A 536,820-nucleotide genomic window follows, 5' to 3' on the forward strand; every position below is an offset into this window, starting at 1 on the left:
GCAGGTACTGGCATCGCAAGAAGAGGTAGTGCGACAACTACTAACACAAGAGGAGATTAGGGACAAGAAACCACCACAACATCCCTGTCACTTAAGAAATAAAGTCAACACAGGCACAGTTCCAGATACTCTACTTAATACCTTGTAGAGCAGTAGACTGCCAACTCAGGGACAGCTATTGTTGCGTCTCACATGGATATGCCTCCAGATGCCGTAGCCGATCTGGTTGACTGTACTCAAGACACAACTGTGCCTACTTCATGTATGACCTGACGACAATGCGTAACAGCACTTCAATGGGAACCACACTAGACTACGACAGTCTATTGAAGAAAGCTGAGGCACTGAACAAACCGCTGAATGATAGCCTCTTGAGCAAGGACAATGCCCTTAGTACACAGATGAGTGCGCTGCTTACAGGCTGGAATGTTAGAGGACAATCCTGATGGAGATGGTGAGTTGGTATTCATCAAATTCACCCTTCTCTGGTGACTCAGTCAGTGAGCCTCTGTTGGTATCGCCAGCACACAAATGGAATCTACTGTGCATGTACATATATGTCAGCTGTAAGTGTTAGATGGAGGTAGATGCAACAGCTTGTCCTGTATGTCTATTCTCAAAGGATCATGAGACTTGGAGAAAGTTTTTGGTAGATACGAGATCTGATCTCATCATTCTGCAGTGGGACAAGCTAAACAATTGCCATCTGGCCACCACATTTCAACTGTCGACCGCTAACAGCTCTGCCATTGTGACAGATGGAATGTAGCACTTGGAACTGGATATGGGACTGAGGCTTACTTTGGTATGGAACCTAGTAATTGCAGGTGTGATGGAGCCTATTGTCGAGGCAGACCTCTTGGCACATTACTGAATGACACCTGACGTTGCCAGTGCTAGGCTACTCAACATCATTACTGGGCTGTCCATCACTGGGTTCTAGTTCCGCTGCCACTTGTATGAGGGTTGTTTTTTAAGAAAGGGCCGTTCGCGCATATAGTCACGTAGTTCACGCGGACGCCGCAACAAGCCACCATGCCACTTGACGCATCCTTCCCGTTCACACTGATGCAAGTTGCAGCTCTGTAGCTGACGTGTACGCATCGCTGTGCTACTTTATAAGGTTTACGATTATTGAATCACCCGCCGCGTGTGAGATACGGCCAGTGATACGTTTTTTGACCGCGAGAAGCCTATCAGCTGCAGAAATTCATCGTCAGTTAACAGAAGTTTATGGCTTGAATGCAGTGAGTGAAGGTAAAGTGCGTCAATGGGTTAGAGAGTTTAAAAATGGCCGTCAAAACGTCCATGACGAAGAACGCTCAGGCCGGCCCTCTGTGATCACTGGTGATTTGGTGGCTGCAGTCGAAACAAAGATTCGTGAGGACAGAAGATTCACAATTTCCACTCTTTCTTTGGAATTTCCACAAGTATCAAGATCGGTTTTGTACAAAATTGTGTCTGAAAACCTAAACTTTAAGAAACTGTGTTCTCGGTGGGTACCCAGACTCACAGAGGACCACAAAGGGAAGAGATTTGCCACTTCATTGGACTTTTTGATTCGTTACAAGGAAGAAGGGGAAGACATGTTGAGTCAAATTGTCACTGGAGATGAAACTCCCGAAAGCAAGCGACAATCGATGGAAAGGCGACACACAACCTCAGCCATCAAGGTCAAAGCCAAACAGACGCTGTCAAAGCACAAGATTATGGCAACTGTGTTCTGGGACCGGCGCGGTGTTTTGCTAGAGGACTTTATGCCACGAGGAACGACAATCAACTCAGATGCCTACTGTGCAACTCTAAAGAAGCTCTGCAGAGCAATTCAAAACAAAAGGCGCGGCATGCTGACAAAAGGAGTTTTGCTCCTGCACGATAACGCTAGGGCTCACACCTCTCAAAAGACTCGGGATTTGATTGATTCTTTTGGCTGGGAAGTTTTGGACCATGCACCATACAGCCCCGACCTTGCTCCTAGCGATTTTCACCTTTTCCGATACCTGAAACACCATCTTGGCGGGCAGCGCTTCAATGACGACGATGAAGTGAAAGCGGCCGTGAACTCTTGGCTGTCGGAGCAGGCGGCCGAATTCTTTGAAGAGGGAATTAAAAACTTAGTTGTATGGCATGACAAGTGCTTAAATAAACAAGGCAACTATGTAGAAAAATAGGTAAAAGTGTGTAGAATCAGAAAATAAAAGTTTTTTTTACAAAAGTATTTGTATCTTTTTTAAAAAATAAAAAAACGGCCTTTACTTATAATACAACCCTCGTAACACCCAGGTGACCCAGACTACAGGAAACAGGTACGCCAAGCTGCTCAAACAGTTCCCTGCACTCACAAGGCCTCCATAGCAGGTACATCATACCATGTGCTACACCAACGCGATGTAAGACCCTCTGATTTCATGCAAGCCCAGACGATCAGCTCCCAACCAGTATGCAATCGCTATGTCAGAGTTTCACACTATGCTGCTGGAGGGCATCATCCACTCGTTTAAAAGACCTTATCATCACCTTTGCATTTACTCCCAAAAAAGAACAGTGCATGTGGTGCCTACCATGCTTTAAACTGAAAATGATCCTAAACCATTGTCCAGTGCCTCTGATACTAGACAGTAAACGTGTATTGTGTGGGAAATGTATTTAATATGTTAGATTGTGCCAAAGCATACAGACAAAAACTGGTTGCTGAGAAAGGCATTCCAACGATGGCCAGTTTAATGCCTTGTGGTTTATTCAAAAGCTTATTCATTACTTCTGACCTGACAAATGCCGCAAAAATACAGCAGTTACTCATTTAGTCAGTGTTAGAAGGATTACCATGTTGTTTTGCCTACCTTGATGACATACTCATCTTCTCAGCAGTGCCAGAGGAACACTAAAGTTTTTGAGCTCCTTGACATGCACGACATTATTTTGTAGGTCTCTAAGGGCGTGTCTGGACAACTGGAGTTTTTGGACGATCTTATTTCGTCAGTGGGATCATGCCCTCTGCCAGAGAATGTTGAACCCATTTTGAATATTCCTCTCCCAAAGAATTATGGAAGCTCCTTGGGGTGTTCAATTTCTACTGTTGCCATCTGCCACATGTGGCAGAACTTCAAGATCCACTTGCAGCATCTCTGGCCAGTCTGAGAACAATGCAGTGCGGTGTTCGCAGACTATGATAGACACATTTAAGGGTGGTAAGTACTGCATAACTGAGGCCACACTTCTTGCTCATCCTGCTTTAGATGCACCCCTCGCACTAGTGGTTTACGCTAGCCATTGGTACAGCATTGCAAAAGTATGTTAACATGTCCTGGCAGCCTCTCATTTTTTTATATCAGAAATTGTCTCCAACTCAGCAATAATGGAGTGTATATGACAGGAAATTGTCGCAATCTATGCATCTGGAGGTAAGACTATGCACAATCTACACGGACCACAAACCTCTGACCTTTGTCTTCCACCAGAATGATGACAAATGCTCTCTGAGGCAGTTTGATCAGCTAGAATTTTTTTGCCCAATTTTCCATTGATGTTAAGCATATCTCAGGACTGAACAATGTAGTGACGCACTGTTTGTCACATGTCAGCGCCATCACCAAGGCAATCGATCTCGCACACCTGGCCGACGCACAGCAGTCCAACCAAGAATTCCAAGATGGCTGACACGATACTATGGCAGGCCTACAGCTTACACTCACTGACATACTTGAGGCAAACACTAAGGTGTACTGTGACATCTCCAATGGAAGAACTTGCCCATACGTTCCAGCAGAACTGTGCAAACAATAGCCTCCATGATTTATGTCATTCTGGAGTAATGGTAATGACGAAGATATCTAATCATGTGTGGCTTGCGATATAAATGGATTGCTGCCACTGGTCTCATGTGTGCATGAATTCTCAACACAACAAAGCTTCATGTCATGTCATATTAATGCAGTTTGCGATTTGCAGGGGGGGGGGGGATTTCCCCCCCTCTGCATCAGACCATCCCCTCCTCTGGGTTTGGTTTATGCATCCCAACCTGGGTTGTTTATTTGCCATGCACTGGAGTAAAACTTTACATATAATTTAAAGTTGTGGAGCCAAACACTGAAAGTTTTTAATAAGTCTTACTATTAATATGTTTCAGTTTTCTATCATCGGAATAAGTACAGATTTTCACAAATGTGCCTCTACTTTTTGAATTCCCCTCGTATACCTGTATGTAGATGATTTTGTAAATAAGCTTTACCTATAATGTACTTTTAAAGATATAACAAGGGATGGCTTTCCTGATAGTGCATACACGTGAATAGTGAGTTTCGCCATTAACATCTATTACAAATAGCTGTTTAACCAAGCGTAACGCCACGGTCCAAGCTAGTAACATATATAATTCTACTAACCCCCTAAGACATCCCCCCCACTGGTAAAAGCACAAATCACACCTTGTGTTAATGTGCCAGTAAGAAAATTCTCAGACAACCAAGAGTTTTGCCCACATACATATTGACGTCTTGGGACCACTACCACCATCAGAAGGTCAACGATATTTGCTAACCATGCTGGCCTGGCCAGAAGCTATCCTATAGATAATATCTCCACCAAGACGCAAGTCATTTATTTCTGACTGGGTCACTTGCTTCGGATGTCCACTGCATTTAACAACTGACAGAGGACGCAAAATTGCCTTTCCACAACTGAGCAAGTTTTGCAGCACGTCACGTCACATCACTTAACAACAAGTTATCATACAGCTAGCAATGGCATGGTCAAGCAGTGGCACAGGTCCCTCACCATGAGAGCTGCATGCACTATCTAGCAAGACCCTTTGCTAACTCAGTTAAATATGAAGTGTACCACTCACTAATTGTATCTCAAAACAATGTTGTGATTTGCACAAACGCCTTACAGAGCTCACAAAAAGCCCTGGTAGGTAAACTCTTATCATTCAGATATTTTAATATACCATCAGTGGAGGGCCCCTTCTAAAGCCCAAAATGGAAATGACTTGGTGTCTTGTATTTGAAGCTATTCTCAACAATTCTTAAATAAGTTACCTTTTCCAAAACTCTTCAGGAATAAGTTGTTAGTGAGATCAAAGAGATCAATCTGAGATACCTTCCAAATGAACCCTCCAACTGAGCAAAGTTACCGATTCTTTAACAACCCAGCATTGAACCAATACAGTACTCATCCCCTCAGTTTCATTTATTGTCATGTCAGATGCACTGCATGATTGATAACACAATGTCTGCATGTCGCACTGTGTTGAAAAGATTCAGAACAAAATGATGGAAGCGTTCTCTACAGGTCAGCATTCACCAAGACTGGAAAACAGTGCTGAAACTGCTCCATGACAGGGTAATGCTATAATTTACCACAAACATCTTGACAACAAAAGAAACCTAAGTGCTTGCTGAAGCCACAATGTTTCCTCTTGCATCTGACAATGTTAAATCTGGTGTTTAGCAGCATCACAGACAATCATTTGTAGAAAATGGTCAGAATTTTATAACAATTAAGGAGTCTGTGACCCAGTTTCCAGGAGGGCAAGTATCCCCTCCTGCCCCCTTGTGGATGTGTGTGACTGTCCTACTCTTCTTTGGTAATAGGAAAAGGAAGAAAAGCAATAGTAGTAGGAGAACATGGAGTTGGGGGAAAGGAACAAAAGGAGAAGCTGACTGGTAGAGTTCTGCACAGGGCATAATTTAATCAATGCAACACTTGGTTTAACAAACATGAAGGAAGGTTATATACATGGAAGAGACCTAGACAAACCAAAACGTACAAGACAGATTGCATAATGATAAGACAGAGATTTTGAGACCAGTTTTTAAACTGCAAAACTAGGGGCAGATGTAGACTCTCACCATAATTTATTTGTTATGAATTGCAGATTAAAACTGAATACATTGCAGAAAGGTAAGAAATTTTGACCTTGAATAAATTGAAATAATCAGACATTGTTGAGAACTTCAAAGGGATGAAGGCAGCAGAGTATCAGATACGCAAAAAGACAAGACCCCTAGTAGAAATGCGTGTATAACACTATATTTCCTGGCAGATTAAAACTGTGCCAACAGTACTCCAAACGGAACTTTTCCCTTTTATGAGCAATTGGTCTGGCAAATAAGCTATTCAGGCACAACCTGCCCTCACAGCTTTACTTCTGCCAGTACCTCTCTCCTACTTCCAACCTTCACAGAAGTTGTCCTGCATAACTTGCAGGACTAGAGCTCTTGGAAGAAAAGAAAAATGGCTTAGCCACAGCCTTGGGGAATTGTTTCCAGAAACAACACTCTGCAGCATCCTACGCCATTCTTGAGTAAATGATATACAAACTGATCTATCCAAGCACAACTGGTATACTAACACCGTACACTATTTGAGTAGTAAGGAGATTCATGTCTATTTAGAAAATTTAAGGAGCTCTGAAAAGATAGAAATCTTGTGCCTATCTAAGCAACACACAACCACAGGGTTAGAGAAGTTAAATATAAAAGCTTACACTCTAGCATCTTACTCATGTAGAACTAATATGGGAAAAGTAGATGTTACAAGTAACATGTTACAAATAACACAAGTTCAAGTAGCTTTTGTTGTGATCAGGACTCAGAAGTGTGTACTTGCGAATTAATACTAGAAAGTAGTTAACTTTTAATTGTAACTGTATGTAATTTTCCACTGAGAAATCTTGAACTGTTTTTCAGAAATTTCAATTTCTTACTATGCTATCTGTCAAAAGGCAGAAAGCAGTTAATATGGTGATATGCGTGTACATTTTCCCGAGGATTGCAATAGGAAACATTATCTGGAAACCTTATTTGGATCCTATAATTTAATCTCAGTAATTAACTTCCCAACACAGGTGTATAAAGACAACAGAACACTATTTTTTGATAATGTTTTCTTTGGTGAAGCTCAAAGCAAAAAAATAACTGTATACCCAGTAACAAAACGTTGTGTGAGAGTCAGAGGGACGTCTCTCCAAAAGTGTGATTTTCGATTTTTTAAACATATGGCCTCACAGTAATCAGCTCCTCATTCTGTCAGAACAGCATATCTGTATCCCTTCTCCATGCGAGAATAAGGTGCTGCATATCTCCAAGTTGTGAGATTATATTAGAGATAGAAAGACATTGGCATTTACGTTCTTCACACTGCTTACGTCATGAAGTAAATTTGGAAATACGTTTTAACCCAGCAGAGACCATAATCTGGTTGTTTTGCATAATGCAATTTTGCTGCATTTGTGTGCTACTTTCCTGTGTGCTGAAAGAGAAGTAAATGTTATCTAGCATCTAACAACAAAGTTTGCTAATTGGAAACGCCACATCACGTGTCACTGCTGAATCATTTGTCTGTCCATCAATTCTCTTAACATTTTATGTATGAGGTTTCAAGCTATTGCATTTCCCTTGAAAGAATCCGTAAGTGGAGAAACACCATACTAAACAATGAATGTCCTTTGTAAGCATTGTTAATGCAATCACATTGCTTTGATTGTCATGTCACATTTTGTGCGCTATCTGTCAGATAAAAAATGACTTTACAAGGAAGGAGAATGGTTGAGCTAGTGAGGCAAAATTACCGCAATGAAAGGAATTCAACATCTGATAAAGGTAAGACAAATTGCTATTGATTTTATCAACGAGATAGGCATCCATGGAGGTATAGACCATTAGTCTGATTGGCTTGGTTCCTATTCACTGTTTATATATTTTAGAAATTTCAGAAGCAGAAGAAAATAATGGTGAAAGCTTGTGTGTAATACAAAACAGTTTTGATATGGAATGACTCCCAGAGTTAAGTGAAGAAGAGTGTAATGAATTCAAAGTGCTTTGTTTGAGTTCATCAGATAATTACATACAACCGAGCGAGGTGGCGCAGTGGTTAACACACTGGACTCGCATTCGGGAGGACGACGGTTCAATCCCGTCTCCGGCCATCCTGATTTAGGTTTTCCGTGATTTTCCTAAATCGCTTCAGGCAAATGCCGGGATGGTTCCTTTGAAAGGGCACGGCCGATTTCCTTCCCCATCCTTCCCTCACCCGAGCTTGCGCTCCGTCTCTAATGACCTCATTGTCGACGGGATGTTAAACACTAATCCCCTCCAATTACATACATGAAAGCAACATAGAATCACCACCACCACCACCACCACCATTACCATCTCTGAGGCCAAAGAAAAGGACAGTTGCAGTTCAACTGAAAATAAACCAACTTTTGAAAATCTAAGTAAGGCCACTGTGGGCCTTGTTTAGCATTTCAAATACTAATTTCTCAGTCAAGAATTATTTGAATGTGTAGTTAGAGGCATGGAATAAAAACAAACAAAACACGTATACTGGGCTTTGTTTTAGCATGGTTGTGTATACACGTTTCATTAGTGGTCCTGGATTAGATTTTGTTCTCCTAATTGAGATGTTACAAAAATAATTACACAAATGCATTTTGGTAGATAAAGGGACATATTATTTTGTCTTCGGATGAACTGGTAGATTTTTTCGTAGTTATACAATGGGACTTTGTGAGACTGATAGTTGATTAATGTGGTATATGCCACAAAGATGCTAATGTCAATAATATAATTTTCTTCTTTCCAGACAATGATTCTTCAATCTGTCTGGGCAAAGGTTTTGTGATGTTAATGAATGTGCAACAGGAAGAAGTAAATCCAGTGACTGTTGATTCTAATGATAAAGAACCTGGGCAATCTGACAGAGGAAATGAAGTTGGAAAGAAAAATAAAATGAAAAAAAAGTAAAAACACAGACAAATGCAGAAGAAACATAAGAAAAATGAATAGGCAGTCAGGAAAGGAATACAAATCAGCTGTTCATAAATAAGTGCCATCCAGAACATTTAAGTACAAGAAAGTGTGGCGAGAACACCAGCGAGACTGATGTGAGGGGGATGTTCCAAGGATGCTGGACGATGAAAGACAGAGAAAAGCAGTGACAATATTTAGCTCTACTTATTAATGAGGTACCGAAAGCAAGGTCACGTTCTGCAGTTGTGCAGTCTCGAAAAATAGGAGAAAGAAGTAAAGTCCTCCTGAAAGAGGGTTGTGAAGGTCAAGTATGTCTAGGGTTTTTCCTTTCCACTTTTACAGAAACATTTGTTGATACATATGGAAGAAAAGAGACAGCAACAACACGATTCTGACTGCTGACAAGAGGGATCATCATCATCCAGGTATATGGAGACCTGACACGGCAAGCGAAGAATAAGGAACCACATAAAATCGTTCCAGGACATCTGAATATACAAATGATGCACAAGCTACATAAGAAATGCTGCGAAGAGGAGCACATTATTGCTGAAAAATATTGGCTCTACAGAGAAATATTCAATACAGAGTTATGCATGACTACTGCTAGTGCTTGAAAATTTCTCCGAAGAAAATCAAGAGGTAGAGAAAGACCAGTGCTCAGAACACTTAAAGAGAAAAAAGGCAGCTAGAAAACTAAAACATGAAATGAAGGAGTGGACTCAAGCAGGAGACTGTCATTTATTAGAATTTGACCTAGAAGCTGTAAGGTACTGTCCATGTATAGCAGTTAAATCCCCCTTTTTTTTATTTTTTTTTACAAAAGAAGACTGGCTGTATATTATCTCACATTATACAGTACTGCTACCAGGAAAGTTAGAAATTACATGTGGCTTGAAGGTGTGGCTAAACACAGAACAACTGAAGTAGCATCATGTATATTTCAAAAACTCCAGAAGATTGCAGATAGCTGTCCAGTTGTTTTGTTCTCCAACACCTGTGGAGGACCAAATTGAAACATCAACATGAGCACCATGTTTCTTCATGCTGTACAAACACTGGGCCACTCTTTAATGGAGTGTGATTCAGTCCACGCCTGTACAGAGGCGGCTGCAAGAATATCTAAGTTATACTGTTGTTCAGACTGCTGCAAAACATAGACTTTTTGAAGTGGACCTGAAGGGCATCCTAGATTTACGCAGAAGAAAAGTTGAAAAGCAAATTGACAGTGAAGGAAATCAAGTACAATGGCTTACTGTCGGAACCATGGCTGGGTCACTTGTGACCCATTTCTTAATTCTTTCGTTTTGTCACTCTTTTGCATTATTGCCTACAGTGCTAAATTTCTGTGACTTTCTATGAAATAAGACAATCAGCAATTATACTTAATTTGACAATTTATAGGGAAACCTTAAAAGAGAAATACGAAGATTCACCTAGAACTGCGGATGTGCCAGTTCTGACATTGCTCCTGCAGCTGCTATAACATTTGTGTTTTTCATGTAGCTTCATGCTTATTGTTAGATTATGTTTGGTCAACAACTGCAAAACTCCCTTTTATCTCACTGCCTGATAACGTTGCAGTTTCCCATCAGGGGAGGAGAGGGAGAGCAGGTTGAAACACATCTGACTATGTATACAAGTATTGCACAGCCAGTGAAATATGGTTTTAGTAGTGCTTTCTAAAAGTGTAAATAGTGTATGCAACATCAAATTTATTATGGCCAAATGTCTACGAACAGAAGATGACATTACAAATGTGCTAAATGAGATTTTGGATCGTGAATCTGAGGGTGAGCTGCTGGAGTCTTCATTTGAGGAAGAATTACCACCACCTGTAGCTCCAGGTTTTTCATCACAAGATGATGTTATTCTTCAGGATGTCCAACTGAATATTGATGAGGAAGGTATGCTCATCTATGAGTTTGTTTTAATAATAATTATTGTTTATGTGTAGATTTCAATTGCAACACTTATGTTTATACTTTGTTGTTTCCTTGAGTTTTTTCCAGTTGAGTGTTTTTTGTTCTAATATTCCACAATCTATTGAATACCAATACATGTTGTAGTACTAATTACTACAATTTCAGGAATGGCTGCCAAAGACCACGCAGGACCATCTCTGTATGCAAAACAAAATGTGAATGTAACCTGCTACAGTGCTTGGCGTCTTCTGATAATAGACAAAATTTTGAAACATTCTGTAAAATGGACTGAGACCAAAGCACGCCGAGTATTGGGATCAGACGATTGAACTATGAACACTTAAGAACTGGAAGCTTTTACACTTATATCGTATGTGCATGGTGCTATAGGAGTGAAGGGCTTAGAACTAGACACACTCTGGTGAACAAAGTGGCAAATAATTTTGTGAAGTCAACAATTGATCATAACAGATTCAGAGAGATAATGCATTATCTCAGATTTGACATTAGATCCACAAGACCAGAACAACAGGAAGAAGACAAGTTTGCTTTGATATCAGAAATCTGGTACGAGTTCATTGTGAATCCACAATGTATCTACATAGTGGGTCCATATATAACAATCGACAAACAGCTTTCTTCTTCCAAGTACTGCTGCAGATTCACGCAGTTCATGGCCTCAAAACCACAAAAATACGGAAAAAAGTATTGGACAGAAGTAGATAAAGAATCCAAATATATTGTGAATGTTTTCTGTTCTCTAGGAAAATATGACACTATGCCCAGTGATGAGCATATTGGTGATTTTGTTGTGAAAAATTTGATGCAACCTTGCCTCAATGAAGGAAGAAATTTCATATGTGACAATTTTTTCACCTCCTTGGCTCTCTCTGAAACCTTGAAAGCAAATTCAACAAGTCTAGTGGGTACCATAAATTGACCTCAAGGGAAATTCCAATCTGTATCAATAAGGCAAGAGAAATGTCATACAGCACAGTGTTGTTGAATATCATCACACCGGCAGTTTACCAGGGAAAGGGCAACAAGAATGTCCTGATTCTCAGCAATTTGCATCCTTATCTTACAATTGAAGATGGTTTGAAAAGAAACCAAATACAGTTATATTTTATAAGGCTCTGAATATGGAGTGGACGTGGTCAACCAAATGGCTCGCAAATACTCTGTCAAAGCACCATCGAGACATTGGCCTGTTCGCACACTTTACAGCTTGTTGGATTTGGCTGGGATAAATGCCTGGGTATTGTACAATACTCTAAATGAGAAAAAGTTGAAACACAGAGACCTTGTACTGCATCTGGGGGACGAGCTTGCTGAGAAGTATCTCTGTTACACCTGAAGACATTCCTGAGAGACAAGAAAAGTGAACACCTTACCTTGTAAAGTCTAACTGTGAAAGAAACAAATCATTTGTAAAGTGTCATATGTGCAAGAAAACTGTCTGCAACAAATGTTCACCAAAAGATTGTTATTTGTGCTCATTATGTGATGGTAGTCAGTAATAGCACCTAGCACACGTGTAAGTTTTTTAAAATAGTAAATGATAATTTGTGAAAAGCTTCTTTATTCTTGTTGATTTCATAATCAGTTTTCCAGGCCTTCAAAGAATAGATTCATTAGTAGAACAATAACACACAACAAAAGATAATAAAAGGAAAAGATTTGCAGGTCCTTAGTGACCCAGCCACGATTGTAGATATGTCCAAATAGCAGCGGTTCTAGTGTTAAAGTGACGCAACTTCAATATCGCAAAAATGATGTCAATCACATCCTTTTCAAACATTTCCATCATCAACAATTCCAAAGTTTGCCAGTTACCAGAAAATCTTGAAATTCCAATACAATCTTCCAGTTGACACTGAAATACCATGGAGCATTAAAACTTACCCTGGAGAACTAAAACTTAAGGAAGAGATGGTAAAAGAACTCCCAGCTGTGTGCCACGCCGGCATTATCAATGAATAGTATCACACATTTCACAAGAGTCTTCAAGAAGAGAGACTTGGACATTCAGACTGTGATAGCAATGGTTGTGATGAAGTTAGCTAGAAAGTGAACATTCATTGGTGACATTGGTACAAAAATCCACTAACATGTTTTTATTTAAACTGTAACTGATCTGATTTTAACGAGTAAATTAACTTCTTATATTATGTTTTGGCAAACCAAGTGCTTATCTCCAATCATAATGACAGATCTCCTTAGCAGTATATGAAATGGTTAAGTACTATGTTTAAAGGTGTATTACCATCTGACAGCTTTTTAAGTGTATTCTTGCATGGTATAGAAATTTTTCAGTATACTTTGTAGTACATCACGCAGTTTACATCCTAAAATACCTACATTCATCTCTCCTGTAAAGTACCTAAAATGGAGTTATGTTCCTCTGATCCTTACACAATGAAATGTCTGATCATGATGCATAGTTAGGATGAATGAGATGGTGCCTCACAGTGTAGATACTCTTCAGTGGAAACCAGAATAATTAATGAATCCAGAACAAATGTTTTTAAGAATAATTTACAAGAAATGATCTCGGATAAAATTTATAATGAACCCAAATGCTGACCTAAATTTTAATCTATTCCATGATAAATTCAAATCATTATTTGAAAATAGCTTTTCGCATAAGCTAATAAGGAAGGACACCATGGATAGCAAGAGGGATCTTGTGAAAGGAAGAGGGAATTGTTTTGCTGGCTAGAGCAAGTAAAGGTCTTGCAACAGTTGTACACAACAAAAACTGCTCAATTACTAAGACAAGTTATTAAAAAATCAAGGAACATACATAACATGTCAGAAATCAGTAATTTTGACATCAGACTTAAGGCTATATGGAATGTATTGAAATGAGAGACACGACAACCAGCCAAAGAACCGGACATCACCAATATGGACTTAAATGGAAGCACTGTAAATGATGAGTCACAGGTAGCAAATGCATTTATTAATTATTTCTTAAATATAGGGACAAACAGTTAAAGAGAAAAAGCATGGCAGTATGTTGAAGAAGCAACTCTCATAAAATTCAATCATACAACTGAATAACCAATTTCTCACTTATAATAAGCCATCTCTTATCATCTGAAATTTGTAATGGATCACTGATTCAAGACATTTTTCCATACAGAGTGAAGAAAGCTATTGTTAAATGTCTCTTATAAGGAATGTGACAGGAGAGGCATTAATAATTACCGACCTATTTCACCAATGACGTCATTTTCAAAAAAAATTTCAGAAGGTGGTGTATTCTAGAGTAATATTCCAGCAGAGCAACAGTAAGATCCTTAGTAAATCATAATTTGAATTTCAGAAGAGTTGCTGTACTGAGAATGCCATTTACATGTTCACTCACCAAATTTTGCAAGTATAAAATAACTGTGGTCCAAAATACCCACTAAATAAACTAAGTTTTTATGGAACTGACAATAGAGCCAAGCAGTGGATAAAGCCACATCCAGCCAAGTGAATGCAGAGAGTTATACTAAGTAATTCAACCAGTGTAATCCTGGGAGATTCCTCTGACTGAGGAGGAATCACATATCGAGTTCCACAGGGTTTAACCTTAAATCCGCGATTGTTTGTCCCACATGAAAATGATCTTCCATCTAATAAGCAGCAAGCAGAGTTAGTATGTTTTGCAGATTACGCTACTATTATAATCAATCCTAACATACATACAGCAACAGAAGAAATGCTAAACAAAGTTGCTAACACAATCACTGACTTGTTTTCTGCTAATAGTATCACTCTCCATTTTGAAACGATACAACATATTCAGTTCTGAACATCTAGAAGTACTATACCAATGATAAGTGTAACACACAGTGAGGAAATAATAAACAGGCTGAGAACTTCAAAATTTTTAGATCTCCATATTGATGAGTAACACGAGTAATGAGATGAGATTGATTTAAACATGAAAAAACACTTTTTGGAATGCCTGAAACAACTTAATTCAGTCACATTTGCGTTTAGAATCATTGCATATCTTGGGGAGAGACAAATTCGTATGTTGACAAATTTAGCATATTTTCATTCAGTAATGTCATATTGAAAAATGCTCTGGGGTAATTCTTCTTTCAGAAAGAAAGTCTTCATCGCTCAAAAACTTGCTGTAAGAATAATATGTGATGCTTATCCACTGTCATCTTGTAGACATCTGTCTAAGGAATTGGGCATTCTGACTACTGCCTCACAGTATGTGTATTCCCTCAAGGAGTTTGTTATAAATAATTCACTGCAGTTCCAAAGGCACAATGATGTACATAATCACAACAGCAGAAGGAAAAATAACATTCAATGCTCCACAATAAGGTTGTCTTTAGCACAAAAAGGGGTGCGCACTGCTGCAACTAAAATTTTCAATCACTTATCCAGTGATATAAAATGTCCTCCTATTCTGTAGAATGATTTCTGTTTTGCATAGAATAATTTCTGTTATTGTAACATGCAAAAGGTGGTGGGTAATTTAATTATAAGAAAAGGTGTTCAATGTGTAGCTATATTTGCAATATGAATGTAAAATGACTTGTTCCACATCATTACAATTTATTGTGCAAGTGATCCATGGAACACATGAAACTAATTAACTAACAGATCAGGATGTTACTATGCCACTGAGTGCTACTGAGTGGCTAGAACTAAGCCCTTCTGTTATATTAGAATGGTCCCAAAGTCTCCCTGGAGGAAATTTGACGTATTTGGACAGTTATTTCAGAATTTCTCTAACTGTCGAAATTTACAGAGGAAGAAATTGAGGGCACTGGTACAACAATGGTAAAGAGAATGGGGAATGTGGGAAGAATGGACAGTGTTTCACAAATCAATCTTTTCACCAAGAAAGAATTCATTGCCCACTTGAATGCAGCATACGAAAGTGAAGATCTATATTTGAGAATGATTGACATCTGCCAACCACTACACCAATCTTTGATCCTCTACAGGTTTTTCTGCGTACTGCTACAGTCATCTGGAATTTCAAACTCCCTATAGAGAACAGCATCATCTATGAACATCTTCTCAAAGCATCTGATATCCAGTTATGCTCAATTCACACTTTTATTTTTACATTGTTTTGTCATTTTCATGGCCAAGAACTGAAAATACACTGACAGAAAAAAATTACAACGCCAAGGACTTATGTGACATAAACTAAAGTTGGTAGGTGTTCTTCTACATCTAAAAGATGACGTTTATTCAAATTTCACACCAATCACATAGCAGTGGCACTAGTAGCACTACTATGAGGATGCAAATCAGGTTTGCTTTAAATACATGCCGTAACTGTTGTGAGCATAAGTTACCTTTTGAGATAGGATGTGGTGAGCTGATGTCAGTCAAGAATGCCTTTATGGCAACAAAGGCACCATTATCAATACCTCACTGAGTTAGGACGAGGTTGTGTAATAAGGTTACAACAAGCTGGACGTTCCTTCTATGATACTGCAGAAAGATGTGGCAGGAATGTAGCCACTGTACATGATTACCGGCAGTAGTGGTCACAAGAATGTACAGTCACAAGAAGACCAGGTTTTGGATGACCACCTGGCACTACCGAGAGGGAAGACCAGTTGGCACCACAGTGACACAACAAACTGTTACAAAGTGGTTATTCATGGGTAGCTCCAAGCCATATGCCCTGTAGCATGCATTTCACTGACCCCAAACCATCACCATCTGTGACTTCAGTGGTGTCAAGAGAGAGCTCATTGGAGGGCAGGGTGGAGGTCTGTTGTGTTTTCTGATGAAAGCTGGTTCTGCCTCAGTGCCAGTGATGGCCTTGTGTTGGCCAGGTGGAGGCCACTTGAGGGCCTGCTACCAACCTTTTTGCTTGCTAGATGCACTGGACTTACACCTGCAGTTATGGTCCGGGTTGTGATTCATATGACAGCAGGAGCACTTTCGTGGTTGTCCCATGCACCCTGACTGTAGATTTGAAAGTCAATCTGGTATTTTGACCTGCAGTGCTGCCATTCGTGAGCAGCATTCCAGGGGGAGTTTTCCAACAGGATAAAGCTTGCCCACATAACTGCTGTTGTAACCCAACATACTGTACAGAGTGTTGATGTGTTGCCTTGACTTACTCAATCACCAGATCTGTCTCAAATCGAGCACATGTGGGACATCATCAGATGGTAACTCCAGTGTCATCCACGAACAGCACTAACCATACCTGTGTTGACTGACTACGTGTAACAGGCATGGAACTCCATCCCACAAACTGACATCTGGCCCATATACAATACAATGCGCACACATCTGCATGCTTGCATTCAATATTCTTACAGTTACATTGGTTACTTATGTATCAGCATTTCACATTCACAATGGCGTATCTCGCATTTACGTTAACCTGTGAACTTGTAGTGTTAATCACTTAAATATGTTACCTAAACAAATGTAGTCCGAAAATTTCATTACTCTACATTAATTATTTCTTGATGTTGCAATTTATTTCCGTCTGTGTATGTCATTCCTCAGGTAATAGAAGTATGTCAACTGACCAAATCCGGAAAATTGAAGATGCCAGTTACACAGCATTGTTTCTTCACCAATGAATAGAATAGTTGCAACAGAGTGACAGACAGTTAGGAGGTACCGGAAGCATCTACTTGTCCTGGCATCGAGCAGAAATATAAAGTAAAACAGAAGTGTTAGATAGAGGGTATGTATCCAGTTGTAGACTGTCGTTTTGTCATTTAGGAGTATAATGTGGGTATGGGTGGTGTAGACCCTTACGGACAGCACAAGGAGTATTACCAAACATAGTTCAGAAACAGAAAATGGCCAGTAAGGTATTTACCTGCACTTCAAAGAATTTTCTGTATTTAACTGCTAATTTTTGGATGGGCAACACTGGTACAAAAACCAGACTTAAAAAAGAATGTTGTGAAACATTTAAAATTAGGTTTTCTCTTCACCAGACAGGGTTAAGAGAACAAAATAGTGTAAGGTACAGCTACAGGTTGAGTTAAACATTCCAGAGAGGCAAAATATTATGAATACCATTCAAAACCAGATTTGGGTAAGCAATATATTACATTTTCTGGTATCTTATGCCCAGTGATCTTGAAAGCCTGGTAGAAAGCATGGGATTTTACTGCAGCCACTAGACACTGCTACATCTGCGAGCAGTATATTGCTGTACTGCAGCACTGGCCTTGCAGTGCAGCAAAGCCGAGTCCATCTTGCTCAGCAGTTAGTGTTCACGGTTGTACTATAAAGCTAACTGCATTACGTCTCTGCATCCAGTGGTGTATTGCTATTCATTAAAAAAGCTTTGTTCTAGTATTTCCACTTTACTAAATCTTTGTTACTCTGTTTGGATTACTTGCTGGACTTTCTCATACCGTTTCCACTAGTCCATTCTTTATTGTTGACTTCTGTCTGCACTTGGTGATCTGCTGGTAGCATGTCCTTGCTGGGTGGCCAGCTCTGCTAGTACTTTGAGTTCTTCCTTATCTTTTTCAGATTTCTGTCATAATATGTATGATCTCTGGCATATAGTGAATGACATTTTGTCACCTGTAGTGTAACAGAATAAGCACTGCAATAGTAGAACTAAGCCAAGATTGGATTTTTTATAAAACATTTTTATTAATAATTTTAATGACAGATATAAAATGTAATATGTAAACTTTATAACATTGTCTAGCTTTAGTAGCTCAACTAAATGGTAGGTAGTGAGATGAAAATACAGTTGAAATAATCCTGGTCTGCTTTTTCCATTACCTTCGGTGAAAGAATTTAATTTCCTTTTTCTTCACTGTGCAATGTTTCGAAACATTCAGGTATATCCACACGTACCATTATTTTATTAAAAAATTAAAGGTGGAATTGATCAATAGTATTGTGAATCCTATACTGACAACTAACATTAAGTACGGTAGCATCACAGGCAACTCGAAACATTGAAGCTGTACTTTCATAACTTACATTGCACTTCTGTAGTGTTAGTTTCTGTAAAAAGAAGTAAATATCTTAAATACTGAGTTTTATACTGTTGTATAGTTTCAGTGTCTCAAGTTGGCAGCAAATATTTTTTAATGAGCACTGTTCATAGTAAAAAGTTTCCTATTCTCTTCTCCCCTCCTCACACAGTAAATAGAAGTTCAATAGCGATCAAATCTTCATCTTCCAACGTATCAAGTGCAAACACTTCATTATACTTAAAACTTCTTTTAGACGAACGTCCAGCAGTTGGTGCTTTACATGAAAGCAGTGTCATCCTGTGTGTCTTTACCTCTTCTGCCCTGAGATCTTGTTTGATACAATTCTCGCATCAGTGACGCCTTTTCTCTTTCTAATATTGTAATCCTTTCGCTTTTTCTACTGACTTCCTGCAAAGAAAAAAAAAGTAGCAATATTACATTTGTAGACCTGGATTTACAATATTTTCAGTATTCTATATTAGATTGCTCTGATAAAAGTTTTAACAGCTTCTCTCAAGCCAACCTGTTCCTCATGCAGTGTCTCCATCTAAGTTTGGAGTTGTAATAGTTTATGCTTTTCTGTAGTTCACTGATTAACATTGTCACTTATTAAATTCTTGTGAGCATGTATGGTTACTACTAACCTTTTCCACTCCAACAGTGAATGGCACTCGACATAGCGAATTTCATTTTTCACTCCATTGTCGAACCTCATTCGAAACAATTTTTCATAGCTCTCACGTGCTCCATTCTAGAACCTGACTGTACTAGGCATCAATGCTGCACAGTACTGCCTTCTATGACAGCTTGTGTTAATTCAGTGTTGAACTGTAGCAGTTGTATTGAGAGAAAGGTTGGAATTATTATGTTCAGTTTAGTAGACGTGAATTGACTAGTTCTTCATGCATAGTCCTTTCTGAGGAAGAGACTGTAGAGCTTTTAGAGGAATGTCTAAGTGAAAATGAGAGAGACAATGACTTTGATGACAATAATTTTGATGACTACAATGATTCATTTGAAAATAATTTGAGTGGAATAATGATGGAAACAGTCCACCCTTAAGAGTTTAATAAGGAATGTCACACAATCAGGAGTTTTGTACTGTAATGCTTATGTAAATATACTTGAAAGAAAGTGCACTATTTGCTTTAATGTATACCCTAATTGTTGGTCAGTGACTTCACTGTTAGCACAATTCTCAGTGGCCCGCTCACCGCCTGGGCAGCGGCAATTTAAGTAAGTGTGTGGAGACACCCTGTGTCTGCATTACAGAGCACAAAGAGTTAAGGTGTAAAATAGTGTGTTCCATCTAGTTACAGATTTTATACCAAAAAGTTCAGTCACTTTTCTTCATACAGCAATTCATTAACAATTGATGTGACTATAAACACTACAGGTATCTTTTCAAAGCTGATAAAAATCGAGCATGACTGTTGTTAAAAATATAAAAATAACAACATATAAACATAAATAACTAAATCACTAAAATAAATCAATAAAATAAATAAATAAATAACAATTCTGGGTGGAATATAAATATCTGTATCAGGAAACATAACTACTCATTGAATAGAAGAGATGCTGAGCAGCAGTCAACCAAACCCAAAAAGATAATTGATAGGTGATCTTTTGAACACAGATTTCTCCCACTCTGCTGCAGGACTATGCAGTACTATCATGTGTCTTTTGTTCCAAAGATTAATTGGTAATACTTTTTTTTTATACATGCATGTCTGCCGTTCAATACTGCTTTTGTCTGATGATGGTTGATCTTTCAAGCTCACAGAAATATTTCACTTCAACAAAGTTCACATTGCCCTGGAAGAAACAGTTGCAGCGACATTTTTTTAAAATTCTGACACATTGTTGTTACCATCACAGAAACCTGAGCTGAAATATAAATGAGGAAAATGCAGAAGGAGTAATATTCATGGATGTATCAATGACACATCAGAGCCAAAGGAAGTAGCAGAGAAACAAAGAGCTATTGTAGTGCACACATTGTAGCGATTGATCTCACAGCAAATGCTTGTGGTTGTGGATGTGGCATTAAGGCAGCCATGGACATGCATAAAGGCTGCTGTATGGTTATTTCACTTTGCTTGATATAGATAACTGCTGACATCTTTCTGGGTCTCCCAGGATGACCTTTGTTGTAGTAGGACAATTACGGCTATTACTACTACTACTACTACTAATTCTTCTTCTTATAAGGGAACCTTCCCATCTCACCCCCTCAGATTTAGTTATAAGTTGGCACAGTGGATAGGCCTTGAAAAACTGAATACAGATCAATCGAGAAAACAGGAAGAAGCTGTGTGGAACTATGAAAAAAATTAGCAAAACATACAAACGGAATAGTCCATGCGCAACATAGGCAACATCATGGAGACTGTGAGCTCAGGAGCGCCGTGGTCCCGTGGTTAGCGTGAGCAGCTGCGGAACGAGAGGTCCTTGGTTTAACTCTTCCCTCGAGTGAAAAGTTTAATTTTTTATATAATCAACTTCGCTATCCAAAATTCTAGGACATGTTCAGATTTGCTTGGACATATGCAGGATTTGACGGTCTACACACGGAAAAATTTGAAAACGTTAAAAACATATGTTTTGACAGAGCACAGGGAAAACTGTGCGACTGTGAAACTGTTGCATTCATTTGTTGCAGTTTATGTGACAAACTCTTACGTTTTCATAACTTTTTGGGAGTGATTATCACATCCACAAGAAAACCTAAATCGGGCAAGGTAGAAGAATCTTTTTACCCATTCGCCAAGTGTACAAGTTAGGTGGGTGGACAACATATTTCTGTCATGTGACGCACATGCAGTCACCAGTGTCGTATAGAATATATTAGACGTGTTTTCCTGTGGAGGAATCGGTTGACCTATGGCCTTGCGATCAAATGTTTACGGCTCCCATTGGAGAGGCACGTCCTTTTGTCTACTAATCGCACGGTTTTGCTGTGCGATCGCAAACAACAGACACTAAAATTATTACAGTGAACAGAGACGTCAATGAACAAACGGACAGATCATAACTTTGCGAAAATAAAGAAAATAAATTTTTAACTCGAGGGAAGATTTGAACGAAGGACTTCTCAATCTGCAGCTGCTCACGCAAACCACGAGACCACGGCACTGCTGAGCTCTCACTGTCCTTGACGTTGCCCATCTTGCGTATGGACTACCCAGTTTGTATATTTTGCTTATTTTTTTCATAGTTCCACACAACTTCTTCCTGTTTTCTCGATTGATCTGTGTTCAGTTTTTCAAGGCCTATCCACTGTGCCAACTTATAACTAAATCTGAGAGGAGTGCGGTGGGGAGGATCCCTTGTTAGCATGTCGTGACAACCAATTAAACCAGGTGTAGTGCATCTGCAATGGCAGCAGGTCCACCACTACAGCCTGTGCCTCCTCCCTCAGCACCTGTTCCAGCCTTGTGGGGTATCCCTGCTGTGGGGGCAGACCTGCCACCTTCTGCCTTCCCCTCCTCCCCCCACTACCCCCTCCTTGCAGCTGCTGCCGAGCCTTCCCGCACTGTTTTTCTGCCACCGCCTGCCAGACCAGTTTCTCCGCGTCCTTGAACACTGGCGCCCCCGACTGAACGGCAGGCACCTTCAGTGTCGGCGCAATTCAACCATGTTGAGGAACTGAATGTCAAGATGCTACCAGCATCCTTGTCACTGGTCCTCTCTTACGGTATTTCATGGGGGAGCAGCTGCTGCATGTCTCCACGCTTGTGCCACTTCTGCCCATACTCACTGGTTCCAGCCAGGAATCACCTTCCATCACCGCCATCATTGTCTGCGACAATCACCAAAATCATTGTCTCTCTCATTTTCACTTAGACATTCCTCTAAAAGCTCTACAATCTCTTCCTCAGAATTTGCGCCTATTAAATTGAACATATGGATGTTTCAACAGTTGCTCCATCGCCCGCATTAGCAGAGCACTCTTTCCCCATGGTTTTGTGTGTGTTTATCATGCTATATGTAATAATCAGATAAGTGCAATGGCACCAGGCTGCTGGTACACTACACATAGAACGTTCCGCCAATGCCATATGGGCAGGCTGGCCACCAGAGGCTGCCCGTAGTGGATCACATGACTTGTGGACACAGCATGGCATCTGCCATACCTCTGCCCGAGCCCTCTTTATAAGCACAGTGCAGCAGGCACTCACTCTCATACTGTATTCACACTTATTGTCAGCAACTGCTTGTATCAGTACCTGGATTGTTTCTATATTTGTCTCTAAGTTCTCAACTATCATTTACTTGTATGTGGAAAAAGAATAAACTTTGATTCATTGTGGCCATGCCTGTTTGTCCCTTACAGTACAATACACCTACTTGTTCCTATACTACTGATGAAAATAATGCAAGTGGTTCTTATGGAAACATTTTCTTTTATGAAATATTAGTAAGTAGCTTAGCGCCTGCTGCTTCATGTGGGTGTAATTGAATTTTTATGTTGTTCAAAAATTGGATCATCATCTAAGTTTTTCATGCTAATCAAGGCCATCTATATCTACATCTACATGATTACTCTGCTATTCACAATAAAGTGCCTGGCAGAGGGTTCAATAAACCACCTTCAAGCTGTCTCTTTACCGTTCCAATCTCGAACAGCACACGGGAAAAACGAGCACTTAAATTTTTCTGTGCGAGCCCTGATTTCTCTTATTTTATTGTGATGATCATTTCTCCCTATATAGGTGGATGCCAACAGAATGTTTTCGCAATCAGAGGAGAAAACTGGTGACTGATATTTCATGAGAAGATCCCGTCGCAATGAAAAGCACCTTTGTTTTAATGATTGCCACTCCAATTCACGTATCAGGTCTGTGACACTATCTCCCCTATTTCGCGATAATACAAAATGAGCTACCCTTCTTTGTACTTCTTCGATGTCATCCGTCAGTCCCACCTGATGCGGATCCTACACCGCAGAGCAATACTCCAGAATAGGGCAGACAAGCGTGGTGCAAGCAGTCTCTTTAGTAGACCTGTTGCACCTTCTAAGGGTTCTGCCAATGAATCGCAGTCTCTGGTTTGCTCTACCCACAATATTATCTACGTGATCATTCCAATTTAGGTTATTTGTAATTGTAATCCCTAAATATTTAGCTGAATTTACCGTCTTCAGATTTGGGTGACTTATCACGTAATCGAAATTTAGTTGATTTCTTTTAGTACTCATGTGAATAACTTCACACTTTTCCTTATTCAGGGTCAATTGCCACTTTTCGCGACATACAGATATCTTATCTAAGTCATTTTGATCATCTGATGACTTAACAAGATGGTAAATGACAGCATCATCTGCAAACAATCTAAGACGGCTACTCAGATTGTCTCCTACGTCGTTAATATAGATCAGAAACAACAGAGGGCCTATAACACTTCCTTGGGAAACGCTGGATATTACTTATGTTTTACTAGATGACTTTCCATCTATTACTACGAACTGGGAACCTTTCTGACAGGAATCACGAATCCAGTCACACAACTGAGGCAATACTCCGTAGGCATGCAGTTCGGTTAGAAGATACTTGTGAGGAATGGTGTCGAAAGCCTTCTGGAAATCTAAAAATATGGAATCAATTTGACATCCTCTGTCGATAACGCTTATTACTTCATGAGTATAAAGAGCTAGTTGTGTTTCACAAGAACGTTATTTTCTGAAACCGTGCTGACTATGTGTCAATAAATCGTTTTCTTCGAGGTACTTCATAATGTTCGAATACAATATATGTTCCAAAACTCTACTGCAAATCGACGTTAGTGATACAGACCTGTAATTCAGCGGATTACTCCTACTTCCCTTTCTGGGTATTGGTGTGACTTGAGCAATTTTCCTGTCTTTAGGTACAGACTTTTCTGTGAGCAAGTGGCTGTATATAATTGCTAAATATGGAGCTATTTTATCAGCATAATCTGAGAGGAACCTGACTGGTATACAATCTGGACCAGAGGCCTTGCCTTTATTAAGTGATTTAAGCTGCTTCGTTACTCTGAGGATATCTACTTCTATATTTCTCATATTGGCAGTTGTTCTTGATTGGCATTCAGGAATATTTACTTTGTCTTCTTTGGTGAAGGAGTTTCAGAAAACCAAGTTTAATAACTCGCTTTAGTGGCACTGTCTTCCGTGACTTCACCATTGTCATTGCGCAGTTAAGGTACTGATTGCGTCTTGGCACTGGTGTGCTTTATGTATGACTAGAATTTCTTTGGGTTTCCTGCCAGATTTTGAGACAGAATTTCGCGGTGGAAATTATTAAAAGCATCTCACATTGAAGTACGTGCCATATTTTGAACTTCTGTAAAGCTTTGCCAAACTTGGAGATTTTGCATTCTTTTAAATTTGGCATGCTTTTCTGGTTGCTTCTGCAACAACGATCTGACCTATTTTGTGTACCATGGGGGATCAGTACCTTCACTTATTAATTTATGTGGTGTATACCTCACAATTGCTGTCAATACTATCTCTCTGAAAACATCCACAACTTTTCTACAGTTACATGATCAGATCGGAAGGAGTGAAGACTGTCTCTTAAAAAGGCATTAAGAGCATTTTTATCAGCTTTTTTAAACAGATATACTTTGCGTTTCTTTTTGATGGGAAACATTCCACGTGGGAAAAATATATCTAAAAACAAAGATGATGTAAGTTATCAAACGAAAGTGTTGGTATGTTGATAGAGACACTAACAAACGCAAACACACACACAAAATTCAAGCTTTCGCAACCCACGGTTGCTTCATCAGGAAAGAGAGAACGAGAGGGAAAGACGAAAAGATGTGGGTTTTAAGAGAGAGGGTAAGGAGTCATTCCAATCCCGGGAGCAGAAAGACTTACTTACCTTGGGAGAAAAAACTTCTAACAGCCGTGTACCGCAAGTCTCTAGAGGAACGGAGGGTTCCAAATGATTGGAAAAGAGCACAGGTAGTCCCAGTCTTCAAGAAGGGTCGTCGAGCAGATGCGCAAAACTATAGACCTATATCTCTGACGTCGATCTGTTGTAGAATTTTAGAACATGTTTTTTGCTCGAGTATCATGTCGTTTTTGGAAACCCAGAATCTACTATGTAGGAATCAACATGGATTCCGGAAACAGCGATCGTGTGAGACCCAACTCGCGTTATTTGTTCATGAGACCCAGAAAATATTAGATACAGGCTCCCAGGTAGATGCTATTTTTCTTGACTTCCGGAAGGCGTTCGATACAGTTCCGCACTGTCGCCTGATAAACAAAGTAAGAGCCTACGGAATATCAGACCAGCTGTGTGGCTGGATTGAAGATTTTTTAGCAAACAGAACACAGCATGTTGTTATCAATGGAGAGACGTCTACAGACGTTTCGGTAACCTCTGGCGTGCCACAGGGGAGTGTTATGGGACCATTGCTTTTCACAATATATATAAATGACCTAGTAGATAGTGTCGGAAGTTCCATGCGGCTTTTCGCGGATGATGCTGTAGTATACAGAGAAGTTGCAGTATTAGAAAATTGTAGCGAAATGCAGGAAGATCTGCAGCGGATAGGCACTTGGTGCAGGGAGTGGCAACTGTCCCTTAACATAGACAAATGTAATGTATTGCGAATACATAGAAAGAAGGATCCTTTATTGTATGATTATATGATAGTGGAACAAACACTGGTAGCAGTTACTTCTGTAAAATATCTGGGAGTATGCGTGCGGAACGATTTGAAGTGGAATGATCATATAAAATTAATTGTTGGTAAGGCGGGTACCAGGTTGAGATTCATTGGAAGAGTGCTTAGAAAATGTAGTCCAGCAACAAAGGAGGTGGCTTACAAAACACTCGTTCGACCTATACTTGAGTATTGCTCATCAGTGTGGGATCCGTACCAGATCGGGTTGACGGAGGAGATAGAGAAGATCCAAAGAAGAGTGGCGCGTTTCGTCACAGGGTTATTTGGTAACCGTGATAGCGTTACGGAGATGTTTAATAAACTCAAGTGGCAGACTCTGCAAGAGAGGCGCTCTGCATCGCGGTGTAGCTTGCTCGCCAGGTTTCGAGAGGGTGCGTTCCTGGATGAGGTATCGAGTATATTGCTTCCCCCTACTTATACCTCCCGAGGAGATCACGAATGTAAAATTAGAGAGATTAGAGCGCGCACGGAGGCTTTCAGACAGTCGTTCTTCCCGCGAACCATACGCGACTGGAACAGGAAAGGGAGGTAATGACAGTGGCACGTAAAGTGCCCTCCGCCACACACCGTTGGGTGGCTTGCGGAGTATGAATGTAGATGTAGATGTAGACACGCACACACACATATCCATCCGCACATATACAGACACAAGCAGACAAATGTAAAGGCAAACAGTGGCAACTTGAAATTAGCGGAGGTTGAGGCCTGGTGGGGGACGGGAAGAGAGGATATATTGAAGGGCAAGTCCCCATCTCCGGAGTTCTGATAGGTTGGTGTCAGTGGGAAGTATCCAGACAACCCGGATGGTGTAACACTGTGCCAAGATGTGCTGGCCGTGCACCAAGGCATGTTTAGCCACAGGGTGAACCTCATTACCAACAAATACTGTCTGCCTGTGTCTGTTCATGCAAATGGACAGTTTGTTGCTGGTCATTCCCACATAGAAAGCTTCACAGTGTAGGCAGTTCAGTTGGTAAATCATGTGGGTGCTGTCACACGTGGCTCTGCCTTTGATCGTGTACACCTTCCGGGTTACAGGACTGGAGTAGGTGGTGGTGGGAGGGTGCATGGGACAGGTTTTACACCGGGGGCGGTCACAAGGGTAGGAACCAGAAGATAGGGAAGGTGGTTTGGGGATTTCATAGGGATGAACCAAGAGGTTACGAAGGTTAGGTGGATGGTGGAAAGAAACTCTTCGTGGAGTGGGGAGGATTTCGTGAAGGACGGATCTCATTTCAGGACAGGATTTGAGGAAGTTGTATCCCTGCTGGAGAGCCACATTCAGAGTACGATCCAGTCCCAGAAAGTATCCTGTCACAAGTGGGGCACTTTTGGGATTCTTCTGTGGGCGGTTCTGGGTTTGGGGGGATGAGGAAGTGGCTCTGGTTATTTGCTTCTGTACCAGGTCGGGAGGGTAGTTGCGGGATGCAAAAGCTGTATTCAGGTTGTTGGCGTAATGGTTCAGGGATACAGGACTGGAGCAGATTCGTTTGCCACTAGATCAACACCTTCAACCCATTACATACAGTCTCCCATTCTTCATCAAAGACACCAACCACTTTCTCGAACGCCTGGAATCCTTACCCAATCTGTTACCCCCAGAAACCATCCTTGTAACCATTGATGCCACTTCCTTATACACAAATATCCTGCACGTCCAGGGCCTCGCTGCGATGGAGCACTTCCTTTCACGCCGATCACCTGCCACCCTACCTAAAACCTCTTTCCTCATTACCTTAGCCAGCTTCATCCTAACTCACAACTTCTTTACTTTCGAAGGCCAGATATACCAAAAATTAAAGTGAACAGCCATGGGTATCAGGATGGCCCCCTCGTACGCCAACCTATTTATGGGTCGCTTAGAGGAAGCCTTCTTGATTACCCAGGCCTGCCAACCCAAAGTTTGGTACAGATTTATTGATGACATCTTCATGATCTGGACTCACAGTGAAGAAGAACTCCAGAATTTCCTCTGCAACCTCAACTCCTTTGGTTCCATCAGTATCAGCTGGTCCTACTCCAAATCCCATGTCACTTTCCTCGACGTTGACCTTTATCTGTCCAATGGCCAGCTTCACACATCCGTCCACATCAAACCCACCAACAAGCAACAGTACCTCCATTATGACAGCTGCCACCCACTCCATATCAAACGGTCCCTTCCCTACAGCACAGGTCTTCGTGGCAAACGAATCTGCTCCAGTCCTGAATCCCTGAACCATTACACCAACAACCTGAAAACAGCTTTTGCATCCTGCAACTACCCTCCCGACCTGGTACAGAAGCAAATAACCAGAGCCACTTCCTCATCCCCCCAAACCCAGAACTGCCGACAGAAAAATCCCAAAAGTGCCCCACTTGTGACAGGATACTTTCCGGGACTGGATCATACTCTGAATGTGGCTCTCCAGCAGGAATACGACTTCCTCAAATCCTGCCCTGAAATGAGATCCATCCTTCACGAAATCCTCCACCAAGAGTGTCTTTCCGCCGTCCACCTAACCTTCGTAACCTCTTGGTTCATCCCTATGAAATCCCCAAACCACCTTCCCTACCCTCTGGCTCCTACCCTTGTGACCGCCCCCGGTGTAAAACCTGTCCCATGCACCCTCCCACCACCACCTACTCCAGTCCTGTAACCCAGAAGGTGTACACGATCAAAGGCAGAGCCACCTGTGACAGCACCCACATGATTTACCAACTGACCTGCCTACGCTGTGAAGCTTTCTATGTGGGAATGACCAGCAACAAACTGTCCATTTGCATGAATGGACACAGGCAGACAGTGTTTGTTGGTAATGAGGTTCACCCTGTGGCTAAACATGCCTTGGTGCACGACCAGCACATCTTAGCACAGTGTTACACTGTCCAGGTTACGTGGATACTTCCCACTGACACCAACCTATCAGAACTCCGGAGATGGGAACTTGCCCTTCAATATATCCTCTCTTTCTGTCACCCACCAGGCCTCAACCTCCGCTAATTTCAAGTTGGCACTACTCATACCTCACCTGTCATTCAACAACATCTTTGCCTCTGTACTTCCCCTCACCTGATGTCTCCACCCAAACTCTTTGCCTTTACACATGTCTGCTTGTGTCTGTATATGTGCGGATGGATGTGTGTGTGTGTGTATGTGCGAATGTATACCTGTCCCCTTTTCTCCCCAAGGTAAAACTTTCCGCTCCTGGGACTGGAATGACTCCTTACCCTCTCCCTTAAAACCCACATCCTTTCGTCTTTCCCTCTCGTTCCCTCTTTCCTGATGAAGCGACTATGGGTTGCAAAAGCTCGAAATTTGTGTGTGTGTTTGTGTTTGTTATTTTTTCTATCAAAGTACCAATGCTTTCGTTTGGTAAGTTACAGAATCTTTGTTTTTAGATATATTTTTTCCCACGTGGAATGTTTCGCTCTATTATATTCATATCATTAATTTGAACCCAACAATTATGTTTGTTATTGTCACTGTTGCATTTCAAAATCTTTTCTGTCATCTTACTTTCTCTTTTTGTTTGTGCAAGTAGTTTCACTTTGTATTCACCTTCTCCTTTTTACCGTAATCTACCATACGGTTTTATCCTGCATATATATATACTCAATAATACGTAACTTACTTCCAAACCACAGCCAAAAAAATTTTTTCCGCTATCAACCCTACCGCTGCTATAAAATCCACCGTTCCCAGTTCACAAACAGTTCCTTTCAGCTATTAAACAACCATTTCGGCTAGTTCTAACAACTTTTGCCATATTTCCATTTCCGTTTTTTCCACATCACTGATCATATTTTAGCCGTTTCCCACAGGTTTTAATGTCATTATTTCTTTGTGAGACAATTGTTAGCCTCATTTTCATAATCTGCCACCACAGAACCACGCCTTTTAATACATTTACACGCAGTTTTTTCGAAATTTTCCCGAATTTCTCCACCCTTTAAAGTGTTTTGGAGGCAAGACAACCACCTAACCTTTGTGCACATCATTGTTTACCAACCTAAGTTCACCACAGGATCAACTTAACCAACACTTTTTCGACTTTTTTCACACCAGATCTCCAGTTGCTTTCTAGTTCACCTTTATCTCTCCCCATATATTTTTATTTTCATTTGAGCCTCATGTTACACTTCCCACATTCTAATACCATGTCACCCTCACAACATAACCACAATGACCCCATTCAGTTTTATTTACAATCCCTCCGCAAACATGCCTTCACCCTAGCAAGATTACGCTCCCATACTTTATTTGCTCAGGCTTGTCTGACATTTGGCATTACCCCCAAAGGCCTCACACTTAAAGTTCCCACCTTTGGCTGTAACCCGTCTTTCCATCAGTCCCTATACCAGTTCCAAACTGAACAATCCATAGCCCTCACCCACCTAATCCTTCACCTACACATCAACTCAGCCCATGAACACACCCGTCAACTCCTATCCGTAATAAAAGTCCTCAATCTTCCCTCTCCCACATCCACACCGGCTGTTCAGAGCATCCTCCTACAGGCCAACCGCAAATTAGAACAGCATGCCACCCTCCACCTCAAAAAACTATCAAATCTCCTGGTTTCCCACCTCCGGAAAGGCAACTCACTCACCCTTCACAACCTTTCCAGCAAACCTCAACGTCCTCTCATTGCACACAGACCCAGTCTCTCCCATCTACTCAATCTCCCACTTCCAGCCCCACTCCCCCCCAAAACCTCAAAATTCTAATCAACACAATCTGGAACCACAACACCCCAATTCAGTAGTTAACCTTTCCTCCAAACCTCTCTCCCAATCCAAAACCTCTGTCCTATCCAAAGGCCTCACCTTCAGCCCCACTCCCAGATTCAGCCAAACAGCCCTCATCAAAGATTTACTGTCCTACACTCGTATTCTCTGCTGGAAATATCACTTTGCCACGAAGAAAAATAAACCTGATCCTACTCCTAATGATCCAACTCCCCAAGACACTATCCAAATTGAACCCTGCCTGGAACAGTTCCGTCCTCCATCACAGCAGGACCCAGCTCCTCTTCCTCAAAACCACCCTCTCCAAACCTTCCAGGAATTTCTCACTTCCAGCCTTGCCTCTCAATCCTTCTTGAAAAACCTTAATCCTACTCCCAACATCACCACAGTTGAAGCCCAGGCTATCCGTGATCTGAAGGCTGACCGATCGATAGTCATTCTTCCGGCGGACAAGAGTTCCACGACCGTGGTACTTGATCGTCGGGAGTATGTGGCTGAGGGACTGAGTCAGCTTTCAGACAACACTACATACAAAGTTTGCCAAGGTAATCCCATTCCTGATGTCCAGGCGAAGCTTCAAGGAATCCTCAGAACCTTAGGACCCCTACAAAACCTTTCACCTGACTCCATCAACCTCCTGACCCCACCGACACTCCGCACCCCAACCTTCTACCTACTTCCTAAAATTCACAAACCCAATCATCCTGGCTGCCCCATTGTAGCTGGTTACCAAGTCCCCACAGAACGTATCTCTGCCTACATAGATCAACACCTTCAACCCATTACATGTAGTCTCCCATCCTTCATCAAAGACACCAACCACTTCGAATGCCTGGAATCCTTACCCAATCTGTTAACCCTGGAAACCATCCTTGTAACCATTGATGCCACTTCCTTATACACAAATATCCTGCACGTCCAGGGCCTCGCTGCGATGGAGCACTTCCTTTCACGCCGATCACCTGCCACCCTACCTAAAACCTCTTTCCTCATTACCTTAGCCAGCTTCATCCTAACTCACAACTTCTTTACTTTCGAAGGCCAGACATACCAACAATTAAAGTGAACAGCCATGGGTACCAGGATGCCCCCTCGTACGCCAACCTATTTATGGGTTGCTTAGAGGAAGCCTTCTTGGTTACCCAGGCCTGCCAACCCAAAGTTTGGTACAGATTTATTGATGACATCTTCATGATCTGGACTCACAGTGAAGAAGAACTCCAGAATTTCCTCTGCAACCTCAACTCCTTTGGTTCCATCAGATTCATCTGGTCCTACTCCAAATCCCATGCCACTTTCCTCGACGTTGACCTCCATCAGTCCAATGGCCAGCTTCACACATCCGTCCACATCAAACCCACCAACAAGCAACAGGACCTCCATTATGACAGCTGCTACCCATTCCATATCAAACGGTCCCTTCCCTACAGCACAGGTCTTCGTGGCAAACGAATCTGCTCCAGTCGTGAATCCCTGAACCATTACACCAACAACCTGAAAACAGCTTTTGCATCCTGCAACTACCCTCCCGACCTGGTACAAAAGCAAATAACCAGAGCCACTTCCTCATCCCCCCAAACCCAGAACTGCCCGCAGAAGAATCCCAAAAGTGCCCCACTTGTGACAGGATACTTTCCGGGACTGGATCATACTCTGAATTTGGCTCTCCTGCCCTGAAATGAGATCCATCCTTCATGAAATCCTCCCCACTCCACCAAGAGTGTCTTTCCGCCGTGCACCTAACATTCGTAACCTCTTAGTTCATCCCTATGAAATCCCCAAACCACCTTCCCTACCCTCTGGCTCCTACCCTTGTAACCGCCCCCGGTGTAAAACCTGTCCCATGCACCCTCCCACCACCACCTACTCCAGTCCTGTAACCCGGAAGGTGTACACGATCAAAGGCAGAGTCACGTGTGAAAGCACCCACGTGATTTACCAACTGACCTGCCTACACTGTGAAGCTTTCTATGTGGAAATGACCAGCAACAAACTGTCCATTTGCATGAACGGACACAGGCAGACAGTATTTGTTGGTAATGAGGTTCACCCTGTGGCTAAACTGTTTTGCATATGGGCTCAAACACAAAAGCAGAACCAGTCATCAAAGGAAAGTCTTCAAATAAGAGGAGTTGTGTTTCTAATAACGGAGCATGTTTAAGTCGTACAAGTTAAAATCAGTCTGAACTCAGAACAGTGTAAGTCATTCAGTGAAAATTCAAGTGAGGCAGCACTTAAAGGTCTTCTTAAGTACATTACAAACATGAATGGAAAAAGCCACAGCAAACTACAGCACAGAAAGAAAATCTGGACTCTCTTCACACTTCACTACTCTTTGACAGATGCTTGTGTTGTATGTGTGCCAAGATGATAATTGGGCATAATAGAACAATACCAACAAATTTTGAGGGGTTGTAAATGGTGTCTTGAGGAACAAACTGAGGATGGGAACCCACACCCAGAAACATCAGCTCCCTCATTGCTATAGACAGTTGAAGTTGTAGGGGCCATTGCCTATCTCGGGGCCCTCTCTGTGGTGGCAAATCTGAGTTTGTACATTGATGTCTCTGCCACTACTGCAGTAAAAGCCCCCACAGTGTCACTTTGGTGGGCCTGCATGATGCACTCAATGCTATCTAACACCCCGAATAATATCAGGTCCATTGGAAGGATGTTTGCCAAGAAGTCACTGAGAACTCAGATCTGTCGCAGAAGGGGCTGCCTGACAGTAGGCATTTCCTCTGTAACTCTGACGTTCCAAAATGTTGTTAGATCATGTTCCCAGACACCGCTTCCCATCCTCAATTTGTTCCTCAAGATCACCATGTACAACCTCTCAAAGTTTGTCAGTATACTTCTGTCACATCCTGTGACACACACACACAATAATTTGTTGAATCAACATAATCCACATCTTGACATTTATCATGACACGAAACTAAGAGCCTACATAAACAAAACAGAAATAAAAGTAGTGCAGTCCTCTGAATATTTGCGTCAAAATTTATGGCAAAGTGGAACATTATTCTGGATCAAACATTTTGATTTGGGCTGTCACTATTCTGGATATGACTGTTGCAAACCACTGTAAAGTGCAGGGGATAGGGTACAGGGTACGTCCCACTGTGTAGGGCTTTTTCCATTCCATTCACATATGGAGTGTGGCAAAATTAATTGCTTAAATGCCTCTGTTTGTGCTGTAATTAATCTAATCTTATCCTCATGATCCCTATGGGAGTGATATGTAAGGGGGTGTATTATATTCCTAGAGTCATCATTTAAAGCTAGTTTTGAAACTTTGTCAGTGGACTTTTCTTGGTGTAGTTTTCGTCTATCTTCAAGAGACTCCAAGTTCAGTTCTTTCACCTCTATGACTCTCCTGCGGGTTAAAGAAACCTGTAACAATTCATGTTGCTTTTCTCTGTATACACTGAATATCCCCTGCTATATCTGTGGCAAAGGTCCCACACTGTTGAGAAATCTTCTGTTCTGTACTCATAGGTAGCACACTGCGCCTAGTACACGTCCACAGCAGCACTCGGGAGGCCACAGCACCAAGTTATAAGAGCCTGAAACGGTCGTGTGATAATAAAAGAACTTTACAACTGAAGCGGTATTTTCAACCTCTGATTCTAGGATGGGTCGCACAAGTGATTGTCGGCAATCTCCTTCGCAGACTGCTTGCATTTCACTAGTGTTCTACCAATATAGCAGTCTTCCACTTGCTTTACCTACAGCTGAGTCTGTGTGATTGTTCTATTTCATACGCCTGTAAAGTGTTCTGCCCAGGTAATTGAATGAATTGACTTATTGCAACCTTGACTTGTTGATACTGTAGTCATGGGATACTACATTTTTCTGTCTCTTGAAGTGCACAATTTTACATTTCTCAACATTTAAAGCACTGCACCACTTTGAAATCTTCTCAAGGTCTGACTGACTATTTGTACAGCTTCATTCAAACTGTACTCTGTTGTAGATAACTGCTCCATCTGCAAAAAGTCTGATGTTACTATTAATATCATCTGCAAGATCATTAATATGCAATATGAACAGCCTTAAGGTACACTTGAAGTTACTTCTACATCTGATGATGACCTCCATCCAAGATAACATGCTGCATCCTCCCTACCAAGAAATCCTCAATCCAGTCACATTTGCCATCTGACACCTCATATGATTGTCCTTTTGATAATAAGCGTTGGTATGGTACTGAGCCAAATGCTTTTTGGAAATCAAGACATACTGCATCTACCTGACTGCCTTGATCTGTGGCTTTCATGAGGTCACATGAGAAAAGTGCGAGCTGGGTTTAACATTATCTACGTTTTTGAAATCCCTGCTGTTTCACAGAAAGGAGGTCATTCTGTTTCAAAGATCTATGACAGATTATAGTTAACAGAGGGGCTAACTCAGCTGTGAATTGGGTATTGAATCTGATAGGAATTTCATCTGCACCTGGGGATTTGTTCAATTTTAACAATTTCAACTGTTTCTCAATGCAACTGACTTGATATCTATTTCACTCACCTTTTCAGTGGCACAAGAATTTAACTGGGGCACTACTCCTTTTACAAAGGATGTTTGAAAACAAAGTTAAGCATTTATGCTTTTGCCTTTCTACTCTCAATTTTCATTTCTGACTTTTCCATAAGTGACTGGAAACTAACTTTAGGGTACTAACAGCCTTTACATAAGGCCAGAATTTCGATGGATCTTGTTATCATGAAGGTATACATTATTGATAATCACATTTTCTAAGCTGGTCCGGAGGAATACAATTTCAATTATTGTGATATGGGGGATCAAATATTTTGTGCTAAAAAGGAAAGGGTCTTGAAGGATGTAGTGTCTACAGATACAAGAAAGAATACTTACATTTTGTGAATATGTAATACAAGGAGGTAACTGTATTTAATAGTTTTACTGTATAATGAGACAAATGCATGGTTAGTGGGTAATTGTGTAGGTACTCACTGTGTTACATATTTATGTAGCAGAATATTTCATGTTATGGGATACAGATTAGCTGTAAGAATATGTAGAACTGATAAAAACGTGGCAAACAAGTCAAGCAATATTTACTGATCTGCAGCCATATTATATTGTTAGTGCTGGCAGTTACGGAAAGATCGTTGACCATGGCTCAAACACAACAGGATATTTATGATGTGTGCTGACCAACTGAGTTCATGCACTAGACTACGTGTGTTTTGTATGTTTGGCTCTGAGAGAGCACAATAATAAACACTGTAACATGAAGCAAGGGTGCTTGCATACTACTGTGACATTATCACCTTTGAGCTGAAGTTTTATACTGGTGCAGTTGCAAAGGAATTATTAGTGGCGTGACTCAGGCTTGAGGAATGGAGGATTAAACTAGTTACGCTGTAAGTATCTGATAACAGTGCGTGGTCTGATTTGTGGAAATCACAAATCATCATTTGGTATAATGAGGAATGATGCGAGAGGATGGTAACATTTTATTTTGACTTGTTAAGCTAAGAATCATTAAAGAAATCTCATTTCTGCATATTGCAATAATTAATATGTAGTCAGTGATTATCACATTATTATAGGAATTGAGGAAGCTCGCTCATAATCATTATGGTGTCTGAGTACATGGTTCGTACATCAAGCAGAAATACCTCGTCACTGTAAAAATACTAGGGATACGTAATGTTAAGCACATTAAGCATCATTATCCAATGGAAGGAGAGAATACTTGATAATTAATAGATGTCTCTTATGTACCTCAGTAATAAAAGAATGCATATCTTGACGGGATATTCTCTATGATGTATACAATGTTTACAAGTCTATTCAAGTGTAAAATATTGACAAGGAAGACCACTGATTTAATGCATAAATGTGGAAATGTGGGATTTTTTCCTCTTATTAGTTTAGATAAGCCATTCATTAAGGTATTTACTGATTTATGATGTGCAAGTATAATGAAATCACAATGATATGTTTTTTATAAACATAACCATGTGTATGAATATGCAAAAGGTAATTCACAGTGTGGAATGAAAAAGCATCATTAGTAAAAAATCTCAAAAGCATGTGAAGCTGGGTGAAGCTAATTCTGGAATGTAATGCTACTTTCTGTACCTCCTAATGATTTTACATAATTCTGATATGGCTATGCATATGAAAAACCATTTACAAACTGATGATGTGTAGTGTGTTTCGAAAAAAGACTGTATTAAAACAAAATTTCATACATGAGAACTACCACATTATGAGACAAAGTAGCTGGGCAGTATCTACCTCCACTATGAAAAATATTTAGTGATGTTGATAGAAACATATACAAAAACCACAATACTATTCCAGATTTTCGAATTATAAGTTCCTTTCTCAGGGAGGAGGGAAAGATAAACTGCAGCAGAAGAATAAAAATAGAGGGCAGTAAAGCACTGCATCTGTACGGGGGAACTGCGTGAGCAGCACTCACTGCCCAATGCTCACTTTGCACACATTGCAGAAACATGCAAGCGGTGATTGCCACACTCAGTGTCATGCAGCATGCGCTCATTGAGTGGCCATGCCATGCGGGTAAGGAAACATAAACTCCATACAGCTTCGACAACGTAGTGGCATTAATGGTTCTGGCAAGCACAGGAATTAATTTAGAATTAAAATTTCTTTTAGCTATAAAGTATTCCACATTTTATATGGAATAAGTGTATATGCTATGTACCTGAGATTCACCAAGTATTACCACAGTAATTGAGTATGATCAATTATCATGAAAATTAAAGCGGTAGTCAAATACTAAATGTTATTAAAGGTTACTGATTTAACTGTGGAGCTGTACATTTGTGTGAAAGAATGTCAGATAACTAATGCTCACATTCAGTTTGCTGTAAATATTGCACTGACATTGAGACATATTTTGGAGAGAGCAAATATAAAATTGGAGAGTGTGACAACTGATTATAATTGTCAACTTTGTTTATAATTAACAAAAACTTTAACGCTGCTCTGTATGCTATCATGAGCAAATCAAGCAAATGAACTAATTGCACTCTTTACCATTGATAATATTAACTGCAATGACTAGAAACAGGAAAGAAGCACAAGATATAGTTGTAAGCAGAGACAGGCATTATTTGAATAAATTTCTATTTGAATAAGTAGACAATTCAAAAAAATTTACCCACAAAAAAATTATTTGTAACTTAAGTAATGAATAATGTAGAATACCACTGTACTTTCTTTGTTTACTTCTTGTACAGAATTCTATGACTAGTGTTTGTTCCATTAGCTCAGTACAGTTTCTATTTGATACATAATTTGTTAATGGACTGTACATACGTATGTCTCAGTGGCCCAAGTTCCAGATTACAATACTAAAGGTATTGGATTCGAACCTCCGTAGGCCCTACGATTTTTTCTGTTACTTTTTGTTTCATTCATCTCCAACAATGAGAAAAATGCCGGTTTGGAAGGCGATCACGGGCATGCCATCATGCCTAGTAAAGCACTGCAGTATTCAAACCAGCCTTCAGGTTGAGCACAGCTTTACAGCATTTTAAAAATATTACTTCCTTGATGGCCAGCCTTCACAGTTACTCTATGAATGCGGACCCATTCAATTGACTCTGCACTTCCCCCCTGCCCCCACTTACATAGAGTACTCTATATAAGTAGCCAAAGATGAGAATGCAATCATCAGAAATTCTTAATCTATTGTACAAAGACTGCCACACAATTGGATACAAGTGTCCCATTGATTTAATTATGTAATTTATTCATGTTTGTAGTGTTGCAAAATGAATGAACAAAGTAAGAATTCAGCTGCAAATGACTAACATCAATATACTTTAAACCTAAATAACCTATGCAGTTTTTTCAGAAGAGACAACTGATTTGCATATATAATAGAGTTCATAATATCGGAGTGCACTGGCAACTTTTCTATCAATAAAATTTCGAGAAATGATTGGATGACATTTTTTCATCTTTCTATGCCTACTACAATTATTTCAGCAATGTCTTACTCATGATTTAAAAACAAATAGTTCACCTGTGTTGTTGCCCATGACCAAGGGAGGCTTACAACAAACTACAGACATATAACAGCCAAAGTATTGTCAAAGGCATCGTGTCACAAGTTTCAGATTATGTTATGACACAATAAGAAAATTTTATTTTGAATATGATTTTGGAAGTGAAGCTAACCGTGAATAAAAATGAATTATTTCTCAAAAGCTATTGCAGAATTGATAATTGCGCATTTTTCACTGAAGAAGAGTGTGTGTGTCGAGTGTCATATCATGAAATAAAGGCAATTTCAGGAGAAATACTGCTCCGATGTCCTCTTTGCATGTGTACAACATATCTTCACAAGTGTCACAATAGCAAATCTTAAAAAAAATTAAATTAATAAATAATAAAAATTCTGATGAGATGTTTCAGAAAAAGAGTTCTTCTGAAAATTTATGTTTAATAGATGACAGAGACCTGCAGCAATAAATGTTCTCGGATTTCAAATTTATCTATTATACATAGTGCTTTTTATTTACAAATTATTAATAAATGCTTTTATTCGTGTAAGTGAATATCATTTCCTACCTGGAGTTTCCATTGTTTATTGTTTCAAATATGTATTTTTATTTGTTATTCACAAATAACTAATAATAATTTTTATCTGTATTCATTATTTGCAATTTGAATAAATTTTGGCCAACTCTTGTGGTAAGCAAAGCACATCACACAGGTGCAACCTGCATATTCATAGCCTACGTGCCAGTGAATGAAGCGTGTGACTCCCGCATGGCCATGGACAATTGCTCTCTCGGCTACCATTAGGAAAGGCAACTGCTGCCAAAATATGCGAAGCTGTTCGTGCTCTCTCTCACACAAATGTAGCCCTGTGGAAACCACTCGGATGGGCCACATACTTGCAGGGCCCTAACATATACCAACTCATAAGCGCACGTGCACATGTGGTGTGTGTGTGTGTGTGTGTGTGTGTGTGTGTGTGTCAGAGAGAGAGAGAGAGAGAGAGTTTGTCTCTCTCTCTCTCTCTCTCTCTCTCTCTCTCTCTCTCTGTGTGTGTGTGTGTGTGTGTGTGTGTGTGTGTGTGTGTGTAATTTGTAATGTTAACAAGTGTCCTGTTGAGACTGTTGGTCTGAAACATGAAAATCCACTTGGTGGAGATGCTGAGTCGCGTTAGGTACAACAAAAAGATTAACATAATTATAGCTTTTGGCCATTAAGGTCAGAAATAGACACACACACACACACACACACACACACACACACACACACACACACACACACACACACGATGGGAGTGGCGACTGGGTGGGAGTAAGGAGGAGGCTGGGGTGGGTGGCGGACAGTGAAGTGCTGCAGTATAGACGGAGGGCAGCAGATTAGGTGGGCAGGGGGGGGGGGGGGAGGTATGTAGTGGAAAGGAGAGAAATAAAAAGAAATTAAAAGACTGGGTGTGGTGCTGGATGGGTGAGCACAGTGACTAATGAAGGTTGAGGCCAGGAGGGCTACAGGAACGTAGGATGTATTGGAGGGCAAGTTCCCACCTGTGCAATTAAGAAAATCTGGTGTTGGTGGGAAGGATCCATATGGCACAGGCTGTGAAGCAGTCATTGAGATGAGGGATATCACGTTTGGCAGCGTGTTCAGCAACAGGGTAGTCCACTTGTTTTTGGGTCACAGTTTGTCGGTGGCCATTCGTGCGGATGGACAGCTTGTTGGATGTCATGCCTACATAGAATGCAGCACAATGGTTGCAGCTTAGCTTGTAAATCACATGACTGGTTTCACAGGTAGCCCTGCCTTTGATGGGATAGGTGATGTTAGTGACTGGACTGGAGTAGGTGTTGGTGGGAGGATGTATGTGACAGGTCTTGCATCTAGGTTTATTACAGGGGTATGAGCCATGAGGTAAGGGAATCGGACCAGGGGTTGTGTAAGGATGGACAAGTATTTTGTGTAGGTTCCGTGGATGGCAGAGTACCACTGTAGGAGGGGTGGGAAGGATAGTGGGCAGGACATTTCTCATTTCAGGGCACAACGAGAGGTAATCGCAACCCTGGCAGAGAATGTAATTCAGTTGCTCCAGTCCCAGGTGGTACTGAGTTAGGCGGATTGTGGGACTTTGGAAGGTGGTGGGAGACTGGAAAGATAAGACACGGGAGATTTGTTTTTGTACAAGGATGGGAGGACAATTACGGTCAGTGAAGGCTTCAGTGAGGCCCTCGGTATATATTGAAAGGGACTGCTCGTCACTGCAGATGCGACGACCACAGGTGGCTAGGCTGTACGGAAGGGACTTCTTGGTATGGAATGGGTGGCAGCTGTCGAAATAGAGGTATTGCTGGTGGCTAGTAGGTTTGATATGGACGGAGGTACTGATGTAGCCATGTCTGAGGTGGAGGTCAACATCTAGGAAGGTGGCTTGTTGGGTTGAGTAGGACCAGGTGAAGCAAATGGGGGAGAAGTAGTTGAGGTTCTGGAGGCATGTGAACAGGGGGTCCTCACCTTCAACCCAAATAGCAAAGATGTCATCAATGAATCTGAACCACGTGAGGGGTTTAGGATTCTGGGTTTTTAGGAAGGATTCTTCTAAATGGTCCATGAATAGGTTGGCATAGGATGGTGCCATGCAGGTGCCCATAGCCGTAACCAGGATTTGTTTGTAGGTAATGACTTCAAAGGGGAAGTAGTTGTGGGTGAGGATATAGTTGGTCATGGTGACTAGGAAGGAGGTTGTTGGTTTGGATCCATAGGGCGCCTGGAAAGGTAGTGTTTGATAGCAATACGGCCATGGGCATTAGGAATGTTAGTGTACAGGGAGGTGCCATCAATAGTGATGAAAATGGCACCGTGTGGTAAAGGGACAGGAACTGTGGAGAGTCGATCACATCTGCCGTCTCCCTTCTTCACACTTTATTATCTGCCCTCAAACCTGCTACCTACAGTAATGTACATACATTTATTAATTATTAGTTATTCTCTACTTTCATCCTTGTGACTTCTCGTCAATTCTAGTGAGTTTTCGCCTTCTGCTAATGTCGTCTTCCTCAGATTTCATCTCGTTTTCCCCCTTGTGCATCCATTTCGTCCTTTTTGTATATTTCACACGTATTTGGGTGTATTTCTGCATAAGTTATTGGACGTAATTCTACTTTTTTACATAATTTTTCTCATTTTTTTGCACCACCATGGATCATTGCTCCTTCCATCTGCGTCAATACAGAAAAGTTTCCTTATCCCTAGCCAGACCCTAGTCCCACATACTGTTCCTGCTTTGTTGCTTGGCTCTTGAAATCCCCCCTAATGGTCTTACCATCAAATTACCCATCTCTAGTTGCGACCCGTCCTTCCAGAATGACCTCCACCTGTTCAGATTCCGCCAATCCTTAGCCCTCACCAACATATTCCTGCAAAACCATATCAACCCAACCCAATTCTCCTTGCAGTACCTTCTCTCCATCCGCAAAATTCTCCTGCTATGTAATCCAAAATTCCTAGAACCCATAACACACATTGAAACTCTTGCCCTGCAGGAACTTGAGCAACATGCACAATGCCACCTCAAAAAGCTCTCCATCCTACTCACTTCCTATTCCTGGCTTGGAGTACCACTGTCCACCACCTCTACAACAACTCCAAACCTCCCCCATGTCTCCTCATATCTGACAAACCCTGTCTCGCAGACCTTCTACACTTGCCCCACCCTCCAAAACTCACCACCACCACCACCACCACCACACAGAAACCAGAACCTAAACAGACCCACAACACAGTCATAGACCTTTCCTTCCAGAAGCCTTAATCCCACAGTAATATTAGTCCTTTCCAAAGGCCTCACCTTTTGCCCCACTCCCAAATTCAATCATGCAGGACTAGTTAAAGACCTTCTCTCCTTCTCCCGGTCCCTACAAAGGAAACACTTTTTTGCCACCAACCCGACCAATCAGACTCAACCAAAGACCAATACTGAACCATGCCTAACTCAGTTCACTCCTCTATCCAACTGTGATCCACCCCCACTGCCTTCAAACCACCCCCTGTTAACTTTCCAGAATTTCTTAACCTTGAACCTTGCCTCACCATCATTCCCCAAATCCCTCAACATGCAAACTAACCGTATATCCACAGAAAGAACCACAGTCCACCATCTAAAAACTGATCCCAACCTTATAATCCTACCTAGAGACAAAGGCTTCACCACAATTGTTTTGAACCGGAATGATTACATGGCGGAAGGCTGTCAGATACTTCCACTTACAAACCTTGCCACAGTGACCTCATTCCATTAATCCAGCAGAATCTCCAGTCACTACTCAAATCTATAGGCCCATCCCAGAACCTCTCCCCAGAGTCCATTTCTCTACATACCGCTACCACTCCCCGCACTCACAGCTACTACATGCTTCCTAAAAAAGTCCAGAAACCCAACCAACCAGGACGCCCCATTGTGGCCGTTTACTGTGCCCCCACTGAGAGAATCTCTGCTCTCGTAGACCAACACCTTCAACCTATTACCAGGAACCTATCCTCCTATATAAAAGATACCACCCATTTCCTCCATCAACTCTCCACAGTTCCTGTCCCTTTACCACATGGTGCCCTGCTCGTCATATTGATAGCACCTCCCTGTACACTAACATTCCTAATGCCCATGGCCGTACTGCTATCAAACACTACCTATGGATTCCAAACCAACAGCCTCCTTCCTAGTCACCATGACCAACTATATCCTCACCCACAATTACTTCTCCTTTGAAGGCATTACCTACAAACAAATCCCGGTTACGGCTGTGGGCACCCACATGGCACCATCCTATGCCAACCTATTCATGGGCCATCTAGAGAAATCCTTCCTAAAAACCCAGAATCCTAAACCCCTCACCTGGTTCAGATTCACTGATGACATCTTTGCTATCTGGATTGAAGGTGAGGACACCCTATTCACATTCCTCCAGAACCTCAACAACTTATCCATTTGCTTCACCTGGGTCTACTCAACCCAACAAGCCACCTTCCTAGATGTTTACCTCCACCAGCAATACCTCCACTTCGACAGCTGCCACTCTTTCCACACCAAAAGTCCCTTCTATACAGCCTAGCCATCTGTGGTTGTCACATCTGCAGTGACAAGCAGTCCCTTTCAAAATATACCGAGGGCCTCATTGAAGCCTCCACAGACCGTAATTATCCTCCCATCCTTGTACAAAAACAAATCTCCCGTGCCTTATCTTTCCAGTCTCCCACCACCTCCCAAAGTCTGGCCACAGAAGAGCATTCCCCTCGTAACTCAGTACCATTTGGGACTGGAGCAACTGAATTACATTCTCTGCCAGGGTTGCGACTACCTCTTGTTGTGCTCTGAAATGAGAAATGTCCTGCCCACTATCCTTCCCACCCCTCCTACAGTGGTATTCCGCCTTCCACTGAACCTACACAAAATACTTGTCCATCCCTACACAACCCCTGCTCCGATTCCCTTACCTCATGGCTCATATCCCTGTAATAGACCTAGATGCAAGACCTGTCCCATACATTCTCCCATCACCACCTATTGCAGTCTGGTCACTAACATCACCTATCCCATCAAAGGCAGGGCTACCTGTGAAACCAGTCATGTGATTTACAAGCTAAGCTGCAACCACTGTGCTGCATTCTATGTAGGCATGACATCCAACAAGCTGTCTGTCCACATGAATGGCAACCGACAAACTGCGGCCAAAAAACAAGTGGACCACCCTGTTGCTGAACACACTGCCAAACATGATATCTCTCATGACTGCTTCACAGCCTGTGCCATATGAATCCTTCCCAGCAACACCAACTTTCCTGAATTGTGCAGGTGGGAACTTTCCCTGCAATTTATCTTATGCTCCTGTAACCCTCCTGGCCTCAACCTTCATTAGTCACTGTCCTCACCCATCCAGCCCCCTCCTTGTTCCCATTCCAGCACTACGCAGCTGTCATCCCACTGCCACACCCAGTCTTTTAATCCTTTAACTGCTCTGGATGTGTTAACGCGCCCGCCTTTGCACCTGTCCCTGTGTGCTCTGAACGTGTTTATGCACGCCACCAGTCCTTCTACCTGGTACTCTGAATGTGTCTACAGTTAAAGGGTTAATTTCTTTTTATTTCTCTCATTTCTGCTACTTACCCCACCTTCCCTCTTGCCATCCGTCTAAACTGCAGCACTTCACTGTCCACCACCCCCACCATACTATCCCTTCCCCTCCCCACCTCAGACTCCTCCTTACCCCCACCCAGTCACCATTCCCATCATGCACTGGTGCTGCTGCTCACAGTGTGGTTTCAGTTGTCTGACGCTGCAGATGTGTGTGCAAGTTGCATTTGTGTGAGTGGGTGTGTGTGTGTGCACGGTTGTATGTGTTTCTATTGCCAACAAAGGCCTTAATGGTCAAAAGCTATAATTGTATGAATCTTTTTGTTGTGCCTATCGCGACTCAGCATATCCGCTATACGGTGAGTGGCAACTTTCCTTCTCTAATATTGTTACATTTCATCCTGGATTTTCCACTGTTTGAAAATCCACTTGGTGTTGGATAAGGCAAACCAGGTCTGAACCAAAAGATAACAATTGCAATAAATGCTACTCTCGGTAATTCTTATCGATGACGAAGCTCTACTGAGTAAAGCTCCTCAGTCCTAGTTCACGTTTATGGCAGATAAGTATCCATTACATACATGGAATTTAACCAAATTTAGCAGCCGTCTTAATAATATAGATAAAAATATTTTGGGATGGATGCCTTGTTTACAAATGCCCCCACTAGTTTGAATTTCTCTGTTTGTATGTAAACTCAATTTAGTAGGACTGGACTGGAACTAATTGTTGACTAGCTTACCTCAGTCAGAAGATGGTTTTGTTGTTTAAGTCGAGCCAGAATATCATGAGAGGGTGGGCTTGTATGATGAACTGCCAAATTCATATGAAGTGGAAGTCCACCACGTTCCCAGCTCTCTGTCAAAGTAGCCAGATGCCTATTGACTTCCAAGACACGAGCACGTTGAAGTTCTAAACGTTCCTGCTGGGCTTCTGTCCACTGTTCCTGTAGTTGTAAAATAAAAAAAAAAAAAATACAAAAAATGCTTTACATTTTTCCCATGACTGTTTAAGTACTAGAACCAAAAGTGTATTTTGAATTAAGGACATTAATTTCTGAGGCTGTGAATCGTGAAATTACAGAAAAGAACAATGTGTGAAATACTAGAGAGAGAGAGAGAGAGAGAGAGAGAGAGAGAGAGAGAGAGTGCACTTGTGTTTCTGAATGGAGAACTCTGCACTACAGAGAAGAAATTATTGAAAGACTGATTTAACTGATAATATTGCAAAATTAAAACTGCACGTTCTCTCTCTGTATGTCAAATATGGGTTCTAAAAATGGTGATGAAGTCAACATTGAGATGATAATAATGATAATTATTATTATTTTAACTCTGGTGAAACACTGTAAATACAAATGTCGAACTGTACATTTACACATATATCTGTACAGGTCCTGACAGAAAAGAAAAATACAAGCAATGAGAACAGTAGAAAAAGATGAAGAAAACAATACAATTTTCAACTGTGGTAACAACTCTTTGTCCACTTTTTGGAGCAAACTAGTACTGCTGATTTTATCCTTCAGCTTTGAGAAACACGCAACATTACTCAACAAATTTGTGCACAAAGACACCTTAGCTCAATACAACAGTTACCATGGAATGAAATGTAGTATTCTCTGATTCAACATCAGCTTAAAGGGTGGTGCAAGTATTAGGACTACTAATGCCAATATATGGTGGACAATAGAAATCACTTGTAGCAGATAATTTTTTGTTAAGGAACATGTCTTTTATGCTCACTGTTTGTAAGTAAAGTGTGTGAGTAGGGCACATTGGTCATGGTTCACAACACAATAAAGCCAACTCTTAATTAAGTATCATTCTACTTTTAAGGCACAAGGGTTCCAAAACACAAGTTGTGTCCATGTTAAGTTTGGATCCAACACATATTATGAATTGTTCAAGCTCTATCATAATCATGTGCCATATCTACAAGCACACGTTTTCTGTGACATTTGCTATCACAAGTGTAACCAAACATGTACTACTTTCAGATGTCACAGACATAGATAGAACCACTCATTTTTGCACTTTATTTGGAATCTGTGTAGTGTTTTCTTCACCAAACTGCAAATGATGCTACCTTCTACACAAATTTATAATTCAGAGCTGAAGACCAATTTACATGTGCTATTTATATCGGCAGTACACATAGTAATAGTTGGGAATACAGAACACACAAGCCACTGATGTTAGATCTTAATGACTAGGGTTTCCTGTAAACATTTGGGCTGGAATGGTTGGTAATATCTTCCAGAGCTGTACATATTCCAGTGCATTTAATAGATCAGTTGACAATCAGTTTAGACACACCTCACTTATAAATCTGTATCATCTGCACACTGTATGACTTGTTATGTGCAACCTCTGGCTGAAAAATGATGGAGCCCCAAACATTTAAGTACTGAAGCTATCTGCTAACTGTGACATTGAGACACATTGGATGGATCATGCAGGACATGTTATGTGCCCAGTATATCAGTGTATTTACCTGATTTAATGACTCCCTTCTTTTTGTTTATTTGAGGGTGCAGGAGAAAGCATCTCAATAGTGAGGTGTAAATGTTCAAATTGACACCAGAGCTTAGTTTCTTGCCAAAACCAGTTATTTATTTTACAGCTTAATCCATAATGCTACCATTGTTGACATAGTTGGTTGATCATTGTAACGAAGTTCTCAAACATGTAATGAGCCTCAGGGCACTGTTTTAAAACCTACTGTAAATGTTTTAATATATCTTTCATAAAATGTAATTTGAGTTATTGTTGTATCTATTTTCAGAATCTTATGGATGTCTTACACATGTGTTGTTGTTGTTGTTGTTGTTGTGGTTTTCAGTCCTGAGACTGGTTTGATGCAACTCTCCATGCTACTCTATCCTGTGCAAGCTTCTTCATCTCCCAGTACCTACTGCAACCTACATCCTTCTGAATCTGCTTAGTGTATTCATCTCTTGGTCTCCCCCTCCAATACTAAATTGGTGATCCCTTGATGCCTCAGAACATGTCCTACCAACCGATCCCTTCTTCCGGTCACGTTGTGCCACAAACTCCTCTTCTCCCCAATCCTATTCAGTACCTCCTCATTAGCTTCTGTCTCGGGTTCTTCGGCCGACGTTCATCTAATGATTTTTCTGACGTTTCGCCAGCACGAGTGGCTGGCATTGTCAAAGCTTCACCCTCCATTGCCGGTGGTGAACGTCAGAAAAATCATTAGATGAACGTCGGCCGAAGCCCAGTTCACCACCGGCAATGGAGGGTGAAGCTTTGACAATGCCAGCCACTCGTGCTGGCGAAACGTCAGAAAAATCATTAGATGAACGTCGGCCGAAGAACCCGAGACAGAAGCCAATAGGCAGTTTGTCAACAAGTGGCCACGAAAGCCTCAACAATTTTGTACCTCCTCATTAGTTACGTGATCTACCCATCTAATCTTCAGCATTCTTCTGTAGCACCACATTTCGAAAGCTTCTATTCTCTTCTTGTCCAAACTATTTACCGTCCATGTTTCACTTCCATACATGGCTACACTCCATACAAATATTTTCAGAAATGACTTCCTGACACTTAAATCTATACTCAATGTTAACAAATTTCTCTTCTTCAGAAACGCTTTCCTTGCCATTGCCAGTCTACATTTTATATCCTCTTTACTTCGACCATCATCAGTTATTTTGCTCCCCAAATAGCAAAACTCCTTTACTACTTTAAGTGTCTCATTTCCTAATCTAATACCCTCAACATCACCCGACTTAATTCGACTACATTCCATTATCCTCGTTTTGCTTTTGTTGATGTTCATCTTACATCCTCCCTTCAAGACACCATCGATTCCGTTCAACTGCTCTTCCAAGTCCTTTGCTGTCTCTGACAGAATTACAATGTCATCGGCGAACCTCAAAGTTTTTATTTCTTCTCCATGGATTTTAATACCTACTCCGAATTTTTCTTTTGTTTCCTTTACTGCTTGCTCAATATACAGATTGAATAACATCGGGGAGAGGCTACAACCCTGTCTTACTCCCTTCCCAACCGCTGCTTCCCTTTCATGTCCCTCGACTCTTATAACTGCCATCTGGTTTCTGTACAAATTGTAAATAGCCTTTCGCTCCCTGTATTTTACCCCTGCCACCTTTAGAATTTGAAAGAGAGTATTCCAGTCAACATTGTCAAAAGCTTTCTCTAAGTCTACAAATGCTAGATACGTAGGTTTGCCTTTCCTTAATCTTTCTTCTAAGGTAAGTCGTAAGGTCAGTATTGTCTCACGTGTTCCAGTATTTCTACGGAATCCAAACTGATCTTCCCCGAGGTCAACTTCTACTAGTTTTTCCATTCGTCTGTAAAGAATTCGTGTTAGTACTTTGCAGCTGTGGCTTATTAAACTGATTGTCCGGTAATTTTCACATCTGTCAACACCTGCTTTCTTTGGGATTGGAATAATTATATTCTTCTTGAAGTCTGAGGGTATTTCACCTGTTTCATACATCTTGCTCACCAGATGGTAGAGTTTTGTCAGGACTGGCTCTCCCAAGGCCGTCAGTAGTTCCAACGGAATGTTGTCTACTCCGGGGGCCTTGTTTCGACTCAGGTCTTTCAGTGCTCTGTCAAACTCTTCACGCAGTATCGTATCTCCCATTTCATCTTCATCTACATCCTCTTCCATTTCCATAATATTGTCCTCAAGTACATCGCCCTTGTATAGACCCTCTATATACTCCTTCCACCTTTCTGCTTTCCCTTCTTTGATTAGAACTGGGTTTCCATCTGAGCTCTTGATGTTCATACAAGTGGTTCTCTTATCTCCAAAGGTCTCTTTAATTTTCCTGTAGGCAGTATCTATCTTACCCCTAGTGAGAAAAGCCTCTACATCCTTACATTTGTCCTCTAGCCATCCCTGCTTAGCCATTTTGCACTTCCTGTCGATCTCATTTTTGAGACGTTTGTATTCCTTTTTGCCTGCTTCATTTACTGCATTTTTATATTTTCTCCTTTCATCAATTAAATTCAATATTTCTTCTGTTACCCAAGGATTTCTACTAGCCCTCGTCTTTTTACCTATTTGATCCTCTGCTGCCTTCGCTACTTCATCCCTCAAAGCTACCCATTCCTCTTCTACTGTATTTCTTTCCCCCATTCCTGTCAATTGTTCCCTTATGCTCTCCCTGAAACTCTCTACAACCTCTGGTTCTTTCAGTTTATCCAGGTCCCATCTCCTTAAATTCCCACCTTTTTGCAGTTTCTTCAGTTTTAATCTACAGGTCATAACCAATAGATTGTGGTCAGAGTCCACATCTGCCCCTGGAAATGTCTTATAATTTAAAACCTGGTTCCTAAATCTCTGTCTTACCATTATATAATCTATCTGATACCTTTTAGTATCTCCAGGGTTCTTCCATGTATACAACCTTCTATCATGATTCTTAAACCAAGTGTTAGCTATGATTAAGTTGTGCTCTGTGCAAAATTCTACCAGGCGGCTTCCTCTTTCATTCCTTAGCCCCAATCCATATGCACCTACTACGTTTCCTTCTCTCCCTTTTCCTACACTCGAATTCCAGTCACCCATGACTATTAAATTTTCGTCTCCCTTCACTATCTGAATAATTTCTTTTATTTCATCATACATTTCTTCAATTTCTTCGTCATCTGCAGAGCTAGTTGGCATATAAACTTGTACTACTGTAGTAGGTGTGGGCTTCGTATCTATCTTGGCCACAATAATGCGTTCACTATGCTGTTTGTAGTAGCTTACCCGCATTCCTATTTTCCTATTCATTATTAAACCTACTCCTGCATTACCCCTATTTGACTTTGTGTTGATAACCCTGTAGTCACCTGACCAGAAGTCTTGTTCCTCCTGCCACCGAACTTCACTAATTACCACTATATCTAACTTTAACCTATCCATTTCCCTTTTCAAATTTTCTAACCTACCTGCTCGATTAAGGGATCTGACATTCCACGCTCCGATCCGTAGAACGCCAGTTTTCTTTCTCCTGATAACGACATCCTCTTGAGTAGTCCCCACCCAGAGATCCGAATGGGGGACTATTTTACCTCCGGAATATTTTACCCAAGAGGACGCCATCATCATTTAATCATGTACACATTTAATCATGTACACATGTATCTCACAAATTATGATTTAAAAGAATTCTTTTCCTTAACAAAAAATGATCCTGTGTGTGTGATCTATAATTTCTCAACCAGCACACATGCTAAAATTATCAGATAATGTTAACATAAGTTTCAGATTTTTCACTGAAGGAAAATAATATCAGTAGATTACTGTAGGAAATGTGTCCCAAAGTCATATGTATTTCCACTGGTGTCCTGAAAAGCTGCTCTTCTTAAACATAGATTAATGTAAAATAATGTGGATGAACATGTGAAAGATCCCAATAGTGGCAGATTGTGGCAAATTTGGTAACATTCTGGAGGCAGTTACATAGGTGGAAACTCTATGGGGTAAAAAGAGTGTGATGAAAGGAATGAATGATCTTCTTGGTAAATATACACTAAGTTAGCACACAGGAATTTGATGTTGAAATAAACATCATATAATGCATCTAATATTGCTTATTAACCTATTTAATGTCATTGACTCAGGAAATGTATGAGCAGGATTGATGGACAAGTAAATTATGATGATGATTGAATCTCTAAGTTTGGGGACTATGTAATTTGTCCTTTAGGAATGAAGATAGGAAATTGGAATATATATATATATTTAAAAAATGCTGTGACTTACCAAGCGAGAAAGTGCTGGTAGATAGACACAATAAAAAACACACAAACAAATTTCAAGCTTTCGCAACCCATGGTTGCTTCATCAGGAAAAAGGGAAGGAGAGGGAAAGACGAAATGATGAGGGTTTTAAAGGAGAGGGTAAGGAGTCATTCCAATCCCGGGAGTGGAAAGACTTACCTCACCGCATGTGCGGATGGATGTGTGTGTGTGCGCGCACGAGTGTATACCTGTCCCTTTTTCCCCCTAAGGTAAGTCTTTCTGCTCCCGGGATTGGACTGACTCCTTACACCTCCCTTAAAACCCACATCCTTTTGTCTTACCCTCTCCTTCCCTCCTTCCTGATGAAGCAACCGCGAGTTGTGAAAGCTTGAAATTTGTGTGTGCGTTTTTTTATTATTTTTTTTATTTTTAGAGGGAAACTCCATGTGGGAAAAATATATCTAAAAACACAGATGATGTGACTTACCGAACGAAAGTGCTGGCAGGTCGATAGACACACAAACAAACACAAACATACACACGAAATTCAAGCTTTCGCAACAAACTGTTGCCTCATCAGGAAAGAGGGAAGGAGAGGGAAAGACGAAAGGATGTGGGTTTTAAGGGAGAGGGTAAGGAGTCATTCCAATCCCAGGAGTGGAAAGACTTACCTTAGGGTGAAAAAAGGACAGGTATACACTCGCGCACACACACAGATCCATCCGCACATACACAGACACAAGCAGGAAAGATGAAAGGATGTGGGTTTTAAGGGAGAGGGTAAGGAGTCATTCCAATCCCGGGAATCTGTCTTTCCAGTTCACAAACAGTTCCTTTCAGCTATTAAACAGCCATTTCGGCTAGTTCCAATAACTTTCGCTTTTTTTCCATTTCCGTTTTTCCCACATCACTGATCTTTTTTAGCCGCTTCCCACAGGTTTTAACGTCATTATTTCTTCGTCAGACAATTGTTAGCATTATTTTCACAATCTGCCACCACAAAACCATTCCTTTTAATACATTTACACGCAGTTTTTTCGAAATTTTCCTGAATTGCTCCACCCTTTAACGTGTTTTGGCGGCAACACAACCACATAACCTTTGTGCACATCGTTGTCTACCAACCCAAGTTCACCACAGGATCAACATAGCCCAGCTATAACCAACACCTTTTCGCCTTTTTTCACACCAGATCTCCAGTTGCTTTCTAGTTCACCTTATCTCTCGCCATATATTTTTCTTTTCATTTTCATTTCAGCCTCATGTTACACTTTCCACCTTCTAATACCATGTCACCCTCACAACATCCCCACAATGACCCCATTAAGTTTTATTTACACTCCCTCCGCAAACACGCCTTCGCCCTAGACAGATTACACTCCCATATTTTATTTTCTCAGGCTTGTCTGACATTTGGCATTACCCCCAAAGGCCTCACACTTAAAGTTCCCATCTCTGGCTGTAATCCTTCTTTCCATCAGTCCCTATACCAGTTCCAAACTGAACAATCCATTGCCCTCACCCACCTAATCCATCACCTACAAAAAAGGTCTGCTTGTGTCTGTGTATGTGCGGATGGATATTTGTGTGCGTGCGAGTGTATACCTGTCCTTTTTTCCCCCTAAGGTAAGTTTTTCCACTCCCGGGATTGGAATGACTCCTTACCCTCTCCCTTAAAACCCACATCCTTTCGTCTTTCCCTCTCCTTCCCTCTTTCCTGATGAGGCAACAGTTTGTTGTGAAAGCTTGAATTTCGTGTGTATGTTTGTGTTTGTTTGTGTGTCTATCGACCTGCCAAGACTTTCGTTCGGTAAGTCACATCATATATAGCGCAGGCAGGACGATAGACACACAAACACACACACAATATTCAAGCTTTTGCAACAAACTGTTGCCTCATCAGGAAAGAGGGGAAGGAGAGGGAAAGACGAAAGGATGTGGGTTTTAAGGGAGAGGGTAAGGAGTCATTCCAATCCCGGGAGCGGAAAGACTTACCTTAGGGGGAAAAAAGGACAGGTATACACTCGCACACACACACATATCCATCCACACATATACAGACACAAGCAGACATATTTAAAGACAAAGAGTTTGGGCAGAGATGTCAGTCGAGGCGGAAGTGAAGAGGCAAAGATGATGCTGAATGACAGGTGAAGTATGAGTGGCGGCAACTTGAAATTAGCGGATATTGAGGCCTGGTGGGTAACGGGAAGAGAGGATATATTGAAGAGCAAGTTCCCATCTCCGGAGTTCGGATAGGTTGGTGTTGGTGGGAAGTATCCAGATAACCCGGACGGTGTAACACTGTGCCAAGATGTGCTGGCCGTGCACCAAGGCATGTTTAGCCACAGAGTGATCCTCATTACCAACAAACACTGTCTGCCTGTGTCCATTCATGCGAATGGACAGTTTGTTGCTGGTCATTCCCACATAGAATGCATCACAGTGTAGGCAGGTCAGTTGGTAAATCACGTGGGTGCTTTCACATGTGGCTCTGCCTTTGATCGTGTACACCTTCCGGGTTACAGGACTGGAGTAGGTGGTGGTGGGAGGGTGCATGGGACAGGTTTTACACCGGGGGCGGTTACAAGGATAGGAGCCAGAGGGTAGGGAAGGTGGACTGGGGATTTCATAGGGATGAACTGACAGGTTACGAAGGTTAGGTGGACGGCGGAAAGACACTCTTGGTGGAGTGGGGAGGATTTCATGAAGGATGGATCTCATTTCAGGGCAGGATTTGAGGAAGTCGTATCCCTGCTGGAGAGCCACATTCAGAGTCTGGTCCAGTCCCGGAAAGTATCCTGTCACAAGTGGGGCACTTTTGTGGTTCTTCTGTGGGGGATTCTGAGTTCGAGGGGATGAGGAAGTGGCTCTGGTTATTTGCTCCTGTACCAGGTCGGGAGGGTAGTTGCGAGATGCGAAAGCTGTTGTCAGGTTGTTGGTGTAATGGTTCAGGGATTCCGGACTAGAGCAGATTCGTTTGCCACGAAGACCTAGGCTGTAGGGAAGGGACCGTTTGATGTGGAATGGGTGGCAGCTGTCATAATGCAGGTACTGTTGCTTGTTGGTGGGTTTGATGTGGACGGACGTGTGAAGCTGGCCATTGGACAGATGGAGGTCAACGTCAAGGAAAGTGGCATGGGATTTGGAGTAGGACCAGGTGAATCTGATGGAACCAAAGGAGTTGAGGTTGCAGAGGAAATTCTGGAGTTCTTCTTCACTGTGAGTCCAGATCATGAAGATGTCATCAATAAATCTGTACCAAACTTTGGGTTGGCAGGCCTGGGTAACCAAGAAGGCTTCCTCTAAGCGACCCATGAATAGGTTGGCGATGAGGGGGCCATCCTGGTACCCATGGCTGTTCCCATTAATTGTTGGTATGTCTGGCCTTCAAAAGTGAAGAAGTTGTGGGTCAGGATGAAGCTGGCTAAGGTGATGAGGAAAGAGGTTTTAGGTAGGGTGGCAGTTGATCGGTGTGAAAGGAAGTGCTCCATCGCAGCAAGGCCCTGGACGTGCGGAATATTTGTGTATAAGGATGCATTCTATGTGGGAATGACCAGCAACAAACTGTCCATTCGCATGAATGGACACAGGCAGACAGTGTTTGTTGGTAATGAGGATCACCCTGTGGCTAAACATGCCTTGGTGCACGGCCAGCAAATCTTGGCACAGTGTTACACCGTCTGGGTTATCTGGATACTTCCCACCAATACCAACCTATCCGAACTCCGGAGATGGGAACTTGCTCTTCAATATATCCTATCTTCCCATTACCCACCAGGCCTCAATCTCCGCTAATTTCAAGTTGCCGCCACTCATACCTCACCTGTCATTCAACATCATCTTTGCCTCTTCACTTCCGCCTCGACTGACATCTCTGCCCAAACTCTTTGTCTTTAAATATGTCTGCTTGTGTCTGTATATGTGTGGATGGATATGTGTGTGTGTGCGAGTGTATACCTGTCCTTTTTTCCCCCTAAGGTAAGTCTTTCCGCTCCCGGGATTGGAATGACTCCTTACCCTCTCCCTTAAAACCCACATCCTTACGTCTTTCCCTCTCCTTCCCCTCTTTCCTGATGAGGCAACAGTTTGTTGCAAAAGCTTGAATATTGTGTGTGTGTTTGTGTGTCTATCGTCCTGCCAGCGCTTTCGTTCGGTAAGTCACATCATCTTTGTTTTTAGATATATTTTTCCCACGAGGAATGTTTCCCTCTCTCTCTCTCTCTCTCTCTCTCTCTCTCTCTCTATATATATATATATATATATATATATATATATATATATATATATATATATATATATATACACTCCTGGAAATGGAAAAAAGAACACATTGACACCGGTGTGTCAGACCCACCATACTTGCTCCGGGCACTGCGAGAGGGCTGTACAAGCAATGATCACACGCACGGCACAGCGGACACACCAGGAACCGCGGTGTTGGCCGTCGAATGGCGCTAGCTGCGCAGCATTTGTGCACCGCCGCCGTCAGTGTCAGCCAGTTTGCCGTGGCATACGGAGCTCCATCGCAGTCTTTAACACTGGTAGCATGCCGCGACAGCGTGGACGTGAACCGTATGTGCAGTTGACGGACTTTGAGCGAGGGCGTATAGTGGGCATGCGAGAGGCCGGGTGGACGTACCGCCGAATTGCTCAACACGTGGGGCGTGAGGTCTCCACAGTACATCGATGTTGTCGCCAGTGGTCGGCGGAAGGTGCACGTGCCCGTCGACCTGGGACCGGACCGCAGCGACGCACGGATGCACGCCAAGACCGTAGGATCCTACGCAGTGCCGTAGGGGACCGCACCGCCACTTCCCAGCAAATTAGGGACACTGTTGCTCCTGCGGTATCGGCGAGGACCATTCGCAACCGTCTCCATGAAGCTGGGCTACGGTCCCGCACACCGTTAGGCCGTCTTCCGCTCACGCCCCAACATCGTGCAGCCCGCCTCCAGTGGTGTCGCGACAGGCGTGAATGGAGGGACGAATGGAGACGTGTCGTCTTCAGCGATGAGAGTCGCTTCTGCCTTGGTGCCAATGATGGTCATATGCGTGTTTGGCGCCGTGCAGGTGAGCGCCACAATCAGGACTGCATACGACCGAGGCACACAGGGCCAACACCCGGCATCATGGTGTGGGGAGCGATCTCCTACACTGGCCGTACACCACCGGTGATCGTCGAGGGGACACTGAATAGTGCACGGTACATCAAAACCGTCATCGAACCCATCGTTCTACCATTCCTAGACCGGCAAGGGAACTTGCTGTTCCAACAGGACAATGCACGTCCGCATGTATCCCGTGCCACCCAACGTGCTCTAGAAGGTGTAAGTCAACTACCCTGGCCAGCAAGATCTCTGGATCTGTCCCCCATTGAGCATGTTTGGGACTGGATGAAGCGTCGTCTCACGCAGTCTGCACGTCCAGCACGAACGCTGGTCCAACTGAGGCGCCAGGTGGAAATGGCATGGCAAGCCGTTCCACAGGACGACATCCAGCATCTCTACGATCGTCTCCATGGGAGAATAGCAGCCTGCATTGCTGCGAAAGGTGGATATACACTGTACTAGTGCCGACATTGTGCATGCTCTGTTGCCTGTGTCTACGTGCCTGTGGTTCTGTCAGTGTGATCATGTGATGTATCTGACCCCAGGAATGTGTCAATAAAGTTTCCCCTTCCTGGGACAATGAATTCACGGTGTTCTTATTTCAATTTCCAGGAGTGTATATATATATATATATATATATATATATATATATATATATATATGGTTATAATAGAGGAAAACATTCCACGTAGGAAAAATATATCTAAAAACAAAGATGATGTGACTTACCAAATGAAAGTGCTGGCAGGTCGACAGACACACAAAGAAACACAAACATATACACAAAATTCAAGCTTTCGCAACAAACTGTTGCCTCATCAGGAAAGAGGGAAGGAGAAGGAAAGACGAAAGGATGTGGGTTTTAAGGGAGAGGGTAAGGAGTCATTCCAATCCCGGGAGCGGAAAGACTTACCTTAGGGGGAAAAAAGGACGGGTATACACTCGCACACACACACATATCCATCCACACATATACAGACACAACTAAAACCTCTTTCCTCATTACCTTAGCCAGCTTCAACCTGACCCACAACTTCTTCACTTTTGAAGGCCAGACATACCAACAATTAAAGGGAACAGCCATGGGTATCAGGATGGCCCCTTTGTACGCCAACTTATTCATGGGTCACTTAGAGGAAGCCTTCTTGGTTACCCAGGCCTGCCAACCCAAAGTTTGGTACAGATTTATTGATGACATCTTCATGATCTGGACTCACAGTGAAGAAGAACTCCAGAATTTCCTCTCCAACCTCAACTCCTTTGGTTCCATCAGATTCACCTGGTCCTACTCCAAATCCCATTCCACTCTCCTTGATGTTGACCTCCACCTGTCCAATGGCCAGCTTCACACGTCCGTCCACATCAAACCCACCAACAAGCAACAGTACCTCCATTACGACAGCTGCCACCCATTCCACATCAAACGGTCCCTTCCCTACAGCCTAGGTCTTTGTGGCAAACGAATCTGCTCCAGTCCGGAATCCCTGAACCATTACACCAACAACCTGACAACAGCTTACGCATCCCGCAACTACCCTCCCGCCCTGGTAGAGAAACAAATAACCAGAGCCACTTCCTCATCCTCTCAAACCCAGAACCTCCCACAGAAGAACCACAAAAGTGCCCCACTTGTGACAGGATACTTTCCGGGACTGGATCAGATTCTGAATGTGGCTCTCCAGCAGGGATACGACTTCCTCAAATCCTGCCTTGAAATGAGATCCATCCTTCATGAAATCCTCCCCACTCCACCAAGAGTGTCTTTCCGCCGTCCACCTAACCTTCGTAACCTGTTAGTTCATCCCTATGAAATCCCCAAACCACCTTCCCTACCCTCTGGCTCCTACCCTTGTAACCGCCTCCGGTGTAATACCTGTCCCATGCACCCTCCCACCACCACCTACTCCAGTCCTGTAACCCGGAAGGTGTACACGATCAAAGGCAGAGCCACGTGTGAAAGCACCCACGTGATCTACCAACTGACCTGCCTACACTGTGACGCATTCTATGTGGGAATGACCAGCAACAAACTGTCCATTCGCATGAATGGACACAGGCAGACAGTGTTTGTTGGTAATGAGGATCACCCTGTGGCTAAACATGCCTTGGTGCACGGCCAGCACATCTTGGCACAGTGTTACACCGTCCGGGTTATCTGGATACTTCCCACTAACACCAACCTACCCGAACTCCAGAGATGGGAACTTGCTCTTCAATATATCCTCTCTTCTCGTTATCCACCACGCCTCAATCTCCGCTAATTTCAAGTTGCCGCCACTCACACCTCACCTGTCATTCAACAACATCTTTGCCTCTGCACTTCTGCCTCGATAAAGTTGTGTCTGTATATGTGTGGATGGATATGTGTGTGTGTGCGAGTGTATACCCGTTCTTTTTTCCCCCTAAGGTAAGTCTTTCCGCTTCCGGGATTGGAATGACTCCTTACCCTCTCCCTTAAAACCCACATCCTTTCGTCTTTCCCTCTCCTTCCCTCTTTCCTGATGAGGCAACAGTTTGTTGCGAAAGCTTGAATTTTGTGTGTATGTTTGTGTTTGTTTGTGTGTCTGTCGACCTGCCAGCACTTTCATTTGGTAAGTCACATCATCTTTGTTTTTAGATTTATTTTTCCTATGTGGAATGTTTCCCTCTATATATATATATATATATATATATATATATATATATATATATATAGGGAAACATTCCACGTGGGAAAAATATATCTAAAAACAAAGATGATGTGACTTACCAAACAAAAGCGCTGGCACGTCGATAGACGTCTGCTTGTGTCTGTATATGTGTGGATGGATATGTGTGTGTGTGTGTGTGCGAGTGTAAACCCGTCCTTTTTTCCCCTTGAGGTAAGTCTTTCTGCTCCCGGGATTGGAATGACTCCTTACCCTCTCCCTTAAAACCCACATCCTTTCGTCTTTCCCTCTCCTTCCCTCTTTCCTGATGAGGCAACAGTTTGTTGCGAAAGCTTGAATTTTGCGTGTATGTTTGTGTTTGTTTGTGTGTCTATCGACGTGCCAGCACTTTCGTTTGGTAAGTCACATCATCTTTGTATATATATATATATATATATATATATATATATATATATATATATATATATATATATATATATATATAACAGAGGGAAACATTCCACGTGGAAAAAATATATCTAAAAAGAAAGATGATGAGACTTACCAAACAAAAGCGCTGGCAGGTCGATAGACACACAAACAAACACAAATATACACACAAAATTCAAGCTTTCGCAACAAACTGTTGCCTCATCAGGAAAGAGGGAAGGAGAGGGAAAGACGAAAGGATGTGGGTTTTAAGGGAGAGGGTAAGGAGTCATTCCAATCCCGGGAGCGGAAAGACTTACCTTAGGGGGAAAAAAGGACAGGTATACACTCGCACACACACACATATCCATCCACACATACAGACACAAGCAGACATATTTAAAGACAAAGAGTTTGGGCAGAGATGTCAGTCGAGGTGGAAGAGTAGAGGCAAAGAAGTTGTTGAGAGACAGGTGAGGTATGAGTGGCGGTAACTGGAAATTAGCGGAGATTGAGGCCTGGCGGATAACGAGAAGAGAGGATATACTGAAGGGCAAGTTCCCATCTCCGGAGTTCGGATAGGTTGGTGTTGGTGGGAAGTATCCAGATAACCCGGACGGTGTAACACTGTGCCAAGATGTGCTGGCTGTGCACCAAGGCATGTTTAGCCACAGGGTGATCCTCATTACCAACAAACACTGTCTGCCTGTGTCCATTCATGCGAATGGGCAGTTTGTTGCTGGTCATTCCCACATAGAATGCATCACAGTGTAGGCAGGTCAGTTGGTAAATCACGTGGGTGCTTTCACACGTGGCTCTGCCTTTGATCGTGTACACCTTCCGGGTTACAGGAACGTGTTTTGGCGGCAACACAACCACCTAACCTTTATGCACATCGTTTTCTACCTACACTATTTCACAACAGGATCAACATAACCCAGCTTCAACCAACCCCTTTTCGCCTCTTTTCACACCAGATCTCCATTTGCTTTCTACTTCACCTTTATCTCTCCCCACATATTTTTATATTCATTTTCATTTCAGCCTCACGTTACACTTTCGACCTTCTAGTACCATGTCACCCGCACAACACCCCCACAACGGCCCCATTAAGTTTTATTTACATTCCCTCCGCAGACATGCCTTCGCCCTAGCCAGATTACGCTCCCATATTCTATTTTCTCAGGCTTGTCTGACATTTGGCATTACCCCCAAAGGCCTCACACTTAAAGTTCCCATCTCTGGCTGCAACCCTTCCTTCCATCAGCCCCTATACCAGTTCCAAACTGAACAATCCATTGCCCTCACCCACCTAATCCTTCACCTACACATCAACTCAGCCAATGAACACACCCGTCAACTCCTATCCTTAATAAAAGTCCTTAATCTTTCCTCTCCCACATCCACACCGGCTGTTCAGAGCATCCTCCTACAGGCCAACCGTAAATTAGAACAGCATGCCACCCTCCACCTCAAAAAACTATCCAATCTCCTGGTTTCCCACCTCCGGAAAGGCAACTCACTCACCCTTCACAACCTTTCCAGCAAACCTCAACCACCTCTCATTGCACACAAACCCAGTCTCTCCCATCTACTCGATCTCCCACTTCCAGCTCCACTCCCTCCAAAACCTCAAAATTCCTTTCAACACAATCTGGAACCACAACACCCTAATTCAGTAGTTAACCTTTCCTCCAAACCTCTCTCCCAATCCGAAACCTCTGTCCTATCCAAAGGCCTCACCTTCAGCCCCACTCCCAGATTCAACCAAACAGCCCTCGTCAAAGATTTACTGTCCTACACCCGTACTCTCTGCTGGAAATATCACTTTGCCACGAAGAAAAATGATCCTAATCCTACTCCTGATGATCCAACTCCCCAAGACACCATCCAAATTGAACCCTGCCTGGAACAGTTCCGTCCTCCGTCACAGCGAGACCCACCTCCTCTTCCTCAAAATCACCCTCTCCAAACCTTCCAGGAATTTCTGACTTCCAGCCTTGCATCTCAATCCTTCTTAAAAAACCTTAATCCTACACCCAACATCACCACTGCTGAAGCCCAGGCTATCCGTGATCTGAAGGCTGACCGATCCATCGTCATTCTTCCGGCGGACAAGGGTTCCACGACCGTGGTACTTGATCGTCGGGAGTATGTGGCTGAGGGACTGCGTCAGCTTTCAGACAACACCACATACAAAGTTTGCCAAGGTAACCCCATTCCCGATGTCCAGGCGGAGCTTCAAGGAATCCTCAGAACCTTAGGCCCCCTGCAAAACCTTTCACCTGACTCCATCAACCTCCTGACCCCACCGACACCCCGCACCCCAACCTTCTACCTTCTTCCTAAAATCCACAAACCCAATCATCCCGGCCGCCCCATTGTAGCTGGTTACCAAGCCCCCACAGAACGTATCTCTGCCTACGTAGATCAACACCTTCAACCCATTACATGCAGTCTCCCATCCTTCATCAAAGACACCAACCACTTCCTTGAACGCCTGGAATCCTTACCCAATCTGTTACCCCCGGAAACCATCCTTGTAACCATTGATGCCACTTCCTTATACACAAATATTCTGCACGTCCAGGGCCTCGCTGCGATGGAGCATTTCCTTTCACGCCGATCACCTGCCACCCTACCTAAAACCTCTTTCCTCATTACCTTAGCCAGCTTCATCCTGACCCACAACTTCTTCACTTTTGAAGGCCAGACATACCAACAATTAAAGGGAACAGCCATGGGTACCAGGATGGCCCCCTCGTACGCCAACCTATTCATGGGTCGCCTAGAGGAAGCCTTCTTGGTTACCCAGGTCTGCCAACCCAAAGTTTGGTACAGATTTATTGATGACATCTTCATGATCTGGACTCACAGTGAAGAAGAACTCCAGAATTTCCTCTCCAACCTCAACTCCTTTGGTTCCATCAGATTCACCTGGTCCTACTCCAAATCCCATGCCACTTTCCTTGACGTTGACCTCCACCTGTCCAATGGCCAACTTCACACGTCCGTCCACATCAAACCCACCAACAAGCAACAGTACCTCCATTATGACAGCTGCCACCCATTCCACATCAAACGGTCCCTTCCCTACAGCCTAGGTCTTCGTGGCAAACGAATCTGCTCCAGTCCGGAATCCCTGAAACATTACACCAACAACCTGACAACAGCTTTCGCATCCCGCAACTACCCTCCCGGCCTGGTACAGAAGCAAATAACCAGAGCCACTTCCTCATCCCCTCAAACCCAGAATCCCCCACAGAAGAACCACAAAAGTGCCCCACTTGTGACAGGATACTTTCCGGGACTGGACCAGACTCTGAATGTGGCTCTCCAGCAGGGATACGACTTCCTCAAATCCTGCCCTGAAATGAGATCCATCCTTCATGAAATCCTCCCCACTCCGCCAAGAGTGTCTTTCCGCCGTCCACCTAACCTTCGTAACCTGTTAGTTCATCCCTATGAAATCCCCAAACCACCTTCCCTACCCTCTGGCTCCTATCCTTGTAACCGCCCCCCCCTATCCTTGTAACCGCCCCCGGTGCAAAACCTGTCCCATGCACCCTCCCACCACCACCTACTCCAGTCCTGTAACCCGGAAGGTGTACACGATCAAAGGCAGAGCCACGTGTGAAAGCACCCACGTGATTTACCAACTGACCTGCCTACACTGTGATGCATTCTATGTGGGAATGACCAGCAACAAACTGTCCATTCGCATGAATGGACACAGGCAGACAGTGTTTGTTGGTAATGAGGATCACCCTGTGGCTAAACATGCCTTGGTGCACGGCCAGCACATCTTGGCACAGTGTTACACCGTCCGGGTTATCTGGATACTTCCCACCAACACCAACCTATCCGAACTCCGGAGATGGGAACTTGCCCTTCAGTATATCCTCTCTTTTCGTTATCCGCCAGGCCTCAATCTCCGCTAATTTCCAGTTGCCGCCACTCATACCTCACCTGTCTCTCAACAACTTCTTTGCCTCTACTCTTCCACCTCGACTGACATCTCTGCCCAAACTCTTTGTCTTTAAATATGTCTGCTTGTGTCTGTATGTGTGGATGGATATGTGTGTGTGTGCGAGTGTATACCTGTCCTTTTTTCCCCCTAAGGTAAGTCTTTCCGCTCCCGGGATTGGAATGACTCCTTACCCTCTCCCTTAAAACCCACATCCTTTCGTCTTTCCCTCTCCTTCCCTCTTTCCTGATGAGGCAACAGTTTGTTGCGAAAGCTTGAATTTTGTGTGTATATTTGTGTTTGTTTGTGTGTCTATCGACCTGCCAGCGCTTTTGTTTGGTAAGTCTCATCATCTTACACTCTCTCTCTGTACGTTGTGTGACTTCTACCACAAAACTGATCTGTCCACATTTTATCCCTTAGGTGTTCTTCCTGTTTGCTATCACTCCTTTTATAATGATACAGGAACTGCTTAAAATATTCAACAATTTTTAAAAAAAAATTCCTGATAAGAGCTGAGGGAACATGATGAAGGAATTGCTTTAAAGATTCAAGAATGCCTTTAATTTTTTCCCTTGACAATGCTGTTTCAATCATTCATGTTCTAGTGACTAGTGAACAAGGTATGTACATTTCAGAGCACTCATTGCACTACGTCTTAAGTTCGTTCATTTGAGAGTTGCGATGAGTGTAATTTGGTTTTGGGAGTGGCTGGAGAGTACGCTATACTGAATGCCTGTATAAGAGATCTCCATATCATAGCCACTGGCTGGAGACCAGGGTGGTTAGTGGGGACTTATACAAATGATTTTGCAGTAGTGAAACAACTGGCAGAACTACAATTTCCTTGTCCTCCCATAGATTTCTCAATACTACCCATTCTCCCTCGGAGATGTTTGATCTTAGCATTGGCAATTTGCTAAGTACTCTCCAGGTTTTGAGCTGAACCTCTTCTACTGCTTCTGGCAGTAGAGAAGCTACGATATGCTCCACAGTCCTGATGTAATCTGCTATTTGTAGCATTTTTGGAGTGGGCATGAAATGTCGCCCTTTAGCAAGGATCTTCACTGTATCCTCATTCAAACGTTTGTCAGTTAGATTAGTTACAGTACAGCTCTCTGCATCTTGGCTTGACTTTTGTGTAAGTGATCAAAATTTGCTTTCTGGCAACAACTGCATTGATTCTGCTTGTGACCATGTCACATTGTCAACCCAATCCCAAGAACCTGTAGAGAGTTTAGTGTGTATGTAAAGAGAGTGATGAAAATCATCAAACTGAACAGGTGAGGCAGTCGAAATCGAGAACCTGAGGAACAGGTCAAGACTGAGACCAAGGAAGAGCAGCCAAAAATTGCTTATCTACCTTAAGCTGGCCCAATATCCGGAAGGACTGATACGCCCTATGGAAACATGGCATCCATTGTATTTCACTCTCTCCAACTAAGATAAAAAATATTATTTGTAATGTCAACAATGATCTAGGTCTCCGAAGGCTGGGTGTGTATCACATTCCACATGAATGTGGCATGTCTTACATGAGGTAGACAATCAAAACAGTTGAGGTGAGATGCAAGAAACATCGGCAACATACTTGACTAAAATAACCAAGTAAACCAGCTGCTGCCAAGCACTGCCTCAAATATAATCATGAAATGAAATACAATAAGACCAATATCATGGTACAAATGTCCATTTTTTGAGACAGTATAGTTGAGGAGTCTATTGAAATTAAGCTGTCAGAAAACCTAATTAATAGGGACAATAGTTTCAATTTAAGTAACAGGCACTTGATTAATTAAAATCTCACTGGCCATCACATATACCAGAGTTGGAAAGTGCAGAGAAAATTTGCATTTCATGAAATTTCAGTGAGAGTTCTGAAAAACAAAAAAGCATCAAACGGCATAGCGGGTGTCAGGAATTTAACTCGGCTATAAACAACTGCACGAGACCAACAATAGTTCACAGTCTTGCTGGAGTTCAGGCAGTGCGACACGTAGCAGCAAAAGTCACAGACCTGAACAAGGCGGCTGGATTGATCATCAAGATATTGAGCACACAATGGAAACAAGAACTTGGCAGAACACTGGACGCACACTATTAAAAAACCTACCATGCTTCGACTATAGTTAGTGCCTAAACAAAAGTGTCAGTCACCATAACATGGGTACTAAGTGTATCTTGTCAGTATATGAAGGCTGGTGTGAGTATGAAAGTTGGTGTAGTCTCCCACTGGTTTTACATGCTAACATTCACGTCGTGTCACAAAAGCAGGAGACCATGCTAACAGTAATGCTCTGATAAGCCTTCTGGTACTGACTGACAACTTGCACTTATTATTGACATAATGGTGGTTAACAATATACTTAGGTATCTGTTATAGTGTAAACAAAGCAGCTTATTATTATTTTTAATATTTTTTTTATAAAAAAATATGTTTTTTAAAATGGTGTTAGGATGTTTTCACATCACTGAAAGGCAATTTTCCTGTTTGTTTTCATTGATATGAAGATGGTTACTAGTCAACCAAAACCAGTTATCATCTAATAACTTCTCCTTTGTGGGGGACCACAGTCATGTGTCTGAAAGAAATTTCCACAATTTGACAGTAAATTATTAATAATTTATTTCACACCATCATAATTTTGATTTTATAGCCATTAATAAAATGTATACATCATACAATGCACTGCATGATGTGAGGATCAAAAAGTCATTACTTAATTTAAGAACCGTACGTCCATGTCACAAAATGTTCAGCATGCCTAAATGACATAACATTTTCAAAATAACATATACCTTGCCTTATAAACCAGTTGTCATGTTACAGGAGATGGGTACATGTCAGATACAGAATAAGTTTGAAATTGTGTACAGTGAATAAACACACTGTTAATGTGTCTCTGACAGTCTATACATTGCTGTGACCTACATTCACCACATCCATACATAAACTGGCATTAACATTTGTCAACATAAGGGCAAAGGTTGTTACAAAGTAACACCACTGTGTAGCCGCATGATCTTTAGACCGGCAAAGACATTACCAAGGAAAGTAAGAGGGATTATTTAGTTGGCTAAGCGCTTAACCACAACCTTATAATACAAGCTCATAAAAGCCTCTTATAGAGACAAAATGCATTACTCCATTCTCAAAGTGTAAATATAAACATTTTTGCATGCACAACAAAATATGATACAAAAAATAATAGCACACATGTTGTATTATAAAATAGTAATCATCTGATTCCTGGTGACTTACATAAAAAAGCATACATATGCAGCAATTAGCAAGACCCATGTGAAATGCAGACACACCACAAAATTCTTGTCCACAACAAAACATAGGAGGAGAGGGAGGAAGAATTGTACAGGAGAAAGGGCATTGGGTGCCAGGGGGACTGTAGGGGAGAAAGGGAGGAACAGACAATAGATGGTAGAATGATGGATATGGGATTGAGGGGTGACAGCAGGAGGGGGTTGTAAGGAGAAATGTGGTTAGACCAATGATGATACATTGGTAAATGTGGGAGTTGGGGGACGTGGGGGATGAGGTGGAGGGTGGTTAGGGGAGGACTGGGGTGAATGGGAGGGTTCAGAGGGGGATGTGCAGCAGATAGGGTTGGAGGGGAAAGAATAGATGAACAATTGTATATTAAACAATGGAAACTCCAGGTAGGAATAACAACAATATACGGAATAAGAGAGATTGCCACTCACCATAAAAATGGTCCATCTTTATGCTGAGTAGCAATCTATCCTATTCCTTATTTGTTAAAAATGGTAGAGTGGTGTGCTATATTATGTACCTAATCATACACTGCAGCACAACATGAGTATTCATCTACTTCATATTAATTCAGTCTTACATCATACACATGGGTTCTGTATATATCTTTTTGAGGTGACAAACTGATGTATTTATTTTACATATAATGACATAAGAAATCTATCAAAAAATATTAAGAGCTACTAAACATTAACATTATTATATAGTACTGAAAGGTTATATAATATATATGCTCACATTATAGAGCTAGTACACAGACTAACTTAACACATGTGGTTCTGCTAAAATCAAGTATACACTCACAGGTTCAGTAATGTGATTACATACACAATATGGATCTAAGATTCCAAACGGGTAGTGTTTATAGCCCAGTAGTTTCATAACAGAAACATTGAGGGAATTGGGAGGGATTTGGAATTGGAGGTGGGAGAAAGGGGAAGTGAGGAAGGAAGTGGACTGGAGATGATAAACTGGTATATACGGGCACAGACGGGTATTGCATTATTTCTGGTTCCACACGACAGCTGCAGGGCACGCATACAAGTGCTTTGTGCCTGAAGAAAGGATGGATCCTACAAATTATTTCTCTTGCTTGCTTATGTAGAATTTGTTGCTTATCACCACCATCAGCAGTGACAACTGGCAATGAATGGAATTAAAAATTCACTAAATAACTCGCTATAATTACATTTAATGCTTGTAGTGGCTATGACATCATAGCATTACACTCAGAACACTACTTAACGCTTACTGGCTGTCAGGGAATGCATGATGTAGGTACGCAGAATAAGCCTAAATTCGACCCCCATCATTTGTGACTCCAACAATAATCAATATGGTTCTGCTAGTTTCCAGCAAGTCACTGGATTATTGGCATCATTACAAAGAAAATGTGGACTTTGGATTACAAAAAGCTAGTGTTTGTAACCCAGTACATAAAAAGGAAACCACAAGGTCCATGTTGTGTATGTAATGGTACCACTGATCCAGAGATTGCTGCTGAAATCTACAAAAACCATATTGATTAAATCAGTATCAATCTACTTACCTCATAATGAGAGTTTATATCACATAGCATCTTCCAAGATTTTTATTATTTTTTAATCTTTTAATAATTTTCTACTAATTCTAATACAGTCCTTATTTTACTATTTGCAAAATGAATGTATTGATAGGTCAGTTTAATTACAGGGCTACAAACACTAGCATGTTGCAATCCAAGGTCCATATTGTTTAAGTAATGACACCATTCAACCAGTGACTACAGGCTGGAATCTAGCAGAGCTGTATAGGATAAGTCAATACTTACATAGAAACTACGTAATGGAAGTATAAGGGGCAGTCAAAAGAAAACTGAACAACTGCCACAATTGGACCATGGAATGGCTCCACTCAAAGTAATCTCAACAAATTATGACATTTATTCCACTGGGGGATGAGACGATCAATTCCTGTTTCGTAGAACATGGTTGGCTGCTGACGGATCCACAGCTGCATCCACTCTTGCACTTCCTCATCCAACTAAAAATGACATCCATATGTATTTTTCTTCAAGTTGTCAAAGATGTGAAAATCACACAGTGAACAATTCAGGCTGTATGGAGGATGTTGCAGTGTTTCCTGACCTAATCGTTGAAGTGTAACCTTCATCTGATTGGCAGTGTGGGGGTGCGCCCTACTGTGCAACTGGATGATTCCAGCTGAAAGCATTCCTGGGCGTTTTGACTTTATGGTGCATTGCAGTTTCTGCAAAGTGTCGCCATAGGGCTGTGCATTGATCGTGGTTCCATGCTCGAGGAACTTGACAAGCAGGGGACCCTGCAGTCGAAGGAGGTCATTGTGACCTTACATGGTGCCACATTTCAAGCCTGAGGGTAAATGGCAAAGCCAACAGTGGAAACATCCCAGATCTCCCCCATCAAAGGAATCCAAAAATGTTCACACAAGGTCCGGTAAGGTCATGATGACCTTCTTCAACTGCGAGAGCCCTCTGGTTGTTGAGTTCCCTCAGTGTGGAACCTCAAACAATGTCCGGCACTATGAAGATACTTTGCAGGAACTGCAATGCACCATAAGGCCAAAATGCCCAGGAATGCCGTCAGACAGCCTTATCCTGTTGCACTATACTGCCCACTGCCACACTGCCAATCAGATGAAGGCTACACTTAAGCAATTTGGTTGGGAAACACTGCAACATCTTCTATACATCCTGGATCATTCACTGTGTGACTTTCACATCTTTGGCAACCTGATGAAAGACATGCATGAATGTTGGTTTCAGTTAGATGAAGATGTGGTTGTGGATCTGTCAGTGGCTAACTGCATGCTGAGAAACAAAAACTGATTGTCTCAGCTTCCAGTGGGATAAATGTCTTAACGCATGTGGTGATTACCTTTGAATGGAATAATTCCATGGTGCCACTGCAGCAGGTGTTTGGTTTTCATTTGACTGCCCCTCATATATGTCCCAAAGGGCCTTCCAATATTTTTATTAATTTTTAATAACCACCAAATAATTTTAATAGAATTCTTATTTTACCATCTGTAAAATGAATGTACTGGTATGTCATTTCAAGAATGCTTACAACAAGTTATGTATGCTCCATATCTTCACATTACATAATTATTAAGATCAGTTTAACATGAAATTATATGGATATTTTGGCAATACTGCAATATATGGTCACATACACAGTGTAGCATACTAATGTATTATCTAACATTCATCTTCTTTCTCACCCCCCTGCCCCCCTCCCCAATCTTTTCCACCACCTCCAAATTCCTCAGTTTTTCTTTTATTAAACTACTGGGCTATAAACACTACCTAGTTGTAATCTTAAGTCCCTATTGCGCATGTAATGACTTTACTGAACCTGTGACTGTATGCTTGATTTTAGCAGGGCCACATAGGTCTCAACGTACTACATCTATAAGATAAGAAAATAGCTTATATAATCTTTCAACAATATACAGTAGTTTTAATGTTCAATAGTTCTTAATACTTTTTGATAGATTTCTTATTTAATTATTTGTAAAATGAATATATTGACTGCACACACAGAAAAAGAAAACCTACTGTGTATGCTTTAGATCTTCACATGCTGTAATTAGTAAGACTATGCTGCAATGTATGATTAGCTACATAATATAGTATACCAATATACCATTATCTCTATTTCTCCCCCTCCACCTTCCCTACCCCTCCCCCCCCCCCATCCTCTTCCCACACCACCCTTCATCCCACTCCCCCACTTACTTACCATTTTACCATATTTTGTCTACTCCCTCTGTCTCTTCTAAAACCCGCTTCTCTGCCATCCACCCCCGTTCCCTCTACAATTCCCACCCTTGCTAAGCGTCATGACATGAACCAAGTGTCTCCATCATGGGCGGTTACCAGCTTCTCTTAAAGCCTGCTGAAGAGGTAGATTGGTCATTGGTCATTGGTCTCCCCCTTGCTCTCATGCAAGTGATCTTTTCTTCAATGATTTTTTTCTTTAAATTTTCTCCTTCTCTTCTCACAATATGGCCAAAAAACTGGAGAATTTTTGGCTGACGTGACAAGAAAGGTACAAGTTGCTAAATAAGGACACGCTAGTTCTTCTTTTGGTTCATTTTATGTTCAGCAAACTGTACTAGTACTAAAGTTAAAACGCATCACTATGCTGCTTGCCTTGAAAGTCTATGTTTCACCACCAGAAAAAGATGCTGGATCTTTGTGCTGTTCATTATCGCTCTGTTGTCCCAGATATTGGTGAGCCTCTTCATAGCCAACTGCCCTGTCTTCTTATCTCATCTTCACAACTTCCCAGGTCACAGATGGCTGGCCCAAGACAGGCGAAAGAATGCACAACTTCCAGTTCCTTTAATCGACCTGCGAGTTGGACCTGTGCTCCACAATCAATTATCATGAGTCTGAACTTTCTGAGATTGATGTCTAAGACATACGCAGGACTAATGCTCTTTACTTTTGTTAGTAGCTCAGTAAGTTCATCTTCAATGCTGGCTGAAAGCATGGTGTAATCAGTACTTTAGTCCAACCATCAAAGGCATTCCTAATGAGATGTTCTGCATAGATGTTGTACAATTGAGGGTAGGACACAAATCTGTCCGACACCTTTTGATATATTGAAGAAATCAGACATTCCAGCACTTGTGTTCAGAGCTGTGGGGTGACTATCATATATACTTCTGATTAGTGCTATCAAGTGTGGTGGGAACTGAATTCTGCAAGCACCCGCCACAACTATTCCCAGACAACACAGTCTTGCCATGAAAGCAGAGGAAAACACTAACACAGAACTCTTGTGATTTCTCAATTATTTGTTGTTATGTGAGGCTCAATGCATGGCTTGAAATGGCAGTTCACAATGTAGAGCAAAATTCTACTTGCGTGAGATATGAGTGCAACAATTTGGTATTTGAGGCAGTTTCTAACTGACCATTTATGGAGAACACAAAGAATAAGATATCTGAACAAAACAAATTATATTTTGTCATTTGGTGTTGACAGTTTTTAAAAGACTAGTTATGAAATTTTGATTTAAGAACCCAGAGTTACTTGAAAGTAAGAAAATCACAACACAACAAACAAATTATTTCTGCACTTGACTCATACAGCAGCCTCTGGTAACTGTTTCATATAATATCTAGATTAGTGAAAGAAGTAGCTCTAACTACTTATAATATTCTTGAAAAAAATTAAACCAATGTGCCAAATGTGCAGACGAAAATAACTTTTGCATGATGTGTCACTGCCAAGTAACATAGCTCGACTAACTAACTTGACTATACATAAAAATAAATGCTGTGGTATAGTACAAAAAATAACTGAAATAAATACACAGTGAGATAAATAGAAATGACTTTTATTCAAAGACAATAATTACAGTGAAGTCACCACAATTTATGATGGACCCCTGGAATTTACAGAAGATGGGACATGGTTCTTAATAGGGTGTGTGATCACCACAGATGGTAATGAATACTCTGAAATGTGCTCCCATGCTGGCCACTTGGTTGGTAAGGAGTTCTTGTAGTAGGGCATTCCATCCATTCACCAGCGCGGTTGATAACTGTGACCACAGTACGCTCACTGGTCAACATGATTGCAACATTGTACTCCTTCCCCACGTACGTCTTTTCACAGTTGCATTTAATCCTGACTTGTTGCTAACCGCACTTGTGGAGGACTAGAACATCCTATCACAAGAACTTCTTACCAACCAGCAGCCAAAATGGAATTTTGTTGGACAGAACGCAATGCCCTGTCGAAGAACTGTTGTGTACTTAAGCAAGAAGTACTCAACAAGTACTATAAGAGGACACCACCAGATAGGCACAACCACTCGCCTTGTGTCTCTCCATTCTGTGCAGCAGTCTCCATACGGTGCTCACAATCCCAGACTTCTTTCTGCTCGTTGCCACTTCCTTGCTCCATGCCACTTCCTCCAGAACATCATGTATGTTCACTGATAGTGTGGAGAGGCAATAGGGAACACGGTCAACTTTGGCCTACTTTGGTTTCAACTTGCACTGGTGGACACGGATATCCTTCTGCTGACAGTCTTGAAACACTTTGTGTTGCAGGCAATCAGTTAGTTCCACACCAACAATCACACAGTTAACTTCAGTTCCTACCCTTAGATCAGACAGTACTCTGAAGATTACCTTTTGTCACAGCAGCTACTGTTTGTGGAGAACTACGAATAGAAACAGGATGTCTAGAAATGTTACTATCAGCAGTGATACTTAAAATATCATAGACTATCAAGACACAGCAAAGTTAGTTAGATATGACTGTATAATATTTAGGACTTCAAGTCCCATGCATCAAAGTGTATCAAGTTAAGTAACACTTTGTTACATACTTTTAATAAATGTTATTTATTCTTTCTTATTGCATTGCTACTTCATTGTTATAATGCCATCCTGTCACAGCAAGTGTTTACTTAATAATCATAGCATGCAATGACTTATGACCATCATCAAGGGGCTGTAGCAGGGAAACATTTTTCTGCTGCCATAGATGTTTGGGCTGAATTAAGGGTAGCTTTCAGTTACTACATTCACAACAAAAACCATCCTACCTTTTGTAATGTCCTTGGGACCATCATAACTCATGGTGACTTCTGTTTAATCATTGTCTCACTGTGTATGTCTTTCAATGACCTTCTATACTATACAATACTGTAACAGTTCTTTCTATGTATTGTCCAAGTTTCATCGAGCTATGTTACTTGGCAATGACACATCATGTGAAAGTTACTTTTGTCCTTAAGTTTTGCACATCAATGTATATTGAGGTATGAATAAAAAACACATTCTTTAAAGGAGAGGTGTACAAATTGCATTTAATATGCTTAATGGCAACAGCATGTTATTGATATGACAAGAGCATATATTTTCAGTCACCGCAAAGGACATTAAAAAACAGTACAGTCAGAATGATTACGTTAAGAGTAACTTTCTCTCTAAGAACACAATACTTCCCAAATAGTGCCCCAAAAGTTTGCAGCTATGCTAGACAAGTCTGTGTTTTTAGGGAAGAGCTATGTAATGCATATAGTTTGTTTGCTTCCACACTGCTAAATGGCTGGACCCAATCCTTGCTGTCATGTGAACTATCATCACTAATATTTCTCACTTCAGTTTCCCCCTAAAGTGATACAATTGTAGAGTATGAATCTTCAACTCAACTTACTTTCCTAAATTACTTTCACTAATTTGGTATTTTTGTTTTGTAAAAATCTGTACAGTTTTCTAAGCTCTAGGATCCATTGCATCAGTCTTATCTTTTAAACTCTGCAAAGTCCTTAGATGATACTTTCTTCTGCAGTCCATCTTGCTCATCAGTTACCCCGCATATTTTGTCATCTTCTACCTGAATGAATTTTATATTAATTGAATGTGTGTGTGTGTGTGCTGCAACTGGTCCAGGAACAATAAACTGCAACACACAACACTATGAACTTTTATTTGTGTAATTTTAAACCGCCCTGTTTCTGAAAACTGTAATAACTTACTGAAGAACTAATCATGAGACCTTATCTCAAAATATTAATACTAAGGAAATTCTGTTAAGTTCTCTATGAAACTGACAATAATAATGTCTGCATGTCCAAGGTAACAGATGGTGGTAGTCCAGAAATGAGTCATTGGGTTGTACACAATTAAGCAGAAACAGGCTTTCTCAAGTTAATTCACATATATTTCTCATATGGACACAGAACATAAGGAGAAAGTTCTCTTTTACTCTTAGTATTCTATCAATTCATTTTGTACTTTCAGTTCAAGTAAGAAATTATAGAATAAGATAGGGTATCACAATGTCAAATGAATTTCATGCATTCCAAAACAACAACAAAATAAAGATGAATACAAACCATATGCGAACCCATACGACCAAGGTATTTCATTTTCTCTTGGACGACAGCAACCTGTTTGAGGTACCAGTCCCTTGCTTTTTCAACAGCTTGCAGTCCTTGCATCAGCACATCTTTTTCCTGCTCTATTTGTTTCATCCTTTTGAGCTACAAACAATAGAATTATAACAGTTATGACAATAACTACTGAGAACTGTATGCAGAGTAGAAACAGACCAATGAATGTTTTACCATCATACAAAATCTCTAAGAAACATGGCTGCTGAGATAATTAAAACTGGACTTAAAGATCTGTCCCAAAGAAAAATATAATATTTCACCTCTGAGTCCACTTGTTCAGCCACAGGTAACAGTATAAAGATAGGGAAAGTAAAATATATTTCTATTATTTATTTAAGAATCCTGTGATGATAAACACAAAAGTGGTGATGCCTTAGACTGCTTAATGCTATTGACTAGAAATCAAGTTATTAGATTTGTAGCTATGAGTTAATACTGTTTTTGTTACACAAACAATAAGCAATTAAAATTTTTTAAAAGTCACAACATTAATGGTTATATTGATAAACAAATTTATATCAGTTCATATGGAATAAAATGATTTTGCAACAGGTGATTTTAATCTTACATGTTGTGTGTGTTATGAATTATAAGTGGCATTTCAAAGTTATTTCCAACCGCAGATTCTTATAGAAGAATGGCTTAAGAAGAATGGGACATTAAAAGTTTAATGTCTGTCAGGCAATAACGTAAATGGACATGGGTTACTTGGAGGAAACACTGTAACAATTGTTGTGTAAGGAAGCTGTGGATCGGTTCAGTTATGTAAGTTGGAGATGAATTTGTGTCACTTTCTTATAGAATACAAGTAGGATGTGTTAACCACTGTTCAGCATCACTCAGTAATCACAGCTAAAAGAAAACAGCAGGGAAGTCATGCTATAGTGCTGAATGTTTAACGGAAGCAAATGGTTTAAAATTTTGCTGTAAATAAGAGATACAATTTATAAGAGTGGCACTTAATATGTAATGCAAGATGTTATTTTTCAAGGCCACTTTTGGTTTAAAAAATGTAGTTCTCTTTGTGAAGTCCTTAAAGATCTCATGTTTATTCATAGCTCCCAGTAGATGGCAGTGCTATAACCAGTCTCCAAAATTGTGTCCTTATCTGAGGTGTGTTCCTCCAAGCAAAGAGCAGTTCAATTGACTTCTTTTAACCATAAACCAGACCACCACAAATATTTATACGCATTTATGTACTGCCTATGACAGCAGACAGTGGATAAAAGTAAGGTAAGTTGCTGAGCAAAATATCTGTTGTCAACAGAGCAAGAAGAAGGAAATTTAATCTCCTGTGCACAGCCCAGCAGCACACAGCTGTGATGTATACAATGTTTCAACATGCAGACATTCTTATTTGAGGTGACCAATCAAGCAATTCAGTGCTCAACTTGATATCTCTATTGGTAGTGCTGATACACTTCTCCACCAGTTAGCATATTCCAAGGTTTGCACCCATTCGGTTCATTGAATTCTAACTGAATAGCATACAGAGGAAAAAAGAACACATGGGTCAAATTACTTGCTTGTTATGAGGCTGACGGCAATGATTTCTTGTCAAACATCATCACACGCGATGAAACATGGATTCATCACTTTGAGCCCAAAACAAAAGTAGTAATCCATGGGGCAGTTCACAATATTATACTTGGCTAGTAAAGTCATGGCTACACTTCTCAGGGACTCTGAGGGTATTATTCTGTTTGATGTACTCCTTCGTGATCAAACAATCAACTCTGAAATTGGTTGTGAGACTATCAGGAGATTAAAGAAACGATTCCACACAACACAAAATGTGAATGCACTCTTACTCCATGATAGTGCAAGGCCGCCCATAAGTCTGCTCACACTAAACTTTGGTGGACCTTTCATCCTCATCCTCTCTACAGCCTGGATCTCACACCTTCTGACTTTTCTCTTTTTCGTCCACTGAAGGATGGACTCTGAAGGAACCACCACAGCAATGACAGCGAAGTTACTGATGCGGCAAGATCTTAGCTGAGAGCAGATCAACAGAGTGGTACAATGACACATACAGGTTCTCACATTAAGTTGGTGTATAGCCATTGAATTGAACAGAGATTATATGGCAAAAACGATTTTTATTGCCAAAGAATTACAGAACTACAGGGTGTATTTGAATCATGAATAAAACCATCCTGGTATGAAAAAAAAGTGATCCATTACTTACTGAACAAACCTCATAATAATGATTTGTTGTAGATTTCACAGAATCAAGCAAAAGGTTAACTTTCTTATAGGTTTAGTTTTGTATCACCCAGAATCTTGTAGATCCATTGCGGATAGATGTTGCAGTTAGATTAATAAGTATTTCATTATCTTCCACAGTTTACAGCTCTAGACTCAGTCTGCTAGAAACAGAAGCTTCTCTCCATCTTTTCCTGACCTCCTACCAATCTTCCCTTTCCACTTTTCCCCTGTCTTCTTTTCTCTTCTCCAAAGATTCCTTCATTCCAATGATCCATTTGTCACTTGGTGTTACTCTAGGTCTCTTGCCTCCTACTGGTTATTTCATCAGCTGGTCTTGGTATCCTACTAACTCATATTCTCTAGAGGGAGCCCTAATACTAGAGAGCACACCCCTAGGTGGCAGATAACATGGAATGAGCCCCAGAAATAAGCATAAGAGATCTTCTGAACTCTAGATTTGAAAATAAAACAGGGAGACAGTGTAGGGGCCATGACTGTAACAAGTGTTTAAAACTGATGTACATAATATTATAAAATATCCATCGATGTTTCTTTTACACGTAACATACAACATACTACTTTATTCCAAGAGAACACAGATTCTTACTGCAGCAGATACTGCAACTGGGCCATGCAAACAATATATAGGGTAACAAGGTAGAGTATCAAATAAAGTGTGACACAGGCAAAGTCTCATACTGTTACAATTTTAATGTGTGTGGTTTTTGTTCAAGGATAGGTCAATCACGATTCTTTTGCCAAAATTATGAATGTGTCAAGACACTGGTTGATATTTTTGAGAATATATTATCAATAAAGTGCTTAAATATTGCCTTTAATTTAGAAAATGATAGCCCAAAGAGAGTCACCTTGTGGGAAAATTTTTTCCCAGTTTAGTGCTTTATTACTTTGTGTGCAAAGATTCAGTGCAACCGCTCAATGGATTTTAATCGCTTTCTTAGAGAGTACATGGACTCTAAAGCTGCATATTTTCCAAAAACTCAATCGGCAGAACCCTTACAAATTTATTAAAGGAACAATAATACACAGTGAAATAATTTCAAAGGACTGCATTTAATACTGTGGCCTTAACATTATCATCTTTGCTTCAGTGCCATTATGGTCAGTGAGTATTTGTAGAAGTAATGTTCTAGTGACTGATTTTACACAGGACCCAAACTTTTTACGGATTTTTAATAACCCTAGGGTAAGATTTTGCTTTTGAATTCATTGAACACTTCTCACATTGTTGTCCTGTTTCTGATGCAGGAGACATACAGAACCAACTACAGAACATAAACCATTATGAATAACAGGAATGGCAAATTACTCATTAATCTGGAAAACAGGGCAGAGAGTGAAGACAGCAAAGATCCCAAATGAGCAATTTCTTATGTGAAAAATTTACAAAACAAATTACTACAGAAGTACCTTTCTTTGGCATCTTAGGACCAATATTATTCTGATATAATCAAAACATCAGAAGTTCCTGCCAGAAATGGTAATTTAAACCATCATGGATGTTCAAAATGAGTTGATATACAATAAGGAAACATTGCACATAAGGGCAACAATTAATTCAGCTTACAGACAGAAAATACAAGGTGCGTTTAATAATTAATATAACACTTTTTTTCTCCCGGTCAATTTCAGTTGAAAAAATTTGGAATTAATTGTGGGATATAATGTAATATTCCCGCTTCAGCCCTATAGTTTCATAGAGTTCCAAGAAATGACGGCTCTATAAGGCACCTTCAAAACACCATCTGTAATGGAGGTGCATTCCAAGTGGATGCGGTCGCTGAGCTTTTTGGCAGAAAATCAGAGCATCACAGGTATTCATAAGCATTTGCAGAATATCCAGAGAGACCTGGCAGTGAACAAAAGTATGGTGAGTCATCGGGCGAGGCACCTGCATCACTGCAACACGGTTACGCAAACCTCTTTGATCTCCTGTGTGCTGGCTGGCTGCACACAGCTGTGACTCCTGCAGTGCTGGAACATGCAGCGGTAGTGCTAACACACTTATCCACCACTTGGGGTACTCAAAGATGAGTGCCCGCTGTGTTCCTTGCTGCCTAACAGAAGACCATAAAGTGCAACAACGGACCATCTGCGCGGAATTGATTGCATGTTGTCAGGCTGATTGTGACAATTTTTTGTTGAACATCATACAGGCAATGAAGCACAGATTCATCACTTCAAACCAGAAAGTGTAGTAAAGTGTAGCCACACCACATCTCCTCCGTAGAAAAAGCTCAAAGCCACAACCTCAGACAATTAAGTTGTGGTGAGTCTTCTGGGACTCTGAAGGACTTATTCTGTTTGCTCTCCTCCATCATGGTGCAACGATCAACACTGAATTGTATTGTGCTATCCTCAAGAAACTGAAGAAGCAACTTCAATGTGTTCGTTGCGAAAAAAAATGCAAATGAACTTGTCCTTCTCCAGGACAGTGCAAGACCTCACACAAGTCTGTGCAACTGAGAGGGGCTCACAAAATTTCAATAGACTGTTTTACGTCACCTCCCCCCCCCCCCCCCCTCCCCTCCTTTACAGCCTGGATCTTGCACCTTCTGACCTCCATCCGTTTGGCCCAATGAAGGATGCACTCTGCGGGAAGCTATACGTGGACGACGAGCAGGTTATTGATGACCAGTAGAACAGTACCATGCGGGCATTTAGGCCCTCCAAGTAAGGTGGCGTAAGGCCATCACACTAAATGGAGATTATGTTGAAAAACAGAGTTTTGTAGCCAAAAGAGTGGGGAATAATGTGGTGTATTGGAATCCTGAATAAAAGCAACCTCAGAATACTGTCAAATAAAACACAGATTCCACATATTGTGAAACAAACTCAGAATCATTAGAGATGAATAACTGACTGTCAGTTGAAGCAAAATGAACACACAATGCTACCAACAAAGGAAACATCAACAAAATGTTACGACTTCATTGTATATAAGAGCAAGTGCCTTGAAGGTAGTGTAACATGCATAGTACTCATTAGAGATTAGTAGAAGTATAACACAAAATAAAACACTACTGCTTTTCTAAAATATATTCTTGCAATTTAGTGCATATCACTGGGAAATTGCATCCAAGTTCTTTGATGGATAATACTAACCATTTTTCATTTTTCAAAGTTTATTATTTTCTTCATTAAGGAGAGATGTTGACTCAGCTTTTGAATGAGAAAGCAAATAATTCAAAGACAAAGGTGTTTTCCTGGTCCTGATACCAGCTGAAAGAGAAAGAGTGAGTGGGTGTGCAGGTGGATGGATGGGTGGGTGGGCACACGTGTGTGGGTGAACATTTTACACAATGTATAAATCCTTGTGAAACTAGTAATGTAAATTTATTTGTGGAATATAGTGAATAGATACTGCGTGAAGAGTTTGACAGAGCGCTGAAAGATCCGAGTCGAAACAAGGCCGCGGGAATAGACAACATTCCATTAGAACTACTGACGGCCTTGGGAGAGCCAGTCCTGACGAAACTCTAACATCTGGTGAGCAAGATGTATGAGACAGGCGAAATACCCTCAGACTTCAAGAAGAATATAATAATTCCAATCCAAAAGAAAGCAGTTTGATAAGCCACAGCTGCAAAATACTAACGCGAATTCTTTACAGACGAATGGAAAAACTAGTAGAAGCCGACCTTGGGGAAGATCAGTTTGGATTCCGTGGAAATATAGGAACACGTGAGGCTAAACTGACCTTACGACTTATCTTAGAAGCTAGATTAAGGAAAGGCAAACCTACATTTCTAGCATTTGTAGACTTAGAGAAAGCATTTGACAATGTTGACTGGAATACTCTCTTTCAAATTCTGAAGGTGGCAGGGGTAAAATACAGGGAACGAAAGGCTATTTGCAATTTGTACAGAAACCAGATGGCAGTTATAAGAGTCAAGGGGCATGAAAGGGAAGCAGGGGTTGGGAAGGGAGTGAGACAGGATTGTAGCCTATCCCCGATGTTATTCAGTCTTTATATTGAGCAAGCAGTGAAGGAAACAAAAGCAAAATTTGGAGTAGGTATTAAAATCCATGGAGAAGTAATGAAAACTTTGAGGTTTGCCGACGACTTTGTAATTCTGTCAGAGACAGCAAAGGACTTGGAAGAACAGTTGAACGGAATGGACAGTGTCTTGAAAGGAGGATATGAGATGAACATCAACAGAAGCAAAATGGGGATAATGGAATGTAATCGATTTAAGTCGGGTGATGCTGAAGGAATTAGATTAGGAAATGAGACACTTAAAAGTACTAAAGGAGTTTTGCTATTTGGGGAGCAAAATAACTGATGATGGTCGAAGTAGAGAGGATATAAAATGTAGACTGGCAATGGCCAGGAAAGCGTTTCTGAAGAAGAAAAATTTGTTACATCGAGTGTAGATTTAAGTGTCAGGAAGTCATTTCTGAAAGTATTTGTCTGGAGTGTGGCCATGTATGGAAGTGAAATATGGACGATAAATAGTTTGGACAAGAAGAGAATAGAAGTTTTCGAAATGTGGTGCTACAGAAGAATGCTGAAGATTAGATGGGTAGATCACATAACTAATGAGGAGGTATTGGATAGGATTGGGGAGAAGAGAAGTTTGTGGCACAACTTGACTAGAAGAAGGGTTCATTTGGTAGGACATGTTCTGAGGCATCAAGGGATCACCAATTTAGTATTGGAGGGCAACGTGGGGGGTAAAACTCGTAGAGGGAGACCAAGAGATGAATACACTAAGCAGATTCAAAAGGATGTAGGTTGCAGTAGGTACTGGGAGATGAAGAAGCTTGCACAGGATAGAGTAGCATGGAGAGCTGCATCAAACCAGTCTCAGGACTGAAGACCACAACAACATAGTGAATAGAGCGGGGGAGGGGGGTAACAATTCACTGGATATATGGGGCGGTGAGTTGTCGGTAGGCAGCATTAATAGGATTGAAAATGTTGCTAGCTTTTGGACAAAATCTTCTTTAGAGCTATAGAGTACACACATAATTGCACAGCTACATCGTCCCAGCTGACTACATTGAGACCTCAATCTCCCTTCACTCCTTCCTCACACTCGCCTCTTCTTCACATCTGCCTCCACCCTTGCATCATGATCTTAACTTGACTGATTCTATGCTCACACCATCCTGTTCCCTGTCTCCCTCTTCTTCCGTTATACCTCACCCTCTAAATCCTGTCCTCGGAGTCATATTGTGCTGCATTCAACTCCCTCTGGTAATGTCTCCAATATCATTGTAAAATGGCATATGGATGGGGAAAAACAAGTAACTGAATTACATAAATGATAAAAAGTCAATAAACAAGGGCAATTTTTATTTTCTTGGGTATGAGAAGAAATTTATCTCTCTGCCTATTTTACAAACTGTAACAGTGAAATTTAATGTGCAAAAGTGTAACTGGATATATTTATTTAATGCGTGATGGATGTATTCTTGTAGTGTTCCATATAGAAAGATTATTGGAGCCTGTCTCCACATGTCAATGGAATAATGTAATTATATCGAAAAACAAAGATGCTGTGTCTGCTTGTGTCTGTACATGTGCGGATGGATGTGTGTGTGTGTGTGTGTGTGCGCGCACGAGTGTATACCTGTCCCTTTTTCCCCCTAAGGTAAGTCTTTCCACTCCCGGGATTGGAATGACTCCTTACCCTCTCCCTTAAAACCCACATCCTTTCGTCTTTCCCTCTCCTTCCCTCTTTCCTGATGAAGCAACCGTGGGTTGCGAAAGCTTGAAATTTGTGTGTGTGTGTGTGTGTGTGTGTGTGTGTGTTATTGTCTCTATCAACATACCAACGCTTTCATTTGGTAAGTTACAGCATCTTTGTTTTTAGATATATTTCTCCCACGTGGAATGTTTCCCTCTATTATATTCATATCATTAATTTGAACAATGTAATTAAAATGATTAAGATATGTTAACTGCATTTTAAGCTATCTAATCTATATAAACTATTTGGATGAATTAAGATTGACACGTGGATGTAAGAGACAAAAATGTTCCATAAAACAATAACAAACAAAATATCTAGGCTGTCATTTACTACAATATGCCTGCCAAATGAACATGCAAAAACTATAAAAAATATCTAGGCTGTCATTTACTACAATATGCCTGCCAAATGAACATGCAAAAACTATAAACTTCAAAATATTTATCCCACCATGCCTAAAGCAGAAGGTAGGATGCCTGATAAACACATGGTTTCAGTTTTGACAAGAAATAAAATAAAATATGTTAAAATGTGACACATTGGAACTGGTACACCACATATACAGAATTCTATGAGTCTTCCTGCTAGTGTAAGTAGGTGTGAATTACTAGGCCTGGTATGAAGCAATAAGAAGGTGTACAGTGATTAATCCACATCGTCGATTTTAGCTTGCTGCTCCTTACTTTCCTAATCACTCAGCCTAACACTGAACTATTACTCACTGACACAATAAGAAAGTAACATTTGGAGAGGAGGGGGGACATGACAAAGCACCTCTAATATTTCCCCACCTGGCTGATCTTGCAGCGATTATACACTAGCTAATTTCCAACTGTTTCTGTATGCATTGGTACACAACAGAATAGTGTGTTTTGATACACAGTGCTCTCATTAGTACAGTGACTTGCTACCACATAAGAAGAAAGACATAACAGGCATTATTTGCTGTTATTGACTGCAGTTGGGAGCTGGAGAATGGGCTTGAATATCTAATGCACATTACTCGCTGCTACTTTTGTACACAATTCTATTTTCTTGTTTGAGTCATCAGCACTGGATGCTCAGATGCTCTAGCTGCGTTATGGACTGGTAGTATAGATGATTGAAGACAACCTCAGTCAACATTTAACCAACTTATAAGCAACAGGCGTCCCCAATTCAACAACTTCAATCCCTTCCACATCAGATGCTTCTTTCCATACAGCCTAGGCATCTATGATAAATGTATTACCTCCAACACTAAATGCATCAAAACCAATAACTACAACACTGCCAGACTTTTCTATCCAATTGTTCCACTGATCTCGTCAACAGATAAATCTCCCAGACAGTCTCCAGCTCTGAGCAACACAGCTCCCTCTTTGAAAAAAAGTCAGAAAAACTCGGTGTATGAGTCCAGTACTATATGGACCTCGATTATGTTTCTTGCCAAAAAGTTCATGTTTTCACAATATCAGTATCTCTATATTCCTCTTCCTGGCAAGAAATCTGTTGTGCATATCACGTAAAACACTACTAGGTCTTCCACAAACAGTTCTATACATAATCATGGAAAAAGAGCCAGTTTGGACCTTCACTTACCAAGGAAAAAACAAACAAAAAACTAAAAAAAAGTACATTCTATCAGGGAATAAAATTTTACAATAAACTGCCCATGGAAATTAATGAAATTACTACAACACATCTGTTTAAAAAGGCAGCTAAAACATTCTTCATAAGTAACATTTACTATACAATTAAACATTACTTAAAAGATCCAGAATAGTGATTAATAATGAGATTTTGGCAAACGATAGCACGGAAAGAGCAGAGTATAACACTGTATGATAAACATGAAGAACTTTCTTATCTAACATGATATATGATTAATTGTAGACTTTTGTAATGGAAAGATGTAATTTTTTAAGAGTTTTTGAAAGCTGGTGAAATGAGAAATTGTGTGGTTCTGCAACAAGAGAAGTGAAGAAATTACTTGTTTATTTCTATGCTGAGAATGTAATTCTTCATAAGCATTTGATCTGAACTGTCCTCAGTTCTTTATTTATTAAACCGCTTTTCAGGATTCTGTCAAAATTTCAATTGTATCAGGATGTTAGTAAGGTGACATTGTTTACTGCATCAGGATGTTAGCAAGGTGACATTGTTTAAACTCCGCTTTGTTTTACCAAAATAAGCAAATTTTAACATAGCAACAGCAGAAATGTAGGTGTTGCTCAAAATCTGCCATTGACAAATGAGTGGTTTTTCAGGATACAGCATGGATTAGTTGCTGTAAATATACTGAATGGGCTGGGAGCACAATCACACTGAAAAACTTATATAGCTCTACGGTGAACTATCTTGTTTGTGAAAACTGACAGTGAACATTATACAAACAAGAACGTAAGAAATAGGGTGTAAAAAGAGAGGGCTGAAACATTTCTGGACAGTATTCTAACTGTGGACCACAGCATTTAAAATACCTTCAACAATTTCAGAAATAAGCTCAGAAAGATGTGGGTCTCTCAAAGAAGTGTAGAAAAGGGGGATGGACTGTATAAAGCAACACTACAGTGAGGGCCAATAAGATGTTGCTTGTATTATGTGCATTATTGTGGGCTATTAACAATCGTGTTATGTCCATTGTTTTAGAGGTGTTGTTAGATATTTATTTTGAGAAATATGTGAATACATAGAATACAAATTACCAGTAACTGCCACAATTGTCTTGCTAGCATCATCCACACTTTCTCTTGAATATATAAGCTACACTGTCTAGTCACATTAAGGTGACCACGTTTCAAAAGCTTGCATGGACTGCTGCGACAGATGTGTAGGAAGGGAGTCAATTAGGCTCTGTCGGGTACCGACAGGGATGTGGAACCATGCCAACTCCAGTGCTGTGCCCAAACCTGATCAAGGGGGCCCCATATAATCTTGATTGGATTTAGATCCGAGGAGTCAGGTGGCCAGGGGTGTACGGCAAACTCATCCTGGTGCTCGAACCATGCACAAACACCGCAAGCTATGGGATACGTTGCACTGTCCTGCTGGTAGATACCACAGAGCCGAGGAAAAAACAAACTGCATGTAGGGGTGGACATGGTCCATAAGGATAGATGCACACTCGTGTTAATTCACTGTGCCTTCCAGAATGATGAGAGCACCCAGAAAATACCAGGAAAACACTCCTACCATAATGCTCCCTCCTCTGGCCTGGACCCTTTCCACAATTGTTGGAGGGTGTGTACTTTCAGATATTTAATGCTATACACACCAACAGTCATCTGTCCGATGGAGAATAAAATGTATTTAATTTGAAAAGGCCACCTCAGTGGATGCTCAGTTGCGGTACTGCTGTGCAAATTCCAGCCTTTGTCACTGATGAACATCAATCAGCATAGGTGCACGAACCAGGTGTCTACTGCAGAGGCCCATATACAGCAACGGTCACTGAACTGTCGTTGAGAAGATACTACTGGTAGCCCCACGGTTCATCTGGGCAGTCAGTTGCTCAACTGTTGTCCTTCTATTCACATGTACAAATTTATCATTCATCCCTGTCACCTATGCACCACGGTTGCCTCGGCTCTTTTTTTTTTTTTTTTTTTTCTTTTTTCTTTTTTTTTTTTTTTTTTTTTTTTAGGGCGCAAAACTGCTATGGTCATTAGCCCCGGTCCGTGACTTAGGAAACAGTAAAAACCGAAAATGGAAATCAGCAGAAATGGGAACGAAACTCAAAAAATTGGAGAAACTAAAAGCGGAAGGAAGGCTTAAAAATCCACTACAGAAAGGGGTTGGTTGTCCCCAAAAAAAGCTTCAAATGACTGATGTCATTTCACTGGCACTAATAAACTCAAGAACAAGATCGGCCGAGCGTGTGTCATCTGCTAAACTGGATGATATATCAGGCGACAGCTGTAGACGGGCGCGTAACGGAGTAAAATAGGGGCACTCAATTAAAAGGTGTCTTACCGTCCACAGCTGAGAGCAGTGGGGACAGAGTGGGGGAGGATCGCCACTTAAAAGATGTCGATGGCTAAAAAGACAGTGCCCTATCCGAAGTTTAGTTAAAATTACCTCCTCCCGACGACGCGTTCGGGAGGAAGAGGTCCAAGCACAAGGAAGAGCTTTCATGTCCCGTAATTTATTATGGGGAAGTGTCGACCAATGTGCGTGCCATAAAAGAACAACCCGACGACATAAAATGCTCCGTAGATCGGTGAAGGGAATCGATTGAATAGCTGGCCGAAGAAGAGAGACTGCAGCCTTGGCCGCTATATCGGCCGCCTCATTTCCACAGATACCAACGTGTCCTGGGAGCCAGAGGAACGCCACCGAGACGCCCCCCAGGTGGAGCAAGCGCAGACAGTCCTGAATCCGGTGGACCAGAGGGTGGACAGGGTAAAGAGCTTGGAGACTGAGGAGAGAGCTGAGAGAATCTGAGCAGATAACATACTGTATCCGCTGATGGCGGCGGATGTAGTGGACAGCCTGGAGAATAGCATAAAGCTCCGCAGCATAAACCGAACACTGGTCGGGAAGCCGAAATTGATTTGGGGTGTCGCCAACAATATAGGCACTCCCTACACCTAACGATGTTTTCGAGCCATCAGTGTAAATAAATGTGTCATCCTTCATTTGTGAACATAGAGGATGCCCGACGATAAACAAGTGAAGGGGTACCATCCTTGGGAAATTGACAAAGGTCACGGAGCAGGCAGATCCGGGGATGGAGCCAAGGCGGTGCTGTACCCCAAGTTGTCAAGAAGGTTTTAGGAAAGCGAAAGGAAAGAGAATGGAGCAGTTGACGGAAGCGGACTCCCGGTGGTAGTAGGGAGGAGGGGCGGCCTGCATACCCTACATCAAAGGAGGCGTCGAAAAAAATGTCATGGGCTGGATTAGCAGGCATGGAAGACAGATGGCTAGCATAACGAGTCAGAAGGACTGCTCGCTGATTGGACAGCGGAGGTTCAGCAGTCTCAGCATAAAGGCTTTCCACAGGGCTGGTGTAAAAAGCTCCAGACACTAAACGTAATCCACGGTGGTGGATAGAGTCGAGACGCCGAAGAATAGACGGCCGAGCAGAGGAGTAAACTATGCTTCCATAGTCCAATTTCGAGCGCACTAAGGCGCGATAGAGGTGGAGAAGGACCACTCGGTCCGCTCCCCAGGAGGTACCATTCAGGACACGGAGGGTGTTGAGGGATCGCAGACAGCGAGCCGAAAGATAGGAAACGTGGGAGGACCAGCACAGTTTTCTGTCAAACATAAGACCCAAGAATTTAGCGACGTCCGAAAACGGAAGGTTGACAGGTCCTAGATGTAAGGAGGGTGGAAAAAACTCCTTACGTCGCCAAAAATTATCACAAACGGTCTTACTGGGAGAAAAACGGAAGCCGGTTTCGATGCTCCAAGAGTAAAGGCGATCGAGACGTCCTTGAAGACGTCGTTCAAGAACGCTGGTCCGTTGAGAGCTGTAGTAGATCGCAAAATCGTCCACAAAGAGGGAGCCCGAGACATCAGGAAGGAGACAATCCATAATTGGATTTATGGCAATGGCAAACAGTACAACACTTAGCACGAAGCCCTGGGGTACCCCGTTTTATTGGGAGAAAGTATGGGAGAGAGTAGTGTTCACCCGCACTCTAAATGTGCGCTCTGCCATAAATTCGCGAAGAAAAAGGGGCAGCCAACCTCGAAAGCCCCAAGAGAACAGTGTGGGGAGGATGCCTGTCCTCCAACAGGTATCGTATGCTCTCTCCAGATCAAAAAATACTGCCATTGTTTGGCGTTTCCGGAGAAAATTGTTCATGATATAAGTGGAGAGAGAAACAAGATGGTCAACTGCAGAACGATGCTTTCGGAAACCGCATTGGGCAGGTGTTAAAAGACTGCGGGACTCCAGCTACCAGGCTAAACGGCAATTCACCATACGCTCCAAAACCTTACATACACTACTCGTGAGAGAAATGGGGCGATAGCTAGAGGGGAGATGTTTGTCCTTTCCAGGTTTCGGCACAGGAACGACGATAGCTTCCCGCCACTGTCTGGGAAAAGTACTGTCGGTCCAAATTCGATTATAAATGCGAAGGAGGTAACGCAGACTATGGGTTGATAAATGCAGCAACATTTGGATGTGGATACCATCCGGTCCTGGGGCGGAGGAGCGAGAAGAATAGAGTGCATGTTGGAGTTCCCGCATGGAGAAAACAGTATTATAGCGTTCGCGATTTTGAGAGAAGAAAGCAAGAGGTTGCGCTTCCACTGCACATTTCTTCAGGAGAAATGCTGGCGGGTAATTTGAAGAGTGCGAAATCTGAGCAAAGTGTTGACCCAATGACTTAGAAATTGCGACGGGGTCCACTAATGTATCATGCGCGACAGTGAGCCCAGAGACCGGGGAGAAACTAGGCGCGCCGAGGGTGATTTCCGCCAGGTGGTGCTGTAGATGGGACACGCCTTGGCGGAGAAGGAGATGAACTGGGTTTCTTATTAGCCTTCTTGGAAATATGATGTTTAGATGAAGGAGGAACCGATGGTTGTGAGGTTGGGGTACGTAAAAAATCTTCACGAGTATGCTCTTTTTTCGAAGGCTTGGTGTCTGGCTTTTGGGCTCGAGATTGAGCAGACCCCGATGAAGGGTGAGCCATAGAGTGGGCAGGCGAAAGTGGTTAGGTTGAACGGGCGATCTTTGCGCTGGCCGATCTGACGACCGTGGTACTAAAGGTGAGGTCGCAAGTCTGCGTGGCCGCCTCCTTTGTTGGCCGAGGAGAAGCAAGGACAGTGCTGTATTTTCCTGTCTGAGGCACGGCGGGCTGTCGACTGGCGAATAATTTTCGAGCAGCAAAGGTCGACACCTTTTCCTTCACTCTGATTTCCTGGATGAGCTTTTCGTCTTTAAAAATGGGGCAGTCTCGAGAGGAAGCAGCGTGGTCACCCATACAGTTGATGCAGCGAGGGGATGGAGGTGGACAAGCACCCTCATGGGCATCCTTGCCACACGTAACACGTTTGGCCGGATTGGAACATGACTGGCTGGTGTGATTGAACCGCTGACACCGATAGCAACGCGTAGGGTTTGGGATGTAAGGGCGAACGGAAATGATCTCATAGCCTGCTTTGATTTTCAATGGGAGTTGAACTTTGTCAAATGTCAAGAAGACAGTGCGGGTTGGAATGATGTTCGTGTCAACCCTTTTCATAACTCTATGAACAGCCGTTACGCCCTGGTCACACAGGTAGTGCTGAATTTCTTCGTCAGACAATCCATCGAGGGAGCGTGTATAAACGACTCCACGCGAGAATTTAAAGTGCAGTGCGCTTCAACCCGGACAGGGAAGGTATGGAGCAGTGAAGTACGCAGCAATTTTTGTGCTTGGAGGGCACTGACTGTTTCTAACAACAAGGTGCCATTCCGTAATCTGGAACAAGACTTTACAGGACCTGCAATTGCGTCGACACCTTTCTGAATAATGAAAGGGCTGACCGTGAAGTCGTGACCATCGTCAGACTGAGAAACAACAAGGAACTGTGGCAACGATGGAAGAACTGTCTGTGGCTGAGACTCAGTGAACTTACGCTTGTGAGCAGACATAGTGGAAGGTGAGGAAACCGTTGCGGAAGAATCCCCCATGATTACGGGCGTCTCCGATGGCACGCTCCTCCCTTGTGGGGGCCCTCTCTGAGGGCACTCCCGCCTTAGGTGATTGCTCACACCTCAGGTCACACCTCCTGACAAACGGACGGAGGGACCAATCGGCACTTTCGGAAGGTATCAGCTCGGGTAGTCACTCCTCCCTGCGCCTGGCCGTTACCAGGGGGTACGTACGTGTCCTACCTGTCTCCCCGGGGTGGGGAATTACGCGTTACCCCGTCACCGGCTACGCATGGAAATGCGTGGGTCGGCCTTCAGACACGCACAGGGAGGAAAAAAGAGAAAGGGAAAGGAAAGAAGAGGGGTCTCAAACGCCGCAGCGGAGAAAAGGGCAAAGAGAAGAGGTAAGGAAAAGAGAAGGACAGAGGAAGGACTAAGACTTGCAAATGGAGAAATGAAAGAATTTGTTACAGTTTCAAGCGTCCGTCTCCGGACGTAGGCACAAACCACACTTCCAGAGGGGGAGAAAGGGAAGGAAAGAGCCAGAGGTGAGGGGGAGGGGGGCGAAGATGGGTGATGGGGAAGGATGGGGAAAGGGAAGGTATGCAGCCCAGAAAGGAAGGAAAGCCACATTAACTCGGGGTCCCGTGCTCGCTATGCACGTATCCACAAAAGAGTTGTGGACCCCCTGGGGGGTGCCTCGGCTCTGGTTTTGGATAGCACCATTTTGTCATGCACAGTATACTACAACCACAGTGACACACGAACAGTTTACAAACTTAGCCATTTCAGAACTGCTTCCATCCTGGTCTCCAAAGCTAATGACGATTCCCTTTTTGGCTATTCGATAAATTGCTCTGTTTACACATTACAACAATGGCTGCGCTGTTTTCTGTGTCCCAGCAACACACTTTATGTAGCCTCCACTGCTAGTCACTTTTTGTAGCCTCCACTGCTAGTGCTGCCACCTGCCATCTTTGAATGGTTACTGCATTCTGACATTGAACACAGGCAGTGATCACATTAATACAACTGGACTGTGTACTTCCAAAATGTGAAAAATCTACTTCAATAAATAAAATGCTCACTGTACAATGCACTTGGGGTAAGACAAAGTCACAACTCCTGAAATCTGTCATCCAAGGCTTCTGGCCCATTGAGCATGCACCACAGTCCTCAGTCAGCATATAAATCATGAAAGTCTGCCGATTTACACTACACACTATCAGTCCCAACATGTGGGCAGATCGGCGGGACTAGGTCCGACGATGGGCCCCACATCGGCGGGCCCAATCTGTCAGATATCAGCGGAATGTGCCTGTGGTTCTGGCCCATCATGGAAATCTGCTCGTTTGTGACCAGCTATTTACGCCCATAGTCACAAGTCCCTGACAGTGTACTAATGAACTGAGACTTAGGTGATCAATTTGTTTGTGTAATGGATAACTTGTCCGAATACTCCGAGATCCAAACAAGCCATTTCTCACACCTCCGTGCCACTCTCGTCAGCAGCTGCTCAGCTAGCAACAAGAGTGGTGGCATCTCTGACTGCAAGATGTGGGGAGCGGTGGGGAGGGGAGAAGGGTTAGGAAGGATGGAATAGGCAGGGGGTGCATGACACCAAGCAGCTATTTGGCTGTGCCCAGCCAGTGATGATGCATGGTGTGTCTGTAAACAAAGCATTTCATCCACTGAGCCAAAAACAAGATTTTCCACTGTGTTTTTTCCAAATTTGTCTGATATTTCCCTGACTCATTTGAAATTCCCTGATTTCCAGAAGTTATGGAAATGCTGTATAAGTTCCTCTGGCTGAGGGATTAGATAAATGTCGATCTCACTTTGTGTGTTAATCATGACCTTAAAATCACCACAAATTCTGATAAGACTGTTCTGCGTTCTTTAAGAGGACCACAGGAGTCACCCACTGACTAGATGAGATTCGTGCAATTACCCCTAATTCCTGTTAACCTTTCTCATTCAGCCTTTAAGATGTCTTGCATTGCAAATGGGACTGGCTGCAGCACACATTTAGAGCCACTGCCATTTGAAGCAATCAGTGTGGACACAGTCTCTGCAACCTTTCTAGTAGCCTCGAGCCCAGCATCCTTTTTTCCCTTGTATGAATGGACAAGAACTGCTTGCCTATATTGCTGAGTGATAAGTTGGTTTTACAGAGCATGAACAAGACACTGAATTTTTCAGATGTGTTCTCTGTGGTCCACCAAAATTCTGGATCCTCAGTTCAACAAGAGGGGAACACACACTTCCAGTTCGTCAAGTAAGCCTTGAAGTAACATACACTTTAGACAGGATCGCACCTAAACAATATAGTGACTTGTGACCAAGAGTTCACATAGACAGGAAGCCACTAGAAAATTTCACAATCTGAGCTTCTTTCTTTCTTAGGGGCAACTTCCACCTCATCCCCTCGTCTCTATTTCTTCCTGATTAGGTCCAAAGTAAGGCAAGAAAATGTTCCTTGAGTGCATGTAACTGAAAGTAGTATATGTTGACTAAGACTCACAGCAACATCGGAAATGTTAGACAGTGAGGATAGAAATGACGCAAAGAGTTGCTTCGCCTGATATGCAACAGGCACCTGCTCCCACAGGCCCAACTCACTACCTGGCTACCTGCTTTGCACTGTAGGCTTTAGCTAAATGTTAATCAATCTTATTCATACACAACACAGTGAGATCAATAGCTGTTGGCAAGTGGAACGGCTCGCTGGCTGCCACTGCATTGGACTGAGGAGGTTAGGGGGTGCCAAAACCTGGGTGGAGGACAGTCGCACAGCATGGAACTGAGGTTGAATGATTAGTGCAGAAGTGGGATCAAGGAAAGCCAATGTCCCTGCTGAAAATCAAATGAAACACCATGTCTTTTCCAGAAATTTTAGGCAAGATGCAAAAATTCCCTGAGTTTCCCATAAGTTTTCTGGAATAAATAAACCCCTGAGTTTTTCCTATTTTTCAGGTTCTCCGAGACACTGGACACCCTGAAGGTGCACATATTGGACCTTACCCTATTGTATGTAATTAATCAAACTTTGTATTTGCTGATTAACAATATAATAATGTGCAAATAAACTTTTGCAGGAAATAATGATCATAATATATAAGTATTAGTTCCAAAGTTAATATAACAAAATACAAGGCTGTTACTCACATGACTGATGGTTCAGACACGACAATGCTTTCTAGATAGAAAGAAATAAGGGTATTTAGTATGCAGTGTGTAGCTTTTGTGGTAGTAGTTTCAGACTTAAAATGGCTAATAAAAAACAGCCCTTGTTAAGAACCAAAACTAACCATCATCTCAGTCAATATTGGGGGACTAATCAAACAATAGAGAATCCAGGATGGAATAATGACAATATTGTGCAAAGAATAGACTGCTAGTCAGCATATCAAGGAGATGCAGACAGGAACAACAAAAAGACTGCTACAAATGTGAGCTTTCGACAAAAAGACCTTCTAAAGTAGACGATACACACACACATTCACACAAGCACAGCTCACATACACACGACCAACAGTGGTCATGTGTGTGTCAGTTGTGCTTGCACAAATGTGTATGTGTTAACTACTGGCTCAGAGACAGAGGTTTGTTTGTGTGTGTGTGTGTGTGTGTGTGTGTGTGTGTGTGTGTTTTGTCTACTTTAGAAGAGGGCCTTTTTGTTGTTCCTATCTGCGACTAGACACCTCCGCTATATGGTGATAAGATTGCTAATCTTTTTCATAATATTGTCAATATTGAAGGTCTTACACTTAACAAGGAAGAATTACGAAGTTAGATGTGTCACGATCAGAATTGTGATTCAGGAATCTCACAGAGCTGAACCACCATCACCTCAAAATCAAAGGGATGAGTACACATTCAACATTCTCACCAACAATATGGCAGTGCCATCTTTGTCATGCCCTGCAAGGCAGCAGGGGTAGATAACACCAGAATGCAGCAGATCAAATACTTTGGGGATCAAGAGAGACAGTGGATTTTGGAACTTTTCAACAACTGTATAAAGGCCATAATTTCTCCAAAATCAAGGACACTGAGGGTCATTTCTGTCTTGAAACCTGGAAAGACTTCAGCTGAGCCAGAAAACTACTGGTCAATATCCTTTTTGGGTCACCTGCTCAAAACTTTGAGTGATTGTTGCTGGTTCATTTGATTCACGTTGTCCAGCCAGTCCCAATTCGAGAACAAACGGACCAGGAAAATGCTGTGCATGTCAGGTCTCAATCTCATGCAATCTATTAAGAATGGCTTCACAATCCATAAAATTAAAGGAGTAGCTTTTATCAACCTGGCACCTATTATGACACTGTCAAACACTGTGTGTTGTCAAGGAAGATCTATGGAATAACAAAAGATTATCTTTTCACCAAACTCATTCAACATTTACTTCAAAACAGGAGACTTTACACGGACTTCCAGGGTCTGCATAATCAATGGAGATGGCAAAGAAGCAGTTCACTGCAAGAAAGTGTTCTTTCATCAGTATTATTTAAGATTTATATCAATGATCAACCACTTCTGGCAAACACAAGGAATTTCCTTTATTTTAGTGATCTGGCATTAGTAAGCCACGGGAAATCTTTTGAAGATGTTGGAGCCCACCTGACAGACACATTGAAAGAGTTGTGTGCCTGTTACTCTAACAGTCAACTTTGTCCAAACCCAGCTAAAACCCAACTGTGAGCTTTTTACCTTCAGTACAATTAGGCATCTCGTAAACTTAACATCACATGGCATGGGATACAATTAGTATTTACATCCCATGCAAAATATGTGGGAGCACTCCGGATCGTACATCAACATGGAAACAGCATTCCAGACATATGAGAATGAAGGTGGAAGCCAGAAATAACATGGAGCACATGGAGCTCCCGACTGCACACCTTGAGAATGACAGCACTAGTAACATGTAAAAGTGCTGCAGGGTATGCACCTTCTGTCTGGTACAAATTTATCCAAGAAAACAGTTGACAAGTTGCTTAGCAAAATGTGTAAGATTATTACAGGTTGTATGAAACCTGTGCCCGTAGTAAAACTATCAGCGTGGGCACCTAGTGCCAACAGACCTTTGTTGTGAAGCAGCTGCCAATGCGGAAAGAACAAATCAAGCACATAATGAAAACCATCCATTACATAAGCCTGGTCCAGCAGCCCCAAGTCAGGTTCAAGAAGGATTTTCCATAAGACCACTCTAGTTTCCAAAAAACACCAGCTACAGCAAGGAAAGGATTGTGGATTTCTTGACTTGAGAATGACCTTACCTCACCTCTTCCTTTAGAAATCTTCCTACCGAGGCATGAACAGAACTGGATCATGTGGAGGTCACTCACCCATCATAATTCTGAAGCTGGAAGAGCCAGGAATAATCTCCAGAAATGGCACTTCCCTATGGATACCATCAACTGTGACTGCAGAGAACCACAGACCATGGACCAGCTACTGGACTGTCAACTACATCCTGCATCTTGCAGGGAAGAAGATCATCTGTTAGCAACTTCAAGTGCAACTGAAGTTGTGAACTTGGTCAACAGTAGTGTAGCAAGATAATTCCTTCTTTCATTTGCTTTTAGTCACAATTACTATGAATTGTAACTGTTTCTGACTCAGCAGGTTGAAGACATTTAGACTCAATTATGGGACAGCTTCTAAAGAAAATGTATAGCTAATTATTTCACTGTTTGCAAAAAAGTCTCCTCTAATTTTGTCAGTAACAGCTATTAATGGAATAATAAATACGTTTTCTTCTCGGAATTGTGCCACCCATTTTCTCTGCATTTTTGGCAGATAATTGAAACTTTGTTCTTGCAATGTGTAGATTGAGTCAGCCATAATAAATACAGTTCATCATGTGTTCCTTGCAATAATGCATGTCAATGGAAATGTTGATGTTTCTCATTAGAAATAAAGAGGAATTTTATGTGCCCATTAAATAGACTAGTCTCAAATTTGTCTAATGTGATATACAGATTAACAATACGTCCTCTAGTATTTGTCATATTCATAAACATATGCTCAACGAGTCTTTCTTGTCAGACTTTTCCTGGCTTGTGAGCCAGTCTGTGTCATATTATCTGTCAGCTACTGCCATGCAATAGGGGTACTCATTTGCTGTTTTGAGTGGAGTTTAATCTTCTCTTTTTACTGTCCTTATTAGCACATATAGTTCAACAAAATCCTGCATTAGGCTAATTTGAGAACATAATATTGGATGGGTACATAAAATTGCAGAATAAGTAAGATTAAGGTATAACATCAGAAGATGGAACACAATTTGGGAAGGACGGGCAAGAACATCGACCATGCCCTTTCAAAGGAGCCATTCCAGTATTCACCATGAGTGATTCATGGAAATACCAGAAAACATGTTTGATACAAATAATACTATGCAAGTGTCGTCATCCCGTTTTTATGCTTACTTCTTCAAATAATGTATCATTCTAAAATGATGACTCGGATCAACACCCAAGACATACAAAAGTAAGATATGAGGCATTGAGGCCATTCTTCTCTCCTTTTCACTGTCATGTGGTTATCCTTGCTACTAATTTAAGTATTTCTGTTTACCTGCAATACATTTAATTCTGAAAAGAAACATAAAAGAATTGACAGAGCAGCTCTAGTTGTGAAAGCTGTAACCTTCAGTAGGGGATCTTGGAAAAACCAAAGAGTGGGTCATTTATCACATTACTGTACTGCACTCTAAGTATGGGTGTAAGCATAAAAATCCATTAGCCCATCTCCATTACAACATTTTTCAGGAAGACAGCAAATGAATAATATACACTGGGAACATAATGCTGGAAGAAATTTTCAAACTGTAGTTAAGTAATAAAGATTATGTTTCCTGTGCTTTCTTTAAATTTGTATGGAAAACAACTGTGATGGTTACTGAATCAAAGGTATAGTCAATTCCTACATTCCTGTCAAATTTGTGCAACAATTTCAACCCAGTTACATTGATCTCGACAAGAAAGTTGGCACCTTTTAGTTTCCTCAGATTACTTCTGAAAACCCTACAAATTGTCACACAAAAACTTGGAACAATAATCAAACTGGGGTTTCTTACACTTGCATACTAATACTTATGTTCCCTAATGGTATTTGTGGTTAATAACAAGAGCAAATTTAGGATGAACACTGCAATCTGTAATCACAATATTAGAAGCAGAAATAATTTCCACATACAACAATGGGAAGTCCAGTTTGGAACATCAAAATATTATGAAAAGGATAGATTGATACTCACCCCAAAGATGACATGTTGAGCTGCACAACAAAAAGACTGTTATACATTGAGCTTCCAACCAAAGCTTCTTCAGAAAAGAAAAAACATACACATTCACACAAGCAAGCACATCCCACTTACACATGGCCACTATCTCCGGCCACTGGGGCCAGAATGCAATTGTTGCATTGAAATAAAGCAGCAATCTGGAGTGGGTGGGAAAGAGGAGGGATGGTAGGGTATGGATGGTGGAAGGGAAGTCAGTGCTGTCTGGCGGAGATTGGTGAGACTAGATGGTGGCAGCACCAGGCTACCAGACAAAGTGTTGGGAGACTATGGGGGGAGGGGGAGGGGGGGGGAGTGGAAAATGGGAGGAAAAAGGAAGGGGAAAAAGTCGGTGGGTGCAACTGTAGAGACAGCACACAATGAGGGTGAGGGGCATGAACTGGAAGAAGGTGGTAGGACAGAGGGGGCGGAAACTGTCGGGGGGAGGTTGTGGGAACATTAGGTTACCATAGGTTGAGATCGGGATAATTTCAGTAGTGGAGAAGGTGTTAACGATACCTCCTCTCTTTGCAGTTCATGAAAGCTGGTGGCAGAAGGGAGGGTCCAGATGGCTTGGGTTGCAAAGTAGCTGTTGAAATCAATAATGTTATGCTCAGCTGCATATTGTGCCGCAGTGTGGCCCACTTTGCTCTTGGCCAGTTTGCCCCCCCCCCCCCCCCCCTCCTCTCCTAGGCAGCCACGGATAGCCCCCCCCCCTTTTTTTTTTTTTTTGCCATCTACGCCACCTAGTCCATGCATGTTCTTCCAGACAGTGCTGACTTCTCTCCACTCACCCATACTCTGCTATCCCTGCCCTGTCCCCACTCCATTCCAGATTGCTGCTATCATTCAACGCAACAGTTGCACTCTGGCTGGGGACAGCGATCACGTGTGTGTGTGTGTGTGTGTGTGTGTGTGTGTGTGTGTGTGTGTGTGTGTGTGTGTGTGTGCGCGTGCGTGTGTGTGTTCTTTTCTGAAGAAGGCTTCGGATGAAAGCTCAACTTGCAAGAGTCTTTTTGTTGTGCCTGCCTGCAATTCAATGTGTCATCTATACGGTGAATAGCAATCTATCCTTTTCATAATACTGTTAATTTCAATACAGCCACATATCTCTAACAGAGAATTCAAAATGGTGTTTTATACCCTGCTGCGAAAGTCTATAACAGGCTGAAGATAGACATTAGGAAGAAAACTGAAAATCTTCGGTTATCCAAACACAAAATAAATAAATACATTTTATACTCATCAGAGTATTTAGTCTCAGGGAAGTAAATTCTACATAACTTCTAATGTTTGCAGTAAATAAATCTTGTCTTGGGCAGTATAAAGACAACTGAGAGTAGTCTGAGTAAAAGTAAATGCTTTCAAGTATTAGATAAAAGCAGCAACTGAGCAGTAAAAGATAAGGAGCTGTGGCTCTTTTTTTCTACAAAGTACTGCTTTCCTCCTAATATACATATATGAAGTAATCTAGCATTTCCCTTAACTGCCAGTGTGAGTAGGTTACCATTATTCATTATTTCTCGTTGGCATATTTTCTGAAAGTAGCGTGCAATGGCTGTTTCTACTCGAGATGTTCCACATCACTGAAGTCTTCCTTCATGATAGGATTTACAGAACACAATGCAAGAAGAATGAATGGATGGAATTTTACACTATTCCCAGGGGATAATCTTTTCCTTCTCCTTGAGGTATGCTGGAGGCATTTACTTTCTGAACATGCCTCGTATCAGTCAGTTGTCCGGAATTTTTTGCTCCTTACATCACTTAAAACTCTTCTTCGCATTTAGGTGCTTTAGATAGATTAGGCAAGAGCATCTCTGCCATGAATGGTCTGTTTATGCAGTTCCCAATGCACCATATTCATACACATACTCGGTCACATCTACTGATAACCTTGGGAGAGGCAGGCATGACAAAACTCTTCCATCTGGCATGCACACAGGTGAAATATCCTCATACTTCAAGAAGAATATAATCATTCCAATTCCAAAGAATACTAGTACTGACAGGTGTGAATATTTCTGAACTATCAGTTTAATAAATCATGGCTGCCAAATACTAACATGAATTCTTTACAGAAGAATGGAAAAATTGGTGGAAGCTGACCTCAGGGAAAATCAGTTTGGATTCCAGAGAAATGTAGGAACACACAAGGAAATATTGAGCCTACAACTTATCTTAGAAGATAGATTACAGAAAGTAAAACCTACATTTATAGCATTTGTAGACTTAGAGACAGCTTTTGACAATGTTGACTGGAACACTCTCTTCGAAATTCTGAAGATAGCAGGGTAAAATACAGGGAGCAAAAGGCTATTTACAATTTATACGGAAATCAGATGGCAATTATAAGAGTTGGAGGGCATGAAAAGGAATGAATGAGAAGGGAGTGAAACAGGGTTGTAGTCTATACCTGATGTTATTCAATCTGTACATTGAGCAAGCACCAATGAATACAAAAGAAAATTCTGGAGAAGGAATTAAAGTTCAGGGAAAAGGAATAAAAACTTTGAAGTTTGCCAATGAATTCAGTCAGAGATAGCAAAGGACTTGGAATAGCAATTGAAAGGAATGGATAGTGTCTCGGGAGGTGGATATAATATGAACTTCAACAAATGCAAAACAAGGATAATGGAATGTAATCAAATTAAATCAGGAGGTGCTGAATGAATTAGATTAGGAAACAAGACATTTAAAGTACTGGGTGAGCTTTATATTTGGGCAGCAAAATGCTGCTAACTGATGATGGCCAAATAGAGAGGATTTAAAATGTAGACTGGCAATGGCAAGAAAAGTGTTTCTGAAGAAAAGAAATCTGTTAACATCGAATATAGAATTAAGCGTTAGGAAGTCTTTGCTGAAGGTCTGGGGTGTAGCCCTGTATGGAAGTGAAACATGGGTGATAAATAGTTTGGACAAGAAGAGAATAGAAGCTTTTGAAATGTGGTTCTACAGAAGAATGCCGAAAATTAGGTGGGCAGATCACATAAACAATAAGGAGGTACTGAACAGAAATGAGGAGAAAAGAAATTTGTGGCACAATCTGACTAGATGAAGGGACACATTCTGGGACATCAAGGGATCACACCGTAATATTGGAGGGAAATGTGGGAGCTAAAAATCGTAGTGGGAGACCAAGAGATGAATACGGTATGTAGATTTAATAGGACATTATTGCAGTAGTTATTCGGAGATGAAGAGGCTTATAGAGGATAGAGCAGCATGAAGAGCTGTAGCAAACTAGTTTTTGAACTGAAGACAACAACATTCCTCATATGCATATTTTGCAGGGCACCAGTTTCATTGTCTTTTTATTACATGTAATGCTTCTCTTCTACTGATCTTCTATTTCCATCAGTAATTTTGGTTTTTCTGTCGTTATCTGTATACTAAATGAAGTTTTCGCTTACACTCAGTCTACTGCCATGTCACTTGATGCAGTTAAACTAGACACCCATATCAGATTTAAGTATGTCACATCCACTTCGCCTTCACTGGCATTCTGCAAGATCCAACACAACAGTTGATCAACAAACTAACATCATAATCGGAAATGTACAGGTGACGTAGAGCTTCCCGAGACAATTAAAGGAGAATACTAAACAATGTCAATGCAATTCAGAGCATTGGCATGGTATACAACACATTTTCTTCCTGCCATGATATATCACACTAGGATTATGTTCTGAATTTAATTAATAGTCAATATTAAACTATGGTTTTATATATAACAGTGCATATATATATTATTATCTACAGCTGTTTTATTTATCTGTCCTTAGTCATACTAACCTCAAAACATTGGTCACAGGTGACAGCAGACATCCAAGCTTAGACAGAAACCCACAGCCACAGTACTCATTACAAGAGATTTCCAAAACCTAAGGAAATATATTAGTTAATTTAAGATCTGTAGAAAAATAACAGCAAAAGCAATTACAAATCACCATTTATGATCATAATCTAAAATTAATACCAATGAGTATTATTTCACAAGAAGTCACCCTTACTGGTTAGTAACATTTACGCATTGTTTGTTAATTTGTTGAGTAATAGGTTAATTACTTGTTGCATACCATAAGTATTACAATTTTAAGTCAAAAAGATTAGCAAAGAATTCAACTAATTAGGTAAGGAAAATTCCATGTGCTATAAAATATGTATGCATGCTACTCATTTAACTTTCTTCTGAAGTTTTCCATTTATGTATCACCAGAATTATTTATTTTTTTAATTAGAACCCTAAATTGCAATTTTATGTCAGTATGATATTTAATCTAAGCTCTGAAAAAGTTATGTTATGGAACAAGAACAAAACAAATATTTTAAGTGAATTTTGTTTTATGTACACCAGACCATAGTCCAAGGCATATTTCTGTGCCTAATGTTTCAACTTTTAATGCCAGAGACATCATCAGCAACTACACTGAAGAGCCAAAGAAACTGGTACACCTGCCTAATATCATGTAGGGCCCCCGCGAATACGCAGAAGTGCCGCAACATGATGTGGCATGGACTCGACGTATGTCGAAAATAGTGCTGGAGGGAACTGACACCAGGAATCCTGCATGCCTGTCCATAAATCCATAAGAGTACGAAGGGATAGAGATCTCTTCTGAACAGCACATTGCAAGGCGTCCCAGATATGCTCAATAAGGTTCATGTCTAGGGAGTTTGGTGGCCAGCGGAAGGGTGTTTCTGGAGCCACTCTGTAGCAATTCCGGATGTGTGGGGCGTCATATTGTCCTGCTGGAATTGCCCAAGTCCGTTGGAATGCACAATGGACATGAAAGGATGCAGGTGTTCACATAGGATGCTTACATATGTGTCACCTATCAGGGTCGTATCTAGATGTATCAGGGGTCCCATATCACCCCAACTGCAAACGCCCCTCACCATGACAGAGCCTCCAACAGCTTGAACAGTGCCCATCTGACATACAGTGTCCATGGATTCACGGGGTTTTCTCCACATCCATACATGTCCATCTGCTTGATACAATTTGAAACGAGACTCGTCTGACCAGGCAACATGTTTCCAGTCATCAACAGTCCAATGTTGGTGTTGATGGGCCTAGACTACGCGTAAAGCTTTGTGTCATGCAGTCATCAAGGGCACACGAGTGGGCCTTCGGCATGAGAAAGCCTATATCGATTATGTTTTGTTGAATGGTTTGCATGCTGACACTTGTTGATGGCCCTGCACTGAAATCTGCAGCAATTTGCAGAAGGGTTGCACTTCTGTCATGTTGAACGATTCTCTTCAGTTGTCGTTGGTCCCATTCTTGCAGGATCTTTTTCTGGCCGCAGCGATGTCAGAGATTTGATGTTTTACGAGATTCCTGATATTAAAGGTAAACTCGTGAAATGATCGTACGCTGCCTCAGAGACGCTGTGGCCCATCGCTTATGTGCCGACTATAGCACCCCGTTCAAACTCTCTTAAACCTTGATAACCTGCTGGCAGCAGTAACTGATCTAACGACTTTGCCAGACACTTGTTGTCTTATATAAACGTTGTCGACTGCAGCACCGTATTCTGCCTGTTTGCATACCTCCGTATTAGATTATGCAAACCTATACCAGTTTCTTTGCCACTTCAGTGTAAAAAGACTCAGTTTCAAACTTAAAACATGTTCAGCAAGTCAAACTGGTTATGCTTATCTACGCAACCATTGGTGCTGATGTTATAAGACCGCAACCTAAGATCTCAGAGACTTGCATTTGTAGAGTATGGATGTAGATGAACATTCATAAGAGTTCGTGCTTTTTGCTTTATTTAGTAGTAACTCGTTTAATTCCAGACCTCCTCCCTTTTCTGGTACCTTTAGTTGGTTCTTTTTCACTACAAACTCTGGATCTTTTAGGGTGTAGAGCCACATTTATCTCTTTCTGAGGGTAACTGTTTCCTTTGACAGCAGTTATTAAATCATTCTGCTCTTGCTCCATGTACTGTGGTTCACAGACCCTTTTACCTCACTTCATCAATTTTTTATCTCTCCTTTTGTCTACTTGGGAAGGCAACTGCAATTTTTGTGACAGTACCTATCTGTGTGAGTGGTCTTTTTGTAGACTTTGTGCCCCAATCTTCCATTGGATTTTCTAAGTACCTGTACATCCAAAATTGAAAATGTAACTTCTTCATCTTTTTCCATGATGTTATTTGTAATAAAATTAATATTATACAGAACATTTGGAATTATGAGAGGTATTCTTATCCATGGGACCGTATTACAAAAGTCTGAAACTGCACCTGTGTCTTTAAAGCCTCTTATCATGTCCTTAGCAGTAGGATTTGAACAGAAATATGACTTAGACAATGGTCTGATACCACAAAAGAAACTTCACCAAGGACACAAGTACCAGCTGTGATAACCTGCACCTTAAAATCATGCTAAGTTACAAAATATTGCAGAAAATGGCTTAATGTGTAAATCTAACCCCATGTAAGCAACAAGCAGCGAAGAAGTGGTGAAGGACAGGGTAGGTAATCCAGGATCAAGAATTATGAGGTATGGATTTTTCCAGGCCTTAAAGAATATGGAAATTCAATAAAAGTCAATTACATTTAAGATGGAATAAGACATACTGGATATAAGCAGCGAAAAAGCAATAGCAATACTTATAATAATTAATATATTTATACAGTTCAAAGTGATAACAATATTTTGCTTTGTGTGAAGTAATCATCTGAAACCTAACTCATGCTTTTCTCGTGCAATTTCCTGAACGCCACTGCTCGAGGCAGTCAGGTACATACATTATTTCCCGACTTCCAAACAGCATTTCACTCAGCATCATGCTTATTATTAAAGTACAGTACTGTGACATATCAAGCAAAATTTGCAACTAGATTCACAATTTCTTGGTAGGGAGCATGCAGCATGTTATCTTGGATGGACCGTCATTGACAGATATACCAGTAATTTCAGACAATCTCAAGGATGCGTGTTGGAACCCATGCACATGTTGTATATTAATGACTTGTAGGCAATATTAATAGTAACCTCACACTTTAGGCACTGATACAGTTATCTATTATAAAGTACTATCTGAAGAAAGCTGCGCAAATATTTAGTCAGATCTTGATAACATTTCAAAACGGTGCAAAGATTAGCTACTTTTTTTAATGTTCAGAAATGTACGAGCATGCACATCACACAAGGAAAAAAAGTAATATCCTATGACTACAATATCAATGTGTCACAACTGAAATGAATTAACTCTTACAAAGATGTCAAAGTAACAATTGGTATTGATATGAAACAGATTGATCACCTAGGCTCACTCACATATAAAGCAGATAGCAGACTTCAGTCCACATATAGGATACAAGGAAAATGCAATATATCTACAAAGGAGACTGCGTACAAAACATTAGTGTGACCCATCCTAGGTTACTGCTCAAGAGTGAGAGACCTGTACCGTACAGAATATGGAATTTCAATAAATGGATACAAAGTGCAGCACAAATGGTCTCAGGGTTGTTTGACACATGGAAGAGAGTCATGGAGACACTGAAACAACTGAACTTGCAGACACTTGAAACAGCCAGAAACTATCTTCTGAAAGATCCAGCTTTACGTGAGGAATCTAGGAGTGCACTACAACCCCACACATACTCGTCCTGTAGGTTTGCCAAGTCAAGATTCAACTAATTACAGTGTGCATAGACACATTCAAGCTATCATTCTTTAGACATTCTGTATGTGAGTGCAATGGAAAGAAATCTTAACAACTGGTATACTGGTAATGAGAAGTACTTTCAGCCACACACTTGACAGTAGCTTGCCAAGTGTAGATGTGGATGAGGAAGACCTACATTGAAAAGTGGGAGAATGGCAAAAGATCAGTATTGAGGAATAGAACCAAAAGGAAAATAACGGTCAGTTTAAAGAACATGACCTAGTAAAATTATGGCATAAACGTCCATGAAGAATACTGGGTAAAGGGCCTGGATATAGTGCAATTGTGGGATTGGGAGTGTGATGTGGATATAAAGGTGTAAATACACTGCTTGGGGGCAGGGATAATATAACCTTTAAGAGGTTTCCAATTCACTCAAGATTTATTGCTGCAAGAATGCACATGGACTACATGAAATGATTAAATTTATGGATCAATAGCACAAGCAGCTCCAAGAAACCAGGTATCGGCCCATGCTAAAACACCCATATTAGTACATGATGCAACCTTCACAGGTGGAATGCCGATACTGACTCTGGCACACAGCTGATTTTAGAGACGCTGAATACTGTCCTGGAATACATTACGCCATGCCTGCTCACCTGTTGATGCAGTTCTGTATGACCTGTTGATTGATAAGTAGTATGAGTCACCTCTCATCCCACCATATCCCACACAAACCCAACTGAAGACAAATTCAGAGATCATGCTGGTCATGGAGGTTGCTGCACATCTTGCAGAGCACATTGAGTTCCACAGGCAGTGTGTGAGATGAGCATTATCCTGTTGGAACAACACATCACCTTCCTGTTGAACGAATGACAAAACAACAGGTCTAACAATGTTCTGCATGTACCAAGTTCTGGTTAGTGTCCGCTCCAGAAACAAAATGTGAACAAGAGTTCCAGCTTATCGCATCCCAAACCATTACGCCTGTGGTGGGGCCAACCTGTCTGAGACAAGTGCACTCTACGAGACAGCACTCACCAGGGCTACATTGTAAGTGCAAACGAACATCAATTGTGATCAGGCAGAATCTGCTTTCATCGCTGAAGACGATGGCGCACCATTCCAACTTCCAAAAGATCCTCTGACAACATCAGTCTAATCATGGATGTTAATGCTGTACCATGAGTGAAAGACGGGCTAGATTTGTGTGTGCCTGTGGACCCACTGCTAATAACCATTGACACATCTAGGCTCACAAGTCCTCTAATCTGTTCCTCTTATCTGTGCTGTAGTAGCTGTATGATATGCCACTGCTGCCCTTACAACACAAAAATCCTCGCGGGTGTCTGTGTTGCACGGACGTCCAGAACCACATCTACGTGTGTGAGAATCTTAATGTGACCACTGATACCAGCATAGTTGCACAACTGATGCAGCACGTCCAACTTGTGTGGCAATTCTTCAAAAGGACTATCAGTTGGAAGGCCACTATTTGAGATCTTTAAAACTCACTCTGTTGGTTGTAGGACGCACGAATGTGTCTGTGTGGCAAGATTGCCTGCATGCTTCTCATGTTTGCACCACACTGAGCCTTCTGGCTATGAGCATTACCTATTAAAGGGTAGAGATGGCATTCTGGTAGCTATGCCACTGAGCTATCTGTTGACAGACAATGATGATGAAACCATTATCAAGTCACCTACTACACTCCAGGTGGCATCAAAATTGACATCGTCTTTCCAGGTGCACTAATTATTTTTCCAACTGTGTGTATTATACAGTTATACCTGTTTAATATACTTATTGCTTTTTCCCTCCATCACACTCTCAGTCCCACAATTAGACTACATCCAGTCCCTTTATCTGGCATTCTTCCTCCACTTTCCAGGTCGTAACATTGCAGTGGCTGTGAGTAAGCTCCAAAATTTTATGTTATAGTGCTCTTACTCTCAAGTGTGATACACTTGCAGTGACTTGCCCAGTTAGGCTAAAAGACAATTTATTATGTGGTTGTACCATTTGTTGTTTCTATATTGACCATGTCACAACCAGAAGATATCATTTACTGGTCAGTACTCAATAGCGTTTTGTTTATATCTTCGTATATTTCATGCAAGCTTAAATATTATTATTGGCATCAATTTTTTCAACATATTTTATGATTCTGCCTGTAAACTGATTTACAAAACATTCGCTTTTCACTGAACTGCATGACTGGAAAAAGTATCTCCACAACACACCAAGTTGATAGTGAAGTAGGGCAGAGGACTGGTATTGGAAACAGTGTGATTCATATGCCTCTCCAGTCACCATCATTTACATATTTATTCAGGTGAAATCAAGGATGATTTTTCAGAAAGTGGTGGCTGCTTCCCTGCTTTTATTTATTCACCTTCCATAGTTATTCACATTATGAGTACTGTGATTCAATTTACCTACAGGTAAGCAGGACAACAAACTTAACTTTCTTTCCTTCCAGATTTACTATGCTGTTATTGCTGCTTATTTCCCTTGCATGGATACCTATTCTTGGAAGGGTGTTTATACACGGTTCAATTGATTTTGAAATCATCCTCGTAAGTAGAATAAGCAGATCACAGTTCAGGACAAGGTGAAACAGGACATGTTTTAGTCATTACATCAGAAACCATGTTTATTACATGAAAATTTAGGTTGTGATGAACTAAGAGGTTTCTGGCTGAAGCAACCAATTAGATTGCAATTAATCTTTGAGTGATAAAAAAGTAGTGAATTCAACAGAATTGTACTACAGCATGCATCTATAAAAAATACTTTGGGGCTTGTGGACGATACTGAAAATATCCACTACAGTATGCTGTTCCACCTCGAATGATTTGCCATTGGCAGCTGGGCACCCATGGGCACAGATGGACAGGAGTGAGCAAACAGTTGACACATGGGCTGTCAGGCAGTGGAGCCCAGAGCCTGCTGGCAGGGGTGGACAAGTGTCTTGCACACATGCAGAATGCATACAATAGGGCGACTTGGTAACTGGTGCCAACCTGTGGGAGAATGGAGGGCCACCTGCCCTCCATGGGGTGATGTTGGTACAGCCTGCACTAGCATTATAGACAAAAAATCATGAAACTCAAAATTTTTTAACCCTGATCAATAAGCCAGAATACTTTTTTCTTCAGTAAATTAATGTTGTCAAATTTGAAGGCCTGAATTCTCTTATTACTACAAAAGTATCAGACCAGTGCTTTAAAACATAACAAAGAAGTTACTAAAGGCAACCTGGGGTGCTTGAAACTTGTAAAAACATGCTGCCAGCAGTATAAGAACATTAGTATTTAAAAATGATTTGGATTCCGTGAATGATCAAGTGAACGTTGCACAAAAGATATTTGCTTTGTAAATTCAAACAAAAACAAAAGATGCTTCATAATGTAGCAGCACAATGAAACCCTGAGGAAAGAATTAGCGAGCCGTATAGGTTGGTTGGTTTGTGGGATTAAAGGGACCAGACTGCTACGGTCATCGGTCCCGTATTCCAAGCACTAAAAACACCCACAGAGAATAAAAACGATCAACAGAATAGAGCACAGACGACACAGAACAAGAGAAACTGAGACAAAGACCAGACAAAACGAACTAAAATCACACAGAGTGTGACGGTGGTTGGCCGACCATAGAAATAAAAAAGGAAAAGCCAACCACTTAAAACACATTAAAAAATCAGTTTAAAACCGGAGGCCAAAGGCCAGAATCCACACAAAACAATAAGATAAAAACCCCCAGCCCAAATAAAACGTAAAACTAAGTCAGCCGTAGCAGAGTCATCTGTTAAAAGGGCAGGGAGCGTGTCAGGCAGTGCGAACGACTGCCTGAGCACAGCTAAAAGTGGACACTCCAATAAAATATGGACCACAGATAAAACAGAGCCGCAGCGACATAGAGGTGCGTCCTCGCGGCGCAATAAGTGGCCGTGCGTACGCCGAGTATGCCCAATGCGCAGCCGGCAGAGGACAACAGACTCCTGGCGGGAGACCTGCATGGACGACCGCCACACAGTCGTCGTCGCCTTGATTGGACGGAGTTTGTTGGGCGTGGGCAGATTGCGCCATTCAGCGTCCCAAACCGAAAGAACTTTGCGGCGTAAGACTGCCCGCAAATCAGTCTCCGGGAGGCCAATCTCCAGAGATGATTTACTAGTGGCCTCTTTTGCCAGGCGGTCAACATTCTCATTGCCAGGTATCCCAACATGGCCTGGGGTCCACACGAAGACCACAGAGCGGCCGCAACGCGCAAGAGTATGCAGGGACTCATGGATAGCCATCACCAGACGAGAACGAGGAAAACACTGGTCGAGAGCTCGTAAACCGCTCAGGGAATCGCTACAGATAACGAAGGACTCACCTGAGCAGGAGCGGATATACTCTAGGGCACGAAAGATGGCGACCAGCTCAGCAGTGTAAACGCTGCAGCCATCCGGCAAGGAACGTTGTTCGGAATGGTCCCCTACAGTTAGCGCATACCCGACACGACCAGCAACCATCGAACCGTCAGTGTAAACAATTCCAGAGCCCTGATACGTGGCCAGGATGGAATAAAAGCGGTGGCGGAAGGCCTCTGGAGGTTCTGAGTCCTTCGAGCCCCGTGCCAAGTCGAACCAAAGGCAAGGGCGAGGAACACACCACGGGGGTGTTCGCAGAGGTGCCCGGAAAGGAGGTGGAACAGGGAAAAATCCAAGCCCGGAGAGAAGCTCCTTGACACGTACGGTGATCGGACAACCCGACCTGGGCCGACGGTCTGGCAGATGGACAACGGACTGCGGGAACAAGACACGGTAATTTGGATGCCCGGGCAAGCTAAAAACATGAGCAGCATAAGCAGCCAGTAATTGTTGGCGTCATAACCGCAGTGGAGGGACACCTGCCTCCACTAGTATGCTGTCCACAGGGCTGGTGCAGAAAGCACCAGTGGCAAGGCGTATCCCGCTATGGAGGATTGGGTCCAGCACCTGCAACGCAGATGGGGAAGCTGAGCCATAAGCCAGGCTCCCATAATCCAGACGAGACTGGATTAACGCCTGGTAGAGTTGGAACAGGGTAGATCGGTCGGCGCCCCAGCGGGTGTGGCTCAAACATCGCAGAGCATTGAGATGCCGCCAACACGCCTGTTTGAGCTGCTGGATATGAGGCAGCCAAGTCAACCGGGCATCGAAAATCACCCCCAAAAACCTGTGTGATTCCACCACTGAAAGAAGTTCGCTGTTAAGAGAAAGCTGCGGCTCCGGGTGGACAGTACGTCGCCAGCAGAAATGCATAACGCAGGTCTTGGCTGCCGAAAACTGGAACCCATGAGCTACAGCCCAAGACTGCGCCTTGCGGACAGCGCCCTGTAGCTGACGTTCAACAGCTGCAATGCCAGTAGAGCTGTAGTAAAGGCAGAAGTCGTCAGCATACAGGGAAGCGGACACAGAATTTCCCACGGCCGCAGCGAGCCCGTTAATGGCTATTAAAAACAGGCAGACACTTAAAACAGAACCCTGTGGCACACCGGTCTCCTGGACGTGGGAGGAACTATGTGAGGCCGTGACTTGCACGCGAAAGGTACGATACGACAGAAAATTGCGGATAAAAATCGGCAGAGGACGCCGAAGACCCCATCCATGAAGTGTAGAAAGGATGTGATGATGCCATGTCGTATCGTACGCCTTCCGCATGTCGAAAAAGACAGCGACCAGGTGCTGACGGCGGGCAAAGGCAGTACGGATGGCCAACTCTAGGCTCACCAGATTGTCGGTGGCGGAGCGGCCTTTACGGAACCCACCCTGAGATGGAGCCAGAAGGCCCCGAGACTCCAATACCCAATTTAAGCGCCGGCTCACCATCCGTTCAAGCAACTTGAAAAGAATGTTGGTGAGGCTAATGGGACGGTAGCTGTCCACCTCCAGAGGGTTCTTTCCAGGTTTCAATACGAGGATGACAATGCTGTCTCGCCATTGCGACGGAAACTCCCCCTTGACCAAAAGACGGTTGTAAAGATCGAGGAGGCGTCGCTGGCAGTCCACTGAAAGGTGTTTCAGCATCTGACAGTGGATGCCATCTGGCCCATGAGCGGTATCAGGGCAAGTGGCTAGGGCACTGCGAAATTCCCACTCACTGAATGGAGCATTGTAAGAATCTGGGTGGTGGGTGCGAAACGAAAGGCTCCGACGTTCCATCCACTCTTTAATGGAGCGGAAGGCCTGGGGGTAATTCGCAGAAGGGGAACTCATAGCAAAATGCTCTGTCAAGCGGTTTGCAATGACGTCGGAGTCAGTACAAACTGCGCCATTCAATGAGAGCGCAGGAACGCTGACAGGGGTCCGATAGCCGTAGACGCGTCGAATCTTGGCCCAGACCTGCGATGCAGTGACATGGAGGCCAATGGTGGACACATACAGCTCCCAGCACTCCTTCTTGCCTTGGAGGATAAGGAGGCGGGCCCGCGCACGCAGCCGTTTGAAGGCGATAAGGTGGTCCATGGAGGGATGTCGCTTGTGATGCTGGAGCGCCCGCCGGCGACCTTTAATCTCTTCAGCGATCTCAGGCGACCACCAAGGCACAGCCCTCCGCCGAGGGGACCCAGAAGAACGGGGAATGGCAGATTCAGCGGCAGTAACGATGCCGGTGGTGACCGATTTAACCACCGCATCAATGTCATCAGTAGAGAGAGGCTCAATAGCGGCAGTGGAGGAGAACAAGTCCCAGTCAGCCTCATTCATAGCCCATCTGCTAGGGCGCCCAGAAGAGTGATGCTGTGGTAGTGACAGAAAGATCGGAAAGTGGTCACTACCACACAGGTCGTCATGCACACTCCATTGGACAGACGGTAAGAGGCTAGGGCTACACATTGAAAGGTCAATGGCGGAGTATGTGCCATGCGCCACACTGAAGTGTGTGAAGGCACCATCATTTAACAGGGAGAGATCAAGCTGCGACAATAAATGCTCAACGATGGCGCCTCGACCTGTTGCCACTGACCCACCCCACAGAGGGTTATGGGCGTTGAAGTCGCCCTATAGCAAGAAAGGTGGCGGCAATTGGGCTACCAGTGCAGTCAGGACACGCTGCGAGACATCACCATCCGGTGGAAGGTAAAGACTGCAGACGGTAACAGCCTGTGGCGTCCACACCCGTACAGCGACAGCCTCTAAAGGTGTCTGGAGAGGGACAGACTCGCTGTGCAGAGTGTGAAGGACATATATGCAGACGCCACCAGACACCCTTTCATAAGCTGCTTGGTTCTTATAATAACCCCGATAGCCACGGAGGGCGGGGGTTCGCATTGCTGGAAACCAAGTTTCCTGAAGAGCAATGCAGAAGAAAGGGTGAAGGCTGATAAGTTGGCGGAGCTCAGCTAGATGGCGGAAGAAACCGCTGCAGTTCCACTGGAGGATGGTGTTGTCCATGGCTGGGAAAGGCGTGACGGGACTGGGAAGGCAGATTACGCCGCTGGGTCACCTGCTGCCTCCGATGGAGCACCCGTGCAAATGCTATCCATTGCGTCCGAGGGACCGGCGAGATCTAGGTCCTCAGCGGACGCCAGAATCTCCACCTCGTCCTCAGACGCAGAGCTTGTAGGAAGCGGTGGGATGGGTGCCACCGCAATGTCGTTAGCCTTGGGGACTTTCTTCTTCTTCTGTTTCTCTCGCTGTGCCTTCGGTGGTTCAGGCTGGGAGGGCTTCACTAGGTCAGTCTCAGGGACAGACGACGACTATGAGGCCCTACGACCAGGGACCGGTGGTTGTTTGAGCCACTTGCGGCTGTCTGCTTTTGTACCGGTCGGAACTTGCGAAGGGAGGTCCCCGAGGGAACCCTTCCTGGCGAGTGGAGCCGAAGAAGACTTACGCTTCTCTGGCTGGGAAGGGGGAACTGATGTCCCCGATGGTTTGGGGGGTGTTGCTCCTGAAGTAGATGGAGCAGGAGCAACAGGGAGTTTAGTGCCCCCCACCATCAAGGGGGCAGGTGTGGGCCTTCGACTCTGAGAGCTGACTGGAGCTGATGGGACTGTAGCAGGAGTGACAGTTGCGGCATAAGAAGATGTCATACACACTGGATGAAGCCGATCATATTTCCGCTTCGCCTCAGTGTACGTCAGTCGGTCGAGGGTCTTGATTTCCATGATTTTCCGCTCCTTCTGCAGAATTGGACAGTCCGGCGAGCAAGGCGGATGGTGCTCACCACAGTTCACACAGATTGGAGGTAGGGCACAGGGATGATCAGGATGGGATGGACGACCGCAATCGCGACGTACGAGGTCGGAAGCACAGTGTGAAGACATATGGCCGAACTTCCAACACTTGAAGCACCGCATCGGGGGAGGGATATACGGCTTGACATCACAACGGTACACCATCACCTTGACCTTCTCAGGTAACGTGTCACCCTCGAAGGCCAAGATGAAGGCACCGGTGGCAACTTGATGATCCCTCGGACCCCGGTGGACGCGCCGGACGAAATGGATACCCCGTCGCTCCAAGTTGGTGCGCAGCACGTCATCGGACTGTAAAAGGAGATCCCTGTGGAAGATAATGCCCTGGACCATATTCAGACTTTTATGGGGCGTGATAGTTACGGAGACATCCCCCAGCTTATTACAAGCAAGCAAGGCCCGCGACTGGGCGGAGGATGCCGTTTTTATCAACACCGATCCGGACCGCATCTTGGACAAGCCCTCCATCTCCCCAAACTTGTCCTCTAAATGCTCTACAAAGAACTGAGGCTTCATGGATATAAAGGATTCCCCATCAGCTCTGGTGCAGACAAGATACCTGGGCGAATAAGTCTCACTTTAATTCAATGCCTTTCATTCCTCCCATGGTGTGGCGAGGGAGGGGAACAATTTGGGGTCATAAACGTTACCTTTAAAATAGACCCTCGAACGCTTAGAGATTGCTGGTGGCTGGCCACCAGCAAGAGAAGATATGCCACGTATCATTGCGTGTCATCCACCCTGATGCCACCTACTCCGACCAAGGGCCCTCCCCACGGGCGCTACCCAGCCACAGCAAAAGCCACCTGGCAGGATGGCCATTGCCGGGAGTCACGAAGCCCCAGGGAGATGGGCATCTACTCCTTGGCATATGTGGGGAGTTAACAGCGCAGGCATCAGTAGAGCGATCCCTGTGTTGTCAGGGGGCTACAATCAACAGGGTACATGGCGGCCCCACCACAACGGACTGGCTACCGTGCTGGATGTTAGGTGACATGTGGTCCATGGTCGCCGTCAGTGCAGAAAATGGCCCTGCACAGTGTTTGGCAGAAAGTGTACGCAGGAGCATATCCATGCCCAAGCGATGGAGAGTGGGCAGGACTGCAATGCAACGACGAATAAGATGGCGAAAGTTCTCAACACAACATGGACACAATGCACCAAGTAAGGCGCCCTTCCCCAATCGGCTCGCTCTTCGGAAAAATTTTGAGATATGGAGGTCAAACCCAACAGGGAACCATCACATAAGGCCGAAACGTTTGAGACTCCTTTTAGTCGCCTCTTACGACAGGCAGGAATACCGTGGGCCTATTCTAACCCCCGAACCCGCAGGGGGGGGGGGGGGGGGGGGGCGAGCCGTATACTCACAAGACTACAGAAAATAGAGAATGAGTGATAGCAGACTCAGCCATCTACCAGTCTACTGCTAAAGTTAGTCACTACTGTATATTTGTAAGTGCCTAAGGACTGTGAAACTGAAACGTTTCATGCTACTACTTACAGATTTGCAGCGGTTTTAGTTAAGAAAGCATTAGTTTCAACAAATACTTACATATACCCTGGTTCACAAGTAAGAACTGATACATTCTGGTTCTTCTGCAGATGTGAGATAATACAAAGAGACAGAAACGAAACCAAATCTGTAGGTAAATGTACTGGGGGAAAAAAGTCTAATTTACTTGGATATAAGATGGCACTGAATATAAGATTACTCCATTTTTTTCTAAGAGGCTCGTTGAGAAAGTTTTATTTTTAAAACATTCTGTCTAATCAAACTTCCAAGCCATTTTACTAATATAAAGTATCTGCATAAAAAGTTAACATTATACCTATTCTACACTCATTTACTGACTGCCTAAATTTTGATAATACAATGAATAATAAAAGAAATGCAAAGAAATGGTTTACATTAATTTTTATCTTAACTTTCATTTTTAGTTGCTATCTAAGCCAGTTGTATGCAATATCACTATTTTTAATCATCGTCGTCATCGTCGTCGTCATCATCATCAATGGTATCATTATCTGGGATGACAGTTAAACTAACCAATGTGAGGCAAGAAAAGAAGCATTGTATTTCTACAGTGGATTAACCATAATTTAGCTGATGCAAGAGGGGTGTTGCGAGGTGTAGGGGAACCAAGTCTGGCCCCTTTGTTGACTGCAACGGGTGGGGCGGTGGGAACAAGTCCTGCCTGCTTCCCCCAGTGTAGGTACCTTAACCCGTCGTTTATGCTTTTACAAAAGCAGAAGTCATGCACAGATGTAAAGATTGATTAAATGTTGTTCATAATTAAAACTAAAATTGTCTGACATATTGGAGTGTTTAATAAAGATCATAACTGCAACAACTAAGTACACTTATTACCAAGAAAGGAAACAGTAAAAAACACAATGAAATACAACATAATAACACAAGAGTCAACAATGATTACCTCACACAACACTCTCAGCTAGATGACATTGGCTGCAGCAAAAATGAAATGACTACTGGCTGATGTCTTCATACATCTACTGACCTCTACCAATTCAGAACTAGGAACCTCATTCGCCAACTTAAAGTTAATACAGTGTATATATAAGCAGTAATGAAATTTCCTTCCAAATATGTTGTGATTTCTAAGGTTGTGGTTATGGTGGAACTTGAGAAAACAGCTATTTTTTCTGAATATGTAGCAGATTTCGTATCTGGATCAGTCCATTTCTAATAACCCAATATAAATAAAATTTGTTGTTAACATTTTTTACTTTCCCAATTTTTTTATCAGGAGTTCTTTACAGGTAGGCAGTCGCAAAACACTCTCTGAAAAAATTTTATAAGCATAATGTTTTTCTGGCAGCTATTTTTATAATGGAGATTGTGCAAATTTTGATGGAAAACTTGATTTTCGGAAAATGTAATTGCCAACTTATTTTAAAATACGTTAGAATAATTAAAAAATCAGTGTGTTCAGCATGAAATGAACTTTAAAGACTCAGAAAAAATGTGTCAATCATTACTTTTTAAGATCATAATTTTTTATGAAGAAAGGGAGAACCACTAATATTATGTTTTTTCTGTGTTGAGTTTTTACATAACTACCTGTAGTATAAATTTTAGTCAAGATAATGTGCTCCTATCTTTTCTTGAGCTTTTCAAGAATCACCAAAAGCCTTTTAATGTCAATTTTTGCAGGTCAGCATCTAAAAGGAGACTGAATGAAAACGAGTGAAAATTTTACAGAATCTTCCTTTTACTCATAGGAATATCTCACAAAAAATTATAACTGTGACTCATCTACATTGAGAGTAATAAAGCAGAGAATTTCAGCACTAAAGCAACCCTTCTACATGCTCATTCAGTGCCAAGTTAGCAAACAAGGGCTTGAAATTATTGCAACTTACATTGGTTGAATGATGTTTATATCATTGCATGCAGTAAACAATCAGATATTTATACTTTTAAATAACAATAGGTAGTGACAACAATAGGTAGGAGTTCTAATTCTTAAACTTAACTTACCGATACATTTGTTGTGCTACACTTATGTACAGTATATACACAATAATGTTTCTGAATGTATTTAGATTTAAACTTCAATGGTAACTACTTCCCTGCTGCAATTTTCATTAGAGAGTTAAACTAACATGATATTTCATTGCATAGTTCATTAGTTATGTTGTGTGTTCTACCAGGCACAATTGTGAGTTCGAATGGAGTCACTTTTTGTACTATTTTCTTTGCATGCACCCAAGTCAATGAGAGCTTCGCAAGTGTAGAATTGAACTCTCCCACCTGCAACTGTATCAAGAATAGTGGATAGTTCAGGTATTAAGTATGAGCTGTTTTGTGGGTGAACTAATAATTGAACAACTCATAAACAACACTACGAGAAAGAAGAGTCTCAAGAATTAATAAGGATGAGTGACTTGCAAGCTGAAGAACAATGTATGCTAAAATTAAGAATTTTGAAAGTAATTACTAATATTTGCCATTACCACAAAGATAAATATTTAGACAAACACAACCACATTTTTGGAAAAAATGTTGTGACCCATTTGGTACTCACAAAAAACCAGTTAAAAACGGTTTGCATAAAATGTTAGCTGAACACCTTCCAAAGAGTAAAAATGTGAATATTAACCTAATTCCTGGATACGCTCTATGTCCAACTTGCACATCAAGAATATTTGTAGAAAAACAAGAAGCAGAAGTGGCAAACAGTGTTGAAAATGCCCCTAAATTTTTTTCTGGACCTTTTGAATTAGTTCGGGATAATCCTATGTATCAGGTAGAATTCATATGTACTGAGCGAGGTGGCACAGCGGTTAGCACAATGGACTAGCATTAGGGATGATTATTCAAACCCATGTCCAGCCATCCTGATTTAGGTTTCCATTATTTCCCTAAACCACTTCAGGCAAATACCGGTGTTGTTCCTTTGAAAGGGCATGAGTGTCTTCTTTCCCCATCCTTCCATTACCCGATAGACCTTGCTATTTGGTCCCCCCCCCCCCCCCCCCCCCAAATCAACTAACCAGAATCCATTTGTGAAACTTTCGAATTGTTTCCTTTGTGTAAAATAACAAAACTTAACACAGAACAGCTACTGTCAGCTTTATGGAGAAAAAAAATGATAAAATTATAAGTGCAGTCAAGTGAAAATTGCAAGAATCTTTCCATAATGACTTAGAGGCTCAGAATCAAAATAGTATAGAAAATGTAGAAAGTAAGTATCAAATACTTATTACCAAAATGAAAGAAAAATTCAAAGTTTCTAGTGAATATGATAAAATTACTGTAAATAGCCTCTTGTCAAGATCATGGTCACAGAAAAAAATAATTGAGGAATTTGGTGCATCTGAATACATGATGAAATTAACCAGGCAGCTAATAAAGGATCAAGGTATCTCACCACATCTTTCAAAAAGGCAAGGTGCAAACAAAATAAATGAAGTTGTTTTTAACTGTGTTATGGACTTTTACAAGGATGATGAAAATAGTTTCTTATGTCCTTGTAAAAAGGAGTGTGTTTCAACAGTGATTAACAACATTAAGGTACAGAAGCAGAAAAGGTTTATTCTTCTCCCACTGAATGAGTCCTACAGCCTCTATAAACAGAAATACCCACATCACAAAACTGGCTGCTCTATGTTTTGCATTCTACGAGCAAAGAGGTGCATTCTTCTGGGTTCATCAGGAACTCATAGTGTATATATTTGCAAGTATCATCAAAACACAAAGATTATGATAGAAGGAGCAAAGCATAAAGCAAATTATAAAGACGTTTCAGCTCGGATGGTATGTGACATTAATAATGAAAAATGTATGCTTAACACCTGTGCAGAATGTCCTGGACCAGATACCCTACTTGACATCTTAAAAAAGGGACTTAAAATCTTGCCTAACAAAGTAATTTTCAAACAGTTGGTGTAAACAGATAGAGCTGAGCTCGTTAGACAAGTAATTCCCAATGAGGAATTTTTATATTCTTTTGTTGATATCTCAAAAGCTTAAGCCCAATATTTCAAGAAAACAAAAGAAAGCCCAGAAGAAATACACTGTTTAGTGATCGGTGATTTTGCAGAAAACTATACATTTACCATACAGGATGAAATTGAAAGTTATCACTGGACAAATACACAAGCAACACTGCATCCGTATGTCATCTAGGCCTACTTTAAAAAAGAAGACAAAGTATGTTGCAAATCTATTTGTGTAATTAGTGACCTCCTTGATCACAATACCACAACTGTGTACACATTTCAACTTCACCTCATTACGGAAATTAAGAATATCATACCTAATGTTGAAATGGCCGTTTACTTTAGCAATGGTGCAAGCACCTAGTACAAAACTAAGAAAAAATTCATTAATGTTTGCCAATATGAAAATTATTTTGGTTTACTAGCAGGGTGGAATTTCTTTGTCTCATCACACCAAAAGAATTCTAGTGATTGGATAGGAGATATAACAAAATGAGAAGTTAAACGAGCTCCTCTTCAAAGACCTTACAAAGGCCCGATCTTGACTCCACAAGTTATGTTCAAATACTGTCAACAGAATATTACTGGAGTTAAATAATATATATTTGTTTTTTCGCCTGAAATTGAATAAATTAAAGCGAAACTGACTGATAGATTTGAATGTCATTTACCTGTTAAATGAACAAGAAGCTTTCACGGATATGTCCCCATAAGCGACAGTCAAATAAGATGTTTTGTTACTTTCAAAGGCTCAAACTTAGATGAACATAACTTCAATACTTTTTACAAACTTATTATCTTTCACAAATAATGATTTTGTTGTTTATATGTATGATGAGAAGAGTTGGCTTGGAAAAACTCAATACAAAAGTAAAGATAACAATGATGTTTTGGGGCATTTATTTTACCCTTCTGGACCAAAAACTGCCTTTCCACTTTCCAAAAATGATACTGCTTGGGTGCCTGTAAACAAAACAGCACGAAAAGCGACTCCATGGGAACTCACAACAGTGTCTTATAGAACACAACAACATAACTGATTATCACGTTTGTTTAACTCTCTAATGAAAATTGCAGCAGGCAAGTAGTTACCAGTGAAGTTTAAATCTAAATATATTCAGAAACATTACTGTTTATATACTGTACATAAGTGTAGTACAACAAATGTATCGGTAAGGTAAGTTTAAGAATTGGAACCACTACCTAATGTTGTTACTGCCTACTGTTATGTAAATGTACTAATATTCGATCATTTATTGTATGCAATGATATAAACATCATTCAACCAATGTCAGTTGTAATAATTTCACACCCTTATTTGCTAACTTGGTGCTGAACGAACATGTAGAAGGGTTGCATTTTTACTGAAGGTCACTGCTCTATTACTCTCAATGTAGTTGAGTCTTAGCCATAGTTTTTTGTGAGATATTCCAATGAGCATAAAGAACATTCTGTACAATTTTCACTTGTTTTCTTTCAGTGGCTTTTTAGATATTGCCCAGTGAAAACTGACATTTAAAACATTTTCGTCCTTTTTGAATAGCTCTAGAAAAAACACGAGTGCGTTCTGAGGACTAAAACTATTTAAGTACTCAACACAGAAATAACATATTGTAACTGGGTATCTCTTCCTTCACAACAATTTATGGTTTCAAAAAGTAATGACTGATCATTTTCATTTCATGCTGAACACACTGGTTTTTTAATTACTCTGATATCTTCTAAAATAACTTGGCAATTAAACTTTCCGAAGACCATGTTTTCCATTAAAATATGCACAACCTCCATTTTAAAAATGGCTGTCAGGAAAACACTATTCTTTCAAAGACTGTTTTGTGACTATGTACCTACAAGGAACACAAGATTTAAAAAATCAGGAAAATAAAAATGTTCAGCAACGCTGCCTGGGTGATTTGAAATGGATTGACCATTGACAGGGTGATCAACTGTTAATGCAATCACATTCACGGCATGTGGCTGGCAGGTGAGGCTGGCTGCTGTGCCCGCAGCGCAGGTGACAGGAGGTCCACAGTAATAATGGAACGGTTTGTTGCGTGGTTATTTCTATATACATAACATAAATACTTAAATTGAAAAGTAAATTACTCAAGTATGTTAAGTATGATTATGGAAATGATGGAACTGCATCCTTTTGTTGTTCAAACATTTCTGGAAACAGCTGAGGATATTGCTCATTACACTCTGCAGTTCCCTCTGAGAACTGGCAGCCATTCCTTGATGAATGGTAGTAATGTTAGTTTTAAGTTCATTTAAAGAGTGTGGATTTTATTTCTTCATTTCACTTTAGATGCCCTCCCCACTCCCAAAATAAAAATCGTTGGGGGTTAAATTGGGGTAACAAGGAGGCCATATGTTACCTTGAAACACATCATGAATTTCCTGTAATGAGAATTTGACTGTAGTGCCATATCTTTGCAGGGTTACGCAGTTTAAGTTCTTGCACTGCAGCTGTAAATTCAGCAACTTTGCAGCCATCTGAACATAGCCATGTCAAATTACCATTTGTTAAGAAAGATGTCAAACTGAATTTCTAGGAGATCTTTCCAGAGTTCCTTCAGTTAGTACGAACTGATCTTACTCTGTATTTCACCATTTAACATGAAAACACTTACACTCAATATATCATATTGCATTGCCCAACAAACACGTATAAACCTGTACAAGATTTCTATACAAACAAAGGCCTCACAGCGGAGGAGAAATATACTCTCCATTTGTGCTGCAGCTGGCTGGCTGCTTCAGGGAGAAAAACCCCACCTGCCAGTTGCGTTAAGTATTGAGTGCCCTGTATATGACATAAGAATGGGAGAATAATCCTTCATCTCCTTTTCAAACATGTAGTCTCCCCAATGTTCTCTCAATGGCTACAAAGAACCAACAGCTGATACAGCCCTTTTTATTTCCACCATACCTCATGACAAGTATTGACAACACTGCTGCACAAAACACGTAAGCAAGCTACTGGATCTCATCTAGACTATTACTATCTCCTTATAACAGAGGGAAACATTCCACGTGGAAAAAATATATCTAAAAAGAAAGATGATGAGACTTACCAAACAAAAGCGCTGGCAGGTCGATAGACACACAAAAAAACACAAATATACACACAAAATTCTAGCTTTCGCAACCAACGGTTGCTTCGTCAGGAAAGAGGGAAGGAGAGGGAAAGATGAAAGGATGTGGGTTTTAAGGGAGAGGGTAGGGAGTCATTCCAATCCCGGGAGCGGAAAGACTTACCTTAGGGGGAAAAAAGGACTGCTTGTGTCTGTATGTGTGGATGGATATGTGTGTGTGTGCGAGTGTATACCTGTCCTTTTTTCCCCCTAAGGTAAGTCTTTCCGCTCCCGGGATTGGAATGACTCCCTACCCTCTCCCTTAAAACCCACATCCTTTCATCTTTCCCTCTCCTTCCCTCTTTCCTGACGAAGCAACCGTTGGTTGCGAAAGCTAGAATTTTGTGTGTATATTTGTGTTTTTTTGTGTGTCTATCAACCCGCCAGCGCTTTTGTTTGGTAAGTCTCATCATCTTTCTTTTTAGATCTATTACTATCTCCTGTAGAAATGAATACCCTTATGCAGCATTTTTCCAATTCTGATTACAACACAGGCAAACTACAGTTTAAATATGGTATATGTTGATAAAAGCCATGCCAAGGTCTGCAGAATACATTCTCACAGTTCGCGGTGACAAAATATGCTGCATGCTCACCATGAACATCCCCACATTCATCCTAGTCCTTAGCCAAGCTGGTGTCACTGTTCCCACTTCAAAACAAAATAGCATGTGAACTCAATTGTCAAAGCTTCATCTGTATATGTAAGATGACTCCCATATTAACCTATTAAAAAAACGTAGAATCCTTGACCCAAGCAGCAATACTTTAGTCTGTGAATATAGGACAACCCTGTATTTCTCATTCGATCAATTTGAGGAAAAAACAACTCTTGAAATTGAGTTAAAACAGTGCACTCCAGAATCTATCGCAGTTTGTTTTCTCATCTGTAACTGTTACCCCAAATCAACTGTAACCCTGCTATACCCAGTTTTCTCATGGTTAAACTGTCATTAAAAGTACAGAAATTTTAGATTATTTAAAAGAATGCGAAGAACCAAGACAAAACAGTACATTTAAAAATATGCATATTAAAATACCACTTTTTCTATTTGGCTTTGAGCTTTAATTTTTCCTCTGCTTGTGGAAACTTATTTCTGGAACTAAAAAAAAAAAAAAAAAAACTTGGACTTATAACATAAAACACTTTCCTGTGACTGCAAAATACTATGATAGATAACATAATTACTCAAATCATCTTCATAATATTGGAGACATTCAGCCAAATCTACAACATATTTTATCAGAGCTAATAACACAGCCGAGGGTGTGAATGTAACAAGTAAAACATGAAACAAGAAAATGATAAGGGTAGAAAAGAGCAGTTAAAATTAGACACTGAAAAAGATAATAATAATAATAATAATAATAATAATAATAACAACAACACACTGGATGGGCCTATGAAAATATTTGTTGAAAAAGACATGAGTCAAGAGTCCTACATTTACACTGGAAAGCAAAATGTTAAGACAAAATATGCAAATAGTTTACAGAAGAAAAAACAACCAAAAGTCTAGGTTAGAATGAAAGAAAGTTAAGGACAGGTATCTTAAGTACTGAAAATGAGAAGCTCCATATCCTTTTTCTGATTTTGTTTTGGTGGACCCTGCTATAGCTCCTCGTCCTTTGATTGTTGATTAAGACACTATCTTCTGCCTTCCATAAAGCACAAGTACATTGCCATAAATATCTTCACAATCTCTGGTAAATACTGAATATCATTTTTCTTGATAATATTACATTGAAAATATGTAGGATTATTACCTTCAAAGATCTCAGAAATTAATGTCAACTACTCTATGAAAACAAAATGAAAGTGCATTATTAAACTAATATCAAGAGAGACAACTTGTATTATTTCTCTGCAATACATATTCAAATAGTCATGTGAATATAATAGAGGGAAACATTCCATGTGGGAAAAATATATATAAAAAACAAAGATGCTTTAACTTACCAAACAAGAAAGTGCTGGTACGTTGACAGACACAAAACAAACACACAAATATTTGTGTGTGTTTTTTATTGTGTCTATCAACATACCAGTGCTTTCTCGTTTGGTAAGTTAAAGTATCTTTGTTATATATATATTCAAATAGTCAGTTTTACAGAACATAATATGCAATATGTTGCTGCATTTTCTCAAACTGAAAGTAAATACTAAGTGTTAGCTGATGACTAGCATAAACGCCTGAAACAGAAAAATGAGAACAATTTTTTTTAAAAACAAAAGAACAGAAATGTATCAACTCTCTGAAGTATTCACAAGAATATATTAAATTAACATATCTACGCACTGAAGTATTCGCTTGTAGTTGGTAGTCCAAATGAGGTGACATGAAATACGTCGAACTGTGGAAAGTAATAGTTTGCTGTTGTACTACTCATCAGTTCTAAGGTCAGTTTGATGCCATTCTCCAATTGCATGCAGTCCTCTTTTCGTTAGCATAATTGTTGCAGCCCTCATCATTGACAGTTTGCCTCATACTTAGAAATGCCCTTAAAATTCTTTCCTAACAGAATTAGATCAAATTCTTCTGTAACACTACTTTTCAAATACTTCCAACTGTTTCATTTCTGATTTCCCTGATGTCCACGTTTTGCACTCATAAACAATTGTTTTTCATTAATCTTTTTCTGGCCTCAAGGTTTATATTTTAGGATGTTTGTAGCAACTTCTTTTTTATAAGAGCTCCTTTTTTATGGATACACCTTGCTACTATGAATTTCTGTCATTTTCCCTTGATTATCTTCTCTATTTTCAAGATACAAAATCTGTTCACATCTTCAAGAAACTGGTCTCCGAGTTTAATATTTAGCCATCAGTTGCTACATATGCCATTATATAGGGTGACCCAAAACAAACCTCCCACATTTGAAAAAAAGGCAAACAGAGATACTTGTTTATTAAAAAATACAAAATGTTGTTGAAAACACTTTGTAAACTAAGTACTGTGTTATGAGTTGAATTACTCTGTATTAATGTGTGGCAATGACACAACTGACAATAACATCATTGTCAATAACACCCCCTACTACCCAATAACACCTCTCATTTTGATTGGCTGCAGCACTTTCATTGAGTAAGGGAGGGGAGTGGATGGGCAAGAGAAGTGGTGTGCAGCATGTTCACTTACAACTCTCCTGTAGTTAGTGCGAGTGGGAGGTGAGTGGAGGGCTGAGAGAAGTAATGATCGGCACATTCATTCACCACTCTCCTGCTATGTTCAGTCATTATTGTAATTTGGTCTGGAGCTCATCGTACATATGCAATTGGAATGTTTTTCAAACGCAACAATTCTGCAATTACAGTGCAAAGAGCATTTTGTGTAAAGTTGCTTTTCGCGTACTGAAAATGTTCCTGATCAGAAGAGTGGGTAAAGAGTTTCTGAACAGCATGTTCAGCATTGAAAAACAATCATCTGGCCAACCTAAAAATGCTCATACGTCATAAAATATTGTAGGTGTGAGAAAGTTTGTTTTGCAGTCCCCAAAACAACCTGGAAGAAAACATGTTGCAGCTGTTGAGCTCCCACATAAGAGAGTAAGAAGTAGTTTACATGAACACCTGCACTTTCATCTGAGTAATATTGGCAGTTTTTGTACAGTGTCAACAGTCACATGAGAACATCTTGCAAAGTGTCCCACAAGATGCTGCAATTTTGTGTAGTAATGAAGCACATTTCCACTTAAGTGGTTGTCTAAACAAACAAAATTTCCACTACTGATCTGACCATAACCCCCAAATTCTGCTCAGTAGACTATTGCACTCTGATAAAGTGACTGTATATAGTGATATTTACAGACATGGAGTTATTGGTCCATAATTTTTTTGAAGAGGTGGTTGTGACAACTGTGGTCATTTTCCAACATTATGATGTCACGTTTGAGAACTTTTCACAGGTTCAGCTTCAGGACACAGGGCTGGATAACTGTGATGCGCAATTCTAACAAGATGGCAATACAGCGCACATTGCTGGGATTTCAATGAGAGTATTCAGTGACCTGTTTCACGGCAAACTTACCTCATTAAGTGCTAATGACGATTCGCTTTTTTCTTTGGGGTCACCTCCAAGCTAAGGTTTACACACATCAGTCCCACACTCTTGCTGACCTCAAGAGAATAACTGAAGTGGAGGTAGCAGTTACTCCACAGTACATGACATTTCAGGTGACACAGCTGACAACGCTTACCAGGCGTCATTTTAAAAACATAGTCTTTACAAACTGTGTCTGCCCCGATAGCTGAGTGGCCAGTGTGGCAGTCTGTCACGCCAATGGGCGCGGGTTCGATTCCCGGCTGGGTCGGAGATTTTCTCCGCTCAGGGACTGGGTGTTGTATTGTCCTCATTACCATTTCATTATCAGTGGAAGGCAACGGGAAACCACCACTGGAATCACTTCCCTAGATGCTTATGCAGTGGACCTCCCTGACGAGGCTTCCCCCATGACGAGACCTGCCGTAAGGCAGAACACAAAGTTAAGTTACAAACTGTTACCATACCCATCATATATTGAATAAACAAGTTTCTCTCTATAATCCTTTTTGTCATAAAACACTCAACTCACTTCGTTTTCACTTTTGACAACTACCATGATGTCATCGGAGAATCAAAACAAGCTAATTCTTGTGACAAACAACTCTTACATTGAGATAGTCCTGCATTTCCCTAATTGTCTCTCAATAAACAAACTGAACATAAGTTCAAAATGTGCATTTAGTGTTCGCAAATTTAATTAAGGCAGTACGAACTTATTTAGTTGGGGGTGAAACAGTTGCATACAGGTGTACAAGAAAAGGTTAAGAGATGTGGCTGTGTGCCAATTACCAATCCGAGGTCCCCCTTTCAATTTTTTGATGTAATTGACCAATTTTTGACATCAAAATTTAATAGGTAATATAATGTCCTTAGTTATAATTAATAAGAAGTTCTTGGAATTAAGTCACTGCTTATAAAACAATTTTTCAACCTAACAATACTTCAGTTCGCACTCGCACTCATTACTGTCTTTACAACACTAGTTTTGTTCTAGTTATTGTCACTTTTAAATATTTCCCATGAAACTTACGGAATCTTAAATCAAATGCTGTTTCAGATACATAACATTTCCCATCACCTATTCATCACTGTTGATATTAAAACTCTCAAGCTTTCTCTTCATAACTTCTAATTATATTACCATCTCTATTCCCTCCAAACTAACTAAAAAAGCAAAGACCAAATATGGCTAAAATTCAAAGAAATAGTATTGGTAGCAACTGAGAGATTTATAACACGCAAAATAATAAGAGAAGGAAGAGATCCCTCATGGTATGCAAAACATGTTGGGGCAATGTTACAGAAGCAATAAAAAAGGAATGTCACATTTAACAAAACCTCCAAGATTGGCAATGTTTTAAGAAGCTTGAAATTTAGCGGGTACTTCAATGCCAGATGCTTTTAACAGTTTCCACACTGAACTCCGTCTTGAAATCTGGCAGAAAATACTAAGAGATTCTGGTCATATGTAAAGAATACCAACAGCAAGTCACAATCAACACCTTCACAGCATGTTACTGATTACAGTGTCACTAAAGCACAGTTAATGACCATAGTTTTCCAAAATTCCTTCACTAAACAAGATGCAATACATTTTCTGGAATTCAAATTGAGAACAGCTGCCAACATGAGGAAGTTAGAACTAAACTGAAACACCAAAGAAACTGGTACACATATGTGTATTCAAACACAGAGATATGTAAACAGGCAGAATACGGCACTGCAGTCGACAACACCTGTATAAGATAAGTGTCTGGCGCAGTTGTGATCAGTTACTGCTGCTACAATGACAGGTTAGCAAGATTTAAGTGAGTATGAACATGGTGTTATAGTTGGCACATGAGCGGTGGGACACAGCATCTCCGAGGTAGCAATAAAGTGGGGATTTTCCCGTATGACCATTTCACAACTGTACCATGAATGTCAGGAATCCAGTAGAAATCAAATCTCTGACATCACTGCAACTGGTAAAAGATTCTGCAAGAACGGGACCAACGACAACTAAAGTGCAATCCTTCCGCAGATTTCAATGCTGGGCCCTCAACAAGTGTCAGTGTGCGAACCATTCAACAAAACATCATCCATATGGGCTTTCAGAGCCGAAGGCCCACTCATGTACTCTTAATGACTGCGTGACACAAAGCTTTATGCCTCGCCTGGACCCCTCAACACTGACACTGGACTTTCGATGATCGGAAACATGTTGCCTGGTTGGACGAGTCTCGTTTCACATTGTATTGAGTGGATGGATGTGCACAGGTATGGAGACAACCTCATGAATCCATGGCCTCTCCATGTCCGAAGGGGACTGATTAAGATGGTGGAGGCTCTGGTATGGTGTGGAACATGTGTAGTTGGAGTGATATGAGATCCCTGATATGTCTAGATATGACTGATAGGTGACACATACGTAAGCATCCTGTCTGATCAACTGCATCCATTCATGCCCATTGTGCATTCCGAAGGGCAATTCCAGCAGGACAATGCACATCCCACACGTTCAGAACTGCTACAAAGTGGCTCCAGAAACACTCTTCTGAGTTTAAACACTTCTGCTGCCCACCAAACTCCCCAGACGTGAACATTATTGAGCGTATCTGGGACGCCTTACAACATGTTGTTCAGAAGTGATCTCCACCCCCTCATACCCTTACCAAGAGAGGTGGCGCAGTGGTTTGCACAATGGATTTCGCATTCAGGAGGACGGTGGTTCAAATCCATGTCTGGTCATCCTGATTTAGGTTTTCCGTGATTTCCTTAATCGTTTCAGGCAAATGCCGGGATGGTTCCTTTGAAAGGGCACAGCTGACTTCCTTCCCCATTCTTTCCTAATCTGAGCTTGTACTCCATCTCTAATGACATCGTTGTTGACGGGATGTTAAACAGTAATCTCCTTCCCCTACCCCAAATTCTTTAACTACTACATTACCTTTTACTGCTTTTCCAATTCTTAACTTTTGTTGACATTTATTTCACTTTTACTAATAAAAAGGTACAGAATAGTTCATCTCACTTAAGATTCTCTGTAGCTCCCATACTTGACCCTCACCTACTATCCTCTTACTTCTACTGACTACTTGAAATCGAAAACACACTTAGCTCAAAAAGCAATATTATCCAGGGAATATGTCACCCAAAAGAACTTGACACACCAATCAGGACGGCACCTCAACGTGGATTAAAAATACATGATAGTGTAGCAAAGATAACAAGGATCAGAGGCTTCTATAAAGAAGAATTACACACAAAGACATAAAACACATTTACTCGCACTTACAGAGAACCTCTAAACATTACATTTTAGGACCACAAAAGTTTTAGTCAAACTAAAACAAAGAGAAGATGATTGAGGGGAAAAAAAAAAAGTGGGACAGGGTACTGTGTCACGAGTGACCCAGCGGGATACGACAAGAAGAAAACTGAAAATGGAGGATTAGTAGTCTAATGCATTTGAAAAAATCTAAGAAATAAAAAGTGGCCAAATGAGATACAGGAATGCAGATTAAAGCTGATGCATAGTTCGCAAAACTAATCAGCAACAGAAAAAAACGAAATGAAGAAGCAAGAGGGGATTATGAAAGAATGACGATCTGGAGAGATAGCAAGAAAAAGGTGGAAAATGTAAGAGAGAGGCAAATAAGAACAATAGGTATAAGTGAAAAGCTGGATATAATGACAGAATAGAAGAGGGGAGGTTGAGACATGTGGTAAACAGAAACTTTATCTGTCTTTACTAACATAAAGAATTAGTAGGAATCAGATGGCCCAAAGGTAGATGATAAGGATTAACATTTTATAGACTGCCTAAAATTTAGCACAAATACGTGAAAATATAGCAAATCCTACATGCTTTAAAGATGCAATAATAATAATAATAATAATAATAATAATAATAAACCCCGTGGAGGCCCGGGAAAAGAATAGGCCTCCGATATGTTCTGCCAGTCGTAAAAGGTTGTGGTCTTCAGTCCTGAGACTGGTTTGATGCAGCTCTCCATGCTACTCTATCCTGTGCAAGCATCTTCATCTCCCAGTACCTACTGCAACCTACATCCTTCTGAATCTGCTTACTGTATTGATCTCTTGGTCTCCCTCTACGATTTATACCCTCCACGCTGCCCTCCAACGCTAAATTTGTGATCCCTTGATGCCTCAAAACATGTCCTACCAACCGATCCCTTCTTCTAGTCAAGTTGTGCCACAAACTTCTCTTCTCCCCAATCCTATTCAATACCTCCTCATTAGTTACGTGATCTACCCACCTTATCTTCAGCATTCTTCAGTATCACCACATTTCGAAAGCTTCTATTCTCTTCTTGTCCAAACTGGTTATCGTCCATGTTTCACTTCCATACATGGCTACACTCCATACAAATACTTTCAGAAACGACTTCCTGACACTTAAATCTATACTCGATGTTAACAAATTTCTCTTCTTCAGAAACGATTTCCTTGCCATTGCCAGTCTACATTTTATATCCTCTTTACTTCGACCATCATCAGTTATTTTGCTCCCTAAATAGCAAAACTCCTTTACTATTTTAAGTGTCTCATTTCCTAATCTAATTCGCTCAGCATCACCCGATTTAATTTGACTACATTCCATTATCCTCGTTTTGATTTTGTTGATGTTCATCTTATATCCTTCTTTCAAGACACTGTCCATTCCGTTCAACTGCTCTTCCAAGTCCTTTGCTGTCTCTGACAGAATTACAATGTCATCGGCGAACCTCAAAGTTTTTACTTCTTCTCCATGAATTTTAATACCTACTCCGAATTTTTCTTTTGTTTCCTTTACTGCTTGCTCAATATACAGATTGAATAACATCGGGGAGAGGCTACAACCCTGCCTCACGCCTTTCCCAACCACTGCTTCCCATTCATGCCCCTCGACTCTTATAACTGCCATCTGGTTTCTGTACAAATAGTAAATAGCCTTTCGCTCCCTGTATTTTACCCCTGCCACCTTCAGAATTTGAAAGAGAGTAGTCCAGTTAACGTTGTCAAAAGCTTTCTCTAAGTCTACAAATGCTAGAAACGTAGGTTTGCCTTTTCTTAATCTTTCTTCTAAGATAAGTTGTAAGGTTAGTATTGCCTCATGTGTTCCAACATTTCTACGGAATCCAAACTGATCTTCCCCGAGGTCCGCTTCTACCAGTTTTTCCATTCGTCTGTAAAGAATTCGCGTTAGTATTTTGCAGCTGTGACCTATTAAACTGATAGTTCGGTAATTTTCACATCTGTCAACACCTGCTTTCTTTGGGATTGGAATTATTATATTCTTCTTGAAGTCTGTGGGTATTTCGCCTGTCTCATACATCTTGCTCACCAGATGGTAGAGTTTTGTCATGACTGGCTCTCCCAAGGCCATCAGTAGTTCTAATGGAATGTTGTCTACTCCCGCGGCCTTGTTTCAACTCAGGTCTTTCAGTGCTCTGTCAAACTCTTCACGCAGTATCTTATCTACCATTTCATCTTCATCTACATCCTCTTCCATTTCCATAATACTGTCCTCAAGTACATCGCCCTTGTATAAACCCTCTATATACTCCTTCCACCTTTCTGCCTTCCCTTCTTTGCTTAGAACTGGGTTGCCATCTGAACTCTTGATATTCATACAAGTGGTTCTCTTCTCTCCAAAGGTCTCTTTAATTTTCCTGTAGGCAGTATCTATCTTACCCCTAGTGAGACAAGCCTCTACATCCTTACATTTGTCCTCTAGCCATCCCTGCTTAGCCATTTTGCACTTCCTGTCGATCTCATTTTTGACACGTTTGTATTCCTTTTTGCCTGCTTCATTTACTGCATTTTTATATTTTCTCCTTTCATCAATTAAATTCAATATTTCTTCTGTTACCCAAGGATTTCTATTAGCCCTCGTCTTTTTACCTACTTGATCCTCTGCTGCCTTCACTACTTCATCCCTCAGAGCTACCCATTCTTCTTCTACTGTATTTCTTTCCCCCATTCCTGTCAATTGTTCCCTTATGCTCTGCCTGAAACTCTCTACAACCTCTGGTTCTTTCAGTTTATCCAGGTCCCATCTCCTTAAATTCCCACCTTTTTGCAGTTTCTTCAGTTTCAATCTGCAGTTCATAACCAATAGATTGTGGTCAGAATCCACATCTGCCCCTGGAAATGTCCTACAATTTAAAACCTGGTTCCTAAATCTCTGTCTTACCATTATATAATCTATCTGATACCTTTTAGTATCTCCAGGATTCTTCCAGGTATACAACCTTCTTTTATGATTCTTGAACCAAGTGTTAGCTACGATTAAGTTATGCTCTGTGCAAAATTCTACAAGGCGGCTTCCTCTTTCATTTCTTCCCCCCAATCCATATTCACCTACTATGTTTCCTTCTCTCCCTTTTCCTACTGACGAATTCCAGTCACCCATGACTATTAAATGTTCGTCTCCCTTCACTACCTGAATAATTTCTTTTATCTCATCATACATTTCATCAATTTCTTCATCATCTGCAGAGCTAGTTGGCATATAAACTTGTACTACTGTAGTAGGCATTGGCTTTGTGTCTATCTTGGCCACAATAATGCGTTCACTATGCTGTTTGTAGTAGCTAACCCGCACTCCTATTTTTTTATTCATTATTAAACCTACTCCTGCATTACCCATATTTGATTTTGTATTTATAACCCTGTAATCACCTGACCAAAAGTCTTGTTCCTCCTGCCACCGAATTTCACTAATTCCCACTATATCTAACTTTAACCTATCCATTTCCCTTTTTAAATTTTCTAACCTACCTGCCCGATTAAGGGATCTGACATTCCACGCTCTGATCTGTAGAATGTGTTTTCTTTCTCCTGATAACAATGTCCTCTTGAGTAGTCCCCGCCCGGAGATCCGAATGGGGGACTATTTTACCTCCGGAATATTTTACCCAATAGGACGCCATCATCATTTAATCATACAGTAAGGCTGCATGTCCTCGGGAAAAATTACGGCTGTAGTTTACCCTTGCTTTCAGCCGTTCGCAGTACCAGCACAGCAAGGCCGTTTTGGTTAATGTTACAAGGCCAGATCAGTCAATCATCCAGACTGTTGCCCCTGCAACTACTGAAAAGGCTGCTGCCCCTCTTCAGCAACCACATGTTTGTCTGGCCTCTCAACAGATACCCCTCCGTTGTGGTTGCACCTACGGTACGGCCATCTGTATCGCTGAGGCACGCAAGCCTCCCCACCAACGGCAAGGTCCATGGTTCATATATAGAATACATAGACACATATACAGACATCAGACCATTCTTGCATAGATCACCAAATAACCCACAAGTCGAAACAACAATAAAAACTATCAACACAATCATACACAACAAAATAAATGAAAACACAACTATGGAAGAGTTACAATTACTGGTTTATATAGGAGCACTCACTACACTAAATACACACACTAGGCAGAGATCAGAACCAACCAACACACAGAAGAAACCCACAAAACCAACATGGCAACACAGGCTACAGATCAGAATAGAAAAACTGAGAAAAGACATCGGACAGCTAACACAATTTATAAGAAATGATATGTCAGAAAAAAACGAAAAAGGTTAGGTAAAATCTCACAACAAGAAGCGATAGAGCAATTTGATGAAAAGAAGCAGAAATTACAAGCATTGGCCAAACGACTTAGAAGATACAAAAAAAGTGAAAATAGAAGGAAACAAAACCAAACATTCAACACAAACCAAAAGAAATTTTACCAGAGAATAGATAACACACACATTAAAATAGACAATCCACCAAACATAACAGACATGGAACACTTCTGGATCAACATATGGTCAAACCCGGTACAACATAACAGGCATGCATGGTGGATACAAGCAGAAACAGATACATACAAGATGATACCACAAATGCCTGAAGTGATAATTTTGCAACATGAAGTCTCCCAAGCAATTAATTCTACTCACAATTGGAAAGCCCCTGGAAAAGACAAAATAGCAAATTTCTGGCTAAAGAAGTTCACCTCAACACATTCACATCTAACTAAATTATTTAACATATCTAAAAACAAAGGTGATGTGACTTACCGAACGAAAGTGCTGGCAGGTCGATAGAAACACAAACAAACACAAACATACACACGAAATTCTAGCTTTCGCAACCAACGGTTGCTTCGTCAGGAAAGAGGGAAGGAGAGGGAAAGACGAAAGGATGTGGGTTTTAAGGGAGAGGGTAAGGAGTCATTCCAATCCCGGGAGCGGAAAGACTTACCTTAGGGGGAAAAAAGGATGGGTATACACTCGCACACACACACACACACATATCCATCCGTGTCTGTGTATGTGCGGATAGATTTGTGTGTGTGTGCGCAAGTGTATACCCATCCTTTTTTCCCCCTAAGGAGCAAGAGGATGTAAAGAGCAACTGATAATAGATGCAGAGGTGACATATCAAGCTAAAACTAAACAAAGGTCGCTACAGTACGCATACATTGATTACCTAAAAGCTTTTGATAGTGTACCCCACTCGTGGTTACTACAAATATTGGAAATATACAAAGTAGATCCTAAATTGATACAGCTCCTAAACATAGTAATGAAAAATTGGAAAACCACACGTAATATCCAAACAAATTCAAATAATATCACATCACAGCCAATACAGATTAAGCGTGGAATATACCAAGGAGACTCATTAAGTCCTTTCTGGTTCTGCCTTGCTCTGAACCCACTATCCAACATACTAAATAATACAAATTATGGATACAATATTACTGGAACATACCCACACAAAATCACACATTTGCTATACATGGATGATCTAAAACTACTGGCAGCAACAAAGCAACAACTCAACCAATTACTAAAGGTAACAGAAGTATTCAGCAATGTTATAAATATGGCTATTGGAACAGACAAATGTAAGAAAATAGCATAGTCAAGGGAAAACACACTAAACAAGAAGATTACATATTGGATAACCACAGCGACTGCATAGAAGCGATGGAAAAAACAGATGCCTATAAACATCTACGATACAGACAAAAAATAGGAATAGATAATACAAATATTAAAGAAGAACTAAAAGAAAAATATATACAGAGACTAACAAAAATACTGAAAACAGAATTGGCAGCAAGAAACAAGACAAAAGCTATAAATACTTACGCTATACCATTATTGACCTACTCATTTGGAGTAGTGAAATGGAGTAACACAGACCTAGAAGCACTCAATACACTTACACGATCACAATGCCACAAATATAGAATACATCACATACATTCAGCAACTGAAAGATTCACATTAAGCAGAAAGGAAGGAGGAAGAGGATTTATCGAGATAAAAAACCTACTTTATGGACATATCCAAAAACAAAGATGATGTGACTTACCAAACGATAGCGCTGGCAGGTCGATAGACACACAAAAAAACACAAACATACACACAAAATTCAAGCTTTCGCAACAAACTGTTGCCTCATCAGGAAAGAGGGAAGGAGAGGGAAAGACGAAAGGATGTGGGTTTTAAGGGAGAGGGTAAGGAGTCATTCCAATCCCGGGAGCGGAAAGACTTACCTTAGGGGGAAAAAAGGACAGGTATACACTCGCACACACACACATATCCATCCACACATATACAGACACAAGCAGACATATTTAAAGGCAAAGAGTTTGGGCAGAGATGTCAGTCGAGGCGGAAGTGCAGAGGCAAAGATGTTGTTGAATGACAGGTGAGGTATGAGTGGCGGCAACTTGAAATTAGTGGAGATTGAGTCCTGGTGGGTAACGGGAAGAGAGGATATATTGAAGAGCAAGTTCCCATCTCCGGAGTTCGGATAGGTTGGTGTTGGTGGGAAGTATCCAGATAACCCAGACGGTGTAACATTGTGCCAAGATTTGCTGGCCGTGCACCAAGGCATGTTTAGCCACAGGGTGATCCTCATTACCAACAAACACTGTCTGCCTGTGTCCATTCATGCGAATGGACAGTTTGTTGCTGGTCATTCCCACATAGAATGCATCACAGTGTAGGCAGGTCAGTTGGTAAATCACGTGGGTGCTTTCACACGTGACTCTGCCTTTGATCGTGTACACCTTCCGGGTTACAGGACTGGAGTAGGTGGTGGTGGGAGGGTGCATGGGACAGGTTTTACACCGGGGGCGGTTACAAGGGTAGGAGCCAGAGGGTAGGGAAGGTGGTTTGGGGATTTCATAGGGATGAACTAACAGGTTACGAAGGTTAGGTGGACGGCGGAAAGACACTCTTGGTGGAGTGGGGAGGATTTCATGAAGGATGGATCTCATTTCAGGGCAGGATTTGAGGAAGTCGTATCCCTGCTGGAGAGCCACATTCAGAGTCTGGTCCAGTCCCGGAAAGTATCCTGTCACAAGTGGGGCACTTTTGTAGTTCTTCTGTGGGAGGTTCTGGGTTTGAGGGGATGAGGAAGTGGCTCTGGTTATTTGCTTCTGTACCAGGTCGGGAGGGTAGTTACGGGATGCGAAAGCTGTTGTCAGGTTGTTGGTGTAATGGTTCAGGGATTCCGGACTGGAGCAGATTCGTTTGCCACGAAGACCTAGGCTGTAGGGAAGGGACCGTTTGATGTGGAATGGGTGGCAGCTGTCATAATGCAGGTACTGTTGCTTGTTGGTGGGTTTGATGTAGACGGACGTGTGAAGCTGGCCATTGGACAGATGGAGGTCAACGTCAAGGAAAGTGGCATGGGATTTGGAGTAGGACCAGGTGAATCTGATGGAACCAAAGGAGTTGAGGTTGCAGAGGAAATTCTGGAGTTCTTCTTCACTGTGAGTCCAGATCATGAAGATGTCATCAATAAATCTGTACCAAACTTTGGGTTGGCAGGCCTGGGTAACCAAGAAGGCTTCCTCTAGGCGACCCATGAATAGATTGGCGTACGAGGGGGCCATCCTTGTACCCATGGCTGTTCCCTTTAATTGTTGGTATGTCTGGCCTTCAAAAGTGAAGAGGTTGTGGGTCAGGATGAAGCTGGCTAATGAGGAAAGAGGTTTTAGGTAGGGTGGCAGGTGATCGGCGTGAAAGGAAATGCTCCATCGCAGCGAGGCCCTGGACGTGCGGAATATTTGTGTATAAGGAAGTGGCATCAATGGTTACAAGGATGGTTTCCGGGCGTAACAGATTGGGTAAGGATTCCAGGCGTTCGAGAAAGTGGTTGGTGTCTTTGATGAAGGATGGGAGACTGCATGTAATGGGTTGAAGGTGTTGATCTACGTAGGCAGAGATACGTTCTGTGGGGGCTTGGTAACCAGGTACAATGGAGCGGCCGGGATGAATGGGTTTGTGAATTTTAGGAAGAAGGTAGAAGGTAGGGGTGCGGGGTGTCGGTGGGGTCAGGAGGTTGATGGAGTCAGGTGAAAGGTTTTGCAGGGGGCCTAAGGTTCTGAGGATTCCTTGAAGCTCCACCTGGACATCGGGAATGGGATTACCTTGGCAAACTTTGTATGTGGTGTTGTCTGAAAGCTGACGCAGTCCCTCAGCCACATACTCCCGACGATCAAGTACCACGGTCGTGGAACCCTTGTCCGCCGGAAGAATGACGATGGATCGGTCAGCCTTCAGATCACGGATAGCCTGGGATTCAGCAGTGGTGATGTTGGGAGTAGGATTAAGGTTTTTCAAGAAGGATTGAGAGGCAAGGCTGGAAGTGAGAAATTCCTGGAAGGTTTGGAGAGGGTGGTTTTGAGGAAGAGGAGGTCGGTCTCACTGCGATGGAGGATGGAACTGTTCCAGGCAGGGTTCAATTTGGATAGTGTCCTGGGGAGATGGATCATTGGGAGTAGGATTAGGATCATTTTTCTTCGTGGCAAAATGATATTTCCAGCAGAGAGTACGAGAGTAGGACAGTAGATCTTTGACGAGGGCTGTTTGGTTGAATCTGGGAGTGGGGCTGAATGTGAGGCCTTTGGATAGGACAGAGGTTTCGGATTGGGAGAGAGGTATATCCTCTCTTCCCGTTACCCACCAGGCCTCAATCTCCGCTAATTTCAAGTTGCCGCCACTCATACCTCACCTGTCATTCAACAACATCTTTGCCTCTGCACTTCCGCCTCGACTGACATCTCTGCCCAAACTCTTTGTCTTTAAATATGTCTGCTTGTGTCTGTATATGTGTGGATGGATATGTGTGTGTGTGTGTGTGCACGCGAGTGTATACCCGTCCTTTTTTCCCCCTAAGGTAAGTCTTTCCGCTCCCGGGATTGGAATGACTCCTTACCCTCTCCCTTAAAACCCACATCCTTTCGTCTTTCCCTCTCCTTCTCTCTTTCCTGATGAGGCAACAGTTTGTTGCGAAAGCTTGAATTTTGTGTGTATGTTTGTGTTGGTTTGTGTCTATCGACCTGCCAGCGCTTTCGTTTGGTAAGTCACATCATCTTTGTTTTTGGATATATTTTTCCCACGTGGAATGTTTCCCTCTATTATATTAATATCACTACTTTTTGGACAGGTAGACAATTTAAGAAAATTCTTTCTAGAACGAGCAGAAACTAGCAAAATACACAAAGCAATCACTCATATAAATACATCGGCTACACCACTGCAATTTAATAACCACTTCTACAACCCTTTAGATCACATAACATCAACAGATACGAAGAAAGTAAATTGGAAAAAGAAAACACTACGTGACAAGCACCCGTGTCGTCTAACACAGCCACACATCGATCAAGACGCATCCAACACATGGCTAAGAAAAGGCAATATATACAGTGAGACGGAAGGATTCATGATTGCAATACAGGATCAAACAATAAACACCAGATATTACAGCAAGCATATTATTAAAGATCCCAATACCACAACAGATAAATGCAGACTTTGCAAACAACAAATAGAAACAGTAGATCACATCACAAGCGGGTGTACAATACTAGCAAATACAGAATACCCCAGAAGACATGACAATGTAGCAAAAATAATACAACAACAGCTTGCCTTACAACATAAACTTATAAAACAACACGTTCCCACATACAAGTGTGCACCACAAAATGTACTGGAGAATGATGAATACAAATTATACTGGAACAGAACCATTATAACAGATAAAACAACACCACATAACAAACCTGACATCATACTCACCAATAAAAAGAAGAAATTAACACAACTAATCGAAATATCCATACCCAATACAACAAATATACAAAAGAAAACAGGAGAAAAAATTGAAAAATACATCCAACTGGCTGAGGAAGTCAAGGACATGTGGCATCAGGATAAAGTTAACATTATACCAATTATACTATCAACTACAGGAGTCATACCACATAATATCCACCAGTACATCAATGCAATGCAGCTACATCCAAACTTATATATACAACTACAGAAATCTGTAATTATTGATACATGTTCAATTACCCGAAAGTTCCTAAATGCAATATAACATATACAGTACAGTTAAAAGGAAGTCACGCATGATCAAGGTCTGCGTCACTTTCCATTTTTGACCAGACATAACGTCTGAGAAAAGAAAGAAATAATAATAATAATAATAACTATTCACCATATTATAATCAATGCCATTCTGCAAAGTATGACGTCTTGGCTCCCTTCTCCGTACACTTGTTTTTTTGTGAGGGACGTTTGGCTGTTCAGGCTGCCCTGGAACAAAAATAGTCAATGAATAATAATCATGTTTGTGCTATAATCATTCTATTGAAGGAATAATTTAATTTACCTGAAGGCTTTCCATCCCCAGAACTACGTCCTCCGCGTACTGTTGAGCGTTGCTCTGAAACTGGATATCCAAATTTTTTATCATTAGACGATTTTCCAAATTCATGTTCATTCATCATTAGACCCATTTGCCAGTTCTGCAATGCAGTCCTGATTTCAGCCTTATCTAAATTCCTTTCAGAGGCACCATTTCTATCTGTATTTGTGGTAAGCATAGTTCTTTCTAAACCAGCTGCTGTTCGAGGTGGTTTCGGTGGAGCATACAGAGCAGTACTAGGTTTTACATTTGGAATGGTAAGCTTTGCATCACTGTTATAGTTATGAAACTCACTGACCTCCGTCTGAACAGTGTCTTTCCTTTCGACTATTAGCTGTGGCATACTTAACGTTCTTTGTTGAGGCATAACATTGGGACGAACAGTTGCAGTATTGGTTGTAGGCCAGTGAGCTTTTGGTGATGATTCATTATCCAACAATGGTGCTGATGGTGGTCTTACAGGTTGTGATGAAATAGGAACTTCAGATGTGATCTGCTTGTTCATTTGTATCCTCGTACTCTCAACTTGATTCCTAAGTAGACAAATTTTTAAACCTGCACAGAATCTTTCAAATGACAGAAGGCCATTTGGAGGTGTTACTTTCTGCAAGCTATCAATAACCCCTTTTGGTAATCCTTTTGTGCCATCATCCTGCCAACGATTTTCAATTTCTGAAACAAGTCACAAAAATAATTACTTATAAAAGATGCAAGATCATGGTTCAGCTGGCACATAGATTCAATTGAATTTCAGACACACTAATGATTTTGTAGTAGTACTATTGGTTCAGTATCTAGTACGGGATTAGAACAAGGCACACAGAAGAAAATGAAAACATCAAAGTTATATTATGGAAAGGACAGGTTGCTACTCACGATGCAGAGGAATGTTGAGTTGCAGACACACACAATAGAAAGACTGGTAGACGTGTGAGCTTTCGGCCAAAAGGCCTTCTCCTAAAGTGGACAGTACGCACATATTCACACAAGCACAACTCACACATACGTGACCATTGTTTCTGGTCACTGAGGCCTGTGGGCAGAGACAGTGGCTGTGTGCAGTGAATTGTGCTCATGAAAATGTGTGCAAGTTGTCTATTTTAGAAGAAGGGCTTTTGACCAAAATCTCATTTGTTTCACAGCCTTTTTGTTGTATCTGTTTGTGACTCGACATCTTCTCTATGTGGTGAACAGCAATCTTTCCTTTTCATAATATTGTCATTAGTCCATCCTGAGTTAACATGTATATTTAATGCTGATTGACTCATAGATTCAATCAGTCCAAACGACATAGGATCTGTATTTTCCACAAGGGAGCATTAAAGTTCTCACACAACATGTACACGAAGAAAAATACTCAAAAGCCACTGAATTAAACAGATACCTACCTAGTAGCATACAGTAACGTCTCTGACAATGGTAGCAGCACCTCATCTCACACACTCCAAGGGACAGCTTAACACTTAGCGTGCGGCCGACATGATATTACATCTTCAGGAGGAAACAGAATTGTGTGGCTGACATAATATTATGTCTCGGCAGTTGCAATGTTTCTCTGTGGAGTCAAACTATATTTATGACTCCCGGAAAGTCTGAGTGGTCTGCAGGCTTTGTACTTTCAACCGTGAGTGCTAAATGGCAGCAGCAAACTCGGTGGAATAATTTGTGTTTACAAAAGACTTTGTTATTGTAGTTTACTTCGAAGACACTGTCTAGTGTTGGCATACTCTCAGTTTCATTCATTTTGAGTGTTTTCGTGTCGATTTTCTTTTTGATATGTGCAGTGAACAGGATAAATGTATGGAGCAAATGATTTATGAAGTCCATGACGAGTCTTCAGATGGTGAAATAGGGCTGTCTGATGACGATCGGATTATACATCTTCTGAAAATAGGGGTAAGTCAAGATTTGTTTCAGAATTAGTTGGCGCGAATGTTGTTTCTTGTTAGCTCCCCATAATTTTATCTTATGAATTATGCTCCTGCAGGTACTTCAGGAAATGAATCAGATCATGAAATTTCCTGCCCAGATTACAACTCTGTGCCAGACTGAGACTCGAACTCGGGACCTTTGCCTTTCACAGGCAAATGCTCTACCAAAACCGAGCTACCCTGGCTATGACAGGGGGATAGAGACTTGTGCCATAGGGTGGTGGGGTTTCGGGTTCCACTGGATAGGTCAGGAGTCCACTACACGCAGCAAGCGGCTACATGGGTAGCAGGGGTTGTGTGGCGTGGACGGGGCGGTTTTTTAGGTTAGATGGCCTCGGGCAAGTACAGAAAGGGCAACAGCCTCAAAGGGTGCGGGGCAAAGTCAGGACATGCGGGGACCAAGCAGCAATCGGTATTGTAATTGTAAACTGTCAAAGCTGCATTGGTAAAGTACCGGAACTTCAAGCGCTGATAGAAAGCACCGAAGCTGAAATTGTTATAGGTACAGAAAGCTGGCTGAAGCCAGAGATAAATTCTGCCGAAATTTTTACAAAGGCACAGACGGTGTTTAGAAAGGATAGATTGCTTGCAACCGGTGGTGGCGTATTTGTCGCTGTTAGTAGTAGTTTATCCTGTAGTGAAGAAGAAGTGGATAGTTCCTGTAAATTATTATGGGTGGAGGTTACACTCAACAACCGAGCTAGGTTAATAGTTGGCTCCTTTTACCGACCTCCCAACTCAGTAGCATTAGTGGCAGAGCAACTGAGAGAAAATTTGGAATACATTTCACATAAATTTTCTCAGCATGTTATAGTCTTAGGTGGAGATTTCAATTTACCAGATATAGACTGGGACACTCAGATGTTTAGGACAGGTGGTAGGGACAGAGCATTGAGTGTCATTATACTGAGGGCACTATCCGAAAATTACCTCGAGCAATTAAACAGAGAACCGACTCGTGGAGATAATATCTTGGACCTACTGATAACAAACAGACCCGAACTTTTCGACTCTGTAAGTTCAGAACAGGGAATCAGTGATCACAAGGCCGTTGCAGCACCCCTGAATATGGAAGTTAATAGGAATATAAAAAAAGGGAGGAAGGCTTATATGTTTAGCAAGAGTAATAGAAGGCAGATTTCAGACTACCTAACAGATCAAAACGAAAATTTCTGTTCTGACACTGACAATGTTGAGTGTTTATGGAAAAAGTTCAAGGCAATCGTAAAATGAGTTTTAGACAGGTACGTGCCGGGTAAAACTGTGAGGGACGGGAAAAACCCGCCGTGGTTCAACAACAAAGTTAGGAAACTACTGCGAAAGCAAAGAGAGCTTCACTCCAAGTGTAAACACAGCCAAAACCTCTCAGACAAACAGAAGCTAAACAATGTCAAAGTTAGCGTAAGGAGGGCTATGCGTGAAGCGTTCAGTGAATTCGAAAGTAAAATTCTATGTACCGACTTGACAGAAAATCCTAGGAAGTTCTGGTCTTACGTTAAATCAGTAAGTGGCTCGAAACAGCATATCCAGACACTCCGGGATGATGATGGCACTGAAACAGAGGATGACACGCGTAAAGCTGAAATACTAAACACCTTTTTCTAAAGCTGTTCTATAGAGGAAGAGCGCACTGCAGTTTCTTGTCCAAATCCTCGCACAAACGAAAAAATGGCTGAAATCGAAATAAGTGTCCAAGGAATAGAAAAGCAACTGGAATCACTCACCAGAGGAAAGTCCACTGGACCTGACGGGATACCAATTCGATTCTACACAGAGTACGCGAAAGAACTTGCCCCCCTTCTAACAGCCGTGTACCGCAAGTCTCTAGAGGAACGGAAGGTTCCAAATGATTGGAAAAGAGCACAGGTAGTCCCAGTCTTCAAGAAGGGTTGTAGAGCAGATGCGCAAAACTATAGACCTATATCTCTGACATCGATCTGTTGTAGAATTTCAGAACATGTTTTTTGCTCGCGTATCATCTCGTTTTTGGAAACCCAGTCTACTCTGTAGGAATCAACATGGATTCCGGAAACAGCGATCGTGTGAGACCCAACTCGCTTTATTTGTTCATGAGACCCAGAAAATATTAGATACAGGCTCCCAGGTAGATGCTATTTTCCTTGACTTCCGGAAGGCGTTCGATACAGTTCCGCACTGTCACTTGATAAACAAAGTAAGAGCCTATGGAATATCAGACCAGCTGTGTGGCTGGATTGAAGAGTTTTTAGCAAACAGAACACAGCATGTTGTTATCAATGGAGAGACATCTACAGACGTTCAAGTAACCTCTGGCGTGCCACAGGGGAGTGTTATGGGACCATTGTTTTCACAATATATATAAAGGACCTAGTAGATAGTGTCAGAAGTTCCATGCGGCTTTTCGCGGATGATGCTGTAGTATACAGAGAAGTTGCAGCATTAGAAAATTGTAGCGAAATGCAGGAAGATCTGCAGCGGATAGGCACTTGGTGCAGGGAGTGGCAACTGACCCTTAACATAGACAAATGTAATGTATTGCGAATACATAGAAAGAAGGATCCTTTATTGTATGATTATATGATAGCGGAAGAAACACTAGTAGCAGTTACTTCTGTAAAATATCTGGGAGTATGCGTGCGGAACGATTTGAAGTGGAATGATCATATAAAATTAATTGTTGGTAAGGCGGGTACCAGGTTGAGATTCATTGGGAGAGTGCTTAGAAAATGTAGTCCATCAACAAAGGAGGTGGCTTACAAAACACTCGTTCGACATATACTTGATTACTACTCATCAGTGTGGGATCTGTACCAGATCGGGTTGACGGAGGAAATAGAGAAGATCCAAAGAAGAGCGGCGCGTTTCGTCACAGGGTTATTTGGTAACCGTGTTAGCGTTACGGAGGTGTTTAGCAAACTCAAGTGGCAGACTCTGCAAGAGAGGCGCTCTGCTTCGCAGTGTAGCTTGCTCGCCAGGTTTCGAGAGGTTGCATTTCTGGATGAGGTATCAAATATATTGCTTCTTCCTACTTATACCTCCTGAGGAGATCATGAATGTAAAATGAGAGAGATTCGAGCGCGCACAGAGGCTTTCAGACAGTCGTTCTTCCCACGAACCATACGCGACTGGAACAGAAAAGGGAGGTAATGACAGTGGCACGTAAAGTGCCCTCCGCCACACACCGTTGGGTGGCTTGCGGAGTATAAATGTAGATGTCGATCAGTTGTAGAATTTTGGAACACGTATTATGTTCGAGTATAATGACTTTTCTGGAGACTAGAAATCTACTCTGTAGGAATCAGCATGGGTTTCGAAAAAGACGGTCGTGTGAAACCCAGCTCACGCTTTCGTCCACGAGACTCAGAGGGCCATAGACAAGGGTTCACAGGTAGATGCCGCGTTTCTTGACTTCCGCAAGGCGTTCGATACAGTTCCCCACAGTCGTTTAATGAACAAAGTAAGAGCATATGGACTATCAGACCAATTGTGTGATTGGATTGAAGAGTTCCTAGATAACAGAACACAGCATGTCATTCTCAATGGAGAGAAGTCTTCCGAAGTGAGAATGATTTCAGGTGTGCTACAGGGGAGTGTCATAGGACCGTTGCTATTCACAATATACATAAATGACCTTGTGGATGACATCGGAAGTTCACTGAGGCTTTTTGCGGATGATGCTGTGGTATATCAAGAGGTTGTCACAATGGAAAATTGTACTGAAATGCAGGAGGATCTGCAGCGAATTGACGTGTGGTGCAGGGAATGGCAATTGAATCTCAATGTAGACAAGTGTAATGTGCTGCGAATACATAGAAAGATAGATCCCTTATCATTTAGCTACAAAATAGCAGGTCAGCAACTGGAAGCAGTCAATTCTATAAATTATCTGGAAGTACGCATTAGGAGTGATTTAAAATGGAATGATCATGTAAAGTTGATCGTTGGTAAAGCAGATGCCAGACTGAGATTCATTGGAGGAATCCTAAGGAAATGCAATCCGAAAACAAAGGAAGTAGGTTACAGTATGCTTGTTCGCCCACTGCTTGAATACTGCTCAGCAGTGTGGGATCTGTACCAGATAGGGTTGACAGAAGAGATAGAGAAGATCCAACGGAGAGCAGCGTGCTTCGTTACAGGATCATTTAGTAATCGAGAAAGTGTTACGGAGATGATAGATAAACTCCAGTGGAATACTCTGCAGGAGAGACGCCCAGGAGCTCGGTACGGGCTTTTGTTGAAGTTTCGAGAACATATCTTCACCGAAGAGTCGAGCAGTATATTGCTCCCTCCTACGTATATCTCGCGAAGAGACCACGAGGATAAAATCAGAGAGATTAGAGCCCACACAGAAGCATACCGACAATCCTTCTTTCCACGAACAATACGAGACTGGAACAGAAGGGAGAACCAATAGAGGTACTAAAGGTAGCCTCCGCCACACACCGTCAGGTGGCTTGCGGTGTATGGATGCAGATGTAGATGTAGAACTCACGACCCATCCTCACAGCTTCAATTCTGCCAGTACCTCGTCTCCTACCTTCCAAACTCATTCTGGAATCAGATCATGTTTTGCCTTCTACATCTACGAATACTCAAAGTAGAAAAAGAAGCAGAAGTGACTTTGATGGTGACTGGACAGATGTTGACAAAACTCCTGATGTAGCTGTATACACAGGACCTCACGGATTGGTACAGAATGTATCTATTGATGAATCAAGTGATCCTTTAGATATATTATTCTATTTCTTCGACAATACTCTCATAACAAAGATGAAAGAACAGACAAATTGTTATGCCAGGCAAAAGCTTACTAAGCTGTGGTCTGACAACGATCTTCTGCCTAATTCTAGGTTCAAACAGTGGAAAACTGTAACAATTGCATATATGAAAAAATTCTTTGCTATTTTGCTGCGTATGGCAGTTAGTGACAGGCCAAACATGAAAAGCCACTGGAGTACTGATCCTGTCGTCAGCCATAAATTTTGTCCCAGTGTTTTGTCAAGAGATAGATTTATAAACATTTTATCTACGTTTCACCTCAATGATAACACAAAGGCTAAAAAGAAAGGTGAAACCGGTTTTGATGCACTTTACAAAGTTAGACCTCTCCTCAATTCATTGAGATAATTTCCAAAATATTTATTATCCAGAGGAAACAGAAACAGTTGATGAAGGAATCTGTACCTACGGAGAAGAGTGTGCTTCAAGGTTCATATGGCCAATAAACCAGACAAATATGCTATGAAGCTGTACATTTTGGCTGAATCCAGAACAGGATATATCTGGAATTTTAAGGTATACCATGGAAGAGATGAGACAGTAGACAGCAGTGTTTCTAGTGTCGTGAAGTGTTTGACCAATAAGCTTCTGGGTAAAGGGCACACTGTGTACATTGATCGTTTCTATGCAAGTGTTCAATTAGCTGAAGAATTCTCTGACGATAATACTGGTCTTGTTGGGACAGTGATTAAAAACAGGAAAGGACTTCCAAAACCGCTAAAAGATGCAAAGCTGAAAAAAGAGCAGGTCTTCTGTCAGAAAGGGAATGTGCTCGCCTTGTGCTGGAAAGATAAAAGAGATGTATGGATGATCAGCACAAGCACACAGCTACAATGCAGAGTGTCAGGACAAGAAGAGCAATAGAGAAACTGAAACCTGCAGCAGTTATTGACTATAATAAAAACAAAGGTTTGACCAACAACTATTGTATGAGGCTCTGGATCACAAGACTGTGAAGTGGTGGAGGAAACTAGCTGTACATTGCATAATAATGGAAATATCAAATGCTTGCATACTACATAACATAATCAAAAAGAAAAAAACTTGGCACCTCTCAGGTTATTCAAGAAGTAAGTGCAGGATTAGTGTTGTCTGTTGGGAATTCGACAGAGATCTTTCCACCTGGATCATCAAAATTAGCATGACTCTCAGAAAAACACTTCTCTATCATGTTAACATTCCAGAAGGGAAGAAAAAAGAACAAAGGAGGTGTGTGGTGGGTAGCAAAAAGGAGAAATGTTCAACAGGGAAGGTTGGAAGAAAGGACACCTCATATGAGTGCACTGAATGTAATGTCGGGTTGTGTATCTCCCCCTGTTTTAAAGTTTATCACACTGTTGTCCACTATGAATGTTAAATTGCATACTGAACTTATGCTTATTGTTCTTTTTCTTTATTTGAAATATTTTGTAAATATTTTTAGAGGATAACAACATGTTTTATTGTATATAACAGTACTTTAATTCTTTTTCAATTTTTTTCCAGCAATAAATATCACTGACTTGAAATTTCATTAGTGCCTTCAAATTTTTAATTATTGGGGCCAAAATTTGAGTACTTAACATAAAAAGTCCAATAAACATAAAAATGTTTTGGAATTACAATAACAGTGAGCTCTACAGTAGTAAGAAATTACAGAAAAACATTGATTTTACTAAGACCGCAGGTGACGGCAACTACAAACTACATCAGCTCTGTAAGTGTTAAGAAGTGGGAAACCACCCAGCCCTGACTGCTCAACCACTGTACAAAGCTCATGGAGATTGGTTGGAGTTGGGTCACTGGTGTGCATATCCCGCTCTATGGTATCTCAGATGCGCTCAGTATGATTGATATCAAGTGATCAGGCAGGCCACACCAGCACACTCATGTCTATAAAGTGTTCCTCAAACTATCCTTCACTGTCATGTTGACAGCTAGTATGTGTTCTGATGACATCCCTGTCACATAACATTCCAAATCATTCTATTCATGTTGGTGACAGCAATACATCAGCTACATCTAACTCAGCTGCCCACAATTGTAAATTAACCGATGAAACTGATAATTTCTATGTAGCTGTCAACTGAAGTGTTATCCATGGAACAGATTTTCAGGTTTCTTAATTCTGTTTGCTGTTTTGGTCCTAAAGTATGCTAAGGTTCCATGGCTGCTAGTTTACATTAGCAGACTGCTGCACACAGGGATGTTATTTATACGGGAAGTGTATTTTTAGCCTTTCTAGTGTCAATGTTTCATTTACATGATTCAAAAGAAATCTGGTATAATGGTAGCACCTATATAAAGTTTACTTTCTGATTTTCTAATACTACCATTGAACTTATTGTATTTATAAACCAGTGGAAAAATGCTTCAATTGGTCCACAAAAAAGGCTAATATGCTCCTGTTTTAAATTACACTGCTTGAGAAGTGTGGTTCCAGTAGCCTCATTCTACTTTCCTCAGCACTTTAAAAACTTTCCAAAAATTTTGGTGTGTAAACACTCTGTGCATCTCCATATTTTTGCAGCAGCTAATACTGATCCATAAAATTTAGAAGAAGAAGAAGTCAAATTTATGCAGTTGCACGCTCGAAATTATATGGATCATATCCACACTCTTTTTAACATGGATCTCACATCTCACTCCTACGTGATACCCTAACTATAATTTTTTCACACCCACTAGACATCACTGTATGTCACTCATAGCCATCCACTACCCCTTGCCCATTCTCACTCACTCATTCAGCCCACCTCATTGTTATTGCCTCTTACTGTCTCTCCAACTGTCACTGACTCCTGTCTCACAGTCACCGTCTCCTTTGTTCTGTCCTACCACTACTACTGTCTCCTCTCACTGCCAATGTATCCCTCTTGCTCTCTCTTACTGCTACGATCTAATTAATTCCTTCCCACTGCTGCTGTCTCTTATCACTATCAATCTCTTTCTTCCTTGTTGTCATTGTCACAGACTATGACTCTCATTATCATTGGCTCTCACCCACTTTCCCTTTCTTCTTCTCTTTATTCCTCACCACTGGCATTGTCTCCTTCACTCTTTTGTTAGCACTGTTCTGTCACTGTCAACTAGATTTCACTGCCATTGTTCCCCTCTCTTTCTCTCACATTGCCATTGTCTTCTTCGCTCTTTCTATACCACAACCACTGTCTACTGCCTTCCAGTATTTATTATTTTCCCTTCTCTTTCCCACTGCCACTGTCTCCTTCTCTCTCAGCATAAAGAAGTGTGAATGCGTCCACTTGCCAAAATTTTTGGGAACATTTTTAGAGATGCTGAAGAAGGTACAATGAGGCAGCTGGTTTATTAGCCTTTCATGCTCCAATGATAGCATTTTTCCAGTTGTTCCCTTCTTTTCCCTGCTGCAGCAAGGCATATCAATCATATGAAAAGAACTTTATGGGTCACTAAAACTTTGGTAATTTACTTATGTGAAACTGAAATGATGCAAAACAAATATTTCACCTCAGATCAGATTTTAAGTGCATAAAATTTTGCATGTTCTTCAGTATTACAACATGGGATTCCCACAATCCTTCTGAGAATAATGGAGACACTTTACAAAATACTTCTCTGTGCTATGTCACTTCACAAACTACATTTGGCCTCAAACCAGATATTATGTGTATATTTTACATGTACTAGTAGGGCAAATTTGAACCTCTGTATCTCAGAAATGGATAAAGATATCATGAAAATTTTAAAGTTTTTTCAAGACCAGGATCTTACAAATACGGCATAAAAATTACAGCTATTTGCTCTGCAGAGCCGTATTGGAATCTGTGGCTTGGTTTTTGAGGTTTTTCTCGATAACACATAAATATGTTTGAAAACAGCAAGACGGCATTTCTAGATAAATGCCTACAGAATATACCATTAAAAGTTGAGCATTTTTCTGTGGTTATTTGTTATTTATATTTCACCGTACTTCATGTTTTGTGTGTTTATTTGACATGTACAAGAAGGGTAACTCTGCACCTCTGTGTCTTGGAAACAGATGGAGATATCAAGAACATTTTTGAGGTTGTTCAAGATTGAGATCTTAGGAGTATATCATAAAAATGTCAGCTATTTGCTGTGCATAGCTATCTTGAAATCTGTGTCTTGGATTTCCTATGCAAAAACTAAGTTTTTCAGATTTTCTCAAGAACCATCCATGAACTAAATCGTGCCTCTATAAGCCCCTTAAGGTGCACCATAAACTACATATAATACAAAAAGAAGCAACCAATTTGTTCCGTTTCCCTAAGATGGAGGAAGTGTATAAATAATCAAACTTTGACCCTATATTGTAGGATGAATACAGTAAGACAGTTGTTATATCAAAAGAACCCAAATTAAGAGCCCTGGAACAAATGCAGTCTTTATGTGTGGCACTTTGGAACACATTAGGTAGTGCATGCTGTCAAGAGCACCCACCCCCGGGAGCGAGGGGTAGGTCCACGGGGGAGAAAGGAAAAAAACAAATATAGCATAGTGAGATGATGTTCTTTCAAGAAAATGATTTAAAAGTCAATATCATGCAGGTTTTTAACACGTTCAGAATGAAAGTTTTTATGTCTTCTGAAATATCAAAAATGCTAACCAGAGTTCTAACCTGCCCCCCCTCCCCCCCCCCCCATGAAACTTTCATATGGGCACACTTGCATGCTGTCAGATGCATACCAATTACAAGAGCATTTGTAAATAAACAACTGTAATTGTTAACTTTAACCCGAACTCAGTGTTTCTGAAATTAATAAAATGTTGAAAAACATTCATTCAGTGATTGGTGATACTAGAAATGTTTTCTATTTATCCTTGCTTTTCTTTCTTTTGTGTTTTAGTGGAGTTGGCAAACTGATAATGGTGCTACTGGTTATGTTCAGTCTTTAACAAATCCCAAAACATACACTAACTTGCTTCACAGGATTGTAGATAGGTGTACAGTCTATTACCACAAAAATAAATCAAATTATTTCTTTGAGTAAAATAAAATATAAAAGTAAGGCCTTGTCACAGGTCACTTTCCATTCTTTAATTATATTGGCTATTAGCACCAGAAAACTATTATGAAACACAAGCAATGCATGTAACCCTGAAAAACAGTACTATAGATAATTTCCTACATAATTAAATGTTCTAAGTAATATTGTAAAAATATTAATCATTTGTAAAAGAAAACTGATATACACCTTACAACTGTAAATATCCTGAAACACACAAATTCTAGATTTACATTACTGAAAGAAATATTATAAGCTACCAAGATTTTTTTATTAATTTTTTCTGCAAATTTAAACACATTTGTGTTAAGTCTAATGAAAAGGACATTTTATTGAACTCATCTGAATCATGTAGCCCAAATCTGGTATTAAGATTGTTCACAATACACAATACAATGAACCACTGTGAGATGAATGGGATTTTAAAAAATAAACATCTTATGGCAATACACTAAATAAATTTTTATGAAATCTTGGTTACCTTCTCTCATTTATTGATACACTTTTGCACAAAACATGCTGTTAAAATATATGAACATATAAAAGCCTAAAAGGCAAAGTCAAACATGACCCGCTGACCACTTAAACAACAAATAGGGTGAGTTAGCCACTCTCTAAACAAAACAAATCCCTGTCATGGGACCTTAGGGAAGACTTAGGGGATCACAGATTATTTACCTCATACCAAAGTTATCAGCCAAAACAGAATTAAGTCATAGGTATTACAATGTTTATGATCTAGCGATCAAATTGAAATCTACTGTATTGATATTAATACACCACAAGCACTGTCCACTAATTGGTTTTCACATGGCAGTAACAAACTATGTCTCATGGGGAAACACCTTGTCTGCTTCTAAGACAGCTACATATTATATCAGGAACAGAAGGGTTTATGTCAAACTCAAGTTCCTCATTTCATCAGTCACGGATTATTTCTCTGATTTCATTAACTCATCCTTCAAATGCTGATACATCGCCTGAACAGTAAAGCAGTAACATGCAAGGGAAACCCTCATCATTTTGCACAAATAACTATGAAAGATTGTATCTGTATACCATCTATGTGAGAACAAAAATCCAAAGACAGTATGCCAACACACATATTATCTCAGGCTCTACAATATATTGCAGCAAGATAGTTGTGGAACACAGTATTAAGGGTATACGGAACGCCCTATGCTTACAATGTTAAATTGAGCTAAAAGTTAGGAACATTTTCTCATTTGTTATTTGGACGATACTCTTGATTTTTTTCACAGAACGCAGAGATATGTTCTGCTTTTATGCTGAATTATTAATTTTGAAAAAATAATGTATAGTTTTTCAGATATTTTATTTTTTGTAAATGATAAAAAAAGTTATACATTTTAACAAGTATTTTAAAATTTACATCCATTAATACAAAATAATTCCACATATATTTTAATTCAGATATATTAGAAGGTCTTAAGGAACAACTACAGAAAATTTCATCTTTCTACTATAAATAGGCGAGAAAATGTGCCTTATACACAAAAAAACTAAAGTTACGGGAAATTAGCTTTAATGTTTTTACTTCAGTAGAAGCCTGCTCCATAGCTTGTATCATCATAATCGTCCAACAGCTTCCTCTTGATGGCTCTGCTATGCTGTCTAGCCAACTTTGAATATACTTTTATGGCATTATCTGAAGACCTGAGCCGTTCCTTGTCCAAACAAAGCATAGCTGCAGCAGTTCGTAGTCCTACACAGAGCCCCAACTTCTGCAGAACTTTGCACTTTGTTATATTGCCCTGATTAAATGATGAAACAGCATCATAAACGCCAAAGTGAAGTGTGTTTATACCCACAAACACAGTTTTAGGTAGTCTATTCCATATCACATGGTTCACACACTAATTTGGATTTTGAGTCCGGCCATGAAGACATTTCTTTAGTAGACTAATATCTGCGAGGTCTCGGAATATTGGTTTTATTTCATCCATTATGGCAAGTGGCATGTGATGAGGGTGATTGTATTGTTTCTTAGTTACCTTGCCTCTGTTGTACTTGCACCAACTCTATCGTCTCCTTTTGGACATAGCCCATGTTGGGGATTCTCATTGTTTGAAGCTGTATGAAAAAACAGAGCCCAAACTGCTCTTCTCATTAATTCTGCATCTGCTGTATTCTGTCTTATTGCTAGACCATAGCACTTCTGAATATGATCTATTGTAGCATATGTCAGTCTATTTTTCCCCTCTAAAGTTTTTCCATCGCTCAATTTCTTGCCTTTCATGCTAGCCTTGAGCCATCGAAGTCTTGATCCCATCCTTTTCTGAACATGGCCAACACACTCCAGTTTGGAAATTTTCACATTGTTACCATAGGTTCTCAGTTCCTCAATTTCTTTGAAAGCCTTTGAGTCACCATCTCCAAGATAATTTATGTATCTAATGTTGTACCATTTTACTGAGCGTTGATAAATACTTCTTACACCAGCAACTTCCATACCACCACTTGACCCATAGTAATTTGCCATGCACTCCTCTTCATATTTATTTTTCATTTTCTCCTTGCATCTGCAATGCTTGGAAAGTATTGCCACATCAACTACCTTACCAGTCTCCACACTTGTAGCTGTTACTACACCATTCAGAGATGTGTGGCCTCTCTTCTGCCAGCTTCCATCAAAAGCTATGGACAAGTCTCTGCTATTATTATTTTCAACAACTGCTTCCTCAACAGCATCTTTCATGTTTTCCTGTGCCACATCTTCTACAGCAGAGCCTATTGCAATTATGTGTTTGTTAAATTTTGAAGGTGGTGGAGGGAGGTTCATCACACCACACAACATGGCACCTGCAGCCCTGCCCTTTCCTATACACCGTAATCCATAAACCAGTCTAATGTTTATATCGTATAGTTTACCTGTATCTGCAGTATCTGCAGTAACATGTGAGGAATTGAAGAAAGTAACACTGTGTTTACAATAACTGCACATCAACTCTAATTCACAAGCAAGTCCTACATATAAGTTTGTTTTCAATGAAACACCACATTTTCCACATTGTTTGCAGCACACATTGTTCTCCAAAACGTCTGATAATAAAGAGACGTTAATTACCTCATATTTTGTAGTCCCAGCATTTAGTTTTTTGTATTCTTCTTCAATTCCAGCTAGTTTTCTTCTTGATGCACTTTCCGGTGTAGTGGCAGCAGCATCACTCAATGTATCACTACCAGTGTTGAGGTTAGTCGCTACTGGGGCATCAGATACTGATGAAGATGAATCAGACGAATTTTTAGTACACTTTACTTTCTTGTGCTAATGTACACGCTTTCTAAATACCTTCAGACTAGGTCTTGGCATGTTGAAGGAAAGAAAACTCAATGACTTCTCCACATACAACTTTCACAACAATGACATGGATGTACTCACAAAGGAAACAATACAAATGGTGCAGAATCTATTGTCAACTGTCTAGCAGTGTAGCCAACAGAAAAGCTAACTCTCTTGTGCTCAATTATATCTCTGGCAAGGCTGTCTATATCAGGTATATTTCGCGTCTCATATACAAGGAGCGGAACATCGTGTGTCGAAATTATTTTAAAAAATTATTAAAAATAGTTCTATTCACGTCATCCAAATATTTTATACATGGCATTAAACGGGAGAGTCTAAATTTTTCGAAAATGCATTTACCCAAAAATCGATTTTTTCATCGAAAAACTCATTCCGTATACCCTTAAGAACAGGTGGTGTAAAAAGAAGGAAAATTAGGGTTTAGTTATAATGTGGTTATTAATAATAAGGTGAGAACTCATGCAGGACAAGGATGAATATTTACTGCATACATTACTAATTAGTGATCAAAGGGGCTAAGCTGTGGCAAGCTTATTAAATGACATTCACACATCCTAACCATCTTTGTTTACAAGACGAAGTGACAAACCCCTCCTTAAATATTTATGCTGAATGCTTATAATCAACCCCGTCTAGTAGAGCATAGGGTAAGTAGAACTAATTATATGATATACAAACAAAATGATGAAAATGAATTTGAGTTACATGTGAAAATAAGTAAAAAATACCTGAAAATTTCACATAGCCAGTCCGTTTGTCATCCATGATATCAAACAAGGTTCTCATTGCAATAACAAACTGTTTTGGTAATCCATCAAGGGTAGCTGACTGTGGCTGTGACATTTGTGATGTGATCACCTACAGATTAAATGTTAAATTAACAAATAAATCATTTTAATAGCTTACAGCTAGAAGCAACAAAATAAAAACACATGGAAGTTATTTACCCAGGTTATGAAGGCAACATATTTACCAAGCATGTTACAATGAACATAATTTTAAAATCACAAAATCAATACCAAATAACTATGACATCAACATCATATCACACCTTCCAGTAATTATCTGTTTCCTAACTTTCTGACACTCAAATATTATAGGTGCCGCTGCTTCTCACTTTGCAAGTGCTCTGATAACATAATATCCACATACAACAATCTGTATGTCACATACTAAAATCCTACAGATTCAAATACCTATCTGAAATATCCAGGACAAATGAATTACACTTGTCAACCAGAGATATAAGACAAGCTGTCTGTCTACCATGTGGATGAGTGTGCCATATAAAGGAATGTGAAGAAGAATGAAAGGTGTGTAACAGGTGCCAATGAATGTATGGAAAACATTGTGTTAAATGTATGAAAATAACTGTTAATGTTGATTTGGGAAAAGCCAAGGTGTAAGTGAACAATGACTGGGAAAAGCATAAAGGAAATGGAGAGGCTCTTCAAACATTCATATGCTGCTGTCACAAGTAGAGGGTTATTCATAAATACCTTTCGGGTTACGGAAGATGATTGTCTGAAAACTACAAGACACACAGAAAAATGACACATATCAGCAGATACAGCACTTCTCCCAAGTTCTGATTCATGATACGTGCTGTGGTGTAGTTAGACTAGGAGGCAGAGCATGTCAGACCATGAAGACAAATCATGCACACCATACTGCTACATCAAATTAGTTCATGCCTGCGGATAGGCAACCTAATGAAGAGAGTTCCTAAGTGGGCTGCCGTTGCACTTTCCCAGACAATTCGTGTCAATGAATTACATGCATATACTGATATTTGCTGTGTCACTAGTGGTGCCGATACTGAACACCTGCAATGCGAGTTACAAATCTGGAGAGATGCTCTATCCCCTGATGTGTGTTTTGCACAGCTGTCTTCTGAAAACCCCAGATGTTTTTATGAATAACACTATATGTATCAAATATGTACATAAGTGTGTCTATTGTGCAGTCAATATCAATGCTGTTGCCCTCACTTCTGCGAGACTCTGCATCCAACAGCAATTTCCTTCTCTTACTTCTACATTTGTCCTCATCAACATTCCATTGTCTGTTTACAGTGCGGTAACATATATGTGCTCATTTCTATTCATTGTTATTTGTCCGGTAAGTTCTTTATTTATTGGTAATCATTCAGTCACTTTACACGTTTTCTGATACTAATATTGACTTAAATATTCATATGCATCCAGAAGGATGTCAGTGTCCAACTAACCCAATATTTTCAACAATCTAGGAAAAGACAGATTCCCACTTACCATAAAGAAGGTACGTCAAGTTGCAGACAGGCACAATTAAAAAACACTCACATATAGCTTTCAGCCACAGCCTTCATCAGTAAAGAGAGACACGCACACAACGTTCACACAAGCAAGCATACCTCATGCACACATGGCTGCCAACTACAGAATTGTGCCGGAATGTATGCTGGCACAAGATGCTGGTGTTGGCAGTTGTGTGCGCATGAGGTGTGCTTGCTTGTGTGTGTGTGTGTGTGTGTGTGTTTACTGACGAAGACTGTGGCCGAAAGCTATATGTGAGTGTCTTTTAATCATGCCTGAGTGCAACTTAACGTGTCTTCTTTACAATAAGTAGCAATCTATATTTTTTCAGTAAATGCAGTAAGTGAAGCAGGAAAAAAGGAATACAAACGTCTCAAAAATGAGGTCGACAGGAAGTGCAAAATGGCTACGCAGGGATGGCTAGTGGACAAATGTAAGGATGTAGAGGCTTATCTCACGAGGGGTAAGATAGATACTGCCTACAGGAAAATTAAAGAGACCTTTGGAGAAAAGAGAACCACTTGTATGGATATCAAGAGCTCAGATGGAAATCCAGTTCTAAGCAAAGAACGGAAAGCAGAAAGGTGGAAGGAGTATATAGAGGGTCTATACAAGGGCGATGTATTTGAGGACAATATTATGGAAACGGAAGAGGATGTAGATGAAGATGAAACGGGAGATATGATACTGTGTGAAGAGTTTGACAGTTCACTGAAAGACATAAGTCGAAACAAGGCCCCGGCAGTAGACAACATTCCATTAGAACTACTGACAGCCTAGGGTGAGCCAGTCCTGACAAAACTCTACCATCTGGTGAGCAAGATGTATGAGACAGGCGAAATTCCCTTAGACTTCAAGAAGATATAATAATTCCAATCCCAAAGAATGCAGGTGTTGACAGATGTGAAAATTACTGAACTATCAGTTTAATAAGTCACAGCTACAAAATACTAACACGAATTCTTTAGAGACGAATGGAAAAACTGGTAGAAGCCTACCTCGGGGAAGATCAGTTTGGATTCCGTAGAAATGTTGGAACACGTGAGGCAATACTGACCCTGCGACGTATCTTAGAAGAAAGATTAAGGAAAGGCAAACCTACGTTTCTAGCATTTGTAGACTATGAAAAAGCTTTTGACAATGTTGACTGGAATACTCTCTTTCAAATTCTGAAGGTGGCAGGGGTAAAATACAGAGAGTGAAAGGCTATTTACAATTTGCACAGAAACCAGATGGCAGTTATAAGAGTTGAGGGACATGAAAGGGAAGCAGTGGTTGGGAAGGAGTGAGACAGGGTTGTAGCCTCTCCCCGATGCTATTCAATATGTATAGTGAGCAAGCAGTAAAGGAAACAAAAGAAAAGTTCGGAGTAGGTATCCATGGAGAAGAAATAAAAACTTTGAGGTTCGCCGATGACATTGTAATTCTGTCAGAAACAGCAAAGGACTTGGAAGAGCAGTTGAATGGAATGGACAGTGCCTTGAAAGGAGGGTATAAGATGAACATCAACAAAAGCAAAACAACGATAATGGAATGTAGTCGAATTAAGTCAGGTGATGCTGAGGGAATTAGATTAGGAAATGAGACGCTTAAAGTAGTGAAGGAGTTTTGCTATTTGGGGAGCAAAATAACTGATGATGGTCGAAGTAGAGAGGATATAAAATGTAGACTGGCAATGGCAAGGAAAGCGTTTCTGAGGAAGAGAAATCTGTTAACGTCAACTATAGATTTAAATGTCAGGAAGTCATTTCTGAAAGTATTTGTATGGAGTGTAGCCATGTATGGAAGTGAAACGTGGACGATAAATAGTTTAGACAAGAAGAGAATATAAGCTTTCGAAATGTGGTGCTACAGAAGAATGCTGAAGATTGGATGGGTAGATCACGTAACTAATGAGTAGGTATTGAATATAATTGGGGAGAAGAGGAGTTTGTGGCACAACTTGACTAGAAGAAGGGATCGGTTGGTAGGACATGTTCTGAGACATCAAGGGATCACCAATTTAGTATTGGATGGCAGCGTGGAGGGTAAAAATCGTAGAGGGAGACCAAGAGATGAATACAACTAAACAGATTCAGAAGGATGTAGGTTGCAGTAGGTACTGGAAGATGAAGAAGCTTGCACAGGATAGAGTAGCGTGGAGAGCTGCATCAAACCAGTCTCAAGACTGAAGACCACAACAACAACAACAACAACAACATATTTTTTCCTACATTGTTGATATTCCTACCTGGAGTTTTCATTGTTGGATCCAATATTTTGTGACATACCTTCTTGTCTCAAGCCTTGCTCTGTTGCTAGACTGCATCTCTGTTGATAATGTTTGCCCCCCCCCCCCCCCCCCTCCCTCCAGCTTCGCCTCAACTGCCTCATAATAATACTGCCCCCCCCCCCGCCCCCACACACACACATTCAAACTGATGTCTGCCTGCAGTACAAATACTCCATGAATTATAATGAAATGAAATTCCCCCATAATCTAAAACATTGTATTTAGAGAGGCATTTAAGATCAAGCTGTGGGAAAATAGCAGAGATGCTAGTGATTCAGCAAGATTTGAGACTCCATGCTTAAGTTACCAAAGGCACACCAATGCTGCATACAAAGAGCTTGGTATTGGGGAAAAGAAGCAAGCAGTTCTTCAGCACTTCCTCAAGTGTCACAGACAGTAAATAACACTTATGATCTTGCTGGGGACTGGAATGAATGTGGTATATAGCATCAATACTAGCAAGAGAGCCCAGGTGTGAGGGAATGGACCTGTTGCGAAGTATATAGGCACTGGGTAACTTTTGTGGGGGCGGACTGCGTAAAAGACACATCTATTAGCCAAGGGGATCATCGTCAACAAGATCTCAGTAAGGAAAGGGAGGGGTAGAAGAGAGGTATAAAGGAATGAGTGACTCTCTTAACACCCTAGTTCATCAGGAGCACTTGATGAAGATAAGGTATATCACTGAAACATTTTACCAGTCACCATCTGGCTGAGCACTGGTGAATACTTCGGTCATTCTTTAACTTATAATAAACTCATAGCAATGTTTACTTCTAATATGGAATTCCTGTTTGTATGTAAACACAACATAACAAGAAATTCATATAGAGTGCATGAAAAATTAGTCAAGAACTTAGCAGGGTACACATAGGTTACTGCAAACTCATAATGTCACATACACTCCTCTTCACACATATACAGCTGCAATGACACAGAACAATTATTCTTCTGATGGAAGTTGCCAACACCAGTAACCAAACACTGGACATTGTCTGTCAACATCATGATGGGATCATACACAGAAGAATGTCACTGATTGGTAAAGTGATTGAGAAAGCCTGTGTTTTTCCACCCACCTGCAAAATATTTTAATTAAGATTTTTGTTGAGGTACCACAGACATCTGTACTTTTCTTTCACCAAGGAACCTCAGAGTATAATCTACTCAAAGACATGTTATGTTACACAGTACCAGGAGACCTTGGTCATTATTAACCAATTAAACATTTTCCGCATATGCTTCGGGAAATTTTGATGACATAAGGAAACCACTTTATGATTACGAGTGCCAATTGAGTACAATGGTAGATGCTCAAAGGGTGCATATCTGACGTTGACCCCTTTGCATTTAACTGTTCGCTGTAATTTGTATTTAAAAATTGCCAAGATAAGTGTACGTTAATAGGAGCAGTTTCTCTACTGGTATTGGTTTGAGAATTCAGTGCTAACCAAGCAAATCTTGTTTACAGCGAAGTCCACCATTTTACATTAGGTAACTTATACAAAACAGACAAATTTGATTAGCAAAGGTCAAACTCTGTAAGCTACTTCAGGATGTGCTCCTTGTGCAGATTTCCAGTTTTCTATGAAGTAGTTTTGATTATACATCAAGAATCAATTTAAAGTTATACCCCAGTACTTACCTGCAGCACACTGATTCAAGAAAGTGCCTTTCCATTTTGCACAAAGTATTGTGGAAGATTACTTGTGCTCAAGGTGATTGTCAACCTGATTTGGGCTTTCTTAGAATTTCCAACTACAAGGTGAAAGCTGACATATCCTTTCCATGCCCAATATCAAAATCTGTAAACTGGGACTCAAATCACAAATTTTTTCACATGGCACACTGAAAGCTCGGATCAAGGCGGTTTTAGTTAGATGCAGTATTTCTCAATTTCCAAAAAGCATTTGACTCAATACTAAATCCATGCTTATTATCAAAAGTATGATTGCATGGGGCATCAGCAAAATTTGTGGCTGGATTGAAGACTTTTTGGTAGGGAGGACACAGCATGTTATCTTGGATAGAGTGTCACCAACAGATGAAGTAACTTCGGGTGTGCCCTAGAAAAGTGTGTTGGGACACTTGCTCTTGATGCTGTATATTAAAACCTTTCAAACTATGTTAATAGTAACCTCAGACTTCTTGCAGATGATGCAGTTATCTAAATGAAGTACTGTCTGAAAGAAACTGCACAAATATTCAATCAGATCTTGATAAGAATTCGAAGTAGTGCAAAGTTTGGCAACTTGCTTTAAACGTTCAGAAATGTAAAACTGTGCGCTCCACAAAATGAAAAAAGTAGTATCCTTTGACAATATAATCAATAAGTCACAGTTGGAATTGGTCAACTGGATGCAACACTTTGTACGGATATGAAATGGATTGTTTACATAGGATCAGTTATGGGCAAAGCAAGTGGCAGCCTTCAGTTTATTGTTAGAATACGAGGGAAATGCAATCAGTCTACAAAGAGAATTGACTACAAATCACTCATGCGAGCAATTTTAGAATATTGCTGAAAAGTGTGGGACCCATACCAGACAGGGCTAAGTGGTGATACTGAATTTATACAGAGAAGGGCAGCACGAATGGTCACAGGTTTGTTTGACCCATGGGAGTGTGTCACAGACATGTTGAAGAAACTGATCTGGCAGACTCCTAAAGATAAGCCACAAAATATCCTAAGACAACCTGCTTACAAAGTTTCATGAACCATTGTAAATGATGACACTAGGAATATACTGCAACCCCCTATTTATCACTCCCAAGCTCCCCATGTGAATTGAATGGGCACAGAAACCTAGTATGGTAAAATAGGACATATCCTGTGCCACGTACTTCACAGTGGTTTGCAGAGTATATAAGTAGATGTCTTTTCTTTAAGGAAGTTTTATATATATTATGAGATATTCTTTGACTCTGTCATACACACAGAGGTCCAATTAAATGAAACAAATGCTGTTGTTGTTGTTGTTGTGGTCTTCAGTCCTGAGACTGGTTTGATGCAGTTCTCCATGCTACTCTATCCTGTGGAAGCTTCTTCATCTCCCAGTACCTACTGCAACCTACATCCTTCTGAATCTGCTTAGTGTATTCATCTCTTGGTCTCCCCCTACGATTTATACCCTCCACGCTGCCCTCCAATACTAAATTGGTGATCCCTTGATGCCTCAGAACATGTCCTACCAACCGATCCCTTCTTCTGGTCACGTTGTGCCACAAACTCCTCTTCTCCCCAATCCTATTCAGTACCTCCTCATTAGTTATGTGATCTACCCATCTAATCTTCAGCATTCTTCTGTAGCACCACATTTCGAAAGCTTCTATTCTCTTCTTGTCCAAACTATTTACCGTCCATGTTTCACTTCCATACATGGCTACACTCCATACAAATACTTTCAGAAATGACTTCCTGACACTTAAATCTATACTCAATGTTAACAAATTTCTCTTCTTCAGAAACGCTTTCCTTGCCATTGCCAGTCTACATTTTAAATCCTCTCTACTTCGACCATCATCAGTTATTTTGCTCCCCAAATAGCAAAACTCCTTTACTACTTTAAGTGTCTCATTTCCTAATCTAATACCCTCAACATCACCCGACTTAATTCGACTACATTCCATTATCCTCGTTTTGCTTTTGTTGATGTTCATCTTATATCCTCCCTTCAAGACACCATCCATTCCGTTCAACGGCTCTTCCAAGTCCTTTGCTGTCTCTGACAGAATTACAATGTCATCGGCGAACCTCAAAGTTTTTATTTCTTCTCCACGGATTTTAATACCTACTCCGAATTTTTCTTTTGTTCCTTTACTGCTTGCTCAATATACAGATTGAATAACATCGGGGAGAGGCTACAACCCTGTCTTACTCCCTTCCCAACCACTGCTTCCCTTTCATGTCCCTCGCCTCTTATAACTGCCATCTGGTTTCTGTACAAATTGTAAATAGCCTTTCGCTCCCTGTATTTTACCCCTGCCACCTTTAGAATTTGAAAGAGAGTATTCCAGTCAACATTGTCAAAAGCTTTCTCTAAGTCCACAAATGCTAGAAACGTAGGTTTGCCTTTCCTTAATCTTTCTTCTAAGATAAGTCGTAAGGTCAGTATTGCCTCACGTGTTCCAGTATTTCTACGGAATCCAAACTGATCTTCCCTGAGGTCGGCTTCTACTAGTTTTTCCATTCGTCTGTAAAGAATTCGTGTTAGTATTTTGCAGCTGTGGCTTATTAAACTGATTGTTTGGTAATTCTCACATCTGTCAACACCTGCATTCTTTGGGATTGGAATTATTATATTCTTCTTGAAGTCTGAGGGTATTTCGCCTGTTTCATACATCTTGCTCACCTGATGGTAGAGTTTTGTCAGGACTGGCTCTCCCAAGGCCGTCAGTAGTTCCAATGGAATGTTGTCTACTCCGGGGGCCTTGTTTCGACTCAGGTCTTTCAGTGCTCTGTAAAACTCTTCACGCAGTATCGTATCTCCCATTTCATCTTCATCTACATCCTCTTCCACTTCCATAATATTGTCCTCAAGTACATCACCCTTGTGTAGACCCTCTATATACTCCTTCCACCTTTCTGCTTTCCCTTCTTTGCTTAGAACTGGGTTTCCATCTGAACTCTTGATGTTCATACAAGTGGTTCTCTTATCTCCAAAGGTCTCTTTAATTTTCCTGTAGGCACTATCTATCTTACCCCTCGTGAGATAAGCCTCTACATCCTTACATTTGTCCACTAGCCATCCCTGCTTAGCAATTTTGCACTTCCTGTCGATCTCATTTTTGAGACATTTGTATTCCTTTTTGCCTGCTTCATTTACTGCATTTTTATATTTTCTCCTTTCATCAATTAAATTCAATATTTCTTCTGTTACCCAAGGATTTCTACTACCCCTGGTCTTTTTACTTACTTGATCCTCTGCTGCCTTCACTACTTCATCCCTCAAAGCTACCCATTCTTCTTCTACTGTATTTCTTTCCCCCATTCCTGTCAATTGTTCCCTTATGCTCTCCCTGAAACTCTCTACAACCTCTGGTTCTTTCAGTTTATCCAGGTCCCATCTCCTTAAATTCCCACCTTTTTGCAGTTTCTTCAGTTTTAATCTACCGGTCATAACCAATGGATTGTGGTCAGAGTCCACATCTGCCCCTGGAAATGTCTTACAATTTAAAACCTGGTTCCTAAATCTCTGTCTTACCATTATATAATCTATCTGATACCTTTTAGTATCTCCAGGGTTCTTCCATGTATACAACCTTCTATCATGATTCTTAAACCAAGTGTTAGCTATGATTAAGTTGTGCTCTGTGCAAAATTCTACCAAGCGGCTTCCTCTTTCATTTCTTAGCCCCAATCCATATTCACCTACTACGTTTCCTTCTCTCCCTTTTCCTACACTCGAATTCCAGTCACCCATGACTATTAAATTTTCGTCTCCCTTCACTATCTGAATAATTTCTTTTATTTCATCATACATTTCTTCAATTTCTTCGTCATCTGCATATAAACTTGTACTACTGTAGTAGGTGTGAGCTTCGTATCTATCTTGGCCACAATAATGCGTTCACTATGCTGTTTGTAGTAGCTTACCCGCATTCCTATTTTCCTATTCATTATTAAACCTACTCCTGCATTACCCCTATTTGATTTTGTACTTATAACCCTGTAGTCACCTGACCAGAAGTCTTGTTCCTCCTGCCACCGAACTTCACTAATTCCCACTATATCTAACTTTAACCTATCCATTTCCCTTTTCAAATTTTCTAACCTACCTGCCCGATTAAGGGACCTGACATCCCACGCTCCGATCCGTAGAACGCCAGTTTTCTTTCTCCTGATAACGACATCCTCTTGAGTAGTCCCCGCCCGGAGTATCTGTTGAGAGGCCAGGCAAACGTGTGGTTCCTGAAGAGGGGCAGCAGCCTTTTCAGTAGTTGCAAGGGCAACAGTCTGGATGATTGACTGATCTGGCCTTGTAACAATAACCAAAACGGCCTTGCTGTGCTGGTACTGCGAACAACTGAAAGCAAGGGGAAACTACGGCCGTAATTTTTCCCGAGGGCATGCAGCTTTACTGTATGATTAAATGATGATGGCGTCCTCTTGGGTAAAATATTCCGGAGGTAAAATAGTCCCCCATTCGGAAACAAATGCTAATACTGTGTTATTTGGGGAGGGTTACGTCTATGGCATATTCCATCTCTAATTAGTGTAGTGCTACAGGTTCTACAGGTTGCTTCCAAATATTTAAAAGTTTTTCTCCTGGATATAGAGAGATTATCAGAGCCTGAAGGGCCAGAATGGTGGACGACATCTGGAGAAAACAAGAAGAATAAGACAAAGAGATCTGTACATCTTGGTCATTGTCATGATCCACTCTGTACAGTAAGCCTATATCCAACAGTGAAACGTCACTCGCAATCAAGTGGATGAGTAATGACAGATCCCATACTTTCTGCAGAGCAAACAAGATCTACAGGAGAGGAGACTACTTGGAATATGGTACCGCAGGTACATGTCTTTCAGGAGCTCCTCTAACACAATGATGCGCAGCAGCAGTCAATCATCTGACAGTAGTCAGGGTGATTTTCAGCTGCTTACAAATGTCAACCAACTCATCACCAGTGGGGCTGCATTTTAGCTGGTGCAATGTATTAGAGGACAGTGACAGTTGGGGGTGGTATGTCCTCCTTTTTCACCACATGCAATGGTCATGCACAAGGGCTGTCCAATCTGTGTATGAAGTTGTATTGCAACATTTCTGCAAAGTATGACTATGGTCCAGAAAAACAGACAGGTGCCATTTTGTTTTTCAAGGTTCCCCAATTCATAGGATTTCTCCTTAACCTTCATGCTAATAATTAAACAATAATTGAATTAAATGGTTTTTTACTCTCACAGTTAGGTAACTACAAGTAAACACAGAACTACCAAACTCAAAGCACAGTGAAAACATCAGTAATTAGATCAAACTGCCAAAGAACAAATATATGCATTTTTAAATTCCATCACAAGTCTATACTTCTCACATATTCATCTGGGATACCTGGCCACACAAAGATGGCACCATTTATCACAATTTTATGTTTCCTTTTAAATTTGACATGTGCATCTTAATCAGTAACAGTGGTAAAATGGCGAGCATAACGTTCCGCAGTCTGCTTTTTGTAGAAGTGGAATAGAGTCCAAGTATCAGTTTTTGTTATACGATTAGCCTCTTTAATGTCATCAGCTTTGGCACAACAACTGAAATATCATGTAAGTCTATGCTAGACTCTGAACTGATATTTCGATGCACACAATGATAACAAATGTAGTGATGTCTCTTGTATATGGTGAATTTGGTCTATCGCTGACGTGATGTGATATTTCATCATGCCTCACAGGACAATGTTCCTGCCATTTCCGCACATCTTCCCATCAATACTCAAGGCTAGCAGAAACCTGAACAATTTCTTCTCTAGGAACATCCATTGTAATAATAAATATTACAGCCTAGAATGGTAAAACGATGATAACATTAATGTTGAACATGTTTGTCTTATTAACCTGTCACAGGAATCCTGAGATGCTGTGAGCAATTAGGGCAGACACATTGTGGCACATGGAGGTTTGGATAGGTCCTGGAAGTGTGCTTGGATAGCAGAGATGGTTAAAGTGACCAATCACAATAAGTGCGAAATCCAGATTTGTGTCCTGGTCTGGCACAAATTTTCATGTCACCAATATGTATGATTTCCATGCTGAATACAGCTGATGTCAAAAATATTTGCAATCTCGACAAAAATTCCATAATAAGTCATATTTATCACAGCTGGTTTTCCCCAGACTCACTGGAAGAAAGTAATGTCTTCAGTAACATCAACTTCACAAATAAATTTGTCCACAGTGTTTATACCACAATTCTGGCAGTCTCGCTTTGTACAGGTGATACTTTCAGGTGTGCAAACTGTTTAAACAACCAATTCATCTGCATAGCATGGAAAAAATGTTACTTGATTCACAAGTAACTGCACATTCTCATGATATGTGCACATGCAGACCTCTTGATCTTTCTCTGTCACAGGAAGTATGAGAGGTAATCAATAAGAATAAAACTTTGTAATCTGGATTTATATGTGGATATTCCCGTGTAAGTCATTTGCAAGTCTCTTTGACCTGCATGTTGAGGTACCTTTTTGTATTAGAACTCTCTTTTCAAACATTTTTTATGGATTTGACATCCTTTATGCTGGGAGACATCCTGCTAATATCATCACAGACATGACAAGCCTTAATCACATCACGGATATCTTATCAGATCCGCCATTGGATGGTGTTTCACAAACAACTATTTCTTTTTTTGTGACAATTTGCAGTAAATTTGCTGTAGTTATACTAAACTGTTTGTTGTGTGACTTGGGCAGTGCTTTCCCCAATGCTATAGGAGAAATTTTATGAGTGTTTGAGTCTTGTTGCAGCTTTTTAAGTTCTTCTCGCTCTCACTGACAATATTTCATTTCTGCAGCCCTTTTGTCTTGGTCTTCCTTTTCAACCATTGTTGTTCTTCTTTTGGCGACACTCTCTGCCTCTCTCTTTCTGCTTCACTTTATTATGTTTTTCTTCTCCACCTGCAAGCTTCTGTTTCCAATTATACTATATTACTTTCCCAGGTGTATGGGGCATGACCTCTAGAACTAGCCAATATTAGAAACAAGACCACATCCTAGAGTAGAAACAGACTTGCCACATGCCTAACAAAATGACACTGTCGTAATGCTACATCTCATATTTCGGAAAAAAAACATAATTAGAAGAGAATCGATTGTTGAGGTAGACTTACTTGATGATGAAATTAGAGCGCATAAGTTCTCAATCCAGAAGGCACTGTTTCACAACTTTACACAGAAAAATTAGGTTAGAGCGTTAGGCATGTGATTAGAACCAAGTGTCCAAAGTGTTGGCATTCAGGCTGAATAATTTGAGCATTGTTGACAGATATGATTCACATATGCTAGGTGCAACTGTCAATAGTACCAACTTTGAAAAACAATTTCTTCTTGCTCTGTCAAGAAAAAAATTGTCACATGCCTAAAAGGAATTTTACAATTTTTATATTTACTCTTAAACAAATCTTGACGCATGAATTTCTGGTGGTTAATTATATATTTGGAAAATACGTACAAATACCTTTAATTTCATAAGCCATTTTCACTAGTTTCTTAAAACATGAAATACACATATTTCTTCGAAAATACTGTGAAATATCTCTATCTTGGCACTGTTGTTAAGTTCTACCTGTACTTATTTTTTAATAACTGCACTCCATTAATTGGGAAACTGTGCCGGTTTTCATTCAGAGATGGCTTGCATTTTACCTGGTGTGTCTTGCATATTGTGGGGTCACTGGATATATATTTTAGTAATTACATTTTACTACTTTTATATATATTCCAAGGATTTTCTTCTCCGTTGTCTCTTTATTTCAGAAATATTCTGTATGAATACTTTAATTGTTTCTTCACTAAAGGACAGGTGTCAGATTGACAGTAAGCTTACAGAGATTTTCCATTAAATTTGAGGAACATAAGTTGAGCTGCTTTGCATTTATGAAGTATAGTAAAAATATTCCTGAAATAAATTCTATAAAAAATATTTTGTATTTATGTCATTTTAAGTTAAATATCTATCGAAGTGCAACAATTATACATTCATGTACTGCTGCCAACATTCATACAGTTGTGACCAGTATGAATAGTGTTTTTGAGCACTGACAAGTAGCTTAATCAAATTGTTTCTTTCCATTTTTTGGACTTTTGTGACATTTCCACTCACAGCAGTTACTCTTCCAAATTTGTTTCTGCTTTCTTTTCAATACAATATGAGCAATAGGGCCTATATGAGTCTATGACAATGCATTTCATTAGAACGGTTGTCATTTTCACAGTTTCAGAGCTACAGCCTGCATATAGTTGAGTATTTGGTGTTGTTACTTTCAGCCAAGTATGGGAGAGCTAGATTCCGCATAAAGTCTGCTTATATGATAGGATAATGGGGCAGCACCTAAAATAAGGTATGGAGGTACTTTTGTTTTTATCATTAACTATCAACAATCAGAAAACAGGTGTTAACAATAACTCAGGAGAAGGTCTCTAAATACCTTATATGTTGCTTCCTTGTTTGTGACTTATTAAGTCAAAATTGTTAAGCAAGTGAATAAACAACGAATATAGCCAGCGATATGGGATAAACCAAAATTTTGCTCAAAGAAGCTGTTCAGATTGCATTCAGGATTTCAAAATAAATCCACTTCTATGTGGTAGAGTGCCACGACCAAGAAAAAGTGTTCAATAATGTGAAACAGTGCAAGATGTTCAAAATTCACGGAAAAAACAGCTGTAAGCTATAGGAAAAAATGGGTAATATAAAATATACACAAAAACAAAGAGAGAATAAGAATGGAAGACCAAGAACAAAATGCTTGGTTTTAAAAGGAGGTAAAACAAGAATGTAAGTAATCTTTTGCCCCCGCTGTTTAATTTATTCATCATAAAAGCAATGACAGAAACAAAACAAAGGTTCAGGAGAGGAACTAAAATTCAGGGTGGAAGGATATCCATGATAAGATTCCCTGACAACATTGTTAGCTTAAGTAAAAGTGAGGATGAATTGCAGGACCTGTTGAACAGAATGACATTCTAATGCACACACAATTTGGACTGAAAATAAAACAAAGTAGCCCTAAAATGAATGTAATGAGTAGTAGCACATAAAATTAGAGATAAATTTAATATCAAATTTTTGGAACAAGAAGTAAACGAAATGAAGGAATTCTGTTGCCTTTGATGCAAGATACCACATGAAAGATAAGCAAAGAGGACACAAAAAGCAGACTAACACAGGTAAAGAGGGCATCCCTGGTACTAGAGGGGGCTGTAGATGATAAAAACTATAGAGCAAGCCAGAGATCAGAATATATGCAACAAATAATTGTGGGACAATGGGTGCAAGTCTACTCCGAGATGAAAAAGTTGGCACTCTACAGGAAATCAAAAAGCATCGTGACATTTGCATTAGCAATTAGACAAGACCAGGAAAAATGTAATCAGGATGGTCGGAATGGGATATAAAGTCCATTCACTGTAATCACAGTTCATAGCCAGGCTTTGCTTCATAAAATTTGCAGCTCACACAAATGTATAATATACTGTTATTGGAATTTCAGTGGCAAACAACACATCAGATGGCCCACCAAACAATGAAAAAAATGTATGGCACAAGTGCAATTAGACATTGGTAAAACTTTAAGAGGTTCACCATACTTGGACAGCTGTGTTATGCAGTTGTGTACTGACCTGAATTATAATCACTAGAGCAGCTAAAACATTCTTTATATTACTCTACAACTGAGTTGGCTTTTATACCAAAATCATTCTCTGCTATAACAAAGAACTTTGTAGCAACTGGAATAGCTATTCTTCAATTGATAAAATGTGACATTGTCACTGTAGAGGAAGGCAATGAAGCAGGAATTCATGAGAAAGATTCTTTACTCCAGAACACAATGATGGTGTCCTCCTTTAAAGGAAATAGGTGATGGCTACCATTACCACATTTCTGCACTTAAATTTTCTAACACAAATGTACATTTATAATTTTGCTGAAATATCATCAATTGGTATAATACTGCAGCACCAAACGACATGTGGCCATATCAACGTTCGACGCATGTATGATGCCACCACCATAACATTGGGACTCAAAGCTGATGGGCAGTTTTGAAAGCTAAAGCTGAGCCAGTCACATTTATCAAATTTATTACAATAACACACTATCTATGCAAGAAGGACTCAAATATGATTTACATTTTTCCAGCACAAATCTGTGAAACATGCATCTGAGTCTGTTTACTTCATCCTGTAAAAGCCAACCAATAGATGCATAGTGGCAAACTATTGAGGTAGCCAGCAATTCTCTTCTCAATGTACCTCACATGATGGGCAGGGTATTTACATTCAATTCACTGATTATATTTTTAGCATCAAACAAGAATCCATGCTAAATATGATTCACATACTGAAAATACCTTTACAACTATCATTTCCCTCATTTTAAATTTGCATTTTTAAAATATAGTTTGAAGGTATTCAGGTCTCCTACTGAGATAACTGAAGTCTGGCCTGGTATTTGGATAGCAAATTTCATTTCTAAATATCTGTCCAGCACGATTATCTGATATGCACCTGCCACTGCAATGAGTTCACTCACCACTGACACCCCTGCTCAAGCAATAGTATTTTCAGAATCATGTGTAGGGGTAAACTATGCCAGAACCTACTAAAAATAGGCAGATGGTTGATATACAATGTAATTCATTGTTTGTCATTTGTCTGCTAACATGTTTTGATTACTGTACCCAATAGTTGTTTTTAAAGCTACACACTGGAGAAATATAATTGGTCATCTCTGGCAAGTTCCACTAATAAATTTTATATTGGCGTGGCTTAAGTTTGTGTGTTCCAAGGTTACACCAAATTTTTTCGCTTCATGTAATTGTATCACAAAGTCTGCATAATGATGCAAGTATATAGGGTTGAACTTAGCTGATTCTGGAGGCTTTAACTCAAGTCACTTCATAAATTGGTTCGGCACATACAGATCACCCATTAGCTTCTTAGTGGCATGTTTTATTAAATAGTGCAGTTCCAAGCAGTCTGAAAGAAAAACAGTTACTAACAGTAAAATCATTTGGAAGGAAAGCTGTCTGTGGCTATAAACGGTATCAGTACTGTGACATCGCCGATGTTCGCTGCCAGAAATAACTTATTTGTTTTTCAGTTGCTATTATATAGAATAACGTTATTTCCAAGAAATCTTCCATCCAAACGTTTGAAGTTTCGGTAAGCGCTCTCAATGGTTTTCCTGCTTTCATTATTCCATTTAATGCTCTTCGCCGGAACACACTTTTGTAACCAAACAAGTACTTTTAACTAGCAAATCCCGTAGTCAAAGCTGCATACACGTCGGTTCATGTTAGCCCATAACTTTTATAATTCTTTTACCTTGAAACATGATTAATCCTGGATCTTCTGAAACAGGTACACTCGGTAAATTAGATATAACAGTTGAATTATGATCGTTAAGGAATCTAACGCAAAGGAGAACACCTGGAGATAATCAGCATTGATTTACATACCTTGTTTACAAATTTACCAGTAACAACACACTCAAACATACACAACAAATAATCCACAACACAAAAAGAAATAAACTTAAAAATGTGACACGCAGAGCCGCCAACATGAACGAGATATACTACGTATAACGCCTCCGATTTAGCATGAAATTTCCCGTAGCTATCAAATCATCATAAATTGCGATGATCTTCTGAAGTGGAGTCACTAAAATTGTGGAGCAGTTTTTAAATATATAGGAAATAGTAGAAAATGACTCTGTCATAAATGACTGTGTGGTTTCCAACGAAATCTGAATAATTTTCAGTTTAAAAGATGTGAGCAAATGATTTACTTGTAAGAGTTTCCTGTTATTTCGGAAAATTAGCGTCTCAGATTTGAAAATAATTTTCTGCTTATTTTTCTTCTCTTTTTTGCGTTTCCAAGTAAAAAGTACCTCATTCGTTCAATAGATGGCAATGTGTCAACAATGATGTGTTATGGCTGCCGTGAAGGCTATTCGATGTTCTGCGTAGGATTTAACGAGGTATTGGTGCTATGTTGTCGTTATTAAAAGCTAGTTGCCGATGCAAATCCCGTGGAGTATAATCATTTTTTGAAGTTTATTGTTGTCTGGCTGTAGGGAATTAGTAATTTCGGGTTACATCAGTTATCCTCTGGTGGTAGCAGAAACAGTGACACTAAGCTTAAAGTCATGAATCCTTCCCTCAGTAAACTGTTGAACAGCAGTTCAGGAGGCTGATGTTAAAATAGTCATTATAGTGACAATAGAACTTACGTTTCAAAAATTATTTGAAGATGTGACAACTGTAGAAGACGAAAATATCGAATCAGAAAGAGAAACGGTTTTCGTACTATTGAGTGGAAGTGAATATGTTGAACTAGTTTTGTGTTAAGATTTTCGAAGTTTAAAGTGGTGTTTGCTGATGCACAACAACCTGATGGGAATTTGATGTTTGTTATGTGTATCGTATTTGTTGTTATGACAACAACAGGTTTATGAAGAAGGTACTATAGCATTTGTCACAACTGAACTTACAGATTTAATGTTAGGATAAAGTATAGTGGGTTAGTGATCGGTAATGATTGTTCTGATTTGGTAATAAATTACCTAAGATCAGTGCATTATTTTGGTTTTTAGCTTCAGAGTTATGTCACTTTGTAATTTGCTTTATCCATAACATATCAATATTTCTGTGTATATAGCTAATCGAACAGACTTTCTTCCCCTGGCTTTCAGTAAAATTCGACTGTACTTCAAAGTTTACTTTACAGTTCCTCGAGACGTCGGAAAAAAAACTTTCCGTAATGTCTTATCACATAGACATATGGTGAATTTGTCAAAGTTTAGGAGAGCAAAAGGAAAATAACAACAAAAACTAAACAAACAACAATTAATGTGTAGTCTTCAGTAATACTAGCAGGCAGAGCATCTACAACTTTTATGAGGGGGCGAACTAGGCAATTTCAAATGTAGGTTAGTTTCATTCATGAACTGTAAAGTAAACACTAAAAATAATAATGAATAGTACCAAAAATCATGTTTGTGTTGGGCCAATTAACAACGTTTTGCATGTTTGTAATGTATTATTTTAAAAGCAACTATATTTTTTGTTGCTTTGTATTCAATCTCAGTAATAGTTTTTAAACTTCAGTAATGATCTGAAGTGGAAGTCTGTTCCTCATGTATTAAGTAGCTTATAGAATGTCATTTTCACTACTTTGATTCTAAAATCCATATTGAAGATCGTAACAACACTATTGGTTGTTCCTGTAGAAGAATTTAATGTTTTATCGTAACATTAATATTGTTGTTACTTCTATAGAAGAATTAAATGATTTATCTCAGTTTTATAGAGGAAGAATGTGATACTATGAGCTGTTCCTCTGCACTGGCATATGCATGCAAAAAGAATTATGGGAGTTAATTTTAGTTATTATATTGTAGGTTATGTGGAGTGGTCTACTTTGATAAGTTGTTACATTAGTTCGTGGCTTTGTTCATCTCATTCATCATAAGCAGGCATTGTTTGATTACATTTTATTTCTCATTGTATAAGTATGCAGTTCATGACATCCATTTTCTGAAGTACAGAACCACAAATACCTTCATTATCCCTCATAGTTGTGGTGGTTGGTATTACTCCATACCTTGTTACCTAGACCAAGAACATGGTGTTTATTTATTGTTTACACACTGCACAGATTCATTTCAGCATTGACATCTGAATGTGAAATATTTTAGATGTGTAGTTGAATGCCAAATATCAAGTAAGTACTCATTTCTATCAAATAAGCCAAAAACAAACACAACAATACTTGATTAGTATATTTATACGTGAAAAGTGAAATAAAGAACACATTGGCAGGCCAGGTGTTATACTACTAAGCTGATGGTGGTATATAGCCTACAGGGTGTCTCAAAAATCTTTAGGGACAGGTTCGGTACACTAAAACAAGAAATGTCTTGTAAACAAGGGCTCTAAAGTGCAGACCTTAAAAGATAGGAGAACTTGTTGCTCTTTACTCCGATGGAACGTGTTTCTCCTACTGCAAGCTCTTCGCTTTTCATGTTCTGGGAGAAGGCAGTATGGACCAAAAAAAAAAAGAGTTCTGTTAAACATGGGCTGTAAGATGCATACCTTAAAAGCCATGAGCTTATTTTCAATACAAGAGATTTTTTCATGCTATTATAGATGAATGCGTGTGCTCATAGCTTTTAAAGTATGCATTTTAGACACCATGTGTACCAGACATTTTCGTTCTTGTTTTGGTCATTACATCTTCCTCCCAAAATAAGGAAAGCAAAGATCTTGCAGTAGAAGAGGTCTATTTCAGAAATTTTTTACTTATTTCTTTATAAGGAACCTGTCCACCTGTCCCTAAAGTTTGTTTGGGGGGGGGGGGGGGGGAGGGAGGAGGAGGGGACACCCCCTGCATATTACTGTAATGCACATACAGATTACATAATTAAGTGACAATAACCAAATACTAATTGTTCATTCTAATAAGACTTTCGACTGAATGAGTGATGGTATTATGTAATTAGTTAACATGTTCCCTGGACCACTTTGCAAGATAGATTGTAATGATTGTGGAATGAGTCATTTTACATTCACATCTCAAATTACATTGTACATAGAGTTGCATTCCAAACATCATTCCACCATCTTTGATGGTGGGTACGAATTATTAACTCATCTGTATACTTTTTTTCTGTTTTGTAGAAAAAACTTAGAAATGTTTGGAATGCAACTCTATGTACAATGTAATTTGAGATGTGAATGTAAAATGACTCATTCCACAATCATTACAATCTATCTTGCAAAGTGGTCCAGGGAACATGTTAACTAATTACATAATACCATTCAGAACCTGTAAGAGGTTTCCACCCAGCATATGCATAAAATACAAAGAAGAGCAGATAGAAGAGGTTGACAGTCTTAAATTCCTGGGATTACAACTTGATAATAAATTCAGTTGGGAAGAGCACACCACAGAACTGCAGAAACGCCTTATCAAGTCTGTATTTGCAATTCGAGTGTTAGCAGACATAGGCGACATAAAAATGAAAAAGCTTGCATACTTTGCTTACTTTCATTCCATAATGTCATATGGTATAATATTTTGGGGTAACTCTTCAAGTCAAACAAAAGTTTTCAGAGTCCAAAAGCGTGTAATACGTATTATTTGTGGAGTAAATTCACGGACGTCCTATAGAAACCTCTTCAAAGAACTGGGTATACTAACTACTGCCGCTCAGTATATTTACTCGTTAATGAAATTTGTTCTAAATAATATATCTCTTTTTCCAACAAACAGCTCAGTTCATACATACAATACCAGGAACAAAAATGATCTGCACAAGGACTTAAAAGCACTTACTTTAGTTCAAAAAGGGGTCCACTACTCAGGAACACTCATCTTCAATAATTTGCCAGTAAACATAAAAAATTTAGTTACAAATAAAGATCAGTTTAAAAGGAGCCTGAAAGACTTACTAGAGGCCAACTCCTTCTACTCCATTGACGAATTTTTTAATAGAAACAAATGATGTATTGTATATATTCATACTATTAGTATTGTTATTTCAGCTTAAAAAAAAATTGGCATGTTCCACATACACGAGGATCTCCTCAGCACGGATCTATGGAACGAAAACTAATCTAATCTAATCTAAAGGGAATAAATATACTTTGAAGTCCGAATTCGCAACTCCTGAAAAAGATGTCTATAAGTTGGTGATCACTACATATTATTCTTACAGCACATTTTTGTGCAGTGAACACTTTCTTTCTTAATGATGATTTACCTCAGAACATTATTCTATATGACACTATTGAAAGAAAATATGTCAACTTAATGACTTGACTTTCCCCAAGATTTGCATGATTCTAAGTGGAAGCACATGCATAGAAGTGGAGAGAGGCCAGGGTTAGACATATCGCCAATGTCGAGATATTACAGATGGAACCCATTCTCATCTGGACAAGGAGAGAGATCGAAGGCAAAGTAGAAAACTGCAACTCACTTAGTCACACTCCTTGTGTAGGACTGAAGAGACATCAGAGTTCGTTGTTTTAGGAATTCCTAATTTTGTCCCAATATAAATTCTTGCCAGGATAGACTCGTAAGAATTTTGAAGTGCCCATTGGATTTAATGTTTCCTCGCCTGCTTGCTACACTTATCATTGGTGTAGTACCTCTAGATGTGCATAACTGAATATGCTGTCTTTTTTTAAAACTGAGGCTGAGACCATTTGCAGAAAACCAGTCAGTGACACTTTTAAGAACTTCGATTAGCATTTTTTCTGCTTCTATATGAATTCTTGAATTGATTATAATGCTAGTATCATCTGCAAAAGAACTTATTCTGCTTGTTATATACTAGGCAGAAGGTTGTTTATATACACGAGGAACATAGTGGACCTTAAATTGAACCTTGAGGAACCCCACAATTGATTTCTCCCCAGTCAGAATTATGTCCCTGGAGTATATTTCATGAATTACTGAGTACAACTTCCTGCACTCTTTTTATTAGATATGACATTATCCATTGGTTGGCTAGACTGTCAGTCCTGCAAAACATCAATGTAGCTAGGAGAATATTGTGATTCACACAGTCAAATGCCTTAAGGACATTGCAGAAAATACCAACTGGTGCCTTTTCATTATATAATGCTTTTAAAATCTTGTGAGTGAACATTTAAATGGCATTCTCAGTAGAGCAAGAATTTTGAAACCCAAACAGTGATTCACTAAGGATACTATTGTTGCTAAGGTGAGATATTGTTCTTGAATATACCACCTTCTCAAAAAGTTTGGAGAATGATGTCGGTAGTGATACAAGTCGGTAGTTAGTTACATCCCTCGGGTCGACAGAAGCGTCCGATCCCACGCGTCGGCTTTGACCCGTGACATAAGGGTGTTGTCGTGTGTGACGTTATGACGACGCGGAGTTTGGGTTGTGAGTGTGGCGTGTTTGTAGGTGTCATCGTGTTGTGGTTTGTTGTGCTCTCTGGTGGTATGTTCAGGGTTTTCGTTTGTGTGGTGTAAAGGGCTCAGTTTGCTTTTGCTCATTATCCAGAATTGTTCGAGTGTCGGCTGTGTTTGTAGTTGAATTCGTTTCAGTGAGTTAACGATTTTGTGTGAAGGTTAATTTAGTGTTTTTCGCTGTACATCGTGTGGTAATTTTAGTAAAATTAATAGGTTGTTGTTTTTGTTCAGGAATGGATATGACGGATAAAATTAACAGTGCGCAGGTCAAGGGAAGTGTTCGTTCCCAATGTGTGGCTGTGTATGTTGATATTGGTATCAGGAGATGTTTTTGAGCTCTATAGGCCAAGGGAAATGTTTGATCCTAATTTATGGGATCGGGAGCTGCTGTTGAGCTATATAGGTCAAGGGAAGTGTCCGATTCCAGATGATATTGTGTTTAGTGGTATTTGGGGAGTTTTGTGATGTCGGTTTTTTTCGTGTCGTTTTGTGTGGTTTTGTATGGGGGTGGGTGTCTAAATTTGATTATATTTAGTTTGCCCCCACCCAAAAACACCCCATTTCCCGCGCTTGTCCCATTAGTGTCATTAGGCTTTTTGTGGAAAGTGTGTGTGTTTGTTTTTCGATGTATTTTTGTCCTCATACTGTGTACGTACCGACTTTATATGCGCCATATTGGAATCGTGGTTTATGGTCGTTTCCGCCATATTTGTGACGTCATGAGTCAAAGCAGACGGGCGGGATCGGACGTTTCTGTATTTCCCATCCCTCTTATTACCTTTCTTAAGGAAGGGTTTAACAATAGCTTATTTCAGTCTCTCTGGAAAAATGCCTTGAGTTAATGATGCATAACATATTTCAGATAAGACTGGGCTTATTACCTGGGAACATATCTTTAGTATTCTGGTGGAAACACCATCAAAACCAGGTAAGATTTTATTATTGAGAGTCTGTGTAATTTTCTTAATTTCGGAAGGAGAATTGGTGATACATACGTGACTGAATTTTATGAAAGCTACATTTTCAACATACGGCTGTGATTTAGTCTTGAAATGTTTGTTCCTACACTTTATGCTATATTTAAGAAATGATTATTAAATGCATTTGCTGCCTGTGACACATCATTTATAGCCCTTCCATTCGGTCAAGTAGTGATGAATAGTTAGAAGTCAAATGACCTCAGTCAACACTGACAGCTCCCATGATGCAGCCAACCAAGTCAACCTTAGTAACGTAAGGCGTGGTTTCTGTTCGTCTGTATACTCAAACAACAAAATGTAACTTGCAGAGTTAAGGATCATATATATTTATTATGTAACTGAGAATCTTCGTAGAGTGAGTGATTAATATAGTGTCTCACAAAACTTTTAGAGTGAGAATTAGCGAGAAAATAGAGGGTGATACAAAAGTGAGTGTTTAAAGATACGAACAAGCTATCAAAAATAGTAGATGTTATGTAGCAGCAGAAGTTATGTAGCAGCCTCATGCATTTTTGTGTGTGTAGATTATGCACAATATATATGTGCTAGAGACTTGTGCATATCTGGTACAGGTTACCTCAATTTGTCTTAAAGTTTTAATTGTTGCCAGTGTCCGAATTCACACTCAAGCCATTGAAAATTAATATTTCAAATAGTATGAGGTCTTGAATGACCAGAGTTTGTGAGGTCCTGGTTTGTAAACTGCATTTGCTTGTAAAAGTTGATGACTTTTTGCATAAATGTTAGTGGCTGTCATTCATGTTTTGTATGATGAGCTTACCAGAGTGTACAGTTCAGGACTGAGTGTTGAAAAATAGTGTTGCTCATAACAGGGATTTACTGATGTATTTAATGTAGAATGCAGCAGGGTTTTGTGTGCCATTGAAGTGGACAGTTTTGACCCTACAATATCACCCATCTCATTTGAGCCATATGGTCATTGTAATGGCAGAAATAATGTGCGCGCACCATCTTGGGCCAGAATTTAACATCACATGGGATGCAAGCACCAATCTGGAGGGGGCGGGGAAGGAGTAGTAGTATACAGGTGGGGAGAGAGACAAACGCTGTCCTGGTGGAGTGTGCAGGGACTAGACTGCTAACAGGTGTAGTGCCAAGCGTCAGGTGTGGGGCAGGGAATTGGGGGAAAAAAAGAGAGGAGTGGGGAAAGACAGGTGGATGGGAAACTAAACACCACTTTAAGAGGGATGGGAAGTATCTTGAACCGTGAAATGAGAGGGTCATCCTACCCGAGATAACTTCCCACACCTCCTAAAGTGTTGTTCAGTCACCCACCCGATCTCCACTACATTCTAGTTCATCCCCACTCCTAATCCCAACCGGTTGCCACAAGGATCGCATCCCTGTGAAAGTCCCAGGTACAAAACCTGCCCAATCCATCCATCCAGCACTTCCTATCCCAGTCGTGTCACAGGTTTATCCTACCCCATCAGTGGCTCGGCCACCTGCGAAAGCAGCCATGTTATTTGCCAGCTGTGCTGCAATCATTGCACACCTTTTTATATTGGTATGACTACCAACTAGATTCGCTACCCGAGCCATCAGGATCCTTTCCTCCATCACCAGTTTTTCTGAACTATGCATAGAGTAGTTACCCTTACAACACATTCTCCACCCCTGTACTGGTCTTGGACTCAATCTATGGTAACACACTATCCCCAAACTCTCCACCCAACAGTTTCCACTCCCTCTGTCCTATCATCTCCTCCCCCTTCTCAGCTCCCAACCTGTTTATTTGCAGTGTTCTGTGAATGCATCTGCCTATGTTCCTTCATTTCCCCCCCCCCCCCCCACCTCACTGCTCCATAACCTCCTGATGCTGTGCCTGTTAACAGTCTAGTTCCTGCACACTTCACCAGACACCATTCATCTCCCTTGCCACCCATGCACTACTATCCCTTCCCCGCTCCCTCCAGATTGCTGCTTGCATCCCACATCATGTTGTATTCCAGCCCAAGGTGCTGGAGTTGGTGGTTGGTTTGTGTGCGTGTATTGGGGGGGGGGGGGGCATGTGCGCACACCTCTCTTTTACTGATGAAGGCTATGGCCAAAAGCTTTAGGTGAGTGTCTTTTGATTGACACTGTTTGCAACTTGATGTGTCTTCTTTACAGTAAAGTAGCAATCCATCTCTTGCTTCATTATTGATATTCCTAACTGGAGTTTCCATTGTTTGGTTTTTAATGGCAGAAATACTGTGTTTGGAGTCTTAACTTGTCACTCCAAGCTAGGGATGCTGTGGGCAACAGCTGCATATGCCACCACTTACAGCTTCCCTTTGCTTGAATTGTCATGTTAAGGTTACACATACTGTAAAGCATTCAGTGAAATCCATTGTTCTACATAATGAGAATTACAGTTATATTTCTTCACATCATACCAAACTGTCAAGTTTCACTACAGTATATTATTAAAAAGAAAAACCTCTTTCACAAATATTGTATCTGCTATTATTCTATACTTCTTTTAATTTTACTGCTTTTTGGCTGCTGAGGTTAAGAAGGGGTCGCATTAAATAAGATATTCTGTAAATAATGTAGGCTGTGCCAAATTTGTGTAAATCCACCATAGGCCTATAAATTGAATGGTTTCTGATACAAAATATGATTGTGCCTCTCTTGCTTTACTCATTACAAAGGATCTTAACTTTTCATTTATTTTGACGGTTACATAAAGATCATCATCACCATCATCATCATTTAAGACTGATTGTGCCTTTCAGCGTTCAGTCTAGAGCGTAGCCCCCCTTATAAAATTCCTCCATGATCCCCTATTCAGTGCTAACATTGGTGCCTCTTCTGAAGTTAAACCTATTACTTCAAAATCATTCTTAACCGAATCTAGGTACCTTCTCCTTGGTCTGCCCCGACTCCTCCTACCCTCTACTGCTGAACCCATGAGTCTCTTGGGTAACCTTGCTTCTCCCATGCGTGTAACATGACCCCACCATCTAAGCCTGTTCGCCCTGACTGCTACATCTATAGAGTTCATTCCCAGTTTTTCTTTGATTTCCTCATTGTGGACACCCTCCTGCCATTGTTCCCATCTACTAGTACCTGCAATCATCCTAGCTACTTTCATATCCGTAACCTCAACCTTATTGATAAGGTAACCTGAATCCACCCAGCTTTCGCTCCCATACAACAAAGTTGGTCGAAAGATTGAACGGTGCACAGATAACTTAGTCTTGGTACTGACTTCCTTCTTGCAGAAGAGAGTAGATCGTAGCTGAGCGCTCACTGCATTAGCCTTGCTACACCTCGCTTCCAGTTCTTTCACTATGTTGCCATCCTGTGAGAATATGCATCCTAAGCACTTGAAACCGTCCACCTGTTCTAACTTTGTTCCTCCTATTTGGCACTCAATCCATTTATATTTCTTTCCCACTGACATTACTTTCGTTTTGGAGATGCTAATCTTCATACCATAGTCCTTACATTTCTGATCTAGCTCTGAAATATTACTCTGCAAACTTTCAATCGAATTTGCCATCACAACTAAGTCATCCGCATATGCAAGACTGCTTATTTTGTGTTCACATATCTTAATCTCACCCAGCCAGTCTATTGTTTTCAACATATGATCCATAAATAATATGAACAACAGTGGAGACAGGTTGCAGCCTTGTCTTATCCCTGAAACTACTCTGAACCATGAACTCAGTTTACCGTCAACTCTAACTGCTGCCTGACTATCCATGTAAAGACCTTTAATTGCTTGCAAAAGTTTGCCTCCTATTCCATAATCTCGTAGAACAGACAATAACTTCCTCCGAGGAACCCGGTCATATGCCTTTTCTAGATCTATAAAGCATAGATACAATTCCCTGTTCCACTCATAACACTTCTCTATTATTTGTCTTAAGCTAAAGATCTGGTCCTGACAACCTCTAAGAGGCCTAAACCCACACTGATTTTCATCCAATTGCTCCTCAACCAATACTCGCACTTTCCTTTCAACAATACCTGAGAAGATCTTACCCACAACGCTGATTAAAGAGATACCTCTGTAGTTGTTACAACTTTTCTGTTTCCATGTTTAAAGATTGGTGTGATTACTGCTTTTGTCCAGTCTGATGGAACCTGTCCCGACTCCCAGGCCATTTCAATTATCCTGTGTAGCCATTTAAGACCTGACATTCCACTATATTTGATGAGTTCCGACTTAATTTCATCCACCCCAGCTGCTTTATTGCATTGCAATCTATTGACCATTTTCTCCACTTCCTCAAACGTGATCCTATTTCCATCATCATTCCTATCCCATTCTACCTCAAAATCTGAAACATTACTGATCGTATTTTCACCTACATTGAGCAACTCTTCAAAGTATTCCCTCCATCTGCCCAAGGCATCCACAGGATTCACCAGCAGTTTTCCTGACCTGTCCAAAGTACTTGTCATTTCCTTCTTACCTCCCTTTCGAAGACTGCTAATTACACTCCAGAATGGTTTTCCAGCAGCTTGACCCAATGTCTCCAACCTGTTTCCAAAGTCTTCCCAAGATTTCTTCTTGGATGCTGCAATTATCTGTTTGGCTTTGTTTCTTTCTTCAACATAACTTTCTCTGTCTACCTGAGTTCTAGTATGTAGCCATTTTTTATACGCCTTCTTTTTCCTTTTACAGGCTGCCTTGACTGTGTCATTCCACCAAGCTGTTTGCTTTCTCCTACTTTTACACACTACTGTTCCAAGACATTCTTTAGCCACTTCTAGTACTGTGTCCCTGTACCTTGTCCATTCCTTTTCCAATGACTGTAATTGACTACATTCAACTAACTGGTACCTTTCTGAGATCGCTGTTATGTACTTGTGCCTGATTTCCTTATCCTGAAGTTTCTCCACTCTTATCCTCCTACATATGGACCTGACCTCCTGCACTTTCGGCCTCACAATCCCCATTTCACTACAGATTAAATAATGATCAGTGTCATCAAAGAATCCCCTGAATACACGTGTGTCCCTCACAGCCTTCCTGAATTCCTGATCTGTTATTATATAGTCAATGACAGATCTGGTTCCCCTGCTTTCCCAAGTATACCGGTGAATGTTCTTATGTTTAAAAAAGGAGTTTGTGATTACTAAGCCCATACTGGCACAGAAATCCAAGAGTTGTTTCCTGTTCCTGTTGGCCTCCATATCCTCTCCAAATTTACCCATAACCTTTTCATACCCTTCTGTTCGATTTCCAATCCTGGCGTTAAAATCACCCATGAGCAGAACACTGTCCTTGTCCTTTACTCTAACAACTACATCACCGAGTGCCTCATAAGAACTATCCATCTTATCTTGATCTGTCCCTTCACAATGCGAATATACTGACACAATTCTAATTTTCTTGCTAGACACTGTCAAATCTATCCACATCAGTCGTTCGTTTACATACCTTATTGCAACTACGCTGGGTTCCATTTCTTTCCTGATGTAAAGCCCTACACCCCATTGTGCTATTCCTGCTTTGACTCCTGACAGGTAGACCTTGTATTCTCCCACTTCCTCTTCTTTCTCACCCCTTATCCGAATGTCACTAACAGCTAAAACGTCCAGTCCCATCTTACTTGCAGCCTCTGCCAGCTCTACCTTCTTCCCAGTGTAGCCCCCATTGATATTAATAGCTCCCCATCTCATTACCATTTGTTTGCCAAGTCGTATCTTAGGAGTCCCTGGTTTGTCAGTTAGAGGTGGGACTCCGTCACCTCCAAAGGTCCGAGGCATTTTGCTCTGATTGTTGCCAGCATCATATTTAAAGTACCAGGGAAGCAGGTTGCTAGCCTTACTTGCCCCGAGTCCCATTGGGTTTTACCCCTAACGGCTGAGGGACTAACCGGTGGATTAGGTAGTCTTTGCCGTATGAGCACAAAGGTGACCACGACTCAGAATATGTCCGAGATGCCCAGCCTTATTCCAAAGTAACTGGTATCCCGGCTGTCGGGACCACTTACTTGGCCACTCATACGTTGCCCGTGGTTCATGAACTAGGACATGACTACAGGAACCCACACCATGAGCCACATAAAGAAACTGAAGAAATATTAAACAGTGTCCTCAAAAGTATCATTGAATGGTTTTCTGCAAATGGTCTTATCCTTAATTTTTGAAGGACACAAAATATTCCTTTCTCCATGTCTTGGGGTACTACACCAATAATAAGTGTAGCACTTGATGAGGAAATAATAAATAGGCTGGACACTTCAAAATTCTTAGATGTCCATATTGATGAGGATTTAAACTGGAAAAATCATATTTTGTAACTACTAGAACAACTTAGTCCAGTCACATTTGCACTTAGAATCAATGGAAATCTGAGTAAGAGACGAATCAGTAAGTTGCTATATTTTCATTCTACAATGCCATTTGGAATATTGTTCTGGTGTACCTCATCTTTAAGAAAGAAAGTCTTCATTGCTGAGAAACCTGCTGTAAGAATATTATGTGCTGCTCACCCATTATCATCTTGTAGACACCTCTCTAAGGAATTGGCCATTCTTTCTACTGCTTCACAGTATATTTATTCCCACATGAAGTTTATTATAAATAATCACTACAGTTTGAAAGGAACAAGTACATAATTGTTCTACTAGAAGGAAATGGCATTAATTTTTCCACATTAAGATTGTTTTTAGCACGGAAAGGGATCCACAGTGCTGCAACTAAACTTTTTGATAGCGTACCCAGTGAAATAAAATGTCTGACAGATAGTAAAGTAAAATTTGAAAACAAACTAAAAAAGTTTCTCTTTGTCAGCTGCTTCTGTTCTGTAGGGGAGTTTCTACTACTGTAATGTGTAAAAGGTGGTGGGTAGGAATAACTAAATCTCAAATATATATATATATATATATATATATATATATATATATATATATATATATATATCTGTGTGTGTGTGTGTGTGTGTATGCCACAATGTAGGTAAGCTACTGGCTTGCAGTAAATTGTGGCACTACAAGACAAAATGTTTCAGATCATGTTAAAAAATGCTCACTAAAAGATCTCTTAACTTGAAAATGCCTTAATTTTTGCAAAGCATAACTGTAACAGGCATACAAATTTAATAGCTGTGTCTTGTAACATTATTACATGTTTTTGTCAAATTACCCCAAATTATGTATATGATGGTTTGGACATGTACAAAAAATAATTAGAAAAATGTTATCAATATGCAAAACAGAGAAGAAAGTTTTTTAATTGCATTTAAGTTGTGGCAGTTTATCCCTGTTCAGCAGTTTTTCATCAGATCAAGACTTAAGAAATAACAGTGTGCTTATTTCACTCTCAGTGCTTGGTACAGTTCCAGTGAGACCACACAATTGAATGACATATTTTATCATTTGAAATTATTAAGTTAAATAGACGCTACAAATATTTTCTTCAGTATCTTATTTAGAGCATACTGCATGCTGACAAAGTACCAGTCGAACTGTGATTTGATGATGAATTTCCATGACTGAGATTTTAATTCTCCCTTTGGTTCACTTCATACTAAATTGAGGTTTTCATATCTGCAGCTGCTGATAGTTCGAGACTTGGACCTCACATTGCTTACATTGGGCCACTTTGTAATGGTTCTTTTTCCCATATGGCATTTCTGCAACAACAGTACAGTAGTTTCTTCATTTATGCAAGATATTGATCTCAGTCCCATGTTGTTAAATGACATCTGCCCTTCAATCCACTTCTCCAGAAATGGTTACCAATTTGATTTTGAATGCCTAACTGTAGGAAAGGCAAATGTTAAGTTACATTTGTCCAGACCTCAGTAATGATTCTTTAAAACATGTGTTAACAAAACTGGGGAAAGTGTTTTTATATTTGAAGCTGTTAAAGGAATTCTGTCATTTGATGTTGATGTGAATTGTGGTACTACTGGCTGATTTAACATTTAACCACATATAAACCACCTGGAAAATTTTACTGAAACTGCTGACAACTTGCATCTGTGCCACTGTAAGTTGGTGTGAAGTTTTATAAGTAGGTTTTCAAAGATTTTGGCCTTTTCTTCTGTGCTACAGAAATATAGTGCCTGTATTTTTTGGTACCATGTCTGCATTAAATCTGATGCTGTTGGATGTCTTACATTATTTCTACTTTTTGCACTAGGATAGCGAGGTATGCGGTTTGCATTTGGTGATTTTGAGAGGACTAGAGCAAATCGCCTCTGTCCATAGACCAATTTTGAATTGTTTCTACTACAAAGTGGGACTATATTTTAAGTGCAAGTGTACATTATTTTGATGACAAGATTTGCAGGCCCTGAATATATTATTTTTAATGTTGATACTACCATTAATAGGTATTCTTAGTAAGATAATTTCTAGAAATAGTGGCTTGCTTCTAATTTTAAGATCATTATAGCCTATCTAATCATAATTAGGTAGACAGATTGACACAACTGTAGTGACTTACATTACCAAATGATTTTCACAGCAACTGATATGTTAAAGTAGTGAATCATGAGAGTTCGTTTTATGACAACAACAAAATGATCAGAATTAATTATCCCACTGTAGGGTGCAAAATATTGTCCTGTCACTGAGTAATACAAGCAATTCTACTTGTGAGCAGAAAGTTTTCTAATTTTTGAAAATAAAATAATTTGGTTCTAAAAAATCTTATCTTTGTTATAGACAAAATATAAATGAGTGTATTATATTTGGATTAGAAATGTGGCCTCCATTAATAGGTATGGTTGTGTAGTTTTATTAGACTCAGTGAATGGAGGGTCTGTTGTGTAAGTACTGTGCTGACACAAAGGCTAATGTCAACAGACAGTTAGTTATTCAGTTGAATATACTGTAGTGTGTGTTATGGAACTGCTATTCATTCATGACATTATTTTCATCTGAAATTGTTGACCGCATCTCTTTTAACAAACACGAGAAGTGTCAAATTTACTGTCTCCTCTTCTTGGCCATTTCTTTCTCATTAATAACTTTTCAGCTAGAAGTTCAGTGCCCTTGTGTTTCTAAGAGGTTGCGCAGTAGGAAAGAGGTTGCACAGTAGGAAAGACAATGAACAACTTTAAAATCAACTTTTGGCCATCCGTATGTGGATTTTCCATTGTTCCTGTCTGTTACAGAAGGTGAAAGCCAGGTTGGATTCTTTGAAAAGGACAGAGCCAGTTTCTTTCACCATCCCAGCCCGGTTAGAATTTATTTCCATCTCTAATGACCTATTCATTACACAGGATATTAAACTCAAATCTTCCTTCTCATCGTTTTTGAACATAAAAATCAAACATATTTAAGAACAGCATATCTCGTTTCGTAGCAGTCTGAGACTTTCACATACTGTTTATTTCAGTGTTCTGTAGAGTGTGTCGTACTTTCAGCATTGGACACTTACATACCATTCCATATATGTTGTCACATAGCAGTATGCTAAAAGATTATTTTTTATAAATGTTTCATCTTTCATTTAATAACACTTTTTTTCGTTTTTACTGATAGTTAGCCGCAGACCCTTAGGTTACTTGTTACATACCACTGCTATTCTTGACCATCCATTGGCATTTAATATTGTAATCTTGTTTTACATCCCTTTCAAAATTGCAATAAATCAACTAATGACAGACACAAGTAACATCTCTATCTTACAGTGTAACTTGATAAACAAATGTTGTTGGTTTTTTTCATTTACTCATTATTAAAGGCTCCTTCCCGTTGCATTCATGTATCAAGATGGGAAGAGTGATTGTTTAAACACTTTTGTGCTTATTGTAATGAGTCTAACTGACCTTGTCCTTGCGATCTCAATGGGATGACGCATAAGGGGTCATAATATATTTGTAATTTCATCACTTAAAGCTGGACCTTGAAACTTTGTAACTAGGCCTTCTGGAGATAGTTTGCATTTATCTTCAAGCATTTGTCACTTTAGCATCTCTCTGACAGTCTTCCACGGTTTAAAACCTATGACCATTGTGCTGCTGTTCTCTGTATATGTTTAGTATTCCCTGTCAATCCTACACTCATGCTCATAAATTAAGGACAATGCTGATACATGGTGAAACAATGATCTGGTGGGTGGTTCGCAGGTTTAAATCACCTCGGGGTATGACCATGCAATGCATTTGACCTGCAGTTGTCGCACGGTGGGGCTGGCAGCAATCCACATATGCAGAAGTATGTTGGTGCATGACAGAGTACGGTGCAGCGAGTAAATGTGCAGACGTTTTCAGATGTGCTAATGGTGACTGTGTGTTGAAAATGGCTCAGAGAACACATATTGATGATGTTATGAGGGGTAGAATACTAGGACGACTGAAGGCTGGTCAAACACAGTATGTCATGCCACAAAGTGTGATCTCAAGAGTATGGTAACGATTCCAGCAGACAGGAAACATGTCCAGGTGCTACAGTATGGGATGTCCACAGTGTACACCACCACAAGAAGGTCAATATCTCACCATCAGTGCCTACAGACGGCCACGGAGTACTGCAGGTAGCCTTGCTCAGGTCCTTACCACAGCCACTGGAACAGTTGTCTCCAGACACACAGTCTACAGACAACTGAACAGACATGGTTTATTTGCCCGGAGACCTGCAAGATGCATTCCACTGACCTCTGGTCAGGGGAGAGCCTGTAAAGCCTAATGTCAAGCACACAGTACATGTCATTGGAACAATGGTCCCAGGTTACGTTCATGGACGAGTCCAGGTATAGTCTGAATAGTGATTCTCGCTAGGTTTTCATCTGCCGTGAACCAGGAACCAGATACCAACCCCTTAATGTCCTGGAAAGGGACATGTATGGAGGTTGTGGTTTGATGGGGTGGGGTGGGATTATGATTGGTGCACGTACACCCCTGCATGTCTTTGACAGAGGAACTGTAACAGGTCAGGTGTATCGGGTATGTCCGCCTTTTCAGGGGTGCAGTGGGTCCCCACCTTCCTACTGATGGATGATAACGCATGGCCCCACCGAGCTGCCATCGTGGAGGAGGACCTTGAAACAGAAGATATCAGGTGAATGGAATGACCTGCCTCTTCTCCAGACCTAAACCCCATCGAGCACGTCTGGGATGCTCTCGGTCGACGTATCACTGCACGTCTTCAAACCCCTACGACACTTCAGGAGCTTAGACAGGCACTGGTGCAAGAATGGGAAGTTGTACCCCAGCAGCTGCTCGACCACCTGATCCAGATTACGCCAACCCGTTGTGCGGCCTGTGTACGTGTGCATGGTGATCATATCCCATATTGATGTCGGGATACATGCACAAGAAACAGTGGCGTTTTGTAGCACATGTGTTTCGGAACAGTTTTCTCAACTTCTTACCAATACCGTCAACTTACAGATCTGTGTCGTGTGTGTTCCCTATGTGCCTATGCTATTAGCGCCGGTTTTGTGTAGTGCCACGGTGTGTGGCACCACATTCTGCAATTATCCTTAATTTATGAGCATGAATATATTTGGTATGGGTTCCACACACTTGAGTGACTGTGTGTATGTGATTGTTCCATTTCATTTCTCTACATCCAGGTATGTGCGTAAGTTGACTGATTCCATTTGTTGTGTTGATACTGTAGTCAAAGGATACTGTGTTTTTTTTCCCCATTTTGTGAAATGCCAAATCTTACAGCTCTGAACATTTTAGGTATGTTTCAGTCTTTGCATCACATTGAACTTTTATCAAGATCTGGCTGAATATTGGTGCAGCTTTTATCAGACTGTACTTCATTATATGTAACTGTCATCTGGAAAGAGTCTTGGGTTTACTATTATTACTGTCTAAAAGTTCGTTTATATATGACATGAACAGCAAGGGTCCCATCACACTTCCCTGGTGCACACCCAAAGCTATGTTTACATCTCGTCTGTCCATGACCTCCATCCAAGACACTATGATGGATCCTACCTACCAAGTAAGCCCCAATCCAGTCACAAATTTCACTTGATATCCCTTATGTTCATACTTTCCATAAGCATAGACATAGAATTGAGTCAAATGCTTTTTGGAAGTCAAGAAATGCTGCATATATCTGAGCACCTTGATCCATGACTTTCAGGGTGTGAGAGTGCGAGTTGCATTTCACATGATCAGTGTTATCAGAATCTGTGCTGACTGGCGTAGAGGAGGTAATTCTGTTCAAGATACAGCATTGTGTTTGACCTTAGCATATGTTCTAAAATTCTACAGTAATGGATGCTGAGGATATTGGATGGTAGATTTGTGGATCATTTTTGCTGCTTCTCTTATAGAGGGTGGTGACATTTGCTTTCTTCTAACTGCTGTGCACAGTTTTTTGTTTGAGGGATAGACACTGTATTGTGGTTAAAATACGGGTTTATTCAGCCACAAATTAGGTACCCAGTCTGACAAGAATTCTGTTTGTTCTGGAGCATTGTTCAATTTTAGCAATTTCAGTTGTTTCTCAAGACCACTAACACTATTATTTATGTCACTCATCCTTGCAATGGTGCAAAAATTTTTCTTTGTAAAGAAAGAGTTGAAAATTGAGTTAAGCATTTTTGCTTTCACTTTCCTGTCCTTAATTACAGTTCCTGACTCATGTAGTTTTCTATTTATTTATTTTATTTATCATATGACTAGTAACATATCACATGCAAAAACATGTCTCATCCTTCAGTGTCTGGACACTAATTTTGGTAACACTAACATTTTGTACACATGACCAGAGTTTCTTTGAATCTTTTGATAATATCCTGCTAAGGTAGTCATTGAAGACTTCACACATTGTCTTCTTGACAATAAAATGCATTTCATTCAGCATATCTCTCTCTCTCTCTCTCTCTCTCTCTCTCTGTCTCTGTCTCTCTCTCTGGTTGTGTGTGTGTGTGTGGGGGGGGGGGGGGGATTTCTCTCTTCCACTATCTACGTATATACACACAGTGAACTATTATTTTAAACTTGAGTCACACTTCCTCTACACACTTGTGTCCAGGACTAAATGTTTAAAGTTCCTCATCAGTCTATTGCACTACTGCTTCTGTATCTACTTTGCTGAACACGTAAAATCTTTCTAATTGATTTAGCTGCCTTCTGTACTTAAGCACTCATTGTTGCTACAACTGCCTCATGTTAACTGATACAAGTATCGATGTGTACGTCCTCAAAGAGGTCAGGTCCATTTGTTGCCATTAGCTCCAGTATATTTCCACGATGAGTGGACTTCCAAACTATCAGTTCTGAGTAGTTTTCAGAGAAGGTGTTTAGTAATATTTCACTCTACATCTTTTCATGACTGCCACTTACAAAACTGTTAATTTTCTGTTGAATGTTAGATGATTGAAGTCTCCACCAATGTTAACAGTATGATTGTGGGATTTATGTATTAGCAAACTGAGGGCTCCCCCAACTTTTTTGGCGATGAGTGTGATGGTTGAAGTTTCTTGTCTGCTGCAACAAATACACCATCTCCATTTTCTATTAGCCACTCCTTTTGGCATACACTTAAAATTTCCGTAAAACTCTCACAGCTATCAATGTAAGAGATTAACACAACTACTTGCCAATTTGTTATAAAGAGAAATGTGAAAGAAGATTTGAATAATATATCTGCTGAGAATTTAATTGGTAGTGTCAAATTATTATTGTGTTCCTCTGCAATGTTTCACAGCAACTTGATGTTGACGAACATCTTTAGAAAATTCAGCTATTCATTCAACAATGGAAAATTTAGTAGGAGATAACAATAACGATATATATTAGGAAAGAGCAGTACTTACCACAAAGAGGAAGCATTGAGCAGCAGACATGCACATTTAAAAGTAGGCAAGGGTATTATTTAGTCATTTGGGCAGAGCTCTTCGTCAGATGAAGAAAAATACAAAGGTGTGTGTGAGTGTTTCTTCATTTGATTAGGAATTGTGCTCAACAAATGAAGAATACTAAACAGTATATTTTTAAATTTGCCTCTCTGATGCTGAACATCTCATTTGTGGATGAGCAGTAGTCTATCCTAATTCAGCTGCTCATTAGTCAGATTTGTGGAGACTTTGACAGTTTAATTTGAATTGTCCTTTGTGTATGATTTATTCATCTTTGATATGCTTCTAATAATGTTTTTGCTCTTCATTTTACAGAATGCCAATCCAGGCTCCCCAGTGGACTGAGTTTTTGTCATGTCCTGTATGCTGCAATGAATTTGATGCTACTCTTCGTAGTCCAATCAGCTTGGGATGTGGACATACTGTGTGCAAGACCTGTCTCTCCAATTTACACAGGAAGCAGTGTCCCTTTGATCAGGTATAGTATTTCTGGCTTTCCATTGATATTAAAAAAGTTGTATTTTACTACAAAACTCCTAAATTGATAACATTACATTCCGTGGTAGAGACTGTGTGTGCTATATAAGATCTTCCATGAAACACAGTTGTGTTAGTACTGGTGCATGCAGTGGAACCATAATATGGAATGACTAGCATATTCTTCCTATCAGTGTAGTGGATGGCGTGGTTTTGCCTGGAGTGTTGGCTCAGTGTAAGAGTGCAGCAGTTGATTTGAATCTCTGAGAGTTTCAATTAGACACCTTTTGCAGTGGGCTGAACATTTAGCACATGTGTATTTAATTGGCTTCCAGTCCAGAAACCACAAAGGCATAGGAAAAATAATGGGCATATTCACAACTTGGCTGGCGTGCCCAGTGGTGGTGACACATTTTCAGCTGCATTCTGTTCAGACCTGTCCTGCAGCAAGGGGTCCATAGGTATTAGTTCATTCTGTATTTACTTCGTTGTGTTACCATGTATTGTTGAATGGTATAGCAGGTAAACACTAATTGTGGTGGTTATGGGTTTCCCTTCATACAGTATGTGATCTCAGTTGTTAACAGTTTGAAAACCAGGCAATCCATGTGCCATATTTCAGCAGGATAATGCTTAGTTACATCTAGTGGAGAATATGAAAGATTTTTTTAAAGTTGTTTAGTCATCACCACCTCCCCATTCTTCCCATTTGCAGTACATGTAACCCATTGAATGTATTCTGGGTAATGATGATTGACAAGTGCTTAGTTGTGGTCCTCAGTCAACCTCTGTTCATTCTTTGTAGACCTGTGTACAAACTGCTGTGCTAGAGATTTCACAAGAAAATATTTTAACCCTCTTTGATTTCATGTCCTCACATTTACTGGTTCTTACTGCACCATGTGAGTTTTTCATATCTTATTGACTGAATCACCTGAGTTAGAATGTGTACAGTTTGCTAATAATAAGTTACCATACATCTGTAGAGTATCAAAATAAGGAAAGTTGGGTGAAACATCCATTGATGCTGCAATTAAAGAATAGCTACTTTTGCAGTTTTAGAATTGATAGTGCATTGCCTTAAGCTAGAGAACAAATAGTGTAGATAGAAAATAAAGATGGGACAATCTTGAGCCAGAGCAGAAGAGAAACAGCAGAATTTGTCGCAGGAGAAATAATAGTGGATTATATCAGACTAGTACTGTAACAGAAGGCAGGCAGTGAGCTACATAATAGTGAGGGAACGGAAGTTAAATTAAAATCACATCAATGGTAAGAACTTAAGGCAGAGCTCCAGTTAATTTATTTAAAGTCATGGCAGTGGTTAGGACATTAAAAACATAGCTCCAGTTCAGTTCAGGGATAGCAAGTAATTGACCGCGACCTGTTCAGGGGACAATCATATGAAGTTATTTGGGGAAACCTAGGAAACCTTATACAATTACAGCCAGAAAGATGACTGAATCTGATCTCTCCTGACTGTGAGCCTAGTAGTTACACTGCACCATCATTTGCCAAGCTTAGCGAGTCGTAAATAAGGAAGAAAATTCTAGAGAAGTACACCAAATGTCAGAAAAGGAATGGAAGTAGTGTAAGGCATAAAAACAGTGATGGGAGATACAATCAGAGGGATAGGAATGAGAAACTGGAATATACAGTGAAATGAAATGAACAAGAATAACAAAAGGTAAAAAAGGAGAAGGTATGCAACTAGGGACCTAAATTTCTTAAAGTAAAAAACACTCTCAGCAGCAAAGTTTACTTTGAAGAATTGTGAGTGCTGGTAAATACACTGACAGTGAACAAATCGGAACACCAAAAAATAATTTATGTCGAGTAATGAAACTTTGGGAATACATTATTAATGTAAGCATTAGATAAGTCATTGCAAATGTGAAATGCTGGTACATTAATAAACAGTGTAACTGTCAGAATGGTAAATGCAAACGTGCATGCATTGTTGGTCTGGTGCCAAATGTCAGTTTGTGGGATGGAGTTACATGCCTGTTGCACTTGATTGGTCAATTCAATGGCAGTTGATGCTGGTTGTGGGTGACATAGGGTTTGTCGTCCAGTGGTATGCCATATGTGCTCGACTAGAGATGGATCTGGTGATTGAGCAGGCCAAGGCATCATGTCACCACTCAGTAGTTTCCATTGAGTTACAACACGGGTATGTGCACAAGAGTTACCTTGTTGGAAAACAAGAATGCTGTTTACGAATGACAGCTCAGTCGATCAAATCACCAGACTGACATACAATTTTGCAGTCAGGGTGCTCAGTATAACCACGAGAGTTCTCCTGCTGTCATGTGAACCCGCACCCCAGACCGTAATTTACTTTGAAGAATTGTGAGTGCTGGTAAATACACTGACAGTGAACAAATCGGAACACCAAAAAATAATTTATGTCGAGTAATGAAACTTTGGGAATACATTATTAATGTAAGCATTAGATAAGTCATTGCAAATGTGAAATGCTGGTACATTAATAAACAGTGTAACTGTCAGAATGGTAAATGCAAACGTGCATGCATTGTTGGTCTGGTGCCAAATGTCAGTTTGTGGGATGGAGTTACATGCCTGTTGCACTTGATTGGTCAATTCAATGGCAGTTGATGCTGGTTGTGGGTGACATAGGGTTTGTCGTCCAGTGGTATGCCATATGTGCTCGACTAGAGATGGATCTGGTGATTGAGCAGGCCAAGGCATCATGTCACCACTCAGTAGTTTCCATTGAGTTACAACACGGGTATGTGCACAAGAGTTACCTTGTTGGAAAACAAGAATGCTGTTTACGAATGACAGCTTAGTCGATCAAATCACCAGACTGACATACAATTTTGCAGTCAGGGTGCTCAGTATAACCACGAGAGTTCTCCTGCTGTCGTGTGAACCCGCACCCCAGACCGTAATTCTAGGTATAGGTCCACTGTGTGTAGCAAACTGAAAGGTTGGGTGCAGGTCGTCACCTGACCTCCTCCTAACCAAGACATGGCCATCACTGGCACCAAGGCAAAACCTGCTTTCATCAGAAAACACAACAGACCTCCACCTTGCCACACAGCGATCTCTTGCTTGACACCCCTGAAGTCGCAAATGATGGTGGTTTGGGGTCAGTGGAATGCACGCTACAGGGCGTCTGGTTGGAACTGTCCTTGAAATAACTGATTTGTAACAGTTCATTGTATCAGTGTGGTGGCAACTGCTGTGCAAATATCTGCTGCAGATGCAGTATGATGCGTCAGAGCCATTCGCCAAACACGATGGTCTTCCCTCTTGGTAGCGGCATGTGGCCATCTGGAGCCTGGTCTTCTTGAGACTGTACATTCTCGTGACCACCACTGCCAGCAATCAAGTTATGGTAGCTCCATTCCTGCCAAGTTTTTGCACAATGTCACAGAAGGAACATCCAGCTTCTCATAGTTCTATTAGGCAACCACATTTAAATGCAGTAAGGTGTTGATAATGGCATCTCTGTAGCTTTAAATACATTCTTGATTAACATTAGTTCACCACATCCAATCTCAAAGCTAAGTAATGCTCATGACCGTTACAGCAAGTATTTGAAGCAAATCTGATTTGTATCCAACTTAAATTGGAAGGAACACGCAGAAAATGTTGTGGGGAAAGCTAACCAAAGACTGCGTTTTATTGACAGGGCTCTTAGAAAATGGAACAGATCTACTAAGGAAACTGCCTACACTATGCTTGTCCATCCCCTTTTAGAATATTGCTGTGTGGGATCATTACCAGATCGGATTGACGGAGTACATCGAAAAAGTTCAAAGAAGGGCAACAAGTTTTGTATTATCGTGAAATATGGGAGAGAGTGTCACTGAAATGATACAGGATTTGGGCTGGACATCATTAAAACAAAGGCGTTTTCTGTTGCGATGGAATCTTTTCATGAAATTCCAATCACCAACTTTCTTCTCCAAATGTGTAAATATTTTGTTGACACTGACCTACATAGGGAGAAACGATCACCACGATAAAATAAGGGAAATAAGAGCTGGTACGGAAAGCTATAGGTGTTCGTTCTTTCTGCACACTATACAAGATTGGAATAATAGAGAATTGTTAAGGTGGTTTGATGAACCCCTGCCAGGCACTTTAATGTGATTTGCAGAGTATTCATGTAGATGTATCCACTACTAGTGCCACTCTTATATGTCTAACATGAAATTTGAATAGACGTCATCTTTAAGATGTAGAAACACACTCACCAACTTTCGTCTGTGTTGCACAATTCATCCTTGGTGTTGCCTTTTTTGTCAGTGTATAAAGCATTTTGAATATCATAGCTTTTATCCAAATTTTGTATTTATTATTGAACACTGGAAAATTCAGGATGTATATTAGTGACAGTATTATGAAAAGGATGGACTGCTACTCACCATATAGTGGGGATTCTGAGTTACAGATAGGCACAACAGAAAGAATGCTAAACAAGTAGCTTTCAGCCAAAAGGTCTTCTTTTAATGTAGACAAGACACACACATTCACACTACAACTCACACCCACATGACAACTGTCTGTGGCTGCTGAGGCCAGACTATTTATATTTATTATTTATATTTATATGTATTATTGTATTGTTTAAATTTATCATTTTATATATATACTGAAATAATTGACACATGGTTAATAGATATAAAATTGGTAACTAATTAAGAATGTTTAACATTTTAATTTGTTAATAAATATAGAAGTCAAACCTAAGATCATTTTTAGCAAGAATCGAACCAGTGACCCTGTATTTATAAGACTAGAATGATTTGCACTACAGGCGGCTATGTTGAAAAAGGCTAAAAGTTATTTACTTAACAGTGCTAAGAAATTTTCAAAGTTGATTTTTCGAGTATTTTTGAGAAGTGCATTGTATTGGTTTAGGGTAACTATGAAGAAAATCAAAGTGTGCCAGTCCGCCCATGTCAGGGCAGGTGATATCTATGCACATAAAGAAATAATATATGTTGTTTGACAACCCAGCAGTGTAGCGACATTGTGAATGAGATCACAATGAAATGAACTATGTTTTGTTCTCTCAAAAAGTTACCTACATCCATACTCTGTAGGCCGTCATATGGTTTGTAACAGAGGGCATTTCCATGTAGAGTTCCAGTTGGTAGAATTTGTTCCTCATTAGTGCTGGTTTTCTCTCTTCTTGGATTGAGAGATCGTTCCATCCTCTTACTGTAGTAATAATTTTACTTGTAAACCAACAGTAAGTAATGAAACTCAACTTGTAAATAAACCAACTTGCTTATTTCATTTTTCAGTTTTTAATGGTGGTTCTTTTTTGTCATCTGCTCGCTAATATGTCCAGAAAATTAAATTGCACATTGCTCTCTTTCTCCACTGTAAATTGAATTTTTGGATGGATTCATATTATTGAGATTACCAAGAATACATCCAACTGCTCTTCACCACATGTATGTACTGTGAAGTTATCATCCAAGTAGCGATAAAACTTGAGTGGTCCTGTACTGTTTGTTTGAATTCCCCCTGTTTAGAAATCACTGTAAACAAATTGGCAACAGTTGGACTAAGAGGGATGTCCATGGCCTCCCCATCAATTTGCTTGTAAGATTCATTGTTGTCCTAAAAATAGGTTGTAATGAGACAATGTCTAAATAAAGCTACTATATCAATCAGAAAATATATTCTATATATCTAAAAACAAAGATGATGTGACTTACCATACGAATGCGCTGGCAGGTCAATAGACACACAAACAAACACAATCATACACACAAAATTCTAGCTTTCGCAACCAACGGTTGCTTCATCAGGAAAGAGGGAAGGAGAGGGAAAGACGAAAGGATGTGGGTTTTAAGTGAGAGGGTAAGGAGTCATTCCAATCCCGGGAGCGGAAAGACTTACCTTAGGGGGAAAAAAGGACAGGTATACACTCGCACATACACCCATATCCAACCACACATCAAATATATTCTGTTTGTGAAATGGCTTCATTCACAGGAATCATTGTAAATAAAAAAAATATATATATAAACTGAAAAGTATATCAACCTGGGCCCATGTTCATGTTTTTTAGTGACTCCACAAATATTGCTGAGTTTTTAGTGTAACAGTCAGTTCTACCAATGTAGAGTGGCAGCATTGAGGCGAAATATCTGGTCACCTTGTGGGTAGGAGGTCTCAAAGGAATCTCTAGCTTGTGCACTTTTTGTAAGCCATACCATCTGTGTGGGTAAGCTTTTGTCTTGCAGAGTTGTTTCTTATTATTCAAAGAAAGTACTCACTTCTAGTAGTTGATTGGTAATTCTTAAAACTTCTGTTGGAAACAACGTTTTTTTTAATCAGTAGTCAGATGCAAGAGATCCTTAGATAATCTCCATTCTTCATCTCAACTGTGACATTACATTACCTCTGTCATTGGTAAGGACATTCTACATCTACATACATACAGACTCTGCAAGCCAGCTTATGGTGTGTGGCGGAGTAATATTAACTTCCTTTCCTGTTCCACCTTAAAATGTAATGAGAGAAAAACCACTGCCTGTATGCCTCCATACGAGTGCTAATTCCTCCTCCTCTTCTTCTTCTTCTTCTTCTTCTTCTTCTTCTTTTTTTTTTTCATGTAATGTAAGTTGGTGGTTCTTTTAAATTTTCTCAGTAGTTTTCCATGAAAAGACTGCCATCTTCTCTCCAGTCATTCTCATGCGAGCTCAGGAAGCATCTATGTATTGCTCACGTGTTGATTGAACCTAGTTGTAACGAATGTAGCAGCCTCCCTCTGTATTGCAGCAGTGCCTCTAATTCAACATGGTGTGAATCTCAAACACTTGAGCAGTACTCAAGAATGGGTCACACTAGTGTTCTATACACCATCTTCTTTACAAATGAACCACACTTTCCTAAAATTCTCTCAGCAAACCAAAGTCTACCATTTGCCTTCCCTACTATTATCCTTAGGTGCTTGTTACGTTTCATATAACTTCACATTGTTATGCCTAGAAAGGTAATCAATGTGACTTTGTCAAGCAGTTTGCTACTATTGCTTATTCCAACATGATAGGATTGTTCTCCCCGTTCATCTGCATTTACTTATTACACCAACTAGAAATTTTGTCTGAGTCATATTGTGTTCTTCTACAGTCACTCCAACAATGACACATTCCTATTGCTGCTCGTCTTGTTTGTCAGATCATTTACGCATATCAAGAATAAGAGCGGTCTCATCCCACTTCCATTGGCCACTCCTGATGATACTGTTGTCTCTGATGAACACTCACTATTGAGGACAGTGTACTGGGTTATTTGGCGTAAAAAGTCTTTGAGCCACTCACATACCTGGAAACCTATTCCATATGCTCGTACCTTTGTTAACAGTCTGCAGTGGAACACTGTGTCAGATGCTTTACAGAAATCTAGGAATATAGAATCTGCTGTTCCCATTCATCCATAGTTCACAAGATATGTGAGAAAAGGGCAATCTGAGTTTTACTTTTGAAATATTTTCCTAAATCCATCTCAAGGAAATTTATTATTTTGAAATGAGAGTATGTTCAAGAATTCTGCAGCAAACCCATTTTAAAGACGTGGGTCTGTGAACTTGCAGGTCCATTCCGTTCTTTTAACTTATTATGTGCAGGAGTTACCTGAGCTTTTTTTCCAGTCTAGGGACTTTGCTTTGGGCGAGAGATTTGTGATAATGACAAGCTAATGAAGGGGCCAATGCAGTAGAGGACACAGAATTGGGGCTGTAGCTGGTGACTTGCTTGCTTTTAACTATTTCAGTTGCTTCTCTACACCAGGGATGCCTGTTATTATGCCCTTCATATGGAGTCTGTGCGATGGTCAAACGACAATGTGTTTGTACAGTCCTCGTGTATGAATGATTTCTTAAACGATTGGCGCACCATATTGGATAGAAGCCTTTGACCTACTTAGCGATTTTATATAGGGTCAGAATTTTCTTGGTTTCTCAGCTGGATCCGTTGCTAAGATATGATGATGGTAGTTGTATGAACCATGCATCAGTCTTTTTACAGATGCATGGTTCTGTGCTAACTTTGCCTGTCGTCATTTGTGCATTTTCATTTGACCCAAGAGTGCAACAGTCTTCGCTTCTTCAGCATTTTCCAAATTTTGTTATTAAACCACAGTGGGTCTTTTCTGTCCTTAATAAATCAGATGCGAATAATTATAGGCCTATTTCACTTACGTCAATCTGTTGTAGAATAATGGAACATGTTTTGTGTTCTCGTATTATGACGTTCTTAGATAATACAAATCTCCTTCATCATAACCAACATGGATTCCGCAAACAGAGATCATGTGAAACCCAGCTCGCCCTATTTGCCCAAGAAATTCACAGTGCCGTAGACACTGGCGAGCAGATTGATGCCGTATTCCTGGACTTCAGGAAGGCATTTGATACGGTTCCGCACTTACGTTTAGTGAAAAAAATACGTGCTTACGGAATATCGGACCAGGTTTGTGATTGGATTCAGGATTTCCTAGAAGAAAGAACACAACATGTCATTCTTAACGGTTCAAAATCTGCAGATGTAGAGGTAATTTTGGGAGTACCGCAAGGAAGCGTGATAGGACCTTTATTGTTTACAATATACATAAATGACTTAGTTGACAACATCGGTAGCTCCGTGAGGCTATTTGCAGATGACACGGTTGTCTACAAGAAAGTAGCAACATCAGAAGACTCGTACGTACTCCAGGAAGACCTGCAGAGGATTAATGAATGGTGCGACAGCTGGCAGCTTTCCCTAAACGTAGATAAATGTAATATAATGCGCATACATAGGGGCAGAAATCCATTCCAGTACGATTATGCCATAGGTGGTAAATCATTGGAAGCGGTAACGACCGTAAAATACTTAGGAGTTACTATCCGGAGCGATCTGAAGTGGAATGATCACATAAAACAAATAGTGGGAAAAGCAGGCGCCAGGTTGAGATTCATAGGAAGAATTCTAAGAAAATGTGACTCATCGACGAAAGAAGTAGCTTACAAAACGCTTGTTCGTCCGATTCTTGAGTATTGCTCATCAGTATGGGACCCTTACCAGGTTGGATTAATAGAAGAGATAGACATGATCCAGCAAAAAGCAGCGCGATTCGTCATGGGGACATTTAGTCAGCGCGAGAGCGTTACGGAGATGCTGAACAAGCTCCAGTGGCGGACACTTCAAGAAAGGCGTTACGCAATACGGAGAGGTTTATTATCGAAATTACGAGAGAGCACATTCCGGGAAGAGATGGGCAACATATTACTACCGCCCACATATATCTCGCGTAATGATCACAACGAAAAGATCCGAGAAATTAGAGCAAATACGGAGACTTACAAGCAGTCGTTCTTCCCACGCACAATTCGTGAATGGAACAGGGAAGGGGGGATCAGATAGTGGTACAATAAGTACCCTCCGCCACACACCGTAAGGTGGCTCGCGGAGTATAGATGTAGATGTTAATCCACTTATTCGGCACATACTTCTCTAGAGTGTGATTCACAATCCATCTAAACTTTGCCCATAATTCCTCTGGAATTTAAAAGATCTCTGTTCATTGTCTAAGTGGGATGCTAGTACCTGTTTGTCTGGTCTTTCTAGCAAAAGTACTCTCTTAGCTTTCTTGATTGATTTATTAACTTTATTAACCATCACCGCAGTGATATCGTGGTCCATCACCGCAGTGATATCATGGTCACTAATCCGTGTCCCTATACTGACGCCGCTGATAAGGTAAGGCTTGTTTGAAGCTTTAAGGTCTAAAATATTTCCACTTCATGTGGGCTGCTGAACTAGCTGCTGAAGCCTGTTTCTGGAAAACGTGTTCAAAACTAGTTCACATGACACTATCTGTCAGTACCACCCGTACTGAATCCCTAGACGTCCCAGTATATACAGTCACTTTAACAAATGTTGTATGATGGGGGTATTTCTGTGCTACCATGCATAGACTTTCTTTGGATGTCTCTAAAACTGTCACGGTGGAACTAGGTAGATGGTAAAAACGTCTGATAACTGTGTTCACCTAGACCTGTTACAAGCTACCAGATAACATCTCTGTCAGACTCACTGTAGACACAATCCTTGTGTCGACTGCCTTGCTCAGTATTTATGCTTTCTACTTCAGGCTTCATCCAGCTCTCAATTTTAAGAATAATTTGAGCACAACTTTGCTTGAGGGCAGTAAGTTGAGGAACTTTGTTATAAATACTTCAGCAATTTACTTTTCAAATGTTGACAGACGAACTTTACTTTGTATGCAGTCTGATTTCACTGTTTGCATATGGCAGGAACATCTTAAATAGTATGTACCACATTTCCCATTAAAGATCATCTTCCCATCAATGGCCGTCATATCAGATGGCCTGTGCTTGGCTGGGTGGTGACGATGGGGAGAGCCCTTGATTAGCATAGGTTGCATCAGGGCAGATGTTTCACACATTAAACATACTAAATTATACCAAAACAGTGGCAGTTCTCATCTGGCTGTCTCATCAGACAGGTATGCAAATTTCAATGCAGATAGTTACAAACCTTCTGCTTTCCCTACCCTGGCTACCCCACATGAAGAGGGACAATGCAGACATCTTTGAGTGGAACTTAAGTTATCCAATGCGTAGTACATAGTCGAACTGTTGGGGATTCATTTTACTGTGACAGAGCCATTATATTTATGGAATCATTGAGAAAAATTTGTAGCAGATTGCTGTTGATTAAAGCCTCCTTTGTTCCACAATCTTCAGCTCTTCAGACATGGAAAAAACTGGGTGACAGACTAGTGATCATTGCCCCACTCATAACTTTGAATATAGTCCAAGGAATCATTTTCCATAGAGATATTACACTCTAAACAGATGACAAGCTGTATGCTAATCTCGAGTGAAATGAAGAACTTTTGTCGTGTGCATTTAAAAAGGTCCCAAGGTGCCTTTATGTTAGCCTTTAAAGGGAATGTACTCCTGGAAAAAATAGTCACGGTGTACAGGTGTGGCATGAAGCCTTAAGTCCCACCACCTGTCTGGTGCTTTGAATGGTTATGCTTTGGTGATGCGTCATCCTGCTGCACAGTGGACCCAAATGGTAGAACTGAAAACGATCATCCCATGAAGATAGTCCTTGTGAACAACCATCTTTGTGTGCCAGTTGTGCAGAACACCTTCCCCCACACAAGTTCACTGGTTTGCCCAGTCTTCAAGAAAGAAAAGGAAATTGAGTATTATAAATATATTTCTTGCCTGACATATACTAAGGGAAAATCCTGTTGATATGATGACCAATTTGGCGAAAGTCACAGCCTTCACTCTCCTATTTAAATTTTTTCCCAACTAGTTCTTCCACTGTCCTCCTGTGTTGTGGTTCCTACGACACCGTTTTTGGCAACCACTTCTCGCACCTGGTCGGAGGAGCAGCTTCTTCCTCCGTCATCCACTAGTGACGGGTGCTTCTTGGGAAACCTCTTCCTGGAAATGTGGATCAAAGACCCAACACCAGTCAACGACTGAAGGAGCCACAGCCTGTAGCTGTAAGGGTTGACCACTAATCTGTCCTCAAGCTCACTGCAGATGAGACCTCGCAAGAATCGTGGGCAATTGAGGAGGAGGAGGAGGAGGAGGAGGAGAATTCGGACAAGGCTGCTGTGGTGACACCGTAGGTGCCAGATCCCTGCACAGCATTGGATTGTGAACCAATGCTCATAATGTGGTTCCATCCCCATTGGTTACAGACAGTGATCCTGGAGTGTGTCCGCTGCTCCTGATGTAGTGGCTAGTGTTGCTGCCTCTGGTTTCATGGGGTCCCGTGTTCGATTCCCAGCCGAGTTGCGGATTTTCTCTGCCCCGGTACTGGGTGTTTGTGTTGTCCTCTTCATTGCATCATCATCATCCGTGACATTGGCTAAATTGGGCTGTGAAAAAAATTGGGACTTTATACAGGTGCTGATAACCGCGCAATAGAGCGTCCTGCAAGCCAGACATCATCATGCTGGAGTGTGACAGATCCTCCTGACTCCTTCAAGCCTAACCTGGACACCTCTGACGTGGTCATTCATTGGAACTCTAACTGTTCTTACTGTCGCGTGCCATAGCTGCAGCACTATAATTCCTCCTCTTCTGCAATTTGCATTGCTCTACAAGAAATACATTTAACTGATGGCCATTCCCCAATGCTACATGGTTATTGTACATTATGCTGTACCCGTACTCGTTCTGAGAGGGCATCTGGAGCGGGTTGTACCCCAGTTCACAGAGATGTCATCAATGACTGGATTTTCCTTTGTAACATGTTTGAAGCATTATTGGTGTAGATGAAGTGACTTCAGCAGCCACCATTTGCTACATTTACTTACCTCAAGGCAGGCCTTATAAATGAGGGTTGGAACTTTAATAGTGGCAACTATTTATTTACAGCTTGTACAAAATAGAAACATGTTTCAAAGTACTCACCAGCATTGTGTACAACCCATTGCCAGCAATGTGGAAGCCATAGGATACTCTTAGCAGTGCCAGTTGTGTTGACAATTTGAGCGACACGGTCTCAATGAATTTGTAGCAGTTTTGAAGCGAATGCCATGAAGTGTTTCCTTAAGTTTAGAAATCCTGCAGAGTGATGGTCAGGTCCTGCAGGAAGTGTCATCACTTCTGTCTCTAAGTTGGTCGTAGGTTGTATTCCAAAAATGAACAGCATAGAGACAGAAGATATGACACTTTCTGCAGGACCTGACCACCATTTTGCACGACAATGCTCAAGCACGTACAGTGCAGGCTGTTACTGATTTGTTTGACTGATGGGGCTTTTAAGTGCTGTACCACCTACTGCACCCCCCTGACTTAAGCCCTCGTGAGTTCAACTCGATTTCTAAACTGAAGGAAACCCTTCACAGCAGTCACTTCAGAACTGCTACAAATTTGTCGGGCAATAGACCGTGCTACTCGAACTGTCAACACAACTGACTCTGCTAAGAGTATCCTATGACTTCCACATTGTTGACAACAGGTTATACACAATGCTGGTGACTACTTCGAAGGTCAGTAAAATTTTGAAACGCATATCTATTTTGTACAAGCTATAAATAAATATTTGCCACTGTTAAAGTTCCAACCCTCATATTTAGCTGACTACCTTAATTCAGCAACCCTGCTCCTGCTCCCTCCCCCCATTATTGCTACCTGTGAACCTGTGGGAAATACCATTTCATGTGCTAGGTGCCTTCTGCTTGATCAACTTCTTACCGACCATGATCTGTGTTGTTTCCTGAATGATGGTGCTCCTTCCTACTTCAGTGTCACTCATTGCACCTTTTCAGCTCTCACTCTAACGATCTCTTCCCCCAACCCTCATGGCTTTGCATAATTGGTCACTGGTTGATGGTCTTTGTGACAAGGACTGCTTTCCGATGATCCTGTCGCTTCCTTGCTGCTGCCAGACAGACTGACTATAATGTTGGATGCTTCAAAGAGCCATGTGGCAGTTGTATATATCTCTACTGTTACCTTCACCCCGTGTCAGATTGTATCAACAAAGCTATGCAGTATATCTCCAATGCTGTCACCCATGCTGCTGGAACTGCTGTTCTCATTTTTACGGTTCTCTCCATCACTGGCTGGTGCAGTGGTAGACCAAAGGCATTACAATAGCTGATCATGATTGCTGAAGGGTCTTGCAGTGTTTAACGTGACATCTTCACAGATCAGGTGTTGGCGAGGCTCCATAGTCTTCTGTGTCACCATAGATCCACAGCTGTTTTGGGACTCTTCCTTCAACTTGGTTTCCATACTGTGGTGTTGGCTCTTGCTGAACACCTCACTGCCCATTTTTGCAACAGCATTGGAGTCCTCTTCTATGTGGCTGCCTTCTGGACACTTCAGCGATAAATCAGAGACTTCTCCTTCTCCTTCACCTGTAAAATGGCAGCTGAACCAAAGGTAGGACTGGCTGCATATTTGTAGATTTGCAATGAGGGCTCCACCATTCATCATATGATGCCCAACTATTTGTAAATAGTAGAAATAATGTACTGTAACATCTTAGGCTGCTGCTCAAATTATCCTTTGTTTTGCAACTGGTTTAGATTAGATTAGATTAGATTAATACTAGTTCCATGGATCATGAATACGATATTTCGTAATGATGTGGAACGAGTTGAATTTTCCAATACATGACATAATTAGGTTAATTTAACAACATACTTAAGTTAATATAACAACTTTATTTTATTGTGTTTTTTTTTTTTTCTTTATTTTTTTATTTTTTTATTTTTTTAAATATTTTTTTGTTTTTTTTTTCTTAATTTATATCTAAAAATTCCTCTATGGAGTAGAAGGAGTTGTCATTCAGAAATTCTTTTAATTTCTTCTTAAATACTTGTTGGTTATCTGTCAGACTTTTGATACTATTTGGTAAGTGACCAAAGACTTTAGTGCCAGTATAATTCACCCCTTTCTGTGCCAAAGTTAGATTTAATCTTGAATAGTGAAGATCATCCTTTCTCCTAGTATTGTAGTTATGCACACTGCTATTACTTTTGAATTGGGTTTGGTTGTTAATAACAAATTTCATAAGAGAGTATATATACTTAGAAGCTACTGTGAATATCCCTAGATCCTTAAATAAATGTCTGCAGGATGATCTTGGGTGGACTCCAGCTATTATTCTGATTACACGCTTTTGTGCAATAAATACTTTATTCCTCAGTGATGAATTACCCCAAAATATGATGCCATATGAAAGCAATGAGTGAAAATAGGCGTATTAAGCTAATTTACTAAGATGTTTATCACCAAAATTTGCAATGACCCTTATTGCATAAGTAGCTGAACTCAAACGTTTCAGCAGATCATCAATGTGTTTCTTCCAATTTAATCTCTCATCAGTGGACACACCTAAAAATTTGCAATATTCTACCTTAGCTATATGCTTCTGATTAAGGTCTATATTTATTAATGGCGTCAAACCATTCACTGTACGGAACTGTATGTACTGTGTCTTATCAAAATTCAGTGAGAGTCCGTTTACAAGGAACCACTTAGTAATTTTCTGAAAGACAGTATTGACAATTTCATCAGTTAGTTCTTGTTTGTCAGGTGTGATTACTATACTTGTATCATCAGCAAAGAGAACTAACTTTGCCTCTTCATGAATATAGAATGGCAAGTCATTAATATATAATAAGAACAACAAAGGACCCAAGACTGACCCTTGTGGAACCCCATTCTTGATAGTTCCCCAGTTTGAGGAATGTGCTGATCTTTGCATGTTACGAGAACTACTTATTTCAACTTTCTGCACTCTTCCAGTTAGGTACGAATTAAACCATTTGTGCACTGTCCCACTCATGCCACAACACTTGAGCTTGTCTAGCAGAATTTCATGATTTACACAATCAAAAGCCTTTGAGAGATCACAAAAAATCCCAATGGGTGGTGTTCGGTTATTCAGATCATTCAAAATTTGACTGGTGAAAGCATATATGGCATTTTCTGTTGAAAAACCTTTCTGGAAACCAAACTGACATTTTGTTAGTACTCCATTTTTACAGATATGTGAAGCTACTCTTGAATACATTACTTTCTCAAAAATTTTGGATAAAGCTGTTAGAAGGGAGATTGGACGGTAATTGTTGACATTAGATCTATCCCCCTTTTTATGCAAAGGTATAACAATAGCATATTTCAGTCTATCAGGGAAAATGCCCTGTTCCAGAGAGCTATTACACAGGTGGCTGAGAATCTTACTTATCTGTTGAGAACAAGCTTTTAGTATTTTGCTGGAAATGCCATCAATTCCATGTGAGTTTTTGCTTTTAAGCAAGTTTATTATTTTCCTAATTTCAGAGGGAGAAGTGGGTGAGATTTCAGTTGTATCAAGTTGCATAGGTATGGCCTCTTCCATTAACAGCCTAGCATCTTCTAATGAACACCTGGATCCTACTATATCCACAACATTTAGAAAATGATTATTAAAAATATTTTCAACTTCTGACTTTTTCTTCGTAAAGTTTTCATTCAATTTGATGGTAATACTGTCTTCCTCTGCTCTTGGTTGACCTGTTTCTCTTTTAATAATATTCCAAATTGTTTCAATTTTATTATCAGAGTTGCTGATTTCAGACATGATACACATACTCCTGGATTTTTTAATAACTTTTCTTAATATAACACAGTAGTTTTTATAATTTTTGATAGTTTCTGGGTCACTACTCTTTCTTGCTGTCAGATACATTTCCCTTTTCTGGTTACAAGATATTTTTATACCCTTAGTAAGCCATGGTTTGTTACAAGGTTTCTTACGAGTATATTTAACTATTTTCTTGGGGAAGCAGTTTTCAAATGCATTTACAAAAATGTCATGAAATAAATTATATTTTAAATTGGCATCAGGTTCACGGTACACCTTATCCCAGTCTAACTGCTGTAGGCTTTCCCTGAAATTTGCAATTGTTAAATCGTTGACTGGACGTACTACTTTGGAGGACTGTTTAGTATTGCTGAATGGAGCTATGTCATATATTGTAACTAACTGTGCACCATGATCAGAAAGACCATTCTCAACAGGCTGAGCATTTATCTGGTTAAACTTATCTTGGTCTATAAAGAAGTTATCTATCAGTGAGCTGCTATCCTTTACCACCCGAGTAGGAAAATCAATAACAGGTGTCAAATTGAAAAAACCGAGTAATACTTCAAGGTCATTTTTCCTATTACCCTCTTTCAGAGAATCTACATTGAAGTCCCCACAAATAATAATTTGCTTCCCCCTGTCTGACAGATAGCACAACAAGGAGTCCAAATTTTTCAGAAACAGATGAAAATTTCCTGATGGGGACCTATATACAGTTACAATTATAAATGTGCCTTTATTTAATTTAAGCTCACAGGCACATGCTTCTATATGTTTCTCTACACAAAACTTTTTTGTTTCTATACTTTTTGCACAATGATAACTTTTGACATATATGGCAACTCCTCCTTTCTCCATATTTTCTCTCATTACATGTGCAGAGAGCTTATATCCACTTACATTTACCTTATCCATATCAGTAACAATGTGATGCTCAGACAGGCATAGTATATCTATTTCATTCTCAGCTTCTAAATCTTCTAAACAAACCAGAAGCTCATCTACTTTATTCTTTAAACTCCCAATATTTTGATGAAATATACTTACATTATTTTTAATTATACTTTTATGAGAACCTTTCCTTATTCTAACATTTGCAGTACTCTCCTGTCTGAGTTTCTCATTGTGCTTAGGCCTAGTTCCTATACCAGTGGTCACACGGTGTTCAGAGAGGCAGATTATGTCAACTGGGTTGAGTGACTTTAATTCATCAATGCAATTACCTAGGACTGAGATACAACTTGGTGGAGATAAAATTTCTGGTGATTGGTGAAAATTTATAATTGATAGCTGTGATTGGTGATCCAATGTGCTAGAATTGTGCTGTTTAATTTCTTTCCTAAACTGAAGATTTGTTTCAATCCTGACCTCTCGTAGAACTTGACATCTTTCTGTCTTACCTATCCTAAAAAAGGTGCTGCTCCAACACCTGTAACCACTGGTATTTTACCATTCATGGCAGTGCCTCCCCCCCTTAAATTTCCTGCTATTACCCCAGCCAGTTTCCCCTTCCCTTTCCTGTTGAGATGTAGGCCGTGCCTGGTATAGTCCCACCTACTGAGATAATCAACAGGAACCACACCAATATGAGCCCCCGCACCCGACCCAAGCAGCCGTTCCAACTCCAAATTAACTCTCCCAACAGAACACTATCCAGCAGTTGTTGCACAATAAAGAATAAATTGACCAACAGCTTAAGGGGTTACATGATGTCATTTTTACAGGTTAGAAAAGCTGCAGAATATATTCATAAAAATTTTTCATTCCTGAATTCATTAATAGCTTTTGTTTTTTGAACTGTTGCCCCAGTGTGGAATGTGAGATGTGTAAAATATTGTTACAGGCATTTGTCTTCATTTTCGTATCAACCATAACATTCCAATCAGAAACCAATGAAAACAGACCCAATTTATTAACAATATTATGAAAAGGATAGTTGTTATTCACAACATTGCAAAAATGCTGAGTTGCAGGCACAACGAAAACACTGTCAGAAAGTGAACTTTCAGCCAGCAAGGCCTTCGTTGGAAATAGACAACATGCGTGCGCGCGCGCACACACACACACACACACACACACACACACACACACTTGACCACAATCTCTGGTTGATGGTGACAGACTGCGAGCAGCAGTGCATGATGGTGGAAGTAAACGGGTGCTGGGGGTAAGGTGGAGGCTGCAATGGGGAGGGGGGGTTGCAGAAAAGGAGAGAAGTAAAAAGACTGTGGGTGCATTGGTGGAATAGATGGTGTGGAGAGCCGGAATGGGAGCAGGCAAGGGGCTGGACAGGTAAGAGTACCAATTAACGAAGACTGAGGTCAGGATGGTTATGGGAATGGAGGATATATTGCAGGGAGCGTTCCCACCTGTGCAGTTCAGAAAAGCTTGTGTTGGTTGGGAGGATCCAGATAACACAGCCCGTGTAGCTGTCATGGAAATGAGGAATGTCGTGTTGGGCGGCTTGCTTAGCAACAGAGGGATACAGCTGTTTCTTGGCCACAGTTTGTTGGTGGCCTTTCATGCAGGTAGACAGCTTGTTGGTTGTCATGCCCATGTAGACTGCAGCACAGTGGTTGCAGCTTAGCTTTTAGATCACATGACTGGTTTCACAGGTAGCCCTGCTTTTGGTGAGATAGGTGATGCTTGTGGCTGGACTGGAGTAGATGGTGGTGGGAGGTCGTATGGGACAGGTCTTGCATCTAGGTCATATTGCAGGGATATGAACCATGAGGCAGGGGGTTGTGTGGGGATGGATGAGGATATTGTGTAGGTTCGGTGGGTAGTGGAATACCATGGGTGGGGCGAGGGGAGGGAAGAATGGTGGGTAGGACATTCCTCATTTCAGGGCACTCCGAAAGGTAGTAAGAACCCTGGCAGAGAATGTGATTCAGTTGCTCCAGTCCTGGGTGGTACAAGTCACAGTGGGAATACTGCTCTGTGGCCATATGGTGAGGCTTTGGGAGGTAGGGGGCAACTGGAGAGATAAGGCAAAGGAGATCTGTTTTTGTACAGCGTTGGGAGGGTGATTATGGTTTGTGAAGGCTTCAGTGAGACCCTTGGTATATTTAGAGAGGGACCGCTCATTGCTACAGATGCAACAGCTGTGTGTGGCTAGGCTGTATGGAAGGGACTTCTTTGTATGGAATGGGTTACGGAATGGGTGAAATCTATAAAAGTGGAGATATTGCTGGTAGTTGAGGTGGTAGTCAATGTCTTTGAGGTGACAGTCAATGTCTTTGAGGTGGCAGTCAATGTCGAGGAAGGTGGCTTGTTAGGTTGAGTAGGATAGTGTGAAGTGAATCGGGGAGAAGGTGTTGAGGTCCCAGAGGAATGTGTGTCCTCGTCCTCAATCCAGATCATCAAGATGTCATCACTGAACCTGAACCAGGTGATGCCAGACTGAGATTCATTGGAAGAATCCTAAGGAAATGCAATCCGAAAACAAAGGAAGTAGGTTACAGTACATTTGTTCGCCCACTGCTTGAATATTGCTCACCAGTATGGGATCTGTACCAGATAGGGTTGATAGAAGAAATGGAGAAGATCCAACGGAGAGCAGTGCACTTCATTACAGGATCATTTAGTAATCGCGAAAGCGTTATGGAGATGATAGATAAACTCCAGTGGAAGACTCTGCAGGAGAGACACTCAGTAGCTCAGTACGGGCTTTTGTTGAAGTTTCGAGAACATACCTTCACCGAGGAGTCAAGCAGTATATTGCTCCCTCCTACGTATATCTCGCGAAGAGACCATGAGGATAAGATCAGAGAGATTAGAGCCCACACAGAGGCATACCGACAATCTTTCTTCCCACAAACAATGCGAGACTGGAATAGAAGGGAGTACTGATAGAGGTACTCAAAGTACTCTCCACCCCACACCGTCAGGTGGCTTGCGGAGTATGGATGTAGATGTAGATGAGTTTGGAGCTCTGGATGTTTAGGAAGGATTCCTTTATATGGCCCATGAATAGGTTGGCACCATGCTGGTGCCCCTAGCGGTACCCGGATTTGTGTTTAGGTATTGCCTTCAAAGGAGAAGTAATTGTGGGTGAGGATATAGTTGGTCATGGGGACTACAAAGAAGGTTGTAGGTTTAGAATCTGTCGGGCGTTGGGAAAGGTAGTGTTCAATAGTGGTAAGGCTATGGGCATTAGGGATGTTTGTGTAAAGGGAGGTGGCATCAGTAGTGACGAGCAGGGCACTGAGTTGTAAGGTAGCAGGAACTGTGAAGAGTCTGTGGAGGAAATGGTTGGTATCTTTCATGCCGAAGTCTTGGTTGCAGGTAAAAGGCTGAAGGTGTTGGTGTACGAGAGCAGAGATTCTCTCAATGGGGGCACAGTAACTGGCAACAAAGGGGCATCCTGAGTGGTTGGGTTTATGGACTGCAGGAAGCATGTACAGGGGATAGGCAAAATAAAGTGAACACTTTTACTTACTTGGGAATGGTTTATTAATAAGGGGTTGGACCCCCATTTACCCATAATACAGCTGTGATTCTTCTTGGAATATTGGCATTTAATGATTGTATAGCCTCAGGGAATGTTATGCCACTCTTCGATCAGAACCTCTTCTAACTCCTGTAGTGACAAGAGAGGTGGAAATCTGCACCGGAGTCTGCACTCCAATACCGCCCACAAGGGCTCGTTAACGTTCACGTCCAGGGATTGTGCTGGCCAGGGAAAATGCTGCAGTTTAGTTGCATGCTCTTCATACCATGATAGTATTGTCCTGGCTGTGTGAATGGGTGCATTATCGTCCTGAAATGTGGCATCATTGTTGGGGAACATCATTTGATTCATGGGGTTCACCTGATCACCTAAAATGTTTACAAAATCGTTGGCTGTAACACGGCCTTTGAGAATAATGACCATTTCAGCAGAATACCACGATATGGGTGCCCACACCATCACATGTCCACCTCCATGTTTAACTGTTGGAATCAAGCAATCAGGACTGTAGGCTTCTTTTGATGTTCTCCAGGCGTAAACTCGGCCCGACATTGGAAATAATGAAAAGAATGACTCGTCGGACCATATGATGGTGTTTCCATTGATCAGCCGTCAGAGATTTATGCTCTTAATACCATGTTTTATGCTTCTTTTCTTTGGTTGCCGCCATTAATAGTTTCTGTGTAGCAGCTCATCCATGAATATTCATTTTATGGAGTTTTCAGTGGACAGGGTTGATAGATATGGGGTCTCGAAGACGGCTCTTGAGCTCTGCAGTCACTTTAGCTGCCGTAGTTTTGTGTTGTTTTGACACACTTTGTGTTAGCGTACGACGATCTCTGTCATTTAGTTTTAATTTTCACCCACTATTACAATTACATAATGCTGTCTTTCCATGTTTTGTGTAGGCTGTCATAACTGTTGAAACAGTTGCTCGTGAAACATTCAATAAATTGTTTGTTTTGGTTACTTATGCTCCAGCTAATTCCCCCCTCACACACACACACACACACACACACACACACACACACACACACAATCTGTCCTCTTTGGAACTCTGTTAGTAGGTCTTTCATTGCACATCAATGTCGGCCTCTGAATGCAAGTACGAAGTGTATACTACTCGTAACCAACCTGCATTGATGCCTCGTCCGTACTGAACGTGCACAGTCCAGCATGACACTTGCCCCTTAGAAAGTAAGAGTGCGGGGAGTGATAGGAGTGAGAAGAGAGATGGAATCTGGGCAGAGGTTCTGGGATGGGCCTAAGGATTTGAGGAGAGACTGGAGATCCTTCTGGATTTCTGAAATGGGGTCACTGTGGCAGGATTTGTAGGTGGATGAGTCTGACAGCTGATGGAGTCCTTCTACCAGGTAGTCCTTGCAGTTCAAAACAACAATGGTGGGGCATTTGTTAACAGGTAGGATTATAAGATTGGCATCAATTTTTAGGAAATGGATTGCAGTCCTTTCTATGGATGTTAGGTTAGTTTGTGTGTTGAGAAATTTGGTGAATGATAGTAAGGCAAGGTTCGAGGGTAAGAATTTGTGTAAAGTTAACAGGGGGTTATTTGGGGGCAGTCGGGGTGGATTTCGGTTGGATGGAGGAGTGAACTGAGTCGGGCAGGGTTCAACATTGGTCTTTGGTTGAGTGTGATTGTTACGGTTTTTAGCAAAAAAGTGTTTCCACTGTAGGGACCGGGAGAAGGAGAGAAGGTCTTTAACAATTCCTACACTAGTCCGAAGCAGGAGTAGGAAGTGAACAGGGTGGAGAGTTTTTTTACCTCCTCTCCATCCGCAAATTTCTCCTGCTATGCAACTCCAAATTCTTGGCTCCCATGTCACACATTGAAATTCTTGCCTCCCCCCCACCTCCCGAGTGCACCTGGCTACTCTACCCTCTCTCCACCTTGTCTCTGTCTGCTCCCACAAGCAGCACTTTACCATCCCCCACCCTCACCCTGCTATCCCTTCCCTTCCCCACCCCAGCCTCCTCCTTACCTCCACTACCTGGTTGCTTCTCCCATCATGCACTGCTGCTCAGTCTGGCCCAACAGCCAGGGCTGTGGTCATGTGTGTGCGGGTTGTGTGTGTGTATGTGTGTTCTCTGTTGCCAACGAAGGCCTTTTCGGCCAAAAGCTTACTTGACAGTGTTTTTGGTGTGCCTACTTCAGTGAGTAGCAGCTATTCTTTTCATAATATTGTTACATTCCATCCTGGATTTTCCGTTGTAAGACTTAGCTTACAACAAATTATGCTTTTGCCATAGTGCCTTTGGAAATACTATTCATCCATCATGTGCGAACTGAGTGCTACAGCATATACCATGACCTGTCATCCCATATTGTCACCTTCCACTGCTCCATATACCCATGATGAAATTTTTCACCACTCTGAGCAAGGTCTCAAATTCTTCATCGAGCAAGTGTGAAACGATGAAAACTAATTCTTGTTGCTTCTAAATGAACCTTTCCTTCATTGTTAACTGTTTCTGAGCAGCAACAACAATCCTTTGGAATAGTTGTAAAAGTATTCGAATGGTTGTCTGTACAACTCCTCACATGCCAGCAATAAAAAAAATGTCTATCACAAAATTTCATCCAGTGGGTACATCTGAGAGAAAAAGGATGTTAAAGAGTGGGAATCTCACAAAACTGTAATCACATGTAGGGTAACTAGCTCTGTCAGCACACATTAATCGTGCTGTACAGTTGGTGCAGTGGATAGAGTTTTGGGTTAGCGTGCAGGAGGTCGAGGATTCGATCCTGGGTTGGGGTACATTTTTTTTTTAATTTTCTAATTTCATTCTGACATTTCATTGTGTAATATACACCATTTCTTAGGTAACACGTATCCTAAGTTTACAATATTTCGTAATGCTGAACATAACAAATACATGGTTAGACAAATAAAAAATAGACAGTTGAAACAAATGACCTGTCATAGGACAGAATAACTGCAAAAACAATAACAATTTCGATACGCTAAAGATGATAGCACAGTACAATAACACAACGTCTACTTCCCACATGTAATATGAGTGCTCAGATGTCGCACGTTAGCAACCATTGATGATGATAATAATGTCCATATTAATGACCACATGACCTTCACAACAAAATACATTGTCCTCAGCGACTTCCCTGCATGTACAAACATTGCGCAGCCCGCAGGATCATAGAGCTCTGGACCCTTCGCAGCAAAGCTGTGTCCACAGTAACATGAGCAACATGAACATGCACTACTAATCCTTCCACATTCGTTGGCGGAGTAGAGTGTACACATGCTACTTCAGGTGTCCCCACAGGAATAAATCCAGGGGATTTAGGTCAGGTGAATGCGATGGCCGTACAACTGGACCTCCACGTCCAAATCATTTGCTGGAAATGTTCTTTCCAAATACTGTTGCACATTGATTCCAGCGTTTGAAGGTATACTATCATGTTGGAACCATATCCTCTGTCAAACATGTAGTGGAACGTCTTCCAGCACATCAGGCAGATAGTTTGAGAGGAATGCATGATACCTTCATGCAGTCAACCAGCCAGGCAACATGTAGAGGCCCAAACAACTATTGCCCATTATTCTGGCCCATACGTTGATACCAAAGCGAACTTGACATCCGCGGTGGCGGGTGATGTGGGGATTAACCTCACACCAACGTTGGGCATTGTGCATATTGAAGACACCCTCATGAGTGAATGCTGCTTCATCCGACCATGTTACAGTGTTTGCATAGTCATTGTTGGCTTCCTGTTGTTGTTGAAACCATTCACAGAATTGCATTTGCTGATGGTGATCTGCAGGATGCAGTTGTTGCATGAAAGCATAATGATTGGAGTGCAGCACATTAACGACCCTGCGTTGCAAGACATGCAGCTGCCTCACTACGCTACATGTACTTCACTGAGGTACTTGTGTATGACCTCCAGAATAGCTTCCTCAGTAGCTGGAGTATGGCCAGTCCGTGGATGACCTCTGTCATGCGATAGTGGAAGGAGAGAACCTGACTCCCGAAGGTGCAGCTCCACATGATGAAACACATTTTTATCTGGATGGCATTGACAAGGATATCTAGCAGCATATTCTCAAGCAACAACACCAGCCCAGTTATTGGATGCACCAAGGACCAGAAGGCATGTGAGGGGTGGCGCTGCAAAGCCCGAGTGCGTGAATTTTGCTTCACCCTGTATATTGCCCCATAAATGCACAGATGATTTGGCATTGAGAGCACAGCAGTAGTGGTTGGGGTTTTGTTGCTAGTGTACAGTGTGGTCAAGGGAAGCATTGTTCAACAAATGGAGCCACTTCCAACATACATTTAGTAACATTACACCCAGTCTCGCATTCTCCCTGTACTGACTATGTTTGAAGACTCCAGTGTTGTTTGGTGCAGAACTGAGGTAACGATATCAATACTCAAAATACACTTTTCAGCAGTCACATTCAGCTGAAACAGATGACTATTTTAAACAAAGAGATGGACTCTCCCGTTGCCCAGGGTAAGAATGTGTGTACTGCTCATTGGCCACCAGTAGTCTTGAGCATATGTAGCTCCTGAGAAATCTGTGTGATGGATATTAGGTGATGCAAGACACTGAATGTGCTCTTCGGAGGAAAGAAATTCAAATCTTCATCTGCTCATCCATATTTACAGTTCTTGCATGTTCAATAAATTACATAAGGTGAATGCTGAGGTCATTCCATTGAAAAGACCACATCCCACTGTCATGTCCCATACTGTTCCAGTCTTAGTTTGTACTCCATCTACAATGACATCATTGTTGAGAGGGTGTTCAGCTTTGATGTTTCTTTTCTTTTCATATTAATTTCGAGGCACCTCATTACAACAAAGCATGGAGATGAGAAAGGTACTCAGCCATAAAATTTTTTGATAATTTACAACATGCTGTGGAGAAACTAGTAAATAATAAAATTAACTTCAAGCACAAACTGAAATTCATAAAAAAATGAGAGACTTAAACTTTCCACCAACACCATCACTCATTTCTTTTTGACAGAGAGAACGTGTACATCTCGATACCCACTGCAGAAACAATAAAACTAATTGAAGAAAACCTACTGACTGACAATAAACTACCTGTAGATAATATTAAAGAAATAACCAAAATCTTTAAAGTAATCACATTCCAAAATTGCTTCGATCACCAATGACAAGAACACTGGCAAACACATTCTTCAACCACACTGAAAATACAGTATTTGATACAATCATCGCAAAGAAATGATACAATATGGTTTACTGTTACAGACATTATAATCAGTATTGTATATGAACCAACAGAGAAAATAGATAAACTTCTCAAAGATGTAAACAGTATACATAAAAACATCCAGTTCATCATGGAAAAACAAACACAAAAGCAAATACGTTTCTTGGCTTTAATAAGAGAGTGGTTTGGTCTCTTGGAAGAGAGCTGTGGTGGTGATGTGGCTCTGTTGTTATTCCCTTGTAGTGATTTCCGAAGATGGAAAAAATAGAGATTCAAGTAGTGATTATGTGCTTTGTAAAGAAAGGTATGAAAGCAAAGGACATTCCTGCCGATTTCCAGAATACACTGGGGACTCTGCTCCTTCATATTCAGCTGTTGCCAAATGGACAAATGAATTTAAATTTGGTCAGGAGAGCTTAGATGATGATCTGCGCAGTGGTCGGCCAAGATATGTCATACTCCAGAAATTATTGCAAAAGTGCACAAAAAGATCATGGAGGATTGTCAATTGAAAGTGTGTGAAATTGCCCATGCTTGCCAGACGTCATCTAAAAGGATATATCACATTTTAACTGAAGAATTAGAAATGAATAAATTATCTGCAAGATGGGTGCCGCGACTCTTGATGCTGGATCATGACACATGCTGTCGCCATGGCAAAATTATACCCTGATATGGCTCCGTCAGACTTCCATCTCTTCCCAAAACTGAAAATTTTTTCTCGGTGGATGAAGATTCACTTCAAACAAAGAATTGATAGCAGAAGTTGACAACTATTTTGCAGACCTGGAGGAAACTCATTTTCGAGATGAGATCAAGGCACAGGAACATGATTGGACCAAGTGCATTAATCTACAAGTAGACTACATTGAAAAATTAAAAAAAGTTTGAGTTATTTTTAAGTACTTTTTTTCTATTCCATTCCGAGAACTTTTCAAACCACCCTCTCAATAAAGAGAGACAGCAATAAGCATACATTCTTCAGAAAACCAAGAGCAATAGACAGTTATACCTGCTATGTCCAGCTATCCACCAAATCAAAAATTAGTGTCTGTATGACACATTTACATAGACTGAAATCTATCCAACTCAGCAATGAAAACTATGAAAAAGAATTACAAACAGTAAAACTCATTTTCAAAAACAGTAGGTATAACAGCCATGTAGTACAAAGGCTTAACCTCAAAATCAAAAAACAAGTAAAGAAAAATGAAAACAATAAGATACACAAATACCACGAAAACCCCACAGACCTAGAAAGTCAGAATGTGAGTCGGTATATCTGGGAATGAGAGGCAGACATTTCAAAATTAGGTATAAAGAACAAATAACAAGCTTGAAGTATGAAATATGCCACTCTACCTTTGCCGAATACCAATAAAATGTGGACATGAAGTAGCCAACATGAAACAGGGCAGGAAAACTATTAAACTGAAAAATTACAACTAAAAACTTCTGGCATTGCAGGAAAACTTTCATGCAAAGAACAAAAAAGTAATTAATGATGAAGTCAGTAGGAGTAGAAACTCATTGATCATGTTAGCCGCGAAGCAATAACAGATAGAGCTGTAAATTACAGCCAGACTAAATAATAAATTAATCTCCCCCCCTCCCCCTTCTCCAATACACACACACACACACACACACACACACACACACACACACAAACAAATTCATATACACACCACACGACAACACAAACCAAAGATGAAGTACAAACACACGACACTTTGCAACACTACACACTGTAAAACACGCACATTCAATATGCAATGAAAAGGAAAAGTGGAATGTTGAATAAATGTGGTTGGGGGGGGGGCACCAAAAATGGGCCATCTGTAGTACACCGGCCGAGTAAATACATCTCCGGGACAACAAACATCGAATGACAACAGCAGAAATCAGAACAAATGATAATTTAACCTCATGAAACTTATGTTGCAAAAGTTATTTGTCATCTGAAAAGCAAGAGGAAATGTAGTATAGTAACACATTGGTAACTACTATATAAACATGTGTTATAAACATAAGCAAATGTGTATTACAGGTCACTGAAGATGCTTCACAACTGAAAGAAGTAAAATGTGTATAGCAAAAAACAAACCACCTTTCACTTTGTTACACAGATGGAATAAACTTCCATGAATTAGAGTCATGTAGAATTTACACTCCCGAGTCCAACTATTCTGTTAAATTGTAGGAAAAATCCTTCTCCTCCATAGATGTGAATATATCACATCTTACATCAGATTTCCACTTAAGTCATGTGGGAATTAGTCTCTAGTTGCCTGTAACAAAGCAACATCTATGGAAATGAATCTCATGTAGTATAATGTTTGTTGATAATTCAATAGCCAATGTGAAGTTTTCTGTTCAGTGCTTTTTAATAGAATTTGTTGTGATCCCACATCTGGCCCATACATAATTGCTTACTGTGAACCAGTGAGATTCACTGGCAGAACCATTGTTCCAGTAATACTTGGTTACTGATTTATGGGCTGTCAAGACTAGAAACGTACATCAATCAGTGGACACAGTGTTGATATTAAGGCATCCGAGGCCCCCTATAATTTGTAAAATATTGTCATCTTTGATATATTGCTTAACAGTGTACGACTGATGTGGTGGTGTGCATCGTGATATCCATCTGTATTTTGATCACTTTCTAACTACAGAGCTACAGTCTTCATAATTGAATATCGAGTGGTAGGGTATTTGTTATGGTGCTGTCACCTTATTCTCGTAGTGCTGGATTCTATTCCCCATCTGCTATCTTGATTTGTCTCTTCTGTTATTTCCTTACGTCACGCAAGACAATTGGCAGATTGGTTTCATAGCTAATGGGCAGTTCCCATACTCAACCTTTTGTATATTTTGTATCTAATGATCTGAGTGGTGACTGGATGTTAAACTCGGATTTTCTTTTCTTTCTGCCATATTTGATCAGTGACAACATTATGCATGTTTTCCGCAATCGGTGGAGGGTTTTAAAACTCTTAAGAGAAACTTATGAACTCCGGCCTTTGAAACAGTTTAGATTAATAGTATGTTAAAGGTATCTGCAGATTTAATTCATTCTTATAACTGCCCCATTTATGGTTAATGCCTCATCAAAGAATATATAACGCAGAATTTACACCCCGTGTTAATACCATTATTTCAGAAACTTTTGTGTTAGTCTATGTGCTTAATGCAGTGTTTTAGAATCATTGCCACTATGAAATTAATGCAGTAAAATAAGAAAGTAACAACATTGCATCCTATTGTTACATTCCGTCCTGGATTTTCCATGTTTGAAATAAAATAAGGAAAGAGTCACATCAGTATAATTATAAGGGATGCAAGAAGTGAGTTTATTTTGGAGCAGAAGTAAAGGGGCTGTTGTAAGATAACAGAGTAAGTGTGAGAGCAGATTACTGGAAAGGCTGGAGGGTATACAGGGTATATATGTCCCGCAAAATTTGGGAGGGGGGGGGGGGGGACAAACAGAAATTTTTTCATCCAGGAGAAATCCAAAGAAAACCTGGGAATTTTTCTTTATTTTAGTTTTGAGCTAAGTTTTTATAACTAGCAATAAAATGTAGAAGAGAGAATAACACCAAAATAAAACTTTAATTGTAAAGAAAATGCGCCATTTACAACAATAAAAGACAGTGCACACGCAAGTGTCTGATCACAGCAAAATGCATCAAATACTGTTCAGTACTTTGTACAAGGTGTATATGACCCGGGACAACCTGGAGATCCAGGAAAAGCACAGGAATTTTTTCATCCGGGGGAAAACCGGGAAAAACCTGGTAATTTTTTAGAATTCCGTGAATTTTTTTGTTTTCTTTTAGTTTTCAGTTAAATTTTTGTAATTTTGACTGGTAAGAAACAATACTCCAACAAATGATATTACTGTATCCCACTACTGCAGAATAATATTGCAGCAATAAAACATGAACGAGAGAAAAAAATGAAAATAAAACTTAAGTTGCAAAAGAAATGTGCCATATACGACAACAAGGCACGGTGCTCATACAAGCGTCTGCCAGCAACAAATTGCATCCTATGAGCATGACGTGTCACAACTGTTTGCGTTAGTTTTGTTTGAGCAGTTGTGAGCAGGCTCATGCGCATGTACAGTTGAGTCGCGCATGTGTGGTACCTTCTCCCGTTTCTGGCTACAGAAGAGTGGCTGTTAGCTGTATAAGCAGTAGCAGTAGCAGCAGCAGCAAGCATCAAGATGCTATCCGGAAAAATTATACTGGGACGCGCAAGCTGCCAGATTCAATGGCAAACCTGGGTATCTGCTCTGGGTGGCAAGAATTCATATTCTTGAGGAAAAGGCACTTTTTTCACAAAGTGCCTATTATCCAGCGCACATTGGTCTATCAATTATTCATATGATTTTGAAACACATCCCTGTTGTTTTTTATACATTTGTGAACATATTCTAAGTTTATTTCTGAATGGATCAAAGTTGATTTTTGAATGCATGCATAGTGTACGTCATGTCTCTGCCAGGAGAATCCCTGTAGCATCTACAACTAAACTTTTATGCAGACAGAAGGGGGCAGGGCTATACGAGCTGAGCGGAATAAAGCCGAACAGGTGAATGTCAATCGTTGTTTGTTCATGTGATTGACTGGGTTTGTGAATGTAAGTGTTGTTATAATTACCAGCGAAATCCATAGATTCAGACTGCTAGAGTGGAAATAAACTACTAACAGCAATAACAAATAAGAAAGTTTACCTATTATCTTCTCGGTGTATCCAAGAAAATTAAATTTTGGTAGAAAACTTTTGGCCAAACGTCTGCACCATTAACGGCCAGTTGAACAGACCCCAGTTCTATCCTGGGAGTAGCACGGAAAACGCGTTGTACGAACAGGTAATAATGCCTAACTGGAGAATAAACGCGGGATGACTAAGCAGTTGATTGTGGCAGGTTTAGTGAAATTAACTGGAGAATACGCTTTGACACTGGCTGGAATAGTTACAGAATTAGTGATGACAAGATTGTTTGTTAGAACGAGGACATCACACAGTTATGGAAGAATATGACAATTCCAAATTTATATAAAAATTTCATGTTACTACTTTTCTATCTCATGCATGAGAAGCTGGAATGTGAAACTATTTCCGAACATAAAGCTTTTTGCTTGTAGTAAGCCTAATAGGCATTTGATATTGGTACTTCGTGAATTATATGCTGCCGTGTTAAAAAAAAAGTGACCATTTGTGCTAAAACAGTCTGTTTATTTGGTGTATGTTACAATTGCTGCAATATTAGACAGGCCTATTTCATTTTATCTAGCAGACAGTGACAAAACACACGTAATCAGATCGAGAAACCACACCAGTTTTGAGTACTGTTTGTATTAACAGCTTTTTCAGTATTAGACAATGACATTTCGTTTTTTCATGTGGCAAAACGTTTGAAGAAGTTTGATGAGGTAATAGATCCTTTCGCAGAAAGAAAAGGGCACCAAGGTTAGAGAGAAAAAAAATCCTAGGACTTGAGGATTGAAGAAATGTGTACTGTCTTGCTTGTCACTTGTCTTTATTGGTTTCACGTATTTCATGTGTTAATTTTATGTTACACAAAAAAGCAAGTTATTAGCTAATAGGCAACAAAGAGTGCAAATTTTCTGAAGCGTTCTTGTTCTCCGGGTTACAAATAATCCCATCCGATATTAATTATGGGGTTTTTTCTTAAAAAAGAGGGGCTGGATGTCAAACTGGCCGGCTAGGAACAGTAGAGACACCACAGGACATTTTAATTTCCACTGTCCTGAATACCGTTTGATGACATCCATTACAAAATATTATACATTTGAATTCCAGAGAGTGAAATACAGTGACATGCAATAGAAGAATGCTGTGTGAAGAGGTGTGGCACTGCACTTTGGCGCACTTAAGACCAAATAACACGTCTTACATCTCCTCGAACACATGTTTTATATATCAGACTCTTCAGAAAGATGTGCGCTACAAAAGGAACATATTATTGAAAATTCGTCGCCCCTCCCCCTCCCCGTTCTACCTCAAACACTCGAGGCTAGGAAGTTGGGGGTGGGGAGGGGGGCAGGGGAGAAACCACTATGTAGTATTGCTGCGGTTCAGAAATATCGTAGGTTGGGGTCTGAACCACTATGTAGTATTGCCGCGGTTCGGAAATATCGTAGGTCTGGGGCTGATGCACAGAGCAATCTGAGTTGTAATGGGGAGGTGGGTAGTCTCCACGTGACCCTTGTTTACGTTTAGTGATCTTGCTGTTTCCTCTTCGTTTATTGGTCTCACGTCAAATGAAAACAAAACGGATTTCTGTGGGCGGGAGCTATCAAGTGAATTAAAATACATTCACATAGTTACGGGAGGCTAAAATGTTATTAGTTTCAGATTTTATTTCCATCTTCCTGACAGTCAAGCATTAATCGCCTTGCAGAACAATGAAGTTATTTTTGTCGGTTTGCTAAAGAAATTTGGCTTTTATTAATCTTTTTCACTGAGGCAGTCAATACATTTGAAACGAAGTGTTTAATTCCACACTATTGGCTATTTTCAACTGTTCGCTGCATTTCGAAAGTGTATCTTTTCATCTTGTAGCATGTATGACATTATGCCATAATAAAGAACCAAACATGAGATAATACAGTACTGACTCTGCAAGAAAATTTAATCCGAATCTGGACATACAAATGTGCACTGTAAGCCGAATTATGCATTTTAGTATGGTTCACGAAATTCTGATGCTCTTGGAGTATCCTCTGATGTCTTGTTTCTATTATGACACAATTTAAGATCTTTTAATGTTTCACACGTACGAGCAAACGGGCTTCCTGTGCCATCGTAGCTGGGCAAGCGCGGTGGCACCTGTTACCATGCGCTCTCTAGCATCTGCTGAAACGAACCTATTTCTAAAAGGTGGCAGGAAAATATTGCGAATGGTTGTTTTAAAAACATTACTTTCATAATAAATTTCCGTTTCATACAAGCTGAACTATGTGCGAGAATGTACAATGAATTTCTTAAATCACAGAGCGTTTGCCTGTCATTTCAAAATCAACTCCTTGAGGACGACCATCAGAAAATTTTCGAGCCCAGATCAGACATTTATGTCGTTATTAAAAAATTTTCTATCACATTTGTGTGATGTATCTTAAAGTCTAACACACAAAAAGGATAAATATTATATGTGAAATTTTAGCTTCTCTTGCAGCTTATTAAACTTCGAGACCAATATTACATGTGTATTAACTTTTCCAATTTGTGTGTACGTGCTACGTAACAATGATATTGCTATTGGCTGACTACGTCACGTGTCCTATGCTCTGAATATCCGCTGTCATCTGCTTATCCGCTGTCATCTGCTGGCGAGATCACATGAGATGAACTATGACTGGCTTACAAAAGCGCCTCACATTCTCGATTTCAGTGCTTCAGAAAATAACATGCGGCGTTTGGTAGGATTCAAATGTATACTTCCGTAATACAAAAATATGCAGCGTACATGTTGCTGCACATCAAAGATCTTTCCAAAATGTTTTTTTTTTTAACTGAGTTTTGTTTCATAAAGAGCTGGGAAATTCTATGCCGGTGTATAAAACCATAACCATTCAAAGGATTGTTAAGTTTTACTGTTCCAAGGAAAAGTATACTGTCACTTAACACGGAAAAAGTGTATTTTCCCCAGGGAAAAATGTATTTTTAATTGGGATATCCAGGAAAAATCCGGGATTTTTATTTTCTTGTCCGCGTATACACCCTGTTGTAATAACAAACTGCTTTCGGTGCATTTTCTTGTGGGCCTTGTTTCGATGAGCATGACGTCACAACTATTTACATTTCCAACAGGTCACAGGAAAGTATTGTGAATGGTAGTTTGAGAAAAGTTACTTTAAGAGTAAACTTTCTGTTATGCGGGATGAATTATGTTATGTGGGCGAATGTGCAATGAATTTTTTAAATCTCAGACATTCATTCAAAACTTAAACTTAACACTCCTCATAGAAAAATTTTGCACACAGAAGACTACCCATTTATGTCATGTAAAGGGTAACACACTCTAAAAAAAGCCCACATTTCAAGGTTAGTATTTCATATTTATTTTAGTTCTTTCATAGATTACAAATTTTGCAGTAACAATGCAAAAAGTGTAACTTTCCTGTGTGAAGTGAGTTCTTGAGCAATTTCTCATGTAATTGGTGTGCACTTAGGATCCTGCATAACCACACCCTCAGGGGTTAAAAAACAACAAAAAAATTTTGATGACCAATATATGAAAGATCAACTTTGCTTGTACTATACTTTATGTATATTGACTTAAACGATTAAGTTTTCCTATTTGTGTGTTGGCGCTATTTAACAATGATGTTATTGGTTGACCGCATCAAATGTCCTATGCTGTAACATCTGCTGTCATTGATTGGGGAAATCACATGGTATGAGCAATGATTGGGTGCCAAAAGCTCGTCACAATCTAGATTTCAGTGCTTCAGAAGCTGCAGTGCTGTACTTGGTGGAATTCATGTTTATATTTTCATAATATGAAAAAAATATGCATTGTAAATGTTTCTGCAAATCAATGACCTTTCCAAAACATGTTGTTTTTTGCTGGTTTTTGTTTCCAGAGTGCCAGGAAGTTCTATGCCAATGTATAAAACCTTCACCATTTAAAAGATTGATAAGTGTTACTGCTCCAAGGGAAAGTATATTGCCATTTAACATGGAAAAAATGTCTAGGGTATAGTGCAATTTGACCCGGAGAAGTTTGTTTTCATCAAAGAAAAAGTGTTTTTTTAAACAGGAGAATTCGGGAAAAATCCACTTCCCCCCCTCCCGTGTATACACTTTGGTATACAAACAAAACACACTTTGATATACAAACAAAACTTGCAATCGTTTCCTATATATCTAAGAGATTTATTAAGTGATTAGTTTGCTTTTAGCTGAACTATTCAGAGACAATTTTGAACTGTCTTTTTTTTTTTTATGAAGAACATCTGAATGCAAATATTAAATACTGGTTCAGATATGTAGATCTGTAGATGCAGTCGGGCACTGCAAGACAGCTCATTGCATTTTTTCCATAACTTATATTCAGTTCACAGATCCATAAACTTCCTAGATTCAACCACTGACAGTACACGAACACCTTGTTTCAAAATTTGTAGTCAAACTACATTACAGACACAGTAATATCTTTTTGATCACAACACCCAGTAACGCACTAACATGTATCCTTCCACTCAATGGCACACCGTCTCATATCTGTTCTTATGGCCAAAGAATATTTCAAAGCAGAGTTAGACATAATAATAATTGTTGTGTCAACCCATGCCTACAGCTCATCCCACCTGCCCATATCTTGCATAGGAAACCAAAATTGAAAGTTATACCCCTTCGCTATGCTCCTTCTGCTGCTCCTTGCAGTGTCTGCAGGAAGTGGTATACAATCCCATATCTAGGACAGGAATTGCAGAGTTCAACAAAACACCGAAATCCTGCAACTATAGGATTTCCTACTAAGTGAGGAATACTGCAGCTCAGAGTATGTTCAATAACAAAGATAAGACCCAGATGCTAGTCAACAGTTGGATATACAAACTTACTTGTCCTCATTTTGATAAGTTTTATATTGGTCAGCCAGGCAGAGACTTAGCATCTAGGTTGGCTGACACGAAAGCAGGTGGAAGTTGCAGAATTATAACTCCACATTTGCTGTTGGCTGACACGAAAGCAGGTGGAAGTTGCAGAATTATAACTCCACATTTGCTAAGCATGTGCTTAGTGAGGACCATAACTACCAGCCACAGGACTGTGGTGCTCCTTGGTGGGCCAGAGGCCATGGGCAATGTATTTCAGGAACTGTGGCTGTCTCACCACAAACACATTGTACAGTGTGGCATTTTATAGACATTTTATGTATTCTAATGTATTTTGTCATTTTGAAAGTAGTTTATATATTACCAAATAGGGACGATAAGAAGAAGAAAATTGTGGCCTTCGCCGGCAGTTTGTACGCTATGTATTCACGTATTTCTTGAAAGAAAAACCACACAATACCTTTAAAATAATGGACATAACACAGTGGGTAATAACCGACAATAACGAACATAGTAGAACCAACATTTTATTGGCAGTCACTTATAGTGTTGATTTACACAATTCTTCCCTGCCTTATACACTTCTTTCAAGAGGCCTACTTTTTGTGAGATTATTTCTGAAATCAGTGAAGGTATTTTAAATCTGTCTTGCGACTCCAATGAAATGTGTACTTTTGTCACCAAATATGTTTCATTTTATTGAAATAAAATAACATAAGTGGTCTTAATGAAACATACATACCATTAGGCTTGTTTTCTCCACCTAAAAAAAATTCATTACAAAAGATGTAGATGTTAGTACTTAATATTTTTTCTCACATATTTAGAAATACAGAAGTCCTTAAATTTTTTAAACTTATGTCTTTGCTTATCCTTTATATCTCAAAATTTGTCAGGGAAAAATGCTAAAACTTGTCTAGAAATCAGGGAAATATCAGGGAATACCACTTGGGGAAACTTGTGGCAACCCTGTGATCACATACAGCACAATACTTCCTCTCATCTAAACTCCACTTAATCCTCACAATAGCCGGCCAGAGTGGCCGAGCGGTTCTAGGCGCTACAGTCTGGAGCCGCGCTACCGCTATGGTCGCAGGTTCAGATCCTGCCTCGGGCATGGATGTGTGTGTTGTCCTTAGGTTAGTTAGGTTTAAGTAGTTCTAAGTTCTAGGGGACTGATGACTTCAGCAGTTAAGTCCCATAGTGCTCAGAGCCATTTGAACCATTTGAATCCTCACAATGTCCAATGTTTTCCACACTGCATGTTTGTTTCTGTTCCTCCATTTTCCAGTACTTATTTATTTTATTTTGATTGCTTATGTACTCTATGTAATGTGTTGTTAAACAATTGTTGATTATATCTTTAACTTGGTTTCAGTATAACTTTCCAAGTGTAATACCGATATGGCTTATTGTTTAATGTTATTCTTAACAGGTATTTTTTGTGTTCTTTCTGTTACAGACAGGCATCAATACCGAAATTGAAAACCTACCTGTAAATTTTGCACTGCTGCAGTTAGTGGGTGCAAGCATTCCAGAAAGCGAAGGGAGTGGCAACATTAAGCACCTTACAGAAGAGGACTTGGAACACTATTTACAAGCAAAAAAATGCATAGAGGAACTTGCTCTGTACCTAAAACCATTTTCGTCTGGTATGGATCACAGAAGCAGCAGATAACTATGGAACATTGTCATATTTTGTAAACTAAAGGAAGAATCCAAATATGAAAGTTGGAAACTTGACTAAGTGTACAAAAATATTAACTCTTAACTAGAAAGAATGTTCACATTGTGTACTTTGAATAATATAATACAGTATGAATGCCAGATTAATTCCACTCAACTCTGTCAAAAAATAGGAGACACGAAAATAGTGCGACATGTCCATTGACGTAACTGTATGTTGATTCTTGTATCTACATAAGGTATTATGTGTTTCATAATAGTGGAATAAGCATCTTTTTTAAAGTTTAATTTGGTTTTTTCACTTCTGAGCAACAGTAGCCCCATATATGATTTACTTGGTTATGTTTGTTGATATACAGTGCTCTAATTTTTTTAATTTCCAGTGTCATCTTAACATTGTTGATACATGAATAAAAAGACTTCTGTGAATATTTTCTATCTTTATTTCCTAAGTTATTGATTATATTGGTGGATATTTGCTGGATTTAATCATCTGGGAACATAAGTCTGGTCATGAAGTTTAGAAAACAAGAAATAATTGTTTTTATAATATAAAAAATAATCAAGTAGTATATACTCATGAAATAATGCCTACCTGTTAATTTCAGAGTAATTAAAGTTCAATATATATCAAGTCCTGGGATGTAATGAGTTTTCTGTATTGGATGTAATATTTAATTGTTGTAGTTTGACATTTTTTCCAGTTCACCATCTCAGTTATGTAAAAAATGGCATTTTTATCTTTAGTGCTTTCCCCAGATAAATTTCTGTGAATACTAATAGCTTATGAATCATAGATATTAGCCTTGAGCTGTGTATTATGATTTTGTTTCACAGATAGTACTTCAAATTCAGTTCTGTGTGTACCCTTATGTTAATGCTGTTTTAGGAATACCCACCGAGAGTCATTAGAAACAGACCATTTACATTCACTGTGGGCTCACCATTCTTCAGCTAGTTCTGCTTGCATAACATTCCATAACTCCATCTTTCAGTTACTTTATCTGCAAATAAGAAAGATCCATAAGTAACTAAAATGTTTATGCTGTTTTCATCATTGGGTATTTCATTGACTTTTGTTGGCATACAGTTTTCAAAGGATTGTGGTTTTGGTTTGTCTTCTTCAGTTTGTATTCCTGTTCTTCCACTTCTTTTTAGATTGGTTTTTGTGACTGTTCCATTGTCATGTACTGGTGCATATGTCTTTTTTATGAAATTATAAACACTTTCAAGGTACATAAATTTCCTGTCAACAGATGGTTTTAATATCTCTTCATATCTCCATGACAACATATCTACATCAAGTTGATTGCTGTGCTAGTTCAAAAACATTACATCTTTAGACATTTGTGGATTTGTTTAACAAATTCACACTGGACTAATTTTGTAGTATAGTCATTTCACATCATCCTTTTTGTGATGTGCAGTCATACGACATTTTACATAATGCATACTTAATTAAATGTTGGTGTCTGTATCAATGTCACAACTGCCACGTTATCAGCTTACAGGACAACTTGTAACTAAGTTGTTTATAGTTAATTTTTTTATCTTAAGGGATGTTGTTGTTGTGGTCTTCAGTCCTGAGACTGGTTTGATGCAGCTCTCCATGCTATTCTATCCTGTGCAAGCTTGTTCATCTCCCAGTACCTACTGCAGCCTACATCCTTCTGAATCTGCTTAGTGTATTCATTTCTTGGTCTCCCTCTACGATTTTTACCCTCCATGCTGCTCTCCAGTACTAAACTGCTGATCCCTTGATGCCTCAGAACATGTCCTACCAACCGATCCCTTCTTCTAGTCAAGTTGTGCCACAAACTCCTCTTCTCCCCAATTCTATTCAATACCTCCTCGTTAGTTATGTGATCTACCCATCTAATCTTCAGCATTCTTCTGTAGCATCACATTTCGAAAGCTTCTATTCTCTTCTTGTCTAAACTATTTATCGTCCATATTTCACTTCCATACATGGCACACTCCATAAAAATACTTTCAGAAACGACTTCCTGATACTTAAATCAATACTCGATGTTAACAAATTTCTCCTCTTCAGAAACGCTTTCCTTGCCATTGCCAGTCTACATTTTAAATCCTCTCTACTTCGACCATCATCAGTTATTTTGCTCCCCAAATAGCAAAACTCCTTTACTACTTTAAGTGTCTCATTTCCTAATCTAATACCCTCAACATCACCCGACTTAATTCGACTACATTCCATTATCCTCGTTTTGCTTTTGTTGATGTTCATCTTATATCCTCCCTTCAAGACACCATCCATTCCGTTCAACGGCTCTTCCAAGTCCTTTGCTGTCTCTGACAGAATTACAATGTCATCGGCGAACCTCAAAGTTTTTATTTCTTCTCCACGGATTTTAATACCTACTCCGAATTTTTCTTTTGTTCCTTTACTGCTTGCTCAATATACAGATTGAATAACATCGGGGAGAGGCTACAACCCTGTCTTACTCCCTTCCCAACCACTGCTTCCCTTTCATGTCCCTCGCCTCTTATAACTGCCATCTGGTTTCTGTACAAATTGTAAATAGCCTTTCGCTCCCTGTATTTTACCCCTGCCACCTTTAGAATTTGAAAGAGAGTATTCCAGTCAACATTGTCAAAAGCTTTCTCTAAGTCCACAAATGCTAGAAACGTAGGTTTGCCTTTCCTTAATCTTTCTTCTAAGATAAGTCGTAAGGTCAGTATTGCCTCACGTGTTCCAGTATTTCTACGGAATCCAAACTGATCTTCCCTGAGGTCGGCTTCTACTAGTTTTTCCATTCGTCTGTAAAGAATTCGTGTTAGTATTTTGCAGCTGTGGCTTATTAAACTGATTGTTTGGTAATTCTCACATCTGTCAACACCTGCATTCTTTGGGATTTGAATTATTATATTCTTCTTGAAGTCTGAGGGAATTTCGCCTGTCTCACACATCTTACTCACCAAATGGTAGAGTTTTGTCAGCACTGCCTCTCCCAAGGCTGTCAGTAGTTGTTATGGAATGTTGTCTACTCCCGGGGCCTTGTTTCGACTTAGGTCTTTCAGTGCTCTGTCAAACTCTTCACGCAGTATCATATCTCCCATTCATCTTCATCTGGGATATGCATTGCCATTGTTGTTTCTTCTGCAACACTTTGTGATTTATTTTCTTTATGACCTAATGCAGTGCTTTTAGGCCCATGGCATTTAGGCAGTTTACATGTTTGATGAGTCAGACGTGTAACTAACTGCTCGTGGAATGACTCTTCCTTTTTTTTTAAAAAAAAATCCTCAGCACTGAGAGTTCATCTCAAGCTCATTACATTTGCATGTATTCCGAAAATTTGTTTTCGTCATTCATGTTTGCATCAGTCTTCTGATTTTCATTATGCATGTTTACTATATTGAGTTTGACTGTCTGAACTGAAATGTTTGCTTTCTGATGTTTCTTGTTCTATATGACCATCAGTATTTTATGCTGCTTTTACTGATGTATTTTATGTTTCTATGTCTTACTTGCTTGGCAGCTAAAACAATCACTTGTAAATTTGACGTTCTGTTTTTCTGTAAATAGTTATGGAAGTAGTTGAAGCACATAGTCACAGTATGTAAATGTTATGTTCAGATGCACTGTTTTGCAATATAGTGGTACTTTTTAACATATTGTAATTGCAATATTATTTATTTTTGTTATATCTGCAGGGAATGGAAATGGTGGCACAAGTGTGCTTTCAAGGCCCATGCAGCGAAAACTGGTGACACTTATAAATTGCCAGTTGATGGAAGAAGAGGGCCGGTCAAGGGCAATGCGAGCTGCTCGTTCACTCGGAGAGCGCACTGTCACAGAACTAATACTACAGCATCAAAATCCTCAGCAATTGTCTGCTAACTTATGGGCAGCTGTGCGTGCACGTGGATGCCAATTTTTGGGTCCAGGTTTGTATTTTGCTCATATGTAAAGAGAAACTTTTTTGCACTAGCATTTGTTTTATCTGAGTTTATGACAAGGTATACATTTTTGTGATCTATTTACAGATAGTGTATGAATGTCCTGTTTGTATTTTTCAGCTATGCAAGAAGAAGTTCTGAAACTAGTTTTGCTTGCATTGGAAGATGGTTCAGCCTTGTCAAGAAAAGTGCTTGTAATGTTTGTTGTGCAACGCTTAGAACCTCACTTTCCCCAAGCTTCAAAGACAAGCATTGGTCATGTGGTACAACTTCTATATAGGGCATCATGTTTTAAGGTAACTGCACATGCCAAGATTTATCACTAATTTTACAGTATGAAAGTGTTGCTTTGAATACTAATCATGTAACATTTATTAATTAAAAGAAATCAGTAATTTTTTTTTGCTCATATTGTGTTATTTACTCAAGTGGCTGGGGTTAGAGGAGTCTAGTATGTCAAGCTTTAATGCAAAATGTATGTAGAAAACCAGCATATTAAAATAAACTTTTCCAGTGAGCCACTCCCATACACACATAAATCCCCCCCCCAATCTCCACATTCCACATAAAAGAAACTACACACACCTCTGCATTAACTTCTACTTCCCCAAGTGTTTTCTCATTATAGGGTTTCTAGGATGGGTATAGTATTGTTACAAAAAGAGTTGCTGATCTTAGAATATGTCACCCTTCCCATTAAGCCAGCCCCCATCATAGTTTTCTCCTGAATTCGAGATGCTCCAAATCCCTTAGTAGATAGTGTTGTTGGTATCATATCTCCTTAGGGAAATGCTCATTATCTAATGGAGCATGTATGTACACTGATTGGTACAACAGGGTGTATACGAACCGGGAGATCTGGGAAAAACCTGGGAATTTTTTCATCCGGGAGAAAACCGGGAAAAACCCGGGATTTTTGTAGAATTCCGGGAATTTTTCGTTGCTTCAGTTTTCAGTTAAAATTTTTGTAATTTTGACTGGTAAGAACCAATACTGCAACAAAGGATATTACTTTATCCCACTACTACAGAATTATACTGCAGCATTAAAACATGAACGAGAGAAAAAAACGAAAATAAAACTTAAATTCCATAGGAAATGCACCATATATAATAACACAGTGCTTGTACAAGTGTCTGTGAACAGCAAAATGTGTCAAAGGCTTTCGGAAGACTACGCAATGCTTCATAACAACAAATTGCCTCCGATGAGTGTGACTTCATAACTGTTTACATTAGACTCATTTAATCAGTAACAAGTGGGCTCATGCACAGGCGCAGTTGAGTCGCGTATGAGTAGTACCTTCTCCCTCTTCTGGCTACAGAAATGTGGCTGTTGGCTGAGTAAGTAGCAATAGCAGCAATCAGCCACATGGTACCCAGAAAAATTTTAATGGCGCGCCGAAGTCGCCAGATTCATGCGTGCCTAGCAGGCCTGGATGTAGTGGGGGGTGGCGGCAAACCGGGGTATCTGAACCGGGTGGCAATTTCAGGGGAAGGGGGCAAATTCATATTCTTGAGGAAAAAAAAAACTTTGTTTCACAAAGCACCTAGCATCTAGTGGCACGTCGGTCTATCGATTATTCATATGATTTTGAAACGCTCTCCTGCTGGTTTTTGAACACATTTTAAGTTGATTTCTGAATGACTTATAAGTTCATTTTTGAATGCGTGCATAGTGTACGTGATGTCTCTGCCAGAGGAATCCTCGTCACATCTAGAAATAAACTTTCCTGCAAAGGCCTATTTTGTTTTATCTAGCACACAGTGACAAAATAGACGTTATCAAATCAAGAAACCACACCAGTCTTGGGTACTATTTGCATTAACAGCTTTTTCAGTATTAGACGACATATCTATTTTTCATGTAACAAAATGTTTGACGAACTTTGATAAGGTAATAGTTCTTTCACAGAAAGGAAAGCACGCCATGTAAAACTGTAGCAAGAGTACCGTATTTACTCGAATCTAAGCCGCACTTTTTTTCCAATTTTTTTAATCCAAAAAACCGCCTGCGGCTTAGAATCAGAGTGCAAAGTAAGCGGAAGTTCTGAAAAATGTTGATAGGTGCCGCCACAACTAACTTCTGCAGTCGAATATATGTAGCACTACACAGGCATGCTTTGCAGGCACAAAGATAAATACTGGCGCAAAAACCTCTGCTTCTGTAATAAAAAAAAAAAAAAAAAAAAAGATGGAAGACGAGCTTTTTTTTCTCCGGCCCATGTTTCGACCACTGCATTTTCATACATTATCCAACGAAGTAAATACAAATTCCGTATTTCTCATCTTCGAATGTAGCAGCATTTCAATGTACTACGGAAATCCGACTGGCAAGACTGCTTGGGATAATTGTCAATATGGCCAACTCTACGTTCTGAATTTTTACGTAGCTGTGAGAAGAGATGATTGCTAATAGAATCTTTTATGAATTGTGACTCACATGCAGTATTCTCTTCAGCATAAGAATAATATAAATATAAACATTTTGCCATGTATTCTTTCATGTTTGCTGCTATCTCATTTAAATCCTGTCTGCCTAATAAACTGCGAAACTAGTGTGAGACAATAGCAAACGCGGAAGAATATACATATCATGTCATGTTTATATTCGTATTATTCTTATGCCTAATAGTGATACAGTCAGAAATGAAGCATGGCAATTGACTAGATTTTTAAATCTAAGATGACTAATTTCTGTGCAGAATGTTATGTACTAAAGAGACGTCTGCAAAGATTTTCAAACGAAGATAAATTTTCGTTAAACTCTCGTTCAGAACATCTTCTATCATGCGCAGTCTATTATTTGGTTCTTGTTGATCAAGTCTCCACGTGACCCGTGTTTACGTTTAGTGATTTTTGTGTTTCCTCTTCGTTTACTGCTCTCACGTCAAATGAAAAGGCGGATTTCTGTGGCTGGGAGCTATCAAGTGAATTGAAATACATTCACACAATTATGGAAGGCTAAAATATGTTACTAGTTTCAGTTTTTATTTTATTTCCATCTTTCTGACAGTCAAGCATTAATCGCCTTGCAGAACAATAAAGTTATTTTTGTCGGTTAGCTAAAGAAATTTGGCTTTTATTAATCTTTCCTGCTGAGGCAGTCAATTTATTTGAAACGAAGTGTTTAATTCCACAGTATTGGCTAATTTCATCTGTTCGCTGCGTTTCAAGTGCATGTTTTCATCTTCTAGCATGTATGGCATTATGCCATAATAAAGAACCAAACATGAGATAATACAGTACTGGTACTCCAAGAAAATTTACGTCCCGAAAACCACATTGAAAGTTTCATATCAGGTTGAGGCCTACCTCACTGGGAATCTGGACATACAAATGTGCACGGTAAGGCGAACTATGCATTTTAGTATGGTTCACGAAATTCCAACGCTCTTGGAGTATCCTCTGATGTCGTGTTTTTTTATGACATAATGTAAGATCTTTTAATGTTTTACATGTACGAACTTGCGGGCTTCCTACGTCACCGTAGCTGCACAAGCGCAGTGATGCCTCTTATCTGGCAACTGCTGAAATGAATCTATTTCTAACAGGTCTCGGGAAAATATTGCGAATTGTTGTCCGAAAAGCGTTATTTTCAAAGTAAATTTCCTTTTATGCAAGATTAACTATGTGCGAGAATGTACGATGAATTTCTTAAATCAAAGAGTGTTTGCTCTCTTTTAAAAATAGACTCTTCAATAACATGCCATTTAGAAGAATTTCGAGCACAGAAGATCAGAGATTCATGTGGGTATCAAAAATTTTACTGGCGTATTTGTGTGATCTATCGTTAAGTGTAACATGCGCCAAACAGATCAACATTATATGTGCAAGCTTAGCTTCTCTTGTAGCTTATTAATCTTTGAGACAAATATTATGTGCAAAAGCTCTGCTTTTCTTGTAGCAACACTATGTATATAAATTTAATCCATTAACGTTTCCTGTTGGTGGAATTCGAATTTATACTTTCGTAATACGAAAATATGCAGCGTACATGTTGGTGCACTTCAAAGATCTTTCCAAAACATTCTTTTTCGCCCTGAGTTTCGTTTTCTAAAGTGCCGGGAAATTCTACACTGCTGTATAAAACTATATCCCTTCAAAGGATAAGTTTTACAGTTCCGAGGGAAAGTATACTGTCATTTAACACGGAAAAAGTGTATTTTCACCCGGGAGAATAACCAGGAGATCTGGGAAAAATCTGGGAATTTGTTTTCCTTGTCCACGTATACACCCTGTACAACGTAATATGATTGTGAAATTGTAGTGCATAAGATTGTTTCAGATTTCTTCATTGTATCTGGCAGAAAACAAATTGGAGAGTAGTTGGCACATTCTAGAGGGCCACACTTGTTCTGGAAGAAAGAAATGTTTATGCTTGGGTGTATACAGGGGCGATGTTCTTGAGGTCAATATTATGGAAATGGAAGAGGATGTAGATGAAGATGAAATGGGAGATACGATACTGCGTGAAGAGTTCGACAGAGCACTGAAAGACCTGAGTCGAAACAAGGCCCCGGGAGTAGACAACATTCCATTAGAACTACTGATAGCCTTGGGAGAGCCAGTCCTGACAAAACTCTACCAGCTGGTGAGCAAGATGTATGAGACAGGCGAAATTCCCTCAGACTTCAAGAAGAATATAATAATTCCAATCCCAAAGAAAGCAGGTGTTGACAGATTTGAAAATTGCCAAACTATCAGTTTAATAAGTCACAGCTGCAAAATACTAACGCGAATTCTTTACAGATGAATGGAAAAACTGGTAGAAGCTGACCTTGGGGAAGATCAGTTTGGATTCCGTAGAAACGTTGGAACACGTGAAGCAATACTGACCTTACGGCTTATCTTAGAAGAAAGATTAAGGAAAGGCAAACCTACGTTTCTGGCATTTGTAGACTTAGAGAAAGCTTTTGACAATGTTGACTGGAATATTCTCTTTCAAATTCTGAAGGTGGCAGGGGTAAAATACAGGGAGCGAAAGGCTACTTACAATTTGCACAGAAAGCAGATGGCAGTTATAAGAGTCGAGGGACATGAAAGGGAAGCAGTGGTTGGGAAGGTAGCGAGACAGGGTTGTAGCCTCTCTCCGATGCTATTCAATCTGTATATTGAGCAAGCAGTAAAGGAAACAAAAGAAAATTTCAGAGTAGGTTGAATTTCCAGAAACAGTGAAACATGCTTTTCTTTTATTTCTAACTGAGAAGCCAAACACTTCAATAATGAAATATTCTAGCATTTCATCCACTATTTCAGCACCATAGCAGTTGAATTTCCAAAAACATACATTTTTTATTTCTAACTGAGAAGTGAAGCGCAAATTTTCATAGCTGTAGCTTTAAAAATGCTTTCATAATAAAATATTTTCATAAAAAAATCTCGTCCCCCCCCCCCCCCCCCCCCCCTATTTCACTGTCCTAGGGTGTTGAATTTCCAAAAACATTGAAACACACAACTGAGAAGTCAGAAGCCATTTTTCTTAGACATAGCTTTAAAAATACTTCAGTAGTTCTTTAATAATATTTATTTCCAGAAAGCTATGAATCACTGTTTCACACCCATAGTGGCTAAATTTTCAAAAATGCAGAAACAAGTATTTCCTTATTTCTGACAGAGAAAACAAATACCAGTTGTTGTGGGTTTGGTTTCAAAATTGGCTTAATAGTGACATATTTAAAAAAAATTGAAAATTCCTTCTTAAATGACACCCATAGTATAATACAAGGTGTACAACTTTGCTTCCGCCATTTGCCGATAGGTAGCAACAACGGTAAGTAGCGGTCAAAAGAAACAGATCGCAGACATCAGGCAGTTAGCTTGGAACTTGGTCAATATAACCTCAGTCAAACATTAGTCGATTTGTGTCTGCATCATAAAGTTGTTCTTGATTGAAAATGTCAGTTTACGAGCCTAATTCTCGTCATTTGTGGGAGGTGTTACTGTTTTGTTTCAATATGAATAAAACAGCGGCTGAGTCTCATCAAATGCTCTCAAGTACGTATGGTCAGGACGCTATTAGTGAAAGAACATGTCATGAGTGGTTTCAACACTTCAAGAATGGGGATTTTAGTGTCATAGACCGGCATAGTGGTGGAAGAGAGAATGTTTTCGAAAAAGCGGAATTGGAGACATTGCTGAGTGAAGACTCACGTCAGACTCGAGAAGAATTGGCGCACGATTAGTGGGAGTGACACTGCAATCCATTTCAAAATGTCTCAAGGCTATGGGCATTATTCAGAAAGAAGGAACTTGGGTCCTGTGTGAGCTGAAACCAAGAGACTTTGAACGGCGTGTGTTTGTTTGTGAACAGTTGCTTCAGAGGCAAAAATGGAAGGGATTTCTGCATCGCCTTGTGACTGGGGATGAAAAATGGGTTTATTACGATGACCCTAAACACAAAAAATCATGGGGATATCCCGGCCATGCTTCCACATTGACAGCCAAACCGAATATTCACGGCTCCAAGATCATGCTCTGCGTTTGGTGGGACCAGCTTGGCATTGTGTACGATGAGGTGTTAAAACCAAGTGAAACAATCACAGGTGGTTGTTATCGAACACAATTAATGCATTTGAGCAGAGCATTAAAAGACAAACTGCCGCAATACAGCGAGAGGCACGATAAAGTGATTTTGCAGCATGACAATGCTCGACCCCACATAGCGAAAGAGGTCAAAAAGTACTTGGAAACGTTAAAATGGGAAGTCCTACCCCACCCACCGTATTCTCCAGACATTGCTCCCTCTATCACCTGCTTAGATCAATGGCGCATGGCCTGGCTGACCAGTACTTCCGATCCCATGAAGAAGTCACAAATTGGATCAATTCGTGGATTGCTTCAGAAGATGAACAACTTTTTTGATGCTGGATTATTACACTGCCCAAAAAATGGTAGAAAGTAGTGGCTAGCAATAGAAAATACATTGAATGATACATGTGTAACCAATTTGTTTAATTAAAGCCTCAAATATTGGGGAAAAACGGCGGAAGCAAAATTGTACACCTTGTACTGTACAGAAAGTTCTGTGGTTGAGACTTATAAATTATTTAGGAGTAAAGGAGATGACTCACCGAAAGGCAGAAGTGCTGCGTCGTTGATAGGTACATGAACAAAAGGTACAGAGATTGGCTAGCTTTCAGAATGCACTTCCTTTTTCAAGCTCGTAGGACACACACACACACACACACACCCACACACACACTAGTATGTCTCCCTACATTGTGTTCAGTCAACTGCCAGCTCTTTCGTGGCCCATGGTAAGTTTACTGGGGTGATGTTATTGGTGTGAGGTTGGGTGGGGTGAGGGATGGAGAGAGGCAGAAGACAGTGAGGGAGTTGGGGCCTAGCAGCTCGTAGGAGAGTGGAAATCCATCGGTGGGTTAGCTAGGGTTGCAGCTAGAGGGCTCGTTGGTAGACGGCTGAGCACTCGGTTTCATAGACTAGGGTGTGAGATAACAGCAGACAACTAGCTGATGTGGAGACACAAATTGGGCGGAGCTACTGGAGCAGGAGATGGTGAAAACACACACACACACACACACACACACACTATTGGGTGGGGAGGGGGATAGTGAGTTACCTTAGGTGTAGGCCAGGAAGGTTATGGGAGCAAAGGTTGTGAAGCAACCATTGAAATCTTAGCCTGTTGTGCTCTGCTGCATGTTGTGCCACTGGGTAGTCCACCTTGGTTTTGGCAACAGTTTGGCAATGGCCATTCATTCCAGTTGACAGCTGGTTGGTTATCATATGAATGTAAAATACTGCGTAGTGGTTGCAACAGAGTTGGCATATAATTTGGCTGTTTTCGCAGATGGCTGGCCTTTGATGGGGTAGGATAAGCCCGTGACAGGACAAAGTAGGTGATGCTTTGTGGATGGATTGGGCAGATCTTGGATCTGGGTCTTCAACATGGATGTGATCCCTGTGATAGGGGGTTGGGAGAGGAAGTGGCATAGAGATGGACTAGGATGTTGTGGAGAATGGGTGGGCAGCAGAACACCACTTTGGGAGGGGTTGGAAGTTCTTGGGTTGGATGTCCCTCGTTTCAGGGCATTACAATAAATAATCAAAGCCCTGACAGAGGACTTGGTTCAGTCATTTCAGTCTGGATGGTATTGGGTGACAAGGGGGCACTCCTTTGTGGTCAGTTCTTGGCATGGACATGAGGATCCGGTGTGTGTCAGGATATGGCACGGGAGGCGTGTTTGTGAACTAGGTCAGGAGAGTATTGTCTGTCTGCGAAGGCGTTTGTTAGGCCTTCAGCATACTGGGTGAGTGAGTTCTCGTCACTGCAGATGAGTTTACCACAGGTGGCCAGGCTGTATGGGAGGGATTTTTGTGTGGAAGTCGTGGCACCTGTCAAAGTGCAGATACTGTTGGTAATCAGTGAGTATGATGTGGACCGTGGTGTGGATGGAGCCGTCTGAGAGGAGGAGGTAGACATTTAGGAAGGTGGCACAAGGAGTGGAAGAGGACCAGGTGGAGTGGGTGGGAGAGAATGTGTTGAGGTTGTGGAGGAATGAGGACAGGGTGTCCTGGCCTTGGGTTCAGATTGTAAAGATGTTTTCAGTAAACCTGAACCATACCAAGGGTTTGGGATTTTGAGAAGCTAGGAATGTTTCCTCTCAGTGGCCCATGAAAAGGTTGGCATAGGACGGTGCCATGCAGGTGCCCACAGCTATGCCATGAATTTGTTTGTATGCCATCCCTAGAAAGGTGAAGTGTTTATGGGTTCGGATGTACAAGGCATGAAGTGGGTGGTTTGGAATCTGTAGGGTTTTGGGAGGAATAGTGTTCAATCACATTGACATCAGGGACATATTGCATCAACGGCAATTAGGAATTCAGCAGGTAAGAAAGTGGGGTGAGGGGATGATGAGGAGGAACACTGTGGGTAGGATGGGGTTTGGATAGTGGTGCCCCAAAGTGGGAGTAGGATATCAGCAGACTGGATAGCTTTTGAAGGTGGTGGTTGGAATATTCTTCTAGGTGTTGAGAGTATCAGTATTTCACTTTGGGTGATGAGGGGTAGGTAGTGGTGATTTCATATTAGTAGTATTTTGTGGAAGGAGTGGAGGTGGTACCTACAGTAAAAGATCAACATTCTTTCCAAATTTCAAGTTTCTATCCTTAGCGGTTTGGTCTGGACGATGATGAGTCAGTGAGTGAGTCAGTCTATCGGGACATTGCCTTTTATAGATTAGCTCATAGGCTCGTTCAGAGATCCATCTCTGTTCAGTACCATTAGTACCTGACAGTTATTTGAATTCTGTGCCCAGCTCGAGTATCGATACGGAGGGCATGTCAGAGATACTTGGACTTCATACTTTGGCCACAGTTAGCTCCCACACAGAAGGGGTTAGGGGTGTGCCGCAATGGCAGATGTATCATGTTCGGTCGTCCACTGATGCAAGAGTGTCTGTAAATACTGTGCCCCAACACTTGCCCATCAGTCTCACTAGTTACTTTAAACCTTTGATATGTGTCATAGATTATTAGTATGATTGACCATGCCTGTATTAAGTTTAGATTTGGATTGCTCCTTGGACTCTTTGTTACACTCTGGACTTTGTATTTGGCTAGCCGTTTACTTTGTTAACTCTGCCGTCATCGACCTCAGGAACTGCCTGTTTATTCCACCGGTGTAATTGGTCAGAAACTATATTCCACCTATACAGAGTAGGGTAGAAAAGTTCCTTTGACCCATTACAATTACTTAAAATAGTGATCAACCAACTTTATAAAAAAGCAGAGATTTCATCTTGTGGCTCTTTATCCACCAGCTGTGCAAATCACTAGCAATTCTTCGCCTCCTCCAGTTGGCTCATTTCGCTCCTTGATTCTATCACTTAGTTACCATATGAGAGATGAGCTTAAACGAACAAATTCTTTCACCTTTCAATCCTCAGGTGCCCTCCTAAATAAAAATACGTGCATATAGGTGTGTGTGTGTGTGTGTGTGTGTGTGTGTGTGTGTGTGTGTGTGTGTGATGTCACCTTGAATAGCTTTTGCTTGTACCTAAATACATCTAATAAAATTTGGAGAAACTTTTATTTTCATAGTGTAATATGCCCCTCAAAATTACCTGTGGTAGCATTAGTGTTCATTAAATAATTATTTTTGTACTTCTTTATATAGTTTGTTGTTTACTTTATATTTCTTTACGTACCTTGACACAGTCACAACTGTAATATTACTTGCTTCTGATTTATAAACCAAAACTAATTTGTTTCCAAATAGGTTTCCAAAAGGGAAGGAGATTCATCTTTAATGCAGTTAAAAGAAGAATTTAGAACATATGATGCCTTACGAAGGGAACATGATGCTCAAATTGTCCAGATTGCTACAGAAGCTGGCCTTCGAATTGCTCCTGATCAGTGGTCTGCTTTACTTTATGGTGACACTGCCCACAAATCACATATGCAAAGCATTATTGACAAACTACAAACTCCTCAATCATTTGCCCAGTCAGTACAAGAGTTGGTAATTGCTCTTCAGAGGACAGGAGATCCAGGAAACTTGTCTGTTCTTCGATCTCATTTAGAGTTGTTGGCAGCAATTGATCCAAGTCCAGGTAAGAATTGAAAGTGTTTTCTTGCACAATATAAAGCAGTCTAAAAATAAAAATGTTATTTGTATGCTGCTTTCCATTTCTGAATTGAATCTGAGATTGTATGTATTTTTTTCACTTATTTTCTTGTCTTGATGTTTTATTTACACCTCCAGTTTTCAGATATTAGTTTAATAAGGTTGTGTAGCATAGTCTTCCATTGGAACATCTTAACATGTATTTTGGCTTTGCATTCTGTTCATAATTGTATTCAAAATTATGTCTAAGGAATTAAAATTATGTCTAAGGAGTCTCTTCCAACTTCCAATGAAAATCTGGAATGAAATTTATAACTATGTTAAAAACAAGTTTATGGCTTACAAATAATATATTTTACTGGAAGACAGAATGGTTGATGTGTCCATACTTTCGGGAGGCAACAATCAAGTACTGCTGATAGAAACATTTAAAAGTAGAAAACCAACTGTTTGTGGCCTTTGGAACTGTTAGTTCCTTCCGCAGTGAGGTAGCCAGCTTTGGGAGGAGGGGCAGGTTACTCAAACCACAAGTTAAGAGTGTCCCACCTGTAGTTGGAAGAAGGGAGAAAAATATGAAGAGCTCTGTCAGTGATTGTAGGCATCCAAAATAGTAGACTGGAAACCATTGTGCCAGCATCAGTCCAGAGACAGAGTGAGAAGTAAACATGATTGTGAGGAAGAGAAATGAGAAGGGAAATGCAGTAGAAAAGGGGATGGGAGAAAACCAGGGAGAGAAGGTGGAAGTGGGAGGGGAGATGAAGATAAAAAAGTACAAAAGTAAAGGGAAGGAAGAAAGAAAAAGGAAATCTCAACCCCAAAAATCATCCATGCCAGGAATTCCCTAAACCATAATCAAGCCGAGTCCTGACCTAGACATGACTGGATACTTACCGATGGGAAGTGTTTGACACACAGGTTAATCAGCTCACCCCTCAATGGGCAAAACCACACCTAATGACCTCTTTCCTTCCACAAGCATGCGCTACTGCTTCCGTACAGCTCCTTAGTGTTCCTGGTACGCGCATGCTTGTGCCCCCCACCCCCTGCCCCCTCCGCCCCCCCTCAACACACACACATACACATACACACACACATGCAAACGCAACTCTCACATACAACTGCAGTCTCAGGCAACCGAAACTGCACTGCGACCCCCACCATACTATCCCTCCTCCTGCCTCCTTCTTACCCCCACCCAGTCACCATTCCCATCATGCACTGGTGCTGCTACTTGCAGTGTGGTTTCAGTTGCCTGAGACATACAACGGCCTCTCATCCGTAGAACACTGCTTTCCTAACAACCAACTGACAGCCTCCTCATAACCTCCTTTATTGTCATCCCAATCAACTTTGTCATTTCCGATAACTACTTCACATTCAAGGGCCAGACCTACAAACTGATCTGGGGGACCCCTAAGGAAACTTGGATGGTCCAGTCCTATCACTCACCATCTTTTCATCGTCCACGTGATTAGGTATTAAACACCCACACCTGAACTTGTTCCAGATTTATTTATGATATATTTGTGGCCTGGACTTGTGAAAAACTACTCCTATAGTTCGTGAAACAGATTAATTGCTTTTCTGAGGGCAAAGCCGTCTTCTTTCACATTGACCATCATCCGCTCATCACATAAAACCAACCAATTAACAGTAAGACCTTCACTTCAATTGCTGTCACCTAGTCCACATCCAATCCTCACTTCCCTACTGCCTAGATATCTGTGGCAAACACATCACCTCCACCACTGATCCCCTCAACTCCTACACCAGCTACCTCATCTAGACTTTCCTCTTTAGAAACAATAATACCACGGATATTGTCCGTCAGTGAATCTCCTGTGCAGTCTCTTCCTCTCACCTTCTTTCAAACACAGTATCTGGTTCCAAAAAAACATAGAAGCACCCCATTTGTCATGCCCCAATACATAATTCTACTGTGGCTCAGACTTTCTCAGGCCAAGCCTGAAATGAGAGCCCTTCTTGATATGCTCCTGAAAAGACCCACTTTAATGTTCCATCACTGTCCCAATCTCTGTAACATCCTTGTCAAACCATGTCACATTCCTAGACCAAAATTCCAACTACAAATTTCCGATACCTGCTATTGTTCTTACTACAAAACTTACATATTGCCCTCTCCAGCAACCACTTATTCCACCCATATCGCTGCTAAATCCAACACATCATCCAAGAAAGCAACCTGTGTTTACTAACATGTGTTCATTGCATTGGTTTTTATGTAAGAATGACCACTAATAAAGTGGCAGAGCACACGAATTGTCACAGAAAAACTGTCTGCCTTGGGGAGACCCAAGATCCATTTCCCAAGATCCACATTCTGCAGTGAGACTTACAGGACCTGAGAGGTTGCTACAGCAAGTAGACAGTTCGGATCATCCCACTCGGCCCTATTTTCCCTGAGCTTGAAGAAGGAAACTTGTTCTTCATTGTTTTCTGTTATTCCACCACCCTCTTGAACGTGGGTTGTTCCATTTACGTATATCTTTTATTAAACTTTTTACTCTAAGTTTTTCACTTTTCCTGTTTTCTTTTTTCTTTTCTTTTCTATTCTTTTCTTTTGCCCACAAAAAATATACTTCATCACTTTCCTCCTAGCTCTTAACTGCACTGTTACTTTCTCTTTCTCTTAATCTGCCTTTGCTTCTCTACTCCTATCATCTATGGACTGAAGCTGGCACAGTCCTTACCAATGTATTATCTTTGATGTCTTTTTCTCATCTATTTCCGTACTACTTCGCCCCCACTCATCCTCAAAACTGGTTGTTCTCTTTCAGTGTGGGATCTAGGTAACCTGCCCCTTGTGTTGAACATTTACAAACCTGTTCCTCTTCCCTCCTTAATTAAGAAACTAACTGTTTGGAAGCAAGGAAGAGGTTCTTTTTTCTTAAAAAGTGTATCAGCAGTAATGGAAGTTCCCCTCTGGAAGGTAAGTATTGGCCAGACTTTTTCTCCTTGTAATTTTACTGTTTTCTCGGCTGAATTCTCCGTTTGATGCAGATGCAGTAAAACAGAACACTAGATGCATTCTTCAGTTTTTAACCAGTGCATGTTTATGTTGGACAGGATGTAAAAGGGCTCAAAATAATGATACAAAAAAAAAGGTAGAACTCAATAAAATATGATACTGAAATTGTCAGATTCATGATGACAGTTTAATAATATTTTATTGAAAGTTATAGTCTGTGTGGTGAATCATGCTATTGACAGTTCTCGTGACCAGATAGAAATGTTCCCAGATGCGGCTTATCAGTTTATGGCACCCCATGCCCAGTCACTGCTGCTCATATTGTCAAATGATAAAAACGAAACCAAAGCAAGACGCAAATTGTTTTTGTATGCATAAATTTATCACCACCAGCTTTTCTGAACTACGAAAAAGGAGTCATCCTAGCAACACATCCATTGCTCGCGTAATCGTCCTGTTCCCAGTCTCTGGTAATCCACTGTTCCCATACCTAACAAATTCCCCTTCCTTTATCTTCACCCCTCCTAATTCACATCCCCATGTCACCTTCAGTGTGTGCCATTCCCCATGGCTCAGATAGCTATGCATCATATTTCGAGCCTATGCAGTTGCTATACCTCCTTCCCTTCATTCCTTGCCTGCAAACGAGCTGCATCCCTGTGAGCTATAGCCACACGCCCCAACCCATCCCTGTGATGTAGAGGTATAGGATTAGGTGGGGGGGGGGGGGGCATGACAAGTTTAGTTTCATTCCAAAGTTGTGACCGGTACATATCGGTAACATTTGTCTTTTCTGTCCTTTCATTTACAATTGCCAGCAACCTCAGAGATCTACAGTATAAACAAGGTAGGTTGAGCTTCATTCCAAAGTTGTGATCAGTACATATTGCCTTTTGTTTATGACAACTGGCAGTCCCAGTGATCTGGTAGCAGGACGGCATCTCGTGCTGTGTAAGTCAGTCAGAAATAAACAAGGTAAACATGTTTGAACATGAGCATCTGTATAATTTACTTTCACAAACTCTTGTTTCTTCCTTGTTGCAATTTATGCCATGTTTTAAAAACCTGAATTTCAGAACAGTATTTTGTAAAAAATGATTTCTCGTTCTATCACAAGTTTGTTTGTACTTCTTTTTATCTAGGGAACGCCCTGATGGGCCTGTAATGCATGCTCGCTGTTTGCCTATAATAAATTTGGTGTATAATGTTTACAGATACAGAGGTCATTTTGTAAGTCATGGCGATTATCATATATCAGGCGATAATGCGATGACATCAGAATCCTACTATGTGCATTTAACCGGTACGGCAATGTGTATCTGAATGACAACACAAAATAGAGTTCTTGTACAGGAGGTCATAGTGCATCTGAATGACAATGCAAAATAGGGTTCCTGTACAGGAGGTTGAAATGACACGCACACATTGGGTCTCCGTGTAACTTTATCGTGCACGAGTATGAATGGAACAAAAACGAATAAAAATCCACTATCGTGCTTGAAAATAGTCCCCAGTGCATACGCATAGCGCTGCCAACAATGGGGAAGATGCTGAAATGCCATGAGGACATTCCCCGTTTTGAAAACACCTCCCACACTGTGGTTTTGTCAATTGTGAAATGAGGTAGAAGTCACTTGGACTGAGGTCTGGTGAGTAGAGTGGATGGGAGAGGGACCCATCTTGTAGCATGACTAACCTTCATGTTTCAGGCTCTGGTACTGAACCATCCTCACATGCGGTAGCAATCTCTCGGTGGATTTTTGTAATGTTCGCCTCAGGCTTTCCAGTGTAATTATGGCGAAGTAGTTCTCAATATAAGTAGGAAGATCAAACCTGTAATGTTCAAATACAGTATTATTAGTGTCCTGCTTGACACAGTCAAGTCGTTTAAATATCTGGATGTAACGTTGCAAAGTGATATGAGGTGGAATGAGAATATAAGAACTGTGGTATGGAAGGTGAATGATCGGTTTATTGGGAGAATTTTAGGGAAGAGTGGTTCACTCATAAAGAAGACCACATGTAGGACACTGGTGTGACCTATACTTGAATACTGCTCGAGTGTTTGGGATCCGCACCAGGTCGGACTGGAGGAGGACATCAAAGCAATTCAGAGGCGGGCTGCTAGATTTGTTACCGGTAGGTTCAAACAACATGTAAGTGTTATGGAGATGCTTTGGGAACTCAAAAGGGAATCTAGAGGAAAGGCAATGTCCTTTTTAATAAACACTATTGAGAAAGTTTAGAGAAGCAGCATTTGAAGCTGACTGGCGAACAATTTTACGCCGCCAACATACATTGCGTGTAGGGACCACGAAGATAAGATATGAGAAATTAAGGCTCATACAGAGGCATATAGAAAGTTGTTTTTTCCTCCTCTTTTTGTGTTTGCCACACACCGTACGGTAGCTTGTGGAGTATTTATGTAGATGGAGAGTAATCCATCCTGGTTTTTCTGTTTTATGTAGGTGCAGATGTAGACAAGTTTCAAAAAACGAAACTTGCGATTTTGTATGTTTGAAGAGGTGCTATCCGGCACCTAAAATTTTAGAAATTAAGTACTGCTTTTCGGTGAGTGGACTCGTATACTCCTACAGATTATATTCAATCAGAACAGCTTATCAGTATATTAACAGTAATAATTGTAAAAAAGTACTCACAAAATAATGATAGGGTGATGGCATGTTCTCGTCTTAAACACCTGAGAGTGGTGCAGGAACAGTAAAGCTGTTAGCAGTTTTTTCTACTCCTCACTAGTCACTTGGCTGACTGCTTCCACAAGGAGTTACTCAACTCTTTGTTGTTTGCTGCAATGTAATTTTTTCTTTGTTCCCGTGTACCTCTAGTATGTGAAATTTATTTGAAGGAAACAAATTATGTAGGTTGGAAATTGTGGTTCCTTTTGTGCAATTGTGCCATTTTTAAATCTTTCCTGAGAGCCACATCTCTTCTTTTTAACCATTGAATAATAATATTTTTCTTGGTTGTCAGTGTTGGTGTCCTGTGAACAACTGAATGATACAGGGCATTATTCATAAAAAATAGCTGATGATATTGTCACATTTGTCCTTATCTGCACATAAGACAACAATTCGTACTCCTTTTTCGGCAGGCGCTGACATTGTCTCCTCACTTCAGCATAAACATAGTGATGAATTGCATTAACCCAAGTTTCATCTACCCGCACTGTACTTTCAAATGTCATGCCTGTGATGCTGCACAGAAATCTACACCACCATGCAACAGTGTCTGTCCTTTTATCCAATACTATGTTTTTTGTTTTATTTTGTTTCTGACTACTTAAAAATAGTATTGATAATGAAAGCAAATATGTCGTACGATCTGATAATAATTTTGGTCCTGTATGACTTGGTATCTCATACAACTGTGGGGACAAATATAATTCTAGTCTGATATTTATTACTGTTTTAGTACAAGGCACACAGAGTGCAATGTTACCTCACATTCATTATTCAAAAGGATCTTCGAACAAATCACCAGCTATATATTCTTTCAGTTGGGAAGAAGATAATACTTTAACTGCAGTAGAATCATTAATCAGCATCAAACAGTAACAGTTCTTTAACATGCTGTGAGCTCCCCAGGCGATATCTCTGTTTCAGAAATATCTATTAGTAGACTGCTGAATGAAAAGAATAATTTAAGTTTTCTTTTCAGAAATTAAAAAAAGAACTTTAAATTGATACTCATCTGATTCTTTGGTGATTACTTGATCTATTGTTGTTTAAATATTATTGCTGCTTTCATGCAAGTATGTTGACTTTAAAATTGCAAAACATGGCAAGAGATATAACTTCTTCTCACTGCAATTATGAAGTAAGTTCTGCTGTACCACTGGAGCTTTATTCATCACAGTTTGTTATACATTGATTGACATCGTGTTAGAGTCACACTGCTTCTTTATTATCTTGACAGCAAGTTTATTCATTAAAAGACACCAGGGCCTATTTGGCATTGCCAATTTCTATTTTAAAAACCTCTACTTTTCCTCTTCAGGCATTGCCACCTACATCGATACTACACAAGCCACCACACGGTGTATGTACTGACACTATCCAAGATTTTATTAATCATACCCACATAATGTCTAAGCTGAGAATTAAAATGCATTCCCTTTAATATTTTCTCGTGTATTTACACGGAACAATGTAACCTTGTACATTACTGAATTCCCAAGCCTGCCTCTGACTTCATACACAACTTAAAAACTCAAATAGACCATTTTTTAATGTACCAAGGAATGTATTTTAATTCTTTAAAGTCATTGTAAGAATGTCTGTCCCTGGTAGGTGAGGGGTCAGTGAGACGGAATGTAATACCTAACGGCCTGGGTTCGATTCCCAGCTCGAAAGTCTTGCACCAGGCCGGACGAGATGCCCTAGCCACACAGCATTTCCATTTATTGTAAGAATTTCAGGTGATGCCATTTTTTGGCCGAATATTTTGGGCACATCACCTTTGATATCCTTCAGCATCTGTGGTCCCAGTTCTTGCTAGCATGTAGCTCTGCTGTCACTGCATCTCGTTCACACACCATACATTTTATGTAACAGAATAATTACAGCTACAGTTAACATGCATTTATAAGCTCAAAGTTTATCCTTGCCATAATTCTCCAAAAAGAAAATAGAAAAATTTGTCAGCAGTATGACATTCTGATGGGTGGAAATGCACTAACAACATCCACTGGGATTAGCCTTACAAAATGGTGTCTTACACTTTCTGTTAATGTTTTAAATTCATTAATAACTAAATATCTAAAATGTGTATCTGTAAGCGTTGTACATAGTGAAAATATGCTGCCTTTAAAAAGATCGTCTTTCTGAAGCAACATGAGCAATTTTAGTAGTGTAAGATGTTTTCTTATCTTACAATAGTTATATATATGACTAATGACAAGCTCTCATTTCACATGGGTAGCACCAAGCCCTCATTTCACATGGGTAGCACTAAGTATGTATGGTGATGCCTTGTTTATAATATGTAGTGACTTACAGAAACCTTTGTCACAGATTGTTCACTCTCTTAGTGGAAACCATATCAAAATCCCTAAAATAATTTCTGAGATTAGCTGTAACATGCAGACAGGAAAATGTGATGAGGGACATTCATTAATTAATAATATGTATAGATGACAAATAGCATATTTCTGAAAATTATCCAATGCTGACACTTGCTTCTTCCTCAGAGACATCTGTTTCTGGTGTCTGCAGCCTTGTTGTGCCACACTTGTCACAATCTACATTGTACTGTTCTTTCCCTGTTGTTACAATAGCGATTTTACTTACTTTCAAAGCTGTTGCAATCCTCTTTACAATCTGAGCGACAGAAAGGAGAGGTTCAGGTGGTGTGTTCTGCTTGCACTGATATAGTTTGAAATGAAATAGAAGTGAATAAGCACCGAAAACACCCAAAATGAACAAATGACAAACTAGACTTCTAGGTAAACAAAACAAAATGACAGCACCAGTTAAACATAACACGCTCACAGCTATATTTCAAACATGATTGCATTAGTTTTGCTTTGTGGCAACTTGGCTTGTGCTGTGTGTTCAAACACAGTCCATCAGTGGTCTGGCTTTTTGCAGTTACTTGGCAACAAAACAATGCTACTGAGCTGAGCTGTCAGTGCCAAAGACACTCTTCTAGACTGTAGACTGTTTGCTAACCAAAGAAGACTTTTCATGGTAAGATAAACCAATATCTTTTTCAAATAATGGTATGGGTAGAGGAGAATAAAATGAAATTTTGAAATCCTAAAAGGATTTGAGAGAAGTCTATGGCAAGAAACAAGGAAAATTTTGAAATAAAAGATGGAAAATAGATTTGCTTGTGCAATGGCTACTGCTGATTAATACATCTTGACAGTTACAATGGATTCTGGTAAGGTTGCAGATGTGGGAAGGTATATTAAAACAAAATAAATGAATGACTTTCATCTTTGTGCCTCATTTTTTCCGATTGTTATAGTTTCACCAAACACATTTAAAGAAACTCGAAACAAGTACACCCAAAGCATACTTAAACACACCAGTAACATAACATCAAAGGCAGGAGCAGTAATTGTGTTTCAGTGTCTACTGTAGTACTTTGCAGGTAATCTAACTGAAGCATCAAACAAATAATCATTGAGTGTGATTGTCCCTCTCTGTTCAAGTGAAGCCACAGCTTTAGCCCAGTGATACTAAAGCTTTAGCTCAGTGGATGTGAGAATTGCAATTTTGAAAGACAGGTCAACTAATATTATAGTACTCCTTAAGATGACAGACAAACTGCAGTGTTGTGTGGCTTACCTCTACTCTGCCTGCAACCACTCTCACAGCCAAGCTACACAGGCAGCCTGCTCCATTACAGAAGATACTCAAGAGCTGCTACAACACACTTGACTACCAGGCGACCAACAAAGTGCCAGTAGAAGATGCTAGCGCCACTGATCTCTTTCTTAGACCAATGACATGACAGGAAGCAAAACACCATTTCAATTAGAGTGGGCTTCCTGGATCAGGCACCGAATTAGTGTGGATTTTCTCAATCAGGAGCTCACTTTGGGGCTGTCACTGCACTGTCACCACCTTCTGAGCCAGTCTTCTCATCCTAGATCCTGCAGTGGGCCTTCCATGAAGACGACGCTGCCCTGATGGGAAGATTGACTTTTGGATTTTAGTATTTCTTTGATTGTTTATAATTTGGCTTCACAGGACTTTGTAAATTCTCCTTGAGAACTTGGACTCAATATTAAGCGCGTCATTAACTTTAATTGGACTTCATCTCTAAAAAAAAAAAAAGAATATCATGAACTTTGGTCGGACTTGGTTTGTCTCTTTAGTGCGCCAAAAGCTTTAATTCATAACTTCTGTTTCCCCCATCACCAGGTGGATGGGCCGTTTTGTGTTCAACATAGTAAAGTTTATTTTGGACTTACTTTTAAACTGGGATTGCTAGCTTAACAAATTAGTTTTCTGAGTACCAGACTCCGCAGCTGGTGGTCGTGCGGTAGCGTTCTCGCTTTCCACGCCCGGGTTCCCGGGTTCGATTCCCGGCGGGGTCAGGGATTTTCTCTGCATTGTGATGACTGGGTGTTGTGTGATGTCCTTAGGGTAGTTAGGTTTAAGTAGTTCAAAGTTCTAGGGGACTGATGACCATAGATGTTAAGTCCCATAGCGCTCAGAGCCATTTCTGAGTACCAGACAGTTTGAGTTCAACCAAAAGAGCTTGTTTTGGTTAATGACTTTTCAAGACCTGTCTACCAATTATGTTTCTTACTACAAATAAGGTTCTGTTCAGTTTATACGTGGGCCTTTACTTTTGGAACCGCCCGCAGCAGACATACTAATTGGCGATGAGGAAAATGTTTTTGTGAGGTTCTTCAGTGCTCTTCTCATCTGCCATATTAATTGGCAAGAAGGTATTTGTTATTTTTAGAATGAGTGCTTACATGTGTGTCTGGCCCTGCTACATATTGCTTTGGCTTGTTGGTCTGTTTATCCACAGATTGGAGCTTCCCTACAAAGTGGCTCTTCTGTGTTTGCCATGGTTGATGGTTCCCAGCATAGAACCTGAACCTGAGGCTGATGTCATCATGACTCTAGACGTAACCGACCACTGTCCTCAGTGCACCGCTGGGACTGACCACCTCCACCCACCAATGGCGCTACCTCTTGTTTCTGGCATGACTCCGGGCCCTGTGATTGGAATCCTGATGCCAGCTGCTTACCACCACCATCTCTGTTGCCCCACTAGAGTTTGCTGTTGCCAGACTGCACTGTCACAGCCTCCTCCTCTGCAGGTGGTGTTGACATTTTCGTCCACTTCGACTCTACATCATGTTTCTGTCTCTCTCTGTTCCCAATATGTGTCTTTCCTTCTGCACCTGGCCCAGTCCCATCCGACGCCTTCTATGCGCTTTTTGTTTGTTTTTATGCCTCCTGTGTGCACAGGTCTTTGAAGTTTCCTTTCTGTGCCTAATTTATGCACTAAATGTCCTACTTTCTCCTGAGTATTTCTGCACAGCACAGTTCCCTAACCCTAGTGCTTCCAAACCACAAAATTCCCTCCAAGAAGTGCTTCTGCACCACAAGATCCCCCCCCCCTCCTCTACCGCCCTCACGGAAGTGCCCCCACACCTCATGAATTCCCCCTCCCCCCAAGTGCTTCCACCCCCCCCCCCTCCCAGCTGCTTCCACATACACACATTTCCCTCTCAAGTTCTTCTCTACCACACATTCCCTCCTAAGTCCTTCTGTATCACACAATTCCCCCAAGTGCTTCCGTATATCATTTTTCCATGCTGTGTGCTAGCACATGACAGATTATGTTCCCTCATGTTTTTGCACAACACCGGTCCCTTCCAAGTGCTTTGGCACGATTTATCCAATTTTCTGTTAGGCCTACATGTTTTTCTGCCCATTGTGACCCATCTATTATTGATGTGGTACTGTCGCCTTCTGGACTGGCTTCAGGCAGTCCATGCATTAGTCGCTACCAGCCACCCCAGGCCCACCCTTACCGGTCACCAGGTCACGGCTGCCGGCTGTCCTGGATACCGCCCCCGCACCCCAGGACCTCGTCTTCCATTCGATGCTGTGCTCATCGCATAACACACAGCTGAGGATCCAGCATGTCACAGGTTTCTCTACCCGACATGGGACCTTCTCGACATCCTTTCCCAAGCGATGTGGATGGCAGTCAGCCTTCCCCAACAGCAGCAGCACCATTAGTGCTTATCACTTGGGGCTACACCAGCGATGCCGGATTCACCACCTACGGGTGTGAACTTCAGCTCATGAGACTTTCTACAGCCATCAAATGCCACATATCACTTGCAGACTTCACCCGTCTCTCCCACACGATGCTGTGCATCAATCACATATAAACAATATATGATTTGTTGGATAAGATAACATTTGCAGTCCTTCTTGGTCCATTTTTTTCTTTCTCTTTGCCCTTTGTAAAAGATTTTGAGTGACCACTGTATCTTTCGTAAAAATTCCAGTAGATCTCCATTGAATGCTATTCCTTTGAGAATGTTTGCTTGCAATAAGACAGGAAGGACCCAGTGGAAATCCTACCACACATCCTACATTTTTAGCCAGAAAATTAGACACGTGCTAGCAATCCCAATCCAATGTCACCATCTTTCAGCCACAGTTGTAATGCGACTTCCAACTGCTGCAAGATGCACCACGTTTTTCATAGCACAGCTTTTAGTACACACAAACATAATTAATTCATTTTGCTACTGCACTGTAATGGAATTGTGTCCCATCTTATGAAAGGTGAAGAAGACAAACACTACTCTACATACTGCCATAAGCACTGTAGGCTGCTGCTCTTCACAGTATTTGTATTGATAGGCATCATTATGTCCTGGCCTCGCAAGGGCTGAATGCATCCCACTTGCCAACAATGCTCGGGAGACCCAGACCGGTGACCTATCCAAATGATAGCCAAGCGCAGCAGCACTGAACTTCAGTGTTATGAGACGAACCAGTGTTACCACTGTGGCAGTGCCATTAGCATCATTATTGTACAGGATTCTTTCTTTCTTTCTTCCTTCTTCTTTTTGTGTTTTTAATTGCTTGATAGTGGCTCTTCCGAAAGTACTGGTGCTATTTAATTTCGACCTTCAGTAATCGCTCATATTCTAAGATACCAATATGTTATTCAGTAGTCACATGGTCTCTGTGGTTGTAGCTATGTTTGGTTCATTTAGAATGTAATGTCTCCTTCAGATGTTCCAGTCGGTATCAGTTGGATATAGACAGATGTTGGCAAAAGGTCTTTCCAAGAATCCTAGAAAATTCTAGTCCTACATGATACCTGTAAGCAGGTCAAAAAGTCTGTTCAGTCACTAATCAACTAAGACAGAATTTCTATCTGGTGCAATGGGTGGCTGTTTGCTTTAAATGGGGATAAATGTAAGTTGGTGTGAATGAGTAGGAAAAACATTGTAGTGATGCTAAAATACAGTACTGATGGCGTGCTGCTTGACTCTGTTACAAAATTAATTGTCTAGGTATAAAGTTACCTTTAGACATGACACAAAACAAAAACAAAAAAGTCACCTGCAAGGCAGCTGAATTGCCAGCGATTAATAGAAAGTGCAACACACTACATTACCAATTTCAATCCAAGATCTAAATTCGCTCAAAATTTTTGTTGTAAATTACATTTTCCTTGGCAGTTAAATGAGGTGTTTTGCATGTTGTAGAAGATTTAGATCAGGAAACAAAAAAACTTTTGTTTCGTATACTTATCTTGAAGAATTTGAAGGTGGTGGCAATTGTTCACTGCAGATGTCCTAGGTTTGTTACTTTTTTGGTTTATGCTCTGTTTTTTGGCTTATTCTGCAATTTTTAGCGATTGTGTATTATTGCTTTCTGAAATAAAAATCAAACACGCCTGAATTTTTAATTTTCTTCACTTACTCATATAAAACATGTGCCTGACCACAATAGCTCTATCACAGCTATTTTACAACAACAGAGTGACAAATACTACTCTGTAGCAACTACTTAACAAATGAACATACTTTATTTGTTATTATTTATTTAACCTGATCAGATTAGGGCCATCAGGCCCTCTCTTATATCGGACCAGTGTTCCACACATGCAGCATTTCACACATCAGAGTTACATCATGACCATAGTTTAAATGAGAAAATTACCTTACTCTAGTGACAATATGAATAAAGAGTAGTGACTAAGACCTAATAAAGTAAATGCGGCAGTATTTTTACAACAGGTACTATACATACAGATTATGATAAAAGCAATAATAATAACAGAAAACAAATCAAATAATAATGATAAACATGACTAAGACCTAATAAAGTAAATGCTTGGAATATTTTTACAAGAGGTGCTATACATACAGATTATGATAAAAGCAATAATAATAACAGTAAAAAAAATCAAATAATAATGACAAACATGGCAATAGTAATGAAGGTCTGTGCAGATGTACATTAATATCTTCGTGTGTAAAGTACATGTTTACTAGTATAGCGAGTTTTGGGGAAGGGAGATTTAAGGAGGGGGAAAGAGGGAAGTAATGAGGTGAAGTGCATTCATGTACAGAGGAAGGCATTACTGTTGCTTAAGTAGATACGTCATTAACTGATTTTTGAAGCCGGACATGTTTTTCAGTTCTCTAACATAACGAGGGAGGTTATTCCAGAGTCGGGTTCCCGCTACTGTAAAGGACTTGGAGAAGGTGACTGAGCGATGCAGTGGAACGGAGAGGATTTTGTTATAATGGGAACGTGTGTTTCTGTCATGTTGTTCCGACAGGAGCGTTAGGGACGAGGAGAGATATGAGGGACAGTGTACATTTATAAGGCAGTAGATGAGACAGAGTGTATGGAAATCTCTGCGTTTATATTGACAGTAGCCCATATATAGACTACTGACAGTACATCCTGCTTTCAACATTATTATAATTAATGGTTTTTGTAAATTTCAGTGATAAAAGATCAAGGCAAATAATTTAACTTGTGACATCAAGGTTAACAGAGAACGCAAATATAACTTGAATTACCTGTTTATGACGTGTGAAGTTTTTCCATGCTAAATTTTCTAAAATAAATCTCTTCAAAGTTAGTATTAGAATATGTAAAATTTCAGTAAGAATAATTGGTGTTTCAGTTGCACACACTACAATACTGAAGTTTTATCATTTTATATTAAAAAACACTCTTCTAGTTCATACTGAAGACCAGTAAATTGAAGATTGTTTACTAGCGAATAAATAATTACGTCATTTAATAAAACTGTATAAATTGCTTTCTGTTGTAGACTGTTGCTCTTCGTGCCATTGACCAATGGTTTGTGTAAGTTGAAAATTAGGATATGGACCCCCCCCCCCCCCCCACACACACACACACACACACACAAATGGTTCAAATGGCTCTGAGCACTATGGGACTTAACATCTATGGTCATCAGTCCCCTAGAACTTAGAACTACTTAAACGTAACTAACCTAAGGACAGCACACAACACCCAGCCATCACGAGGCAGAGAAAATCCCTGACCCCGCCGGGAATCGAACCCGGGAACCCGGGCGTGGGAAGCGAGAACGCTACTGCACCCCCCCCACACACACACACAAGTATGTTAATGTTACAAAATTATTGCTTTTTCAAGATATTTAGTAGTCGGATGTATCATATAGTTCAGTAGGAGACGCTCAGTATGTTACATTGCACACACGTCCTGAATTTCGTACATAAAATTTATGTATGAGTTTCTACCAAAAAAATAAAATCTTTTACATGTCAGAATTGTGTAGACACTGACTGAACAGAATCAGCATTGGTCTTTATTTTTTATGGGTGCCCTGCCAAGAGTAATTTTTTCTCCCAAAAAGGCCTCTTTGTGTAATTGTTTGTGATGTGTGATGACATATTAAATACATATATTACGGTGTCATTATTGTCATCTTCTCTATATCACCGTCTCTCTTATTTACAAATTTTAGAAAGTTCATGATGTAATAACAACGATATTATGAACCACAATAGATTTCTGCTCACCACATAGAGGAGGTGCTGAGTCACAGACAGGCACAATGAAAAGACTGCTAAACATTTAAACTTTCAAATAAAATAGTCCTTCTTTAGAAACAGAAAAACACACACACACACACACACACACACACACACACACACATATGGCCTCTATCCCTGGCTGACGTGGTGTGACCCAAGATGAATGTCCATGACAGTATTAAAATGCTGTAGATCCTCTGGCAGCACTGTATTCTACCATTTTCAGCTGTGTATCATATAACAACAGCTGTTATCATCAAAATTTATACTTTTGTTATACAGTCCAGAACTACATTCAAGCAATGTATGGCATTGTTGTCTGATCTCTTACAGATTCTGTAGTTAGTTCAGATAATGCGAAATCACTACAGCTGCACCCTTGCTTTTGTTGTTGCATCAGTATTGTGACCAAATGGGTGGTTATCAAATATCGTGTAGAGAAGTTATTATGTTCGTCATATGTATAGAATCGACTTTTTTAGCAGATTTCTCTTTTCAGTAAATAATTCTGTGAACTAGGTATATATAAATTGCACTGAGCTTATTACACATTTCTGAGTATCAATTTATATTTTAGGGTCTCGTATTACAGCTAATCATTATGAGAAATGTTTTAGGAAGTGCATAAATTTAATTATAACTGGCATTACTGCCTTGTACAGCAGTATATGATATAACTTATTTGACGACTGATGCATTGCATTAAATTTTACTGTATTATTGTCATCAATCTTTCTTCAAATCAGAATCAACCTCACCAACATGGTCCGAGTGCTGTGGTGCCCTTGAAGCTGTGAGAACTGTAGTTACTGGCCTAGTCGAATTTATTCAACATCACGGTAGTCGAAGACTTCAAGAGACAAGCCATACGCATAATCCAAAATACAAAATAAGCATGTGCCGAGATCACACCTTACGAGGTAGTTGTCCACGTGGGACAAACTGTACATTTGCTCATTCAGAAGAAGAGCTTGAAAAGTAAGTGCTCATTTTACAGAAGTGGCATTTCCTTAATTGCTATGTAAATGCAATTTCTATCATTTAATAAACATAAATTTGTTCTTTCATCTTTCATATTATGTGTAGTTATTTACTCTTACTCTCCTGATCCCACAAACCACTGCTGGTATTTGGCTTTGTCAGGTCGCCTCCAGTACAGCATTTTGTCTTTGATACCTTTTTCTCTTGCTCAAAGTATCTGAAGATCCGTGGCCACCTGGCCACTCCAAGTGTCTGTGTGAAGGGCTTCGTTCTTCTGGTTTATTCTCTGACACTTCTGTAAATCTTGATTCCTCCTGTTGTCTGTGGGAGTGACTTGCCCACATCAGTCTCTGTGTCTTGTCTTCCGAAACAAAATTTGGTTCATCATATATCTTCCTGAGCTGCTTGTTCTTTCTCTTTGCCATTCTCCTCTTTCACAAATAAGTCCAAATATCTTCAGGATTTTATTTTCAAAAACCTTTATCTTCCTCACCTTATATCTTACACTTAACAATCCAGACTGGATTTTCCATTGTTTGATTTATCTTATACTTATCTATTTTCCATTTCTCTCTCCCATATACACTACTGGCCATTAAAATTGCTACGCCATGAAGATGACGTGCTACAGACGTGAAATTTAACCGACAGGAAGAAGATGGTGTGATATGCAAATGATTAGCTTTTCAGAGCATTCACACAAGGTTGATGCCGGTGGTGACACCTAAAGCGTGCTGACATGAGGAAAGTTTCCGGTGAAACGTTGTTGTGATGCCTCATGTAAAGGGGAGAAATATGTACCATCACATTTCCAACTTTGATAAAGGTCGGATTGTAGCCTATCGCGATTGTGGTTTATTGTATCGCGACATTGCTGCTCGCGTTGGTCAAGATCCAATGACTGTTAGCAGAATATGGAATCGGTGGATTCAGAAGGGTAATACGGAATGCTGTGCTGGATCCCAATTGCTTCGTATCACTAACAGTCCAGATGACAGGCATCTTATCCGCATGGCTGTAACGGATTGTGCAGCCGCATCTCGATCCCCGAGTCAACAGATGGGGACATTTGCGAGACAAAAACCATCTGCACAAACAGTTAGACGATGTCTGCAGCAGCATGGACTATCAGCTCGGAGACCATGGCTGCAGTTACCCTTGACACTGCATCACAACAGGAGCGCCTGTGATGGTGTACTCAATGAAGAACCTGGGTGCATGAATGGCAAAATGTCATTTTTTCGGATGAATCCAGGTTCTGTTTACAGCATCATGATGGTCGCATCCGTGTTTGGCGACATCGCGGTGAACGCACATTGGAAGCATGTATTCGTCATCACCATACTGGCATATCACCCGGCGTGATGGTATGGTGCCATTGGTTACACGTCTTGGTCACCTCTTCTTCGCATTGATGGCACTTTGAACAGTGGACGTTACATTTCAGATGTGTTACGACCCGTGGCTCTACCCTTCATTCGATCCCTGCAAAACCCTACATTTCAACTGGATAATGCAAGACCGCATGTTGCAGGTCCTGTACGGGCCTTTCTGGATACAGAAAACGTTCGACTGCTGCCCTGGCCAGCACATTCTCCAGGTCTCTCACCAGTTGAAAGAGTCTGGTCAATGGTGGCCGAACAACTGGCTCGTCACAATACGCTAGTCACTACTCTTGATGAACTATGGTATCGTGTTGAAGCTGCATGGGCAGCTGTACTTGTACGCGCCACCCAAGCTCTGTTTGACTAAATGCCCAGGCGTATCAAAGCTGTTATTACGGCCAGAGGTGGTTGTTCTGGGTACTGATTTCTCAGGATCCATGCACCCAAATTGTGTGAAAATGTAATCACATGTCAGTTCTAGTATAATATATTTGTCCAATGAATACCCGTTTATCATCTGCATTTCTTCTTGGTGTAGCAATTTTAATGACCAGTAATGTAATAACACCGGTCTGACTAGGTTTGCATATCATTATTTTGGTTCCTCTTGAATATATATATATATATATATATATATATATATATATATATATATATATATATGACAGTAATGTTTTGAGTAATATGTTGTGGATGCCACTTTGATTGTTGCTTGTGTTTATTGTTTCTTACTATTTTAATATGATAATTTCATTTCATTGTTATCTTAAGTTACCAGATATTTAAACTTGTCTGCTTCTTCGAACATGTGATTATCAGCCTCCAGGGTATCCCACATTTTTGCCATGTAATTTCTTACTACCCTCATGAATTTTGACTTCTTGTCAGTTACCTCCAATCCAGCTTTTATTACTAATTTAAATAGCTTTCTTGTGAGTACTTTTAGATCATCAACTTTTTCAGCAATTAATGTTATCTCATCTGCAAAGGCAAGTACATTCATTTCTATTCCCACGCTAATTCCCACTGCCGCTTCACTTGCTACATCCACAATTCCCTTTATTATTATATTGAATGAGAGTGGTGATATTCTCTCCCTATGTGTCTTTAGGTCAAAAGCCGTGGAATATTCTCCTTTCATTTTCGTTATCCCTTTTGAACCTTCCAGTGCAGGTTTTATAAAAGTTGCAATTTTCTGTAGCATTCTAAGCTTTTCTATTTTGTCTTACAACTTTTCTCTGTTCCTGCTACTGTAGGCTTTCTTAAAATCAACAAACAATATTGTCATTGTTTTGCTGTATTCCTATTATTTTTATATGGCTACTTCTAGTGCGAATATTTGATCAGTGGCATATCGATTCTTTATAAATCCCTTTCATTTCTCATCTGTTACCCCCTTTAAATGAGGTTTCTACTTTTTCTGGAGAATCTTCTTGATCGCTTTGTAGGCTGTACTAATTAATGAGATACCTCTATAATTTCTGCATTCTTGTTTATTACGCTTTTTATGGACTGATAACAGTCTTTCATCATTCAAAATGTTGGTCAAAAGTTTGTGAATTTGTTTCGCACTACCTCATTCGTTGTAGGCATTGCAGCTAATGGATCTACATTCTGGTTTTTATGTTGTTCCTCCATTTCTGTACTTCCATCTTTGACGTTTAAAAGCTCCTCAAAATACAGGGTTATTACAAATGATTGAAGCGATTTCACAGCTCAACAATAACTACTTTATTATTTGAGATATTTTCACAATGCTTTGCACACACATACAAAAACTCAAAAAGTTTTTTTAGGCATTCACAAATGTTCGATATGTGCCCCTTTAGTGATTCGGCAGACATCAAGCCGATAATCAAGTTCCTCCCACACTCGGCGCAGCATGTCCCCATCAATGAGTTCGAAAGCATCGTTGATGCGAGCTCGCAGTTCTGGCACGTTTCTTGGTAGAGGAGGTTTAAACACTGAATCTTTCACATAACCCCACAGAAAGAAATCGCATTGGGTTAAGTCGGGAGAGCGTGGAGGCCATGACATGAGTTGCTGATCATGATCTCCACTACGACCGATCCATCGGTTTTCCAATCTCCTGTTTAAGAAATGCCGAACATCATGATGGAAGTGCGGTGGAGCACCATCCTGTTGAAAGATGAAGTCGGCGCTGTCGGTCTCCAGTTGTGGCATGAGCCAATTTTCCAGCATGTCCAGATACACGTGTCCTGTAACGTTTTTTTCACAGAAGAAAAAGGGGCTGTAAACTTTAAACCGTGAGATTGCACAAAACACGTTAACTTTTGGCGAATTGCGAATTTGCTGCACGAATGCGTGAGGATTCTCTACCGCCCAGATTCGCACATTGTGTCTGTTCACTTCACCATTAAGAAAAAATGTTGCTTCATCACTGAAAACAAGTTTCGCACTGAACACATCCTCTTCCATGAGCTGTTGCAACCGCGCCGAAAATTCAAAGCGTTTGACTGTCATCGGGTGTCAGGGCTTGTAGCAATTGTAAATGGTAAGGCTTCTGCTTTAGCCTTTTCCGTAAGATTTTCCAAACCGTCGGCTGTGGTACGTTTAGCTCCCTACTTGCTTTATTCGTCGACTTCCGCGGGCTACGCGTGAAACTTGCCCGCACGTGTTCAACCGTTTCTTCGCTCACCGCAGGCCGACCCGTTGATTTCCCCTTACAGAGGCATCCAGAAGCTTTAAACTGCGCATACGATCGCCGAATGGAGTTAGCAGTTGGTGCATCTTTGTTGAACTTCGTCCTGAAGTGTCGTTGCACTGTTATGACTGACTCATGTGAGTGCATTTCAAGCACGACATATGCTTTCTCGGCTCCTGTCGCCATTTTGTCTCACTGTGCTCTCGAGCGCTCTGACGGCAGAAACCTGAAGTGCAGCTTCAGCCGAATAAAACTTTGAGTTTTTCTACGTATCTGTAGTGTGTCGTGACCATATGTCAATGAATGTAGCTACAGTGAATTTATGAAATCGCTTCAATCATTTGTAATAGCCCTGTACTTCTTCCAAATTTCTATACTTTTTGTTTATTTCGAAACCGTCTTACCATTTTTATCTAAAATACCAATCTGTGGTATACACACATCTGTGATAAATATCCTTTTCTGAAGATCCTAATTGATATTGCGTTCCTTGCAGTTTTTATACCCTTCTGGTCTAAAGACTCTCTAAATGTTCTCCCTTTTCCTTCTGAGAAGATTTTTGATTTACCAATTAGCACTTTAATATGCTTCTTTGCTTTCATTAGAGTCTTTTTGTGGGTGTTTTTTCCTTTGCTACTCTTCTTTCTTTTACTTTTTTCTCAGATTCATTTCTGCTGTTGCTTCTTCCATTCTTGTTTTTATCATTTCCCACTGGTCTTCAAAGTCAAGCTTGTCTTCCATTGTTAGAAACTCAAATCTCTTTTGAAACTTAATGACAAATTCCTGTGCCTTGCCATTATCTTTAAATTTGTTTACATCACTATGCCATTCTTTTATGCTCTTTCTTCCCCTTAGATTTGCTATAGCTATTCATTGTTGTACGTCTGTCATGACTAAGTAGTGATGCGTGCCTGCCTCAGCTCCTCTTGTAGTTTACACATTCATTACACCGCTTTTATGCACTTGGTCTACCAACATGTGGTTTATTTAGTATTTTTTTCTGCTACCTGGCACAACACAAGTTGCCTTGTGACTGTCCTTCCAAGAAACATATGTGGCCATAATCCTTAGGCTGGCTGCAAATGTGTAGCAAAGTAACCACACTCCATTGTTATTGCTTTCAGCATGTAAGCTTTCTATCCCTCCTATTCACTTCCGAAAGCTCTCCTTTCTGATTTCAGCATTGGTTCTCCAACAATGAGCTCCGTATCATACCTTGTTGTCTTACTAATTACTTCTTCAAGTCTTTCATAGAATCTGTCTTTCTTTTCATCCTCCAGTATCTCAGTTGGGATGTGTAACATAACTACTGCTATATTTGTGAATCTGTCTCTTAGTCTAATAACAGTTATTCTGTTATCAAATGGTTGAAAATTGATTATTACCCCTGCTATTGTTTTACTGAGCGTGAAACCTATGCCTTTTCAGAAATTCATCTTTCGATCCATTGCAGCTTGGAATATGTTCGTATGTTTCCATGGTCCTGTTCCTGTGTATCTTGTTTCTTGCAGGGCTGCTAGATAAATTTCATATCTGTTTTTCGTATTATATATAAAAATTTAAAATTAATAATATTTTTACTTGTGGTAGGTACAGAGCAAAGAATCGAAAAGCTGTTGTGAGAAGTAATCCTACACAATCCAAGGGGTCGGACACAAACCAAAAGGAGAACCAGACAAATGATTTCCATACCAATGATAAGGTCTTCATACAACCAGATGACTTGCTTTATTCAAACAGCAATTCATCTATTACATCAGCCCCTTTTGAGAACTCTGTTTTGAGAGAAGGTACTGTATTATTGTAGTGTGTCTCATAAAATTTATATTGTTTTTAAAGAGTTGAAGCTTTTCAGATTCTCTGAACTACAGTAAGTTACATATGCTTCTTGTGGATGTTGCAGGTTTCATTGGCAGTACAACACCTGTTCAAGTCCCATCAGTTGCTGCTGCTGTTGTTCGACCACCAGTTGGCGTTTCAATTCCTCCAGGAAGCTTCGAGTATGCAAGACCTTACAGTGCAACTTACCCTTCACCAGGCCCACAGCCAACTTCTTCAGTGTACCAAACGCCTCAGCAGCAAATGTTTGCTCCCAATCCAGGAAATTTCACATCAGACATATACAGGTAGCATAAATTCTGTTAGATAGATTCTGTGAAAGTAATTGATAACCTCAGTCGCCTAGCTATTAACCCTAGTCATAAGTTACTCAGTGGTGAAAGGATGATGTGTAATTTTTTGTGCATATTCCATTGTTATTAGCTTACCATTTCTGTTCCTCAAGCTAGATGTTGTTTACCAAATACAAGTGTGGTGGACTTATAGGTGGTGTGAAAATCTATACAAGAATTGAAATACATGCTTTGTCACAGTGAATTTGCTGATAAAACCCACTGACAAAATTATATACCAGCATTGAATAAAATGTGTATGAACTGATAAAAAATCAGTGGCTGACACTAAAATGAGAGAGAAAGGAGCAGACAGACAACATGCAGGTGACAAACAAATGATAAAAACTAGATATTACAAATAATAGAGATATAATGTTCAGTAAAATAAAATACTTATGGCTATAGAAAACACAGTTTATTATTGCGGAGAAGTAATCTGATGAAGTGTTTATACTGCAGTTATGAATAACATGCTTTCACAAATGAAATTGAAAATATGCTGTCTTCTTTCAACAGATCTCTTTGTAGTTGTCGTTAAACAGTTCTAGTTACTCAGATTTTTTTGCCACGCTATTATGAATTTGTCGGGTTCCGTGCCTCGAGTTGGTAAAAACAGAAACCCTATAGGTTTGCTTTGTTGTTTATCTGTCTGTCCGACTCTTAGAAACCGCTTTTTCTCAGGAACAGCTAGATGTATCAAGTTGAAATTTATGTGACGTACTGAGGTCTGTGGTCCCTAGGTGGTACAATAAATGTTAACATTTAAATCAATGCAATCAAAAGGTAGCAGCCATTTATGACTCATATTTTGATACACACAGATACACTCATCAAAACCTAAAGGATACTTGTTGTTGATCTACAGTGATGAAATTTACAAGAAGTAATGTTTCAAGGTACAAGTAAAGAAAAAAATCGTGAATTTGTAATTGTATCACATGAAAAAAAAAATAATAATAAATAAATAAATTCTTCTGTCATTTGCTATCCAACATAAGACTTGAAATTAAAACAATTAGTAGTTCTGAATTCAGGCTGACTGGGTCGCAGTGGTAAAAGTAAAAAATCAGGCAAGGAATAACTTTACTGCTCATATGACGCATTTCAGAATTTATCCATCAGATATCCAGGAGAAATTACTGCACTTAGATAGGGTGTTTCAAGTTGTATGTGAAACGAACATCCACAGCCTATTGGTGAATGTTTGTCTCACATACAACTTGATATGCAATATCTACGAGCAGTAATTACTCCAAGATATCTGATGATTGATAAATTCCGACATGTGTTGTGTCATTCCTTCCCTGATGTTTGACTTTTACCTTTGCAACCAAGTCCGCCTGAATGGAGAACTACTGATTATTATAATAATGGGTACCTGCCTCCTGAATGATTTTGTCACATTTACACATAGTGCCCCTGTTAAGCTGAGCAAACCCAGTGGAAGGTTGGGTAACCAAACTCAGCGGGAAACTGGGTCAGCGAGCTGATAGGATGTGAAGGACAGTGGAAGACAACGGGAAACCACCACTGGAATTACTTCACTAGACCTTCATGGGATGGACCTCTTTGTACGATATTCCAGAGGTATAGCTGCCCCTCAATCTGAACTCCGGGAGGGGAATACAGTGAGAACTCCAGAGATTAGGGCAAATGGAAAAGGAAGGAAGGAAGGAAGAAGAAGAAGAAGAAAGAAGACTTGTTGAGGATTGGGACTTTTAATGTTTTAACCCGTCTCCAGGAAGAGAAATAAGAAAACGCCAAACATGAAATGACAAGAAACAAATTGGATGTACTCTGAATGTGTGAGGTGAGATGGGGTGTTTGTGGAGTACTAAAAAGTGACGGATTCCGATTGTACTATACAGGTGAAGATAAAAATGGAATGCATTGGGTTGGAATTTTGATAGGTAAAAGAGTGAAGGACAATGTTATCAAGGTTTAATGTGTTAGTGGAAGAATAATGATGATGAGACTGAAAGGGAAAAAAAATTAGTTATCATCCAGGTCTATATGCAAACACGTAATCATTCAGATGAAGAGGTAGAAGAATGTTATGAGACGATAGAAAACTTAGCAGAGAGGGAGAAAAGAAATTCATGTATTGTTATAATGGGTGATTGGAATGCGGATGGATATGCATGTGTGTGCGAGTGTATACCTGTCCTTTTTTCCCCCTAAGGTAAGCCTTGTTGTATTGTTATAATGGGTGATTGGAATGCGGATGGATATGTTTGTGTGTGTGTGTGTGTGTGTGTGTGTGTGTGTGTGTGTGTGTGTGTGTGTGCGAGTGTATACCTGTCCTTTTTTCCCCCTAAGGTAAGTCTTTCCGCTCCCGGGATTGGAATGACTCCTTACCCTCTCCCTTAAAACCCATATCCTTTTGTCTTTCCCTCTCCTTTCCTCTTTCCTGATGAAGCAACCGTTGCTTACAAAAGCTAGAATTTTGTGTGTATGTTTGTGTTTGTTTGTGTGTCTATCGACCTGCCAGCGCTTTCGTTTGGTAAGTCACATCATCTTTATATTCAATCTCTCTCTCTCTCTCTCTCTCTCTCTCTCTCACACACACACACACACACACACACACACACGATAAATCACTAATGCATAAGAAGAGGAGGATAATCTAAGAAATCGTGTAAATTGTCAACATCTTCCCATATTTTTTGCTGAGAAAGTGTACTATAGTTGCAAAATCGACTTGTTCCAAGTCATTGCATAAGGTCACAGTGATGATCCATTGAAAATGCAAGTAACTAACTAGAAGCTTTCGCACTTTGATGTTACTTTCAGACATCAGATAGGAAATAGGAAATCCCCAGGTATTCAAAACTAAAGTGAAAGGGAACCTCGTTAGTCACTCCTATAATTGATCAGAATATTTGGTCTCGGAGATATAAATATCAGCTAACACTATCAGTTAACACTAATGTTCAAATTAAACATGTTTTAAACTTTGCAGACAACTGGTAGGGCTCTGTGGTAAAGTTATACTATATATATTAGAGACAAACAGCAACTGAGTAGTACAAGTGGCTTTCTCAGCACTGCTGCTTTTTTTGCTAAGGTATTTAGTAATAAAATAATCTAGAAGTCATTCGCATAGTTGTCAATGTGAGGAGGCTACCACTAGCTGTAATTAGTTGTTAGCTTAGTTTACGTAAGTAATCTAAGTGTGACAGGTCATAAAATGAAAGATATAGAAAACTAAAAGGGAGTGAAGAAAGGAATAGTTACTGTGAAGAAATGCTGAGACCAAAGAAATTAACATAAATTAAGACCAATTCCCATGTGTGGAGTTCGGAAAAACTGGTGTCGGAGGGAAGAAGCCAGATAACACGTGTGGTGAAACAGGCATCAAGGTCACGACTGTCATATTTTAGAGCGTGCTCTGCAACAGGATGTTATGTTTTACCTGTATACATCATCTGCCTACACCCATCCATCCTGACTTGTTGGTAATCATGCGAATGTGAAGCTGAATAGTGTTTACGTAACGGCTGGTATACGACATATTATGTCACAGGTTGCTATCCCTTTGATGCTATATGTTTTGCCAGTTACACTCAGTGTTATCATGATCTTGAATGTGTTAATCAGCTAGTTCGACAAGGCTGTGACTTCTTAAAAATCATGCCCTGAAATGAGGTCCATTGTGTCCAAAATGTTGCCCACCACACCTAGAATAGCTTTTTGTCACCTTCCCAATCCCTACTGTATCTTTGTCAGACACTATGCTCCTGCACCCATTTCCATACCTTAGGGTTTCTATCCCTTTGACTGTCCTCACTGTAAGACTTGTCCGATGTAGCCTCCTACCACAACCTATACCAGCCCTGTAACTGGCAAAAGGGAGAGCCAACCTTTGAAATGACAAATGTCATATACCAGCTCTTATGTAAACACTGTTCAGCCTTTTGCATCACCAAGTTATCAATAAGGATGAATGGGCTTAGGCAGAGGATGTATGCTGGCAACACACAATATCTTGTTGCAAAGCATGCTGTACAGCATGAGAGCTGTGACCGCCATACATGTGTCGCTACACGTGCCATAGATTCTTCCCCAGACACCAGCTTCTCAGAATTCTTCAAGTGGGAACTTGCATCACAACATATCCCTAGTTCTCACCACTCCTCTGGCCTTAATTTACATTAATTTCTTTGGTCCCAACATTTCTTCACAGAAACTGTTTCTTTCTTCACACCCATTTAGTTTTCTGTAACTTTCATTTTCTGATCTGTCTATTCCCCACCACCACCATGTACAATGCACTTAGATTCCCGCTCTTATTAACCTATGCACAATATTTTGTCAGCAATCCATGCATTTCGTATTACCCTATCTTCTAGTTTTAAGCTCTTTAGTTTTCAAATCTCATCTGGTGCAGTCCCCAACACTCAGTCTTTCCTTCTCATCCCACGCAGCAAGTCTCCCCTGACACGGGGTTCTGGGCAACTTTTCCAAACTGTTCCCAATCCTTTCCCATTACCTCTCTTCCTTCCCCTTCAACCCTTCTGCCAGAAGAAGGAACCACTGACTCCAAAAACTTGCAGATTTAAATACCTTTATATATGTTTTCTCCTGCCACCACTTGGTTGAGTACATTTTTCATCTGTCGAATTACATTATATTTTCAAAAAGTGATTATTTTTATTGATATAATTTTATTATCTGTTAGATTCGTCACATGACTGCATTAGTAGTCAAACATTTATGTCGCTCAATTCTTCTCTAATTTCTATGCCACATTAAGTCTGAGAGGTGGATAGTGTTTCTTTTATCCTTTTAGTGTTTGTAAAAATTCCATCATCAATAACGTATGCTTGCTGGAGGTGGTTGTAAAACTGGCTTTTGTACATGGGCAACATCTCGGTCTCCCTTTTGATGTACAGACAATCTGCAGTACCACTCAAAGGCACAATGAACTTGAACATCACCAATATGGCTTCCACCCAAGTTCCTAAATTCATTCATTACTGTTGTGTCCCTATTACAGACACCAAGGAGGTGAAGTCCTAGCAAAAATGTTTGAACAGGACAATGATTTATCACAAGGACCGAAGCATCAGCATCTTTGTCAGTAGCATAAATAGCACAACGATTGTGATATGGAAGTCTGTACTGCTTTTTTTTTGTTTTTTTTTTTTTTTTTTTTTTTTTTTTAATTTAATTTTATGTGCTTTACTCCTCCTCTGACACTGCAGTACCAATAGTCCAGTTGCAGCTGATGCTAAATAAGTTGGAGGAATGGATGTTTTGTATTGTGTCCAACATTTCAGTAGAAGAAACAGCATTCAGTATCCACTGTCCATGATGCACATGTGATTCACCAAGATTGTTAATTAAGAACATTGTTCTGATTTGGAGAGAGCTGGTAAGGTTTCTAAAGTCATTTCCAACTGCAAACTGATGGACAGTGTCACTTGGAATAGCTTAAAAACTAGGGTCCCCAAAGCACTACACCCAATAGTGTCGTAGTTACACATTGTAGAAAGTAGAGTGTGTCTACTTCATGGGTACTAGGTGTGTGGCTCTGCAAGATCTAAGAATCATAGACACTAGGTGCCATCAAGGGAGATGGTTGACCACAGATGCCTTATGGTTCATCATCATATTCAGGATGGTGAGCCACCCCTAATCATCTGGGAACAACTCTTTATGATGTGTCAGACGTACAGGTATCTTGTCTAATCCAGAGTAATCAGTGTTCAATAGATGCCATACTCAGCTATGCAAATAGAGTCCTTAAGTTACGTGCAAGCCACACAGCCCTATGGGATCTGCAAAAATCAAGGCAGTGATCTTTGGTGTGGATCAAATACCAGTACTTACACAAGATTGGAAACCAACTGCCACCCTAGTTGTTGATGAGTTTTACAATGTATGGTGGAGACTGTATCACTGATTTACAAATTCAAACAATGAAGATCCAGGATGGAATAACAACTACTTTAAATGAAATAGATTACTACTCATCACATATAGGAGGCAGTGAATGATGGACAGGTGTACTTAGAAGTAGACTAAGGTGTTGGACAGAGTCCTCCATCAGGTGCAGAAAAATGCATACATGTTAATATATGCACAGCTCACACACACACATTGCCATTGTCGTATCTGGACGGTAAGTCCTGACTGCCTTAGCTCTAGGAGACAACATGTGGATCTCCCTCATCCTGTGTTCTGAGTGATCTGCTCTTCCTTTTTAACCGTCCCTAGTCTATCACTTTCCCCTCTGCGAGGAAGGAACTATTAGTTTCAAAAACTGTGATAATATATATATATATATATATATATATATATATATATATATATATATATATATATATATATATATATATATATATATATATACTTTTATGTGTTTCTATTGGCAATACCGACATTTTTGTTGAAAATAAGTATTGTCCAGTAAGTATGTCTCAAAATTTTATGGGTACTTAGTTTGATTGTCAATGGTAAATTGTGCAAAACACATCTATCTTGTTTCTGGCATGGTTCTATGAAAGCAGTGAGTGGTGTAAACTGCACTTATCAAGTTTTATTATCAATTTTATTGTACTTCTGTATGCTTTAACTTATTAATTTTTTAAGTAACATTAAAAGTTTAAAAGTAAGCACAAATCCAAATTTGGCATATTTTCTAAAGAACTCTCTCTCTCTTTTGTAATGAATATCGGACAACTGGTGACATATCTACTTTTCTACACCATAAGCCATCGTATTTTATGTGGACAAGTGTATATTCTGTGCCACCTCTCTCACCCCCCCCCCCTCCCTCCTCACCACCTCCTCTCCACTTTTCCCTGTTTCCAAATCATCTTGCCACACTTCAAAACTGTATATGGGGAAAGAAGCAGTTTTTAAACCTCTGTATAAGCTCAGATACCTCTGATCATGTTCATTTTGTGAGATATGTGTAGAAGGAGGTGGTTTGTTGATTGACCCTCCTTGATGCACAACAACTCTCTAGTAACCTATAGTTGTCGACATCTCAGAGATGCTGTCACTTTTGGCAAACCTTGTTACAAAACGCACAGCTCTCTCGTGTATGAAATAAATAACTCTCACAACTGTCAACTATATGACAGTATTTTGTTTTTTCGTGTATTTCATTAGCATTGATGGGACTAGTAAAATATTTCATCTGCGCCCATATTTTTTTCTAACCTACAACTTTTCCCAGCTGTAATTTTTCTTAATATGACAAATGTTATAGTCCTTCTCTATGAAGTAGAGTATCTTTAAAGTTCTACTCCCCACAGCATGCTGCTGACCACAGGAGGCCAGGTGTATGCCTCACCGCCACAGCCAGATTACGGATCTCCAGCACCTCCCACTGAACATAGACCAATAGAACCAGCTAGAACTAACAATCGAGCTGCCACTTGGGACCACACCAAAACAATCAGCACCAGTACACTTGCTTCTCAACAGCCATGGCTTATGTCCATGTCCAACACTTCAGCAGCTGCTGCTAATAAGGTATGTAGTTGTTGAAGTACATTTTAGAAGTGGTCTTTAAATGGAGAGGTTTATTAGTTTATATTTGTGTTTAAATATGTTCAACAGTCACAGCATTTTTGTTTGCTTAAAAAAAAAAGATAGATAAATCTGTCCTCCCAAAATCTTAAAAGATAGGGACAAGATAGGCTCTTCCCATTTTTGTGGTTGCAGAATGACTGACATGTAACACAGGTGTGATTTAGCATTTTGATGCTTGGTGAAAGAAAATTAGGCAGACTGTGCCCAGAGTTGAGAAGAAAGTTTTAAAATCTCTGTTGGACAGTCCCTTTTCGTGCTTGGATTTCCTTTGCTTTAACTGTTTCATTCTTTTAATGCCTGCACACTGTCAAGTTTTGTCAGTTGGATCAGTTTTCTTTAATTACCGATGTGAAAGACAGTTTTTTTGCATTGTCAGTTACTTTTCTTCCCGTTATATTCTCATAACAACTCCCAATTTCATCATTAAAATTAATAATGATGCTTTTTCCTCAAATTTTGTGTGTCCATAATTGAATGTTTTACACTTATTCTTGACAAACCCAACTGATTTCTCTCTTGCAGTCCTGATTGACTTTTAACAGCTTGCTGCATCTGTTACTATACTTGTCCATTCCATTGTGAGCCATTGTTGTACTTGTATGTGATGTTTGTACCAAGTTGGTTCTTAGATTTGTACTTCACTTTAGTTTCACCCTTTGTGATACATACTCTTACAGTTCTTTTCACTCAGTACCATACAATTCTAGCGTATCTAGTTTATCTTTAAAGCTGTTTCTGTGTGTTACTATTCTGGATCAGTGTTACTTACTATTCTGGATCAGTTTTTCTTTGTCCAGTATTGTCCATTAATTTTTCTCCTTTTTTTATGATTATAACCTAAGTCTTTTTTTTTTAGTACTGCTTTATTTTGGGTAATCACTATCAGTTTTCTTTCTATTCTTCTTCTTTTTTCCCATATCTCTCAAAATATGATACTTATATTCCTCATTCCATTATTTATTTTAATTTGGTGTTTGACTCCAAATTCCCTTACAGAACATAGAAGTTGTTTATTATTTTTGGCACAATGCGTCATTCCTTTCTGCTACATATTTTATATACATGGATATAAAATTTACTTCTCTCTTTTTCGTTACAACACGGTATTTGCTATTCACTATATATCAGTTAATTAAAATTTCATTCTCATATTTGTTATTGTGTTCTTAATATTTTACAGATTTCTCTTAATCTTTTTTTTTTTTACTCCACCCACCGAAGACTTTCTGTTTCGTGTTAAATGACAGTATTTCTGTGATCTCTTGTCTCTCTGCAATCAATGAATGCTCTTTACCTTGACTCCTTTTAGAGTACTTGCAGTTGCATCACTCATTTCAGTCTCAAACAGTTCTGCTATGTATTCACTACATAAAATTTGTTATTGCATATTGTCTTTGAAATTGCCTCTGTTTATATAAAAATCACTAATTTGTTTGGAAACAATCCTTTCTTCTGGAGCTCAAAACAAAACAAAAAGATATTCCATAAACAAACTTATACGAGCCGTGTTTATCATTACTCAGTTAGCTTTCTACTCTGGAAACAGGACTTTGTGTTGTTTGGATGAAACTGAGGCTATGGTTCATTGACAGGTGGAATAAAATGCTCAGTACTACATGGGAGGGGGATGACAGAAAGGGCAGAGAAGTAGGGGGAAGAGAAGATAGATTTTGTAACCTGCCTCTGTAGCTCTGGCTGCAGCATCTTCAATGCATCTTTCTCTAACAGTGGAAAATCCAGGATGGAATAATCTCAATATTATCAAAAGAATAGATTGCTACTCACTATAAAGTGGAGATGTTGAATTGCCGACAGGCATAATAAAAAAAGACTACTAAACACGTAAGCTTTCATATATAAAGCCTTCTTCTGAAATAGACAACATACACAGTCACATTCACACAAACACAGCTTTCACACGCATGACCACTGTCTCTGGCTGCCGAGGCCAGACTGCGAGTAAATGTGCGTTATGGGAGAAGTAATGTGGGTGGTGGGGGTAAGGCGGATGCTGGGAGGGCGGGGGTAGCAGGATAGGGGCAGGGGACAGTAAAGTGATGCCTGTGGGAGCATTTAGGGATGAGGTGGGGAGAGATTGGGACAGTGAGGTGCAGATGGGCGTTTCGATAGTTAGGGGGGGGGGGGCAATAAAAGGAGAGAAGTAAAGAGACTGGGTGCATTGGAATAGAAGGCTGTGTGTTGGTGTGGGAAGAGGATAATTGAGTGAAGGACAGTGTCTAACGGAAGTTGAGGCCAGGAGGGTTATGGGAACGTAGTGTGTATTGTAGGGAGTGTTTCCACATATGCACCCAGGGCTGGAGTAACTGAATCACATTTCCCGCCAGGGTTTCAATTACCTCTTGTCGTACCATGAAATGAGAAAGTTCTACACACTATCTGCCCCAAGCCTCCCACAGTGGTATTCTACCACCCACAGAGCCAACAGTATATTCTTGTACAGACATACATAGCCCCTGATCCCAAACCCTTGCCTCATATCCCTGTAACAGATCTAAATGTAAGACCTGTCTCATACATCCTCCCACCACCACTTCCTCCTTCAGACCGGTCACAAGCATCACCTATCCAGTCACAGGCAGGGCTACTTGCGAAACCAGTCATGTGATCTAAAAGCTATGCTGCAACCACTGTGCTTGGTTCTACAAGGCCATGACAACCAACGAACTGTCTGTCCACATGAATGGCCATTGACAAAGTGTGCCAAGAAACAGCTGGACCACCCAGTTGCTGAGCACACTGCCCAATGCAAAGTTCTTCATTTTAATAACTGCTTCACAGCTTCTGCCATCTGGGTCTTTCATACCAACATCAGGTGCATATGTGGAAACTCTCCCTGCAATTTACCCTACATTCCCATAACCTCCTGGCCTCAACCTTCGCCAGACAATGTCCTCACTCAATTATCCTCTTCCCTGTTTCCACGCCAACACTACACCGCATTCTATTCCAACGCACCCACAGTCTTTTTAGTTCTCTCCGTTTATGCTCCCCCCATCATCTAACCTCCTGGCTGCACCTAGCTGCCCCAACTTCTCTCCACATTGTCCTTGTACGCTCCCACAGGCATCACTTTACTGTCCCCCACCCCTACCGTGCTATCCCTCCCCCTCCCAGCATCTGCCTTACCCCTAGCACCCACATTACTTCTCCCACAATGAACAGTTGCTTCCAGTCTGGCATCAGCAGCCAAAGACAGTGGTCATGTGTGTGGGGGCTACATCTGCATATATATGAGCACGTGCGCGCGCGCGCGCACACACGCACACACGCACGCACGTACGTACGTACGTACGTGTGTGTGTGTGTGTGTGTGTGTGTGTGTGTGTGTGTGTGTGTGTGTGTTTTTCAAATGGTCTTCTGAGTGAAAGATTACGTGCGTTATAATCTTTGTCGTGCCTGTCTATTACTCGGCACCCCAGCATACATTGAGTAGCAATTCATCTTTCTCTGGTTTTCATAGACTGTATCTTCAGTTTTGTTAGTCACATGTAAAGTATACCAGCAGCAAGACACAAACAATACCTTCACTGTGCAATAGCAATATTAATATTACTGATGACAGCAACATGGCATTACTAAACCCAAGAAGATGTAGTAAATATTTTAGAATTTAAATCAAGAACAACTGCTAACATGATTAATTGGGAAGTATATACCCCAGAGACAATAAAGCCACAGTTGTTTGCCAGATATGTTCCTTTCAGTATATTCTAATGAAATAGCTCCGATATTTTTTCCAGTCATATTCAACGATTCACTTGACAAATAAACCACAATTAAAGAGTGGAAACTTCTGTAGCTCACATCAATAAATGAGAAAGAAAATATAATTAAAACCACTGAATTATAGAGCCATGCCATTGACGTTGATTTGTAGTAGATTTTGGAACATATACTGTGTTCCAATATTATTAAATACCTCAAAGAAAAGATGTATTGACACACAACCAGGTCAGGTCCAGAGAATATCATTGTTATGAAACACAACATGCTTTTTATTCACATGGTGTAATGAATGCTATGATGGGATCTCAGGTTGATTCCATATGTTTAGATTTCCAGACGGCTTTTGATACCATTCCTCAAAAACAACTCCTAAGCAGATTTCATACCTATGGAATATTGTGTCCACTGTGAGACTGGATTGATGTTTCCCTGTCAGAAAAATAACAGTTCATAGTAATTGACAGGAAGTTATCTTGTAAAACCAAATTTATATTTGGGATTCCTTGAGGAAGTATTATAGGTCCTCTGTTGTTCTTAATCTATATAAACAATTTAGAAGACAGTCTGATCAGTTCTGTTGGATTGTTTTCAGATTTTGCTGCTGTTGTAGCAAAGTCATCAGAATGAATTACAGAATGATTTAAATAATATATCTGCATGGTGTGAAAAATCAAAATTAACTCTGCACACAAATATAAAAGGTAGTTGATTCAACTAAGTACCTGGGGATTACTCTCACGAACATCTTAAATTGGAACCAATGGCTGTATTTTATTGTCAGAACATTTTGAAGATGTACAGATCACCTAAAGATACTGACTACATGAAGCTTGGCCGATCTCTTCTGGAGTATTTTTTCATGGTATAGGATTTTTGCATGGTATAGGATCCTTGCCAATCCTTGCCGATCCTTGCCATGTAAGACTGATGGAGGAAACCAAAAAAGTTCAAAGAAGGTCAGATCAATTTGTATTGTCATGAAATAGAAGAGAATGTCATGGAAATGATAAGCAGGTTGAGTGGGCAGTGTGAATTGCTTTGAGATAGTGCTTTAATCTAACCTGGTGGGTATTGCAAATACTCCAGAATAGGTCACACAATGGTTCTGTAAGTGGACTCTTTTAAAGATGAACTAGACTTCTTTAGAAGCCTCCCAGTAAACCAAAGTAGACCCATCGCCTTCCCTAAACCGGCCTAACATGTTTTCTCCATTTCATGTTGCTTTGTTGCATTGCGCCTATATATTTAATCACCTTGTGCAGTCGATCCATCTTTGTTGCTGTAGCAGTCTACAAGGTTGTCGTCTGCCATCTGATAATACAGCCGTATTTGCCACCAGTGTCCATTCGTACGAACTATGCAAGTTATTACTTAAAAATAAAACATTCCATCTGAAACACTTTCCAGTCGCGGTACTATCACCAGTGAATTAACCAAAAATTGATCCCCACCAGAACGTCAGCAATTGAAATACTGCCCTACATCAAAACTATTGCACCAGTACTCATGAAATATGTATTACATCTTGTCTAGTTTCAGCATCTTGTTGAATTCTCATCACCTCAGTACCCAGTAAATTCCATACAGATCGTTTTTGTATTGAGATATCCTTAGACTTCTACCAAGACCTTTTCTCTTTTGATGAAAGTGAAGTAACCAAAGTGATTCATTTGTTGCAGATAAGCTGCAACTATGGGACATCCATTTTTGGACCATTTCTTATTACCTCTTTCCTCATGGCTCCCTCGATTTCTGACTTCAACTTTCATGTTACCAAAAGATTTCTGATTGTTAATGTGTATAATATAAATGACATGGCTGTTTTGCTACTTGTCACAATTGCTAGCAACTACCAACAGAATCTCCATTTTACTATGAAGACAGTTTTCCACTTATTTATACACTATTTGAAATTCCTAGCTGAGGGTGACAGTTTCCACAAATGACCCTTTTGCTTGTGCCCTTGTTGCATATGAACATTTTACCATGTGTCCTGATACACTGTTATCCAGGCAAATGACTTCTCGGAACATGAACTACACCATGGACGCAAGCCATGACAGCAATATTGTACTGTGAGAGACATTCATCTGAACTTTCGTGGAACATGCAGTAGTAATTGAAGGAACCATGACAGCATGACATTATTACAGTCCACTTGGATTCCTTCATGTTTGATGTCATCCTACAGTGGTTTGAGGAACATGATAGTGAACTCACGTTGATGTCTTGGCCACCAAATTCACCAGATCTGAACTCAATTGAACACATGTGGGATGCTGTCGGATGCCAAGTACGCACTCACAGTCCACCAGCTCTGTTTATTGGAATTGCAGGACCTAACACAGGGTGTGGACACCCCGGAAAATCCAGGGAAAACTTGGGAATTTTTTCTTCTTGGAGAAATCTGGCTGAAAATTTTTTGTTATTTTAGTTTTCAGTTAAATTTTTGTGATTATTACTGGTAAAATTTAAATAAGAGAATAACAGTAAAATAAAACTTAAGTTGCAAAGAAAATGAGCCATTTACATCAACAAAACACAGTGCATACACAAGTGTCTGCCGACAGCAAAATGAGTCCCAGACTATTCAGTACTTCATAACAAGAAACTGCTTTCGATAAGTGTGATGTCACCAATGTGTACATTTGCAACAGGTCACGGGAAAATATTGCGAATGGAGGCTGGAGAAGCATTACTTTCAAAGTAAATTTCCTTTTACGCTGAATGAATTATCTTACATCTGAGAATACACGACGATTGTTAGCTGCTCGTTTAAAACTTAACAATGAGGACCAGCCACTTAGAAAAATTTCAGGTGTAGAAACCATTATTCAATATTTTATTGGCACATTTGTGTTCAATGTATCTTAAAGGGTAAAATGTGCTAAAAAGACAAGTTTCAAGGTAGTTTTTCATATTTATTGTAGTTCTTTCATAAATTACAAATTATGCAATAACAATGGCAAAAAGTATAACTGTCCTTCAAAAAAAAGTATAAAGCGAGTTCTTCAGCGATTGCACAAGTAATTAGCTTTTCTCTGGAAAAGTCAAAAGTTCTTAACAGAACATGTATTCTGCTAGGTAACCTACGAAATGTTAAGTGCACAGCAGTGAAATTTATAATAGTGCTTGTCAGAAATATTGAGGTGCTGCAATTTAAGCTGTATACCCATGACCCTGCCTAATCACAACCATGAGGGAGGGGAGAGGTCACATTTTTGATGACCATTATGAATTTAAACCATTAACTTTTCCTATTTGTGTATTCGCGCTACCTAATGATAACATTGCTATTGGCTGACTACATCATATGTCCATCCCCTGAATATTTGATATTATTGGCTGGCAAGATTATGTGACAAGCTATGATTGGCTGACAAAAGCGCATAGCAACTCAGTTTCAGTGCTTTGGAAGCTATAATGCTGTATTTGGTGGAATTTCTGTTTATACTTTTGTAATGTGAAAATATGCTATGTAAATGTTGCTGCTCAACGAAGATCTTACCAAAACTTGTTTTTTTAACTAGGTTTTGTTCCCAAAAGTGCTGGGCAGTTCTATGCTGGTGTATAAAACTTTCACCATTCAAAGGCTTGGTAAATTTACAGCTTCAAGGGAAAGTATATTCTTAGTTAAAATGGAAAAAAATGTACTTTCACAAGGAGTGTGGTGTATTTTCACCCAGAAAAAGTGTATTTTTAACTGGGAAAACTGGGCAAAATCTGCCTTCATTATAACTTTGTTTTTTACAAAGATATGAACAGCGGTATGACTTTTTTCAAATGGCACCCTGTATTTTTTATTTGGTAATTCATTTCCTCCCCTAAAGACCTATTCAAAAATTTATCACAGTGTACCATACACAGTGTTATTAATTACATAACACAACATTGACGTTGACACTTCCAGCGCTTAGTGCAGGTATTCGGGGTAACGGAACACATCCACATGCTGACATTGACAGAGGACAAATATAAACATAAGTAGAATGCACACCCATCATTCCGTCAACCATCGTCAGTTGACAAGTTGCGTGAGTAGAACATACACCAATGAAGAGAAGGTAGAAATGCTACTCACCTATGGGGTATGTAAGTTAGCAGAACAGCAATTGCAATACTGTTTTCTTATGTACAGGTACATTTATCCAGGATCACCACTTTGAGCACCTTTGAATGTTCTACTCCCGGGCAATGGTACAGGAGAGTCAAAGTCAATTTTGTGTTATGTTTTTACTTGGTTTTCATTTGTTTTCTGACGAGTCTGTGATCCTGGGCTCAAAGTCAGTGTTGTGTTATGTAATTAACAACATGGTGTTTCAGTGAATGGTACACTGTGATAAATTTTTAAATAGGTCTTTAGGAGAGGAAATGAATTACCGAATAAAAAATACAGGGTGCCATTTAAAAAAGTCATACCACTGTTCATATCTTTGTAAAAAAACAAAGCTACAATGAAGGCAATCATGCTGATTGATGTCCCCCTGATGGCTAAAGAACCTTTGCTTGAAACATTTTGTAATTTGCATCTGGACAAACAGTTATTTAGGGTGGCCAAGATAAATGGGACACCCTGTGTACACCCTGTAATAATACTTGTCAGATCCATGCCATGCTGAACTGCTGCTGTATCATGTTCCAAGGGTGGACCAAAATGCTACTAATCAGATGATCATAATTTTTTACTTCATCGTTGTATATTATTTTCTAATATCAACATAGTTTCCTCAGAGAAGCAACACTGAATTGGCCTTAGTATGTGTTTGAAATTCAGCAATTTTTTTTTATTTTTTTTATTTTAGTATGAACTACAAGAAAATATTATGAACATTCCTATGCAGCTAGTGTATGTAGTGTTTGGAAAAGGTGTTTTTAAGTCTATCACTTAGGAAGATACTGCAACCAAGCAGAGCTGTACCCCAGAAAAATGTGGACACACAACTCCTAATCTTGCATTGTAGGAACAGGTTGATTCGTACTATGTATTCATAGTAACCTGTTTCCAAAATACAACTCAACTTTTCTTTTAAATGTACATATTTGTGAGGCTCTGCTGCTGGTTTTTAATAGTACATTACCTCTAATTGAAATTAGATTGGCACAGAAACTATTAAAAGGGAGGGGGGTTGACCAGACGTAATGACACTGGCCTAAAACTCGGCATGTTATTAAAGCCAAATAAGTGATTCGCGATTCTGAAGATAGAAAATGCTCTTATAAGGACAATAAATTATTATTTGAAGGATCTCAAACTTAAAGAGCATGTAACATATTTCAAGAGTCTACATAATCATCTGAAATTTTGATAATTTAAGAGAAAGGATACCATTGACCAAATAGCAGAAACATTGAGTCATTGATTCAGTAGATGGACTAGGGGGAGTGACTAGAGGGAGAAAGAGACAAAGTGGGAAAGGGGGGTTAGTGATGGGTAGCTAGTGGCCTGGAGGAAGGCAGGACATATGCTGCCTAGGAATGTTTTTGGATGAAGAGGTGGCAGGTTCACAGTTTAGCCATGTGATACATGGATATTGGAGCTAGTGAGGTACGGCACACAATGAAGATAAGGTGGACACATGCATTGGGAGGTCTTGACAGGACAAAGGAGGGAGGAAACTGTTTGGGTAAACGGTGTGTGGACAGTACTAGAGATTGAGGCCGAGAGGATTGTGGAACAAGGGATGTATTGCGAGGATAACTTCCATCTACCAAATTCAGAAAAGCTGGTACTGGAGGGAAGGATCCAGGTGACATGGTTTGTGAAGCAGCCGTTGAACCCTAGCGTGTTGGGCTCAGTAATGTGTTGTGCCATTTGGTGGTCACCTTTCTTCTTGGTCACAGTTTGCCTGGGCCATTCGTTCTGGTGGAACAGAACAGTTGTGCAGTGATTGGAAAAGAATTGGCATATGACATGGCTACTTTCATAGATAGCCCTGCCTCTGTTGGAATAAAATAGCCTGAAGCAGGAAGTGCTGTGCAACTCTGCTGCAATCACAGCACAGCTTTTTATGTCAAAAGGCTAACCAACCAGCTGACCACCAGTATGAATGACCGCAGCCAAACTGTGGCCAAGAACAAAATTGACCGCCCAGTGGCACAACATGTAGCTGAGCACAATGTATTTAACTTCAGTGATAGCTGCACAACCCATACTACCTGGATGCATCCCTCCAACACCAGCTTTTCAGAGCTATGTAGATGGCAGTCATCCTTGAATGCATCCTTTGCTCCCACAATCCTCCTGCCCTCAATCTCTGCTAACTCTCTTTCCTCACTCACTCTATCCAACTGTTTCCTCTTACTCTATCGTGTCACCTCTCTCAATCCACACCTCCATGTTATCTTCATCGTTCAGTGCTCCTCACCAACTTCGGTATCCAGGGATGACATATGTAGTGCTTGCAACACCCAGCCCTCCCTTCCGAATTCCTGGCTTGCACACCTGCTGCCTTCCTCTGAGCCACTAGCTACCATCCTGCTTCCCACCTCTTTCTCCCTCTAGCTACCCCACACTAGTCCACCTGTCAAACTGCCAGCCCAGTAATGTACTATAGTGACGCATCATAGGCTAGAAAGTGTTCTGGTTTTGTGATGGTGGTGCAGAAGCGAGGCACTGTTAGCAAGCTTGCGAATCCCTGCGACCCACGTTGTTGTGCCGGTGCACTGCTGCTGCCAGTTGCATGCAGTGTTGCCAGATAGAGATAGGTTCCCCTCGGCATAGAATATATGGCTATTTTTAAGACTGATGACAATTTTAAATCAAACACTGGACTTTTTTTATAATAATTTCAAGTATAAGATACATCGGAATTTTTGAGGCAATTTTTCAAAGATAAAAAGTGTCTTACAGTCCATAAAATATATTAACATAAAAATGTGATTGCTGTTTTGCCACTACCTTTCCAGGGTTCTAGATTTGCAAAGAAAATGAAAGTGTATTTATAAACTAGGTGATAGACCGAATGCATGCCTTTCAACAAAATGTCTTAACACTCTCTGTACCAGGCCTATTTTATGCACCCGTCCCTAGAAACCGGGCAATTTTACCAATATTAAAAAAATTACTGCATCAAATCTACTGTTTGGATTGTGGCAAATTTGGTACCATCTTGAAGCTGCACATTTCTACTTTAATTCTGAGTGAAAGAAACTACTTTACAATGCACAGCTTTAAGGTACAGTTATAGAAATCACTTAGATGTTTTAAGAATTTAGAAAAAGTCATACGAATAAGGGAATACAATTGTGATTTATTTTTAACCAAAATTGTGGCACTACATTACATGTTTCTGATAGTATACAGTATTACATATAAATTTCACACAGAATCATATTGTTTTTTAGTGTGGAAAATTTTAAAGCAAGGTTCCAGGCAGAGTGCAACGCCACACTGTTCACATTCGTATCGTGTCTCTTTGCGAGAAGCCTTGCCACTCTGTTTCTTGCTCCTGGAACTGCACACGTGACACACACGAGCAGCATACTTCTTAGTAGTTGCAGGTATGTGCTGCAAAAAATGTCTCTTTGTTAGCCGACCTACAGTTCCTTCATTTCTTGGAATGAATTCAAGTGTGTCGTCTTCAACAAGCTGAACTGCAAGCACTGTTATAAAGTCTGTTATTGTAATATTCTTCCTGTGCACTGCATTGTACAGCCAAAATGCATTTGATACTCCCATAAGCAGCAAATGGAAATATAATTTTCGCCACCATTTCACAGTTCTGTGCTGGAACGGATTGTACTGCAGGCGTTGGTCTCCAATATCCACTCCAATTTTATTGAGGTTGTAATCAAGTACCTGAAGTGGTTTCAATACTACAGACCCATTTCTCTTAGTATGCGTACCAAATGTTGCTTGATGCCTTGTAGACAATGTATACACATCTCTCTTATCTTTCCACTTCATTGCCAATACATTATCTTTACGCCGAAAAGACATTTCGCCCTTTTTCAGCTTAGCAGATACTAAATCTTTAGGCAATCCTTTCCTGGATTTGTTCACAGTACCAACAGCTCCAGTGCCTTTCTCTGCCAGTTGCTGAAATAGCTCTGGACTGGAATAAAATCGATCTAAATACACAGTGTGGCCTTTGTTCAGCAAGCTGCTGTCAGACAACAATCGCAAAATAACCGCAGACGAAGAATTGTCAACAATATGCTTACCAGCATAAACTTCAAAATTTACAACATAGCCACTACTGGCTTCAGCAACAGCATATACTTTCAGTCCATACTTATGAGGCTTATTTTGCATGTAAACACGGAAACTCACACGACCTCGAAATGGGCAAATTCCTTCATCAATTGTCACTTTTTCTGAGGGACGATATGCCTGGATACATCGCTCCTTCAAATTATTATAATATGGCAAAACTTTGTAAAGTGGATGAAATCCATCTTCGCCTGGTTTTTTCTGATTTGAATTGTCAACAAGATGCAAGCATGACAGTATCTGAGTGAAACGCAAACGGCTCATGACATGGGGACAAAAGTTACAACTAAGAACAGGATTAGTGCTCCAATGGTCCGCAATTTTTGGCTTTTTCGAAACACACATGTGGAAAATAATACCCAAGAAACGCCTCATCTCACTTATAGTCACTGGCTTCCACGAACTCAAAACTGAATGGGGCTTCAGATTATTTCCTCTTCTTTTCTTCTGTATTGTCTGTGATGCATACAAATTTGTCTGTCTCTTGAGTTCATTTACGTCACTGTCAGTAAGGAACACTTTACTGCAATCCAGTACAGAACTCGACTCATCAATATCCACTAGTATCTGCCTGGGTGTCGTGTTGACAGGCAGAGGTCGGTAGGTGTCAACTGCAGTCCACTCACTGTCTTTCGGATACGGCACAGCTGCTGGATTTGAAGCAACACCTTCAACATCATTCTCGTCTTCATCTGAAGACAAACTGTCATCAATCTCGTCTTCTAAAAAGAATATCACATTATGTGTAACTACATACATCGTTTACACATGTTCAACAGATATGTGCGTACTGCACAATTACGTGGAAAATTCGGAAATACGTACCTTCAAACACACCATTGCATTCAGAATCGTCTGAATCACTCTCTACATTATCCAGAGTGTCGCTATGATTGATCAAATCCGCAATTTCTGCGTCTGATAAACCGCGCCGAAACATGATGACAAACAACTGAATGATATACAGACTGAGAACGCAAAGATAAGTTTTAACATGAATTACAGCGCTGCCGTGACATCTATGGACGCATTTTGTTAATAAACATCTGAAAAACGTATAGCGCTGGCCAAACCCGTAGAAATAACGTTGCAGTGTTTTGAATGAAATTAAATGTAGCGGCCCGTAAATTTTACGGGCTTGGTGATTTTCGCGCGATCCCAGGCCCGTAAATTTTACGGGCTTGGCGCTTAGAGTGTTAAAGCATATAGATATGTAGAAACACAAAAGTAAGAATTACAATGTCACACACCTTGTAAATGTGGCAAGTAAAATTTATGTGTATGCTGGAGATTTTAAATTACTTTTGGAGTGTGACTGATTGTAACTCTTTGAGATGATATCTGCTGTAATGTGTATGACAAAGTAACTTGTAGTTTGGCAGAGCATTCATGGAACTATCCTGATGAAAAAGACCTGAAAGTGTTTTCACTGAAGCTGCGACACACATTCCATAAAAGTGTTCACCTTGGGTACATTCTCTTCAGGTCCCAGAGTATTGACAGTCGGTAATGATGCATAGCAGAAAATTGTCATCTTGATGAAAAAGCCATTATTCATCATGTGTTGGATGCTCGCAGCCCCCAGGATAAGAGTAGGCTAAGGTAATGCAGTTTGTGTCTATTTTTACAGCTTTTCACAGACTGCAAAGTGCATCATTAATGTTCATTTGGGACATAGCAATAAAAGTGATAGCCTTACCTGTTATAGCAGGAATCCTCATTTTATGTTGCAGTTAGCATTCAGGGAGGTGTAGCACCTGCTCACTTCACAGCCACCATCTACATCATGGTGTGGGTCTGAAGATTGTCTGAAGCAGACCAAAACTAGTGAACTTACATAAAAAATTTCAAAAAAGTTTTTTGCGGTTGTGACTGTTTATATTCAATTTTAAATAATAAATAAACCACTGTACTCCATAGAGACATGTTTGATTTTGATCACCACGACTGGTTTCCGGCCATTGAGGCAATTTTCCAGTGGTTGCAAGACTGTGTTCGAGACAGACCGACAGACTAACTGACTGTTTATGTACTCCCACGGAGCTACACTCATAACCACCAGAAAATGCGCTTGGTGGCTGAAACCAGTCAGTGTGCTTGAAAATAAAAGCATAGCTGGTGCTGTTATTTGATTCCAAGTAATTACTTCAGTTGAAGAACCTACACCATGTGTATTGCGTGCTGGACAAGGAAAAGAAATTAACATAAGCTGCTGTTTAGCTTCTATGAATTCTGAATCAGTCAACACCATTTGCAATATTTTATTTGGGAAGCAACAGAATTGTGGAGAAATTGTTAATTGCTCAGATGATCAGTGTACAATTTTTCCAGTTGTTTCCTATTTTAATCTTTCCACAGTGTTAAGTAATCCTCTTCAAGGCAGATATTTTAATGCATTTGGCAGGACCATTATAACTAAAGAGTATAGATATTACTAAAAAATGTAGTTTGTGACTGCAGTCAGCTCAAGCTCGGGAACAAGAAGTCTGAAAGAGAGTTGCTGTCTACAGGCAGTAAAATATGTGGTAAAATTTTAGTATGTTTCCACTAATTATCAAGTAGGTGTTTGTAGACTTTCATGATGAGTCTTGCATTCCTTCACTAGACATCCTCAAAAAAAGTTGTATCTTTCATTGATGTAATACACAGTATAAAGCATTTGATTATAAAAAATGTATTACACAGTAACCATTATTGTATACATGTAAAGTTTTCTAAAATGTAGAAGTCCGGATTGGTTCCTCTGAAAGATTGCGGCCGACTTCTTTCCCTGTCCTTCCCTAATGGGACCGATGATCTCACTGTTTGGTCTCTTTCCAGAAACAACCCAACCCAACCTAGTAGTCCTTGAAGTCATTATAAAATTGTGATTATTGATTGGAATTGACATATTGGCTTCTAGATATTTCATCACTTTATAAGTATTGTGATTATTGATTGAAATTGCCAGATTGGTTTCTACACATTTCATCACTTTATAAGTGCTTATTAAATTGCTCCAATCTACTTTGTTTACGAACATACCTCCAAAACTGCAGTTACGAATTGTAAATACCACCGTGTCCTTACATAATGTAAACAAGAAACTCTTAATCTGGAATTTCGGTGTGGAATGAATTACAGAAAATGGCACAAGTGAGACAACGCAGGGTTGTGGTAACAGCTGGCAGCATTTAAAAACAAATTATTAGCTTTTGAAACTTAAGTATTTTTTTGTTTGTAACCAAGATACAATATAACACTACTTAGTTTTTAAATGAGATAGTGCAGAGTGCTGAAAAAAACTTTTAAATTCATATGTTATTGATTCTGAGCATCAAAACTGCAAAAGAGCAAATCATTAAACAAAATTTGCATAATAAATAAGTAAAACAAGTCATTGTACTGCAACATACTTGTAAAAACATAACTAGAACTGAAGGTAAAATATTCTGGATTGTTAGGTGGTGTCGTATTTCTTCAAATAATGGAAGTTTCAGCCCCTCTGCTGGGATCTTCTTCAGGATCTAGTGGCGACCAGTGTAAATTAGTCAGAGATACAACATAATTGGTATAATGATTTCTGTTGTAGACTGTTGATGATACCTAGAACAACAGTAAATTCATTTTCAAAGTTTCATAAATAATTTTTATACATGATTAAACAATCATTAAATTTGCAACTGCAGACAATGCTTACTGAGTTTGGCAATACAAACCTTTAATATGAGCAATTAACAAAGACAGTTTTACAATAAATTGAACACACCAACAGCAACAAGAGAAGTGCAATATCAAGTTGGAATCCTACAAGCTTATTCTGAAAAAGTTGTTTTAGTGGTGTGCATGTAAGAAGGCAGGTAGTGGGGCGACGTGCAGTGGCAATGAGTAGTGTATCATGTGACACTCCAGCTGTTAACGTCATTCCGCCACATATGCCAGTAGCATATGCATCGGGGTGCACGTAGAACATTCAGCATTTATTTTCATCTTCTAATTTAAGTAAATTCATTATGGCTGATATAAAGCAAACACGACAAGCATTATGTCAAGAAGTGACAGTGATAGTTCTTTGAGCACATGAATTCTGCTAGGCAGAGTGAGAAGCAGAAACAGTGGCTGGATGTAGTGCTCATCTCTGAGTTGGCTGTTACTAGGGTAAGCTGGAGTGTGAGGCAGCTGTTACTAGGGTAAGCTGGAGTGTGAGGCGTGGGACAAAGACAGAGAGCACACTGGTGACACCACAAAGTATTCTCTCTCTCTCTCTCTCTCTCTCTCTCTCTCTCTCTCTCTCTGTGGAGAACACATCGTACAGCTGCCTTCTTACGTGCACCCCACATTAACCTCAGATTACTAAACCCCCACAAAATTTACAAATGCAGTAGGGTATAAAGCAGGACACCTTGTATCTAATTTGGTCTGTAACGTACCATTGGAGATCTAATACCTGTAATTAACTAAAGCATAACCTATAAATTATGACTTCCTTTGAATAAATATGGAGTAGTATACTTTTTGATGGTTTAGTAGCAATGTAACGTTTGCTTCCTCTTTAGTGTTCTACAGTTAATTGATGCTCTATACTGTGTCCTCAGTAGGCTGACATTATTTACCTCTACATTTGCAGCACACTTTTAAGTGCCTGGCAGAAGATACTTACCATGTACCACATATTAGGGTTTCTTCTCATTCAATTCTTGTATGGAGTATGGGGGGAATGGCTGCTTAAATGCCTCTGTGGACTCTGTAATTATTCTAATTTATCTTCACAGTTCCTACTGGAGTAATACACATGGGGCTGTTGTATATTCTTAATTTCCCACTTGGGACTAGTTCTCAAAACTTTGTAAGTAAACATTCGGGGCGACATCTATATCCATACTCCACAAGCCACCTGACACTGTGTGGCAAGGAGCACTTCTGTGACCACTATCTGGTCGCCCCATTCCCAGTTCCATTCGCAAATGTCACATGGGAAGAACGATTGTTGGTAAGCATCTGCATTAGCTCTAATTTCTCGAATTTTCTCGTCAATATCATTTCGCTAGGTGGCACTTCTTAACAAGCCTCTGCAGATTCGGGTTTTCAGCTTTTGTGTCTGCTCTCTCTTGAGTGAAACAAACCTGTAACCATTCGTGCTGTCCTTTGTGTACATTCAATATCACATGTTAGTTCCGTTTTGTATAGGTCCCATGCACTTGAACAATAGTATAGAATTGGGTGTGTGAGTGTTTTGCAAGCAATCTCATTCCAGTTGTTGCTGAACTATAATTGGTTTCATAGGCTACAATGTAAAGTACACAGTTTTATGTTTATGCACATCTAAAGCAAGTTGGCAATCTTTGCACCACTTAGAAATCTTATCAAGATGTGACTGGATGTTTCTGCATTTTCTTCTGGTAGTAGTTCATTATAGATAAATGCTTCATCTGTAAAGAGTCTGAGATTACTATTATTATTGTTTGCCAGGTCATTAAATACATGAACAGCAAGGGTCCCATCCAATTTGCTAAATGTATGGCTGAAGTTATTTCTATGTCTATTGACAATTCTCCAGCAAAGATAACGTGCTGTGTCCTCGTTACCAAGAAATCCTTAATCCAGTCACAAATTTTATTTGATACCCCATATGATATTACTTTCATTCATTGGGTAAAATTCTTTTTGAATGTGAAGAAATACTGCATCCATCTGATGATTGCCTTGATCCGTAGCTTTCAGGATGTCAGTGGAAAAATCATGAGTTGGGTTTCATGTGATTGAGGTTTTCAGTTGGTGAATCAACTAGATGCATTGCATATTGTTTCTGCAACATCACAAACAATAATCCACTAGCCTCAAACCAGTGTGGCAGCACAATAGGTTGCTCAATCAGTCAACATGTTGTCTGCAGTTTATAAGTTCTGAAAAATTCCAGAGAAAATGTAGCAGCACTCAGGCATGTGTGAATGTACTGCTTCAATGGGTATCCATTTGACCACTGAATGTTTTGACTGTGTGGCAAGTTGTTACCTTTACTCCTTTCAGTATTTGGATAAAGTAAATTCTTTATTATGAAAATGATGAAACAATTATCTTGATATAGCTCAATTTTTGGTAATTTAATTTTTAATTAATATACAACACAAATATTTAAAATATGTTCTCATTGTATGAAAATAGGGTTTGTTGTTGTATCATTCCCTAAAGACTGATTAGATGCAGTTCTCAATGGTAATATCCTGTGCAAGCATCTTCATGTCCAAATAACCACTGCAATCTACATATATTAATTTGAACCTGACTCCTGTATTTGCCCTTTCGGAAAAGACAAGATCACATATTTTTATTCAATGTTAACAAATTCTTCTTTTTCAGAAATGCTTTTTTTGCTATAAAACGTTTACATTTTGTATCCTCTTTACTTCAGCCATCATCAGTTATTTTGTTGCCTAAATAACAACACTACTCTACTTTTAATGTCTCTTTCCCTGGTCTAATTTACTCAGCTTCACGTGATTTAATTCGACCCCATCCAATTATCCTTGGTGCGTGTGTGTGTGTGTGTGTTGTTTTTTTGCCCATTGTGTTAAACTGCTCTTCCAAGTTCTTTGCTGTGTCTGACAGAATTACAGTGTCACTGCAAACCTGTAATGTTTTTATATATTCTTCCTGAATGTTAATTTCTGCTCAAAATGTTTCTTTGGTTTCCTTTACTGCTTGCACAGTGTACAGATTGAATAACATCAGTGGTAGGCTGTCTCACTCCCTTCTAAACCATTGCTTTCCTTTCACACCCCTTAACTCTTGTAACTGCCATCTGGTTTCTGTATTGTTGTTGTTGTCGTCAGTCCGAAGACGGGTTTGATGCAGTTCTCTATGGTGCTACTGTATTCTGTGAAAGCTTCATCATCTCTGAAAAACGACTTCAGCCTACATCCTTCTGAAACTGCTTACTTTATTCATCTGTTGGTCTCCCCCTATGATTTCTGTCCCCCCCACTTCCTTTTAATACTAAACTGGTGATCACTTGATGTCTCAAAATATAAACTCTCAACCGATCTCTTCAGGTTTTTGTTACAAATGTCTTTTCTCCGCAATTCTATTCAGTGCCTCCTCATTAGTTTACATGATCTACCCATCTAAGTTTCAGCTTTGTTCTGTACTACCACAGTTCAAAAGCTTATATTCTCCTCTTATCTAAACTGTATTATCATCCATGTTTCACATTCATATGTGGCTACATTCCATACAAACAATTTTCCAAAATCTATATTTGATGTTAACAAATTGGACCATCATCAGTTATTTTGCTGCCCAAATAACAAAACTCCTCCACTACTTTTAGTGTCTCATTTCCTGATCTAATGCCCTCATTTTCGCCTGATTTTATTCAGTTACTTTCCATTACCCTCATTCTAACTTTTGTAGATGTTCATCGTACAATCTCTTTTCAAGACAATTGATTCCATTCAACTGCTCTGCAAGTCCTGTGCCTTTTCTGACAGAATATCAGTGTCATTGGCAAACCTCTTAGTTTTTATTTCTTCTCTGTCTCCAAATTTCTCCTCAGTTTCCTGTATGCTTGTTCAGTGTGCAGATTGAGTAACATACGGGATAGGTTACATACCTATCTCACTCCCTTCTCAATTACAGCTTCCTAACATGTCCCAAGACTCTTACAAATGCTATCCAGTTTCTGTACAAGTCGTAAATAACCCTTCACTCTCATCTGTTTTATCCCTGCTACATAAAGTATTTCAATTATTCCAGTCAGCATTGTCAAAGGCTTTATCTAAGTCTACAAATGCTACAAGTATAGGTTTGTCTTTCCTTAACACATCTTCTAAGATAAATCATAGGATCAATATTGGCTTGCATGTTCTTACATTTCTCCAAAACTAAAACTAATCTTCCCCGAGTTTGGCTTCTGCCAGTTTTTCCATTGTCCTGTAAAATAATTCATGCCTGTATTTTGCAACACTTTGGAGACCGAGCCCAAGCTTAGCTCGAGCTGCAACTTTGTGTCAAAAAGATTGTTGTATTTGTTGTGGTGGCGGTGGCGGTCTTCAGTCCTGAGACTGGTTTGATGCAGCTCTCCATGCTACTCTATCCTGTGCAACCTTCTTCATCTCCCAGTACCTACTGCAGCCTACACCCTTCTGAATCTGCATAGTGTATTCATCTCTTGGTCTCCCTCTACGATTTTTACCCTTCACGCTGCCCTCCAATACTAAATTGATGATCCCTTGATGCCTCAGAACATGTCCTACCAACCGATACCTTCTTCTAGTCAAGTTGTGCCACAAACTCCTCTTCTCCCCAATTCTAATCAATACCTACTCATTAGTTATGTGATCTACCCATCTAATCTTCAGCATTCTTCTGTAGCACCACATTTCGAAAGCTTCTATTCTCTTCTTATCCAAACTATTTATTCTCCATGTTTCACTTCCATACATGGTTACACTCCATACAAATACTTCCAGAAACGACTTCCTGACACTTAAATCTATACTCGATGTAACAAATTTCTCTTCTTCAGAAACGCTTTCCTTGCCATTGCCAGTCTGCATTTTGTATCCTCTCTACTTCGACCATCATCAGTTATTTTGCTCCCCAAATAGCAAAACTCCTTTACTACTTTAAGTGTCTCATTTCCTAATCTAATTCCCTCAGCGTCACCCGACTTAGTTTCACTACATTCCATTATCCTCGTTTTACTTTTGTTGGTGTTCATCTTATATCCTCCTTTCAAGACACCTTCCATTCTGTTCAACTGCTCTTCCAAGTCCTTTGTTGTCTCTGACAGAATTACAATGTCATCAGTGAACCTCAAAGTTTTTATTTCTTCTTCGTGGATTTTAGTACCTACTCCGAATTTTACAAGCCACCTATCGCTCAAAAACTGGACGCATTTCATATGAGAACAATGTACAGACGTCTTGCAACATGCCCTTTGACTGGTGCTGCCTTCTGCTATGCCCCCTTGACTGGTGCTGCCATCTGTTGTCAATTTCTAGAATTATTTTGATTGAAACATTATCGAATGCAAAAGCTGATGTTGTGAATGGCTGAGCCAATATAATCGTGTTGATGTAATTTCATGCATGTACTCATTAGGTATCACAGGTTTGCTGTAATTCTGCTACAAATACATCATGTTTGTTGAATGAGCAAGAAATTTTGGAAGCTCAGTAGGAAAAAATTGCTCAGTAACACAGCTTGCACGTTCTTCTAGGGAGGATAATTATACTTTGTCATGATTATTTTAAAATTTGTTATCTATCAAAGAACTAAAGTAAGTATGAAAAATAAATCTTGAAATGTGGCCCTTTTTTAGTATGTATTGCTCTTGAAGATACATCAAATACATATATGCCAGTAACACTTTAAATAATGGCATAATGAAGACAACCAGCATCGCACGCGGAGTGCAAGCTGAGCTTAATATCTGCAGCATAGTGCCCAGAGTCGATCACGGTCCTCTGGTTTGGAGCCGTGTGGAGGGTCTAAACCAGAGGCTCAGACGACTCTGCGACTATAATGGTTGCAAATTCATCGACCTCCGTTATTGGGTGGAGAACTGTAGGGCCCCCCTAGACAGGTCAGGCGTGCACTACACACCGGAAGCAGCTACTAGGGTAGCAGAGTACGTGTGGCGTGCACACGGGGGTTTTTTAGGTTAGAGGGACCCCCCCTTGGGCGAAACGATAAAATACCTGACGGCTTACCAGAGAGAACATCAGCAACGTTGATAAAGAACGTCCGTCCTCAGAGACCAAAAACAGGAAAAGTTAACGTAATATTGGTAAACTGCAGGAGTATCCAGGGCAAAGTTCCTGAATTAGTATCGCTTATTGAAGGAAATAGTGCGCATATAGTATTAGGAACGGAAAGTTGGTTAAAACCGGAAGTGAACAGTAACGAAATCCTAGACACAGAATGGAATATATACCGCAAGGATAGGATAAACGCCAATGGTGGAGGAGTATTTATAGCAGTAAAGAATTCAATAATATCCAGTGAAGTTATTAGCGAATGCGAATGTGAAATAATCTGGGTTAAGTTAAGTATCAAAGGTGGGTCAGATATGATAGTCGGATGCTTCTATAGACCACCTGCATCAGCAACCGTAGTAGTTGAGCGCCTCAGAGAGAACCTGCAGAACGTCGTGAAGAAGTTTCGTGATCATACTATTGTAATAGGGGGAGACTTCAATCTACCAGGTATAGAATGGGATAGTCACACAATCAGAACTGGAGCCAGGGACAGAGACTCTTGTGACATTATCCTGACTGCCTTGTCCGAGAATTACTTCGAGCAGATAGTTAGAGAACCAACTCGTGAAGCTAACGTTTTAGACCTCATAGCAACAAATAGACCGGAACTTTTCGACTCCGTGAATGTAGAAGAGGGTATCAGTGATCATAAGTCAGTGGTTGCATCAATGACTACAAGTGTAATAAGAAATGCCAAGAAAGGAAGGAAAATATATTTGCTTAACAAGAGTGATAGGGCACAAATCGCAGAATATCTGAGTGACCACCATCAAACGTTCATTTCTGAGGAAGAGGATGTGGAACAAAAATGGAAAAAATTCAGAAACATCGTCCAGTACGCCTTAGATAAGTTCGTACCGACTAAGGTCCAAAGCGAGGGGAAAGATCCACCGTGGTATAACAATCATGTACGAAAGGTACTACGGAAACAAAGAAAGCTTCATCATAGGTTTAAGAGTAGTCGAATCATAGCTGATAAGGAAAAGCTGAACGAAGCGAAAAAGAGCGTAAAGAGAGCAATGAGAGAAGCATTCAACGAATTCGAACATAAAACATTGGCAAACAATCTAAACAAGAACCCTAAAAAGTTTTGGTCATATGTAAAATCGGTAAGCGGATCTAAATCCCCTATTCAGTCACTCGTTGACCACGATGGCACCGAAACAGAGGACGACCAAAGAAAGGCAGAAATACTGAATTCAGTGTTCCGAAACTGTTTCACTGCGGAAAATCGTAACACGGTCCCTGACTTCAGCCGTCGCACGGACGCCAAAATGGAAAATATTGAAATAAACGATATCGGAATTGAAAAACAACTGCTATCACTTAGTAGCGGAAAAGCATCCGGACCAGACGAGATACCCGTAAGATTCTACAGTGATTATGCTAAAGAACTTGCCCCCTTTCTATCAGCAATTTATCGTAGATCTCTGGAAGAACGTAAAGTACGTAGCAACTGGAAGAAAGCGCAGGTCGTTCCCATTTTCAAGAAGGGTCATAAATCAGATGCGAATAATTATAGGCCTATTTCGCTTACGTCAATCTGTTGTAGAATAATGGAACATGTTTTATGTTCTCGTATTATGACGTTCTTAGATAATACAAATCTCCTTCATCATAACCAACATGGATTCCGCAAACAGAGATCATGTGAAACTCAGCTCGCCCTATTTGTCCAAGAAATTCACAGTGCCGTAGACACTGGCGAGCAGATTGATGCCGTATTCCTGGACTTCAGGAAGGCATTTGATACGGTTCCGCACTTACGTTTAGTGAAAAAAATACGAGCTTACGGAATATCGGACCAGGTTTGTGATTGGATTCAGGATTTCCTAGAAGAAAGAACACAACATGTCATTCTTAACGGTACAAAATCTGCAGATGTAGAGGTAATTTTGGGAGTACCGCAAGGAAGCGTGATAGGACCTTTATTGTTTACAATATACATAAATGACTTAGTTGACAACATCGGTAGCTCCGTGAGGCTATTTGCAGATGACACGGTTGTCTACAAGAAAGTAGCAACATCAGAAGACTCGTACGTACTCCAGGAAGACCTGCAGAGGATTAATGAATGGTGCGACAGCTGCAGCTTTCCCTAAACATAGATAAATGTAATATAATGCGCATACATAGGGGCAGAAATCCATTCCAGTATGATTATGCCATAGGTGGTAAATCATTGGAAGCGGTAAGGACCGTAAAATACTTAGGAGTTACTATCCGGAGCGATCTGAAGTGGAATGATCACATAAAACAAATAGTGGGAAAAGCAGGCGCCAGGTTGAGATTCATAGGAAGAATTCTAAGAAAATGTGACTCATCGACGAAAGAAGTAGCTTACAAAACGCTTGTTCGTCCGATTCTTGAGTATTGCTCATCAGTATGGGACCCTTACCAGGTTGGATTAATAGAAGAGATAGACATGATCCAGCAAAAAGCAGCGCGATTCGTCATGGGGACATTTAGTCAGCGCGAGAGCGTTACGGAGATGCTGAACAAGCTCCAGTGGCGGACACTTCAAGAAAGGCGTTACGCAATACGGAGAGGTTTATTATCGAAATTACGAGAGAGCACATTCCGGGAAGAGATGGGCAACATATTACTACCGCCCACATATATCTCGCGTAATGATCACAACGAAAAGATCCGAGAAATTAGAGCAAATATGGAGACTTACAAGCAGTCGTTCTTCCCACGCACAATTCGTGAATGGAACAGGGAAGGGGGGATCAGATAGTGGTACAATAAGTACCCTCCGCCACACACCGTAAGGTGGCTCGCGGAGTATAGATGTAGATGTAGAATTGTTGGTTTCCTATGTCCAAATTTTTCTTATTGGCTGGTCTCCAAAGTTTGAAACAGATAGTTTGGTAATATTAATACCTATTATCACCTGACTTCTTTGAAATTGGAATTATTACATTCTTCATGAAGTCTGAGGGTGTTTTGCCTGTCTCATGTCTTTCACACTGGGTAGAACAAAACAATGGAACATCCAGGATGGAATGTAACAATTATGAGAAGGAAAGTTGCTACTCACCATATAGCGTAGATGCTGAGTTGGAGATGGGCACAACAAAAAGACTTTCACAATTAAAGCTTTTGGCCATTAAGGCTTTCGTCAACATTAGACATGGGTGCATGTGAGCGCGCGCGCGCGCCCGCGCGCGCACACACACACACACACACACACACACACACACACACACACACACACACACACACACACACACACACACAACTGCAGCCTCAGGAACTGAAACCACCCTGTGGTTTATGGTTTCAGTTGCCTGAGGCTGCAGTCGTGTGTGTGTGTGTGTGTGTGTGTGTGTGTGTGTAGTGTTGACGAAGGCTTTAATGGCCGAAAGCTTTAATTGTGAGAGTATTTTTGTTGTGCCTACCTGCGACTCATCATCTCCACTATATTGGTGAGTAGCATCTTTCCTTCTCATAAATGTTACACTGAGTAGAATAGTTTTTTCGTGGCTGCCTCTCGCAGGACTCTGGAAAATTCTGAGTTTATTTCATGTGCTCGAGGTTACTTTTTTAGAATTGGGTCTTTCAGTGCTCTGTCAAATTCATCTCAGAGTGTTATATCTCCCACCTCATCTCTATGTACTTCCTCGTCCCTTTCTATAATATTGGTTTCAAGCTCCTCTATATATTCCATTCAGGCTTATCTTCTTTTCTTAGTACTGGCTTGCCATCTGAACTTTTGTAACTCATACAGTATTTTTCTCTTTTCTCCAAAGGCCTATTTAATTGTGTTTGTCCTTGCGTTTGTCCGCTAACCATTTCTGCTTAGTCATTTTGCTGTTTCTGACAATCTTATTTGTTAGATATGTGTACTCCTGTTTACTTGCTTCATTTGCTGCATTTTTAAATTTCCTCATTTCATTAATTAATTTTAATGTCTTCTGTGTTATCCAAGGATTTATACTAGGCCTTGTCTTCACCCATTCGCCTCCTACTGTATTCCTTTCACTTGCTTCAGTCAGCAGTTGCCTAATACTCCCATTGAAGCTCTCAACTGTCTCTGATTCTTTGCATGTATCCAGCTCTCATCTCCTTAATTTCCTTCCTTTTTGCCGTTTCTTCAGTTTTAATCTACAGTTCATATCCAGTAAATTGTGGTCGGAGTCCACCTCTATCTCTGGAAATGTCTTCCAGTTTACAAATCTGGTTCTGAAATCTCTGTCTTACCATTATATAATCAATCTGAAGCCTTCCAGTGTCCCCAGGCCTCATCAAAGCATGCAACTTTCTTTCATGATTCTTAAACCAAGTGGCAGCAATGATTAAATCCTACAATTTTTCCTTCTCCTACGTTCCCTACTGTCAAATTCGAGTTCCCTTTCCAGTTAAATTTCTCTCTTCCTTAATAATCTGTGATAATTTATTTTATCTCACACAGTTTTTCAATCTCTTTATCAAAGCTGGTTGGCATATAAATCTGGACGACTATAGTGGTTGTTGGCTTCATGACCAGTGGCTTAAGACAGTGCATTTGGTATGTCGTCCACTGTAGCTTACCCACGTTCCTATTTTCTTATTGATTACTGAGTTACTTCTGTGTTACCACTATTTGATTTTTTATTTATAACTCTGTATTCACCTAACAAGAAGCTCTGTTCTTACTGCCACCACACTACACTAATTCCCACTATATCTGACTTCAGCCTGTCCTTTTGCCTTTTCAAATTCTCTAATCTCCTTACCTGAATAACATTCCATGCTCCAGCTCGTAGAATACCAGTTTTGTTTTTGATGACGACACCCTCCTGAATAGTTGCTGCCCATGGATCAGAATTGTGGCTATTTTACTTCTGGAATATTTTAACCAAGAGGATGCCATCATCTTTAAACCACACATTACAGCTGCAAGCCATCAGTTAAAAAAAATGGCTGTAGTTTCTTCCTCTTGCCTTTAGCCATTTGTGGTACCATCACAGCAAGGCCAGGGTGACTATGTTACAAGACCAGCTCAGTCAGTCATCTAGACTGTTGCCCTGTTCACCCTACAGTTACTGAAAAGGCTGCTACCACTCTTCAGGAGTCGTAGGATTGTGTGGTCTCTCCACAGATACTTCCATTGTCGTTGCACCTACATATGGTCATCTGTATCATTGAGACACTCAAGCCACTCCACCCTGGCAAGGTTCATGGGTTTGTTTAAAAATGGCATGAATGAAAGAAATTGTTATATTCAGATCTGTCTTCATAGGATATTCAAATCACTTTAGTGTGCATTTTATTTATAAATCACACACACACACACACACACACACACATATACAGTTTTGCGGTACATTAGCTTGTGTCTTTTATTTTTGCATCTTGCCACTCTTTCAATCATTTAGGGTGAGTATTACATTATTTAACAGGAATGCGTAATAGTAATAATAATAATAATAATTATTATTATTATTATTATTATTATTATTCCATGTGGTTTAACAGCCTAGTGGAAATCTTTCATTTGGATAGGACCTAACATGCCCCTGTACTCCTCCTAGGGAAAGTAGACCTGCAACATGGAATCTGAATACATGTCATTGTGGTAAATCTTCACATTATTGAGAGGTGAAGGCTGTGTTAAAGGCAGACTGAAATATTCCATGGCCCAACCAGGATTTAATACCAGTGCCCTTACTCCTGTTATGTGTTATGTGAAGCAAAATAGGCTCTTTAAATTTCAGCTGCTGTTGGTCAGGCAGAATTGTATTATTCTTGAATAAGTTCCCATGTAACATTAATCCTTTTCCCAAAAAAAATTTGCAAGAAGTATACAGTTTTACCAGTGGGCTATATTAGTGTTTGCTATACAAAGATCAAAGCATTCGATTATGACAGCTTAGTTAGTTTGAAATATGCATTCATAACATATTAAAATTGGAGCTCAACAAAGCAAAAGACTTATTGTCATTTTTTAAATTTATTTACTCAGTGCATATTTATCAGGAGGAAGTTGTTTATAATACTGATCTAGTTACTTTGCTCTCATACTGATCTAGTTACTTTGCTCTCATACTTTCTCCAAGACTGTAAAGTTTCAAATACTTATATTATAGTGAAATTTGTGAACCTTCTATACAGCATTACATGAAATTGTAATTACACCATACACATCTGCGTCCTGCAAATCTTTGGAATTGTAAGAAGCCCTGAGAGGTCCACACATCAGAAGACCCAGAAGTCCTTGCTATGTTTGTCTTGATGTCTGTGTGAAAGTACTCATGAAACTTCATAATGTGCATGCTAGTAAACATAGCAGTGCTGACCATCAGTATATCACCGAAGTAAACAGGGAAAATTTACTAGAGGCAAGCTCTAACGTGTACCATATAAGAAATCATGTAATAGCTTAATGGTCTTTTCAGCTCATTAAATGCTTGTTATTTTTGTGTAGTGCCCATTCTTACTCAGTTAGCAGTCTCGAGTAACAGAAATGGCATCTTGGTTTCTGAACTTTCCGCAGATGAAGAACTGGTCCAGAGCAGCTCTGACAAATTTTGTCCCTGTGAAAAAATTGAACATTTTCTGGAAGGTGATTCGGAACAATAGTGCACCTTCTGTATATATAATGACCACAAACTGCTCAACATAACATAACTATGGATTTTACTTACATGGCTTGCATTCTTATACACCAATGAGCCGAAACATTATAATGAGAACTGCCCACCATGATTTTTGGATGCCGCCTGGTGGCATTGCGGGCATGTGACACGGTAGCAAAAGTATGTAAGTGGAGCAAACATTGATGGGGGATCTCCATAGTGAAGATATGGGCTGTAAATGGGGAAATCCATTGAGATAAGTGACTTTGGGAAAGGGCAGATTATTATTACGCAGAGCCTGTGAACGAGAATCTTGAAAATGGTGAATCTGGTCAAATGTTCACATGCTACTGTTGTGAGCATCTACGGAAAGAGATAGGACTGTGAAATTACCAATACACACTAAATGGTTGGACGTCCATGACTCTACTGAACGTGGGATTCAGGGGCTTGTCTTCTTGGTAAGTAGGATAGACTGTGACATGTGGCATCTCTACCAAAAGAGCATAATGCTGGTGCATGCACAAGTGTTTTGGAGCTCTGAAGCAGATCACCCCTACGTGTTGACATTTTGACCCACCAGTATTGTCAATTATGACTGCAGTGGACATGGGACCATCAGGATTCAACCATCAATCAATGAAACATATCGGCTTTCCAGTTGTATGATATTTTTGCTATACTGTGTCAAAGGTCGTGTCCACAAACACTGTCATTGAGGTGAATGGCAGCTCAAAACGTGCAGAACGCCATGGATGCAGGCTGGTGTGAACTGTTTCGTGCCATGGTAGACATTTTCTGTGCTTGCATGGGAATGTGGTAGTAATCGAAGACACGCTGAAAGCTGCGCACAACATGCATCCCTTCATGCTTGATGTCTTCCCCATTGTCTTTCAGCAACATAATTGTTTGTGTCTCAGAACCAGAACCGTGCTACAGTGGTTTGAGAGCATTATAGTGAACTCATGTGGATGTCTTGGCAACCAAATATGGCTGATGTAAATCCTATGGAACCCATCTGGATTTCTACCAAGCGTCATCACTGCTTATGCAAGTCAGCGGCCCATTATTTACACTAATTACATGACCTATATGTAGACACCTAATGCCACATACCTCCACAAATCTACCAGCAAACTATCGGATCCCTGATATACAGAATGAGTGATGTACTTCATTCCAATGCTGCACAAACTAGCTATTAAGCTGGTGGTCATAATTGTTTTGGCTCTTCATTGTCAGTGCTACATTTGTTGGATCTCTTAATTAAAGTATGGAGAAAAACAGGTACACAATCTGAAACGAGAAATGGATGCACATTTTACTTGCATCAGAAGAAACAGACCAACAATGAAGAAGCTAGCACGGGACTGCCTTCTATTAGTCTTGCTACATTGAAAGATAGGGATAAAATTCTCCCCTACCCCATCCCACCCACAGACACAAAACCAGCATTATTAATTTGTATCACAGTAACGACAGTGTAGGAGGGAAGATGATGATTTATACCAGAGTCGTATCAAAACAAATTCCGTAACAGTGGAAAATTCAGGATGGAATAATGACATATTATGAGAAGGATAGTTGCTATTCACCATATAGTGGACAAATACGGAAAGAACCACCCACCCACACACACACACACACACACACACACAAAATTGCAAACGCAAATTGCTGTGTGACCACAGTCTCTGGCTGGCCTTGGCAGCCAGAGACTATGGCTGTGTGCGTGCGTGTGAGACCATGTGTGTGCGTCTCTCTCTCTCTCTCTCTCTCTCTCTCTCTCTCTCTCTGTCTTGTCTCGTCTACCTCCGATGAAGGCCTTTTTGGCCCAAAGCTTACTTGCTGACAGTCTTTTTGTTCTGCCTATGTGTGACAGCATCACCGCTATATGGTGAGTAGCAACTATCCTTTTCATAATATGCATTGTTCATCAGTGCCATGCATGTTACCAGTGTAGATAATTTGTCTGATTGTTTATTCCTGTTCAAAGGTTACCTCTTTTTTCTGTTTTGGTAGTAGATATCATGGGTTTAGTTACAGTACCCTTGGGTACATGTATTGTGCTACTAATAAGACATCAATAGATAGTAGGTGGTCCATCAGACAGATGTTGTAGTCATAATGAAATATGGCATAGTTGATGGAAAGTCAAAAATTTCTGAAGAATGTTGCTGACTTATTTCACTTAATCAGAGATGGTACTGAATCACTTGAAGAAGCCTCCTATATTGTTGACAGGTAATATACATGGAGTGTAATAAGACAAACTGTCCAGAAATTATGATTGTAAGCTGTGTTATTGTAGTGAGTGTAGAAAATGAATTCATTTATTGGTTAAAGGGAAAAAACTTTCGGCTTGTAATCTTGGTATGTAAAGTGCTAATGTACAGGTGTTAGGTTAATGGGTAAGAATGTTCCACTTTTTATGTGCAAATGCGAATAAAGATACTTGGAGACTGTTCTCTCTCTCTCTCTCTCTCTCTCTCTCTCTCTCTCTCTCTCTCTCTCTCTCGGGGTCATGTTTTAATTTTGTGGGATAACAATGAAAATCAGTAAATTCAGTTTCAAAGCCTACCATTCTCAGGAAATGGTGTCTGAATCAAGGTGCATGATTTGTATGTGCTTCACTCTATTGTTGCAAAATACATTACTTGCTAATGAAAAACAAAAGATTAACGCATGAAACACTTTATTTCCAATTGTCATTTACATACCCTTACAGTAATTGTTTATTCCATCAAGGTAGCAAGACAGAATTATTTTGATGAATGGAGACAGGTGAAATTTAGAAGTGTAGTGCAGTTGATAGACCATGTATATGTGCAAGATATTGTTGTATAAGCAAGCAGCAACAATATTAACCATACATGCATTTGATGAAACTATGATAGACACAGATTTTGACAACAGAGACATCCTGAAGTTGCTTTGGGATTTGATGGGTGATGAAATCTAGGTGTCCCGTACTTACATAAAAGTTGTTGTTGTTGTTGTGGTCTTCAGTCCTGAGACTGGTTTGATGCAGCTCTCCATGCTACTCTGTCCTGTGCAAGCTTCTTCATCTCCCAGTACCTACTGCAACCTACATCCTTCTGAATCTGCTTAGTGTATTCATCTCTTGGTCTCCCTCTATGATTTTTACCCTCCACGCTGTCCTCCAATGCTAAATTTGTGATCCCTTGATGCCTCAAAACATGTCCTACCAACCGATCCCTTCTTCTAGTCAAGTTGTGCCACAAACTTCTCTTCTCCCCAATCCTATTCAATACCTCCTCATTAGTTACGTGATCTACCCACCTTATCTTCAGCATTCTTCTGTAGCACCACATTTCGAAAGCTTCTATTCTCTTCTTGTCCATACTAGTTATCGTCCATGTTTCACTTCCATACATGGCTACACTCCATACAAATACTTCCAGAAACGACTTCCTGACACTTAAATCTATACTCGATGTTAACAAATTTCTCTTCTTCAGAAACGCTTTCCTTGCCATTGCCAGTCTACATTTTATATCCTCTCTATTTCGACCATCATCAGTTATTTTACTCCCCAAATTGCAAAACTCCTTTACTACATTAAGTGTCTCATTTCCTAATCTAATTCCCTCAGCATCACCCGATTTAATTTGACTACATTCCACTATCCTCGTTTTGCTTTTGTTGATGTTCATCTTATATCCTCCTTTCAAGACACTGTCCATTCCGTTCAACTGCTCTTCCAAGTCCTTTACTGTCTCTGACAGAATTACAATGTCATCGGCGAACCTCAAAGTTTTTACTTCTTCTCCATGAATTTTAATACCTACTCCAAATTTTTCTTTTGTTTCCTTTACTGCTTGCTCAATATACAGATTGAATAACATCGGGGAGAGGCTACAACCCTGTCTCACTACCTTCCCAACCACTGCTTCCCTTTCATGTCCCTCGACTCTTATAACTGCCATCTGGTTTCTGTACAAATTGTAAATAGCCTTTCGCTCCCTGTATTTTACCCCTGCCACCTTTAGAATGTGAAAGAGAGTATTCCAGTCAACATTGTCAAAAGCTTTCTCTAAGTCTACAAATGCTAGAAACTACATAAAAGTATTCTGAGGAAAAACTGACAAGCTGAAGTTCTGGAGTTAAAGACCATGGTAGGAGGGTTATTGGATCAGTCGCAGTTTTGCCAGTAGTTTGGAGAATAAAATGTGCTATTGGTAACAGACTGTGTAATCCAGACAGCCACTGCATCACCACATGTCACTTACCATGTAATTGAAGTCAGTCACCCCAGTAGCAGAATTGTGCAAGTCAGGAAAAAATTACAGATTGGTCAAATTTGAGATGACAAACCAAGAGCTGATTTTATGGGATTGTTCGGCACATTTTAGGAGTAACAGAGTATCAGGTATTTCCAAATAGATCATTGAAATTATATGTACCAAAGAGGTCATGTTGAGATGGATTATGAAAAAGTTCAAGGTGAAAAATATCAGGTGCTATATGAAGAGCATGCTGTGTTGATTTATATGTGTGATACCTTCTTGGAGGCCACGAAGTACTGATCTGTGACACTTAACAAGACCAGCTATTCATTTGTTTCGGGCAGGTAGGTTAGAAAATTTAAAAAGGGAAATGGATAGGTTAAAGTTAGATATAGTGCGAATTAGTGAAGTTCAGTGGCAGGAGGAACAAGACTTCTGGTCAGGTGAATACAGGGTTTAAATACAAAATCAAATAGGGGTAATGCAGGAGTAGGTTTAATAATGAATAAAAAAATAGGAGTGCGGGTAAGCTACTACAAACAGCACAGTGAACGTATTATAGTGGCCAAGATAGACATGAAGCCCATGCCTACTACAGTAGTACAAGTTTATATGCCAACTAGCTCTGCAGATGACGAAGAAATTGAAGAAATGTTTGGTGAGATAAAAGAAATTATTCAGGTAGTGAAGGGAGACGAAAATTTAATAGTCATGGGTGACTGGAATTCGACAGTAGGAAAAGGGAGAGAAGGAAACGTAGTAGGTGAATATGGATTGGGGCTAAGAAATGAAAGAGGAAGCCGTCTGTTAGAATTTTGCACAGAGCATAACGTAATCATAGCTAACACTTGGTTCAAGAATCATAAAAGAAGGTTGTATACATGAAAGAATCCTGGAGATACTAAAAGGTATCAGATAGATTATATAATGGTAAGACAGAGATTTAGGAACAAGGTTTTAAATTGTAGGACATTTCCAGGGACAGATGTGGACTCTGACCACAATCTATTGGTTATGAACTGTAGATTAAAACTGAAGAAATTGCAAAAAGGTGGGAATTTAAGGAGATGGGACCTGGATAAACTCACTAAACCAGCGGTTGTACAGAGTTTCAGGAAGAGCGTAAGGGAACAATTGACAGGAATGGGGGAAAGAAATACAGTAGAAGACGAATGGGTAGCTCTGAGGGATGAAGTAGTGAAGGCAGCAGAGGGTCAAATAGGTAAAAAGACGAGGGCTAGTAGAAATCCTTGGGTGACAGAATAAATATTGAATTTAATTGATGAAAGGAGAAAATATAAAAATGCAATAAATGAAGCAGGCAAAAAGGAATACAAACGACTCAATAATGAGATCGACAGGAAGTGCAAAATGGCTAAGCAGGGATGGCTAGAGGACAATTGTAAGGATGTAGAGGCTTATCTCACTAGGGGTAAGATAGGTACAGCCTACAGGAAAATCAAAGAGACCTTTGGAGAAAAGAGAGCCACTTGTATGAATATCAAGAGCTCAGATGGAAACCCAGTTCTAAGCAAAGAGGGGAAAGCAGAAAGGTGGAAGGAGTATATGGAGGGTCTATACAAGGGCGACGTACTTGAGGACAATATTATGGAAATGGAAGAGGATGTAGATGAATATGAAATGGGAGATACGATACTGCGTGAAGAGTTTGACAGAGCACTGAAGACCTGAGTCGAAACAAGGCCCCGGGAGTAGACAACATTCCATTGGAACTACTGACGGCCTTGGGAGAGTCAGTCCTGACAAAACTCTACCATCTGGTGAGCAAGATGTACGAGACAGGCGAAATACCCTCAAATTTCAAGAAGAATATAATAATTCCAATCCCAAAGAAAGCAGGTGTTGACAGATGTGAAAATTACCGAACTAACAGTTTAATAAGTCACAGCTGCAAAATACTAACGTGAATTATTTACAGACGAATGGAAAAACTGGTAGAAGCTGACCTCGGGGAAGATCAGTTTGGATTCCGTAGAAATGTTGGAACACGTGAGCCAATACTGACCTTACAACTTATCTTAGAAGAAAGATTAAGGAAAGGCAAACCTAAGTTTGTAGCATTTGTGGACTTAAAGAAAGCTTTTGACAATGTTGACTGGAATACTCTCTTTCAAATTCTGAAGGTGGCAGGGGTAAAATACAGGGAGCGAAAGGCTATTTACAATTTGTACAGAAACCAGATGGCAGTTATAAGAGTTGAGGGACATGAAAGGGAAGCAGTGGTTGGGAAGGTAGTGAGACAGGGTTGTAGCCTCTCCCCGATGTTATTCAATCTGTATATTGAGCAAGCAGTAAAGGAAACAAAAGAAAAATTTGGAGTAGGTATTAAAATCCAGGGAGAAGAAATAAAAACCTTGAGGTTCGCCGATGACATTGTAATTCTGTCAGAGACAGCAAAGGACTTGGAAGAGCAGTTGAACGGAATGGACAGTGTCTTGAAAGGAGGGTATAAGATGAACATCAACAAAGGCAAAACGAGGATAATGGAATGTAGTCGAACTAAGTCGGGTGATGCTGAGGGAATTAGATTAGGAAATAAAGACACTTAAAGTAGTAAAGGAGTTTTGTTATTTGGGGAGCAAAAAACTGATGATGGTCGAAGTAGAGAGGATATAAAATGTAGACTGGCAATGGCAAGGAAAGCATTTCCGAAGAAGAGAAGTTTGTTAACATCGAGTATAGATTTAAATGTCAGGAAGTCGTTCCTGAAAGTATTTGTATGGAGTGTAACCATGTATGGAAGTGAAACATGGACAATAAATAGTTTGGACAAGAAGAGAATAGAAGCTTTCGAAATGTGATGCTACAGAAGAATGTTGAAGATTAGGTGGGTAGATAACGTAACTAATGAGGAGGTATTTGAATAGGATTGGGGAGAAGAGAAGTTTGTGGCACAACTTGACTAGAAGAAGGGATCGGTTGGTAGGACATGTCCTGAGGCATCAAGGGGTCACAAATTTATCATTGGAGGTTAAAAATCATAGAGGGAGACCAAGAGATGAATACACTAAGCAGATTCAGAAGGATATAGGTTGCAGTAGGTACTGGGAGATGAAGGTGCTTGCACAGGGTAGATTAGCATGGAGAGCTGCATCAAACCAGTCTCAGAACTGAAGACCACAACAACAAGCAAGCAGCAACAATATTAACCATACATGCATTTGATGAAACTATGATAGACACAGATTTTGACAGCAGAGACATCCTGAGTTTGCTTTTGGATTTGATGGGTGATGAAATCTAGGTTTCCCGTACTTACATAAAAGTATTCTGAGGAAAAAGTGACAAGCTGAATGAAGTTCTGGAGTTAAAGACCATGGTAGGAGGGTTATTGGATCAGTCGCAGTTTTGCCAGTAGTTTGGAGAATAAAATGTGCTATTGGTAACAGACTGTGTAATCCAGACAACCACTGCATCACCAAATGTCACTTACCATGTAATTGAAGTCAGTCACCCCAGTAGCAGAATTGCGCAAGTCAGGAAAAAATTACAGATTGGTCAACTTTGAGATGACAAACCAAGAGCTGATTTTATGGGATTGTTCGGCACATTTTAGGAGTAACAGAGTATCAGGTATTTCCAAATAGATCATTGAAATTATATGTACCAAAGAGGTCATGTTGAGATGGATTATGAAAAAGTTCAAGGTGAAAAGTATCAGTTGCTATATGAAGAGTTTGATGTGTGATACCTTCTTGGAGGCCACGAAGTATTGATCTGTGACACTTAACAAGACCAGCTATTCATTTATTTCATACTGCCAAAGTTTTGCTTTCTTAACCTTCCTCCCTTCCATTTGTTTATGCAATAATCCAATGAAATTTGAAAATTATGTGTATTGTATGCTGCTCTGGATTCTGAATTCCAACACACATTTTCATTCGTTACTTTCTGCTGTTATTATCTGGTATTAAGTCTTTCTTGAACATGAGATGTAAGTGATGTATGTTTTCTCATGAAGCCTTCTTGCATATTTTGCTCTTTTCGTTCTTCCTGGATCTCCAAAGGCACCCAGATTAATGGAAAAGTGGGAATGATTTGCAACTCCTATCAGTGTTTTTTCTGTATCAGTTGTCAAATATATGCCGGTGGCAGCTTACTTATTCATCTACTTGCCTACAATTTTCATTCTTGGGAATCAAATCAGTAAATATCCCCAGTCATTCAACTGATTTATCCTTTCTTGCCCATTGCCAATGTCTTGTGATAGTTGTTGCTTCAATTTCACACTCACATTGTTTAGATGACATCATTAGTGATAAACTGTCACATTGGTTATCTCTTCATCTATTAGGGGAGTAAAATGGGCCAGTCATTAAGTCACTACAATTTGGTTGCCAGAGGAATGAGAGTAAAATTCTGGATGGTTCCATTTTTGAGGCCAAAGCCCATTCCATTCCAGTTTATTCACCACAGCCTACCAATAACATATGAATGTATTACATATAGCATGCATGTACAGTCTTCATTTAGTTTGTTAGCTGCCATATAGAGAAATACAAAGAAAAAATAATCTGTAATTAAAATGCAGTTAAATATTGAAAGAAAAATCTGATAACCACGTGGCAGCAGACCAATAACCCATACAAAAGTTATCAGATTTATCGGCTTTTGTTCACAAAATTCTCTCAGCTGACAGAAAACAAAGAAGAGGCTGAAGGAAAACTAATTTTAGTAGCAAAATAAAAAAGGCTTATGCAACATCTGATGGGGTGGGTGTGTAAGAATTTTGAGACTGAAAGCAGTAAAGTTAATGTTAGTAATGCTGCTGATGACCACAGCGGAAAATTAGGACTGTAGAAGAGACGCACTAAGTCGGAAATAAATAAAAGACAAGTGACATGGAAGAAAACAATATACAATAAAAACTAAACAAATGAAATACTATACAGTGAATGTAGAAGAGATGGAATACAAAAATGGAATAAATAAGTAAAATAAGTGTATAGATGGAAATGAACAAGATGGATTGGTGGAAAGAGGAGAGACTTGAAGGGAGATGTCAAAATTAGGTGAAGTAGTTGAAATAAGGTTGGACTCTTAAAAATTTTTGAAGAGTAGTTTCTTACATGTGAAATACTGACTTACTGGTCATGGGAGGAAGCAACAAATCACCCCAGTACTATCCTACTGTTGTGGTGCAGTAATATTTAGTACAATAAGGTTGTTTCATCTACATATTCCGACTGGCAGCTTAATTGGCAAGCCAACATGGGTGGCTGAATAGTTGGAGCATCACTACAAGTGGAATGTAATGCACATTCTTCCATTACTAACTTTTGGTAGAGTGGCAAGATGTGCAGAATCTGGAAAGACAATGTGGGATGATATGGGTCAGTATTTCATTTCTTCCTTCCAGCGTAAGTACTTCATTACTTCACATGTGGAAATCTGCTCTTCATTAATATGCTTTGTCCCTGCAACCCAGAAGTTACATTTTGCTTCCTGTTGTATTCTTTGTTATGTTGTCTCTTTCTATTTTATCCCTCTTTCCCTAGTTTCCATTGTACCCTGTGGGCAATTCATCCCTCCTTTTTTTCCCCCCTAACCTGATACTTAGCTTCACAGGACCAACTTACGGTCCCTTCCCTTTAAACATAAATTGTTCATTTATTATTTGTTCTCCTTTTAACAAATGCAAAATGAAAAATGAGGTCAGACTATTACTCACCTGCAGATAAATGATGAGTGATACATAAGCACACGTAAATGACCAGAAAATCAGATTGACTTCCAAGGTTCACTCCCTTTTCACATCAGTACTTGTATGGTACCAACAAATAAATGTGTGCTTTCATAACTTTGCCTACACATCACCCATCAGTAATCTGCAGGTAAGTGGTACCATGTACTTATTTTTCATTTGTTGTTAGTTATTTCCATTATTGTCGTGTTCTGTTTATTTTATGTAGTCATTTTTCAGTTTTCACGCCTTCCAGTAATGTCTGATGTGAAATCCTTAGTTTTCTAACCCTTTCAAATTCTGCTATTATCCTGAATATTTCCTAACCTTTATGAGTAAAAAGGCTGGTGAATCTTATAACTTGCACATATGTCTGTCATTCTGCTGCTACATGTTAAATAGTATATATGAAAAATATTGGGACAAATATTGAAACATAAATTGTGTGAATTTTTTTATGTAGCAATTTAGGGGTTAGCTTGGTGACAGTTATCGAGATGGTTATTATCTGTTCACCAATGTCACTCCTGTAAATGTTAGGTACTAAAAGAGTTCCCGTGTCTGTGGTTTCTCTTTTACCGTGTATTCCACTGTGTCAAGCTTATTCTTCATCATCAAAGCTCCTGTGAATGCCACACATCAATTATGCCCTTCAGTTTTATCTATTCCTAATTTTGGAGACATGTAATGATGACCTGTTGATGTTATTTGTCCTAGTGTAAAATCAACCAGTGGCCCTCTCTTCTGCAGAATAACATGGAAATAGTACATCTAGGGTGCCCCAAGTATGTTGTATTGCATTACACAGGGCATTGTTAGATCTGCTTCCGTTATTTGTTTGTGTGAATACAACTATTCTTATCCATTGTGTATTACAACAACTTGTTGTTTACCTGTGTGAGGGGGGATAGGTGATAGCTATTTTGAAATTCATTAATATAATATCTCATTTTTTTGTGTATAGAAAGTCACATCCAAGAGCTTAGCAGCTCTTCATCAGAGGAAGCTGGAAATAATTTCCCAGTTGGAGAAAGTTGTGGGAATATCTGCTGCATCAGCAATTTCCAGTTCTACTTCTTCCCAGGCCAGAGCGGTAAGAGTACTAAAAAAAAGTTGTGCACCAAAGTTAACAAATGAAACAAGAAATACATATACTGAACGATTTTTTAAACTTTCACTTATTCCCATAATTAGCACCTTAAAATATAAAACTGGTGGCTGTGGTATGGTGTGTGGTGACCCAGGTGGAAAATCTCAGACATGGCACTAGTTTTGCAGCATTCACCAGGCAGAAGTGGTTGTATAGGAGTTGATTTGAAGTGAAGCAATCTGTAAAGCAACTAAGTCATCACACTAACAATTCACACTGCATTCATGACCAAGCAAGGTGGCTCTGGACTTGCACATGGGAGAACCTAGTCCAGCTGATCTCCATTTACTGTGGTTTTTATAAATTGAACCACCCATATCAATTTGAGAACTAAGTGTGTAAATACATTAGTATCAATAGGTATCCAAATCTTATGGGGCAAACATGCAAAATAGTGTTGTACCAGGCCCATATATATAAAAATCTGGAACATCTGCACAAGGTATTCTTTTATGTTAATTGAAGACTTGCATTCCACTCCATCCCACCCAACCTCTCCCCTCCCCCCCCCCCTCCCCTCAAAAAAAGGTAACGAGAGTCACTTGATCATCTTTAATGGCATTCAAGGAAAATATAATGCATTCTTTAATGATAACATTTTAATACATGTTAAATGATAGTCCACTTCACTTTGGAATGGTTTGATTGGTGAGTCAGTTTTTGTCAACAGTACACTTAATATGCATCAGAGTACTACGTACTTTATCTTTAATATGTTTCAAATTAAATCATGAGTTCACCCGAGTTAACAAAAGTAAAATAAACATCTAGACAATATATATTTAAACTTTGTTACCAGAGGTGGTTTTTTCAATCCAAGGCCATTTTCTGCACTAAAACTGAAGCCTTGTTTGAGCAGCACTGGTGCTAGCATCAGAAGATACCAGTGTAGTCAACATGTGGCACAACTGTTGATTCTAACACATAATGTCATAATGATAGTTTCTTTATGTTTGCTGTGTAACATGGCTATTCCACTAATTTTATGCTTTTCTCCAAGTTTTCATCACAGCACTTTGATGTCATTATTTGCTCCCGCACTCTGGCTTCTTGCAAACCTGTGGGGTAGTTCCCTCTAGTTTCTGTCGGCACTCCTAAACAATGGTGAAATTGTAAGACTATCAAGTATCTAACTTCTCCTTTCACTCTCTTTACGTATTGGACAAACACTCTTGTCCTCATTAACAGCAAATGACTGTTCAGGTAATGTGTTGTCAACATTTTTCAGATTTCACAAACAAAATGATTTAGCTGCCTTAAAAGCTGTTGTCATACCGAACATGACTTATCACCTTTGTTCTTGCTGCTGAGTAGACACCAGAAATTCTTACTTGCCACTTGTTTCTTCCTTTTTCGCTTACATTTGTACTTTTGTAATACTACCAGCCCAATTTGACAGCCTGCCTCCAGCAAGCTACCCAAAGATAAAATTTCACATTGCAGTTAAATTGGTATGTGTATCGTACTATGAGAAACAATCACAAGGAGCCTTTTAGACTCCTAATCCAAAAGAGCCTGTAAGTAGGCTTCAGATAAATCAGTTTTGGAGAAAAACTGGCAGGCGGCAAGTTTAGCTTATAACTCGTCTGGACAGGGCAACTGGTAAGTGTCAGTGATAGATTGAGCACTAACTGAAACTTCAAAGTTGCCTCAAAGCTGAAGCTGACCAGTTGGTTTTTTAACAATCACATTTTAAATGTGAGTAATAAAGAAAAGAGATGCAAGCAGATTTCAGGCATGTGAAATGAAGTTCCTCAGAAGTAGGCTAGGAGTAACAAGGATAGATAGGATGAGGAATGAAAGGGTAATGGAAATAGTGATAGAGGAATCCTTCAGAGAAGAATAGAAACATCAAGGCTAAGGTGATGTGGACACTTAAAAGAATGGAAAACAAGATGTATCCCAATAAGATAAAAGAAATTGAGGTGCAAAGGAAATGGCCAAGACAAAGACAAAGGGAGGATGACTGAAAGGTGAGGAGGAATGTTGTAAAAAAAGAAGCGAGTACTGGACAAGAGTGAACACAGAAAGATGGTGAGAAAACAGGATTACCTGGTGGGGCTTATGTTCCAGGCAGACCCAGGCTGGAGCTGGAAAGTGTTCAAGATGATGATGATGATAAGGGGGTAGGTCACTCTCAATGGAATAGACTGTATGACCCCTGACAACATCGCCTATCCATTTGTGATTTCAATTTATCATGCAAAGCCATTGGAATAGGGCAAGCACAGAAGAAGCATGGATGCTCCATAGGTTTTAGGGTAATCTGGACCACAAAATTAGTGATACAACCTAACCCATCCCAGAAAAGAGAAGAGAACTCAGAACACAGAGAATCTTAAATGCTGGTAAGGCACCTAATCGGAAATGAGTTGCACTGTACCTGACATGGAAAAACCAAGCACTGAAAACATCCAGACCAAACAATTTTATGGTATCAGCACCATCCACTAACAAATAGCCAAGGAATGAACCACAGATTTATATATAATGGGGGCCAGAAATTGCCCCGAAGTTGAAATGTGCTGCTTTTTGTAACTCTCCAGACATTGAGTAACTGGAAATAACATAAGACATCCCAAATCCACATAAGTCCACTTGTAGTCTGAGCGCTTTACCTATCACTCACATTTTAACAAATGGTTTGTATGCTTCATAAACACTGGAGACACACAGTTAATATTGATGTCCATGTCTCCAGGAGGGGCTGGGAATGACACACAGATGCTACATGTTCATTTTTTGTAATGTTGGTGCAAGCCGTGCAGCACTGCCATTTCATGTTGCACAGAATGGTATGGGCAAGATGGGAGCACTGCCTTCGCTGTGGTTGTTGCTTGGAATATCGCTATCCAGTGCAGCATGGAGGCCACATTTTTATGGCTGCCATGTTGTCCCTCCCTTGAAAACTGTCTGATGCCTAGTATGGGATACCACAAAAGATTGAGCAATATTTAACACTCCAGCAAAGATGAATTCTTGCACTTGACACACCACATTCTCAGGAGTCAACTGAGCTATGGCGTCATGGGCCATAGAATCAGCATAGGAATCATGATAAGCATCAGTAACAAATTGACAGTTGCGATTGAAGGCGTGGAGCTCGGCTGCCCAAAGCCTGTAGTTCTGGTGGTACTGTTTATGACGACGATGAAATACTACACATGTTGCAGCGACCTTACAGTGATAACTTGACGATAACTTAACACATTTCTTCGAACAAAAATGATGCTAGTTTCTGGAGAGAGGCTAACTGGTACAACAACTGGTAGATCTGAAGAGAACGCCAAGAAAGAAGTATCCAGGCTTTGGGTACATTGTCATAAGAGGTAACGACAGCGGGTACACAGATGATGTGGAAGCCTACATAGTCAGTGTGGCCAACAAGTTCATGATAGCAGCTGTTGCTTGAGGACAGATTGGAGCACTGCCTCCATGGACAGAAGAACTGAAGGAACAACCGATAGACTGAACACACAGAAGGGAACACCACATTCATCATCATTTATATTGTAAGATACAAACAACAGCATTGCCACAGTGAACCAAAGTTTATTCATCTTCCTCATAGAAGCACGCAACAGTTGAGAACAAGACACGAAGAAAGAAACCATCCAGGTACTGATACAAGCAGTTAGTGTCAATAAATATAAACATAATATGTGAGTGAGTGCCTACTGCACTGTACTTATAAAGAGGATGGTTCTATTAGCTGGGTTGGCAGAAGCTGGATCCTGTGTACAAGTCGTGTGGCTCACTGCAGGTGGCCCCTGGTGGCCGGCCATCACAGATGCCATTGGCGGAATGTTCAAAGTATAATGCGCCAACAGACGTATCCAAGTATTCTGTACAGGCTTGTAGCAGTATGCTACAGCTTTTGTCCTGTTATAATATGCCCCTGATATTTCGCATCTGCAGCCAAGGCCTTTGGAAAAAGTACTCTAATCTTCGCTGTGGACTCTTCTTCAGGATCTGCAACTCACTTTACCATTATATAGGACTCTGGCTGATAATGAGTTTTATCTGTCAGTCAGACATAATGAGATTCATAGATTCATTAGCATTATGATACACAATGTTAGTAAAGTCAGTAATTTGTTATGACATAATAGTAACATGAGCAGGTCAAGTATCATAACAACTAAATAAACATTGAAACCGTTGGGAAAGCTTGTGATCTGTGAAGTGCATTAGTTATTAGTACTGATAATTTGCTGCATCAGCAAGTTGAACCCATTATTCCTGATGAACAGAATGTCCTGTTTAACTACAGACATTGTATAATACTTCATGTAACGTGCTGTTAAAGGCACACATTTCATGTGCGAGGTACATAAACAGGACAGCAGTTCCGTATGAAATCCCATGTCTGAGAATATATTTTAACTGTCTCAATGAAAAACATTGTTCAAACAAATTGTGTTCTAGTGTGAAGCTTCAGTAACATTATAGAGAACTGGACCAATTATGGGAACAGTTATTGGAGACTTCAGGTACAACGGAGAAAGAAATATGGTTGCGCTAATCTATAGGAGAATTTAAGTGTGAATAATATCTTGTACATAAAAAGTAATCCTTGGGTGCTGAGATATGTAGTAAGCATGTTGTTTGCCTCCTATACATAATCAAAAGATTAAGAATAAGTGTGGCTGGAAGTTGCAGAGCAAATGGAACCTCATAGTGCAGAGCTTAAACTAATAGCTGATCACAACTGCCATGCAGAAGCCGTTTCAGTTACCCTTATTAACTAGTTTAGGAAAACAGAATTACAGTAATGTAGGACTGACAAAGAACTTGTCATTTTGTTGCACCTCTTAGAATGGTAGCATTCATATGAGCATTCATGGAGATTGTAGAAGTAACTGGAAAAAAAGTAGTTTCAATAACTGCCTTAGCAATTTCGTGAGCCTGTGCCATATCTGTTTGAGAGCTTTCAAGATCTCAGCTATCTCTATTACTATTTTTGTAATTCATATAATTGATTTAACACTCATATTATGTGCTTATCAGTTTCCATCTACATAATTGAATCAAACTGTAGAACAGGTAGGCGACCATACAGTTGATGGATTGAAGGCTTGTACACAATATATACACTTAGGACTTGCAATGGACTTTAGAGCATGTAAATAAGCACTTACCGTCATAAGGGAGCATTCCCAAGTGTCAGTAAACGACCTTGGTGACACATGGCAGGTTTGTGGAAGGGGTTAAATAGTGCAATGCACATTTTTAATTTGTGCCCAATTTCACTTTCAATCAGTAATTAGGCATTTTAGATTAGAGGGAATACCCAAAACGATGTTATATAAGAAATGTTTTTCATATAAAAGTTGCTACATAATTAATGCTCTTGAAAACTGTAAAATCAACTTTTAATTGTTTGAAATTTTACAACATACCCCACCATCATTAATTAATTTTGAAAATTGAAAACGTCTATTAAAACACAAATGAGAGAAGCTTGAAGCCACATACAACACTGTGTAATGAAGCTGCTTCATTTTTGGAAAATAAACTGTGCACATTGTGCTGTCAGAGTATTTTCAATATACCTAATTAAAATGTTTAAACATTCATTACTATTTTAATTATTTTTTTACTTATATTTGTTTTATGTTTTAAATTGTTATTTCACTTATTACATTCATGTTTTCTTTGTTTTTTGCAAATATCGTATCACATACATGTATTTTGTTGATTGGAAGTAATATACAAGTCATTATTATGATAGAAAATAATTTCAATAATGATAATCTGTAAGGAAATGCGTAAAACATTGGTTCTTTTACGCCATACACATTAAACTTAATGAACTTTCTTCATGTAATATGCACAACAGAGAAAACAATATAAAAAAGTCAGTAGAAGATCAAATTGTTGCAGGTGATCCTCTAAATATCCTGATTTGTATCAGGCATATTTCAGTACATTAGTAAGCCTTGGCGAAGAGAGTTGATTTTGTACTAGTGACTGCAGCTTGATTGTATTGTTTCTCAAACGGAGATTGACCTCATGCTCATTCAACAGAACTATATCTGAAAATCTCACAAAGTTCTTCCAACATCAAAAGCTGTATACATTCCACAACTGTACCTGTGTGTCAAGTCCTTTGAGATCACCAGATAATTTTTATCCTCAGGTACAATGCTCAAAATGTTCTTTTTTTATTCACTGACCACCTGCATTTTCAGTTTTAAAAGAAACTAATGGTGGTGGTTTTAGACCGAAAATTCTAGACTCGTTTTTTGAAGCTCCAAATGTCTTTGTGAAAGCATCAAAATCTGGTAAACAAACGACTGACCATGTCAAAATATATTTGAAAGATATTTTTTTCCCAGTTAGGAAGAAATGTGTGTATTGTTGAGAGCATCATACCTGAGGCCAAGGAATTTGTTCATCTGGTGATCCCATAGGTTCAACAGCACACATACAACTGTGGGATGTATCAGCTTTCTATGTTGGAAGAATTTTGCGAGAAGGCTTTCAGATCTAGTTCTGTTGAATGATTATGATGTCAATCTGCACTTGAGAAACCATGTAATCATGTTGCAGTCATTAGTACATAATCGGTTCTCTTTGCCAAGCTCTACCAATTTACTGAAATATGCCTGATACAAATCAGGATATTTAGATAATCACCCATGACAATTTGAAATCCTGCTGAATTTCGTTTTATATTGTTTTCTCTGTTGTGTGTATTATGTGAAGAAATTTTGTTCATTGTACCTGCATGACTGGAAAAAAAATGATAATAATAATAATAATTAAACCTTTCTTTACAGATGATCATTACTGTGATTGTTTTCTATCATAATAATGAGCTATTGGTACCTATTATTTTCAATTAATGAAACACATGTACCTGAAACAGTAAACTAAAAAAATAAACAACTAAAAATATAAAATAAATCAAACAATGGAAAATCCAGGATGGAATGTAACAATATTATGAAAAGGAAAGTTGCTACGCACCATATAATAGAGATGCTGAGTCGCAGATAGGCACAACAAAAAGACTGTCACAAATTTAGCTTTCAGCCAGTAAAACCATTGCCAAAAATAGATCACACACACACACAAAATGTAAATGCGTCCTACACACACAACTGCAGTCTCAGGCAAGTAAAGCCACACTGCCAATAATAATTTAAAACTTAAAACAAATATAAGCAGAATGAATAATTAGAATAGTAGAGTATGTTGAAAATACTCAGTTAGCACATTGTGTACAACTTATTTTCCAAAAATGGTGTTTTGAAACCAGCTTTTTTATACAGGGGTTTATGTGGCTTTGAAAGCTGCTCTAATTTACGTTGTAATAAAAGTTTTCATTTTTCTGAATTAATTGATGCAGGGGTATTTTGGAGAATTTCAGATTACTGCAAAGGTTGATTATACAGTTTTCGAGAACATTAATTACATATGAACTTTATATGAAAACCATTTTTATATATCATTATTTCGAAGATGTTCCCTCTAAACCTAAAATGCCAAATTACCCTTTGGGGTGGGTTACCACATAGAAGTGAAATTTGGCACAAAGAAAAAAAAAATGTGTATTGCACTATTTAGCTCCCTCTCACACCCACCAGTTTTCATCAAGATCGTTTATTGAGATCTCAGAATGTTCCCTTGTCAGTGCTTTGGCCTATTTAGGGTGAAGATCTGTCTTGAGTTAAACTGGTTGAGTGAACATTAATCTCTGTTTGTCTGATCACGCCACGAAACCTTTATCCATACCAAAACCACCAACAGTCTTTTCTGTAAAATCGGTGGTTATCCTCTCAGGGTTTTGTAAATAACTCGCCAAAGTCTTCACAGTAGGCATAATTCTCAAAGCTGCTGCACAAACAGGTCTAGGATGCAATAACCTCTCTGATGCATAATTCTCACACTAACCAACCATGTATCAGCCTGTAATGGAGCAGCTGATCTACATTCTCAGACAGATTTTCAACCACCTTTCATCATGCCCTGAAATGAGAGCTATTTCCCGTTACTACTACCCTCTTCACCCATAGTAGTATGCCATTTTCCACCAAACCTCCGAAACTGCACTAGGGTCCTTCATGGCCCAGAGAGCAAAATGTCAATCAGCACCATCTTAGCTGTTGTTATTAACAGCATAACCAGCACAGCAAGAAGACTATTGGCGAGCTCATAATTTGCAAACGATTTAATGATATATTGTTCTCCCCCAAACCCACAGTGACAACTCGGTAATTACAGTTAACTTTTCAGAAGTTAGATAAATGGGTCACATGACAAACTTTGTTTTGCATTGAGAAAGCAGTCTCTGTCAATTTCAGCCCCATTTCACAAATATTAATTGCCACAGTTGTGAGATATGGTCATCATATTCAATTTCCACAACAGTCAGAAATTTCTGATCCCACTGGTAGATGTGGGGTACTGAAAGGTTAAGTTTAATAGAATTTTGCTAAACATTTCACCAGGTCTGACTAGATTGTGAGTGTTGATTCTGTGGATGGTCTGATATTCTTATTTCAAAATCCTGAATGCAGTACATCGTGGACCCACCAGACTTTCAGCTGGAATGTATAAAAGAAGCCCTACCCTTGCCGTATGTGCAGAAACCAGCGAGCTTCATCCAGCTACCCAAAAACAACTTTTGAAGATAAATTGGGCACAAGGTCTCCTCAATTTTTCATAGTTTCTCGCACAATAGCAGAGAGAGTGTGCAGTAATCATCTGCAAGCCACAAAGTCAGTATAGATCCAAGTGAAGCAGATTGTGCTGGAATACGGTATAGTGAAAGTGAGGGTTCTTCCACAGAGTTAGAGTTAGCAGGCACTTCAGTTAATCAATAGACCCATTATAATTTTTAAACATCTCATATGAGAAGGCAAGTACAGCAGATTGCTTCTATTGGCATCTTTCCGATAAACATGTAAGTGAATGTTCTGTAGTAGCAGGAAGTGTGGTAGTCTGCTTTGTCTTTAAAACCTAAGAGAATTACATGTGATCCTCATGCACTGAATGTTTTGCCTGTTTTAATTCTCTTAGTGCTCTCCAAACTATCTTGTAAATGTGCCCAGCATAAATGTTTGCTCAGGGCATCCTCATTTCTCTCCAATAACAGCATAAATATATGTCACTCTGCTGAGTGCCAGAAGCTATAGTTGCAGCAGCTAGAGAGGCTTGTGAGGGAAGTGTGATAACGAAATGTACTATTTGCTTGAATTTGATGGTGTCCTCGGTAAGAAATAAAGTTATGGATGAGTGGGAAAGAGCGTGCCATGGCAGCAAGAGAAAATATACTTCACCTGGCGAAATTGGCCACTCAGCAGTGGTGTATGTCTACCTTTATCCAAATGAGGTAATTCTAGCATCCCTCCATTCAAGGTATGGTCCTACAGCCACAGCTTCCTCTTCTGTTAAGAAGAGGCATTAGAATGTTGATCATCACTATCAGTGTATCTCATTTTGATTGAATGGGGGTTTATATGATGACAAAGTAGCTTCAAGTAATTTAGCTGGTGATATATGGTCTCTATTTTGGGTGGTGACACTATCAATGTCAAATACTTCGTAAAATTACGTGGGGGGGAACAAATCTTATACCCAAACTGATAGGAAGAAGTCCCCGCCCCCTCTTACACAGATTCTAACTACTATGCATTAAAGTTAGTATATTTTAGTTATATTTTTCTTTTATTTTCTGATTTAAATTATTTTTGTATTTCTTAATAATGTAATATTTTTACTTTTTGCTGTTTGTTTCTGTTCCTTAGCCGCACAGTTTTCATTAATTTTTTGGAAGAGTACTATTAACCGAGCCACTGACTACCCGAAAAGCAACAAGAACAATACTAAATTCATTATCAAATACAAGGTCATCTATGAAAACAGCCATGTCATATATGAATTCCCCTGTAACTATGGCACAACCTTTTATGTGTGAACAGACACCAACTAGCTGTCAGTCAGTATTAATGACATGTTACAAACTGTCATTGAGGACTGATTTGACCATCCATTGGCCACGCATCTATAGTGCTCAACACATTGTGATCAGTTACAAAAATATCCTTCATAACCTGTGCCAGTATGATTCCTCCCTCCCCTACCACCCCTCATTTCTTTTTCTCCCAACACCAGCATGTCTGAGCTACACAGTTGGGACCAATTTCTACTGCACATTCTTTTGTTCTGCAGTCTTCCTGGCCTGAATCACCACTCCTGTATACACTTCATCATTCCCTCTCGTTCCTAGCAACCAGTTTCGAAAAAGTTACTACTTCACTGTGAGCCCCTATCCCCAATTGTAGTCATGCTTATAAATTGAAGGACTTTCATCCACTCTGTTATTGCTCCAATTTCACATTTCACATTGGTAAATCTCCTATTTTACCAGTGCCGCACTCCCTAAACCAGTGTGTGGAACACTCAAATACCTCTCCCTACCTAAGTCAAGCAGTCAGTGGTGCATTATCCATATCATTGTCTCATACTAACCCTCTCTCACCTAGCTCTTGATCCTCTCTCCCCTTCACCACTTCCCTGTTCATTATTTATATTCACTGCAGAATTTTTGAGTATCATGGTAATAATTTATTGTAAAATTAACACACTGCATGCGGATGTGCACGAGGCCAGGCACATTGTGATCAAAGATGATTGAGGGTCATGAATCAAACATTAATGTAGAACTAATACACAAACAATATTCTCAATTGTTTGTGCACAATAATATTACTAGAGTTTTATAAATTTAAAATTTCCTTGGTGGTATCATTTTAACTAATGGAGTGTTAGAAAGCTATGAAGAGAAACTATTAGCAAATTTTGTGGGGTACTAAAATTGTTTTGCCACATTTGAGTGCTTGAAAAATAATTAAGTCATCATCTTTTTCTTCTAAAAACTACCATTACAGCCTGTAAGGGCTTGGAGACGAAAGTGTTCATGCACATGTCATAGAATCCTTTTAGATCACAACATGGTGGTTGATGAACACTTGGTTCATCTTTAATGACATCATTGGTGCGTTTTATAGTGTGGTGAAGTGAGTACCACGGCATCAGAAGAATTCATCATCTCAATATTCATCACTGAGCATCGTTTTGGCCTTGTTGCATGGACAGTTACTTTTCTGGAAAGTGATACATCTGGTGAGAGAGACTTCACTGAAGGGATACAAGTGAACACAATTATATTGACATTATACATTAAAAAATACTTATACCATGTTGGATGCCACCAAGTGATTTTTTTTCCCTGTTCCAAAGCCCAGTTTCCATGCTCTGTAGGTAATAAGAGAACATGTAGGTTGTTTTGTGTGACATCACATTTGCAGTGAGCTGATTGTTCTGAAACATTTGTCTTTCCAAACATTGTACTCTTACCAATTACATAACGGACTAACACATACTCTGCTTCACTGCTTTGTAGATATGTGTGTGTTGGAAAACATTTCCTTTACTTTTTTTTTATGATGTGTTTTGACAATGCCCAAAGTGGCAAAATTAGCTAGTTGCAATTTAAATGAAGTGTGTAAATAGATAATAGCCTCAGGTGGGAAAATAACTTCTTTTGATAACTTCAATGTAGCTGTGGACCCAACGTAAAAATCACTGTTTATGTACATGGCCATACAGGCAGTCATTTTTCTCTCACTCCATTCACAAGTAAAATGGGAATGGGAATTATTATCAATTCACAGAGGATAATAAATACTATTTATTCCCATTTATATATCAGTATGCTTGATTGTTTTCCAATTTAATTTATACTAATTTCGAAGCAACAAGGCATCTTCTTCAGGTATAAGACTGGAGGAATCAGTGTATATATGCAAATATATCATCTGAACATAAGGGAACTGCTTATCCGTTTATGTATAAACTATTTTGTAAAAGCATCAACTTGGCTGTTGAGTTGAAGAGTTTTCATACCATTTGTTACATGTGCATCAGATGGATATACCAGTTCCTGTGCTTGAAAATAGAGCCTTGTTTCTTTGAAATCAATCCAAATTAAATAAGAAAACAACAAATAAACACAAATAGATAAAGAGGGTATCATATATTACTGAGTTTTCTTCATGAACATCTCAGTAGCTGACTTCCCCAATATCTTCCATTTCTGTGGAAGCTACAAGAGAATTACCAGCAATACATGCCGATGCTTTTGTTTTGAGAGCAAATTTGTGGTCTGTCATTGACTTTGGCAGCGGTCTACATTTTCTGGCACTCTGTACTCATCAACCAAAGATCACTTGTACAAATCCCAACCCTTGGTAAACATAAAAGGCTTATTAAATGCTTAGCAGTAAATGCAAAACCTCACCATCGATGCCTTAGCAGCAGTTTTAAGTCTATATTGTGAATTGATTTGTATCCTTGAATTGATTTGTATCCTTGATAGTTCAGTTACAATTTAATTTTATGTTGGGTCATTACTAAGGTATTTGTTCCATGTTTTCTTTGTCTGTTTCTATTACAGTATTTTATTTTCATTCGTATTACTTTCCTTTGCCTTATTTCACTTCGCTTTATTCCATACTTTGTATGTATGAGTGCACCTCATTGTGCAAAATATTGTATGATTCAACACCACCTTAGTGAAAAACTTGAATCTTCTATTTTTTGCCTTCCTATAACACTTTCTTCCCTGATTGTGCTCTTCAAAGAATTTAACCCTCCATAGTATCATAGTATGTCTACATTAATATAGTGGTCTTCAGAGCATTGTCATAGACGAGTATTTACAGCAGTTTTATATACCTGTTAAATTGCACAGCTAATTTATAAATAAACATTTTACTAGTTTAAGCTAATTTACATTTATTTTCTATGTAATAAAGACAAATCTCTTGTCAGTGTGTGTGATAACTAATAATGCCTCTGGTCAACTTGAAATCTTTGATACTGTAGTTATATTGCAATCTTTGGCTTGTTTATAATGTGTAAATCCTGTATTCGTATCTGTGGCTAAGTGTGTTCAGCGATGTTTACGAAAAACGAGATATATGTTTCCAACAGTGCCTCATAAAAGTAATATACATCTAGTGAAAGTTTTAACTTGTGAAATTGTGAAAAACAAGACACAATGGTTTCAAAAATACGTCCTAAAAGAGATATATATACCTGCAAAAAGATTTATTTGTAAGTAACACCTCAAAACGTAAATTAAACTGTAAATATTTCATGTAACTGTACCACATGTAGTGATTATTTGCTCTTATACGTTAAACATAAATTATGCTGTAAATATTTCGTGTTACTGTACCACATGTAGCGATTATTTGTTCTCGTTTCTGTCTAGCCACAGATACTCAACCACCCACATAATGGGTACAAAAAAGCACTAAATGTATACACCATCTGATGATGAGTTGCTAGGCAGCTCGAAACCGGTCATGGTTAAATAAAATACATCTACATAAAAGGCGACTGGTTGCAGTAATTTCTGAAAACCTGTTCACACCACAGTCGCAGTGCTCCACATCCACAATGGATAAAAGTCTTATTTACAGCAGTTGTTGTAACATAGAAATCTATGCCTGAGACATATTTCTTCACTCGCACTTCACCATTTGCCCATCTGTGAAGATCAAAATTAAATTTGTTACCACCAGTTGTAGAAATGTCTGAAGACTAGTGAACTGCCATTGGGTAGGGTATGCTTTTCTCCGAGGCAACAAGAAATAACCTCTAAGGATATAGCTTGTTTCATCAGGCATTACACTGTTCATATATTAATGTCTTTGACATTGATCCTTCTCTTCCAAATCTTCTTCAGATTTCAGCTGGTTTTCCATCCCCACTCCCAAGGAATTCTATTATTATGCAGTTTCAGAGAAACAGATACATCAGTTTTTGTAATTAAAAAAATTAAAAACTTCCTGGGTGTCTCACTAATGTCTGATCCGGTACACAAATTATTTTCAGATTCATATATTAATGTCTTTGACATTGGTCCTTCTCTTCAAAAACTTCTTCAAATTTCAGCTGGTTTTCCATCCCCACTTCCAAGGAATTCTATCATTATGCAGTTTCACAGTAACAGATACATTAGTTTTTGTAATTCAAAAAATTAAAAACTTCCTGGGTGTCTCACTAATGTCTGATCCGGTACAAAAGTTATTTTCAGATATAAAACTAGAGCTATAAAATGCACTTTGTCCAAAAGGGTGTTTTTTCCCTCCTCCACTGTACTAAAAGTGGTCACAGTTTCCAAAAGATGTCATGCTTTCAATTGCGAGATTTCTTTCTGCCATGTTAGTCCACTCTCCTGCACATGTGCGAGTGCTGTTATGAAGAATATACAGTTTTCCTGAAGGGCCAGGATAAGTTCAAAGGCAGTGTTGTTGTGCTGCATGTATTCTTAGTTCTTTCGTATTGAAAAGCCAGTCAGCTCTTAATTGACAATTATAGTTTAGTATTAATTGTGCCTGCTATAATATGTGAATGTTAATATGACTTCCAGATAATGCAAGGTTCACTTACAGGATAAAATTTTACATGAATGTTAAGGTTATTTATGAGTGGTTTGTATTTAAAATTTCAAATAAATTCAAATCAGGTTGCTGAGTGACTAGAAATATTTCATAATCCTAAATTCATAAATATAATATGTATCTAAAAACAAAGATGATGTGACTTACCAAACGAAAGCGCTGGCAGGTCGATAGACACACAAACAAACAAACATACACACAAAATTCAAGCTTTCGCAACAAACTGTTGCCTCATCAGGAAAGAGGGAAGGAGAGGGAAAGATGAAAGGATGTGGGTTTTAAGGGAGAGGGTAAGGAGTCATTCCAATCCCGGGAGCGGAAAGACTTACCTTGGGGGGTGGGGGGGGGGGGTGGGGGGGAAGGACAGGTATACACTCTTTGTCTTTAAATATGTCTGCTTGTGTCTGTATATGTGTGGATGGATATATGTGTGTGTGCGAGTGTATACCCGACCTCCCCCCCCCCCTTCCCCCCTAAGGTAAGTCTTTCCGCTCCCGGGGTTGGAATGACTCCTTACCCTCTCCCTTAAAACCCACATCCTTTCGTCTTTCCCTCTCCTTCCCTCTTTCCTGATGTGGCAACAGTTTGTTGCGAAAGCTTGAATTTTGTGTGTATGTTTGTGTGTCTATTGACCTGCCAGCACTTTCGTTTGGTAAGTCACATCATCTTTGTTTTTAGATATATTTTTCCCACGTGAAATGTTTCCCTCTATTATATAAATATAATATGTTATAATCAATAATTTTACTAGTTTGTTATGTTATGGCCTTCAGAATTAGTGCATATTTCTTTTACTGCATGGTGCTTGTGATTGCTACAACTTGAATAAATGTTGTGAGAGCCTCAGCCATAAGCATTGTTTTTCAGTCTTATGCTGACTGTTTTTCTTCCGCTCCCTCGATTACTGAAAAAAATTGTATTTGCATCAATTTATGGTTGCAGACAACTTCATTCCCAAACACTGACAATGATGTGTGCACATCAACATATTCCATTTGGACATCTGGAGGAATTCTCCACACAGGAAGAGGAAGTGGTTCTCAGGTTAGCCACATTTCCACAGCTACACAGCCTGCTGCTTTCTACAGGTAAATCTCTCTCCACTATCTTAATGCAAGGAGACATGAACATAAAAAATGTGGCCCTTGGAATAAATATAAATAAGTAAAAATTAATGATCAGTATTTTGGGTTATGTGGTTGATTACTTGTTTTTAATAAAAAATTTATCCATGTTGCTTACAGGTCAGATTCAATTCTTGCAGATGATGAATTCATCCCATTTGATCCACCCATTGTCAGCAAGTATGGTCCAATTTCTCGGATGTCAAAGGCAATCCTACGTCCCAGTAGTTCAGTACAGGTTTCTTCATCTTTTGGTGATGGAACAATCTCAACCCCAATGGTACGCCGTCCAGTACCTGCTGCTAGCCCTGTTGCTTCTTGGTACTTCAGTACCGCACAAGGTAAATGATGATGATGATTATTATTATTATTTATTTATTTATTTATTTATTGCTGTCCTTGTATAATTAAATCTGTAGTCTCAGTTTTCGATCTCAAGGCACTTCTGTCCATAATTCAAAAATTAGAAAAGAATACTCATGTCCTTTTTGTTTAGTTTGATATTTCTGCGAGTGGCACATCGTAGAGTACTATCAAGATTCTAAAGAAACAAAATTCTTTATATTACTAAGGAACTGTCTATTGTGGCATAGTAGTGTATAATTGTTATTTGTAATAGAGATGTGTACTTAGACTGTGACGAGTTTCTTCAAAATCAAGCATTTGGTGAATTCAAGTGACAACCATGTGCATACATTTCAACAAGAAGTTCTTTAGATGAAGGGGCTCACTAGATTTGTCTATGGCAACATTAATTACAGTAATTACATCATCATTTTTGCTGCTGTCTAAAATTTTTAATAACTTGGTGTGCTTATGGATGAGATATCATATTTCAAAATTCAGGCTATTTTGAAGTCTTGTAATATGCTAAATAAAAATCATGTATGTGCTCATTTATTTATGTATGCATAACCTGACTTCTGGCTTTTCCCTTTTCTGGGGCTGCACATCACACAGATGCGATTTGAAATTCTGCATTATATTCAGAATTCTACATTCTAATGTTTTTATTGTTCATATCATTTATTCATTATCTTTCAAATAATTGTGAGTGCCGCAAAAACTTTTACTATATTATCAGTTGAAAATTGTATTGTGCTTCTTAAAATTTTGACAAAAATATTGTCATTCAGAAATCATTACACCCCAATTTCAGTGTGTATTTAGGCTGTTAGTGAGCATGATCTTGATAAAAGTTCGAGAGAAAAAGTCAGTTTCAAGGAATCAGTAGATTTTATCTCAGGTTTTCCTCTCACTAGGAAACAATTAATCAATTCTCAAAGTGCAACTTCAATCTTTGTAAAGTAAAACATGCTGAAATTAAGAGAATCAGTGAGGTTAATCTATAGTTATTTGTGTCCTGCTCAGAAAAACATTGCATCAACCAGAATGCAGCCCCTCTGTGGCTGCTGTTCTCCGGTAAAATATGAGTTTTTGGTAAGCAGCTGGAAGTTCCCAGACTGCTGTCGAATGATTGGGAGGCATTGCAAATAGGTGTTTTAGGCAGATTACTGAGAGTCGTGCACCAGAGGTAACAAAGGTAGTTCATCTACCATCCTCATCCGTGGGTACTGTCTTAACTCCAGGAAATACATGAGCTATTATCTCTTGTTGATTTGATCGTGAGTGAAAAGTCATGATATTATACCACTAACTCTTACTGACAAATTTGAGATGCTGTCTCTTGTCTCAGACTGAAACTGAGCCAGTGCAACATACTTTGCCTGTTGGAAAACCTGCTATGTTTGGGGGGGGGGGGGGGGGGTTCCAAAAGAGTAAGCTTCTTTCTGTTAATTGTCTGCAGTTCAAACATATAGCAAATAATAGTGCCTGTTAAGAAATGGCAGCAAATGCTTGATGTTGAAATAAAGAGCCTATAAAAACTCTTAATTGATATTGTGCAATAATAACTGGAGTATATAGTTAAGTGAGAATAAACGACAATTAATTATTCTTATTTGTGTGCAGGTAAACAAGAAACCTGATTTGTAACTCGTAAATAAGATAAAATAAGTGATCTCACTTGTGCTAGTATCGGTTCGGGTGAAGACAAATAATGAAAGGCTAAGGAATTGTTCTTTGCCCAGTTGTGTTGTGGAATATAACATAATAAAATATTTTAAGAGAAGCAGACAGTTGTAAGGTGATTTGAATCTCATAAAGAATTCAAATATTGTATATGTATGTGGCATATTAATACTGCACTGTGACTGCCATTAGTTATTTGGAGAGTATTATGAATCCATCTGCGCAGTTGAGAAGACGTAATGGGATGAAATGAGGGACTTCTGATGATTAACGACAAAGATTGTGGATGTGGAATGAATGCAAACAATGGTATGAGTAAATTCAACCACTCACCATTTAGATGAAGCTTTGAGCAGTCAATAGACTTGAGGACAAGAGGGTAAAGGCAGCACTCTTTTCAGGTGCTTCCTGAACATGTGCACATATAGAGGGCGGGGGGAGTTATAGTGTTTAACTCCTGGTTTTTTGTGATTACCAACTTCTTAATGCTTCCACTATATGATGAGTGAGTGTAATGTGTAATGGAGGAAGGTTCCTGACACTGCTTGAAGCAGCTCAGATACCAAGGATTGCAAACACGATAGGGGTATTGAGACAAGCAGTGTACAAATGTACAAGAAATTAATTTACCTGTGGCATGGCATATTTAACAAAGACCAATAAACCAGGCTTCAACAATTGAGATTACTAGACATTGATGAGGATTGTTTCAAGAAACCTACATTAATAAGTCTCAAGAAATCAATCAGTATTTCAGACATCCTGTTACTGCCAGCCGATAAACATTAGTGTGATGCAGGTGGCAAATTACTCAAGGAATGCAAGAGTGTGATAGGGTTCAATGTGGCCTACCCTTCACCTTCCAACCAGTTTTTAAATGTAGAATATGGGTATGTGATATAATGGGTCATAGTTTCATGATAATCCTTTCCTTGCAATGTTATCTTCAAAGGACAAATTGAAGCCAGAGGACATGTGAATAATTTTAAATGAGCAAGGGCTTTCCATATTAACAATTATTGTTCCTGAACACAGAAACTTTTTTCTGAAATGATACACTGTTATATCAACATTTACCTTATTACTCCAAAATTCACACCTATTTGTTGGCAGGGGATTCTTAGAACAACTGTCAGTCTACTGTCAGTCTATTTCTTGACCTTCCAATCTTTAATTAATAACATGTGGGGAAAAATGAACACCTAAATCTTTGTGCGAGCTCTGATGTCTCTTAGTTCATCACAGTTGGTCGTTTCATCTTGAATAGGCAGAAATCAGAAATATATAGGTTGACTGTTATACAGAAAATTACAGCAACCAGCAACTTTTTACATTGTTATTTATTTATTTAAACAGCACTGTTACCAGTTGCGAACCAACAGGTTCATCTTCAGATGGCTAGTTCACATTTTACATTATATTTCGCCTTTTGTTTCCTCACCTGACAAAATTTTTTTGGGGTGGTTGTACCCTACAACAAAAACAAGATGTGAGACAATGTGTTCTTAACTGTAATTGTGCCTCACAATGATTTGAAGTGATGTAAACAAATTGTTATTATTGAAGGGAAGATGTTGCACTGGAACATAATGGGAAGGATTCTTCATTTTAAATAACCGAAACATGAACCTGTCAGTTCGAAATCAGTAATGGCACTCTTTAAATAAATAAATTGCCTTGTAAAAAGTGGCTGGTTGGTGTAATCTTTTGTGTAAGAGTCAACCCATATTTTATACACAGGCTCAAAATGTCAGTTTTTGACAAAATAGCAAAATTCAAAAAATGTTTTTGGTTTTAGAGGAGAAAAGTGGTGGTTGTAATTTTGTGAAAATATCTTGTCACTACTAGAAATGCCTTTGTTCTGATGATTGCAGCCCCAACTCTCTTATCATATACGTGACTATCTCTCCTCTTTAATGGTACAACAACATGAACTGGCTTTGAACTTTTTCAGTGTCGTATGTCAATCCGGTCTTGTAAGAATCCCCTACCGTGCAGCAACACTCAAGAAGATTTGTAAACATAATTGGTCCGCAGTGTGATAAGTATACATTCCACCTTTACAGACCATTTAGTAAAAGAAAGCAACAAGCCTGTGAATTGTGAATAGAATATGAAATTCATAACAAAGAACAAAGGAAGATCACGCAGAAACTCCAACATTAGAAGAAAATTTTCATATTCACAAAGCTCGTATGCTAAAAAGAAAAGATGTAAAGAGAAATTGAAGACTGGGAAGCAACAATAATAGAAAGAAATCTACACAAAAAATTTCCCCTCATCTTCCCTTCACCTCTCTCATTAGTGTCACTCTCTGAACTATTACTTCGTACTGTCCATTAGCAAACGTGGTACTGCAGTGGTTAATATTGTGGGCTCGCATTCAGGAGGACTGGGTTTTAAATATTTGTCTGCACATCCTCATTTAGGTTTTCTGTGGTTCTGCTAAATCACCAGGATAATTTCCTTTGGAAAGAATATAGATGATTTCCTGGTCATATCAAAGCTTGTACTCAGTTTTTAAATCACCTCATCAACAGAGCTTTAAATCCTGTCCTTCCTTCTCCATGTTATCTGCACTCTCAGTATGATTGGAAGCTACTGTTACACATTAGTAATAGTATAGCTTGGACACTATATCCTGACAGTCGACTGTGGATGTAAACAAATGCAAACTTAGGCCAGTCGAGAGGAGAAGAATCTGTGTCTCACAGGGGTGACAGTCTACCTCTGTGTTCTGTGAAAGCAGTGTTGATATAATGGTCATACGGATCACTGATCCCTTCTGGTGTTGGTAGAATTGTATTCAAACCCTGTGAAGACCAAAATTACTCTCTACACTCATTTCAAAATAAGTAAAGGAAAGAACAATTATTGCACAGCACAAAACAAAGCAGAGTACACAAAGTATTCAGTAACGGCTATAGCACCATTGTTTGCCGAGGTTGGTGTTGTGGTAAACATAGTACAGCCCTGACCTCTATTGGTGTATTATGTAACCATATTTCAGAACATTCCCTACCTACAACTGACATGTAAAAGTGGCTTCACTGTATCAATATTTGTTTACAGCAAGCACGAAAACAGAACTTAACATACCAATTTTTTTCAAAATTACATTTTTAGATGTCTATTATTTACAGTTGTGTATTCGAGTTTACTGAAGATACTTCAAAACAATAATTAATAAAACTTAGGTGACTAGTGGTTAAAAGTATTTCATTGGGGTGTAAAATCAGAGCTAATTAATAAATAAAAATCAAGTGAAGAGAGAAGCTCGTGTGCGTGATTAACTTACATAGGGAAGAGCCATGAAATTATGTTTCTTAGAGAGTTCTTTTTCTGCCTTTGTATGTTACCACATCATGCTTTAAACATGGAAGTAGTCAAGTAATGCTTAACAAGCAACATATTTATATATTTGAAAATTGTAGGATTTTTAGGCACAATTTCTAATACCTATCTGTAACATCTGCATTGATTTTGCAGGATATCCAGCAGCCTTGCAAGCAACCACTTTGCCAGGTGGCCACATAGTAACTCCTGCAACTGCTGGATTGGGTGATGGCTACATAACAATTGGCCACGGAATTTTGGATCCTCCTCAGCTGTTTGTACAAAATAGAGTACCTGACTGTCCATCAGAAGAGTAAGTATTATTAAATAATTTTTAACATCTTTTTGGTGGTAACAAATCAAAATCAGAATTGTTGATTGCATCCCTAGTTCATTAGAGGCTGTTTCAGTTGGAAGAGCAAAGTAAAAGTTGCTCCGCAAACATTTCTTTTTAAGTGGCAATTCTGGTTACCGTATTTACTTGAATCTAAGCCGCACTCGGATCTAAGCCGCACCTGAAAAATGAGACTCGAAAAGAAGGAAAAAAAATTTCCCGAATCTAAGCCGCACCTGAAATTTGAGTCTCGAAATTCAAGGGGAGAGAAAAGTTTTAGGCCGCACCTCGAAATCGAAACAAAGTTGGCCATTGTAATATGGGACACAATTTAGGTCGAATAAATGACGATACAGCTACAATAGTTTGGTTCGAGCCGTAAGCTTAGCAGTTAAGCTTTACCAGGTAGCCATTGCTATGCGTCAGGCGCTCCGTCCGTATTTATACGGGTACCGTTCGTTTTTCACGTGCTTCATCTGGTTTGAATTGAGTACTTATTTTTCTTTGATCTAATAAGTGCCGTTCTCTTTGTTATAGGTGTTTACGTCACTCTAAGCTGAAAATGCATTACTGTACTGTGTCATGCATTGTTTGTCGCATTCTGATAATGAGTGTTTACGACCTGTCGCCGCTCGCGGCATGGTTTGCTCTAGTGCGTGCTACTGCCGCTTACAATAAAAAAAAAGAAGAAGGAATTGTCTCAGTAGTGATACAATGGCAAGAGACTGCTATTTGTTATTATTTACACTGCTGCTTTCTTTGATAATGATCAACAAGAACCAAATAATAGACTGCCTATGATAGATGATGTTCTGAACAAGAGTTTAGCGAAAATTTTTCTCCATTTGAAAATATTTGCAGGCGCCTCTTCAGTGCATTACATTCTACACAGAAATTAGTCATCTCAGATTTAAAAATCTAGTCAATTGCCGTGCTTCATTTCTGACTGTATCACTATTAGGCATAAGAATAATACGAATATAAACATGACATGATATGTGTATACTTCCGCGTTTGCTGTTGTCTCACTCTAGTTTCGTAGTTTATTAGGTAGACAGGATTTAAATGAGATAGCAGCAAACACGAAAGAATACATGGAAAAATGTTTATATTCGTATTATTCTAATGGTGCAGATAATACTGCATGTGATTCGAAAGTCATAAAAGTTCCCATTAGCAACCACAGTTATGTTAGACTGTGTTAGCAACCATCTCTTCTCACAGGTAGGAAAAAATTCAGAATGTAGAATTGGCCATACTGACAAACATCGCAAACAGTCTTGCCAGATGGATTTTCGTAGTACATTGAAAAGCTGCTACATTCGAAGATGAACAATACGGAATTTGTCTTTACTTCGTTGGAAAAGTATGAAAATGCAGTGGTCGAAATTCGGGGCGGAGAAAAAAGCTCGTCTTTCACCTTTTTTTTAATTTATTTACTGACGCAGAGGTTTTGGCGCCAGTATTTATCTTTGTGCCTGCAAAGCATGCCTGTGTAGCGCTACATATATTCGACGGCAGAAGTTAGTTGTGGCAGCACCTACCAACATATTTCAGAACTTCCGCTTACTTTGCACTCGATTCTAAGCTGCAGGCGATTTTTTGGATTACAAAAACCGGAAAAAAAGTGCGGCTTAGATTCGAGTAAATACAGTAGGCTTAGTAATAGCCGTAAGGATTTCTGAACGTAAATTATTATTATTTTCATATGCCACAAAATAAATTCTGTGTTTGTTTTTAATGCTCACTTTCTGTTTGTCCACGGTCTATTCATACAGTGAAACCATTTCCAAGGGACATTAAAATGTGTAAATTGTGGAAAAATTTGTTGGGGGAAATCACTTTTTAAGTACATGCCATTTTATTAACAGTACTGACCTTTAATTTGAAACCTTTGATCTTGCATAAGATTGACACTTGGTAATTCTTCTTCTTCTTCTTCTTCTCTCTCTCTCTCTCTCTCTCTCTCTCTCTCTCTCTCTCTCTCTCTCTCTCTCTCTCTCTCTCTTTTGCCCCCAAAAACATAGAGAATTATACATACTGGTGATCTTTTTTCTATCATTTTTTCTAATTGATAGACACATTCAGAAATACTCACTAATGGCCTTGAATCATCATTTCAAGGCACACCACTAGCATGATGAAAATCACTGTTGCTATTGTCATTTCCTGTACTGTCATTATTTTCTTGAATATTATACGCCACCAAGCGAGGTGATGCAGTAGTTAGCACACTGGAGGACGGCAGTTCAAATCCGCATCCAGCCATCCTGATTTAGGTTTTCCGTGATTTCCCTACATCACTTCAGGGAAATGCCGGGATGGTTCCTTTGAAAGGGCGCAGCCGACTTCCTTGACCATTCTTTCCTATTCTGATGGGACCGATGACCTCGCTGTTTGGTCGCTTCATCCACATCAACCATCCAATTATACACCACTGACACACTTTTTGTGAGGTAATATTGATATTAAAATGCAGGGAGTCTTGTATTGGATGCCCCAACGACAACTTTGTCCTCAATGAAGTACGAATAATTTTACAGTCATCATCATCATCATTACCCAAATCTGATTGGCAAAATTAACTTCCTTCTTCAGTTTGGAAGAACCTTCTCAGAATCAGTTGGAGATGTGGACAGAATTAAAACTGCAGATTTCATACATTTTCATTTTTAGGATGTGAAGAGCAACAGTTTACAGATAGACGCAGTTTACTGTTATAGACTCCCATATTTGCATCAAGGCCTAACAAATGTTTCTCAAAAAGTTGTGAAGTCATCCATTCATTGTGACTGGCACTGTAGTTAGTGAGTAGTGATTAAAACTTACAGAATCACAAAGAGCTTAATCTTTTCAGACCCAAGAATTATGATAGCTAACATTAATTTGAGGTGAACTTTACTGTGTTTTTCTGTATGATAACTTTCACCTTTAAAGGTAAGTTTTTTATTTGGGAGATTTTTGATGAAGAGACCGGTTTTGTCATATTTGCAAGGTATTGTCCCGTTTATAATGCTGCATAAATCTTTTAACCTATGAGTTTACCATTCATTAACAGTTTCTAAACTCTCATTGTTTTCTTCACCACATACAGTGTTATAGATGACATTATAACACTTCTTCAACTTGTCGATCCAGTTGTTAGATTCAGAGAAATCTTCGATGCGTAGCACATTGGCCACATACATCACATTTTCACACTATCCCGTCACCCGCTGGGCTGGTGAAAGCGCTTCCTTTTTGCACTCCATCTTATTTCATTTGCACTTTCTAAAATGAAGGTTTTCTCTCTCTCTCTCTCTCTCTCTCTCTCTCTCTCTCTCTCTCTCTCATGGTTATATTCAATGTGGATGTGGGAGTCCCACAAGTGCAACATGTGTTCTGCAATGAACTAAGTATTTTATTCCTTTGAAATAGTGTATTCATAAGATTGTCCATCGCACAACTGTGAACAAAAACACAAAAGTCTTTTTATTATTATTATTATTATATACTTCAAACATTTCACTCACTAACTTATTGGCTGTGAACCATGCTACACACAATTTGCAACATTTATTCTTAGGACGGCAGTGGTAGAAGGCAAGCACTAGTGATATGAAGTATTCTGACTTGTAACAGCCACCAGTTCAGAATGAGGGCGAAACACTGTTTGAAGGCCAGTGCCATTCCAGCTTCTTTTTATGTCAGTTACACTGTTTCTGCCCTTCTCCATGAATGTTGTTTCGCAGAGTTTAAATGATGGGAAATTTGTAATTATTTGACACAAGCAGTTCTGAATCTGATATCAGTTATAAAAACAGTTAGGCAAATATCGCACATGATATTAAGATCTATTCTTAGTACTTCTGTAGAATTTGTAGGACTTCATTGACATTCACTCAAAACAGCAAGCTGTTGTCTTCTACTCATACATTCTTTTCTTTCTTTTGGCATCAGTGTTTAAAGATGCCTTCAACCTTAAAGTGCATTATGTCTCTTTTTTTATTTTTGTTATAGTACTTCCATTTTATTGTGTGTCTGAATTCCATTTCATTTCATTTAGCTGAGTGTATTAATGCCATATTTTTTTATGTAAAAGCTTTTATGTCTCTGTGTAAAGTATTGGTACAATATCCCAAATTTGACTGGGACTTTAAGTTCCCTTGGATTTTCCCCATTCTTTCCCAGTGTAATCAAAGATCGGTCAAATTCTTAATAAGATTTATGCAGATTTACACTGAGTGCCATTGTCATTGTGATTTATTTCCTTCTTGTTTTTAAGATATAAAAACTTTGTTTTCTGTGCTAGTTTATTTTGTCATGGTTGTCATGTGTCTTATGGTAATGGAAAGTCCTGATGGAATGGAAATAATTTAAGTAGTAAAGGTAACAATTTATTGAATAACAAATGCTTCAAATACAGGATATACCACAGTATTTAACATACAGCTTTTACTAACCCATCTTTCATATCAGTATGAAGACACCTAAACCATTTCTCAGCTTGAAATGTTGGGGAATAGTACCTGTTATGTGAAACTGTTCAGTTAGTAAAAATCCAACTAGGCATAACAGCCATGGAACTAAAGCTGTTTCAAAAAGAAATTACTTTAAATTGATGCACCCACTCCATAGTTGGTGTCACATTAACTATCTTTTTAACGTAACGGAAAAAAAGTCTTCGCCAGTAACCTTCCTTCTTCAGACCCTCTCATTCTCTTATTTATTATTCATATGGCTTATTATTCAAATTATAAATTTAATGTGTCAAGCATTATATTTTTACCCTGCATAGGTTAGTTGTTGCTTATCTCTACTTTGTGAACATGTTCTGTAATAGCCATAATTAACTTTTATTGTGGGCCTAATAATAAAAACAGTCGAGGGTTCATTATTCGTCATAAGACTTGCCTTAATGGGTGAAGTGTAAAGTTAATTATACATATATTCATGTGTATATATGATTTTTTTACAAATTATTTGTGTGATTCCACATTTCAGAAGCTATGCAAACAACCAGAAAATGAGACAACATTTGCGAACCTTGCACCGGAGAATAAATGATTTGAAGGTTGGTACTGTTCATATGTGGATAATATTCTGTTTTAAAGTTTATCATAAGCTTGAGATGATTGAAAAACCTTTATGTAGGAGAAACTACAATAGATTTATTGTGATTGTTTCCCTATTAAGACAATAATATTTACTTGTTTATCAAATAAGAATAATTATCTGTATGGACAGACCATATTAAAAATCAAGGTTTTAATCAAATCTTGTTATAAGCTGCATCACATCTCACAAATCAGAAATTTAGATCCTAATTAAAATTTGATCCGTACTTTGTAAGTAGAAGCTATTTTCTTTCATTTTTATAATATTAAAATATACTTTTTTATATATAAAATATACTTATTTATAATATTAAAATATACTTTAATCAGAAGTTACACAACGTGAACAATATTTACAAGCCAATACTTGACCACTTGTAAATAATGTCACTCTATTTTATATGAGAGATACTATGTTGCCAGCAATTTTTACTCCTGAAAAAGGGAAAAAGTATATTTTGGAGGTGAGACTCCATGAACAAGGAAAAACAGCCTGTCTTTCATCGTCTATTGTATTGATGGCAAAAATTACTCCAGTAAAACTGAGTTCATAACCCGTATCATAAGATATATTGGGGTCTGAAAATACAGGAAACACATAATATTGTAGTAAGCTCTACCTTAACCCAAACATTACAGCAGTTTCAAAAAATGAGAAAGAGAGATTCCTTGCTTTTTAACCATAAATATTGTTAAGTGAAAATAGACACAAAACATTTCAATGAAATAAAAATACGAAACATAATAGGTTGCTCACATTATCAGCTGAAAAACTGAATGAAAATGGTACAATTATTTAAAACCTGCAGCTTCTGTTGCAGAGTACAAAACAAATACAGTGTCATATGTACAAAGCAGTTTTAAATTTTCTCGTCACTGTGTTCTAATTTTCAGTCATTTGGGATTGGGGGAGTGAAAACTGGTTTCATTTATCGGAAAAATTGGAAATAGAAGTGAATCCAGCCATTCTGTCAGAATGTGTTCCCCTAAATTTCTACCATTTCTCTCTAAATTCTCCACAGTACTGTGCACAGGAAAGATATACGTCTTTTGAGAAATAAGTAAGACAAAAAGTAAGAAAACAAATATACTTCTGCTCTGAGAAGCAACAGAACATTATTGCATTCTTTTTTAAATGATGAGAGTTGAAGAAATTTGCACTCAATTTGCAACATGGTAAAAAATGCAGGCAGAACTTCTCGGATGAGGAGGAAATTTTGTGTTGTGTAATATAGAATAATTTTTGTGAATAGGCTTAACTGTGTGGGATGGATTAAGCAGGTGGCTACGAATAACATGCAAGTTGCACACAGTAGATAGTAGAAAGTGAAAGGACACATAAAGATATAAAGTATGCAGGCATTTACGAAAGTCTGGCATTAGTATTTATGATATTCTGAAATAAAATATAACCACACACAAATATTAAGGTGTCAATGAAACTGAAGCCACCAAAACTGTATTAATTATCTTCAATGCAACATTTATGTTAACTAGTTGATAGCAAAATTGCTGTAAAATGCAAAGATAATATGCAGCTTTACTTATCTGTGGCACTAAGCATGTGTGCTGCTACACTATGTGATCAATAGTATCCAGACACACCCAAAAAGATGCTTTCATATTAGGTGCATTGTGCTGCCACCTGCTGCCAGGTATTCCATATCAGCAACCTCAGTAGTCATTATACATCGTGAGACAGCAGAACGGGGCGCTCCGAAGAACTCACGAACTTCGAACGTGGTCATGTGACTGGGTGTCCTACGTCTGTACGCGAGATTTCCACACTCCTAAACATCCCTAGGTCCGCTGTTTCCCATGTGATATAGTGAAGTGAAAACATGAAAGGACATGTACAGCACAGAAGCGTACAGACTGACCTTGTCTCTTGACTGACCACCGACAGTTGAAGGGGTAGTAATGTGTAATAGGCACACATCTATCCAGACCATCACACAGGAATTCCAAACTGCATCAGGATTCACAGCAAGTACTATGACAGTTAGGCGGGAGGTGAGAAAACTTGGATTTCATGGTTGAGCGGCTGCTTATAAGCCAAACATCACTCAGGTATACGCTGAACAACACCTCGCTTGGTTTAAGGAGCGTAAACATTAGACAACTGAACAGTGGAAAAACGTTGTGTGGAATGAGGAATCACTGTACACAATGTGGCGATCCGATGGCAGTGTGTGGGTATGGTGAATGCCAAGTGATCATCACCTGCCAGCATGTGTAGTGCCAACAGTAAAATTGGGGGGGGGGGGGGGGGGGGGGCAACCCTTGTTGTTATGTGTGGCACTATCACATTACAGGCGTACATTGATGTTTTAAGCACCTTCATGCTTTCCACTGTTGAAGAGCAATTTGGGGACGGCGATTGTGCAGCTTTCAACACAGTCGACCACCTGTCCGTAATGCACGGCCTGTGGCAGTGTGGTTACATGGCAATAACGTACCCGTAATGGACTGGCCTGCACAGAGTCCTGACCTGGATCCTATAGAACACCTTTGGGATGTTGTGGAACGCCGACTGACATCAATACCTCTCCTCAGTGCAGCACTCCATGAAGAATAGGCTACCATTTCCCAAGAAACCTTCCAGCACCTGACTGAATGTATGCCTGTGAGAGTGGAAACTGTCATCAAGGCTAAGGGCTGACACCATATTGAATTCCAGCATTACCGATGGAGGGTGCCAGAAATTGGGAAGTCATTTTCAGCCAGGTGTCCGGATACTTTTGATCATGTAGAGTATGTATTCAAGTTTTTTGAATACTTTAACTGGCCAGTTATCGCTTCGAAACAAGCTTTATCGTCACATTACCCTTTTGGTACACTTTATTTGTTCTATTTAATTTGCATTGCAAGAGTGTTCATTGTACACAGTACAATATTGATTTCCTCTAACTGTAGCAAAACTTAAACCAACATATTTGTACGCGCACCACAGATCTACATACAATTTCATAATTTTTGAAGTTTTATAAGATTTTGGTTTATGCCTTTTTTCATAATTCCATGGTTATTTCATGGAAGTTATATAAGTGTAGGTGTGCTGCTGGTGGTGTTGCAAAGCAAAAATTTAGTGCAAGCAATAAACCCATCACCACTGTGGCAGACGGAACGAATTGACTGACAGACATAATCAGACATACTAGGTAACTATTTAAGAGGTCTTCCGTTGCAGCCCAATTATGTTAGTTTCAGAGCAGTGTTTTAAGAGAAAATAGTGCTCAGCTCTCAGGGTCATTGCTGCTCCCTGAAAGGAATACTCATAAAAAATCACAGCATTGTTTTGAATGATGCAGAGGAAACTGTTATATTGATTTATGCAGAAGTGGAAAACAGTTTAAGCCATTGGTGCAATAAACAGATATGTACTACCATTGCACAGTTTGAAAATTGCTGTATCATGTGGTGCAAGTGTGGCACAAATTCAGAATAACGTAGGGAATGGACTTATTGACATCGCTTGTTTGGGGTAAGAACTGGACATGTCCAGGGCTTGCTTTGACATTGCACAAAACAGTAGTCAGAGTCTGCTACGTGAAATACCTCCAAGAAGTTCACTGTGGTTATGTTACACAAGATCTGTTTGTAGACTTCTTGTTCCACACAAAATAGCTGATTTGGTGTAACATTAAGAGTGCTTATAAAGAGAAGTTAACTATTTCAAAGTACATGTTCTTTGACTACAAGACGGATATAGTGCATTATCATCACACCTTGTCTATCATGATTTTGTTATTCGGAAAGTCTCAACTACTTTTACTTCTCCTGAGAAAAAACTTTATAAAGCACCTCTGTCAGTTATATCTGAGAAATATAGAGATGTCATGAAGCTTGCCAAGGAGGATGTGCCAGTCTCAGATATGGAACCATTACGAATGCTACATACAGTTTAGCAGCAGGAGAAGCACAGTGAACTTTTTATCAACATTCCATGCCTATCACTTTTATCAGGGTATCCACTTTTTCTGTGTAATTCTTAGACCCCTCATCATATTTAGTAATCTGTAAATAGTTAATAATTGTTCAATTTTTTAAAATTCAATAAATGTTATACCAAATATTTGTTTCGTTAAGTAAAAAGCTGTAACAGTGTATTGACAGCCAGAATAAAGGTTGGGAAAGGACAAGAGTTATTAACAAAGTTTTCAAATTCCTGGGCAATTTTTTGTGTTTTACTGGAAGGTATCTAAACACGACTTATCTGGATTAAGGCTTTCAATTATGGATGGGTTAATCATAACAGGTACGTGATTAATCGTAACAGGTACATGATAGGGCATTCTGGGGGATGTGTTTGGACTAGACAGATGCTTGATGAGCTGTATGTATTTTACTGTATTAAGATAACTGTGAAATTTGGAGTGTTAGTATTATGTTCTGACAGAGTGTGTACACCCCAGGACAATTGGGAAAACCGGGTAAAACGTGGGAATTTCTTCGTGTGGGGAAAACCCAGAAATTTCTTAAAACTTTGGGAATTTTTCATTGTTCCAGTTTTCAGTTAAATGTTTGTAATTTTAACTGGTAAGAACTGATATTCTAACAAAGATTTTTACTTTAGACCACTCCTGCAGGATAATACTGCAACAGTGAAACATAAATGAGAGAATAACACCAAAACAAAACTTTATTTGCAAAGAAAATGCACTATGTACAGTAAACAAACACACAGTATTATGAAGATGATAGTTGCTACTCACCATATAATGGAGATACAATCGCAGATGGACACAACAAGAAGACTGTCACAAAATGAGCTTTCAGCCAACAAGGCCTTTGTCGAAAATTCACACACACACTCACACACATACACCTGAGTGAGTTACGTTTGCACGTATGTGTGTTGGGTGGGGGAGGCTCTATTTTTGACAAAGGCCTTAATGGTCGAAAGCTCAGCTCATTTTGTGAGTGTCTTTTGGTGTGCGTATCTGCGACTCAGCATCTCCACTATATGGTGAGTCATGTATCCTTTTCATAATATTGTTGCATTCCACCCTGGATTTTCAATTGTTTGACAGTGCACACACACGCAAGCGTCTGCCAACAGCAAAATGTGTCAACGGCTTTGGGATGAAGACTATGCAATACTTAGTAACAACAAACTGCAGTTGATGAGCATGACACCACAATTGTTTACATTTCTTGACAGCTCACAGGAAAATATTGCAAATGGTTGTTTTAGAAGTGTTAATTTCAAAGTAATTTTCCTTTTACACAAAATGAATTATGTTACATTACTGCCTAACTACACCATTGGAAAAAAAATTAACAGCCAATATTGTGTGTGAAGCTTAGCTTTTGTTATATCCATACTGTTTGTTTATCAGTTTAAACCATTAACTTCGCTGGCAAAGGCATATCAATCAGTGCAATCTCAATTTCAGTGCTTTGGAAGCTACCATGAAGTATTTGTGGAATTTGTATTTGTGCTTTCTTATTATGAAAATATGCAGTGGACATGTTGCCATGCATCAAAGTGTTTTCCAAAACACATTGTTTTTTGCTGGGGTTCATTTCCTAAAGTGCCAGGGAGTTCTACACCGGTGTATAAAATCTTTACCATTCAAAGGATTGATAAGTTCTACAGCTGTGGATACCAGCAGAGAATGTCCAGGTGGCTTGGAATTTGGTTTTATGCTTTGTTTGGAGTGCATTGCACATAAATTAAGGGTGGAAACTTATACTCTGAAGCACAGAAAGCTTTGTCTTGCATTGCTGCCATCAGTTAAGTCACAAGAAAAGGCTTAATTGGGAGATTCATAATTTGAAAGGTGTTCTTCCAGTATGTGATTAGAATGGAAGAGGTACAGTCTGTATGAGGCGTTGGCAAGTTATTTCAGATGGGTGCAGATCTTTGGAAAATTTTTATCGAGGTCCAGAAGAAAAAACTTATTCCTCAGTAATTTTTTATTGTAATTTTCACTCACAAAATAATATGAAATGCAGTAATAGGCATATTTGTATTCAAAAATCTAGAAAAAAGCTCATATTCCGTACTAATTTTTGATTCTAATAGACTGTCATATTTGTATTGGAAAAGCCCAGAAAAAAATGTATATTCAGACTATTTTTTTATTTTGATTTTCATACACAAAATATGAATAACAATAGATAGGCATACTTGTATTTAAAATCAATGGGAGAAATTTAGATTTGCAGTCTGGAGCAACTTACGTGAATAGTGTCTTCAAGCTGTGCGACCATTAATCTTGAGGGATACTTGTTCTTCAAAAAATTCATTTTTTAACAGGAAATTTCATGAATATATGTAGAGCACAAATAGTAGCAAGGTACATGATGACTAATTTTTTACAATTTTCGCATTTTTCTGGTGCATATTTACTCCAAAAGTTCTTCAGCAGATGCAGTTAAATATAAGATTGCGGGGAAATTTCTTCCTGCAAGTGTGTTATCTCCATTCAGAGTAAAGGCCTTGAAAGGCAGAACAGCTTCACAGTCACATGCAACCATTCTGCAGCTGGAAACTTCGAAACATGATTTTAAGAATTGCGACAGCTTTTCTATCTTGGAAAAGTCTTGGAATCTTACTGCAAATTCCTTCTTAACATCTGACATAAAATTTGATAATACTGAAATGTCTGTTTCAGAATTACTTTTATATTCAGAAATTGTTGGAAAGCAAAAAAATTCTCTACTTTCAATATTTTTTTCAAATATATCTGGCTTGCAATGGAAAGAAAAGACACTTTGTATCAGATCACATATTAATGTCCTCCAAGAGAGCCATACCTATCATACTGCACTGATGTGCTAGGAACTCCAAGTAGTTTCTTGCTTCATGTGAATCCCAAGATTTCTAAGAAGGATGTTACTACTTCTTTTATTTGCCAGAAATGTTCAATTACTTGACCTTTACTTGGCCAATGAACATTATTATACTGCAGTAAGTCAGAATGGCCAAATCACATTCAGAAAGAAACTCTTTGAAATATCTGTGCTGAAGAGCAGAATGAGACCTCATAAAATTAACCAACTTGATCAACATGTCCCTTACTTCTTTCAGTCACACACTAAGTTTCCAACAAAGGGTTGCCTGTTGAATTACACCCTGATAAGATAGCAGCCCAGTACTCTTATTTTAGATTATCTTTACTAGTCCTTTTTCTTTGCCGATAATTGCTGGGCCCCCTTCAGTCGAAAGAGACACCATTTTTTCATAACTAATGTTTGATTTTTGTAATGAAGCCATCGAAAGTCTTGAATAAATCTTCTCTGCAAGTCTTGCCTTTCAATGGCAGTATTGTTAACAATTTCTCTCTATATTCTTTATTTTCAAAATCCAAAAATCGCACAAAAATGGACATTTTTTCTTCATCAACGAGGTTGCCTGATTCATCTAGTGCTATGGCATAGCAAGGTGCCTTCTGCAGAAGTTCGAGCAAACTATTTTTATTATCAGCAGCCAAAATTTCGTTTCTTCTTGTATCATGTCTTGCCAACAATGCTGTCTGGTGGACTGTGCAGGGTCTAGAATGCCAACTGGCAAAGTGTCAGGAGGTTGTGAGGCTGGAAGGTGGGGATAAAAGGAGAGTAGCAGGGAAAAACAGGCGGATGGGTTGGCACAGGGTGGCAGATAAACAGGTAGGGAGATGAAAATGGGGAGGAGATGACAGGACAGAGGGAGATGGAAACTATTGGGTCGAGAGTGGGGACAGTTTGTTACAGTAGGTTGAGGCTGGGATAATTACAGAAGTGGAGAATATGTTGTAAGGATAACTTCCATCTGCACAGTTCAGAAAAGCTGATGATGGAGAATAGGATCCAGATAGTTTGGGTAGTGAAGCAGCCATTAAAATCAAGTGAGTTATGTTCACTTGCATGTTCGCCACGGGGTGGGCTTCTTTGCTCTTGGCCACAGTTTGGCACTGGTTGTTCATCTTGCTGGACGGCTGGTTGGTAGTCATATCAATATTTAAAAAAAACTGTGCAATGATTGCAGCAGAGCTGTTAAATGACATGGCTACTTTCACAGGTGGCCTGGCCCCTGATGGGTAGGATAAATCTGTGACAGGACTGGAATAGGAAGTGCTGGTTGGGTGAATTGGACAGGTTTTGCACCTGGGTCTTCCACTGGGATATGATCCTTGTGGCAAGGGGTTGGAATTGGGAGTGGCGTAGGGATGGACTAGGATGTTTTGGAGGTTGGTTGGCCGAAGACACATCACTTTAGGAGGGGTGGGAAGTATCTCGGGTAGGATGTCACTCATTTCAGAGCATGATGACAGGTAATCAAAGCCCTGACATAGGATACGGTTCAGTTGTTCCAGTCTAGAGTTCTGCTGGGTGATGAAGGGGTCACTTGTTTGCAGGGCTGGTTCTTGGGCTTGTGGAACCACATGAAATGGATGGGAGAGAAGTTGTTGAGGTTGTGAAGGAATATACATAGAGTGTCTTGGATCTGAGTCCAGATCATGAAGATATCATCAATGACCCTGAACCACACTAGAGGTTTGGTGTTTTGGGAGGCTAGGAAGGTCTCCTCTAGATGGCCCATAAAAAGATTGGCACTTGAGGGTGGCATGGAGGTGCCCATGGCAGTGCCACAGATTTGTTTATATACCTTCTTTTCAAATGAAAAGTACTTGTGGGTTAGGATAAAGTCAGTAAGGTGTATGAGGATTGAGTTAGTGTGTTTGGAGGCCCTCAGGTTCATTGATGATATCTTTGGAGAAGTTAGTGTTCAATAGAGGTAAGACCATGGGCATGAGGGAGGTTGGTGTATAGGGTGGTTGCATCAACAGTGATGAGTAGGGATAGGGAGGTACAGGGGTGGGGATGGTGGGAAATCAGTGAAGGAACCGGTTGGTGTCTTTGACGAGGGAGGCTAGACTATGCGCAACTGGTTGGAGTTGTTGGTCAATTAGAGCCAAAATTCTTTCAGTGGAGGTCACAATAACCAACCACTATGGGGTGTCCAGGACTTTTGGGTTTATGGATTTGGGGGGGGGGGGGGGGGGGGCAGCATGTAGAAGGTGGGTGTCATAGGGGTGAGGAGGGAAGTGGATTCAATAGATAGGTTCTGGGAATGGCCTAAGGCTTTAAGTAGGGATTGGAGGTTGTGATGGACATCTGGGAGTGGATCACTTTGGCAGAGTTTGTAGGTGGTGGAGTCAGGTAATTGGTGGAGGCCTTCAGGTTCGTTGATGATATCTTCATGATATGGATGCAGGGCCAAACACTCTATATTCGTTCCTTCACAACCTCAACACCTTCTCTCCCACCCATTTCACATGGTCCTCAACCCAACGTGCCACCTTTCTAGATGTTGACCTCCTCCTCTGTGGTTGCTCCATCCACACCTCTACCCACATTAAACCCACCAACCATCAACAGTGACTACGAAGTCTTTACCCCTGACAAAGATGACGGAGGTAGTCATCGAAAGCTTGTGAAAAACCCCTGATGAAGATGATGAAGGTAGTCATCAAAAGCTTGGGATTTTATCCAAATTTGACGTGGCAAGTAAACCGAGAACTTTTTATGCAACCAGCAACAGTGCTTGCATTTTGACGGCTGTCATCACTTTCACACCAAAAAATCCCACCCATATAGTCTGGCCACCCAGAGGAGGCGTACCTGCAGTTACAAAAACTCCCATACTCAGTATGCTAAGGGTCTCACCAAGGCCTTCACAGATAGGCACTACCTACAGACCTAGTCCGCAAATAGATCTCCCCTGCCATTTCCCTCACACCCAATCCTCCCACCAGCCCAAGAACCAGCCACAAACAAGTGACCCTTTCATCACCCAGTACCACTCTAGACTGGAACAACTGAACCACAACCTATGTCAGGGCTTTGATTACCTATCATCATGCCCTGAAATGAGTGACTTCCTACCTGAGATACTTCCCACCCCTCCTAAAGTGACGTTCCCTCGGCCAACCAACCTCCACTCAACAAAATCCTAGTCCATCCCTATGTCACTCCCAATTCCAACCCCTTGCCACAAGGATCATATCCCAGTGGAAGTCCCAGGTGTAAAACTTGCACAATCCACACACCCAGCACTTCCTATTCCAGTCCTGTCACAGATTTATCCTACCCCTAGGGGGCCGGGTCACCTGTGAAAGCCGCCATATTATTTACCAACTTTGCTGCAGTCGTGGCACAGCTTTTTATGTTGGTATGACTACCATGACTACCAACCAGCAGTCCACCAGGATGAATTGCCACTGCTAAACTGTGGCCAAGGGCAAAGTAGCCCACCCTGTGGGAAAGCATGCAGCTGAACATAACTCAATTGATTTTAATGGCTGCATCACTACCTGAAGCATCTGGATCCTTCCCTCCACCATCAGCTTTTCTGAGCTCTGCAGATGGAAATTATCCTTACAACACATTCTCCACTCCCGTAATTATCCCAGCCTCAACCTACTGTAGCAAACTGTCCCCGTACTCTCCACCCAACAGTTTCCATGCCCCTCTGTCCTATCATCTCGTCCCCATTCTCGTTTCCCACCCTGTTTATTTGCTGCCTTGTGCCAACCCATTCTGCCTGTTTTTCCCTGCTACTCTCCTTTTATCCCCATCTTCCAGCCTCACAACCTCCTGGCACTGTGCCAGTTGGCATTCTAGACCCTGCACAGTCCACCAGACAGCATTCATCTCTATCCCCAGCTGTACACAACTATCGCTTGCCCTTCCCCCCCCCCCCCCCTCCCCTTCCTACAGACTGCTGCTTGCATCCCTTGTGGTAGTTGCATTCTGGCCCGAGATGCTGGAGTTGGCGGTCATGTGTGCACGAGGTGTGCTGGCTTGTGTGTGTGAATGGTGTATGTATCTTTAGCTGATGAAAACTGTGACTGAAAATTTTATGTAAGTGTCTTTTAATTGTGCCTGTCTGCTATTTAACATGTTTTCTGTGCGGTAAGTAGCAATCTGTGTTTTCCTACATTGTTGATATTTCTACCTGGAGCTTCCATTGTTTAATATTATGAAATTGATAGATTGCTACTCACCATATAAGGGAGATGATGGGTCACAGACAGGCACAACGAAAAGACTGATAACAGGAAAAGCTTTTGGCAAAAATACCTTCTGCATTAGACAACATACACACTCACATTCGTCACACAACTAACACTCACGTGACCAGACCAAAGTCAGTGGTCATGTGAATGTGAGGTGCAGTATGTATGTGTGTGTGTGTGTGTGTTTAATGCAGAATGCCTTTTGCCTTACTTGATAGCAGATCTTTCATTGTAACTATCTGACTTAGCATCTCCACTTACATGTTGAGTAGAAATCTGTTCTTTTCATAGTATTGTCATTATTATGTCCTGGATTTTCCACTGGTCGCTAAGATGGTACCTACTCAGATCTCCTTCTGTTTAGGACTTTGGGTGAAATTGCAGATATGATTTTAGGTATCCATGCCCGTGGTAGATTACTGTTTCTGGAAAGGATACCAAAATAAATTAATGTATTAAGAACTACGTACATTGTCTCTTGTATTCCAGTGTGGAGGAGTTGTGTGCCAACATAGGGCATATGTATTTTGGAACTGAAATTGCATCGAAGCTTCAGAGATCTCCATCACTTACAGTTCCTGAGACTGTTATATGGCCAGATTCTGAACACATGAGATAACCACAATAAAATGTGTGTTTATATTCAGACATTGTAACTGTAATAAGTTATGTAAAAATAGTTTCATTCACCATATGGCTGTCACAGTGAGACTCATTTCAAAAGAAAGAAAGGCGAATGGCCTGTATTTGTATCTAGATCTGAGGACTTTAGATTATAATATCCCAGTGGGAAATATCTACTTGGCCTCTAATACTATATTATCTTCTGTTTCTTCTCCACATCCACATGTATTGGCTGTCTTAAGCTTTTGTTAACTAATGAACAGCTATTAATGCATCAATGTTTCTTACACACTGATGGCAAAAAAAAGTATTAAAAAAATTGCAACACCAAGGAGGAGTTGGTGTGACATAAATGAAAGTTGGTAGGCATGTTTCTACATTTAAAAGATGGTGTCTTTTCATATTTCATGCCATTCGCATAAGAGTGACACTAATAGTGCCATTATGAGGATGCAAATGAGGTTTGTTTTAAATGCACTCTGTTACTGTCTTGATCATTAGTTGCTTTTGAGATTGGACTTGGAAAGTTGACATTAGTCGTGAATGCCTTTAAGGCGTCAAAGATGCCATTATAAACACCTCACTGAATCTGAACAAGATCATGTAATAAAGCTAAGAGAAGCTGAATGTTCCTTCGATGATTCTGCAGAAAGACTTGGCAGGAATGTAGCCATTGTGCACGATTGCTGGCAGCGGTGGTCACAAGAATGTACAGTCGAAAGAAGACCAGGCTCCAGATGGCCCCGCGGCACTACAGGGAGTGAAGACCATTGTGTTTGGCATGTGGCTCTGGCCCATCATACTGCATATGCAGTAGCAATTTGACCAGCAGTTGGCGCCACAGTGACATAACAAACTGTTGCAAATTGGACAACTCCAAGCCAGATGCCCTGCAGCGTGCGTTTCTCTGACCCCAAACCACTGCCATTTACAACATAAGTGGTGTCTCATTCTAGGGCAGGGTGGAGGTCTGTTGTATTTTCTGAGAAAAGCTGGTTCTGCCTCAGTGCCAGCGATGGCAGTTTGTTGGTTAGGAGGGGCCAGTTGAGAGCATGCAACCAACCTGTCTGCATGTGACACGTGCTGGATGTACCTACTTGGTGTTATTGTCTGAGGTGTGATTTCGTATGACAGCAGGAGCTCTGTTGTGATTTTCCCCACACAACCTGACTGCAAACTTGTACATTAATCTGTTGATTCAATCTGTTGTGTTGCCATTTGTGAAATGGCATTCCAGGGGGTGTTTCCTAATTGGATAATGCTTGCCCACAGACCGCTGTTTTAACTCAGTGTGCTCTACAATGTGTCGACATATTGCCGTGACCTGCTCAATCACCGTATCTGTCTCCAATTGAGCACACGTGGGACACTATCAGACAACAGCTCCAGTGTCATCCACAAACAGCATAAACCGTTCCTGTATTGACTGACCCAGTGCAACATGCATGGAACTTCATCCCACAAACTGACATGTAACACCTGTGCAACAAAATGCATGTGCATCTGCATTCTTGCATTCATCATTCTGGCAGTTACACTGGTTATTAATGTACCAGCATTTCACATTTTCAATAGCTTATCTCATGCTTACATTAAACTGTGATCTTGCAATGTTAATCACTTAAAAATGTCACCCAGACAAATGTATTCCTGAAATTTCATTACTTATATTTTTTGGTGTTGCGATTTTTTTCCATCAGTGTAATGTATAGCAACTTTTGTTTATTTTCTGGTTGTTGTTTTTCTTATTTTTCTTTCAGCTGGTTTCACATGGGAGTGCACTTACAGAAGGAGAAAAGCTTACACAGGAATTGCAGCTTATAGAACAGGAAGAACTGAGACTGGTAAGCATCTTATATAATTCTTTGTTTCCAAACTACATGACTTTATCATTATCATAATAGTGAAAAAAATTAATTTTGTGATACTGTGTTTACATAGGGCTTCATTGAGAGATAAGGGTTAAAGTAGAGCATATAATTGCTAACATATCAAAAACTAAAACTCAAGGTGGGTTAATTAGTAATCCATAATTTCAAATGTCAAGTCAAAGATTGATTTCATGCTCCTGAGACAGTAAAGCAGTAAAAAATAAGAGAGACAGGGTGGATGCCAAAAATGTTGTGGCAACCTCTACGACAGTGAATCGAAGAAATCGGCAGTGGTTAGTAAGAAAAACTCGATAACAGAAGACAAGAAAAGAAATGCATAAACAGTTAACAGTACAAAAACCTGTTTCTTTGTATGCAGAATGAAGACATAGTTACATTGGCCCTGTTTGTGTGGTACAATAATGAGCAACTATTGGCCCTGTTTGTGTAGTATAGTAATGATTAAGTCATTTTATTCCTTGTATGGGAACATAACACAGGTCAAGATGAAAATTTCTTGACTATCAGAGAGTGGCATTGATGATAATAATTTATTTCTTTTGTGGGTACACATTGGGCAAAATTGTCAGTCAAACTTCATCTTGATCCACAAAATAGTTTTGTTTGTAACTGAAGATCAGGCCTGGAAGACTTTTTACTGCTTCATAATTAATTATGTTTTTCATTCCAAGGCTAATCTCATAAAGAAAAGTCACTACACTTTCCACACTATGAATACTGCCGTTTCTATGTCTTAGGTCATGCAAGATGTTAAGGTACTATTTTTGAAAAAGAATCTAAATCCTGAAACCCATCATGTCTTTGGTGCACTGAGCTCATAGGTAAGACAAAATCATTTGGTTACTTATTTTAGTAATAGTTAACGGGATGAATGTACCCCTTGCCTCACAAATATACAAAATTATGAAAAGTATTCAAGGGTGAAGAATTTAATTGGTGCCGGAAGTCACATGCATCATTGTGATATCTGTTGATCTTTACATGAATATGTGAATATTTTGAAGCCATATTTGACAACTACCAATGCTCAAAGGAAGATGCCCCATCAATAGCAAAACATAGTCAGTGTTTTTCAGTAGAGTGCACTGTGTCTCCAATTGAGAACAGGACAGGGGACCAAGTGTACATTATTCAGTCAATTGGTACATCTTGAAATACATTACAAATTTAGACCATTCGCACATTGTCGTTTTACAGCAGGAGAATTTGTCAGCTTGAGAGTCTGCACACCAAATTGACTTACACTACAGTAACATTATTCATACATTGAAGATCTGCCTCATAGTGGTCACCTGCAGCATCTCGTCACTACTGACTGCTACCTACAAATTATGGCTCATAGATACCCTGAGAAAATGCATCAGAACTGCCTTTTTGGAGGCAAATTGGTGAGTTGTGTGAGCCCAGTCAGTATGTAGTCATCCTATGCAATCAATTTTGTCACTTGGCATCCATTGCAAACAACAGTACAACTCCACTCCTCCAGCATTGTGTTGCACAGAGAAGGTGCTAAGAGAGAAAACCAGGGATAGGACATCGATCAATGGCAATGGATTCTCCTAAGTGATGAGTGCAGGCAATTGGGGCCCGATGATCGTTGTAGGAGAGAGTGGAAAGTATTTAACTGCCAAGGCAAATCTCGGGCATCCAGTCCCAAGGGTTCAGTAGAGACGTGGATCAGCAGTGTTTTTGCTCATTATCATGTACAGGCATTGGATGCCTCTCATTGCACTATTGAGGGTAATTTGAGGGCTATGCAGTATCGAGAAAGGATCCTCTGTCATACGTATCATCCAGCACTACAGTCAACATTTGAGTGATGGATTCATCTTTCAGGGCTGTGTTGTGTGAACACTGAAACAACGTTCTCCAGGAGATAGGAATCAACAAAATGGATGCCTGCAGTGTCAGCCGAAATGAACCCAATTTACCATAATTATGTGTAACAAGTTGAATCTACAACATGTTATTAGAACCCTCGACACTAGTGATACCAAATTTTTGCAAAACGTCGCAATTTTTGGGGTGTCGTGACCCACCCCACACATAAGCCTTACATGGTATGCCAAATGTTCTAACTTTTGATAACTGACAACAATTCTACGAATATAAGTCAATAAGTACGAGGGCCACTCCAAAAGAAATGCACACTATTTTTGTAAAAATACAGTTTTCATTCTGCATGTGTGAAAGTTTTACAGTGTGTAGATACATCCTTCCCGCTTGTTTTCAACCTTAGTTCAACCTGTTCCCGTGAGTGGCGCTGTCACAGCATATCTTCAAGATAGCTGCTACACTTGACGTTCGTCAGAAGCAACATGCTGTCATAGAATTCCTGTGCTGTGAAAACAAGACAGTGGGAAACATCCACAAGAGGTTGAAAAAGGTGTATGGAGATGCTGCTGTCGATCGTAGTACAGTTAGTCGGTGGGCAAGCAGATTACATGACGAAAGTGGGCACGGCAATATTGAGGATTGTCCTCGCAGTGGCAGGCCTCGTACTGCACACACTCCAGACAATGTGCAGAGAGTTAACGAATTGGTGACTGCTGACAGACGCATCACAGTGAACGAATTGTCACGCTATGTTGGGGTAGGGGAAGGAAGTGTTTGCAGAATACTGAAAGTGTAGGTGTTAAAAAAGGTTTGTGCCAGTTGGGTTCCCATGATGTTGACAGTGGCTCACAAAGAAACAAGAAAAACGGTATGCGGCGAACTTTTGGAACAGTACAAGAATGGTGGAGATGAATTTCTTGGAAGATCTGTGACAGGTGATGAAACATTGCTCCATCATTTTTCACCAGAGACGAGGATGCAATCAGTGGAGTGGCATTATGCAAATTCAACCAAGGGAAAAAAAATTCAAAACCATACCTTCTGCTGAAAAAGTTATGGCTACGGTGTTTTTCGATTCTGAAGGACTCTTGCTTGTGGTCATCATGCCAAGTGGAACCACCATAAATTCTGATGCATATGTGACGACAATGAAGAAACTTCAAGCTCAACTGAGTCGTGTTCGACCACATCGGTAAAAGCAGGATGTTTTTCTGTTGCATGACAATGCATGGCCTCATGTCAGTCAAAAAACCATGGAAGTGATCACAAAACTCGGATGGACAACACTGAAACACCCGCCTTATAGTCCTGACCTGGCTCCATGTGACTATCATCTCTTTGGGAAACTGAAAGATTCTCTTCGTGGAACAAGGTTTGAAGATGATGTCTCCGTTGTGCATGCTGCCAAACAGTGGCTCCAACAGGTTGGTCCAGAATTTTACCGTGCGGATATACAGGCGCTGGTTCCAAGATTTCGTAAGGCAGTTGAGAGGGATGGAAATTATGTGGAGAAATGAAAATATTGTTCCTAAAGGATGTATCTACACACTGTAAAACTTTCAAACATGTAGAATAAAAGATGGTTTTTTAAAAAAAAATAGTGTGCATTTCTTTTGGAATGAACCTCATATCCGCAGTTTTGCTCTAATTGTCTTTAGGTTGGCTGTAAGGCTTTATGCATTCAGCAGCCTCTAGATGGCACCACTATCTTTGCCTGTGGTAGGTTGCAACATTATCACACCAGTCTGCTGTGTACTGTTGTAACATAATGACATTCATGCCACTCTTTGTTTACACCATAGACAGACAGTGTTCCATTATATGTTTTTGTGGTCTGAAGGTATACCATGAGTGGCAGTTCATAGAATTCCTTTAGCACAATACAGGACAATGTTTTGTCACAATGAAGTGTTTACCAGTAGACTAAACAGTTCAGAAGTAGTCAGACAGGCATGAAGGGTCAGGAGAGAGCGGGATGTCCAGCTACAGCTACAGCTGACAAAATTCTGCATATGAAATTAAGCGTAGCAGGCTCAACTTTCACAAAGTATGTGCAAGATGAGCTTCAAAAGAGCACAAGCGAAACCATGTGTAGTGCTGATCTCTCCCTGTTAATTACCATCCGTTTGGCCCACTTAAAGGTGCTTTAAGAGGCTGTCGGTTGAGCTCTGATCAACAGGTGGAGGAAGCAATGCTGTGCAACCAAAAGCTTTTTTCTCGACCTCGTATCGGGAAGCTAGTGCAATGGTGTTTGAAGAACGAGGGTGGCTTGAAAAGTTCTCAGAATCACCACGAGAGGTCAGCACTAGCGCAAAGAGTTGTTCACGTGATATTCATTTGACTGGTGCCTGTAAGTATGTGCCACATCAGTACTCTTGGAAGAGAGCTTTGGCGGTGACATGGCGCTGTTGTTCCCGCATAGTGATTTCCGAAGATGGAAAAAAATCGAGATTTGAGCAGTGATTAAGTACTTCACAAAGAAAGGTATGAAAGCAAAGGACATTCATGCCAATCTCCAGGATACACTGGGGGACTCTGCTCCTTCATATTCAATTGTTGCCTAGTGGACAAATGAATTTTAATTTGGTCAGGAGAGCTTAGATGATGATCCACGCTGGGGTTGGCCAAGATGTGTCACTACTCCAGAAATCATTGTAAAAGTGCACAAAATGGTCATGAAGGATCACCAATTGAAAATGTGCCAAATTGCTCATGCTTTCCAGGTGCCATCTGAAAGGGTATATAACATTTTAACTGAAGAATTAGAAATGGAAAAAATTATCTGCAAGATGGGTGCCACAACTCTTGATGCTGGATCAAAAATGCATGAGAATGGATATATTGGAACAAAATTTTGCCCATTCAATGGAAAAACGAACAATATTTCTTGCGCCAGTTTGTGAGCACGGATGGAATTTGGGTGCACTACTACACCCCAGAGACAAAACAACAGTCAAAGAAGTGCTGATTCTCCGCCACCAAAGAAAGCAAAGAGAGTTCCTTTGGCAGGAAAGGTCATGGCATCAGTGCTCTGGGATACGAAGGGGATTCTGTTTGTAGATTATCTCCTCACTGGGCAAACAATTACTGGAGAGTACTATGCTAACCTCCTGGACAAATTGCAACAAAAGATATGCTAAAAAGCCCAGGTGTGGCAAGGAAGAAAGTCATCTTCCATCAAGACAATGCGCGCCAGCACACATGTGCCGTCGCCATGGAAAAATTACATGAACTAAGGTATGAATTGTTGCCACACCCACCTTATTCACACAATATGGCTGTCTCAGACTTCCATCTCTTCCCAAAACTTGGTGGATGAAGATTCACTTCAAACGAAGAATTGATAGCCGGAGTTGACAACTATTGTGCAGGCCTGTAGGAAACTCATTTTCGAGATGGGATCAAGGCACTGGAACATGGTTGGACCAAGTGCATTAATCTACAAGGAGGCTACATTGAAAAATAAAAAAAAGTTTCAGTGGTGTAAGTACTTTTTTTTTATTCTGTTCCGAGAACTTTCCAAACCACCCTCATACACTGAAAACAAGGTGAACACGTTGAAAAATGATATCAATAAAAAATGTGTACTCTTGTAATAAATTGTAAAAATCCATTGCAGATGCTTATTGACTTACCCTCGTAAATATTATCCACGTTCACATCAAAAATAGTTGAGTCATTAAGATTTTGAGATGAGTTTCTGGGCCAGTCAATGGCGATAACCAAGATTGTGATTAACTTATAAACTAAACAGACGCTTCAGTGCATGCTAGAACTGTTCATTTTGAAAACACTTGGGCCTGCACTTCCATTGTTGCATTATGAGCTTATGAATCATAGATGGCGGGAAAACTAATCAAAAATCCAGTTTTATTTTTTGCGGTATAAATTATTACCTGCCTAAAGTAGGTACATTGGATGAACAGAACTTTTGTGTACTGTTGCACTAGTGTACCCATTGTGTTCATAGTATATTATAAGATAGTATTATCTAATTATTGCAAATTTCTATCCTTTCATCCTCTGACTTTTAGGTCTTTGTCCCACTGATTTTTGTTATACCATCAGTCCTTAAGCCCCAATCCTCTGGAAATTGGGTCTGGCAGCACTACTCAATACACAATATGTGACCTTAGGGAAGGGTTGCCATCAAAGGATGTTTCAGTCACATCATCTTGACTATAGTGTGGACAGCCTGCTAAAAAGGACAGAATCATTTCACAGTGTACTGGATGGAATATCATTGGATTGGATGCTATCCAACAGCATATTTTTTTCTCACAGAAGTGCAGAGATTTGCACTTTCAGACTGATTGCCTATGTTGTAAGGATGGTTCTGATTTTAGTTCACAGGGAAGTTATTTAGTTCCACAAAGCTTTCCTTTCATTCCCTGCTTCACTTGTATGTAAGTCTACACACATTCACTAAAGGCAGGCAATGCAAAACTGTTTTCATATAGTTTATATCACATCAAATGACAGAGAATCAACATTAACGGCAGAGAATTAACCTTAACTGGATTTTCTGTTGATGCTTGGCAGAAAATAATTATATTAAATAGGAAACACTTTCTAACGTTCTGAAAAATTATATTTATTTCATCGAAAATCAGCTTTCAGCTTGCTAGGCAATTGTCAGTTGACAACTGAATGTTGCAAACCCAGATAAAATGACTTGCAACTTGCACAGATATTAAACACTACAAAGTCCAGGAAAGAATAACGACAGTATGGAATGTCAAACAGTGGAAAATCCAAGATGGAATGTCACAATATTGTGAAAAGGAAAGTTGCTACTCACCATATAGGAGAGATGCTGAGTCGCAGAGGGGCACAACAAAAAGGCTGTCACAAACAAAGCTTTCAGCTCGTAAGACAACAAACACTCACATACACACTCACACAAACGCAACTCACACACACGTGACTGTAGCCTCAGGCAACTGAGGCCACACTGAGTTGCAGGGACCAGTGTGGCCTCAGTTGCCTGAGACTGCAGTCGTGTGTGTGTGTGTGTGTGTGTGTGTGTGTGTGTGTAATTTTGACAAAGACCTTACTGGCCAAAAGCTTTATTTGTGACAGTCTGTTTGTTGTGCCTATCTGCAACTCAGCATCTCCGCTATATGGTGAGTAGCAGCTTTCCTTTTCACAATATTGTAACAGTATTGAAATGATAGAGTGCTGCTGACCAGATAGATTGCATCACAGACAGGCACAATAAAAAAGAATGTTAGAAATATTCAGCATTTGGACCAAGTCTTTCAACGGAAGCAGAAAACTCGCACACAAGCACATTTCACTCATGGCCACTGTCATTCCTAGGCAATAAGGCCCCAACTGCAACTACATCAGAAGTGAGCAGCAAACTATCTGTGGTGGGTAGTGGTGGAATGGAAGAGGTGTAGGAGGTTGTGGCAGAAAGATAGCGCAGTAGGGGTGGGCGAAGATGCTAGTGCTGCCTGTGGCATTGTGCAGGGATGTGTTGGGGACGCAATAGGGCTGTTATGTGCGGCCTGGGGAGGCAGCACTGGAAGGGTGGAGACGGGGGTAGAGGAGAGAAAGAGTTATGTAGGTGTGTTAGCGGGATAGAAAGCATGTATAGTATTGAAATGGCAGGTGAAGGACAGGGACCAGTGAAGATTGAGGCCAAGAGGATTAAAGGAATGAAGGATATGTTGCAGGGAGCTACACAATTCAGAAAAGCTGGTGTTGGTGGGAAGAATCCAGTTGGTTTGGGCTATGAAGCAGCTGTTGAAAGTGAAGTACATCACCTTGTATGGCATGCTCAGCAATTGGGTGGTCCACTTATCTCTTGGCCACAGTTTGGCAGCGACCATTCATACATACAGACAATTAGTTATCCCATCCACATAGAATGCAGCACAGTGGTTGCAGTTAAGTTGGTAGATCATATGTCTGCTTTCGCAGGTAGTCCTGCCTTTGATGGGGTAGGAGATGCCTGTGAAAGGACCTGGAGGAGATGGTAGCTGGAGGTTGTATGGGTCAGATCTTATATCTAGGTCTTTTGCAGAGATGAGAGTCCATGAGGTAAGGGATTGGTAGCAGTGGTGGAGTAAGGATGGATGAAGGAGTTGTTGAGGTTGTGGAGGAATGCAGAAAGGTGTCCTCACCCTCTGTCCAGTTCACAAAGATGTTAGTGAATCTGTACAAGAGGAGTGGTTTATGTTACTGAGTGGTTAGGAAGGATTCCACTAGCCACTAGATGGCTCATGAATAGGTTGGTGTAGGGTGGTGCCACGACAATGCCCATAGCTGTATGATGGATTCATTTGTAGGTCATCCATAGATGTATGATGGATTCATTTATAGGTCATGCCTTCGAAGGAGAGAAGTAAGTGACTGGGAATTGGGATTGGAAAATGTAGTATTCAGTAGGGGATGTGGTGTCATGGACAATGACGAGCAGGGTATCGAAAATTGCGGAGAGTCAGTGCAGGAAATAGTTTTTGTCTTTCATATAGCTGGGTAGTTTATGGGTAACAGGCTGAAAGACATTGGTCCATAAGTTCAGAGATTCTCTCTCTGGAGCACCTGTAATCGTCCATAATGAAATGTTGGTGGGTGGTTGGGTTTAGGCAACTTAGGAAGCGTGGAGAAAGCATGAGTGTGGGGAGTGACAGTGTGGGGAGGGAGATAAATTCTGTTGTGTTTCTGGGATGGACCAAGGGATCTGAGGAGGGACTGGAGCCCCTGCTGGATTTCTGGAGTGGGGTCACTGTGGCAGGTCTTGTAGATGGGTGTGTCTGACAATTAATGGAGTCCCTTCACCAGGTCATTCGTGTGGTTCATAACAATAGTGGTGGAACCTTTGTCAGTAGGTAGGATTATGAGGTCGAGATCAGTTTTTAGGTGGTGGATTGTGGTTATTTCTGCAGAAGGGGTATCAAGTGAAATTTGTGACTGAATTGAGGACTTTTTGGTAGGGAGTCTGCAGCATGTTATCTTGCATGGAGAATCATCGTCAGCTGGAGAAGTAACTTCATGTGTGCCACAGGGAAGTGTAAAGGGACTCTTGCAGTATATGTTGTATAGTAATGATCTTGCAGACAATATTAATAGTAAAATCAGGCTTTTTGCAGATGATGTAGTTATCTATAATGAAGTACTATCTGAAAGAAGGTGCATAAATATTCAGTCAGTCTTGATGAGATTTCAGAATGACAACTTGCTTTAAATGTTCAGAAGTAAAATTGTGCACTTCACAAAATGGAAGGGGGGGGGGGGGGACAAAAAAACAAAAAACAAAAAAACGTAGTATCCTATGACTATAATATCAATGAATCACTGTTGGAATCGGTCAACTTGTGTGAATACGTGGTTGTAACACTTTGCAGGGATATGAAATGGTATGGTCACATAGGCTCAGTTGTAGGTAAAACAAGTGGTAGATTTTGATTTGTTGTAGAATACTGGAGAAGTGAAATCAATCCACAAAGGAGATTGCTTACAAATCACTCATACAGAAAAGGGCAGCACGAATGTCCACAGGTTTGTTTAATCCATGGGAGTGTGTCACAGAGATACTGAAGGGACTGAGCCGGAAGACTCTTGAAGATAGGTCTAAACTGTCCAGAGAAAGTCTGTTAATGAAGATTCAAGAACCGCTTTTAAAAGATGGCTGTGAGAATATACTACAATCCCCTATGTATCACGTACACAGGGATCTTGAGGACAATATTAGAATAGATACTGCATGCACAGAGGCATTCAGTCAGTCATTCTTCCCACACTCCATACATGAATGGGATGGGAATAAAGCCCGATAACTGGGACATTCCCTCTGCGATGCACCTCACGGTGGTTTGAATACTATAGATGTAGATGTGAGTTTCCTTGTTGAGTGATTTGAAGAATGATGGTGAGGTAAGGTTTGAGAATTCTGAAAAGTTTACAGGGGGTGATTTGGGAGCAGTGGTGGTGGATAATGGTGAGATGGAGAAGTAAATTGAGTCAGGCAGAGTTCAGTATTAGTTTTTTATTAAGTCTGATCGGTAGGGTTAGTGGCAAAATAGTGTTTCCATTGCAGGGACCATGAGAAGCAGAGGTGCTCCTTAACATGACCAGCATTATAGAACTTGAGAGTTGTGCAGAAGGTAACCTTACAAAACCCTCTTGCATTGCATTACATTACTTAGTGTCTGTCCTTTGCTGTTTATAGTTTTCTATGTTTTATTGTTACCTTCCAAACCACACATGCCTTTCAACACTTACCACACACCTTGTGAAGCTGACTTCACAGTCACGCTGTATAATCTGTCACGTGCATGCACAGCACATGGCTATTGTGCCACAAGGATTGGGGGTGCAGTGCTTCGGTCCCACTTTCTTCCAGCCAATATAATTATTCCTGAACCTCCAAATTGATCCCACCACCTCCCTTCAGCTTCACCTTTATCATGTGTACGTTGTTACATCCCATACTTAACAACTACGACCCCCCTCCCCTCCCACTTTCCTTCCTTCATTTAAATATGCTCCTTACTGACAGCTTGTAATCCAAATACACCTGCTGCCTCCTCTCTTCACACATGTCCAACCAATGACCTACATCACACTGTGTTATCATATTTTTATGTATGTATTTATTTACATTTTCCTTTGATCTTATCCCCTTTTCACATCAATTTTATTTCATTTTTGTTTCTAGGCCCTAGTTACTCAGGTTTCACCATCCTTCACTGTACTTCTTCCAATTTGCCCTTAATTGATTTTTACACAATTTCACATATTATTACCTCTATCTGTTCAAGTTCTGTCAGTCCATAGCCCTCACTAACCTAGTCCTGCAAAGCCGTGTAAATCAGCCCCAAAACTCCTTGTGCTACCCTTCTCCATCAATAAAATCCTCCTGCTTTGCAATTCCATATTCCAAATTCCTGCATCCATCTCCCAGATTGTGAAACCCTTGCCCACCAGGAACTAGAGTAGCATGCACAACACCACCTCAAAAAAACTGCCCTTGTTGTTCACATCAGGCTTCAGCGTTGGACTATACTATCCACCACCATTACAAAAGCATCGATCAAATCTCCCCCACATTCCCTCATAGCTGCCAAACCCTCCCTTGCAACCATATTACATTTACCAAATCCTGAGAAACTAACTCCCACTATAGATCAGAAATGGAGTCTAATGTTGAGGTTTACATACATATGAAATCAAGGAACTGCTTCTATGTTAGTGCTGTAATGTCTTCCTTCCTGTCTGCTATAGTTCACGAATCTGACAAATCTGAGAACAGTGGCACTGCAATTGCTTCCTACTCATCAATTCATTCATTCTTACTGAAGCATGCAGAAGTGCAAGGCTGGTTGTGCCTTAGTACAGAAATTAAGTGCGCAATATTGCTGTTGTTAAGGATCACTGACAGGGCAAAAATAACGATTGTCAGAATCAGATTACCTCTAACGAAGCTATGTGGAGGTGGAAGACAAAAATAACAAGATGCAGTATATACAATTGCAAATGTGCTCGGTAAGAGGAAAAAGTTCAGTTCTATAGTCAACACTTCAGATGAAGAACATACAAAGTACATCCAATGAAAATAAAATGTGTATATGCTTGTCTGTTCCATTTCAGACACATGAAAATGTGTGAAAACAGGACACAGGGCAACATGGCTGATATATCCCTGCAAGCAGAAAGAGTGCTGTTTGTGTATTCTTTTAATCACGGTAACTTGTGTTTGCAAATTGACAGCGAATTGTGTAGCTTATAATTCATTTCTGTAACTTTTTTAAGATTTCTGTAAATTTAGTTTAGTAATTAACCACCATCCTTGTGTCCCCTTTTCTCGTACTGTTGACCCAGAGCCAGCAATATGAAGAAAGTATGTATATATCAGTGTTACTGTTAGACATTCTCTAAATAGAAATTAAAGTAAATTTACAGCAGTGCTAGAAACATTTTAATACACACCTCCATATACAAATATGGATGATGATTAGTGTTTTAGGGCGCACAACAACAAGGTTATCAGCGCCCACAAATATGGATAAGTGCATACATACATAATTATACTTACATATACATACTTACATATACATATGTACATTTATGAGATCCCCTCCCCCCTCGCATGAACTCAAGCACACGTGCATGCATGCCTCTACTCTTACATGCTGCCAGCTGAGAACTTTCCTACAACTTTATCTCCAAAGTCATTTTTGTACATCTAAACAGTGATGGTTCTAAACTGCTACGCTGAGGAACACCTGTAGTAATGTGTTTTGTATTGTTTAAATATTTCACAAAAATTTGCTTGAAACCTGTGCTGTATCTACCTTCTGCACCCTGTTTACCAGATACAGTAAGAACCTTTCATTTGATACTTCCCTTATTTGATACTTCCCTTATTTCTAATGATTTTACTTTGCTTGGTGGAATATTGTGGTAAGCCAAGTTGAAAGGGCAATCTGAAGTGCTCCCTGTTTGTAGCATACAGTTATTTTTCAAATAATATGCAGAAAAGAATATGTTTACACCATTCATAACATATTTGGTCTATGATTTTATGGATTCAGATCAGACTTTTTCCAATGGCAAGCAAAATTTTCAAATCCGTAGCACTCTTATACATTCAGCACTTTAAGAAAGTGAATGTCAAGTCAATTTCATCAGCACAATTTAGTTAATGTGATACTATGACATAATGGTTTTCCCATGCTTGTTTATAGCTTTATAGTTGTGCTTGCACAGTTTAGAATGGCCAAACAACTCCTTTAACTACATTCAAGTGCTGTATTCTATACAAAACAATTTCTTTGAATTTATGCTCATGACAGCCTTCAAACTCTGAGATACAAGATGTACATGTAATGCAAAGTTCATTATCTTGTGTTGTTAGGAGATAACTGTAGAGATGTCATCATTATTTCCATGTACATCCATAGACATTAAAAGGAGTATTATATAAAAGTATGTTACAATTTTATTTTCATTATCAGTTTTCCACTCCAGCATTCTACTCTAGTGTGTGTCCTTTACCATGCTTGTCTTAGGACTGTGTTCCAGCTGATTCACCTTGTTCATACATCCTCCTCCATTTGGTCCAGCCACCTCTTCCTTGGCTTTCCTAGTGGTCTGCTACCAATCACAACTGTGTGTAGCCATTGTTTTGCTATCCTACCTCATCCATTTGTTTGTCATGGCCAAACCATATGGAATGAACCTTTGTCCCTTTTTCTCCGAAGGATGTGTACAATCTAGCGTGTTCCTTTATTTTTTCACTGAACTTCATTTCTGTAGCCTGCAGTTTGTTGTCAACCTGTTTGGTTGTGTTGTGCAGCTTTCTAAGCCATGTGGTATGATGAGCACAAAGTATAACTGAAAGAGTCTCTCTCTTGATTTTTAAGGGTCTTCCTTGTTCCAGAATAGATTCCAAGCTTGATGATAGAAATTATCTGATTTTTTAATTTTGTTATTGATCTCATGCTGTATCCTTTTATCACTTGAAATGATACACTCAAGATATTTTCACTGGTCTGCTGTTTTCAGCTGTGTGTTTTCAAGCCTTATTTTTTCTCTCGAGTTCTGCCTATTGATTTACACTGCAACTGTTATTTATGTATTTGTTATTAATCAGTGTCATGTGGTTGGAGAGTTGTACCAGTTATTGTTTCAGATTAGTTTCTCATAAAAGCAACTGAGATCTACACTATGTGATCAAAAGTATCCGTACACCTGGCTGAAAATGACTTAAAAGTTCGTGGCACCGTCCATCGGTAATACTGGAGTTCAGTATGGTGTTGACCCACCCTTAGCCTTGATGACAGCTTCCACTCTCACAGGCATACATTCAGTCAGGTGCTGGAAGGTTTCTTTGAGAATGGCAGCCCATTCTTCGCGAGGTGCTGCACTTGAGGAGAGGTATTGATGTCGATTGGTGAGGCCTGGTATAAAGTCTGCATTCCAAAACACCCCAAAGGTGTTCTATACAATTCAGATCAGGACTCTTGTGCAGGCCAATCCATTACAGGGATGTTATTGCGGTGTAACCACTCTGCCACAGGCCATGCATTATGAACCGGCACTCGATTGTGTTGAAAGATGCAGTTGCCATCCGCGAATTGCTCTTCAACAGTGGGAAGCAAGAAGATGCTTAAAACATCAATGTAGGCCTGTGCTGTGATAGTGCCAAGCAAAACATGACCACCGCCTCCGAATTTTACTGTTGGCACTACACATGCTGGCAGATGATGTTCACAGGGCATTCGCCATACCCACACCCTGCCATCGGATCGCCACATTGTGTACCGTGATTTGCCACTCCACACGTTTTTCCATTGTTTAGTTGTCCAATGTTTACGCTCCTTACACCAAGCGAGGTGTCGTTTGGCATTTACCCGCATGATCTGTGGTTTAAGCAAGGTGTCGTTCGGCATTTACCGATGTGATGTGTGGTTTATGAGCAGCCTCTCGACCACCAAATCCAAGTTTTCTCACCTCCCACCTAACTGTCATAGTACTTGCAGCGGATCCTGATGCAGTTTGGAATTCCTGTGTGATAGTCTGGATAGATGCCTGCCTATTACACATTACGACCCTCTTCAACTGTCGGTGGTCTCTTGTCAGTCAACAGACAAGGTGCCTGTATGCTTTTGTGCTGTACGTGTCCCTTCACGTTTCCCCTTCACTATCACATCGAAACCAGTCGACCTAGGGATGTTTAGGAATGTGGAAATCTCATGTACAGACGTATGACACAAGTGACACCTGACCACCTTCGAAGTCCACGAGTTCCGCAAAGCGCCCCATTCTTCTCTCTTGTGATTTCTAATGACTACTGAGGCCACTGATATGAAGTACAGTGTACCTAATATGAAAAACGTATGTTTTTGGGTGTGTCCGGATACTTTTGATCAAGCAGCCAGCATATAGATAAATTCTCAGTAGACACTCTGTTTTTGACTCACAGAGTGTAATAGAAACATTTAAGAGTTGGATGTGATTCATGAGAATGTGAGAGTACAATACTCTTTGACCATATAGATGTAAACTTAGCATGTAGTAGGCATTATCTTTGTGAACAACAGTGAGCCTTTTTGATGAGTAAATAATGTACTGAAGGTACTGTTGTGCCCATGTCCATTTGTTTAAAAGAAAATGGAGAACATTTTTTAAAATAACATTGGAAGAAAAATATTTAAACATCTCTTACACATAGTTATTTGTCTTTCGAGAATTACAAGCAGTGTTATATGAAGAAACATTGGTTATCTGTAAAAGACTAGTGGATGATTACATACATCATCTCCCAACTTCTGAACTGCAGAAATAATTCTCATATTTGATAAATAAACACACAAATGTGTCAAGATGTTATAAATTGACAGCAGTGTTATGTGAAGGAACATTGGTTATCCGTAAAAGACTAGTGGATGATTACTAGGGCCCAGATTTTAATTACCTAAAAAACAGTGAAGTATGCAAGCATTTATGACCTAAAACTTACATAAATATGACCTTAAAAAATAAAATATGGCTTAATAGAAGTTTACTCAAATCATTCATGTTTGTTTATTTAATTTTTTATTCGCCGTAAAATAATACAAAATTCACTTCTCAAAATATTGTAAGTATAGTTCTTTCTTTCTGTACGGTTTGTGGCTAATTTGCACCTATTTTTTGAATGTCTGAATGTTTTATTTTCTAAACACAAAGTAGAGTGAAAAGATCATCTATCGAAACAGTAAAACAATGTTTTTATTTCTACATAGTATTTAAAGCATTTCACATTATTTAATACCGTATGTCAATCTTCAGTATCTGCAAAGTTGCACTGGATCACAAGGTGCATTTTCAGGTTTTCCGTTGTTTTGTACCTGGAGAAACTCCTCTCCACTTCACAAGACGTCACTGGAGCGTATTTGAAGGCAGCCAGGTCACTGGAGTTCAGCTTTGTTTCAGTATCTTCAAATGTTGTGGCATTCCCTGAAAGATTGTCACTAATTTTGCACAGTGTATAATATCCAGGATTCCGTTGGAGAACACTTTGCAATTTGGTTTTCACTTTGTCAGCCACATGACCATGAGCTCGACCCAACTCACTCTGCACATGTTGCACAATACTCAATGCCTCACATAGCTGAGTGTCAACAGCTTCCAGTCATTTGGTGGCTTTTGATATCACTGAAAAATTGGCGTTGATGTATGCCAAGTTTCGAGACAATGTATCTGTAAAAACTTCTTTCACAATTTTGATAGCACTTGATTCATCACTATCAAGCTCACAGAAGATTGTCTTTATTTGGGTGTAGTTGGTGCAGTAATACTCAGCAGCATTAAGCCAAGCACCTCATCGTGTAAGAACAGATTTAGGTGGGAGGGGCGTTGAAGGTGCTTGTTCCTTGAATTTCTGCACCCGTAGCGGAGCCTTCACATAGATTTTCTTTCCACAGGAAATTAATTTGTCCACGTCAGGGTAATTTGATTGCAACTCTGTGCAATGCACGTGTAAGGCAAGTGGCGTACGCCATACTGGGGTAGAGAATCTGAAGCCCTTTGGCTGCTTTAGTCATATATGAAGCACCATCTGTTACAAGCAGCAAAACGTTGTCTCTTTTCACACCATCTGGCCACAGTAGCTTCAGAGAGTTGTAAACAAATAGCAATTGTTTACTCTTATCGAGAGCTTCACACATTAGTAGGAACATATCTCCAGGGCCATCAACTTTTAGAACTCCAACAACATCATTTGCAATATATCGCCCACTAATATCCATAGTTTCATCTATTGACAGCCATATCTTTTGTTGCTCAGCAATAGTAATTCGTATTTTGTTGAGCACATCATTGTAGCATACGGATAAATAGTTCTTTCTCAGTGTGTTGTGTACTTCTCCAAGAACCATCTGAAGCGTGGATTCTTCAGCTTTTCGAATGGGATGTTGCAGGACACCATCATCTCACACAAATCCTTGCAGAATGATTGCATGGTTGACGATTGACCTGTCTGTTCAAATAACAACGTTTGCCTGCTGTTATTTTCGTTTCACACAGCTGCTGTGTTTAGCGGTATTACAGTGTTTTTGCACATTAAAGCGCTTTCCTGCACTAACTTTAACTTCACACAGTTTACAAAATAATATTTTCCCATCAGTACTAAAGAACTTCTCTCCAAATTCTCGAACATATCCTCGCAACTTCACGCTGTTGGAGCACTTTGCTTTAGGCATGTTGAACAAGCAAAGGCTGTATTCAAACTGGTTGCTGGGAACACTTGTGCGACTGTGATGATTATTATAGCAGAAGCTGGCTTTGTTGGCTCTGAGAGTGTATTGTCGACTATGCGCAACAATGTTTTATATTCGCAAAACGACTGTTGTGGTATACCGATTTTCTGCTACAGTCCTGAGAAATAAAGCTGTGTACTAATTTATCTGTTTATCTTTCATAATAGCACGTTAAATATTGTCTCATGAGCAACATATTCATTTTCTTATTTGTGTGTCCCATAAGATACGAGAAAAACTGTATATGCATTTTTGGCAAAAGTTGACGGAAATATGACCTATTATATTAGAAGTTAGCCACAGTATGATGTATTACTAAAATTTGTTGTAATATGACTATATGCACAATCAAAATACATTTTTCGACACTAAAATGACTAGATTTGTGTATAAATTGTTCTAAAATTCACCCTATAGCTCAGAAAAAAAAATATGACTTGTCACTAAAATCCGGGCCCTGATGATTACATACATCATCTCCCAACTTCTGAACTGCAGAAATAATTCTCATATTTGATAAATAAACACACAAATGTGTCAAGATGTTATAAATTGATGTAGTAAATTTGTTACAGAATTTCTTATCATCGGCATTGCCAATACCAGCCGGTGAATTTTTAAGTAATAAAAATGACAGTTACTCTACTGATCTGAAGTACAATGGAGATTGTCGAAGTGATGATGTAAGTATCAGTATTCATTTTTTCTTCCTTTTCAGTTTAAAGTGCTGAACTGTTTCATAATTTGTAATTTTGTATTTATTGCACAACTGTAGTGTTGTCATAATTAGAGTGATGAGACCAGATGCTTGAGACGTGTGTCTTTTGTTTAATTTATTGCTCTTTGTCTGTCTTTTTTCCATGTGAAATAATTTTTTAGCTGTTGACACATTTGAAGCTTTAGGGGATGAGATCAGTTGTGTATTTGTCATAGAAACTTCTAGTTTTGTCTGATTCGCTGTGTACCTATGAATGGAAGGAAAAAGGCATATTACTGGTAAACATTTTATCACTAGACAGGCTGTGAGTGACACACACAATTTCTCTAAGAGGACAAGAGTGAGTAGGAAACAGACTGTCTTCAAAGAAACTATCCCATCATGGCCATTGATCCATATAGAGACCACAAAATGTCAGTGTGGATAACTGGACAGGACTTGGAGCTCTTTCTTTCACCAATTGCACACCAATAGCTTAACCATTGTACAACCTTGTTTTGTTTCTGAATAGAATTTCCCTTTCAGTATATAGGAAAGTTCTGATAGAAAATAAATAATTTAGGACTAAAGGAGAGCACCCACAGAATTGCAGGCATTCAGTCACTGAAGGCAAAACACAAAGGAGAAAGAAAACTTGCTAGCTATCAGAGTAAACCCATTCTTGAGCTAGAGTACACACACACACACACACACACACACACACACACACACACACACACACACACAACCTGTGCTGTTTCACTGTGCTTGCTGGAATTGCATTTTGGCAAATGGAAAAGGGTGGGGTGAGGCGGGATGGGTGGAAGGAGGAGGAGATTAATGTTCAACGTCCCATCAACATCGAGGTCATTAGGGACAGATCAAAAGCTTGGGTCAGGGAAGGATGGAGAGGAAATCGGCTGTGCCCTTTTTCAAAGAGACCAACCCTGAACTTGCCTGAAGTGATCTACAGAAATAATGGAAAACATAAATCAGGATGGCTGGACGTGGGTTTGCACTATCATACTACCGAATACGAGTTCAGTGTGCTAACCACTGTGCCATTCCACTCAGTGGATTGGGCCGAAAACAGAGAGAGGTAGGAGACAGAAAAAGGAGTGGGGGAGGGGATGGTTAGTGGCTCAGATGAAGGCCAGGAATTTGGGAGGGAGAAGTAGCTGGTGCATGGGGTAGGCATGTATTGTGTAGGTACCAAAGCCAGTGGGCTGCAGTGTATGATGAAAGTGACATGGATTTGGAGGGAGTGACAGCTCAAAGAAAGTAGAAATTTATGGGTGGAAGGTGTAACAACAGTAGGTTAACAGAGATTAAGGCCAGGAGGGTTACAGGAGTGAAGGATGTCTTGCAAGGATGGCTCACATCTGTGTAGTTCTGTAAAGTCAGTGGAGAGCAGGAACAAGATGGCATGGACTGTGAAGCAGCTTCTGAAATTGAGCATGTTCTGCTCAGCTGCATGTTGTGCCACTGGGTGTTCAGCTTCGTACTTGGCCCCAATTTGGCGGTGGCCGCTTATGGTGGACAGCTGATTGCAGCACAATTGGTATACAACATGGCTGGTGAGGTAGGATAAACCTGTGACAAGACTGGAGCAGAAAGTGTTTGGGGGGGGGGGGGGGGGGGATTGAACAGGTTTTGCATCTGTGTTTTCCACCGGGATGTGTTCCCTGTGGCAAAGGGTTGGAAACTTTGCCACCTATGGACGGAGTTATCTGCAGTGAAAAGAATACCTTTGCCCCATTTTGCTGTTGGTCTCATGAGGCCTTCACAGTCAGGCACAGCCACTTAACCCCAGTTCTCAAGCAGATTTCCCATGCCAAAATGTGCTACACAGAAGTGTCACCCTTGTCATCCAATATCATCCTTGACTGCAACCACTGAATCACATCCTTTGCCAGGACTTTGATTGTCTATGAACATACCTTGAAGTGAGGGATATCGTACCCAAGATTCTTCCCAACCCTCCTAAAGTGGTATTCCGTTGCCTATCCAATACCCTAGACCATCCATACGCCACTTGCACTCCCAAGCCACTCGCCCAACACTTCCTACTCCAGCTCTGTCACAGGATTATCCCACTTCATCAGAGGCAGGGCCAATTGCGAGAGCATCCATGTCATATACAACACTGCTGCAATCAGTACACAGCTTGTTGTGTTGGAATAACAATCAAGTAGCTGTACAATTGAAAGAATGGCCACCATCAAACTATAACCAAGAACAAAACTGAGCACCTACTGGAATATATTCAAATTCAATGGCTGCTTCACAACCCAGGCCATCTGGATCCTTCCCTCTCCTCCACCTCCTCTTCCCGCTCTACCTCCAAATCCACCAGCTTTTCTGAGCTACAAAGATGAGAGTTATTCTCACAATATATCCTTCGTTGCTGTAACCTTCTTAGCCTCCATCTATCTTAACCCACTGTCCCCACACTTTCCACCTAATCATTTCCCCTTCCTCAGTCCTGTCACCTCCTTTGAATCCCTGTCTTCTACATTACATCCACTGCATCCCACACCAGCTTCAGTATTCACACATCACAGGGCTAGCCCATGTAGCTGCCACCCCTCTCACCCACATACCTGGTCAGTAAACCTGCTGCTTCCCTCTAAGCCACTAGCTCTCCCCCTCCCCACTCCCCTCCCCTCTCTAAGCACTCCATTTAACACAATACCCATTCCACCCTACTCCACTTGCTGAAATGCAATCCTGGCATTGTGTATCCAGCCAGCACAATGTAGGAGCACAGGTGTGTGTGTGTGTGTGTGTGTGTGTGTGTGTGTGTGTGTGTGTGTGTGTGTGTGTTAGGGGGCCTCTAGTTCAACTTAGGATTTATTCTGAAAGCTGACAAGTTTTCTTCCTGTGTCATGTTTGCATGTTGACAACTCAACACTTCGAGAGGTGCCCTAAGTTATTTAGAATTTTTCTTTTTATATTGCTTAAATAATATGTGTAAATTACATATAACTGCCACAAATGTATTAAAATGGCTCTTAATATGCATTTTTACAACGTAAATAAAAATTAATGTTAGGAATATCTGAAACAGAATATTATTAATTGCAAGCATACAGAAAGAGAAAATTCACAAATAGAGACTTAACGCTAGATACTTCCCATCATAATCTTATTTTTTGGAACCACATGTTGTGTATTCAGGGCAAAAAAGAGGAAATAGTTGCGGGAGATTGGGAAGGGGAGGCAGGACACCTACAGTCAAGGTTTCTGAGATACCCACCATGCATGCTTCTATGGATGTATGTGCACCACGTATAGAACACACTGACTGACTTCCTGAAGTTTGCTACTTTGCTACTTACCTTAAAGATGACACATTGAGTTGCAGGCGGGCACAACAAAAAGACACTTATACATTTGCTTTCTGTCAAAGTCTTATTCAGAACAGGAAAAACACACACACACACACACACATTCACACAGGCAAGCACTCTTAATGTCAAAGAGCACTGTCTGGTGGAATGTGCAGGGACCATATTGCCAACAGGCACTGCATCAGGAGGCTATGGGGGAAGGGGAAGGGGGTAATGGGGAGTGGAAAAGGAGAGGAATGGGCAAGGGGAAAGATGGGAGGTGCATTGGCAGAGGGCAGCCCACAAAGAGGGCGAGGGGACAAGAGTAGGTTGTAGACTGGGAAAATTCAGGAACGGAGAATGTGTTGTAAGGATAGCTCTCATCTGCACAGTTCAGAAAAGCTGATGGTGAAGGGCAGGATCCAGGTGGGTCAGGCAGTGAAGCAGCCATTGAAATCGAGCATGTTATGTTCATCTGCATGTTGTGCCACTGGTTGGTCTACTTTGCTCTTTGCCACAGTTTGGTGGTGGGTGTTGGTCCTGTTGGACAGCTGGTTGGTAGTCATGTCAGTATAAAAGCTGTGCAATGATTGCAGCAGGGCTAGTGTATGACAAGGCTGCTTTCACAGGTGGCCTGGCCTTTGATGGGTTAGGCTAAGCCTGTGACAGGACTGGAGTAGGAAGTGCTGGGTGGATGGATTGGGCATGTCTTCCATAAGGCTATGATCCCTGTGTTAAGGAGTTGGGGTTCAGAGTTGGAGTGGCATAGGGATGGACTAGGATGATGTGGCAGTTGGGTGGGCAACATAATATTACTTAAGGAGGGTTGGGAAGGACCTTTGGTAGTATGTCCCTCATTTCAGGGCATTATGATAGGTAATCAAAGCCCTGATGAAGGATGTGATGCAGTTTTTCCGGTCTGGGGTGGTATTGTGTGACAAAGGGGGCACTCCATTATAGATGGTTCTGAGGCTGGTGGGAGCATTGGGGATATGAAGGGAAATGGCACGGGAGATCTGTTTATGAATTGTATCTGCGATATAGTGCCTATCTGTGAAGGCCTTGGTGAGACCCTCAGCATAATGGGCAAGGGAGTTCCTGTCACTACAGATACACCATCCCCAGGTGGTCAGGCTGTGTGGGAGGGATTTTTTAGTTTGGAAGGACTGACTGCTGTCAAAATGCAGGTACTGTTGGTGGTTGGGAAGTTTAATGTGGACAGAGCCACAGAAAGGAGGTGGTCAGCATCTAGGAAATTGGCACACTGGGTTGAAGAGGACCAGGTGAAGCAGAGGAGAGAGAAGATGTTAATATTGTGAAAGAATGAGGATGCGGTGTCTTGGCCCGGGTCCAGGTCTTGAAGATGATATCAGTAAACTTGATGCACACAATCATAGCCCGTATTTATAAAAGAATTATGTATCCCAAAATTGAGAAAGTCTTTTTGGCTATTAAATAAATACTGAATTGTGATAGTGACATAGGAAGAAATCTTGCAGTTCATTGATCTGTGTTCCTTGGCATGTTTGTAAAATCTGAACAGTGATAACAAACGTACTTATATTTACATAATAGAGAATATTACAGAACATAGTTCTGTTACATTAATGATAAATTCCCAGAATCTAATATAAAACACAAAGGTGAATAAAAACTTTTTGGATACAGCAAGACTCCAACTAGGTAAACGTTACTTTGTATCTCCGCATTTTTATCCACATTCCAGTCAGAGCTGCCAGTGGTAGCAGTCATGTGCGCTTGAGATGGGATTGCTTGTGTGAATGTGTGTGTGTTTTCTTTTTGCAGAAGGCTTTGGCCGAAAGCCACGATATGTAATAGTCTTTTCATCTGCAACTCAGTGGGTAATATTCATGGTGACCAGCAGTCTATGCTTTTCTTAACATTATTGATATTCCAACCTGGCGTTTCCATTGTTCAAATGTGAAAATTATTCAACCACTAATATGATGATGATCTGTCATTTTATTACAACAACTTGTACCAAGAATGACACATTTTCAAGAGGTCCTCAATGTGCTGGTGCATTGAAATGGTATATATTCATAGAATGGTAATGTGGTTGCATGCCATGCAGTGGATCCGGGTTTGATTCCCAGCTGGGTTGGAGATTTTCCTTGCTCGTGGACTGGGTGTTGTGTTGTCCTCATAACATTTCATCTTCATCACCGGCATGTAAGTCACCCAATGTGGCGTCGACTGAAATAAGACTCGTACTTGGTGGCCGAACCTCACCGGATGAGGCCTCCCAGCCAACAATGCCATAAGATTTCATTTCATTTGTTATATAAAAGCCACCAAACATGGGTTTCAACTAAAAATGACAAAATGCAGTACAGGTTGTTAATAAATGAATGGAGCAGTTTTAAAATTAATAATAAATCGATCAATCACATTATACGAGCAGACCTTCCAGCATGATCAGCAGTAACTGTCCCAGTTTTTGATGCATTAATCACAACCCTTAAATATATGCACCCTTGGTCCCACGACACACGCCTACATGGTAACTAATTTTTTTCCTATATTCAGTGTAGCATGTATTCTGTGAAAGTCTGCAGTGCATGCTTTATCTGACCTCACACTTTCTCAAGGCATGAGCATAGGAGGTTCATAAACCCAGTCTTTCACTGACCCCCACAGAAAAAAATTGTGAGGTGTTAAATTTGACAAACGGTTTGTTTACGGGAGAAGTTGATTGTCGGCTCTTGCAGTACATCCAATCCAGTGTCTGTGAAGAATGTGATTAAGAAGCTTGCATATATTCATGTGAAAATAGTGTGGAGCACCATTCATTTGCAAAGGTAATCATTATAACTGGTATTCAGCTGGGGTAATAACCAGGTTTCCAATATGTCTTAAAGTGAGTTACCTGTCACCGTTTGTTGTTTGAGGAGAAATGGGCTGTGCACTACCTTGCATAACACTGCACAGAAAATGTTCACTAGAGAGTCACACTGATGCTGCATCTGCATATGTTGTTTCTTGCTTCCCCAGTTACAGACATTGTGTGTGTTCACCTCGACACTTGCATGGAAAGTGGCTTCATCGCAGGAGGTGAGGCTTTCTGCAAAAGCAATGCCCTCCATTTCTAACTTCAACTCTTCTCAAGAGCACCGCTTTTTCACTTTGTCTGCAACACCTTTCACACCGTAATAATTGGTGTGGACAATTCCGTGTTTGCTTTATTAAGTGACTTATGAGGATTCAATGAAAGGTTCTTTTTAAGGTTTGCATTAGATGCATAGGGCAACCATGACTCTTCCCCTTACAAAGGCTTCCAGTTTCCACGAACTTTTGGTACTACCTATCTATGTTATTCTTGTGTGGTGGGTCTTTCCTAAACCATGCAAGAAACTCATCCTGCACTATAACCAAAGATCTGAACACCTCAAAACAGAGCACAGGAAGCCTTTTCCTGTTGAGACGCCATCTTGGAGCCATATACTATGCTAGTGCAGTAAGCCCGACAATCGAACAGCGAGCAGCGCATCAAAAACTTAGACAGTTGCAGCTGCTTATGCTGTAAGGCTTGCCCATGTTAAGTAATAAATCGATTTATTATTAATTCATTCATCATTCATTTATAAGCACCTCATACTGTTAAATGTGTTTCTTACCACATTCCCAAATTATTATAGAACTTCTTTTTTGTTTCACTTGCAGCAGTTTTTTACTCAACATGAATTGACAGGAAGTGACATCATAAAACTGGTACATCTCCACATCCACATCGGTTTTACAATATGTATGAGAATGGCGTAAGACAACAGGGTGATCTCAGATTGGGAGGATGGTAGGTAGATGGAACGGACCTGAAATGGGGAAAGATAGGAACAGAATAAGAGGGTTAGGGAAGATATGGCTTTGGAGGAGCAAGTAGCTGTGTGCGGAGACTGGTTGGGGACTGGCATATCTGGGAGGAACATAGATGGGGAAAAGAGGAAACTGAAGAGAACAGGGGCAAGGATTCAGTGTAAGAGGAAAGGAAAGAGACAGTAAAATATTCCAATGAGGGAATTGTGATGGAGTAGAGGAGAAACAGTGTGAATGAGGTGCTGAGGGAGGTGGGATTGGAAACTAGGAAGTGTAAAAAGAGTATTGAAGGATGGAATCCAGTAAATTATAGCAACAAAGTTGATGTTTAGGGAGAGTTTCCACTTGCACTATTGAAAAAGATAGGTGCTGGTAAGGAGAATCCAAATGGCGTAAGTTGTAAATCAGCCATTCAGGCTAACGAAAGTATGTTGGACAGTACACTAAGTCATGTGATGGTCTAGCTGGCTTTTGGCTACAGGATGGTGGTAGTGGTGGTGGTCTTTCATTAGACTGGCTAGCTCATTTGTGCTCTTACACACACAGAATGCTCTGCAGTGGTTAAAATGAGGTTGATTTGTGATGTAGCTGCACAGTGTGGTGGTCTTTAATGAGTTGATAAATGCTAATGACAGGGTTGAAATAGGAATTGTTGCGCAGATATATGGGGTAGGTTTTTAACATGGGTCTTCAATGGGGCTGCGATCCATTGGATAAGGTTTTGTGAGCAGAAGAGTCTTATGGATGGACAAAGCTATTGCTTAGGTTGGGTAGATGGCAGAGTACCACCTTGGGAGGTAGGGGAGGGTGTTTCTCATTTCAATGTGCAATGAAGTTTGTCAAAGCATTTGAAGAGACCCTGGTTAAGTCTTACAGTTCTGGGTGGTAAGAAGTGGCTAACAGGGTCCTCATTTGTGGTTGGTTAGCAAGTGTGAGAGGAGTGTTAGGTATGCTAGGAAATAGGACAGGGGTCATCTGTTTTTGAAATGGTTAGAGTGTTTTTTTAAAAAAACTGACATATTGTCAATTGGAAATATGCTACCTTTGTAAAAGTTTTTATAATAATTTATTACATTACAATCACTTAAGATATGTAACAATATTCACATTACTGTTTTTGGCAAGTAGTTGCTATTTTCAGGTGTTTTTAATCCAATAAAAAGGCATTGGACACATATAGTAACAAATATAGTTAGGCTAAATGCCAACTATATTTGTTTGTTGCCATCTTCAGATGTGCTCAATCCACTAAAAAAAGCATTGTATCTATATATTAACAAATGTAGAGTGGTTGTAATGTCTTCATCTACATCTACATCCATACTCTGCAAGCCACCTGACGGTGTGTGGCGGAGGGTACCCTGAGTACCTCTATCGGCCCTTCTATTCCAGTCTCGTATTGTTCGTGGAAAGAAGGATTGTTGGTATGCTTCTGTGTGGGCTCTAATCTCTCTGATTTTATCCTCATGGCCTCTTCGCGAGGAGGGAGCAATATACTGCTTGACTCTTCGGTGAAGGTATGTTCTCGAAACTTTAACAAAAGCCCGTACTTAGCTACTTGAGCGTCTCTCCTGCAGAGTCTTCCACTGGAGTTTATCTATCATCTCCATAACGCTTTTGCGATTACTAAATGATCCTGTAACGAAGCGCGCTGCTCTCCGTTGGATCTTCTCTATCTCTTCTATCAACCCTATCTGGTACGGATCCCACACTGCTGAGCAGTATTCAAGCAGTGGGCGGACAAGTGTACTGTAACCTACTTCCTTTGTTTTTGGATTGCATTTCCTTAGGATTCTTCTAATGAATCTCAGTCTGGCATCTGCTTTACCGGCAATCAACTTTATATGATCATTCCATTTTAAATCACTCTTAATGTGTACTCCCAGATAATTTATGGAATTAACTGCTTCCAGTTGCTGACCTGCTATTTTGTAGCTAAATGATAAGGGATCTATCTTTCTATGTATTCACAGCACATTACACTTGTCTACATTGAGATTCAATTGCCATTCCCTGCACCATGCGTCAATTCGCTGCAGATCCTCCTGCATTTCAGTACAATTTTCCATTTTTACAACATCTCGATACACTACAGCATCATCTGCAAAAAGCCTCAGTGAACTTCCGATGTCATCCACAAGGTCATTTATGTATATTGTGAATAGCAACGGTCCTATGACACTCCCCTGTGGCACACCTGAAATCATTCTCACTTCGGAAGACTTCTCTCCATTGAGAATGACATGCTGCATTCTGTTATCTAGGAACTCTTCAATCCAATCACACAATTGGTCTGATAGTCCATATGCTCTTAGTTTGTTCATTAAACGACTGTGGGGAACTGTATCGAACGCCTTGCAGAAGTCAAAAAACGCGGCATCTACCTGTGAACCCGTGTCTATGGCCCTCTGAGTCTCGTGGACGAAAGCGCGAGCTGGGTTTCACACGACCGTCTTTTTCGAAACCCATGCTGATTCCTACAGAGTAGATTTCAGTCTCCAGAAAAGTCATTATACTCGAACATAATACGTGTTCCAAAATTCTACAACTGATCGACGTTAGAGATATAGGTCTATAGTTCTGCACATCTGTTCGACGTCCCTTCTTGAAAATGGGGATGACCTGTGCCCTTTTCCAATCCTTTGGAACGCTACGCTCTTCTAGAGACCTACGGTACACCGTTGCAAGAAGGGGGGCAAGTACCTTCGCATACTCTATGTAAAATCGAACTGGTATCCCATCAGGTCCAGCGTCCTTTCCTCTTTTGAGCGATTTTAATTGTTTCTCTATCCCTCTGTCGTCTATTTCTATATCTACCATTTTGTCATCTGTACGACAATCTAGAGAAGGAACTACAGTGCAGTCTTCCTCTGTGAAACAGCTTTGGAAAAAGACATTTAGTATTTCGGCCTTTAGTCTGTCATCCTCTGTTTCAGTACCATTTTGGTCACATAGTGTCTGGACATTTTGTTTTGATCCACCTACTGCTTTGACATAAGACCAAAATTTCTTAGAATTTTCTGCCAAGTCAGTACATAGAACTTTACTTTCGAATTCATTGAACGCCTCTCGCATAGCCCTCCTCACACTACATTTCGCTTCGCGTAATTTTTGTTTGTCTGCAAGGCTTTGGCTATGTTTGTGTTTGCTGTGAAGTTCCCTTTGCTTCCCCAGCAGTTTTCTAACTCGGTTGTTGTACCACAGTGGCTCTTTTCCATCTCTTACGATCTTGCTTGGCACATACTCATCTAACGCATATTGTATGATGGTTTTGAACTTTGTCCACTGATCCTCAACACTATCTGTACTTGAGACAAAACTTTTGTGTTGAGCCGTCAGGTACTCTGAAATCTGCTTTTTGTCACTTTTGCTAAACAGAAAAATCTTCCTACCTCTTTTAATATTTCTATTTACGGCTGAAATTATCGATGCAGTAACCGCTTTATGATCACTGATTCCCTGTTCTGCGTTAACTGTTTCAAATAGTTCGGGTCTGTTTGTCACCAGATGGTCTAACATGTTATTGCCACGAGTCAGTTCTCTGTTTAACTGCTCAAGGTAGTTTTCAGATAAAGCACTTTAAAAAATTTCACTGGATTCTTTGTCCCTGCCACCCGTTATGAACGTTTGAGTCTCCCAGTCTATATCCGGCAAATTAAAATCTCTACCCAGAACTATAACATGGTGGGGAAATCTACTCAAAATATTTTCCAAATTATCCTTCAGGTGCTCAACCACAACAGCTGCTGAGCCAGGGGGCCTATAGACATCCAATTACCATGTCTGAGCCTGCTTTAACCGTGACCTTCACCCAAATTATTTCACATTTCGGATCTCCGTCAATTTCCTTCGATACTATTGCACTTCTTATCACTATAAACATGCCTCCCCCTTCACTGTCCAGCCTGTTTCTGTGGTATACATTCCAATCCGAGTTTAGGATTTCATTACTGTTTACGTCTGGTTTCAGCCAACTTTCTGTCCCTAGTACTATATGGGCGTTGTGACCGTTTATTAAAGAGAGCAGTTCTGGGACCTTTCTATAGACACTCCTGCAGTTTACTATTAGCACATTAATATTGTTATTCCCTGTTTCATTTCGCCTACTCCTACCTTGCCGCGTCTCAGGAGGCGTCTTGTCAGGCCTAGGGAGGGAATTCTCTAACCTAAAAAAAACCCCATGTGCACTCCACACGTACTCCGCTACCCTTGTAGCCGCTTCCGGCATGTAGTGCACGCCTGATCTATTCAGGGGGACCCTACATTTCTCCACCCGACAGCGGAGGTCGAGAAATTTGCACCCCAGATCTCCACAGAATCGTCTGAGCCTCTGGTTTAAGCCTTCCAGTCGGCTCCAAACCAGAGGACCGCGATCGATTCTGGGAACGATACTACAAATAGTTAGCTCTGATTCCACCCCGCGGGCGAGGCTTTCCGCCTACACCAATTACGCCAACCGCCTGTACGAACTGAGGATGACCTCTGAACCCAGACGGCAGGCGTCATTGGTGCCGACATGAGCAACAATTTGCAGTCAGGTGCACCCAGTGCTCTCTATCACCGCCGGCAGGGCCTCCTCCACATCTCAGATGAGACCCCCCGGCAAGCATACAGAGTGAACACTGGCCTTCTTCCCCGACCTTTCCGCTATTCCCCTAAGGGGCTCCATCACCCGCCTAACGTTGGAGCTCCCAATAACTAATAAACCCCTCCCCCCGTTTGCCTGCTCGGACCTTGCTGAAGGAGCGGCCACATGTCCACTCACAAGCAGAGCGGGCGATGCTACACGGCCAGCCTCCACATTTACCCTCCGCCTCATGTGCCGCGAACGCCGCTGAACCCGCCACTCCCCTTGGGGAGAGGGTGGCCCAACCGTGCCCGGTACCCGCGAAGATGTCTCGACAGCAGGGACAATGGGTGAAGCATGTAACACCTGGGGTGTACCATGCGACGCGCCAGACTCCCCACTGCCGCTACACTCCGAGGCAGCAGCCTGAAGACGGCTGACCGCGGCCATCAACACGTTCAGCTGTTCGCAAACAGTGGCCAGCTCCTTCTGCGTCCGTACACAGCAGTCATACATCCTATCCATCCTAAGAAATCAATTTACTGTAGAGAGTTAATCAACTTTTAACTAGACTGCTAATTCACTGAAGGCGGCTGATTGTTGACTAAACTGTGGTTGCTAGCCACTTCTTGTAGAAAACAATGAAAATAGCACTACCTGTCTCTGGACTGTATTGAAAACAAACACTAGCACTACTGGCACTATGGCTGACTAAAGGGACTCTCTCTGACTGTATTCAAAACAAACACGAAATCTATGGAACACTATTACTAGCACTCGACAATTAAAGCTTCCTAAAAGCAAAAACACACGGAAGAAGAAGTGACAAGTAAGAAAAATACAGTTAATACTTAAATTAAGGTAGCTCGCTGCACAGCAGACGTGAAGCAGATGGCAGTTACGACGACACTGTCGTCGTCCAAATGCATGTTGTCTGTTGGCTAATTTTTGATTTAGGTACACCCTTACTATCAAAGCAAAATGAAGAGGCTGTGTCCTTTTGGAGTGCCTTCTTGTGTAAGCTTTAGTTTCAGGAATTGCTGCAGTATATCGAGGAAGATATTTCCTGTAATTGTCTGAAAGGTCCATAAACTGTAGTGTATGTGAATTCATACATTCATTTTTTAAGTGCCTCTTTGCCGTTCAGTGGTAGCATGAGGCAGGTCGTTACCCTATATGTGACAGTTTGGTAACTTTTCTGCAGATTTGGAATGTGGCCACATCTGTAAATAAATTGTGATCCATGTGTTCGTTGTGTGCAACTTCTATCAAATTGCAACACGCAGCTCAACAAGCTATGTTATCTTGGTGGTCTAATTTGTGAAGCAGCTGAATGTGTTACAGATTTTGGCAAGTCTAACCCATTGTTTATATGACAAGTTGATGCATTTGGACTTCTTTTTGATTGATTCTCTGATTCATGTCTCTTCAAGTCTCTTGTTGGTGCTATGTGCAGATACGATAAACTGCACAATCGTGTGCTAATAACAGCCATACATTCTTCTACAGCGTGTATTCTTCTTGATTAACCTGGGAGGAATGTTCTCTTTATCAGAGAAATGGATTATAGTTACGCACTATGTAAATGCAACCATTATTTGTTAGAAATGGTTCAGTACTATAACTGTATTTATTTATATATGAGTATGAATTTTTTCATGGCTGAGCCACATCTGAAGATTGCAACCGTGTGCCAAAACTGGTAATGTGAATACTATTATGAATCTAACTAATTTTAAGATAATAAATAAAACCATTAGATAGTTGTTTCTCTCACCGAACAACCTTGATCATACTGGGAGCGGGTCTGCTTTTCACTGCTAAAAGTTATGTACACTGGTAGCGAGGCTTCAACTACTGCCAACAATTCCACACCAAAATTTGTTTACATTGAACCCCTTTCATCACGTTTCTTTCAGATAGCAGTCTCAATCCTACAAAAGGCAATAAACTCTGAAAAAGTTGAGATATGAATTTTTTATCATTATTGTGACATAAAATAAAATCCAGATATTTTTTCTTGATATATGTTTTCCGTCTGTATTACATTTTGCTGTATGAAGCTAATCAACAAGACTTATTACTTAGTGATAAGCTTTCCAATCAGGAAAAACAATTTACAATAATTTATTGTTAAAAAAAGAACAGTATCTATGAGGCATCATAGATCTCGTTCTCACATATTTGGCTTGTGCGGCGGGCACAACAGCAGTCAATCTAGTCAATCTACATTACAGAACATACACTCCTGGAAATGGAAAAAAGAACACATTGACACCGGTGTGTCAGACCCACCATACTTGCTCCGGACACTGCGAGAGGGCTGTACAAGCAATGATCACACGCACGGCACAGCGGACACACCAGGAACCGCGGTGTTGGCCGTCGAATGGCGCTAGCTGCGCAGCATTTGTGCACCACCGCCGTCAGTGTCAGCCAGTTTGCCGTGGCATACGGAGCTCCATCGCAGTCTTTAACACTGGTAGCATGCCGCGACAGCGTGGACGTGAACCGTATGTGCAGTTGACGGACTTTGAGCGAGGGCGTATAGTGGGCATGCGGGAGGCCGGGTGGACGTACCGCCGAATTGCTCAACACGTGGGGCGTGAGGTCTCCACAGTACATCGATGTTGTCGCCAGTGGTCGGCGGAAGGTGCACGTGCCCGTCGACCTGGGACCGGACCGCAGCGACGCACGGATGCACGCCAAGACCGTAGGATCCTACGCAGTGCCGTAGGGGACCGCACCGCCACTTCCCAGCAAATTAGGGACACTGTTGCTCCTGGGGTATCGGCGAGGACCATTCGCAACCGTCTCCATGAAGCTGGGCTACGGTCCCGCACACCGTTAGGCCGTCTTCCGCTCACGCCCCAACATCGTGCAGCCCGCCTCCAGTGGTGTCGCGACAGGCGTGAATGGAGGGACGAATGGAGACGTGTCGTCTTCAGCGATGAGAGTCGCTTCTGCCTTGGTGCCAATGATGGTCGTATGCGTGTTTGGCGCCGTGCAGGTGAGCGCCACAATCAGGACTGCATACGACCGAGGCACACAGGGCCAACACCCGGCATCATGGTGTGGGGAGCGATCTCCTACACTGGCCGTACACCACTGGTGATCGTCGAGGGGACACTGAATAGTGCACGGTACATCCAAACCGTCATCGAACCCATCGTTCTACCATTCCTAGACTGGCAAGGGAACTTGCTGTTCCAACAGGACAATGCACGTCCGCATGTATCCCGTGCCACCCAACGTGCTCTAGAAGGTGTAAGTCAACTACCCTGGCCAGCAAGATCTCCGGATCTGTCCCCCATTGAGCATGTTTGGGACTGGATGAAGCGTCGTCTCACGCGGTCTGCACGTCCAGCACGAACGCTGGTCCAACTGAGGCGCCAGGTGGAAATGGCATGGCAAGCCGTTCCACAGGACTACATCCAGCATCTCTACGATTGTCTCCATGGGAGAATAGCAGCCTGCATTGCTGCGAAAGGTGGATATACACTGTACTAGTGCCGACATTGTGCATGCTCTGTTGCCTGTGTCTATGTGCCTGTGGTTCTGTCAGTGTGATCATGTGATGTATCTGACCCCAGGAATGTGTCAATAAAGTTTCCCCTTCCTGGGACAATGAATTCACGGTGTTCTTATTTCAATTTCCAGGAGTGTATTAACCCCAGTCAGCCATGAAGCTTGCTCACCTCAAAAAGAAGCTTTGGTTCGGCTTTTTATGGGTGATAACATTAAATGTAGGACACAGTAGTCTAAACTAAACATAGTCAAATTAAAATTTACCTTTTATTGCACCAACGGTAGAAATGTGAAGGTTAGTGTCAACAATGTCATGACATTACATACCCACCTTGCTAGCTGCACAATTAGAGCTATGGATGATGATGTCTGTTTTTTAATATTAATTAGACTGACAACAGGTTGCTGCAGTAGTCTCTGATACATGAATGAACAGAAGTAGGCTGTCTTTTCTGACATATCAACTGTTATTTACATTATAGTTAAAATTCTACCTTTGGACATTTTACATTTCACAAATCGATTACCTGACTAATTCGTTTTCATCAATGTATAAGTGAAAAGTAAAACACACACACCCATGTTCTTGGGCTCATTGCTCATGTATTGATCTACACAGTATGAAAGAGTTAGTGACTGAGCCAGTCTTTGCACAATTAAAGTGTTCCAAAAGAGACAAATCGGATAAGTGGTTCTGTAGTTATTAGCACCAGTTTTACACCTGGTCACATTTAAGTGCATTACCTATTTGTCATCAGTAATGATTAGTTTGCATAGTAATAACAAACATAATTGATAAATATATACTTGGTCTTCTGAAAAATTAATATATCAACGTCCGTTTCTTTTTCTGTACAATTTGATTTACTTCACAGATTGCAACACCTTCTAAACTTTTTACACAGTAAAAGCATGATCTTTTCCGAATATACTTCGGACCAAAAAGGGAGTCTGCTCTCTTAATGAAATGTTTTCATAAAACTTTTCATTCCCTATTTACCCCCTTAGCTGTTGAATTTCCAAAAACAGTGAAACTTGTATTTTTTTACTTCTAACCAAGAAGCCAAATACAAATTTCCATAGATTTAGTTTTCAAAATACTTTCATAATGAAACATTTTTGTAAAACTTTCCATCTTCTATTTCAGTGCCTTAGAAGCTGAATTTTCAAACACATTGAATCTCTTTTTTTTCTAACTAAGAAATCCAATACCAGTTTTTACAGGTGTATCTTTAAAAACACTTTAGCAATTCCTTAGTAATGATTTCTCTCAAAAAAAAAAAAAAAAAAGAAAAAAAATCTTTCACCCCCTTACTAGTAGAATTTACAAAAATCCTGAAACACGCATTTTTTATTATTATTTCTGACTATGAAGCCAAATACTGATTTTTGTAGTTCTAGCTATGCAATTACCTTAATAACAACATACTTTTAAAAAAACTTTTCATTTCCTATTTCACCCCCTTGCTTAGTAAACAATGCCTACAGTATAATATCAACAGCCTCTCTAGATTTCAAGTTTCTGTCCATAGCAGTTTGGACTGGGCGGTGATAAGTCAGTTAATCAATCAGGACATTTCCTTTTATGTGTAGAGATTGGGGTTTGTATTCATCAGAAGCCTTATTAGATGCATCAAGCACAGCAAGAACGTTTTTTTATCAATTGTTTGATCAAATGAATTTTGTTTGCAACTGTAACAAGTCAGTCTCTAACTGATTCCTCATCAGTTAGAAAATATCTTACTGAATAGATTTTTCACCCAGTATTGTGAAATCTGTGTCATATTCCCATAAAAGTATCTACTAGGATCCAATTATATGTTATCCTGAATTGGAATTACATCCTCCCATCAACTTAATAACTTTCCAACCAGATAGGTTGCATCCTCTATGAGGATGCACTAGATATCCCACTTCCTAGGAACAAGAATAATATCCACCCACTTCGAAACAATATTGCAATGTTAGTTGCAGATTTAAACACGGTCTGGGGTAGTAATGGAAAGTCCTAATGCTCCGTGCTTCATATATTGTTTAATATGGTTGATGTTAATTATTTTTGGAAAATACATAAGGAACTATTTAAGTTGTATTGCATCTTGTTCATTTAGGTAGCAACACTTTGACTGCTTCCAGGACGAAGTATCTAGGTATAGTTACATTTCGCATTCAACAGGAAATTATCCTTCTTGAACAGTTCCGGATACTTCCATACCCAATAAAGTATTTATGCTCTCTCAAGGACAGATTCCAGGTTTGTCTTCCCCCTTCCTGCCAAATACAAAAGTACTGGAGAACTTTAATACTTCTTATTTTAACAAGACGATACTCTTCTCTAGCCACTTTTAGTCCAGAAAACAGGCTGTCTAAGATCCTTAAAATTGGAGTCTACCCACGAATAGTATTGGAATAGAGCCTAACCAGATTAACCTACCCAAAAACAAATATATAGTTTCAAGCTATTGAAAAACCTGTCTCTATAAAAATCCCAGTATAAAAATTACACGAAGTGTTACTACTTGCAAAAACGTAACTTAATGAACAATCAAATTTTAGCAATCACTAGTCATGATAGAGGAGCTATAAAGCATCTTCCTCCATTCTTGTATCACAGTGGAAAAACAGTGGAATAACCATAAGGCTAATGGTCTGTTTTTGTTGTTCCTGGAGACTTCAAAGTTATCATGTTTTGCCCTTTTTTGTGTTAAAAAAAAAACCACTCTCTTTAACTAATGTCAGTAAAACTCTTTCAAAAGGTATGAAAACCCTTTTCCCTAACTTTAAAGTAGAACAAGGACAGCTTACAGAAATATAAAAATAGGTGTAATCTTTACAGTCTATATTTACCAGGTCTTCATGATACTCGGTGCTGTTTGCATTTCTCCGCTATACCTCTGGATCTGTTCTACATTATGCAGTCCCTTGGGACACTCTTACCTTGGTGTCCAGTCCCCAGTTTCAACAATTCTGCTTCTGCACATTTTCTCGTAGTAATGTCTGTTACCTGTTATTCTTCTCCCATTATACACTCCTGGAAATTGAAATAAGAACACCGTGAATTCATTGTCCCAGGAAGGGGAAACTTTATTGACACATTCCTGGGGTCAGATACATCACATGATCACACTGACAGAACCACAGGCACATAGACACAGGCAACAGAGCATGCACAATGTCGGCACTAGTACAGTGTATATCCACCTTTCGCAGCAATGCAGGCTGCTATTCTCCCATGGAGACGATCGTAGAGATGCTGGATGTAGTCCTGTGGAACGGCTTGCCATGCCATTTCCACCTGGCGCCTCAGTTGGACCAGCGTTCGTGCTGGACGTGCGGACCGCGTGAGACGACACTTCATCCAGTCCCAAACATGCTCAATGGGGGACAGATCCGGAGATCTTTCTGGCCAGGGTAGTTGACTTACACCTTCTAGAGCACGTTGGGTGGCACGGGATACATGCGGACGTGCATTGTCCTGTTGGAACAGCAAGTTCCCTTGCCGGTCTAGGAATGGTAGAACGATGGGTTCGATGACGGTTTGGATGTACCGTGCACTATTCAGTGTCCCCTCGACGATCACCGGTGGTGTAGGGCCAGTGTAGGAGATCGCTCCCCACACCATGATGCCGGGTGTTGGCCCTGTGTGCCTCGGTCGTATGCAGTCCTGATTGTGGCGCTCACCTGCACGGCGCCAAACACGCATACGACCATCATTGGCACCAAGGCAGAAGCGACTCTCATCGCTGAAGACGACACGTCTCCATTCGTCCCTCCATTCACGCCTGTCGCGACACCACTGGAGGCGGGCTGCACGATGTTGGGGCGTGAGCGGAAGACGGCCTAACGGTGTGCGGGACCGTAGCCCAGCTTCATGGAGACGGTTGCGAATGGTCCTCGCCGATACCCCAGGAGCAACAGTGTCCCTAATTTGCTGGGAAGTGGCGGTGCGGTCCCCTACGGCACTGTGTAGGATCCTACGGTCTTGGCGTGCATCCGTGCATTGCTGCGGTCCGGTCCCAGGTCGACGGGCATGTGCACCTTCCGCCGACCACTGGCGACAACATCGATGTACTGTGGAGACCTCACGCCCCACGTGTTGAGCAATTCGGCGGTACGTCCACCCGGCCTCCCGCATGCCCACTATACGCCCTCGCTCAAAGTCCGTCAACTGCACATACGGTTCACGTCCACGCTGTCGCGGCATGCTACCAGTGTTAAAGACTGCGATGGAGCTCCGTATGCCACGGCAAACTGGCTGACACTGACGGCGGCGGTGCACAAATGCTGCGCAGCTAGCGCCATTCGACGGCCAACACCGCGGTTCCTGGTGTGTCCGCTGTGCCGTGCGTGTGATCATTGCTTGTACAGCCCTCTCGCAGTGTCCGGAGCAAGTATGGTGGGTCTGACACACCGGTGTCAATGTGTTCTTTTTTCCATTTCCAGGAGTGTATTTGAACCACCTGTACATTTCGTTAGTTTTTTCTCAATTATATTTGAACCACTGAATGGCTCGTTAGTTTTGTGTTTACTGTACAATAACAACTACTTTTACTTGATGTTAGTCCCTGGTGGGGCTTGGTCTCCCCATGTGAATTCTGACCATTCTTTCTCCACTTGTCTTCTTCACGAGCTTTGTTGAGGATATCCAATTGCTCCAAATAACTTAAAATTGAACAGACTGTTGATCACTCCTTTCCAATCATTCTACAGTACGTAGGTGGCATCCTATTGATTATTGCTATCGTTCATTGGTGCATGTAGGAACTTTACCCCTGACAGGACTGTGTGGTGTTGGTTACAGTAGTTCTAGGGTTAGTTTCTGTTGTTCTCGCTGAGACCATAGTTTCTCTTTAACTTGCTTCTTGAAATCTTTCCAATTCTGGAATTCCTTCATATTAAGTATTCCCCACTCTCCAGCTTCAGCATTTGGATATCCTGTTACAAATTCCTTTTCATTTTACCATTTCACATTGGTGGAAAAGCATCTTCACTAACAGTCCTTTCAGATCATTTAACGTGTTTGGTTAGCCATTTCTGCCACCTGTCTAATAATTTTCTGTAATCTACTTTCAGTATGATCTTTTCTATGTACAAAATCTACTTGTACTGAAAGTACAATTCCCATTTCCATAGCCAGATTTTGTCAGAATGTTTATAACTCAGTGGCTACATCCAAGAAACCCTCTTCCTGCTCTCTCTCTCTCTCTCTCTCTCTTTTTTTTTTTTTTGGGGGGGGGGGGGACATTTACATGAGGTGGCATTTCCACACGATTTTCCTGACTTCAGTTTGCAGTACTTCTAAATTATTGTAAAACTCCTCTTTTAAATATTTGTTATTTTTAACCAGTTATTTCTGATAAGCTTTCCAATTAAGAAAAACTATTACAAATAATTTATTATTAAAAATAAGAGCGGTATCTATGAGATATCATAGATCATCTTCCCAACATCTTTGATCTGTGCAGCAGACGAAACAGCAGCCAGTCTTTATTATGTAGCAAATGAACCCCAGTCAGCTGTGGTGCTTGCTCACCTCATGCAAAATAAAAAAGTAACAAAAAGAACCAAATCCTTGTGGCAGAAAACATTAAATATATAACTTAATAGCCCATTAAACAAAACATTGTCATATTAGGCATTACTAGTGACTGCACCAGTGGCAGGAGTATCGACACTAGTGTCAATAATTTCTTGATATTACGCTTGATGTTCCACATATTAAATTTCCTCTGTACCTCCCTGTTGGTTTCACCCCAAATGGCTATGTCATCTGCAAATACAACGGAATTTAGCTCTTCTTTTTCCACTTCCTTCATTATGGTATCCCTAAGTGTGATGGAAAGTAAGAGGGACAGAGAACTGCCGCTTTGCATAACTCACTCTGTAATAAACCGCTTCACTCTCATAATTATTATACAGCATCTGAACTTTTGTAATTAGGGGGTTGTCACATGCCTTCTCCAAACTTATGAGCATTATTATTGGGTCTTTTCCTTTCTCTCAATATTTTTCAATTATTTGTCTTGAGCGGGGAAAAGAGGTCAGTTGCTCCTCTGTTGGTCCTAAATCTGTGCTGCTCTGTTTCAAATTGAGGTTCTAGGATAACTCTCAACCTCTTTTTTTCAGACTCATTTCCAAGACTTTAAGCAGCATAGTAGTAATGTGAGCCTTTTGTAGTTAATACATCTTTCCTTTTTTTCCCAGACACTGTTATCCCATTTCCTCTCCATATCACTCCCACGATACAGTGTAACAGTTATGTACCATGAGCCTGGCTGCTTTTATCATATCTGCAATTAATTGATCATCTACATCTACACCCATATTCTGGAAACCACTGTGAAGTTCGTGGCAGAGGGTACTTCCATTTCTGCTAGTTATTATTCTTCTTCCTGTTCCATTCATGTATGAAGTGTGGGAAGAATGATATTTAAACACCTCTGTACACTCTGTGAATAGTTGCAGGGGGAATAAAATGTGGTCATCATTATCTTCTTCATCTTCGACAGTTTCCAGCCCCTGGCTGGGTCTGTATGGAACATAGGCCTCTCTATCGTCTTCAGTCTTGTCACCATCTCTATGTCTTCACCTTGGTCCAGTCTTCTCCTTTCTTCTGGACGAATTTCTCTATTCCTTTCAGCCATCTGTCTCTCGGTCTTCCTCTGGATCTCTTTCCTTCCAGTTTCATCTTGTGTATCCTCCTGGGTATCCTTTTCTTCTCCATTCTCTTAACATGTCCATACCATCTCATCCTTGATTTCTCTATATCCTCTTGTAATGATCCCACTTTCATTAACTCTCTGATCCTCTCATTTCTTAACCTGTCTATCTTTGTCACTCCAATACTGTATATATGTAATGGAAACTGATTAATAAATGCTGCTTAAATAGCTAAAAATAGAAAATTTTGAAAGAATGATTGGGGGAAAAAAAATTTAAGGTACACACATCCTGAGTGAACTTAATATCAACAGACCCTCAATATTCAATACATATATTCAGCATTTAAATTTATGTACTTCTTTTTTCTTGCTATGGCCATTGTGCATAGAGCTTGGTATGACAATACTGGTTCCGGATTGTCCCTCTTCTGCTCACGTAAATTGTTCTTGTCTGCTTCGTTCCTTTTGATGCAGGATTCTCGGCGCGTCGTGGAATCATGAACACACGGGTATGGTCATTGTGAATTTACGAATAAACTTTGTTATCTCGATAACTTTCTATAACACTTTTTAATGTACAATTGGATATCACATTTTTTAACAATATTAACTCGGTGGAACTCATAATACATCCACCCGCTACCACTTATAGAAACAAACTGATTTTTTAACAGTATTAACTTGGTGGAACTCATAATACGTCCAACTGCTATCTCTTCAGAGACAAACAGATGAATATAAAGAAATTTAAAAAAACTGAAGAGCATATTTCTCCTTCTTTTGTTTGTGACCCGATAGTACTGCTGGTACAAAATAAATTCCTATTTTTATATATAAAGTCCACCTCAGTATTTACTTGTTACGTTCATTGTATAAAGGATAACCATTTCATATGCTGAGGTATACAGAGTTGTATCCTCAATACTACATGTTATGTATAATCAGCAAAAATAGTGTTTATGTAAATAAGAAACGTATATAAAAATTTCAATGCAAATCAGGTGTTGTACACTTTCATGAGTAGTCGACGCTCACAATAGTTAGATTTTGACCCCTTGATTATTTGGTAGTGCTCCACCTTAGTTCAGCATCGTGATATGCGATGTACTGCAACTATTTTCGCATTATCACATTCATACATATCATAAACTTACAACTATATTTACTTGTGGTGGGGTCCTTTCTTATGTTTATATGGTACCTAACACTCAACAACCATTAATCTTTCTTCACTTTAGGACGTGTCGGTGCATCGTTCCCCGGAAGAAAAAAACTTAATACTAACTTAAAACTAAATCTTCATAGATAAGTGTACAGTGGCTCAGTGGTCACCAATACCTCTTTCATGTATTCAACTATGTATTCATTTCCTTCAGTGTGCAGTTGAGCTATCATCGACTCATTTAATGTCATGTGCGGGTCTCTACTTACCCTGTAAATCTGAAAGGTAAAGTGTATTATAAGCCTGGCGCAACCTCTTATCAGTTTGCCACTTATATTTTACTCGCTTGTTCACCTGCAGCAAGAGTTTTCTGGTCCCTCAGTTATAATTAGTGTGTGTACTTTCAATACTTAAATTTATAACTATATAGACATATTGTACGTAGTAGCGTAACTTTAGTGAATATTTCACAGTTTAGGATCCCTTTCTGTGTATATATAATCACTTAGCTTATCTCTGTTTGTGTGTATTGTGTAGATAGTTGTAGTTGTAGTATAGACTCTCCATTAATTTTCTTTTTCCGTTTGCAGCTTTAGAAATGCTGGTGCAGGCTGTAGAGCTCATAGGGTTTGTTCATTTTGGTGCTTCAACACTTTCAGCTGTGTCTGTCAGGCGTGCATGCGCTTGCAGTTGGTTAACTAGCTTTCTCCCCAGCACGCACACGCTGCGTCGCTCTGTTACCACTAATGTCACAGCGAGTTGTGTACTGCATTGTGCGTTTCACAAGTTCGTTTATTCATTTACAACTGGGCTACATGCAAGATGAAGTTTTGTGTTTCTAGTATCATCATATCTAGACACACCAGTCAGGCAGCAGCATCAAGAGACACAACTGATGCAGCTTTACTCTACCGTATAGAGTGGAACCTCGCATAACAAGCTACTTTGTTCCAGAATCTTACTTGTAGTGTGTCACACTCGTTAAGGGAAACAATTTATCCCATATAAATTAATGTGAAATACGATAATACCTTCCATGCAGAAAAAGCACTAAAAGTTTTATCTTAAATATGGTATTTATTCAAAGCATATTGCATATACAATATTATGTACTTTCTATTATTCACGATACATAACTAATTCTTTTTTACTAGAAAGCTATCTATAGTCATTTGTTTCTAGACAGAGCATTATCAACAAATAAATTTGTAGTGCCCGTAGCCATTGCTTTATTGGGGTGATGATTTTCAATGTACGAAGAAATTGATGCCCGTGTTTTTAGCATTTCTCTTATTGCTCCAGAAGATTGCTGTTTTGTTCTTACCACTGCCTCCTCCTCCTCTTCCTCCAAACTCGTCTTGACAACTTCCTGCTGTGAAATACACTGCAGCTCCATAAGCTCTTTGGTGGTTATTTCTTGGCTGTGATCATCTGTAAACTCATCAATATCATTGTTATCTACTTCTAGCGGCCAAAGACACAATCTCGTTGACTACAGGCTCCACAGGTACTGACTCATATGCCTCAGAGTGACATTTGACAACGCACTCAGGCCAAAGCTTTTTCCAATCGAAAGTGAGAGTTCTCATGGTAACCACTTTCCATGCTTTTTAAATCATCATGACGCAGGAAATGATGTTGAAGTGATATTTCCAAAACTCTTTGAGAGTGAGATTGGTACCTTCAGTCAACTCAAAGCAATTCTTGAAGAGTGCTATAGCGTAGAGCTTCTTAGAGTTAGAAATAATCTCCTGGTACATAGGCTGGAGTAATGGAGTGGTGTTGGGAGGCAGAAATTGGATCTTGATGAATTGAAATTCTTCAAGGAGGTGGTCTTGTAGGCTTGGAGAAAGGGCAGTAGCAGTGTCTATAACAAGCAAGACATAGAGTAGCAGATTCATCCCAAACAAACATTTTTTTCATCGAAGGACCAAAGACTTCATTGATCCCATCACAAAAAAGAGATCAGGTGTCACCCATCTCTTTAAACTTCTCGAACCAGTCACGGCTTTCTTTGAAACACTTCTTCGGATGGTGATGATCCTGGCATCGTCTTAATGAGATCAGCAAAAATCATTCACACCTTCTCGCAAATGATATTCTTGTTAATATTGTCACCTTGAAATTGCTTTTCATTTGGCCATGTAAGGAGCAATCTTTTGGCATCATCCAGAATACGAAACTGTTGTTTAGATTCTCTTGTCACTGCCTTTGAAGGGCATCTGACTCCTTAATCTTCTCCTTGTTCTTGAGAATAGTGCACATAGTTGATATAGACCGATTCTATGTGCATGCTAAATCAGCAATGCTCTCACCATGTTTGCGTTTTTTGATGACTATACGTTTCATTTCTAATGTCATTTTCTTTCTCTTATGGTCATCTTCTTGTAGCTTTATCTTTGGGGACATTTCTATGAAGGTTATGAAAATTTGCACACAAAAAAATACTGTGTGAACACGAGTTTAGAAAAAAGTGTGATCACAAGCTGCACTTAGATGGTAGCAGATAGAGTGCTGAAAGCAGACTGCAGTATGTTGTAAATTGATGTTCATATGCTGCTTCCGTAATGAAATGTGTTCATATTGTTGAATGTTTCCTCCACCGCATGCGAATGGCTGATGATGTCACACTAAATCATCGTCGCTTGTTATTCAAAAGATCACTCATTAAGTGAGTCTTTTTACAATTTGTTTTGCTCATTAATGTGAATTGCTTGTTACGAGAGGTGCTCATTCAGTGAGATTCCACTGTAGTATTATTTCTGTAGATCTACAAATGGAGCTGCAAACATGTTGTCAACAGTCAACACCCCCCCCCCCCTCCACCTTGCACTCTCTCTCTCTCTCTCTCTCTCTCTCTCTCTCTCTCTCCCTCCCTCCCTCACACACACACACACACACACACACACACACACACACACACGCGGGGGGGGATTGTAAAGGACATGAAATAGGGAAAGTAGCAACAAAATAAGAGGGGATTAGATTAGGAAAGATGGGTCGTTGGAGGTGAAAGTAACTGTGTACAGAGGCCAGTTAGCGATAGGTGTCTCTGGCGAATAATGTTTGCACATTATTATTATTATTTTATTATTATTGTTATTCAGTCTATGTAAGCTTGCTCTCTTCATGCACTAAATACAGAAAAACTCCTCAGCCACTTCTGTGACTTCATTGTTAATTTTGTGCTGGTCTTATTATAATTGATTTTCATGTACACTTTCAAACTTGCTCATTTAAGTTATTCTATTTGTTCTTAATGTTTGTCTGTGCTAGGGGCAAACAGTACATTGTTATCACAAAACGAAGATGACTGTGGTATGTTCCATTAACAAATATTCATTCCTTGTTTTTCCAGCTTAAGGATATGAAAGCTTGTTCTAGGGTTGCCAATAATAGTGTTGGTGATAAACAATCTGGCTCCTCTTTCAGTTCTGCTTTTACCACTATCCTTACACAGCTGTAGCAGTGACAAATGTATTCCTCAGTGTACCAACATATGTTGAGTCACTGCCTTGTGTGTCAATGGCAGTTTGTACAGATGTTGTTGAGGCTTGGTTAAAGATTTCTCAAAATCTATTGTTCACAGTGAAAATGGCAATTCATATTGCATAATCTATTCTACTATTTCATTCACAGCTTTCAAGTCATCCATTGAACGTTATCCACTTCTAAAACAGTTTATTCCTTTGCCTGATTATAATCCAGGTTGTTTTTAAGAGGTTGATGATGATTTAGTTAATATCTTGTACCTTTTGGAGAGGAGGTTCATAGATCTACGGACTTGCCTTACCGAGTAAGATAACACATTGGTTAGCACATTGGACTTGCATTCAGGGAGGTTCAGGTCTCCATTAAGTTATCCAGATTCAGGATTATGTTTTCTCCAGCTTTAATGCTTTGTATTGATGTGACATAAACTTAGAGTGCCTTATCAGTTCTACAAACCCAGACACCTTGTATTACTTGTGGAATGTTATGGTTTTTTCCGTTATTCACTATCTGTTTTTATTATTCAGCTCTGGAACTATATACACATTTTAAAAAATCTTGGAATCAGTGTAAAATTTCCTCTGTTGTTAAAGTGGTTTCAGATCATTACATACTGTACAGTTTCTTCACTGTTGATGTTATTTTTAGTTCAGTTTCATCCTTGCAGTCATTTCATTTTTGATTTCTTATAGAACAGTGTATTAAGAACAAAATCATTTTGTTTTCAGCATATTTTACTAATTCATAACCTGTCATTATTGATTTCAAATCCAACATTTTTCCCATTGATGAATCAGTCTTCAATATTTGTCCTACTCTAACATTAAAGTTCCCCATCGTGATCTGGTAGTGTATTTGTCATAAATCAGTTTCTGTAATTCTTTGTACGTAGCCTCTACCTCCTCGTTAAAAGCTATGCACATTGGTACATAGGCTTGTATGATTCACATGTAATACCTTGTGTTTATTTTTAAAATAAGCATTGCTATTATGCCTGAGATTGCTTCAATATTTAATAAGTGTTTTTCATTTTCTTGTTTACAACAAAGATTACATTTGAATTTGCTCTCCATTCTGTATCTTTGTAAAAATAACTATCCTGATTGTAGTTCTGTTTGGCCATTTCAGTTTTTATTATTATTATTATTATTATTATTGACTTCCGGTAATACATGCTTGTATCACTTTTGAGATTTTGCAACTCCACCAATATGTTTTCAGATCTTAAAATTCTGTGATTTATAGACCTTCAATAAAATTAGTAGAAGTAGTTGTTTTTCCCACATCCATGTTATCGTCATTTAGTAATACTTAAGACAGCAGAGTATGTCACAGGAGTAGCTGAGCATTTTATGTAGAATAAAGCCATTTCTCAAGTTCTTGCAGTCAACTACTACCAAATTTTTTCCACATAGGATGGAATACCAATACCCTAAGAATGTGCATGTGCCCACATGGTATCTGAACTCCCTGGCCATGGTGCATTAGCTTGGTAGGGACCAATAGTTTGGCAGGACACATGAACAGTGCTTAACCTAGTCAGAGCTATGCTCACAGCAATCTCACCGAGCGAGGTGGCGCAGTGGTTAGACACTGGACTCGCATCCGGGAGGACGACGGTTCAATCCCGCGTCCGGCCATCCTGATTTAGGTTTTCCGTGATTTCCCTAAATCACTCCAGGCAAATGCCGGGATGGTTCCTCTGAAAGGGCACGGCCGACTTCCTTCCCCATCCTTCCCTAATCCGATGAGACCGATGACCACGCTGTCTGGTCTCCTTCCCCAAAAAACAACCAACCAACAACAACCAACAGCAATCTCAGCCCAGGTCTGAGTGCTTTTAAATCGTAGAGCATGCTATAGCATGTTGTTGTTGTGGTCTTCAGTCCTGAGACTGGTTTGATGCAGCTCTCCATGCTACTCTATCCTGTGCAAGCTTCTTCATCTCCCAGTACGTACTGCAGCCTACATCCTTCTGAATCTGCTTAGTGTATTCATCTCTTGGTCTCCCTCTACGATTTTTACCCTCTACACTGCCCTCCAATACTAAACTGGTGACCCCTTGATGCCTCAGAACATGTCCTACCAACCGATCCCTTCTTCTAGTCAAGTTGTGCCACAAACTCCTCTTCTCCCCAATCCTATTCAATACCTCTTCATTAGTTATGTGATCTACCCATCTAATCTTCAGCATTCTTCTGTAACACCACATTTCGAAAGCTTCTATTCTCTTCTTGTCCAAACTATTTATCATCCATGTTTCACTTCCATACATGGCTACACTCCATACAAATACTTTCAACGACGACTTCCTGACACTTAAATCTATACTCGATGTTAACAAATTTCTCTTCTTCAGAAACACTTTCCTTACCATTGCCAGTCTACATTTTATATCCTCTCTACTAGCATGACTAGTCAATAGTCAATATTCTGATCACGCAACAGCATACCTAATGTGAGTATTTTCATTTAGTAGTTAGTCATTCTTTTTGTGACCCAAGATAAATAAGCAAGAGGGTAGCACATTTTGGCTCACTTCACGTCAGCATTGTGGATTGGTGAGTAGACTATTTGTATTTATTCATGATAAAGTGGTATATCAAGATGGTTTCTCGTGGGTATTAAGAACAGCATGGCTCATCTGGGATGGACTCCCAGCTTTCATTAGTCACCTTGTGCAGCATTTCAGATCCAAGTAACAGTTAGGACATTAGAGGAGCATAGTATCACTGGTATCACATGTAATAGTGCCAGGGTTGTGGACTTGAATGCATGCATTGACCGTCAGACAGCTGTTGCTACCTCAGCAAAGCACAATGCAGCGTGTTTAGCTTGCAGCAGCTGAGGAGCCTGAGGCGGCTGTGCACTGCCTCAACAAAGAACAATCATGAGAAGTCTTGCTGTGACTGACATCAGGTGCTTGGCAAGTCGCAGACATGAACATAGAAAGTCAGCTGCCTAAATGGACAGTCAGGCTGTCTCTGAACCCAAGACCCTCCCAGGAGACACCCAGAGACTGTTGGAGTCATCTGGGAGGCAGTCCCAGCAGGATGGCACTAATAGGAGGTAGTCTAGCAGCAGACCATAAACCAACAGGTAATGGAAGTAGTGGCTAGATATAGACCAGGGCTGGCTGACCCAGACAGTCTGTCAGCTGGCACAGAGTAAATATCGATGTCAGTAGCAGTCAAAGACAACATAGTTCAAGGTCTTGGGTGGTGAGTATTTATGATAGATGTGCCCAGCTTTGTTGTGACCACACATGACCTCCAGTCAGGTAGGGACCGAGGTAGTGCATCATCAGGCCACACCACAAGACAATTTGGCTCGCCACAGTGGCAGGCCAAGGTCTTGCACGATGCCGTCTCAGCGGTGTTCCAGTCCTGACAGTAGAATTTCGCAGGCAGCCTGTTGGCCTGCCTAGCCACTGGTTGTGAAGTCTGTATGTATTTTACTGTTCTGATTGCTTTAAAAAAAAAAAAAAAAACATCTAAATTCTGTATAAATAATGAGTCATACTGCTGATCAGCTCTAACCTTTAGGAGATGACGTGTGTTCTATTACTGATTCAAACAATCGAAAATCCAGGATGGAATGTAACAATATAAGGAAAAGGATAGTTGCTATTCACCACATAGCAGAGAAGAGCTAACTTTCTAGCAATCTTCTTGCTGTGCCATTCTGTGACTCAGCATATCCACTATATGGTGAGTAGTAACTATCTTCTTCATTGTATTGCTACTACTGATTTAGACATATAAAAGTGACACATACCTATCTTTCAGACCCAACATTACTTTGTCAGGAAGGGGAGGGGAATAGGTTTGGAAAGGCTAAAAAGGAAGGGCAGGTCACTCAGATCACAAGATGAGAGAGACCTTCCAGTAGTGTGGGCAGCAATGAATACAGCCAATTTCCCCCAGGGGGGTGGGGGGGGGGGGGGGGATATATAGCTTGGCAGAGGGTGGGACAAAGTTATAGGCTTAAAATTTAAGTGATAGCATTCTAGAGACATAGCAGCGCTATTAATATTTAAAATTTTTCATGAATAGCTAGTATGTAATAAAATAATATGTAGGTTAAGTACTAAGCTGTTAAGCTAAGCCTAAGTTAATTATATTAAATAATAAAATAATTTTATTGCATGCAAAAGAAACTCACATTTACATCAAACTAATAGGTTGAGGCCTTTTTACAGCATCTCTCTTGATGACGTCATCAATAAAACTTTCTGTTGGCTTGTCGTCCCCTTAGTTGAAATCTTCACACAAGCTAGGAGCGTTTCCTGACCCATCCTATTCCTTAATTTTGTCATCACCCTGTTCATTGTACTGAATGACCTTTCCACACTGCAAGTCGGAACGGGAATGCACAGTACACATTCAGCGAGTGTCCGTAGTGCTTCGTAGCCAATGTCGACTCTCAGAATGAAAGAAGCAACATCAGAAGAGAAGATGTATCGTCTAATTTATTACTAACAACGTACTTAAAAGAATGCAAGTCGGCAATAACAGCATCGACGTTTTTAAGTCCCAAAATCAAGCCCAGTTCTCTACAATCATTTTCACTAAACTCTAGAAATTTTTTAAAACTTTCAAAATATGCACTTAGTTCTATCACTTTTGTTGCCTTCTCATCAAACCGTTGCTCAATTTCATCAATCATACTTTTAACAAATTTCCTTGCACTTTTCATAGCTTGAATCTGCTCCTCTACGTTCGTGGATAGCACACCTTTAACCTCTGTTGCGTCCTCCTGCAGTCGCAGTCATAAAGACAGTCGATGTGTCTTAAATGTTCCAGAGTTGCAGAAACAAGTCGAGGGATTTGTGAAATTTTAAGTGATTGTCTCTGCAAAACTTTGTATAAGTTTGAGACTGCATTTAACGTATTGTATAAAATCACTAAACCTACAATGAAATTGGAATTCATCATTTCTAACAAGACTCCTCCATCTAAACTTGTTAAATCCGCGCCGTCCTTGTGTACATGTTCACATGCCATTATAATGGACTAGTAGGTTAGGAAAATAGCATGAACTGTGCGATAGGTACTTAACCATCGGATGTCAACAGCTTCGGGTATTTTTAAAACAGGTTGCTCTAAAGCACACTGAATTTCATGCAAAGCATTTTCTCATTTGGAATAACCGTGAAAAAGTTTGTGAATGTCTTTAACGACATGTAATGTGCGTTTTATAATGGGGTGTTTATTCCTAGAGTTGGTGGCAGCAGTTGACAAAACATGTGCTCTACATTGAATGTATGGCAGCTTATGGCCCTTCCTCTCTGACAACGGAGCGCGGACTCCTGAGATAGAACCATTAAAATTAGCAGCACCGTTGAAAGAACAAGATAATAATCTGTAGTAAGAAAGTTTTCTTTTCTTTAGTTTAGTATCAATTGCCGTAAATACGGATTCAGCTGAACTGCTTTTCAGCTCAACGAGACATAAAAACCTTTCCTTCACTTCAAACGATGGAGACAGTGCAACATACCGAACTACTAAAACAGTTCACTTTGGTTGGAAACATTTGTAGATTCGTCTGCCATTAATGAAAATTCTTGTCATGGAGAAGTGTTTCATCTTGAAAGTCTAAAGACTCTCCCAAAGAAGTCAACAGTTCTGACGCAGTATACTAAGATATGTGGACCTTTCGCTCTGAAATTTTAACCACTTTTCAAGATTAATGTCGCTTTTCAGTACTACCTTAAGAATTACAGGTTCATATTTTGTTGAGTGGGGTATTTCTCCCTTACTAAGGAAATACAGACTTTGAATTAATGATGACAGTGCTCAGCGGTTTAAAGCTTTTTCATTTACATTTTGTTTAAATATCTGTGTATGAATTGGAGCGTTTAATCCTTGTAATCTACAATTTTCAAGTGCAACGGCTCTTGCATGTTTTTCTGGGTTGGTGTGCTTTTCTAGTTTGCCTGTGCTTCCGGTAGCTTTTCTAAATTTAGTGGAAGGTATAGAAATTAACACTCCTCCTGTTTCCTGTAGAGCTTCAATATCATTTTGTAAATGCATTTCACACAATTTGCAGAAAGCCCCACCCCGCTCGTGATCAAAGTACAGCCAATTGTACTTACACTCCCATTTTTGCTGATACTTAATCTCGCATTCAATACTTTGTTTAGTATTGCAATTTGCGGAGGGACCAGAAATAGCACATTTATCATTTGAAAACTGTGGAAGGGAAACTGAAGACTTGGTAGACCTATGCAATTCATCGTCACAATCACTAGCACTTCTTTCAGTAGACTTGCACTCGTCTTTGTCTTTTGCAATACACTGTCTTTTATTAGAAGAGAAAGAAATTAAAGTCCGCAGCTCGTGGCCGTGCGGTAGCGTTCTCGCTTCCCACGCCCGGGTTCCCCGGTTTGATTCCCGGCAGGGTCAGGGATTTTCTCTGCCTCGTGATGACTGGGTGTTGTGTGATGTCCTTAGGTTAGTTAGGTTTAAGTAGTTATAAGTTATAGGGGACTGATGACCATAGATGTTAAGTCCCATAGTGCTCAGAGCCATTTGAAAGAAATTAAAGTTTGTTTGCATGCAGTACACTACATAATCACATCACACTTCCATAGTAACCTGTCAACTGACTGTTACAACCTTACAACAGTTTCAACAATGCATTGAGTTTTTATACAACAATGAAAGCTTAGATTATACTTGTAGAGCAGCGTTACCAAACATACCACTCGTGGTGGAATGTACGGCTGCTTTAGGCAAAAATTGTGTATCCACATTCACACTGCGAAAATCATTGTCAAGTGTACACAGATATTTGGTTTGAGCTTTGGACTCATCGATTAGGAAAAATCTATGTGGCTATTAAATGTTGGAAATATTCCCAGTAATGCAATAAAAAAATTAAAACAATCTTTTATAATGTCAGATGCTACTTCCAATTCCGTAGCAATACCTGGGGACATGCTTTGCAACATCAGTTTTATTCTAAGGGCAAATAAAGTATAGATACGAGTGGCGGATAAGTATAAAGTTTGCAGCAAGGGTGGGCTGCATAGCTAAGGGATTAGCTTACACGTTAGGCTGATTGGAGGTGCGGTGAGGGACGACATGAGAGAGGAAAGGCTGACTTATTCCACAATCGGCGCTGCCAACACACCTTGCAACGCTTAGCTTTACTGCACACTTATTATACAGCAACTGCTAATTTGTTGGTGTTGTCAATAATAATAATAATAATAATAATAATAATAACAGAACACTCGACGCTAAGTGTTCCAAACCGAACCGATAAGTAACGAAACCAAACTATAGGGACCCAGCCACCACCTATTGTGTTACACATTCATTTTGCTTGTAAAAACTGCATCTCATCACGACTTCTCCATAGTTGACTCCAAACTTTGTTAGCAACAGCAGCTGGCGTAGTTTAAATTTTGTCACAACGGTACAAGTTAACAGACTGCCCCCCCCCCCCCCCCCTGGGCCACCCCCTGAATTCATCACTGAGTGTGGGCAAGGTAGTGTGTCCCTTTTACTTTTCTCTGTGTCTTCTGGCAGTACTGTAGATTTTGCTTTTTAAAGTAAGTGCTGTCAATCAACTATGTTCATAATTTATTAGTTTTATGGATTGCGTTTTTCTTTGCTACATTTAAATTCCATATAAGTGCATTGTTTGAAGTTTTATAAAAGCTCATCAGATTTCATTCAGTACATTCTGACTTGTATTAGTTTTAACAACAAACAAAAGAAACAACATTCAGAACCTTCTGTAATGCATCTTGAATTGTACTGTAACTAAGCACCACAAATCTGTTAGAGTGAAACCAAGGCATCCCTTAGCAGCTCCCTTGTATTTTGTTGGATGTGTTTCCAAGTTTTGTGTATCAAATAAATTTACTGTTATTGATTTTCATTTAGATCCTGTGTTATGCACTTGTGAATGATTTTTGATGTTTTCTAATCAGATTCTCATGAGACATAAAATGCCTTTATTTGAGTATCTGAGAGCTAAATTTATCACATATATGTTGCTCTCTGTCATAAGTCAGACAAAACTTGAACCGTCTGCACCACCCCACCCAGTGTCCCTTTTAGTCTGACCTGATGCATGTGTCCCATATAGTTAAGCAATATTCAAGTATGAGCTGTTCAAGTGTTCTGTACGCAGTCTCTATTGTAGAGAAACTAGTTTCCCTATATCCTACCTGTGAGTCATAGTCCCCCATTAGTTTTACCTAAGCTTTCGAAATGTGGTGCTACAGACGAATTCTGAAGATTAAATGGGTAGATCACATAACTAATGAGGAGGTACTGAATAGAATTGGGGAGAAGAGGAGTTTGTGGCACAACTTGACTGGAAGAAGGGATCGGTTGGTAGGACATGTTCTGAGGCATCAAGGGATCATCAATTTAGTATTGGAGGGCAGTGTGGAGGGTAAAGCTCATATCGGGAGACCAAGAGATGAATACACTAAGCAGATTCAGAAGGATGTAGGTTGCAGTAGGTATTGGGAGATGAGGAAGCTTGCACAGGATAGAGTAGCATGGAGAGCTGCATCAAACCAGTCTCTGGACTGAAGACCATAACACCAACAACTGTGTCTGTTTGGTTATACTGCTTCATAGCTGTACCTATTGCCATTCCCAGAACCTTGTATGATGTGACTTGACACTACATATGACAAATTAATCCTGCAGTCAAGGAATACTAGGCATTTAGTTTAATGAGATGTGCAATTTTGTTTTTCTCTAGAGCTGTTTTTTAACATGGATATTGCTGTATATAGTGACTTAAATACAGTATACTTGGATGTTTAATTTGCCAAACCTTCTTATATTCACAGGAAGATACATATGAAGCAGGTATAGCAAATGACATGCTCGAACTTGAACGGCGCTGGGAGTACGAGCTAGAGGAGCAGGAGAAGAGGTGGTCCAGTGAAGAAGAGTCAGGAAAAAAGTAGATCTAAATAGTCTCATTGTCAGAGATGATATTTATTATCAACCCAATGGGTTCAGACTTGTATTAATAACAGGATATCCTGAAAGTGAAAATTCGTATATAAATTATTATATTACAGTTGCTGATGGAAAAAATAAAGTTTTCTAATAAAGTTATTTTTAAAATGATCATGCTTTAGTTCTGTAAGGCAGTGACTGCTGCTGTTGTTCAGTTTATAAAACAGCATTAGCAACACTCTATAGCTCTCTTTTATATATATATATATATTATATATATATATATATATATATATATATATATATATATATATATATATATATATATATATATATTGTTTATGATCACCTGAAACATTGAGGAGGGGAAATGTTTGCTATCATTCTTCTGACAGGCAGAGGCAAAAGCAGAAGTGTAGAGTTAAATGTTCAAATTATTATAATAATTGCTTCAGAAGAGCACTAGTATGTGAAGTAGAGTTTAAATTTGTATACTGTGAATGGATGGATGAGGTGGAACGAAGAAGTAGAACCATTGTGTTTGAAAATTAAGAAAAAAGAAATACTGTGCTATAGGATAGCAACCTAGTTAGGATATTTAGAATGGCTTGCAGGATGAAAATGAATGGTAAGGGAAGGATGTGAACAGCATGGTACATATAAAATCAGTCAATTTTTTCGATGAGCACCCAAATGACACAGCTAACATCATGAATGTTTTTCTATTTTTCATTTCATTTTTTATAGTTTTTTTCCACATTTTCTGACATTTCTGTTTTTCTCATGCTCTCCATTATCCTTCATCCATTCTATCTTCCTTTCTTGTGGATTGTTCTCTTCACTATGCACATCCCACATTCAGTTTGACCATTCACAAAGTTTCTGTCTGTCTTCTCCCTCCCTCCCTGTCCCCCCTTTTTCTCTCTTTTCATGGCCTTTTAAAAACTTGTTGATGAAATTCCCTGATCTCTACATTGTAGGCTTTCTGTACCAAGTTGTTTGTATTAGGTATAAGGAAATGTCATGATTTTATGTGTTTTTAATATTTGACCAATCTTAAACTTGCCTGACAGTCGAATGATTGTTTAGTATTTTTCCTCCTATATATTAAAAATATAAGTATGTGATTATGTAGATATACCAGCTTGTGAATCCATTTGTTGATATGAGTGTTATGAATTACAGTATTGTCTTATATGAAGAACTTATGATACTGTAGCACCTTGCTAAGTGATCCAAGTAGTCTTAAAAATATTTTTGACTTAGCAGTTTTATGATGTAGAAAACCAGATTTCAAAGTTATTTTTGAATAAAAATGAATTTAGTTTTCTACACATTCATTTGTATGTTTTGTAAATGTGAACTATAGGTGCAAGCATTTAGGTATTTCAGTGATATGCTTGCACATTTCCATTTTGTTTATAACAAAGACTTTATTGTTATAATTGCTACATAACATCAAAATTACATAAGTGAAGCTATCTTCCAGTTTTAATGGGAGCATTTACACGTTATCCTACAGAAACTGTAATTGTATAAAGAGTGTAGGAAAAGTAGTACTGAGAAGAAATTATTGAATGTTAATGTGAGTATAGTTTATTCGTAATTACATTTAGAGCATAACCTAGGACAGCTCAAGCTGTCTGAATCAGGGCACCAAGTATGTGTGAGCTTATAAAAAACATCAAAATCCCATATAATTAATCTGGCAAATAAATGCAGTGTGTATTATCCTGTATTGTGGAACTGTGCTGCTTCTTTCATGGGTGATATTTTTTCACTGCACCTTATTGGTGTTTTGCTATCTGTTTTTAATATATTTTGCTGCTGATGAATCCATTTGTTAGACATGACAAAACTTTGTGCTTTGTCCTCATTTGTGTCAGTGCACAGTTAGAATCCACATTGCATTTAAATCCTGTGTGGTTGACATGAGTGAGTTTCATTGAATTGAGCTTCAAATTTCCCATTTTCAGAAACCATTGTAACTCAGTATCATTGATATTCCTATATTTTTATCTGGTGATGGAAAATCTTAGGTTGAAAGCAAATAGTGGAAGGAACAAAGGTAGCAGCTCACAATACAGCTAAGATGTAGAATGGTTGGTAGACATATAAATAAAATTTAAAATATTGATAAGCTTTCAATGTTCCTCAGAGGCAACTACTATAGTCAGGCATACAGAACAGAACACATGAAGAGAGACTGTATGGAATCTTAACATTTTCAGTACTGTTTATGTGCCTACCAGCCACTCAAGCCTGAAATATTTTAATCTGGTTTTGATACGAAAATCTTGTATGCTTGGTGCTCCATAGCTAGCGAGTATTTGTAAGACGTCTTGCTGTACATCCTGAGCTGCACTATAATATTTTCTCAAATACTCACTTTAATTTTGTTACATACATTCACCTAGCCTGAACTATTGCTGGCATATTTCTGGTTATGTCTGACTGAAATTTGGCACCAAACATACCTCTAGTTTCTGTCCCTGTGAAATGAAGTTAAATAATGTGATACCCAAGTCACAATAGTTCCATTTAATTAAGAATGTGTATTACTCATAAAAAATATTTCACTGCCTGTTGATGTGAAATTACTAAAAATCACAGATGACATTGTCATAGGCTAAATAGAGGTTTTAGTTTTTTTTTTTTCAGCTTAATTCCTGTTCATAAAGAGCATACTGTTGCAAAAACATTGCACAGAAGGTGATTTTCAGGAGGAGTTCGAAACTTTCATGTAAATCACCGCTTCACAATTTCTAATAATAAAATTAATGTCATTTCTGTAAATAGTTTTCCAAATGAGTAGGATCTCATTGTACTGTGTCAAAATAAACCTTCAGATTCATTTAAATCAGACATTCTTTAGTGACAAATAACACTGTCGAAAGACAGTGATTTGCTGAATGTTAATATTTCTCTTTATGTTAATTCTGGAATTTTCCTGAACATACATTTTATGGGAGTGCTTGAAACTTACAGATATCTTGGTGTTGCCTGAAATATACAAATAGGGTCATGATGGAATTATTTCAAATGCAATACAGACTACAACATTGGTCAGAGAAAATATGTAATGTACATAATGCTGAATGTTTCTGTAACCAAAGCAAAATAATGTACATTTTGTAACATGTTTGTTGACAGTGTAATATTTACACTGGGCTTTTTAGATAGTACTTTATGTAGAATGCTCTGTAATGATGTGTTACAAGTTTTTTGGCTTTATGAATATGGACATGGATTCTGCCGAGGGGCACTTGAACTGGAAAATGTTATACATGATTTAAATGAAGTTTCCTAACCATTAGACATTTAAGAAATATCTTAACAATATGTGCCAGAAAACTTGTATATGTTGTAAGATCTTTATCCTTATAACATTTGTGCAAAGTCATCATTATTGTGTGGCTAAAATGCTTTTGTTTTATAGATGCTATACATAATATATTTTGTTGAATAATTTTTTAAGTTTATGCCCACACACACACACACACACACACACACACACAAGGGAGAGAGAGGGAAATGTAAAACATATTACATTTGTATGGTGGTGTTTTGTTGTTATTACTGAATTTCTAATTCCAGCGCACACACACACACACACACACACACACTAATCCATTGTTATGGCACTTGTTTTTGTCCCTTTCCTCCTCCACTTCACAGTCTACACTTGGTTGTGTAAATTTTAGCTAATTAGTGCTATTAAAGTGATGATAACTTCGGAAAAAAGATAACATCGTCATGTTGTAATACAACATCCATTGAGTGCATTGTATTATATGGAGCCACTAAAGAAAGCTTCCCAATGTTCACATAGTAAAAATGTGAACAAATGTTAAAGCTTTTGACAGTCAGAGTCATAACTTATGTAATGTGAAAATATTTTTATAGTTATTAGTAACACTTTCGCCTCGGGTTTATAGCAGGAAACAGAAATTGCCTTTATACTTTGTATTTCTGATTTGAATGCAGTAGATTAATTTATTTGTATATACAGTTCAGTGTGTTCATCATTCTTCCTGGCATATTGCTGCAGTAGTATGCTTGTTACGTGATATGTAGGTGAAAAAATTTAAATAATTTTAATTGTAAAATTATGGAATATTTGTCCAAAGTTACAGGGCAATTAAATCTGTTTAAACACCAGATGTTTTGTTAGCTCCAAAGTATATCTGTTTTGTAACATGGAATATTAGGCCATTTGAATGATAATTTATTGATCCAAATTTGACATCATTTTTACTATTGTCCACTGATTTTACATGTTTAGCACAGTACCAACAGATACTCTTTAACAGTGGCTTTGTCTGCATATCACTTAATTGTCAGAAAATAGTCAATTACATTTAAGTTATCTTATATATAATATATAAATAACTATTACAGTTTGAGACTTGTGTCTGTATGACAGTGCTTATCTGTCATCATTGTGTCATGCTTTGTGGTAAGTACCATACAGACTTATTGATCTGGTGCTTGACACACTGCATTACATTCCTTCTACTTGATGCTGAATATTTACATGTTAAACATGTTCTTTGTGCAGAGATAGTTCTTTTGCTTGGAACTTGACTAAGAAGTTTACCTACATCTGTTATACAGTAATGTATATATGTAATATGATATACTGCTTAAAATGAGTCTCCTTTTTGTGGGGGGTCATTATTAAGGTTTTATGAATGAATGAAGAATTTTTTCTAGAAAAATTCTGGTTCATAAGAATGATTGAATTGGTACAAATGCATATTTTAACACATTGTAATTTAAAACATGAACAAGTACTGTATTTTACAGTCATAGTAATTTCTTAGAGAAGCTGTTTTCACTTTAAAATTTTATGATGAAATTAGTCCTTCCTGTTGTTGCAAAATGACAGTTGTATATCATAAAATATATTTTGATCAAATTTCTCATGTAATAGGTACATACAAGTGTGCACATACGTGCATGTTCTGTACCTGTGCCCATATCTGTGGCAGTATTGAATGTTTTTAAATGTGTTATTCTTATATAATTTTGTTCAGATAACTTGTTTGTACTTTATTCTGACATTTCATTGTGTTCTCTTTACTTAAAAATATTCAACATAAATTAACTGAGATTGAAACACTGGCGTTTACCCGATTAAAAGATTGATTAGAAAAAATTTAGAACTCACGTAATCAGTTCAGTTTTTCCGCATCTTCATTTTTCTCCTCAAGTCTTCTTTTTTAGCTTTTCTGTCGTTTTCAGTCGTGTAAGAGTTGGCATTGAGATTCTCTCTTCACATATTTAACGTGTGCAGGTCCAACTTCGTAATTAGGGCATGTTGTCATTTTCTCCACTGTACATCCGCTTGTAATTGCAATTTTTTTTCTTTTTTTTTTTTTTTTTTTTCTTTTCCCAAGCGATGCGACACTTGCTTGAATGAACCATAGTGAGTACAAGGCATTCGTATTGCAGGATGACACTTTTCCATCTTTAAGTGGTATCTAACCATTTTTAGGATGGCTTTATTTGAAGTTCAGTTGTGCAGAGAGAGCAATCATTTTTGCATGATAATTATTATTGTCCATTATTCATTACAATAATTGGCGACTAGTATTGGCACATACAAGGACACAAATTTCCCATGATCTGACGTATGAATTACAGAAATCAACCATTCACATTGCATCAACACTTTTGCTGTAACAGTTGATCTCCCACTTCTTGTCATCAGCCCCTTATTCTTTGCTACTCCATAGATATCATTTTAATAAATTTAACATTAATATTGTGAAACCTTTAAATTTCTTTTGAATATTATGACATATTTGGAACTCTTAATTAGCAAAACAGCTGTCCAGCAAACCACATAATCTGTATCTTGAATACAGTTATGTGACGTATGTAGTAAAATATAGAATGATTTTAAATGGATTGTGCAAGCTCATATGCTGTCATTGACACAATTTTTTCCTTTGTATTTGCATACTGTATATGGCAGGTCATTATGTAACCAAAAGACAGATGCAAATTGTATAAAATATCTAGCTTGAGGATATGGAGATTATATGGTATTAGTGATAGTCACTCTCATTGTCCATGTGAACGAGGGCCTATTTCTCCTGCCTGCATATTTTTGAAATCTAAGGGATTACCTCAATATCATTTCACTGACACCAGGCTTGCTATATTTTGGCCCTGAGCCATACTTTGTTTTAATTAAATCTCAAACATACACAACCTTCAATTTTTACAGTTTTATGTGTTAGTCTCATCTTTTGTGTACTTTAACTACTTTGAGACATTTCCTCAACAGAAATTGAAATTTATCTTGTTTACTCACCCTCACTTCCATTTTAGTTATTGCCGGAAATGACATAATAGTTGTTTTCATGTATAAAGCTCACATCATTCATTTGTTCCCATTGCTTCATAAGTACACAAGTATTGAAAGTCAACTCATTTATTATTTTTATATGTGCAAATGCAGCAGCAGCAGAAGTCTTAAGGAATTTGTTGAAACATCTATTAAACATTTTGCCATTATTGGTAATGTGTTCTGAGATCATTCATACACTAACAATTTCAGTGTGAATATAGTTGCACCTTTAAAATCCCCTCTACATGTAGAACATATATTCTTACCTTTATTTTCCTTCGCAGAATTCATTATTAGACCTTTTAATGTTTTGAGCCACAGTATTCTTAAAATTATGGTGTGGTCCTGAATAAAAAATGGGTTGAAAATCATAATTAAATTCATAGTTAAGGCATGCAGTTTCATCTAACTGGAGTTACATCAAAATATTGTATGCTAAGAGTTTGTTGTGCAATAACTCCTAACTTGACCTCTCATTGTAAGTATTTATTTCTTTTTCTTTTATAAATGGTCAGTGGTAAAGAACAACTAGACACACACAAACAATTATGTACTGCATTTAGTACTTAAAGAATGATTGTGTGAGGTGAAAAATATATGTTTGAAGCATATTAAACTGTATATTAAAGATTTAATGTCTGTATGTAGACTAAAAAGCATGTTAAGCATGTTTATCTACCGATTATATTAATCTGTGTAATGTTATGGTGGATAGAAATATGTATATTGCATTGAATAAAAGTTATCCAGAAACTTTAAGAAAATGCTTTCTATTATGATGAAAATTACTAGTAAATCTGACACTGTGTTGCTCACATGTCCACTGGGTGACATCTGTTTCCCAGTAATTAACTGCTTCTGTTATAAAAATGTATGCTAAGTCCTCCTTATGCTCACAGTTTTAATCTCAAAATCCTGTTAAATGATACAGATTTGGAGCTAGCAGATTTTTCATGTATCTGTTGATGCACAAATGAATTAAAGGAATTTGAGACAGATCCTTTGTCACCTCAGTATAATAAAAGCCTGTGGTGTCTGCATAACGGCTGTCTTACACAAGATACCCAAAAAGTGAAATCTCATAAGGAAAGACTAGACTAGGCTGTTCCAGCAGGCATGTCCACTGGTAGGCCGTGCCGGGAAGAGGTGTGCAAACTGCAAACGTGAGGGCAGTCAGGGAGTCTACTGCACATGGAGAGGGATGGGCAGAAAGATTGTGTGTGAATAGTCAGCACTACACGTAACAAACTTGGGTAGTTAGAAGACTATGACTATAAGTAATTCCATTGTAGCAGGATGTGATAAACAGAAAAATTCAATCCAAGGGAAAATTACCCGTATTTTATTATGTATGTAAAACAGTATATTTCTTTTTGATTGCAAGAGATGAAATATTTGCAGTGAGACCCTATGTCACCGCAAGTTGCAGTACACTCTTCAGTGTAGGATCTTGGAGCTGAGACCTGACAGGAGTACTTACTCTCTTCCTAATGGAAAACAGTTCTTGACAGTATGCTGAGACAAACATGGATATAATGTTAGGTGCATTCCTCTGTAGTTTTGGGATCTCTTCTGGGTGAATATCACAGTACTGACATAAACAAATTGGTTGTGTTGTACTCTCTCTCCTTGAGCAGAGTCCAGTTTTGCAAATCAATGAATTCTAATTGCATTTTCAAATGCACAGTCTCTGGTGCAGTAGAAAATGTGTGCTGAATAATTTGAATTCATTTTGTATGCTACATAGGTCTTTACATATGGTCTGTATAGACTGATGGAGTTTCACAACACTTGCTGATGAGGTGTGAAACATGAGTCTGAAGGCAATTGTAGCGATGAAATGTTTTCAGAAAAGTTACTCTTCCTGTGACAAGCTGCCTTTCAGAGAGATATAGTTCATCCATGAATGTACTTATTTTATCCTACATGTTTGGAATAAGCAGAACATTTCCTTGAGCTGACAAATTCAAGAGCACTGTGATATCAGCAAGGAAGGCAAAATCCACAACCTATTTGTCATCACTGAGTGCTGGCTGCATATCTGCTGTCACATCCACAAATAGGGCAATTTCCTTCTGAATTGCAAGTAATGTGTTAAGAACTTTGCCTTTAATAAGCGGTCGTACCACACACTGGGGGAGGGTGGTGTGGGGCATTGCCATATGCTGCTTCCAAGTCTTGCAAAAATCCCTTGAACTGGTGGTGATGGATACAGTGGTGCCTCATAATATTGGCACATTGTGCCACAACCTTCATGACATCACTGTATTGCACACCTTCTCTGCAAAGGCCCTCCTGGGAGGTAAAACAGTGTATCTATACTTTATATGTCTCTTCCAAATTCTTTGATTTTTTTTTCTTTCATATAAGATACAAAACCTGTCTGTGGTGCTCCATCTGTTGCCACAAACAGAGCCTGTCCCATGGCAAACATATGTTTTTAACGGATTCGCAAACCACCTCAAATATCAACTGTGACTTTATAATCCATAGGTATAATATCTAATAATTCCTCAAAAACTTGTAGTTTCAGGACAACACCCTTGCACTAATATTGCAAGCTGCACGTAGTCTGTTACAATGATGGTTTCATCAATTGCTAACAAATAACCAACGAATGCCTGACCTTTGTCCTTCGTTTGGTTTTCCAGATCCACACCCATATCTTGGATCTGACAAGAAACTGTTTGCTTTGAGATACCAATTCCTTCAAAATCTTTACCTCTCCTGATGTTAAGTACTCTATGATGTCCAGCGAACAGGACTTGAAAAGAGCCCCCATCGAAAACGGCACGCTGCTTGCCGCAATTATTTGTACACCTTCTAGCTTGTAAGTAATAGCGTGTCATTTAAATATTCCTCTTCATCAGCTATTTAAAATCAATTGCATGAAACTTGTATAATTGAAATTGATGCATATGAAGAACATGGAGAAGGACCCTATGACTTTTTTTCTGCCTTAAAATTACATGTTGCTGTACTTTGTAATTGATTTCTTGATCACTGTCCACCTAATCAACTGCGCAAAATGAAGGGATACTTAGTGACACTGAATATTGTACTTATTCATTGTGGTTAGCATCTTATAACACACTAAGGATTGCAACAATCTTTTTCTTCAACAAATAAGAATTGTTCTCCAAAAAGGTCATGACAATGGTCTTTTTAGAGATGTGTTCATTATGGTCACATTCACTACAATGTGAAAAGTTTGTAAATCATATGGTGTCAAGTGTAGGCCCAGGTATGCAAGAGAACAGTGCACAAATAACTGTGCCTGCTCATTGGTGAGCCATGGGACACACAAAGCTACCATTGTTTGGTAAGCCAATGTTTCATGCCTGGACTAGACCATGCAATCCACCAATTTTGAAGAGCTTTCACCTACTAATCAGTGCCCACTCTAAAGCAACAACTATGATGGCACTAAGTCAATCAATTTCTTTAATAAAAAGAAAGAAAAAGGGGTTAAAGTTGATGGCTTGGAGTTTGATTTGAATGAAGTAGCCTCAATAGAATTTATTTCTAAGTATTAGGCCAGCAATTTAACAGTTTCTGAGAAATTGAAGAGAGAGTAATTTCAACCCATTACAGGGGCATACTTGTGGAGCAATTCCATTGGTAACTGGAGCAGTGAGACCTGCATTCAAATCACAGTTGACTGTCTCCCTCTCTTTTGAAGAGTCATTTTCCTCCAATCATGCTGCTATATGAATTTCATGATAGTTTTCATTCTCTTTTCCAGAAAGGAAGCCTAGTGACTGAAACACTTTAACAGGAGCATTTGAAAACACAATTTATGCAGCACACCATATAATAAACTAAACTAAACTCCATCCGAACAGGCCTTGGAAGGCCCAACGGCACCGACCGGCCGCCGTGTCGTCGTCAGCTCACAGATGTCACTGGATGTGGATATGGAAAGGCATGTGGTCTGCACACCGCTCTCCTGACCGTATGTCAGTTTACGAGACTGGAGCTGCTACTTCTCAATCAAGTAGGTCCTCAGTTTACTTCACAAGGGCTGAGTGCAGCCCACTTGCCAACAGCACTTGGCAGACCAGATGGTCACTCATCCAAGTGCTAGCCAAGCTCGACAGCACTTAACTTTGGTGATCTGATGGGAACCAGTGTTGCCACTGCGGCAAGGCCGTTGGCAACATATAATAAACTGCTCAAAATAGAGGGATAAGAATTTGATGGAGTGTAACATATACATAGTTCGTGATAAAATATATACTGATGCTCTTAGTCTTCTGATGTGTTTTAATAATGAGAACAATCCTCCAAAGTACTTTTAAAAGCCATGGCTTATTGGTGGCATTCACATGTATCATTCCATGCCTAAGAGTGAAATGAATGAGCAATGCCTCACTCTGCCATCTATCGAGTGTAAGTAATGAGTCCATCTCTATACTCTTTGACTGCCCAGGACTTACAAAATGATCTAAGGGCAGTAACTGGTTGCAATGTCAGTGATCAAACAATACACAACAGACTCAGAGAGGCCGATTTTAAGACCAAATGGTTCAAATGGCTCTGAGCACTATGGGACTTAACTTCTGTGGTCATCAGTCCCCTAGAACTTAGAACTACTTAAACCTAACTAACCTAAGGACATCACACACATCCATGCCCGAGGCAGGATTCGAACCTGCGACCTTAGCGGTCATGCGGTTCCAGACTGAAGCGCCTTTAACCGCACGGCCACACCGGCCGGCGATTTTAAGACCAAGGAGACCTCATCACATCGCTCAATTAACAGCTCAGCACCTGAGAAAGGAACATTGATTTGCTGAGGAACATGGGCCCTGACAGCTGCATCACTGGCACAATGTATTGTTTACAGACAATTTCCTCTTTCATCTAACACAGTGCAATGGGCCTATTAGTATATATCATCATCATAGTGAGCTTTATAATGAAGCAGCAGTCCAGGAAATGGACAAATTTGGCTTGTGGCTCAGTGATTGTGTGGGGTGGAATCACAATTGATGGATGATCTGACCTTCAGTTACTCAGAGGCCCTCTATATGCTTGGAGGTACATCAGTGAGATTGTGTTGATTCATGTTACACCCACTGCAGTTACAATAGGTCTCGAGTTTATAGCTGTGTGGTCTGAGGCGCCTCGTCATGGTCCGTGCGGCTCCCCCCGTCGGAGGTTTGAGTCCTCCCTCGGGCATGGGTGTGTGTGTGTGTGTTGTCCATAGCGTAAGTTAGATTAAGTACTGTGTAGGTTTAGGGACCGAAGACCTCAGCAGTGTGTTCCCATAAGACTTAACCACAAATTTCCACAATTGTTCTCCAGTTTATATCACACAATCCCTATGTGAGCGATATGTAGGGGGTTGTCATAAATTCCCAAATTATATTTAAAGCTGATTCTTGAAACTTTGTTAGTAGACTTTCTTGTGATAGTTTACATCCATCTTCAAGAGTCTGCCAGTTCAGTCCCTTCAGTATCTCTGTGGCACTCTTCCATGGTACAACCAAACCTGTGACCATTCGTGCTGCACTTCTCTGTCTACATTCAATATCCCCTGTTAGTCGTATTTGGTATCAGTCCCATACATTTGAGCAATAAGAGGTGTGATTGGAAAGTTTTAAGAACGGATCCGCTAGTGCTTACTGGTTTGGCGGCCAGGTACACGGGCGGGGGGGGGGGGAGTGATTCATTGCCTTGTCCTTGAACGCCCTCTGATAGGAGGAAACCGTGTTTCCTTTATTCAGTTTGTTGTGACCGCTGGTTGAGTGCAGGTGTCTGTTAGGGCTTGTTGCCGGATTCTGTCTGTGTGAAAATGGATGTAAAAACAGAGCAACAAGTTTGTGTGAAATTTTGTTGTAAAACCGGGAAATCAGCTTCGGAGACTTATGAACTATTAAAAACAGCTTTTGTAGATAATTGTATGAGCCAGTCAAACGTTTTCATCTGGTTCAACAGATTTAAAAATGGCCGCGAATCATTTGAAGATGAACCATGGTCCGGTCGTCCTTCCAACTCAGAAATGAATGAAAATGTGAAAGTTTGCAACTTAGTGCGCTCTGGTCATAGAATCACAACTAAGATGATGACTGATGAACTTAATTTAAGTTTCTATGCAATTCAGTCAACTAACAAAAAAGTTGCTGGTACTTGGTGGTTCATGGTGTGGGTTCCTGTAGTCATGTCCTAGTTCATGAACCACGGGCAACGTATGAGTGGCCAAGTAAGTGGTCCCGACAGTCGGGATACCAGTTACTTTGGAATAAGGCTGGGCATCTCGGACATATTCTGAGTCGTGGTCACCTTTGTGCTCATACGGCTAAGACTACCAAATCCACCGGTTATCCCTCAGCCGTTAGGGGTAAAACCCAATGGGACTCTGGGCAAGTAAGGCTAGCAACCTGCTTCCCTGGTGCTTTAAATATGATGCTAGCAACAATCAGAGCAAAATGCCTCAGACCTTTGGAGGTGACGGAGTCCCACCTCTAACTGACAAACCAGGGACTCCTAAGATACGACTTGGCAAACAAATGGTAATGAGATGGGGAGCTATTAATATCAATGGGGGCTACTCTGGGAAGAAGGTAGAGCTGGCAGAGGCTGCAAGCAAGATGGGGCTGGATGTTTTAGCTGTTAGTGATGTTCGAGTAAGGGGTGAGAAAGAAGAGGAAGTGGGAGAATACAAGGTCTACCTGTCAGAAGTCAAAGCAGGAATAGCACAATGGGGTGTAGGGCTTTACATCAGGAAAGAAATGGAACCCAGCGTAGTTGCAATAAGGTATGTAAACGAACAACTGATGTGGATAGATTTGACAGTGTCTAGCAAGAAAATTAGAATTGTGTCAGTATATTCGCATTGTGAAGGGACAGATCAAGATAAGATGGATAGTTCTTATGAGGCACTCGGTGATGTAGTTGTTAGAGTAAAGGACAAGGACAGTGTTCTGCTCATGGGTGATTTTAACGCCAGGATTGGAAATCGAACAGAAGGGTATGAAAAGGTTATGGGTAAATTTGGAGAGGATATGGAGGCCAACAGGAACGGGAAACAACTCTTGGATTTCTGTGCCAGTATGGGCTTAGTAATCACAAACTCCTTTTTTAAACATAAAAACATTCACCGGTATACTTGGGAAGGCAGGGGAACCAGATCTGTCATTGACTATATAATAACAGATCAGGAAGGCTGTGAGGGACACACGTGTATTCAGGGGATTCTTTGATGACACTGATCATTATTTAATCTGCAGTGAAATTGGGATTGTGAGGCCGAAAGTGCAGGAGGTCAGGTCCATATGTAGGAGGATAAGAGTGGAGAAACTTCAGGATAAGGAAATCAGGCACAAGTACATAACAGTGATTTCAGAAAGGTACCAGTTAGTTGAATGTAGTCAATTACAGTCATTGGAAAAGGAATGGACAAGGTACAGGGACACAGTACTAGAAGTGGCTAAAGAATGTCTTGGAACAGTAGTGTGTAAAAGTAGGATGAAGCAAACAGCTTGGTGGAATGACACAGTCAAGGCAGCCTGTAAAAGGAAAAAGAAGGCATATCAAAACTGGCTACATACTAGAACTCAGGTAGACAGAGAAAGTTATGTTGAAGAAAGAAACAAAGCCAAACAGATAATTGCAGCATCCAAGAAGAAATCTTGGGAAGACCTTGGAAACAGGTTGGAGACCATGGGTCAAGCTGCTGGAAAACCATTCTGGAGTGTAATTAGCACTCTTCGAAAGGGAGGTAAGAAGGAAATGACAAGTATTTTGGACAGGTCAGGAAAACTGCTGGTGAATCCTGTGGATGCCTTGGGCAGATGGAGGGAATATTTTGAAGAGTTGCTCGATGTAGGTGAAAATACAATCAGTAATGTTTCAGATTTCGAGGTAGAATGGGATAGGAATGATGATGGAAATAGGATCACATTTGAGGAAGTGGAGAAAATGGTCAATAGATCGCAGTGCAATAAAGCAGCTGGGGTGGATGATTTCAAGTCGGAACTCATCAAATACAGTGGAATGTCAGGTCTTAAATGGCTACACAGGATAATTGAATTGGCCTGGGAGTCAGGACAGGTTCCATCAGACTGGACAAAAGCAGTAATCACACAAATCTTTAAACATGGAAACAGAAAAGATTGTAACAACTGCAGAGGTATCTCTTTAATCAGCATTGTGGGTAAAATCTTCTCAAGTATTGTTGAAAGGAAAGTGCGAGTATTAGTTGAGGACCAATTGGATGAAATCAGTGTGGGTTTAGGCCTCTTAGAGGTTGTCAGGAGCAGATCTTTAGCTTACGGCAAATAATGGAGAAGTATTATGAGTGGAACAGGGAATTGTATCTATGCTTTATAGATCTAGAAAAGGCATATGACTGGGTTCCTAGGAGGAAGTTATTGTCTGTTCTACGAGATTATGGAATAGGAGGCAAACTTTTGCAAGCAATTAAAGGTCTTTGCATGGATAATCAGGCAGCAATTAGAGTTGACGGTAAATTGAGTTCATGGCTCAGAGTAGTTTCAGGGGTAAGACAAGGCTGCAACCTGTCTCCACTGTTGTTCATATTATTTATGGATCATATGTTGAAAACAATAGACTGGCTGGGTGAGATTAAGATATGTGAACACAAAATAAGCAGTCTTGCATATGTGGATGACTTAGTTGTGATGGCAGATTCGATTGAAAGTTTGCAAAGTAATATTTCAGAGCTAGATCAGAAATGTAAGGACTATGGTATGAAGATTAGCATCTCCAAAGCGAAAGTAATGTCAGTGGGAAAGAAATATAAACGGATTGAGTGCCAAATAGGAGGAACAAAGTTAGAACCGGTGGACGGTTTCAAGTACTTAGGATGCATATTCTCACAGGATGGCAACATAGTAAAAGAACTGGAAGCGAGGTGTAGCAAAGCTAATGCAGTGAGCGTCAGCTACGATCTACTCTCTTCTGCAAGAAGGAAGTCAGTACCAAGACTAAGTTATCTGTGCACCATTCAATCTTTCGACCAACTTTGTTGTATGGGAGCACAAGCTAGGTGGATTCAGGTTACCTTATCAACAAGGTTGAGGTTATGGATATGAAAGTAGCTAGGATGATTGCAGGTACTAGTAGATGGGAACAATGGCAGGAGGGTGTCCACAATGAGGAAATCAAAGAAAAACTGGAAATGAACTCTATAGATGTAGCAATCAGGGCGAACAGGCTTAAGTGGTGGGGTCATGTTACACGCATGGGAGAAGCAAGGTTACCCAAGAGACTCAAGGGTTCAGCAGTAGAGGGTAGGAGGAGTCAGGGGAAGACCAAGGAGAAGGTAACTGGATTCGGTTAAGAATGATTTTGAAGTAATAGGTTTAACATCAGAAGAGGCACCAATGTTAGCACTGAATAGGGGATCATGGAGGAATTTTATAAGGGGGGGCTATGCTCCAGACTGAACGCTGAAAGGCATAATCAGTCTTAAATGATGATGATGATGATGATGACAGAGGAAACTAACAAAAAGTCCTCAATCCAGTCACAAATTTCACTTAATACCCCATATGATCATACTTTTGACAATAAACCTAGGTGAGGTACTGAGTCAAATGCTTTTCGGAAATCAAGAAATAGAGCATCTATTTGACTGCCTTCATCCAAAGCATTCAGTATTTCATGTGTGAAAAGTGCAAATTGGGTTTCATATGAGCAATGTTTTTGGATTCCACACTGGTTGACATTGAGGAGGTTATTCTGTTCAAGATACATCATTATGTTTGAGCTCAAAATATGTTCTAAATTTCAGAAACAAATTTATGTTGAGGATACTGGACAGTAGTTTTGCGGATACATTTTATCCCCTTCTTGTAAACAGTCCTTTTTTCCAAGAACTTGACACAGTTTTTTTTGTTCAACGGATCTATGATAAATTATAGTTAGGAGAGGGGCTAACTCGACTGTAAATTCACTATATAATCTGACAGCAATACAGTCAGGGCCTGGAGCTTTTTTCAATTTTAACAATACCACTGACACTAAAACCTATTTCATTCATCTTTTCCGTGGTACAACGATTAAATTGGGGTAATTGTCCTGGGTTTTCCTCCGTAAAGGAACATTTGAAAACAGAGTTAAGCATATCAGCGTTTGCTTTGCTACCATCAATTTCAATTCCCTCTCATTCGCTAGGGACTGGACACTAACTTTGGAGCCTCTAAAGCCTTTGCATATGGCCAGAATTTCCCTGGGTTTTGTGAAATTTCATTTGACAATATTCTGCTATGGTAGTCACTAAAGGCACCATGCATTGCTCTCCTGACAGCCAAATGCATTTCATTCGCTATCTCTCTATCTATAGCCCTACACTTTGTTTCACGCCTGTTATGCAGTCACCTCTGTTTCTTTAGAAGTTTCTTTACAATGACTGTATACCATGGAGGTTCCCTCCTATTATGAACTGTCCTACTTGGTACATATCTGTCCAGTGCTATTCTTTTAAACTTGAACTATAGTTCCTCTACATGCTCCTATGTGCTGAAAGCTTTGAGTTCCTCACTGAGATATGACACTACTGATTTTTTATCTAGTTTGGTGAATATGTGTATCTTTCTGTTTGTTTCAGTTGTCCTTTGTACTTTGGTAATCATTGCCACAACTGCATTTTGGTCATGGATAGCAGTGGACATCCTCAAAGAAGTCAGGTCTATTTGTTGCCATTAGATCCAATATATTTCCTTCAGGAGTGGTGTTCCTAACTATATGTTCTAGATAGTTTTCAAAAAAAACATTAGATTAGATTAGATTAATACTAGTTCCGTGGATCATGAATACAATATTTCGTAATGATGTGGAACGAGTCAAATTTTCCAATACATGACATAATTAAGTTAATTTAACAACATACTTAAGTTAATATAACAACTTTTTTATTTTTTTGTGTTTTTTTATGTATTTTTTATTTTTTACTTTTTTATAATTTTTTTTCCTTAATTTATGTCTAAAAATTCCTCTATGGAGTAGAAGGAGTTGTCATTCAGAAATTCTTTTAATTTCTTCTTAAATACTTGTTGGTTTAGTAATGTTTCACAGGATGCCTTATCACACGCACCACTAACAAAACTGTAATTTTCCCAATTAATTGTTGGCTGATTAAAGTCTCCACTGAAGATTACAATATGATTGGGGAACTTACGTACAAGTGAAATGAGTTTTTCTCTAAAGTTTATGGTTACATCAGGATACGATTCTGTTGAGCAGTAAAAGAATACAATTATCATTTTATGCCCACCCCTGATACGGAGTTTTACCCAAATAATCTCACACACTGCTTCCCTTTCTATCTTGGTGGATTTGAGTTTCCTGTCTACTGTGACAAATACACCACCTCCATTTCCCATTTTTCTACCCTTTTGATAAACAATTACATTTTCCCCAAAAATCTCACTGCTATCAATTTCAGGTTTCAACCAACCTTCTGTACCTAATATCATATGAACTTCACTGCTTTTCATGAGCACTTCAAGCTCTGGCATTTTGTTGTCAATGCTTCGGCAGTTATTCACTAGGATTTTAATACTCACCTGTGAGAGGTGCTTTGATCTTTCACTGATACTTCTGGGTTTCCTACAGCTATCATTATCGGGATTGGATGGAGAATCACTTAATCTAAAAGACCCTCGTGTGCACCCCACACACAGTCAGCTACCTGAGTAGCAGCCTCCAATGTGTAGTGCACACCTGACCCATTTATGGGAATCCTAACTTCTCAACCCTATGGTGCAAGTCCAGGAAGTCACAGCATAGCTTGTCACAGAACCTTCGATGTCTGTGGTTCAATCGTTCCATTCAACTCAGAACCAAAGGGCCATAATAAGTTCTGGGGATGATGCTGCAAATTGTGAGCTTCACTGAAGCTCCCTGCACAAGGCTGGTCTTCTCAACCTTCTCTACCAGTTACTGAAATCACCCACGTATGGCCTCAGAGCCAAGAAAACAGGCACCATTTGTTCCAATGTGCACCACAATCTGCAGTTGCTTGCACCTTGTTCCCTCAATGGCTGCCAGAATAGACTATACAACATGTTGAATGAGTTCCTCAGGCGTACACATGATGAGTGCACCCAGTATTCTCTCCTGTCTCTTGCTCCCATTTCCCTAAAGTGTACCATCATTCCCAAATGGTGCAATGATGCCTTGTTTCACTTCTGACAGAATGTGGACAATGGCAGTTTATTGTCTGTGATAAGAGTGAAATGTCTAGCATCAAGCATGTGCCTAAACTTTTCACTGAGGCCTATGCCACGGATAATTTGCGATCGTATCTTGACCAATTTGCTTGTGATGGTGATGTATCATGACCAATTTGCTTGTGATGGTGATAATTTTTTTATTGAAGAAAGCTAGAGATTTCCAGTCACGTTGCATACTGTTCTGTAATACTGTTCCAATGGTAGTTGGTGATGCATCCACCATAACAGTGAGAAGTGTATCAGGAAGAGGATAAGCTAATAGTGTAGCCTGTGGAGTACTATCATTCACTCTGGTAAAGGATGCTTTCGTTTCATCAGTTTGTGTAATGTGCTTCAGGTTTAGGTGAAACTTTAAGGAATTCATTGAGAGGCACTGCCAGCAATGCATGGTTGCAGAACAAACGTCAATAAAAGTTTGCCAAGCCCTGGAAATGACCTAATTCGCATATTGTCATGGGCAATGGAAACTGAGAAATAGTTTCCATTCCAATCATAGAATGCAAGCTTTCATATCTGCATTTCTGTTATTGTTTATTTTTGTTTTATGGGCATTAGGCTTTGGTCCAAAGCATTATTATCTGCCTAATGTTTCATCTTCCAATGCTGGCAATACCAACACAGACTATAATGACTCAGAAAGCAGTTACAAGCTCAGCAAGCCAAATAGTTTGGCTTTTTTGAGATTGTAACTGCTTTTTGTGTCATAATAGTCTCAGATGATGTCGCCAGCATAGGCAGATAAAACATTAGGCAGAGAACTATGCCGTGGACCATGGCCTAATGCCAATGAATCAAAAATCACCAATAGCTTCAACTTTGTCTTGCTGTTGCAGGACTCCTTGTGCACTGATAAGGTACCTTAAGAATTTAATTTTCATTACCTCAAAGACACATTTTGATGTGTTAATTACCAATCCAAGTTCTTGTAGTCTAGTGGAAAGTTGCTGCAGCAAGTGTATTAGATGCTCTCCCTCACTTGACAACATTACAAGCAGATTATCAATATAGTTGTTTCATTCATGAAGTCCTGGAAAGTCTGGGCGGTATTCCACAGTCCCAAATAGCATGTGCAGGAATTCGTAGATTCCAAATGGTGGTTAATTAATTTAATTTGTGGTAATTTCCTATGAGACCAAACTGCTGAGGTCATCAGACCCTTAGACTTACACACTACTTAAACTAACTTACACTAAGGACGAACCACACCCATGCCCGAGGGAGGACTCGAACCTCTGACGGCGGGAGCTGCGCGAACTGTGACCAGGTGCCCCAGACCACACGGCTACCCTGCGTGGCGGGATTCCAAATGAAGTGCACACAGCAGTTTTGCATATATATTTTGGTGCAATGGGTATATGGCAAAAGACAAAGATGAAGTTGGTTGTGGATAAAACTGTCTTGCCATGAAAGCATAGTAGTGTATGCAGTATGCAGTGCAGCGTAGCAGTTGGATATCATTCTGCCAATAGTCACCACAAGGGCTTAACCTGTTGCTATTCTTAGGTGTGGTGAGGTGCAGTTACTATTTGGAGGGCAACAGATATCTTGTGCTAACATAAAAGAGAACTTTTGCTTTGCAAGGTTGTGCTTTCCAAGAGGTAAACAACGAGGCATTGTATGGACCGGTGATCCTAATGTGGTGTCTTTGTAATGTACCATAGAGTGTTTTATTGATGCGGGAGAAGCCTGTCAATGAGTGACTTCAAGAAACTGGCAAAGCAAGTTTTCACATGGTGAATCACCAACAACTGTGCTGTAGAGTTTAGCAGGCATCAATGACTAAGAGCTGGGGGAGACCTTAAAATGATAAGAAATCTACTCCAACAATCAGGTATAGCATGTTGGTGATTATGAACCTCTATATGAATTCATCTCAAAGATTGAAGTTTAGGTGTAAGGTGACATAGCTATACATCTTGAGGGAATATCCATTTGCAGTATACAGATGACTGCCATTGGTATCTTGCCATGGAAGCTAAGAAGAAGGGTAAACTGAGATATCGGCACCTCTATCAACAAGAAATTGTTCAGGGGGGTGCACGAAAAATTAGCTCTGAGTAGTAGACTGTTCACTGTTGCCTGCTAATTGTTATCTATTGTATCAAAGTTGTGAGTATGAAAGCCAGTTTGACAGTAAATATCTCATTGAGGAGAATCTCCTTCAAGAAAGTGTCACAATAGCAGAGGCATACATGTCTACTGATTCATTTAAGAAAGCGTGGGACATTTTTGCAAAGTTTCCTGGCATTTTCATATTGGCAAAGAGCAGTATACAGCAAAGTAGCATGCTATTGGGTCACTTGCGAATGCAAAAATGCATCAAGCCCTATCTGTTAATACAGCTGCTGTGATCATGGATATTGGAGCACAAGTGGCCCAGAGTCCAGAGAAGTCAACATGCAAATTATAACAACAATTGAACATTTTGTGTAGGTCTTGTCAGTATGTAAACCAATGAAAACCCAGGATGGAATAATGACAATATTACAAAAAGGATAAATTGTTTTTCACCATAAAGTGGAAATGTTGTCACAGACAGGCACAAAGAAAAGTTGTGTAAGTTTTCTGCCAAAAAGCTGTCTTCTGCAGTAGACAAAACACACACACATGCACACGCATGCAGATATTCATGCAAATGCAACTATCACACACATGACCAGCCAGGGACAGTAGTCATGTGTGTGAGAGGTGGTTTTGCTTGAATCTCTCTCTCTCTCTCTCTCTCTCTCTCTCTCTCTCTCTCTGTGTGTGTGTGTGTGTGTGTGTGTGTGTAAGTGTAATGTAACAATATTATGAGGAAGGTAGTCGCTACTCACCCTACAGCGTAGATTCTGAGTCGCAATAGGTACAACAAAAAGACTGTCAGAAAGTGAACCTTTGGCCTTCAGACTCACTCAGTAGTAGTAGTAGTAGTAGTAGTAGTGGTGGTAATAGCTTTATTCATCTGTAGATCTCTTTTTACAAGGATATAGGACATGTCAAAGTATTTACAAATTTATGGTTATAATAGAGGGAAACATTCCACGTAGGAAAAATATATCTAAAAACAAAGATGATGTGACTTACCAAATGAAAGTGCTGGCAGGTCGACAGACACACAAACATACACACAGAATTCAAGCTTTCGCAACAAACTGTTGTCTCATCAGGAAAGATGGAAGGAGAGGGAAAGACGAAAGGATGTGGGTTTTAAGGGAGAGGGTAAGGAGTCATTCCAATCCCGGGAGCGGAAAGACTTACCTTAGGGGGAAAAAAGGTCGGGTATACACTCGCACACACACACATATCCATCCACACATATACAGACACAAGCAGACATCTTACTCCTGGTATACAATACTTTTTTTACAAATAACTTATTAAATAATGTAATGCACCATTGTTCACTCATATCTCACTATCAGTCACTGCACACAATATACACACATTGTTTCATAACACTTCAGTCACTATAGACACACGCACACACAATGGTGATCTCTGGGCCATATTCTATACTGCAACTTCCCATTTGCTATCCTGAAAAACTGAGTCAGCATCCCTCCATAATGAGTGAGATGTTGAGCTCAGAAAGAGGAAGAGGTGTTAGTATTGTGCCATGCATAGCTTGGGGTAAGTATTTCTAGAAAGGAAAAAACATAAAGTGAAGGTGTTATGTGGAGTGTTGGATATTTTATAATCATTATTATTTATTTATTTACTTGTATAGCATTTTTATCAAACCCCCTACTCTGTTTTAGCTAAGTAATCCTTCAATGTATAAAATGTATTGCATAACAGGTACTTATTATCTACCTTTCTAAATAAATGTATTTTTGCAATTTCTTTAATCTCTTTTGGTAATTTATTGTACAGTTTTATCCCTTGGTAGAAAATGTTGTTTTTAGTTTTATGTTTATTTTTTCTTGGTAAATGTAAGTTGAGTCTACCTCTTGTTGCACGGTCGTGGACAGAGCTGTTTGTGCAGTAATTGCCAATGTTATTTTTGGTGTGTACAACTGCCTGGTAAATGTATTCACATGGAGCAGTTAAAATCCCCAGTGTTCTGAACAGATCTTTACAATGAGCTCGACTAGTATTTTTGGTTATTATTCTTTTTGCTCTTTTCTGGAGTTTGAAAATTGTGCTCATATTTTGTGCATTTGTTCCCCAAAAAAGAATGCCATAGCTGAGAAATGAGTGTACATATCAATAATATGTAACTAAAAGACACTGCATGTTGCACACTGATGATAGAATTCTAAGGGCATAACATGCTGATGACATTCTGTTCTGCTTCGAGATGACTGGGTGTTCGTGTTGTCCTCATCATTTCATCATCATCCAGGAAAGTGGCGAAAATGGGCTGAGCAAAAGTTGGGAAATTGTACGGGCGCTGATAACAGTTGAGCGCCCCACAAACCAAACATCATCATCATCAACATTCTGTTTGCAAGTACCTCTGTGTGTTCACACCACTTCAACTGAGAATCAATATTCATTCCTAGAAATTTTGCATTTGTTACACAGTCTATAGAGGTGCCATCTACATTTAATTTAACTTTGTCATTTTTCCTCTTCAAATTGAAATTCATGGCATTAGTTTTCTTTATGTTCACTATAACTTTATTACTTATTGACCAATCATAAACTTCCTTGAATGTTTAATTTGCTTTCTCAGCAAGGAGTTCTCTTGTTTTATCAGTGACTATAATATTGCTGTCATCAGCGAAGAGGATTTTTACACCATGAGTAACACTACTGGGAAAGTCATTGATATATATCAGAAACAGTATTGGTCCTAATATGCACCTTGCGGAACCCCTATATTAATGTATTTTGGTTCTGATAAGTGTTTTACTGAATGTTTAGATCTGTTTGAAGTATGTGTTATCTCTACTCTTTGTACCCTATCTGTTAGGTATGATCGAAATGAGTCATTAGCTACCCCTCTTATTCCTAATGCTTCTAATTTATTTAATAGAATCTTGTGGTCGATTGTATCAAACGCCTTAGAAAGATCCAAAAATATGCCTGTGACACACTCATCTTTATCAAGAGCATCAAGTACAACTTTTGTGAATTCTACTATGGCTGACTCTGTATTTTTGCCTCTTCGGAAACCAAACTGTGATTCGCTTAAAAGATTGTATTTATTCAGGTAATTCATTAATCTGTCTCTCATAATTGCTTCTATTATTTTTGAGAATGCTGACAGCAGAGAAATGGGCTGGTAATTTTCTGTGTCTTCTGCATTTCCTTTCTTAAGCAAAGGTACAACTCTTGCCTGTTTAAACTGCTCTGGAAATGTCCCCGATGTGAAGGATTCATTTATTATATTTGTTAAGGGGTCATGTATAATCCCTATGCATTGTTTCAGTACACACATTGTTACTTCATCTAAGCCTACGGACTTTTTATTTTTTAGTTTTTGAATTGTTTTACTGACTTCATTCTCTGTGGTTGGAAGTAACATCATTGTATTAAGTGCAACATTATTTACAGATGTTAGTTTTGTGTGGGAGAATTTTTGCTGTAACTTCTCTGCAATACTTGAAAAATGCTTGTTTACGTAGTTTGCGAAGTGCTATGGATCATTTATTACTTTATCCCCCTCCTTTAGCAGTATGTTATTCTGCATTTGTTTGCCCCTCCCCGTTTCCTTTTTCATAACATCCCAGACTGCTTTGCTTTTATTCTCTGCATTATATATTATTTTGTCATTAAATGACTTTTTTGCAGCAATCAGCACCTTCCTATACACCTTTTTGTATCTATGATAGAAATTTAAGAATTCTGGATTGTTGTGAATTTTTTTCATGGAACTGAGGTGTTTAAGTGTTTGGGAGGACTTCTTAATACCTGCTGAAACACAAGCACAAAGTCTGCTTGTGTCTGTATATGTGTGGATGGATATGTGTGTGTGTGCGAGTGTATACCTGTCCTTTTTCCCCCCTAAGGTAAGTCTTTCCGCTCCCGGGACTGGAATGACTCCTTACCCTCTCCCTTAAAACCCACATCCTATCGTCTTTCCCTCTCCTTCCCCTCTTTCCTGATGAGGCAACAGTTTGTTGCGAAAGCTTGAATTTTGTGTGTGTGTTTGTTTGTGTGTCTATTGACCTGCCAGCGCTTTCGTTCGGTAAGTCACATCATCTTTGTTTTTAGATATATTTTTCCCACGTGGAATGTTTCCCTCTATTATATTAATAATATTATTAATAACACTTATTAAAAACTTTCAGTGTTTGGCTCCACAAATTTAAATTAGATGTAAAGTTTTACTCCATGCATGGGAAATAAACATTCCAGGTTGGGATGCATAAACTAAAACCAGAGGAGGGGATGGTCTGCTGCAGAGGGGGGGGGGGGGGGGGGGGGAACCCCCCATCCCCCCCTGCAAATCACACACTAGAGTCAGGGAAGCTATCTTGTCCAGATCACCACCTATGTCATATTCCCCATCCCTGTCCAAACTGTTTCCCACCTCACCCACTATCACTACATGGTCCTCTTTTGTTAAGTCCTTACATAAAGACCCTAGGTTCTCTATGACATGACTTATCCCTGCATTTGGCTTGAAGATACTGGTGGCCTGGTACATTGCCCCTAAACTTTCCTGTAGCAGAGGGTCGACACCTCGCCCAAGGCTACTACCTAGCAGCAGCACTTTCTTCTTCCTAACACTTTGTACATTCCTAGGCTTCTTGGCCTCGGTAGAAGTGTGCTGCACATTTCCTGCTCCTCGTTCTACCTGAGGCTCTTCTCCACTTAACTCTGGTAGTGGTAGATACCTGTTTTTGGTGTTGATAAACCTGTCAGATCACGTTCTCTCTCTTCCAATCCTTCTACCAGCTGCCAGTTCCCCACTACCCTCCTCCCCCCCCCCCTATCTCCCTTAATCCTTATGAGTTCCTTCCTTGCTTTCTCCAACTGTGCCTGAAGGGCACAGATTTACCTTTCCTGTTCCCCAATCAAAATTGTCCTACTGCATACTCTGCAGCTCCAGGAGAGAGGCTCTTCTGTTCTCCCGACATTCTCCCCAGTGCATCCCCCTCCTCCCCAGTGAAAATATTTCCTACAAGATTGGCAGCAAATTCCTTTACTCACTATCCTACAACAGCTCCCACATTTATCACTCATGGTCAGTTTCGAAAGAATAATTAAGTTTACATAATGTTTTAAATTTGGCAAGGACGCGAGATTGGCTGTGTGTAAACAAAAAACGACACACAGGTCTTATGTGCGGTGTTTTTTGTACTGATTTAGAGATACAATGACAGAAGAATGAATTTGTAATTAATTTGCTTTTAGAGAAGTTACGTTATCAGGCATGTTTGGTGAGGTTTTTAAATGTTTATAGCTTGGAAAATTTAGGCCTAGATCACATCTATTTAACTAGTAAACAATACTTGAGTCCAACTTTAGCAGCCAGATTTGTGTGTGAGTTACTTTTGCATGAGTATGTGTGTATTTGTGTGTGTTTTGTCTGTTTTCCAATGAAGGCCTTCTTGGTCAAAAGTTCACCTTCTGACAGCCTTTTTGTTGTGTCTATTGTGACTTGGCATCTCTGCTATACAGTGAGTAGCAACTATACTTTTCGTAATATTGTTACATTCCATCCTGGATGTTCCGTTGTTTGATTCAGAAGAACAGTTTTTGCTGAAAGCTTACTTGCTTAGCAGTCTTTTTATTGTACCTGTCTGCAACTCAACATCCCAATATATGGTGAGTAGCAATCTAACCTTTTCATAATATTGTCTTGTCAATGTGTTTTACACCATATAGGGATGAAGCCCTACAAAATGACATGTGTCCAAGAACTGAAGGGGGAAGATAAGGAAAAGCATCTTAATTACTGTACATGGTTATGTCAAACATGATTGATGAAGCCTGATTCCATCTGATGGGACATGTGAACTCCCAGATCCCAGTCAACAAAAAATCCCTGTATAATTAATAAGGAACCTCTTCATGGTGAAAAAACTGAAGTTTGGTGTGCTGTGTCAGCAGTTTTGAAACAACAATATATACTGCTGTGTACAAGCAACTGTTTGAGGAATTTTCTGCACAGGTGACAACCCATGAATATATGTAGGCCGTCTTTCAGCACATCAGTGTGACCTGTCATACTTCAAGCAAATCAATCTCATCAATTCATGAAAGATTCACAGAAGAAAAGACTCTCAGCAAAGTATTGTGGTTGCCACATTTGCTGGACATAACCACCTATGACTTATCAGTGGGGCAGTCTAAAGGGAAAAGTGTATACAAATAACCCAACAAAATTGGAAGACTTGAAAAACAATATTCATAATGAAATTTTGAGACTTGATGTGACAGAGTTGTGCAAAGTGTATATTATCATGTTAGTGTGCATGCAAAAGTGCATTGAAGCACAAGGAGGTAATTTTCAGCACCTAATGTAATGTACGAGATACGAGCAGTTAAGTAAATATAGACCTTTACATTAGCCTATTTGTTATTTCTTTATTTGATTATTACATGTTTATCTATTTGTTGCTATATCTGCTTGTGGCGGACAACAATTCATGCACAACTGGCAAGCAGGTGGTACTTGGGGCCAGTTTTTCATGCACAATCCTGTACCTTGCTAGAGAGATCTGCTAAAAACAGTCAATAGCTGTCCAGATTGAAGTCAGCTGCAGTCACTACTTGTGACTACACAATGGTCAACACTGCCAAACTCCAGGTCCAAAATAATTACTGTGATAATAGCAGATATTCTCCATGGTGGGGAAACACTTGTTTCTGGTGGAAGACCACTGCCATTGCAAAGCATGCGTGGAGTGCTGTATTTGTAGTCCCACAACTCGCTTAGACAGGTCAGTTACTCATGCTTGGAGTGCTTGCGGAGGACTCTCTCTCCTGCCTGAGGTGGTTGTGATACCTGTGGGTCAATACATTGTGACTCAGCAGTTTGAAAGAGAATGTTGTGGTCACCAGTGCAAACTGAATATTTTTTGTGCACCCTGAAGAAAGTGCAACAGCAAAATTTTCTGCAGAACGCCATCAATAATAGTGTTGTCTGCCAGCATGCAAAGACAATAAAGTAGTTGGGATGGCATGTAATCACCAAGTTCTCCAGTCTGGAGCAATTTTTCAAGTTGCTTGGCCTCTAACTGTGACAAGCACATGCTTGTTAGAGATATATTCTTCATTGTTTGCAGCAAAATAGGATGTTTTGAACTACTGTAGCAATTTGTTTGTTAAGTGCAGCCACCACATAACTACTCGTATATTTAGCTTTGTCTGAGGTGATGTGGGCCAAGAGACATTGGCTCTCAAGTTGGATGAACCACAATACTGGGTTTTCCTATCAGAATGTCAGGTGTTTCACCGCAATGAGACTACCAGTCATGTTTGTCACTGTTCATTCTAGCATCTGATTTAATTTTTCCAGCAATTCCTCTAGCACATGATGAAACTCAAACACACCTAATGTTGTGTGAAAATACAGTTTATTCAACACAACATGTAACAGCTGATTACATCCTGTAAGTGTTAACTGCAAAGAACATCTAGATATCATCTATTTGTTAGAAGTTCACATATAACACAAACATTTATTAGAAGTTCACGTGTAACACGAATGATAAAATTATCTCCACTGCGTGTAAAACGTTTCAGATAATTTACTGTCCGCTAGCTAAATAAAACACTGTGTGTATAATTCCTTGTGGTCTGGCTAGATAAAGAATTAAAACGAAGTAAATACATATCGGGTAAACTAACCAAGAAGCTCATATATGTACTTTTCATTTCATGAATTCAAAGTGAGGAGATCTTCACACACCACACAAACAAATTACATAACACAAATAATGGACAGAGTAAAGGTACCAACTCGATAGGCACAAAGCCAAAAGTGAAAACATTGCTAAGCTTTCGAACAACACCCTTCTTCAGAACTAACTTCTGCATAACTCATATAATACATACAGTAGAGCGTCGATTATCCGAAGTAATTGGGGGACATTCGGAAAACTGATTTGTTCGGATAATTGAACTGTCCATGTTTATTTGACAAAAAGAAGTACTGTACAGTAAATTTATTCATAAAAACAGGCATCTCTTTTAGTATTACAAAGTAACATACAAAGGCAACTTCAGTAGGAATATGTAGTATGTGGCACAGTTTATTAAACAAAAATATATACAAATTACATACACATTTTGCATGAACAACACACACAGTATACAAAATTAAAATTGGACAAAGTGGTTGCAGATTCACCTTCTTCTAACCTTGTAACAATCTCGTACTTGTCCCTCTTAGAAAGGACAACACGTTTACGTTTAAACATTTTGTATTGTCAAGTCCACTTCTTCACGCAGCAGCACACAAGTGGTCGTAACAGAGAACAGAAGGTGACTGTTTGCACCGTGAGAAGCTCTTCTTGGGGGCGCGCAATCCTTCAAACTGCGCGGAGCGGCACGCCTCAACTCTAAGCTGGCGCAGCTGTTGCTGTGAACAGCTTTGATACTGCCGCTACTTCTATTGCCAGTGCCAAGCCGACAGAAGTGTGCTGATTGTTGAAACAAAGCGACTGGCGGCTTGGCCGGTCAGCAGCGCCTTGTGAAGGCCCCATTAGAAGCAATGTTCCGCCAGCGGTGGCCCAGTGCGGCGACTACTGTGGGAAACTTGGTTTAGAGTGAGGGGGATGATGGACGGTAGGGTGGGAGAGTAACAGGTGCGAGCGAGTACACAGCTCTGTTAAGCGGCGGTTCGGTTGACCGACGTTCGGATAATCGACGCTCTACTGTATTTTAAAAGTTCATATGTTTTGATCTTAGAAGTATCTGTCATTGCATTGATATAAACACAAGAATGTTGGCTTATATTGCATATATTCACTCGCTGTTGTTTTATTGTATTACCTTTTGAGGCAGATACGAGCAGTGAAAATATTGTGTATAGCTATTAATTGCACATATCATAGAAATATTTTTCAGGATCTTGAAATTTTTACACTCAACTCCCAGCACATCTACTCCATAATATTCTGTTTTTCTAACATTAAAAACCAGTTTTAGCTGAACTATGATTTACACAACCACAACAGAATTCGCTGAAATAATTTTTGTGTAGAGCTTGATTCCCTGTTTAGGTTTTACAGTGCATTTTTGTATCCTGGTGAAGAAATATTCAGCAAGTTCCCATGTGAAACTGTGAACCCCAACCAATTCAAAACAAAAACATAAATCATTAACCACCTATACTATAAAGTATCTCAATATCTAGATTGAATGGCTGAAAAGCAACAAGCAGCAGTGTTCAAATGCCAAGCTGCATTGTGGCTCAGAGTCCACACTAAATTGTAGGTCTTTGTATAACTGGCTGGGTAAGTCAGATCAAAAGTTCTTGGAAGGCATATCTCCACCATTGGCTTCCGTACCACTCCATCGCAAGTTTGGGCCAAGATTAGACGAATATATGGCTATCGGACCCCCGTCAGCGTACCTACTCTTTTGCTGAATGGGACGGTCTGTACTGACTCCGCCACACTTGCAAACCACTTAGCGGAGCATTTTGCTCAGAGTTCCGCTTCTGCGAATTACCCACTGGCCTTCCACTCGCTGAAAGAGCAGTTGGAATGTTGGAGCCTTTCATTTCACTCACGCCACCCTGAATCTTACAATGCTCCATTCAGTGAGTGGGAATTCCAAAGTGCCCTAGTCGCTTGCCCTGATATGGCTCCCGGGCCAGATCACATCCACTGTCAGATGCTCAGGCACCTCTCGGTGGACTGCCAACTATACCTCCTAGACCTTTTCAACCGTATCTGGGTTGAGGGTGAGTTCCTGTCGCCATGGCGGGAAAGCATCATAATCCCTGTTTTGAAACCTGGCAAGAACCCACTGTAGGTGGACAGCTGCCGCCCCATTAGCCTCACCAACGTTCTTTGCAAGTTGCTTGAACGCATGGTGAGCCGGCGGTTGAGTTGGCTACTCGAGTCTCGGGGCCTTCTGGCTCTGTCTCAGGGTGGGTTCCGTAAGGGTCGCTCTGCCACCGATAATCTGGTGAGACTTCAGGTCTGCCATCTGTATGGCCTTTGCCTGCCGTCAGCACCTGGTCGCCATCTTTCTTGACATGCAGATGGCTTACAATACGACATGGCAACATCACGTCATACCTTCCGCGTGCAAGTTGCGGCCTCCCACAGTTCCTCCCAAGTTCAGGAGAATGGGGTACCGCAGGGATCTGTCTTAAGTGTCTGCCTCTTTTTAATTGAAATTAATGGGCTTGTTAGTCCCGTCTAGATTGTGGGAGCCTGGCTTATGGTTCGGCATCCCCTTCCACATTGCGGTTGCTGGACCCCATCCTTAACAGCGGGATCCGACTCGCCACTGGAGCTATCCGGACAAGCCCTGTCAACAGCGTACTTGTGGAGGCAGGTGTCCCTCCATTGCGGTTCCAGCACCAACGATTACTGGCAGATTATGCTACACATGTTGTTGCGGGTTGATATTTGTAATTATAGACACTCTGGAAATATTGATTATCCTTGAATTAATGTTTTATATTCCATAATGTACGTTCCTTGGAGAGAAATAAATTAATGTTGTATTGGAATCACGGTGTTGTGTGTCCGTAATATTTTCGTGCCGAAACCCGGGAACAAATTGCGATTTCCTGCGTGATTTCAACAATTAACGGCTTACTTCACACTGTAGGAAACAAGAGACGACGTCGGACTGCATCACAAGCTAAGTCCATTCCAATATAATATGATCACATGAACTGGTTGCTTCAAAACAATCTTTGCGGCTTTGTATTGCAAGCCTGAAACTTGCACTCAGAGTAGCTAGTTTTATTAAAAGGTTTGCGTTCACTTACGTTTGCGCATACGCTGCTTGTTAAACGTTTAAGCTATTCAAAAGCGCACTCGTAAACAATCTTACAACAGCCGTCTTTAGTAAGACATAACGCAGGACGAATCAGAGATACAGTTAGCAAACTTTAAAAGAAAGCGAACTAGGGAGAGGACTACTGCTAGCGGTTTTGTGCGGCTGTTGATGCTCTTACCATAGAAAGCCCGTTTGATGATTTTGAACATTACAGGGAACGTCTTCAAGAAACTCTAGAGAAGCTCGTTTCATTAGACGACGTTATTCATAATTTTCTCTTTGACGATGAATACAATGCAGACGTGCTGAGGCTGTGAGGAATATATAGACAAAGTCAAACGCGCTATACAGAAGGCTACAAAAGCAATTGATTACAAGCTTTCAGCCTCAACGTCGCAGATGAATATCACGTCACCACCAGTGCTCACACAACCAACTGTATTCCATTCTGTCAAGCTACCAGCAATTAAGCTTGAGTCACTTTGCGGAGATGTCGAAATGTGGTCCCGCTTCTGGGAACAATTTGAATCGACCACTGATAAAGACCCATCCCTTTCTACAGTAAATAAACATGTTTTCCTACGAGGGTATCTGTCAGGCGAACCGAAGTTACTAGTAGATGGAATACCTATAACGGCTAACACACATGAAGAAACAAAGAAAATTTTATTGAATAGATACGGAGATAGCAATCGCATTATACAGGCGCACCGCGATTATTTGGATGCGCTAAAGCCTGTACAGTCAGCGACACCTGAAACGCTGAACAGTACATTCCTGGAATGTAACCGTCGTATTCAAGCACTGCGTGCCTTAGGAGAGAACGTCGTGGCATACGGTAAAATTCTTACTCCGAAAATTCTGCGTGCATTTCCCGCTGAAATGTGCCAGAAATGGGTCATTAATGCTAGAAGAACCGAAGTAGCGGAAGGAGATGTACTAAAACTACTTAACTTTTTGGAAGAAGAAGTTCGTGGTGCTCTCACTGCACAAAAGATTCGTACAGAATATCAGTCATCTAGCTTCACGCCCACTGCAGCAGCGCTTCACATAAATTCAAAGCAAGCGAAAAATCCGTGTAAGCCAAACGAGAAGTACCGGAACAACCATATTGCGTATTTTGCGAAGCTCGCTCTCATTGGGCCCAAGACTGCAACATAGTAACTGACAGCCAACAACGTATCGATAAACTAAAGCAAGATAATCGCTGTTTTATATGTCTAAACCGTGGTCATAATGCTAGAAACTGCAGTAAGAAGGGCAAGGTCTCGTGTTCTAAGTGCAAGAAAAGTCATCACAAAGCTATTTGTACTGACATTGCTGCCTCTTCTTCATCTTCTCAGCAAATTAGCTCTACATCTGCAGGGAGAATCGACGTAAGTTCAGCAGGTTTTACTTATCTTCAGACAGCTCGAGTTTGGGTCAGTGGACCCGCAGGATTAAGCAAACTTACTCGCTGCGTTCTGGATAGCGGTAGTCAGTCAAGCTTCATTTCCAAGTTCCTGATTGATGAGCTAGGTTTAAGAACTATAGAACATCTTGATCTATCTGTCAACGCCTTTGAAATGCCATCCGCAACTTCAACGCATCGTAGAGTCGTAGAATTCACACTACAGGGTACATGGACTAATTCCAAGACGTCTATGACTGCGTTTGAAAGCACATACTCATTTTCCGCGCACCCAACTGTGCCTTCCGATTTAAGAAAACTTGTACGCACACGGGGACTTCAGTTTGCGGACCTAAGAGATGGTACAGATGATCTTCCCATCGAGATTCTTATCGGAGCAGATTACTATTGGAAAATCGTTAAAGATTCCCCTCCGATTGACTAACATCATCAGTTGTTCTGGTACCTTCCATTCTAGGTTGGATTCTTAGTGTAAGCAAATCAAGCACCACGGCTAACCTTGTGACGGCAAACTACAACAGTTTAGAGACAGCGACAACAACAGACGATATTTTACGACGTTTCTGGAATTTAGAAACAATGGGAATCACAGAAGATGAAACAACTCTGAATCAGAAGGAATTGGCGTTATTGCAAGATTTCTCAAAATCCTACTGCATCGAAGACAAAAGAAGAGTCGTGTCTTTCCCCAGAAAACCCAACGTTATGTTATCTAATAATCTTCAGCAAGCAGAGAAGAGATTTGCTTCACTGGAGAAAAAATTTACGAAGGGCAAGAAACTGAAACAAATTTACGAGGCGCAAATGATAGAACACATCAAGAAGAAACATGTGGAAGTCACCCCATCTGGACAGATTTACGTGACACATTTTATCTGCCACATCATGTAGTAAAGAAAGAAAAGTTAGGTATCATCAAATGGAGGATTGTATTTGATGGTTCGTCGCACGACCAGAATGCACGTTCATTGAATGACTCTTCAGAAATAGGTCCTAATTTACTTCCTGACATTCTTTCAATATTACTGAGATATCTTCTACATCGAGTAGCCTTAATTGCCGATATCAAACAGGCATTTTTACAGTTAGTTCTTCACAGGAAAGATAGAGATCTCACAAGGTTTTTTTGGTACAAAGTAATCGTAGATCAACAAGGAAATTATATTACAACTGACGAAAGGATTACATACCGTTTCACCCGGCTACCTTTCGGACTTACCTGCAGTCCGTTTCTTCTTGCAGCCACGCTGAAAGAACTTGCTGTAATGCACAAAACGAATTTTCCACAAGCTGCTTTACTTGTTGAAGATAATATGTACATGGATGATTTTGTAGCAGGTGCTAAAGATGACAATGCCATAATTAACTTATATTATGAGCTTACATCACTCATGGGACAGATCAGTCTACCAACGGCAAAGTGGGCCGCAAATTCAAGCCAACTGATTGGAATATGGCAATCAGAAGGTGTCATAAACACTACAGATACGGAGGTACTGGGAGTCCACTGGAACACACAGACTGATACGCTCAGTGTTGTTCACAACAATGTTACCGACAATGTTATAAATCGTCCTGCCACTAAGCGAGAAGTACTACGAAGCACTGCTAGATTCTATGACCCACTGGGTTTGTTGTCGCCTGCAAAAATAATTTTTCAAGAAATTTGGTCAAGAGGAATTGAATGGGATGAGCTTTTACCCCTTGATCTTAGCAAACGCTGGCGAATGTGGGTATCAAGATTGCCATCATGTTCACACATAAAAATTCCCCGATGGGTTGGTGTACCTGAAAACACTGAGCCAGAAATCCATGTCTTTTGCGACACATCAGAAAAGGCCTACGGAGCAGTCCTTTATGTACGGTGCACCACAACAAATATGGTATCAGTCCATTTAGTTTGCAGTAAAAACCGACTAGCTCCCATAAAAAAAAACCTCTTCCACGGCTGGAACTTCCAGCGACACTTCTTGGATCAAGACTACTTCATTATTTCTGTAAGGCCACGAGCTGTAATGCAAGTCGTGCAACATTGTGGACTGACTCAACTGTAGCCTTAGGATGGATACAACATGACCCTAATCGATGGAAAACCTTCGTGTCAAACCGAGTTACGGAAATACAACGACTAACGAATCCGTCACATTGGAGGCACTGCCCTGGTGTCGAAAATCCAGCTGATCTAACCTCCAGAGGTACCACAGCAGATAAACTTCACCATGCTTCTGTATGGTTCCATGGACCTGCTTGGTTAACAAAGAACAGAACACAGTGGCCTCGAATTTTACAAACGGAAGAGCACTCCTTGCCAGAAAAGAAGAAATTAACAGACCAAGTCTTCATGGTACAAACAACGATTCCTATTTTAACAGCTACACGGTACAGTAGCTATTTCAAGCTGTTAAGAGTTACAGGATGGGTACTTCGCTTTAAATGGCACGTATTGAAAGAAAACAGAACATCTGGAGAACTAACAGCATCAGATTTGGGCGAAGCACGCACTTACTGGATTCAAGTTGTTCAACAGCAACATTTTGCGCTCGAACTGCGTGCACTATACAACAACATGCCTCTACCACGTAATTCTCAGATAGCCCGCTACAACCCATTCTTGGATAATGGTCTTATTCATCTCGGTGGACCGCTGCAGTTTGCAGAATTAACCAGAGATCAACGCCACCCGATTCTTCTTGATGGACATCATCATTTCACACGTTTACTGATCCAGCAGACTCACATTCGTTTGCATCACCTTGGAGTAAACATAGTGTTATCTGAACTGAGCACAGAATTCTGGATCCTTAGAGCTCGACAGGCAATTAAACATGTTCTACACCTTGTAAGATGGTGAAAGCTCACGTTGTTCAACAAACTGAGGCTCCATTACCAGCTGAACGAGTTTCACCGCTGAAACCATTTACAGTAACAGGTATTGACTTTGCTGGTCCATTATATGTCAGACAAGGACATATTACGAAGAAAGCGTATATTGCTCTATTCACATGCGCAACAACACGAGCCATACACCTGGAACTAAGCTCAGATATGTCAACTGACAGATTTCTTCAAGCCCTACAAAGGTTTGTCGGAAGACGAGGAGTGCCCAGCACAATTTACACTGATGATGCTACTACCTTCCATGTCACGCACTTAGAGCTGAAGGAGTTGTGGCAGGCTCTCGTGGCAAGCAAGACGCACAAGTACCTCGCCCAGCAAGCCATCACTTGGAAATTCATCGCCCCACACGCGCCTTGGTGGGGAGGATTCTGGGAACAGTTGGTGGGTTCTGTCAAACGCTGCCTGAGAAAAGTTTTAGGACAGTCACAGATGGGCGAAGAAGGTCTCAACACAATCTTGGGCAGCATAGAAGCAGCACTAAACTCTAGACCAATTACGCAAGGGGGAGAGGAATCTGAGCCACTGACGCCCGCACATTTCCTTGTAGGTGATAGACTCACAACACTACCTACTGGTCCAGAATCACGTTAGAAAGGACTTGTCCAAGGAATTTCAACGGCTGCAGAAGATGGTAGAACACTTCTGGAACAGGTGGAAGAAAGAATTTCTGATCCTGCTCAAAAACTTCCATGAAACTCATCAACCAAGGCCAGGTTCAGGAAGACTCCAGCTTGGTGATGTTCTTCTACAAGAGGATGTTCGTCCACGACACATGTGGAGGAAGGCGCGGAAAAAAGATCTTCATGAAGGAAGAGATGGGAAAATACGAACTGTAACCTTACGAACTTCAGAAGGATCCATAATCTCATGCCCCGTTCAACTGGTCATTCCTCTAGAAGTTGACCAGGGTGGGGAGGGTGTTGCGGGTTGATATTTGTAATTATAGGCACTCTGGAAATATTGATTATCCTTGAATTAATGTTTTAAATTCCATGATGTACGTTCTTTGGAGAGAAATAAATTAATGTTGTATTCTGTGTCCGTAATACATGTTTTTAGCTTGCCCAGGCATCCCAATTATCGTCTCCTGTTCCCTCAGTCAGCCGTCCATCTTCTGGAATGACGGCCCCGGTCAGGGTGTACGATAGCGGTTCACGTCAGATCTCTTCTCTCTGGGCTCGAGGTTTTCCACCTTTCACCTCTTTTCCAGGCCCCTCTGCGCATACCCCCATGGTATGTGCCCCGCCCGTGCCTTCGGCTTGATTTCGCCCAGGGCCCAAAGCTCAGTACCTCCTGAGGCTCTCCGCCGCCGCTTCCTTTCAATCCTTGCCGCGTTTCAAGGCTCTGACGTCTATACTGACTGTTCGATGGTTGCTGTTTAGGTTGGTTATGCTTTTACTCTAGGGAATCATTATGAACAACACTCATTGCTGGCTGGCTGCAGTGTTTTCACTGCCGATCTGGTCGCCATCTCTCACGCTCTAGAGTATATCCGCTCCTGCTCAGGTGAGTCCTTCATTATCTGTAGTGACTCCCTAAGCAGTTTACGAGCCATTGACCAGTGTTTCCCTCACTCTCGTCTGGTGATGGCTATCCAGTAGTCCATCCATACTCCTGCCTGTTGCGGCCGATCTGTGGTCTTTGTATGGACCACGGGTCATGTCGGCATCCCGGGCAAACAGGTTGTCGGTGCACCAGCCTTGGAGATTGGCCTTATGGAGAGTGACCTCAGGTCACTTTTGCGGAAGAAGGTACTTCGCACCTGGGATGAAGAATGGCGCATCCTTCCTTCACCCAACAAACTTCGGGCCATCAAGGAGGCTACCGGTGCGTGGCACTCCTCCTTGAGGGTCTCTTGCAAGGAGTCTGTTGTTCTCTGCTGGCTGTGCATTGAGCACACCTGGATGACACACAGCTACTTATCGCACCATGAGAACCCACCTTAATGTCACTGCGGGTCACCTTTGATGGTGGTCCACATTTTGTCGGCTTGTCCCCTTTTAATTGTGCTCAGGCAGACCTTTGAGCTGCCTGATACACTCCCTGCACTTTTAACAGATGACGCTGCCATGGCAGGCTTAGTTTTGCGTTTTATTTGAGCAGGAGGCTTTTATCACTTAGTCTAAATGTTTGTCTTTTTTTGTGTTGAGTTTTGCCTTTGGCTTACGATTTTAGACTGGGTTTTTAGTGCATTTCTTGGTGGTTGGCTTTTCCTTTATTGTCTTTATGGTCAGCCAACCACTGTCACACTCTGTGTCATTTTAATTCCATTTGTCTGGTCTCTGTCTGAGTCTTTCTTGTTCTGTGTCATCTCTTGTGCACTCCATGTTTGTTTATATTCTTTGTGGGTGTTTCACGTTCGTGGAAAAAGGGACCGATGGCCCTAGCAGTCTGGTCCCTTCAATCCCACAAGCCAACCAACCCATCTTGGAAGGCCATCTTGAATATGATGATGCCTCATAAAATACTGTTGTGTTCAAATCAATGAAAACATCAAGAAGACACGTGCTGTGTTTCAAATCAACTCCAGGAAATCAATCAGAGAAGCTGCACAAAGGTGGGAATCAACTGGAGGACACTACGACAAATTGTTATTGAAGACCTGCACCTCTTTCCATATAAAATTCAAACCCATCAGCTATTAAGCTCCAGGACCATGGAACAGCAGTTGTGTCTTGCCAACACAGAATTTATGAACATGACTTTGATGTGGATATGGTTTGGCTTAGCAACAAAGCCCACTTTCATTTTGATGCGTTCATCAATAAGCAAAACTGGCACATTTGGGGGACTTAGAATTCGCATTTCATGGTCGAGAAGTCTCTTCACCTTCAACTGATGACTGTGTGGTGTGCAATGACCAGTCACAAAATAATCGGTGTGGTATTAATTGATGGCATGGTGACTACGAAATGATATGTGAAGATTTTTGACGTTGATTTCATCCTCGTTATGCAAAGTGACCCTCATTTCGAAAGGATGTAGTTCGTGCAAGATGGAGCTCAACCCCATGAAAGCGGGAGAGTGTTTGATGTCCTGGAGGAGCACGTTGGGGACCGCATTCTGGTTCTGGGATGCCCAGAGGCCACTGGAATGAGTCTCGATTGGCTGCCACATTCTCCAGATCTGAACACGTGAGACTTTTGTGGAACTACATGGCTATATTAAAGACAAGGTGTACAGCAATAACCCCAAAGCCGTTGCTGAGCTGAAGATAGCCATTCAGGAGGTCATCGACTGCACTGATGTTCCGACACTGCAGTGGGTCATGCAGAATTTTGCTATTCATCTGCACCATGTCACTGCCAGTGATGGCAGGCATATCAAACATGTCATAAGCTAAATCCGAATATCTGTAGTGATGTTTACATGTTGAATAAAGTGTGTACACGCCATAGTTTGTAACTAATTTACATTATTTTAAAAAATTTCAATATCTGTCACCCTGTAAGTTGTCCAAGGAGATGGAAAAAGATTACTAAAATACATCTGTTTAAAAAGGCAGCCAAGACATTTTTCATTAGTAATGCAGGCTACACAATTAAATATTAGTTACAAGAACCATAGTAGTGGTGAATAATGAAAGGGGATAAATCCAACATCCTGTCATACTAGAACATATGATCGCAACGCAATGCTTTTACAATAAAATCATGTGCCCTGATCTACAGTGCATGACAGTAATGTTTTATCATTCTCCTGAGCTCAAGGTTCCATTCACCATGGGAAGGATGGTGCCCCAGTTTTACAGGCGGACAGAGGAAGGTCATGAAGACATACATGGGGCATAGCTGTATGTTTACAGGCCTGGAGACAGTTTTCCAAACAGAATGGAGTTGATGTGAGGGGCATAGGAGCATGTTTGTGGTCCAGGAATCATCAATGGGAGTCCTTAATGCGTGCAGCAATGAGGTGAAAAACTAAGTTTTTTATTATAAGTTATGTGTAGAAAATTGCATGTAGATCAAAGAATATTGTAAATGGGAAGTGCCCAAATGAGGCAGTGCAGTTGTTAAGACACAGACCTCAAATTAGAGAGGATGGAGTTTGCTCTGTCCGGACATCCTGATTTAGATTTACTATGGTTTTCCTAAATCATTCCAGGCAAATGCCAGGATGGTTCCTTCATCAGAACCATGGCCAACCACCTGTCTGTGATGGTTTCAATAAGACTATCAGTGTAGTGGACAAGGGACTGCTCATCACTGCAGAACCCAGCACTAAGCAAAGAAGAGAAGCTTGAAAGTGAAAGGAATGTATAAAAGAACTATATAAAGAAAGAGCTCTGAAGTCAGTAGTTTAAAAAGGGAGAAGAAGAGACAGAGTACAATGAGAACAATTTGACAAAGCACTTGTTGTTGTCGTTGTGGTCTTCAGTCCTGAGACTGGTTTGATGCAGCTCTCCATGCTACTCTATCCTGTGCAAGCTTCTTCATCTCCCAGTACCTGCTGCAGCCTACATCCTTCTGAATCTGCTTAGTGTATTTATCTCTTGGTCTCCCTCTACTATTTTTACCCTCCACGCTGCCCTCCAATAATAAATTGGTGCTCTCTCGATGTCTCAGAACATGTCCTACCAACCGATCCCTTCTTCTAGTCAAGTTGTGCCACAGACTCCCCTTCTCCCCAATTCTATTCAATACCTCCTCATTAGTTATGTGAGCTACCCATCTAATCTTCAGCATTCTCCTGTAGCACCACATTTCGAAAGCTTCTATTCTCTTCTTGTGTAAACTATTTATCGTCCACGTTTCACTTCCATACATGGCTACACTCCATACAAATACATTCAGAAACGACTTCCTGACATTCTTTCAGTCTACATTTTATATCCTCTCTATTCGACCATCATCAGTTATTTTGCTCCCCAAATGGCAAAACTGCTTTACTACTTTAAGTGTCTCATTTCCTAATCTAATTCCCTCAGCATCACCCAACTTAATTCGACTACATTCCATTAGCCTCGTTTTGCTTTTGTTGATGTTCATCTTATATCCTCCTTTCAAGACGCTATCCATTCCGTTCAACTGATCTTCCAAGTCCTTTGCTGTCTCTGACAGAATTACAATGTCGTCGGTGAACCTCAAGGTTTTTATTTCTTCTCCATGGATTTTAATACCTACTCCGAACTTTTCTTTTGTTTCCTTTACTGCTTGCTCAATATACAGATTGAATAACATCGGGGGTAGACTACAACCCTGTCTCACTCCCTTCCCAACCACTGCTTCCCTTTCATACCCCTCGACAAAGCACTTAGAAACCTAAATTGAAACAAGACACATTCTCTCACAATTATTAAGATCCATGGAAAAATCAACAATGATAAAACTGACGTAACTCTTCAGGCTTTCCCGGCGAGATTGTGACATGTGGAATAATCGGGTCTACTGCTGGAGCGACACAAACATTTGGCAGTAGACCCGATTATTCCACATGTCAATGATAAAACTGTTCTTCCTGGTATGCAGGACACATGACGGAGTCAAAATACCCTCAGGCTTTAAGAAGAATATTGCAGAAAGAAAGAAGGCAGTTGCTGACAGGTGTGATTATTGCTCAGACTGCCAGTTTCATAAGTCATGAATGCAACAAAAACTGCAAGGCATTACCAAGTCTATGATTTATTGTTAGAAGATGTTCACCTCTGTAGCTGAGCTGACTGCCACTTGGGGGACTCAAGTTTGATTCCCAGTAATGGAAAGGATTTCTCCTCGGTTAAGGCCACCTGAGGAACTACTCATTGATTACTAGTGCTTCTGAGGTCAAGAAACCCAACAATGATGGTAGACCAATGTGCTGAACACATACCCCTCCATACTGTGTCGAATGATGCCACTGGCAGAGGATGACACAGTGGTCGGTCAGGGCTGATTTACCTGGCTAGGGCCAGAATGTGGAACTTTAGATTTTTAACTTTATGTGAGAAGATACATTTCAGAGAGGCAGACCTTCATTTGTAGTATTTTTAGATTTAGAGAAATCTTTTGACACTGTTAACTGGAATAAACTCTCCAAAATTTTGCAGATAGCAGAAATAAAATCTAGGCCAAATAAATAAAAATTTAAAGTAAAATATAAACTTTGACATCTAGAAATGTCACACTTATTATAATATTCAATGTTAATATGCAGGGGTGGGATGAATATTTTGTTTAAACCCAACATTTTGCTCGAATCTGCAGAGGACATTGACTCAGCAGCAAGCCAGAGTGTGCATTGGACCTTCATACCTTCATGCAATGGACCTTCATGCCCTTGAAGGCATCCTTCACCGAAGTGGATGAAACTTTGGGTTTTAAAAAGAAATTCGTCTAACCAAGGCATAGTAGCCTAGAATATTTTAGAAAGGGTGAAAAACTTCAGTGCTGGCAATTGATTAAGTAATTGCATGATGGCAAAGGGCTTCATAGTTCAATCAAAAGGAATGGTTAGTGCCTTGAAAAAAGATTACGTAATGAGCATAAATAAGAGAAAAAAATAGTGTATAGCTCAGATAAAATAAATTCACAATTGATAGATATCAGTGGTGTGTGGGGAGGGAGCATTTTTCCAGTTGTTACACAGCATGCCACACACTAATGTGATCAATATAAATTCTCCTTATTTGACCCATCCCACTCACACTGTATAACCTGCCGTGTCTGACAAGGCTCTGAGTGTATCTGCAAAACAGGCAATATAGCAATCACATGGAACCCAAGACCCCCTTGACTCATTGAAGCTGTTTTAATCAAATGCAACAGAGTGCAGCTAAATTAATTCAGGTAATATAGAGGGAATTACTTTAGAAAATAAAGTGCTCAAAGTAGTAGATGAGTTTTGTTATTTTGACAGCAATATAACTGATGACAGAAGATATAAAATAAAGCCATCAATGGTAATAAAAAGACAAATATCCTGAAAGTTAGTATCTGTTTAAGTTTTAGAAAGTCTTTTCTGTAAAAAATTGTTGGGAGTTTTCATGGAAGTGATATGTTGATGATAAACTATATAGGTAAGGAGAGGCTAGAAGCTCCTGAAATGTGGTATTATAGAAGCATACTGAAGATAAGATGGGTACATTGGATGACAAATAAGTGAAATTATGGAGAAAAGAAATTTGTCGCACTGTGATGCAACTGTAATACTGGGAATAAAAGAATGTTGTCCCAACAAGAAAATAAACTAAAAGTTAACTGTGTTTTCGTAATGTCAATAGTAGCTGTAAATAAAGTTCTTGTAATTTGGTGGATGTAACTCACTATCTTCAGAATAATAATTAACTGATGCTCTTGAGGCTTTGTGGCAGATGCTGTTTCCTGAAAGTCAGATAAGTGGAAACGGGCCAGAGAACTTCATGGTTCTCAATAATAATGTAAAGAAAGTTGTTGTTTCATGTGTACTATTATGTCACAGAGTCCTTGTCAAAATTTTACATCATACTGGTCATTGTTACTCCCCCTCTCACACCCTATATATGTGGTATATTTTATAACAGTTAATACATTGTTACATACAGCAAACAAACCCATTTCAATTAGAAAAGTTATCAGCAATTACAAAAGTAACATCACCCAGTAGCTAGAAATGAAATGCATAGAATGTGATATAAAATCAGCCACAGTTCTTCTGTGTTTAAGGAAATATTGGTATCATCGAAATGCTTGGAATAAAAAATGCTAATTATATTTTTGTTAATTACATAAAAGTACTCCATCCCAAACTTCCTAACATGTTCCTTGTCTCAAATATATGTGCGAACAAAATTTCAGCAAATGTTACAGTAGTCCAAATAATTGCTTTGCATACGTTATCAATAAGAATTTGTTTCATGCGTTTCAGTAACTTTTAAGTAATTAGATGTTATTATGATTAGCAATTACATACTAAGCTGACATTATGTTTATCAAAGTTGTTACAGGTTTCAGATAGCAAAAAACAGTATTTTTGGTGTCCCTTTCATTATTTTATTGTTGACAACTGAATGGTTTTAATTGTAATTAGACAAATCGATTATACATGTTCCTAAAATGGATGGATGTGATATTGATGAGTAAATTGACACGATGTTATTGAAAAAAACATTTCAATGTTCAGAAGGTGAAATTACCTACATTGGTCCTACCTAATGATATAAAAGTTAATTAAGCAACATCAATTGCCTCTAGTGCCATGTGAAAGATGAGCTAAAATAGTTCTTGGAATAATATTGTGGGGCGGCACGTTGGAAAATATCTGTTGGTGGTATATATGTTTGTTTGAATGTTGAAACACTTCCCGGCCGATGCACCATATGTGGGGCGGTGGATAGAATTATATGTTGCTGTTATATAAAATTTGTAGAATGTAGAAGCACTGCATTTCCCGGCCGATGCACCATATGTGGGGCGGCGGTGGAATTTATTTTGTTGTTAAAAATGTGTTTGAATGTAGAAACACTGCATTTCCCGGCCGATTAACCATATGTGGGGCGGCGGGTGAAATTATTGTTCTTAAAAATGTTCCTATTATTTTTGCTGTTGTTTGCCGTTCTCAACACTGACTAACTACAATATTGGCTACCAGAAAGTGATTAGCAAAACGTGAAGCCTGTAATTAGAATTCCTAGTGCCTCATCTGAGAATACACTTATAGTTACAACTTATAGCTCTGAGGAATTAGGAGATTGTCCGGGATTTATAATCAAAAACGATTTTCTAAAATAGTTGAGTATATTCTGAAAGTCACAGATGAAAAACAAAAGAATCCACACAACCTAACTAACAGAGCAGTTCAGAGTCTAATGCGCTGATGCAACTATAACTGTCCAAATTAAAAGTTTAAATGAATGCTCGCCATAATTTGATGATTAGATTCATCAAACGCCACGCTAAATAATTGGTAGATTGTCTGTCCCGCGGCGGCACGTGAAAATACGACAATACGCAAACTGAAGATCGATAATTAAAGTCAACCCAGAATTAACACTTCACTCGCAAATGATTTCATGGTTACGCGTATCTCGAGTAACTTAATACGGCATCCGAGGCTGTTTGTAGTAATTAGTGGTGGGCAGGAAATCGCGTATCTGTTAGAAATCACAGTGACTGAGAAGTCACAGATATAACAGTAGCAACTTTACAGAATCTAACTGCGATTTCAGTCACAGTTAGCAGTCGCAAGTAGTATTTCACATTCAAAGACATGAGCCATCTATTGGTCGAATTTAGCACTGCTTTCTGCGATTTCAGTGACAAGTCGCAACTAAGAGTCGCAAGTAGCAACTAAAAAGCGCGGTTAACAGTGCCATCTGTGGGTGAAAGTTCGTACTACGCCCATCTCTGCGGTACGCTGTGGAGTCTAACTGCGATTTCCGTGACAAGTCGCAACTAAGAGTCGCAAGTAGCAACTAAAAAGCGCAGTTAGCACTGCCATCTGTTGAGCAAAGTTCATACTACGCTATTCGCTACCGAGTCAAACTGCGATTTCTGTGACAAATCGCAACTAAGAGTCGCAAGTAGCAACTAAAAAGCGCAGTTAACATACTTTTCCTAGTGTCATCTGTTGACCGACGTACGTACTTCGTTATGAGAGCCTTGTGCCTCACGAGATCGATGTGCTGTGTGTGCATATGAAGGGCTTATTTCGATAGTGGTACAAGTCCATTTTTGTTAATTTTGAGATATAGAGTCGTAAAGTTAAATGAGCGCTGAAAAATCTGCAGTTGAGATACCAGAAATATTCAAACATATGGCTTCTTGCTAGAGATGAACCTTTATTTATGTTTGTTTGGATCACTAATTTCAGAAGCATTATAGACAAAAAAGTGTAGGTAATGGACTTGTACCACTATTGAAATAAGCCCTTCATATTATATGACGACATGCACATTCAGCATCAGTTATGGCTGGTCAAATACTGCTGTGACTCTGAATGTATTATATTAATAAGAAGCAACATTGCCTTTTTCTCCTGAAAATATCAAGTAACGTAACAAATGTGTTTGATTCTGCTTCCAATATGACAGTTTTGGTTAATACTCCACATGCCTACAGGACTTTGCAATGTTAACACAGCAGAACTCAGACATTTGTGTAAGTGTAGAGAAATGAAAACAGTCATATGAATGCCTCACTTTTGTTCCGACACAGTTCAAGACTCGGGAGGAAAGTTTTACACCTGGTGTTCTACATGGCAACTTCACACACAAGAACTTTTTGCCGACACTACTACCACCTACATAAGTAAGCTTTTCCTGTGTCACTTTCAAGTAATGCACTTAAGCTATTCCTGATTTAACTGGAAGATCTGTACTTCCCACTTTCATATCAACAGCCTCAAAATGCATATTGTAGACTTCGGGATATGTTACAGGTCAGTGTCACACCAAGATTGTGGAGAAAGCGGGGGGGGGGGGGGGCGGCACGTTGGTATCCAACAAGTGTTTACCAATAAATAAGTGGCGGAAAATTACGGGTATAGGACGGCTTAACATGTGGAAAATGAGATTTTTATTATTCACTCAATGTATTTAACATTTATTATTCCTTTAAAATCGCACAACAACTTCAATAAAACACTTTAATCAGCCACACACTTATTTCATAATTATTTCACTTTTAAACTGCAAATCCTCTAAGAGCTGTCTTGAATCTTCACGAGTCTCTCTCAACAGCCTTGATGTGGATAGATATGTACAGCAACCAGTAATCAGTCAGAACTGCGTCTGCAAAAACACAAGGATTATTAAACAATTTTTGCTGTCACTAATTACTAGCAATATAATTGACAGAGTAGATTGCTAATATTTGCTATATCACATTTGCTAATATTTGCTGTATCACATTCGCAAGAACGATCTCACTGAAGTAATTAAGTCCATCAAAACGCTTAGAAACTAACCTCTCGTCTGACGAAAACGGTCTAAAGACTGGCAATTTCTTCAGATCTGTTGACAATGATATTTTGAATTATCACTTTACTGAGTGACTGAAATGTAGTTCAGGTACCTATGAACATAACAATATATTAGAATTCATTTTCTAAACACGAACTATTACGGTACTGTGCGGCTAATTACATATTAATTACACTATTAATATTTTCACAGTTGTTTCTTTAATACAAAATTAAAGCCAACGGAAGAATAAACGTAAAACGTACTTACCAATGACAGGTTTGTTGAGATGCAATTTTCTGTGTGGACAGATGTAACTTTTTCATACGGTGGTAAGTCGCAGAAATCGCAGGAGTCACAGAAATCGCAGAAGTAGCAGAAGTCACAGAAATCGCAGAAATAGCAGAAATCGCGGAAGTAGCAGAAGTCGCAGAAGTAGCAGAAGTCGCAGAAATCGCGGAAGTAGCAGAAATAGCAGTGGCGGAGGGATACGCGACTTAGGTTCCTTAACTGCGACTCTTAACTGCGACAAATCACAGTTAAGAATAACAGATACTGAAAAGTAGCATTCACAGAAATCACTGATATCGGAAAATCGCAGTTTAGCCCATCACTAGTAGTAATGATACCGACGCGACGCGACTCCCGACACAGATGACGTGCTATTCAGCGTCTGGTAGAGTTGTGGCGATTCGTGAATGAGTCGTTCATTTGAACGACTCTAAATAAAGAATCGTAAGAATCGAATCGTGATACGGATGAATCGTCGTTCAAAAGAATCGTAAGAGCGATTGCATGTTTCGGAGTCGTGACGATTCCTAGTTCCAATGATTCATCGATTCTTAGTACGCTTATGATTCGAAGGCAACTTCCGAATCATGCCGAGTCGTGCCGAATGATTACGACCGCCAGATGGCAGTCAAATGGAGGATGCGTGTGAACAAAGGAAGCTCGGAACGAAAAAACGAAGTTCGTGGGCCGTAATATTACTGAATACTGTGAAAACTAGAGATGGGCAAACTGAAACACGTAACTGTTTCGAAACAAATGAAACAGTACATTGTAATGTTTCGATACGCTGTTTCGAAACACTGAAACAGTTTGTTTTTTTGTGATCTAATAAAACTACACATTTTATCATCTTGAATGTCTACTGTATACGTATGTCCATATAAACATAAATGAGGTGTGAGAGCGCTAATCATATCGCAGGAAGTATGAAACTATCACTTAGGCGTCTTGGCAGTTTCGTATTACCTGAAGCAAATGCGCTGTTCTCGTGTCGTGGTGACTTTCATACTTTTCAATTGGCTGAGGACAGCCATAGCTGAAAACAGAAGAACCACCACGAACGGAACTGGAGGTGGGATCAAACTCCAGAAACAACGGATATGCTACTGCGATTCCCACGTTCCGTTAGTATGGGTAATATACCCATCTTGCTAATTTCCATGCACACAAAGGGAATCACTGTGGATAATAGGCACAGTGGCTATAGACTCACAAATAATGCCAAATAATTCGAATAAATAACAAAATATAACAGAAAAAAATTTGTCTTTCAAGGTGTTTCGAACCGTTACTATAAATTCACCATGCTTCCCAGCCCTTGCCGTTCACCATTACACTATCAGTGATATGTCAAACAGGTTGCTTGCAATTATACCTACATCAGATTTATGTATATGTCTAATAACTGTCACTCTACGCCTTTTTTTATTCAAAATGTTGTAGGCTTACTTGCGTTTCTTAATATGACTACTGTACATGACCAGAGAAACGTGTGTTATAAAAAAAGTGTAATTTAACTGAATGATTTTCACATATCTATTATTTTGAATGTGAATAGTATGCGTTGTTTTATTGTTTGGTTAGTGTTTATAAAGCAGATGTTACGCCATTTCGGAATAGGACAGTCAGATAGAAACGAAGCTTTATTTTCGGATATCTTAAGCTTCATGCTATTGCTTGTCAAAAAGATTTCGACACTCTTGAAAGTGTTTCACAAAGTGGTATGTTGTGTTTCAGTACCTGTGCCGAGCCCGAATCTCGTCCGACACAGAGCGGAATGAAACATCACTGTTTCGATAGAATTAGTCCGTTCCAAGCACAGGTGGACTGAAACAGCCTTATTTTGAAACAACGATACAGTTTCTGTGTCTGGCTCGAGATCGAATCTGTTCCGGTTATCCGAGACACGCGCGGAATGAAACACCACTGTTTCGAAACAATGAGCCACAGCTGTTCCGAAACACTGAAACAGTTCCACGTATCGATACACTGTATCGAAACATAGAAACAGTGACCAAGTCTAGTGAAAACCAAGCTCAAGCTGAAACTTGGCGGTGGCTGATGGGAACGAGCGTAAAGGCATTTCCCATTTACGTCAGCTTAGTTTGCGCAAGTAATACACGAACTAGTGATGACAGGAACGATATACAGCGAGTACACAGCTCCCAATACACACGATTAAAATCAAGAAATCCAAGTATGATGAATAAATGCGTACCTCTCATATGTTGCAGATACAATGCAAAACACACACACCTTCTTTACACACGAGCAATAGCACTTGGATTATGTATTATATTTCGCGTATCTCGAAATGGGCCCTAACGATTTGAATGAAATTTTGTATTTAGACTTGTTTTTGCTTCTTGAGTTCACTTACATAGTTCCATTCTTTCGTAAAAAGTCAATTTTACAGTACATATATCCTACATAGTTCCATTCGTAAAAACCCAATTTTATATTATAAAAACGCTATTTCACTTGGTTTTATAACGCCATCTCGTAAAACTTTGTTAGTACGTATTGAATGTAGTTAAGGTTTTGGTTTTTATCTTTATCTGTATATAAGTGTCTTTCCTTACAGCACGCGATTTTTCACAAAAGAATTTTTTAAATAAAAACGATAAAAACGCGAATTTCGTGTTTCTTGGGAACGGCTTTAACAGTTTGGATAGAATTTTATATTTAGATAAAGATTTTGATTTTTAAATTTATCTATATTGGTGTGTTTCCTGAAAAAAACTCAATTTTACACAATAAGTATTTTATATCACAATTTCGTAAATCTTTGTTACTATTGTATGTTACAGTAGAGGTGTAACAAAATTTTGTGAGATGGCGGTATAACATTATCCGAATACAAAGACATTGGACTTACTGTACATCCAATAGTAACAATCATCCTAGATATGTTTTCGGTTAGACATGGTTTCCTCTGATCGCTGGTATCTCGGAAATGAAAATGTATATTTATTTAACTGTTTGCATTCAACTTTATTTGAATAGGATGATATGAGCCAAACCACGTCTGCCTCACTGCTAGATTTTGTTACTATAAAACAGACTTCTGTAGTTAGATACGTTCAAGCCACACAACCAAACTGGCATACCACGTAATTTTGCACCACCTTTACTGAAATAAAACAATAGATGCAATCAAATGAAACGTGACCTTTCATCAATTAAGGTATTAAACGTATAAATCGAGAATCACACTTGTAACGTCGTATGCATGTTTACTCATAAATAAACTATTTCTGGCATATCTTATCTTGACACAGTTCGATTGTAACCCCATTGACAATTTGACATGTCCTGCCATCTGTGAGTAAGATGTAGAACTTTTTGCATTCCATAAGAATCGTGCCATCGCAGACTAGAATGAATCGTGAAAGAACCGTGAACGAATCGTAGGAATCGATATGCAATGTGAGATTGAATCGTAGGAATCGAATCGGGAAAAAGAATCGTATTGCCAAATTCTAGCGTCTGGAGAGAACTGGGGCCTTCTTTCCTCGCGCAGCGTTCTTATATATAAAGCCGCGGTGCGGACGGCTAAGGGAACGTCTGATCAAATCGGCTCTCCCGACTAGCCGCTGGGCTAGTAATGCACCACTTTAAGTTATTGAATAATTCATAACTTCTTTTGCTGATGGCCGATGAAGCTCTCAATTTAAATGTGCATTCAGCACGCAGCTAAGTATTGATAATAAAATTTTGACGTGGCTGAGTTAAATATTTTGGGCGAGAGAACTAATTTAATTACACTGCACGCAGTAGACGAGCTCTGAACTGGCCCTTTGGAGATACGCTATCGCTATAGTTTTATAGGTATTCAAGTGAAACTTTTCACATCTTCATAGTTATAGCGGATCTCCAACCTACTTAAATATAAACATCCTAGCCTTATTTATTTGCCTACTTAATCTATCTTGCTTCCTTAAGTTTTAAGACGAAAACCAGAAAATCATGAATTTCCACTAAAATTTTAATTTGTGAAATCCAAAGTACTGTTTTTATTAATTATTATGAAAGATGAATCTAAATATAAATTTTTAACGTTCTAGCTCTTTTCTGTTGCGCCAATGATTTTTACAGAAAAACGTCAAAATTTCGAAAATGGTTAAAGTTATCGAACTGATATTCAACACATATTAATTTAGTATTACTCCTGACATGCTAGAAACATTTTAGGTTATTTATTTGATTTTTAAAGTATTGCGCAACATTTATGACGTCAGAGCTAGTTATAGCGGACTGGCTGGCACACAATGGAAAGACTGATGTGAATTTACTACGGCATGAGTAGGCTGCTTCCCTACAATATGAAGAATGAGCTGTTACATTTCAACACAACATGTGTGTAAAGGGGATAGACTGGGGGGAGACATCCTAAGGCATCAAGGAATACTCAGTTTCATAATCAAGGTCAATGAGTGTGTATTTGGGGAAGAGTGGTGTATGTGTGGGGGGGGGGGGGAGGGGAGGGGATGGAGGAGATATTAGATGGACTGTTGTGCAAATGAATTGCAGTACAAAGACCTGATCATCTTACAGATTTCACTCTATGGAAAAATTTTTTGTCTATGAAAAATATAAAACTGACAGAAAAAAAATCACTGAAAGCGGGTAGCCATGTTACTGCATCTGAAAGACGTCTATTCAGATTTTGTGCCAGTCACATAAGACTGGAGCGAGCAGTGCCACTATGATGATGCAAATCAGGTTTGCTTTAAATACATGCTGTAATGGCTGTGGGCGTATGATACTGTGGCGCCAATGAAATCGACACCAACATCCATATGCATTCACCTTTGGACTCTAAGCCTTATCTTTGGCTGTTCCGCCATGTTCAGTTCAGTTCTTTGTGATCCTTGTATGTGTTAAGGTTAATAAATGAACTATTGCTAAATGGGTGTGATTATTGGTGCAACCAACCCGGTAATCCTACTCATTGGTGACCCTGAGCTGTAACTTCTTCCGTTTTCGCTGTTTTACTGTGTCCATGACCTCCACATCAGTTATTTTCACATGTATTACATCGACACAGCATTTGAACAATGACTTCAGCCCAGTGCCTAACGTCAGATTTTGTGATCCACATGCATCATGTTGCGGGCGATGTACACCCGCCAGGACTGCAACACGATGCCTCTCACTCGATGTTTCCGCCGATTTCGCTGGACGTTTTTGAGCCTGCAACAATAAGTGAGGTTATGAGTGCGCATGACTCCGGCTATCAAACGCCTTTGTTCCCTCCACATGTGCCCTCCCTCATCAACTGTGCAGTTACCTCTTAAGGATCTCCGTGCAGTGCGGGACCAATGCCGATTTCTGCTAATGCTTCGGTGGACAACCTACTACCGCCAGGACAACGATTTGCCACGCCACAATCCGTGCAGTACCACGCAGATACCTGCCACGTGGCCGGAACTGCTTCATTCACAGGTTTACCTCCTCAGCATCCAACCACGCCCGCACCTGCCTCGGTTCAGCATCAGCACATGCCTTCCTACTTCGATACCTCAGCCTGCAACAGGAACAATAACTTGTTATCTGTGCCTGACCTCCACCTCCGTCCCACTGCTATGCCTCAGTGTTTTGTGCCACGACATTCACCTTATCCACACACCGTTTTGAGTGGAGTGTCTATGAACAGTGAACATTCACATATTCTGTCCCACGTTCAACATCATTTCCCACACTGAGCTTCTGGACGCCTCGCCCCGGCTCTGATCATACGTTGAGCTTTTTGCAGACTGACACGTGTTCTCAAACTTTGAACTTTTTCTCACCCGTTGCCCCCACACCGACTCCAGTCGAGCTTCCGCTACCATTCTCGGCTCATCTCGGAGCCTCATCCACGTCAGTCTTCCACATCCCGATGGATCGTGCTCAACCACAGCGTGTCACCTTCACACAGCCATCTGAACAGCCGTCATTGCCACATTCCCTGGAGGCACACTCTCCTGGAATACTACAGCAACAACAGCTCGATTCAGGCAGTGCCTCGACGAACTCAACTCAACCTGTTCTTCTGAACATTCTACAACGCTTACTGACGCTGCCGCCGTTTAATCCCAACAGAGCAATAACCTGGTTCAAAATTGTTGATGAAGTGTTTGACCATTACAAACTCGACGAGTCAACCAGGTTTCTGTGCCTCATCACCCACCTGCACGACCAGGAGGGCTTGACTGCTGACCTGGTCGACGCCTCGGACTCATCTACCTGGTACACTCTACCCAAAAAGACAGTTCTACATCGGCTTGCACGCTCAACTGAGGCAGCAATACTGCAAGTGCTCCACGTCAAGCAACTAGACAACGCCAAACCTTCCCAGCTCTGGAGACGGCTACGTGCCTGGTCAGCGCCGATCTATTCTCTGACACAGCTCTCCTCGCCATCTGGTCAGATAAACTATCTCCTCACATCCGCTTTGCTCTGGCTCAGAGGTCTCCTGAACCTGTCGATCAAAGAATGACAATTTCTAACAAGCTACACGATGCATCACTGCTCTATTTGGCCAGCCACTGCCTACCTGACAAGTCTCAGGTTCAGGCTCATCGCCCTGCGGCCGGACGCGGCCAGGGCCGTACTCTGCCGACCATTCCGCTCGCTCCCTGAAGCAGTAAACAAGCAACTGGGACATCACTGGCTCCGCCCACGGACACGAGCCCTCCTGCAACCAAACCTCGGCCACCACCACTGGCAATGAACTTTCCGCAGGAAATGCAACCGCACTACACGTACTGTTACTTGCACACATAGTTTGGTGAGGCGGCACAGAACTGCAGAGCACCCTGCTGCTTCCCAAACGCCAATCGCAGGTAGGTCCAGGTGCCGCCTCCTGCGCACATCATGGCAGGCACCCCCCCTGCTCCATTCTGTCTGGGAACAACCGAATAATTGCGGGCGACTTTACATTAAAGACATTTCGTCGGGATACCTTTTCCTAGTGGACACAGGCGCCGATGTTTCGCTGCTGCCTACGTCCTTAGCGTCGTCGAACATCCGCCCTCATCATACTTCACTGCAAGCCGTGAATTCAACTAAACTACAGTGCTCAGCTTCAACTTCCCACGTCGTCTCACTCTCCGCAAACTGCAAACTCGAGTGGACTTTTTTAGTGTGCAAAATTGACTAACCTATACTAGTCATTGACTTCGTGCGACACCACAAACTTTCACTGGACCTAGTGCAAAACACCGTGTTTCATCATCCGTCCAAGACTCAATTCCCCTGTGCTCCCTTGAGCAAACCCACCTGTGACACATCGGTCCAGGCTCATCTCATCCGTACATGCTTGTCTCTGTCGACGACGTTACAAGAAACCACGCACAAGTGCCTTGTCGAGCTTGAACACATCGCTCACCTATGCAGGGAAAACTTCGAGCTCTCCCTCTGGCTACACGAAACACAGCTCCATCTCTCCAATGCAGCAAAGGAATTACAGACACTACAGCAAGGACAATGCAAGGTCAGTAAGTGCGCCGAATCTGCTTTCAGTGCCAGCAATCGAGCCTCTGTGCATTTACCTCCCACTACCCCTCACAACTGTGCTATCGTGACTGCCATAAAATGTACTGACAGTTCCACAGGGCCACACCCTCCTAACGGCACCATTTGACACTCGGCGACACAGCACCTCAAACTATGCAACTTCGGCTCCTGCGCACCGCTGTGCGACCGCCACTGAAAACACAAACAGTGCACTCGCGCCAAGCATTTCGCCCACGACCGTGCTGCCACAGGTCGCGCCCTCGGACAATGGACTCACTAACAGCTCACGAGCTCTACCGAGCTCACCCGACCTCGGTGATACTGCTTCGGGCCGGCGGCCATCTTGTCGCATTGACTCCTGGGACACACTGCCACCTCGGCTCCCATCGGATCCGCCGAGTGGCTCTGAACACCACGACCACGCCTCGCCTGCCCTGCCGCCACACATTGTAAACAAACCGCCTCCCGCGCTGCCGGCAACATTTCCGTTATCACCAACGGCATGGTTCACAAGCTTCGCCTCAGGCCAGGTCCTCCGATCTCCAGTAAATCACGTCGACTTTGTCCCGAGCACCTGTCTGACCTTAAAAATCAGATTTCTGAACTACTAAGCTCCAGCGTCATTGAACCCTCTGCCAGTAGCTGGACTACGCCCATACATATGACACCCAAGAAAGACGGGTCCTGGCGCATGTGTGTAGACTACCGTCGACTAACACACACAAACAATTATGGATACCTACCCCATACCCAACATTGCCGACTTTACCAGTTCCCTCACAGGTGCGACCACGCTCTCTGTCATTGATTGCAAATGGGCCTACCACCAGATCCCCATGGCACCTGAAGACATCGAGAAGACAGCAATCACCACCCCGATCAGGTTATTTCAGTTTCGACTCAAGCCCTTCGGTCTGAAAAACGCAACCCAGACCTGGTAACACTTCATTAATGAAGTGCTATTCGACCTAAAATTCTGCTTTGCATATCTTGATGACATTCTTGTGTTCAGCTCCTCCGTCGAGGACAACATTCGACATGTGCAAACTGTTATGAACATTCTCGCGGCAGCAGGCATCGAGACCAACCAGGACAAATTGCAGCTACATCAACCCGCTGTAACTTTTCTTGGTTTTCGGGTTTCTGCCGACGGAATTTCACCGCCCCCCCGATACAGCACAAACAATACTAAACCTACCCAGACCTTCGTTCTTCAAAGAGCTCTGGCGCTTTCTGGGGATGGTTAATTATTATCGCCGACATCTACCTCAGGCTGCGGAGACTCAGGCTCCACTGACGGACGCCTTGGCAGGCACCAACACTTCTGGATCTCGGCCTGTTCTATGGACCCCTGATATGACTGCCTCTTTCACTTCCCTAAAAAATCTTCTTGCTGAGGCCTGCACCATCGCGCATCCTCATCTCAATGCACAGCTTTTCATCACCACAGACGCGAGCGATACTGCCATCGGCGCTGTCCTTAGCCAGACAATCGATGGCCAAACTTCGCCTCTGCAGTTCTTCTCACGCAAGCTCACCAATGCACAATGGAAATATTCTGCGTTTGACAGGGAGTTGGTCATGGTCTACGAAGCGATCAAGCATTTTAAAACTGACGTTGAGGGACGTCCTTTCTATGTTTTAACGGACCACAAACCCCTGGCTGCGGCCATTACAAACCCGCCAGCTGACCCGCCTACTCGCCGCTTCAGATACATGGACTTCATGTCTCAGTTCACCACCGATGTCAGACACATAAAGGGTGCTGACAATATAGTTGCTGATTTCCTTTCACAAGTCGACGCCGTCCATTCGCTGTTAGACCTCTTTGAACTGCCTAACCTCCAAGCCGCCGAAGAGGAAACGCAAAACCTGATTTCAGACTCTACCTCTTTACTACACTTCGTCCGCACCACCTTCCCTGGCATTTCTGGTGAGATCTGGTGCGATGACAGTACGGGCAGATTATGCCCCCTCATCCCAACCACGCTCCGTCGAGCTGTCTTCAACACATTGCATAATTTAGCCCACCCTGGTGTTCGTCTGTCCGCCCGCCTCGTAATGGAGCGCTTTGTGTGGAGAAATGTCAACAAGGACTGCCAGCAATGGGCACGCTCCTGCGTTGCGTGCCGATGCTGCGAAGTGCACAAGCACTCTTCATCCCCCTCGGCGTCTTTTCGACCCCTCCTGGGCGTTTCCAGTATATTCATATTGACATTGTCGGCCCTCGATCCCCCTCTAATGGCTTTCGTTATGTTCTCTCGTCTATCGACCGAACAACTCGCTGGGTCGAGGCTGCCCCCTCCCCAATATTATGGCAGAAACTGTTGCTTGAGCTTTCGTCGAGTCATGGGTATCGCATTGCAGATGTCCAGCTATCATCATGACTGACCAGGACAGACAACTCGAGTTGGCCCTGTTCAATGGGATTTGTATCATTTGCCTCATCCGGTGCATTCATGCCACAGCATATCACCTGCAAAGTAACGGGCTAGTCGAGTGCTGGCACCGCACTTTCAAGGTGGCTCTTTGATGCCACAACTCTCTATGGACGGAGGCCCCTCCCCTTGTGCTACTCGGCATTCGTGCGATCTATAAGGAAGACCTCAAAGGCACAATAGCCGAGTTCGTATACGGGCAGAATATTGTTCTCCCTGGCGAACTTGTGAGACCTTCCGCTTCTCTACCTCAGTCTGACTTACCTTCCTTCGTGGACCGCGTCAGACACCACTTCATCAACCTCCATATCCCTCCGCCCGCCCGCCATTCCCGCCCTAAGGTTCACGTCCCAAAATCTCTGGACAATTGTGAGTACGTCATGCTCCGAGATGACACTGTTCGTGCTCCCCTCCAGCCTCCATATACCGGCCCGTACCTAGTTCTCGAGCGCACAGCCAACACCTATGACATCCAGATGAAAGATTCAGCTGTTACAGTCTCTCTCAACAGACTTAAGCCTGCTCGTGTCTAGCCTTCTTCTACCCCCCTTCAGGCCACCACCATGCCACTCACTGTCGTGGCTCACGATGCTCCGACCACTCCCTCCACGTCGGACTTACACACTCGATCGAGTGACTTCCAGCTCCAATCGTCAAGCTCTCCTCCGACCTTGCCCTCTACTTCGGTCTCACACACTCCACCGAGTGACCACCTGCTCCCCACGTCGAGCTTACCTACGATCACGCCCTCGCCACCGGGCCCTTCGCCGGTCCCCTCGATCTCTCCACCGTCGCCTGCCTCGCCCTGTCGAGGTTTCTCACGCCCCCCCCCCCCATATTGAACGTGCCCTTGCTCGAGGTGTTTGTGCCTGTCCCCCAGGACATAATCCACGACATCTCAATAATACTGTGCGATAATACACTGTTCGTCATGTGTTTCTCTTCATCCAGTGCTCATGACACAATCTCCGCCATTCCTTGACACCTGGTGAAATGTGTTCCTCTCCCGCCCGACGTCGACCGAGACATGCTTCGTGTGTTCGCCACAACCATCAGAGACATTGTCGTCGTCTCTCTGTTCCACCCGCAAACCGCCGGCCTACCTGTGGCCACATGTCCAGCACGCCCAGTACAACGCCCGGCTCGCTTCAACGACTTCCAGGTTGGTGGCCGAACCTTCCTTCACGACATCTACCCACTCGGCTCCCCGACGACGCTGTCGAGCTGACCGTGGCCCGGCTCCCGCGGACCACCCCTGCCGACGCCATAGTCACCCCCCGCCCCGGCCTCTCAAGAGTACTCCATACTGCAGGGGGGGGGTCTATGTGGCGCCGATGAAATCTACACCAACATCAATATGCATTCATCTTTGGACTCTAAGCCTTATCTTTGGCTGTTCTGCCATGTTCAGTTCAGTTCTTTGTGATCCTTGTATGTGTTAAGGTTAATAAATGAACTTTTGCTAAATGGGTGTGATTATTTGTGCAACCAACCCGGTAATCCTCCTCAATACCTTTGAGACTGGACACGGTGAATTGATCTTAGTCACGAATCCTTTAAGGCGACAAAGACGCCACCATTGGCAACAGCAGCCGAGCCACAGTCACCAGTGGCAGCAGCATCCGCAGAATCATTATCGTCAGAAACACAGGCGACAAGAAAAGAATCAACACCAATAATGGAAAATGCAACATGAACACTGGCAGAAGTAATAGGAGCCACTCATCCCCTTAACAAGACGATAACTTCACCACTGTGCCATCTGAAGGAGCAGTCAACATCGGAAAACTCATAAAATGGTCATTTACTGAGGAAGAGGAAAGCAGCAGTTCCACATGGAGGCCAGCATGCAGTGCGCAGAGCGCCAGAGGGCAGCGGAGTGCACAGGAAGCTGCACAGTGCGGTGCGCTCCTGCCAGGACCTGGCGCGCCTGCCGGCCGTCGCCAAGTTGGCCAGCTGCCACGCAGGGTCTTGCGGCGCCGCCTCCGTCTGTACGCTGCTGGCTGTAGTTGCGTCGCTCGGCGTCCTCCTCTACGGCGTCTTCGCCTTCATCATCGACACCACACCATCCACCATCCAGGCCGTCACAGATGGCTACATCTACATCTACATCTACATGATTACTCTGCAATTCACATTTAGGTGCTTGGCAGAGGGTTCATCGAACCACAATCATACTATCTCCCTACCATTCCACTCCCGAACAGCGCGCAGGAAAAACGAACACCTAAACCTTTCTGTTCGAGCTCTGATTTCTCTTATTTTATTTTGATGATCATTCCTACCTATGTAGGAAGAGAAAGTTGGTGACTCAAATTTCGTAAATAGATCACGCCGCGAAGAAAAACGTCTTTGCTGTAATGACTTCCATCCCAACTCGCGTATCATATCTGCCACACTCTCTCCCCTACTAAGTGATAATGCAAAACGAGCTGCCCTTTATTGCACCCTTTCGATGTCCTCCGTCAATCCCACCTGGTAAGGATCCCACACCGCGCAGCAATATTCTAACAGAGGACGAACGAGTGTAGTGTAAGCTGTCTCTTTAGTGGACTGATTGCATCTTCTAAGTGTCTTGCCAATGAAACGCAACCTTTGGCTCGCCTTCCCCACAATTTTATCTATGTGGTCTTTCCAACTGAAGTTGTCCGTAACTTTTACACCCAGGTACTTAGTTGAATTGACAGCCTTGAGAATTGTACTATTTATCGAGTAATCGAATTCCAGCGGATTTCTTTTGGAACTCATGTGGATCACCTCACACTTTTCGTTATTTAGCGTCAACTGCCACCTGCCACACCATACAGCAATCTTTTCTAAATCGCTTTGCAACTGATACTGGTCTTCGGATGACCTTACTAGACGGTAAATTACAGTATCATCTGCGAACAACCTAAGAGAACTACTCAGATTGTCACCCATATCATTTATATAGATCAGGAACAGCAGAGGTCCCAGGACGCTTCCCTGGGGAACACCTGATATCACTTCAGTTTTACTCGATGATTTGCTGTCTACTACTACGAACTGCGACCTTCCTGACTGGAAATCACGAATCCAGTCGCACAACTGAGACGATACCCCATAGGTCCGCAGGTTGATTAGAAGTCGCTTGTGAGGAACGGTGTCAAAAGCTTTCCGGAAATCTAGAAATACGGAATCAACTTGAGATCCCCTGTCGATAGCAGCCATTACTTCGTGCGAATAAAGAGCCAGCTGCGTTGCACAAGAACGATGTTTTCTGAAACCATGCTGATTACGTATCAATAGATTGTTCCCTTCGAGGTGATTCATAATGTTTGAATACAGTATATGCTACTGTGGAGACGTAACGAAACTCGTGGCTTAAGCTGCAGAAGTGGCCCCAGCATTGTGCAGACCCTTGGCGATTTGTCTCTGATTGGCGCTCACTCTGCATACTAAGGATACAACAGCAAATGAAAAATACACGTGAAGGCATAGGTTTCAGGGGGATACATTCTGAAGTGGGACAGAAGAATTCTGGTCGATGCTAAAGATGGTATTGATAAACGACCCATGCTAGTTGTGTGTAAAGTGGCACCATCCGAAAACTACGAAAAACATCACATTTACTTATTTGCTATACTGTTTCAATGTAACACAACAATCTTTATGTGAAGTAATTATCTTTACTGTCATGTTTATACTCATCGCTTTTAAAGATAACAGAATTTCATACTGATGTACTGAGTTGCAAGATGGCCGTCAAGTTAGATAACAGGTATTTTCTTCATCCGCTAAAAGAACTTATTTAAGAGGAAATAGTGTCAAATTTAAATTTTCTTTGTTTTATATACTTACTGCAGTATCCGTTCTTGTCACACAACTGAATATTAGCGTCCTAGCAGCGGTTATTCTAGCAAAAACTTGTTCTTTAGCTGAAGTCTCGAGAATCGCAACATAAACCAAAATTATGCGTGACATAAACACAAAAAATTCCACTCAAGTTTTCTTAATAGTGCAAAATTCCTTTGAGAAAGACTGCTACTAGTTTCATCAGTGTCTATTGTCGCAATAAAATGTAATTAAACGTTTCTAAATCGTATTTAACACATTTCGTATTGTTTATTAGATATACGAGATCTAGGCCTAAATTTTCCGAGTTATAAACGTTTAAAACCCTGACCAAAAACGCCTGATAACGTAAATTTTTTAAAAGCAAATTAATTAAAAATTCATTCTTCTGTCATTGTATCTCTAAATCAGTACAAAAAAAAAAACAACCACCTCACGTAAGATCTTTGTGTCGTTTTTTGTTTACACACAGCCGATCTCACGTCCTTGACAAATTTAAAACATTATTTAAACTTAATTATTCTTTCGAAACTGACCATGAGTGAGAATGTGGGAGCTGTGACAGGGTAGTGCGTAGAGGAATTTGTTGCCAATCTTGCAGCAAATATTTTCACTGGGGTGGGGGGTGGGGGAGGGGAATGCAGTCGAGAGAATGTCGGTACAATAGAAGAGGCTCTCTCCTAGAACTGCAGGGTATGCAGTAGGAACATTTTGATTGAGGAACAGGAAAGAAAAATCTGTGCCCTTCAGGCACAGTTGGAGGAAGCAAGTAAGGAACTCATAAGGATCAAGGGAGATAGGGGGGAGGCGGATGGTTGGGAACTGGCAGCTGGTAGAAGGACAGGAAGAGAGAGAAAGCGATCTGACAGTTTTATCATCAACACCAAATCAGGTATCTACCACTGCCAGAGTTAAGTCGAAAAGAACCTCAGTTAGAATGAGGAGGAGGAAATGTGCAGCACACTTCAACCGAGGCCAAGAAGCCTAGGAATGTACAAAATGTTAGGAAGAAGAAAGTGCTGCTGCTAGGTAGTAGCCATGGGCGAGGTGTAAGCCCTCAGCTACAGGAAACTTTAGGGGCAGCGTACCAGGCCACCAGTATCTTCAAGCCAAATGCAGGGCTAAGTCATATAATAGAGAACCTAGGGTCTTTTTTCCCGAGGGCATGCAGCTTCACTGTATGGTTAAATGATGATGGCGTCCTCTTGGGTAAAATATTCCGGAGGTAAAATAGTCCCCCATTCGGATCTCTGGGTGGGGACTACTCAGGAGGGCGTCGTTATCAGGAGAAAGAAAACTGGCGTTCTATGGATCGGAACGTGGAATGTCAGATCTCTAAATCGGGCAGGTAGGTTAGAAAATTTAAATAGAGAAATGGATTGGTTAAAGTTAGATATAGTGGGAATCAGTGAAGTTCGGTGGCAGGGGGAACAAGACTTTTGGTCAGGTGAATAAAGGGCTATAAATACAAAATCAAATAGGGGTAATGCAGAAGTAGGTTTAATAATGAATAAAAAAATAGGAGTGCGGGTAAGCTACTACAAACAGCATAGTGAACGCATTATTGTGGCCAAGATAGACACAAAGCCCACACCTACTACAGTAGTACAAGTTTATACGCCAACTATCTCTGAAGATGAAGAAGAAATTGATGAAACGTATGATGAGATAAAAGAAATTATTCAGGTAGTGAAGGGAGACGAAAATTTAATAGTCATGGGTGACTGGAATTCGAGAGTAGGAAAAGGGAGAGAAGGAAACATAGTAGATGAATATGGATTGGGGGTAAGAAATGAAAGAGGAAGCCATCTGGTAGAATTTTGCACAGAGCATACCTTAATCATAGCTAACACTTGGTTCAAGAATCATGAAAGAAGGGTGTATACATGGAAGAATCCTGGAGATACTGGAAGGTATCAGATAGATTATATAATGGTAAGAGAGAGATTTAGGAACCAGGTTTTAAATTGTAAGATATTTCCAGGGGCACATGTGGACTCTGACCACAATCTATTGGTTATGAACTGTAGATTAAAACAGAAGAAACTGCAAAAAGGTGGGAATTTAAGGAGATCGGACTTGGATAAACTGACTAACCCAGAGGTTGTACAGAGTTTCAGGGAGAGCATAATGAAACAATTGACGGGCATGGGGGAAAGAAATACAGTAGAAGAAGAATGGGTAGCTCTGAGGGATGAAATAGTGAATGCAGCAGAGGATCAAGTAGGTAAAAAGACGAGAGCTAGTAGAAATCCTTGGGTAACAGAAGAAATATTGAATTTAATTGAAGAAAGGAGAAAATACAAAAATGCAGTAAGTGAAGCAGGCAAAAAGGAATACAAACGTCTCAAAAATGAGACCGACAGGGAGTGCAAAATGGCTAAGCAGGGATAGCTAGAGGACAAATGTAAGGATGTAGAGGCTCACTAGGGGTAAGATAGATACTGCCTACAGGAAAATTAAAGAAACCTTTGGAGAAAAGAGAACCACTTGTATTAATATCAAGAGCTCAGATGGAAACCCAGTTCTAAGCAAAGAAGGTAAAGCAGAAAGGTGGAAGGAGTATATAGAGGGTCTATACAACGGCGATGTATTTGAGGACAATATTATGGAAATGGAAGAGGATGTAGATGAAGATGAAATGGGAGAAACGATACTCCGTGAAGAGTTTGACAGAGCACTGAAGACCTGAGTCGAAACAAGGCCCCGGGAGTAGACAACATTCCATTGGAACTACTGACGGCCTTGGGAGAGCCAGTTCTGACAAAACTCTACCATCTGGTGAGCAAGATATATGAGACAGGCAAAATACCCTCAGATTTCAAGAAGAATATAATAATTCCAATCCCAAAGAAAGCAGGCGATTACAGATGTGAAAATTACCCAACTATCAGTTTAATGAGTCACAGCTGCAAAATACTAACGCGAATTCTTTACAGACGAATGGAAAAAGTGGTATAAGCCGACCTCGGGGAAGATCAGTTTGGATTCCATAGAAATGTTGGAACACGTGAGGCAATACTGACCTTACGACTTATCTTAGAACTAAGATTAAGGAAAGGCAAACCTACGTTTCTAGTATTTGTAGACTTAGAGAAAGCTTTTGACAATGTTGACTGGAATATTCTCTTTCAAATTCTAAAGGTGGGAGGGGTAAAATACAGGGAGCGAAAAGCTATTTACAATTTGTACAGATACCAGATGGCAGTTATAAGAGTCGAGGGGCATGAAAGGGAAGCAGTGGTTGGGAAGGGAGTGAGACAGGGTTGTGGCCTCTCCCCGATGTTATCCAATCTGTATATCGAGCAAGCAGTAATGGAAACAAAAGAAAAATTCGGAGAAGGTAATAAAATCCATGGAGAAGAAATAAAAACTTTGAGATTCGCCGATGACATTGTAATTCTGTCAGAGACAGTAAAGGACTTGGACGAGCTGTTGAACGGAATGGACAGTGTCTTGAAAGGAGGATATAAGATGAACATCAACAAAAGCAAAACGAGGATAATGGAATGCAGTCGAATTAAGTCGGGTGATGCTGAGGGAATTAGATTAGGAAATGAGACACATAAATTAGTAAAGGAGTTTTGCTATTTGGGGAGCAAAATAACTGATGATGGTCGAAGTAGAGAGGATATAAAATGTACACTGGCAATGGCAAGGAAAGCGTTTCTGACGAAGAGAAATTTGTTAACATCGGGTATAGATTTAAGTGTGAGGAAGTCGTTTCTGAATGTATTTGTATGGAGTGTAGCCATGTATGGAAGTGAAACATGGACGATATATAGTTTGGACAAGAAGAGAATAGAAGCTTTCGAAATGTGGTGCTACAGAAGAATGCTGAAAATTAGATGGGTGGATCACATAACTAATGAGGAGATATTGAATAGAATTGGGGAGAAGGGGAGTCTGTGGCACAACTTGACAAGAATAAGGGATCGGTTGGTAGGACATGTTCTGAGGCATCAAGAGATCACAAATTTAGCATTGGAGGGCAGTGTGGAGGGTAAAAGTCGTAGAGGGAGAGCAAGAGCAGATTCAGAAGGATGTAGGTTGCAGTAAGTACTGGGAGATGAAGAAGCTTGCACAGGATAGAGTAGCATGGAGAGCTGCATCAAACCAGTCTCAGGACTGAAGACCACAACAACAACAGGGTCTTTATGTAAGGACTTTACAAAAGAGGATCATGTAGTGACAGTGGGTGGGGCGGGAAACAGTTTGGACAGGGATGGGGAATATGACTTAGTTGGTGATCTGGACAAGATAGCTTCCCTGACTCATGGCACCAACGTACACTTTGTTGAGCTGTTCTGGCGTCATGATCGACCAAACCTTGATCGAGCTGTGAAGCGAATTAATGTGGGGTTAGGGATGGCTCTGAGGACAGCCACCTGTGCACATGCTTCTCTGGTGCCCATCGGGACTATCAACAGATGGGGTTTCACTAGGCATGTCCTACACCTAAACAGGACTGGGAAGGGAAGATTGGTACAGTTGATCATGAAGGTATAGGGGGTGGATGTCAGGCCACACATTGTCAAATACCTGTTGTCATAGGTAGGAAAAGTAGCTCTTTCTTAGGATAAATCCAGACAACAGGTTCACCTGCCTAAAGAGTATCTGCAGAACTTTAAAAAAATATCGAAACAACCACTCACAAGACCGTCTTTAACACCTCAAATGTCACATATACCAAATGTCACAAAGAGAAACAAGCCATTGGAAAGAGTAACGTGGGGCATTTCACAGACTTAACAATCCTCCATCAAAACATGCAGTCAATATAAAATAAAATACAACTATTAGAAGTTGAGCTCCAGTCTCTGAACTGCACACTAGTTTGTATTATTGAGCACTGGTGTAGAGAGACAGAAATCCAACATGTAGTATTATCATTGTATGAAAAGGCAAGCTCTTACTGCAGGACTATTTCAAGGGGTGGAGGATCACGCATTTATATCAGAAAAGAAACACAGTTAAAATCAAGACATGCCCTCAGACCATAAGTGAAGACAAACACTTTGAAATATCAGCTACTGAATTAACAAGACATGATATCACCAAGAAATTAATCATTTTGTGTGTGTAATGATCTCCCAGTGTTAGGGTGGACACTTTTTTTCAATAAGTTAACAGAAGTTCTAGATAAAGTCTCAAGTACAAAGATCAACATATCTCTGTGTGGGGACATTAACATCAACACTAACATCATAAATGAATCCAGTAGCACCTTCATAAACATCCTTCAAAGTTTTGGTATGTCCCTATTGGTCAATAGCGCAACCTGGGTTACCACAAAGACTTCATCAGCAATTGACCTTGGGTCACAAAGGAACTAGAGGAACAAATCTGGGATGAAGTGTATATGAATATGTGTGAATATGAAAATCTCTAAATTCTCCACATCGTTTAAATTTAACTTTGAAGAGGCATTTCCAAAAATATGCATGTCTGTATCAACATCCCACAAAAACAGATGGATAACAGAAGGTATTAAGAAGTCCTCCCAAACACTTAAACACCTCAGTTCCATGAAAAAGATTCGCAACGATCCAGAATTCTTAAATTTCTATCACAGATACAAAAAGGTCTATAGGAAGGTGCTGATTGCTGCGAAAAAGTCATTTAATGACAAAATAATAAATAATGCAGAGAATAAAAGCAAAGCTGTCTCGGATGTTATAAAAAAGGAAACGGGGAGAGGCAAACAAACACAGAATAACATACTGCTAAGGGAGGGGGAGAAAGTAATAAATGATCCACAACACTTAGCAAACTATGTAAACGAGCTTTGTTCAAGAATTGCAGAGAAGTTACAGCAAAAATTCTCCCTCACATAATTAACATATGTAAATAATGTTGTTCTAAATACAATGATGTTACTTCCAACAACAGAGAATGAAGTCAGTAAAACAATTAAAAAGCTACAAAATGAAAAGTCAGTAGGCTTAGATGAAGTACCAATGTGTGTGCTGAAACAATGCATAGGGATTATACATGGCCCCTTAACAAATATAATAAATGAATCCTTCACATCGGGGACATTTCCAGAGCAGTTTAAACAGGCAAGAGTTGTACCTTTGCTTAAGAAAGATAATGCAGAAGACATAGAAAATTACCAGCCCATTTCCCTGCTGTTAGCATTCTCAAAAATAACAGAGGAAATTATGAAAGACAGCTTAATGAATTACCTGAATAAATACAATCTTTTAAGCGAATCACAGTTTGGTTTCCGAAGTGACAAAAATATGGAGTCAGCCATAGTAGAATTCACAAAAGTTGTACATGATGCTCTTGATAAAGATGAGTGTGTCACAGACATATTTTTGGATCTCTCTAAGGCGTTTGATACAATCGACCACAAGATTCTATTAAATAAATTAGAAGCATTAGCAATATGAGGGGTAGCTAATGACTGGTTTCGATCATACCTAACAGATAGGGCACAAAGAGTAGAGATAACACATACTACAAATAGATCTAAACATTTAGTAAAACACTTATCTGAATCAAAATACATTAATATAGGGGTTCCGCAAGGTACCATATTAGGACCAACACTGTTCCTGATATACAGGGTGGTCCATTGACCATGGCTGGGCCAAATATCTCAAGTAATAAGCGTCGAACGAAAACACTGCAAAGAACGAAACTTGTCTAGCTTGAAGGGGGAAACCAGATGCGCTATGGTTGGCCCGCTAGATGGCACTGCCATAGGTCAATCGGATATCAACTGCTTTTTTTTTAAATAAGAGCCCCCATTTGTTATTACATATTCATGTAGTGCGTACAGAAATATGAATGTTTTAGTTGGACCACGTTTTTCGCTTTATGATAGATGGCGCTGTAATAGTCACAAACATATGGCTCACAATTTTAGACGAACAGTTGGTAACAAGTAGGTTTTTTAAATTAAAATACAGAACGGTTGTTCCAATGTGATACATGTACCTTTGTGAACTTATAAATTCTTAGAACGCATGCTGTTACAGCGTGATTACCTGTAAATACCACATTAATGCAATAAATGATCAAAATGATGTCTGTCAGCCTCAGTTCATTTGGCAATACGTGTAACGACATTCCTCTCAACAGCGAGTAGTTCCCCTTCCGTTATGTTTGCACATGCATTGACAATGCGCTGACGTATGTTGTCAGGCGTTGTCGGTGGATCACGATAGCAAATATTCTCCAACTGTCCCCACAGAAACAAATCCGGGGACCTCAGATCCAGAAATGTGCGGGCCATGGTATGGTGCTTCGACGACCAATCCACCTGTCATGACATATGCTATTCAATACCGCTTCAAGTGCACGCGAGCTATGTGCCGGACATCCATCATGTTCGAAGTACATTGCCATTCTGTCATGCAGTGAAACATCTTGTAGTAACATCGGTAGAACATTACGTAAGAAATCAGTATACATTGTACCATTTAGATTGCCATCGATAAAATGGGGGCCAATAATCCTTCCCCCCATAATGCTGCACCATACATTAACCCGCCAAAGTCGCTGATGTTCCACTTGTCGCAGCCATCGTGGATTTTCCGTTGCCCAATAGTGCATTTATGCCGTTTTATGTTACCGCTTGTAACGCCGTAAATGCATATCCTCCTGTTTCCATCTATTGTACTATAAATTTGTTTTCCTTATTTTTGTTACCTGAATATATAACATTTCTGTGCCTTCGTATATTGTAACTGTTTTACTATTTATATATATATATATATATATATATATATATATATATGCATTTATGTCGATGTATAATTGGTTTGTTTCGTAAATATAATTTGTATTTTTACGCTTGGTCTTGCCTAGGGAAAACTGCTATCGAACGATTACATCGATAGGTCGTGTGAAGAATCAAAGTGTGTAGGATCTTTGGTAGTGTTAACTCTGCTGCGTGGAGCGCGGGCAGGGCAGTCGGAGTCTGGCTGGAGTAGCGAGTGGAGCAGGTGTGTTGTGTGACGCTCCCGCGAGTTGCCGCGCTTTCGGGGTTTGGCAGCATGTAATTGCGCTCGACTCGCGATGATAGTTTCTGACATGGTGTCGCGGACGGGAAGCATTAGCTGGCGCACATCAAGAGCCCGTTTCGCCTGGTGACTGTATCGAGAAGAAGGCGCGCCAACATCCAGCTTCTGCAACAGCGACGGCCGACAATGAGTGACTGTCGCCACCTCCTCGATCGACGGCTTCAAACCTTCAATCAACCAACAAGGAAGACTAAAAGCACGTAAAGTTTCAGAACTGTATGGCAGACCTCAGCTTTTCAAATTGTTCCATTTGCCTCGCAAAATTACAGCAACTTAACATGAACCTTTGTTGCTCATTGTCCCAATTGCATTGCCAAGCAGGGTCCCTTCCTTTTCCGAAATGAACCCGAGTGTCGTTGAAATTCAAACGCCAGCATTAAAATAATATAATTAGATTTCACTGCTTTAATTTCAAAGCTTAGTTAAGGTATTCATAGCTGGCTACAATATTTAGATTACACGAGCACAAATTAAGAGTGCGAGTTTTGTTAGCATATTTTAGCTTACCTGTGACTGCAGCTCAGCTTGGTACGTACTAAATTTTACTATTGTTAATTATTCAGAATCATTTAATTCAAGTTCAAAGTTAAATCTCTTGTTTCTAAATTGCGTAGAGTCAAGTTGCTTTAGAAATGATTGTTGAGGTAGTCCAAGACTAACCGTATTCTGCTGGATTTCGATGTGCTTCAGAAAGAAAGCTCACTATTAACTTCAGTCACTAAATTAACTTTCGATTTTCCGGTTTTGTTAATTCTTTTGCTAAATTAAGTCAGAGTGTAGCGAAATTTATTACTTCTGACAAACTTTCAGTTTTCACACTACACGTGTCAACCTTCAGTTGCCACGCTTCTAGTGCTAATTATATGTGTAATAACCTTTCTTTTTCAGTTACTATAGTAATTGTCCTTAGGACTGGCGACTGTGATTTCCCCCAAATCTCAAATATCTAATTACCGCTAGTTAATTGTTGACGTAACGGCCGCACATTTACTTTCTTTATTAACTTTACCATTTTTGAAAATTAATTTCCACCAGTTTTATTTGCATATTTCCTTTCATTTAGATGTAACCCTTTCCTCCCTCTTTACCGACAGGTTAACTTCGGTGACGATTGCTTTCCCAAATTTCCCATTAGGTACACGCTGTTTAATTTTTCACTGTCATTAAGGCCGATAAGTGAGGGGGAGGTTACACGCTGTTGGTGAATGACGCTTCGTCGCTAAATACGAGAACGCGTGCATAAAATCTGTCATCGTCCCATAATTTCTCTTGTGCCCAGTGGCAGAAATGTACACGACGTTCAAAGTCGTCGCCATGCAATTCCTGGTGCATAGAAATATGGTACGGGTGCAATCGATGTTGATGTGGCATTCTCAGCACTGAGGTTTTTAAGATTCTCGATTCTCGCGCAATTTGTCTGCTACTGATGTGCGGAATAGCCGCGACAGCGACTAAAACACCTACTTGGGCATCATCATTTGTTACAGGTCGTGGTTGACGTTTCACATGTGGCTGAACATTTCCTGTTTCCTTAAATAACGTAACTATCCGGTGAACGGCCCGGACACTTGGATGATGTCGTCCAGGATACCGAGCAGCATACATAGCACACCTCCGTTGGACATTTTGATCACAATAGCCATACATCAACACGATATCGACCTTTTCCGCAATTGGTAAACTGTCCATTTTAACACGGGTAATGTATCACTAAGCAAATACCGTCCGCACTGGCGGAATGTTACGTGTTACCACGTACTCATACGTTTGTGACTATTACAGCGCCATCTTTCACAAAGCGTAAAAAGTGGTCCAACTAAAACATTCATATTTCTTTACGTACTACACGAATATGTAATAAAAAATGGGGGTTCCTATTTTAAAAAACGCACTTTATATTCGTTTGACCTACGGCAGTGCCATATAGCGAGCCAACCATAGGGCCATCTGGTTTCCCTCTTCAAGCTCGACAAGTTTCGTTCTTTGTAGTTTTTTCTTTTTATGCTTATTTCGTGATATATTTGGCCTGGTCACTATCAATGGAGCCATATCAGGTGAATAAAGCAGGTGAGGCAACATTTCATACCTTAGTTCGTGTAATTTTGCCGCGTCGACGGCACATGTTTTGTGCCGTGCATTGTCTTGATGAAAGATGACTCTTGTCATTGCTAAACCTGGCCTTCTTTCGCATACTTTTGTTGCAATTTGTCCAGGAGGTTAGCATAGTATTCTCCAGTAATTTTTTGCCCAATGGGGCTTAATCTACAAACAGAATCCCCTTCACATCCCAGAACACTCATGCCATGACCTTTCCTGCCGAAGGAATTGTCTTTCCTTTCTTTGGAGGTGGAGAATCAGCACTGCTTTGAATGTTGTTTTGTCTCTGGGGTATAGTAGTACACCCAAATTTCATCCGTGCTCACAAACTGTAGTCACAAACTGGTGCAAAAAATCTTGTTCGTTTTCCATAAAATGGGCCAAACTTTGTTCCGACATGTCCACTCTCATGCATTTTTGATGCAGTGTCAAGAGTAGCGGCACCCATCTTGCTGATTTTTTTTTTCATTTCTAATTCTTCTGTTAAAATGTTATATATGCTTTCAGATGGCGTCTTGAAAGCATGAGCAATTTTGCGCATTTTCAATTGGTGATCCTCCATGACCATTTTGTGCATTTTTACAATGATTTCTGGAGTAGTCAGACATCTTGGCTGACCACTGCGCGGATCATCGTCTAAGCTCTCCCGACCAAATTTAAATTCATTTATCTACTTGGCAACAGCTGAATATGGAACAGAGTCCCCCACTGTATTCTGAAAATGGGCATGAATGTCCTTAGCTTTCATACCTTTCTTTATGAAGTACTTAATCACTACTCGAATCCCGATTTTTTCCATCTTCGCAAATGACTATGTGGGAACAACAACAGAGCCAAGTTACCGCCACAGCTCTCTTTTAGAGGACTGTCGTGGCACATGTTTACAGGCATCATTCACTGAATATCACGTGAACAACTCCTTGCGCTAGCGCTAACCTCTCGTGGTGATTCCGAAAACCTTTCAAACCACCCTCGTATTTTATATCAGTCACAAGTATTATATGGACACCATATCGTGGCAGTTTTAGGCTAGGAGTGTTTTGAACTACTTTTGTGTGAGATACCGGTAGAGGCTGGGCCTAAACTACAGTTGCCAACCGCAGCAAATAATTGCGCTGTAGCCACTACAAAATGCTTTGTTAATACGTTTCGCCTTGTGTTGTAGGTTGCTTTTTTTCTTATCGTGAAATGAGTGGACAGACTAATCCTGGTGCATAAAGGGATCCGAATGCAACCCTCAGCACAACAAAAGTAATCAGCCATCCCTATGACTGGGCGGACGTAAGATGGCAAGCTTACGAGTGGGAGGCGGGACTTATTTCCCCGCACCACTCCTCCCACCACCTGCAGTGGGGGGCGCAATAAGCAACGTGCAAAAAGTCAGAGAGGAAGCAGCTGCGCCAAACAGTACCTTAGTTCGCGTTGTGTGTAATAGGTTTTGCTGTATTTGGCGGAGTACTTTGATTGAGTTCTTCCCTCAAAAGTTCACAGTCAACAGTGGAAACTTTAACGGATTTGGTAGTGTTACGGTTTTTGCTGTTATTGCATAGAGATCTGATTCGGAACTTAAATAGTTAACGAACAGTGGACAGCAGGATCAACACTGCATCGCCAGCTGTATGGTTTATGGTTTGTCCTGTGAAATACTCAATGCTGAATGTAAAAGTGAGTGTGAAAATTAATTTTGACAATGCCAGGCTGTGCTGTTATGGGCTGTTTTTCCTACAACCGGAGCACGAAGGGAATTGACGTAATATATCACAGTTTCCTGCGTAATGAAACATTACAAAAACTATGGCTGTCCAAATGTTGTAGGAAAGACAGTGTAAATGTTGCGCATGCACGAATACGCTCTCGCCATTTCGCAGAAGCAGATTACAGGAGGGATTTACTCAGTTTCCCCAAAAAAGAGTTCTCAAGCCAGATGCAGTTCCGTCATCCAATTTGCCGTGCAGTAGTGCGATTGTCAATGTGTCACATGCAACAGAAGACAGAAGCAAGTCATATAACACACGAGAACTACATAAAAGATCTCTCGAGTCTCTTCCAAAGCTGTCACCAAATAAGAAACATCTTAATAAGGACACAGATAAAGTTTCTTTGATGTATACTACAGCGACATTTGAAAGAAGGGATGCTGCTTTTACAAAGAAGTTTGTGCAACTTCATGCGCATAATACAGATCTTCGGAGTCAGCTGTCAAGAACACGACGACTTCTGCGTGAGGGAAAAATTAGTAAGGTTTTTTTTGTGTCTAATGAAGTTACTCATGTGTTGGGAAAAATATGGTTAAAATGGCTCTGAGGACTATGGGACTCAACTTCTAAGGTTATCAGTCCCCTAGAACTTAGAACTATTTAAACCTAACTAACCTAAGGACATCACACACATCCATGCCCGAGGCAGAATTCGAACCTGCGACCGTAGCGGTCGCGCGGTTCCAGACTGTAGCGCCTAGAACCGCTCGACCACCCCGGCCGGCTGGGAAAAATATCTCCACCCAACCAAATAAAGCTTTTGTCAAATGACTCAAAAACGGTTCGATGGAGTAGTGAGGACATTTGAAAATCGATTACTCTGCGTGCTATATCGCTGAAATGTTATAATTTTCCCAGGAAAAAAATCGGGTATCCTCTACCGGCATGGGTGTAAAAACATTTCTGTTTGGAACGAGCTTGGCATGACGCACATAAACAGTGGTTTCCCTCATCCTAGTGAAACACGGAAACGTTTGTGGTTGTTCACTGACGTTCCACATTTGCTTAAGCTGTTAATGGAAATATTTCCTGGATGAAGGCATTATTGTAGAAAATAAGGCAGTGACAAAATCCGTGTTCGGAAGACTTTTGCCTTTTGATAGTGGCGAGCTGAAAATGTGCCCAAAGTTAACTCAGCCACACATCACTGTTAAGGGTAGAGACCAACAGAGTGTTCGTTTAGCAGCCGAATTGCTATCTCACACAACTTCTCAGGCCACTTGGTATTTAATGCCAGAAGGAGGACACACTAGCGACTTCATACAGCTGGTCGATGACACTTTAGATGTCCTCAATTGCCGGCCGAAGTGGCCGAGCGGTTCTAGGCGCTACAGTCTGGAGCCGAGCGACCGCTACGGTCGCAGGTTCGAATCCTGCCTCAGGCATGGATGTGTGTGATGTCCTTGGTTAGTTAGGTTTAAGTAGTTCTAAGTTATAGGGGACTGATGACCACTGCATTTAAGTCCCGTAGTGCTCAGATCCATTTGAACCATTTTTTGTCCTCAATTCAAGGACCCTGGAAAGTAAGAAGCCTCTGGCATGTAGATTCGTAATTCATTTCGAAGCACAAGAACAATGTCTGTGCAAGTTCTACAAATACTGTGAGTGCATGCGCATTTTAAGGCCCCGGGAGTAGACAACATTCCACTAGAACAACTGAAGGCCTTGGGAGAGCCAGTCCTGACAAAACTCTACCATCTGGTGAGCAAGATGTATGAGACAGGCGAAATGCCCTCAGACTTCAAGAAGAATATAATAATTCCAATCCCAAAGAAAGCAGGTGTTGACAGATGTGAAAATTACGGAACTATCAGTTTAATAAGTCACAGCTGCAAAATACTAACGCGAATTCTTTACAGGCGAATGGAAAAACTGGTAGAAGCCGACCTCGGCGAAGATCAGTTTGGATTCCGCAGAAATGCTGGAACACGAGAGGCAATACTGACCCTACGACTTATCTTAGAAGCAAGATTAAAGAAAGGCAAACCTACATTTCTGGCATTTGTAGACTTAGAGAAAGCTTTTGACAATGTTGAATGGAATACTCTCTCTCAAATTCTAAAGGTGGCAGGGGTAAAATACAGGGAGCGAAAAGCTATTTACAATTTGTACAGAAACCAGATGGCAGTTATAAGAGTCGAGGGGCATGAAAGGGAAGCAGCGGTTGGGAAGGGAGTGAGACAGGGTGCAGCCTCTCCCCGATGTTATTCAATCAGTATATTGAGCAAGCAGTAAAGGAAACAAAAGAAAAATTCAGAGTAGGTATTAAAATCCATGGAGAAGAAATAAAAACGTTGAGGTTCGCCGATGACATTGTAATTCTGTCAGAGACAGCAAAGGACTTGGAAGAGCAGTTGAACGGAATGGACAGTGTCTTGAAAGGAGGATATAAGATGAACATCAACAAAAGCAAAACGAGGATAATGGAATGTAGTCGAATTAAGTCGGGTGATGCTGAGGGAATTAGATTAGGAAATGAGACACATAAATTAGTAAAGGAGTTTTGCTATTTGGGGAGCAAAATAACTGATGATGGTCGAAGTAGAGAGGATATAAAATGTACACTGGCAATGGCAAGGAAAGCGTTTCTGAAGAAGAGAAATTTGTTAACATCGGGTATAGATTTAAGTGTGAGGAAGTCGTTTCTGAATGTATTTGTATGGAGTGTAGCCATGTATGGAAGTGAAACATGGACGATATATAGTCTGGACAAGAAGAGAATAGAAGCTTTCGAAATGTGGTGCTACAGAAGAATGCTGAAAATTAGATGGGTAGATCACATAACTAATGAGGAGGTATTGAATAGAATTGGGGAGAAGGGGAGTCTGTGGCACAACTTGACAAGAATAAGGGATCGGTTGGTAGGACATATTCTGAGGCATCAAGAGATCACAAGTTTAGCATTGGAGGGCAGTGTGGAGGGTAAAAGTCGTAGAGGGAGACCAAGAGCAGATTCAGAAGGATGTAGGTTGCAGTAAGTACTGGGAGATGAAGAAGCTTGCACAGGATAGAGTAGCATGGAGAGCTGCATCAAACCAGTCTCAGGACTGAAGACCACAACAACAACAACAACAACCAGGCTGAATCGGGACTGCCTAGAAAACTTCTTTTCTCTCGTAAGGGCCTGGGACATTTTTATGACTGTCCAACTCCTGTAGATGTAAAAAATAGAATAAGGCTATTTTGTAAAGTGCCAATGCTTTTGGTATCTCTGTATCTAGTGCTACTTTTGCTGTACCTGATGAAGAAGGAACATTTGTGACTGCAACAGTGTTCAGTAGCATTCTTCCCGGTATGTCTGAAACACTGTGGATGGTTGAAGGGCAGAAAGAAATTGAGGGGATAGAACTGAGAGCAGAAAATTATGAAAGTTCCCCAGCATCCGTGGGTTGCTACTGCAGCCTGGAAGGATTTCGGTACCATGCCGGATATGTAGCTCATCGGTGCAGGCAGTAAGACAGAACATTAGCCACACCTACTGAAGAGCTAATGTCAATCCCAGGAGAAAAACCTATCAGCTGGTTGTGATTTCTTAGGGAAGTTAACGTGTGTTTTCAGAAACATGGCTTGAGACAATAAACCAATTCGAGCTGACTTTTGCTCAACTTCATGGCAGTGACAATTTGTCTAGTGAAAGGGGCATCATTAGTAAGTTACGTGCAACACTTGGTGAACGTTCTCCCTATATACACAAAGATATTCAGAATTTACACTACAACTCGCACATTTATTCATTTGCGCTGGCTTTCATTAAAATACAGAGCAAGAATATCTGAAACAGCTCAGCGAAAAAAAAGGGAGAAAATACCGTATGTCAACACAATAATCAATTCAGTACATAGTCTGTTTTGTAAATAAAAGTAGTTTGACGGAACTATTGTATATATATTGTTGTTGCGTGTGATACTGTGTTTGCCGGCCGCTGTGGCCGAGCAGTTCTAGGCTCTTCAGTCTGGAACTGCGCTGCTGCTACTGTCGCAGGTTCTAATCCTGCCTCAGGCATGGCTGTGTGTACTGTTCTTAGGTTGGTTAGGTTTAAGTAGTTCTAAGTCTAGGGGACTGATGACCTGAGATGTTAAGTCCCATAGTGCTTAGAGCCATTTGAACCATTTTTTGATACTGTGTTTGTAAACATCTCCCGAATTTTGTCATCGCGTTACAAGACCGATCTGACGCATGCTTTTGCATATTTACAACACAGCTTTGCAGCTTCACAGCAGAGGAGGAATAAAAAGTAAACTAGTTTTTTATTTATATAATCGTAATTTACAGCAGGTATGCGGTTATGTAAATTTATTTCAATGCGATTAAATTAAGAGTTTCTGATTTATTTGAGTCAACGTTTCGTGTTTCAAGTGTGTGTCCCTTTGGTTGTGGTCCGATATTTTACCGATACGTAAGGAATAAGCTACTATAGAATTTAACTTATGAGTTTAAACTGCAATATTTTATCACCAGAAAGGCAGTTTAGACTTCTAAATTATGGTATAAACAAAATCTGTCGCCAAAAACTCAACGTAAACGCGCATGCCCTTTCACCTGCTTGTGAGTGCCTGCTTCCACAATGACGTCGCAACGTCGGCCGATGACACAGCAGAGCGCTTACTGCCCAACCGTTTTATTTAGTAACCTTGCACTGTTGTTACAGTGGCACCAATATCGGTGAATTGCGGCGACGCCCAACATCTGCCGATATTTTTAAATCAGTACGCCACTACGAGCTTGGTCACACCGTAGCCCATCTCATAGCCTGAGCATATAGAATTCGGACGACAATCGGTGAAATTCAAGTCAGTTTGTTTCCTTCTGTCAAATCGACCGACTTTCACACATATGAGTTGTGAGAAACTGATGTTTAATCCAAGAAAGAAAGAGTCTGTGGCATTCTGAGGATAAAAAATCATAATCAGAATATAGCTCGGAACCTACTGAAATCACAGGTTTGTTGAAAACCGGAAATGGTAAAATCTTTATCGGAAATTTTAGTTGTAAATTACAACCTCATAAAATAATTGGTTCAAATGAGTAGGATGGGGTATCACATGCTTAAAGTTACTGTTGTGGATCTTTTTTGTGTCATGGGAGGTGGAAATTAGCTTTCAAGTTGTTATTACTGCTTATTGACGTATTTACGCCAGTAGGAGATGAATCTGTTGCATGAAGTCGTTTGCAAATGTGGTGTTACGTGCGTCCACTATTCAATGCTTTACTTGTTCGAAGTATCTTCTTGTGAGCTTTGTTTATCTTCCGCACATATGCCAAGTGAAAGTCATTGAAGGTTACGGTAATAAACGTATGCCTGCGCAACTTCAGATGAGTTCAGCATAACATAATGGTTGCAATCTTCTTTTTCAGGGTCATCACTAATCATCTTGAGTATGTAAAGCCAAAGATTCATACGTGAAACTCTTTTGGATAACGAAAGCTAATTTCGAGCACTTGTAGCGATGTGATTCGAGTTCAGTTAAAAAATCTCATTAAAGATGCATTTCTGGCTTAAGGAAAAGTAAACATGACACTTCGGTATTTGACATCTGGCGATTACATCTTTCCAATATTCAAGCCTATACCACGTACTGAAAAGTACAATTTCAAAGATTTTGTTTGATATGTTAGATGTTATTTACGATTCCCTAAAGACTAATATAAAAGCTAATATCTTCATTCTTGCACCCCAAATACTACGAAATGTTAAATTTATTCTGTACCGAATTGTGAAGCTTTGTTTTATGCAAGTGCACCAAAAAGACCTGTGATAAGTAGGACCAGATCATATGCATAATAAAAACCGTAAAATGTGCATGCAAATATGCATGAAAAATGCTTAAAATATGCGTGAAAAATCTTGAAATATGCAAGATCAAATAATTGAAAAAACATGATAGTTACTGCGTGAATTATATCTCAAAGTCGAACCTGTGCATATAAATTACGAGGAGGAGCGCCGGCCACGCTTAAACTCGTAGAACGCTGATATCGTTTTCTGAATACTATTTGGTAGAGGTTAGGGAGGAGGCCTCTCTGAGATTATTTTCTAAAAAATTGCAAAATGGAGACGCATACCATGTATCAGAAATTGTCCTTCTTTGCTATTGTAGTCGGTAACAAGCGGTTGCGATGCGAGTAGTCACAGTGGAACAATCAATATGTACAAGACCAACTTCGAGATATATCGCAAGCAGATGGGCACGCTCAAAAACTCCATAATATTTTATTTAAAAAACAACAGTAACTGTTAATTTTATTTTTGGACCTAACCATCATTCCCAATTTATTTTACATTTTTCTACTATTGTAAACATAAATGACTAAATATTGTTCCAAATGTTTGGTAGTAACATTATGTCTTCGATCACTCAAATCTTTTTATAAGCAGAAACAGACTGTTCTACATCAACTGAGGTAACTGGCCAGTACTTGAATTTGCGTGCTATGTTGGTACTTGCTGTTTCTGGTAAACGTTCACCCATCCCTTTAATAAAAATATTAATTTGGCACATGAGATCAAAGCCTGGATTGTTATTTAAAATGTTTCAGACTTTTCTTTTAGTTTTCTTGGGAATACCTCCGACAGTGAGGAGTTCACTACAGTAATTTTATTAATTAACTTAACAGATTCATTCAGAGTGAAACCTTGAATTTTAACGTTTTTAATACTTGCTGGTATATGGGAAAAACGACTTCTAATCACAGCAATGTCTTTTTTTAATAGCAGAATCCCTAGAAGCTTCCTTGTATTGGCAAACTACCTAAGCCTCTGCACTAGAGAAGTCGTTTATTACCCCTCTAATGGCCTCCAAATGTTCATTGTAAAACAACACAGCTTCGATCCACGTGACCTTTATTTATTTATTTATTTATTTATTTGTCCATTTAAATCTCTTTATAAGTACATATATTGTACACAGGATATTGGACAGAAAACCTTTTTAGCTATTGGATTTTTCAAATGTCAAACATAAATTTTATAAATTTTTATGACAAATTGGATCTATACAGTTAATAATTACAAATTTCTGAAATACTGTATATTTGTAATTTATTTCTACAATTAAAGATACAAATTACATTTTTTCTTGCATAAGATACTGTGAGATTGAATAGTAGCAGTTTTTCAGAAGGTAGGCTGTCACAGACTTTAAAAATCTTTGTAGTTCAGTAAGAGATTTTATATGTCTTGGTAATCTGTTGTAAAGTTTTGTTCTTGCATGATATACATCTTTTTGGCATAATGTGGTGTTACAATGATTGACATGTATGTCACTGTCTGACCTGGTACTGTAATCATGTACACTTTTGTTTTGAGGAAAAAGGTTTTCTTCTCTGAGTATGCTTTATTTGACATGCGTGACTACTTCCAGTATATAAATGCAGGGAAGGGGTAGGATCTTTAGATCTTTAAAGAAAGATTTGCATGATTTTCTGCTGCTCACTTGTTTCATTATTGTTATAATTGCCTTTTGTTTCCTGAAAACTGTTATGGCCTGATGTACATTTCCTCAGAAAATGATACCGTACTTCAGTATTTAATGTACATGAGCAACGTATACAGCCCTAACTGTTTCTGCACTAGTACTGTTGCAGATAATTCTTACCACATAGCTCATTTTTGCTAGTTTTGAATTTAGGGCTGTGATATAAGTGTTCCATTTAAGATTTTCCTGAATATGGATCCCCAGAAATTTAGTTTCATTCACAGAACTAATGTTTTGGTTATCTATGCATATTACAGGTTGTGCCGGATTTTTATTTTGATCAGTGTGGAAATTCATGAGTACCGTTTTTTGGGGATTAACTACTAGCCTGTTTCTGGTAAACCATTCAGACACTCCTTTTGTAATGTCTTTTGCTGATGCAGTAAGATTTTCTTCATTATTCCCTTCAATCAATAGCTGGTGTCATCTGCAGACAGTACTGGTACAGAATCCCTAACGTGTGATTGGAAATCATTAATGCAGACCAAAAAAAGAAAGGGACCTAAAATGGAGCCCTGTGGAACACCATGTGTTAGTCCACATGGTTCTGAAAGGTGTACCTGGAGTTCATTTCCTTCCATGTACTTAATTTCAGTTACCTGAGAGCGATATTCCAAATATGATTTGATCCACTGATTTGGCACACCTCTTACACCGTACTGTTCGAGCTTCCTCAGGAGTATAGAATGATCAATCACATCAAAAGCTTTTGTTAGGTTCAAGAATAGACCTGAGATATTTCTGTGTTTGTCCACTGCATTTAAGACATGGTTTATCAGATTGAAAGTGGCAGTTTCAATTGATCTCTGTGGTCTGAAGCCATGTTGCCATCCAGAAATAATATTATTCTTGTCGAAGAATGTATTTAGTTTTGAAAGCAACACTTTTGCAATAATTTTCGAAAACCCTGACAATAGAGACATAGGCCTATAGTTACCCATACATTGATGATCACCTTTTTTATATAGGGGTATTACTTTTGCCAGTTTCAGTTGCTGAGGGAAGACACCACATGATATGGATGAATTGCGTATGTCCAATAAAGGTGAAAGTATTTGTCTTGCTGTTATTTTTATAATATAATCTGGAATATCATCAATACCAGTTGAATACTTACTCTTCAGTGAATTAATAGTATTTAAGAGCTCTGTTGGACTTACTGGACTGAGGAACATGGATATATTATTTATTTCAATAGATGAAAGTTCTTTCCATGTTGTATTAGGTGGATATCCAAATTTTTCCTTCACTAATTTCCCAGAAACAGTTGCATAGTAAGAATTGAAACTGTTTGCAACTTCCCTAGGGTCAGTGACATTCTTGCCATCATGTGATATCACAATATTTTTGCGAGTTATCTTCTTCCCCGTAAGATCCTTCACAGCTTTCCACATGGACTTAGTTTTATTGGATGACTTCATAATATTTTTGTCATTTTCCTTAATTTTTGCCTCCTTTATGACGCGTTTCAAAACTAGCTTGTATTTTTTGAAATAATTAATAAATTCTGGACTGCTTTTAGTTTTTGACTGCAGAAAAAGTTCCCGCTTCCTTTTACAGGATACTCTGATGCCTGGTGTAATCCAGTTTCTGAATCTATCTGTGCTTTTGGAAATAACTTTCCTTTGTGGAAAAGCTATGTCAAAATTATGCTTGAAAATGTTCAAAAAATGTTCCATCTTTTTGTTAGTATTAGAGGTATCATATACTTCTCTCCAAGATTGTTCACTGATTAGGTACTGGAAGTATTCAATATTTTTCCCACTATAAATCCTTTTATGGATAATATTTTCTCTATTGGTCGAAATGTGATTTACAGGTATGGTCAGTAATTGTGAAAGGTGGTCACTATAGCCGGTATCAAAGTTTTCTGATGTACACTTGTCCATGTTTACACATACCTGATCAAGGAGAGTGACACTAGTTTTAGTTACATGTGTTGGAGAGCTAACAGTAAGACAAAGATTGTAGGCTTTTATAATATTTAAAAACGTTTCCCTGTGAGGGCTATGGCTCAGAAAGTCAATATTAAAATCACCACATAGTACCACTGTTTTCCCAGTTGACTTAAATTTGCCTAAAGGAAGGTCCAATTTTTTGAAAAAACACTTATGTTGCTAACAGGAGATGTATACACACATAAAATTATAGTGTTTTCAGACATTAACTCAACAGCTGAGATTTCAAAGTCTCTTTCACAACCAAGTTTGCAAACAGATGTTATACTCTTATAATCTACATTTTCTTTTACATATATACAAGTTCCCCCATGTTTTGATTCCATTCTACAAAAGCAGTTTGCAAGGTTAAAATGTAATATTTTTAAGTACTGAAAATACTCATTTTGTAACCAATGCTCACAAAAACATAACACTGAAACATCTTTCCATTCACTATTGAGGAGTATATTTATTTCATCAACTTTGTTTGTTAATGACTGTACATTCTGGTGTACAATCTTCAGTCTATATTTGCAATTTAATTCTGCGTCACATTTTTTTGTGATACAGTCTACTTCCCTAAGAAATGTCTTTCACCCTTTTTATAAGACATCGCATCTTTCTTTATGACCCATTCGTCCAAAGTAGTTTGGACTGCTTCTATATTAGGCCTATTGTGATTCCAATTTGCTAGATGACAGATTTCTTCAACCAAAAATTGTTTCCCACTGTGATTTAAATGAAGGCCATGACTGATGTGCATGGACCCGTCTAACATGCTTACATTTATTAAGTTCACATACAGAAACTTTTTGCATACAGTATCTCTTTGTTTACTCTTTCTATTAATTTATTTACACATGACCAAGGAGGAAGGTCGAATCTGTGTGGTTTATTTACAACAGCTACATTTGTGTTGCCTAATTTGGGTGGCACACTTTCAAGAACAGTGATGAGTTCACTACCTTTATCCCTGGCAACATCATTCGCACCTGCACAAATTACGCCACAGTCTTTTGGGTTAAGGTTTTCACACGATTTTACCACTGTTTTTATCACTTCTGCAATGCCTGCTCCTGGTTTGACAAAGGCTTGGACACTTGCGTTAGTTTGTGTATCTGCTACTTTTTCTGCAATCTGACGTCCATGATTATCTGCAAAAATCAATACTTTCTGTTCTTTCTTGCACACTTGAGGCCAGTCAACTGATTTTTTAATCACATTTCTTTGTTTAGGTCATGCGCAAAAAATTTACAGTGCACGGCTGTTGTTGTTTGTAATTATTATCTGGACTCATATGTTCCTGATTGACATTGTTTGTGGAATCACGTTTGTCATTGTAACTATTTGATGCACTTACTTTATTATTTCCAAGTTTTGTACTGGTTTCCATAGTAGTTCTTCCATTGATTACATCACTCGTAGCCGATATTTCTTCCAGGTTCAGACGATGCTCTGTTTGTTGAGTTTTACAGCCAAGATGTTGCAGCTGTTTCTCCAATAAGGCTACACTCCTTTTAAGTTCACTGATTTCACTGTATTTTGCAACTAAAATGAGACGAAAATCATCGCAATGTTTACATGTCGATGTCACTGAATTTGCATTTGCTACGGTTTTTTCACTAGATTTTGATCTTGTAATGATTTCGTTTGCGTTTTTTGCTTTAACTTCGCAGCAGTAATATTTTCCAGGTCGAACAACGATACTTTTTTTGCACTGAATACATAAAGACTTATTCTTTTTTACGTTTTTCGCGGTACTCGATTTTCGTGAACCTTTTTTCACCGCCATCTTGAATGTACCTAACGAGGTACCACTGGTTCTGGAGGTAAAGGCACATTTGGTAGTTTTTCTTTGTACGACGGCGGTTCAGAAAGTAACCTCCGATTGGTCACAGTGCGGGTTGTGGGGGGAGTAGCGACGCCATCTGTGCGTTCACGCACTCAACAGGTCAGTCGGCATCAAGCCGTGGTCGAGTGAACGTCGTACCTGCGCTAGTTTAGTTTTTGTGGCAGTTTGAAATGTGTGCTGCAATAGAAAACCCCGCCAAATGTGAAGTGCGTGCTGTCATAAGGTTATTTACAGCCAAAGGATATTCTGCAGCAGCTATTCATCGTGAGCTTTGTGCCGTGTACGGACCAAGAGTTATGAGTGAAGGGGTTGTCCGTGAATGGGTACGTTTATTTAAAAGTGGACGAGAAAACGTTCATGATGAAGAGAGGAGTGGTAGACCATCATTGGTGACTGACGAACTCGTTCAGACAGTTGATGCAAAAGTTCGTGAAAATCGACGTTTCTCAATGTCAGAGTTGTCTACTGGTTTTCCACAGATTTCTAAGACTCTCTTGTACGGTTTGATGACGACGAAGAGCTCAAAGATGCGGTCACAGGCTGGCTCCAGGCACAAGCGGGTGATTTTTATGCAGAAGGAATTTCAAAGCTTGTGAAGAGATATGATAAGTGCCTCAATCGCTATGGAGACTATGTAGAAAAATAGTGCAAAGATGTAGTTGTAAGATGTATATATTAAAATATTTTTATTTAACTTGGTGTATTTTTTTAAATCAACCGGAGGTTACTTTCTGAATGGCCCTCGTAGATCTTGATGTGAGCGAAAGCCTTTGGAAACAGTTTCTTTGTGGATGACATCAGTTTATTACATTCACAAACGTGGATCGTACTTCTTCAATCAGGCGATGTGCTCCGTGAGCATAGCATGTCACATGAATCAAATTGGGATAAAATACTCGGAGGAACTTTCCTGCTTTGATCATATAGGGAGGAGCATTTGAAATAAACACAAACAGCCTTTCATCTGCAGAAGATTCTGGAAATATTTTTGAAATACCCTCATTCATAATTCTGGCGATCGTGGAATGACTTACTTTTTCAAGTTCTTTGCAGACCGATAAATAGGAAGAAGGAAGCTCTTCTCTTAAAGCACCAACAATTAAATTTGCAATTTAATGTCCACAGGTGTCTACTTTCATCAACTCAAATCCAGATAATGCTGTCCTTGAGTTCATTGCGTATTTCTTCCAGAACATTTACGTAAATGGTCGGTATGTAATTTTTACGCAACGTTGATTCATCTGGTATTGCCGTGGTCCTTTCTTCTGCGTTTCTGCGATATGAAGACTTGTCTTGACATGTTGGTTTATTTGAAACTTTTTTTTGCACGGAAGCTTTTTCTCGCAAACTCGACAGTACAAAACAATTCCGTCATATGTAAATGTTCCAGGATTCTCAGCTATTCATGAAACGACGTTTCTTTTTTCGGGCGGCATGGCACACAGCACGTTACACACTACACATCATAAATACGTTCAACTGTGTACAAATAAAGCTAAACTGAAACAGTGGAGGTGCAACTAAAAGCTAGCTTAGTTTAATTTACTTGTTATCGAGGCATAGGGTATGACAGCGGACGGGATAAACCGAGGGCGCAGGCGCAGGAGCATTGACTGTGTCTGCCTTTTCCTGTTCTTCTTCTGCAATGATTTCGCTAGGCTTTGGCCTCTCGGTTAGCGATTGTATGCAGTTCTAGGTCGCGGTCAATCTGTGAGAGATGAAAACTAGATCGCGCTAGAGAGCGCCCATCTAAATTTTTCAAATATTGTAAACACAGAGAAAAAATATGCGTCCTCACTAGTTTTTAGTTAAAATATGGAATAACCAGCGAAAAGGAGCCAAACATCCAAATGCATTTAATCTGGTCTCTAGTGACAAGTTATAGATGATTTCCATTATTGGAAGCTAGATTGAGTCTGAAATAATACTGTCACCAGAAACCTTGTTACTTTCATTCTTCAATTCACTGAGCAAAATTTTAAAGAGCACTGAGAAAGTGTTAAAAGAGCATTGAGTTTTCGCGTACTAGAATCTGATTATCTGAATATCTTGCCACCACTGTATTAATTTTCACCATTTTTAAAATAACATGAGCTGCTGTGAAACCACAAATCTATCTTTCATTAATTAAATAATTCTTCCTTACTCTCACACAAATTTTAAAACAGCTTCTACTTTCACCATGTAACTTAACCATTATGTGCTCATAACCTCATTGGCAAATCCTCTACACACAGAAGTTCCACGTCATGCCACTGTAAGCCGCCTTCGGAACAGGGTGTTTGGGATAGAACCTTAATGCTGCGTATCATTGAAACTATATATTTTGGTAATATACATGTATAAATATGAAATGTATGATGAGATAAAAGAAATTATTCAGATAGTGAAGGGAGACGAAAATTTAATAGTCATGGGTGACTGGAACATGATAGTAGGAAAAGGAAGAGAAGGAAACATAGTAGGTGAATATGGAATGGGATTAAGGAATGAAAGAGGAAGCCACCTGGTAGAATTTTGCACAGAGCATAACATAATCATAGCTAACACTTGGTTCAAGAATCATAAAAGAAGGTTGTATACTTGGAAGAAGCCTGGAGATACTGGAAGGTCTCAGATAGATTATATAATGGTAAGATAGAGATTCAGGAACCAGGTTTTAAACTGTAAGATATTTCCACAGGCAGATGTGGACTCTGACCACAATTTATTGGTTATGACCTGTAGATTAAAACTGAAGAAACTGCAAAAAGGTGGGAATTTGAGGAGATGGGACCTGGATAAACTGAAAGAACCAGAGGTTGAAGAGAGCTTCATGGAGAGCATTAGGGGACGATTGACATGAATGGGGGAAAGAAATACAGTAATATGGTCAAGTTAAAATTTATTAAAAACTAAAACAGCAATATCGACAGACGCAAAGAACGACTATTAACTGTTGGCAAAGACATTAGTTATGAATTGACAGTAAAGTGCAGACAATTGACCACAAAACATCATTCACTTTTTGTAGATGATTTTGTTTCTCTCCCTCATATGTAGAAGTTGTGTTAAGCTGTACTGCTCGGAGTATGACAGGCTACGAGTGTTTTCTATCATACGTGTCTCCGAATAAGAGAAGACTTAAGTGAAATAGAACCAAATTAAGAAGAATTTCTTCATATTTTATATTATCTTGAGAGACACTGGTGTTCCTGGAGTCGGCTGCCTGAATTTACAATTGAAATGGAGGAAAAGAAGTCCACGGCCATAGCTTTGTAAAATTAACAGAAAGAGAAGCTTTCAGAAGACTACAAATATAATTAAAATATACATAGTGAAGGACACAGAAAAAGAAACGATGCAAGGAAAAGTGAATGAACAATAGCACAATTTCGTACACGCAGAACATTTCATAATAACGCAATTGTACTAATATTCTTTTTTTATTGCAAGTGAAAGGACAATTACCAAGCAATTCCTTTAATTATTTTTTATTGTAATACAACTGGCGACCTAAGTGCCACAACTTCAGGACACCAGTTGTAAGTAGGTTTTGTTAACTATTGTTATAGTAAGAAATTTCTGTGACTTGGTTATTAGTCATAAAAACTAAGTTTCTGTTTGCATGAATAACTATGGGGAGCAAGTAATGCAAAAGGGCAAAAATTGAAGAGAAAGTTTGGAAAGAAATAAGAGTTGGTCCCAGGTTATCTAAAATTTTCTATTGTAAGATGTTTTGTTCAGTGCATCAAAGGTAGGATGGCTACCCAAGTTGCTTGCGTGGTTACCCTTGGTAGTGCCTTTTTTGATGTAGATACAAACCTTTCCCTTATTATTTCCTTCGTTGAATTTTAATGTGGAAAATTTTCAGGAATTTTTGAGTGTGATACGTAATGTCGGTAAAACATAAAGAATTGCAATACAATAGTTTGCGTGTCATAGTAGATGTGAAATAGGTTTTGACGTCGCGAAAATTACAATCATCAAGTGTAATAATTAGCATACGAAATTATTTCATTTTTTGTGAATTTTTTATTTTTGGCATATTCATACAATATGGCAGAAAAATATATGTACATTGTTGATAGCAATAGCGAAAACCCAATTAGCCAAGATGGCATAGAATTGCGCAATCGAACAATTGAAATTTGGGCGGCTTTCATACCTACCGCAGAAAGTTTAAGGAGGTCGGTGATGAGTGTCGCAGGTGTGACAAATGATAGCGACACTCAGCAGTGAAGTAACTTTGCCGACACAATGTTTGAAATTGACGAGACAGTGTCACACATCTCCCAGAGCACTATACCACTCAGGAATACAAATATGAATGTTGACAACACGTTACAAACACCACTTGTTCACAACAAAAACATTAACTTGGAAAGTACAGCTGATAGTAACCACAGTAGTACAACTAACACATTGCTATGGCAGTTATTATGTAACATAAACACGAAATTAGATAATATGAACACCAATTTCAGTGATTTGAAGACATTAGTTATGAATGCGCAGTAAAGTGCAGACAAATTACTACAAAACATCATTCACTTTTTGTAGGTGATTTTGTTTCTCTCTCTCATGTGTAGAAGTTGTGTTAAGCTGTACTGCTCGGAGTATTACAGGCTACGAGTGTTTTGTATCATATGTGTCTCTGCATAAGAGAAGACTTAAGTGAAACAGAATCAAATTAAGAAGAATTTCTTCATATTTTATATTATCTTGAGAGACACTGGTGTTCCCTGGAGTCGGCTGCCTGCATTTGCAATTGAAATGGAAGAAAAGAAGTCCACAGCCACACTTTCGTAAAATTGACAGAAAGAGAAGCTTTCAGAGGATGACAAATATAATTAAAATATATATAGTGGTGGACACAGAAAAAGAAACGATGCAAGGTAAAGTGAATGAACAATAACACAATTTTGTACATGCAGAACCTTTAATAATAATGCAATCATACTAATATTCTATTTTCATTGCAAGTGGAAGGACAGTTACCAATCAATAACTTCAGTTATTTTTAAGTTATTTTTTTATTATCGTACACCTTGACACTCATTTACATTGGGCTTTTAGTACGAAAAGTACTTAAGAAGCTCCCCCAACACTAAATAAGTGTGCCAATTGTGCGAAGTATATTCGAATTTCTTTCTTTGAGAGTGAGAATCCCCAATTACCTACAAGTTATTTACTTAGTGGTACGTATTACAAAAATTACTTTAGGAGAAGTTCACCTACTGCTAAATAAATGTGCTGGATGTGTGAGGTATGTTCCAATTTGTGTTAAAAATTACAATTCACTCGCAGGAAAGTAACCTTATTCCTTTGCTCTTGAAAGTAACTGAAACAACGAGAAAAAATATCAGCAGAAATATGCAGGCATCAGCAAGAGAATATATTTTGTCTGCATATGTGCTTAATTTGAAGACCTTCTTGTTTGCAAAGGAAGTCTACTGAAATATATAGCTTGTAAATTTTCTTTTTACATGTCATAGCGACTAACAGTGAGACTAAGTCACCTTTTAATCCTTTCTTGCATGTGTCGATCTTTTTCATGTTTTTTGTTCTGGCGATGAGTGGTAGTTTGTTTTTATCAGATAATCAATGTATTTTTAATATTCACTCGCATTTCCGTGTTTCATATTTGATTCATAAATTACTGATAACGACAAGTCGCAAAAGATGTAAGAAACGTGAAGATGAATAATGTCGTAATTTTTATGTGTGCAGCGAATATTAACACATGGACATGGGTGGGCGATTTAATTAAAATACGCACATCTTTACTGTTGATAAATGTGTTACAGAAAACACACACACACAGACACACAATATACCTAATGGCACTACCGTCACACTACACTCTTCCCACAGAGATTATTTTTTCGCACCCTACTCGAATTGCGCCAAAGGAGCACATAAAGAGAAGTGAAGCATACAATAGAAACCCTTGGCTTCCGAGTGCTCTGGACACGGCGCTGAATTCGAATGATAGTCACTGCATTAAATAAACCTAATTACAACAAGCAATAAAATTTTTGCAGATGACAGGACATGAAGCAAAATTACTGCATTTGGGACTACATCTCCTCATTCACTGCTGATGTTCTTACCCACTACACCACGGTGATAATATGTTGCTGATTACTTTGTCTTGTGTCTTACGCCTACTGAAACCTTTAAACACCGATATATCATTGTTTTACATTTAATACCAATAAATTGTACATTTGCGAGATACCCTCAATAAGATAGTGTTTTGAAACACCATTTATTTACAGCAAATAAGTTACAAGTTGGTTGCAGTATAAAACGCCCCAGATACGATCATGACGAAATCCAATATGACCTCATCCGTGTTCTTCAGCCAAAGTATATCTTTAAAACAAACACAGTCACAATATGTCTCATAATGTATCCTGACGCTGAATGGCGTGCTGTTCTAACTCCTCTTCATCCACCTTTGTTAATACCTTTTGGGTATGATCAAATTCTGAAGCTGAATTAGTTGGACTTAGCTATTTGATGGTGAAGTTTTGATGATGGTCTCCCAGGCTACTGTTTCTTCTTCTTGTGCGGTCTTGTAAAAATAGATTCTGGTAAATAGGATTAAGTTGATGGTTGCATTTAAATAATAGTCTTGACCATAATATAATTTTCCACAAGGTAGTTTATTTGGAGATTCTGATACACTTTCACAACTGATTACACTTTCACATATATTTGTGATGAAAACGGTTTATAGAGCAACCCTTAACATACATTCACTTTTGAGCATCCCTGACAATCAAGTACATCGTCTGCATTGATACATCAAAGACCTCATAAAACCTCCAAGTCCATGCTGGAGTTGTTATTCTGGTTTTAATTTATACACTTTTGAGGCATATTAATGTTATTTTAAAAACTAAAAAAAATGTTAAATATACAGACTGAGGAAAACGCTTACAATAAATACTGGTAATTGTTTATGGGAATATGATGTTTATATTGTGTTGACTATTGTATACATATATTAATTCGGGTGTGTTTTCCTGCCTGATTGCCAAATAGATCTTTTGCAATTTTGTGTTCCCAATGAATGGGTTACATCTGTTTCACGTTTCCTGTCAGGATTTGTTGTTGTTGTTGTGGTCTTCTGTCCTGAGACTGGTTTGATGTAGCTCTCCATGCTACTCTATCCTGTGCAAGCTTCTTCATCTCCCAGTACCTACTGCAAGCTACATCCTTCTGAATATGTTTTGTGTATTCATCTCTTGGTCTCCCTCTACGATTTTTACACTCCACGCTGCCCTCCAATACTAAATTGGTGATCCCTTGATGCCTCAGAATATGCCCTACCAGCCGATCCCTTCTTCTAGTCAAGTTGTGCCAAAAATTTCTCTTCTCTCCAATTCTACTCATTATCTCCTCATTAGTTGTGTGATCTACCCATCTAATCTTCAGCATTCTTCTGTACCACCACATTTCGAAAACTTCTATTCTCTTCTTGTCTAAACTATTTATCGTTTTTCCATACATGGCTACACTCCATACAAATACTTTCAGAAAAGACTTCCTGACACTTAAATCTATACTCAATATTAACAAATTTCTCATCTTCAGAAACGCTTTCCTTGCCATTACCAGTCTACATTTTATATCCTATCTACTTCGACCATCCTCAGTTATTTTGCTCCCCAAATAGCAAAACTCCTTTACTACCTTAAGTGTCTCATTTCCTAATCTAATTCCCTCAGCATGACCCGAGTTAACTCGACTACATTCCATTATCCTCGTTTTGCTTTTGTCGATGTTCATATACAGATTGAATAACATTGGGGAGAGGCTACAAACCTGTCTCACTCCCTTCCGAACCACTGCTTCTCTTTCATGCCCCTCGACTCTGATAACAGCCATCTGGTTTCTGTACAAATTGTAAACAGCCTTTCGCTCCATGTATTTTACCCCTTCCACCTTCAGAATTTGAAACAGAGTATTCCAGACAGCATTGTCAAAAACTTCCTCTAAGTCTACAAAAGCTAGAAATGTAGGTTTGCCTTTTCGTAATCTAGCTTCTAAGATAAGCTGTAGGGCCAGTATTGCCTCACGTGTTCCAACATTTTTACAGAATCCAAACTGATCTTCCCCGAGGTCGACTTCTACCAGTTTTCTCATTCGTATTTTGGTATTTCGCAGGATTTACAAATAGTAAAAGTAATTTTGACATGAACAGTTCTGAGAATCAACTATGTTTTTTAATTCAAAATTATAACACAATTTTCATATTTCAAAGTTGTCTATTTTCTATTTGGGATAGAACTGGCAAAAACTAGGAAGCATTTCAGTGTCTCTGTCTCCTAATTTTAAGGATGAGATACACCGTAAAGTTCCGAAAGATAATTTAATTAATAATTTAACAATTTGTAATTTCTGTCTTTTGGTTTGTTATTGAAATTAACATGGCTATTCCTGTGATGTTAGTGCTCAGAGCTTTGTTTATATGTAGTATGCATTTTGTCTGTTTGAAAAATTTATGTTTTGTTAATAACTGTGTGGTTTTAAATTTGGTGTAAGCCTACATTGAGGATAATGTTCGATAAGCTGTGAAATCTGTATTATATTTCTTGTCTATAGAACGTATATGGCATCTACAGATGTTATCTGTCGAAACATTGTGTGAACTGTTGAACAGATGAACTGGGATATTTTACTAAATCTACCAATACCATATTCATAATGTTATATTGTGATGTCATGGGCTATTGACATCTAAAGTGAATCAGCACTATGAGACCAAGAGGATGCCAACTCCATTTGTGGCTAAACTTTGACTTTATTCATTTAGTGAAACCAGTAACTGGCAAACCATGGTTCCTTAAGAATCTGAATTCTATGTGGAAAACAGCTTAAAACGTCTGATTACTTTCGAAATGAGTCAAGCCCAATTTACACAAGATGTCAACAGGATGGAATGACAGGCGACATCACCATCAAAGAGTTGTATGTTAGCACTAAATGGAATGTGAACACAAGGTCACTTCATTAGCAGTCAATACCACAGACAAGTAGGCTGTGCCCATACAGCATGGCGAAAGAAATAATTCAGTTGAACTGAATTTATTTTATTGCTAAAAAAATACTTCAGTGTAACCAGTGTATGAGTAAGATCAAAACATACATATAATGTAGGCAAAAAATGCATATATAATTGATCTATAATTAGAACTTGCAGTAAGAGGAATCTTCCAGAATACAAAAATAATTTTGAATTAGTAGTTCCTTATAGGTTTCTTAAACTCCTTTCTCTCTGAACATTAACTGTGTGAGTAGTTTATTATGTAACCTAACTGATGTGAATTTAAAGCTGTTTTTTTGTACCAGTACAGTATCATGTGCTAGAACTCCATTTAGTACAATTTAGATAGCAACTAGATAACCATTTATTAATGTAAAAGAGACATTAAAATACTGATATACCCTATTTCCTGGGAATTACAATGCACTTTTTTCATTTGAAAATAGGCCCAAGAACTGGACGTGTCTTATACAGCAGTAGCAGGTTAATGTAGGTACCTATAACTTCCATTCCTTATAAATTTCTATTTGGCTTGGAGCAATTTATAGTTAACTTCCTTATGAATTTTGAGCATTCCAGTTATATGGAGTTTAATGGATGCAGATATAGTATGATAAGGATACAGGGTACTTTTATAGCTCAATATTATGTAAAAATCAACATCTATTTCTTTCAGGCACAGTTTATAATGTATATGTTTTACAGATTTTTTGTTGATTTCAGGTAATGCAGTACACTTTCTAAATAAATTAGAAGTATTTCGAATATTTTTGAACCTGCTTAGGGTTATTAAAAAAATTACAAAATAAATTTATGCATGTTTTATTCCAACACACTTCCTCAAATTGAGGTACCATTTAATCCATTGTTATACATTTAAAGGAGACCAAATGTTTACCATATATGCCTGAAATGATGGCTGAGGTACTAGACCTATTTAATTCCACCTTTTATGTATATTACAAGGATAAAAATGTCACATCTTACATTTTAATTTTTTTCCTAATAAAAATGTTATTTTATTTATAATTTAGTTGAATCTGCAATACAGCGAAGGTCTACTACATAAATATGGGCTATGGCAAGTTACAGAAGAAAATTAGAGCAATGCTTTATAAACTTTAGGAAATATTTGTACCCGAATTCTGAAAAATGCAACTTGTGGGAAATTGCAAATGAAGATTTGAGTCCAATGAAACTGTGTCTCAAAATATTCCTGAACCATAGTCTTCATCCTGCAGCATTTCATCATCTTCAAGCTTCCTCTTTGCATTCCTTTTAGCACTTCTTACTTCTTTGGTAACTTGAGAAGCTAATCTTTCAGCTTCATGCACTCATTGTCTGTCATACACAAGCAATTGATCTTCCATATTAGAGCCACATCTTATACCTAAACTTCTCAGGACCTCCAACCTTCCTATCACTCCATCATTGAAACATATCACAACATCAAGTTCACCAACTTTTAATGTATTTTGTCCTACAAAAACATTCTTGGGTAATCTTTGCCATACGCAATGGTTGAAACTTTCATTTGTATTCTGAGTGCCCCTATAAAGACATTTACTAAGAAGAAAAGGGTCACTCAGATCTGTAAAAATTGGTTTTATTTCATTCATAACGGACTCAGGAAGAGCTTATGATGCTATATTTGATCACTTTCTTTTGCTTTTTGGTAACCACACCAAGAATCTGCTCCTTTAGGGCAAAGTTCGTGAACAGGGTGGTCATCTGTGGACAACTTACGAAAGTAGGTAGCCCATACAGCTTTCCTCATTGCTGTAACATCATTCAGAGGAGCAGTTCGTCTAATGGCCAGTCCATAATAACTCTGAAGAAGATCTATTTCTGTTTCTGTCAGTCAGCCTAGGCCAGACAGAAATTTTCCATCAGATAACAACTTACCTTTCATTTCTCTTCCTAGCTTCCTCAGTCTAGCGCCCATCCTCTTTTGCAGATGTCCACAACTCAAGAATTTTTTTTTACCAACCTATCAGTTTTATCAACATATCACCATAAACATTGGACTCATTAACTTTAATTTAAAGCTTTAGAGCCTCATCACCTAGGTACTTTGTATATCTAACGTTATAAATGGGCACCGACCTCTTAAATATTTTTAGAGCTCCATCACACTCCACACCTCCACTGTGCCCATCATAATTCTTAGAAAACTGATGTTCAATATATCCTTCAGTGTTACCATGACAGGTGTGGCAGTACTTAGATAATTACACAACCTCAACAACGTTTCCATTCTCCAGAAAAGTAGCACTTACAACACCATTCAACAAACAATGTACTTGATGTTGCCATGTCCCATCAAGTGCAATGGCAATGTTCCTGGTTCCACTAATATTTACAGTTTCTTATACTGCACATTTCATAGCTGCTTTAGACACAACTGTCAAGGCACCTAAAAGTATTTTTATGTACTTGTTGATCCTACTGGGAGGAGGAGGAAGGTCCATCAAACCACAAACCGTATGAACAACATTTTTTCTTTTCCTATTGCACACATTGCATACACTAACTTCTAATTCACATCATATGAATTATGCACAATGTTCGAAGTCATTTGCGAGGTAGATTTATTGGAGTATCTACACAGAACAACTAATTCGGACACTAGACCCTTCCTGCTACTTTATTGTTCAGTTATTTCCAGACAGCCTACACCATCATATTGTTTGCATTTCGCTACTTCCTTTATCAAAGAAGATAAGATGCCCACATGAACAACAACAAATCCACTACAAACATCGTCATTGTTAACACAAAAATTTGAATCACTAGGTGGCATGCCATGTAGGAGTTTCTTTCCTGAAGAACTGATACATAGGTTACTTTCGACAATGTGGCTTGCTTTGTTCATGAACTGGCTACCACGGAATTTCCTTTTATTGAAATTCATGACGCTTGGCATAGTTCGTATTTATTGCACTCTAAAGGATATGCACTTCCGCAAATATCTCTAGCACTTCGCACCAAACATTCAGTAACATGTGAACAAGCTGCTTCAGTGAAACAAAAGTAAATACTAGCAAAGATAATCACTTACAGACACTAGAAACCTGCATTGTTACCAACATATACAATGTATCATGTAATGTATAATCACTGGAAACAGAAAGTTCGTAGTTCTTTTCGAGATAATACTTGTTTCTGTAATATAAATAAAGGGGTGTGGTGGCATACATGAATGCAATTTTAAAATTTGGTATATATAGGTCATTTTTCATTTGAAACCCTATAATGTATATATCAATGTTATCAGGAGAGACTTTAATAAAGTCATAAAAATTTCGATTTTTCCACCATTTAGAAGTACCCTGTAACCTTAATGGTTTTTATAAGGCTCTTTCAGTCTTCAGTTATTGTTGTGTTTAGTGTGGAGACCCACTTGTGTCGTACCTATATTGTGGTTTTATTTGCAAACCATGGCTGAAAAAAGGCGCTGCTATACTGTTGCATTTAAGCTGCAAGTGACTGAATATGCAAAGAGCATGGGAAATGGCCTGCAGAAGGGCATTTCAGGCCACCTCCGACTGAAAAAAAGATAAGAACTTGAAGGCATCATGATGTTTTAAACATAGCACCTCACAGTAAACATAAAGATGTGGAACTATTAAACTGCCACTACAAGAAGCGGAACGCCATACTTGAATTTTAGAGAATGGACAAGTGGAAATTTCAGTTTTTGTAAAAATGATCATTCATCAAGTGAAAGCAATATCTACTAACAAAGGGATCATCAACTTTACTGAATCAAACTTTACTGAAACAAACGCAAAATAATTTTATTTAAAAAAGCGGATAAAGTGTCACTAGAAGCCTCCATAAAAGAGACAAACTCCATTCTTTCCGAACTGACTATGCAAATGTATACGAGATGTGACTCAAATTCAAAGATATAGTAGCAACAGCAATTGAGAGATTCATACCTCATAAATTGGTAAGAGAAGGAACTGATCCCCCTTGGTACACAAAACAGGCCCGAACTCTGTTGCAGAGGCAACGGAAAAAGTATGCGAAGTTCAAAAGAACGCGAAATCCCAAAGATTGGCTAAAATTTACAGACGCGCGAAATTTGGCACGGACTTCAATGCGAGGTGCCTTTAATAGGCATTGTCTCGAAATTTGGTAGAAAATCAGAAGAAATTCTGGTCGTATGTAAAGTACACAAGCGGCAAGACGCGGTCAATACCTTTGCTGCGCTGTGCCGATGGTACTGTTACCGACGACTGTGCCGCTAAAGCGGAGTTATTGAACGCAGTTTTCCGAAATTCCTTCTCCAGGGAAGATTAGTGGAATATTCCAGAATTTGAAACACGAACAGCTGCTAGCATGAGTTTCTTAGAAGTAGATACCTTAGGGGTTGCGAAGCAACTAAAATCGCTTGATACGGGCAAGTCTTCAGGTCCAGATTGTATACCGATTAGGTTCCTTTCAGATTACGCTGATACAATAGCTCCCTACTTAGCACTCATATACAACTGCTCGCTCACCGATAGACCTGTACCTACAGATTGGAAAATTGCGCAGGTCGCACCAGTGTTTAAGAAGGGTAGTAGGAGTAATCCATCTAACTACAGACCTATATCATTGACATCGGCTTGCAGTAGGGTTTTGGAGCATATACTGTATTCAAACATTATGAATCACCTCGAATTGAACGATCTATTGATACGTAATCAGCATGGTTTCAGGAAACATCGTTCTTGTGCAACGCAGCTAGCTCTTTATTTGCATGAAGTAATGGCCACTGTCGACAGGGGATCTCAAGTTGATTCCATATTTCTAGATTTCCAGAAATCTTTTGACACCGTTCCTCACAAGTGACTTCTAATCAAGCTGCGGGCCTATGGGGTATCATCTCAGTTGTGCGACTGGATTCGTGATTTCCTGTCAGGAAGGTCGCAGTTCGTAGTAATAGACGGCAAATCATTGAGTAAAACTGAAGTGATATCAGGTGTTCCCCAGGGAAGCGTCCTGGGACCTCTGCTGTTCCTGATCTATATAAATGACCTGGGTGACAATCTGAGTAGTTGACGCTAAATAACGAAAACGAAAAGTGTGAGGTGATCCACAAGAGTTCCAAAAGAAATCCGTTGGAATTCGATTACTCGATAAATAGTACAATTCTCAAGGCTGTCAATTCAACTAAGTACCTGGGTGTTAAAATTACGAACAACTTCAGTTGGAAAGACTACATAGATAAAATTGTGGGGAAGGCGAGCCAAAGGTTGCGTTTCATTGGCAGGACACTTAGAAGATGCAACAAGTCCACTAAAGAGACAGCTTACACTACACTCGTTCGTCCTCTGTTAGAGTACTGCTGCGCGGTGTGGGATCCTTACCAGGTGGGATTGACGGAGGACATCGAAAGGGTGCAATAAAGGGCAGCTCGTTTTGTATTATCACTTAGTAGGGGAGAGAGTGTGGCAGATATGATACGCGAATTGGGATAGAAGTCATTACAGCAAAGACGTTTTTCGTCGCGGCGAGATCTATTTACGAAAATTCAGTCACCAGCTTTCTCTTTCGAATGCGAAAATATTTTGTTGAGCCCAACCTACATAGGTAGGAATGATCATCAAAATAAAATAAGAGAAATCAGAGCTCGAACAGAAAGGTTTAGGTGTTCGTTTTTCCTGCGCGCTGTTCGGGAGTGGAATGGTAGAGAGATAGTATGATTGTGGTTAGACGAACCGTCTGCCAAGCACTTAATGTGAATAGCAGAGTAAACATGTAGATGTAGATGTAGATGGTGTTCATGATTTATGATCAGTTTTGGAAGCAGACCAAGACAAAAATGTAGCAGAAGATGCCAGCTGACTATGAAGAACATATTCTTGAATTTCATCGGTTTGTCATTAATGCAAGGATGAGAGGAAAGGTTGAACTTTCCCAAATTGGAAACATGGATGAGGCTCCCCTAACCTTAGCTGTGCCTTCTAACAGAACTGTTGATTCCAAGGGCACAAAAAACATTATTGTTAAAACTTCATGACACAAAAATAATCCTTATGCACTAGTTTTATCCTACTGTACTGGTGGGGCAAAATTTCCGCCACTTTTGATTTTTAGAAGAAGAATGCTTCCTAAGGAACATTTTTCCATGTACACAATAAAGGCTGGATGGATTGAGGAGGAATGAGATTGTGGATAAATAAAATTTGGTCTAGGTGACCTGGAGGTGTACTGAAGAAGCTTGCCCTGTTAGTACGGGATCAGTTTCATTCTCACAGAACAGAAGAATAAATTAAAGAGTCAGTTAGCTGTAATTCCAGGAGTCCTGACTAATTTACTTCAACCATTAGATGTATGTATCAACAGACCATTTGTGGTGTACCTAAACTGGGACATGTGAAAGACTGTAATTTTTTAATTGTTTATCTCTCTCTTTCTCATGATTTATAGAAAGATAAACCAAACAGGCCTATACTACAAATGGTGTAGAATCAATATTATCTCAGCATTTTCAATTTTTTAAAATTTTCTTGCATTAATTACTTCTGTCGTCTTGGACGCCTCCATGGTAGGATGTTTTATGAAGACACTCCGTCTTTTGTGTGAAGAAAAGGAGTAAACTTGAATCAGAAAGTATTCAATATAATGTTTATTACAAGTTTCTAGTGGTGTTTTATTCAGTAAGAGGAAAAACCCACGTCTGTTACGAGTCCTTCTACAAAAATTTTATATCACAAAGACGATGCCTTATGGATGCGACACGGTCAGAAGAAATTTACTTGTCTTGTAAGAGGAAGACCGCAGGAGAAGATTCCGGAGTTGCTGCTAGTAAGAAGAAACGACGTAAAGCGATAACTTCCGCCGATATCACTTTACAAGACGGTAATGATAGTTGGTAGTGTTTTAGGTGAATGTAACAATAGCAGCTGTTCCGTCTGCCGCCCTCCCCAGATATCTTCAGAGACGTATCATTATTCATACTGAGATTTAATCTAATTTATCGAGGTGCATCAATGTCTGATTATGAGCTCTAGTACCCACAATTAAGCTACAAATTATTCTCCTGTTCGAATATTACGCAACGGAAACGGATAACGCACATCTGACAATTAGTAATTTACACAACTCTGATTGTTCACTACGCTCTGGCAATATCACATTTTCTTTCTTACCCAATGGCTTTGACCAACACATGGCCATCCCACTGAATATGAATGGCGCACAAATAAATTCTGGGTATCATGACTACACACTATTCGAATAACAAGGCCACCAATCTTTTTCTTTTCACTATCTTTTTTATTCCGATAAATTCTATTATGATTCAAAGATGACCTAAACACACCATTACATTTTATACAACAATTACACGTGAGAAACTCCGCCCAGTGCACATGGGTGATTCTCTATCTTATGGTCTCGAAATTATCTAACGCTACAGTGCACTTTCTGGATAGGATGATGGATCTTTTGCTATCTCACACTTCGACTCTTATACCCATCTTCACGAAAATTTACTCCAGACCGAGCAGTACAAAAAGGAATATGCATAACCCACTGCCTCTGACCCTATCTTGCTACTGTCCTATGCAAACCACACATACTTAAATTACATGAAATACATTACACTTGCAACATAGAATACATCACATAGAATAGTCACGTTAGAATCACTTCACTTTCAGCTTTCCCACTTCAATTAGTATTCATCCCAGTGTCACACGACACTGCCCCACTAAATAACTTTTCTTTCCTACTACGAATTCTGGAGGATATACGCACGTCTTCCTATGCAATGCAAGCCAAGTGGCATTTCTGAATAGACGGCTGACTCACCTCGCTTCTCTCTCAGAGTATTAGAGTTTGAATCAAGAGTCACACAGAAACATAACACGCAAAATAACATTAAGATCATATTCGTCACGCATGCGAGTTCTCAACTGATACCTTGGATGAGTACTTCTCTTTTTCCTTTGTCTCATACACAGATTGAGACTCACACAGTACTCACCACGTGGAAGTGCTCATCTCTAATTTCAAGTCCTGCACACGTCATTTCTTAAATATTTCCAACTTATAGTACAGTAATTCAGCTTAACTTTAGCACTCGGAAGCATTTCAACTTAGTACTAGCACTCACAAATATTTCAACTTATTGCTACATGTGATTTCATTGTGACCGTTGGTCACTTCCTAAGATTACTATGATCCCCTTAATATTACCTGCCTGTCATTTAATACTCCCCCCAAAAGTTCCTGAAATAAAGAAATAAATATTCCAAACTACTCTTAAGTATTTCACATGCATACCATCCTCTCCACTCTTTTGTCTTTACGAAGCACACCTAAGACAGATCTTACCAACACAAGATCCAGCGCTAGAGTGCTGAAACATGGCCGTTCTTCAGGTCATCTCGCACCTCTGCCGAGGTGCAGTTAGCAGACGACCATATATTCATTCATTTCACAGATCTCACCAAATTGGATGTAAGGATTTATTTTGAGGGAGTGTACATGTGATCAATTAAATAAATAAATTGGCCTTCTTTCCTACACTGATATCTGTCTTCGGAGTATGAAGTGAAATTGAGTTATTATAACAAAAAATATGTTGTTCTGACAAGAATAACGAAGAATGTTGTACCTATTTTAAATGTCGGGTGGTACTGTACCCTTTCAATACAAATTTTAAAAAAATTTATAACTAAATTACGTCGCCCCCATTTCAACAAGCTACCAGTGACCGGACAGTGCTGAATGAAGCTGTAAGTGAGTAGACAAAAATGTTATATTGCATACACTGTAAATGTACTAATCGTGATTTATTTCTGTGTTTCATTTTTGCAACTGTTGCTGATGAATGAGATGAGCAAAGGCGAGGATGTAAAAAAAGCTACATAGGGAAATTATGTCAAAAATATACTGGTGGTAAACAGCAAAAATATGTAGAAACGATTTTGCAACAAAGATAGGAACCATCCAGTTATTAAGCTGGCACGATTACGCTTAGTACTAAAAAATGTGAAACTGTGGTTATTATTATCAGTAGCAGCATTGTTGTTTTAAGAAATTGCTGTATTATTACATAAACCATAACGCAAGCAACAATTAAGCGGCATTTAGACATAATGTAAATTGCACTTAACGATTTTAAAAGTCTCGTAATTAATTTTAACGAAGATAGCTATATTATTTTTCCATAGAGTTTTTTTTTTAATTTGTCAACATGGAACTAATCAGTAGTTGTTCAGGATAGTAAAGGAAATTTAAATTTAGAAAATGTAGCTGCGCATAATCGACGACAAATGCATGTGAACCACAAGATGTCGGATATCAGTGGAATAGTCATGAATTTTATTTAATTTGAATTCATACAGGGGAGAAAAATGTTCCGATGGGTGGTGTAACATTATTCACAGTTGATGAAATCAACTTACAAGCGACCACAGAGAGTATTTCCCCCAGAGATAACAGAGGAAGATGCACTAGCGTGGGTTCCGAAAAAATCTGTTTGTTTGACGTCACGTGAATAGAACCCGATCACGAGCGAATAAAATCTGAAAGTACACTAGATACTAACGCGCCATCAGTGTCCGAAATGAAAAGTAATATTAAAGGCCATTTGTGACCTAAATACGAACATGCGCAATTTGCGTACAGACTTGTACAATCCGTTAACGGAGAAGTATGACGATTTAAGAGCGAAGTTACGCGTAGACTTGTGCAGAGATTTGGCGAGAGGCTTACGCACATACCTGTCCACTGACTTAAATAAGCTAGATCAGAAGTTCTCGCCTGTAATTCAAGATGACAAGGAACGCATGGCCAGGCTTAATAGTATAACCGAAGTTCATAATAATTTGCAAACCGCGCAGACCGAAATTACAGACACTGTGAAGAGAGTGCATAGGAATGTCACGAACTGCAGTTCGATTACGAGGAATTACCGGATGAAGTACAGGAGAGGTGGAACACTTGAAACTAGGTCACGAATTCGTGAAAAAGTACGAAGAACTTATGGACAAGCATATGAAGGAACTAATTTAAATAGCCGAGGTTGGGTTATTAGATAGCGACACTATGGTAGTACAGAGGTTCATGCAAGAGAATAAAACGTATGTAGATGTCGTGGAAAACGTAATGATACAGAAGGAAAGCATAATAATTACTAAAATCGACTCAGATATTAAAGCAGCATAAGAGCGAACACACAAAGAACTCATAAATGGTAGCTGTAGCTCAAAGTGGCCGACCGCAGCCTGCAATCAAAGCTGAATTGATATGTCAGGAAGCGGGAAAGCTTACACGCATTCACCTGCGACTATACCTGGCGGTAAAGAAAGGGAATATATTTTTTCTACAACCAATACCAATGACAACACTGTCCCATGTTACGTACAACCGCATGCAGCTGGAGACGGTGCCACTGCCTGTGAGCACAGTACCTTTTTTGTCATCTATTTTAGCAGATTTAGGCCTAATTAGGCATAGGTAATCTCCAGTATATTCGACGCAGGGCAAGATAACAAACCTTGTAGTATTCATAAGGGCATTCCGGAAAGTGCTGTGACGTAACTGGACGGAAGCACAAAAGATCAGATTCATAGTGGTTTATATTCAAGGTGACTCTTTGCTTGGGCTACCGACATGGCTGACCGTTTCCACACGTTTCCATCACCTCCAAAGAAAAACAGTAGCCTGTCGCTATAAGCTCTTAGTCGCAGACTGAGGAGAGGAGCGGGGCCATGCATTTATTTACAAACTGTTTTATACGCTATGACGAGGATAGTGATATGAAGGAGGAATTATGTTTGAAAGAACATATATCAGTTCGACAGTATGTAAATCACAAACCCTATATATGAGAAGACACCATAAATGCACCTTATGTAGGTACCCTATATTAAACACCTAATCGGAGCAGTAAGATCACTATGATAAGATTTAGGTAAGTGTCAGGCAAATACAACGGTAATATTATTTTTAAAGGATGATTAAGGCAATAGTTCGTAAGTGACCATTAAATAAACAGCAACTAATCAAGCTAAGCCCAGGACAATAGAGTTGACAAGTGACAGACACATTCTGACCTACAGCACCTGAGAGCATATAGGAATAGTAGTGGGAGATGCGCGGATACTGCAAACACTACGGCGCATGTTGCGAAACTTGACACTTGCACAGAACAATATAGCTTAATTAATCAACATCACTGCTAATGTAATACCGTATGCATAGCAAAATCCTTAGAATAAGCAACTGTACTGACATCAGCATAGAAATGAAATTAATAAAATAACGTATAAATATGTATGTAATAGGATTAATGTAATTTAAAAGGAGAGTTTGCAAGGAATAGGGGACTGACAAAAGTATAAAGCTAAAGTAAGATAAACACTACTACACGAAAGGGTAAATGAACGAAAGAACATCTACAGGAAAATGAAATTCAACATATAATAAACCTAACTACGAATTACACTAGCATTTACAATATATACAGTGAGTTAAAGTTGGAGTTATTTATTGCATAAGCTAATTACAGTATTTTGACAACACAACAAATTATATGGAAAAGAATTGAAAATCGGGTACTGTACATTTATAGAATATTTTCTAGCTTATTTACACTATGCATTAGATAATAAAATGTTACATGTGAATTCATTTACGTAATACACTCATAAAAATGGAACAACGACAGGTAAGCTGAGGGGAACTATAATAACGATATTCGTGTTCATATTAAAAGCAGAACATGAATGTCCACTAACAAAAGGTTTAGAAGATAAGAATACTTTAAGAATTTAACTCTGCTGAATATGAAAGCAAATAAAAAAGAAAATACTCCCACTTACTGAGCATGAGCGTGACTGAAGGATGATTGTGATGTGAGCTGACCCACAGGCATCTACATACTTAGTAGTTTAATTAGGGATAAGAATATATTTTAGGGAATGATGCAAGGCCACATCTCAACTAAACAAAGGAATAATAGGGTGGTAGGTAACTTTGAAGATTGGCCCCAGCAAATCGCAAATGTTCTGTGTATGAATGTATAAGTGCCAGTATGTGTGTGGAATGGCTGCGTTTTTTGGAGAGCAAAGTATGTGAATGAATCTATGAGATAAAAAAAAGATTCAATACCATAACGAATGAGTTGAAAGTTAATTTACTATAAGGCACCTGACTAGAGACTGCATTATATGTACCATGAAAACTTCCAAATATTCATGAAAAATGCTTTTAAAATACACGAAATGTGTCGAAATATGATCAAAACATGGTGGTTACTACATGAATTATATCTCAAAGTCAAACCTGTAGACATCAGTTATGAGGAAGAGCGCTGGCTACGCGAAAAATCGGTACATTTAGGTAGCTGATACAATTTTCTAAATACTTTCTGGTAGAGGTTAGGGAGGGGACCTTTCTGAGCTTATTTTCTAAAAAATCGCAAAATGGGTATGCATAACATATTTTAAGAATTGTTCCTTCTTTGCTATTGTTATCGGTAGATGCGATGCGAATGAGTCACAGCGAAACAATCGACATGTACAGGACCAATTTCGAAATATATCGCATGCATGGGGCACGCTGAAAAACTCTGTAATATTTTATTTAAAAAAGAACATACAATCATGTAATTTTTAGAAAAGCATTAACTTTTAATTATTACTATTGGTCCAAATTTCCAATTTATTTTACATTTTTCTGCTATAGGAAACACAAATGACTAAATACTGTTCCAAATGTTTGGTAATGAGATTGTGTCTTCGATCACTCAAAAGCCTTTTATAAGCAGAAAAGGACCGTTCTACATCAATAGAGGTAACTGGGCAGTATTTTAATTTGTGTGTTGTGTTGGCACTTATTGCTTCTGGTAAAAGTTCATACATCCAATTAATGAAACTATCAATTTGCACAGGGGCTCAAAGCGTGGGTTATTGTTTAAAATGTTTGTAAACTTCACTTTAAGTTTTCTTGGGAATACCTCTGGAATGAGGAGTTCACTAGAATAATTTTATTCATTAACTTAATAGATTCATTCAACGTCAAACCTTGAGTTTCAAGTTGTAGGTATATGGGAAAAATGAGTGCTAATCACACCAATGTCTTTTTTAATACCGGAATCATTAAAAGCTTCCTAGCACTGCCAAACTACCAAAGCCTCTGCACTGTCAAATGGCCTCAAAATGTTCATTGTAAAACAACACAGTTTCAACCCGCATACCCCAATGAGTTACCACTGGTTCGGGAGGTAAAGATACATGTGGTAGTTTTTCTTTGTAGGTCTTGATGTAAGCAAAAGCCTTTACAAACATTTTCTTTGTGGATGAAATTAGTTTATTTACGTTCACAAACGTGGAACGTACCCCTTCAGCAGTTTGATGTATTCCTTGAGCAAATCACATCACATGAATCAAATTGGGATAAAATATTTGGAGTGATTTTCCTACTTTGATCGTATAAGGAGGAGCATCTGAAAAACGCAGAAACGCCCTTTCACCTGCAGAAGATTCTGGAAATATTTTTCTGATACCCTCATTCACAAATCTGGCGATCATAGAATGATTTATACTTTTTTAAATTCTTTGCAGGCCGCTAATTAGGATGAAGAAGGCTCTAAGGCTCTTCTCTTAAAGCACCAACAATTAAATTTGTAATGTAACGGTCACAAGTGTCTGTAATTTTGTCAACTGAAATCCAGGTAATGCTGTCCTTGAGTCCATTGCGTATTTCTTCCAGAACATATACGAAAATTGTCGGTATGTAATTTTTACAGAATGTTGATTCATGTGGTTTATTTTGATTTAAGCACTATTTGCGCAGGAAGGCTTTGAGGATAGGGTTTGTAAGTTTGTGAAGAGAAATATTGCCTGCAGTGAATGCTTCACATAGATGCATGTTAAACCGACATTTTAGATACCTTTGGACAAATCCCTGTTACTGCAACTTGCTGTTGTCAGAAATTGTAGTCATGGTCCTTTCTTTTGCATTCCTGCGATATGAAGACTTGTCTTGACATGGTGGTTTATTTGAAACTTTTTTTTGCACGAAACGTTTTTCTCACAAACTCGATAATATAAAACAATTCCGTCACATGTAAATATTCTAGGATGGTCTGTTATCCACGAAACGACGTTTCTTTTTTCAGGCGGCATGGTGCACAACACGTTACACACTACACATCATAAACAAGTTCAACTGTGAACACGTACATAGAAAGCTAAACTGAAACAATGGACGTGCGACTAAAAGCTTGTGTAGTTTAATTTAATTGTTTGTGACACATAGGGTATTAAAGCGGAGGGGATAAACTGGGGGCGCAGATGGAGGAGCATTGACTCTGTTTACCTGTTCCTGTTCTTCTTCTGCAATGTTTTCGCTATTCAGTGGCCTCTTGGATAGCGATTGCACGCAGTTCTAGGTCGCAGTCAATCTGTGAGACATATAAATTCGATCGAACTAGAGACCGCCCATCTAAATTTTTAAAATATTGTAAACATACAGCGAAAATATGAGTTGTAACTAGTTTTTAGTTAAAATATGTATTAACCAGTGAAAAGGAGTCAATTAAGCAAATGTATTTGCAACATGCAGATGCATATAATCCAGACTCTACACATGACATACAGTGTGAGTATCAAACAGCGTTTTAAAGGGCTGATTATACAAGCAAAAATGCCTACCCCTGGAAAATGGCTCTTTGGGTATGTACATCAGTTATAGGAAGTAATAGCAAGAATTGAAAGTAACACAAGCAAAACTTCACATAAGGGTGGTATTTGAACATAATTACTGATAAAATATGAGGTAAGTAAAGAATGAAGAAACTAACTCCAGGGAAAACAATAACACGAGGAATGCGAGGCTGAAATTGAGCAGCATTCTCTATCAGTGTACAAGGGGATGAATGAAAACATACATAATGGAACTTCTTAAGCTTGGAGACTTCATACATTTAAAGAAAAATTTTCTAACAGTTAACACTAATACATATAGATAGCATGATAAGAATACATGAAAACATCAGATAAAACTAAATGCTTGATTATGATATGACGATTTTGGACAAAGTTCGGACATAAACTCGCATATCTTTCCTTAGTTCAGATGCCACAATTCCCTGTAGATGGTAGATCTCCTTCCTGCAGAGTTGACAGCGTGTTGCAGAGTGTAGTTGTGTCCTGCCTGTGTTGCAAGATGCAAGAATGACTGAATATTTCGTTTTTTAACACCCTGTAATTAAAGGAGAACATGTAAATAAATGAAATTAAGGGTTAATTTTCCTGTATATAAATAATATATATAAAAAAGGTGAAAAGGCGTACACATGTCAGCTCAAGAATGTTAAGAAAAATTAAGTTAGCTTATAATATAAAATGTATGATTCTTGTATATAACCTTGTAATTCTATGTAATATTTCACGTGTGCTAAGAGCAGACAATTAGACGATTGTGATGCAAGATATACCTGAACTGTGCGGAGTGCAAAAAGTGATAGGGGTGGTTTTCTGCCATGAATACAGCATGTGACTATGACAAGGATAAAACAAGGACAAACCTTCTATAGTGGCGCAACAGCTCAGTCAGGGGTACAGGAGGAAAGTGATGAAAGAAAAAAAAGGTAACAAATTTATCGTGTACTCGCCAGATATTGGTCGTGGTATCGATTGTACAAAGTGGCTTCTTCGATTCTAAAATGATGTAGGATTCACCATAATGTACGAACTAGTAGACAGGAACTTATATGGCTCCCTTGTTGCAGCTCCAACAGGAATAAGAGGCACACGAGACCACAATGGTGCATGGACATACTGACTGGTTACAGTACTGCACTATGGTTACACACTAACAATGCAGACTGCAGACTGCACTTAAACCATCATTACCTGCACTGTAGGGACAATATGTAAGAAAATATCAAATGAACTAGGCACAGAGAAGAGGAAAAAGGGAAAAAAATGCATATTAAATATTGTACATAATATTAGTGCATAAAACAATTATGTATGGAAGTGAAACATGGACGATAAATAGTTGAGACAATAGGAGAATAGAAGCTTTCGAAATGTGGTGCTACAGAAGAATGCTGAAGATTAGATGGGTAGATCACATAACTAATGAGGAGGTATTGAATAGAATTGGGGAGAAGAGGAGTTTGTGGCACAACTTGACTAGAAGAAGAGATCGATTGGTAGGACATGTTCTGAGGCATCAAGGGATCACCAATTTAGTAATGGAGGGCAGCGTGGAGGGTAAAAATCGTAGAGGGAGACCAAGAGATGAATACACTAAGCAGATTCAGAAGGATGTAGGCTGCAGTAGGTACTGGGAGATGAAGAAGCTTGCACAAGATAGAGTAGCATGGAGAGCTGCATCAAACCAGTCTCAGGACTGAAGACCACAACAACAACAACAATAAAACAATTTTGTAAAATGAATATTAAATAATGGGTAAAAATTTAAAAAAGGTAGAAAAAACTTACTACTAAGTAAATTATTATGTGTAATGCAGCAGGTAATATTTAATTGTACTTCATAATAATATTATAAATGTGAAAGTTTGTTCATTACCCTTTCCTGCAAAAACTACTGGCTGGATTTTGATGAAATTTTGCACACAGATAGAATTCGACCTGTGTAGGGCATAGGATACTTTCATACCTACAAAACGACATTGTGGGGTAATTTTCAGTGTTTCTCCACACTAGGCGAACGAAGCTGTAGGCGGAAGGTAGTAAAAAATAAACAATGGAGAAGTATTACTTAGCCACAAAAGTATGGTCCCTTGCTAAGAACCACACTGGGAACAGTCAAATCAGGACTTGTGCATCTGCAGTGGCACAGGGTGTGGGGAGGTGGGCTTTTGTCAGTGCCAACAACTCACTCTCGTATAGTGGGCTGTGAGCTCAGTCTGTTGTACCAACCTTCTCATTTCGTTTACAGCTACGATTTCCAACTGATAATTGTCAGTAAGCGACTGAGGCAGGGAATAAACTTTCGCGGCTATTGTAGATTACAGTTAATGATATAGGTAGACATAAAGTGAAGTAGGCCATTTAATTTTAACAAATTATTTTATAAACTTTTCCTGGCTTTACTTCTTGCAAAATTATCAATAAGTTCCGTTCAATCGAAACTTTATGTGGCCTTGTTTTCGATTGCTATGAGTGTCAAATATCAGAGTCGAACTTGACTCATACTATTCCTTAAATAAGTTTTGATTATTTTAATTTGCTGAATGATCTTTCTGATATTGCAGAAGTGTGAGGTTTTGTATAAAGTAATAAAATAGCGGTAAAAAATTCCATCACCTCGCATTCTAGCACTGCATATTGTGTAGCCCCTCGTTACGTATCTGGCCTTTTTTTAAAACTAAAATTTATTCGAACTGCCCATGAACAATTCCCATATTTCATACAAAATCATCAATTCTCCTTTTAAAGCAGAAAAATTAAATAAAAGAATACTAAGAACCAATGGAATAGAGTATTAGGTGCAAAGTAGCAAGGGTCTTTATTCAAAGAGTTTCTAATGAGTGTCCCTTTTTGTTTCATTACTATTATATAAACCCATCGCATGTATTGTTAACGTATTTGGCGTCTGTTAGTCTTTCGCATTTGTTAGTCTCTAGTGTCAGTGAGTCTTTAGTGTCTGGGAGTCTGTGTTCGAGATTTTAGTGTCCAGCTTTTAGCGTTGTAGTTCTAAATATTCACAGCTCTTAAGTTCATGCACCACAGAGTGAAATAGTTAACATCACAGGAAGCCACGCTAATTAAAAGTAAATTTCCCTCCTTTTAGATTATAGCCATTTATTATCAGGCTTATATATATATATATACAGTCCTGGAAATGGAAAAAAGAACACATTGACACCGGTGTGTCAGACCCACCATACTTGCTCCGGACACTGCGAGAGGGCTGTACAAGCAATGATCACACGCACGGCACAGCGGACACACCAGGAACCGCGGTGTTGGCCGTCGAATGGCGCTAGCTGCGCAGCATTTGTGCACCGCCGCCGTCAGTGTCAGCCAGTTTGCCGTGGCATACGGAGCTCCATCGCAGTCTTTAACACTGGTAGCATGCCGTGACAGCGTGGACGTGAACCGTATGTGCAGTTGACGGACTTTGAGCGAGGGCGTATAGTGGACATGCGGGAGGCCGGGTGGACGTACCGCCGAATTGCTCAACACGTGGGGCGTGAGGTCTCCACAGTACATCGATGTTGTCGCCAGTGGTCGGCGGAAGGTGCACGTGCCCGTCGACCTGGGACCGGACCGCAGCGATGCACGGATGCACGCCAAGACCGTAGGATCCTACGCAGTGCCGTAGAGGACCGCACCGCCACTTCCCAGCAAATTAGGGACACTGTTGCTCCTGGGGTATCGGCGAGGACCATTCGCAACCGTCTCCATGAAGCTGGGCTACGGTCCCGCACACCGTTAGGTCGTCTTCCGCTCACGCCCCAACATCGTGCAGCCCGCCTCCAGTGGTGTCGCGACAGGCGTGAATGGAGGGACGAATGGAGACGTGTCGTCTTCAGCGATGAGAGTCGCTTCTGCCTTGGTGCCAATGATGGTCGTATGCGTGTTTGGCGCCGTGCAGGTGAGCGCCACAATCAGGACTGCATACGACCGAGGCACACAGGGCCAACACCCGGCATCATGGTGTGGGGAGCGATCTCCTACACTGGCCGTACACCACTGGTGATCGTCGAGGGGACACTGAATAGTGCACAGTACATCCAAACCGTCATCGAACCCATCGTTCTACCATTCCTAGACCGGCAAGGGAACTTGCTGTTCCAACAGGACAATGCACGTCCGCATGTATCCCGTGCCACCCAACGTGCTCTAGAAGGTGTAAGTCAACTACCCTGGCCAGCAAGATCTCCGGATCTGTCCCCCATTGAACATGTTTGGGACTGGATGAAGCGTCGTCTCACGCTGTCTGCACGTCCAGCACGAACGCTGGTCCAACTGACGCGCCAGGTGGAAATGGCATGGCAAGCCGTTCCACAGGACTACATCCAGCATCTCTACGATCGTCTCCATGGGAGAATAGCAGCCTGCATTGCTGCGAAAGGTGGATATACACTGTACTAGTGCCGACATTGTGCATGCTCTGTTCCCTGTGTCTATGTGCCTGTGGTTCTGTCAGTGTGATCATGTGATGTATCTGACCCCAGGAATGTGTCAATAAAGTTTCCCCTTCCTGGGACAATGAATTCACGGTGTTCTTATTTCAATTTCCAGGAGAGTATATATATATATATATATATCCTTCATAGTAATTCAAATAAAATAAACAGTGTTAAATGAATCTCTGTGGCTTCTGAAGGAATTAATTCGGTGTACATGTGCTGCACAAAATCAAACATATCAATTCATTTTGAAACACGAAGTGCCCCCCTAGTAACAGTTAATGAGCATTTTTGGCGGCAACCGTTAAACATCGCCGCTAGCTGTTGGTAATAATTTGAATTTAAACCTACTGATCAACAGATATTGACTACAATGACAGATAGAGTTGTATCGCCTTGCTTTCACATATCTTGATGAGATGAAGAACACTGGCTGGGCATAGAAAGAGGACATTACAACTTCGCTGATCGTGGAAGTGCCAGTAGGCAGCAATAGAAGGCGACACAAATGGCGCACAACGTGGGGTGAAAAGAAGCAACTAAATAGATCGCTTTTTTCCGATTGCACAAGGAACCCATCACGAAATCGACGTCAACGTAACTCGTACAGGTAACAAACGATGGTTGCCTTGCATTCGGCTACCTAATTTCGGCTAGTTTTCAATGTGCATCCCACTACCCACATCCCATACCCGTAGTTACCGTAAGTAGGAGTGTTTTTGGATTTTTGTTATGTTAGCGAATAAGAGAAGAAATACGGTCGTACAAAAAACTTTACCAACATCTACATATACATTTGCATGTAGAATACAGTCCTTCCCTTAGGTTTGTCTGGCGTAGTTTTAATAGCACCCACATTAATTTTTAACTTGTAATTTAAATCTACATTGGAATCTTCTATTTCTTTTTGCATGCAGGAATTTGAAAGGTACAAAGGGGGTATGTTCTCGAGGTCCACTATATATCTAAGCTTCTGTCTGTAAACTATCTCTTTCATGACTTTAACAATTAGCACAGTTCTTTCCAGCAGTTCGTCCAGACGAGAGATTTCGGTGGTTTTAATCTTGCCTCTTATTTCTTGCATAACTATTGCTATAACACTACAGGTCTTCCTGGGTGTACGCAATCAACTCTTCTGCCGCACATTCTTGCGGAATTTCCTTATAGTTCTTCAAGTTTACAACTTTAGCAAACGAGTGATCATTAAGTGTTGTTATGTCATCGGTTTTAAACTCTGCAAAAGGTTGTTCTGTTGCTAAGTGAGCAACATTCAGTCCGGTACACTACGATATAATGTAACCATCCTTTTTAAGCAGATTCAGATGGGAATAGAGCTTTATTAACAGGTTTTTTGTGTGCCCTGTAATGTAGTTAACGTGCTCCCATCAATCCTTTCCTGTCAGGACTCCAGCATAGGCCACTTACCACTGCTATTACAGTAAATGCAGATATTTTATATTCCCCAGTGAAAGCCAGATTTCGCCACACACCATGTTTAAAGCAAAATGTAAGTCTCGCCCATACATTTACAATCGCTTCGTTTTCCAATTGCAGTTTATATTATTCCTTTATGGCAGTTGTCTGCGCCAAATATTCCAGTTTTCGTTTCTCGGCTTCGATCTCCTCTATATCCAATTTCCTTTTTCGTAGACCTACGAAATTAAATGCACTTAAAGGTGTAATTTCTTTAATGTGGAATGGCACAAGTCTGTTTAATGCGTTGGTTCTTTCAATTAAGGTTTGTCGAATAACATTGTTTGTGGATATCAGTCCAAATTCGGCGACATCTATATCTGACGGTGTTGTAAAGAACAATGTCCTGGATTGAGAGAAATATGTTTCTCCTGCTTTAACATAGGATTCTGTGTAATGTTCACTTTGTCTTTGTTGGAATCTGTGTTGAGAATCTCCACGTGGTTTACAGGAAGACAATTAAAACTATTTGCAAACAGCGCATAACTTATAAGATTTCTCGGTCTTGAGAGTCTGGCAGACTTACTTGCACACCAGTCAAGAACATTGTTAAACATCATAGAGCAGCTGTTCTGTAAATTATTAGTTAGCACACTGTAAATGCTGTTTATTAGACCTGAAACACTTAAACAGTCTTGCACAGGGCCAATCACACGATCCGTTCTGTAGTTGTGTATTGGAACCTCGAGACTCCTAATACCATGTTGTTTACCAAAGGGGGACGTAAATGTTTCTCGTAATCGCATGTCTGACCACTTTAAAAAATCTATAACGTGGTTACCGATGACTTTGTCCATACCTGGGCTTGCGATTTGACATATAAATTTGTTATACATCTTTACTCCACAGTTGGAGATAATCCACATTAAGCAGTTTATTCTGATTGCTTTATCGTTGTCCATAGTCCTTGTTTGATATTAGATGGTTGCACATATCGATCTTATTAAAAATCTCGGCGAAATCTTGCATTATGTCTATATCCACAATGTAATAGTCACCTGCACACAGCTATTGCAACATTCCAGGATGCTCTACCATTAGATAATCAATTTAACGTCAGTAATTCCACTTTATATGATATAGCAATATGATTTTTATATTTCTTCGAAATAGTTTCCATTGCTTCCTTCCCGATTTTATCTAATATTCCTCTTGCTGTCACACTATCGCTCCCATGTAGGAGAAATGGTAGGTTATCCCTGACAGCCTATCTTGCAGTGACGAAATTAGAGAATTTACTACATAGGTGTGGTTATCACGTAGGATTAGTTGAAGGGTAACACACACTAAGTATTCAATACACATTTATTAATAACTTGTTTATAACAAATATAGCTATTGGACATGTTACACACTGAAAGTTAACACTGGAAAGAGCAGTCCAAAGAAGCAAAGTCACAAAGATAGTCTGCGCCAGAGATGCCACAGTGCCCCCCCTTCCTCCTCCCTGACTCGGTAGTGCGGAGCACGGCGCAGCTAAGACTCATTGTCCGAATTCGTAATATTGGTGCCAACGTGGGGGTCGTAGGCGGCGGTCGGCGTGGGAACTGGGGGTGTCAAGTGTCAGCAGTTCATACTGTGACATAGGATCCAGTGAGGCCTCAAATACGGCGGATGCAGGGCCACTCGCACAGTGTCATCCTGGAGCATAATGAAGTCGCATGTAGCTAGGTACTTGTGGACAACACAGGCAGGGTGATGTGGGGCACTGCAAGGGGGTGCGGAGGTGTGCGACGTGCGTGTGTACCTGCTCGACCAGTGCGGGGAGATCCTCAGATGCAGCTGAAGGTGAATCCTCAATGAACCCAGCAGGGAGAAGAAGAGGCTCACCGTATAGAACCTTGGCGAGCGAGGCATTAAGATCTTCTTTATGGGTTGAGCGAATACCTAGCAGGACCCACAGAAGGGCTTCTGACCACAGGTGTTCTTGGCACATTAAGGCGTCCTTGAGTGTGCGGTGACACCGCTCAACCAGGTCGTGGTAGGCTGTGGTATGAAATTTGCGATGCCGCACAGTTCACAGAATTCTATAGAAAACTGTGTTAATGCAGAAAATAGTTTCTTGTCTTTTTGTTCCAATTCTTGATTTGAAAAGAGCCCCTGACTCAGCTTGGAAAGTGAACAAGTTCGTACCAGCTGTGAACTGCATGCCAACCCAGTCATCACTCACCAACCCGCTTATTGCTCACTGCTCACCAATGCCCTAACAATTCACCACTTGCCAATGCACCTGCCACTCACTGTTCAGTGTTCGCCAATGACTCACCAGTAACCAACCCACTCACACTCACTACTCGCTAATCGATGCACCATTCGTCTCTCACCAACACCACTCTGCTTTGCTGATACTCCCAAATCTGAACAGAGTGAGTTGCAGGGAAACTCACGAGTCTTGATCTTGATACAGCATTCACCATTTGAATTCAGTTTGAAGTCCGAGCATCAAACAGTACATTGAAACAATGTTGGTCAGGAAGCCAATCAAGACTGCAATCAACCAATCATTCTTCTCCAGACATTAAAGAAACTATTTCCCATGAATCGTCCTCGCCAATACCTGCTTCCACTTCAGATGAAGATCTCCTTCCAGGGAGTCAAAAAGGGTCTCAATTTGTATCCAGCATGCCATTGTCAACTGATTCCTTGCATGATGCTGATTTATTATCTTTCTTGATGCCCTCATCTCGAACCGATTTTCGTTTGCAACAACATATATGTAAGTTTTCCAGTACCATAAAGTTGATCATGTTAAATAAAATTATAGAACTATGTACAAAATCTCAAAGAAAACCTTACATGTGCTTTGTCGAAATTTTAATTTACAAATTCGAAAAACTTCAGCTGCTTCAAGCATGAAATCAACTGCCATGCTTTTGAACCTTTTATGTGTCTTATGTTTTGTACATTTTTTAAATCTTCTGCAACACTCCATAAAAAGGTCAATACAGAGAACTGATGATTAGGTCAAAGGAGCAGAAATATTTTTGTATAGAGTAAATTTGTCTGAAGGAAACTTTCTGAAATAAAATATTATAAAAAAGTACTCTCATAAACAAATTACCATCATAACATGTGCTAATTCTTTGGTTTTAGAGGAGTTCCACGTTACCATCACTCAGCTCCAACAACATGATGACCCAGGACCTACTGTGATTGTTGAACTAGACAAATATTTATCTGAATTGTATTTGCCTAGAAATAGTGATCCTTTAGCTTTGTGGAAGTGCAGATAACTGCTGTACCCAAAACTTTACAAGTTGGTTCCAAAAGGATTATGTATTCTAGTGGGTGCCCAGTGAGTGTGTCTTTACAAAAGCAGGTCACATAAACACTGAAAAAGGAAACTGATCCACTCTGAGTACAACTGGTCATATTTTGTTTATAAGTCACAGCATTAATTAGGTCCTTCTTCTTAGGCAATTGTATTGTTATGTTGATTGTAAACAAAATCAGTTGATAATTTCAGGAGTTAAAATTAACTTCATTCATGCTATAGTTTTATATTATGTATTGTTTTCAATAAAATTATTAAAAATAACAAGCATTACTTTAATTTTTATAATTTTCCAACTTGATATAAGAATTCAGAATTTTGTTATGACATTTTTGATTTTTGCTGAGGACAAAATGTAGAAATTTTCAGAAATTTTAAAACTAGTGAGGATGTAACAGAAAATTAATCACCCTCTTTTTATATTCTTTTAAATCCAGTTAAAATATGGTAAAAATACAGGTATACTGACAATCAATTTCACGCATTGAATAAGTGACTGATGAATGGTGAGTCTAGAAAAAGAGCTAATGTGATCCATTGAATGAACAGTTCTGATCTGATCCCTGAAAACAACTGTTTTGGCCATCTCTACATCACATATGATGTAATTTGTGGGGTGAAGTGATGGGGGATTGGCTATCAAGTGATCAGACCATAACAACCACCCAATAAGCAAAGTTGATCTATCAGTTGTCCAATAGTCCCAAACATATACATTTTGATGGTCACTCAAACGATAAAGCAGAGTGTGCATACAGCAAAATCCTGTAGGTGGAAGTACAATACTACTTTAACAATGAGTTAAATTTTTTGAGCTTGCTTCTTAAGAAATGATTCTTAGAGAATAGTATTTAAAGAGTGTTTGGAGAGACCAGTTTCATAACCCAAATGTGTGTAAATTATTGAGAGATATACGAAGTTGTCTCATCTGATGCCTGCTGTTTTCAGAATGCGTTATTAGCTGCATGTCACCATTCATATGAAATCTGTTCCAACACAATATATCATGAAACTACCTCTAGAAGTTCTAAATTTAATTCATCCAGCTGTTTCGGTTTCTGTTCACGGGAGGACAATGTAACATCTATTTCACCCAAGGGCTACTTAAATTCATTTGTAAGAATGACATGTTTCTGTTAGTAGCGGTAGGGATCGTTTGTGGTGTGTCATTAATAGAAGATACATCCCTCTAGAAACTGTTGTTTGTTGTTGTTGTTGTTGTTGTTGTGGTCTTCAGTCCTGAGACTGGTTTGATGCAGCTCTCCATGCTAATCTATCCTGTGCAAGCTTCTTCATCTCCCAGTACCTACTGCAACCTACATCCTTCTGAATCTGCTTAGTGTATTCATCTCTTGGTCTCCCTCTACGATTTTTACCCTCCACGCTGCCCTCAAATGCTAAATTTGTGATCCCTTGATGCCTCAGGACATGTCCTACCAACCGATCCCTTCTTCTAGTCAAGTTGTGCCACAAACTTCTCTTCTCCCCAATCCTATTCAGTACCTCCTCATTAGTTACGTGATCTACCCACCTAACCTTCAACATTCTTCTGTAGCACCACATTTCGAAAGCTTCTATTCTCTTCTTGTCCAAACTATTTATTGTCCATGTTTCACTTCCATACATGGCTACACTCCATACAAATACTTTCAGATACGACATCCTGACACTTAAATCTATACTCGATGTTAACAAATTTCTCTTCTTCAGAAACGCTTTCCTTGCCATTGCCAGTCTACATTTTATATCCTCTCTACTTCGACCATCATCAGTTATTTTGCTCCCCAAATAGCAAAACTCCTTTACTACTTTAAGTGTCTCATTTCCTAATCTAATTCCCTCAGCATCACCCGACTTAATTCAACTACATTCCATTATCCTCGTTTTGCTTTTGTTGATGTTCATCTTATATCCTCCTTTCAAGACACTGTCCATTCCGTTCAACTGCTCTTCCAAGTCCTTTGTGTCTCTGACAGAATTACAATGTCATCGGCGAACCTCAAAGTTTTTATTTCTTCTCCATGGACTTTAATACCTACTCCGAATTTTTCTTTTGTTTCAGTTACTGCTTGCTCAATATACAGATTGAATAACATTGGGGAGAGGCTACAACCCAGTCTCACTCCCTTCCCAACCACTGCTTCCCTTTCGTATGCCTCGACTCTTATAACTGCCATCTGGTTTCTGTACAAATTGTAAATAGCCTTTCCCTCCCTCTATTTTACCCCTGCCACCTTCAGAATTTGAAAGAGAGTATTCCAGTCAACATTGTCAAAAGCTTTCTCTAAGCTCTAGAAACTACCATCAAGAAATATGATGAAATATTTGCGAACCCAAAAGTTTGAATTATGAAGCATGGACTTCAAACAACTCGTGAAAAATCTGGAGGACTGCAGAATTACATAGGTGTCTGGTCAAATATAAGGACAACAGTGAGCTTCTTGGGTGTAAGGGTTCGTATCATTGATAAAGGGCGAAAGATTAGATTTTAAAGTCCCATCAACCATTGATGAATCATCACTTCAGTCACATTTAAGTCATACCAATCGCACACCATGGATTATTTAGGCTACCAGATCTTGTCTGCACTGAACCAATTGAATATTCCAATCAAAAATAGATGTTGTGTTTCTTCTTCCGTCTCATGAACGTTCAGCAGTAGTGTGCCTGCGTTCATGCCAATGCCTATACCCGCTAGGGTGGTGCCTTCTGTATACTACTGCAAGGAAGTGAGTCTGTAAGGAATGCTTGGTAAATGATATCCGTGTGGTTGTGTGTCTGTGGCCGTCTGCACATATTATTGTGTGTTTACTATAAGCCATTGATATAGGGAAAGAGACTCTTCACATCAGAATCAGAAACACTTTATTCAAGTGCAAAGGTAGTTGGCAAATGACCAATGTTAGATCGAGGGAAGTAGAATCGACTCATCAACACGCAATAGTCGAAAACAACTCTGTAACTAAATAACAACGGAACTCTAAAGCTATTCTAAGAGTAACACTCATTGAATACAGTTCCTCTTGTGGATGGTGTAGAAGCACTTTGATAGTGTTACAAAATTAAACATGAAAACTAGACGACCTGCATTGGACTGTATTATCACTATCGTCTGCTACATCAGCCTCCACTGGGAAAGCGGAGGTAGTCCAGGGAAATGAACTTGACCCGATCTTGTTGTGCTTCCAGAGGATTTTTTCATGACGCCAGTTGATGGTACCAGCAGTAGCGAAACAGCTGGAGCCGGGTCTGGGTTGTGCTGTCTAGTCCTTGATTTTAGGAAATTCTTTTTGAAAGAGGTATGTGTATTTCGCGCAGTCGAGTGAGACAGCAGTGGTTTTTCCATTAACGATGTTTTCGAGCATGTAGTCTCCTCGTTGCATCACTTTATGTGGTCCTGAGGAAGGTGGTCGTAATAGGGGTTTGATGCTGTGAGAGCATACAAACATACATCCGTAGGACCAGTGCCATGTCTGGACAGTTGCTGGAGACAGATGTGGGAAATGTCTTCTCTCAACTGACAAATAAAATCATAATCTGTCAAGTTGGGTAACTGCAACAGCTGTGGTTCCACAAACTCCCCTGGCAGGCATAACATTTCATTGTACACAAGTTTGGCAGCTAAAGCATCCAAACCTGGCTTGCAAGCGTTTACCATGCGTAGCAAAACCAGTGACAGGGCTATGGTGCAACTTGCTTGTTGCGTGTCAGGGCTGCTTCCAGTGATTGATGCCAGCGTTCTGTCATCCAACTGCTTGTGAGGTGATAGCTCGTCTTTCTGTGATGCAGGTACTTCGGAAGTTAGATGTGCAAACAAGTCGGACTCAATGTGGCATCTGCACTCTATCATGACATGCGAAGAGCAGCCAAAGCACGACACTCAACTAGAAACAAAGGTAGAGGCTTAATTCTCTGCCGAAATGTTGTCTACTGATGCGGCTTCCTCCCAGTGGCTGAAGCGGTCTATCGTTAGTCGTGTGATGGACGTAAGGGGCCGACCACATGATATGAACATCTAAAATCGAGCTGTTGTATCCGAAAGTTCCCCACTGCTGCATGCACATATTTGTTGACTCTGGTGCGTTGGCATTTAATACATGTCTGTGTGCAGTCTCTATAGGTTTTCTTGTCTCCTAGCCACACGAAACGTTTGTAGACTAGTTGTATTGTCGCACGAACTGCCAGACGGCAACGTTATGTATATTATCGAAAGCACACTTCCTGAATGCCATGTCTGTGAAAGGGCGAGGTTTTCCACTGGACACATTGGAGTAAAACTTGGCGTCAGTGCTGGAAAACTCTACTATCTGAAGTTTGAGCGATGATTTCGAATATTCAAGCAGGTCATGCAGCTCCTGGTCTGATTATTGTTCTGCTGTGAGTTCTGCGAAATCTATAAAAAAAAGTGATGCTGCTCATGGGGGGGGGGGGGGGGGGAGGCAGTCAAGTACTATATCGTCTGTTCCAGAAATGTGTTTTATGTCTGTGCTGAACTGAGAAATGTAGATCAACTGGTTGTGCTGGCAAGATGAGCAGTTCATGTTGTTTTATCAGAAGGTATATGTGAGCAGCTTATAGTCAGCAAAGATGGCAAATTCTCTGGCCTCCAGTCGAGATCGGAAATGTTTAATGACTTCATAGGTTGCTAAAAGCTATCTGTCGTAGGCACTCCATTTCTTTTGAGATGGAGACAGCTGTGAGAGACTAGTGCCAGCAGCTGTCATGCTCCTTCAAGAAGCTGTTGCAAGGCTGTAGTGATTGACATTTGTCTTGCATCAGCTACCAATGCTAGTGGTGCGCTCGGCTTTGGGTGTGTGAGTAACGCTACGTCTGCTATACTCCACTTGGCTACTTCGAAAGTCGAGATCATTTCATTCATCAATGTAACAGATGAGTTTCTATTGCTCTTCAGGCTGGTGAGTACCGCTATTAAAGACGCATGAAACTTTACTGCAGGAGGTAGGACACCGAGGAAATGATGCAATTTCTTGGAGGTCTTTACCAGGATCATCTGAAGGATGGTTTCAGCTTTCTTTGGAAAGTGCAATGAGCCCAAAGACATGATCCTGTGGCCCAAAATATTCACCTTGTGCCTGGCCAAAGACACTCTTGGTGGTGTTGAGAACGACGCCATACCTTTCCAATCTTCTGAATATTTCGGTAAGATGCAGTTGATGTTGCCCCAGAGAGATAGAGAAGACCAGAATGTCATCAAGATAAGTAAAGTAAAAGTTTAGACCTTGTACTGTGGAGTTTATGAACCTATTCCACAACATTTGTGCAGCATTTCGTAAACCAGACGTCTTGAATGGTCTCTCAGAAAGGCCAAAAGGAGTGATAAAGGCTCCCTTTTGTGTGTTTACTTCTGCCACTGGAGTCTGTATGTATGCCTTTACAGTCTAAAACACTGAATACTGTCGCGAAACATAATGCATGATTATAGTCCCAAAGTAATGGTATGGGGCAACAATCAGGGACCATTCCAGCACTTAGGGCCCAATAACCACACAAGGGAGCTATGCAAATTCTGCTTTCACTATGGCAAACCAATCTAGTGCCAAGTGCCAAGGTCGGCAGGAGACGGGTAGGCCCTTCTGTAGTCTGTATGTGATGCACCGTGTCGTGTGGAATCTCCTTGTATGCTCACTGCTGGAAATCTCTGCATTAGGTCAGCTACTCGCCACTTGTGTCTTACACGAGTTTAGCTTTGTGCACTGTCACATCTCGACGAAAACTTGCAGCCATCGACAAGTCAGATATTCGCCATGCCAGGCAGCAATTAATAATGTGCTAAATAATCCGCGCTGATTATCGATTCTTACACGGCTGCAACCATGAAATCCCACATAAAGTCGAGCCGTATTCCAAGGTCCAGGCTGATTCACAGCATTCCGACGCCGATATAGTTGAATTGTTGGTGGCAGTCAAACAGTAGCGGGCGTGCAGACGCTTGCTGTGCCACTTCGTAAGTTAGAACACACATAAGTCAGAATCAGTGTCTATGAGATATTCCTGCCTGGACTTGAGGTCACTGAGGATTGGGCACTAAGACGACACCCGACAATCAGCCGACACGCCTACATCCGACTGCCGCCAGCATTTAGGTGTGAGCAGGGCACTGCACACTTCCTTGCCTGATCCCTAAATCTTCTGTAATACTAGAAAATGGCGGGCTTGTTAGGAAGTGACATCGAGGCAGTGGTAGACGAGTGACTCCTTGAAAGTTTGCGATAATGGCCCCTGTCTCTACTGTGGTCATGTCAAGTTTATTCTTCCATCTTCTTGGTCAGTAAATTCACTTCGGTAGACAGCATGTTGTAATCGGCCCATGTGTGACAACAAGTTCTTGCACACTGCCATCGCTGTACTCACTGGCGCAGGCATTATAGCTCAAATCTTTTGTCAGCTAACTCTGCTACAGCATCTAAGGGCATGCTGTTTTGTGAGGCACCAGGGGTGGCAAGCGATTACTCGACATTATGCACAAAAGTCTACCAGGCATGGTTCCTGTATACGAATTACTCTCAGGTGTCGCAAATATTGTGAGTGCCTCCTGTTGCCAATGTATTCTTGGGTTTGGACTTCTCTGGTGTGTTCTTTGTGTGAAGTGGAAAACTGTCATATCAATTCTATTTTTAACTTCTCACATATGTCTGTCGTAGACGGAGTGGCGATCACATTTTTGATCTCTGCTGCATATTTCTGATCCAGCTGGCTGACTATGATTGCAAATTTGGCTCCAACCACCATAATTCCAGCACAGAGTTAAGGTCACTTCCATATGTGCAAATTGTAAAGCTCAATTATGTGGCCAAAAAGTTGGCATACATGTGGTGAATTGTGAGACAGAAGGCTCCTTCGATCCCATCATGTTGAACGTGTGTCCTTACTGTGGTATAATGCAGCTAATTCTGTCACTTTGAGGTCAAGAGTGTCAGTGTGGCTATGTTTCTGTGGCTGCTTGAACAATTTACTGCATGTGTACTATTAGTTGCCAATATAGAGAAAAAGACTCTTCACATCCATGTCAATAACACTTTATTCAAATGCACAGGGAGTTGGTTAGTGGCGAATGTTAGATCCAGACTACTAGAACATACAATAGTCAAACACAGGTCCATAACTAATTAACAATGGAACGCAAAAACTATTCTAAGAGTTAAGGTATGTCCACACAATATCTTTTTTGTGATCAATTTTGCTCACGTGTATAAATTTCCAATAGTGCTATTACGCATGCACATTTGTGCATGAGTAATATCCTAGGAATGGAGGCCTTGCCGAATGCGCATTGCTACCTCCCTTTGCGCATCTTAGCAGATGACAGGCAGCTGCGACTCATATGTGTTTCATTTTGTAGTGTGTTGAAGTTATGCTGTGAAGTGATCTATGTGCAATAATGTCTGTTGATTCAAAAGGAAGCACGCTTAAGTTTATAGATAAGTACAGACAAGAAAGTTGTATGAAATATGCCTGATGGAGATTATTTGAACAAAAGTTCGAGACTTGTTGACCTGAGAACATTAGATAAAAAGTCTCCGATAACATTTCTGTAAAGAATAAGATACAATAAGTTTCGAAATAGGAAAACTGGGAAGAAGAAGTCAAAAATTTACGAAAAGTATACGAAAACTGTGGACGAATATTCATGCTATGAATTAAAATCACAACAACTGAGGAGCCTGACTTCTGAACAAAAGAAATAATGAGGTATGTGAAGCTCCTCAACATACTACAAAAAATAGAAATGAAGCGCACAATGATGCAAAAAATACAAAAGTAAAAAACACTGCTTCTGTTCTAGTGAATTCTGGCGTCTACGATATTCCCAGATTTGTCTAGTCTGAGGATGTAAGACTAATCTAAATATCATATTTCATGATTAAATTAAAATGATGCATTGAAAGATAATTAACTTTTGCATAACGACTAAAGAACCTCCCTTAAGTATTTTTCAGGTTCAGTTATAATCACTTTTATTTTTATTTATTTATTTGTCTTCTGTTGATCCAGTATATAAGAGAATTGCGTGGATATGGAACGAAACATAGTTATACAAGGGAGTAGTTATAGATGCTAATAGATACAAATTGTAATATGTGTATAGGAACAAAATATACTAATAATTGCAAGCTTAGATATTTCCTACAGCAAACGGTGGCACAAAACAATAAAACAATAAATTACAATTATTCCACAAGTTACACATTTGATGGAACTGATGTGCTTTATTTTAAAATGAGCAATAAATAATTCAAACGAGTATATAAGACGTCAATTACTAGCTAGCAAAATTTTACTTGCCAGCCTTATCACTACACTTGTCCAAGTAGAAAATCTACAATCTCCTTGTGACTTCCTTGTGAAATTTGCAGACAAAACATTGCCATCACTTTGTATTTCTCGTACTTTTGTTGTTTATGTACTTCTTTTGTGTTTTCTTTTTGTGTCACCTTTTCATTACAGTAAACTCAACACAAGATCCCGAGTAAAGAAAGGGTTCCTAGCAGACTGCTTGCGCAGTGAGGCAACGTCTGGACACGACAGCACTCATGTGAATATCCGTTCTTTCCACAAATTTTTGTACTTGTCCTCTTATTTCCGTGTGTCTGCGATTGCGCACGACGAAAGAGGCATCACGTGGATAAGCCCACAAGCGTCATAGCAAACAGTGCCTCTGGCAGCTATAGTGAAACGCTTTGTCAGCTTTACAAAATTACGCGCGAAAGCCACATGACTTATACTTCACCGTAGTGTCACTTCAGTCTGCTACATCAGTTCCCCAGGAAAACGGAGGGGCGTCCAAAAACCTTGTAGGGAAATGATGAGTAATTTATTACGAAATGGCTTGTCTGCCCCGACTATAACCGATAATGGCCAATGGAAGTAATGGACTGTATATAGAACAAAACACAGCCTGTGGGCGATGGTAATTACGACGATAAATAATCAGTCGCACTCCCGTCACTCACAATGTATTTTCTTGCAGCGTATACACAATGTGTTTAGCATAGATCGCGTACTACAGAGAACTGATCCTGCAAAGATACAGTTGTTCTTGATGCGGTAGGGCAGCGATATTATTGAGGGGTAGAACCACCGGTTCTACGTCCCCACCAGCTCATGTACACACGTAAAATATCACAGAATGGCATTCTTTGGCTCATTCTACACTCTAATAATGTTACCATATTTAACCAAAATATTGGTGGATTAAAGAAAAAAATAGATTCTCACAAAAGTAAAGTAAAAAATAATGTTACCATTTTTCACCAAAATATTCGAGGATTGAAGAATAAAGTAGATGAGCTCCTGGTTTGCTTAGATGACATTGAACCTGATAATGTAATAGATATACTATGCCTGTCTGAGCATCACATTGTGTCTGATATGGAAAAGGTAAATATCAGTGGTTATGAACTAACTGCACATATGAGTAGAGAGAATAAGGTGGGAGGAGGAGCTGCCATATATGTCAAAAGTTATCACTGTGTAGAATGCTTAGATACAAAAGAGCTTTGTCTAGAGCAACATATAGAAGCATGTGCCTGTCAACTTACACTAAAGGAGAGCTCTTTTATAATTGTAAGAATATATGGATCCCCTTCAGGAAACTTTCATTTATTCCTGGAAAACTTGGATGCCTTGTTGTGCTATCTGTCAGATAGGGGAAAGCAAATTATTATTTGTGGGGACTTCAATGTTGATTCACTGAAAGAGTGTAATAGGAAGAATGACCTGGAAGTCTTGCTCGGTTCTTTCAATTTGTCATCTGTCATTAATTTTCCTACTCGGGTAGTAAAGAACAGCAGCACATTGATGGATAACACTTTTATAGACCAAGATAGGTTTAAAAATATGAATTCTTGTCCTGTTGAGAATGGGCTTTCTGATCATGATGCACAGCTAGTTACAGTATATGACATAGCTCCATTCAGTAATTCAAAACTACCCTCCAAATTTCTGCGTTGAATTGATGACGCAATCATTAGAAATTTCAGAGAAAATCTGCAGCAGTTAGACTGGGATGAGGTGTACAAGGAACCCGATGCTAATTTATAATATAACTTATTTCATGATACACTTGTAAGAGAATTTGAAAACTGTTTCGCCAAGAAAGTAGTTAAATCTAATTATAAGAAACCATGCAAAAAACCTTGGCTTACTAAAGGAATAAAAATATCTTGTAACCACAAAAGAGAACTGTATCTAACAACAAGAAAGAGTAATGACCCAGACACAGCCAAATATTATAAAACCTGCTGTGCTACATTAAGAAAGGTTATTACAAAGTCCAGAAGCATGTGCATCATGTCTGAGGTTAATACCTCTGATAACAATATCAAAACAATTTGGAATATTATTACAAGAGAGACAGGGTAATCAAGAGTACAGGATGATGGCATCACCATCAAAGTGAATGGAAACTTGATAAACAACAAGCCAGAAGTCGAATACATTTTGAATATTCATTTTTTAAATGTTGTAGAGAAAATAGGATCTAAATGTTCATTAGAAGAAGCAAATCAGTTAATGGAAGAGGCCTTACCCACACCATTTGGTACAATTGAAATTCCACCCACCTCTCCTTCTGAAATTAGGAAGATAATAAACTCTCTCAAGAATAAAAGCTCACATGGAATTGATGGCATTTCCAGCAGGATAATAAAAGCTTGTTCCTAAGAAATAACTGGGATTCTTAGCCACATATGTAATAGCTCTCTGAAGCAGGGTATTTTCCCAGATAGACTGAAGTACAGCATTGTTAAACCACTTCATAAAAAACGGGATACGTCTGATGTCAACAACTATCGCCCAATCTCTCTTCTGACTGCCTTATCCAAAATTCTTGAAAAAGTAATATATTGTAGAGTAGCTTCACACCTTTGTAAAAATAAAGTTTTAACAAAATGTCAGTTTGATTTCCAGAAGGGATTTCAACAGAAAAAGCTATATATACTTTCACTAATGAAATATTAAATGCTCTTAGTAACCAGAAGTGACCCGTTGGGATTTTTTGTGATCTATCAAAGGCTTTTGATTGTGTAAATCATGGAATACTTCTAGACAAGCTCAAGTACTGTGGTATGAATGGGACAGTGCTCAAATGGTTTAAATCATACCTAACTGTAAGAGTGCAGAAAGTTGAGATAAACAGTTCACATAATATGCAAAAAACTGGTGATTTCTCAAGCTGGGGAACAATCAAGAATGGGGTGCTGCAAGCTTCGGTCTTGGGTCCTCTGCTGTTCTTAATATATATTAATAACTTGCCATTCTATATTTATGAAGATGCAAAGCTGGTACTTTTTGCCGATGATACAAGTATAGCTATCACACCCAACAGACAAGAATTAACTGGTGAAATTGTAAATGAAGTTTTTCAGAAAATCATTAAGTGGTTCTCTGCAAATGGGCTCTCATTAAACTTCGACAAAACACAGTATATACAGTTCCACACAGTAAATGGAATGACACCATTAATAAATATTGACTTCGATCAGAAATCTGTAGCTAAGGTAGAATATTCAAAATTTCTAGGTGTATGCATTGATGAGGGGTTGAACTGGGAAAAACACACTGAGGATCTGCTGAAACGTTTGAGTTCAGCTACTTATGCTATTAGGGTCATTGCAAACTTTGTCGATATACATCTGAGTAAGTTGGCTTACCACGCCTATTTCCATTCTCTGATTTCGTATGGCATCTGGGGTAACTCATCATTGAGTAAATGAGTGTTCATTGCACAGAAGCATGTAATCAGAATTATTGCTGGAGCTCATCCAAGAACATATTGCAGACATTTATTTAAATAGCTAGAGATCTTCACTGTAGCCTCACAATATATATATATAT

The 536,820-nt window shown here is 40.0% G+C and overlaps 3 protein-coding genes, 1 long non-coding RNA gene and 1 pseudogene across 6 annotated transcripts; 2 read left to right on the forward strand and 3 right to left on the reverse strand.

The window, feature by feature from the left end:
- The first annotated feature begins 10,334 nt into the window (after positions 1–10,334).
- Positions 10,335–11,007, forward strand: LOC126260576 (uncharacterized). The gene is made up of 2 exons (XM_049957912.1): positions 10,335–10,660; positions 10,844–11,007. Exons 1-2 carry the CDS (start codon positions 10,417–10,419, stop codon positions 11,005–11,007), a joined length of 408 nt encoding a protein of 135 aa, XP_049813869.1. The 5' UTR covers positions 10,335–10,416.
- A 7,311-nt stretch (positions 11,008–18,318) lies between these two features.
- LOC126259884 (suppressor APC domain-containing protein 2) lies at positions 18,319–173,144 on the reverse strand. Of its 2 annotated transcripts, none has more exons than XM_049956955.1 (7): positions 173,059–173,144; positions 156,037–156,166; positions 140,271–140,978; positions 140,097–140,194; positions 75,215–75,361; positions 45,915–46,118; positions 18,319–19,038 (listed from the first exon to the last, which is right to left on the reverse strand). In XM_049956955.1, exons 1-7 carry the CDS (start codon positions 173,095–173,097, stop codon positions 18,907–18,909), a joined length of 1,458 nt encoding a protein of 485 aa, XP_049812912.1. In that variant the 5' UTR covers positions 173,098–173,144; the 3' UTR covers positions 18,319–18,906. The 2 variants fall into 2 exon arrangements, with proteins under 2 accessions (XP_049812912.1, XP_049812913.1); XM_049956956.1 differs by lacking the exon at positions 173,059–173,144 and adding an exon at positions 172,925–172,945.
- Positions 173,145–173,509: 365 nt separating this feature from the next.
- LOC126260134 (roquin-1) lies at positions 173,510–408,425 on the forward strand. Of its 2 annotated transcripts, none has more exons than XM_049957380.1 (18): positions 173,510–173,582; positions 193,597–193,759; positions 230,615–230,804; positions 234,517–234,750; positions 234,883–235,058; positions 245,005–245,338; positions 261,659–261,890; positions 267,534–267,733; positions 267,847–268,069; positions 275,386–275,605; positions 314,846–314,974; positions 330,460–330,605; positions 330,762–330,982; positions 336,162–336,321; positions 341,326–341,395; positions 354,832–354,915; positions 372,629–372,736; positions 408,152–408,425. In XM_049957380.1, exons 2-18 carry the CDS (start codon positions 193,598–193,600, stop codon positions 408,269–408,271), a joined length of 3,009 nt encoding a protein of 1,002 aa, XP_049813337.1. In that variant the 5' UTR covers positions 173,510–173,582; position 193,597; the 3' UTR covers positions 408,272–408,425. The 2 variants fall into 2 exon arrangements, with proteins under 2 accessions (XP_049813337.1, XP_049813338.1); XM_049957381.1 differs by having other exon boundaries at positions 173,539–174,064.
- A 10,242-nt stretch (positions 408,426–418,667) lies between these two features.
- Positions 418,668–418,785, reverse strand: LOC126261199 (5S ribosomal RNA; annotated as a pseudogene).
- A 35,728-nt stretch (positions 418,786–454,513) lies between these two features.
- Positions 454,514–455,178, reverse strand: LOC126259228 (uncharacterized). The gene is made up of 3 exons (XR_007546486.1): positions 455,117–455,178; positions 454,852–454,958; positions 454,514–454,675 (listed from the first exon to the last, which is right to left on the reverse strand). It is a non-coding gene; the product is annotated as an uncharacterized LOC126259228 (long non-coding RNA).
- Positions 455,179–536,820: the final 81,642 nt, after the last annotated feature.

The sequence above is a fragment of the Schistocerca nitens genome, chromosome 5, assembly GCF_023898315.1.
Source record: "Schistocerca nitens isolate TAMUIC-IGC-003100 chromosome 5, iqSchNite1.1, whole genome shotgun sequence".
Taxonomy (NCBI): Eukaryota; Metazoa; Arthropoda; class Insecta; order Orthoptera; family Acrididae; genus Schistocerca; species Schistocerca nitens.

Coding starts and splice junctions, on each gene's coding strand:
- LOC126260576 (XM_049957912.1), top strand. CDS start 10,417: ATGGTTTTAGTAGTGCTTTCTAAAAGTGTAAATAGTGTATGCAACATC. Junction 10,661..10,843: donor ACTGAATATTGATGAGGAAG/GTATGCTCATCT, acceptor CTACAATTTCAG/GAATGGCTGCCAAAGACCAC.
- LOC126259884 (XM_049956955.1), bottom strand. CDS start 173,097: ATGTTTGAGTGTGTTGTTACTGGTAAATTTGTAAACAAG. Junction 140,979..156,036: donor TGGCTATGTGAAATTTTCAG/GTATTTTTTACT, acceptor GACTTGTTTCAG/AAATTGAAAATCGTTGGCAG. Junction 75,362..140,096: donor ATGGCATTGATTATAATATG/GTGAATAGTTAT, acceptor TATTGTTTGTAG/CTCAAAAGGATGAAACAAAT.
- LOC126260134 (XM_049957380.1), top strand. CDS start 193,598: ATGCCAATCCAGGCTCCCCAGTGGACTGAGTTTTTGTCATGTCCTGTA. Junction 235,059..245,004: donor ATAGGGCATCATGTTTTAAG/GTAACTGCACAT, acceptor GTTTCCAAATAG/GTTTCCAAAAGGGAAGGAGA. Junction 372,737..408,151: donor GAGATTGTCGAAGTGATGAT/GTAAGTATCAGT, acceptor TTATATTCACAG/GAAGATACATATGAAGCAGG.